The sequence below is a fragment of the Sus scrofa genome, chromosome 12 (assembly GCF_000003025.6).
Source record: "Sus scrofa isolate TJ Tabasco breed Duroc chromosome 12, Sscrofa11.1, whole genome shotgun sequence".
In the NCBI taxonomy this organism is placed as follows: Eukaryota; Metazoa; Chordata; class Mammalia; order Artiodactyla; family Suidae; genus Sus; species Sus scrofa.
In genome coordinates this window covers 46697175-47141499 of record NC_010454.4, presented here as the reverse complement: position 1 = coordinate 47141499, position 444325 = coordinate 46697175, and the positions used below count along the sequence as shown (strand labels likewise).

Here is a 444325-nt window from a genome sequence, read left to right as displayed (position 1 = left end):
TTGACTTTTCCAGAATGTTGTATAAATGGAATCATACAATATGTCTCCTTTTGAGTCTAGTTTCTTTCACTTATAAAGCAATTGCATTTCATCCCTTATTGTTGCAGTATCACTAGTTTATTTCTTCTTGCCGAGCGTATTCCTCTATCTGGATAAACCACAGTTTGTTTACCCATTCCCTGGTTGAAGGACATCTGGGCTGTTTCTAGTTTGGGGCAATTATGAATAAAGCTGCAATAAACATTCATGGGCAGGTGTTTGTATGAACATAAGTTTTCACTTCACTTGGTTAAATATCCAGAAGTGGGAGTGCTGGGTTGTATGGTAAGCCTGTATTTAATTTTATAAGAAACTGGTCAACTGTTTTCCAAAGCAGACTGTATCATTTTTGCATTCCATACCGGCAATATATGAGCATTCTGGTTGCTCATAGAGCTTATTTTTAATGATCATAATACCAACTCGTGTTTCCTAGCCCTGACCATATGCCAGGCACCATGCTAAGTATACATTGTCTCTCTTAATCCACATGGCAGTTCTGAGGTTGGTAGTTATGATTCTTCACAGACGAGAAAATGGAGATGTAGTTAAAAGCTAACAAAAACAGGGAGGTCCCGTCGTAATGAACCCAACGATCATCCATGAGGATGCAGGTTCCATCCCTGGCCTCTCTTAGTGGGTTAAGGACCTGGCTTTGCCGTGAGCTGTGGTGTAGGTTGCAGAGGTGGCTCGGATCCTGTGTTGCTGTGGCTGTGGTGTAGGCCGGCAGCTACAGCTCCAATTTGACTCCTAGCCTGGAAACCTCCATATGCCGCGGGTGCGGCCCTAAAAAGACCAAAAAAAAAAACAAAAACAAAAAAAAAACTAACAAAAACGTGCCCAAGTTCCCATAACGACCTCTTCCTGCCCTTCATTCATTCATCCAATAACATTAATGAATGTTCCTGCTGGTGACAGGCACTAATCCAGGTGCAGGGAATTTAGCAACAGACAAAATAGACCAAGTGCCTGCCTCCACAGAGCTATTTCCAGGTATGAAAAGAGTATTCATCAGATAAAGAATCGTGAAAGGTCTCATGAAAGACAAGTAAAGCATATGTTGAAAAACTATATTGATAGAGTGCTCTGATTGGATTTAGCAAGTCAGGAAGTGATTTTTTTTTCTTTTTGTCTTTTAAGTCCGAACCTGCAGCATATGGAGGTTCCCAGGCTAGGGGTCCAATTGGAGCCACAGCTGCCGGCCTACACCACAGCAACAGCAACTCGGGATCTGAGCCATGTCTGCAAGCTACACCACAGCTCATAGCAATGCCGGATCCTTAACCCACTGGTCGGGGCCAGGGATGGAACCCGTGTCCTCATGGATGCTGGTCGGGTTCGTTAACCATTGAGCCACGATGGGAACTCCCTGGAAGTGGTTTTTAAGATGAAGCAAAGGGTGGGGATGTGAAGAGGGGATGGCAGACAAAAGGAACAGTAGATGCAAAAGCCATGAGGATGGAAGAAATTGGCCAGGGTGATGGGACTTTGAAAGCCAAGGGGAGACTAGAACAGGAATAGGCTGAAGAAGTAGGCAGTGCAAGGTGGGGGGCAGGGGCCTTGAAGGTTGTGCCACGGGATGGGGAGCCTTTGAAGGATCATAAGCAGAGAAGCGACAGGACAAGCTTCACTATCCCCGTCACCAGCCCTAGTCCCCTTATTTTTGTTTTCTGTGCTTCTGAGTGGCCCACCTTGTCTTAAAGAGTCATGAAACCAGGGTGACCATCTCCAGTACAAATTCGTGCTGTCCAGTTTCTACTGATGGTCCTTCTAAAAATCCACTGTCAATTCCCAGTTGCATCCCCCCGTGACTCAAACCATGCCTCACGCTGAAGCTCCCAACTGCATTATCTCCCCTCTTCCTCTTTGCAGAGAAGATGCTAATAGTGAAAGTTTGGGTTTAAGAGAGTTGTACAGTACAAAAGGGTAGGAAGATAAAAGAGCAGAGATATAGGTGAAGAAAACTGTGTTAAAAGATAAACAATAACAGAGAGTTCCCATCATGGCTCAGAGGAAACAAATCTGACCAGCATCCATGAGGATGCAGGTTCGGTCCCTGGCCTTACTCAGTGGGTTAAGGATCCAGCATTACCGAAACCTGTAGGTCGAAGTTGAGGCTCAGATCTGGAGTTGCTGTGGCTGTGGTGTAGGCTGGCAGCTGCAGCTCCGATTCCACCCTAGCCTGAGAACTTCCATATGCCGAGAAGGTAGCCCTAAAAAGACAAAAAAATGATAAGTAATAACAGGCTAGATGGTTCATAATAAGCAAAGGGAGAAAGAGTTTTAATAGAAGGAGGAAGCCTGGAAAGGCAGGTACATAACACATGGAAGTGTACAGATATGAAAAATGTGGATATGAAAACAGGAGCAAGTGGTATTCTCACAAATGAACTGGGCTTTTTAAAAACAACTTTCTGTTATGAAATAGGGTACAGCTGATGACAAAGTATCATAGAAAATGTATTTTCTGGAGTTCCCGTCGTGGCGCAGTGGTTAACGAATCCGACTAGGAACCATGAGGTTGCGGGTTCGGTCCCCGCCCTTGCTCAGTGGGTTAACGATCCAGCGTTGCCGTGAGCTGTGGTGTAGGTTGCAGACGCGGCTCGGATCCCGCATTGCTGTGGTTCTGGTGTAGGCCGGTGGCTACAGCTCCGATTGGACCCCTAGCCTGGCCCAAGAAATAGCAATAACAGCAACAACAACAACAAAAGACAAAACGACAAAAAAAAAAAAAAAGTATTTTCTACCTTGAACTTTCACCAAATGAGACATAAATTCTGTCTCTAACACTTAACAACAACAGCCTTGGAGGCCCTCTCCTTTAATAGGCAGTGGCAAGAGGATGGATGAGCAAAGTACCATGACAGTCAATAGGGGAGTTTTTTTGTTTTTTGTCTTTTTGCCATTTCTTGGGCCGCTCCTATGGCATATGAAGGTTCCCAGGCTAGGGGTTGAATCGGAGCTGTAGCCACTGGCCTACACCACAGCCGCAGCAACTCGGGATCCGAGCCACATCTGCAACCTACACCACAGCTCACGGCAATGCCGGATCCTTAACCCACTTCGAACCTGCAACCAGGGATCGAACCTGCAACCTCATAGTTCCTAGTCGGATTCGTTCATCACTGCGCCACGATGGGAACTGCATTATAGGGGAGTTTTCAGCTACATTTCTGAGGACACATTGGAATAAAATGGAAAAAAAAAAAAAAAACATAACCCTCCAAAAGAGGAATCTTCATAACATTTTTCTTTGTGCAAAAAAAGAAAAAAATTGTAAGTATATAGGATGAAAATACAAAGTAATTTGAACAGCCTTTGTTAATGAGACCCAGAGAGGCTTCTACATTTCATGTGTCTCTGCTAATGTACTGTTTTACTCTGACTCTGTTAAAAGGAGTCTCCGATAGCCTATAGATTTGCAACCGGTTTCATTATTTTTCAAGTAGCTGTACGATGATAAATTGAGTAGACATTGTGCAGCGCATGTTATTTTATTCGATCAAGATAGTGTCTTTCGTCCATTAAGAGGCCTCTCCATAGCGTCCTTCACCTGAAGAGCTGGGCTTTTTATGAAACTTCTTACAAAAAACGCACACAGGAGCTCCCGTCATGGCTCAGTGGTTAACGATCCCGACTAGTATCCATGAGGATGCAGGTTCGATCCCTGGCCTCACTCAGTGGGTTAAGGATCCCATGTTGCTGTGGCTGTGGTGTAGGCGGCCTGCTGTAGCTCAGATTCGACCCCTGGCCTGGGAACCTCCATATGCCACAGGTGCAGCCCTAAAAAGACAAAAAACCAAAAACAAAACAAAACAACAACCAAAAAAAACACAGAATGTCTGCATCACCTCACTTTACCCACTAATTGCCAGTAGCATAACCCCTTCCCTCAGCATTGGGACAACCAAAAATACCCTCTACAAATTTCCAATGCCCCCAGGGGCCCTCAAGCACAGTGACACTTAGATCCTGTTTTCACTGAGTGGCAGAAGCTCCCCAGGCCAACTTGTCGTGGAAGAATACAGTTTAATTTCTGCATTAAATTTTGTTCCAAATGTCTTTGGTGCTCCTTTATGGACTATTTTTAGCGCACGCCTTTTCATGATGACAGGTTCTTTTGCTGCCCTGCATTCCAGAATTTTCTGAACGTCCTGGACACCGGCGTTCGTTCTTGACCTGATGATCTGAATGTTCCCATATCCTGGACACCCAGTTCGTTTTGACTGGTACTCTGGCTCTCCGTGCGTGCCCGTCCTTGCTAAGGCAATTATAACCTTCAGCTCGCTTCGGCAGCTCCCCTGTTCCCACGGTCACAGCTCGCATTCAGTCATGCGTGTAGTCCCGGATGCTCTTACATCGGGACCCTTCCCTGTTGACTCCATCAGGTGCAGAATCCGTAATTCCTTCACTTATTCAACCAAGTGATCATTACACCAGCCAAAGGGACCACCCCGTGGGTGCCAGCCTTACACCTTACGACAAACAGAAACCCTTTTTATAAAATTGACATGAACTCGTACAATCACTATCATGGAGCTGCCATTGACTCATGCGTCTGATACGCTCAAGTTTCTCCCCATGCCAGGGCCATTCTGCAGGCAGGAAGCCATTGCTTCCAAGAGCTGATGTGACACTTTCACTTTAGAAAAATGACGGCCGCCCCCCCCAAAGTATGTTATATGAATGTCATAGTTTTTAAAACATTACCGTTTGTGTATTGTTCAGGGCAGCGAGCTTTTCTTGCTTTATCAACTTTCTAACTGTAGGTTTCAAAATCCTCATACGCTTGCACTGAACAATGTTCCACAGAAAGCCAAGCAGGTTGAACAATTAGAGCCATTCTTTTCTGGGTGCTTATTGTGTTTTTCCTTTCCTTTATATTCACGTAATAAATAATGAATCGTTTTTATTGCAACAACTCATACAACGTAGGAAAATGTAAAAGTCATTCTTAGTTCACTTCACCCCACAGACACAAAACCAGCACACGACCATACACACTTCTCTCCCCACGTGCCACTCTTGATGTTTTCTTTCCACACCCATCTTGGCGGGATCATGTCGCGGCACCTGTACCAATCACATTTACAGTTTTTTCCTTTTAAATTAAGTTATATCTCATTGGGCTTATTGCTCAGTGACTTGTTCTTTCCCCTTTAAATTTCCAGTGTATTCTGGAGACCTTTCTCTGAATTTTGGTCTGCCTCTCCTTTTAGAGGCTAAATGGTATTCCATAGTTTGACCATACCATAAAATATTTTATGTCAGACAGTCTCCAACTTGACTGGCAATGGTTCGATTTACAACTGTTCTATTCATGGTAGTGTGAAAGCCGTACGCATTCAGTGGAAACCGTACTTAGAATTCTGCATTCTGATCTTTTTCTCAGGCTAGGGGTGCTGGGTGCTACTTACTCCCTCATGATGCTGGGTGCGGGCAGCGAGCTGCAGCTCCCCGGCAGCCAGGCAATCGGGAGGGTACACAGTTGACGCACAACCACTCTGTTTCACCTTCAGCACAGTTTTCAATAAATTACATAAGATATTCAACTCTTCTATTATAAAACAAGCTTTGCGTTAGACGATTTTGCACAACTATAGGCTAATGTATGTGTCCTAAGCATGTTTAATTAAGGTAGACTTAGCTCAGCTATGATGTTCCACTGAGCCACAACGGGAACACTGAAAAATCTGTGAAATGCATTTTTGGAGTTCCCATCGTGGCTCAGTGGAAACGAATCTGACTGGTATCCGAGAGGACACAGGTTCGATCCCTGGCCTCACTCAGTGGGTTAAAGATCCGGCGTTGCTGTGAGCTATGGTGTAGGTCGCAGATGTGGCTTGGATGCCACGTTGCTGTGGCTCCGGCATAGGCCGGCAGCTACAGCTCCAATTCGACCCCTAGCCTGGGAACCTCCATATGCTGAGGGTGTGGCCCTAAAAAGCAAGCAAAAAAAAAAAAAATATATATATATATATATATACACATACACACACATACACACACAAATCAATTAGTCCTTTTCTATATGACATCTGGGTTTTATGTCTTGTTGGGGGAAAGCTTTCTTGAGCAGGTGAATTATAAAAATATTGTTCACTTTTTTTTTTTTTTTTTTTTTTTTTTGGTCTTTTTGCTATTTCTTGGGCCGCTCCCACGGCATATGGAGGTTCCCAGGCTAGGGGTCGAATCGGAGCTGTAGCCACTGGCCTACGCCAGAGCCACAGCAACTCGGGATCCGAGTCTGCAACCTACACCACAGCTCACGGCAACGCCGGATCATTAACCCACTGAGCAAGGGCAGGGACCGAACCCGCAACCTCATGGTTCCTAGTCGGATTCGTTAACCACTGCGCCACGACGGGAACTCCCCACATTTTTCTTCTAATGCGTTTAGAGTGTTGCTTTGTTTGTGTTTGTTGTGTAGCAGGGCGTTGTGTTAGTTTCCCAGTGCTGGGTGCATCATGACAACAGAAATGTATTTTCTCCCTGTTCTGGAGGCTTGCAGTCTGAAATCAAGGTGTTGGCAGGATTGAGTCCTTCTGGGGGGGCTCTGAGGAGCAGGCCTCCCATGCCTGTCCCCCGGCTTCTGGTGGCCGCCAGCAGTCCTTGGACTTCCTTGCCTCACAGGCCCCTCATTCCAGTCTCTCCCTCCATCTCCCCTGGGCCTCTCCCCTGGGCCCGTGTCCTTCTCTGTCCCTTGTAAGAACACTCTCATTGGATGTAGGACCCACCACAATCCAGTACGAGCTCACCTCAATCCTTGCTGTAATGAAATCTGCAAAAACCCCATTTCCAAACAAGTCACATTTGGAGTTTCTGGGTGGACATGAACCCTGCGGTGACACTCTTCACCTTATTTTATTGTTTCTTTTTACAGCTGCACATGTGGCATGCGGAAGTGCCTGGGTTAGGGGCTGAATCAGAGCTACAGCAGAGGCCTACGCCACAGCCATAGCAATACTACATCCAAGCAGCACCTGCAACCTATGCCATAGCTTGCAGCAATACAGGATCTTTAACCCACTGAGCGAGGCTGGGGATTGAACTTGCATCCTCACAGAGACAACGTCATGTCCTTAACCCACTGAGCCACAATGGGAACTCCCTCAACTAGTTTAATTTTTTCCAAAGGAAGGCTAGTAGTTTCTATGGTTTTCTTATATAGCCCTTTCTTTCCTCACAAGTATGATATGTTTGCCATAGATTAAATTTAATGGATCCGGTTCAGAACTCTGTTTTGTTCCGTTGATCTGTTTCTTCTACACCATTTCAATTATAATAATGTCTAAAATGTTTTGCTATATTGTAAATTCCCTCCTTCCCCTCCTCGTACTGGTGTTCTTTATTCAAACACTTTTTAGCCATTCTTGCACGTACTTTCTAATTCACGTGAGCTTTAGAAAGAGCTTATGGAGTCCATTAAAAACATGCTGGGATTTTGACTGGAATTGTATTGAGTTTAGAGATCAATTTGGGGAAATCTGACACGTTTACAATATTGAATCTTTAGGCCATGTTCCCCATTTATTTAGTAAAGGTTTGTGGCTTCATATAGGTCTTGCATATTTCTTATTAGGTCTAAAACTGGTGATTGTACAAATTAAAAAACATATTGTAAATGGTTCCCTTTTTCTATTACCCCCCCCCTTTTTTGGCCACTCACGTGGCATATGGAAGTTCCTGGGCCAGGGATCAAACCTGAGCCACAGCAGTGACCCAAGCCATAGCAGTGACAACGCCAGATCCTTAACCACTAGGCCACCAGAGAATTCCTCTATTACCTTTTTTTTTTTTTTTTTTGATCTGTGATTTTGCTTTTAATTCTTAAGCTTTATGAGCAGATAATTTACAAATCTGTGCTGATGGTACAGCTCCCCTAATTTAAACCTTCCATGAGTTGGCAAAAGCGCCATTATCAATCACACACATCCGGTAGTTCTACAGTTGTGTTTGTGAATACCTATTTAAAAGACAATCCTGAATTCTAACAGCCTGACCTTGTAAGAATTCACACATGAAGTTTGCTAACATATCTTGTCACACTGAATTTTAAAAGCATCTGATTTTAAAGATCATCTACAAAATGTGAGAAATGCTAAATATTCTTTACTTAATGCTGTACATAAACCTCGCTAAAATGCCTTTCAATAAGTAAAAGGCAGCATTTTAGATCCAGATGATTTTAATGAAATTGGCATAGTTAAGATCAAAAAGCTAAAGGGGACACTGTCAGTTTCTCTTCAGCTCGTGCCTTACCAGGCTAGTTGAACACAACTTGAAACACAGGAGAATCTTGCTCTGTTCTATGAGATAGCAAAGGGATCGTCTCAGTATTTAAATATATTCGTACAACCAGTTATAGAAATCTAAATGTGAAACCAGTCTCCTATAGGTTCTGAGAAGGTAGTCACCATTTTCCTGAAAAGTTGAACACTCCACACGCACGTTTAACCATCTCTGTAGGAGGGGAAGGCAGCGCCAGTACTCGTGCAGCTGGAATTACTACTAAAATCCAAAAAGCTGACCGCATTCATTTAGCCACCAACCAACCGTATTTAAATCAGGACCATCCAACAGAAACATTCCGAATTCTGAAGTCCAGTGTATGAGATCAGTTTAAATATGGTACACACATAAAAGTCATGACACATGTCGGTCTTGTAATGAACAGGGCGGTGGCCAACTTTTACTCAGGAGTAGCTTTTTTGAGACAAGCTACCAAGTCGTCCCTTTCTCCCTCCGTCTTAATGCCAGCGAAGACCATTTTCGTTCCAGGGATGTACTTCTTGGGATTCTCCAAGTGTTCCAGCAGTGTCTCCTCTCCCCAGGGGATGCCTTTGTGCTTGTTGGCATCTGTGTAAGTGAATCCAGGAGCCTGACCTGTCTTCTGCCCAAACAGACCATGGAGGTTTGGTCCCGTCTTGTGCTTGCCTCCCTTTTCTACAGTGTGGCACTGGGCACCCTTCTGAACAAAGACCTTCTTGCCCTTCTCAACATCACCCATTTTAAAATCGTTCTTTTGCCGAGCTCAACAGACAAGTGGCCACTCGCAGGCCAGATGTCCCGCTTTCTAGGTCCAAGGACACGCGGGTCCGCACCTATGTCTATTACCGTTTCTGATTGTTCTTTGCTGCCTTATAGAAAAGCCATTTATTGATTTATTTTTGTATGCTGATTTTGTATCCAACCACCTTGCCTCAACTATTTTATTCTATATCTCAGTTGATTTTCATAGTTTTTCTCAGTAAATTGCTGTACTGTTTGAAAAACAGTGATAGCTATTTCTCTTCCTTTCCAATGTTAAAATCTTTCTTGAAGGTTTCTGCTGTTCTATTGGCCAGGACCACAACTGTCAATGTTAGACAGCGGCCGGTTGGGTGGACGAGGTATTTGCAGAAGACGACGTACGAGGGCAAACAAATCCAGCCACAAACACTGCATGAGGGCACAGCGAACCAAAAACCCAAAAGAAGGAAAGTGGCAGACGCTTGACTGGAAAGTGCTTCCTGTCCTTCGTCTTACGTGAATATTATTTAACATCTTCCACATCCTTCACAGACCTCTGCTAGGCAGTGCCATCATGTTACCTGGCAACACGGGAATGCGCTCTGCCTGCAGGGCAGAGGTTTCAGCCTGGCTGTTACCCCAACAGTTGAGCCAGTCTGACCATTCATAGCTCAGTCACAGTGACCCTCAGCTGCCATGTAAGCCTGTGCTAATATGCCTGGGACTGAGGTTCTTGTTGCTATGTAGGATGACGTTCCCTTCCCAAGGGCAACTTTTTAAGTAAGTCTTTGCAACTAATCAGCTTTCTCTGCGTGGTTCTTGGTTTCTGGCCATCTAGGTGTTCACCTGCAAATCTGGCGGAGCAGGAATTAACTCTTGGGGTTGCAACTGGCTGGGGCTGGCCCCAGACACCACTGCCTTAGCTTCACAGCAATGCTTTTCCTTCATTCATGTCTTATAGACCAAGTGCCTACATAATTGCAGTTTACTACATAGATGAGTAGTGCTCAGCCTATAAAAAGAAAAACCCCAAAATTTAAATGGAAGCTTGGGTTTCTATAGATATTATGATGCCACTTAAAAACAGAAACTGAGCTCTAGTAAAGATGGGAATCTTCTTTCTTTTTTTAGGGTCACACCTGTGGCATATGGAAGTTCCCAGGCTAGGGGATGAGTCAGACCTGCCGCTGCCGTCTACGCCACCGCCACAGTAATGCCAGATTGGAGCCAGGTCTGTGACCTATACCGAAGCTCACAGCAACGCCAGATCCTTAACCCACTGAGCGGGGTCAGGGGTCGAACCTGCATCCTCAGGGATACCTATCGGGTTTGTTACCTCTAAGCCACAACAGGAACTCCAACAATGGGAATCTTAATATTTTTAAGGATAAAGTTACCAGAAAAGATGAAGGCCTTGTCTATGTTTGTGTGCCAAGCTGTGTCCATGAACAAACCTACTTTTGCCCTCAGTTAAGATTTCCTTTCAAGGAGTTCCCTGGTGGCTCAGCAGGTTGAGGATCCAGTGTTGTCACTGCTGTGGTGCAGGTTCAATCCCTGGCCCGGAGACTTCCACATACTACCAAAAAAATAAAATAAAATCATATTATAAAAAAAAATATTTCCTTTTAAAACCAGGGAAGGAGTTCCCACTGTGGTGCAATGGGATCAGCAGCATCTTGGGAGCACTGCGACACAGGTTCAATCCCTGGCCTGGCACAGTGGGTTAAGGATCTGGCAGTGCTACAGCTGCAGCTTAGATCACAACTGTGACTCAGGCAGTTCCTGTTGTGGCTCAGTGGTAAAAAGCCCGACTAGTATCCATGAGGTTTGATCCCTGGTCCCACTCAGTGGGTTAAGGATCCATTGTTGCCATAAGCTGTGGTGTAGCTTGCAGACAGGGCTCAGATCTGGCATTGCTGTGGCTGTGGCGTAAACTTCCATATGCCTCAGGTGCAGCCCCCCCAAAACACACACAAAAACCTGTGACTCGGATCTGTTTCCTGGCCCAGGAACTCCATATGCCTCGGGGAGGCCAAAACATAAAACAAACAAACAAAAAACAGTGAAAACCTACTTTGAAAGATAATCCACACTAATTAAATACCAAATCACTTTTGACTTATTAAAAATGAGGTTTGTGAAAATTTTAACATTGAAAATGCTTATGATCATGAGCTCAATAAAATACATAATTGATGCATACAAAGAAGACTGAGAAGAATTCTACTAAAATGTTAATAATCTGATATATTATTTTCCATACAGAGAGTGTTTTACTTTTTAAAATATCACTTTTATGACCAGAAACCAAAAAAAAAAAAAAAAAAGAGAGAGAGAGAGAAAAAAGATATCATCTGAGTTTAGTTAAGCAGAGTGAGCAAAATAAACCTTTTATGGAACTGCGTTTGAGACACGAAGACACTAACAGTTTAGGACGGCAGCTGAATTTGTTCACAGCTTGCTGGTACTAAAATCATTTCAAAGGTAATTTCCTTAATGGTTCAACGTCCTTGAATATTTTCTTAAGCTTGAGTTTAGCGCTCACTCTACTTTTAGTTAGGTGCGGCCATTGGCAAACAAGCAAATTTTTGCATTTATAGCTAAGGAAACACATATATGAGAGGACATTGAAAAACATAGAGCAATACACAAAGGCAAGCATTATATAATCAGCTCTTTGTGTAAATTATGGTTTTTATTGACAGGGGTCATTATCACTGTGTACAAAAGCAATGACTTCCCTGTGCTGTGCAGCTGTGGTCACTGTTTGCAGAAGCCATGTGCTAGGGGTGTGACCGTGCTTCTCAGACTCAGAGTTTGCTTTGCAAAGAGGCCAGGATCAAAGTGAGGAAGTTGCAGCCTGGAATCCGGCTAAGGCCAGGCCCAGGGCATCTTCAGTCCAATAGATTTTTATTGAGAAGCCGAACAACAAGTCCCTGTGCTACAGGGAAACCTAGAACAACAATCCCTGGCCTCTGCCCTGCACATAGTTTGTTATTTTTGAAAAGATCTCGGCGTTCCTCTGTGGCTCAGTGGGTTAAGAATCCAGCGCTGTCACTGCAGCGGCCCAGGGTTCTGCTGTGGCGTCCGTTCGATCCCTGGCCCAGGAACTGCCACCTGCCACAGGCGCAGACAGAGAAAGGAAAAAAAAGAAAAGATCTCACCTAATTCTCACAGCTACCCTGTGAGGTAGGTCAAAGAACCCCCATTTCACAGGGGAGGGTAAGTCGTTGTCTGCTCATCACACAGCTTCTGAGGAGCAGAACCAGAATTGGCGCCCGGGTCCTCTAATCCAAACTCCAGTGCTGGAGGCCGTGGCTGCTTCCTGGATAGAAGGGGCCCATCTGCCCATCAGGAGCATTCCGTCTGGAGGGGAAACATGTATGCAAATACCAGGTAAAGGCCCTATTGATCACGTGGTGTTTTTGTTCCTTATGTTTCATTTTTTTGTCTTTTTAGGGCTGAACCTGGCAGCATATGGAGGTTCCCAGGCTAAGGGTTGATTCAGAGCTGCAGCAGCCGGCCTACACCACAGCCACAGCAACGCCAGATCTCAGCCGCGTCTGTGACCTACACCAAGGCTCACGGCAACGCCTGATCCTTAACCCACTGACTGAGGCCAGGGATCGAACCCGCGTCCTCATGGATACTAGTCGGGTTCATACCCATAAGCCATAATGGGATCCCTAAATACGGTATTTTCAATTTAAGGCTGCAGAAACCGGAAGGCAGACATGGGGAGGGTCGTGTATCCTGTCCCCAGTGGTATCCAGACTGGCATCTAAGTAGTGGGAGAGATGGGACTGAAAAGCAAGATGGGGACCAAAAAACCTCAGTGGCAGAAGAAACCTCTGAGAAATCCCACAGGGCCCTCCCAAGCTGGGAGCTTCCTTAATTCCCCTTTAAGGGGTGTGACTCTGATTTGATAAATGAGGCTTAACACCTAGGAACCCAAACTTCATTCCTGAAACTCACCAAGGAAGCATAATTAAAACCTCCTTAAATCCCAACCCTACAGCATGAAGTAATTGCAATCACCCTGGAAACATGAATCAGGAGTCCCGGGTTCTAATTTGAGACTTGCCACTTCTCCGGGTGGCAATTCAGTTTACCATTTGCACCTAAGTTGCTTCATCTATAAAATGAAAATAATACGTTCATCTACCCAAGTCATTCTGAGAATCAAATGAGATAATATACAGGAAGGTGCTGTGAAAAATTGTAAAATTATATATAGATATAAAACAGTGTTAATAATAGCAATATCAGAGCCCATAAACTCCACCCCACACATTTATATTTGTGAGCAATTAGGAACAGTGGTTATTAATCAGAAACCACAGTGCAAAAAAGAATCATGGACTCTCTCTTCGATTATCAAATTTGAAGGCAGAATAGTCATTAAGCACATTGACCTTGACGACCAGAAAGTACTGGATTCATATCCTGACTCTGCTACCAGCAGTGTAACCTTGGACAATACTTTAGTTGCTTTGGGTCCCATTTTACAGACAGACACACACACACACACACAGTCAGAGAGTGAGGATAACAGCTTTTTCATGAGGAGCCAATGAGCTAAAGCATGTAAAATGCTGGATATAGTACTTGGCACACAGCACTATAAGCCTTAGCTTTAAGACCTATCAGCGTTCCCGTTGTGGCTCAACAGGAACGAACCCACCTGGTATCCATGAGGATGCTGGTTTGATCCCTGGCCTTGCTCAGTGGGTTAAGGATCCAGCTTTGCTGTGAGCTGTGGTGTAGGCTGCAGACATGGTTTGGGTCCCGAGTCGCTGTGGCTGTGGTGCAGGCCAGCAGCTGCAGCTCTCATTCGACCCTAGCCTGGGAACTTAAATGTGCCACGGGTGTGGCCCTAAGAAAAAGCAAAAAAAAAAAAAAAAAAAAAAAAAATCAAACATTTCTTGAGCACATGCAATATGCCAGGCCTAACTTAGGAAACAAAATGAAAACTCATGGTCCTGTTTCCAAGAAAGTGCACACTCACTACTCAAATTCGAAGGCAGTTTAGGGAACACACAAATCTACCTGGTGAGACAGGTAAATACAAACTTCCTGGAGGAGGAAACATTTGGAGTCAAGACTTTTAAAGGGTGAGTAGAAGTTTGTGTAAAAAGAAAAAAGCCTGATGCTGGAGTTCCCGTCGTGGCTCAGCGGTTAATGAATCCGACTAGGAACCATGAGGTGGCGGGTTTGATACCTGGCCTTGCTCAGCGGGTCAAGGATCCGGCGTTGCCGTGAGCTGTGGTGTGGGTTGAAGACGAGGCTCGGATCCCGCGTTGCTGTGGCTCTGGGGTAGGCCGGGTGGCTACAGCTCCAATTAGACCCCTTGCCTGGGAACTTCCATATGCTGTGGAAAAGGCAAAAAAAAAAAGAAAAAAAAGAAAAGAAAAAAGCCTGGTGCTTTTTATTTGACTTTATCATTTGCCCACAGGGGCTTGATCACTTGAAAAGCCAAGGCTCATGTTTATGCTTGTTTTCCTTCTGATGATTCAGCCAAAACATTTTGATGACCTCACAAGCATGGTGTTGGAAACTGATTTCACCGGCTATTTTCTATGTGTGAAACATCTGCTGTTTTCATTTCTTAGACTCCTTAAGAGCTGTACAAACGACTTCTTGCACAGGGAATAGGTGGATTCCCATCACTCAAAAGTGCTGGTGTGCTTGCTGCATGCTGATGATCCCTTTAATGAAAGAAGGCAGCGAGGTCTTGCAACCACTTGTCCTCTATGGAAAAGCTGGAGCTGGAAGTCACTGGGATACATGGGGGGTGGGGGGGAATGATAGAAATTGGAATGCCAAAGGGTCTGTTCTTCTGGAGAGAATGGAAGGTTTAGAGATAGCGGTCCTTTATCCACATGTGAATGTGAGCATACAGAAACCTGCTACCAAATTAAAATGCCTTGCTCATTTCACCAAGTGTGTTAGCAGTGAATTTGGGAATTAGAGATGTTGCCCTAAGTGGAAGAAATATCAGACTTTTCTTCGGGTTTTTCTGCTTGGCTAAACCCCTCACCTTAACAACATAAGCCGTGTTGATATCTGCTTTTGCCATGTTGAAGAAATTTAATTGGCATCTAACAGAAATTATCTGTTACCTTATAGAATCTTAAGAATTTTGAGCTGGAAGAACCTAAGCGAGCTTGTCACCTCACAAATGAGGAAACAGTGGCCCGGGGAGGCCAAGCCCAAGGGTCCAAAGTCTTCTTAGGGTCTTTGCTCAGCACTTTGCGGAGCAGTGATTTGAAGAGATCCAGAGTACCTTTCAATTGAAGTAGACATAAATGAACTGTCTTCCCCCCACATTTGTGCCCTGAAGAAGATAAAGACCAAGGTAAAACCCTGGCAAGTCCCAAGGGAGAGAAGCCAGTAATACTGAAGTTAATATACTGGTGCTCTGTGTTTGGCGCTCAGTGAAAATGATGCGATCCCAATCTATTCAAATTCAGGGCATCTGGCCCAGGAACTTTTATATAAGAACGACAACAACAACAAAACAGTCCCCAAGGCTGGACAGCATCTTGACCCAAAGCTAAGGGCCAGTACCACGGTAACACGGGAAGTCTGAAGCCGTGATAGTCCACCTCAATGGGTGGTTTGAAAGAGGAACCGCAGCCAGATTTCGTGTTTTTGGGAGCGCTGCTCCTCTGGACAAATTCCAGCAGTTGGCGGCACGTGGGAACGCCGTCTTTGGCCGGTGGAGAGCCCACTTCTTTTAAGACTCTCATTTGGAAGCAAGGGTGCTTCACAGACAAGCCAGGCCGGCAGGTGGTCGCAAGCCCGCTCGCCCTCTGCCTCCTGCCCGCGGAGATGCCCCCCGCCGGGCCGCGCCCCTGCCCCTGCCCCGCCGGCGCGCCCCACCCTGTGGTCGGGGGTCTGGACCCGGTGCCTTTCCTACCTGGTTTCTCCGGCCTCCCGCACCCCGCCCGCCTCGCCCGGGGCAGGGGAGGCGAGGAGGACCGTGGGCAGGAGCGGGGCAGTGCGTCTGCCAGGCGGGTCCCCGACGGAGGGGGAGGCGTCTGCGGTGACGGAACAGAAGCCCCGAGAGCCTCGGCGCAGCCTCTGCGGCCTCTGGCGGGCGACGGCCACTCGCGCGCCGCTGGTCGGGGGCGCAGCATCCGCGCACCCGGGGCCCGGCGGGCAGCAGCTCCCGCCGCAGCCCGCTCGCGGGCCGGCTGGCCGGGGAACCCGGGGAAGCCTCCCGGCCCAGGGGCGGCGGCGGCGAGACCCCGCCCCGCCCGGCCGGCCCGCGCCTATCGCGGTCCGCGGCCTGGTCACGAGGAGAGTGGCGCCGCGGGCTCGGGGCCAGCGCCCGGCGGCGGCCGGAGTCGCGGCGGGCCGGGGCCGAGGCGGGGGCGGAGGGCGGAGGATAGAAATAGGGGCGGGCGGGCCGCGCCAGTCCGGGATCCGCGCGCGCGGAGCCGACCGAGCCACGCCGAGGGAGCCGAGCGAGGCGGCCGTGCCCGAGCACCCATGCTGCTGCCGCTGGCCTGGGGCTCGCTCTTCTTCCCGGGGCTCTTCGGGCTCTGCACCTGGGGGCTTCGGCGCGCGCGGCCCGCCTGGACCTACAACGACTGCGTGATGATCAGCACCAGGTACCCGGCGAGGCCGCGCCGCCGCCCGGCTGCCCGCCCCCGCTGCTCCCGCCCGGCGCCGAGCCCAGGGCGGAAAAGGGGGGCGACAGGAAGCGAGGGGGCTGCCTCCTGGGTTCTCGCCCCCTCTGCGGCGCCGTCCGCAGCGCTCCGAAGACCCTGTGCGTCCTGCCCCGGAGGGAGGGAGGGAGGAGGACGAGGAGGAGGCTGGAGGGTGGGGGGCTGCCGGCGCTGCTGAGCATCGCGCGGATGTCTCCCGGCTTCCGACATCTGCCAGCTGCTTTGGGGATCAGGAGCGCGGCGGCGGCCCTGCCGTTCTCCGCGGTGCCCTGACAGCCTCGGGGAGAGTCAGGTTGAAGAGTTCTGGCTTAACGCGGTCCACAGGACTGGACTGAGCGCGCCCCGCCCCACACCCCTTTTTTCCTTTTCTGCCGCACATTAGGCTGGTTTCTTCGGTGCAGGCTGTGTTGGCCACCGGGTCTGGGATCATCATCATCCGCTCCTGTAGCAACGTGGTCACCGACAGGTAACATCCGATGCCGGGTGAAAGCTGTTCGAATCACAGCGCTGAACTTTTTTCCAAGTTTCCACCTTTAGGTGGCTCACAGGCACTAGTTCTTTACCAGCATAGGTCCTCGGATAGCTGATTAGTGGGTGGAACTTGGGCACCATAGTTAGTTCCCTCCTCCTCTCCTTCAGCATTGCCCGCTCAGGAGAAACTAAACAGAAGAGATGCCTGAGAATGACAAGAGTCCAAGTCTGATTTAAGGTGGTGTATATAGGGTGTTGTGGTTCATTGATCCAAGTTCTTTGTGCAGTAGATAATTATTATTCAAGGGTGAATTGTTATGACTTCTGGTTCTTTTAAATGATCTCCCTGGTATAAGATCTCAGTGTTCTGAAGCATTCATTGGCCAAGATATGTCCAGTGTGGTTGGAAAGGAACAAATCCACCACCCCTTTCTTCTTGTCTTTCCTCATGGCTAAAGGCAATGAAGAGTTTTCTGGAGCTCTCAGAAAACACACTTGTGGGTTAGAGCATAGTCCAGAGGCAGGACAGAAAACACACATCCAGGGAAACACATCACGAAGATGGGACTGGTCTGCTTTGTATAGCATATAAACCTGAGCAACGAACGGTGCGCCCTCCTCACTTGAAAGCCACCCTTTTCTTCCGTTTCCTAGAATCCCCTTTGTCCCTCAGTCGAGTGATCCCCCTTCTCCTGTTGACTCAGCAAAGTGTCCTGCTTCTCACCTTTTGAGACTGGAATGGGAGGGGAGCCTGAGTGGGGCGTCTCTCTCACTGTGGTCCACAAATTTGGTGCCTGCCTCTTACTTGGGATTAATCTTGCCATCAGCACTGTCCTGCTTCTCTTCATTTGCTCCTTTTTAGACAAGCCAGCTATTGGTGATGAATTGTAGATGCCGAAAGAAGACAGGTTAAGTGACTTTGACTGCATACACCAAGGGCTAACAGCCTTTGCTTGGCTGGGTTCAATTTTTATTTTTATTTTTTTGCTTTTGTAGGGCTGTACCTGTGGGGCATATGAATTTCCCAGGCTACCGATCGAATCAGAGCTACAGCTGCCAGCCTACACCACAGCCACAGCAACACCAGTTCTGATCCATGTCTGTGACCTACACCACAGCTCACGGCAACGCTGGATCCTTAACCCATTAAGCAAGGCCAGAGATGGTACCTGCGTCCTCATGGATACTAGTCAGGTTCATCTCTGCTTCGCCACAACGGGAACGCCAGTTAAATTTTTTGTGTGTCTTTTGTCTTTTCAGGGCCGCACCCACGGCATATGGAGGTTCCCAGGCTAGGGGTCAATTGGAGCTGTTGCTGCCAGCCTATGCCAGAGCCACAGCAATGCCAGATCTGAGCCATGTCTGCGACCTACACCGCAGCTCACGGCAACGCCGAATCCTTGGCCCACAACCTCATGGTTCCTAGTCGGATTCGTTAACCACTGAGCCACGACGGGAACTCCCCCAATTTTTACTTTAATTGAGCACTTTTGGACTATGTAGCAGCCTTCCTCACTGCCCCCAGTTTGTCAAACTTGAAACCAGCCTCCTTTGCAGAGAGTAAACAAGGACAAACGCAGCCCCAGAGGACTAGCAGGAGCTGACTTCAGGGCAAGCAGCAGGCAGCCGCTAGACATTTTGGGAAAATGGATCTGGGCACTTAACTTTCAGTTCTGTAGCACTGTTGTGTTCTCCCCTCGAAGCTGTGTGACTTGGTGGCGTGAGCATGCTAGCAAATCTGAGTTTGGCTTTCAGGGTCCTCCTTTTGTGTATCTTTATGCCTTCGAATCTCTGCTTGCAAAATGGGAGCCAGGCACCACTTTCTGTGCCCTCTCCTTACCTGGATGCTCAAGGATGCCCTAAAGGCACCTGGACTGGCTGAAAAACAAGGCCCTGGGGGGTTCATATTTTGTACTCCAAATATTTTTCTATTATGTATCTTTTCATTTTGTGCCTTCAAATAGAATGTCTGTAGATAGGAGGGGGTATCTATTAATCCCCCCAAATTATATGCAGAATGTTGTCTGGGGCCAAGGATTTCATCAGCTTCTTAGATTCAGATCCCTGAAAGGGCTGAGAGTCATAGCTCTAGGCAATTTCTCAATGTAAGCACTTAAATTAGGTAGTACTTTTTACATTTAAAAAGACTTTCACACTTTTAGTTTTCTTATCTTCATATTACCTTTGTCAGGGAATTAAGACAAGGATTATCTTTTTTTTTTTTTTTAGGGCCACACCCATGGCACATGGAGGTTCCCAGACCAGAGTTCTGATCTGGCCTCCAGCCTATGCCACAGCCACAGCAATGCCAGATCCGAGCCATGTCTGCGACTTACACCACAGTTCTCAGCAACACCGGATCCTTAACCCACTGTGCGAGGCCAGGGATCGAACCCGCAACCTCATGGTTCCTAGTCAGATTCGTTTCCACTGCACCACGAGAGGAACTCCCAGGATTATCTTCATTTTATAAACAAAGCTAAAGTCTAGGCAAGTGGTAGCTAAAATTATAATCCAAAACGCTTGCTCATATGGTCTTCAGGGAATTCAACCATTTCAGCCACCATTTCACATCTTGTTGAAACTATGCGCAAAATTTTAAAACCCAAGGCACCACTCAAGGGGAGAGGTCAGTTATGTTTCAGTTGAGCTTTTAGTAGCTCTTTGTAGTTATTTCACTTGGAATTGCTTCAAGAAAGCAAAGGATACCACAGACAGGCAGCAGAATAAAAACTGCCCCCCCCCCCCTTTTTGCCTCTGTGGAACACGGCTAATTTGTCTGCATGTACATTGAGTATGCCGTTACTTGGTTGTGGATTTCATTGTTTATTCATGACTTAGTTATGCTGTGCTAAGTGTGGAATCATTCAGGAACAGACATGTGTGGCACCCTCCACATACTCCTCGTGTGGAAGCTCAGTGACCTGGCTCCTTAGGTGAGAGCACCTGACACAAAGGTACAACTACAGGCGGGAGGCCCCTGGCACACCATTTGTAGTCTCTGGGGTGTGGAGCCATTAACAAGCTTGCTGCAGGTGATTCTGATGGTCGTGCAGTTTGAAAATCACAAAACGAAACTGTTGCTTCTGCCTAATATTACATGGTGCTCAGGAAAACGTGCCTGACTCAGGGAACCTTATGTTCCTGGGCCAGTACATAATTTCAACTTAGATTTTTTTTTTTTCCACATATAGCTTCTATGGAATGATCCTTTATTTGGGGGACACAATTTTGGATATTATAGAGACCGCCCTTCTATACTGCTCCAGGACAGTGATTAAACTATCATTTTGACTCAGCACATATTGATTTGATCCCTCTGGACAACTCGAAGGGAACACTGTCTTTCGTCCTAGCTTCTCTCTTGGTATCTGATGGCTATAAGACAATCCTTGCGCTCTGGGCTCGCGGCCAGACAAATTTTTCTTAAGGAATGAAATTGGGTTTAGCTACAGAATTTTCACGAAAATGGCCAGGGCGGCTCTCCAGAAACACCTCCAAGTGGGGTTGCAAATGGATGCTAGAGGAAACTCCCAACTATTGAGTAAGACAGTGAAGTTAAACTGGAAATACTGCATTTGGGCCACCTTCCAAACCAGTTTCTTGGCGGGGCTGTTGAATCACTGGTAGAGATATCTGTATCAAAGTCAGCTTCGATCACAGAACACCGGAAAACCCATTACGAATGAGTAGCTAGGCCAGGCAAGCAGTGGCAGCAAGTGGCGGACACACGTGCTGCAGAGTGGGTTCTTGCTTTCTGCCTTTGACGCTTAGGTGTCTGCCCTGCGATTTGGAGAAGATCGTTCACTCTCCCCGCTGGTCAGTGTCAGCATCTTCACTGTAGAGCAGGTGGAGTAAAAACAGCTGACTGAGTACAAAGCTGAGGCAGATGGATTTAAGAAGCGGCTGGCTGGGAGCCTTCGCAATCGATGCCCACGTTTACCGCATGGACCGTCCGTATGCTCTCTTGCAGGCACTGGCTGGCCCGCGAATACGTCTGGTTTTTGATTCCCTACATGGTCTACGACTCCTACGCCATGTACCTCTGTGAATGGTACCGAGCCGGGGACCAGAGCAGCAGACAGCCCCTCACCATTTTCCGAAACTTCCTAAGTAAAAACCGCCTCATGATCACGCACCACGTGGTCATTCTGTGTGTCCTGGTGCCGGTTGCACAGGTAATGGCCTCCCGGGATGGCCACCGCGAGCTTGCTCCCTGGCGTCCCCTGTGTAATCCAGTATCCCGACCCTTGCCCAGGAGTCACGTCGCCCCTTGTCCTCCCTTTCCTCTGGCACCTGCTCCCCTCAGGCCACCGCTTCCCCAGTGAATCCCCCAGGCTCTGCGTGGGAAAAGGGGTCACATCTGAAATGTCTGTGGCCCTCTTCCCCAGCAACTTCCAGCCTGGTGATTCCCTAGCATTTGTCAAAGGCTCTGCCTTTCATTCGTACAGTATAAAAACAATATAAAATACTAAACAACATAAAAATCATTTTAAAGAAATGAGAGTAGCCCAGTCCACTGGTTATTTGCTCTAATAGTGCCCAGAGGGCCGGATGCATTATTTTGATGTCAGAAAAGCACAGACTCAAATAACCTCACAATTCCTCCCCAGATCCATTTTTTCCCATAGAAAACCCACCCAACACGGTAGAGAAATGGGAATGCTGAGGGGAAACTAGTGATTGCCGAGTCCCGACCAGGTGACAGACACTTGATTTAAAAACTCATAGCTTTCTAGTAATCATTAGAAATTATTAGAACTAATAAGTAGAAATTGTTCGCCCTACACCATAGATGAAGAATCTGGGGCTCTAAGAATTTGCTTACTATGGAATTCCCATTGTGGCACAGTGGAAACAAATCTGACTAGGAATCGTGAGGTTGAGGGTTCGATCCCTGGTTTCGCTCAGCGGGTTAAGGATCCAGAGTTGCCATGAGCTGTGGTGTAGGTCGTGGATGCAGCTCGGATCTGATGTTGCTGTGGCTGTGGGTGTAGGCCAGCAGCTGTGGTTCCAATTGGACCCCTAGCCTGGGCACCTCCATATGTCATGTGTGTGGCCCTAAGAAGCAAAAAAAAAAAAAGAAAAAAAAAATTTCCCCATTCAGCAGTACTAAGACACAGAGCGGCTATGCGATTCTGCTTTCGTGAAAGGAGAGGCAGAGTGTGTTGCTTTCTTTAACAAGTCTCTCTTGTGTTGGGACCCTAACATCTAGCACAGGGCCTGGCACATGTTTTGTGGAACTGAACTGCCCGAGTGCACCTGGCATGACTAAGTTGGATAGCCAAGGGTGGGCTGCAGGTGGACACTGAGATTCAGAGAAAGTTGGGTGTGTAATGCAGTCAGCGACGTGCAGTGGCCTCCGGACCCTGGGGATTTGAGCGCTGTTGCTACGGGGGCCGCAGAGTGGGAACTGCACTGCGCTGGCCCACTTCCCTTCCCCTTTCCTCCGTGGCACCCAGGGTATCCCTCTCATTAGCCCTCGCTAGGATCTTTCTTCCAGTGATTCCTTAACTTCTACTCCTTGTTCCCCATTCTCCCCTTTTCATCTGCAGAGGCTCAGGGGAGAGCTGGGGGACTTCTTTGTCGGCTGCATCTTCACAGCAGAACTGAGCACTCCATTCGTGTCGCTGGGCAGGGTTCTGATTCAGGCACGTATGAATGAAGGGGCGGCAGCAGCGCCACGGGAACGGGCTCTGCTTCTCCCTGGTAGATTGTGGGGTCTGGAGAAATCCCCTTAGTGCTGTGACTAGTGGGGCAGGAGACCCTTGAACAGACTTGAAGGTCCGTTGGTCCTCTGAGCCAATGGGGATAAAACTGTGTGTCTGATTCAAACTTGACCCCGTTCTTTATTTGTATCTTTCCTGGCCACAGACTCTCCCGCATCCATCGTTCCTGTACTCGGCCGGGTGGCTTAGGTGACATTTAACATCACTCCTGGAAAAAATACGAGGCTCTATGCGTAGAGAAATACCGCAGGGCTCAATTACCTTTTCCGCAAGGGTTGGAATCGTGGGCGCTCGGCCTTGACGTTGTGGGATTCAGGCCAGTGAGTCCTTGAAGGTGACCCTGCACTCTCGGTCCCTCTTTTGCAGCTAAAGCAGCAGCACACGCTGCTGTACAAGGTGAACGGAATCCTCACGCTGACCACCTTCTTCTTCTGTCGGATCCTCCTTTTCCCCTTCATGTACTGGTCCTACGGGCAGCAGCAGGGGCTGAGCCTGCTCCAAGTGCCGTCCAGGATTCCCTTCTACTGCAACGTGGCCAACGCCTTCCTGGTCGCTCCCCAGATCTACTGGTTCTCTCTGCTGTGCAAGAAGGCAGCCCGGCTCTTCAGTGCTCCCTCGGCCAAAAAGGATGGTTAGCTGTGAGTCAGGCAGGGTGGGCGCCTCCGCACACAGCTGCCTCCATCCACTCAGTATGCCACGGACCACATTCCAAACGGTGCCCTGGGGGACCTCAGCCTTTTGGGTATTGACAAGCAGATGGATCTGGGTTTTTCTAAAGAATATTCTTATTACCTCCCTGTTCTAACCTGCCCCTTTTGCAAAAGCACTTTTTTTCTTAGTAACAACTATTGGATCCTGTCCGACTTCCACTGACAGTCAAGTGGCTTTAATGCCAGGCTGAGGACCCTTCCTTGGGTCTTATCTCAAGGGCTCTGGGAGGCAGCAGCATGGGGTGTGATAGCTGGGCACCTGACGGTGGTGGCTCCAGACCTTTCCAACCACTCAGGGCAGTCCCACATCGACTGGGCCAGCACAAGCAGGCAGTGACTTGGTCCTTGAAATAATTCCTTGCGAGGCTGGCCTGGGGAAGCTGTTGTGGGTAGGTAGGTTTTATTGTTTACTAGGTAACCTGCTGGCCCTCTGCCTCATCCTTTCATCCATGTGCCAACATTGAATCCTCCTGCCGACCGACTTCCAATCAGAAGTCTCACTGGTGGGGTGGGGAAGGAGGCAGGGATGGGAGCCTGAAGCACCTGAGCAGGTAGCAAGGTCAACAGGTCAGCTCCTTCGCACGCTGCCTCGGTTAAGACCAAAGTCAAGCTTGTGAGCTTGCTGTAAACACGCCACAGATACCGTTCCCTTTCTGGTGTGTCCCTCAAGCCTTCTCACCGGATCGACACACGCAGGATGCTCTTGTGAAAACTCCAGGGTAACAGCAAGTGACAGCTACTGCACTATTTGCTGCGTAACCCCCCTCTTTGACATTGTCCTTCTCATATGAAGCAGAAAGGACTTCTGTACCCCAAACCCTGAGATATCTTAGCTAGACTGCCTCCCGATAAGCCAGAGCCTGTGGTCCAAAGCCTGCTCCTATCTGAGTTACCACCGCGTGGCCCCAGGAGGCTGGAGGGCAAGAGCGCAAGACAGCCCTGGCCGAAACCTGTCCTTGGACGGACTTCTTCACCTGCCATTTGCAAAGAGGATACTCTGGTGCCAACACTAAATGTCCCTTAACAAGGATGGGGTTTAGAACCCGCTACCATGAAGTTTTTCCCCAAGAGGTAGTTAAAAAACTAGGTTTTTAAAAGTGCCTTTTACTTAATCCATTGTTGTTCGTGAACTTTTAAAGTACTGAATGTGTAACAGTGTCTTCGATTTTGACTATTTCAGTCTTTAATGGGTGCCATTTAAAAATCATAAAATGCTGTAATTTTTTTTACTGTTTTGTTTACCATCAGTGTATCCTGATAAATCACTCCTGTGGTGATTAAATTGCACTAATATTTTCCAACTCATTCTCGTTTGTGAAATACAGCCATACCAACTCTAAGATCCATCCTGTGACCCAACGTGAATGGCTGCCGTCTGCTCGTTTCTGGCCTGAGTTCTCATCTAAGCGGCAGGGGGGCCGGCTGCCGGGGCGGGGGATGTGTGAGCGCTTTCCAGCCTCCAGGAGGGCCTGACTCACACCTCTCTTGAACATGATCCTGTAATTCTGGTTCTGGGAAGACGAGGCAGCGTTCCAGAGTTCAGGCCCAGTGGAATCATGGACCTTTAGGCCCTTCTCTTCCCAGGTGAATCCCAACTAGGAGTCTGTCCGGAGGGCGCACAGCCAATGGGAGGCCGTGGAGCCAGCCCACTGCAGGGGGGGAGGAAACGTGCACAGGCCCTCGCTCTGACCGGGGCGTGGATCTGACCGGGACGGGGCTCCTCCTGTCCTTCCTGGCCTCCCAGGTAGACACCTTGCCGGCCAGTCCTCATAGCTCTGTCACAGATGCTGGGCACGTGAAATTCTCATTTTCACGCATCTTTGCACACCATCCCTGCTCCTGCTCATTCTTTAAACTGTGACAACCCATCCGAGGCAGAAGATAATTACACCCGTCCCCTACACACGCCTCAGCTGTGTTTACCAGGCAGTTTCAGCACAGGCCCTTGGGGATCCACTGAATGACGGGGGGGGCGGTCAACTCTGTGGGGCATCTTCTGAAGGTCATTGATCTGCCCCCCAACATCTCATGTTCTTGGTCCAACCCTCTCCTTTCACAGAGGCTGCAGGCCCTGGAGACACACCAATCACAGGGCCGCCTGGGGGCAGAGGAGGGTCCTTTCCGTAGTTGCTGCCCCTTCCAAGAGCCCTCAAACGACTCTTACAACGAGTCCCAGTACACAACACCGCCCTTGTGATGGGGCCACTTGGGTGGTTCCCCCTTTAGACTTACCTGCCAAACTCTCGGGTGGAGGCCAGTTACGATGCTGTTCCTCCCGGCCTGACCTGATCTTTAAGACGGGCTGAGCCCGAGTTCAGAGTGTGTTGCCGAGCCCAGACCACTGATAAGAAAGGCTCAAAAGAGGAAAGATGGGCGTTCCCTTTGCAGCTCAGTGGGTAGGAACCCGACACGGCATCCCTGACGATGCGGGTTTGATCCCTGGCTTCGCTCCGTGGGTTAAAGAACCGGGCGCTGCCGCAAGCTGTGGTGTTGGTTGCAAATGTGACTTGGATCTGGCGTGGCTGTGGCTGTGGCGTAGTCCCACAGCAGGTGTGGCCCTAAAAGGGCGGGGTGGGGGAAGGCGGTGGGGGGGGGAAGAAGAGGCAAGATGAAACTCCAGAGAGCATTTTATTATAATTTGTATGTTACAAATACCTAAGAAACTATTTTCTTTGCACTGCTACTGTCACATTTTTGGGCTTCTGTACAATGTCACGTACCTGGAAAGTTTGCGTTTCTCAGCTCAGGGCCTGCAGACCCCGCCAGGGTGAGGCCCAGCTATTTTCTGATCCCCGAGGTCAGAAGCTGCTGATCTTCTGCAGCAGGGTTTGGCGCCGCTCCTCAGGGGTGATGTTCTCGGCAATGGACTTTAAGAAGCGCTGCTCGTTGACTTTCTGGAGCAAGGAGCTAACGGAAGGGTTGGTCTTGCTCAGGGTCTCGTAGCAGGTGAGGATCTCCAAGGCCAGAACGTAGAGTGGTTCGCACAGCTCTTGGTGGAGCATGGCCATGATGTGCAGGACATGGCAGAACACCTGCGTGTAAAAAAAGAGGGCTTCCTGGCTCAGGTCCTGCTCTTGTCCTTGGGCCCAAGGGCCAACGGACTGGATCAGCCTCACTGAGTCCAGAAGGCCGGTCAGGCTGTTACACAGGAGCCTGACCACGTGGCTCCAGCCTTCCAGGGGAAGCCAGTTCCGACAACTCTGGCTGCAGAGAAACTGGAAAGCTCTCAGCAAGAGTACAGAGAGCTGGAGCTCCTGGGCAAAGGGCTTCAGGTTGAGCAGCGGAACGAACTGAATGTACTCCAGGCTGTAGGGGACGTGCAGGAGCTGCTTCTCCAACAGTCTCCTGGTCAGCTGGTTGAGGCACTGCCACTCCTGGGGGCTGCACCAGGGCATGACCTGCACCAGGGCCACCAGGAAGCCCTTGCTGAACAGCCTGACCTCCTCGGGGTTGCCCACGTCGACCACCAAGAGGGCGAGCATCCGCTCCGAGATGCCGCTGGAGGTGCAGCAGCTCTCCATCCAGGCAAGGAGGCCCGTGCCCGGCCCGTACCCGGGGTGGGCCTGGGAGGTCCACTCGTCCTCGGAGAGCTTACAGATCTCAAAGAGCGTGGCTGGCACCTCGCACTTGAAGTGGCCCTGAAAGAAGCCCTTCAGTCGCAGGCCCACCGTCCAGTCCAGCTGCTCCAGCTTCCGGTGGAGCCAGGACAGGGACTTGACCCAGGTGTCGGGGGAGAAGGTCTCGGCGTTGGCCAGGACCACCTCGCAGAGCAGCTCCAGGATGTGGATCACGAGGTCCTTCCCGTCCGGAGGGAGGCACCGCTTCTCCCTGGGGAGCTGCCAGTACTTGCTGAAGCCATCCAGGAGCTGGCAGAGGCTGACGATGAGCGGGAACGGAGAGCAGGTCTGCAGCCAGTAGTCCTCCAGGCACGCGTGCGCTTCGAGGGTCTGGATGAGGATCCGCAGGCTCAGGTCCACCTCCCTGACATCCAGCATCAGGAAAGGCAGCACGAACTCCTTCAGCACCTCGTCGGGCTCGAGGAGAGCCGCGACTGGAATCCCCTGCGGCTTCGCGGGACTCGCCAGGCAGCTCAGGAGCTCCAGAAACTGCTTCTCTTCCCTGGGCGTGGAGAACTTCGTCCAGACGGTTTCCTTGAGGCAGGACACCACGAAGGTGGGGGAGGGGTCTGGACCCTGCTCTTCCGTGAACCTGAGGGCGGGGAAGGCGGTGAGGATCTGGGCCAGGAACCTGTGGGTGCCGAGGTTGACCACGGCCATGCCACACAGCTTCTTGACCGTGACCTCCGGGTGCAGAATCACCAGGCGGGCCACGGAAGCCACGGCCTTGGCCAGGCCCTGCTCAGAGGCGCTCTGCGCCAGCTGGTTGAAAGTCGTGTTGAGGTCCTCCTGAAAGCCCTCCAGGTGAGCCAGCAGCTTCTCCGAGAGGCCCTTGCGCCCCCAGGAAAGCAGGACGCCCGAGAGGACTTTGTTCTTGTCCGGCAGCGAGAGGTGCGCGTAGCACTCCAGGGTCAGGGCGATCACTTGCTTGACCTGAGCCTCGGGGACGGCCCCGTCTGCCGTGCTGACGTCCGTCACCGTTTCCAGCAGCTTCAAAACCAGGCCCGGCTCTCGGAAGAGAGCCCGGTTGTTCACCAGGCAGGCCAGCCACGCGTCCGAGAAGGCCCACTTCCTCTCGGAAGCGAAGATGTAGCACATTTCCATGTGCCGGTCCATCTTCTGCTCGATGATGGCCATGGCGATGGAGGCGGCGATGTCCTTCTCGAAGCCCTTCTTCCCCAGCACCCGGTTCGTGCTCTTCAGGAAGGCCCCCACGCACTCCGCCAGCTCGGAGCCCACCTGCCTCTCCTCCTTGGACAGGCTGCTGGTGGCCAGGAAGAGCTTCAGGTTCTGGCTGAAGGACGTCAGGCTGTCACACAGCCGGTAGCTGTCGTAGCTGGTGCCCTGGCCGCTGCCCAGCATGGCCTGCAGCTCCTCCCCCCAGTCCCGCAGCAGGCCGCGCAGGAACTCGAAGCCCACGAACGTCGTCTCGCTGGGCAGCCTGGCCAGCGAGGTGAGGCTGATGTCCCGCTCGGCCTCCTTGACCTTCTCCGCCAGCGCCTGCTGGTGATACGGGTTCCGGGCGTCCGAGTTCCACACGGAGATCACCGTGGCCAGTTTGTCCAGATACACGGTCGCCGACACTTCCTGGGGGTCGTCCTCCGCCAGCGCGAACACGCTCAGCATGTCGGCCAGGTTGGCCAGCGTGCAGCACTTCATCCCGGGACACAGGATCCGACTTCGGATTTGCTTCAGCCCGGCGAGCAGCATGGCCAGCAGGGGCATGGTAGGACACACGTCCGGGTCCGACTTAAACCTCTTGGGAGGGTGGGAGAACTCATCCGAAGAGGACAGGTACTTATGGGCCATTGTCCGGAACTGGGAGAGCAGGGGGTCCTGCTGATCGTCCTTGTGCTTCATCATTTCCCACCAGACGTCGAGGAAAAAGGCCACGTCCTTTGAAGACGTGTCGACAGCCATGTGCTCCAAAAAGCGCTCCAGTTCGGCGCGGCAGACGGCGGTGGGCAAGGCCAGCAGGAGCTGGATAAAGAGCCCGGACGCTTCCAGGGACTTGAGCAGCTCGAAAAGGACCGTGTGATTGATGGCGGGGATCATGTTGCCTACGGAGAAGAACACGTCCTCCTGCCACCGAGCTTCGGTGTCGGAAGGGGTGGCGGGGTAGGGCTGAAGAACCTTGGCCCAGATGATGATCAGGGCCTTCTTCTTCCAGGCGAGGGGCTGGGAGTGCGCCGTGGCCGCGGAGATCTCCCTCAGAGCCTCCACGATGGGCCGCCCGACGTGCTCCCAGTCAGACTTGGTCAGTTCTGCCAGAGCTTTGGGGTGGAAGAGCTGCTCGGCCAGCAAGAAGCCCCCGTGCAGAATAGTCATTTCTTCACAGATATTCAAAGGTCCTGCACAGACACAAGCCGAACAGGACGGAATGTGGTAAAAATGTTCAGAACAGCAAGCAGAGGTCAGAGGGAAAGACGGCACTTAATCGGGGGCTGTCGTGATTCGCCTTAGAGATAAGGGGTTTAAATGAAACCAGTAGGAGAGGGGGAAGAAGGGGTCAAAGAGCCACTGCAGGGGCTCCCGCCATGGCTCAGTGGTTAACGAACCTGACTAGTATCCATGAGGACTCGGGTTCGATCCCTGGCCTTGCTCAGTGGGTTAAGGATCCAGCATTGCTGTGGCTGTGGTGTAGGCTGGCGGCTACCCCTAGGCTGGGAATCTGCATATGCCTCAGGTGGGGCCCTTAAAAAAAAAGTCCTTCCTCCAGTGAGCCTTGAAGAACTTAGCAAGGAAGACATCTTGGGATGTTTAATTAGACATGGGTTTAAATCCTAGCTCAGCCATTTAAAAGTGGTATGATCTTGGACAAAATACTTCTCTGAGCTGCCCTTCTGCTTACGTGGGGATAATACCAACTTCACATTAGGACTGCGAAGACCAAAGAGGACATGCCAGTCAAGCCCTGGGCACTACTGGCTTCTGATCTCATCTCCCAGGGCTGCTGAGGGTCAAGTAAGACACAGCTACAATCAGACTCTGGCTACAAAGAGCCTGATTAAGGGCTCACTAAACACTGGTTCCCTCAAACCTCTCCACTGTTGGCAGGACCCGATGAATTGTCTCTCTTCTTTGCCTCCTCCAGCTCAGAAAAAGCAAAGGACATGGGTCTCTCTCAAGTATATCTTCTCTGGCCCCGAAACGAAATCAAGAGCATGAATACGGCTCACCCCCGACCCCTCTCCCCTTCCCTAGTGCCCCTTCCTCAGTCCTTCATGCCCCCAAGAACACATCTTCCCCACTTTCACAGGCCGGGAGTCAGCAGAGAGAATCTCGATTCCAGGAGACTCTGCTTAAGGGAGCAGCACTCCTAGGTGACCTACCCGTGAAGGAATCCACCCTGGGGCCCAGTGCCCGAGGCAGACCTGGGGGAGGGTTAGGCTGCTGAGGGGTCTCCCTGGGGGTTGCTGGCCCTTCTTTCTGGCTCAGGCTGCTCTCCCAGGGACCCGAAATATGCTCCCTTCTGACTGTCAATGTAATTTTACTGCATTATCTGCTCAGCTGAGATGTTTGGTCCTGAGACCAACTTTCAAGAGACAGTAAGTACATGTGCTACCTGAAGGAGTAAGTCTCAGAAGCAGTGAATGGCTGGGCAAATCCCAAACTGTTTTTTCACTACAGGTTAACTGGTGCTTGTGATCACCCACTCCTTATGTTAATATTAAGGGCTTACTCGGTACCAGGCACTGTGCTAGTTGGTGTGTTAAGATCTCTTTTAATCTTCAACCTTTTGAAGACCGTTCCTGTTTTGGAGGTGGAAACATTTAGGACTGAAACAAGCTGCCCAGGATGCGGGAACTACAAAGCGGTGGGGCTGGGACAGATCACCACAGCTGCAGGGCTCCAAACTCTTCCTACTCTACCCTCCCCCGCTGCTGGGGACAGCGACCTGAACGCTTCTCTACAGCCCAATACCGGCACATCTTGGAAAGCCTCACCCCAGCTCTCCCAGAAGTCTCCTGGTCTAATGCCCTTAAAAGCACGTCCAGGTTGGGGGGGGGGGGGGCAGGGCAAGGAGCCGCCGATTTAGACTAGCTCCCCGCTCCCAGACTTTGACTCTGAGGAATCCAGATGCACGAGCCACCTCCGCTGCTACAAACGGTCCCCACAACTGCCGGTGTGAAAAACGCTAGCTCTGCGCCAGGTACCCGACCGGACACTGTACACAAGCGACCTCGGTGAAAACTTCCCCAAACTCTCTGAGGCGGATACGATATCGTCACCACGTTTTATCTATGAAGACCTCAAGACCGTAAGAAACTTGTTCAGGAACTTACTAAACGTCCAATAAATGAAACCGCCGGGGCATCAGGGATCCCCCGGGGCATCCTCCTCGCCCGACCTTTTCCTAAGCACGTGCCCGAACCCGTCCGCTCCCGGGAACGCTAACTTCACATCCGCTTGGCCCGCAGTCGGCAAGAGGCGGGCCGAGACGCCGCGGGGCCGGGGCTGGAGCCCGGCCGCTCCGACCCCGGTCTCCGGGACACCCCCGCCCTCTCAAACCCCTCCCTGACCCGGAGGTCTCCCTCAGCCAGGACCCGCTCAGCACTGCGTGGTCGCCGGTTGGGGGACGCGGCTCTCGCGGGCCCGGGACAGGGGAGCCAAACACCCACCTAGGTCCATGGCGGCGATGCTGGCGGCCTGGCGGCGGCGCGAGCCACCCCTCTCCCGCCCGGGAGCAAGGGCGGCGCAGGCGTCACAGCACAATGGCAGGCGCCGGGGGGCGGGACAATGGGCCGCGTGTCGGCCCCCGCCCTCAGTCTCAGCTCGGGTTCCACGCGGTTTCTCCGCCGACCTCTGTCGCTCAGCGTGTCCGCGGCGTCGGGACCGCCAGGCCCACAGCGCCCCCTATCGGCCCCAGCCCTCGACGCAGCCAACAGGCAAGTACCCACGCTTCCGTCCCCACGGCGAGCCCCGCCCCTTCCTCTCCCCAGGCCCCGCCCCCAAGGCGCCCGCCCCTCCCAGTCCTGGCTCCGCCTCGCCAAGCGTCTGTGCTCTCAGGCTCCTTCTCCCTGGGCCCTAGTGAGTCCCACCCGCTAGTTACATCGTAGCCCCGCGTTCTCCCGCATGCAGTTATCCGCTGATCTGTCGCACACGGCTCACCCTCACTGAACGCCCCTCCCCAAGCCGCCCACTAACTTGCACAGGCGCACCATGCCCTGAAAGGCTTCCTCCTCCGCAGAGGGTCTCTCTCAGAACCCCCTGGCCCCTCAGCAGTCCGCCTTCAGACAGCAATAGCTGCTCCATCATTTTCTGGCATCAAAGACGCCTTTGAAACGTCAATGAATTGACCTCCTCCTTATAAAATGAGCCAAAATACTTGGGCAGATCTAATTCAATAGGGCCTGATTTGCAATCTATGAAAACACATTTGATTTCCCACTGAGGAAACAAGTATTCTATGTTCTTCCCACACATTGCCCTGTCTCCCTTTCTCCCTTTCCCTCCTTCTCAGACTTAATCACCAACCTCAAGTGTTTCTAACTTTCCATCCAACAGCTTCCAGCGCCAGATAACATCTAGAAAAGACAGAGGGGCCCAGCCTCAGCTCTCCCAATGTGCCAAGTGGAGTTTGAGATGGCCTGCGCTGCCATCAAGCAGTTGAAGGGGCCAGTGAGTGATAAGGAGAAATTGCTGGTGTACAGCTTCTACAAACAAGCCACTCAGGGCGACTGCAACATCCCTGCCCCTTCAGCCACTGATGTGAAAGCCAAGGCCAAGTGGGAGGCATGGAATGGGAACAAAGGGATGTCCAAGATGGACGCCATGAGGCTCTATGTTGCCAAAGTGGAAGAACTGAAGAAAAACGAAGCCGGTTAGGGAGGACAGAGTGTCACACAGAATGAAGTAGCATGGTTCCTCTGGTAGGGAATGGGGCTTCTTAAAAGACCTTGCTGGGGGAAATGTCCTGAAACCCTAACAAACCAGAGCTGAGACATCAATAAATCACTTAAACTGCATGAGTGATTGTCTGCTGCTGGAAAACTGATGAATTCAAAGCGACTATGAGAGTCCTGGGGAGATATCCAACATGTATAAAAAGAATCTATCTTGGGAGTTCGTGTAGCAGTGCAGCAGAAATGAATCCGACTAGGAACTATGAGGTTGCGGGTTCGACTCCTGGCCTTGCTCAATGGGTTAAGGATCCAGCACTGCCATGAGCTGTGGTGTTGGTCGCAGGTGCAGCTTGGATCTGGCATTGCTGTGGCTCTGGTGTGGGCCAGCAGCTGCAGCTCCGATTAGGCCCCTAGTCTGGGAATCTCCATGTGCCTCAGGTCAAAAAGGACAAAAGACAAAAAAAAAAAAAAAAAAAAAAAAAGAATCTATCTCTCCTGGGAGTTCCCTTTGTGGCTCAGTAGTTAATGAGCCCGACTAGGATCCGTGAGGATGAAAGTTCAATCCCTGGCCTCGCTCAGTGGGTTAAGGATCCAGCATTGCCGAGAGCTGTGGTGTAGGCTGCAGACACAGCTCGGATCCCATGTTGCTATGGCTGTGATGTAGGCTGGCAGCTGTAGCTCTAATTCAACCCCTAGCCTGGGAATTTCCATGTGACTCCGGTCCGGCTCTAAAATAGACAAAAAATAATGAAAAAGAATATCTTTCCTTTAGGGACAGTTCCATCCAAACTGGCTTTCTGTATGATTTTGAGTAAGGAGCTCCCATCCTTTCTATTCTCAGAGCATGTGTAGATATTTGGCAGGAGCGGAGGAGCTGGGGGAGAATCGTGCTTTGAAAATGCTCATGAGACCATTCTTCAGAAGCTGAGCCTCTGGGGTTGAGGCGGAGAAGGAAGGAGAGGAGGCTAAGGCCCCTTATCTCATCCGAGGTTGTCTAGTCACTACTAACCCAACATTACTGAGGGGAAAGGGGCTCTGTCTTCCAAAAAGCTAAAGTCAAATCCTACTACCCAAAGCCCCTACTGAACACAGGCCTGATGAGATGAATGTTTTGAGGGAAGTCAATTTTTTTTTCTTTTTTTGGTGGCACCCTCGGCATATGGACGTTCCTGAGCCAGGGATAGAATCCAAGCCAGAGCTGCAGCCTTCACAGCTCTGGCAACACCAGATCCTTAATTCACTGTGCCACAGTGGGAACTCCGAGAGAAGCCAAACTTTAGTGAAGTAATTGATGAACTGATGCATCCCAACACAGCAGTTGAGAAACCCTGGAACAGATGGTTTCAAAATCCCAGCCTCTAAAACTCACTTAAAGCTATGCAATCAAAATCTTCACAGGACTACTCCCTTAGCTAACTGTGGTCTCTGCTTGGGGATGTTTGTGGGACAGTATGTACACATGTGTAAATGGGGTTTGTTTTAGGAGCACAGTGCATCCCTTGACCTGTGCAAGGGCCCAGCTTCTCCTCCAAGCGTCACCACAGAGGCATCAATGCACAGTGGTGCACTGGGATATGGAGTGCTACGTGGTACTATTAAAGACATTTCAGGGAAAACTGTCTGCTGTGGCATAGAATTTCTAATACTTTCCTCAATTAAAAACTATTTTCACAGCTCATGACATCATGTCAGCTCCAGTTCATGCAAGACCTATTAAGCAATAGAAGAAACCACCATAGGAATTCCAGTAGTGGCTCGGAGGTAATGAACCCTAGTTCAATCCCTAGCCTTGCTCAGTGGCTTAAGGATCCAGCATTGCCATGAGCTGCAGTGTAGGTTGCAGACATGGCTTGGACCTGATGTTGCTGGGGCTGGGGTGTAGGCCGGCAGCTGCAGCTCCAGTGTGACCCCTAGCCTGGTAACTTCCACATGCCATGGGCGCAGCCCTAAAAAGACAAAAAAAAAAAAAAAAAAGAAACAACCATAAATAAGAATTCGGAGGATAAAAGAAAGCAAATTTCACCAGATATCTTCAAGATCCTACATTCCTGTATTTGCAGGAAATTGCTACAGACTTAAACACATTACTTAAGAATGAAGTATACTCAGGATACCACAGTGGCTGAAAAACTCTTCCTTATAAGCATTGGGCATCCTTTGGAAGATATCATGAACACATCTTGATGCTTTTAGGACCACATTTCACATTAAATGCGAATGAATGTTAAAAATAATGATAGAACAACTCTTTCCAAAATATGATTTTGATTGAGGAGCTGTAAGTATAGCCATACCATTCTGCAAATCATTATGAAACCAGATAAAGTGAAACGGTACCACAATTAGGACTGTAAACAGCAACTGCAGAATGCATTATTACAAAGAAACAGAAAAAAGCAAAGCATAGTGTACACAGTGTGCTGAGTTTTGTGGCAAAGAAGGGAGAAAATAAGAATATATTTGTTTGCCTAATGAGGAGAAGGCAGGGCGAATGGGACTGATGGGGCAGGTAGGAGCAAGACTTTTCCGTGAGTACCTTTTCATACTGATTTGATTTTTCTGGCCACACCCAAGGTGTGCAGAAGATCCCAGGCCAGGGATGAACCCACACCACAGGATCCTTGAACCATTAGGCCACCAGGGAACTCGGTATTATTTTGATTTTTGAACCAATGACTCCATTACCTTATAAAGAGGTCTGAGGCAAGGGCACTTCTTTACTGCTCTTTAAGGAGTAAATTTCCTACAGATTTCCCAAGGGTGAAGGTAAGAAATCTTAGACGGAACTGAAACTTTTCATTAACTCTTACCATAAATTTCAGTGGTAAGTTGGAGCCCTCTTGAAAACTCGCCTACATCACAATGACACTGTGGGTTAGGTGAGCTGGGCAGAAAGTCACATTTAGGAACATGGAATGTCCATGGCTTTGCTAATTCCACCAAGACACCAGGCAGATACAGGTTTCATACTAACTCTCCGGGCTAACCTAGAATGCCTACAACATAGCTGTTCTCAATCTCTCTGGGTTTAAACCCAAGAGATATTCAAACTTAATATGCTAAGACCAGGACCACAACCCAAGTCAAAAAGCCAAGTGACTTCTCTGAAAATACAATTCTGGAGATACCAAAGAACTTTTGAACCTCATCTGTTTAAAAACAACAGCTTGGGGGAGTTCCCACTGTGGCACATTGGAAATGAATCCAACTAGGAGCCATGAGGTTGCAGGTTCGATCCCTGGCCTTGCTCAGTGGGTTAGGGATCCAGCACTGCCTGGAGCTGTGGTGTAGATTGCAGGCACGGCTCAGATCCTGTGTTGCTGTGGCCCTGGCAGAGGTGGGCAGCTATGATTCTGATTAGATCCCCTAGCCTGGGAACCTCCATGTGCTGTGGGTGCAGCCCTAAAAGGATAAAAGACTAAATAAATAAATAAACAAACAAATAAATAAATAATAAAAATAAATAAAAATACCAGCTTGGGCAAAACCATTGTTAAACCCTATTTTGTAGTCGATCATACTATCCCCAGAGGTGGGAAAGTAATCATAACTACTGGTTTAAAATTACTAAAAGCCCTCCGCAGAGTTAATTTTTTTGGTTGCTTTATAAAAGGCCAAAGTGGCACAGTAAATGGTTTTAGGATGGACAAAATATGAAAGACTGCAATGAGATAAATAAAAGGAGGCTGATGTCAGAAAGGTAAAACGTCCCAGGAGGTGAACAGCATTCAGTTCTATCATGCATGGCTGTACATTTAAGAGAAAAAATCAGGATGTTCCAATATAAGAGAAGCAGATAAAGAGGACTCTATTGTGTGTCTAGTACTTACATAAACTGCTTGTTTTACTGTAACAAACTTAGAAGGTCATATCCCAGCAGCCTAATACACTGGGAAAAGTACAGTTGTTTTTCTCAGGGGAACCATATTACTAGAAATGAACATAAAGAATTACTTACTTACTAGTTCCCATCATGGAGCAGGAGAAATGAACATAAAGAATTACTTACTTAACTAGTTCCCATCATGGAGCAGGAGAAAATAATCTGACTAGGAATTGTGAGGTTGCAGGTTCAATTCCTGGCCTCGCTCAGTGGGTTAAGGATCCGGCATTGCCATGAGCTGTGGTATAGGTCACAGATGTGGCTTGGATCTGGCATTGCTGTGGCTACGGCACAGGCTGGCAGCTGTAGCTCCAATTGGACCCTTAGCCTGAGGACCTAGTCAAAATTCATACAGTAATTTCCCCACACACAGGAAAAAAGTGAACCAGTATATATATATACAGGAACATATATAGTTTGGTTGGCTTTGAAACTCATAAATAGTTACCAAGAGAATTTAAGCTGAATGAAAAATGCTGAGGAGCTGGGAAAGGATTTTTTTTCCCTCTCAGGGAAGGTAAGATCACCCTATCAGAAGGTGAGCAGAAACTTGCTCTGAAATTTCCATACCCCACCTTGCCAGCAAGGGAGAAGAGCGGAGGTCCTGACTTACAAGTCCTTTCAGGTGTATGATGCAGGAGCTAGTACCTTCTGGGTCAACCCTTTCCCATCTCCTCTGTTTGTTTCCTGAAGTTTGAACCTGGCCACCACCTCATTTCATTTTTTAAAAATTTTTATTTAATTTTTTTAAGGTTTTTATTTTTTCTATCATGGTTGATTTAAATTATTCTGTCGATGGCCACCACTTTAAATAATGAGTCTAATGGACTGGTTGTGAGCAGCTTGATTTCAGAAGCATAATTTCAAAATACATTTCATAATATGCCCAGCTTAATTTATTTCCAGTGATTAAAATGGACTTGTTCTGCAGAATCAAACAGAAAACAAGAAAATATACTTTAATTTTCAAGCTGAAGAAACCACCTAACCCATTTCTAAGAAATCTAACATTTTCTTATGAAGACGTATATACATAAAAACAAAAACAAAAAAACCACACAGAGAGCCAGGCACGGGGAAATGCAGCACCTTAGATCCTTCTGTCTGTTTTCTCTGGCTGCTCAAAATTTGAAAGCAAGGAATGTGGGAGCGTCAATCAGGTGTTGGAAATACTCCTGCTATATGCAACTGATCTGGATTCTCATTGAATCTACATTCTTATCAAAACTCACTCTATCCCCAACATAGGTAATGTTCCATAGAGCTGCCCCAGGCCGGAGAATTTATTATTAATCTAATATAGTCACATACAGAATGTGCCCTTTGCAGGGACAGTGTAGGTAACGGCCAGAGTTCTCCTCTAAATGGACTGATTTTCTCTCTAAAATATATCAGAGCTCTCACATATTAGAAATGCAAATCTCCACCACCCCAGCCTCCTTGGCTGCACGGGAAACAATCAAGCTGGGAGAGTGTTTATCACATAGGGCACACGTCAGGCCTCACAGGCATTCGGCAGAATCCCAAATGCTTGTTTCACATGGTACCTTCTCTTAACCTGAAGCCTTTGGCTTATTTCGTTCGGCAAACCATTCATCACTTTTGTCTTCTGCCATTGCCTATAGAAACAGAATTGGAATTATTTATTTATTCCAAGTTCATAAAATAAAACATACTGTCCAATTTGTACTTCACTGCACTCTGTCCACAATCAAGAAATTAACAAAAGATATTCATCCAGCAAAGAGCCGTTTTTTGGTTGTTGTGTTTTTAGGGCCACACTCGTGGAAGTTCCCAGGCTAGGGGTGGAATTGGGGCTGCAGCTGCGGGCCTACACCACAGCCACAGCAACGTGAGATCTGAGCTGCATCTCTGAATCTACACCACAGCTCACGGCAACGCCGGATCCTTTACCCACTGAGCAAGGGCAGGGACTGAACCCGCAACCTCATGGTTCCTAGTCGGATTCGTTAGCCACTGAGCCATGATGGGACCTCCAAGGATATACTGTTGAAGTTTTTTTAAAGTATAATGATGTCAATATGGTATATATTAAAAAAAAATGGTATATCAGAAAATTCCCTAATTTTCACTTTTTAGGTCATCTTAAAATGTGTAAAATATTGAAGTATTTAGGGTTGAAATGACATGGTATCTTCAATTTCCCTTAGAATTCTTCGACAAACTACCCCTCCCAAAAAAAGTGGGCTGAAAAAGAATGATGAAAAATTATAGCAGAGTTGATTAGTGACAGTCACATAGAGATCTGTGTACTCTCCTGTATGTATTCGGAATTTTTTTTTTTCTTTTTTGGCTACCCCACGGCATATGGAGTTCCTGGGCCAGGGATCAGATCTGGGCCGCAGTCTCAACCTAAGCCGCCGCAGTGGCAGCATCTCTGGATCTTTAACCACTTTGCTGGGCCGGGGATCAAATCTGCATCCCAGTGCTCCAGAGACGCCGCCAATCCCATTGCGCCACAGCAGGAACTCCATGTTTGGAACTTCTTCTTTTCATTTTTGGTTTTTTACCACTGCACCTGCAGCATATGTAAGTTCCCAGGATAGGGGTCCGAATTGGATCTGCAACTGCCTGCCTATGCAGCAGCCACAGCAATGAGGGATTCAAACGCCATCTGTTACCCATGTCACAGCTCATGGGAACGCTGGATCCTTAACCCACTGAGCAGGGCCATGGATCAAACCCACATCCTCCTGGATACTAGTCGGGTTCGTAACCCGCTGAGTCACAACAGAAACTCCAATTTTTGGAACTTTTAATCATGAAATTTCGTGGAGTGTTTTTGGCTGTGCCCCTGGCATATGGAAGTTCCCGGGTCAGGGATCAAACCTATCAGAGATAAGTGCCAGGTCCTTAACCTAATGAGTGACAGGAGAACTCCAATCATGAAATATTAAAAATAAATCTATTATGGAAAGACACATACAAAAGACTTGAACATATAATTCACATAACCAATAAACACATGAAAAGATGCTCAGTATGACTAGTCATCAGGGAAATGCAAATTAAAATCACAATGAGGAGTTCCCTTCATGGCTCAGAGGTTAACAAAACTGACTAGGATCCATGAGGATGCAGGTTTGATCCCTGGCTTTGCTCAGTGGGTTAAGGATCTGGCTTTGCCGTGAGCTGTGTGTGGTAAGGGTCACAGATGCGGCTTGGACCCCACATTGCTGTGGCTGTAGCCTAGGCTGGCAGCTGTAGCTCTGATTCAACCCCTAGCCTGGGAACCTCCATATGCTGTGGGTATGGCCCTAAAAAGGAAAAAAAAAAAAAAATAATAATGAGACATCATTTTCCATGTACTAAAATAGCCCCCCCCCCCCCCGCAAACCACAGATGTTGGTGAGGACCCAGAGCAGCTGGAACTCTTACGTACGTACATGGCTGATAAGAGTGTAAAATCGTTCAATTGCTTTGGACAACTGTTTGGCAGTTTCTTAGAAAGGAAAAGCAATTCCATTCCCAGGTATTTACCCAAGAGAAATGAACCATACCTCCACAAGATTTACATGAGAATATTCACATAAATCTTCCTTTATCATAAATAAAAACCTGGGAAAATTCCAGTGTCTACCATTAGAAGAATGGATAAGCAAGTTGTCACATTCATAAAATTGAATACCACTCAGAAAAAAAAAGTTACGTTGACTGAAAGAAGCCATTCCACTTCTACAAAGTACAAGGATAGATAAAATTAATATGATAAGAATCAGAAAAGTAGCTGCTGCTGGCAGGAGGGGCTGGGAACTAGAAATGGGCATCAGAGAACTTTCTATAAGGATAAAAATGGAGTTTCCGTTGCAGCTCAGTGGTAACAAACCCAACTAGCATCCATGAGGACTTGGGTTTGATCCCTGGCCTCGACAGTGGGTTATGTATCCAGCGTTGCCGTGAGCTGTGGTGTAGGTCGCAGATGCAGTATGGATCCCATGTTACTGTGGCTCTGGTGCAGGCTGGAAGCTGCAGCTCCAATCTGACCCCTAGACTGGGAACTTCCACATGTCGCGTGTGCAGCCCTAAAAAAGAAGAAGAAAAAAAAGGAATGAAAATGCTCTATATTTTGAGTATTGTTTGCATGAATATATATAACTGTCAAAACGCATCGCGGTGACAGTAAATTTCCGTACACTTAAATTCTATGTGTATTTTACCTCAATAACAACAACCAAACAAAAATGCTTGTTTGGAGCTCGGTGGGGAGTAGGAACTAGAGATCAGGACGTTGAGAATAGACGGGGGCTGAAGCTCAGGGCAGAGGCAGCCAGAGTGGGAGAAGAGAAAGAACATATAATGACAGAGTAAAAGACAGCCAAAGAGGGACTGTGGGCAAAGTCACTGCAGGATCAGTCACAGAAAAAGGTGCCTGTGGCTGGTGGGGAGCCGTCAGAGAGACAAGAAGATAGGGTCTCTGACACTGAAGGAGAAGAGAGCTCTGAAGAGAAGGCAGCTGGTCTGAGACATGAAAAAGCAAGAAGAAGAGAGTCCAACAAACTTGCCAACAGAGAGGCTGCCTGAGATTCTACTTTCCTTGATGGCGAAATTGGTGACTGCTTTATCTTCGTACATTTCCTGCTTTAATTGACATCAGTTGAGTGTCCGTTACTATGTCAGTAGTTTGCCAAGCTCTATAAACCACACAACAATCCTATGAGGTGGACCATCTTATTCCCTCAAATTTTCAGATGAGAAAACTGCAGTTTTAGAGACCTGAGGTAAATTTCTTACAGTCGGTCACATAGATACTAAGGGACAAAACCAAGGCAGATTAATTCATTCCATTAATCACCACCAGAGTATGCCCTGAGTGTCCACCACCCACCAGGGGTGTGCTGCAAGCTGGGGTCCATCACTGAACAGTTGCTTTGGATGCTGCTCAAAGACTGTGTTCAATGAGGATGGAAAAACGGCTGCTGGATTTGGTAAGAGGGAGGTCACTGATGACTCCATGCGAGCGCTGCACCGTGTGACCGGAGCCAGTGCAGGACAGAAAGCATGAGTGGGAGGTCAGAGTAGAAACAGTATTCAGGAGTTTCCGTCATGGCTCAGTGGTTAATGAATCCGACTAGGAACCATGAGCTTGTGGGTTCGATCCCTGGCGTCGCTCAGTGGGTTAAGGATCTGGTGTTGCCGTCAGCTGTGGTGTAGGTTGAAGATGCGGCTCAGATCTGGCATTGCTGTGGCTCTGGCATAGGCTGGCAGCAACAGCTCCAACTGACCCCTAGCCTGGGAACCTCCATATGCCGCAGGAACGGCCCTAGAAAAGGCAAAAAGACCAAAAAAAAAAAAAAAACAGTATTCAAACAGATTTTTTAAAAGAAGTCTTGAGAAGGGATGTGGGGTGAATAAAAGATTTCTAAAAGATGGGAGATCCTGGAGTTCGTTTGCATGTTGATGAGAACAATTTGCTAGAAAGGAAGAGGCCAGTGCTGCAGATCGGAGCCCAGACGACCGAAAGAGCTCAGGGAACAGAGGTGTGCAGGCCTCTGTTCACCCAGCAGAACAGTGACGTATGTGGCAGCAATGGTTCCCCAAGGCAGCCGGAGCTGGAGGCAAGGCACAGATGCTGCAATGAAGTTGACACAAGTCTCTGGCTCAAAAGTCACCCTAACAGCAAGAAGACACACTTCTGACAGTAAGAACCCCGATACCTCGGCTCTTCTCTGCCGACATGAATACCACCCCCTTGGGCCAAAGGTCATATACATTTAGAAACGAGACTCACGTCATCCAGTAATTTGCTTCCCCCTGGATCCATCTTAGAGAGTTCTCGAAATGCTTCGTCCCCCACAAAGCAAATTTCGTGTCCATCCTACAGCAATAAAGAGAAAAAAATGTGGCCAAAAGAGACCTCAGAAGAAAGCCCTGGTGCAGCGTGTCCCCGTTCTGAGTAATACTTACAGGGTCAGCCAGAATGACGACTTGCACCGTTGCTTTCCCCGGAGTGTCCAGGCTCACCAGGGGAGTCAGAATCTTCTGGTTCTCCCTTTTCATCAAGTCTTCTAATTCTGGCAACTTGAGGAAAACAAAAAGGCAAAGTGAGCAAGGGGTCACACGCCACTCTCAGCTGAGGTCCTTGGCAGCCCTGGAGGAACCTCAGATCAACCAGAAAGAACCCTGGCGCCACTTGTTTGATTTTATTATCTCAGCTGCTCTTGACACAACTGCTGAACTTGATACCACAGCCACGATCAGCACGAACCCAGAGAAGGAAGGGCCAAGGGTCTTAGCTGTTTGAACCAGCTACCCACAGAGATTAAACAAAGACCTGGTACCAAGCATTACCTCTTTCTGGGGGCAAGAAAAGGCAATTCGTCCAAAAGCTGCTGCATGATCAACTGCCCCTTGGATGCCCTGTAGCTCCAGCTTACACTGAAAAGACATGAGAAAATAGGCTTATTTTTTTTTTCTTTCTTTTTTTTTTTGTCTTTTTGCCATTTCTTGGGCCGCTCCCACAGCATATGGAGGTTCCCAGGCTAGGGGTGTAATCAGAACTGAGCTGCCAGCCTACGCCAGAGCCACAGCAACGGGGGATCCGAGCCGCGTCTGCGACCTGCACCACAGCTCACGGCAACGCCGGATCCTTAACCCACTGAGCAAGGGCAGGGATGGAACCCACAACCTCATGGTTCCTAGTCGGACTCATTAACCACTGCGCCATGATGGGAACCCCTTTTTTTCTTTTTTTTTTTTTTTTTTTTTTGTCTTTTATTTTTTGAAACAGGTTATGTGGTGAAAAAAACCCAAAACCAAAAAAACCCCCCACAAAACTCAAACTATGCTAAAGGAGTAAGGTAAAAATTAAGGCTTTCTCCTACTCTCATCCAGAGGCAACCAGTCAGCAGTTTCCTATATATCTTTTAGATCTATGGCACTTTTTTTTATTACACAGATGGTAGCATACTTTATGCATTATTCTGTCCTTTGTTTTTATCCAGTTAATGTTATCCTATCAGCACATAAAAACTCTCTTGTTCTTTTTGATGGCTGCTTAGTAATCTATTCTATGGATGAACCATAAATCATTGAACTAGTCCTTGTGTCCATAGGGCGTTTGGGTTATTTCTTTTCCTTTTTTTTGGACCACTCCCGAATATGGAGATTCCCAGGCTAGTGGTCTAATTAGAGCTACAGCTGCCGGCCTACACCACAGCCACAGCAACACCAGATCCTAGTCGTGTCTGCAACCTACACCACAGCTCATGGCAATGCCAGATCCTTAACTCACTGAGCGACCCCAGGGATCAAACCTATAACCTCATGGTTCCTAGTCGGATTCGCTTCCATGGCGCCATGACGGGAACTCCATGGCTTATTTCTTACATTTTGCTATTAAAAACAATGCCACAAAAGATAACCTCATAGACACTTCTTTGTGCACATGTATGATAAGTATGTCTGCAAAATAAATTCCTAGGAGCAGGAGTTCCCCTTGTGGTGAAGCAGGAAAGAATCTGACTAGTATCCATGAGGGTGCAGGTTTGAGTCCTGGCTTCCATTAATGGGTCTGATGTAGGTCGCAGACATGGCTTGGATCTGGTGTTGCTGTGGCTGTGGTGTAGGTCGGCAGCTGTAGCTTTGATTCAACCCCTTGCCTGGGAACTTCAATGTGCCGCAAATGTGGCCCTAAAAAGGCAAAAAAAAAAAAAAAAAAAAAAAAAAGAAATCCTAGGGGCAGACCTGCTGGGTCAATAAATCATGCTCAAATGCAAGGTTATCAGGGGAAAAAAAGAGGGAAACAGATTATCACGACAGCATGAAATCTTGTCTACATCTCTTCTGATTCAGGAAATCCATTTCAGAAAGGGACAGAGCTCCAAATATAAACAAAGGTAATATCTGGCTGGTGAGCGTATCGTCCATTTTTATATTCTTCTTTCTGTTTTAAATATGGAATCACTATGAAAGAACTATGGGAATAACCTTCATGGGAACCTCATTTACAAGCCAAACTCAAAATAACAGTTTATTTCCCTCCAAGAGATCGCTCACCTGGTTATCAGCATAGCCCAGCAAAGCCCTTTGCGTCTTTTCATCTTTTTCATAAATTTTCATTCCCAGTAGATTAGACCAGTAGTTCAAGGACTTCTGAAGATCAGACACTGCTAGAGTGACTTTTAATACAGGATCTGTAGGGTAACGAAACAGCAGGAATGGTCAGGGAAATGCCAAGGAATGGAATAGAAGGACCCAAACAGGCTCAGGTATATACAGAATTTAGTTTATGACAAGAAAGGGATTTAAGTCAGTTTGAAAGGGCACATTATTCAACAAATGGCATTAAGACAAGGAGTTTCTCATTTGGCGGGAGGAAGCTACACCTGAAACTACATGGCAAAATACATTCCTGATAGGTTGAAGGATTAAGTTTAAAGAATGAAAAACCATGAAAATACTAGAAATGATTATTTATTTAAACAATTTTGGAGTGTAGAAAAAAAATATTTTTTTTGTCTTTTTTTGCCATTTCTTGGGCTGCTCCCACGGCATATGGAGGTTCCCAGGCTGGGGGTCGAATCGGAGCTGTAGCTGCCAGCCTACACCAGAGCCATAGCAATGCAGGATCCAAACCACATACTCGACCCACACCACAGCTGACGGCAACGCCGGATCCTTAACCCACTGAGCAAGGCCAGGGATTGAACCCACAGCCTCATGGTTCCTCGTTGGATTCGTGAACCACTGAGCCACGATGGGAACTCCGTAAAGTTTTGTTTTTGTTTTTGTTTTTTTTAACCTGGCACCAAGAGAAAAACTATAAAGAGGGATTTCCGTAGTTGTCTAATGGTTAGGACTCACCACTTTCACTGCTGCAGCCCAGGTTCAATCAAAGCTGCAGCACAATGTGGGCAAAATTAAAATAAAAAAATTAAAAAAAAAACTGAATTAAAAAATAAAGTGAAAATGTCCCACCAAGGCTGTCAGGAGAAGGGGAAATAAAGAGTTTATTTTCTTGTTTGTTTGGTTTTTTTGGCCATGCCTGTGGCATACAGAAGTTCCCAGGTCAGGGATCGAATCTGTGCCACTTCAGCAACCTAAGCCGCTGCAGTGAAAACACAGGACCATAACCTGCTGCACCACCAGAGAACTCCCAAGAGTTAATTTTTTTAAAAAAACAAAAAATGATGAAGAAATAACTTTGCTGGGTTAATTATACAAAGTGAAAAACTCCTAGACAACCCCCCCCCAAATTACAATCAAAATTAAAGAATAAACAACAAAGTGGGAAACATTTTTTAAAAATGCACATAACAGAAAGTCCATAACATTTTAAAATAAACTTTAAACATCAATAGGAAAAAGATGCACATCCCAGAAAAAAAAAGGCAAAAGGCACGAAGCTGTGATCCAGAAAAGGAGGAACTGGAATGGTCAATGAACACATGAAAGCATATTCAACCTGACAAAGAAATTAGAATCCAAATAAAACATTTTGTTATCTAATTGGCAAATAATTTTAAAACTTCACAGTGTTAACTATTATAGCGCAGGGGGAAAAAACACAATCAGTTATTTAATGGCAGAATGTAACTAGCACATTTCTGGACAATAATGTACCAGAAGGTATCTAAAAAACCTCCCCTATTCATGGAGTTCCCACTGTGGCTCAGTAGTGACAAACCCAACTAATATCCATGAGGACACAGGTTCCATCCCTGGCCTTGCTCAGTGCGTTAAGGATCCGGGCTAGGATTAGACTCTTAGCCTGGGAACTTCCATACGCTGCAGATGTGGCCCTAAAGAGCAAAAGCAAAAAAAAAAACCAAACAAACCCCAACCAAACAAAAACTCTTCCACTGTTCTTGAAAGAGCAAGCCCATCTTCAGCAATTAAAGAAGTAACTGTGGAGGTGGGAAGGACTGTGGCTGTCATCAGAACACATTCAGCCAGTGCTGCTGGCAACAATGAAATCATCTAAGTAGTTAGCAATAGGCAACTGTTTCTTTTGCTCTGATGTCAGAGGATGGAATTGTTACAATGGACCATGAGAAAAAAATACATATTTAATTATGTATCTTTTTTGATAAAAGACTGGAGAGAGATACTCTAAAATGTTAAGAGTAGTTATCTTCTTTCTTCCTTTTTTTTTTTGCTTATTTGTCTAGGGGAAAATTTTTTTTTGGTTAAAAAAAATATAATTATTCTGGAGAAAACCATAATTCAAAAAGATACACAGACCCCAATGTTCACTGTAGCACTATTTACAACAGCCAAGACATGGAAGCAACCTAAATGTCCATCGACAGAGGAATGGATAAAGAAGTTGCGGTACCAAAAAAAGAGTTCCCATGTGGCTCAGCCAGTAAGCATCTGGCATTGTCACTGCTGTGGCTGAGGTCACTGCTGTGGAGTGGGTTTGGTCCCTGGCCCCAGAACCTGCATGTGCTGTGGGTGCAGCCAAAAGTAAATAAAAAATAAATAAATTGACTCTGAAAGTGGAAAAGATGTGGTACATATAAACAATGGAGTATTAGCTAGCCATAGCAAAGAATGAAATGATGCCATTTGCAGCAATATGGATGGACCTAGAGATTATCATGCCAAGTGAAGTCAGACGGAGGAAGAGAAGTATCATGATACCACATATACGTGAAATCTAATTTTAAAATGATACAAGTGAATTTATTCACAAGACGGAAATAGACTGACATTAAAAATCAAACTTGTGGTTACCAGAGGGGACATGCGGTGGGGGAGGGATAGGAGTTTGGGATGAACACAGACACACTACTATATAAAAACTAGAGGGGTTCCCGTCGTGGCGCAGTGGTGAACGAATCCGACTAGGAACCGGAGGTTTCGGGTTTGATCCCTGGCCTTGCTCCATGGGTTGGGAATCTGGCGTTGCCATGAGCTGTGGTGTGGGCTGCCGATGCAGCTTGGATCCCGAGTTGCTGTGACCCTGGTGTAGGCCGGGGGCTGCAGCTCCGATTGGACCCCTAGCCTGGGAACCTCCATATGCCTCGGAGCGGCCCTAGAAATGGCAAAAAAACAAAAACAAAAAAAAAACAACAAAAAAAAGAAAATAGAGAGCTAAGAAGGCAATCCACTCGATATTCTATAATAACCTATATGGGAAAAGCATCTGAAAAAGAATGGATATATGTATAACTGATTCACTTTGCTGTACACCTGAAACTAACACTTCTGTAATTCAATAAAAATTTTTAAAAACCATAAAAAAATAAAGATCTTCTGAAAAATAAAAAACTAAACTGATTTATTCTCATTTTTAAAAAAAGAATAACATCATTATTTTAACACACTTAAGATCATTAGAAACTTTTTTATGGTAAGGTCACGTTCCGAAGAGCTGTTCCAATCTTTATCTGACTGTGATAAATGCAACACATCTTCCTCAGTTTTCACTGTCTTAGTCCTGTTTGCTAGACTAGCAACACCCTGACTAAAGCAAGGTGTTTCTCACAGGTGCCTCTACTCTTTTAGTGTCATCCATTCACTGAGAAATCAGCAAATTCCAGCTGACTCAGACCTGGAGGGAGGGAGGGAGGGAGGGAGGGACAGGAACAGTCACGCGTGGGCGTGGGCGGATCTAATCAGGAGTGATTCATTCCAGGAAGAATGGATGCCAGCTAGACTGATAGATTGGATTATTTCTCCAAACACAAATTAATGCCTCAACAGGATTATCATCCCCCCAAAACAACAAATCTTAGGATTGCAGGGCCCTTCATTATTTTATGGACTGAAACATCATTAAGACTAGAGAAATGGGAGTTCCCTGGTGGCTCAGTGAGTTAAGGATTTGGCATGGTCGCTGCTGTGGCATGGGTTAATCCCTGGCCCAGGAACTTCTGCAAAAAAAAAGACGGCGGGGGTGGGAGGTGGGGGTTGGCGGGTGTGTGTCCACAGTGGATTTAAAGGTAGGAGTTTGGTTTCACAGTTAGTATATAAAGCACCAATCACCTATCAATAAAAATTGTCATAAAAATCCCTTCATTTACCAGTGAAATACAGCAGTACCATCTCCTGGCAAGTCCTAACCCCCCACCACTGAATGATTGTTTTTTTTTTTTTTGCTGAGCTTCTGACGAAAAATAACTAGCATTAAACACAATAGTCAAACACAGTATGAGAGCATCAGCAGCTCCCATTTGACCCTTAGCCTGAGAACTTCCATATGCTGCAGGTGCAGCCCTTAAAAAAAAAAAAAAAAAAAAATATATATATATATATATGTATATATATATATATATATATATATATATATATATAATTTCTTAGAGAATAACAACACCAGTTTGGGAAAGACAAGTCATTTCAATGTAAAAAACTCCGTAATAGCAGAAGTAAGTCGAACTCTCCTCCCCTCAGAGACCTTTAGACAGAAGGCTTTCGTCAATCGGGGTACAATTACCTGACCGAGGTGGACTGCAGTTCTGCAAATAGAACTTATATCCTCCCGGGGCTTCGGTTTCATAAACCCCTTCCGCAACTTCACTGAGCGGCCACTCCAGCTTCCTGGCGTTGCTGACGGCCTGGCTAGAAGCGAGTGTGATTCCCTACAACAAACAAGAGGATCAGCCAAGGGCATAACGACAAGAGGTTTTCTATAGAAGACAATGAGGCAAAAACCTATTGCCTTTAGTCAAATCACCTAAGATTTAATTGGCATTCAAAATTTTCTTTCTTTCTTTCTTTCTTCATTTTTTTTTTTTTGCTTTTTTTAGGGCCCCACTCGAGGCCTATGGAGGTTACCAGGCTAGGGGTCGAACTGGAGCTACAACTGCCAGCCTACACCACAGCTCACAGCAACGCCAGATCCTTTACCCACTGAGCATGGCCAGGGATCGAACCCTCGTCCTCATGGATCCTAGTCGGGTTTGTGAACTGCTGAGCCATGAAGGGAACTCCCAAAGTTTTCTTCGATTTTAAAGAAGGTTTTGGACATTTTTCTCCAACAGAGTCCAAACTTCGTGAATTGTAGGACAGAAATTCAAATGCCTGAGAAGTCTGATCCACCTAATACCAAAGACAATCTCTCTTCATGCTCAGTAAGCAGGAGATACTGTAATAGCTGCACAATAACTGGAATTCTTGCATGAATGAACGTAGTGCAGTGCATGCAATACCTTATTCTTTTTATCCTTACAGCCTTCTCAGATTTTTCTCTGACTAGGCTTGGCTGCAACTGAGCATCCCAGTCATGACTGTCCACTGGAGAGGACATATTTCTCAGGATCCAGTCATTCTCCCAGGGGCAACCTGTCTGCTTCAGAGCTGTGTCTAAGTCCTGAGCTTGCTCTTAAATGCTGGGAGGACACATTTCACCCTGAAGCCAGCTCGGAGACAGGGTGCCCAAGCAGGTTCAGTGTTTTTGTTTTTTTACCTAGAAAACATCATAAAAGGAATCACTGAACTGCTGCACTCCAAAGTCACATATTCAGTAGCCATCATATCTGGTGCTGTATCAATCATCTCTCTAAAAGGTAGAGCCGAAAATCTAAGAGAACAAAACGATACTTACCATGAAGTCATTGCCAAGCTTGTAGTTTCCGATACCGTAATTGTACGTCAGTTCAGCAACAAAATGATCATCCTCGGGTCCAAATCCCACCATTGTTTTACTCCATTTCCCATCGTAAGGCCTAGAAAAATGAAGGAAAAAAAAAAAAAAGAAAAGAAAGAGAAACCCAGTGACCACACACAGGATCTGCATCAGGCCTCCCCCAAAGAAGCACTGGAACAGACAGGTAGGAGGCACTTCTGGGCCCCTGCATATCCTAACGCCTGAGACGACCTAAGCCGGTGTGCAGAGCATCTGTGGTCGGTGCCCGTGTCCCACCACCAACGGCTCCAAAGACCACCTGTCTGGCACTTAACTTGAAGGAAAGATTCGTTGACCTTGTCTTTAAAGTAGGGGGCTGAATCCTATAGGGACAGTTCTCCAATCTGACTTCAACCTATTTTGGGCATATTCATCAAAAAGCATGCAATTCCCATCAGGCCTTGGAATTTCCCAGCTTGCCATGGCCACTAAGCTTAAGAGATACCCCACTGGTCACTGCTTCATCCAGAGCATATACTTCTTTGGGTTCCTGAAGCTGCCTCCTTAATTTTATTCTGCTGCCTTATAATCACTTGAAGAAACTCCTTTCTATTCTCCCGGGGTTCAGAGCCCAAAGGATATTTTAAGAAACAAGGTGTCATACCCATTACAGGCAGCTTTGCAGCCTTCGTCAAATTCCTCATGTCGAAGAATCTGGTAAGGGAATTACAATAAACAATAAAGTTTTCCTGGTACTGCACACAGCACATTTAGCATAAAGTAAAATGTCACAACCTAGACCTTATCATCAGTAAGCTTTACCTGTAAAACAAACAAAAGGTAAGGAGCTGTCTATCTTTCCAGGGCTAGAAGGAGTGGAGGTAAGAAAGAATAGCTTGTCACCAAGGGTCAGGCAACCAAGCAAGGCTGTGAGATCTATTTAGGGCAGGAAGCAAGTATCGTGGAGTAAAAAACCACGGAAGACTTAGTAGTTGTGCAACTCTGAGCATGATGCTTAGGATCTGAGTTTCCCAATGTGGTGTGAAAACAGATAATTTATCAAGGCATTTGATACAGAACCTAATACACAGGAGACTCTCAATGTGTCAGTTTCTATTTTCCTATTTGAGTCCCATAGCTACTGCTCCAGGACAATCTCCTATCACTTCTCTCATAGACTATCACAAATCATCCTTATGGATCGCCTTCCTTAATTCCACCATAAAATTATGTTCCTAAAGCACAGCTCTGGTCACACCCTGGTCTAAAATGCAAGAGAACTCCCTAATGACTGTGGCATAAAATCCAAATTCCTTAGCATATTATTCAAGACACTATCAGCAGTGGCCTCAAGCTATCTGTCTTGGTATTCGATCTCGACTTCAACTAAGTGATCTAAACTAAAGGCACATAAAACTAGTGGAGATTCCCAAACATCTTATCTTTGCATTGGCTATTCAGTTTTTCCAGTACATTCTTCCCTCTAATCTAGGTCTGTGGAAATCCTACCTATCTTTTGAGGTCTGCTCAAAGGCAAAGTCTCCATGAATTATTTCCTGAGGTCCCAGATTAGAGTTAAATCTCTCCTGCTGTATTGTTATAATAATAGTAGCTAACATACGGTATATACAATGTGTCAAATACTACACATAATAAGGTGTTTAATCTTTACAACCACACTTTAATCAATGAGGAAACACATTAAGGGAGAACTCTGATTTTCTAACAAATTTCAATTCCGTACCCATTAGCAATGTACAAATCCAGTTTCCACCCTCATCTCAGGAGCTGTAACTGAGGATGAATACCAAGGTTATTTTCATCTTTGTCACCAACGCTCAACACAAAACCATGAAATGCGTGTTATTTAAAAAAACTGACTCCCTTTGTGCTCCACGTTTCCTGCAGTGTCTACAATAAATCACAAATTATATACAAAGAATGTCGTCCACCATTCCATTTCTAAAAGGGCCAAATCATCAGCTACGGAAGTCACCCACCAGCAGTGCATCTTGAGAGGAATTCAGGATGGAGAAAAACAAGAAGCATTCTGTTTTCAATACTGGAACTAGATACTTAAGATGCATATCTAAGGAATAATTTCTTTTTGGGGGTCCACGCCCACGGCATGCGGATGCTAGGCCAGCGATCAAACCTGAGCCACAGGAGCAACGACCAGAGTCGCTGCAGTGACTCTGCCCAATCCTTAACCTGCTGTGCCACAAAAGAACTCCTCTAAAGAGTTCCTGCTACTGCCCAGCAGGTTAAAAGTCCAAATGCAGTGGCTTGGGTCACTGTGGAGGTGGGGGATCAATCCCCTGCCCGGCAGAGTGAGTTAAAGGCTCGGACTCAATCCCTGGCCAAGGAACTTCCATATGCCACAGGTGGGGCCATAAAAAGAAAAAAAAAAAAAAAAAAAAGAAAGAAAAGAAAATGAGAACTCCTTTAAGGAATAATTTCAATGAACCCAGAACCCATCTTCCCATACACAGAAAAGCACTAAAACCATCAACTTGAGTTGTCCGTTTCTGTGACTAGCAGTATTCTTTTGATGTTCGACTACCTAATTTTGGGTCCCCCCCCAGTAAAAAAATCTCATATATATTCTAGCTCCTCTCCCACCCCTTCAGAACAGTTCCTCAGTTATCTGAGAGGCTGTCTTCCAAGCTATAGTCCTCAGTCAGGTCCCCAAATAAAACTTAATTCAAAAACTTTAGGTCGTGCGTTTTTCTTTCCACTGATAACATCTAAAATCCCTGCTTATCGGGAGCTTCCCCATGGCTTCCACCTGCCCTAGCCACTCAGGCGATCCCTGCAGAATCAATCGCAGCTGCTCAGAGCTGGAGACAACCCACTTCCAGGTATTGCAGAGGAGAATGGGTTCTGACTTCACACTTAGATCTGGACTCTTGGGAGGAATGTTGGAGCATTCACTCAGATAAACTGAGTGGGTGACCATTCAAAAGAGACCATTCAAACCAGCCCCCAAAGAAGCTGAACTCTGAATATGCTGATATCTAAGCCGAAAGGGTCCAAACTAGGAGAGTTCACTGCAAGGGGTATTATATAACTTTTTGTTTACTTTCTTTTCCAATAGATTGGAAGCGTCAGGAAAAAACATCTGTGAATAAGCTTAAATGAAAGACGTGTGCGGGCACACAGCCGCTGACTAATAAGTGTAAGCCCGCTTTCAAAGTTCTTCTAACTCAAGCCGCCACTCGCGATGCTTCCAGAAGCTGAGGCCCACAGAGCCAAAGGGAAGTCTCGGGGCTAAGGTCCGGAACCTGGGTTCCGGCTGAAATTCACATGACACCGGTGTCTCCCCTCGCCCGATCGGGTGGGGCTCAGCCACCCGCACCCTTCTCGCACGCCAGCCCCTCTCGGCCCCATCTGCACCTTCATCCCCAGGACATCACGATAGAAATATGCAGTCTGGAAGCGGTTTCCCACTTTGAACACGAAGTGCAGAGCTCTGCGAGTCGCCATGACCGCGGACACCACCCACCTCTCACGCTTACGGCGCCGCACCGCCCACGGATGACGCAGCTGCCGGTGACGTCACTAGCCGCCGCCGGCGCGCTTTCAAGACGAAGCCCAAGGTGCGGGGCAAGATGGCGGCGCTGGTGCAGCGCGTGGGTTGGGCCACGCGAACATTGCTGCTGGTAACGCGAGCTCGGGACCTCGGCGCGCGGCGCGGGGTCCGGGCGCTGCGGCGGAGCCCGGTGAAAGTGCTGTTTCCATCTGGTCAGGCCGTGGAGCGGAAGCCCGGGCCCGGGAAGCAGCCCCGGAAGGCGGCTGCGGAGGCCAGTTCCCGCGAGCAGCGACTGAATCAGCCGCTTCAGGTTCCCGCATCCCAGACGCCCAGCACCTGGGAAGAGTCGGGGCTTCGCTACGATAAGGCTTTCCCCGGGGACAAAAGGCTGAGGTGATGTGTTCCTGAGGCTTGTCGAATATTCTTGTTTCTCTTCCCTTCTCACAGCGAGGCATTGACCTCTTTCCTCCGGTTGGAGGACTTTTTGAAGCACAACTGCTGGTTTTTGTTCTGCGTGGAAGGCAGAATTAAGTGTCTTTCTGGAATTCTAGTTCATTTGTTCCTTTTTCTGTGAAGGGCTTTATGTCTGTTAGAATTAGATGTGTCTCCGTAACGAGCATGTTGGTAATTACCTGTCTTTTTGTTTCCACCCACAGTAGTGTGATGACAATAGTTAAATCCAGGCCATTTCGGGAAAAGCAAGGGAAGATCCTGCTGGAAGGTCGTAGGCTGATTGCAGACGCTCTCAAGGCTGGTGCTGTGCCAAAAATTTTCTTCTTCAGCCGTCTAGAATACATAAAGGAGCTACCCATTGAGAAACTTAAAGGTGTTAGCCTCATTAAGGTGAAGTTTGAGGATATCAAGGATTGGTCCGACCTAGTAACACCACAAGGAATCATGGGTCAGTGGTTATCCAGTGTGTCTCTAGTAAGTAGAGACCCAGGGATATGTGTTCCTAGTTGTCTCAGCGCAACAGAGTTTATTTAAACCGAATTCAAAGTATCACTGTGCTTAACCTTTTTGTTAAGACACCCAGAAAAATATAGTTCTCAAATCTGTGCATCTTGTATTTTCAGTGGAAACTGAAACCAGTTTTATGTCATTTGTGTCATGAGTTTTTTATGGTCCCTAGGAATAATCACTGTCCTTCAGACCTTATTTTTTGCGGGGGGGGGGGTCACTTTTTCAATCTTTAATGTCCAGTTAAAAATTGAGAAAATGTTTATTAAAAAGATTTACTTGGAGTTTGCATTGTGGCTCAGTGGTTAACGAATTCACCTAGGAACCATGAGGTTTTGGGTTTGATCCCTTGCCTTGCTCAGTGGGTTAAGGATCCGGCGTTGTCGTGAGTTGTGGTGTAGGTTGCAGACGCAGCTTGGATCCCGCGTTGCTGTGGCTCTGGCGTAGACCAGCAGCTACAGCTCCGATTCGACCCCTAGCCTGGGAACCTCCATATGCCGAGGGAGCGACCCTAGAAAAGGCAAAAAGACCAAAAAAAAAAAAAAAAAAAGATTTACTTACCCTCCATTTCCACAAAACCTCTGCCAGTTTGGTGATACCTATGCTGTATCATTGACTGTCTTATTCTAGAAGCAGATCTGAGCAATAAGCTGCAATTTATCACCCTCTTAAGCACATTGAACAGGAAACCGTGGCTTCATTTGATTGAATTCAACTAAGAATCCTAATAGACTGTGTTGTTTGTTGGCACTTAGAAAGTCTTTTTTCTAAATTTGGGAAGGCTATATATATATACATATATATATATATATATATTTTTTTTTTTTTGGACTGAACCTGTGACATGGGCATGTAAAAGTTCCCAGGCCAGGGATCAAACCTGAGCCACTGCAGTGACAACGCCGGATCCTTAATCAGCTGTGCCGCAAGAAAATTCTTTGAAAGACTGAATTCTTTATATGTTTTTGATATTTAAGATCTGAAAATTGAATAGCAGTGAATTTGGAGATTTTTCTTGGATAGTAAGGGATATTTGAGGCAGAAGGTGTTATCTTCAAGATTTTCTCATGTTTAGGGCAGGGCCTCACATTACCAGTTGTTTGTGTATTTCCTGCCCCACTGTGCAGCTGTTAATTGGGAGAGGAAATTCTGGGGACTACCTCTTGTTTCTCCCAGTAAATCACAGGGATCTGTGCCCCTGTGGTCAGAACTCCCCCTAGGGTGGAGTCATGGATCCTGAAGTCTCCACTCTAAGTGACCGTGCTTTCATTAGCCATCTCTCCCCACTCCCTACTCCACGCTACAGTGAAAGCATCACTTGTTTTGACCATGCTTGCTACTTTGGGCCTGTGTGTCAGCGGAGGCCAGCCCAGCCTGGACTTCTCTGCCTCCTTTCATCATTATGCCTGCTTTCATCATTTCATAGCTTTTAAAAACATGTATTGTTTAGCTTATCCTTATCATGTTTTATTTCAGATTTGAGGAGGGGGCGAAATGGAGAAATAAATAAGATCTAGGACTGCCTGTCAGACTTCAGGCTCATTCCTAAAATCCAGTAATGTAAGTGGGGCCTCTAGAATTAGGGAGTTCCCATTAACACAGCTGTTCAATTAGAGGTTAATGGGCTTCTGAGGTCCCACTGAATGGTCTGGTCACAATCTGTGACTCTTTTTTTTTTTTTTTTTGTCTTTTTGTCTTTTTAGGGCCACAAGCTCGGCATATAGAGGTTCCCGGGCTAGGGGTCTAAGCGGAGCTGTTGCCGCCGGGCTACACCACAGCTTGTGGCAACACTGGATCCTTAACCTACTGGGCAAGGCCAGGGACGGAACCGGAAACCTCATGGTTCCTAGTCGGATTTATTTCCGCTGCGCCACGACGGGAGCTCCTCAATCTGTGTCTCTTAAGTGCCAGATCTTTTGCAGCACAGAGATGCCTGATACCATTCCATTGCCTTCACTGATGGGTTAGGTACAGGTGTTTATGTGTTCTCGCTGTGAATAAACTGGGATTGGCCTGTGGGGTGGGCAGTTTGGCAGTATTTGCTAACACGCCGTTTGTCCATTTCACATGCAGGCATTTTTCCTGGGGAAATATTTGGACATGTGCACACATTGATACAGGGATGTTCATTGCAGGGTTTTTTACAATAGGGAAAAGTTGAAAATATCTAAGTGTCAGTCATTTGGGGGAAAACTAAATAAATGTGATACATTCTTTTCACAAAATAACATGCAACCATTAAAAGAATAAGGTAGCTACAAACACGCTGACACAGTTAAGTTCTCCAAGACATTTTCTTATAGAGCAAAATAAGTAGATTACAGAGTAATTACATACAGTGTGATTTTTTTTTTTTTTAATGAATAAAAGGCACTTATGTATGGGTGGATGTACCTACATGTAGGTAGATGCGAACAGCATGTGCTCTGAAAGGTTACACTCCAAGATTGAAAACAGTGATGAGGGAGAGGAGGGCACTGAACTTTTTCCATCAGAGAATTCTTTCATTTAGTATGTAATTGAGAATATGGAAAGAATGACAAATGAATGAAAAGTCAAATTATTCCCCATGCCCACATCAGGCAAGTGAACTACCTTTTTTGTTTCCTCAGGGATTTTTGCCAAACCTGACCATGCTAAGATGACATACCCAGAGACTCAGCTTCGCCACACACTGCCCTTATTGTTGATTTGTGACAATCTCCGTGACCCTGGGAACCTGGGGACAATTCTGAGATCTGCTGCTGGCGCAGGCTGCAGCAGAGTGTTACTCACCAAAGGTAAGAGCTCCTCATGGTGGATTAGGTGCCATTTGTAAGTGAGCTGGCTCTGCGGGCAGATGCAGTGAACTTGAGTCTTGGATCTGTCCCATGGGAACTGTGCGTGGGAGAGCAGTATTTGCGCAGCAGCTTCCTCGTCTGTAAAGTGGGCGTGCCAGTCTACCTGGGAGGGTGGTTTTGAGGCTTAAGTGAGATGGTGCCCATCAGGTTGTTAGCACTGTGCCTGGCCCACTCATTCCTGTGGTTTAGCTTTCAGAGTATTTTGATACCTGCTAGGTTATTAAAGAACCTAAACTTAGGGAAGAAATAGATGCTGATTTTAACGCTTGGTTGTCTCTTTTTGCCGGAAATGGGCATTAGTAGACTTGGTTCCAAACAGACTTGCCTAATAGTTGGAACATGCCGGAAAGGCCTTTTACCACCTGGGGGAGGCCAGGAGGGAGGGTCATTCATCAGAAATAGTCAGGCTGCCATTCAGTGTAAATCAGAGTGGTCCCCTGGCTGAGACTTGTCCAAACTGCTCCTTCTAGCCCTTCCTCCAAGTCACACCTTGTTGGGCTGCATCTCTGCCGGCCTGAGAGCCAGGTGTGGGGGTCCATCACCAGTACCCCGCTTACCTGCCTCATCGTTGAGAGCTCTGAGGGCAGGGTGTGATTTGGAACATATACCTGTACAGGCCAAGCAGTGTGGTTTCCACTTGGATGCTGGTGCGTGAGAGGCAGGGAAAGAGTAGCAAACACTCGGTGGTGCCTAGTGGCCGAGGGTCAGAGAAGCCGATGTTCCTCTAGGCTGGGCCCCTCTTCTGCCCACCCCCCTCCATCCCACCCCCTTGGCACACAGCCCACCCCCCATCCCGTGTTCCCTGCGGTTGATGGGAGAGCCCATGGTGGGGGAACAGTGTACACTCACCACGTCTTATTTTCCTTTTTAAACTTGGTTTGCCCTCTTAACCCATCCTGATGTCTGACAGACTAACTTTTGAAGTAACTTCTAATGAGGAGACTCATGCTAGCAGGGCAGGGAGGGGCGTAGTAGGTGTGTGGGGCCTGGTCCTGGAAAGGCCTGGTGTCTGCTGACACACAGGCATGCTTGGGCTTAGCTTGTCTGTAAGGAAGCCTTCTTGCTAGGGTGGGAGAGGAGGAGTGTGTGTGCAGAGGGCAGGGCTCTGGCCTTGGTTCTCCCTGGTTCCCTGTAATCGCCCCCAGTCTAGTCTCCCCATCTCTGGCCTCTTTCTTGCTCCAGTCTAGATTTAGTATTGAAGCTAATTGGGTCTTTCTAAAATGTAAACCAGATTCTGTCACTACTCTGCTTAAAAGTCTTCATGGCATTATGTTATTTTCCAGATAAAATTCTCAACTCTTCTGCCTGCTTTACATTGGCCCTTCCCTTCCTCTTGTCTCATCTCCATCTTCCCGCTTCTGTGACTGTCCTCTGCCTCCACCTTTCTCTTGACGAGCCTCTCCTGTCCTTCAAGGTCCAGCTCAGCGTCCTGTTCTCTGGGTGGTTTTCCTGGTCGCGCTGCTTTGTACAAGGGTTTTCTGTTACCCTGTTCATGCTCTTTTTACATCACTTGTTACTGAAACGGTGGCCACCTGTTGAAATGTCCTCTGGGTGTCACTGCCTGCTGTATCACGAGTTCCTTGAGGCTTGGGGCTTTGATGCTCTTGTATCTCCCGTGCAGTGTCTGGCACACATGCGTGATAAATGCTGATGCGATGAATAAGTGTTTCAGCACCAGTAGGAATTAACTACTGCCATAGCTGGGGAAGCAGAGGTCCCAGCCACCAGGAAGGCCACGACAGGGCATTTTTTTGCCTTATCTCCTGATCCGAATCAGTCTGATTTACCTCACAGAGTCCCCTGGTCTGGGAAGGTTTGTAATCTTAATTAGACCCTCTCTTATCTCCTAGGCTGTGTGGATGCCTGGGAGCCCAAGGTGCTGCGGGCGGGGATGGGTGCGCATTTCCAGGTGCCCATCATCAACAATCTGGACTGGGAAACGGTGCCCAAGTACCTGCCCACCGACACCCGGGTCTACGTGGCTGACAACTGTGGCCTCTATGCACAGGCCCAGGCCCGGGCGTCTACTAAGGCCAGTGACTACGGCTGGGTATGTGACCGACGAGCCAAGCTTCACCAGTATGAGGAGGAGGGAGAGGATGTCGAAAGTGGAGCCAGTAAAGGCTGGCTCCCTGAACTCCAGGTCCAGACTTACGACGCGGACTGGACAGAGGCCCCCGCAGCTGTGGTGATAGGCGGGGAGACCCACGGCGTGAGCCTCGAGTCCCTGCAGTTGGCCGAGAGCACGGGGGGCGGGAGGCTGCTGATCCCCGTGGTGCCCGGCGTGGACAGCCTGAACTCGGCCATGGCAGCGAGCATCCTGCTCTTTGAAGGGAAGAGACAGCTGCGGGTGAGGGCGGAACACCTGAGCAGGGACCGGGGATGCCACTGAGGGGACGTGGGTGGCAGTCCTCAGTTGGAGGTTGTCTCTGTGGTTATGGGAAAGGTAAGTACTTCGGGACTTTCTGCTTAGCTTCAGAAATAACGGCGGCGGCAGTTCTTCCCGACGCCGTCCAGCCTCCCGCAGGCTCCCGTAGATGGGTGTGTTTGTGTGTTGTGAGAGAGAAGCCTAAGTAAGTGGTTCAGTATGTGTGTGTTTTTAAATTGTCCACCAGGGAGCATTTTTATGCCCAGAAAGTTCCTGATGGCGTCGTGCGGGGCAGGGAGGACTCCTCCACCGGCTGAGGGTGTTTTGCTGTCGTGGAGCAGCGGTTCCAGGCCAGGCTAGGTCACTCACTGCTCTGATCACGGGTCAATGGAAAATAAACCCGGGTGATGTGTAGACCAGCAGATAACATTTAAAAAGTTCCATTTCCCTGGGGTCAGTGGGTCTTCATGCCTGTCTTTTCCTCTCTGGCCCAGTGATGAGGCCATTGCTGAGACTAGTGACCCGGGAAGCTCGGGGCTGCAGGCGAGGTCTCGGTAGCCAGCTGTCCTTTTGGCTTGGCTGTGCTGGTCTCCGTGGTTGTTCATTCAGGCCTTGACTTAAACAGTTTATGACAGGTTTTCCCCCATTTCTGGCGAAACAGCTTACTTCATGCATCAAGTGGAATTATACCTTCTTAGCACCTCCGCGGATGTCCCTTTGAGGACTTTTGGTTCAGAAAAGGAGGAAACAGTTTTGAAATTTTCAGCTTAACCCTCTATCTGTCAGCAGAGCCGTACCGGTTTTCCTAACTTCCTGCTGTTAGTCCTACTTGATGTAACACTTCTGGTTAAACGGAATGTCTGATTTACTTTATCTCCCCCCCCCCCCCAATAAACCGAACCACTTGGGTAAATACCACTGTTCCTGGATGCTGTGTGAACAGAGGCTCCTGTGAAGGAAGAGAGGCTGAGGCTCTGAGGATGAGAGCTGGGGGCCCCTGAGCCCACAACTCTGCAGCAAGACCCTGCTGTTCTCTCAAAGCCCCAGGGGACCAGGGGCCACTGGGTCTGCAGCCAGGGACCTGAGGGCAAGGCAGGAGGTAATGCCTGTGGTCACTGGGAAGAGGGGGCGGGGGGACTAGAGGCTGGGACTGACTTCGAGCAGGGCTTCTGCAACCATGGAGAATCTGGTTGGAGTTGAGGACAGAGACACCAGCAGAGTGGTACCACATCCCATCACACAGTGGCTCCTGTCAGGGTTGGGTTCCTCGCCAGCCCTTGGGCTGCTTGTTTCAGGGAGGGCCAATGAGTTGCGGCATGCCCCTGCCCTGGCTTCCCCAGTTCCCTGGTAGAGCCAAAAGGGCAAGCCTGACTCTGCCCCAGGTGCTGCTGCCCAGTGGGACTGCTTTGCTCTGTTTGAGGGGAGGGCTTTTTGCAGGAACAATCTCTTTGCTTGGTTGTGCTCTCTCAGGCTGACCGGTGGGAACCTGCTCTGGTCTGGGCCAGCCCAGGACCCCACACGTTGGGTGACGGTGGCTCCCAGAATGTTCAGACCCTCCATCCCCTTTCAGCTTTTAGAAAGTAGAAGAGCCCACAGCCCTTATGCTGTGCTGAGCCCACAAAGGCCAGGGTCTCGTCTGCCAGCTTCACGGCGATAATGCCTGCCAGACCAACAGGTGAAATCAGGGGGGGCAGGGGAGAGAACAGTACCACTTGGGGCCCCTGACAGTCCCCAACACCTAGGGAAAGTGCTAAAGAAACAGATGTCACTAAAATGAGGCTCATGCCTTTTTTAGCATGAAACACACCTGCAGTTTTTGCCTCCAGGTTATTGTTCCTGATGTTTGTTATAAAACAACAACCGATGAAATAACAAGCACTATACCCGGTCCTTGCTCAGAACAAAGCCCTGCAAAAGAGCATATCTGGTGAATCATTTTACACCTATTTTATCATCCTGGGTGCAAGAAGGAAAAGAAATTTACATCCCATTCATTTTACAGGCAATGGTTTGTGTACTGTGTATTTGTGGGTATAATTTAGCAGAGGGGAGGGCACATTTTCCTTCCTTTAAAATGATGGCATGGGAAGCCAATGGCCGTGAAGTTTGCCTGGTGATGGTATTTGCCATCTGGAATTATTCTCAATTTTGAGGCCAGCATTTATGTCACCATTGCCCCCGGGAGACAGGAATAAACACTGAGCAGTATATGACAAGTAAAACGCATTGCTTGGCTGAAAGAGAAGCAAGCCTTCAGAAGGTTGGCCGAGCTGCCCCTTGCCTTTGTGTGGCAGGTAGCTGTCACCCTGGTGTCTGCCACCAGGGGGCAGCCATGCCCCAACCACTCCCAACCCGGAAGGGAGGGGTGGGGATTTTTTCCTGGATGTAAGTTGTTGAAAAAGGATGGAGTCAAAAGTCTCCTTCCACCCCAGCCAGCTTTTGCAAGCTGTTTGTGCCCAGAGGTGCTGAGGTTCGAGACCCATCCACTGTGTTGTTCATTCTCGTTAAAATCTGAACGAGGGCGTTGGGCCAAAAACAGAGGAGGAAATAGACAAATGGGAAGTAGCTGCAGCAGGAAAAAACAGCACATCTTTTCCCTTTGGCTGGAGCTTGGAGTTTCAGGGCAGGAGACGCTGAAAAGTCCTCACTGCTCCCCTCACCCCAGATGCTAGTCGGCAGTTAAAATCTCAGTGATTCAGGCCCAGAGGATAGACAGACCTTGAGGGACTGGTTTCCATCAGTTCCACCAGGGACCTACTACCACCTGCCCTGGGATTCCTAGCAACACCAGATGTCACCAAAAGCTGAGCTGCCTGGAGCCCCACTTCTGTTGTTCCACCACGTGAGGACCCAGAGACAACACCCCACCCAGGGGTCCCCAGCCGGTGCCGAAAGCCAGCGGCCACACTGCAGACCCGGGCCTCTTGCGGTCAAGCCTCCTCTGGCCGCTGAGAGCAGACCTGCCTGGTTCACCCAGAAAACACTCATGAGGACTCCTTTAAACTCCAAGCTCTCTCTGTCTCCATCAGTGAACGCGCAAAGGCAGTGAGCTCAGATCCAGGTGAAGGGATGAGCCGACGTGCTGCTGTGGGTGACAGTCAGGGGGCCGAGTTACCCTGGAGCAGCTGCAAGTGCTCAGAGCCCCAGGAGGCTCACATTCCCAACGTTATCAGTCTGTTCTTACGACACTTGGCGGGGAAGAGCAACTGAGCAACTTTTTTCAGCTGAGGCCTCAGAATTGGAGGGGACCGTCACCAAAGCCACCCGTCCTCAAAATGCAGGGAGAGGAGTTCCTGTTATGGCTCAGCAGTGACAAACCCAACTAGTATCCATGAGGATGGGGGTTTGATCCCTGGCCTTGCTCAGCAGGTTAAGGATCTGGTGTTGCTGTAGCTGTGGTGTAGGCCAGCAGCTGCAGCTCCAGTTCAACCCCTAGCCTGGAAACTTGCATATGCTGTGGGTGCAGCCCTAAAAAGACCAAAAAAAAAAAAAAAAAGACATGAGGTGGCACGTTACTGGATGGAAACCCAACAGCCCCTCAGAACAAGTCCTACCCGAATCCAGTCACACGTTTTCTGACTTGGGGAGTGAGTATTCCAGAGGCCAAGAGGGTGAGACAAACTTAGGGGGAAAGAATGAAGCATAGTTGCTTCTCTCCATGCTGTCACACTTGAGGCGTACCTAGAATGTCCTGAGGTCAGACTCGCTCCAGTAGAAGGAGAAATCCCAGCCGTCAAGTAGACTCAATAGAAGATTCTCTTACATCCACGCCTGCTGCTTCCTGGAAAATAGTTCACCTTTCACACATGGCACCATTTGCTAATAATGAAGAATCAGTAATGAAGCTAATAATAGATAACAGCACTTGTCCCCAAAGAGTTTCCCCTTGAGCCATCCAGAAGAACCGCAGTGGGTGCTGCTACCCTGTTGGTAGCAGCAAAGAGGGACCCAGGTGTACGACTCACTCAGCACAGCCGATTCAGGGCAGAGGAAGGACCCCGAGCTCCGGCCTGTCCTCAGTTCACTTCGCAGCACCCAGAGAGCAGGTGCAGGTGGCACTGCTTAGCCTCCCACAACCCACACTGCTGCTGCGTTCAGGTCTGGGTCCTATGGGGTAAGCACAAGCCTGCCTGGAGGAGGTGGCTGTGAACAGAAGGCCTGCACGCCTGTGCAACTGGACACGCGGGACCAGGTTCTCACTCCCGAGCCTGCGGACCGCTGCATGTGTACACACACACACACACACACACACACACACACACACACACACACACGTACACGTGTGTGGGGGGGTGGGGGGGAGTGGTTTTCTCCCAGGACCTTATTGGGCCTGGCTGATCTGTTCCTGGACCATATTCTTCCATGTCTATCATGGCAGAATTCTGTTTGCTGCCCTAAAATAAGGCAGCAGGAGGAAAGAACAGCTTTTTAGTGTCTTTAATTAGGCAACAGGAAAAAACACAGTCTGGCTGGAAATTACCACTTGAAGCTGGGCTGCTGCCAAGAGAGCAGAACAAGCTCCCTGCACTCGGATAAGTGAGAGAGCCATTGATTCTGGGGACATACTTGGGACTTGGGTAGCAAGCAGCCCCCTCCCTCCTGGAAAGGAAGCTGGTTCTCAGTCTCCCTCTGGCCTTTATAGCTGCCCATTGCACACGCACATCTTAATTAAACATGTGCCCTTTTCCTTAAGCAGCTCTTTACTGTTGGGACAGGTCAAAAACAAAACAAACAAAAAAACCCCTCATCTCCATTGTGAAAACCAGGTAGAATCAGATCTGGAAGTCATTGTAAACACAGACCTGGAACCCCAGGGTGGCATTTTTACAGCCACCAATCCTGCCTCAACCTGCAGGGCACAGTTTCCCTGGCTGCTGGCGGAAGCCCTTGAATATGTCACAGCTGGTGATTTAACCTGCTTCCAATTAGTGACAAGAATTTGAAGGTATTTTGGAGCTGCTTAGTGGGAATTAAGCCACCCACTTCGTCTGCATCGATAACCTTTAAGATGTCTTGTAGAGCTGAGGGGGATTTTTCCCTGGTGAAGTGATCCCCCCACCCAGCTTCCCCTGCCCCCACCCCCTGCCACTGCCCAAAAGTCACCACTATAAAACCAAAAGCACCTTTTTAGTAAACCTTGCCACTGATGTTACCCTCCATCCCCACCCCAAAGGGGCATTCTAGTATCAGGGGTCCAGAGGACAGTAGCGGCCAATAGTTCAGTCAGCCCTACTGTAAGGGTCATGGAAGGATCACAGGGCCTCCTCACTTTTGCCCCAGAAGGTAAGTAGCTGCTCAGAGAGACCACCTTTCCTCCAAGGCCATCACAGTACAGGGCACAGAAACCCTGACCCCCACCACCGCCCAGGTGAGGCTGGCCTCCCCTTGTCCCCCCGCCCCCTCCGCACAGAGCTAGGTCTGAGGCCCATTCTTCACTGGGAGACCCGTGTGGGACTCCTTGTGCTTCTCCAACTGGTCTTCTCAGGCTCTGAGCACTTGTTCCCTTGCTGCGGGGCGGCGGGGGGGCAGTGAGCACGAGTGTCCACAGGATGTCTGTAATCTGAGGATCCACCCCCCACAAGGGCAGGTCAAACCCGGAGAGATGGCAGCCAGAGCTCCAGCGGGGTCTGCCTCTGGCGCTCTAATCCAAATGAGCATCCTAGCTTCGGGAGGATTCTTCGGATGACCGTGTTAGGGCTCGGTTCTCAAAATTTCTGCAACACAGCTGTCAAGCATCCGGTCAGAGTCGAGAGGATCCCGTATGTCTCACTCACCACTGCTCACCCAATAGAACACAGCACCACAAGCAAAAAGATTTTTCTATCAAGGACAGGAAAGACCAAATGGTTGATAACGTCCAGAGATGCCTGTTTTATTTCTAAGTGGTTGCATTTCAGGCTGGTGGCATCAAGTAACAGTCTCATTACCAACTAACTGTACCTCTGAACTACAAATCAACAATCCAACTCAGCAGGGAGCAACGGTGTCAACAGCTAATTGGGGGAGGGGGGAGCTGGCTTTTCCAAATAAATGGTCTTGGTTGGCTGTGAGTGGAGCCAAGGGTGAGGCCTGAGATTATTTTAAAGACCCTGACACCTGGTTGAGATGGGCTGAAACCCTGTGACTCTCTAGGTGAAGCCTCCATCCCAAATCCTAAGAGCACAGCTGTTACCTTCTTTTTTGGTGACCAGTTCAGCCCGAACAAGGCGCGGAGCTGGGCCTCGCAGAGTGGACCCAGGGCCCGCTTTCGTCTGACCTGTGCTCGGCCGGCACTCCCACTTAGGGCACAGCTCTTTCTGCAAGTTCTTAGGAAAAAGCTAGGCTTCTGGGAATTTGTCTCTTTTTAGTTCTGCTTTAAGAAAAGGGAATGCGGGGGTAGCCAAGGGTGGCCACATGGGCCTCAGCAGAGCTCCTGAAGCCCCAGGCCCAGAGCCGGCGAGTCAGGTCAGCGCTGCTGAGAGGTCCTCCTCTGGGCACAAAGAGCCACAGCATCTTGGGAACTCAACAGAATTCCACGAGTAGGGACTGTTCATCTGAGAAGGCAGAAGCTGGGAGAAGGTCAAGATCAAGGAAGAAAGAGCTAGAAGGAAAAACCAGCGGCTCTTTCTTAGCACGTGGGAGGCGCTCCATCAAAGTAAGCAATCGCCACGTGAATCACCACTGTGGCTACCCTTTTTCTCACCAGAAAAGAACACAAGCTTCCTTTGAGATGTGGAGGCCCCCTGCCCGAATCTGACAAGCTGGTGTTTCTCCCTCAGACCCGGACGGACCCAGTCCCTTCGGGAAGGATGCTCTCGCCCGCAGCTCTGCGCGGAGGCTCCCGCCGGCGCGACCCACTCCTGTCTCTGGACTGCTTGGGCTCTGCGCATGCGTGCTGGCACCTGAAGCGGAGCCAGCGACTCTGCCCCCGGGTGCCCACTTGGCAGAAGGACACCCTGGCAAATCTGTCACCAAGAGCCAGCGGCTGAGAGCGCGCTGCAGTCCCAGTTCCGGCCAGGTCACGCCGCCCTGCGAATCCCAAGCAGAGTCTGCAGACATGGTGGGTTCTCCTGCCGCCGAGAGGATGCGCACCCTAGGGCGCTAGCTGAGGAGTTAATGCAGAAAACAAGGCACCACAGAGAGGTTGGACACTTGGGTTGTGTGACTCGGGACACGCTGGAAAAGTCCAAGGGGGGAGGGAAGGAAGGGGGGAGGGGGGAGGAGTGAGTTTTAAATAATGTCCCCGGAAGCCGGAGCCCCACTAGATGGGCTCTGGTTTGAGCTTTTCTGCTAGGAAGTCATTCACAAAGGCCTCCACAATGGCAGGGGTGATCTCCTCCACGTCCATCACGTACTTGGCCCGGGCTGACATGTCCAGAATGGTGAGCAAAGGGGCAGCCTCGGGCAGGTTGGTGTAATCTCGCAGGGAGTCGGTCATGTCATCCTGGAATCAGCGGAAGGAAAGGAAACCAGTAAGTTTTCAAGCAAGAGGGCAGAGAGCGTCCTGGGCCCGACTTCCCAGCCAGCATGGGCTGCAGCCACCAGCGGCCGACCGCCAGCAAAGATGGGCTCTCAGAACAGGCCCCAAGGGGTCCTGTCCTGCCAAGGTGGAGGGGGAAGGTTGGTTCCGAGTCACCCAAAGCCTCAGGCAAGTCATCTTCATTAGCATGAAGGCAATTTTAACTTGTAAAAACGGGATATCATTTGATTACTTACTTGTGCAGCCCCCGCTGTAGGCTGAGGCCAGTCTAGACTTCAATCTCAGAAAGTTTTTAACCAAACGGCCCCCTGCCCCCACCCCACAGCTTCGGGGGCGGGGCCAGGGCAGAGGGGTCGCACCGCCAGTTCAGAAGCCGGGCTCCCAAAGGGCTCGTGCGGGTTTCCTGGGTCGCTGTATTTATCATGCGTTCCCAGGACTGTCCGGGTGGACATCCCAGTATCACGTGCAGCTTTATGAAGGACAAAGGCAATCACAGAAGTCCAGAGACAAGGAGAAAGAGCTGTAGGGGGCAACCATCTGAGCTGACCTTTCTTGCGGCCGATGACTGGAAATGGGCTCTACAGCCCCAGCCACAAGTTGTCTCACTATATGACATACCAAGGAATGAAAACACCCAAGTTGCCCTGCAGAAAAAAGGCTCGGGGGTATTCCCAGCCTTAAATGCTGGCGAGCAGGAGGATCACCAGTTTTTGAAACAAAAAACACTTCTTTCTAAAAGGGCAGTTCTTTAGGGGGGAGGATCATATTCCCCCCCACCCCCGCTCCCCGCCCTATAAAGAACACGCACTTCCCAGTAATGCCAAGTGATTCAGCATCTCCAGCACCGTTCACCTGACTTAGGCCCTCCATTTGGGTTAATGCACAATCTCCACGATAAACAGAGGGGAGACACCTGGACAAATACCGTACATCAAACTCCCATTAGAGGCCTAGGCCAACGCCAGTGCCGCAGCCTCCCCTCCTCTCCCCCTCAGCAAACACGGGGAGGTGAATTTTATTGTCTGTTTAGGCTTTGGAAGGGCCAACTTCTGCCTGCTGGAGTGGACAGGATCAAGACAAGGGAGGGGCCCCTCAGAACATGAGGGGCTAGGGTCCTGAGCTCAGAGGCACTCAGGTGGTGCCTAAGGTCCCGGGACCCTGTGTCCTTGCTCCTTCCAGGCTGCCTTGCTTCTGAGGTCAGGCAACTGGACCAAGAGGGCTGCCGTCTGGAGCCATGGAGGCCCCCGGGCCTCTGTCAAACTCCCTGGTCCAGGGCTCCCTCTCCCCTGGGCTGGGCCAGCCCCGATGCGGACCTGTGGACAGGCGAGGGGGCGCAGGGCTTCTGGAGGCGCTCCTGACGGCACATTCACTCGGCCACCCACTTAAGGTGGGACTAGGGCAGGGTACTTCTCAGAGCCCAGGTCTCCTAAGTCCTGTAAAATGGACCCAATAACGGCTCACGGGGGGCTCCTTGAGGCGGGAGAGCCGGCCGGCGGGACTGGGAGCCGCCCTGCCTCTCAGAGCCTCCCTTTCCTCTCCCGTGAGGTAGCCACGCCAATGCCGTTGCCGGCCCAGCCCGAGAGGGAGCGGGGCGTGGAGGTGCAGGTGAGGCCCCTGGCTCCGGGGCTGCGTTTACGAGGCCTGCCCGGCTCCTTTTCAGCCGCGTTTCTAAAGCAGCGGCCCCTAGAGCCCTCCAGCCCCACCCCCGCGCCGGCTCTGCCCTTTCTCTCCCGCGCCCATCTTTCTTCTCCGAGAAAAGGGGTTAGAGCTGAATACGTTGAGAGGCGCTCCGTTTGTGCTTTGTGTGCAACAAGCCTGTGTGGCCCCAAGGCAGGGTCCTGTGAACTTGCTTTGTTCCCTCCACCCCAGGGCTGAGCAGGGACGTCAGCTGCCTCCCCGGGGCCCGCCGAGCAGGGGCGGCTATTGCGGTGATGAATGGGTGGTTCAGGGTGTCTGGCCGCCGTGCGACCCCTGGGATGCAAACACAGCGGGAAACGAGCGCAGGGCTCTGACCAACTGGAGGTACAGAGGCGAGCAAAGAAGGCCGGGGGCTTCAAAAAGTGCATCTGTCAATAACCGGCTTAGGCCGCCGCCTCTTGGGGGGAGGCCGCGGAGCATGCGCAGGGGATGGCTCCGGGGGTGGGGACCAAGGTGGCGCGAGGTGTGAGGTTGCTGCAAGAGTGGCAGAGGGAAGCGGTAGGGGCTGGAATTGGTCTTCCATGACTGATGGCACCCTTCGACGCTACATTTGTCTGGGGATCCTTCTAGAAGCACTGTCACTCCAGATCCCAGGGCCCCTTCAGACTTCCCCGAGGGCTGCATCACTTGTGTTCTAAAAGCCAGCCAGCTAAGCCAGCCCTGGTGGCACTCACCTCCCCGGCCACAAAGAATAGAAGCGGCGCCTCCTCCTCTTTGGCTTTGTACTTGGCGATGATCTTCTCAGCTATTGGCTGGATCAGCTGCTTGGCTGCCTCGGACTCTCCATCATCCTCAGAATCTGTGATGGAGAGAGGAAGACACAGGGAAACCCTGGCTTGTCGATCAGAGTGGTGCCCCCTGAGGGGGCCTGGGTCCAGGGCCAGATGGGCCGCCCCTGAATGGAGAAAACCAGCCTTCCGTGGGACGCTGGCCTCGCCTCCCGGGTGCACGAGGGTGTGTCTGCAGGCACAGGCCAGCTTTTGCTCCATGCTCTCACACCCGGGCCCGTGGGAAGAAGTCCCTTCACCAAGTAGCACTAAGACCCCGGCAAACACAGTCCTTTTCACTGAACTCTTGACACAGCTACCTTCGTTGGAAGCTAAGCCTCCCCTAAGCCAGAATGAGATGCCATGACCTCGGATCTCTGACTTCCTAATGGAAATGGCAGAATGGGTGGTGGTAGGTCAGAACTGCGGTCTGGTCAGCAGCACCAGGGCTCTGGGATGCCAGCATCACAGCTGGCAGCAGGACTGGCCTGCGAGGGGATGGCTGACTGCAGGGAGAGCCCCCTTGGGGCACCTCCTGCCTCCGGTGAAACAGCATGGGAGCAGCTCACTCCTGCTGAAGCCTGAACCTGAGAGCAAGTGCAGAGCAGGGGAGGGCAGGTGCCCGCAGGCGACCTCGGCCCAGAAGCACCACACGGCCTAGGAGGCCCTTTAGGCTGTCTCGGCCCACCCTAGGTCCCCAGCTAATTCTCTCTCTGATGCTTTGCCTCTCTGGGACCCTGTTTCCACAACTCAGATGTCCAGGGAGGTTCCCAATGGTCCCAGGCCCCAGGAAAGTCTGCGGCAGGCAGGAAAGTCCCAGGGTGACCGATTCCCCACGGCCATCTCTCCCCAGAGGCCTCTGTCCGCCCCGCGCAGGGCCACCCTACAAGTCAGTCTGCTTCATGAGTCCCTCGAGTCTGCATATTGGCTCCCCTCCTGGCAGCCCCCCAAAACCAGACCTGCGGAGACTTGGGGGGACTTGCTCTGGCCTCTCAGTGAGGTGCAGCTCAGCCAGGATCCCGCTACCGGATTTATTTTGAGTCAGAACCAAGCAACAAGTCTTAAGGCAGAGGGCAATGTGGCCCTTGGCCAGCAGTTGCTCCACCTGCAGAAGGAACCAGGGTCGCCCTAAAGGCCTGCGGGGAGCCCGGGGTTGGTGTTCCTGTGTCCTCCTGCCAGGCAGAGCGGTCAGTCGCCCGCTGAACACCAGAGTGGGAGAGGCGGGGACACAGAGGGGCTCTAGGCCCAGAGATGCTGCTGGGGGGCCGAGTGCACAGGTGAGCAGCAGCTGGGGAAGAGCCTTGGCCTGAGGGGGCCCGGCCCCCTGCAGCTGCTGTGCTTCAACCCCGCCTCCAACACTGGGTCTGTTCATCAGGGGGGCCCCCAGGGCTTCCTCAGGGGCCCTGACCTCTTCTTCCCAGCTGGCAGCCAGAGCAGCTAGAAAGGAAAGCACAGCAGCAGCTCCCAGAACACCTCCCCCCCTACGGGGGGGTAGGGGGGCAGAAACATGAATAAATCACTGGGGTCGAAAGCTCAGCGGCTGGAGACAAAGACACAGGCTCCGCATTGCTGGCGACAGAAAAAAGCCAGAGGGACAAATTCCGCCCACAGTGAGCTCTGCCCACCCTGTCCCTTGTCCCGCCCTGGGGTTTGGGGCTCCCACTGAGCTTCATACCTACAAAAAGGACGAGGCAGGGGCCCTCGTTGAGCTGCACAGCATTGGAGTCAGAGAGCTCCAGCACGGGCTTGGGGTGCCACGGGAAGCCCCTGCAGTCCTCGTCGTTCAGCACCTCCACCCGCCCCTGGCGCGTGATCACTTCCCCCTGCGGGTCCAGCACGATGAGGGTGGGGATGCCTGCAAGAGACAGCGAGCTTGGCCACGGCCCTCCAGTCTCCGGGAGGCCCCCCAGGACACGATTCAGCCCGAGGGCCCAGGATGGAATCCAAGCTCAGCCTCAGAAGAGCCACGGAACCCCCCTGGGTCTGCAGGTAACAGCTCCACGAAACCCCAAGCAAGTCGCCGCCCATCTCTGCGCCTCGGGACCTCTGCTGCCACGTGGTGAAAGCACTGCGGTTCCTACCTTATCCCACTACGTAAAGATCGATGAGGCTGTGTGTTTAAGAACTCAGCATGGAGAAGCCCCACGAAGCGGAAGCCGCTCCCCCACCTGCAGGGAGTCTGAACCTAAGGAGGTGGTGGGAACACACACTCCCCAAAGCACGAAGCACGCAGCCCAGCAGAGATCCAGGGCAGGAGAGCCCCACGCCGGCGAGCACGGGGCGGGGGGCTGTGCAGGGAGGAGCCTGGCGGGAGGAGAAAGCTGGCCGCCAGTGAGCCAGCTCCCTGTCCCCCATCTCCAGCCCTGCTGCCTGGGGAGGTTCCAGCACCTGCTCTGAAGGGGACGCTCCCTGGTGGGAACATGCTGATGGCAATGCTGCCACCCCCACATTGGTGTCCAGGGCTGGGCCAAAACGCTCAACACAACGCCCCCCTCCAACCAAAAGGCCTCAAATGCAAAATCAGAGGAAACCGACCCCCTCCTGGGTCGCACTGGCATTTGAGTTTTCCACCTCCCTGCTCTTTGCATCCCACTCCTCGCTGCATCTCCTCCAGCCAGGGCTACACCCCACCAACCACAGCCCACAGAGGCAGCCTCGGCCCTGCCCTTTGGGGACACTTGTCTCTCCACTGGCAGCTGGTCCCCTCCCCCGCTTACACTAACCAGCCGCCTCCCCTCCGGAGCTGACCAGAGCTTTAATTTTATATGGGCCGGTGAAAGCCGGAGCAATTGAATATTTATGGATTCCACAGCACTCGGTTGGTAATTTGCTCCACTGACATTTTACTTCTCCGTGGGGGGACGGGGGTGCCAAGGTACCAGAAATATAGCCGTGGCATTTCGTAACCTGCCCGGTGGCCAGAGCAGTGGGCATGCAGGGGTGGGCCTGTCTTCAAAAGGAAAAAAGAGTCCATTATGTTCACACCTAGTAGAAGAGGTGGCTCGGTGTGTTGGGGAACGGGTCCAGAGAGAAGCAGGCTCGGGGCGCTGCCTTTCCCATGACACACATCACACACAAAGGCACGCGGCCACAGCCGGCGCTCCCGGGGGCTCTCAGGACGCGCCCAGGGCTGGCCAGGCCTCCTGGGCGGTGCGTCAGACCACAGGAGACCCAGGCATTTCCAGCCGCATCTTCACAGCTGCACGTCATCGCCCAGAGGCCTGGGGCTCAGCTCAGGTGTGTCCTCATCCCAGGCTGGGCTTGGGTCAGTGGCCCGAAGGGAACCACTGGCGCCCAGGACAGGCCGGCCAGTGCAGAGGAATGCATCCCCAGCGCCAGGCCCCATCTCAAAAATGTTTTGGCCAAGTTCGTGTGTGTGTGTGTTTTTAGGGCTACAACCATGCCATATGGAAGTTCCCAGGCTAGGGGTCGAATCAGAGCTGCAGCTGCTGGCCTACACCACAGCCACAGCAACACGGGATCCGAGCTGCCTCTACAACCTACATACACCACAGCTCACAGTAATGATGGATCCTAAACCCCTTGAGTAGGGCCAGGGATCGAACCCACATCCTCACGGGTACTAGTCAGATTTGTTACTACTGAGTCACAATGGGAACTCCTAGCCAAATTCTTTAATCGGTTTCTGAAATTGGGCAATTTCAAGTGTTGGGTTAAACCAGGACCCACCCACTGTCAGGTTAGATTAGACACGGCAGCAGCCTGTATGTAGTCCGGATGTGGGATGCTCAGTTGGTCTGCGGGGGACACGCAGGTGTGGGGGATGGAGGAGGACAAGTAAAATCCACAGGTAGAGAAGCCCACTTCCTGAAACCGGTGCCTCGGTTTCCCCAAGTGACTGCTCTAAGGGGCTTCTTCATCCCCATGGCTGTGGTCTGTCTCAGTTCTGGCCGGTGGGGACCAGGATAGCAGGGCAGGGACACGACGCACCGCCCCCCCCCCGCCCCCCGGCCACACTAAGGAGTCCTCAGCAGACTCCATCGAGAAGCAGCGCCCCTGGGCCGCAGGTATGCACCCCTCCCCCACGGTTACGCAAAAGCAAAGGCCCCATTGTATTGGGTGCTTTGACCACCGAAGCCGTGTCTGGGAGCCCACGAGGACCAGGTGCATGTGACCGTGGAGCATAAACAGAAAATGACTCGGTACAGCCACCGCAGACTTCAACCCAGAGAAGCCCACGGCTGGCACGAGGACAGGGAGAAAGAACCGACAGACACCGGCATCGCTCAGCCTTGGGTTAGTTCGGTGCTGAGTGTGGCTGCTCTTCCAGGGGTGAACCAGCAGGTGAGACGCTGTTCCGGGGTGAACTCTCAGGCGCACCTGCTGCGCTCACCCGGCACAGGGACCTCGCTCACTCCCGGGAGTACAGTTACCCTCCCTCTGTGATGGTCAAGTCACCCACCCAAGGCCCCCTGGCAGGCAAGGGGCCCAGCTGGGACAAGAACCCTGGTCTGCCTGTTGGAAACGCTGCTGCGGTTTCTTCCAGGCCAGCCGCTGGCGGGGGACGCCCATCTGCAGGGAGGAGCTGGGCAGGGCCCCGCACAGCCCTCTCCGCACCACCCACCGCCCACTCTCTACTCTGAGGCTGAGAAGCCCTCCCCTTCCTCCCCCCGTCACGCCTTCCCTGCTCCCCCATCCCCTGCAGCAGGTCCCCCGAAGCAGAGGCTTCTAAGGAGAACTGAGGGCAGAGCCTCTAACGGGAAACTTAAAGGGACTGGAAAATGTCTCATCGATGCCTTTGTACCAAATAACTTCCACACCAGCAAGGGGCTTCTCTAAAGGGAAAGAAAAAGGAGCAGTTTGTCTCTGCTTCTCTTGAACGTGTGGTTTCCCAGCTGCGCTGCCCAGGACGGGTGGGGGTTCAAGTACAGTGAGGATTCAGAGGCAGATCCAGGCAAATCACCTCCCCTCTCATTTCCACAGCTGCCAAATGGGGGCAGCGAGAGTTTCCTCTTATTTGGGTGCAGGAAGGAATAAACGAAGGAATAAAATGCTTTTCCGCAGAGTATCTGGTCCACGGTAAGTACTCCGTAAACATTAGCTCCTATTATAAATAAGTTCATTTTATTATTTTTTCATCATCCCTAAGTTGATCATTTGGCTTGCAAGAAGGGACACAAAACTGCTGCCTTGCTCTGGTGAGATAAACAGAAACCTCCCCTCTGGCTGGAGGGAGTGAACTAAAGAAACAGAAGACGGAGCCGAAGCTGATGCTACAGGGATGGTTCCAGGGACCGTGTGGCGCCTGCCACGCGTGGGGTGCTGTTCTCTCACCGGCGCCACCCAGAGCGGAACCTCTGGGCACAGAACGCACGCTCTATGCTCCTACAGAGGGCTTCGGCCCCAAGCCCTGCCCGGGGTGGACCAGAGCAGTGCCTCAGAAACCCCCTTCTCCATGTCCCTCAAATCCTAGGAAGAAAGAACAAGGCCTAAGAACTCAGCTCCAAAAGGTTTCCTCCGGGGAGGAGCCGACGGGTGAGACAATCTCAAAGCCACGTGGACTAAGACGGCCACACGGTTGCGTTTGAATGCTTTCCTTTCTCTTTTTTTTTTTGGGAGGGGGCGCCCATGGCATGTGGGAGTTCCTGGGTCTGGGATCAAACCCAAGCCACAGCAGTGACAACCCCGAATCTGTAACTGCCAGGCTACCTGGGAACTCCCAATGAGCAAACTTTTTTTTTTTCCTTTTTCTTCTTAGGGCTGCACGTGCGGCACATGGAGGTTCCCAGGCTAGGGGTCAAATCTGAGCTGCAGCTACCGGCCTACACCACAGCCACAGCCACAGCCACAGCCACAGTGATGCTGGTTCCAAGTAGTGACTGCGACCTACACCACAGCTCACAGCAATGTGGATCCTTAACCCACCGAGCAAGGCCTGGGATTGAACCCACATCCTCATGGATACTAGTTGGGTTCGTTACTGCTGAGCCGCGACGGAGCCCAACTTTCTTTCTCTGCTTTTAGATGGCAGTGTGATTGCAGAGACTGCTGGGAGTGGGGAAGGGACACTGGGGGAGAGCAGACCCCAGGGCAGGGCAGGAAGAGCGGGTGAGGGCACATGGCAGGGCAGAGGGTCACAGGGTCATGGTAATAAGTGGCCATTACGAAGACTGCAGCAAGATGGAAAGTGTTTGTAACATGTGGCTAAATACAAAACACAGGCATTCTCCTGTGACGCAGTGGGCTAGGGATCTGGCATTGTCACTGCAGCGGTTTGGGTCGCTGCTGTGGTGCAGGTTCAGTCCCTGGTCCGGGCACTTTCACATCCCACAGGGGCAGCCAAGTAAGAAAAGAAAATACAGATCACACAGCACGATGTGTACAATCACAACTCCATAGAGATATCCTTGTAGGCAGAGATATCCTTGTAGGCAGAGACCAAAGCGACTCAGAAAAGTGAAACCCTTAGGCTAGGAAGGCAGGAATGTGGGTGAGACCGATATATGAGTTTTCTCAAATGGTGTTGCAATAAATGCTTTGACAGAATAAAAATCAAACAAGACCCAAAGGGCACTAAGGATGGGCCACCAAATACAGTCCATCCACCGGCCACATGAACGGTCAATTCCATCCCCACAGCCCTCTTCTCCCTTGACCCTTCCCCTGCTGGGGGAGCTCAGGAAAGGAAGAGGGAGCTGGTCTGGGGGTGAAGCTCAGAGAAATGCAGGGGAGGTCAAAGGGATGAGACTGGGTCCACTTGAACTTGGCCAGCGGGCCCATGTACCCACGACAGGAGGCACCATGACAACGTCTACGACAGCAATGTTCGGAGGTCCCACTGTGGCTCTGCAGAAACGAATCTGATTAGCATCCATGAGGACACAGGTTCCATCCCTGGCCTCGCTCAGTGGGTTAAGGATCCACTGTTGCCATGAGCTGTGGTGTAGGTCGCAGATGCAGCTCAGATCCTGCGTGGCTGTGGCTGTGGCGTAGGCCAGCGGCTACAGCTCTGATTCTCCCTCTAGCCTGGGAACCTCCATCTGCTGCGGGTGCGGCCCTGAAAAAGACAATAAAAAAGGGCAATGCTCTTGTACTACAGAAAACCCAGAAACAACCACGTATCCTCCAGCAGCGCAGCAGATAACAGACCTGCGCCACGACGCCCTTCCCAGCACCGACGGGAAATGAACCAGATATAAATATCAACAGGGAAAGATCTCAAAACCATAATATTTAGTGCCAACAGCAAGCTGCAGAATGACAGCACAGCATGTCAGCACTTAAGTACGCTTCTAAAAACATGCCCAGCACGGCTACACATTACTCACGGCTTCACAGAGATGCAGTGAACCTATGAAAATGGATTCGGAAAATTCACGTTCAATGGATGGTGGTGTCACGCCCCCGCCACGGAGAAGGAAGAGCGAGGCTCTGCGAGGAGGAGTCAATGCTCCTATCTGTTTACTTTGTTTTTCTTTTGTATTTTTAAATTTTTCTCTTAGTATAGTGAATTTACAATGTTCTGTCAATTTCCGCTGTACAGCAAAGCGACCCAGTTACACACACACACACACATATCCTTTTGCTCACATTCTCCTCCATCCTTTCATTCATTTATATTTTAAATACCCAAAGCAAAAACATCAATTCTAGGCGGTGGCCACGTGGGTGTTTGTTACATTCTTCTTCTTTTTCTTTTTTCCCTGTTCTCAAAATGAAACAAGAGGAGCAGGAGAGCCCTGAGGCTGCTCGGTAGGTTCCGGAGCAGCCCCCAGCCTCCCCCCGGCCCCGGCCAGGTGGCCCAGCTCCAGACAGCCCACACCAGTCCTTTGAATACTGAGAAATACCAACCAAAATCACCAGCGCTGGCCCCTCAGCCGACATAAATCGCCAATGTTTTGTTTCTATAGCAAACAAAGAGATGCTGCCTCAAGTCCATTTTTTGAAAGGGGCAGGGAAGAGTGAAAAGAAAGGGAAAGAGAAGAGGGTGGGAGATGGATGAGGGAGGCAGGGAACAGCGAAAAAGAGAGGAAAAGCTGGGGATCAGGCTAAGGGACCAGAGGGCAACAGGGAGTAGAGACAGACAGACCCCAGGAGGGTGATGGGCCGGCGCCCACTGCTTCTCAGTCCTCCCAGCAGCTGTCCTGGTGGCAGGGCCTCCGTCCACCCCCAGGGGGGCGGGGGAGCAAAGCCAGTGAGGACCCCTGATCTGGGATAAAGGGGGCTCTGAGCCGCCCTGCGAAGGACATGGCGCTCGCCGACGGCCAGCATCACACAGTTGCTGTGGGATTTGTCTTTCGCCAAGTGCAGCTAAACCCTTGCCTTTGAAAGGTGTTTTCCAGCAGCTTATAGGGCCACACATTCCCCTGCCTGCATAACGCTGGGAGTCGGGAGGCCACGCCAGCTACACGTCCCTCCCCATCCCCAAAAGGAAATGGATGGGGGCCAAATGCCAGGGCCTTGGTAAACTCAGGCAGCCCCGTGAGGACAGCAGGCCACACAGCCCAGGCTCAGCCCAGAGCGCCCCAGGAAGCCGGTGACCAGCCTGGGAGCAAACCCAGCAAGACCTGCCATGGGTCCTGCCATCTGTGAAAGGCATGAGTTGAGGCACAACCTCAAGATCCAGACTCTCCCATCAGCACCTGGATGGATGGACACCTTGACAAAGTTTCAGCGCTTCTGCAAGGCCTCTGTCAGGATGCTGGCCCACACCGGAAGCCAAGGATGCTCAGGCCCAGCTCCCAAGACGCTCAGAGGATGCATCAGAAATACCAGAGGAGGGAGTTCCCTTTGTGGCTCAGAGGTTAATGAAGCCAACAAGGATCCATGAGGACGTGGGTTCGATCTCTGGCTTCGCTCAGTGGGTTAAGGATCTGCTGTTGCTATGAGCTGTGGCGTAGGTTGCAGACACGGCTCAGATCCTGCATTTCTGTGGCTGTGGTGTAGACCAGCAGCTGCTCCGATTTGACGCCTACCCTGGGAACTTCCATATGCTGCAGGTGTGACCTTAAAAAGCAAAAAAAAAAAAAAGGAAGAAAGAAATACCAGAGGCCAACGTGCCTCTGGGACTTCTCTTCCAGTCCAGCTTAAATGTCACCATTGCACTGATCTCCCCTTAAGTAAAATTTTCAAAAAGCCCTGAAGTCCAAAGAGCCAAGTTCAAGGACCACAGCCTGGTGCTCAAGGCCCTCTGAGATGTGGCGTGACCAGACTTATTACCCATTCTGCCCCACAGTACACCTGGGGCATCCTACTCTGTCCTTTGCCCTGGAATGTCCCAAACCTTCTACCTCAACTCCATCCATTCTGGGAGGCCCTGCTCTCCAGGGACCTCTTCCAGGAAGCCTTCCTGGCTTGAGAGCTCCATGCCAGAGTCTCCCGTGAACTCTGATTATTCCATTGTTCCATTTCATTAAATGCTGCCTTGAGAAGGATGCTGTGGGGCTCTTCACACTCTCGTTTCACTGTGCTGTAGTGCATCTCTGGCTTGACAGGGCCAGACGCGGACAGAGCAAGGTGGGCCGGCAAGGTCGGGCAGGCTGCTTGCAGGAGTGAGTCCTAAGGCTGAGCCAAAGAGGCCAGGGATCAAGCGAGCAGTCGGCACAAAACACTGCGCCAGGGAGAGAACCTGCAAGTGAGGAAACAGAAGGCGGGGAGCCGGGAAAGCAGGTAGGTTCAAGTTCAAGAGAGACTAGTACAGACAGCTGGCAGTGTGCACCATGCAGCCAGTGGACCAGGAGCCACAGGCCAGGCCAAGCAGGGCTGGGCTGCAGAGGGCACTTGCTGGCTGGAGCTGGGTTCTGTTGTGTGGCTGCTGGGCTGCTGCTTGCCTGGGCGTGGGCCTTTCCAGATCAGCTTTCTGATCCTCAGCTGGGGGGCGCCTTGACGTCAGGAACCACACTGCCAGGGCCTTAAGAGACTGAGCCAAATGAATGTGTCTCTGAAAAACTCTCCATTTTCTTCCTGCTCAGCTGTGGTTGCCACGTCCTGGCTGTCTGGGCCACACCTAACAACTGTGGCTTCTACCACTGTAATATTTACATGTTAATGGCTAGAGAATCCAAAAGGAGAGTTCCCTTCTCTGCTCTCTGAAGGCAGACAGAAGGGATCGATTTAATTTTTTTGCACCCTGGCAACGTTTGACAGGACATCCTCCAGCCTCAGCTCTGTGTCCAAAACTTGGGTGGAACCTTGCAGGGCTGGGACTTCTCCTTAGGAGATTGCTCTTCTGTGCCCACCCTGCTACCAAGGGCCTTGAGAAGCATCTCACGGAGCACTGGGTGCGTAGAGACCACCCCCCCTCCTATTCTGAAACTGGCTCTGCATGGTACCGACCATCCTTGGGTAACGTATTAATTTCAGGTGACCTCAGGGCCTTAGCACTGACCACCAAGAATACAACCTGCACCTCGCTGGCCTCCACATCTGAGAAAGGGCAACAGCCTCCCTCAGAGATGAAAAAAGGTTGTGCTTCATTGAGGACATGTGCTTGGGAAGAAGACGCCTCCATATAGAGAGACAGCCTGACAGCAGAGTGGCCGGGGGAAGCCCAGCACCTAGCTCTACCTTCGGGGACAAATCCAATCTTTCTCAGTCCTCGTACAAAATGGCACTTATTTGACCAACACCTTTTATTTTCATTTTTATTTTTATTTTTTGCCCATGTGTGTAGCCTGTGGAAGTTCCCAGGCCAGGGACTGAACCCATGCCACTACAGCAACAACACCTGATCCTTAACCTGCTGAGCCATAAGGGAACTCCTGGCCCATACTTTTTAGGTCTTCAAAAGACAGCATACTCCTTTAGTTATTTCTCAATGTAAATCTCCCTCTGTCCACTCAAGGGCAGCACTGGGACACCGTTCTGGTTTCTTTCTTCCCGCTGAGCTCCGTGTACCGTATTGGTGGTTAGATGGAGCTCAAGAAATAGAATCTTAGGCATTTAAATCTACTCCACCTTTCTTCCAAAAAAGATTTGAGGCAGCTTGAAAAGTGCATGATGTAGGAATTCCCTGGTAGCCTAGCGGTTAAAGATCCAACGTTGTCACTGCTGTGGCTCGGGTTTGATCCCCTGGCCAGGGAACTTCCACATACTGCAGGCGTAACGCAAAAAAAGGAAGAGAAAAGAAAAAAACCCCCCAGTGTGATATAATCTAATAAAAAGAGATGAAAACACTCCCCTGAAAGGAAAACAAGGAAGGAAGCGAAAAAACGAAGCATAGATCAAGGGCCTGCAGAGAAGTGGCCAGCTTCCCCAAACTGCTAAAGGTGATTACAAATTCAGCTCTGAGTTTGCTGGGGGCTAAAGCAAGGAAACACTTGTGATCTATGATGAAATCGAAAGTACACGCAAGGAAAACCTAAAACTAAAAATCCACCTCCATCCTCAAGAGAAGGTCAGTGTTTGCTGGGCGCTATAGAAGAACTTCCTGAGCAGATATGCCTCCAAGTGGGATTTCGAAATGGAAGACTTTGTAGACTTCTGGAGGCCTCTGGGTACACTGCCAGTTCCGCTCCTGAAACGCTGTCCTGATTGACATTCCCACCAGCAGTCTGCGCTCTTCCCGACACTGGGGGTGATCTTTTTTTTTGGGGGGGGGGAGTAGGGTTCTCTGCAAATGTGATAGATACACATCCAGCATTTGCATCTGTAAATCATGGAAGAAAACGACGCTGACTATTTTTCTCATCCATTCTGACCGTGCGCATCAGGTGAACTGCCCACCGCACGGCGTGTGGGTATTTTCCACTAAACCGTCTCTTTCTGGACTGGGATCTGGAAGGCGCTCTTCATCTGCGAAGGACAGACATTCTCTGCCATCGGTCTTACTAATACTATTAGCTGCCTTTTTGCTGGTAAGCTTTTAGACAGCCCACCATTTATCTTGTTTAGGTCGTAACATAAAATAGTTCCCTTGCTCTCCCTGAGTCAGTCAACTCTCAAGCGCCTCCTCTGGACCCAATGCTGAAACTTTCCAACTTTACTGAAAAAAACAAAAGAGGTTCAGTAACGTGTTCAAGGTCAGTCAGCAGCAGGGGCCTTGGCAAGTACTGGGTGAATGAATGACGGGTACACCGAGAGCCACACGGTTTTACTCATCCCCAGCAAGTGGCAACGCAACCCTGTCTTTCGTGTCACTGGCCAGGGCTCACCCCTTATCTCAGTGGATGCTTAAGATGCAGCGCCTACCCCGAGGCACACCTGTTTAAAGTCGCTCTGCAAGCAGAGCACCGGAAGGAAATACACCTGGCTCATGGCCTTTAAATTAACCAACTTGGTGGAGCTCCCATCAAGGCTCAGCAGAACACGAATCTGACTAGGATCTATGAGGACAGAGGTTCGATCCCAGGCCTCGCTTAGTGGGTTAAGCATCTGGCGTTGCCGTGAGCTGTAGTGCAGGTCTCAGATGCAGCTTGGATCTGGTGTGGCTGTGGCTGAGGTGTAGGCCGGCAGCTACAGCCCTGGCTTGACCCCTAGCCTGGGAACTTCCATATGCCACGGTGTGGCCCTTAAAAAGAAAAAAAAGAAAAAAAAAATCAATAAACCAACTTGGTACCCTTCCTTCTAGACCAGTGAACCATGTCATGTCACTTCACTTCTGTCTGGAAAGAAAACTGCTTTCCTCTTTTTTACTAACAGGGGACACAAGCCTCCAAAATTCTCAAAGGATTAGTACACCTAGTCTATTAACACCCAAAGTGTGGTCCCTGGACCAGCAGCCTGGGCGCCCCCTGGGGGCTTGATAGAATCAGGATCTCAGCCATACCCCAGAACCATTGAATCCGAATCTGCATTTTTCACAAGCTCCCCCAGGGAATTCTTACATACATTTGAAATTGAGAAACATTTATTTTAAATGAAATATAAAGTTTTTGCAACCACCTCCTAACAAAGCCATACACTCACTCTAAATAGTGAAGAAAAAAGATGAGAGAACTCGCGCTCACCACAAGCTGTGCAGCAGTTTGTTCATAAATCTTGATTTGTTCCCCCCCCAACCCTCGCCATACTATAAGGAACACGGAGAACTCGAATATCAGCTGTCATCTGTCTAGGGCTGACCAGAACCTGTCACTATGATACAAAGAGAATACATTTAACTTGGAACAAGCCACTTAAATGTTTCACCAAGAAAAACCCTGGCTGGGGTTCCACTGTATGGAACAGTGGGTTAATAACCCAGTGTTGCCACAGCTGTGGCACAGGTTGCAGAGGTGGCTCAAATTTGATCCCAGGCCCAAGAATTTCCATACACTCTGGGTATGGTCAAAAAAGGAAAAAGTGGAGTTCCTATCGTGGTTCAGTGGAAATGAATCCGACCAGCATCCATGAGGACAAAGGTTCGGTGCCTGGCCTCGATCAGCGAGTTAAGGATCCGAGAGCCGTGGTGTAGGTCGCAGGCGCGGCTCTGATCTTGCGTGGCTGTGGCTGTGGCATAGGCCGGCAGCTACAGCTCCGATTAGACCCCTAGCCTGGGAACCTCCATATGCCGCAGGTGCGACCCCAATAACTCGGGGGAAAAAAAAGAAGAAAAGGGGAAAAAGGAAGGAAGGAGGGAGGGAGGAAGAGAACCCCTGGCGGGCTGAAGGCTAGGAAGGAGCTGTTCACAGAACAAAGAGGACAAACACACCAGCAGCAATTGGCGCATCACTGTCAGTCAACTGTACATCAATAAATAAAAAAAGAATAAAAACAGCCTGTCTGCCTAGCAATCCTTTCCGAAAAACACCGTGACTAGTACTTCAAGTTTCCAACTCTCGCAGTGGAACATTTGCCTTCCCTGCGACGCCGGGCAGCGGTGTGAATGGGAAGAAGGTTGGCATCTACGTTAACCCCGTGATGCTCCAGCCGCCCCTTGGGGCGGATTTATCACCTTAATTGAGCCGATGGGGGCGCTGAGGCTCAAAGAGCCTGAGTGACGGACCCAAAGGCCACTCTTGGGTCTGCTTGGCAGGAAGACCCTTGGGAGCGGGCTTTGGCCAAGCCATTGGGGTGCCTGCGCTCCACCCGAGCACCCACGAGGCTGGGTGGCGGGACGGAGCTGTCTCCCCCAGACAAGGACTTAAGGAAAAAAAAAAAAAGGCTTTAATGAGGTATGATGTACATACCGTGAAATCCACCGCATGGTTCTAAGATGCTGAAGAATGGGAACATTCATGGAAATAAAGACGCTCTTTCCTCTGGAAGGAGAGCCAGAGAGGCGGAGAGCCCGGGCAAGCAGGGCTCCAGGGAGCCCCCCGAGGGGGGAACGCCTACCTTGGATCCCATAGAGCCGGTTGAGGCGCGACCGCCGGGCCTCGTCGGTGTAGGGGACCGCGAGCCACGGCATCTCACTGAAGTACTGTTTGAACGAGTCCTCCGACCTACGAGACACACGTGGGGAGACAAAGCTGTTACCCCCAGGGCGCCACCGCTGGGGCCTCCCCACCTTCCAGCAAGTCGTGCCTGGGGCCCGACATGCAGGGCTTCTCATCATCCTGCTCCCCGGACACCAGGCTGGGGTTTCGGGGGACAGGATCTACCCACTCGGGCGGAATCCCCCAAAAGCAAAACGCCACACAGCAGGTGGACGCCAAACTGAAAAGCCAGGCCACGGCAGCAGCCCATGGCTCTGTGTCGTCCTTCTTCAAATCCGGCTTCACGTTCCAGTTTGCAGCATGAACTGTTTTTCCTTTTGTTCTTTTTCTTTCTTTCTTTTTTCCTTAGGGCCGCACCTGCGGCATAAGGACATTCCCAGGCTAGGGGGTGAGTCAGAGGTGTAGCTGCTGGCCGACACCACAGCCACAGCAACACCCAATCCGAGCCACAGCCTCATGGATACCAGTCAGGCTCATTACTGCTGAGCCACAACAGAAACTCCCAACAGTCTTCTTTTGGAAGGAGCCGAGATGCTCAGACCCTGCATCCCTCGTGCTACTTCCCATCTGTGCACATAACGGGGAGGGGTATAGGGCCACATCCCCTTTTTAAAAAATTACTCAATGAATTTTACTACATTTACAGGGGTACAACAACCATCACGACCAAATGTTATAGCATTTCTGTTCCAAACCCTCAGGGCCTCCCCCAAGCCCCCAACCTGTCTCCTTTGGAAACCACAAGTTTTTCAAAGTCTGTGAGCCAGTATCTGTTCTGCAAAGAAGTTCACTGTGTCCTTTTTTTAGATTCCACATGTCAGTGAGAGCATTCGATGCGGGTGGCTCATTGTCTGACTGACTTCACGTGGCATGATAATTTCTGGGCAGGACCACACTCTGAACCAAGCATATGCCTACGCCTCCACAGGTAAGAAACTCTAGCAATGAGAAACTGAATGGAGGGGCAGAAAGCAGACCAGGGGAGCCGTGGGACTGGGGTTTGGGGGTGAGGAGTGACTGGGAAGAGGCACGAGGGATCCTTTTCATTGACGGAATGTTCTCTATCTGAATTGTGATGGGGACACAGGTACACACATTAGGCAAAATTCATTCCCCTGTACACCTAAAATGAAAGCATTTTATTGTATATAAATTATGCCTCAATACAGTTGATGTTTTTTTTTTTTTTGGCCACACCTGCATCATGGAAGTTCCTGGGCCAGGGAAGGAATCCAAGCCACAACTGTGACCTAGGCCCCAGCTGCAGCAAATGCTAGATCCTTTAACCTGCTGTGCCGGGCCAGGGATGGAACCTGCACCTCTGCAGCGACCTAAGCTGCTGTAGTCAGATCCTTAACCCACTGCACCACAACGGGAACTCCTAAACTGATGTTCTTTCGAGTTTAAAAAAAGTGATTCCTAGAGTTCCCTGGTGGCTTAGCGGATTAAGGATCCGGAGTTGTCACTGATGTGAGAGTTCGAACCCTGGCCCCAGAACTTCTGCATGCCGTGGGTTCAGGAAAAAAACGGGGGGGAGGCTTCCTTCCTGTGGCACAACTTCAAGCTTGTTCACTCACATGCACAGATTGGGGAGGCAGCTGGGGAACAGCAGGATGGGCCCACGGGCCAATAACCGAGCACACAACGTGCAGATGTCAAGGATACGACAGCATGTACAACGCCCCCAGTGTGCAGGCATCCTGAGACCCTCCTGTGAGCAGGAATGTAGGAGGCAGGATGCCTGGTGGCTCGGTCTGCACTGGGGCTGGAGTTTTGAAATGAAGGAAGGTCACCGATGAGTAAAGTCAGCAAGAGGGCAAGAAGCAGAGGAAATTGAGGCTAAAAGGCCCTGCCGTGCTCCAGGAAGAATGTCTGCCCTTCTTGTTCTCCGCAGAGCCCTCCCATAAAGCACGTGGCCGGAGCGAAGAAAAATGAGTGCACAGCCAGTGGAGACAGATGTCACATTCCATTAGTCCCTGGCTCTCTTCTTTCCATCCTCCCCACTCTGCATCCTTCCGCCACAATCCAAAAAGCTGACCTGATCAGAAAAATGCATCCTAATCTCAAATGCCCCAGGCCGGAGCTGGGATATTTACAGCAAGAACAGGTTTTTCTCGGCTCCCCTTCAGACAATTGCAGGAGTAAATATGAAATGCATCTGCTGGTCTGCTAACAATCCCACACATCTTCCTGAACCCCCATCCCCAAGCTCGGCACTCAAGGGGCGAGAGGAGGGAGGCCCCGCCCCCTCCCAGGTGCGTGTTACCTGTCTGCACTAACAAAGATGATCTCGAACTTCTGGCCCGCCTCCTTGATCTTGCGGTAGGACTCCACCAGGACCCGGGTGAGGCTTCGGCAGGGCGGACACTGAAAGACACGAGTGGGATCCTGCAGCGCCACGCCGTGCCTTCTCCTTCCCATTTCCCAGCCACCTGCCAGCAGAGGCCAGGTCAGCGATACCCAAGCGGGGCTGGGATCGCATCTGCGGTTTATAGAGGAGGCAGAAACAAAGGTGCCTCCCAGGATGGTGAGCAACCAGCACACGGGCAGAGGGCGCCAGGGGGCAGCCGTCCATTGAACCCCTTGCCCTGGAGGCACCATCAGAAGCCTCATCGGAATGGGAGGACGACCGCAGAGGCCAGTCCGAAGAAGCCCCGGTGGCTGGTTGCTATTATCATTCACTCACAAGCATCTGTGGCCTGCCAGCAGTGCAGCGGGCACAGGAGGAGGAGGCAAGGGCACCAGCAAAGGATGCCCATACAGTCGCACCTGCAGAGGCCAACCCCAGCTGGTCTCAGTGGCGATGGTGACATCACTGCTCCCCTCTGTCCAGACTGAAGACGGACCAGACACTCACCCAGTGTGCAGAGAAGTAAACTCCCACGTGAGAGCCCTCCAGGCTGCTGCTCTCCAGAGCTGGCCCATTATTCCTAAGCAAGGGGCCCGCAATGACTTCCCTGAAGGGCTTAGGTCCCCAAGGGAATTCCAAACCTGCAACAGACAACGGATGGTGAGAATGTTAAGACTCTTCCTTGTGGTCTCCCGGATCCAAGAGGCCCACCTCAGGGCCACGTGACAACTTTATCACTCAAGAATATTTAACGCATTCATAGGACCTGCCCCGAAGCAGGAATAAAAGCAGGACTCAACCTGTGCAGGGTCCTACCTACACGCAAGGCAGCGGTTCCCGAGCCTGGATGACCACAGGACCCAGCTCCTGGGGAGGGGGTGGGCCATGCTTCTGAAAAGGACAGAAGCCCAGGTCCCCCGCCACCCCCCACCCTCATCTCAGGATCCAGAAGTAAGGCTAAAGACACGTGTCCAAAACAAAGCAAAGGGCTCCCCCAGGGGCAGTGATGAGGGGGTAGCTGGGGGATCACTGCCCAACCATCTTCAGTTCCAGCCCGGGACTCCCAGGGGCTCTCGACTCGGCATTTTACAGTCAGCTGGGGAATTTTGAAATATGATGCTCGTGGGCCCCAGCGCTAGAGATTCTGATTCAGCTGGGCTGGGTTGGGGCCCAGGGAACTAAGCGAGATGAGCATTTCAGTCTAGCAAAAGGAAAGAGTAAAACTGCTCAACCCAGATGGTCAACATTCTGATGACATATAGGCCCCAGGCAGGAAGAGCAAGGATAGGCTCCCCGCTCAGCGGAGCAGTGCTTTCTCAGCGGGTGGTCCAGGGACCACTGCCTCAAAATCGCCTGGGGTGGGTGGAGCGGGAGGGAGCAGCACAGCCTGGCTGAACAAGCAGGTGGCCAAGCCCACCCTGAAACAGACGGGATCCAAAAATCTCTGGGGCTGGGGGTGGGGAAGCTGCGTTTTTAACAAGCTCCAGAGTGTGGTGGGTGTGAGTATGTGTTTACATTTCAGAAGGTAAAGACTTGGGGAGGTCCCGCTGTGGCTCAGTGGGTTAAAAGGCCAACTGCAGCATCTCGGGTTGCTGAAGAGGTGCGTTCAGTCCCTGAACCGGTGCATTGGGTTCAAGGATCTGGTGTAGGTCGCAGCTGAGGATTGGATTCAATCCCTGCCTGGGGAACTTCCAAACGCCATGGGTGTGGCAATAACGAATGAATGAATGAATGAATGAATAAAAAATCACTTGGTTCTACCTGCCCTGATTTCTAATGAGAGCACTTCTTTGAAGCAGGTGAAATTTTTCCTGGGAAAATTTGTGACCAGAGTCGAATCTTCTAACTGGAACAATAAAGTGAGGGATGGAGGATCATTTGTTTGTTTTGTTTTGTTTTGTTTTGGTCTTTTTGCCTTTTCTAGGGCCACTCCTGCAGCATATGGAGGTTCCCAGGCTAGGGGTCTAATCGGAGCTGTAGCCGCCGGCCTACGCCAGAGCCACAGCAACTTGGGATCCGAGCTGCGTCTGCGACCTGCACCACAGCTCACGGCAACGCCAGATCCTTAACCCACTGAGCGAGGGCAGGGATCGAACTCGCAACCTCATGGTTCCTAGTTGGATTCGTTAACCGCTGCCCCATGATGGGAACTCCTGTTTGTTTTTTTAAAGGGTCACACCTACGGCATATGGAGGTTCCCAGGCTAGGGGTCTAATCGGAGCTATAGCTGCTGGCCTACACCACAGCCACAGGAATGCAGGATCCGAGTGGCGTCTGCGACCTACACCACAGCTCACGGCAATGCCGGATACTTAACCCACAAAGCGAGGCTGGGGATTAAACTTGCAACCTCATGGTTCCTAATCAGATTCGTTTCCACTGCGCCACAATGGGAACTCCAAGGGACGGAGGATCTTAAAACCCTTCATAACTCCAGTGCACAGGGGGAGAGGAACAGGCCCTGGACAGCCTCCCGAGCAGGGTGATGAGAGCTGCTCGGGCACAACCATCCAGCCGCTGGTCAGCGACACAAAGGCTGTAGAGCCCGGGCAGCACCAAGCAACCAGGGGCCTGTGCTGCTGGGCCAGGAGAGCAACACAGAGCCCGAGACTTTGCTACAGTGACATCTTTTTTTTTTTTTTTTTTTTTTTTTGTCTTTTTAGGGTGACACCTGCAGAATATGGAGGGTCCCAGGCTCGGGGTCAAATTGGAGCTGCAGCTGCTGGCCTACACCACAGCCACAGCAACACAGGATCCAAGCAGCATTTGTGACTATACTGCAACTTGCGGCAACACCGGATCCTGAACCCACTGAGTGAGGCCAAGAATGGAACCGGTGTCCTAATGGATACTAGTCAGGTTCTTAACCTGCTGAGCCACAGTGGGAACTCTTTTTTTTTTTTTTTTTGGTTTTTCTAAGGCCTCTCCTGCGGCATATGGAGATTCCCAGGCTAGGGGTCTAATCGGAGTTGTAGCCACTGGCCTACGCCAGAGTCACAGCAACTTGGGATCCAAGCCGTGTCTGCAACCTACACCACAGCTCACGGCAATGCCAGACCCTTAACCCACTGAGCGAGGCCAGGGATCGAACCCTCAACCTCATGGTTCCTAGTCGGATGCGCTAACAACTGAACCACGACGGGAACTCCGCACAATGGGAACTCTCATATAGTGATATCCTAACGAGAAAAAAAACCCAAACCACTGAGCCTGACTCTGATTGTGGGGGTGACAGCTGCCTCCAAAACAGCTCTAAGAGTCTGCGTCTGGGCTCAAGCTTCTTCTCAAGGGCCTCCTCAGCTCTCAGAGCTGAACTTCCTTTTTCAGATTCCATCTCCTTTGGCCCATGAATTAAAGCCCCCAAGAGGGACATTCTGATCTCTGTAAAAATCTTAACCGTGACCTAGAGAATACCATCATTTCATCAAGACAATATTCTCTCGCCAAATAAACCCACACTCCTGTACTTCCTTTATACGCTCCTGACCAACAGGGAGGAGGGCAGGGGACAGGGCTGGGAGCGCGGGCGGACCCCCCCTGCCCGCCCCCCCCACCCCGCCCCAGGTCTTACCTTCCGGGTCATCGCGGATCACCAGCAGCCCGTTCCTGCACACGACCTTGCCAGTGGTGGCGTCTAAGAATATGAGTGATGGAATGTTGGAAATGCGGTATTTGTTCCAAAGTTTGAGCTACAAGAAGAAAAGTACGAGAAGGTGATTAAGTCCAAACCGGATTAATCGCAGCGTTCTTTTGAGTCCCCTGGGCCTGAGGGGCAGACGGGCTGGAAAACACTAAAGTACAGATAAATGAATGACTGATGGAAATCAGGGCTGCTTGGGCTTGTAGCGTCCCCTTGTCCCTGCGGGCTGAGAGAGTCGAGGGGACCCCGAGTCTGTGTCATCCCAGGCTCAGGCCGGGGCAGTGGCCGACACAGGACCACGCTAGTCCTAAGTGAGTTTTCTTTCCTACCTCCCCCACTGGCAGGGTCTCTAAGAAGCATGAAGATGAAGATGGATCAGGCATCTGTCAAACACAATCGGACCTCCACCGGGTGGTTAAGGCAGGAAGGGAGGCTTTGTCTTGGTGCCTCTCCACCCTAACAGCAGGCTGGTGCTCTGCCATGTCCCCTTGGCCCCAAGAGAGAAGGGACACGAGTATCCAACAGAAGACCCAGAGTTAAACATCATGGAGCTCCTACTGTGGCGCAACGGCACTGGGATCGGCGGTATCTTTGCAGCACCAGGATCCCTGGCCCGGCACAGGGGGTTGAAGGATCTGGCGTTGCCACAGCTGTTGGGTAGTTTGCAGCTGCAGCTCGGATCTGATCCCTGGCTGGGAACTCCATATGCTGCGCAGTGGCCAAAAGAGAAAAAAAAAAAAAAAAAAAAATCTGTCCCTCCCCCAACTTCACCAGGTCCCTGCACTGGGAATGTCGGTGGTCCCTGGAAGCATGTGCCACTCAGGCTGCAAACACTAGGGCAGCGCCATCATCAGCCATCCCCACCTTCAGCTCCCTGGGTCGCTCAGAACAATCCCGTCCTTGGCAGGTTCCTGCGGTTAGCTGTGCCATCTGTCAAAGAGCCAAGGTCTAAGAGGGCCGAGCCTGAGAAAGTGTGACTGCTAAGCCCAGGTCGAGGAGCCGAGTGTGTGCCGGCTCCTTTATCAGCTCATGGCCGTCTGGGTGACGGACACTGCTCAGATGGACCACCGGCTGCTCCAGAACTTAACTGCCAAGCCCAGAAAGTGACATAATGCAATGCAATCCTGAACTACCGGCAGCGAAACCCGGCAAAGAAAGAAACAAGGGGCAGGAACCGCAGGATGGCCCCCCGGTTATTCAGCTGCGAGCCTGCCTTCCAGCGGGCCTGGGGCCCAGACAGAAGGGTTGGCCATGGCCAAGGGTGCTGGCAGAATAGGGAACGGAGGTGTGGAAGGAAACAGGCAACAGGAGTCTGACGGCGAACAGTGGAGGGAAAGGCGTGTATGGCTGTGACTATTGTTTTAATTCGGTCCCCGGCAGCCAGGGAGTCAGGCAGCGTATCCGCCAAGAAATGTGGGGCTTCCCCTGAACTATGGAGACCTGGGTCCTGGCAGGAAGGGTTGTGAGGTCAGCCCCGCGGCCCCCCACCCCGCCGCCCACCAACCGGATGGGCCCCTCCTAACACCGCATGTTGCTCCCAGCTCCACTGCTCCAATGGGCTCCCCAAACCAGCCCAGGCCCTCAGATCAAGAGTGACTTTGCACATACAGCTTGCAGTGACCGATTCTGCATCATTCGAGAGAAACTCGAGACAGGATTCAGATTAAACATTCTTAAGAGGTTCACCAATACAACAAGTCTATCCTGCCGCTGGGATTAGTTTTACACGTTTGCTGGTGCCAGGATCCAGCCAGGTTAATTTAAAAAAAAAGAAAGAAAGAAAAAAAAAGAGTGTGAGGGGATTAAGAATATTGGATTTTTTTTTCCCTTTTCATCCTTTTTTTAGGGCTGCACCCTCGGCATATGGAGGTTCCCAGGCTAGGGGTGGAATCGAAGCTGTAGCTGCTGGCCTCCGCTAGAGCCACAGCAACGCCTGATCCAAGCTGCGTCTGCGACCTGCACCACAGCTCACGGCAATGCTAGATCCTTAACCCACTGAGTGAGGCCAGGGATCAAACCCCCAACCTCATGGTTCCTGGTCAGATTCATTTCTGATGTGCCACAACGGGAACTCCTGGATTTTTTTTTTATTTTTTATTTATTTTTTTATTTTTTGTCTTTTTGTCTTTTGTTGTTGTTGTTGTTGCTATTTCTTGGGCCGCTCCCGCGGCATATGGAGGTTCCCAGGCTAGGGGTCTAATCGGAGCTGTAGCCACTGGCCTACGCCAGAGCCACAGCAACGCAGGATCCGAGCCACGTCTGCAACCTACACCACAGCTCACGGCAACACCGGATCGTTAACCCACTGAGCAAGGGCAGGGACCGAACCCGCAACCTCATGGTTCCTAGTCGGATTCGTTAACCACTGCGCCACGACAGGAACTCCTGGATTTTTTTTTTAATTTAAAAAGTAATTATTGGAATCCCTATTGTGGCTCAGCAGAAACGAACCTGACTAGTATCCATGAGGATGAGGGTTCGATCCCTGGCGTCACTTGGCGGGTTAAGGATCTGGTGTCGCCATGAGCTATTGGCATAGGCTGCACACTTGGCTCAGATCCCACGTTGCTGTGGCTGGGGTGTAGTGTAGGTTGGCAGCTGTAGCAGCTCTGATTCGACCCCTAGCCTGGGAACTTCCATATTCTGCAGGTGCGGCCCTAAAAAGAAAAAAGAAAAAAGTAGTAATTATTGGGGCAGAGTAACTATTGGAAAAAATGGAAATACAGCAATCCACTGAGATAAAAATCACCCATGACTCACCACTTATGAAAGCACAGACAATTTTGTTTCCACAGCAGCCAACGAGCACACTCATTCCTCGCGTTCTCACCAGCATTATCACTACTGTTAGTTTTCCCAATTTGATCGGAAAAAAGAGACACCTCACTCCTGTTGCTTATCTTTCTTTCACTTGCTGATGTTTAGGAGACATACCGATAACGCCCTGTTATAAATACACTGTTTTTCCCCAAATGCTTTTCACAAGTGCTAAGTGCTGGAAGGCATTCAACAGACGTTAACTGAGCACCTATTATGCGCTGGCCCCGGTCTAAGCACAAGGGATACAAGAAAGAACCAGGCAGAGGGAGTTGCACGCCTTTGAGGAGCTTCTATTCTAGCAGGAGAGGCACACAATGTAAGCGGGAACATACAGAGAAAAATAATTTCAGGCACTAAGAAGTAACAAACGGAAGACAGAGCAGGGTAAGAGCAAAGGCGCGCCGGGGAGAGGGGTCCCCGTTTTAGCATGTGCCCTGGGAAGGCAACTCTGAAGAAATGGCATTGGAGCACAGACCCCAATGTTGGCATGAAGCAAGTCACTTGCACATGGGGAGACCACCTGAGGCCCAGGGAACCTGTGGAGAGGCCAGGAGGCTGAAAGGGGAAGGTTAGAGGGGACACGGCCGGACGGTCAGGGAGGGGGGCCAGGATGAGGTGGGAAAGGCACTCGTGGACCGGATCTTTAAGGTCCAGTCGAATGGTAAAAAATAATGAAATTTTATTCTAAGCATACAGTCGGCCCTCTGTATCCACAAGTCCCAAATCTGCGGATTCAACCAAGCGCAGATCAAAAGTATTTGGGGAAGAAAATCCAGAAAGATCCAAAAAGCAAAGCTTGAATTTGCCAAGTACAGGCAACTATTTGCATGGCGTTTACACTGTATGTACAACTACTTACATGTACAACGTCTTAGGCATTACACAATCTAGAGAGGATTTAAGATATGCGGGAGGGGAGTTCCTGTCATGGCGCAGGGGAAACGAATCCGACTAGGAACCATGAGGTTGTGGGTTCGATCCTGGCCTCGCTCCGTTGGTTAAGCATCCAGTGTTGCCGTGAGCTGTGGTGTCAGTTGCAGACGCGGTTTGGATCCAGCATTGCCGTGGCTTTGGTGTAGGCCGGCAGCTACATCTCCGATTTGACCCCTAGCCTGGGAACCTCCATAAACCACAGTGCGGCCCTTAAAAAAAAAAAAAAAGAAAGAAAGAAAAATATATAAGCGAGGATGTGTGTTGGTTACATGCAATACTGTGCTATTTTCTATAAGGGACTTGAGCATCTGTGGATTTTCATTTGTGTGGGGAGCCTGGAGCCAGTCCCAGTGGATACCGAAGGCCAAGTATACCAGGCAGCTGCTGAGGGTGAGCAGGGAGCGGGGCAGTCTGATCGACCTTTTTAAAGGGCACATGGGCTGCTGTGAAGGAACGGGCTGCAGCAGTGGAGAGGATGTGAGCTGGAGCAGGAGAGAAAGTGAGGACATGGTGGCACATTTGGAAGACAGTCAACAGGGTAGGTGGACCAATGGCCGTGGGCAAAGTGTGAGAAGGAGAAAGATCAACGAGGCACCATGCTGTGGTTTGCACGAGTGAGCCAAGCGTGTCGAGGGGTCCCATGAACCATGAGGAGCAGAGGAGGAGGAGGAAGAAGTCTGAGAGGGAAAATCAAGAGGGGACAGGTGCCCATCAGACATGCAAGTGGAGGTTTCAAGCAGACACGTGGTTGACAAATCTGAACTGGGGGTTGGAGGATGTGAGATTGAAATCAGGGATCCTCGGTGCCTGGATGCTGTCAGCGGTCGTCCAAGGAGAGGACGAGGCTACAGAGGAAAGGAGACATCAGGGAGAGCCAGGGACCACCCACCGGGCTGAGGAGTGACAAGTGACATTGGAAAATAAGGAAATTCTGGGGTCTCAACAGGCAGGTGAGGGAAGCGTTCTGGAGAGGAGGGAGCAGGCCACTGCATCGAATGATGCTGACGCTGGATAAGAGGAGGACAGAGACCGGACCAGGGGCTGTGGCACCAAAGGTCACCTGTGACCTTGATGGGGGTTGGGAGGAGTCAGTGCGGTGGCGAAGCTGACAGGTACACTGGGAAGAGGGACGGATGGGCAGGATTGTCCGGCACACTCGCCTCTAGTGGGCCTGGGCCTCAGCCAAATCCGAGCCCTCTCGCCAACATGTGAAACATCCCGAGGAAAATAACAGAAAAGAGAAAGGGTGCACAAAAAGGAGAAAACGGCAGGTAAGTGGCTGAGGCAGTGCCTACCGGCAATTCTCTTTAAGCGTTCTGCTGTAGGAGTTTCCGTTGTGGCTCAGCAGTAATGAACCTGACTAGTAGCGCATGAGAATGCGGGTTCATGGAGTTCCCATCGTGGTGCAGTGGTTAACGAATCCGACTAGGAACCACGACGTTGCAGGTTCAATCCCTGGCCTTGCTCAGTGGGTTAAGGATCCGGCGTTGCTGTGAGCTGTGGTGGAGGCCGCAGATGTGGCTCGAATCCTGCGTTGCTGTGGCTGTGGTGTAGGACGGCAGCTGTAGCTCCGATTGGACCCCTAGCCTGGGAACCTCCATATGCCATGGGTGTGGCTCAAGAAAAAGGCAAAAAAAAAAAAAGAAAAAGAAGAATTTGGTTTCAATTCTTGGCCTCACTCAGTGGGTTAAGGATCTGGCATTGTCGTGAGCTGTGGCTGTGGCATAGCTCGGCAGCTGAAACTCCCATTTAACCCCTAGCCTGGGAACTTTCATATGCTGCAGGTGCAGCCACCCCCTCCCCCCCAAAAAAGTTTTGCTGTAAACTCTTACTTTAAGAAGGGATAAACAGCAAGGTCTACTCTACAGCACAGGGAACTAGATCCCATCTCCTGGGACAGACCCTGATGAAAAAGAATATAAACAAAGAATGTATATACATGTATGACTGAGTCACTTTGCTGTACACCAGAAAATGGCAAAACATTGGAAACTGACTATACTTTAATAAAAAAAATTTTTTTTTTTTGGTCTTTTCTAGGGCCACTCCCGTGGCATATGGAGGTTCCCAAGCTTGGGGTCCAATCGGAGCTGTAGCCACCAGCCTATGCCCGAGCCACAGCAACGCCAGATCTGAGCCTCGTCTGCGACCAACACCACAGCTCACGGCAACACCGGATCTTTAACCCACTGAGTGAGGCCAGAGATAGAACCCTCAACCTCATGGTTACTAGTTAGGTTCGTTAACCACTGAGCCACGACAGGAACGCCTAAGAATTTTTTTTAAATGACACAAACAGCTGATCGATCAAGTGAAAAGAGTTTTGCTGTAAAGGGAACAAAGAATGAGACTGTAGCTGAAAAAGCACATAATGAGGTCAGAGGGAGGATATTTTAAAAATGGGAGCTACTATATGCTACTGGGACTAATCCAGAAGAGAAAGAAGAAAACCGATCAAAAGCAGAAGAGTAGAAATAAAGACCCTGAATAGGCACAAAGGTAGGAAGTTCCCAGGCTGAGGGTTGAATCGGAGCGGCAGCTGCAGGCCGATGCCACAGCTATAGCAACGTGGGATCTGAGCTGCATCTGTGACCTATGCTGCACTTTGCAGCAACACTGGATCCTTAACCCACTGAGCAAAGCCAGGGATTGAACCTACATTCTCATGGATGCTAGTCAGGTTCTTAACCCTCTGAGCCACAGCAGGAACCCCCCCCACCCCTTGTTTCCCCACCCCACCCCCTTTCAGCCGCACCCACAGCATATATAAGTTCCCTGGCCAGGGATCAAATTCGAGCCACATCTTCAACGTAGGCCACAGCTTTGGCAATGAAGGGTCCTTAACCACGGCACCACAGCAGGAACTCCAAGACTCCCCTTGTTTTAAACGTTCACTTTAGCTCACGGCTTGACCTTGATTCAACTAGGAGAGCGACAATATTGCCTCACTTTTATTCCTGACGTGAAAATTCCTCTAAGAAACATCAGCATTTGCCTAAACTCTAAGACAATGCAACGGCAAAGGATGGACGTTAAAATCTCACTATATGCGACTGCCTTCTTCCCAAACGCACTCATTGCTGGGTACCACTCATTCAGCTGGGTACCACTGTTGGTCTCCAATTCACGCCTTTGCCTTCGGGGTGAAGATGAGAACCACTGGGGACAGAGCACTGGTGTCACTTATTTTCTAAGAATGTCCAAGAAACGAGTGCCCAGTCTTCCTTAGATGATATTAGGGCATTTGAAGAGCTGGGGCACATGTGCGTCATTATCTCGGGGTGCTTCTTGGGAGGAAATCAGGCCGGTGGGGGCCTGGGTGTCCATCCTGGCCCTGACATCGATATCAGTAGGTGACACAGGACCAGACCTTGGGCCGGTCACACCTGCTGGCCCAGCACGGTAATGCCCACATCGCAGGATGAGCACAGAGCTCCCATGAGGTAACGTGTAGCGATGCTCTGAAAACTACAGCATCACGTGCACGGGACATGCTCTTAAGAACGGAATCAAATTTATGCTGATTTCCCCCTTGTCTTGTCAGCATCCTTCTCAAAAAACATTTTCCTGTCAACTTTATTTTAAAGTTAATCAATCAACTGTATAATAGGCTGCAAATCAAATCCTCAGAAAACAGGGATTTCCTTCGGAAGCAAGCGGTTTTTTTTTCCTTCTGAAGCAGGCGCCTCCTGCCAAGCCCAAACGTATGGGGGGGGGGCAGTTTTACTCCGTCTGTTTGCCTTTTCTCCCCCTTTTTCTTTCTCCCTCCCGTCTCCCATTTGGGATTTCCAGATTTTAAAGGGCCATCTAGATTTTTTTTTTTTTTCCTAAACCTGAATCTGTGGATTTTGCTTTTCTTTCTACTCAAGAGAACTCTGACACCACGTCTGGTTCTGGCAGGAATTCCTCACCTTTCAACTTGGAAGATGCGGCGTGAAGGACCATACAATCTGCCCCAAAGGTGCCTGGAGATGCACTGAGAGCAGGAGCTGCTTCCATGGCACCAGCACGGAAAAGGCCAACAGCTCCTGAACAAAGGGTGATGCTGATGGGCACTGGGGCAGGTGACAGAGACTCAGGGCCTCGTACATCTGAGGCCTGCCCTCTCTCCAGTGACTGTCCTGGCACAGCATCCACCCAAAATTCACGTCTTGTTTTCTTGCTTGCTTTCTTTTTTTTTTTTTTTTTTTTTGCTTTTTAGGGTTGTATCCACGGCACATGGAGGTTCCCAGGCTAGGGGTCGACTTGGAGCTGCAGCTGCCAGCCTATGCCACAGCCACAGCAACGCAGGTTCTGAGCCTCATCTGCAACCTATACCATAGCTCACGGCAATGCCAGATCCCCAACCCACTGAGCAAGGCCAGGGATCGAACAGACATCCTCTTGGATACTAGTCGGATTCACTTCCACTGCCCCACAGTGGGAACTCCCTAAAGTTCATTTTGATGCCACATCCAACCTCCTTTCATAACTACCCAAAGGCCAGGCAACTCCGAGAGAGGAAGGCTCCCAGCAACCCCCCAAAGCCTAGAATTGAGAAGCAGGGCAGCAAAGATGAAAAGAAAGCAGAGACCACATTAGCTCGACGTGGCTAACAGCAAAGACGATGACAAACCAGGCTATCGGGTTACTGAACCGTCCCCATTCCTCAGCCTGGCGGCTGGGTCTGGTTAGCGAGTCCAAGGCTGTGGCTGGAGATCTCATCCTAGGAATGCCGGCCAGAAACGCTTTTCCAGTGACCCACCAACCAACGAAGCAAAGAGCCCGAGGGCCGGGGTTGGGACCTGGCAAACTGTAAAAGTGCAGACGAGAGAGCCGGGCTGCTCTGAGACCCTGGGGGATTAGTCAGCACCCACATGTGCCGCAGGGAAACGCAACCTGGCCGCTTCTGAGAAGGCCCAGCTCCTGAGGGGGATGCACGATCCGCTTCTCATTCTCAGGGCTGGGTCTTGCACTTGACGGGGGCGGGGGCGGGGGGGGGGTGTTGAAGTTTTTATTTCTCAACAGCTGCTGCAAACCTGTGGGATCAAGCCAAAGCTAACACAGATGGAGGAGTCTTTGGGCTGCTCCTTGGCAAGGCAGGAGGAGCCTTCGTGGGCAAACTCGACCCCTGCCCTTCCACTGAGTTCGGACCACAGTTGGCAGCAGGCAAAGGAAGTGTCCCCACCCTTCCTAACCAAACGTGACCAGAGCCCACTATCCATGCGGTCTGACAGGGAACTCGCCCATCCCACTGTCCAATGTCAAGGCAGTGTACATACTAGAGGCTCCTCGGCACAGGCTCCGGAGCCCAGGTCAAACTCCGCTCCAGCCACTCGCTAGCTGGCAACCTCAGGCAAGCTACCCAGCTCTTAAGTTTTCTTTTCGTTCCTTTTTTGGTCCTTTTAGGGCTGCACTCGTGGCATATGGAAGTTCCCAGGCTAGGGGTCAAATTGGAGCTGCACCTGCCAGCCTATGCCACAGCCACAGCAATGAGGGATCTGAGCCACATCTGTGACCTACACCACAGCTCACAACACTGGATCCTTAACCCACTGAGCGAAGCCAGGGATCGAACCTGCGTCCTCATGGACACTGTGTTGGGCTCTTAACCCCCTGAGCCACAACGGGAATTCCAACACATGGTTTTCTCACTTGCAAAATGGGGATGACAGTACCTGCATCGCACTGGGCTGTTGTGAAGCTTAAATGTGTTACATAAAGTGCTTGGAATAGGGCCCGAAACAGACTAGGGTCTATTATAGGTGTCAGCTGCCATTATGAATATCAATTATCATTGTTGCTGTTATTCTTACCCCAGGACCATGCTAAAGGCTCCAGTGGGAACTTGTCCTCACACCCCCAGAGTTAAGACCAAACCTTGCTTCTGAGGCGTGATTCCCAGCGTGTGATTTGGCCTGGGACTAGCATAGCAGTTGGCCAGATACAGTGCTTGGCACATGGCATGTGTTCCGTAAATGACGCTGAGCTAATGGAGAAACGAATGAATAGAAGGAAGAGAAAGAGGAAACACGGTCAGTGGGTCGGCCAGACTGGAGGCCCAGCTCCACAGTCAAGTCCAGCTTGTTTAAAGGGCCTCTTGGACAAGCAGGTTAAGGATCTGGTGTTATCACTGCAGCTGTTCGTGTCGCTGTTGTGTTTTCAATCCCTGGGCCTGGGAACTTCTGCGTACTGAAGGCATGGCCAAAAAAACAAACAGAAAGGCTTCTTGATTCCTTTTTTTGTTTTTGGCCACGCCCACAGCATGCAGAGGTTCCCAGGCCAGGGATCGAACCCTTGCCACAGCAGCCACCTGAGCTACTGCAGTGACAACATTGGATCCTTACCCTGCTACACCACCAGGGAACTCCTAAAGGGCTTTGCCAGGACTAAGAGTCTTCCTTTTTCCTTGAGATCCTTGGGGGGGGGTGGGCACAAAAGGCTCTTTATTTTTATTTTTTGTCTTTTTATTAGGGCTGCACCTGAAGCTATGGAAGTTCCTGGGCTAGGTGTCTAACTGGAGCTGCAGCTGCCAGCCTACGCCATAGCAGTGCTGGATCCGTAACCCACTGAACGAGGCCGGGGATCGAACTCAAGTCTTCATGGATATGAGTCAGGTTCGTTATCGCTGAGCCACGAGAGAACTCCCCAGAAGGCTCTTTAAACTGCAGAATAAATTAACCCCAACAAATCCTAGTGAAATTAGAGCTCCTCTCCCTTTGCCTAATAGTTCCTCTGATCCCCTCCACTTCCCGGCTCTCCTCCGCCTGGAGCAACACAGAGAAGGACCAGTGAAATCAGGAAGAGGTGCGGGTGGGCTGGACCAGGCTGATGGGAACCTCCGCCAGCTTAGGAGAAATCAAAGCCTTCGCTGTGGATACAGCCCTGAAGCCAGATGAACTAGCAGTCTCCCCTTCAGTGCAGCTGGTTCAGAAAGCAGTCCTGCGCCCTAAGGGGCGTAGAGCGGGAGGTTAACAAAATGGCACGTCCCCGACACTTTCTGCAGACAAAAGGCGCCAGGCATGAAACACACCACGCACCCAGCTTGTGGGTCCATCTCTGCTACTCCAGGATTGTAGTAAAAGAAAATGACAAGACAGAGCAGAAGGGACATTAGAAGTTTACTCTTCATTTCTCCAAATCTCAGAATAGCAAAATTTCTAGCTGCTTTACAGCTGACAGAGCCAGGCTGCAGAAGACAGCAGAGATTTCTCGGGTGGGATGCACTTTCACTATCCATCAAAGCGCTGCAGGGGACGCGAAGGTGGAGGGAGATGCCAGGCCTGCCTTCAGGAACCTTACAGTTTAGAAGTGGAAAATGCAGGCCGACCCATGGTGGCTCAGCGGATTAAGAACCTGACTAGTATCCATGAGGATGTGGGTTCGATCCCTGGCCTCGTTCAATGGGTTAAGGATCTGGCATGACTGTGGCTGTGGCGTAGGCCGGGATCAGCAGCTTCAATTTGAACCCTAGCCTGGGAACTTCCCTATGCTGTGGGTATGGCCCTAAAAAAAGAAGTGGAAAATGGTAAAAATGTTGAGTATTACGTTATATCTATTTTACTCCCACACACAAAAGTGGAGCTACAACTACGTCTGTACAGGCGGCCACTGCCAAGGAGAAGTGAGCAAAAAGGGCCAGAAGGAAGCCTGGCTCCATCCTCGCTTAGTGAATGTGCCAGGAATGGCTCTGTGTGTTCAATCAAACACTCTTACTTTGCAAACATTTTCCATGTAACCACTTTGATTCCAAAGATGGGCAGCCCCAAGAACCAGCAGCTCAGGGCTGAGTTCGGTTTGTGTGGGTCTGCTCAATCTCCACTCAACATTTTTGTCACTCAGATGGCAGCATGGTGTGGGTAAAAAGGTGAAGAACATGGTTCTGGGACTGGACTGCCTGGGTTCAAATGCCAACTCTGCTACATCCCTGCTGGGTGACCTGGGGCAAGTTACTTTACCTCTCTGAGCCACTCATGAGTAAAATGAGGATTATAGGAACACTTGCTCCACATTGTTGCTGTTGGAATGCAATGGGTTAATATACATAGAAGGCTCAGAACACTGCCTGAGAACAATGAACAGGGTAAGGGTTCAACAAATGTCAGAAATGAGGAGGAGGCTGAAAGAGGACGCTGCCATTTCTCCTGGACTCTAAGTGGACCCATGGCAGCTGTGGATTCTCATCGTGGAGGAGGGGGGATGGAGGGAATGACTTCTTAGGACTTGCAACACTGGGGACACGCATAGACAGAGGAATTGGGTGGGTGGGAGACAGCTCAACAGAGTAAATGCAAAATTCTCCCAGATTCCTCCTGCTGCGGGGACTTGCCAAGTTAAGAGTCTCACTTTGCTCTGCAAGATATTCTTTCACAAGAGCAGTCACTTCGCTGCCAGTGTGAGGTGGAGGAGCTGAAGCTCCCTCTTCCCTGTATCTCTGTATCCAAGAGATGTCTGTCCCTGCCAGCGCCCCCCGCCCCCACCCCGGCACCTTGCTGGCTGTCAGGAAGCTCCACTTCCATTTCAACTGGTCGCTCCAGAGTGCTGTCACGTACTCTGCTGGCTTTGCTGGGCAGCAGAAATTGACAGAGCATTGTAAATCCACTATAATAAAAAATAAAATAAAATAGACGACTAACAGCACCTACTGTACAGCACAGGGAGGCCCACTCAGTGTTCTGTAATAACCTATATGGGAAAAAGAATGGATGTATGTACATGTATAACTGATTCACTTTGCTGTACGCCTGAAACCAATACAACACTGTAAACCAACTATACCCCAATAAAATTAAAAAAAAGAAAAAGAAAAGACTCTGCCAGTTCCCAAGCTAAGGGGTGAACCCTGTGCTTCTATCGGGTGGAGCACGGAACCAGCACCGTCCTTTATCCTTCCGCCAAGCGGACCGCTGTGCTCTGGGGCCCCCCAACCTCGCTGCATCAGTGCAGGAGGGAAACACGTGCAGCAGCTGAGAGCAAAGGCTCCAGGGGCAGACGGCCTGGGTCTCAATCCTGGCTCTGCCCCTCGGGCAATGAGCCCCCCCAAGCCTCACTGTCCTCAGTGGCAAAAGGGTCCTGTGGTACCTACTTCCGAGGGTTAACGGTGAGGATAGATAATCCACATGATGCGCTTAGAACCGTCCCTGGCGCACAGCAGACACCCACACGGGAACACTTCTAATGGGTGTCCCTCTGGATTCTATGAGTACAGAAGCTGATGAGATCTTTCCGATGAAAGCCCACTTAGGGCAGTGGGCCCTGTGCATCATCAAACGGCAAGGGCACTCAAGAAGCAGCATTTCACTACCCCAGATAAAACAGACAGCCAGGAGTTCCTGGTGGCCTAACCGGTTAAGGATCTGGAGATGTTGCTGCAGCAACTTGGGTCACGTCCATGGCACAGGTTCGAACCCTGGCCCGGGAACTTCCCCATGCCACAGGCACCGCCAAAAATTAAAAATAATAAAATAGCCAACAAAGACCTACTGTGTAGCTCAGGGAACTATACTTAATAATATTTTGCAATAACCTAAAAGGGAAAAGGACAGGAAAGAGAATAGATATGTATATGTATAATGAATCACTTTGCTATACACCTGAAGCTCACATGACATTATAAATCACCGATACTTCAGTTAAAAAAATTTCAGAGGAGTTCCTGTTTTGGCGCAGCAGAAACGAATCCAACTAGGAACCATGATGCTGCAGGTTTGATCCCTGCCTTGCTCAGTGGGCTGAGGATCCGGCATTGCTGTGAGCTGTGGTGTAGGTCGCAGACATGGCTTGGATCTGGCATTGCTGTGGCTCTGGCGTCGGCCGGAGCCCTGGACTGGGAACTTCCACGTGCCGTGGGTGTGGCCTTAAAAAGGACAAAAGACAAAAAAAAAAAAAAAAAAAAAATTGGGGGGTTCCTTCTTTGGCTCAAGGGGATTGGTGGCATTTCTGGAGCACTGGGATGCAGGTTCAATCCCTGGCCCAGTACAGTGGGTTAAGGATCTGGCATTGCCACAGCTGTAGTGTAGGTTGCAACTGCGGCTCAGATCTGATCCCTGGCCTGGGAACGCCATATGCCATGGGGCAGCCAAAAAAAAAAGTAAAAATAATTTAAAAAGCAACTTCATTTAAAAAAAAATTTTTTTTTCCCTAAAGAAAAAAAAGAGCAGTGTTTGACAACAGCAATCAGAACACCACAGGGCCACTGGTCCCTGCCAGGGCTGGGTCCCAGAATAATCCACACAAATAAATACAGACTAGTTTACAAGAGACCTCCTGCCAGAAGGCAAGCAGATGGACTCTGACAAAGGAAGGGAGAGCAGCGGCAGCGTCTCTGCTTCCCCAGCAGCAGCTCTGGGCGCGGGCGAAAGCTCCACTTCTGGAAATGAAGAGACTTTCCTGACCAGCACTCAACCTGTGGGTCCTTCTTCCTCGCAACGGGGACGGGTGTGTGTGTGACGGGTGTGTGTGTGTGTGTGTGTGTGTGTGTGTGCCAAAACAACTAAGTAATGGCCACTAATTCCATGTGCAACCACCAAAGACAAGAGGGGCTGATGGTGGCCATGGCAGCGGGCACGAGAAGACAGAACATTTAAAAAGTGCTGTTGCACGTGGCCCAGAGGCCTGGCTTGGCTGCTGCAGTTTTGCAACCCTGGTGAGGAAGGCCACGGGGGGTTACCATGAAAGAGGCTGCAGCTTGTCTGCAGCCAGCAGTCAAGAGGGAGCTGATATAAGTCAGCTATACACCAATAAAATAAAATTTTAAAAAAGGAGCGGAGAGGAAGTTGAGGCAGGCACGCACTAAGGGACAGTGGCCGCCACCTCCGCCTCCCTCCCTCCCTCTTCCCTAGGAATCGCTCCCCAAGTAACTTCGCTACTAGACTTCCTTTCAGAAAACTGTACTTTCAGACTGGCTTCTCCATCGACACCACCACCAACCAATTCAAGAGATAAGAAAGGATGCCCACTGGAGTTCCCATCGGGGCTCAGTGGTAACAAACCCGACTAGTATCCATGAGGACGCAGGTTCGATCCCTGGCCTCGCTCAGTGGGTTAAGGATCCAGTGTTGCTGTGGCTGTGGTATGGGTCACAGACACAGTTCTGATTTGGCCCCTAGCCTGTGAACTTCCATATGCTGCGGGTGTGGCCCCAAAAAGATAAAAAAAGAAAAAAAAAAGATACCCACAAACATAAACACCAAAATACATAAACAAATAGATGTTTTCCTCTCACCCTTTTCCAAAAGTGCTGAAATGAAGCAGATTCCTCCATTCCTCTCATTCAGCTCGGACTTAAAGTCCTGTTCCCCAACCCTTGGAACCTGGTCCCACTTGCAGCACCCATGACAGAGGCTCACGACGCTGCCATACGACCTTCTGCCCTAACGACTCAATAGGCCAGGAGATGAGCCGCTGCCAGGAACACAAAGGGACATGTGGGTGCCAAGTTCTTTCTGGTCGACACCACAGATGGGGGGGCGGGCTGCTCTGTTTCCCCACTGCAGCGTTCACACGCTGACAGAGGGATTTCCTAAAGCCCATCTGGTATAAAAGCCTCGACTGGGCAGAGTGGTTTGGAAGAGCCAGGGGGTGGCCAGCAGTCGCAGATGCCATCAAGAAAGAAGAACTGAAGATGTGGCCGGGAGTTTTCAGAGGACAGAGGCCAAGGAGCCAGGCTTGGTCTGGAATCAGAGAGACCACGTCCCAGCCCGCAGGGCGGTCGCTTCTGGGGGATAGGGTTTCTGCGGCTGTGTCATCGTGGATCCCTCTGCTGACACTATCGGGAAAGTTTGCCCACACTCACCCTGAGCAGTGTGTTTTTACTGGAACACTGGGGGCTTGTGTCTGCCACCTCCTTTGAGAGATGTGTTCCCACACAGAGTTCAACCCAGGCTGCTTAAGTTCATATTAAGGAGAGGTAAATTCTGAGCTTCGGCACCCCAGGTTTCTATAAGGGCCTATGAGGTTAAAACAAAACCAGAAGGGAAGAAAGCAACCCTAGGCACAAAGGATCGGGGAAAGGAAGAGTACCAGTCTTGGAGATGTGGGCATTCTGCTGGAGGAAGCTGCTTGTCAGGGCAATGGTATCGCCCACCCTCCCCCCTCCATGGCAAGAAAATGGTAGATGCCATCAATTCACACTCACACACACACTCCCTACACCCCCAACCAACCCATCCCTTGTAGCGCAATACAAAATGTAAGGCCATCAAAATCTGGAAACTGGCTATAGCTGATGAAGGGACTTTTGCAAAACAAACAAACAAAAAACCCTACAACAACCAGCAAGGTTTTGTTTTCTTTTAAATTTAAAAAAAATCCACATTGGAGTTCCTGTTGTGGCGCAGTGGTTAACAAATCCGACTAGGAACCATGAGGTTGCGGGTTCGATCCCCGCCCTTGCTCAGTGGGTTAAGGATCCAGTGTTGCCGTGAGCTGTGGTGTAGGTCACAGACGAGGCTTGGATCCTGCATTGCTGTGGCTCTGGGTGTAGGTCACAGGCCGGCAGCTACAGCTCTGATTAGACCCCTAGTCTGGGAACTTCCATATGCCATGGGAAGCAACCCTAGAAAAGGCAAATAGACAAAAAAAAAAAAAAAAAATCCATACTAAGAAATCTTTTTCATCTGCAAACAGACCTTCGCCCAGGAGACGGTGTTAGCGCAGGTTCCTGAGGTGGGACAAGCACGCTCCCCCAGCCGCCTCGGCTCTGGGTGGGCTGACAAACCACGACCATGGAGCTCCAGGCTCTGATTTTCTACTAACTCTCAAACTCAGCACTTGAATGGCATGTCCAGCATGGACGTACTCACACAATAGGACCCTTATAGGCAGGGACCACAGTGAAAAGATCCATCGAGAAAGAGAGTGCGATCTCATCAACTACGGGAACAGGGGACTTAAAGATGTGACGTGATCCGCCCAGGCAACAGCAGAAGCGAATTGCACCCTTGCAGGATCCGATGGTGTTCATCCTGCCGGGGCTCCAAACCAAAGATCATCTTGTGTCTCCTTCATGAGACCAGCTCCTCCAGGGAACTCGATCTTACGATGCTTTTGCATCCTTGGTGCCTCGCATCCAGTAGGTGCTCCGTAGAGCAGGATGACGGTGATGATTTGATGGGATGTTCAGGCCAAGAAAGGGGTATGGTTCGTAGCTTCTCACTTTCGACTCTACAGATGCAGCATGAAAAACAAGCAAGCCTGTATTTCATCCTTGCACATTCACAATGGTTCCTCAACAGCTACTAAATAAGCTGTTATCCAGAAAAGAAATCAGGCGAACAGCTCAAAACTCAGCTTCCAGGAGATCAGGAATGCGATTGCGTAACACCCACTAACCCAAGTGCTATAAATTACACGTCAGCAGACTGAGCATTTCCATGTCCTCTCTCCAAATGAAATCAGGGGCAGGAAGTGCGGTGTGTGAGAATTTCAGAGATGTTTATCATTTCAGCACCACCCATACCTGTTCCACCCTGGAGCCCATTAGCACTCAGCAGAGTGCACCCTTCAATTTCCTACTTGATTGTTCGTTCATCAGGGTTTTCTGTTTGGTCCTTTTTCTTTTTTTTTTCCCCCTTGCCCTGGCAGCAGAGAATGCTCTGTTTCTTGGCAGAACTTTCTGAATGCCCAGTCAAACCCCTTGTGACCACTTTCCTGCTTCAGGAAGTCCCCCCCCCCACCCCGGAGCCCCAGCCAAATGACAAGAGGAGGAAAGGAAACATTTACAATGATGTGAGAAATTCCCACTCTGGGGAAAAAAAAAAAAAAAAAGATCAAAGCAGAAAGTCATCAGGGAGCATTCTGCACAGAGCCTGGCACAGGAAGGTCCTTCCATAAACTGGACTGGATTGGTCCATGATGGGAACAACACTGCCTCACTCCAGCAAGCCCGGCTCCTCCAGAGCTGTGAAACCAGAGTCTAGCCACGCTGCTATGTGCTCCAGACCAGCTGTCTCCTGAGCAAAGGGAATCGTATCCCATACGTAGAAGCTGTGCTCGCTGTGCTCCGAGACGCCTTTATCTAGAAATGCATTGTGCCTGCATTGTTCCCCTCCGCCAGCCCTCGAAATGAAAGGGTTCCCGGGCACAATGAAATAAAGAACAGCAGGGAGAGAGAAAGAGGGAGGTAAATTGTTTGGAAAAGTAGAAGACGGGGTGGAAAAGATGAAATTCAAGACAGATGTGTGAGAGCTGCAAACATATGTCCTTGAATTTATGCATCCAAGTGATTCATGTAGATTAAGTAAGAAAGAGCTACGTACCCGGTACGGAAATAAATATGGGTGTCGGTACAGAACAAAGTATCACATCCCCCTGTTCTTACAAAGAAACATCGGTTCGCATCTCTTGTTCTGCTAAATAAAGCTGTTAGAAAACAAGGCAAGGGAAGGATCTGAGATGAAATTATTAATTAAGCCGAGAGTCTCTGTCACTCTCAGCGGGATGTCAACTACCACCAATTTATTTCCAGTTATTGAATGTTATTTCTTATCTGTGAAAGGTACGGCCGCTGCTTGCTTTAACATGAGCAGCATTAAAAAAAAAAAAAAAAATCAGAGTATTTGCCAAGTTAATGTCTGACCATTAAGAAAAAAAAAATCAAGCAGGAAATTTCGACGGGCGTTTCCACAGAAACACAAAAGTCTAAGACACTGGCCGGAAAGACATTTTTACAATGCAGTATTAGTGTGTGCTGTTGAACTTTCAAACAGCTAACTCCAAGGGGCCGCCACACAATTGGTTCCAAATGCCTTGTTCAGAGAAAAAAACACGGGCGGCCCGCCTTGCCGGTTACTGGCTCTCGGTTTGAGACTTCAGATAGAAACAAGAAAGAGGAAAACACAGTGAAGGGCCTGGCTGGCTGCAAGATGCGCTGGTTACATGGGGCTGAAGCAGCATCCGAGGACGTGATACAGGTGCTAAGGAGCATCCAGGTGGGTTGAGCATCACCCTCGGCAGAACAGCCGGCCTACACCATGCACAGGCCAAGGCGCTCATTCAACAAGAGGCATTTACCCAGCATCAGAACCCTACCAAGTACGTGCGCCGGATGCTATGGGCTATAGAGATGCAGGACAAAGGTCCTGCCTCCCAGGGAGGAATGGCTGACAGGTACCCGGACCTGCTCGCTGTTGGGATGCTCCACCCGAGTTGCCGGACCCTGTCCCCACAGTGGGGACCCTGGGAACATGTCTGTTCTGTGGGTGCCCACGTGGGGCTACAGGAGACTGTGGCAGGTGTGGACGCTGGATCTGAGCCCAGTCCTACACTCTCCTGGGACTTGAGAAATTGAAAACAAAGTCTGATGCAGTAAGGGCAGGGCTTCCCAACCAGGGTGCCTCAGAGAGGCTAGAGGGGGGGTCCACATCCATCCTCTCAGCCCTCTGCGCAGCTTGAGCCCCCCACCCCCACCCTTCCACACGCCCTCGGCCTCTGGTGACAACCTGCCTCGTCCTTTTATCCCAGAAGACACACAGTGATCATTTCCTAAGTGTGCAAGGATGTGGAGAAGGTGAGGCACGGTGAGCCGATAGTGGAGGTGGGGACAAAAACTCATGTCAAATGAAATACAAAAAAAAAAAAAAAAAAGGGAGTTCCCGTCGTGGCACAGTGGTTAACGAATCCGACTAGGAACCATGAGGTTGCGGGTTCGGTCCCCGCCCTTGCTCAGTGGGTTAACGATCCGGTGTTGCCGTGAGCTGTGGTGTAGGTTGCAGACGCGGCTCAGATCCCGCGTTGCTGTGGCTCTGGCGTAGGCTGGTGGCTACAGCTCCAATTGGACCCCTAGCCTGGGAACCTCCATATGCCGCGGGAGCGGCCCAAGAAATAGCAACAACAACAAAAGACAAAAGACCAAAAAAAAAAAAAAAAAAAAAAGGAGTTCCCGCTGTGGTGCAGTAGGTGAAGGATCTGGCATCGCCACAGCGGTGGTGCAGGTCACAGCTCCAGCTCGGACTGGATCCTTGGCCTGGGAACTTCCAGATGCCGCAGGGGGTGGGGGGGAGGGGCAAAAAAATGAAAAAATAACATGGAGGCAGGAATGGCCTCGCTGGGGCAGGGACAAGGAAGGAAGTGACATCTAGCACAGCCCCCAATTCTTAAAGAAACAGAGATAGGACAGTGAGGAAGAGGGACACCAGAGCGTCGAGAAGCAAATGAGAGGCGCGGCACAGTCCCTGAGGGTGAGCGGGACCCGTTTCTGAAACCCCGCTGCGCCCCAGCTGAACCTTATTTCCTGAATCTGGTTCCCTGGGTGGTGAATAACTGTATTCTGAGAGCCGGGGCCGAGCTGCTGATGCCAGCTGGGTGAATTTCTGTTCTTTGTAAACAAGTCCGAACGAAGACAGATGTGGGGGGTACGTGCGCTCCCTGCTTCACACACTGAGGAAGAAAAGCAAAATTATGTTAAGCTTTTAACCCTTTCCAACCTCCTTCTCCTCCAGGCCTCTTCTCTCGTCACCGCAGGAGCCTTCCCCGGGCTGGGGACGCAGAGACGGGAGCAGGCGACGCACCGAAGATGACGGAGCAAATCGGGAGCCAGGGCCTCTGCTCTCCGCCAGCCACCAACCCTTTAAATATAGAACTCTGACATGTGAACCCAAAATACTACACGTGGATGGAAGAGAAATCTGCCGGCCTCTCTGACTTTTGGGTCAAAGGGAAGGTGGCCGGGGGGGACACGCACTGTCACAAACTTGCCGAGAAGAAAGTAGCCTTTTTCATGTGTTTTATATCCTTGCAAATCTCTTTTGTTTTTATTTAAAATGTTTTATCGTTTTTATTGATGTACATTGAAATACATATAGAAATATAAATCTTATAATTGAAATGCACACACACACATTTTTAGTTCCCAAGGAGAGGGTGGCGCTCCTTTCAGGGACATCTTGCATTCTTTGTGGCTCCAGGAAACAGTGCCCTGAGATGAGTCAGAAGGGAAGAAAGCCTGAGGTTTCTTCCACAAGACACGATGCATGGCTACTCTAATGAAAGACAGGGAAAAAAAAAAAAAAAAACCATGTCCGCTTTCCCAAGGTATAAGAGCATGTGTGACATTCGGAAGCAATACAGCAAGTCCTTTCCAACTCTGAGTCTCCAAACACAGCTGGGCGAGGGGCGGTCCTCTGCAGACGCTCCAAGGCCAAGGACATGGGCACCTTCCTGTGCGCTGATTCCAGAAGCCACTGGTGCCACCGAACCCAAACAGCCGGGGTGCGTAAAGTTTCTGAGGTTGCAAGTGGCCTGACTTTCTCCTCCGGGACAGAGAGGTCCCAGTGAATCAGACCTTGAATATGCCACTAATCACTCGCCTCCGGAAATGTAAACTGCTGAGGCCTTCTGAATAGAAACCACACGCAGATGGCTTCCCCAGAAGAGCGCACGGGCTTTCTGGGACACGCTGACCACTTTCAAGAGCGCAATAATCCTGTCAACCTTCAGCAGAACCGAACTGTTAAATGTCAACAAGCCTCCAGCGGGGCTCCGGACCACCCAGACAATCATCTGTGTCCAAGAGCAGGGAAATTCACCCAGGACGCCACCGTGTCCTGAGGCTCTGTTCTCTGCTTGCACCAGTGCCGATCCAGGGCTCCCCAGGCCGAAACGAAGGAGGCCGGGACCGAGCTGGGGAGGTGGGGAGGCCTGCTGGCTCCTCCGAGGGCCGCTCCAGCTGCAGACGGCGTGGGAAATGCCCAGAAAGCAGGAGCCGAGGCCGGCAGGGAAGCTGAGAGGCAGCGGGTGCGAGGTTCCCCGTGTCCCCACCCCCGAGGTCACCGCGGGGGCCAGGCAGAGAGAGCAGAGGGACGTGGGCCAGGCTGGGCCAGCGAGCTCACTCCTCCGACAAAGTCACTTCCGCTGCCAACCGGGAAGGTGGCTGTCCTTGCCTCGCCCGGTTGTTCTAAGCATTAGACGAGATGGAAAATTCAGATGGCCCAGACTTCCCCAGCGCAGTGGTTCACATATTGCATTTACAGTTGGTGCCCCGCAACTCTCTTATTGACTTATTTTGCTTTGCATAAATCTTTTTTCAAACATATTTGGAAAGGAAATTCGATATTGCGGTTGTAAACAGAAAACCAGGACCGCTGACCATAAATAGAGTGTCAAATAAAAAGAACAAAACTCAAACAATTATTAAATTTGATCCAGCCCCTGTTGCCGGCAGAAGGCTTGGAGGTCTGCTTTCTCCATAGAGAAGGGGATGAGAGAGTGTTCCAGAGCGCTCAGGACGGGGTGCACGTCAAGACTTCCTCCGGCTCTAACCAGAGACTTGAAACGAAGAATGGAAAAACATGATGGAGCAAAACCAGCGGCTCCAATCCCAGGAACAGCCCTGCCACCTCACATTCCTTAGGTGCTGTGCCAGCAGAGGCAGTGGTGAGAAGGGAGATGGGGGGGCATGCCAGCCAGGGCCCCATGGTCTCCAGAAAACTCTGCCAGGGAGGAAACCCTGCTGGCTCGATCTCAGCTTTCCTGCCATGTGGGGACATCAGGACAGCTTCTCTGCCTCAGCCACGGCCCGTGGCGCCTCCATCAAGGAACCTCATAAAATTCACCCCGACCAGGAAGCTGGCAAGGTTCCCCCAAACACTTAGGGTTACACTTATGCCAAACTTTATCGGCCCTTATGAAGGAGGCCTGGAGTTCCAGCAAACACTGCACAGGGGAAGAAAAAGCTTCCCCAGTGATGCTTTCTTCTTCTTCTTTTTTTTTTTTGGCTGTACCCGCAGCCTATGGAAGTTCCCAGGCCAGGGATCGAACCTACACCTAAGCAGTCATCAGCACCACTGCAGAGACAACCCTGGATCCTTAACCCACCGAGCCACCAGGGGACTCCTGTTCAAGAGATTTTAGATGATCACTCTCTGCTCACCTGAGCAAGGTTGTAAAAATTTAAATGTTTTCCTTTTTAAATTTTTTTTTCTTTTTATGGCCCCACCAGTGGCATAAGGAAGTTCCCAGGCTAGAGGTCAAAATCAGAGCCGCAGCTGCCAGCCTACACCACAGCTACAGCCACACCGATCCCAGCCACGTCTGCGACCTACACCACAGCTCACAGCAACACTGGGTCTTTAACCCCCTGAGCGAGGCCAGGGATCGAACTCACATCCTCGTGGACACCATACCAGGTTCTTAACCCAGTGAGCCACAGCGGGAACTCCAAACGTTTCAATGTTTGCACACCCTAACGCAGAGTAAGAGGAGAGGCTGAACGTAGTGGCCCCAGCAACTCAGCCCTCAAATCTCCTGGGTCCCATTGTGTCCTAAGAAGCACCAGGGACAGCTATGCCCCGAGAGAAAAGGTATCACTTTCTACCCAACCCAAAATATCTCCCCTAAGGCTAATAAAAAATGGACCACTCTCCTAGAATCAATTTATCCTGTATGTTCTGCTTATGAATACATCTGTTGAAAAAGGTTGGGTTTTTTTTTTTTTTTTTTTTTTTTTTTTGCTTTTTAGGCCTGCACCCGCAGCATATGGAGCTTCCCAGACTAGGGGTCAAATGGGAGCTACAGCTGCTGGCCTACACCATAGCCACAGCAACGCCAGATCCCTGACCCACTGCGGGAGGCCAGGGATCGAACCCGCATGCTCATGGCTATTAGACTCGTTTCCACTGCGCCCCAATGGGAACTCCCCTTTGTTGAAAAGTTCTGTTTGCATTAGTACAGCTCTCCTAGAAAATACGCCCTAGAAGAAAGCAACTCTCCCATTCTTCAACGAGTATAGACACAGCCCTATCTGATCCACCTCCAGTTCTGGCAGCCAAATACCCACAAACATTTAGCTCTGCCATGGGATATGCAGAATAAATTAAGGGTTTTTTTTTTTGTTGGGGGGGGCGTATCATAAAACAAGCCTCTAAGTCTAAAGACGCTGTGTACCTTGGCAGGGGAAATGTATGCGCTACAGCAAATCCTATCCACGGTGCCAGAGAACTCGATCAAAACCAGCAGAAAATGATCCCGGTCACATGAGACAGGCAACTCAACAGCAGTCCCCGAAGGGAGGCAGAGATAAGGGGGTCCAAGCCAGCCTCGCATCTGCCAAGATTCTTTTTAGTGACGGCTAAAGAAAGAAAAGGCTGAAAACCCTAAGTACGAGCAGGCAGGCACTCTAATGCCAGGGCCTTTGTAGGCCCCAAACAAACATGAAACCCCTCAGGAAAGCTTTCTCACTGAGGTCTTCCCGCTGGGATTCGGACTGGACCTGCTCCAGTAAGAGAGGAATCTTAGGTCCCTTTGGGGCATGCTCTAGGCCAGGATCCTGCGGATTTTTTCTTTCTTTTTTTTTTTAGGGCCATACCCAGGGCATATGGAAGTTCCTGGGCTAGGGGTTGAATCAGAACTGCAGCTGCCAGCCTACACCACAGCCCCAGCAGCGCAGGATCCAAGCCGCATCTGTATCCTACACCACATCTCACAGCAACAACAGATCCTTAACCCACTGAGCAAAACCAGGGATCGAACCCACATCCGCATGGATACCAGTGGGGTTCGTTCCCACTGAGCCACGATGGGAACTCCCCCCACCAGGTCGTAAAGTATGGCCCCACTCAGCTCGCCAAGCACTTGTGTTTCACTAGAAACTCCAATTTCCATGGTGAGCTTGCTCTGCACCTGGATGGCCACGTTCACCTGGAAGGAGGTGAACCCCAGCTAATCAGTCTAGAGGCCCAGACGGAGCTTTCATAGTAAAGTGAGACTGAGCCCAGCCCTGGCACAAGAGGCGACAGACAGCAGTGATTAGTTACCTGCTTAATAAGGCAGGGTTTCTTTGATATGAGCGGTAGGCAACCTCACGCCCTCGTTAGACTTTCCTGTGAAGAAATCCACCAGAAACGTCAGATTATCTGGGGCTGTGAGGGACCTGCACCTTTTCAGACAGGAAAAAAGTTACAGGCCAAGGGCGTGAACTCCACTCTGGCTGCTGTAACAGTTCAAGGGTCACGATGAGAACTTTCCTGGGGGAGCAGTTTCAGCAGTTGCGAATAGCTTTCCATTCTCTTATTTCCAATGACCTAATAAGTGACACCACTTTTTTTTTTTTTTTTTTTTTTTTTTTGCTTTTTAGGGCCGCACTCGTGGCATATGGAGGTTCTCAGGCTAGGGGTCCGATCGGAGCTACAGCTGCCGGCCTATGCCACAGCCACAACAACGCCAGATCCGAGCCACATCTTTGGCCTACCCCACTGCTCATGGCAACGCCGGATCCTTAACCCACTGAGTGAGGCCGAGGATCAAACCCGCATCCTCATGGATCCTAGTCAGATTCGTTAACCGCTGAGCCACGACAGGAACTCCTGATCCCACTCTTGGATGACCCGGGTACACGCCATTTCTAGAACAAAAACCGGAGGCCTTCTTTTACCGCCTATAATGCAAGTTCATCATTGCCAATGGACACATACCTACGCCAATCAACTGTTGCCAGAACTGTTCTAAAGCTAAAGTTGTTATTTTTGGAAGACATTTTCCAGCTTTGGGTTGATTTATAAATTAAGTAACAGTCCCATGTGACAGGCTGCTTCCTTCAGTTTCCATCACAGAGAGTTCAGCAGGAACCAGGATCAAAGCTGGGTCATCAGAGAGAGATCTGTTGAGGGTTTTTCTTCTCGGCCAAGGTGACTGGATGGTTTTACACATTTCAAACTTTGGTCCGTCTCAAAACCCCCCAGGGAGTGGATATGAGAACCCAGTCCCTCCCGGGCCAGCTGTACTCGGGCAGATTCATGCGAGCTTCGGAGAGGGCTTCTGGCCCCACCACTCATCTTTCCAGCACCTTCTTATTCCAGGCTCCTTGGCTTCCTCAAGAGAGCACAAACCTACCCCCAGCTCACTCACGGCCCAGGCATATCTGGGAAGTACGGTATCAAACTCAACGCTCCTCTCCGGAATGAGAGAAAGGCAGGAATGCTTGAAGAAGGCATCTGCAGATGCTCCCAAGCCTGGGTCTGCTTCCCGGCAGAGCAGCAGGGAGCTGAACTGCATGCTGACTGCTCTCAGAAGCAGCTGGATTACACTTCTGTTCGGTGGAAGGCTCTACCTTCTCTATTTCTTTGGCTATCAGAGTCTATGATAAGATATCGAGGGCATCCCTCAGCAGACCACACAAATTCCTCTCTGAAGTTCCTGGAAAAAAGGCTTATGTTTTTCTTTTCTTTTTTGTCTTTTTAGGGCTGTACCCACTGCAATATGGAGGTTGCCAGGCTAGGGGTCAAAACGCAGGATCAGAGCTGGGTCTGCAAGCTATACCACGTTCACAACAATGCTGGATCCTTAACCCACTGAGCGAGGCCAGGGATCGAACCTGTGTCCTCATGGATGCTGGTCAGATTTGTTTCTGCTGATCCTGACAGGAACTCCTGCTCAAATAAAGCAGTTGGCTTTATTTTATCTTAATTGTGGGGATGGTGGAACAGACATGATTTCCCTTTTCTTAGTGGCTAGCAGGAAGCTCATGAAAAATTTTATGGTCCCATGTAGCAGGTATACAGGTCCCCATTTTTTATTTTCTTATTTCTACGTTTATCTTATTTTGCTTCCCCTTTATTTTATGCTGCCACAGTTTATGTTTCCTTATAAGTCAACTTAAATCTTTTTTGGAACATAGATTACAATATGTATGCATGTATTCTGTGTATAGAGGAAACCTCAGTGCTTTGGTCTGAAATAAGGGTTTTTTAAAGACCTCTGCCAAACGGCTATGAAACCCCTAGTTCTAAAGGACATTTTAAAAAGCTGTGCATACTATTTACAATAGCCAGGACATGGAAGTAATAACCTAAATGTCCATCAACAGAGGACTTGGATAAAGAAGATGTGGTACATATATGCAATGGAGTATTAGCCATAAAAAAGAATGAAATAAGGCCATTCATAGCACACAGATGGACCTAGAAATTATAATACTAAGTGAAATCAGCCAGAAAGAGAAAGAAAACTATCATATGAGATCACCAGCACGTGTAATCTAATAAAAAAAATGATACAAAAGAACTTACAAAACAGAAACAGACTCAAAGATGTTGAAACCAAACTTATGGTTACCAAAGGGGAAGGGGGGGGGAGGGATAAACTAGGGGCTGAGACTGACATAGACACACAACTGAATATAAAATAGACACGTAACAAGGGCCAACTGTATAACGCAGGGCAACCCACTCCATACTGTGTAATAACCTGTATGAGAAAAGCACCTGAAAAGGAATGGATGTATGAATATGTGTAACTGATTTCTTTTGCTGTGCACCCGAAACTAACACAACTTTCTAAGTCAACTATACTCTAATAAAACTAATATTAAAAAAAAAGTTGTGCAGTTCCTGTTGTGGCGCAGTGGAAACAAATCTGACTAGGAACCATGAGGTTGCGGGTTCGATCCCTGGCCTTGCTCAGTGGGTTAAGGATCCAGCGTTGCCGTGAGCCGTGGTGTAGGTCGCAGACACAGCTCGGATCCCGAGTTGCTGTGGCTCTGGTGTAGGCTGGTGGCTACAGCTCTGATTTGACCCCTAGCCTGGGAACCTCCATATGCTGCAGGAGTGGCCCTAAAAAGACAAAAGGCAAAAAAAAAAAAAATTAAAAAATTAAAAAGTTATGCATCGAAGTTTTCTGTATCATTGGTTACTACCTTCCCAAATATAGCCGGGGCAGTCAAAACATGGCATCAGGCAATGTTTCTCTACACGGAATTCCTTATCTATAGCGAACGGAGATCTTTTTAGGTGGCGCAAACAATTCACCGGTAGATACTACTGAACCAAAATGTTATTCTTTTTTCAAATTTTCTTCTGGTATTTCCAGTTACTTTAGGGGGAAAATTCTTGGTTTGATGTCAATAAGTGATCGACATTTTTCCAGCACCTGCTCATCTTACTTTTTAATAAGGATATCGATCTGAGGTTTTAAAGTCAGTATATTTAAAGAAAAATACTATGGAAATGGTTATACAACTGGCATTCTAACACGACACAACCACAAAGGTGGTACCAGAATGACTGAGATTTGGAACATATCAGTGAATAGCTGACGCTTCCCTTTCTCTCCCATCTGTAGCCATGAGCAGGCAGTGGTCAATTTTCAGAGTTTACTTAACGCTACTCTGAGCACCCTGACACGATCAGAAGGGGCTTCATCATCCAAGGAAGAACTGACAAAATGATTCACTACGGGAAGGATCTGGTTCAAAGGCCACCCATCCCCACTGTCTCAGAGAGTTTCTTCTTTGTGTGTGTGTGTGTGTGTGTGTGTCTTTTTGCCATTTCTTGGGCCCCTCCTGGGGCATATGGAGGTTCCCAGGCTAGGGGTCAAATCAGAGCTGTAGCCACCAGCCTACACCAGAGCCACAGCAACGCAGGATCCAAGCTGCGTCTGCGACCTACACCATGGCTCACGGCAACGCCGGATCCTTAACCCACTGAGCAAGGGCAGGGATTGAACCCGCAACCTTATGGTTCCTAGTCGGATTCGTTAACCACTGTGCCACGACGGGAACTCCCCTCAGAGAGTTTCTTTACCAAGAACATACGCCATTCGAGAAAAGGACCAAGTCGGAGTTCCCGTCGTGGTGCAGCAGTGACAAACCCAACTAGAATCCATGAGGACGTGGATTCGATCCCTGGCCTCACTCAGTGGTAAGGATCCTTTGCTGCCATGAGCTGTGGTGTAGGTCGCAGATGGGGCTCAGATCCTGTGTGGCTGTGGCTGTGGCTGTGGCCTGGCCTGGGAACCTCCATATGCTGTGGATGCAGCCCTTAAAAAAAAAGAGAGAGAGAGAGAGAGAGAGAAAAGGACCAAGTCATTCCAGGAAATACTTTCGGATCCAGTTTCCTGTCCAGCTAGAGTTTCAAGATTAACTCTTCTCCGTCTGACCCCAAAACCATATTTAATGGAAGCTGTTCGAAGTGTTTATGCACATTGACCAACAGTTCAAAGTTGTCATTTGGAAGGGGGACAAAGACTCACTCCCTAAACTTACCGAGGAGTTGAGACGAGAAATCCTGGAACAGATTCCTACCGAGGTCATTTGGAGTTTAGGAGAATTTTTGGTTTGGGTTTTCTTCTAGTTTTAATTGCTTATAAAAGCTCCTTAATGTCAAGTAAAGAACAACAGCAACAAATGTGAAAAGTTAACTTCCCCCCGATGTTTACGCTAAAGAAAAAAAATGTGTTCCCAGCAACTCTCCGGCAGGAGGGATTAAAACCAAATAAAACTGTATGAAAAGGAAAGGGAAACCCAGATTACTCAAGCACAAAAAACAACAGCTGCACTAAAAGGCCCGCCAGAGAAGCAACGGATCTGCTTCGTCAAAATCTGTTTCACGGATCCCAGATCTGCTCCAGGGATCCCAGAGTCCATTCCATTTCCATCAGAGGCGATTCGACAGACCGTCAGAACCAAGCTCAGACGTCTTCATTCTACCGGAAAGGCCTGCGCCTCCAGCCCTCGCGGTCACCCGTTCATGCTCCTCCCGCAGAGAGCGTTGCTTTTGCACGGATGCTTAAGCAGCAGACAAAGCTGGGCAGATTCACAGAGCGAGTAGGACAGAGAAGGCACTTTGCTGTTTCTAATTCGTTTCCTCTGGTTACGGCTGACCCTGAGAACCAGCAATGAGGACTGTTCCGTGTGTGTATAAAGAACAGGTCCTGATACAGGCAGGTGTTGGTGACTTTCACAATAAAACAGAACAGATAAATCAGAAACGAATACAGTAGAAATGGACAGAACTATGTAAATCAACTATCATTCTAAAAATTCAAAAAAAAAAAAAAAAAGAAAGAAAGAAAGAAAAGAAAGGCATGAAAATGTTTCTGGAGATCCTGCTGTGGCACAATGGATCGGCAGCATCTCCGCAGTGCCAGGACGCAGGTTCCATCCCCAGCCCAGCACGATGGGTTGAAGGATCCAGCATTGTCCCAGCTGCCCTTGCAGGTTGCAACTGCAGCTCAGATCTGATCCCTGGCCTGAGAACTCCATATGCCATGAGGCAGCCAAAAAAAAAAGGGGAGGGGGTGGGTGGGTGGGTGGGTGGGTGGAGAAAATGATTACTTCTGGCAGTAGAAGTGAGACTTTTCTTAGGATATGGTTTTATACAGTTTTGGCTTTTTGCACCATGAAATATTTTACATATTAAAACGATAAAATCAAATAAAATGTATGAGGGGAAAAAGCATATCCTGAAGCTGAATATGAACAGAACCATATGAGCCTGTTATGATAATAGCATCTGCGCAAAAAAAAGGCAACTCAATCGAGTGACTTTTGGATACAGTTTTCTGGCTGCTCTCCCCCTTCTTTGGATGTGGTCAAATGTACATCAGCAGCTTAGGTCACTTAATAAATGGAGACGAACTTGAAAAGAAAAAAAAAATCTTCAACTTTACTTAATAGGTTTATTGTTGGCCATGATATCAGTGCTGTCACTCTGTAAGCGAGGGTCTCACTCTGTGACATGAGGGACTTAAACACGCAATGGGCACAGTAAGGACGAACCCTGTGATGCTGGTTCTAAATAAAACATATTGCTACGAACTTGAGATTTTTTTTTTTTTTTTTTTGTCTTTTTGCCATTTCTAGGGCTGCTCCCGCGGCACATGGAGGTTCCCAGGCTAGGGGTCCAATCGGAGCTATAGCCGCCAGCCTACACCACAGCCACAGCAACACGGGATCTGAGCCACGTCTGCAACCTACACCACAGCTCATGGCCACGCCAGATCCTCAACCCACTGAGCAAGGCCAGGGATCAAACCCGCAACCCCATGGTTCCTAGTCGGATTCATGAACCACTGAGCCACGACGGGAACTCCTGAACTCGAGATTTTTAAGGAAAACATTTAAATTTCTTAGTTCTTTCACCTGGAAGCAGTGACGTCCCTAGCAATAAGTAGAGTTTACACCCAGATTTTGGTTTTAAATACCACTTCTCCACTAAAAGGAAATAGGTTTCTTGGAGAAACAGCTGATTCCAAGATTGAGTCCAGGAAAGCACAAGCTGAGCTTGAGGCACCTGATTGTGTCAAAAAAGTGAAGAAATCACTCAGAGAATGTCAGGGGCGGGTTAAAAGGACCCAAGGGCCACCTTGTAAAGGTTCTCATTTACTGAGCTTGGGATAATTTGAACACTAAAAAGAGTAAGGAAGGAGTCCCCACTGTGGCTCAGTGGGTTAAGAACCTGTGAGGATGCAGGTTCGACCCCTGGCCTCGTTCAGGTGGTTAAGGATCCCATGTTGCCTCAAGCTGCAGCAGAGGTCACAGAGGCAGCTCAACTCAGGTGTTGCCGTGACTGTGGTGTAGGCCGGCAGCTGCAGCTCTGATTCGATCCCTGACCTGGGAACTTCCATATGCTGCAGGTGCCACTGTAAAAAGGCAAACAAAAAGAACTCCCCCCAAAAGTAATGCAGTTAATGAACTATGGCATTTTTACAAAAAAAAAAAAAACCCTGAGTCTGAAATGCCCCCCCCCCAAAAAGGAGGAGGGCACAAAGGCCTCTCTCTTCTTTATAAAAGGATACAAGCCAATCAACGTAACGGAATTTAAAGATCAGCATTCTGCAAGGATCAATGGAAAAACACATTTAGGCAACGATCATCGATCTTCGATGGATGCTGAAGCCACAGGACGACAAGTTATTTGAAACAGAATATGTGACCCTATGGTCCTAAACTATCACACCGCTGGTTCCTTGCTAGTTACAAAGGCAAGGAACTGCCGTGACAACTGCCGTGACAAGAGGGAGATCTGGCGGCTATGATCTTAACCAAAGTGTTTAAATTCAGCATCACCAACTGTTTCGGACTTCATGTTTGTGTCCCCCAGACTCATATGCTGAAATCCTAACCCCCACACCTAATGACATTAGGAGGTGGGGCCTTTGAGAGGCAATTAGGCCATGAGGGTGGGGCCCTCATGAACTGGGTTCGTGCCCTTATAAAAGACGCAGGAGAGCTCCCTTGCCTCTTCTGGCCACAGGAAGACACAGCGAGAAGATAGACACCTTTGAGCCATGGAGGGAACCCTCACCAGACACCCAATCTGCTGGTGCTGCGACTGAGGATTTGTCAGTCTCCAGAACTGTGAGAAATAAATGTTACTAAAGCCGCTCTTTCCATGGTATTTTTGTTACAGCAGCTCAAACAGACTAAGGCACCAATAATGGGACAAAACCATGCCTCCTGATAAAATACAAGAGAACATATACATCAGAGGATGCAAAGGGTATCTTTATAGTGTTCCTGACAAAAGTGTTTGACTCGAATCTAATCATGAGATTAACAGACAAATTCAGACTCGAAAACGGACTACCAGCAACGGACTACACCCTTCAATTACATTTTCTTGGGTGGGAAAATGATGTTGTTATGAAGAGAACACCCTCATTCTTAGGAGATACACACTGAAATGGTTAGGGGTAAAAGATGATGCGTACACCCTACTTTCAAGTAGTTAAGGAAAAAAAGGTATACCCACTATACATACACACGTATAGATGTGTGTCAGAGGTTCTTAAAAATTAGCTCCCTAGTCTGGCAGCAGCATCGCATAAGGAATTTAAGCAGCAAAACGTTTACAACTGGTGATTTTAGCTGAGGGATAGATGGTGGGCCTTCATTGTACTATTTTTTGGTTTAGGGCCACACCTGCGGCATGTGGAAGATCCTGGGCTAGGGGTCGAATCAGAGGTGTAGCTGCCGGCTTATTCCACAGCCACAGACGGCAACACCAGATCCGGGCCACATCTGCAACCTCCACTGCAGCTTGCAGCAACCTGGGATCCTTTTTTTTTTTTTTTTGGTCTTTTTTTTGTTGTTGTTGTTGTTATTGTTGCTATTTCTTGGGCCGCTCCCGCGGCATATGGAGGTTCCCAGGCTAGGGGTTGAATCGGAGCTGTAGCCACCGGCCTACGCCAGAGCCACAACAACTCAGGATCCGAGCCGCGTCTGCAACCTATACCACAGCTCACGGCAACGCCGGATCGTTAACCCACTGAGCAAGGGCAGGGATCGAACCCGAAACCTCATGGTTCCTAGTCGGATTCGTTAACCACTGCGCCACGACGGGAACTCCATGGGATCCTTAACCCAAGGTGTGAGTCCAGGGATCGAACTCACATCCTCATGGATGCTAGTCGGGTTCCTAACCCACTGAGCCGCCACAGGAACTCCCATTTTACTATTCTTTAACTTTGCCCTAGGTTTGAAATTTCCCAAAATAAAAGACTGGGAGTGGAGAGAATAAGTTTTCATCCATTTCCTTGTCAGGGAATCGAAACCATGATTCTTCACATTGTTGGTTCTTTTTTCTTTCTTTCTTTTTTTTCTTTTTAGCGCTGCACCCGCAGCATACAGAGGTTTGCAGGCTAGGGGTCCAATCGGAGCTGTAGCTGCCGGCCTACACCAGAGCCACAGCAACGCGGGATCCGAGCCGCGTCTGCAACCTACCCCACAGCTCACGGCAACGCCAGATCCTTAACCCACTGATGGAGGCCAGGGATCATAGCTGCGTCCTCATGGATACTAGTCAGATTCGTTTCTGCTGCTCCACGATGGGCAGTCCCACCTTGTTAGGTCTTGAATGTGCGAAAGCGGCCGGGAGTGCTACATCACACAGACAGGTGTAAGCACTCCACGCACAACATGAGACGACGGCGTCAAGGCCAAAGGCACGAGGTCCGGGGCTGACCGTGAAGGACACCAACCAGAGGCTCTGCCATCTGAACGGCCTTCTTCCTCGGGCTGTTTTCCCCTGATAAACATCAGCTGGACCACAAGGAAGATGAAACTGTGAAGAATTCATCTCGCTTTTCTTCCCTCTCCAGACGCGTCTCAGGTCCAACGTCGCAGAGGATTTTTTTATCAGACTTCCACCCAGAGATCACCTCCAAGCTAACTGAACTTACTCGGAGGACTTGATGATAAAGGGCCTCCTGAAGGAATGAGTTGGGCGTTAACGGAGCAAAGAGGACGATGCCCAGTTAAGTAAACTGTTTTTTGAAATCTGAAAATGCAGGTGACCCAGGACTTGTTCAGGCTGTGCCCTGCCCGGGGAAGCACCAGAGGGATGCCCGGGAGCCTTCTCTCCTCGTTCAGTGAAGGGGAAGGCAAAGGATCCAGACACAGAAGGGCTGATTCTGACATTTCACCTCCCGCTTAAGCCTCTCCCAGAGGCTGGGCACCTAAGCCTCAGAACCATGAACCAGGAACGGGACCACACGGGCCATCCTGCCCCAATGAACAGACGAGAAAACCCGAGGTCCCCAGAGGCCATCTGTCTTGTTGAATGTCATCCGTGCTCGTCGCCAGTGTCAGTGCTGCCTGACAGTCTAATGCATTTGCTTCCTGCCTCTGTATTAGGGAGCAGCAACATTTGGGGGGAAGAGGAAGCTACCAGCATTTTAGGCTGGCTGTCAACAGCTGGAGTTAGCCATTTTCTATAAAGCAACCCCAGCCCCACCTTTTACCTGAAGGACTTTGCCAAGTCTAACGAAGTTGACAGCGTACATGCCCTTTGGCCTAGCAATTCCAATTCTAGAAGTTTATCCTACAGATACTCATGCATAAGGGTGCAAAAATGTATGGGCAAGATATGAAAAATGCTCAGCACCACTAGTTATTAGAGAAATGCAAATCAAAAGTACAATGAGGTACCACCTCACACCGGTCAGAATGGCCATCATTAATAAGTCTGCAAATAAAAAATGCTGGAAACAGTGTGGAGAAAAGGGAACCCTCCTACACTGTTGCTGGGAATGTAAACTGGTACAACCACTATGGAGAATAGCGTAGAGGTTCCTCAGGAAAACTAAATATGGAACTACCATATTATCCAGCTTTCCCACTCCTGGGCATACATCTGGACAAAACTACAATTCAGAAAGATAGGTGCACTTCTGTGTTCATAGCAGCACTCTTCACAATAGTCAAGACATGGAAACAGTCTAAATGTCCACCGACAGATGAATGGATTAAGAAGCTGTAGTACAGGAGCTCCCCTCATGGCTCAGTGGAAATGAATCTGACCAGTATCCATGAGGACACAAGTTCGATCCCTGGCCTCGCTCAGTGGGTTAAGGATCTGGCATTTCGTGAGCTGTGGTGTAGGTCACAGATGTGGCTCGGATCTGGCATTTCTGTGGCTGTGGTGTAGGCTGTGGTGTAGGCTGTGGTGTAGGGGCTATAGCTCTGATTCGACTCCTAGCCTGGGAACCTCTGTATGCTGTGGATGTATCTAAAAAGACACACACACACACACACACACACACACACACACAGTACGTGTACACAATGGAATACTACTCAGCCATAAAAACAACAAAATAATGCCATTTGCAGCAACATGCATGCAACTAGAGATTCTCATACTCAGTGAAGTAAGTCAGAAAGAAAAAGACAGGAGTTCCCACTGTGGCGCAGCAGGAACGAATCTGACTAGGAACTATGAGGTTGCAGGTTCAATCCCTGGCCTTGCTCGGTGGGTTAAGGATCCAGCATTGCCGTGAGCTGTGGTGTAGGTCACAGACGTGGCTCAGATCTGGCGTTGCTATGGCTCTGGCATAGGCCAGCAGCTACAGCTCTGATGAGACCCCTAGCCTGGGAACCTCCATATGCCGCAGGTGCGGCCCTAAAAAGACAAAAAAAAAAAAAAAGGACAAATTCCACATGATCTAACTTATATGTGGAATCTAAAATATGGCATAAATGAACCTATCTACAAAACAGAAACAGACTCACAGACATGGAGAACAGACTTGTGGTTGCCAAGGGGCATAGCTGTGCATATTTAGAAATGCATGGAGAAAAATACAGTATACCTATATATTCGTATTTTAGGGGGATGTGTGGTTATCAAATTATACTCCCTTGTATCCTTCAGTGCAGCTTAGAAGCTTTAACCATGTGCATGTAGCTCTGCTTTTAATAATTAAAGAAAAAGAGGGAAGGCCTCTTCTTTTAGGAAAGTTCTGGAAGCCCTGGAGGTCACCCCATCTCAGGCCAGGCCCCATCGAGTAAAGACTTTTTAACTGAATCAGCAATTCGACTGCTGGATGTGAGCTAATCTGGTCTGCTATCTCATAATATATACCCTTAGTGCAACAAATGATTTGAACATGGGTCAGGGCAAGGCCAACATTCAAATACTTCTCTGCTGCAAACGCTCAGCTGGTGCCAGCCTCAGGCTAGAGTCAGAACATTTGAGTGGAAACATTTGACAGGAAAGAAAACGGATGCCAGCTTGGTCAGCAAGTTCCCTGGCGTCTCCAGGGAATTCTTTCCAGTCCCTTAAACTGTGTTCAGGGTAGGGCTTTTGCATGGCTACAAAAGTATATTCTCCCTTTGTTGAAAAACAAACAAGCACTTCAGTAAAACGATGTAGCTAAAAGACCCTATTGGCTTTTCCTCCAAGCCTGGGAGAATAGCAGTTTGGTCTTCTGTATCACTCCAAAGTCTTGATGAAGAGAAAAGCAGCAGAATTGGGGAGAATCAAGTTTAAACACATGTATTAGCAGTCAATGAACTTGCAAGGGGTACGCAGCCCCACGTTCAGTGAATGTGCTGGACGAGGACTCTGCCTAGTCATGTGAGACCGTCAGAGTTCCAGGAAGCTGACCTCTTTGGAGGGGCACAGAGGGTGACACGAGTTTTGTGGGGGCAAGGCTGTGGAGCTTGCGATGCATATCTCCTAGCTGGACCTCTGCAGCAGCTCCAGTTCCATTCTCAAGACCACTTAGCTCCTTCTCCCACCCAGGGGCCCCCTGTGGCTGTGTCCTCTTACTAAAAACACCATTTAAACCCTGCTGACACCTTCGGGATCAAGGCCCGCTCCTTATGGAGAGAGACATTTGCTCCTGTCGCTCTGTCCAACTGCCTGCCTGTACCTTGTAGGTCAACACGCACAGCTCATCTCAGAGTTCCCGGACCCCACCCCTCCTCTGTCCTTCACCTGTGCTCTTCCCTCTACTGAATCGCCTTTCCTGTCCCGTTTACCTCCTAGTCTCCTTCAGATTTGATGAGAACCTCTGGGCAGCCTCTCCAACCTCCTCTCTCTCAAGCAGAGCAGAAACCAAGAGAGCGCCAGTGGCACACAGGCCCTGCCAGGTTCACCCTCCAACACATGTTTTGCAGAAGGAGCAGAGAAGCAGAGAAATACTCAGGAAGGACAAAGAGATGCTTCCCATTCATCCCAGAAACCACGGCACCAGTAAAAGGTGCAGAGCACATCGCAAGCCAGGCCATGGCTCTGCACAGGGTTGGAAGGTCTTTGTAAGGCTGTCCATTCATTCCAGAAACAAGGAGGCAGCCAGACAGCACAGTACACTGAGCCGGGGGCCTTGATCAAGTCTGGTGCTTCTCCCAGATGAACCTCGAGCCTTGGTGAACCCATCCACCAAGCAAGTGTTGTGTCTCCTGTTTGATTATTTGTGAATTTCCCATCACCACGCTGTTCCTCTTTAGAGGGCAGGCAGGCATAACACACACTGTGTGACATCAAAGACCACACTGCCTGGAGGAGGCCTCCAGAACAGATTCTGGCTCCAGCGGCTCCTCACACCGACCCAGGAGCGTCCTAGCTTCTGACTCAACAGGCGCCCGCTCAGGCTCTCTGATCGGCAAGTTCCAGGCAGACAATTTTAGATTCCAGGGGACACCCTAACACGTCTCTCTTTCTGATCCAACAAGGGTTTTGGACTACACAGATTGCAAAGTGGAGGAAGGTTTCTGAAGTACCCGAAATGGCCCTGAGCTGCAAACAGGATCATCCTCTCAAGGCATTTTGGCCAAAGTGCCTGTTCCTGTTCATTTCCACCTATTTTATCCTCTGAGTGATATTTTCACAGCATTTAAGCTTCAGACTTTAGAAAGAAGCCACAGAATAACTGGTGTATGTGGGTTTCAATGAAACAGCTCCTCAGTTCTACCCGCTAGGAAAGGACTCCTCATTTCAAATACTCAGTTTTGTAAATTACCTGGAGAAATGAGTGAAAAGGAAAGGAGAAAGTGTGAAATAAGTAAAATCTTTTTTTTTTTTTTTTTAATGGCCGCACCTGGGGTTCTGGTCATGGCTCAGCAGAAACAAATCTGACTAGTATCCACGAGGACACAGGTTTGATCCCTGGCAATGCTCAGTGGGTTAAGGATCCAGCGTTGCCATGAGTTGTGGTGTAGGTCACAGATGAGGCTTGGATCCCGTGTTGCTATGGCTGTGGTGTAGGCCAGCAGCTGTAGCTCTGATTGGACCCCTAGCCTGGGAACCTCCATATGCCGCAGGTGTGGCCCTAAAAAGACAAAATAAAATAAAATGAAATAACACATGGCTGCACCTGCAGCATATGGACGTCTTCAGGCCAGGGACTGAATCTGAGCCACAGCTGCAATGTTGGATCCTTTAACCCACTGCACCGGGTCAGGGATGGAACTCACACCTCCGCAGCAACTCAAGCCATTGCAGTTGGATGCTTAACCCACTGTGCCATGGCGGGAACTCCATGAAATAGGTAAAATCTTGACTTTTTAAAATTTTCTTTACTCTTTTGTATCCCACGGACAGTTATGTGCTAAGTTCTGCCAGGTCTCCCTCCAAGTGTTCCTGGGAGCTTGTAATCTCAGTGAAATATTGCCAACTTGGTGCCTCAGTGCCAAAGATAACAAACAGGATGCCTCTCAGGGAGCCAGCTGCTCAGAAGAGGGGCATGGTGCTGGGTGGAATACTTGCTGTAATTAAGCCAGTCATTCTCAGCCGAGGGTGATTTTAGTTTTGGTTGTCACAACTGGGGAGAGAGGTTGCTACTGGCAGGTAGTGGACAAAAGGCAGGGATACTGTTCAATATTCTACAGTGCACAGGACAGCCTCCCACACAAACAATTATCTGGTTCAGAATGTCAAAAGTGCCAAGGTGGGAGTTCCCATTGTGGCTCAGCAGTAACAAGCCCGACCAGGATCCATGAGGATTCAGGTTTGATTCCTGGCCTTGCTCAGGATCTGGTGTTGCCGTGAACTGGGGTGTAGGTCGCAGGTGCGGCTTGGATTTTGACCCCTGGCTTGGGATCTTCCATATGCTGCAAGTGCGACCCTAAAAAGAAAAAAAGTGCCAAGGTTGAGAAGCCCTGCTCTAAGCCTCTGCTGGCATTCTTCTGGTTTCCATATGCTCCTAAATCACTTCCTAACTCCAATTCTCCAACACGGGGATACAGGCAACAGATTGGAGAAAGAGAGGGAGCGTTAACTCAGCAAAGCGCTGGTTCTGCCGTGCAGTCATAACAGGGAAAGCACCTTGAATTTATTGTGTGATTTGGAAGATGGACAGAAGAGCTTTTTTTTTTTTCTTTTTCCTTTTTTTCTTTTTATGGCTGCACCAGCGGCATACAGACGTTCCTGGGCTAGGGGTCAAATCAGAGCTGTAACTGCAGGTCTACGCCACAGCCACACCGGATCCAAGTCCCGTCTGAGACCTATGCTGGAGCTTGTGGCAATGAGGGATCCTTAACCCGCTGAGCCACAAATGGAACTCCTGGGCAAGCTTTAACCGTCTCATTTTTATAATCTGGTAAAAGAGAGGAGGCCTAAGGGGGCATCAGGGAATAGGAAGGGCCCGGCTGGATGGGGACGTGTAGCCCCATTGTGCTTCGTGGCCCCACTTTCCTTCTTAGCCAACAGTTTGGAATGACCCACACTTTTGGAGCACTGATAAATGCTTTGATTTTAGGCACAGTGATCTTCACAGCTCTAATTCTTTTTCATTTATTTTTTTCTTTTTAGGGCTGTACCCACGGCACATGGAAGTTCCCAGGCTAGGGGTCGAATCAGAGCTGCAGCTGCCGGCCCACACTCCAGCCACAGCAGATCCGAGCTGCATCCGTGACCTACACCCCGGCTCACGGCAACGTCGGGTCCTTAACCCACCGAGCAAGGCCCGGGATTGAACCTGCATCCTCATGGATGCTAGTCGGGCTTGTTACCGCTGAACCACGATGGGAACTCCTTCCCAGCTCTAATTCTGGAGCCAGGCTGGCAACCAGCATTAACCGAGGAGTATACACCCCTCGAGTGCTGAAGACTAGTCTAGTACCATCACCTCAGGACATGAGGTAAACAACAAAACCTATTACTCTTACCACGTGGAGGCAAGTTTCTCAATCATTTCTTTTGCAAATGGAAATCACAGCACACGGACCTTTTTTTTTTTTTTTTTGCCCTGCCCACTGCATGCTGAAGTTCCCAGGTCAGGGACTGCACCTGCACCATGGAGCCACCCAGGCCACCCGCAGCAACAACGGAGCCTTAACCCACTGCACTCCAGGAGAACTCCCGCATGCATTTGTTCATGATAAGCTTCCTTGCGTGGATAAAGCTCAGGGATGCTCGCTACCTGGGAAGTACATGTTCCGGCCATGCCCGATCTGGCTGTGCTACGTTACTGACCAACACGTAAGAGTTACTCCCAAGCTTGTAAAAAGCTTGTATGAACATGTCACGAGGCATCTGCAGTGCTATTTGCTTTATTTCTTGGGAAACATGGGGGTGGGGGTATGGGGGAGGAATTGTCAAAACTGGGACATGTCCCTGGAAGTATGTTATGCATGGAATGTCATACACCATGGGTGCTGCAGCCAAAACCCAAAGAAGTTGAGGGGCTGTGGTTCTCCTACAGAACAAAGAAGGCCTGAAATAATACTGGCTGTATGTGGAAGAGCCTGGGACAACGTGGAGAGTGCCAGTGTCAAGCCCTAATGCCGGCTAGGCTGCCAAACACTCAAGGCCGAGACACTGGATCTCGTCCTTAAAAGACAGAAAGATGGGAGTTCCCATCATGGATCAGCAGACACCAATCCAACTAGCATCCGTGAGGATGCAGGTTCGATCCCTGGGTCAGGGATCTGGAGTTGCCGTGAGCTGTGGTGTAGGTCGCAGACGCAGTTCAGATCTGGCGTTACTATGGCTGTGATGTAGGCCGGCAGCTGCAGCTCCAATTCGACCCCTAGCCTGGGAACTTCCAAATGCTATGGGTGTGGCCCTAAAAAGCAAAAAGAGGGAGTTCCTGTTGTGGCGTAGTGGTTAATGAATCCAACTAGGAACCATGAGGTTTCGGGTTCGATCCCTGGCCTCGCTCAGTGGGTCAGGGATCTGGAGTTGCCGTGAGCTGTGGTGTTGCAGACGCGGCTCGGATCCTGTGTTGCTGTGGCTCTGGCGTAGGCTGGCAGCTACAGCTCCGATTAGACCCCTAGCCTGGGAACCTCCATATGCCGTGGGAGCAGCCCTAGAAATGGCAAAAAGACAATAAATAAATAAATACTAAAAATAAAAATAAGGAGTTCCCGTCGTGGCGCAGTGGTTAACGAATCCAACTAGGAACCATGAGGTTGCGGGTTCGGTCCCTGGCCTTGCTCAGTGGGTTAACGATCCGGCGTTGCCGTGAGCTGTGGTGTAGGTCGCAGACGCGGCTCGGATCCCGCGTTGCTGTGGCTCTGGCGTAGGCGGGTGGCTACAGCTCCGATTGGACCCCTAGCCTGGGAACCTCCATATGCCGCGGGAGCGGCCCAAGAAATAGCAACAACAGCAACAGACAAAAAAAAAAGACAAAAGACAAAAGACAAAAAAAAAATAAATAAATAAAAATAAAAATAAAAAAAAGCAGAAAGAAATAAAACTTAAAAAAAAATTCTTTTTTAAAAAAAAGAAAGACAGAAGAGAGCCAGTATGTGTGTATGCTGCACCTATGAGGGTGCATTTTCTGGGTCAACCTTTCTGGGCTACAGGGTGCCCAGATATTTGGCAAACCATTATTCTGGGTGTGTCTGCGGGGGTGTTTCTGGAGGAGATTAACATGTGACTCAGGCTGATGAAGCGGACTGCCCTCCCCGGCGTGGGTGGGCCCCATCCAGCCACCGAAGGCCTGACTAGAGCAAAAAGCTGCCCACAGGAGAGCTCATGCTCTCAGCCAGTCTTCCAGCTGGGACAAGGCTTGTCCTGCTGTTGGACTAGAACTTACACCACTGGCTCTCCTGCGTCTCCGGCTTGCCAAGTGCAGAGCTTGGAACTTCTCAGCCTCCATCACTCCATGAGCCAATTCCTTATAATAAATCTCTTCATTTACAAACACACACACACACACACACTCTTTCCCACACACTAAATATTTTTAATGTATTCAATATACATTATCAAATATTTTATGTATTTTAATATCTTATCAACTATTTTAACATATTTACATGTATTACTATATTAAATATAGGTAGATAAATATTCACTATAAGTAGATGGGTCCCACGGGGCCTTTTTTTCTGGAGAACCCAGGGTAAGTAACACGAAGCCCAATCACAGAAAGATCTCACCTTCGAGACTACACATTGGACGACATCAGACTCTTGGTGGAAACGTCTAGTTCCTGCTTCTCTGAGGCCTCCTGAGCCCTTGCGCTAGATGGTCTGGGGGAAGTGAAGTCCTAGAAGCTTTGGCCACATTAATCACGATAATCATATCTAAGTGAGTTTGTAGGAAATTGTGTCCCTCCAAAGAAAAAGCAAATCCTCCCGCAGCTGATTAAAGAAAAATGTTTAAACCTGCATGTAGGAGTTCCCGTTGTGGCTCAGCAGTAACGAATCCAACTAGGATTCAAGAAGATGCAGGTTCCACCCCTGCAGTGTAGGTGGCAGATACGGCTCCGATCTGGTGTTGCTGTGGCTGTGGCGTAGGCTGGCAGCGCGGTAGCTTCAATTCAACCCCTAGCCTGGAAAACACAAACAAAACAACAAAACAAAACAACAAAAAAACAAAAATCACCTGCACGCAACCCATCTTCCCGGCAAAAGACAGGTGTTCATTTATTGCCTAAGACAGTGAAAGGGCTGGAGGGCGGGGACAAATGGAGGTCTCAGGAGAACAAACGCTTCTGGGTTTCTTTTAAATCTCCAGCACTCACTCCTAGCAAAGAATCCTCCTCCTCCGAGTGAGTTGTCTCCTCTAGAGCACAATCCCTTTATCACAGAACAAGGCAGCCCATCCTTACTGCAGAGAAAGTCCCGCAGAGAACCAGAATCTGCTCTAGACGAATAAATACATAAATTAGCTGCAACAAGACAAAAATGACAAAAGAATGATTCCAAAGAAACACCTAAAGAGTGCAATTAAGATCACGCAGCTTACTATTAAAAATCAAAATAATCTTAGTTATCATCGGTTGAGCACTGCCTTTGTGTCAAGAACCACATGCTTGGAACAGTGTCTGGGGCTTAGGGTTAGTGCCACGTAAGTATTAGTTATTTTGGTGACTTAGTCTCGTTTTCAGTTAAAGCAAGGCAAGAAAAAGACATCTGAGCTGCTTTTTTGAAGGATGCACTGGATTTTATCAGGCAGGTCCTGAGCAGGAAGGGGTAAGGCAGCCAAAACAGAGGGAGAGGCAAGGGCACGGCCTACTTGCGGGGAAGGGCAAGTTTTAGGGCTGAGGAATGCCAGGCACTGGGGCTAGTGTGGAGGGTGGGAAGCAGTGGGAGAAGGGGAGCCCGAAGCCACAGGGGCTGACAAGCAGGACCCTAATCTGTGTCGTCATTGAAACAAACCACTGGAAATGAAGCCAGACCTAGAAAACTTGGGCAGTACCCTGGGGACATGGTCTGGGGGGGGGGGGGGGACAGACAAAAACGAACTAGAATATAGGTGACGGACGCCATCACTGAGGGGTGTAGAGCCAAGTGATAAACACAGGGGAGGGAAGCCTTCTTAGACGGGGTGACCTCTGAGGGGACAGTGGCTTATTGTAAACACAACTTCACCAGACAGAGAGGGGAAGGGCATCCTGCGGGAGGAACCAGCAGGCACAAAGGTGTGACAGCAAGTGGTGGCGTGAGACCGTCTGAAGCAGATAGGCATTGCAGCGGGTAGTGCCCAGGTGAGAGGGCAGAAAGCGGGGGGTGGGGGGGTAGGAGGCCTTGGGGTCCAAGCCAAGGAGTTCTGAACTTCACCCATCCGCACAGAAGGTCTGCGACATGAACAACTGCTGGAGAAGCTGTGTAGGGCAAGTGAAACCAGAGGTTGCTGGACTAGTTAAGGGATTACTAAAACTAAACGTGGGATCTAATCAAATTCAGAGAATGGGGAGCAGGGAGAAGGGGTGGAGAGATGCCAAAGTTTCTCGCTTGGGTAAAGGTTTGGGTTCATGGTTAGTAGAACCCTGTTATCGGATCTCACCAGAGCCTTAAAAACCAGGTGGAACCAGCTAAAAGCTCCACTGTTGGTTGAATGACTGAATGACTGAACGAATGAACTGGAAAGTAGAGAGAGAAGGAGAGGACGACGTGGAGGAAAAACTGGGGGAGGCGGAGGAATGAGTTTGGTTTGGGACCAGGGGACGGGAGGCCTCGCTGGCTGAGTGATGGCCAAGGGACATCAAAGGAAAACCGGAGATTGTGAGACGCCCCCCCCTCCGCTGCCGCCCCCCACCCCCCGATGGGGGAGGGGGCTCATGGAAGAGAGCTTCCTGCAACTGCTCTGGAGGAGGGCAGCAAAACGGATGATTCAGGAGAAAGAACTCAGCTAAGTGTGTGCCTTTCAAGCCAAAGGTCTCTAGAAGCTTCTCTCACAGGTATGGAATTCAACCACAATGCCCACTGTGGTGAAGCACTGTTTCGGTCTAAGAAGAAAATGACGAACAAAATGACATCAAGCTCAATTCATCTTTCAAGTAGAATTTCTGAGCTAGGTTTTGTTTGGTCAAGAATGGAAATTCCCCTTTTAGTCCAAGCAACTCTTCTGACGAACCAAGTTCAAGGATGAGGTTTCACTGGAGAAGTTTTTTGTTAGAGAAACTGAGATCACAGTGTTTTGTTTTTTTTTGTTTTGTTTTGTTTTTTTAATCATTACAACATACTGCAGGCACGCCAAAAAAAGAAGTACAAAAAAGAAAAAAATCATGATGGGGAAGGGGGGTCGGTCTTGCCATTCAGGGCCTAATTCCTAGTCTTGGTCTCTGAAGACAACACACAGCCTTGAGCTAATCATTTTTTTTGGGGGGGGGGTATGTTTCTTTATCTCCTCAGATGTAAAATTAAAGAATTTAATTAAAGAGTTTCTGTCGTGGCGCAGTGGAAATGAATCCAACTGGGAACCATGAGGTTGCGGGTCCGATCCCTGGCCTTGCTCAGTGGGTTAGGGATCTGGTGTTGCTGTGAGCTGTGGTGTAGGTTGCAGGTATGACTTGGATCCTGCGTTGCTGTGGTGTAGGCTGGCAGTTGGAGCTCCAATTCGATCTCTAGCCTGAGAACCTCCATATGCTGCAGGTGTGGCCCTAAAAAGACAAAATAATAATAATAATAATAATTTAATTCAATAACTTTGGATTAGCCACCAGGGCTGAAGTTTATGATAAGATTGTGATTAGGAGCACAAAAAAGGAGCAAATATCTTAATAAGTGTTTCTTTGTTACCTGTTTGAACCTTTCTTAATAAATTAATGTTATGCTTTTCCTGGAGAGAAAAATCTTGGAAGTGACCCATTTCCCCAACAGAATATCATTTCCTGTAATTCACATGCAGTAGAGTTAAAAAAAAAAAAAAAAGATCATTTGAGCCTAGAGAGAAAATTCAAAATAAGTGCTTATTTTTCCCATTAAAACCAAACAATCAGACCCCAAATAGGGAGGCCGAAGAAAAGTCACAGATTCTTCCAGGAGATGCAAAGATCTCTACTAATGGAGGGAAGAAGCAGGAAAGAGAGGACGAGGGGTTTCTCCTTCCCCAAGGGGACAGAGCAGGGGTCTGTAGGTCAAATCTCTCACACACATACTGGGGAGCAGAACACCCTTTTGGCCAAAAGAATAAGGTGGCTGCGAAAGACAGGTATTTCCAGCCGGAGACGAAACAGGGCATTTGGTCTGAAAACAGAGTGAGGCCGTCTGAAATGAGGCCCTTCTCCGTAGGGCCTGAGCTCCACGAGGCTCATCAGACCTGGGGCCACCGGCTTCCACGTGTGGAACTTTCGCCCTCCCTTTCTGCCCTCTCTATGCCAACTCTGAAACAATCGGCAAGTGTTAGGCAACAGAGCGAGGTGCGAGAACCATCGGCTAGCGTCTGCAGGGCTGTGCGACGTCTTCCTGGGAAAAGTGAGATGGAAAATAGGTCTCAAAAGTGAAACAAGAGTCCCAAACGTGAAACGCAGAACAATGACGCCTATGCCCCGGAACGGAAGGCGAAAGAAAAACTTGGGATGAAAGCCGCAGGGGGGCTGAAGATTTCTTCTCATGACACAAAAGCACCCATCTTATTTTTATTTTTGGCAGAGCCCACAGCATGCAGATGCTCCAAGGCCAGGGACTGAACCTGAACCACAGCAGTGACCCAAGCCACAGCAGTGACAATGCCAGGTCCTTAACCCCCGGCACCACCAGGGAACTCCACCTTATTTTTTTTATTGAAGTACAGTTGATTTGCATGGTTGTGTTAATTTTTGCCGAATACCAAAGTGATTCATACATATATGTGTACACACACACACACACACACACACTCTTTTTTACAAATTCTTTTCCATTATGGTTTATCACAGGACACTGATTATAGTTCTTTGTGCTCTACAGTAGGAGCTTGTGGTTTACCTCCTCCGTGTATAATAGCTTACATCCAAAAACATCCATCTTAAGTGAAAAGTCTGACTAATGTGACCTCATTTTAAGATTAATAAATAATTCTACTTATATAAAGCTCCCAAGCAGGTAAGACTAAACCAGAGGCTTTAGGGAAGTCCACTTAGGCTGAAAATTCTGGAGGGAGGCAAGGAAGTGGCTGCCACAGAAGTCAGGGTGATGGTTCCCTTTGAAGCCGAGGAGGGGGCTGTCCCAGGACAGGGGCACACGGGAGGCTTTTAGAGTCTGCCAAAGTTCTGGTTATTTTGGGGGGAGAGGTGAGGCACTCCCACGGCATGTGGAAGTTCTGGGGCCAGGGACTGAACCCATGCCACAGTTGTAAGCAGAGCCATAGCAGTGACAACGCCGGATCCTTAACCCGCTGAGTCACGAAGGAACTCCTAGTTCTTGATCTAGATGCAATTAGTTACATGGCAGTTCAGTTTACAATAATGCATTAACTTGTGCATTTATGTCTTTTGCACTTTTCTATACCTATGTTGTACTGGACATTAAAGGTTTTAAGGAAAAAAAAAGTGGGGGGGGGATCGGACAGCTGAAGTATAGAACATATGACCCCAAAGAACCTACTTACACGTTCAAGAAGAGCCAGTCAGGATAAAAGGGGCTAGCTTGTCCTCTTGTCAGGGATGATCAAAATTCAGACAAAGGTCATTCAAACCATAAAAACCAAAAAACTGGGTCCGAGGGTTCACTGCCCTGTTCTCCCTACTGCAAAATTTGAAGTTTGGAACTTAGCCCTATTTTTTAAAAATAAAGCAAAGGAACGACCATCTTGGAAAGAAAGACTCTAACGCTGGCTTTTTTAACAGCTGGGAAGAACTCTCCCTGGCACCATAAATAAACAGATTTGCTAAGGTACAGAGCCGCTCATGTGCCTACGCCCAGCTCCGATCACGCCTAGAACAGGAGTCAGCCACAGTGCGTCTCACGCCCAGAATCGTCATTTCATCCGGGCAACAGCCTGGAAAAAGGGGCACCAGCATGGTGCCGTGTTTCTATGTGAGAAAACCGAGGTTCAGAGGGACGAAGTGACTTTTTTTATGGAGTCAGCGCCGTTGGAGAGTGAAGCTAGAACAGAGAGCAAAACCACGTTCTGTCATTATTTCGACAACAGAAGGAATTACCACAACTACAGCATGTTACAGCTTCTCATTTCCTGAGAAGAATCTGCAAATGCCTCTCTAATGCCTAGCGCCTCCCGATAGGCAGAACCAAACGAAATGAAAACCAAAAACGGAGTTCCCGCCATGGCTCAGTAGTTAACGAATCCGACTAGGAACCATGAGGTTGCAGGTTCGATCCCTGCCCTTGCTCAGTGGGTTAAGTTTCCAGCGTTGCCGTGAGCTGTGTTGTAGGTTGCAGACTCGGCTCGGATTCTGCGTTGCTGTGGCTGTGGTGTAGGCCAGAGGCTACAGCTCCGATTCGACCCCTAGCCTGGGACCCTCCATATGCTGCAGCAGCGGCCCAAGAAATGGCAAAAAGACAAAAAAATTAAAAAAAAAAAAAACCAAAAACTTGGGCAGCTGCGTGTTGGACCAAGGATTCCTATCCGGACTATGCAAAGCACTCTTAGCAATCGACAACAACAACAACAAAAACAGGGAACAGACTTGAACAGACACTTCAAAACAGGAGACAGGCAGGTGGCCAAATAAGTATATGGAAAGGTGTCCAGCATCACTGGTCACCACGGAAATGTGACTTAAACCCACTTCACAAGCTGGAACAGCCAATGTCCAAGACTTCACGACACCAAAGGCTGGAGAAGACCTGAACACAAGGAACCCTCACACACTGCCGGTCGGGGTAGAGTTTGGTACAACCGCTTTGAAGAACTATTATAAACACAACATACATTCACCCTATAGCCCTACAAGGCTACTCACAGGTATTTACCCAGGGGAACCGGAAACCATGTCCATAAAGAGAATTATACACAGAATGTTTATAACAGCCCTTCCCCACCTCCAAAGTGGAAACTTTTCACACCTCCATCCACCCAAGAACGGAGAAATTGGGACACGTTCGTTCAATGTAAAAGCTTAGCCCGGACAAAGAGCAACCAACCCGTGGATACAACGTGGACACTGAATGTATACATACGATTCCAAGTGCAGTTCTAGAACAGGAAAAACTAAATTATAGTGACAGGAAACCAAAAGTGACGGGGGGGCAGGGGAGCGGCCGACTGAAAGGAACGTAGGGAACTTTCTAGGGAGACAGCAACGTCCTACTTCTTGTTCTGAGTGACATTTACAGGACAGTTGTCCAAATGCATTGACCTGAAGGCTTAAGATCTGTGCATTTTAGGAGTTCTCTTGTGGTGCAGCGGGTTAGGATCTGGCATTGTCACTGCAGTGGCTCAAGGCACTGCTGTGGCTCAGATGCGATCCCTGGCCCGGGAGCTTGCACGTGCTGCAGGTGCAGCCAAAAAAAATCAAAAAAACAAGAACAAAAAAACCCTCTGCATTCTATTGTATTAAAAATTATACAAAAAAAAAAAAAAAAAAAACCCTATGCCAAAAAGAAAAAAAACATTCATTCCTCCATCTAGGGGTAAGCAATTGAGAATTCCAGCATGAACACGTGCTGCCTGCCAGCTGGGTGTGCTCACTTTCCCACGAGTGAAAGCCGAGGGAAAGCCTCCCGGCTCTGCGTCTTTCTCTGATCTTATTCCCTGTCTCCACGAATGGCACCACCTGCCCTCCGCCCAGATCCCCAAGCCAGAGGGCTGGGCGTCCAGCCACACCCTCTCCTCTTCCTCACTTGTACGCAGTCACTTCCCCTCCTGAACCCACCCCCTCTTCTCCTCTCCATCCCAAGGAGGTTTGGATCCTCCCAACCATTTCCAGGCTGGCTCTGTCCTTATCCCAGAGCAAAACCCTCTGCTTATCATCCTTCTATTGCTCTTGTTCACCCTGGGGATAAAGACGGAACTCCTCAGGCAGACCAGCAAAGGCAGTCAGCCCCCTCTGGTGCATCCAACAGGCTCTCTGCTTCACCTGTTGCGGCTGCCTGGGGCACCCTCCTCCCCCTTCCTGCTCGCCCCACCACTGCCATCCTCACATCTGACTACCTGGTGAGTCCCAATTCCTTCTTCAGACTTCGATCCAGCATCACCTCTTCCCACAGGTCTCTCTCCTCAGCAGCCCTCCTCAGCCCTCTGCCCCAGGCATCCTCTTGCACTGCTGAGGGGCTTATAGGCTTACAGAACTGCTTCCACGAGGGGGCCAGGCACCCGGGTGTGAGCACGTCACATTTAAATCATTGAAACACACGAGCTCATTTAATAGCCATCCGCACTCTGCAGAGTGCTGATTGGGTTTTTCGGTCTAAAGGGACTCAACTGTGCATGCAGGGTTATTTTGTTCAGCGTTTGCCCTAATGCCTCTCCGAGCACGAGGAAAACATAGGTACTATTTGATGAATGTCCCACAAGGGAAGGCACGAAATGATTTGTAGGACATCGTGCTTCAATAAGCAAAGTGAACACCGAGGCCATCGAGGCAAGATGCCAGGCTTTCATCTGGCCTGTTGTGGCAAAACCCAGCTGTACCCAATTGGTTTTCTAGCGATAAGTCACTCGCCACACCCGACCTGCAGGTGAACCAAGCTCCGTATAGCCACGCTTCTGAAGTGCCTAGTGTATAGCTTGCATTGTCCTGGCCTTTCACACATATAATCACATTTAATCACAGCCCAGAAATGTTGGCACTGTCATCACCCCCATGTTTATACAGGAGAGACCTGAGGCTCAGAGAGGTTAAGTACCGCCGTTTAAGGAATCAGAGCCACCAAACGGTAAAGGTAGAACAGAAGGCAGCTCTCACGCCAAAAACCTAGGTTCTGGGTTTATTTCTGGGCTAGAGGGTCTCATACAAAGTGAGGTCAGTGAGAAAGAGAGAGACAAATACCATATGATACCACTTATAGGTGGAATCCAAAATGTGGCACAAATGAACCCATCTACAGAGCAGAAACACTCACAGACCTGGAGAACAGACGTGGGGTTGCCAAAGGGGTGGGGGGAGTGGGATGGAGGGGAGCTTGGGGATGGTAGATGCAAATCGCTATACTGAGGATGCAGAAGCAATAAGGTTCTACTGGACAGCACAGGGAACCAGGTCCAATCTCTTGGGATAAAACACAGTGGAAGATACTATGAGAAAAAGAATGTATGTATGACTGGGTCACTTTGCTGTACAGAAAAACTGGCACAACATTGTAAATCAACTATAAATTTTAAAAGAAATTAAAAATAAAACTGCAATTCATGGAGTTCCCGTCGTGGCGCAGTGGTTAACGAATCCGACTAGGAACCATGAGGTTGCGGGTTCGATCCCTGGCCTTGCTCAGTGGGTTAGGGATCCGGCGTTGCCATAAGCTGTGATGTAGGTTGCAGATGTGGCTCGGATCCTGCGTTGCTGTGGCTCTGGTGTAGGCCGGTGGCTACAGCTCCGATTAGACCCCTAGCCTGGGAACCTCCATATGCCGCAGGAGTGGCCCTAGAAAAGGCAAAAAGACAAAAAGACAAAAAAACAAAAAAAACCCAAAAAACTACGATTCATTACAAAAAAAAAAAAAACAAAAAACAAAAAACAATCTACGTTCTTCCCACTCACCACCCTGCTTCCCAAGAAGACCAAATGGAAAACCTTGTTACTCCTTTGAGACGTGTTTTTTGAGTCACTGTTTTATGGATGTATATCCATTTTTATAGGATGGGAAACCAAGACTCACTGTGACACTGTGACCTTGCTGAGATCACTCAAAGCATACGGACAGGAGGGAGGCAGGAGGAGGTTCTGCACCGCCAGGCACGGCCAAAAGACTGAAAGGCAGGTCCTTGACCCCACACTCACCCGACACGCCACACTTCTACCCACTCAAACCCATCCTAGGGCTGTGAGCTACAGTGAAGAACTGGGCTTAGTGGATGGAATTGCTGGAGAACAATCTGATCACGGTATGCTTATGGTCCCCAAGGGCTCAGGATTAAAGGAACAAACATCTTTAAAGGCAAACCCCTCATAGGTAAAGACAGCAGAACTGTGCGGAGAATGTCTTAGGTGCGTGTTGCTTTAAGAGACAGGGGGTGAACCTACCTAAAGAGACAAAAGACCTGTACTCTGAAAAACCATAAGACCCTGATGAAAGAAATCAAAGATGACACAAATAGATGGAAAGACATACCACACTCTTGGATTGGAAGAGTCAATATTATCAACATGACTATACTACCCAAGGCAATCTACAGATTCAATGCAATCCCTATCAAATTACCAAGGACATTTTGCACAGAACTTGAACAAAATATTTTAAAGTTTGTCTGGAAGCACAAAAGACCCAGAATAGCCAAAGACATCCTGAAAAAGAAAAATGGAGCTGGAGGAATCAGGCTCCTTGACTTCGGACTATACTACAAAGCAACAATCATCAAAACCGCATGGTACTGGCACAAAGACAGACATATAGATCAGTGGGACAGGACAGAAAGCTCAGAATTAAACCCACGCACCTACAGCCAACTAATCTATGACAAAGGAGGCAAGAATATACAATGGAGAAAAGACAGCCTGTTCAATAAGTGGTGCTGGGAAAACTGGACAGCCACATGGAAAAGAATGAAATTAGAACACTCCCTAACACCATACACAAAAATAAACTCAAAATGGATTAAAGACCTAGATATAAGACCAGATACTATAAAACTCTTAGAGGAAAACATAGGCCAAACACTCTCAGACATAAATGACAGCAACATTTTCTCAGATCCACCTCTTAGAGTAATGACAGTAAATAGAAAAATAAACAAATGGGACTTAATTAAACTTAAAAGTTTCTGCACAGCAAAGGAAACCCTAAACAACCCAAAAAAACAACCCACAGAATGAGAGAAAATCTTTGCAAGTGAATCGACTGACAAGGGATTAATCGCCAAAATTTATAAACACCTCCTACCGCTCAATATAAAAAAAAAAAAAACCAAACAACCCCGTCAAAAAATGGGCAGAAGATCTAAACAGATGAATCTCCAAAGACATATGGATGGCCAAAAAACACATGAAAAGATGTTCAACATCACTCATTATTAGAGAAATGCAAATCAAAACCATGATGAGGTACCACCTTACACCAGCCAGAATGGCCATCATCCAAAAGTCTACAAACAATAGGTGCTGGAGAGGGTGTGGAGAAAAAGGAACACTAGTACACTGTTGGTGGGATTGTAAATTGGTGCAACCACTGTGGAAAACAGGATGGAGATTCCTCAGAAAACTAAACCTAGAACTACCATTTGATCCAGCAATCCCACTCCTGGGCATCTATCCAGAAAGAACCACAAGTCGCAAAGGCACGTGTACTCCGATGTTCATTGCAGCACTATTTTCAATAGCCAAGATGTGGAAACAACCTAAATGTCCATCAACAGAGGAGTGGATCCAGAAGATGTGGTACATATACACAATGGAATATTACTCAGCCATTAAAAGGAAGGAAATACCGGCATTTTTAGCAACATGGATGGACCTAAAAATTATCGTGTTAAGTGAAGTCAGTCAGACAATGAGACACCAACATCAAATGCTTTCACTGACATGTGGAATCTGAAAAAAGGACACAATGAACTTCTTGGCAGAACAGAGACTGACTCACAGACTTTGAAAAACTTATGGTATCCAAAGGAGACAGTTCGGGGGGTGGGGGGATGCGCTGGGGGTGTGGGATGGAAATCCTATAAAATTGGATTGGGATGATCATCGTACAACTATAAATGTGATAAATTCATTGAGAAATAAAAAAAAAGAGAAAGAGACAGGGGGTGTGCTGGAGGCAATTCTGGGAGGAGGAGCTGCAAGCCTGGAGGCTCTAGAAGACACTTGTGGGAGGCTGTTTGTTGAGGGCAGGTGAGGAGGCCATCTGTTTGCTACCTCCGGAGAGGGGACAGGAAGCTGAGACCTGGGCTGATGGAACAACAACCCCAAGGAGAACAGAGACTGCCGAACCAAGAGAAGGTGAGGACAGCGAGCTGGACTCTGCTTGGCCCTGAGAAACACAAGACTCAAGCCGACATGGTCTCGGAGAACCTGGGGCACCCGGAGGAAGCTGGGGGGTGGGTGGTCCCATCTCTCCTGAGGAAGGGTGGGTGCCTGAGACAAAGGCCTCTAAGGAGCTGATCTGGCCTCTCCTTCCTCCATTAGGTCTTGGACGTCAACGCAGAGAAGGTCACATTTCCTGTTCTCTGGCTACAGTGCGCAGCAACTGACATGGAATCTCAGTTCCCAGACCAGGGATTAAACCTGAGCCAAAGCGGCAAAAGCACAGAATCCTAACCCTGAGACCACCAGGGAACTCCTTCAAATTCCCATCTTAAATGAAAAAAAAAAAAGAACTATTTTTCTATCTTTCCTTCTCATCCCTTCATCCTTCTTAACAACATGTGCAGGAACTGGTCCAATTAGGACCAGAGGGAAAAGGCTGGGGGGAGAAGAGAGCTGGTTTGGATAAAGGAGCCTGACCCTCTGTTCCTGACTCTCAGTTTCTCAGACTCAGAAATACGCTGTTCACAGCCAAGGCCTCTTCTTTCTCCTCTTCTCCCTTTTTTTTTCCTTTGAGCTCCCCGGGCAGAAGCTGCTCCCTGGCTGCCGTGAAAGTCGTCTTTGTTCCTGGAGCTCAAGCAGCTCGGGCCTCACCTTTCCATTACATCCACGGCTCGCAAGCCGCCCACACCACCCTCCTGACCTCTGGCTAAAGAAACAAGAACATTGGCCAGAAACGTCCTGGGCTAAGACCCTAAAAGCGCCTCTCGAGAGAGCTCATCTATGAGGAGACCCTCCAGAATCCTCTCCAGAGAGCAGGCCCAACTCCGGGAGAGCCAGAAATTTCCATACAGACGAGCACAGAGGAAAAGCGCACTTAGGAAAGAGTTCAGGGTACCCGTCCTGCTCAAGGCACGGAAGGGGGGCAGCAAGGCCACGAGGCCTGGGCCTCATCGGCAGGATAAGGACATCTAAACAAAGACTGGGCGGTGGGGGGCAGGTTCCCACGGTGGCTCAAGGGGACGGTGCGCTGGGACGCAGCCTCCGTCCCCGGCCCAGCACCAAGGTGGGTTAAAGGATCCAGCGATGCTGCAGCTGAGGCGTAAGTTCCAACTGCGGCTTGGATCTGATCCCTGGCCCGGGAACTCCACATGCCACGTGGGGCAGCTGAAAAGAAAGAAAGAAAGAGAGCGAGCGGGAAAGAGAAGGAAGGAGGGAGGGAGGAGGGAAGACAGACAGACAGACTTGGGGGCACTGTGGGTGGTGATATGGAGCTTGGTCAGCAAAGAGCAGAGAAAATCAGGTTCAGAAAAGCAAGTTCTGGAAGTGAGCCCAGAACTGCCAAGGGGACAGAAATTCAGGGGTCACAGGAGCTGGGGGCAGATGGGGGAAATATCCCCACACCTCGATATCCCCCCGCCCCTCTGAAAAACCCTCTAGTTGCTCATTTGGTTTCTAGATAACGGGGAAATGCAGTATCCGGGAGGGATACAGACATTCAGATCCCAGCAGAGGGATGGATGACGCCTTGTCAATCAACAGATGAGCCTGGGATGATGTCTAATCACCTCTGGAGCTCCTGGTAGAACATGTTTCTAGAATATGGACAAAGAGTTCTTGGGAGTCTCCGTTGTGGCTCAGCAGTAACAAGCCCGACGAGTATCCATGAGGTTGCAGGTTCGATCCCTGGCCTCACTCAGTGGGTTAAGGACCCAGCACTGCCGTGAGCTGTGGTGTAGGTCGCAGACACGGATCGGCACCTGCCTTGCTGTGGCTGTGGTGTAGGCTGGCAGGTGCAGCTCCGATTTGACCCCTAGCCTGGGAACCTCCATGTGCTACAGGTGCAGACTGAAAAAAACAAAAAATAAAAAATAAAGATTCGTAAGCAGCTCTGTCCCAGCCACCAATTTAGAGCCTAGGGAACCAGAGATCAAAACCAGGTTACCATACTCTCCCATCTGATTAACCCATCCCAATAAAGTCACCAGGTGAGCTGACGATCCCAGAGGAGAAGTGGCTGATCGCAGCGTGGGGACAGCCCTCCACTGCTTGCCAGGGCGGCTTACTGTCCTGGTCTCATAATTTCTAGGCCCAATGAAAAAGACCTGCTATTTATTATTAATATTAACTTGTGGGTCCCCCCCCCCCCCGCCAAAGGAAGAACAGGACAAGGAAGAACGACCAAGTTGTATATGAAAGAGGAGCCTGGCAAGTGCCATCTCCGTTAGGGGTGAGAGGACAGCTAACACCAAGCAGTCCTGGGCCAGGTGTCCTAGGTGGGACGGGCTGGAATGAGGGAGAAAGTCCCAAGGAAAGGCTTTTCTCAGGATGACAGGTCCCATACAGAGCAGGCGAGGCTTGGATGGTGCCTGTGTTGACAAGATGCGCAGGTCTGAGCAGGAGACAGAGACGCCCAGGCAGGTTCGGGATTCCACGGTGTGTTGCCTGCTTCCAGGCTTCCGGTTCTCCTGATCAGATTCTCTGCCATGAATCGCCTCTGGAATTAAAGGGCCTTTGCCTTCTTGCCTTTTCCTAGGGGTCAAATTGGAGCTGCAGCTGCCAGCCTACACCACAGCCACAGCAATGCAGAAGCCGAGCCACATCTGCGACCTACACCACAGGTCCTGGCAACGCCAAATCTTTAACCCACTGAGCGAGGCCAGGGATCAAACCCGTAGCCTCATGGATACTATTCAGGTTCTTAAGCTGCTGAGCCACAACAGGAACTCCATCTTTTCCTTTGCTTTTTGCACATGCTCCGTTCTCAAGACAGGCTCTGTGCCCACCTGGGGACTATGATGCCTGCTTTTGATGCCCCTTAGGAGATCCTAAACAAGGGCTCCAAACACAGCTCAGAACCCTGACTGGGAGCCACACAAAGGGCTGCAAGAGGCTGGCACAAGGGGAGGTCCGTCAGAAGCTAAGGCCCGGCATTCAGATCCCTCACGTTCTGCTCAAGGTGCAGGATTTCTTAACTGAACACCCAAGTGCAAGGAAGACTGGACTGCTGTCAGGAAAGCATGCAAGCCCGCGTCCTTGTACAGAATCTTTCCAGCATTATTCTTGGCTCTGCTAACACTGCTTTGACTTAAAAAAAAAAAAAAAAAAGACCCAATAAATAAAGCAAGCAGGATGTCCTCCCGCATCCACACTAAAGATTTTTGTTCTTACCAAGCCAAAGGAATATCTAGTCCAAGGAGATCTATTCTTCTGGATACCTGACACCTTCACAGGATTTTTCCTTGGGACACAGGCGGCTCTGCTACATGAGACCACTGTTGCTAGGTTACCAGAAGTCACTAGGCTGAGGGAACAAGCCAGGGACTCCAAGTTGGTGAGTGGGGGTGGGAGAGGGGGGTGCAAATCAGCAGGAGAAAGGCAAGAGAGGACAGGAAATAAAGTCCCTATGACACAGTGACTTTCAAGGCTGTGAAGGGAAATGGCTGGATCCTGAAAGTTTCAGTTCTAGAAAGTGGATCAAAATCCTTCCCAGGGATCCTGAAAGATATGACACAAAGAAGGTACAGAGTGGGATTGTAAATTGGTGCAAGCACTAAGGAAAACAGTATGGAGATTCCTCAAAAAACTAAAAATAGAACTACCATTTGATCTGGCCATCTCTGGGCATCTATCCAGAGAAAAGCATGACTCGAAAAGATACACGCACCCCAGTGTTCACTGCAGCACTATATACAATAGCCAAGACGTGGAAGCAACCATAGTGCCCATCCACAGAGGAGTGGATAAAGATGTGCTACATATATCCCATGGAATACTACTCAGCCAGAAAAAGGAACGAAATAATGGCATCTGCAACAACAGGGATGGACCTAGAAATCATCACGCTAAGTTAGTCAAACAGTGAAACACGAAAGTCATATGCTATCACTCCTATGCGGAATCTAAAAAACCTAACTTCTTTGCAGAACAGATACTGACTCACAGACTTGGAAAAACTTATGGTTTCCAAAGGAGACGGGTTGGTGGGGGGATGGGCTGGGGTTTGGGATGGAAATGCTGTAAAAGTGGGTTGTGGTGATGGTTGTACAACTATAAATACAATTCATTGAGTTAAAAAACTTAAAAATTAAAAAACAAAAAATTTGTGACAACTGTTCTATGTTAAAAAAAAAAAAAAAGAAGAAGAAGGTATAGAAATAACAGGCCTTATTCTTCTGGGTGCCTCAAATCCTGACCTAAATCAAACGGAAGAATGCCTTGATCTCCTTATATTGTTTACACTAACATTTTTGCCTGACAGTCTGGGTACAACAAACCGACCTTATCTAGTAGGAGCTCAATAAATACTGGTTCGTGGACTGGCCAGGACCCTCCCAGGGAAGAGACCACAGTGGTAAAAGGCAGATGGAGGTGGGGTGCTGGGGGGGGGGTGGGGGAGAGGAGAAGATGGGCACGACATCGTGTGGCACCAGGGCAGGGTGGGTGGGACGCAGAACGCGCTCGTCACCCAGTCAACAAGGAAGGCTACCTTCTCCCGCCCCGCATAGCTGGAGGTGTTCCAAAAACCAGGCATTCTCCATCCTCTGCTCCTTCCACGAAAATCTCTCAGCTTCCTTCTCCGGGTGCAGAGGCCAAGAAAAGAATCTGCTTTATTTGTTAGAACCAGCCAAAGGTAAACCAAGACGAAGACAGGGCGTGCTGGCCAATCGGAAACCCGAAACACCAGCAGCTCCAGGACCCGTGTGTCCATTCACTGGGGGTAAGAGAACCCCCGCTGCAGAGAGCCTCCTTAGCTTCCGGGAAGGGGGGGGAAGAAAAAGCTTTTCCCGGGGTTTCTATAAGCCCTCTCTACCTCCTTTTCCCTAAGGAAAAGCCAAATGCCATTAAACCCAATTCCCATTCAATGGAAAGAAGCACAGTCAACTACAAAGAACTTGGGCTGATGGCAGAGGCCTGGGGTTGAATCGTGGCTACTCCCCACTAGCCACGAAGTCCAGAGCAGGTACACGGAACTTCTCTGAGCCTCAGCTCCCTTGTTCACAACACAGAGGTGTCCCACAGCTATGACTCTGGCTGCCGAGACAACAGGGCAGATGATCCATGTTCAGAAAGGACACCTGGGACATAGCGTGTGCTCCACAAAGATTCCTTTCCCTTCAACGTGGATTCACACTATACTTAAAGGATGCAACGCAGGTATCACAGTGCAGAAAAGGACAGAAGACTGGGCTTAAGGAGCTTGTAATTCAAGAGAGAGAGTGAGAGAGCAAGAGAGAGAGAGAGAGAAAACGCACCAGGGGAGAAAGAAAGAAACATCTTAGAACAGGGCTGGAAAATGTTCAGTGAGATTTTTAAAGAAACAGGATGCTCTAAGGTCTTCGGACAACTGCTATTATCAATCACAATGAGAAAATACAGCTGGGATGTCAGAGGACTTTTCTAGACACATTGGAACTTACACAAACTTTGACTGATCCACTCCAAATTCCAGACTCAAAAAAACCGAGAACCAGAAAGCTGGCAGATTTTCTAAGTCTTAGAGCACAAAGAGAAAGGCCTCCTGGCTAAAGGCTTGATTCCGGTCGGGAAACGGGCCTGAAACTCAGCCTCTCCACCCATCAGTTATAAGACCCTTGGCTACTACAGATGTGATAAATTCATTTGAGTAATAATAATAATAATAATAAAAAGACCCTTGGCTTCTTGGAAGATCCAGCAAGAAGGCAGAGCATTAAGCTGAGTCCCTGCGCAAGTTAAATGCTCATTAATAGGTGAAGAACTGATGCTGCAACGCACTGAAAGCTCTGAGCCCTGATACCTGGAGTTACTCTGCAATTCAAATCAGAGAGCAGAGGGTGGGATGGCAGAGATGAGTGAGCAATGCAGACAGGTTCATTCTTGGGGGTGGCAGGATGCAAAATGAGGGTGGAGCCCGGGGTTGTAAGTTTAAGGCCAGGGAACCTTCTTGTACTTCTGAGGGACAAAGCACCAGAATGCTGTCCTTGTTCCCCCAAACTTGGCACACAAAACATACCCCCACTCCCTCCCCACAGAGGGGACACAGGAGCACAACCACTTCACGAGCCCTAATTATTAAAGAAGAACACCCCAAACTTGCCAAGACATTAAATTTGAAACAACCGAAGTTGACACCTCCTGAGTCAAGGACCTTAATTAAACGGCATCCAAAATGCCAACGTGCACTCAGGGTCTGGACTTACACTTATTAGGAAATAAACTTGATTAAGAACAAATCCCTTTTAAGAAGAGGAAAGAACCCAGCAACTTTCAGGCACATCAAACACTGTTCTCAATTAGCCCTTTTCCTCTGAAGGCACAAGGTACCAGCAGGTGGGAGATAATTAACGTTTTAATAAAACTTGTTGTACGTGCCTCAAGTTGGAACCTTTTGTTCTGCAAAGCTTCCCCCTGGCCCCTGCTCTGGCCCAAAGATGGACCCATAAAGGAAGACTCCCCCCTCCCCAAAGATCTTTTTCCTGGTGACATTTGGTTCCGATGACTTCAGGAAGATGCCTGTGGAGGAGGTAATTTATGAAAAGGACTATTTCTCTTGGTCCCTGTTCACACTCTCTAAGGAAGTGCATTTGGGTTTTGGATTCTCCTCCCAGGCCTATCAGGGGAATCAAGTCCTTGCTCCCACTTGACAAGACTTAAGGAACCAGGAGAGGCTGGCTGGATCGATGCAAGCCACCCCGTCCCCACCCCCGCCCCCGTCCCCATTCCTGGGTACAAGCCCTCCCCTTGCAAGAACTGCTGACTTTGACAAAGCCTGTGTTTTTCCCTTACAAATCTTGTCTTGAAATCGTAGAGCTTACCACCCTCACCCACAAACCTCAGCCTCCACGTAAGCCCTTTCCAGTGTCAAAATGCTACTTCTTGGGCAGTTTCTGATTATGTCTTCAACAGAATGTCCTGCTGCCCGCGACACGACGGTGGCATCACGTAGGCGAATGAGAACACACTGCAGACAGCAATGCAGGAAGTCAAGACACGGGGGACAACTGTCTGCCTTCTGAGAAAAGAAAATGACGACAGCGCTTAAATTCAGGGGATCTGAACCCCAGACATGGGCTTTTAGCTCTGGATGGATCCGACTGCATTTCATTTGAGAGCAACCTAAGCTCACCCCACCAACACAAACCAATAATAACTATTTGGGGCATTTTAATTGGACTCAGACCTCAGGGTTTACACTGAAGAGGGTGAGAGTTAAAGCAATTATGTGTGGGGATTACAGCTGAAATGCTGTCTACAAGTTACAGGTCCTTTTCTCCTCAGGACTTTCCAGATCTTCCTGCTGTCAGTGCACAGCCAGGCCTGCCACCACCCAAATGCCAGGTTCCTCTGCAGCACTGGAGCCTCATGCCCACCCCTCATCCCCACCATGCACACAACCACACCTGCACACGGCAGGGTTTCTCGAGCTTGCGTGATTGACTTTTCATTGGGGGCGCTGTCTTGCACGTCTCCCTGGCCTCTGCTGATTAGATGCCAGCAACACCGGCTGAGTGGTAACAATCAAAAATGTCCCCAGAAGCCATGGGAGACTTTAGGACAGCGAAACGACTCTGTGTGACACTGTGGTGGTGGGTACATGCCATTCTGCCTTTGTCAAAACTAACAGAATGGGAGGTCCCGTTGCGGCTCAGTGGTTAACGAATCTGACTAGCATCCATGAGGATGCAGGTTCGATCCTGGCCTTGCTAAGTGGGTTAAGGATCTGGCGTTGCTGTGAGCTGTGGTGTAGCTTGCAGGTGCAGCTGGGATCCTGCGTTGCTGTGGCTGTGGTGTAGGCCGGCAGCTACAGCTCTGATTTGACCCATAGCCTGGGAACTTTCATATGCTGTGGGTGCGGCCCTAAAAAGCAAAAAACAACACCAAAGACAAATAAACAAAAACTTACAGAATGTACCATACAAAGAATGAAGCCTAGTATAAACTATGGACTTCTGTTAATAAGTTATCAATATTGGCTCATCAACTGCAACAAATAGGAGTTCCCCAGTAGCATAGTGGTTAAGGATATGATGCAGTGACGGCTGTGGCTTGGGTCACTGCTGTGGGGCAGGTCGGATCCCTGGCTCAGAAGCTGCCACAAGTTACTGGGCACAGCCAAAAAATATTGTAACAAGCATCAATATTACAAATACTGTAACAAATATCAATGCAAGGCAATAGTAGGAGACACCAGGGGTAAAGGAGGTAGTACATGGGAACTCTGTTACTTTCTGCTCAACTTCTCTGTAAACCTAAAACTACACTTTTTTTTTCTCTCTTTTTTTGGCCAGAACAGAGACATAATGAATCTCCTAGGCCAGGCATCCCCGGCCCAGGGCACCAGGTTAAGAATCCAGCATTGCCCCAGCTGTGGCACAGGTGGCCGAAAAAGAACAAATGAACAAACACCATTCGAAAAGGACTACAAAAATACTTCCCAGCTCAAAAAGACCTCATCTTTCCCAACATCATTCACTTTTCTTTACATTGGCAATTTCTTCTAAAATTAAACCTTTAGGAATTCCCATCGTGGCTCAGTGGTAATGAACCTAACATCCCTGAGGACGCAGGTTCGATCCCTGGCCTTGCTCAGTGGGTTAAGGATCTGGCATTGCCATGAGCTGTGGTGTAGGTTGCAGACGCTCCTGTAACTCAGATCTGGCGTTGCTGCAGCTGTGGTGTTAGGCTGGCAGGTGTGGGCTGGCAGCTGAAGCTTGGATTCGACTCCTAGCCTGGGAACTTCCACATGTCTTGGGTGCAGCCCTACAAAGACAAAGATTAAACCTTTGGCTCAAATGGGCCTACGACTGTTCCTACACCTTCAGGGCCAGAAAGAGGGTGAAGTGTGTATCTAGTACTTATCCCAGTGCCACCGTTTACGCTCACTAGATGGTTTCAGCTATTATCTTTATTTGTATGTCAACTTCGTTTTTAACTGAATCTAAACATTTATGAAGTTTTTTCAGTCCCCCCCACATCTGATCTCATCCACGGTAGCTCAGGGGAGTTTCTCTGGAATTGACATGTGTTTTTATGGAGAGAGCTATTCCTGGTAATAGGACCTCCCCTAAGCCCTCTATGAACAGACACCTCCAGAGAGATCTCTCCAGGTCTCTGAGACAATAACAAAAAGGACCGAGCAGCGCTGGCCACTGAAACTGACCCAGGCTCAGCCACGAGCAAGTGGCCACGGGATTTCGACTCGGCCGTGTCTCAGCAGCCCCATAACACAGAGTCTATTCTCTCTTTTTTTCAAATCGGTCCCCCCTGATGCCTTACTGTTTAAATTATGCCTCTCTGAGAAAAATCCCTGCAGCAGATAAACACGGGATCTGTAATGGAAACTCCAGCACGCCCAACAATAGTGCCACTGTCACACACACGTGAGCTTTCGTGAAGGCAAGGGATTGGCAACCTGGGGCTGCCGTGCCCAGGGAAAGTATTTCCTGTGGGAGAAAGAAAACAACCTTCAGCTCCTGGCAGGTCCGGGGCAAGCCCAAGCCAGGCTCACCGGGGAATGTGAAAGCTCTCTTTGGAGGTGAGGGGGGTTCCTCCCTCACGTGGCCCAGTGGGGAGAGGCAGCTGGGTGAGCATCAGGGCTGCAGCATCGCAGAAACAAAGCCACCACGGGCTGCCCAGCACTGCTTAGGGGATCATCAGTTAGCAAGCTGGGTCCCGTGGTCCAGAGAGAAACAGGCAACTCCATTCCTGTTTGAAAGCACCTTCCTGGGCCCGATGCATTTTCCTCCCATCAGTCAAAGGCAGAGAGGCAAGGGCTACAATAGAATAAGAGAAGGAAAACGCTGGGCTGCCTTACTGACATCCTGCACATCCCCCTGTTACTGAAAGGAAATAGGGAAATTACAGTCGGCAGAAGCTATTAGCTTCATAATGCCCGGTACCCAGGGGAATTGCAAAGACTTCTTTGGACCCGGGCACTCTACGACTCCACTCCACTCGGAGTCAAAAGAATCCGGGCTTTAGGATTATTTAAGGATGGCTTGACATTGTGCACCCAGAGGTTCTCCACATATTGAGCGGGCTGAACAACACAAAATTCTCAAAGAACTCCCTGCCCAGCTCTGCCCCTTGCTTCCAGCTTGCTATTCACCCCCAGGCCATTCTTCCTCTAACTCAGGGTTTCTGAACCCCGGCTCCAGAGGGCCAGATAGTTTGTGTTGGGGGCCACCCAGTGCACTGCAGGATGGTTCCCACCCCTCCAGGGATGACAAATTTCCCTTAGGGCAACACTGCCCTGGCCTGAGAACAAGCCCCCTGTGCTGCTCTCTTTGGGGGGGGGGGAACATTCCCCTTCACTTTCCACTGCCTGGGATGCTTTCGGTTCTGTTTTTATCCCTGAAATCCTATTTTGCTGTCAGGTACCAGTCTGGACATCACCTCTGAAAGCTGCTCTGACACACCTCCCACTCCCATCGCCCCAAAACAGGGGCAGAGCTGGGGTTCCTCCTCTCGGTGCCCTCCCTGCCCTGTGAATGCTGCTCCCTCTTTCTTTCTTTTTTTTTTTTTTTTTGCTGTTTAGGGCTGCACCCGCGGCATATGGAAGTTCCCAAGCTAGGGTTCGAATGGGAGCTGCAGCTGCCAGCCTACACCACAGCAACTTGAGATCAGAGCTGCACCTGCAAAACGCTGGATCCGCAACCCACTGAGCAAGGCCAGGGATCAAACGCGCATCCTCACGGTCACCAGTCAGATTCGTTTCCGCTACACCGCAAAGGGAACTCCTCAGGATCTTAATTGTCTCTTTACTTCATTTAATAATCCATCCATCCATTTGGGAACACTGAAGTGCAGGGGACAGGAAATAGGACCATGAATAAGACACTTGGGTTCCTGCTCTCATGGGCTTATAGTCTACGATGGAGGACTGGCAATAAACAAGAACAACCAAGAAAAGGCCAGATACTAGTAAGAGCTACAAAAGAAGCTACAAAGAAAAGAGCTACAAAGAAACTATGAAAGCAGGAGTCTCCCCCAGCCCCTTCAAGGCAAAGACTGCTGTATTCATTATTGTATGTCTAGGAAATAGCTGCAGGTCTCTTTTTTTTTTTTGGTCTTTATCTAGGGCCACACCCGCGGGCATATGGAGGTTCCCAGGCTAGGGGTCTAATCGGAGCTGTAGCCGCTGGCCTACGCCAGAACCACAGCAACTCGGGATCCGAGCCACGTCTTCAACCTTCACCACAGCCCATGGCAACGCAGGATCTTTAACCCACTGAGCAAGGTCAGGGATCGGACCCGCAACCTCATGGCTCCTAGTCGGATTCGTTAACCACTGAGCCATGATGGGAACTCCAGCAGCAAGTCTTAAAAAAAAAGGATCCCCTGCTGTGGTGCAGTGGGTTAAGAATCTGACCGCAGCAGCTCGGGTCACTGAGGAGGCGCAGGTTCATGCCCCAGCACAGCCAGTGGGCTAAAGGATCTGGCACAGGTCACAGCTGCAGCTGGGATTCAGTCCCTAGTCAGGGATGCCACAGGTGTGGCCATTAAAAAACAAAAACCTCGGCCTTTTCCTCCTTTTCCTGCAGGCCCACGTCATTTTCTTCCCTCTGTTACGGACCTATGGGTACAAGTGTTGTCTCCTGGGGGTCGGTAAGCTTCTTGAAGGGAAGCTGTGTAATCTATAATTTTACAGAGAGATAATTGGAACCCTTTTGTTAAATGATTTTCCTCAAGCCATAGTTTTCAACACAAGAATTTAATAAAGATATAGCTTGAGAGTTCCCCCGGTGGCCTACAGGTTAAGGACCTGGAGTTGTCACTGCTGTGACTTGGGTTTGATGCCTGGCCTGGGAACTTCTGTATGCCCTGGGTGTGGCCAAAAAAAAAAAAAAAAAAAAAGATACAACAAAGTTCCCATTGTGGCTCAGCCCAACTAGAATCCATAAGGATGCGGGTTCGATCTCTGGCCTCGCTCAGTGGGTTAAGGATCCGGCGTTGCCATGAGCTATGGTGTAGGTCGCAGACATGGCTCAGATCTGGCATTGCTGTGGCTGTGGCATAGGCCAGTGGCAACAGCTCCGATTAGACCCCTAGCCTGGGAACCTCCATATGCCCTGGGTGCGGCCCTAAAAAGACAAAAGACACACACACAAAAAGCTTAAGAGGAGAGATGAGCATTTCGTAGATGGGGAAACAGACTCAGAAGCAGCGACTCGCCCAAGGTCACACAGCCAGGAACCTGGACGAGGCATTTGGCTCCGAAACCCAAGCTCTTTCTTCCCCACCCCCCATCGTCGCCTCTCGCAGAAACAGGCTGGCACAGCTTAGGTGAAAATGTCAGCAAGAAATCTCTTTGCTACAGAAGGCTGTTGGCAAACCGGCCCAGTCCTGAGGATCCTTCCTGGGTGGGAAGGGGGAGGTGGTGAGTTTATTTAGAGGCAAGAGGGAGCTGCCAGCACAAGGGGAAGAAAAATGAATGATACTAATTTTTCAAATTCTTACCACTGGGACTGGGCCTCCGCTTCAGCACTTTACTAGCGAGGCCAAAAATCACTCGTAAGCTAACGCCTACGGAGAAGACGGCCAAACATGTTTGCCTTTTCTCTTTTTAAGGAGAGAAAAGTTTGGAATATTTAGAAGCTTGGGACTGTCCTACACAGATGTTAAAAATGACCCAATCTGTTGGGCTGGAAGCATCTTCCGAGAGGCAGGCAGGATGGCTCTGAGGGATGAGCGTGGACTTGAGGAAGACAGGTCTGTATTCGAATCTGCATCTTCCGTAGCCTCTCCAAATTTGGGGGTTTGGAGGGAGGGGGCATGGTATCTAAGCAAAGTCGGACGACAGTACCTGGCACAGAAGGGGACACTGACCTCTTCGGTGATTTATGCCCCTTAAGAACACTGGCCTGGGAAACAGGAGACCTGGTTTCAGCTTCCAGCTCTGTCCTCATCCAGGGTGACTCAACTACTTCAACTGCCCTGACCTCCCTTTCCTCTCTGGGCCCTGCCTCTGACCCTTCAATGACACCTCATCAGTTAAAACCAGAACAATGCCTGGCAAACTGTGGGCACCCGGGCAATGTGAGCTAAACCGGACATCAACGGGACTTTGTCCCCTAACCTCACCATGACAGTTGCCCTCAACTTGCTGTTGACACACGGCCCGAGACAGTTCCATCTGTCTGACACACGGGCAGCAGTACCACGGTCATCTCCCAAAAATACCCCTGGAGTGTTTACCGCAGCTGCTGAGTCAAGAACCTGAAACCAAGGGCAAGCAGTACGGCTGTCCGCCTTCCTCTCACCCACCTTACCTGTGATTCACTGCTCCCACACCAGCAAAGAACACATACCTATAATCCATCCCAGAGAGAAATCAACATGAGCTCTATCGTGCTTAGAAATTGCAGAGGGAATAGAGAAAAAAAAAAAAAAAATTTTTTTTTTTTTTTTTTTTTAAATTTCCAGTATTAACCTCTGAGACCCATGACCTTCAAGCAGAAGGCACTGGCAGGTCTTTCTGAACCGCGGGACCGTCCTGAGCGTAGCTGCCCGGAGACCCACACAGACTGAGGTGGGGGAGAGCAGCGTTGAGAAAAGACCCCCAAACCCACGCTGCCTCACCGGGCTCTCTGCCCATGCCCCACCCCCAAAACCATGGGCAGAGAAGGCTATCTCAAGTCACCTGTCACTGGGCGGCAATGCCACAGGCTTTCCAGCACTATGTCTCCCCAAACCTATTCCCGAAGAAGCAGGGAGGGAGGGAAGGGAGGAGAGGACAGCCGAAGCACAGAGCGCTGCCAGTCTCCGCCGATTGTTTTATTTTTGAATTAACTATTTCGGCCGGCCCACGGCACAGGAAGTTCTCAGGCCAGGGGCTGTGCCGCAGCTGTGGCAACGCCAGATCCTTTCACCCACTGAGCCGGGGCCGGGGATTGAACCTGTGTCTCGGCGCTGCAGGGATGCAGCTGATCTCACTACACCACAGCGGCAACTCCACTGATGCTGCTGCCTGCCAGAATAAATCACCGCAATGAATGATGACAAGCACAACGGCCATGAAGGCACTACCAGTTGCGAGGCGCTCACCTCTTCCATTCTGCCATCAGCTTTACATGCGGGAGCTCATGCAGTTTCCAGACACATCTCCAGGCATGATCACCCTGATTTTCCAGATGGAACACTCAGGCTCAGAGAGTCTTAAGGAACTTGCTCGAAATCACACTACCCAGGAGTGGCCGGGCAGGATTTGGACCCAGGCTGCCAAACGCCACAACCTGAGGGCTTGACATCTGCCTGAATTCAAGAGCAGGGTAACTCCCTTCTGGGGTGATGGGCTCAGAGCCCACCCCCACCTCTGTGGGTTCTTAAAATTGACGTGCCTCCGTTGGTAGGGAAAAAAGTCACTGAGCCTGTGGACAAGGAGGAGTTAAGCCCACACTGGCAGACCTAGACCTCTGAGTGGTTTTCCCAGTTTTGTGGCTGAAGTCAGACTTGTAGCATTAATTTTAATGTAAATTTTTTTGGAGGTGATTCATGTAGAATTCCTGCCAAGAATCTTAATAATTAGACTGAATTAGACCCAACTCTGTCTGTACAGGCCTAGCAACATCTGCGGATTTCACCGTCCTCCTGGAAGCCCCGCAGAGCCTGGGGAAGGGCCAGCCTCGCAGCCTGCGACGGGGGACGGTCGGTGGAGAAAGACACCTGTGGGCCCCCCAACGTCAGCCTCCCATCCTGTTAACAACCGGCTCCACCTTCCTAATGTCCCACGACCACCAGGGACCAGAGGAAGGGACCAAACCCATCAGGAAAAGCTCATAAAAGAAGGCTTGCCCAATGGTCTCCTTTCTACGTGGAACTGAGAGCTATAAAGTGTTCCTTGCTCTGTTCCTTGCTCTGGCTCCATACGTTCCCATGGGTAGCAAGGACTCATTCACAGGATGAGACTTCTTTAAGGGGATTGGGGGTTGGGGGGGGAATCCGAACATTTACCCCCCCCCCACCCACCCATCAAGCATCCGACCCTTTAAGGGTGGGACCTGCAGGATGTGGCAGACGCCCTGGAGAAGCTGTTTGCACCTGCCTCTCCCCTCCTCTCCTGGTCACTCACAAGCACAGACATACACGCACATGCTCGCAGGCAAACTCACGCTCTCACACTCCCAGCACCCCGGATCTAACACACAGCCCCCAAACAAGGGCAGTGCCGATGAAGTCAAGCCTCTTCTGGAAGCTCGCAGGCTAGGAGTTAAATGAGAGCTGCAGCCGCGGGCCTACATCACAGCCAGAGCAATGCAGGATCTGAGCCACGACTAGGACCTATACCAAGCTCACAGCACACTTAACCCACTGAGCAAGGCCAGGGATCGAACCTGCATCCTCATGGATACTAGTGGGATTCTTTACCACTGAGCCAAAACAGGAACTCCCACTTCTACAATTTTATTTTATTTTATTTTTTATTTATTTATTTATTTTTTGTCTTTTCTGGGGCCGCTCCTGCGGCATATGGAGGTTCCCAGGCTAGGGGTCCAATCAGAGCTGTAGCTACTGGCCTACGCCAGAGCCACAGAAACATGGGATCCGAGCCGCGTCTGCAACCTACACCTCAGCTCACGGCAACGCCAGATCCTTAATCCACTGAGCAAGGACAGGGACTGAACCAAAACCTCATGGTTCCTAGTCGGATTCACTAACCACTGCACCATGATGGGAACTCTCACTTCTACAGTTTTAAATTTCCTGATAGTAACATTAAGAAGGTAAAAGGAGGCAGGTGAAATTAATCATCATATATGTTAACTCAATATATCCAAATGGTATCATTTCAACATATAACCAGTGTAAACAAATATTAATATTTTACATTCCTTTTTTTCATTTTTGTCATTAAAAATCCAGTATACATTTTAAACACTTCGGCACATTTCAATTCACACTTCAACTTGGATGAGTTACATTTCAGTGGCTCAATAGCCATGGGGGGCTGGTGGCTACCATGTGGATTATACAGCTGAGGAGTTGGCACAATTGTCAAAAGGTCCAGAGTTGCAGCTTACTTCTAAATTGTGTATTTTGGAATGACTGGCTTGTAAGTAATGAATACATACTACTTTCTTTAAAGACTTTTTATGTCCTTTTTTTTTTTTTTTTTTTTTTTTTTTTTTGTCTTATTACAGCCATACCTGTGGCATATGGAGGTTCCCAGGCTAGGGGTCCAATCAGAGCCACAGCCACAGCAATGCCAGCAGATCCGAGCCGTGTCTGCGACCTACACCACAGCTCACGGGAACGCCAGATCCTTAACCCACAGATCAAGGCCAGGGATCGAACCCACAACCTCATGATTCCTAGTCGAATTCATTTCCCCTGCACCGTGACGGGAACTTCCCAAGACTTTTTAAAAAGAAAAAAAGCCATTACTACTAAATGGCTCTGAACGAGTAATTTCAATCTTCTTGGGCTTCAGCTTCATCAGCTGTAAAAGGAGATGAAAAAATGCCAACACAATTTTCCTTACAGGGCTACTGTAAGGATCACGTGCTTAATGCGAGGCAATGAAAGTGTTTGGTAAAGTGCTATGCAAATGCTAATTATTGTTATTATAGCTCCTGCAAGAGAACAGATCATCATTGCAAATCAATAGCATTCTTTTCTTCAGTCTACGAATATTTTGCCCACAGCTGTCCTTTCTTCCCAGAGGAATGAGAATGGTAAGAAATGCATATTTCTGTTACTGGATCAGAAATGTACTTTAAAAAAAAAGAAAAGAAACGTACTCTACAAAACAAACCCATCAAAATTTCCAAGTGATATTCAAACTGTTTTGTTGACTAGATAATTTGTTAAAATGGAGACCCTGCATTTAAAACAGGAAGACATCCCCGGTCAACAAATTCTAAGGGAACTAACTAGCCTCCTAGAGAATCAGCCTATTTATTATTTATTACTGCTTTTTCAGGACTGCACCCATGGCATATGGAGGTTCCCAGGCTAGGGGTTCAATCGGAGCTACAGCTGCTGGCCTACACCACAGCTCATGGCAACGCCGGATCCTTAACCCACTGAGTGAGGCCAGGGATCGAACCCCCAACCTCATGGTTCCTAGTCGGATTTGTTTCCCCTGTGCCACAAGAGGAACCCCGAATCAGCCAATTTAAAAGACACATTCTGAACTAGTGAACAAAGCTGGAGAACCTCCCCCCCATCTCCCCCATCCCATTTTGTTCCTTTTCCTCCAGCCTTCTGACTCTTTAAGGGTTTTCCCAAATTATCTGTGAACGTGGGTGGTTGGAAACAATATTTGAAGATTGAGAAGAGAGCTGATGTCTAAATATTTCTTGATGGTTGAACAAAAAGACACCCCTCCCCCCCCAATCTGCTATGACAATGAAGACAAATAACATAAGCCTTGAGTAGCAATTAAGTGAAAACGTTGAGTGGTACAGAATTATTTGGTAAAGAGTGACTTATACAGCAAGAAACCAGAGAAAGCTTTAGTCTTCGAGGAATAATTGAGGGCAGAGAACAAATCCTTGTTTTCAAAGGCCATCTGGGGTCCTTGGCAACAGCAGCCTTGCCTGGCAGCAGGCATGAAGGCCACAAGTGACAGCATCTTCTTTACAGCTCAGCCACACTCACGGCTTTGAAGGTTCCTAAAAGTCCAGACTGTATCTAAGATAAGCCTTTTGTAAAGTGTGTTTTGCACGATGTTTCCAGGCATTTCAATGTTGGGGGTGTGGAGTGCGGAACAGGCGAGCGTTCAATGACCAAAAGAGTTTTGGGAAATCCTGGATCCACGCGAAGTCCAGCAGGTTCTTCCACTACTCAGACTTTAACGTGACAGTGTCCAGAGGGGGAGAGGGCTCTGGCCGGGGACTGGACCGTTTCTCAAATACCAGAGATCTGGAGTATTCTCAGGCAGACACAATCACATCTTCAGACACTTGCAGTTTCACACATGGTCACAAAATACACAAAACTGAAAGTAGGTTCTCTCCAGAGACCAGCGGAATATCTGATTTGCTGATTTCACACTTGGAAAACTAACTGCACATCAAAGCGGACCCTTAGCAGCACCAGATTTAGCGCCCCCTGATGTCACAGCAGCAGCTACACCCCCCAACCTGCGGTTTCTCTGTTCCAGCTCCCAGGCTCTCCCCAGGCAGGCCTCCCTGGAGAGAGCTGTGGCCCCTAATCAAAGGCATTTCTGCTTTTGTGCCTCAAGGTACTCATATAAAAGGCATAAACATTCTGATACAGAAGGTGTAAACATTCTGGAACAAAATATAATCATAACTTTGATGGTTATTGTCTTAACCTGGGGATGCACAGAGCTTGCTCAGAGTAGGAATTGTACCCTGAAAGAAGAGCCCTGACTTTTCTCCTCTAGACCCAATTGGGCAGTTTCAAAAACCTATGTTTTTACCTTTCTGAACTGATGACATCACGGTTAAATCTGAACAGTGTTTGGCAGTGGATCCCAAACAAGGGCTGAAGACCCTCGAAGAGGGTCTGTGGGTCATTTCAAAGGTCTTCCAACCATATGAGCACCAAAAACTGCCTGCAGACCGAACACTCAAAAGAACACTGCAATTATATGAGGGAATCCAAGGAACCTTTTTTTTTTTTTTTTTTTTGGTCTTTTTTAGGGCCACACCTGTGGCACATGGAACTTCCCAGGCTAGGGGTTGAATCAGAGCTCCAGCTGCTGGCCTACACCACAGCCACAGCAACACCAGATCCAAGTCGTGTCTGCGACCTACACCTCAGCTCACGGCAATACTAGATCCTTAACCCGCTGAGTGGGGCCTGGGATTGAACCTGTATCTTCATGGATACTAGTCAGGTTCATTATTGGTGAGCCACAGCAGGAACTCCATGGAAGCTTTTGTTAAAAATACATCCTCATGTTTTAAAACGCTAGAGACCAAAACGAGTGCTTTTAATAAACACGCCCCTTTCCAGGCATCTCTCCTATTAGCAAGAGGGTGACACTTCCATAGCTTCTTTCAAGTTACAAATTAATTGATTTTTTAAATTCTCTGATTTTGTTTCTCTATCTCATAAGACATGGCGTAATTTGAAATGGCAAACGCTCATAAACCCACAGAGTACTCAACCATCCTCCTTAAAATTCTGTAATTTTCTACTCTTCAGCAAGGAAGAATAGTCTAGTAGATTCTGTGTTTATTTTTCAGTGACACCAAACAGAGGGAGCTATTGGTGTGCCTTTAGGCTAAAGTTTTCCATGTAATTCTGACAAACCTGCACTGATTAGAAAAATAATGAGTTCCCGTAGTGGTGCAGTAGAAACAAACCCGACTAGGAACCATGAGGTTGCAGGTTCGATGCCTGGCCTCGCTCAGTGGGTTAAGGATCCGGCGTGGCCATGAGCTGTGGTGTAGGTCGCAGACACGGCTCAGATCTGGTGCTGCTGTGGCTCTGGCGTAGGGTGACAGCTATAGCTCCGATGAGACCCCTAGCCTGGGAACCTCCACATGTCGCGGGTGTGGCCCTAAAAAGACCAAAAAAAAAGAAAAAGACTATAGCCACCAAAACCATAATGACAAAAGATAGCATTCATTTCTTTATTTCGGGGGAGTTTCTCAAGGGATGAAAAATGGAGGTGTTATAAACTTGTGTTCCAAAGGAAACGGAAGTTAAAGAACGACTGTGAATAATGCTTATAAACTAGACTAATGGGAAATGGCATATAATAGATAACATATCTTAAGAAATGTTAGCAAGTTAAGATCTCCTTTAATATCTGTTTCCATCCCCTAGGGACATTATAAAAGAATCATCGTGAAATACTCCAAACATAAAGGCAAGTTTTTTGCCAGAAGGGGAAAAAAAGTCATTTCACCTATTCACAGCGAAGACTTCATGAGGACCTACAAAAGCAATCCTTTTTCTACGAAAAGTTCTATCCAGCTCTTAGCTGGAGCAACACGTCACATCTTCTAAATCAATCTATGGCTTAAATTCTAATCTTTATAACCAGCACAGAGAGATGATAAAATGCTTTCCAAATGCTGGGGGAATTTTTTTTTTAAAAAGCTCTCAATGCATACTTTTTTTTTTTTTAAAGAATTTATCATCGGTTCCAAGTAAGAGTTTAGTTGCAACAAAGACTCAGAACTGATGACTTTTCTTAAAAAAAAAAAAACAACAAAAAACATAGTTTTCTCTGTGCAGCATTATTGCTTCGGTGAATTAACGCCAACAAATGTGGTCAGTATTGTTTCCAGATTCTTGAAGCAACTGTACTCCTTGTATGGCCGCCCCAACCCTGCCTGTCCTGGATTATTTAATTTTCAGTCATTTGCAAACTCCAAAGTGAAAATGTAGAGGCATCTGGGCCACTTCATTCGGCAGGAGAGCAAGAAACGTGGGCACAGTTCATAGACTTTCTCACTCAGGTCTTCTCAACACAAAATCCACTGTACAAAGAACTCCCTGTCTCGATGGAGAAGGCTTTGGGAGGACAGTTGCCATGTGTGAGAGAATATGGACTTTAAGAAAGATTCCTTGTTACAGCTTTTTTTTTTTTTTTTAAGTATCCTTTGCTGATTAACTCCATTCTATTCTCTCAAAGGACTCTGAGTTCCCATAATACATATGTATTCAATTTTATTGCTTTGCTCTTGATATATTGCTTTGTAACTGTGTTCAAGGCATTTTTTTGGTGAACATTATGTTTCTGTCTCCCAAACTATACGCTAAGCTTCTTACCAATAAAAACCATGCCCTGCCTCCACCTCGGGTTTTTTTTTTTTTTTTTTTTTTTTAACTCTGCCATGACTGCATTGAACCTATAAATTAATTCTGATTAAATGACATCTTTACAGTATTTCATATTTCCAGCTAGTCTGTTTCTCTGTTACTGCAAGTTTTCTTTAATGTCTAACTCAAGTTTTGTCTTTTTCTCTATGGAAGTAAAACAGGCACACGGTTAAAAGAAACTTTGAGTCTCTCTCCCGCCAGATGCCAGTCCCTCCCTGAGAGGTAACCCTTTCATGCAGCTTCCAGAAGATACTCACACATATGCAGAGCTGTACAAACATCATCTTTTCCCCACCCCCTTCTGTTTTTTAAAAAGCGGGGCCCGTTATCAGTATATTACCTCTCAGATGACAAAGAACAATCATTTAAAAGGATCAGACCTATTTTCAAAGATCAGGCGAGACGAGCAAATCTGGAGCTAAGAGACCAGAAACTGATTTGGGGCACAGAAGCTAAATAAAAGCACGTTAGACACGGGATCAACTACCGATCTTTTCAGGGGCTGAACAGCATTCATTGTGTGGCTACAGCATGATTTACCTAACCAGTCTTTTTTTTTTTTTTTTTTTTTTTTGTCTTTCTGTCTTTTTAGGGCTGCTCCCTCTGCATATGGAGGTTCCCAGGCTAGGGGTCGAATCGGAGCTGTAGCCACCGGCCTACACCAGAGCCACAGCAACTTAGGATCCGAGCTGAGCCTTCGACCTACACCACAGCTCACGGCAACGCCAGATCCTTGACCCACTGAGCAAGGCCAGGGATTGAACCCGCAACCTCATGGTTCCTAGTCAGATTCGTTAACCACTGAGCCACGACGCGAAGTCCTACTTAACCAGTCTTTTACTCACAGGCACTTTACATTGTTTCACATTTTAACCAACGCTGATATCGGTACAATAAGTATCTTCAGAAAGACTTCTTTGTTTATACTTATAAACTCTACTGGATAAATTCCTAGAAATTAAATCTTTCGGTCAAAGATTATATACATTTCAATTTTGAGTGGCACTGCTCACGAAACTGCATCAGGTTACACGTGAGCGCCTGCTTCTCCACATCTTTCCAACACGCTTTGTTATCAGATATTCTTTTTGCCAATCTAACGGTGACATATCACATTTTACCAGTCGCATTTCTTGCATTGTAAGTGGAATCGGGCCTCTTTCCATGTTTACAAACATGTTTCTATTTCTCTCTGTTTAAATTCTCAATTCAAATTGGTTTGAAGAGCACATTATGCATGAAGGGAAAACATGGCCCTTTTCTCAGTTTTAGGTCTTGGAAACATCCTTTCCCAGTCTACGCTTTGTCATTTGATCTCGTTTCTTGTATTTCTGAACCACGTAGAAGTTTTATATGAGAGCTATCACTTTTATATTCACCAACAAAATCTAGCTGACATTTCTGAACACAAATATGCTTCCTTCCAAGAGACATGAAGTCAGACAGAAAAATGAGCAATCAGTCACCAAAAATCCTTCCCCTGAAGTTATGAGAATGTGGAAGAGCAAAGAGCTGTTAACCAAACCAGTGCTGGCACCCAGTGACGTAGTTCGTGGAAAGGGCATCTGCAGACCCCTGGAAAGGCACACTTTCTCCTTTTGTTTGCAGAGTCCGTGTGCTTGTCCGCATCTCAGAGTCCAGCAACCCCCTTGGCCTCCAGTGAAAGATGCCTTGGCTTAGCCGTTTCGGAACAGAAGTGATTACAGATGAAGAATTGGGCCTTGCCCTGCCCACAGCAGACTCTTCCACGCAACACCCACTCAATGCACACAAAAAAGGAGAGCTGGTCAACAGACAGAGACTATGGCCCAGCACGACACCAAAGGGGAAAACAAAACAAAACAAAAAAACCATTAATGAGGCAGGTTCTCCAACTACCCACTAACTCCCCCGGCAACGTACAGGTGACACAAGTGCTCAGACAACTACTTCTCTCCTGGCACCACCTCCTTCTTACTTCTCTCTAGCCAAAGACTAGAAAAACACAGTATAAAAAATATTAGAAGTGGTCGCTCTCAGGAGTTCCCTTGTGGTGCAGCAGGTTAAGAATCTGGCATTGTCACTGCAGGGGCCCAGGTCACCGCTACGGCACAGGTTCAATTCCTGGCCCGGGAACTTCCATGGGCACAGCCGAGGGGAAAAGAAAAAAGATCTATCTATCTCTCTGCCCACACTGCCATAAACAAAGTCCCTTATGTTATGGCAAGGACATTAACTCTAATAAGAATGCTAAGTCCTCCCAAATTCAGGGAAGATTTTAACTGCATTCTTTTTTTTTTTTTTTTTTTTTTTTTGTCTTTTCTAGGGCTGCACCCATGGCATATGGAGGTTCCCAGGCTAGGGGTCCAATCGGAGCTGTAGCCACCAGCCTACACCACAGCCACAGCAACGTGGGATCTAAGCCACGCCTGCGACCTACACCACACAGCTCATGGCAATGCCGGATCTCTTGACCCACTGAGCGAGGCCAGGGATCGAACCCAAAACCTCGTGCTTCCTGGTCAGATTCGTTAACCACTGAGCTACGACAGGAACTCCGATTTTAACTGCATTCTATTTGTTTCTGGTATTTGAACACAGTGGTACCAGACTGATATCCATACAAGTGGGATAGTTAAAAAATAATCAATGATATGCAAAGAGTCTTTATAATGGGTTATCAACTTATTTATTTAACAAACATTTCTTGAGTACCTGCCACTCATCGAAATCTGTAGATTCAGAGTCCTTGCCTTCCAGAAGTATACAGTCCAACGAGAGATTGAAAAACATAAACAGTGACTTTGGTAACCTAGTCTTTTTCACTGTTCGGTTTTTTTAATCGTAGTATAGTTGATTTCCGATGCTTCAGGTATACAGCAAAGTGATTCATATGTACACACACACACACACACACACTCATGAATCTTTTCAGATTCTTTTCCATTATAGATTAGTACAAGATATTGAACACAGTTCCTTATGCTATACCTCAGGTCCTTATTGTTTCTCTATTTTATATCTAATACTGTGTATCTGTTAATCTCCAATTCCCCATTTATCCCTCCTTCCCTTTCCCCTTTGGTAACCATAAGTTTGTTTTCTATGTCTGTGAATCTGCTTCTGTTTTGTAAATAAGTTCATTGGTACCTTTTAGATTCCACATATAAATGATATCATATGATTTTTGTCTTTGACTTACTTAGTATGATACTCCTTAGGTCCATCTATATTGCTACAAATGGCATTATTTCATTCCTTTTTACGGCTGAGTAATATTCCATTGTGTATAGATACCACACCTTCTTGATTCATTCATCTGTCAATGGACATTTAGATTGCTTCTATATCTTGGCTATTGTAAAATAGCCCTGCAATGAACACTGAGGTGCATGTATCTTTTCAAATTAGTTTTCACCTTATCCAGATATATATGCAGGAATGAAATTGCTGGATCATATGGTAACTTTCAGTTTTTTAAGGAACCTCCATACTCTACTCCATAGTGGCTGCCTACATTTACATTCTACCAACCGTGTAGGAGGGCTCCCTTTTCTACACACCCTCACCAACATTTATTCTTTTTTGGGGGGGTGGGGGCAGGGGCAACACCTGAAGCATATGGAAGCTCCCAGGCCAGGGATCAAACCTGCACCTCTGGAGTTCCCGTCGTGGCGCAGTGGTTAACGAATCCGACTAGGAACCATGAGGTTGCGGGTTCGGTCCCTGCCCTTGCTCAGTGGGTTAACGATCCGGCGTTGCCGTGAGCTGTGGTGTGGGTTGCAGACGTGGCTCGGATCCCGCGTTGCTGTGGCTCTGGCGTAGGCCGGTGGCTACAGCTCCGATTCAACCCCTAGCCTGGGAACCTCCATATGCCGCGGGAGCGGCCCAAGAAATAGCAACAATAACAACAACAACAACAACAACAAAGACAAAAAAAAAAACCTGCACCTCAGCAGTTACCCGAGCCACAGCACTGACAGCACTGGGTCCTTAGCCTGTGGCACCACAAGGAAACTCCTCTAGCATTTACTACTTGTAAACTTTCAATGACGGCCATTCTGAGTGGTTTCAGGTTGTACCTCATTGTAGTTTTGATTTGCATTTCTCTAATCAGTAACCTGTTTTAAGTCTTCTTGGAAGAATGTGCTGAGCGTTAAGGTAAACCAGAGGTAGCATATCCAATCAGACCGCAAGTCAGGGAAAAAAACATGGATGAGGGCAGTGTGGACTCTCCAAAGAAAAGTTGGCAATAAAAAGAAAAATGACAGGACAGAGCTTAACTGAGAATTCATTAAGGGAGAAGGAAGATTTTTTTTTTTTTAAGGAGGAAGGAAAGTGGGAGTTTCCTGGTAGCTCGACAGGTTAAAGATGCAGCACAGTCACTCTTACGGCTCAAGTTATACCTGTGGCGCAGGTTCAGTCCCTGGCCTGGGAACTTCCACATGTCATGGGCATGGAAAAAAAAGGGAATAATAGTAAGAAGGTAGATAATGAGATAATAGAGGTAAGATGGAAAACAAACACAGAGGTTTGTAAATGCCAGAGCAAGCAGGATTCCCAGAGGAGACAGGAATACATACAAGTCAACAGATAGTTATTAAATGCTACCTTGTGCCATCATTAAACCAAGGAGAGACAAAGATGAATCATAAAGATTTGCGTCTAACCCTCGAGGAGCTCACAGTCCACTGAGCAAGGTAATTAAGTAAAGGTACAATAGAAGAGAGACAAGTATGGGGCCTGGGGGGGGAACAAAGCCGGCTTGGGGCAGAGCGGGGGGTGGGGGGAGGTGCACATCTAAGCCATAGTTAGGGAATCAGGACTTGCCAAGCAACTGATGATAAGCTCCTGGAATCAAGAGGAGAGACAAAAGGAAAGAAAGAAAACAGGAGGAGTAAAAATATTAAAGGGGGGAGGGGGAGGTAGCAGAAAGGAATTGAACTGGAAAAATAGGATTTTACAGTTGAGACGAAGTAGGATCATAATGAGGAGCTTCAGAGGATACAAAGGGAAAATTCCGGGAGTTCCCGCTGTGGCACAGCGGAAACGAATCCGACTAGTCCCTGAAGATGCGGGTTTGATCCCTGGCTCGCTCAGTGAGCTGCGGATCCGGTGTTGCCGTGAGCTGTGGTGTAGGTCTCAGACATTGCTCGGATCCCATGTTGCTGTGGCTGTGGTGTAGGCCAGCAGCTGTAGCTCCAATTCGACCCCTAGCCTGGGAATTTCCACATGCCCCCATTGCAGCCCTAAAAAAAAAAAAAAAGAAAAAGAAAAGAAAAGAAAAAAAGGAAAATTCTGAATGACCGATAGGAATTGTTTCTTTTTTTCTCTTCTTTTTACAGCCACACCTGCAGCATATGGAAGTTCCCGGGCCAGGAGTGGAATCAGAGCTGTAGCTATGGCTTATGCCACAGCTTGTGGCAATGCCAGATCCTTAACCCACTGAGTGAGGCCAGGGATCAAACCCACATCATAACAGAGACAACGTCAGGTCCTTAACCTGCTAAGCCACAATGGGAACTCCTAGGAATTGTTTCTAAGAAAAGAATAAAAGTGAGAAGTAACTAGTTTAGCATGTAATGCTCACCAGCTTTGATGCAGGGGCAAAGAAAGTTCTAGCCAAGAAGGATACACTGGGGCTGGAAACCTGGCCTGGCAGCAGACCCAGTAAAGCAAGGGTGACAGTTTTCAGAGACCAGGAAGCATGACACTAAAATAGGCGACCGGATAGATATGGGGCCAGAGGGAGGTGGCGGGGGGGGGGGGGGGACAGAGCTGGAACTTTCAGGACTTCCCCCCTAGGCTTTTTCCCTCATTCCTAGAATTTTGGTCTCCAAGCAGTTTTGTGCTTTTATTTCTTTTTTTTTTTTTTTTTTTTTTTTTTTTGTCTTCTTGTCTTTTTGTTGTTGTTGTTGTTGTTGCTATTTCTTGGGCCGCTCCCGCGGCATATGGAGGTTCCCAGGCTAGGGGTTGAATCGGAGCTGTAGCCACCGGCCTACGCCAGAGCCACAGCAACACTGGATCCGAGCCGCGTCTGCAGCCTACACCACAGCTCACGGCAACGCCGGATCGTTAACCCACTGAGCAAGGGCAGGGACCGAACCCGCAACCTCATGGTTCCTAGTCAGATTCGTTAACCACTGCGCCACCACGGGAACTCCTGTGCTTTTATTTCTATGCTCAGTTTTAAACCACATTTTGAAAAGGCACCTCTTGAAAGGCAAAGATTGGGAGAAGAACACTGGAGCTCTTAAGCGCGCCTGTCTAGCTGCCAAAGCATTGTTTTAGTCAAATGTCAAATGAAAAGGGAGAAAGGGAATGATGATTTTATTTGAATTGCTTCCAAGGAAAAGTAACCTCCAGCAAAACCCTGGGCCCACGTTGCTGGAAATCCTGGCATGTCGACAACAGAGAGGGAAGCAGAAAATTGCATCTTCCAGAAAGGACAGTTATCGAATAGGAAAAACCACAAGGAGTGATGTGCTTGAAGGTTCCTGTGGCTCAGGATCCATTTTATGTTCTTCTATTTCTTCCTGCTGTAAATAAAATTACTTTTAATCAAAATTTCCCTGGAAGAGCGTTTTAAAAATGCTTAAAGGTAAAATCCTTTTCTTAAGTAAAAGTAATATATTAGATTCCAAATTTACTGAACCAAGTAGGGAATGAAAGTCAACATAAATGTCTTCCAAATTTTATTTATTTGTTTATTTATGGTCTTTTTAGGCCCGCACCCACGACATGTGGAGGTTCCCAGGCTAGGGGTCCAATCGGAGCTGTAGGTAATCTACGCCACAGCCACAGCAACGCCAGATCCTTAACCCACTGAGCAAGGCCAGGGATCGAACCAGCAACCTCATGGTTCCCAGCCGGATTTGTTTCCGCTGCGCCATGACAGGAACTTCCCAAAACTTTAAAATTAGATTTCAGAATATGGTTAAATGATGGTCCCTCCTGGTAGAATGTGAAAATACACCCCAGGTAGATTAGCTACTGTAAATATTCAAGGAATCAAAGTCTCTTAGGTGCTCAGAGATTCCAGGGATCCCCGTGGCCCCATGAAGGTTATGGGCAAATGGGGGAAGGAAAATAAGAAAAGGTGGCGGAGTGATCTTGGAGTTGTGAAACTATCACAAGGGGAGTTCCCACTCCCTTTGGCAAAATAGGATAGGCAGCATCTCTGCAGTGCTGGGACACAGGTTCGATCCCAGGCCCGGCACCGTGGGTAGGGATCTGGCATTGCTGCTGCTGAAGTGCAGGTCGCCAATTGTGGCTTGGATCTAATCCCTGGCCCGGGAACTGCCTATGCCTCAGGGCAGCAAAAAAAGAAAAAAAAAAAAAAAAAAGCTATCACAAAGTACTGAGACTGTTAACATTACACTCACTTGTAAGTTACAGCAACCAACAGGCCACTGGGTTAATCACCATTTTAACCTCTTCCTTGCAAATTTCCTTCTACTTTGTGTGTCTGTGTGTTTCATTATTCTTTTTTTTCCTCTAACTTTTTTTTTGGGAGGGGGGTCTTTTTTGTCCTTTTAGGGCTGCTCCCGAGGCACATGGAGGTTCCTAGACTAGGGATCCAATCGGAGCTGTAGCCACTGGCCTACACCACAGCCACAGCAACGCTTGATCCTTAACCCACTGAGCGAGGCCAGGGATCGAACCCGAAACCTCGTGGTTTCTAGTCAGATTGTTTCCACTGCGCCACGACAGGAACTCCTTTCTCCAACTTTTTAATGAGGTATTATTGACAAATTTAAACTCAATGTGTGTGTGTATTTTTTTTTGGTGGGCGGGGGTGGGGGGGTGCTCACCTGCAACATGTGAATGTTCCCAGGCCAGGGTTCAAGTCAGCACCACAGCTGTAACCCGAACCATAGCAGTGACAACGAATGCTAGATCTTAACCTGCTGAGCCACCAGGAAACTCCCAAAAATTGTATACTTTTAAGGTATACGATGTGATTATTTTATATATATATATATATATACACATATAGTGGGCTGATTACCACAATCAAACTAATTAACACATCCATCACCACACGGTTACCATTTTTTCATGCATGTGTGATGAGAACACTTAGAAATTTCAATCCCTCGATCCAGTATTATTAACTATCACCACCACGCTCACGTGAGATGCCTTCCTTAGAAATTTTCCAAGGCAGGCAGCTCTTTTCCAGAGGGCTTCCTCTTCTTCATTCATTACTCACATTTACTAGACACTCACCGTGTCCTGCTCCGTGACACACGTGGGAGATACAAATCAGACAGACTTTGCTTCTGGTGAGAGGGCTTAGACGTACGCGAACAAACGAAGGAAACGGTCTGGGTCTGTGACTCTCACTCATGAAATGAAAGCCAAGCCACAGGTGCCACCTTGTCACTTGGGTCAACTGCTTCAGATCCTCCTGTTCCTTCTCAACGGCTCCCGCTCTCTGGTCTCTTTGGTCACGCTGCCGACTCCCTCCTGACCCTTACCTTCATGCCCCGTTTGTTGTTTTTTTGGCTGTGTCCACAGCATGCAGAAATTCCTGGGTCAGGGATGGAACCCGAGCCAAAGCAGTGATGGCACCAGATCCGCAACGCACTGAGGGCACTTCTTTGCCCCATTTTTTTTTTAATTTATTTTTAAAAATTTATTATTATTATTATTTTTTGTCTTTTCTATGGCTGCACTCATGGCATATGGAGGTTCCCAGGCTAGGGGTCCAATCAGAGCTGTAGCCACCAGCCTACACCACAGCCACAGCAATTCAGGATCCGAGCCGCGTCTGTGACCTGCACCACAGCTCACGGCAACGCCGGATCCTTAACCCACTGAGAGAGGCCAGGGATTGAACTCGCAACCTCATGGTTCCTAGTCGGATTTGTTAACCACTGCACCACAACGGGAACTCCTGCCCCATTTTTAAATTTCACGCCTACTCCTTCGCACGAGTACCTGTGGGCACCTTGGCTTGGCGGGCAGGACTCCCTCAAGCACCTGGCTCAGCGCCATTCACCATCTCAGCCCAATTCAGACCACCTCCCCCCAGGACGTGCCTATCCGGGTCAATCTGCTGGAAGTGAACCCTCGCTTTCAGCTCTATGGGAGCAACGGGAAGGAGCAGCTAACTGCCTGGCAAAGCTGTCTTTTCTCTCTAGAGGAGAGGGTGGCCAAAGAGTCTCCGAGGAGGAGCCCAGTGGAAAAGGGTGGGAAGAACATTGCCAACGAAGCACAGCACACACGAGCGAAGAAAACGCAGTGGCTTTTGCGGACCAAGATCCCCTAACGGAGAAGAATAACACACCGACTGTGCCGTATGGACGGCACGTGGTCCAGGACAGGGCCTGGCCCATAACAGACCCTCCGGAATAAACGAAACATCAGTTTCATTTCAAACGTGAACCCGAGTGTCTAAGTCTGAAAATAACCTGCAACGTTCCCTGACCAGAAGCGCCCAACGCAAAAACACCCCGGAAGACTGGCGATCACCTCTCCCAAGACAACAGAGCCTTTTCCCTCTGTCATCAATCACGGGATGACAGATGGGGCTGTGCTGGGTCTGGGCCTTTGTGCCAGAAACAGACACAGAACCCTGGGCCCAAAGGGGTCTGGTCTTGATTAAGGCTATTTTCCTTTGTAACGTTCGTGCTGGAGCGGAAAGGAGGGAGGCTGGAAAGGGAGACGGGGGGAGCCCAAGACACCTCGGTGAGTTTCATCAAGGCGTTTTATTTCCTTTGTGAACTTGACTCGGGGAGCCCATGATTTCCCGGCCTCATTTAGCTACTGAGTCAATAATTCACTTCAGTTCTAACTACCAACTGTCTTAGCTCCCTGACTTAAAAAGGGTCTGGTTGAGCCCTTGGTGAATTTAAGGACTCAGATAACAAAATAAATTAAGTCAAGTTGGCCCAGCTTCTTTACTTATTAAAAATGTTTCTGGGATAAGTATTCCAATTAAACAGCCTTTGTCACAGGGTTCTGTCAATGCCGGGTGATAAATCCTTAATTCCACAATGCTATTAAGTGTGTGTATTGTTGAAACAACAATGAAAACGCTATGATCTCAGCACGATTGGGAGTTAAATGACTGCAGCCGGTTTTGTGAAGATTGAGCCAGATCCCCTTTCTACACACCTACTCTTACTGTGGGTTCCAGACACTTTATCCCCCAGGCCTCATTCCCCGAAATCCCTCCCTTCATCTATCTCATCTGGTCCTCAGATGGAAGAGAGGACAGCACCAATCAACATTTATCAGGAGTTCCCATCGTGGCTCAGTGGTAACAAGCTGGACTAGTCTCCATGAGGATGCAGGTTCGATCCCTAGCCTCGCTCAGCTGCAGGCTATGGCATAAGCCTGCAGCTGCAGCTCTGATTCAACCCCTAGCCTAGGAACTTCCGTATGCTGCAGGTGCAGCTGTAAAAAAGAAAAAAAGAGAGAGGAAAAAGAAAAAAAATTATCAGGTAGTGGTACAGATTTGGAGGCAAGCAACAATTGGTAAAGTAATGCTGGAAAAAAATTCAGGAAATCCAACAAGATGCAAAGCAAACACCAGGGAATATCCCCCCCTGCCCCGCGCCCCGGGGTTCAAACTCAGCAGACCACAGTGGTGTGCAAGCTCGTCTATCTGTCCTTCCCTCTGCTCACCCTACAAACTGACAGTCACTCAATTCTCCCTAGCACCTGAGGTCTCGCCATCACCCATCCGGACCGCACACCCAGTTCCATAGTCCCCTCCGTGCCAAGGACTTTTACCACCATTCACTTTAGGACGGCAACATCCTGAATCTTCAACACCCAAATCCCAAACTGCAAACTTAGAAATCCTGTTTCCCATCCTTTTGTTCTCTCCCGGTGAGCTCCCTCTTCAGCCTTGGGAGTATGACAACATCCCAAGTGTTCAAATTCAGCCTAAGGAGCCAGCATGGCTACCTTCTCAGCCAGGTAGGTGTACTTGAGGACATCTAGGCCCTACTGGAATTTGACTTCAGGACCCAGCAGGGCATCTGCCTCAACCCCCGTGGCCGTGGGTACACACCAGGCCTCCCTGGGCCGGGCATAGTCTCTTATCCCAATTCTTTCCATAGTTCCCGCCAAGGGGTCCAGCTCCATCCCAACACGTGACCAGCCCTCACCAGCTCCCTCCAGAATTGCTATGCGCTCCCAGGCTCTCCACCCTTTGCCAGACTGACTTACTGTCCAGCCAATTCCCTGGGGTCGTTCTCATCAATTACATTCTCACTAACAGGTTCCTGGTTGACACTACTCGCCACCCACGGCATCAGGGAGAGTCTACAGCCCAGAAATCCTTCCAGGGATTCTCTTCCAGCTCCCTGACCAGGGCCGACCGCAGGTGTTCAGAAGTTTACCAGCTCTTGTCTCAGCTTCACCGCGAGAGCAGGGGGCACTCAGCAAAGCCTCTTCCAGTCCCTCCTCATCTCCTTGACTTGGGGGGGCTGGGGCGGGGCGGGGGGAGTGGAATGGATGGGCATTGGGGTCTTACTGTACAGCACAGGGAACCGTGGGTGACTGGGTCACTTTGCTGCACAGCAAGAAGAAACACTGTATCTGCTATACGACAATAAAATCAGCTGTACTCTACTTTAACAAAATCAACTACACTTGAATGTAAAAATGTAAATGAAAAAAATGTATTCACCAAAACCCAAAAACCTCTCCATGGCTCCCAGTGGCTCTGAGGAGTGAGCACAAACGCCTTGGCCCTCACTACCCAGCCCCAACCTGCCTCGCCAGCTCCCACCCAGCATGGCCACAGCTCCAATGACGGCTGCGCTTCGCTGCTGGGAACACCCCGCACTCTGATCCCTTTGCCCACCCCTTCTGCCAGGAACACCCCTGCTTCAGCCACCTGCCATCACTTCTCTGGAAGCTGCAGGCAGGTGCAAACATCTCATCAGGGGTGAGGCGTCCTCCCCAGGCAGGGAGCTACCCCTCCCTTCTCCATCCGCTTCCCTACACACGACAGGGCCCCCTGGTCTTCTTCAGCCAGTTTATATCCTCAGGGCTGCCTTTACAGCACCAAGAACAGAAGAATAAGGAAAAGGAGCCAACAGTGAGCGCTCCACCTTTTACAGGCACCACCTCATTTAATCCCAGCCCTGGGTGAGGGTTAAAGGGTCTCCATCGACAGGGGGGAGAAGGAGGCCAGTTAGCAGCTCAATCATGTTCCTCAAGGGCGAACCGACTTCATTTATTTATTTACTTTTGACTTTTTAGGGCCGCACCTGAGGCATATAGAAGTTCCCAGGCCAGGGGTTGGACTGAGCTGCAGCCGCTGCCCTACGCCAGCAACATGGGATCTCAGCCGTGTCTGCGACCTACACCACAGCTCACAGTGACACCAGATCCTTGACCCACTGAGGGAGGCCAGGGATCCAACCCGTGTCCTCACGGTTACTAGTCAGGTTCATTACCGCTGAGCCACAAGGGGAACTCCTGAACAAAGTTTTATCCATAAGCAAAGGCACATGTATGTATAACCCATGAGCAGAAATCAAAAAAGGAAAGAAATGTCCAACGATGTATTTTCACTGTTAGGTTGCAGACCTACAATGAGCCAGGCACGGCATTAGGCACAGGGACAAAGTGGTCGACTGTGTAAGCACCGTATGTATCCTCGTGGAGTTTGCACTCTTGGAAGGAGACAGACAGCAAATCATCTCCAAAACAGACATGTTATAAACTCTGAAAAGTGGTATGAAATACAGACCTATGTTACAAGAGGACATATGATACTGGGACGAGGGCCCTGTGGGGGATCAGAAATGACGGCATATCAGGAGTTCCTGTCATGGCGCAGTGGTTGACGAATCCGACTAGGAACCATGAGGTTGCAGGTTCGGTCCCTGGCCTTGCTCAGTGGATTAAAGATCCAGCATTGCCGTGAGCTGTGGTGTAGGTTGCAGACGCAGCTCGGATTCTGCGTTGCTGTGGCTCTGGTGTAGGCTGGCAGCTACAGCTCTGATGAGACCCCTAGCCTGGGAACCTCCATATGCCTCGGGAGCGGCCCAAGAAATGGCAAAATGACAAAAAAAAAAAAAAAAAAAAAAGAAGAAAAGAAAAGAAAAAAGAAATGACGGCATATCAGGCAACTGTTAAATCTAATGACATGTCGCTGACTATGTGATGACACAGGTGCCTGTTCCTGACAGAGTAAGCGAAAACTACAAAGCAGTATGCATGGTTTAGCCTTACTTTAAAAAAAAAAAATTATATTTACACAGGAAAAGAGGCTGGAAAGATATACAAATCCAGTAAAAGGCCAACTATGAGCAGTAGAGGGATTTACCATTTCTGTTTTCCTGTGCTTCTCTGTATTTCCCAAATTTTCTTAAAAGGTCCAATATTACTGACATAATATTCTTAATGGAAGCCTCCCTCGGATTTTTTTTTCTTTTCTTTTTTTTTGGTGGGGGGGTCTTTTGTCCTTTTAGGGCCCCACCTGTGGCATACGGAGGTTCCAAGCCTAGGGGTCTAATTGGAGCTGTAGCTGCCAGCCTACACCAGAGCCACAGCCACAGCCACGCTGGATCCTTAACCCACTGAGCGAGGCCAGGAATCGACCCCATGACTTCATGGTTCCTAGGTGGATTCATTTCCACTGCGCCATGACGGGAACTCTGTCACTCGATTTTTTTTAATTCTTTTTTCATCCTGGTAGCGTACACATACCATAACATTTACCATTTGACCGAGTCCAATTCTGTGGCAGTAAGTACACTGACATTGTTCCGCAACCATCACCCCCCTCCGCCTCCCAATCGTCTCACCTTCCCAAACCCAGACTCTGTGTCTGCTAAAGACGAACACACCAACCCCCACTATCCCAGACGCCCCCCAGCTCCCCCGCAACCATCAAATGTCATTCCCTCTTGAAATGCAAACATTTAAAAGACCAAACTTCATTCACACTTTAAACGTCAATGACCTTCATCCATGACCTTCATCGGCTAAACTCCCATCACCAGAAAGGACAGCCCGAGTCAATCAGGGGCTAGAGCTTTTACAGAGCTGGGAGACAGGTCGAGGTGGCCATGTGGGACCTTCAGAGGATGAGAGGTGGGGGACGTGGGGGGAGGAGGAGATACTAAAACAGAGACAGGGAGGCCGAGGGACTGCTGCCTTTGAAGTCTGCCCCCGGGCCCTGGGGGCGGCCAGCAGTCAGGTACAAGGACTAACCAACACCGATTGCCGCTAAGACACACACTGACACACACACACACATGCACACTCACTCGCTCACACAGAAAGACGGTGAGGAAAAGAGACAAAACGTACATGTCAAAGAACCAAGCCTCCCAAGAACCAAACAGGAATTCCCTGCACAATACCCCTGACAGCTGGCCACGGAGCACCTGCCCAAACACATCCAATGACAGAGGACCAGCGGAGCCGTGACATTCCAGAGAACAACCAGACAGCTTCGTAAATCCCCAAACCCACAAATACAGAAAGGGTGGTAGAGGCTTCTGGCTTTTCCCTGACTTTTTTTTTTTCTTTTTCTTTTCTTTTTTTCAAATGTCTCACCTCCCACTGCCAGTTAACCCCCTTTTCAACCTTCTCCAAAACTATCTCACCAGCAAAAATGCTGCCCTGGCTCAAGCAACTGTAAACGCTTTCGTGAAGCCCCTTCTCTCCCTGTGAAGTGCAGTACGTGGTGGACCTATTCCCAGTACAGCGCAATTTATCATTCTAGTTTTTCATCTATCCAAAACCCCCCTTTTTGTTTCTGGCTAAGATCTACCCCCTTCGTGGGCCCCCTCTGCTTTTTCTTTCCTACCATCATTAATACGAGCAGCTGATGTTCTTCTCAAAAGAGCCATTTGTTCATGAAGAAAGTTTTAACCACTTAAGGGTTACAGCTGAGTTTGCAATTCAAATCTGTATCTCAGCAAAGTTACAAATTACTACCTGTCAGGACCTCTTTTCAGGTCTCAAAAAATCAGGGCAGTGTCAGATCTGCAAATTCTTTTTTTTTTTTTTTTTTTTCTTTTTAGGGCCGCACATGCAGCACATGGAAGCTCCCAGGCTAGAGGTCCAAGTAGAGCTGCAGCTGTCGGCCTACACCAGTCACAGCTCCATGGGATCCAAGCTACATCTGCAACTTACATCACAGCTCACAGCAACACAGGATCCTTAACCCACTAAGCGAGGCCAGGGATCGAACCCTTGTCCTCATGGATACTACCTGGGTTCGCTACCGCTGAGCCATGATGGGAACTCCTGCAAATATTAAGTATATACTGTCTTTGTGGTCCCCCTTCCCCCGCCCCGCTGCTTCCTCTCTTCATTAACAGCAGCATCCCGCATGTCTGAGGATGTGCAGAACACTGTTCTAGGCAACAAAAGCATCCGCTGTTAAATACATCTGTCCATCTTCTCACCCGACGCAGCCAGGAAAACCCGTTTATAATAACCTCCTTCTCCTCCAGCCCCGCCAAAGATGCAAGGGTGATGTGATGAAGGACCGGAGGGGTAGGGGAACTGGATGCAAAAGCAGCAAAGGGCAGCCAGGGGTTAGGCTGGGGCACTAACATGGGAAGCTTTGCGTATTGGTCAGAAAGCACCAGCCTCCTGGGGGCAGAGAACACAGGGACGTCCTTTTTGGAGACAGGCTAGAAGTCGAAAGGGTAAAGCTAATTGCAAAACATCGCCTAGGAGTTCCTGTCGTGGCTCAGTGGAAACGAATCCGACTAGGAACCATGAGGTTGCGGGTTTGATCCCTGGCCTCACTCAGTGGGTTAAGGATCTGGCATTGCCAGGAGCCATGGTGTAGGTGACAGATGTGGCTCGGATCCCTCGTTGCTGTGGCCCTGGTGTAGGCTGGCAGCTACAGCTCCGATTCGACCCCTAGCCTGGGAACCTCCATATGTTGAGGGAGCGGCCCTAGAAAAGGCAGAAAGACAAAAAACAAAAACAAAAAAAAAATCCCACAAACTTCGCCTAGAGATGGTCCTGCCCACCTCCTCACCAGATGTCCTTTAATGACTCAAGTCCACACTTACTGTTCCTTCTACCACCGAGAATCTCACCAGCCGGGGAGGCTTGTGTTAATAGAGGCAATTCCTCTGAGAAGCTGAACTGGTGGTAATTAAAAAAGAGAGGAGAGGACAATCAGAGATAAAGGAAAACCACAGCCTGTACGCTTGAAGCAGATCATGACCCAAAATCTGGAAATATTTTTTATTTCACAGGATGGTTGTAAAGAACTAATGAGGATGCAGATGAGGGTGAAATGCAAATAAAGTGCTCTGTGCTTGTGCAGAGTGCAGGAAGTGGGGGGCCTAACGGCCCAGCACCACTTCTTTAAAAAGCAACACCTAGGAGTTTCCATCCGGCTCAGTGGTAACGCACCTGACTAGCATCCATGAGAACTCGGGTTCCATCCCTGGCCTCGCTCAGTGGGTTAAGGATCCAGTGTTGCCATGAGCTGTGGTGCAGGTCACAGACATGGCTCAGATCTGGTGCTGCTGTGGCTGTGGCGTAGGCCAGGAGTTACAACTCCGATTCGACCCCTAGCCTGGGAACTTCCATAAGCTGTGGGTGCAGCCCTAAAATGACAAAAATTAAAATTAAATTAAAAATAAAAATAAAGTGATATCTAACTAACTTCCTATTTCACGTCAAAAGTAAGAGTGGTACACGGGTCAGAATGCCCATCATCCAAAAGTCTACAAACAATAAATGCTGGAGAGGGTGTGGAGAAAAGGGAACCCTCCTGCACTGTTGGTGGGAAATGTAAATTGGTACAACCACTGTGGAAAACAGTATGCAGGTTCCTCAGAAAACCAAAACTAGAACTACCATATGATCCAGCAATCCCACTTATGGGCATCTATCTGGAGAAAACAAAATTCGAAAAGATGCACGCGCCTCGATGTTCGGTGAAGCGCTATTTAGAATAGCCAAGATATAGAAGCAACTTAAAAGTCCATCGAGAGAGGACTGGATAAAGAAGATGTGGTACATATATAAAAAAGCATGAAATAATGACATTTGCAGCAACATGGATAGACTTAAGAGATTATCATGCTAAATGAAGTCAGAAAGAAACAGGCAAATATCAAATGATATCACCCATATATGGAATTTTAAAAAAAGATACAGGAAGATCCCCTGCAGTACAGCAAGTTAAGTATTCAACGTTTCCACAACTGTGGTGCAGCTCACAGCTGCAGCACGGTTTTTCGGTTTGTTTTTGTTTTTACAGCTGTGGCATTACATTTACAGCTGTTTTTACAGCTGTTTGTTTTACCGTTTGTGGCATATGGAAGTCTCCAGGCCAGGGGCTGAACTGGAGCTTGCAGATGTGACCTCCACCTAGCTTGTGACCACAATGGATCCTTAACCCACTGGGCAAGGCCTGGGATCGAACTCACATCTTCATGGAGACAAGGACGGAGTCAGGTCCTTAAACTGCTGAGCCGCAATGGGAACTCTTGCAGCACAGGTTTAATCCCTGGCCCAGGAACCTCCACATGCTGCAGAACGTCATGCAACCAAAAAAAAAAGAGATATAAACGAACTCATTTACCTAAGAGAAACAGACTTACAGACTTCGGAAAAAAACAAAGGTTACCGAAGGGGAAAGATGCGGTGGGGGGGACAGATTGGGAGCTTGGGACTGGCATGTGCACACTATCATATATGGAACGAATGGTCAGCAGGGACCTGCTGTATAGCGCAGAGAAATCTACCCAATATCCTATGAAAACCTTTGTGGGAAATGGACAGGTGTACACGTGTGGTTGAATCACCTTGCTGTACAACAGAAATTAACACAATATTGTAAATCAACTATACTTCAAAAAAATTTTTTTAAAAAAAAGCTAAGAGTGGCAATTTGGATACAGATGGGTATACCTGGCGTATCTGACTTCATAAGGAAAGCATTTGATGAGATTTTCTCTATGGAATCCTTGTGGATAAGATGGGACCCTTAGGCCAGATAAGGCAAAGGGGTAAGTAGCCAAACCAGCATGCCCCCCAAAGTAGATTATCAGACGAATATGAACCCAGAGGGAAATTTCTCACTGTGTTCTAATGGACTCCATTCTGGGTGTGTTCAGCTCAACATTAACCGTAATTCCCTTGGGAAAAAAGTATTGGGGAATATGGCTAAACACGTACAGATATCACAAAACCAGAAGACAAACACTACAATGTACACTATAAATAAAATTATAAAATCATTCTGAATACTGCTGTGTTAATGCAGTATTCAGAATAGTTTTACACCTATGATTTATATTTAATCCCTACAGAATAAAGCAGAGGCCTTAAACTGGTGAACTGCCTATGTGCTTTGTTTAGCTTGCCCAATGTTAAGAAAAAAAAATTAAACTGGCTAAGAGCATGTAAAAATTAGCTGGTTTCACATTTTTAAAATCCGGATTTTAAGCTTAGCAAAGCAGACAACCTCATTGCTGCCAGATCACATCAGCTGGAGGTGAGCGTTGCCATCCCAACTCTTGGATGAGCCATGCCCCTCCCCCATTCTGGGTACCAGCATGGCCCAACTCATCCCAAGTCACCGGCCAGGTCCCTAATGGCATTTGACTTGGTGACTCCTGCAGTAAAATGTTGGTTCATGTTATTAAATGTGTCCAATTTAGTGTAAATTGTATTCGATTGTGCATTAAATGCTAATCCAATCTTCTCCCACTTTCAGCCTTTGCAGGGTTTTGCTCCTGCAGCAAGAGCCAACATCTGATCACAACTTCCTAGTGGCAACCGGCGCACACAGAGCATCTCAGTTTTCCGGTGTTCTTCCCTAGCCTTTGGCCTAATTTAATCTCCCCCAAATTTCAGGAAGTCTGAGCTCACTGTCTGTATTATAAGGGAGACCAACAGGCTAACAGGGACAACCGCAAGATTTCGACTCAGGGCCTGGGTCAACTTTTAATTGACCATCTCCCACCACACCACGCACCCTCGACGCCTGGCGACAGCCCTGATTCCAAGCTGATTCGATAAGAGGAGATGTAGGTCCAGACTGCAAAGCTGCTGGGCTACTCCAAAAGCGGCCAGCATTTAGGATCCTTACTTTACTTTCATTTTCAATCTTGTTTAAAAAAAAAAAAAAAAAAAAAAAATTTTGTGTTTAACCCAAAGACAGCTGATTTTCATTTACACTTAACCTGTGTTGAACTCACATATTAAATTTTAAAGCTCCGCTCTTGGAAATGCATTTTGTTCTTCAAGATCTCCTTGGTAACACTTGTGATTGGTATCTGGGCTACAAAGGGGGAGAAAATAAAGCAAGCAAGCTTGGGCCCAATCAGTGACTGCAGTTAGAATAAAATCCAGTTGGAAATCCAATGACAGCTGGATAGAGACTCGGAGAACAACCTGTCCAAGCTGGAGGACGGCTGGGAAGCCCCAGGAAAGGGGGGTTCGCCAAGGCAAAAGGTGACCTCAACAGACTACCTGGTTGAATCAAGTTTGAAGGGAAAAATTGAGAACATGGTCAAATAATACAAGAAGGAAAAAAAGGCAGTAACTTCAGGAAAAACAAGCCATCCAAAAAAAACTATAATCCCCAAATACCACCTGAATTATCCCTAAACAGTACTTGACAGATTTTCAACCACACGCAGAGCATGAATTTTCAACCTTCACACAAAGCATGAACCACAGCTATATAACAAAGTAAATATAACCAGAGCTATGTTACTTTGACGAAGTAAAAGTTAAGGTGCAAAAACAGGAGGTGGAGGGAAAAGAGAACTGAAGGGCAGAGTAGGAAGATACCAATATTCTCAAATCATTAAAAAAAAAAAGTCTTGGAGTTCCCGTCGTGGCTCAGTGGTTAACGAATCCGACTAGGAACCATGAGGTTGTGGGTTCGATCCCTGGCCTTGCTCAGTGGGTTAAGGATCTGGCGTTGCTGTGAGCTGTGGTGTAGGTTGCAGATGAGGCTCGGATCCCGTGTTGCTGTGGCTCTGGTGTAGGCTGGTGGCTACAGCTCCGATTGGACCCCTAGCCTGGGAACCTCCATATGCCGCGGGAAGCAGCCCAAGAAAAGCCAAAAAGACCAAAAAAATTTTTTAAATTAAAAAAAAAAAGTCTCCATCCAAGGATAAGGATTAAAGGCATAAGCATGTTATTTACAGCTAAAAATGTAATCAGGAGAGCCATAAATGTGATATAATCACATCAAGGGAACTCTGGAAGGCGAGGTAAGGTTGGGGTTTGGTTTGGTTTTGCTTTTTAGGGCTGCACTAGTGGCATGTGGCTGCGACCTACACCACTGAGCAAGGATCCTTAACCCTCTGAGCGAGGCCGAGGATGGAACCCACAACCTCATGGTTCCTGGTTCCTAGTTGGATTCATTTCCGCTGAGCCATGACGGCAACTCCGAGGTAAGGTTGGTTTAAGTGAGCTAACTAGTCCTGTAATCTTAGCAGGAAAGCAACAAACAGTGTTGAAAAAGGACTGACAGAGAAAGAGCAGAAGGAACATAGATTAATTTAAAGAAATGGATAATATCATGACCAGAATTTTAAAAGAGAAAAAAGCCACAACACTTAAGCGTGGTAGCTCCTGGGAAGAAACAGAAAAAAATCACTTTTTATTATAAGCCTATGTATACTGTTTGAGTTCTCTCGGGCCATAAGCATAAATATTTAATTTTTATATTTAGAAACCCAGAAAAAAAGGTAAGGCAAGGATCACTGAAAAAGTCTGCCTCCCTATCTGGCTATCAACTCATGTTGCCAAGTTTTATCTTGAGTAGTGGCTCTTAAATTGTGATCCCTGGACCAGCAGCATCAGGAGCATCACCTGAGAACTATTTAGAAATGCAAATGGGGGAGCTGTACCCTAGATCAAATTAGTCAGAAACTGGGAGGGGGGAGAGCAAATTTTTTTTTTTTTTTTAGGGCCAAATCCAAGGCATATGGAAATTCCCAGGCTAGGAGTCAAATCAGCGCTGTAGCTGCCAGCCCACACCACAGCCACAGTAACACCAGATCCGAGCCACATCTGTGACCTGCACCACAGCTCATGGCAAGGCCGGATCCTTAACCCACTGAGCGAGGCCAGGCATCGAACCTGCTCCTCATGGATAGTACTCAGGTTCGTTACCACTGAGCTCCAACTTGAACTCCAAAAACCTGCATTTTTAAGAACTCTCTAGAGTTACCGTCCCTAGAGTCAAGGCCACAAAGAGGTGACCTCTGCCCTGTGTGAGTTCAGAGCCAGCAGCAAAAACCCATCTAGAAAGATGCTTCTGAGAGGTACCCATTTGCCACAGCCCTCCCTTGGCAACACGTGGGCCGGGTGACGCCCTGGCTGAGCAGGTGAGTGCCCTGTGGTTTGGCTTTGCATAAGTCATCTGCTGTTACAAGGAAGCAGGAGGCACTTCACTTTTGGCTCCTGACATGCTGAGCAGAGCTCTCAGATATCCTTTGGCTATTTCTGACTTAAAATAGACCAAAGTGGAAGGGGGGGAGTAAGATCTTGTATCCTATATATACTCTAGCTTCTTTGCCAGCTTCTTATTTCTGCCTTTGTTTGGAGGGCGTCAGAGTTCCAGGAAGACAGATAACATTTCCTGACTGCCATTATTTCCCCCTATGGAGACCTTGACAGACACAGCAATTAGACAAAGCCTCAGAATCCTCCTTAACACTCAGTTCATAAAGCTACAACTAATCAATGTTGGCAGGCAAGATGAAAACTTTCAGAGTTCCCATTGTGGCTCAGCAGTAAGGAACCTGACTAGTAGCCATGAGGATGTGGGTTCGATCCCCGGCCTTGCTCAGTGGGTTAAGGATCCGGTGTTGCCATGTGCTCTGGTGAGGCTCACAGATGTGGCTCAGATCCCACATTGCTATGGCTGTGGTGTAGGCCAGTGGCTACAGCTCCAATTTGACCCCTAGCCCGGGAACTTCCACATGCTGCTAGTGCGGCCCTAAAAGGACAAAAAAAAAAAAAAAAAAAGATGAAATTGATTGTATCTGGTTCAATATACCCAAGAATTCTGTCATCAACAGACGGCCCAAAGAATGGCACAGTTGCCCTGGAGTCTCTTAGTAGGAACAGGTGACTGTCATTAATGATTTATAATATTCCACATATTTTCCTCCTTAGGATAATGAATTTCCTAAGTTTATTGCTGGCTCCAGGAAATAGGACTCATTTTCATTTCTTCAAAACAGCCTTGCTAGAATTCAGGTCTGGGGGCTGGTGGGCTGATCTGTGGGCCTATCCTTCCTTGGGAAGGAAAGGTAAGATCGAAAGTTCCAGAAACCAATTCAGACCTAGTCTGAGTCCCGCCTGGACATCAACAGACTCATCTACATCTTCCGCCCGGTTCCCTTCTTTCGAAGGGCTTCAAACACAGTTTGGAAAGCAACACGAAAAATACAGGTGGACGGAAGTAAGTGCCAGGCTGCTAACTAGGAAGTAACACCCAAGGTTCCGAGAAGAGACGACGGGAGAGAGCTGGAGGGGGCTCCGAGCGGGCACAGCTGGGCTTGGATGGGCAGAGAACAGAGGGCAGACATTCGGGCGGGAGGACTCCCCCGGGGCAAGGAGAGGGGAGTGGGCATGAGCCGGGGTGTGCGGCCTGCGGAGGCGGCTCTGGAGCCGGGTGAAGACTGAAGCTGGCAGGGGCGGGCCCAGGAGGCACCTGAGAACCACGCTCAGATGTGTTGCTCAGTGAAAGTGGCGGCTGGAGAAAGGTTAGCGTGTCGGCTTAAGGGACGCGCTGAAGCTTGGAAAGGGGGAAGGCACAGCAGAAGGTCTGGATCTACCGTCCGCTTTCTTAGGTCTCTTCCGGGGCCCACCCCGGGGGGTCTGCTGTCTCTCCCTGCCTGCCAGTCACATGACAAGGGACTCAGAGCAACCTCCTGCCACTTCCTCTGACTACCACACTCAGCACCGAGCACCGAGCACCCAGCACTGTAAGCAGCCCTGAAGCTCTGCGAGGTTACCTGGGGGCTGGGAAATCACACCAGGCTCTTACAGGACACATTCATAATGCGTGAACTGCAGGGGCAGCAAAGTACAGGGGTGATGAGCTGCTGGGGTTCAGCGTCAGCCTGTCTGGGTTTAAATCCCAGCTGCATCAAATACCCATTTGTGATCTTATGAAAGTTACCTAACCTCCCTACGCCTCAGTTTCTGCATCTATAAAATGGGGCTAGGAGTGCCCACAATGGCGCAGTGGGTTAATGACCCAGTGTTGTCTCTATGGAGGGGGTGGGTTCGACCCCTGGCCCAGCACAGTGGGTTAAGGATCCAGTGTCGCCACAGCTATGGCATAGGTCTCAGAGGTGGCTCAGATTCAGTCCCTAGATCGAGAACTTCTATATGCTGATGGTGCAGCCAAAAAAGAAAATAATAATAAAAAATAAAGATGAATAAAACGGAACTCATAACAGCACTTACCTCATGGGGTTGTTCTGTAGAATAAATAAATACAGGTCAAGATTAAGACAATGTCTCACACATAATGTTCATTAAATGTGGCTACTATCAGTAGTAGTATTATTATCCCATGGATTAACCATACCCGTTATAAGATTTTTTTTTCTTTTTTTTTTTTTTCTGATTTCTTGGGCCACTCCCACGGCATACGGAGGTTCCCAGGCTAGGGGTCGAATGGGAGCTGTAGCCACCGGCCTACACCACAGCCACAACGACGAGGGATCTGAGTCACGTCTGCAACCTACACCACAGCCTCACGGCCACGCCAGATCCTTGACCCACTGAGCAAGGCCAGGGATTGAGCCCGCAACCTCATGGTTCCTAGTTGGATTCATGAACCACTGAGCCACGACGGGAACTCCTCTAAGATTATTTTTATGGGTTCCTTATTTCAAGTCAACCACTGGTTTTTCTTGGAAAGTCTTAAACATCCCTCAACTGCATTGAATCCACATTAACCACCTGATGTTCACATAAAATTTTAGAGTTGGAAAGAACTTAGAATTATTCAGTCCAACTAACTCTTTTATTTTATTTATTTATTTTTTAAAGGGCCGCACCTGTAGCATACAGACGTTCCCAAGGCTAGAGGTCAAATGGGAGCTGCAGCTGCTGGGCTATCCCACAGCCACAGCAATGCCCACTCCGAGCCACACAGGTGACCCACATCGCAGCTTGTGGCAGTGCCAGACCCTTAACCTACTGAGCGAGGCCAGGGATCAAACCTGCATCCTCATAGACACTAGGTTGATTTCTTAATCTGCTGAGCCACTAGAGAAACTCCTAACTCGCTCTTTTTGTTTGTTTGTTTGTTTGTTTTTGTCTTTTTAGGGCCACATCCTTGGCATATGGAAGTTCCCAGGCTAGGGGTCCAATCAGAGCTGTAGTTATCGGCCTACGCCACAGTCACGGCAACACTGTATCCTTAACCCACTGCGCAAGGCCAGGGATCGAACCTGTGTCCTCATGATTACTAGTTAGACTCATTTCCGCTGAGCCTCGATAGGAACTCGATAGGAACTCCTAACTCGCTCTTTTAAAGATGAGGAAACTGAGACACAGAAAAACTATGTCAGTGCTCAATAAAAAAATTTCTTTTGGGAGGGGGTGGGAGTGGGAGGGATCGGGAGCTTGGGCTTATCAGACACAACTTAGAATAGATTTACAAGGAGATCCTGCTGAATAGCATTGAGAACTTTGTCTAGATACTCATGTTGCAACAGAACAAAGGGTGGGGGAAAAATGTAATTGTAATGTATACATGTAAGGATAACTTGATCCCCTTGCTGTACAGTGGGAAAATAAAAAAAAGAGAGAGAGAAAAAAATTATATTATTGTTAAATCCTTTTAAAAAAGAAAATAAAATCCCAGCCTAGCCAAAAGGAAAAAAAAAAAATTTCTTTCATGGAGTTCCCTTTGTGGATCAGTGGGTTAAGAACCTGACGTTGTGTCTGTGAAGATGCGGATGAGATCCCTGGCCGTGCTCAGTGGGTTCAGGATCTGGTGTTGCTGAAAGCTGCAGTGTAGGTCACAGAGGCAGCTCGAAGATGCAGCTTGGTGTTGCTGTGGTGGTGGCGTAGGCTGGCAGCTGCGGCTCCGACTCTGCTCCAGCCCAGAGAACTTTCACGTGCCATGGGTTTAGCTGCTTAAAAAAAAGGGGGAAAAAAAAAAAAAAGATATTCTGTTCTTCTGACACAATTTTGTGCTCCAGGTTGTGGTTACCACCAACAGAAGCCAACGTCTGCATCTAAAACACAGAACCATTCGCACTGTCAAGTGGGCATCACAAGATCCAGGCAAGGCCTTTGGGAGAGGAGCTCGAAGGCCAAAAGAGAAAATCTGATTAATAAAAAGATAAGCAGCCAAGAAATAAATTAAACGACGGCTCACAGAAAGAACACGAGAGAAAGGAGGGGGAGACCTGGGGCACGCAGAGGGGGACCGAAGAGCTGGAAGAGTAAGAATGGGGGCAGGGTAAGGGCTGCTTTTCTAATATTAGACTCACCACATGCTCAATTCGTGAGTCTCAGCCAAAATGAGGGCCCCAGGTCCCGCCGCCGCCGAGTCCCAGGCAGCCTTCTGCTCCAGGACGTTGTCTGCATTAGGACTGGGCATGGATGCCAACGTAAATCCCTTCCATCTCAACTCCTCACTGCAACACAAAATTACTCACAGGGCTTATCTTGAAACGCCCTTTCATCTCTGCCTCCCGCTAACTTAAAACAATGCCTATAAAAACCGTTGGAGACCCCTACCGTAAATCCACATCCCTATTAAGCACTCACTAAAAAGCTGTTTATCCTGAACAATACGTGGTCGGTTTGAGAAATACGCCTTCACTTAAGCTGCTTCTTATAAAATAAATAAATACGAGCCATCATGAATATCAGAACACTATCAATTTGGACTAAATTCCCAGATTCCAACACAGGCAGCCAAGGTCCTGAAGTCTGGAGCACAAACAGCCCTTACACCGTATTAACTGAAAAGTAAACAGATGGGGAGACACGGGTGTGCGCCTCGTGATGCAATTTCACAAATGATGTGATGTTCTCGCTTCAATTTATTTTTTAGTAGGCGTTTTATTTCCAACCTTATCATTATGAAAGGAATCAATGCTGACTACAGGAAACTCAGGCAGGACAAGAAGAAAACCAGGGGTTCCCTTCTGACAAAGTTTTTTAGTTTTGTCTTGTTAGAGCCGCACCAGGGGCATGTGGAGGTTCCCAAGCTAGGGGTCCAGTTGGAGCTGTAGCCACCGGCCTACACCACAGCCACAGCCACAGCCACGCAGGATCCGAGCTGCATCTGCGACCTACACCACAGCTCACAACAATGCTGGGTCCTTAACCCACTCAGCAAGGCCAGGGATCGAACCTGCGTCCTCATGGATGCTAGTCAGATTCATTTCTGCTAAGCCACGACAGGAACTCCTGAAAAAGTTCTTGATTGACTGATAGCCAATAAAATCCCAAGGCGGCAAAATTCCAACCCAAGTAGGAACATTCTCCTAATGCATTTCCCAGCAAACTTTCGAGTTGGGCAGAGTGTTCATTGGCTGCCACTCATGATTGCATCATTTTGCTGTGCTCTTTAAAAGCGCCACAGGACACCACGCCCACCTAAGTTTCTGGGGATTTTTCTGGCAGGAAGTCACCACCTCTCCTATATTATGTGGTCTATGTGACAAGCCAAGACCCTCCTTGCCTTAACACTGTAGGGAGTTCCTGTCATGGCTCAGTGGAAATGAATCTGATTAGTACCCATGAGGACATGGGTTCAATCCCTGGCATCGCTCAGTGGGTTAACGATCTGGCGTTGCCATGAGCTGTGGTGTAGGTCAAAGAGGTGGCTCAGATCTGGCATTGCTGTGGCTGTGGCACAGGCAGGCAGCTGCAGCTCTGATTCCACCCCTAGCCTGGGAAATTCCATATGTCGCGGGTGTGGCCCTAAAAAAACCCACACGCGCACACACACAAAAACAACTGAAAAGTCGGGGGGGGGGGGACCACACTGTATGACAGTGCCGACAGGGAAGGGAGAAACCAGAGGCTGTTTTGTGGGTGGCCAACCAGGCAATGAGGTTCGGGAAAGGGTAATTCTTGGAAACTGAGAGCTCTGAAATCGATCAGGTCAGGGTGTGGGCTGGGGGAAATCTTGGAAAGACCTTGAACCTTCTGGTCAAGGCAGAATAAAGAAGAACCTAGGTGATGATATTTGGAGAAGATCTAGTGAAGGTCAAGTGAAAGGAACAGGACATCAGAAGTTCCCACCGTGGCTCAGCGGGTGAAGAACCCAACATGGTGTCTGTGAGGACGTGGGTTTGATCCCTGGCTTCAGTGGGCTAAGGATCTGGTGGTGCTGCAAGCTGCGGTGTGTAGGTCGCAGATGTGGCTGGGATCAGGTGTTGCTGTGGCTGTGGTGTAGGCTGGCAACTGCAACTCCAATCTGACCCCTAGTTGGAAAGGAACTTCCATAGGCCACAGGAGCAGCTGTAAACACACACACACACACACACACACACACACACAAAGGAACAAGACACTAGTTTTGGGGTCCATGAAGGGCTGCAGTAAATGAGCATCTGGTTCAATGAGTTTCGTGCACATTCATTCAATGTGCATATACTGAGCGCCTACTGTGTTTAAGGCCCCGGGCTGTGCAGAACAGATCGTGAATGACAGAGGAGCTGAGGCTGACCAGACAGAGCTCTCTCTGGGAGAGAAGGCTTGAACGCGGGTGTTGACTGCTGTGGTCCTTCGGAGAATACAGCCACCTTTCATGCCAGGCCAGCCTCAGAGGGTCTGCTCAGCATCCCTCAAACATCCCAACCTGAAACCCACAGTCCTGCTGCCCCACGAGGCTACACCATCCTCGGGCCCCCTCCCGCTACATCAGCGGTCCCCCAAAGGACAGCTAGGGTCTCTCAGTATCACCAGCATCACTCACGTAACCAGGCCTCAACACGGTGTAAACACTGTTCAACGGAGGATGTGGCTAAAGCACTCTTCTCTCATCAGACCAAGACATGTACTCATGACAAAGCCTTCCGCCTCTGTTCGACCTTTTTCCTCCCATGAGCCTGGAAGGGCCGCCCTTTGTCTGAGCGCCACTGCTAGGCCAGCCTTGCAGCGTGGCTGTGTAGCAGATGCTGAGCACCTTGCAAGGCCAACCCGGTAAAGCGCAGCGGCCTCCCCGGATGGACACGCTCAGCCAATGACCCTTTCCTTCTGTGCCTTCCAGTCCCCATGAGGGACCTGAGGGCTGCAGGCTGCTGGGGACAGGAAGAGACCTGGGTGAAAAGTGCCAAGCTGGAGCGAAGAGCAAGGGAGGTGGGCCTGCTTCCTTTCAGGGATGCCACATCCGGGCCTCACGTGCCGCCAGTGAGGAAAGAGAGCAGGGAACATCGGTCAGGTGTCACAGCTGTCAACCGAACCAGTTTTCAGAATACACACCCTTGGAGTTCCCGTCGTGGCGCAGTGGAAATGAATCCGACTAGGATCCATGAGGTTGCAGGTTCGACCCCTGGCCTTGCTCAGTGGGTTGAAGGATATGTTGCTGCTGTGAGCTGTGGGTAGGTTGCAGACATGGCTCGGATCTGGCATTGCTGTGGCTCTGGCATAGGCTGGCAGCTACAGCTCTGATTTGACCCCTAGCCTGGGAACCTCCATATGTCACAGATGCAGCCCTAAAAAGACAAAAAGACCAAAAAAAAAAAAAGGATACACAGCCTTGTGACAGAGTTTCTTCCTAACTCGCAGGCACCAATGGAATACTTTCAAATGCATTACAGTTCATGCTTACACATATAAACTCACCTTTTTCTAACCAAGTTAAAACAACATAAAACTGAGAGTGTTCCAGAAAATGCAGGACATGTGCTTCCTATCACAAAACCTACTGACAAAAAAGAGACAGAAAATCATCCTTTCCTTCTGGTTCATATAAGCTAAAGTTTAGGGCCAGCAGGAGAGCCCATGCCGAAGGGCTTAGGACACTGTTTGGTACGGTGAGCGCTAGGCAAGACTGTTACATAAGAAAAAAGGAATATCATATTTGGGGGATCTTTTCTTTTTTTTTAGGGCTGCACCTGTGGCATATGGATGTTTGCAGGCTAGGGGTCAAATTGGACCTATAGCTGCCAGCCTACACCACAGCCACAGCAACAGCCACAGCCAGGCCAGATCCAAGCCATGTCTGCAACCTACACCACAGCTCAACAGTGATGCCAGATCTTTAACCCACTAAGCGAAGCCAGGGATCGAACCCACATCCTCATGGATACTAGTCGGGTTCATTACCACTGAGCCACAGTGGGAACTCTTAGGAATGTCATTTTAAAATGCTATAGTTTTGTAAAACATACCTAACAAAAATTTGAAGTGACTCCAGAGACTCAGAGTTTATGACAAAATTGTCTATACCCTCCAGGGGCTCTGAGACCAAAGGGGAGAAAGAGCCCAGCGCTCCAGCCACAGAGGCCGTCTGGCTAGGAAGGCAGGCAGCAAGGGGCCAGCCTGCTTCTGGGTAAGATCCTGGCCAAGCATCCAGGCGGAGTGCCTCTCACTGAAATGTTCAATTGGAACTCTTTAGGCTTTGGCTAGATAAACACTTAAGAAAGCTTGAGACTGAATCAAGATATACATGTAATTTAAAAAGCCAACATCTATCAATATATGGCATCTTTTTTTTAACCCCTTGGCTGCAGCATGCATCAGCTTGTTGTGAGATCTCAGTTCTCAGACCAGCGACTGAACCCAGGCTGCAGCAGTGTTAGCGCCAGGTCCTAACCACTCGATCACCAGGGAATTCCCTATGATCTCTCTTTTTTTATTTTTGTCCCTTTCTAGGGCTGCTCTGTGGCATATGGAGGTTCCCAGGCTAGGGGTCTAATCGGAGCTGTATCCACTGGCCTACACCAGAGCCACAGCAACGCCAGATCTGAGCCATGTCTGCAACCTACACCACAGCTCACAGCAACACCGGATCCTTAACCCACTGAGCGAGGCCAGGGATCGAACCTACAACCTCATGGTTACTAGTCAGATTCGTTAGCCACTGAACCACGAGGGGAACTCCTCCTTTTTTTTTTTTTCCTGTCTTTTCAGGGCCACACCCCTGGCACATGGAAGTTCCCAGGCTAGGGGTTGAATCAGAGCTGTAGCTTCTAGCTTACACCACAGCCAGTGCAGGATCCAAGCTTCGGATGCAATCTACACCACAGATCACAGCAACACCAGATCTTTAACCCACTGAGCAAGGCCACGGATTAAACGTGCGTCCTCGTGGACACTAATCAGATCCGTTTCCGCTGAGCCACGACGGGAACGCCTACATTACTTTTTTGGGGTTTTTTTTTTTTGTCTTTCTGCTATTTCTTGGGCCACTCCCACGGCATATGGAGGTTCCCAGGCTAGGGGTCGAATCAGAGCTGTAGCCACCGGCCTACGCCAGAGTCACAGCAACGTGGGATCCGAGCCGCATCTGGGATCTACACCAGAGCTCACGGCAACGCCGGATCGTTAACCCACGGAGCAAGGGCGGGGACCGAACCCGCAACCTCATGGTTCCTAGTCGGATTCATTAACCACTGCGCCATGACGGGAACTCCAGGGAACACCTACATTACTTTTTAAAATATTATTTTCCATCCTGGGCCATCCCAGGAGATTGGATATAGTTCTCTATTCTGTACGGTAGGACCTCGGGGTCTACCCATTCTAAATGTAATAGTTTGCATCTACTAACCCCAAACTCCCAGTGCATCCCACTCCCTCCCCTCTATCAAGAAATAATTGTTTGTTGTACTTTCTTTTTTAAGAAAAAAAAAAAAAAAAAGAGGGGGCAGGCATGGCTAAAAAGAAGATCCCAGGCGCTGGCCAGAGGAGAGAGAGCCTGCTGTGAAGGAGCTGGAGAACAACAAGCACCTCAAGATCACCCCCGGGCAATGGATGGTCACGGCACCACGAACACTGAGGCAGCAGCTGAGAGGGACACTTGGGAGAGGGAAAGAAACACTGAATATTCTCGTTGATCAAGAAGAACAAGTAGAAAATCGACAGAACACTGGAAACCAGCTATAATGGAAAAAAATAAAAATCATTATTAAAAAGAAAAAAGAAGAAGAAGAAGCTATGTTCTCCCAGGGTTACTGTACTGCCAGTTAAACCTCCTCTCCTTCCCAACACGTGCTCAAAGCGGCTGGGGTTCCTCCACCTCCCCCCGAAACACGCTCACACCAGACGATCTGGCTCTTCCGTGCGCAGATTCCAGGGAGGCATCCTGGAGACAGACATCAAAGGAGTGAGAGCTGGCAGCCCAGAACAGGTCATGCTGTCAGAGGGAGGCTAGGAACCACATGAAAAGCAGGGCACTCACAGGGCGTTTTATTATTATTTTTTTTATTTTATTTATTTATTTATTTTTTTAAAGAGCTCAGAAATGCCTTTCGTTTGCATTTGAGTTTAAGGACAGCTACCTCTGGGAGAACAGCTTTGAAGTCGGAGAGCCCAGGGCAGCACTCAGTGCCAGGCCAGCGAGGGAAGGGAAATGCTGCACCCAGCGGGACACACACACACACACACACACACACACACACACACACACACACACACACAGAGGGATCCACGCCAGCTTAGGGGTTCGTCTCTCTCCCCTAAATAACACCCTGGAAGATTTACGCTTGGCGTAAGGATAGGAAGGATGGAAAGGGAATTGCTGGTAGATAGAAACAGTATAGCTGGGACCAGATGTGAAAAGGCTACCTAGGCCATATGTGAACTGCCCTTCGAAACATCAGCAGCAGGATACAGAAATTAACTGAAAGAGACCCTGGTGAAACCCAACTAATGACCCTTGACAGAGAGGGGCCAGCACTGAGTAGCCTGGGAGCTGGAAAAAAAAAACATTTCTTTTTTCTTTATGTTTTTAAGGGCTGAAGATGTGGCATATGGAAGTTCCCAAGCTAGGCAGGGGTCAAATCGGAGCTGCAGCTGCAGGCCTGCCTACACCACAGCCATAGCAACGCCAGATCCAAGTCACATCTGCAACCTACACCACAGCTCATGGCAACACCAGATCCTTAACCCACTGAGCAAAGCCAGGGATCGAACCCACATCCTGATGGACACTTGTCAGGTTCGTTACCGCTGAGCCAGAACGGGAACTGCTGGGATAAGCATCTCACTTGGACTGTTACAAAGCTCTAGGAAGCGGTATCTGAAAAGCAAGGGATGGGCTCCAAGGCCAGAGGTGTGATAACCTCCATCAGGGCGGCAAGAGCTTGCCTGAATGTGACAAACGGGGGGGCGCTGGCCACAATCACAGCCTACGGCCAGCAGGAATGGAAAAGAAAAAAGCCCCGAGCGTGAAGCTGACCCCATCTCAGCAACTCTAACAAACGCAGAAGAAACAGCAAGGAGAGCTTCCCTGCTGGCTCCACCCATGGGTCCCACGTCCCCAAGCCCACAGGGAAATGAAAGGGCTGAAACGGAGGCATAAATTTTTACTAACAACCTCAGACCCAAAAAGAGGTTCTATCAGCAACAAGGCAGCCAGAGGGGAGCCAAGCAGAAGTGGCATGCCCTGTCTGCGGGCAAATCCAGGACCTGACCAAACTGTCTTCACTCCAGGACAAACCAACAATTCAAACTGTGAAGCTTCCAGAAATACTCTGCAACACAACAGCCATATGTAAAATGTTGCATTGAAGATACAAAGCGTAGACCTCTGGAAACAGAAGAAAAATGTGGAAAACGTATGCTTGTTTCAGACTCAAACTTTTTTTAAAAAAGCAGAATAAAATTAGAAAATACCAGGAAACCAAAAACACAATTGCATTTTTTTAAATTTCCATTTTAAAGACAATTAAAAAAAACCCCATCAAAATCAATACTATAGAATTGAGAAGAAGAAAAAGATTACAGGGAAAGAACACAGGAAAAGAAATTAAATCAATGAAAAAGATGATGAAATTGAGGCTACAACAAATAAAAGGGAAATAATAACTAAAGATGTAACAGAATCTTTATAATCCTTCTTAGGAATGTATCCTCTGAAAATGACCAAAGACATGCACGGAGATGTATATACAAAAGCGAGTTTATAATAGCATTGATGATTACAGCAAAATTTGGACCTCGCCTATGTTTCTCATAACTGGAGATTGTTAGCTTTTGGTTTTTGGAGGGTTTTTTTGTTTCTTTTTAGGCCTACACCCACGGCACATGGAAGTTCCCAGGCTAGGGATCGAATCAGAGCTGTAGCTGCTGGCCTTCACTACAGCCAGCACGATGCAGGATTCAAGCCGCACCTACGACCTACACCACAGCTCACGACAACGCGGGATCCTTAACCCACTGAGCGAGGTTTCATGGATACTTGCAGGGCTCTGAGCCGTAACGGAAACTCCTTAAATGTTAAATTAGAAATTGTTATTCATAAATTATAAATTGTTAAATTACAAATCGTTCGTGTATATAGTGGAATACCATGTAGCTAATTAGAGATCATATTTTAGAAGGATGTAGTCTCACAAGGAGACGTGCCTACAAAGAAAAACATAAGGCTGCCTTGTGACACAGGAACATGGGTTACCTCTGGTGGGAGGCCTAGAGGTGATTCTTCCCTCTATATATTTTTCTGTATTTGCCAATTTTCTACAATGATCCTGCATTACTTTTATTATTTATTTATTTATTCATTTGGCCACGCCCCCAGCATGTGGAAGTTCCTGGGCCAGAGACTGAACCTGTGCCACAGAGGTGACTCAAACCACGGTGGTGATGATGGTAGATCCTTAACCAGCATGCGCCACAAGAAATCCTATTTACTTATTTTAATTTTTTCTGGCTGCAGCACACAGTGGCTTGATGTGGGATCTCAGTTCCCAGACCAGGGATTAAACCCAGGCCGCAGCAGTGTAAGTGCCGAATCCTAACCACTAGACCACCAGGGAACTCCCCTCCATGACTTTTAAAAGAGGAAAAAAACCGCAATAGATGTTTTGGCAATAGAAGGGAAAAAGAGCCTTGAGGAACTTTAAATGCAACCACAGAGCTGCCCCCAAATCAATGCCACGGAGGCCCAAGGCAGCTCCCCTTTAGGCAGCTATCGCCCGGACAAGTCTCCCCACTAGTACTCAGGACTGGCACCTTACGGCTTGCCTTAACGTAGAACAACCCAGCGGGCTTTCCAGAACGCGTGAAACCAGGATTCCAATGCACAGCCATAAATTCACAGCATGTGTTCGCCTCCCGGAATTTACTATGGGGTAGGCAGGCGCTAGACTCCATCCTCCCTTCCCTGTGCCAACATCCTTCACTGTTTTTAAATAAGCTGTCAATTGCTAAAGGTAAATATTAGCGTTAGCTCCTTCTCGGGCGTCATAATTCTCTCTCGACTCCAATGTCTGTGAATTTTAAATCTCTCAACTGAGGGACTTGTCCTGCACGAAGTTACCCTGTTGGGTGATGGCCTCCTGGTTCCATACTAACTATTCCAGGGCAGCGACCACCGGAGAACGTCAAGGACAAGGAAACACTGGCTCCCAGGGGATCTGTCGACCAGAGGGTTCTGAGATCATGAGAGGCAGGAAGGGGTCCCTGGCCAGGTCCCAAGCTCTCACCGCCCCCAGGTGGCACTGCTCTCCCCACCTTAAGACACTTTGTCCATGTCACCTCTCCCAGCCTTCAGACATGAAACATAAGAAGCAACACCTTCTCATTAAATTGTATGTCCTTCTTGAAAAGAATATTACTGATACATTTTTTTTTTGGCTGCGCCCATGCCATATGGAAGTTCCCGAGCCAGGGACCGAACCCACGCCACAGCATCGGCCTAAGCCGCTGCAATGACAACGCCAGATCCTTCATCCACTGCGTCATGAGAGAATACCCAGAACATTACTAACAAAGTTTTAATTGATCCCCCCAAAGAATCCATTGTTGCCAGTGCTATTTTATGATGAGGAAAAAAAATGAGGTTACAAAAGGAAAATCAGCGATTCATAAAATCGCAACACTGGAAATGACCTTAAAATTTAGCTCAGTGTCTCCTGACAGATGAATGAATAGGCAAAATGTGGTATATTCAAAACAACAATGGACTCGGAGTCAACCTTAAAAACAAAGGAAATCCTGACACATGCTACGACACGGATGAACGTGACTGATAATGCTAAGCGAAATCAGCCAGACACGAAAGGACAAAACACTGCTTGGTCCCACTTGGACAAGGCTTCCAGAATCATCAAATTCAGAGACAGGAAGCAGAAGGCGGTTCCCAGGAGCTGGAAGGAGAGCCGATGGGAAGGTATAGAGTCGTCGGTACAGAGTTTCGGCTGGGAAAGGTGAGAAAGCTCTACAGATGGATGGTGGTGACGGCTGCCCAGCGTGGATGTACCTGACGCCACCGCATCACACACTTACAAACAGCTGCAATGGGAAACTGGTACAAATGTTCTACTACAACAGAAAATATGACCTTAAAAAAAAAAAATCATTTAGGAGCTCCCGCTGTGGCACAATGGGGTTGGTGACATTTCTGCAGCACCAGGACACAGATTTGATTACCTCGCCTGGCACAGTGGGTTAAAGGATCTGGGAATTCCCATCGTGGCTCAGCAGGAAAAAACCCGACTAAAATTCATAAGGATGCAGGTTCCATCCCTGGCCTTGCTCAGTGGATTAAGGATCCAGCACTACCGTGAGCTGTGGCGTAGGTCACAGATGTGGCTTGGCTCCTACGTTGTTGTGGCTGTAGCGCAGGCCGGCAGCTGCACCTCTGATTCGACCCATAGCCTGGGAACTTCCATATGCTTCGGGTGGGGCTCTGAAAAGACAAACAAAAAAAAGAGGATCCAGCATTGCTGAAACTGTGACTCGAATTTGATCCCTGGCCAGGCCAGGAATTCCATATGCCCAGGGTGCAGCCAAAAGAAAAAAATTCATTTAGCTGAACAATGCTTCTACTAAAAAAATTAATAAATAAAAATTTTTTAAAATTTACCTGCTGCATAATTTGCTAAATGATTTGCTAAAACATCTTTAAGGAGAGCTTGGAATCTAGGTGACTTGTGTTCCAATCTCACCCACATTAGCCCCACACACTGGGGAGGTCAAATATACTTCTGACTTCAAAGTTTAAACGGTTCAAACTGTACAAGGGCTGCCTCCAAAAGGATGGCCGGCTGGTCGGCTGCAAAGGCCACGCTCTGCGCTGCTGTGAGTGAGGTGCTTGCTCTTACCTGTTCACTATGCACCAGCCAGCGGCTGTGCCGTGAGCCGTGAGGCGTGGGAGGGCTCTTCCAGGTAAACAGACGACAGGGGGCCGAAAGTCTGGTGGGTTTTTGTTTATTTGTTTCAAGCAGCTAAAAGTGACCAGAGCTTTTCTTCTTTCATCTAAGAAACAACCCAGTCCAAAAAAGCCGCTTCGCAGGCCAGCCAGCTGTTGGGGTGAAGGCGGTGAGAGATGTGAGGGAAGAAAGCCTTCTCCCTCTTTCCCACCTCAAAAATGTCACGCTTGGTTATGGGATCCCAGCGAGTTCCTCCCTCTTAGAAATTACACACATAGAAAAATCCAGAAATGCCTGGGCAGAGGTCAAAATGTTTTAAATTGTGGCTCTTCCAGACAAGGACCACACGGGAGAAAAATTTAAAAACCCATTGATAACAAACCTTCCTACCAACAGTGAAACACAGGGAGATGAGAAAACTGGGTGCAAAATAGGAATGGATTTTGCTAAAAAGGAGGCAGATGCCCCAAGGCTCACCAGGAAGAGCCAGGAACAGCTGCCGCCGTCATCAACAGCATGCTGTTTGCAATGGATGGCTTTTCTTGGAAGGACTCATGGAAAGGGGCTGGAAACCGTTTTCTCCAGCCTTCGGGCCCTCCCCTGTGACAAGCCATGCCCTCTGTCACCACCCTGGCCCGAGCCCTGTCATTAGCCACCCAGGCGGGTCTCTCCTGCTGTGGTTCCTCCAGCAAAACTGCACCGTAATATTTTTGCTCACGCGCCGCAATCATCATCTCATGTCTTTGCTCAAAACCCTTCAAGAGCTACTTAAGATATCACACATTCAGTGTCCACTTCCGAGCCCTCTTCTCCAGCCCCACCCTCAGGGCAGATTCTATTCCCAACAAGCGCTTCCGTCCCAGGCCCTCTCGGGACGTGGGTTCAAGTCCCCGGTCCGACTCTCACAACTGTGTGGTCCAGGACACGTACACAGGAGAAGGATGTGTTCGGGGGGAGAGGCCGGAGCTTGGATCCCACCTCTGTCACTTGCTCAGCTGAATGGCTTGGGCACATGGCTTTATTTGTCTGAACCTCAATTTCCTCACGTGAAAAAAAAGGGATTAACAACACTGACTTCAGAGGACTGGCTGGTGGCTAACACGGAAAAGAGCAGGCAGGCGGGAGTTCCCATTGTGGCTCAGCAGAAATGAATCTGACTAGTATCCAGAAGGATGCAGGTTTGATCCCCAGCCTCGCTCAGCGGGTTAAGGATCCAGCGTTGCCTTGAGCTGCGGTGTAGGTCAAAGATGTGGCTCGGATCTGGCGTTGCTGTGGCTGTGGTGTATACCGGCAGCTGCAGCTCCGATGTGACCCCTAACCTGGGTGTGGCCCTAAAAAGACAGACAGGCAGACAGGCAGACAGACAGAAGGAAGCAGGCAAAGTGTTGGCCTGGTGCTAGGGCCCTGGCACACCTTCCCTCCTCCTCTATGAATGGAAATTCCGTCCGTGGCCAGTACTGTTGTCGGGAATACACGGCAGCAAAGCGCTGTGGGAGAGTAAGTGTTACGACCACTTCTGAGCTCACACTGGGAATTCTCCCTGAACCTTCCCCCCCACCCCTTCCAGGCCTAGGCTCGGGCTGCCCTTCTTGGGGGAGCTTCTCTGACCCAATCCAAGGAGGCCTTCCCCCTCGGCTTACCTTCTGCCTCCTTCCACACCATTCCATGAGGCCGAATGCCATCTTGTTCTTTATTGCTTCTCTGGCCCAAGGAGGGCCTTTTCTCTGTAAGAAGGCCATTGACTCCCTGGAAACCACACACTCCATACCCCTGAGTGCTCCCGGGGCCTCCCTGGGCAAAACTCCCCACACGGCCCCAGAGATGGCCAGGTACAGGCAGGGCCAGTGTGGGGAGGTGCTGCTGCCCTGGCAGTAGCCCTGAAAGCTAACATCACCAAGCGGCCTCTGAGGGCCAGCTGAGCCCTTAGATGTGTCCTTTGTCATCCAGTACTTTACATTTTAATTCACTAAGCCTTAAACATCAGCAGAGTCTGTGCTTTGTAAACATTCTGCAAGGTCTGACTGTCCAGATCTGCATTCCAGCAAGGCTGATCCTCTGAGATGAGGCAGGGTTTGGATACTGGCTCCACCACTAGGAAAACTACTTAGTCCAAGAGTGCCTCACTCAAATGGTTATGTGAGAATTAAATACATGCAAAGCACTGACACGGAGCCGGGCATGCCCAGTATGTACATGAAAGCTGTCATTTTTATTCTTCTTATGACTGTTTATTCTCAACGTTTACGTGTCTCATGCTAGATCACAAAGCACTAGATTCCTGAGTCCAGGACTGACCTAAAAGCACAATCATGCTAATGAGCATCAGGACCTCATTTGAGCTGGACCAGCGCTGCCTGACTACTGAGGACCTGATGCAGGAAGGAAGGAAACATTCCCAGCTTACTCCAGACTCTGCACACATATTGGTTGGTTGCTTGCTTGCTTTTTAGGGCTGCACCTGCGGCACATGGAAGTTCCCAGGCTAGGGGCTGAATCAGAGCTACAGCTGCCAGCCTACGCCACAGCCACAGCAATGCAGGATCTGAGCTGCGTCTGTGACCTACACCCCAGCTCATGGCAACGCCAGATCCTTAACCCACTGAGCGAGGCCAGGGATCGAACCCGCATCCTCATGGATCCTAGTCAGATTCGTTTCTGCTGAGCCATGATGGGTACTCCCAGACTCTGCAAGTATGAATGATGGGCTGAGAGACTGCTTCTCCTCACCTTCCTGGACATTCTGGACAGACAGAATGTAACGAATTTTACACAGTGTGTGGCAGTGCCTGTCCTGTGTGGACCGCCACGTGCTTGCTATGTGCTGGGGACATAACAGGGAACAAGCCCTGGCGCTGCGTGTTCTTAAAAGCTCCCCAGGTGCCTCTGAATATCAGCCAGCGTTGAAAATCACCACTTGATGTTTCACTTGTAACAAGCCCTGGTGGGAAACCCAACAGAACTGTTACAGGGAGGGGAACCCCGTCCAGGGCCCGAGCGTGGGCTCCTGTCTAACACTCAGAAATGAACTGTCCGTGGAGACACACGTGCTGATAACGCAAAGGACTTTGCTGGGAAGGGGCGCCCGGGTGGAGAGCAGCAGGTGAGGGAACCCAGGAGAGCTGCTCTGCCACTGCTCGCAATCTCCGGTTAGTTTCCAGGTTGTCTCTGACCAACTGTCTTGCTCGGCCAGTAATTGATCTGACGCAGGGTCTTTTTTGGTGGCACCTGCAGCTCTCAGCCAAGAAGGATTCCAGCGCCAAGGCTCCGGGGAGGTGGGTCCTCTCCTCCCTCCTATCGGCCCCTCCCAATCCTCTGGGTTAGTCTTCAGGGCACCACCATGGTGCCTTATCGGGGCCTCCTGCTGTTAGACAGCTCAGGCACCTGCCTGGCCACGGTGAGGGGCAGTTTCAGGCGATGGTTGGTCCCCTGACAGAACCTGGATCCCAACACCGCCCCGCCCCTCCCTGCTGCACCTGGAGGCTGGGAACTCGATTCCCTACAAGATGTGGAATCCACACATCAGACAGGAAGAGCGGCGACCAGGACACCAGTCTCCTCTTCCCTCCTTTGCCACAGCCCCAGCCCCCTTCCTCAATCTGGAAAGAGCAGCAGCAGAAGGACCCTCTCCACCCGCCTAGGAGCAGCAGCGGGGGCTGGGGGAGACACACACCATCCCTCCTTTGGCCCCAGCGTGCAGGCCCGACACCCCGTGACAACAGCCATTTGGTCAGCAGCATAATGCTGAGGCCAAACGGCTCTACAGCCAGAAGTAATTTGCCCCAAGAACTGGTCCTGCCTGGAGGCAAAACAATTAGTGGGTTGATGACAGCCTGGTGCCTGAGAAATTATTTTTTTCAACAGAAGGGGAGGGGGAAGGGTGGCTTAAAAGCAGCCCCTTAACTCAGAAGCCCGTCTCATCCACCTTACAAATTCAATGCCCTCTGAATACACATCCATCTGTCACAGCAGGGAAGCTTTCAACTCGACAAAGAGCAAGAGAAGGAATTCAGATCAACATCACCGACTGGAGCTATAAAGCTGGTGCCATTCACCCCTTCTCCTCCGGGCAGGAAAGAATCAAGGAAGAATTTCAAAATCTTTTTATACAATTAAAGAAAGGAATCCGGTGGGGGGAGGGAACGAGGACAGAGACCAAGAAGTTTAATGTTTGCTATCTTAAGCTCAAAATAAATCATGATTTAAAAACAAGAACTAGAAGGTTTGCTTTTATTTTGAAGATCTTATCTAAGGCCAGAACAGCCTCTCGTGTTTGGGGCGGAGGGTGAGGTGTGTAAGCCATCGGGCCAGCATCAGCCCTTTCACCCCCATCATCCGGTCCCCCCAAACCAAACCAGTGTCAGTCATACGCTTCCAGAATTTTACAGTCTTGAATTACAGCTTTCAAATAATTCAGATTCCATTATAACAAATCTCAGAGCTGGAAGGCAGACGACAAAGAAAATTTGGCAAAATACATCCAAAGACCTGTGCCCAAAAGGGTAGCAGGGCAAAGAGCCAGAGGATGGGGTAAATTTGGCAGAAGACGACCAGCAAATAACACAACAAACCAGCAGACAGCTCCATAAGAAACGCACATTATTTCCCAAAACTACCTTAGGATCCCCCCTGTCAACCATTACTTTCTAGAAGACGAACGTGTAAAGTCCAATCCTTGTTTATGAAACAAAAACGAACTACTACCCAGGACCCTAGCACTGTGCATATAAAAATTCCTTAAGAGAACCAAAGTTCTTTACAATAGATATAGATCAGCTGGCTGCTTCGCCATGTCTAGGTGGACACCTGTAAGGACTGAGAGCCCAGGTTTGGGTTATTTCTGTCACTTTTCATTGCAGCACTACTCCATTTGGTTTAGTCCTCTCAGATTTTTTTCTTTTTCTCACATCAGTGAGAAAAGTGTATGGAGGCTCATATATATGAACAAACACATCCATCTATGCTGATAAAATGGGTTCTCCCCCTCCCACAAAAGCTTCTTTACCTGTCTGAAGATTTAAAAGCTTATCACGCCCATCATCAGAACATACCGTCAATCACAGACTTGGAGCTAAGTGCTGCAACCATGGCACTCGGGAGCCAGCCTGCAATTTTTATGGCCTATTCTCTGTGTAGAGATGCCCACGTTCGCCTTTGGCAGACACGTGTGGTTAAATCCAGGGTCTTTTTCAAGAAACACATTTTTTTTTTAAATGTGAGCCCAGGGGATTGGGGCGGGGGGGGGGGGGGTCCTGTCGGCTGTGGGGAAGCAAACCTCCTGCTCCAGGCGCCCCTGCAGAAGCTGGCAACCCCGCTTCCATGTATGGAAGTGAAGGAAAGCGCAGTAAAACCTCAGGCATGAGCCTGGGCAGGGCTGGGGGTGGGGGCACATTCCTCACTGGAAAGCTAGTCCAGGACCAGAGCGCTGGGCTCCGCCCCGGCCGGGGTCCCGGGGACTCTTTCGAGTGGAAGGGCCAAAAGGGCAGAGAGGCTGGGAGGCGGGGGCGCAGCGGGGCGGCGGGGCAGTGGCGCTCGGAGAGCGAGAGCACGCCGACTGAAGCCGAAGGGGCCAGGCTGGCCCGGAGCAGAGCCCGAGCCTTGGAGAGCAGTGCCCCCGGCGCCCGGCCTGACCTCAGCCCGCTGGAATGCAGAACTCTCCCCCGGGCCGGCCGTCTCCTCGGGCCCCACAAGGCCAGCGCTCAGGGAGGGCGAGAGCCCTTGCGCGGCCTCAGACTCAGGACTGAGGCAGAAGACGCAGTTACCCGCCTCTAGGCCGGGGCAAGTCAGCGAGCTGCAAAAAAGCTGATGTCACCCTGGGGGCTAGAGTGGGGCAGATCAAGGCTGGGGCCCCACCGGTGCCATCGCCCACACGACTCCGCCCCCATCCTCATTGGTACCATGGGGATAAACAGTCGGGGCCCCAGGGGGCTACGCGGTGCCTGGCACAAAGCAGATGCTGTCCAACGTGAAGCAGAATTACTGACGACAGCAAAGTACAGAAATGGCTTAATGAAGACTTAGGGTACGCTTTCTAAATGGATAAATCCAAGCGGTACTTCCCCAACTTTTGACATTTCATGTTCCCGCTGTTGCTCACGCTCTCTGCCCTGGGCCTCTGTGACCTCTCTGTCCTGTTCCTTTGATGTCTTGTCCCCAGGTCTCTGCTGGGGACGTCCCCTTGGGCCACCTACTTCTCTCCCTGTCACAGGCTCTCTGGGACTCCCAGATCTTTCTCGGGCTTACTGTTACCTCTCCGCAGAGGGGCAATCGAGCAGCCGGACAGGTGAACATCTCTACTGCTTTGACTTCCCCGGGCCTCCTTTTCCCCCTCAGTTGGTGACACACGCTGATGCCATTAGCCCCTTCCTGTCTCACCCCGTCTCAAGCAGCTCAGGCTGCTCTTACAAACGCCAGAGACCAAGCAGCTTCGACAACAGACACTTCTTTCTCACAGTTTTTCAGGCTGTAAGTCCAAAATCAACGGGCTGATCATCAGAGTCCGTGTCTGATGAGGGCTCTTTCTGGTTTGCAGACAGCTGTCCTCTTGCTGTGTCCTCTCACCAGGGGGTTCGGGGGGTGAGCTCTGAACCCCTCCTCTTATCAGGGCACTAATTCCATGGGGGGGTGGCTCCACCCTCCATTGTTTAGGGCCTCACCTAAACCTAATTACCTCCCAAAGGCCCCACCTCCAAACAGCATCACGTTGAGGAAGGGGCATCAACATACACATTTGGGCGCAGCGCTATGCAATTGAAATAAATGCAACTTTCATTTTTACTTTTTGGCTGTACCCTTAGCATGTGGAAGTTCCAAGGCCAGAGGCTAAACCTGAGCCACAGTGGTAACAATGCCAGATCCTTAATCCCCAGGCCGCCAGGGAACGCCTACACGCAATTGAAAAAATTTTAACAGCCACATCAAAAAGTAGGAAAAAAACAAAAGTGAAATCAGTTTGTTTGGGGGGTTTTTTTGGCCATGCCAGTAGCATGTGGTAATTCCTGGGCCAGGGAACAAACCTGAGCCACGGCAGTGGGCCAGTGATCAGAGCCACTACAGTGACAATGCCAGGTCCTTCACCTGCTGAGACACGCGGGAACTCCCAAGTGAAATTAGTTTTAATGATATATTTTATTTAACCTAATATATCCAAAAGATGCTCACTTCAAATGTCATAAAAAAAATCATTAATGATATATTTTACATTTTCTTTTTGGTATCTCATTTTTTATATCCAACATACATTTAACACAGCACATCTCAGTTGGGACCAGCCACATCCAAAGTGCTCACAGTCCCATGTGGCCAGCAGTTCCACCCTGGAGTTTCTTTCCTTCCGGTCCACTGTCTACACAGCTACCGTGGTTACGCATCTAGTCTGATTATGGAGTGTCCCTGCTTAGAAGCCCTCCGTGGTCCCCATCAGGTGCCCTTTCACTCTCTTTCTTCCATTCATTTTCTTCCCTCTTCTTTTGCCTCAGCTGCTTGATGTGGAATCTCAGTTCCCAGACCTGGGACTGAACCCTGGCCACAGCAGTGAAAGCACCGAGTCCCAACCACCAGACCACCAGGCAACTCTGGCGCTTCATTTTCTGCCCCACTTGCCCATCAGCCTTGTCCTTCACGCCCCACTCCTGCCTCGCAGTTTAGGCTCCCGCAACGAGGAACTGTACAATGCAGATTATAGAACAATAAGCACAGTATGACAGTATGATATTAATTTTGCTTTAGACACACATTTATGTATTATATATATATATATATATATATATATATATATACACGTGTGTGTGTATAAGATGTGGGTATATAGGTATATAAGATGATGGGTTTATAGTTGCATAGAAGAAAATGCTGGAAAAACAGCCACTAAAATGTAACCAATGATGGAGTTCCCATCGTAACACAGCAGAAACGAATCGACTAGGAACCATGAGGTTGCGGTTTCAATCCCTGGCCTCACTCAGTGGGTTAAGGATCCGGAGTTGCCATGAGCTGTGATGTAGGTGGCAGATGCAGCTCGGATCTGGTGTTGCTGTAGCTCTGGCCTAGGCTGGCAGCAACAGCTCCAATGAGACCCCTAGCCTGGGAACCTCCATATGCCGCAGGTGCGGCCCTCAAAAGACAGAAGACAAAACAAATAAATACAATAAAATGAAATGTAACCAATGATGATTTCCGGTTAGTGGAATCTGGATGTTCTTAAGCACTTTTCCTTTTGCAAATTTGTATTTTCTAATTTTTTAAAATAACACGAGGAAGGTCCCTTGTGGTGTGTGGGTTCGACGCCTGGCTCAGGAACTTCTACATGCTAGAGGAGAGGCCAAAAAAACTTTTTTTACTTATAAAATAAAGTAGGCATTCCCGTCGTGGTGCAGTGGTTAATGAATCCGACTAGGAACCATGAGGTTGTGGGTTCAATCCCTGGCCTTGCTCAGTGGGTTAAGGATCTGGAGTTGCCGTGGGCTGTGGTGTAGGTTGCAGACTCGGCTCGGATCCCTCGTCGTTGTGGCTCTGGTGTAGGCCAATGGCTACAGCTCCGATTAGACCACTAGCCTGGGACTCTCCATATGCCATGGGAGCGGCCCTAGAAAAGGCAAAAAGACCCCCTCCCCAAAAAATTATTAAATAAAATAACATGATTTAAAAGTTCCCTGGCATTGTCACTGCTGAGGTGAGGGCTCCATCCCTAGCCCCAGGAACTTCCACATGCTTCAGGCATGGAAAAAAAGGCGGGGTGGGGGGGGGTGTACTAACTGCCTGGAGGACTGGGCCCTAAAGCCAAGCAGCATTAAATTACAGAAGCCAGAGTTCCCGTGGTGGCTCAGCGGTAAGTAAACCCCAACTAGCATCCATGAGGATGAGGGTTCGATCCCTAGCCTCGCTTAGTGGGTTAAAGATCCGGGGTTGATGTGAGCTGTGGTGTGTGTAGGTTGCAGATGCGGCTCGGATCCCGCTTTGCTGTGGCTGTGGTGTTGGCCAGCAGCTGCAGCTCCAATTGGACCCCTAGCCTGGGACGCTCCATGTGCCGTGGGTACGGCCCTAAAAAGGCAAAAAGACCAAAAAAATTACAGAAGCCATCCTGCACATTTAGCATAATATCTTGGAAAAAGAGGTACAGTCCATCCTCATTATTCATGAATTCCCTATCATTCCTGTGAATTTATCCATTTACTAAAATGTACCTGTAACCCCCCCAGTGACACCATCGTGATGATTCTCAGAGGGCACAGGGTGATGAAAAATCAGAGTCACCCATCACGCGTGTTCCCCGCTGAGATCAAAACAGGGCCACCCTCTGCCTTCTTGATTCAACTGGAAACAAGTGTCCTTTTCACAGTCGGCTGAGTGCCACATTTTTTTTTGCGTTTTTGTGTTTTGGGTCATTTCGCTGCTTGAAATGACCCCTGAGCATCGTGCTCAAGTGCGGCTCAGCATGTTCCCAAGCCTGGGAAGGCCGAGACGTGCCTTCGGGAGAAAAAGTGTCTGATAAGCTTCATGCAGACACAGGCTATGGAGCTCGGGCCCTAAGTTCAGCATCAGTGAATCCACAACCTATATGAATAAGGTGTCCCCATCAAACAGACACACACGTAAAACAAGCCTGGCATGCAGTCACCAAGGGAGGCGTGACTACGCCCACAGGGTCAGCACAGCCCCAAGGCCACGTCTCCCCGCTACACATGGCAAACTGCAAATCTACGCTGGGTTTCTGACGGTATCTGAAGGCACATCAAGCTGATGCGCTATTAAGATCTGACTGTAGAAACAACTCCTGCTCCTAATTTTCAGAACATCTAAATTCTCCCGCTAGTAAAAGAGTTAAACAGCAGGTCTGACCCAGCAGCCCCCTTTCCAGGCACTCAAGGCTAAGGCCAAGTACATGCCCAGGGCTGCGCCCATCTCCACCACGGCTCTTACCGTCCGGTTCCAGTTGGAATGACCTCTGGGACGCACATGGCGAATTCCCGCGACCCGGGCCCCGGGCCGGGTGCCAAGGGTTCAGATCCCGGCCAACCTCCGACTCGGGAAGAGCCTGGGCTGCCTGGACAGACCCCCGGGGCAGCGGCCTCCTCTCCCTTCTCTGCCGGCCCAGCAGGAAAAAATACTGTGGCGGCCGAGTCATGGGAAAGGAATTTCTCTTTAACACGTTTGAGCCTCAGCAGCCCAGACCCAGGACTTGAAGCACCTGGCTCTTTTAAAATCCTTTCTTTCTATTTCCCCGGCTCCAGCCCCGGCTAATCCCCTTCTCAAGTGCCGGGGTTCACTGGGGCAACGTGCCTGTTTTTTGCAGCCACTTGAGGCTTTCCACGGAGGAGGCCTGACCCCAGCCCCCCACCAGGAAAACAGCTCTGCTCTCAGGAACAGGCTCCTGGGACCTGGAAAATCATCCCGCATCCCACAGGCCAAGATACACAAAATCACTCAGGAAAAATAGGACTGCAGCATTTCCCTCTTTTCAGGATGCTTATCTCTGTTCTCTGAGCAAAGTCTGGCAATGGCTTATAGACACGGGTTGGCCTTTTTTTTTTTAGGGTCACCAGGAAAAATGCCAAAAAACACCACTGACCCAGCGAGGACCCTGGAGGACCATGGGTCAGCCACATGGCCGCCTCCTCTCCGGGCCTCAGTTTCCTCATCTGTAAAGGAAGAAGAGTTTCTACCCAATCCCAATATCCTTTCCAGTTTAACACTCGGTGATCACATTGGCCAGTGTTAGGCAATAAGAGCCTCTGTTTAATTATGAATTGCAGCAAAAATATACAAAAGAATGTATGCCTTTAACTTTGAGACTCACCTTTATGCTTGGAATTTCATTCCTCTTTCAGACGTTCGTTCATTCTCTCTTTCAAGAAGTATTTGTGCCAAGTATGTATTCATCAGATCTGTCAAGTGTGCTAAGTATGAATGACACAGTGATGAAGAAGGCAAGGGACCCTCAAAAACTTTCTGGTCTGACAGAACAGAGCAGTCACCCCCGCCTGACCAACGAACACACGGGCCAGGCTTTTCATACGATGCGTTATCTCAAATCTCCATGGCAACCCTACAAGTAGATACTACTATCGTTCCCATTTTACAGATGGGGAAACCGAGGCTTGGAAAGAGTAAAGTAACTTGCCTGAGGTCTCAGAGGCAGAGAGTAAAGAACCAGGACATCCATGAGAGGGGTCAGCCACTGTGGCTGCTGTTGGATCAGCTCACGGGACTTCCTGAGAGCTCCTGTTGGCAACCCCAGCCCCGCTGAACCGACACACCCGACATCATCCTATAGACTCTAAATCTGTGTCTGTCAAATGTATTCTTCATATACGTCTATGTACATGTGCCATGGATTCCCTGCCTCATCTCCCCACCTAAATTATAAAGGCCTTTGAGAACAGGGCCCTTGTCATTAATTTCTCAGCATCCTGACCCTTCCTGGGGCAAATGAGATCCTCAAGAAACACATGACTGAGCCCGGCTGAGCATTGCCAGTAGAACACAATGAAAAGGGCAAACTTGATTTTTGTAACAGGACCACAAATGAAGTGAGAAATCCAGTTTGGGGGCGTCTCAGTCCCTGTCATCGCTCCCCCTTCCCCCCATTCACCCCCGCCCCATCCTCAACACTGTACGAGAGTGAAGAATCGCCAGAGGAATTTCCTTCCCTTTATTTAACAAACAGAAGCCATTAACCCAGAGTTTCTTCTTCAAGAGCTAAGGAAACTACACAAAACACATTTCTGCAGCCTAGCCCAGGACGAAGCCCTGGAGTGGGACTTTGGCCTCCTTGGTACAGAAAGCATCGGTTTCTTCCTATAGGGCGTGTCTGGGATCCAGACCTTCTTTCTCATCCTGAGCCCCGGCCCCCACGAGAGGCCACCGTCCCCTTGCTGCAGTCACACCTCCAAATCAGCAACATCCACGGTGTATTTCCCTGACCATCTACCAGAGGCACTTTTGTTTTCATTAGAAAAGGTTAAAACATTCCCCGCTGAGCACGGGAAGCCTGTCATTCATCAGTTTTCCAACCTGCATCCCCTACTCGCTCTAGAGCCAGATCAAGTGAACTTGCTCCTTCTCGACCGGCCCCCCACCCCGCTTCATTCCCACGTGGTTATTTATATCCAGAATGTCTTTCTTAACCCACTGGACGACCCTCCCCCTCATTTGAAAAGGTCCACTTCCAAGCTCCTCTTTCCAGAAAGCTGGGCGCCAAGTTGATTCTGCCCCCCCACCCCCCCGTTTCTCTGCTTGACAAGAAACGAATACGTCAGTTACCCATCCTTCTGCAGATGCCGCTGCCTGCTACCTAGACCGAAGGGGGGAGGAACCCTTGCACGAAAACGAAGCTTTCAAAAACCGGATGCCCACTCTCTCAGGCAACAGTCACATTCTTTTCTCCACACAGACTTAGGTTTTTGTTACCAGAGTGATTACATTCAGAACACTCGAAAAATCAATGACCCACCACCCAAGGCGCCACCATCCTAACAGAACAACAAGCAATCTGGGGTATTTAACTTCGATCTTCCTTCTTTCCAACTGTTTCAACAGTGCGGCAATCATGGCATCTGTGTAATTTGGGATCTTGCTTTTTTGAGCGCAACATCTGAAGTATGGCTCTGCGTTCCAGCAAAAGCCGTTAAGTCATGTTCAACACGATTCTGAGCACTACCATGTACTTAACCACCGGCGATGAGCGTTTAGGACCTTTCCGACGTCTTACTATTACACGCGGCTTGAAAGAAGACCTCCTCGAAGGTAAGATGAGGCAAGATCATTAATTTTGTTCCGACACATGTCGTCTGCAATTACAACTAACTTCAGAAACAACCCTCGCTTCTAAACTGACACTCATTTTAATTCCCTTTCAGTCTTAAGTCAAGCTCCTCCCCCGCCCCTTTTTTATGAGGGTTAGGGCTGCACCCACAGCCTATGGAAGTTCCCAGGCTAGGGGTCGAACTGGAGCCGCGGCTGCCGGCCTACACCACAGCCACAGCAACACCGGATCCGAGCCACATCTGAGACCTACACTGCAGCGCCTAGCAACGCCGGATCATTAACTCAGCGAGGCCAGGGCTCGAACCTGCATCCTCAGAGACACGGTGTTGGTTTCTTCACCTCCTGAGCCACAGCGAGACCTCCCAAAGGGGCCCTTTAAAGGTTTACCAGATCTCTGCAAAGTTGGCTTTTCATAATTTCTATTATCTATTGAAAAACTCTATTTAATTCCCAGAGCAACCCTTTGATTATCCACAAGGACTTGCTCACATGAATTTACCACCAAATCGGTACTAAGTATTCTCAGCTGCCTCGTACAGAAAAGAGTAAGAAATATTCAGGGGGGAGTTCCCGTCGTGGCGCAGTGGTTAACGAATCCGACTAGGAACCATGAGGTTGCGGGTCCGGTCCCTGCCCTTGCTCAGTGGGTTAACGATCCGGCGTTGCCGTGAGCTGTGGTGTAGGTTGCAGACGCGGCTCGGATCCCGCGTTGCTGTGGCTCTGGCGTAGGCCGGTGGCTACAGCTCCGATTCAGCCCCTAGCCTGGGAACCTCCATATGCCTCGGGAGCGGCCCAAGAAATAGCAACAACAACAACAACAAAAGACAAAAGACAAAAAGACAAAAAAAAAAAAAGAAAAGAAATATTCAGGGGAAAAGAAAAGGGTGTGTGTGATTTGGGTAAGAAGACCTCGGGTGTAATATTTGCACTTTCTTCTCAAAGCAGCAGAAGCTAGGACGCTGCAGAGGAGTTTTTCTAAGTGTTACATTTCAAACACCTCTTAGGAGCTCACAGTCTAAGACAACTGGGCCTAATGAAAGGGAGATCCTTTTATAATGAAAATAAGTCACATTCCTTTCCTTTTTTGCCTCCTAATTTTGGATTCTGGAGGGGATGGATTTTCTCAAAGTGCAGCTCAGTTTAGTAAACACAAACTTATACTAAATACAAGTTGCCTAATACTGGTCACCACAAAGCCACAGCAGAATCCAAGTGGCTGGCCTGGGGAAGTCTTTTGTCCCTGTACACATCTGAATACGCGTAGAGAGGGGGACGGACAGCCTCAGACAACGGACCTCTTAATTCATCCAAAGGGCAGGCCACAGCAGTGGGAACCTGCCAGACCCTGGCTTCTCGTTGCTTTATGTTCAAGCTAGAGGGCCCCTCTCTCAGAGGACAGAGAAAATGCTTTCAAGGTCTCCTTAGCCTACCAGACTCAGTGAGCAGGTCAGGCCAAGTCCCCACTACTTCTGGGGACAGTAGTGGTTTGGGGGTTTGGGGGAGGAGATTCTGTGCCTTGTCCAAGGCAGACATGTACGAAGTTATCATGGGCCTATGACACAATATTTCTAGTCTTTGCCCACCTGGGACAGCAAAGCCAGCACCTGCCAGGGCAGCCAAGAATAGAAGCAAGAATTGTGTAAAAGGCTTGGTTTAAAAAAAAAAAAAAAAAGTAGGAGTTCCCGCTGTGGCTCATTGGTAATGAACCCGACTAGTATCCATGAGGATGTAGGTTCCATCCCTGGCCCCGTTCAATGGGTTAAGGGTCCGGTGTTGCCGTGAGCTATGGTGTAGGTTGCAGACACGGCTTGGATCTGGCGTTGCTGTGGCTGTGGAGTGGGCTGGCTGCTTTAGCTCTGATTCAACCCCAAGCCTGGGAACTTCCATATGCCACGGGTGCACCCCTAAAAAGAAAAAAAAAAAAAAAGGATGTGTGTTGGCAGTTCCCTGGTGGTCTCGCTGGTTAAGGATCCAGCGTTGGCACTGCTATGGCTCAGGTCATTGCAATGGTGTGAGTGTGATCTCTGGCTGAGGAACTTGTGCATGCCGTGGGCTCGGCCAAAAAAAAAAAGTATGTGTGTGTCGGGGCTACATGTACACACACATCCTTAAATGCATAGAAAATCTCTTTTTTATTGAAGTGTAGTCGCTATACAATATTGTATAAGTTACAGGTATACAATGTAATGATTCACAATTTTTAAAGGTTATACTCCATTTATAGTTACTATAAAATATTGTCTATACTCCCTTTGTTGTCCAATATACCCTTACAGCTTTTTTTTAACCTAATAATTTTTACCTCTTAATCCTCAACCTCAACGCTGCCCCTTCCCTTTCCCCTCCCCCTGGTAACCACTAGTTTGCTCTCTATGAGTGTTTCTTTTTTGTCATATTTACTCATCTGATGATGTTTTAGATGTTTTAGATTACACGTATAAGTCAGATCACACAGTATTTGTCTTTCTCTGACATTTCACTTAGCATAACACCCTCCACGTCCATCCATATTGCTATAGGTGGCAAAATTTCATTCTTTTTTTTTTTAAGGGCTCTACCTGCAGCATATAGAAGTTCCCAGGACAGGGATCTGGGCTGCAGCTGTGACCTACACCACAGCTGCAGCAGCACCAGATCCTTAACCCACTGCACCAGGCCGGGGATCAAACCTACAACTCCACAGAGACCCAAGCCACTGCAGTCAGATTCTTAACCCACTGCACCACAGCAAGAACTGTAAAATCTCATTCTTTTTTATGGCTGAGTAGTATTTCATTGTCTATATAAACATTTTCTTTATCCATTCCCCTGCTGATGGACACTGAGGTTGCTTCCATATCTTGGTTATCGCAAATAAAGCTTCTATGAACATCAGGGTGTATGTCTCTTTTTGAATTAGTGGGGTTTTTTTTGTTTTTTTTTTTTCCCCCAATATACCCAGGAGTGGAATTGCTGGGTAACACAGCAGCTCCATTTTCAGTTTTCTGAGCAACCTCCATACTTTTCCCAAAATATCTTTGAAGAGACATACAAGAAACTGATAACAGCGGTTGCTTGAGGGGCAGCAAAAACTACAGCCATCGAGAGAAGTAACACTGAGTTCTCCCTGCATGTCTTTCATTGTATTTGAAATACTTTCTAACATGTGAAGGCACTGTCTTTTCAGAAAACAGAAATTGATTTCAAATGCTAAATCCATGTTTAAAAAAACTTAAGCATCTACATTTAATATATGCAGCATAGATCTATTCTTTTTCTGGAAGAACATACGAGACACTCTAACAGGGGTTATCTTTGGAAAGAGAATGATTTTTATAGCTAAGCAATGAAATGCTGGCTTTCTCTTGGAAATGGGAAAAAGTTAATAAGTGGAAAAACAGTGTCTAAGTATATGCTCAGCGAAGGAAGATAAACGGCTTTTTAATGTAAACAGCAGAAAACCCATAATCGGTGCTGGGTATGCACGCAGACAAATCTCCTGATGAAAGCGTACCATGTTTTGTTTCAAGGATCAGGATTCGCCCGGTAACTGCTGCCTCTAGCCATATTAGCTGAGGGACAGACTCCGGTGATCTCAGGGAAAAAAAGTCATTATCAACTGAGCCTTCACAGGAAAGGAGTGCTTCAAAACTAGAGTGTTCCACACCGCAGCCCCTGCAAATTAATACTTCCCCCAAATCCAAATGAAACAGATCGGTTCAAGTGGTATTAAGTACTATTTCACTCTTAAGAATATTTGTAAAAGCTTAAAACAATGCATCCAAGGGCTGCAGCCAGCGACCTTCTGCAAATTTAGGCAAGTGATTTCCACCAGGGAAGTGTTTTAGGCATTTAATTCCAATTTATACTTGTGCCTAACATGTGAAAGATACTCTTTTTTTTTTTCCTTTTTCCCTTCTTTTTAGGGCTGCACCTGTGGCCTATATAAGTTCCCAGGCTAGGGGTCAAGTCAGAGCTGCAGCCGCTGGCAAATGCCACAGCCACAGCAACTTGGGCTCCAAGCCGTGTCTGTGACCTACACCACAGCTCACGGCAATGTCAGGTCTTTAACCCATGGAGCAAGGCCAGGGATCAAACCCGCATCCTCATGGATACCAGTCGGGCTTCTTTCTGCTGAGCCACAATGAGAACTCTGAAAGAGAATTCTTAGATGCCAAATTGCAAAGTGTATAACAGATTCTTGTGTGATCACCAATGGGCAAAGACACCTGGGTAAGAAAACAAATCCTTTTTTTTTTGGCTGCCCCAAGGCACATGGACTTCCCAGGCCAGGGGTCAGATCTGAGCTGCAACTGCGACCTACACCACAGCAAGCGGGGCCAGGGATTGAACCTGCATCCCAGCGCTCCCAAGATGCTGCCAATTCCATTGTGCCACAGCGGGAGCTCCAATCCATTGTAAAACAAGAAAATTGTTCAAAACACATGGGCTAATTCACCCTAAAAAAGTCAAATATTAAGATAAACAACAACAACAAAAAAGATAAACAGGGAGTTCTCTTATGGCCCAGGGGGTTTAGGATTGGGTGCTGTCACTACAGAGGCTTTGGTCGCTGCCAGGGCATGGGTTTGATGGCCTGGGAACTTCTATACGCCGCAGGCATAGCCAAAAACAAAAAAGAGAGAGAGAGAGAGAGAGAGATACAGAGAGAGAGAGAGGGAGAGAGAGAGAGAGAAAGAGAGAGAGAGAAAGAAAGAGAGAGAGAGAGAAAGAGAGAGAGAGAGAGAGAGAGACAGAAAGAAAGAAAGAAAGAAAGAAAGAAAGAAAGAAAGAAAGAAAGAAAGAAAGAAAGAGAAAGAAAGAGAGAGAGAGAAATCTAGGCGTTCCCGCTCTGGCGCAACAGGATTGGTGGCATCTCTGCAGCACCAGGATGCAGGTTCCATCCCCAGCCTGGGTAAAAGGTTAGTGGGTAAAAGGATGTGCTGTGGCCACAGCTGCCACACAGGTCACACCTGTGGCTCAGATCTGATCCCTGGCCGGGGAACTTCTATATGCTGTGGGGGCCACCAAAAAAAGCAAAGAAAAAGAAAGTCTACCCGCACCAAGACACTGGGTTGCTTTGTCGCTAGTTACTGTCTCTTGCTAACTTTGAAACGAAATGCCACACTTAATTAATTAGCCAGCCGATTCTCAATTCTCATCCCACCCACGTCTGACGGAGAGAAGCAGCAATAACAGAAAACACTCCCTCAGGCTCCATTAGTGCCCTAATGAGATGGTGGGGGAGGAGGTGCTGGGATGGGGACAAGGCAGCCACTATGGCCACCCAGGCTTCGGGAAGCACAGGATCTGGGCCTCCTGGACAAAGCGGGTGCTCCTAACTAGACACCGACTGCTGGGTGCATCTGGCCACAGCTCCTCCCCCAGGGTCCTTTGCAGGAAACAAATGCACCATCAAGCCACACATGCCCAACTGACCCAGGAACCCTCCCAATAAGGTATGAATCACATCAGAGGGGAAGCCTATTAGATCAGTGACCTGAAACCAACAGAGGGAAGGAATATCAATATTCAAAAGGGCACAAAGGGGGAGATTCTGCAAATGACAGGTTGGTGAAGTTGACATCAACCTTTAGGTAAAACCCTACTACTCATTACACTTACTGACCGCTTAGGGAAAGAAGCGACGGATTTAGAAGCAAGCATGGGCTTGGCAAACACACAGCATTTCAGGCTATCTTTCCTTGAAAGGGAAAAAAAGCACATAGCTAAGTCACAGCAAGTTGTGTGTTAAGGTCTCCTCGGATAACCACGTTAACCAGATGGAGAAACGCAGGCTGAACAGTAATACAATCAGGCAGATTCAGCACTGGCTGGATTTGAAGTTGGTTGAACAACGGACCAACAGACCACTAAAGCCCAGGGGAGGTCCTAGGTGTGTCAAGATCTGGGAGGGATCGCAGAGTGCAAAGCTCAGAGGGGCTAGGATCATGGCAGATGACCACAGGGGCATAAAAAAAGGTTTCAACAGACTGCAAAAACTCATCCACCACCTCACACCAGTCAGAATGGCCATCATTAACAAGTCCACAAATAACAAATGCTGGAGAGGGTGTGGAGAAAAGGGAACCCTCCTGCACTGCTGGTAGGGTTCCACCATTATGGAAAACAGTATGGAGGTACTCAGAAAACTAAATATAGAACTACCCTATGATCCAGCTCTTGGGCATATAACCTGACAGAACTTTCCTTGAAAAAGACACATGCACCCATACGTTCACTGCAGCACTATTCACAATAGCCAAGACACGGAAACAACCTAAATGGCCATCGACAGAGGAATGGATTAAGAAGATGTGGTACCTATACACAATGGAATACCACTCAGCCATAAAAAAGAACAAACTAAATTTGCAGCAACATGGATGGAACCATGGATGGAACTAAGTGAAGTTAAGTCAGAAAGAGAAAGACAAATACCATATGATATCACTTATATCTGGAATCTAACATATGGCACAAATGAACCTTTCCACAGAAAAGAAACTCCTGGACTTGGAGAACAGCCTTGTGGTTGCCAAGGGGGAGGGGGAGGCAGTGGGGTGGACTGAGAGTCTGGGTTAAAGATGCAAACGATTGCATTTGAAGTGGATAAGCAATGAGATCCTGCTGTACAGCACAGGGAACTACATCCAGTTACTTGTGAAGGAGCATGATGGAGGATAATGCGAGAAAAAGAAAAATATATACACATATATACGTGTGACTGGGTCACTTTGCTGTACAGTAGAAATTGACAGAACACTGTACATCAACTATAATGGAAAAAATAAAAATCATTTAAAAAAAAACCTCATCCAACCTAAAAAAAATGATTTTTTTTTCTTTTCGTCTTTTTCTCTTTCTCAGGCCACACCCACGGCATGTGGACGTTCCCAGGCTAGGGGTCCAATCAGAGCCATTGCTGCCGGCCTATGCCAGAGCCACAGCAACACCAGATCCAAACCAAGTCTGCGACCTACACCACAGCTCATGGCAACACCGGATCCTTAACCGACTGAGCAAGGCCAGGGATCGAACCTGAAACTTCATGGCTCCTAGTCGGATTCGTTTTCGCTGTGCCACAACAGGAACTCTTAAATAAACTAATTCTTAAAGGCGACAGACACAACATTTGGAACGCTGTTCTCGTGTGTTTAGGTATGAGATTGGTGAAAAAGACTTTGGAGGTTTGTTGACCAAAAGGTCAGTGGATCAACACCATGCGATGTGATTGTCAGAACAGCTAATGCAATCTCGAGCTGAGATAATACACGTCCAGAGAAAACCTAGAACAAAGGAGGTGCTAAGCTTACCCGTGTGCTCGGTGCAGACCGTCCTGCAGTCTGTGTTCAGGCTGGGGACTCCTCTTTAAGTGAGGTCCCAGACAAACCTGGAGAGAGCTGGGACAAAAACGGCCAAGATGGTACAGACACTGGAATACACATCATCTGAGCAATGCTCAGAGACCAAGGGAGTCTTTCCTTTGAGAGAGAAGAACTGTTTGCAGTTCCTTTTTTTTTTTCCTTTCTTTCTTTGTTTTTTTTTTAAGGGCTGCACCCGTGGCACATGGAGATTCCCAGGCTAGGGGGTGAATCGGAGCTGTAGTCGCTGGCCTACACCACAGCCACGCCAGATCCGAGCCAGATCCGAGCCACACCTTGCAGCCGACACTGCAGCCACAGCAACGCCGGACCCTTAACGCACAGAGCAGGGCCAGGGATTGAACCCTTGAACCCACATCCTCATGGATACTAGTCGGGTTCGTTACCACAACAGCAACCCCTGTCCTAAATGATTTTCCAGTAAATATTAACATTTAATCTTTACCATTATCACTATTTCACTGATGGGGAACTTGGAGACACCCAAGTTAGGTAGACTGCACCAAAGACAGACGGCTAGAGAGTGACGTAGACGGGATTCAGATCCAGAGCCCGTGCTCTTATCCACCGTGCAACAGATTTTAAATATCCACTTATAATGGGGTATGTTTGAAGGTTCATAGGTTTAAATGCTTTAAGTTGCAGTCGAGCGTGTGCCCCATGTGAAAAAAGGTTGCCCGCACACCCACATCCACTGCAATCCAGAGCTCAGAGGGTAACACTGTGACTTTGCCTGTTGCATGTTGTTCCGCCCAATCTTCATATTTCACATCAAACCCCAAAAATGAGGAACAGATGAGGCAGCTGTGCTGGGAGCCACGGTGATCAAAAGGAAGCTCTCTTGACCTGATCACATCTAAGGGGGAGAAAAGGCAGCCTCTTTTGGCTTTAAACACACTCGATTCATTCAGATTTTTATCCCAGGGATATTGACCAAAAAAGATAAATAACAAAATTGTAAAAAAAAAATAAAAATAAAAAAGATTCATCTGGATAAAATTCACCCAGGAAAACAAAGAGGGAAATCCTACTCCTTCTAGAACAGCAAAACTCACCACACCCTGTTTTATGACGACTCAACAATGACCCAAGATAAAAGCTTTATTAACTGTGGAAACATTACTTGAATTTACCTGTAATTGGCATCTCCCTCAAAATAATCTAATGGGGAGCCCTCGACAGTTGTACTAGAAAGGAATGCTGAAGTTTAAGCTTAAGCTATTTTTTAAAAAGGGGTTTTTGAGGTGTAATTCATACAAAAATACATTGTATATCTGGTCCAAGAGTTATATGACCAGCAAGCAGCAGAAAATTTATGTTTGCCTTTAATCACAGATGCCACAGAACAAAAGTTTCCATTACAGGGTTTCACTCTAGAATAACAGCACTCAAGCAACTTTCAATTACGAGACTTCTTACTTGTCATAAAGCAGAAAGCACATGTTTGAGATTTCACTGGAAGCTGGAACAGCAGTTCCTGAAAACCTCATAAAAGGAAGGACTGATTTAGTCCTAGGATCTCGGCAGGATACCTGAAAGTTCAATTTTGTCTCTGAACAAAAGCACAAAAGCAGCCCAGAGGCTCTGCGAAGGATGAAGGGGAGTTGGGGGCACTTCCCAGGCTGATCTAAAAAAAGCCGAATCATTTTTTCAAAAAAAGGTCCTTAGAAACCACCATCACAGAAAGGCAACAACAGAAGAGAAGTTCTGACTCTCCCGTCTTCCTGGCAACAGCAAATGTTTTAAGCAGTTAAACGACCTCTATCTTCTATCAGGGGCTTATTCGTATCTAAAGGGAAGCCCCTGGAAAAGCTGTCTGTTGAAAAGAGAAGTTTCAGCTCCCTCCTCCTCCTGGAGAAGGTTTGATGTGAACTCTTTTCTTTTTTTTAGGACTGCACCCTCGGCACATGGAAGTTCCCAGGCTAGGGGCTGATTCGGAGCTGCAGCTGCCAGCCTACGCCACATCAAGGCCAGACCAAAGCCACATCTGCAGCCTACACCACAGCTCCTGGCAATGCTGGATCCGGGTGTGAACAGATCCAATTTCTTGAACAGAAAGGACCAAGTTGAATTTAAGAGATTTGAGCTGAGTCCTTTCATTCAACACTGTGACCCTGATCTACAAATCTTTGCTTCAGTTCTCCAACTCAAATATACTCTGAAAAACTAAGGTGCTTACTATCAACTCATTACTAATTGCTAGAAGATGCAATAAACATGCAGTTTGAGTTCCTTGGAATAACGATGCTAGAGAAATACAAACTATTTAGGAAATATAAAAACATGGAATGGAGTTCCCTTGGTGGCACAGGAGGTTAAGGATCTGGTATCGTCACTGCTATGGCTTGGGTTGCAGCTGTGGTGTGGGTTTGATCCCTGGCCCAGAAACTTCTTGTGACACAGGAACCGCCAGGGGGTTGGGGGGGAGCATGCAATGATAAGTTTGCAGACTGGAGACGTTTTTTTTTTTTTAAATGGCCACACTTGCAGCACATGGAAGTTCCTGGGCCAAGGATGGATTCCAAGCCGCAGCTGCAGCAACGCCAGATCCCCTAACCCACTGCACCAGGCCAGGTATCAAACCCCACAGCTTCACGGGAACCTGAGCTGCTGTGGTTGAATTGCTTTTTAGGGCTGCACCTGATGCATATGAAAGTGCCCAGGCTGGGGGTTGAATCGGAGCTACAGGTGTCAACCTATGCCACTGCCATAGCAGCGCTGAATAGGAGCTGTGTCCGTGACCTATACCATAGCTCGAGGCAACGCCAGATCCTTTAACCCACTGAATGAGATCAGGGATCGAACCCACATTGTCAAGGATTCTACTCGGGCTCGCTTCTGCTGAGCTGCGACGGGAATTCCCTCTGGGAGACTATTTCAATGGGCTAAGATGTTCGACAATTCAGAAGTGGAGAGGCCAGTCTTTTCCTATCTTTGAGCACAGAATTACAAGGCAACGGAGTTACATGTTCACTTGCTCAGGGAAGGGCTCTTGAAAGCCCTCATTACGAAATAAAAAACAGGAGTTCCCATTGTGGCGCAGCAGAAATGAATCCGACTAGTACCCATGAGGATGTGTGTTCGATCCCTGGCATCGCTCAGTGGGCTGGGGATCAGGCATTGCTGTGAGCTGTCGTGTAAGTCTCAGACACGGCTCGTATCCCGAGTTGCTGTGGCTGTGGTGTAGGCCGGCAGCTAAAGCTCTGATTCGACCCCTAGCCTGGGAACTTCCAAATGCCATGGATGCAGCCCTCCAAAAATAAAAAAAAAAATTAAAAACACTCACATCCCATGGACATATACACTTACTCGATTCAATTAGGGCCCAATTCTAATATTAAATGCTCCAATCCAGCTAAATACCAGCGAGAGGTGCACACTCCAACTCACATGCTGTGGAACCTACCTTCTTCTCAAGTTATCAATCTAAAAGTCACACACCTGCTTTCTTGCAACCATATTTGCCAATTCTCAGCAGCAAACAAGGATTATCTTCCCCCTCCCTTCGGTTGGCTTCTGTCCTCAAGGAGCTTACAGTCAAATGAAAAAGACCAAAAAAATATACAGAGATAGTAAATCAATCTATCCTTCTATCTACCTACCACAAAAGGCCAAGTGCTAGGACATGTACTATAGATGCTCACAAAAGCATCCTACCTATAAAGGAAATTGACAGGAAACGTCTCAGAGCAGGGAAACCAGGACTGATTTTAGAAAAGTCCAGGAGTTCCCGTCGTGGCGCAGTGGTTAACGAATCCGACTAGGAACCATGAGGTTGCGGGTTCGGTCCCTGTCCTTGCTCAGTGGGTTAACAATCCGGCATTGCCGTGGGCTGTGGTGTAGGTTGCAGACGCGGCTCGGATCCCGCGTTGCTGTGGCTCTGGCGTAGGCCAGTGGCTACAGCTCCGATTCGACCCCTAGCCTGGGAACCTCCATATGCCACGGGAGCGGCCCAAGAAATAGCGAAAGGACAAAAAAAAAAAAAAAAAAAAAGAAAAAGAAAAGTCCAAACTCAGCCAGGTGGGAGGATAACACACTGCCCAGGTGGGAGATGAGGCAGGGGAATGGTCCGGGACCACGCTGTAGAGTTTGCACTTGACCTCAGAGGCTCTGCGGGATGACTGAAGACATCTTCAGCAGGCGAATGACAAGATCAAAGTTGAGTTTTTCAACTCGTCATCCCATTCGGGAAAAGGTCCAGAGCCGTGCTGCTCAAGGGGAGGTTCTGCAGCCCAGGGCGTATTGTCAGTCCTCTGCTACTGGTCCACAGCGCAGCAAGCACAGAAATGGAGAGCGAGCACCTAGACTCACTGGCAGCAGCGCAACACTCCAGCAGCACATCCAAGCTGGTGCTCAATGGGCTCGTCTTGTTGAACAGGACAGAAACCAGTCACCTTGGTGTGGGTGTGGTTCAAGCTGTACAGGACTCAGGTGTAATAGGGCCACATGGGGGTGTGTGACGGATTGGAAATGAACAAAACAAAAGGAAACTGATCCTTGACTACAGAAAGTTTGAGAAGCTCTTGTGTGGGAATCAGGGGTCAGCGCTGGAAGCAGAGAGCCCACAGAGAAGGCTGCTGGTACGCAGGGGTCCGGATGAAACGTGAACTCAGGCAGTGATGGTAGAAGTGGCGAGAAGGGGTCACAGGTGAGGGTTATCAATCAACAAGACGTGGTGCCTTTTTTTTTTTTTTGCTGTGTCCATAACATGGAAGGTCCCAGGCCAGGGACAGAACCTGGGCCACAGCAACCATCCAAGATGCTGCAATGACAACCGCAGATCCTAAACCCACTGCGCCGCAAGAGAACTCCTCAGTCCCCTTCGGATGTGAGCGGTGGAAGAGAATCGAGGCTGACTCCTGAGACGGAAGAGCTCTTAGTCCCTCCCGAAATAACAGCAAGACGGAAAAGCAACAGCAGGCAAGAGCTTCGTGAAAGTCAGGATCAGCCAAAGGATTCCGAATTCAGAGACATTTTCGTTGAGTGCCTCAGAATAAGCATAATGGTAAATTAATGAAACACAGAAACCTAAGCACCCTGGTGGTTAACACTGAGCACCGCCGGGAATTCAGAATGTGAAGAAAGAGCACATCCTAGACCAAGCCTCCTCCCCCTTACAGACAATCATGCCCTAAGGAGCCCGGACTAGTTCCGAATGGGGCAAGCTGGAGCCCTGGAGCCCCAGGTCCCAGTGGAAAATAAAGAACACACACACACACATCCCGACTGAGGCACCCGTTCATCCCCCACTCCAGCTACATGCAACACAAAGCCCTCTTTCTCCAATTTGCGCAGATATTAAAACAAGGCCTCAAACCACAAGGAACAGGGATTAAAAAAAAAAAAAAAAAAAGAGGGGGGTGGGGCGGGGTGGGGGGAGAAAACGGGTAAATGAAATCAGTGACCCTAACCTCAAAACCCACCGCTTTCCTCTGTGCTCTGGTTCCCATCCCAACCCACCCTATCAGAAGGCAAAGCCATCAGGAAGCGCTGAGGACGGCCCGGCCCGCCGGCCTGCGCCGCTAACTGGAAAACAAGCAGAAGGCCCGCAAACCGCCACCGGTCTGGACAAACCTACCCGACGACATTCCACAGCCGGGAAGGGAGGCGGCTCCGAGGTAGGGGGCGAGGTGTCTACCGCTCCCGGGACCGGCACCTCCAGCCCTCACGTGGCCCAGAGTGCAGTGGCCGGGATCAGAGGCAGACACACCTAAGGGCTGAGCAAACCACCCCAAAAAGATCACCTAAGAACGTACCGAATCCCCCCTCTCGGGAAGGGGGCCCCCTCATCCGAAAGCTGTTACCCTTTATCGTGCCCAGGCTTCCCAGAACCGCTGCCTCAAGTTGCACTGGCAAATATCAGCACCATCAGTCCTCCAGGGGTCGGTGTTTGTTATATTCCTTTGCTTTTGTTTCATTTTTCTAGCTCTTTCTACCCGATTATAATCTCTTCTAGGGCAAGCCTCTCAAGTCCTCGATCACATCCCTTTGTATGCTTGTAAAAGTCATTTGTTTGAAATGTTACCAAAGACACCTAACAGGTTTGCAATTCTGTCATGTGACATATTCCAAAGGCTCCCTCGATAAAATGCATTACTAAAGTTCATGATTATTTATGAACAAATAATACGAGCACTTACTGAGCACGTACTATATACCAGGCCTGGGTAGACTATCTTGTATAGTCTTTACAACAATCCTGTAAAGCAGGGGCTGTTATCACCATTTTATAGAGGAAGAACCTGAGGCACAGAGAGGTAGGGTAACTTGCACAAGGTCACACAGCTCCCACACGGCAGAGCCAGGTTCTAAACTCAGGCAAATGGACAAGCGTCTGGATTTTCAGCCACCACACTAGACAGATTCATTATGCAGAGAAGAAAAATGAGATTAAAAAACATATTACAAATCATAGAACTAGGAAACCTCTCAAGGAAAATTGCTCATGTTACTCTAATCAGATTGTTGTCTTTTAGGAGGCAGATCCAAGTCCTGGAAACACAGGCAATAGAGGGAGCCTGTCTTGGCCCAGGCTCCTTATGCAGAAGGCATATGTGGTCTGTCAGCATTGCAGAAATCACTTTCTTAGTGGCTAGGGTATTTGGATTTGCAAGAGGAAGAACTGGGAGAGAACGCGCTGTAAGACTCTTAGGGTTGATACCAAATCTCGCCCCATCCAAAGAGCCAAAGGGAGGCAAGGCAATTCTAGGCCAAGCCTCTGATTCAGTCTGAACCAGAATCACCCAGAGCAAGCAACCCACTCAGGGTAATAGAGAAAGCTATCACTTCCCCTGGCTGGAGGGGGGACCAGAAATGCCAGACCAGAGGCGCTGACTCTGCTGCTCTCCTGCTCTGACCTTCTCATCCGCTTTCGGTCAGGCAGGAAGTTCTGGGACCAAGCCATAGGCCACCAAACCTGTCCAGAACAAGACTGGTGGAACTGCGTCCTTTGATGTCAGGGCACACATGCTGACCAAATGTTCTCCATCAGGCATCGGGCCCAGGCAAAGCTGCGTCCCGGGGCGCTAAGACCAAAACCCATGTTTTCCTCTGTGACGGTGGAGCAGATCCCAGAGGTCAGTTCTCCATTTGGACAACTAAGTAGCCCATACAAGTCTGAAAGGATAGATCAGGAGTTCCCTTGCGGCGGAGCAAGTTAAGGATCTGGCGCTGTCACTGTAGCGGCTGGGGTCACTGCCGTGGCTCAGGTTGGATCCCTGGGAACGTCCACATGCTGTAGGGCTGTGGAAAGTGACATCATGTCTCTTCTATCAAAGGAAATCTTGGTGACTCCATTTGGCTCCGGTTTCGGCTGAAACGCCCTGCGACCCCCTTCCACTCCCTTCCTCTTTCCCTCTTCTCCCAGCAACAGTTTGTTTCGATCAGCCGACCAGGAAGAAGGTGTGCCCTGACCCGACCCATGGAAGGGGACAGGTACATCACCTGCCTTGGGGATAAACAGGGGAGGGTCCTTTGTTCGGCACGTGCTTTTTGGAGGACCCGTGCCCTTCTGCACAAGTAAAGAGCCTTGTCGAGATGTCTCCCTGCCCACGGGTCGCACTTTCCCACACGGATGGCCCGAGCCAGAGTTATCTTAATTTCCAACAGGCGCGGCCAAAAATAAATAAGTAATAAATTAAAAAATAAAAGGACAGATCAAATCCCAAAAGTCCAAATCTTCACCACTTTCCAACTATTCATCACATTCTTCTCTCCAGAAATCTGAAAAATGCTTACCAACAAAACAAAAAAACAAACCTACTTATTAAAACAAATCTAACTGCCTTTACTTCAGGATTACATGTTTCCTGACAAAACTGCTCTTATAAAAGCACTCAAAGTTCTATTATCATCTAATTACAATTTCTATACAGCTATTTATGTGTGTGCTTGGAAACCAAAAAATGAAGTTTCAATTACCTTTGCATCTACCCCCAATGCAAGCAGGAACAGGACAACTTTCCATAAAGAATTTTTTTTTTTTTTTTTTAAGATGCTGGGCTCCTGTTATCTGGTGTTTTCTCACAGTTCCAATCAAGGTGAGAGGAGCCAGGCGAAAAATGCAATTCTGACATGTACGGTCGTCCCCAGACTGTCTTACTATACAAAGGGGAAATTAATAAAAGACAAAAAAGAAATACCACACGGCATTTTCTTTGCCCACCAGAGTTTTTCAATTTTCTTTAGAGAAATGCCAGCCAGTAAGTAATGAGAACCATATCCCTTTGTTACCCCAGTGGGAAGTGTACGCATGGCTTTAAGAACAAATGTTAATGAGAACTTTAAAAATTACTAATCTGGAACTCTGGTTTCCCTTCAGTGTAAAAACAAAATTCTCTCCTTTAATGCGATGGTCCATATTGAAACAATATGGACAGAGCCCATCAGCAAGAAGGGTTCACCCCCTCAGCGCTCTGAACTTGGGGTATCCTGAAGTTTTCACCGTTCTGATAGAATTGGCATCACAAGCTCACAGATTTCTAAGCACCCCAATTTTCAAACAAGAGAGACAGAAAACTCAGAGTTACAGAAAAAGAAACGGTTCTTCATCTCTTTGGTTTCAAGGGAGAAAATAATTTCTTTCAAAGTGAGTCTAGCTTTTGTAATTGCTAAGAGTATGTTTTCCATAAGAAACAGCTGGAGTGTTTGTTTGTTTGAACCTGGTATTATCACCACGAATCTAGGGTCAGATCTGGCGTCACCTATTCATGAACATCCAGCAGCAGAAACCACCTCCTCGAACACTGGATGGAGAAGAAAGTCAACTAGAGAATGTGAGTCAGAAAAACTCTGAGCAAAAACCAAATTTTTAAGATGCTCGCCCACCATGGCTTGCTTGGGCACGTGCCAGCTGTCTGTACTGTACTTTCAAATGAGGGGCTGCATCCAGACTCTCATCCTGGTGGAATGAGCAAGGCCAGGCTAGGGCCAGAGACCACTTTTTTTTTTTTTTTTTTTTTCTTTTTTCCCATGCAAAGGGGCCGACCAGAGCACAGAGAACCAGGCATGGCCTATGTCCTATCAAATATTCTCCTTTTTCAAGAAGAAGCTTGAAGCATTTGCAAAACATCTCAATTGGCTCCATGTTTTTAACTACCCAGCAAATTTATTTCCTCCACCTGTGGGGGGAAAACACAATAGGCCTCAGGTCTGCAACGTTTTACCATCATTGTGTATGTGCGAAAGTTAGAAATCATTTGCACTGCCCCATGAGGACACTGTTTTACAGAGACTTTGGTGGCCAATAGAAACTGGCTATAACCATGAAAATATTTCTTGATAAATCACTTTCTGAACATGACTCCTCCCCCAAAGGATCATAACCACCACCCAGGAAAACAAAGAATGTCCACATTTCAAGGTAAAAAAGGACTGGCCATTCCTCTTCACTATTATCAAGCACATAAATATAGGCAACATCATCTCAAAAGCGGTTAAGATGCCAAGTTTTGTCTCTGCATGGTTAGTGAGCCCATGTTTTTCCCCATGTTAAATTTACAAACTCTTATTTGTTAAACTGTATTTCATGCTTTAAATACCAAGTCTGTACCTTACTCTGCATCCATGGATGATTTACTCCAGACATAGGGGGTCACCGCCTAAGTCTTTTGCTCTAAAGCTAAATCGTGCCTCTCAACAAGATTCTGTACACATTAAAGAAACACATGGCGTGCCCTGACCATCCCGGCAGGACCTAAACCCCCCTGAACAGCCCATCTCCTGAACATGCCACAAACTCAGATTCTCCTCAGGAAAGGAAGGGGCTGGAGTCACACATTGCATCAGGCATACTAATGAAGCAGAAGCGCTCCAAAACTTCGCTGTTTCGATTCATGGCAAAATTTCCTGAATTCGTTTTATTAAAACAGACATCTTCATCCAACAGACACCACTCAAAACTCCCAGCTAATTTCAGCAGCGGGGTGGGGGGTGGGGGGGGAAGGAGGGATAAGTTGACAGCGAAGTATATACATTCCCCCCAATCCTCGTGTTTCTGGTCAATCTGCACCTATGGGATCAGTTCAGCATTTAAGCCGATGCCAAGACAATAGTGGCCCACCAACCAAGCAACGAAGAGCTGCCAGGACCGGTCTGGTCCTGCGCCCGGGAGGCATCTGGGGAGGACGGCTGGACAGCCAGACAATGAAAGGCTCTCCCGTGGCCACTAGTTCAGCTCGGCGCGGGCTCGGGGTCGGGGGGGGGGTGAGGGGGGGGAGTGGGGGGGTGGGGAGAGGGGGCTATGGAGGGAGGGCGAAGGGGACACGAGCGAGCTCCCTTCTAAGCCCAAAGCCACGGTCAGCAGGCAACCTCCCCAGGGCGCCGGGCGGCCTGGCCTCGGCCTCTGGGTCGGGGTCCCGAACTACAGGGAAGGAGCCCCAGGGAAGCAGATTTCTCTGGGAAAGAGAGGAAACTTCCTGGTTCGGGCATTATGGGTAGGGGGCTAGCACCCTCCCTCCCCCCCACCCAGGGCCAGCTATCCTCGGGGAGTCTAGCGCCCAGGGAAGGAACCGCCCCCCGCCCCGTGCTTCTGCCCGGGGATGGGGGTCACCGAGTCAAGACCCCCGAGCGCAGCCACCCCCTACACGAGGTTCTCAACATGTGGGGACCCGATTCTCGACTCCCCAAGGACGAGAGTCGGGTCCCAGGGGACGAGGGGTTTCAAACTTACACCGCAGGCACGGCCTGGCACACGCGCCGAGGAGTTGCCACTCGGGAGCCCCAAGGCGGCGGGGTCCGGGGACGGGGGGCGGGCAGAGGAAGGGGACGCTGAGGGGCAGGAGGGGAAGCGCGTGCAACGACGCAGGAGGAGGTGAGGGGACTCGGACAGAGGCAAAGACCCGGCTCTGGGGAAGGAGCGAGCTGCGCCCCCACGCCGGGGGCGCAGACGAGGCCGGCGCCGCTCACCTTCCTGTGTTTCTCCTTGTAGGGCAGCGCCAGCCACGGCATGTCCCGCACGAAGTCCTGCCACTGCCGCTGGTCCTGGTCGGAGGACACGAAGACGATCTCCAGGCGGCGCCGCGGCTCGGGCTCTGCCGCCGCTCCGGCCCCGGGCCCCGGCCCGGCGCCGGCCCCCAACCCGGCGGCCGCGTCCCCCCGCAGGCGGCTGTAGAAGGCAGCCAGGCTGGCGCTAAGCTGCGCGCAGGGGGCGCTCAGGCTGCAGCCGAAGTAGAGCCCGAGCAGTGAGATGCCGCGGGCGCCCAGCGAGTGCACGTCCACCTCCTCGCCGCCGCCGGTCACCAGCTTCTCGCCCAGCAGCTCCTCCAGGAAGCCCGACATCCTGGCCCACCGCAGCCCGGGCACGCGGGCACCCGGGCGGGCAGGCGGCAGCGACCCGGGTCCCTCAGTCCGCTCGGCGGGCGGAGGCGGCAGCGGCGGCGCGGGCGCAGGAGAGCGTTGAGTCCCGCCCACGACACGCCCTCCGCCACGCCCACACCACGCCCCCTTTGCAGCCTTGCTCGGGGCCTCCACACAGGCTGTGGCCGAGGGCGCTGGGGGCGCGGGCTCCCACCGCGTGGCCGAAGGGCTCTGGATGCTGCCTGGCGAGACAGCGGACCCGAGACGCTCAAGTCCGTCGGGAATACCCCGAACCTAAGCGAAGAAGGGAGAAGGGGCCCTGCTTGGTCTCGCCTCGCCCTGCATTTCCTCTCCGCTCCCAAATTCCAAATTCTCTCCGGGTTTTAAAGATTCCTACAGTCCCCCTCCCCGAGTTCTCTGCCCCATCCCAGTTCCTCCCCTTCCTCCTCTCTCCCCCTACACACGGGCTAACCCTCTGGCTATTTCGTACCCCACTGATCTCACAAGGCTTGTAAGACTTACCACCTTCACCACACAATCATAACTATCAGGCTAGGTCTTGCTCCGGGCACTTATTTCTCGAGTGTATGTTTTGTGTTCTCTACTGTAAGAGGACTGGAGGGCTCCCTCTCTTATTATTTTTGGTGTGGTTTCTGATCTAGTGCTAGGCAAACGGGAGGGAATCCATAAGTACTTGTAAAGTTGATCGCAAGTCGCCTTGTGGGATTTCAGTCTCCAGGTTGCCACTGCCACTCGTCACCACTGAATGGCTCTCTCTCTTCTATCTCCATAAATATAGGCAACAGATGCGGTGCGGCAGCACTATATCAATGCTGGCTGCGCTCCTGAACCGGCTCCAGAGCTTCTATCAAGTCTGTTGATAGTTGAGAAAATTTCTAGGGATTTTTTTTTTCTTTGCCAGCTGCCAAGATGCCACCCTATGCTCACAGAGAACCTGGATTAAACAGGAGATCTGTGGCAAGGCTTCCTGCCTCACACACACGAAAAATAAAAATATATAACATGCCCACCAGCAACCTAGCAACAGTGTGTCAGCTCGGCTACTAAACAACCTAGTGAAAGGAAAAGATACCCCTCTCACCCCCTCCACCAGCCCTTTACAAGTTATTTTTTGGGCATCTATCGCCATCTAGTGAAAAGAGTGCAAAAGAGAAAGAAACTGGAAGCCAAGCAGAGGATTTTTGTCATTTTACAGTGGCTTTCCAAACACACGCAAACACACACACGAATCATAGCCTGCTTTACAAGAGTTCATTTAAACCTCAGACTATAACCGCAAGCTTTTGGCAAAAACATAAGTTTTCATGCCTAAGGGTCTCGATTTTTCTGGGTTGGAACAAGCTATTCTACTGGTTTTGAGCTCAGTGAACTGTTACCACGTAAACTGGTGAAAGAGGTGGAGGCAGACCCCAGGAGTGGACAGTCAATCTCTTAAAATAATATCCACCCTGAGTGGCCACCTAACCCGGCTGCTCATTCACAAGCAGGTTGAGGATTGCTTTCTATCACAAAGGCCAATTCCAAGTTCACTCTTAGGGTCGTGCCAAAATTCTGGGCAACAGCCGAGACAGCATTATTATCAGACACGTGGAGAGCATCACTTTGTAGTGAAAACCTGTAAAAGTTGTTAACATAGCTGACCTTAAGTTATGAGGTATCTTTTAAAAGACTGGAAATGAGTTAAAGTGCTTTATTTTCTCATCCAAACCGTATCTGAAATACCCATGGGTGGGTTCCATTAGGCCGCATCCAGAGCATGCAAGACAGATTCCTGCAGCCTGACACTTTTCAAACAAACACTGAAGACATGTGAAAGGGCTGTGACCATCCTCTGGGAGCCGGAGGACAAAGTATTTGGCGTGGAGGGAGGTGAGGTGGGGATTGGGGTGACTGCAAATGTGGGGAAATAGTGAAGTCATTATTAGAGTACTTAACTTTGGTGTACTAAGTGCAAGTCTGTATAAAGAGGTGGTTTGTTCAGCATTTTCCTTTTATTATTTTACAGGAAAGCACTTTCCACTGGAGTGTGTCCAGACCAGCATCTGGCACCTGGGAAAGTGAGAGTTTGAACATACCGCACATGAAATATAAATAAAATTTAGAGAATTGTTGGTGCAGCAGGCCTTGGTTAGATGCCAAATATCGCAGCTGCCTTTTAAAGGAGTGTGGAAAGAGGGAATTTGCAATGGAAAATGATTCCAAAATCGTAATTCTTTTTCTTTTTTTTTTTTTTTTTTTTGGCTGCTCCCACAGCATGTGGAAGTTCTCAGGCCAGGGATCAAACCTGTGCCACAGCAGTGACCTGAGCAGCTGCTATGACAATGCCAGATCCTTAGCCTGCTGTGCCACAAGGGAACTCCCCCAGATCATAATTCCAGTGGGTGTTTGTTACAAGAAGAAACCTGAGAAGACTCACTTGGCTTTCTGTAAAGACTAGCCACATCCTTTGGCTTATGGGAAGCACTCTCTATGCATATGCGGTTCAAGAGACCCACTTAAAAAGTATATCCCTACTGGTATTTAGGTAGTTATTTTACATGAATTGACTTGCTGTTCTGCAAATTATTATTGTTTTAAAATATGTGTTAAGAGAAGTTCCCTTGTGGTGCAGAGAGTTAAGGATCCAGCATTTTCACTGCAGCGGCTTGAATTGCTGCCATGGTGTGAGTTCCACCACTAGCCCAGGAACTTCCACATGCCATGGGCGCAGTGAAAACAAAAAAAATGTGTTAAGGAGCCATATACACATAACAGTCTTCCTTTTGAGAAATTGCATTTTTTTTTTTTTGGTCTTTTTAGGGGCCACACCCAAGGCATATGGAGGTTCCCAGGCTAGGGGTTGAATCTGAACTGTAGCTGCCAGCCTACACCACAACTGCAGCAACGCCAGATCTGTGCTGCATCTGCGAGCTACAGCACAGCTCCAGCAGTGCTGGATCCTTAACCCACTGAGCAAGGTCAGGGATCAAACCCGTGTCCTCATGGATGCTAGTCAGATTCGTTTCCGCTGAGCCACGACAGGAATTCCTGAGAAACTGCATTCTAAGACACATGATGTCATACAAAACATGCACAGAACAAATACCTACTTGTCACCTATAAGATTCATAAATCACATTCCTCAGCCTTCAGCTATAGCAGCATATGTACACAAAGATATACATGTATCGATATTTATGGATACACTGCTAAAATCAGAAAAAGACTGGAAAATGGGGAAGAGCCTAATTCTTACTCATCATTCCTTCCTAAGCAGAACCTCTAGCCAAACAGGTGTGCAAAGCTTCAGATGGCCCATGTTAAAACTCACATCTTGCCTTATGTGACCACAGGGGACGAGTGGTACAAAGGTCGTACCAAGTCTCGATTCTTAAACATCTTTGGATTTCTTCTCTGATGCACACGCCTCACATGAAGATGAAGCCATCCTGGTGAAGCTGGTGGATACTGTCACCTTCTTGGGATACTTCGGCTCCTGCTCTGGCCCAGCTACAACCACCTATTATTAATCTCTTCTTCCATGAATTTCTCAGCTGCCGTATTTCCATCCTTAGCACCTAAGCATCCTCTGGTTATGGAGGACATGGATCAAATCCCTTTATTTTTATTTTTATGTATTGTCTTTTGCGGGGCTACGCTGTGGCATATGGAAGTTCCTAGGCTAGGGGTTGAACCGGAGCTGTAGCCACCAGCCTACACCACAGCCACAGCAGCAATAGATCTGAGCTGCACCTATGACCTACCCCACATTTCATGGCAACACAAGATCCTTAACCCACTGAGCGAGGTCAGGGATCGAACCTGTGTCCTCATGGATGTTAGATTCGTTTGCACTGAGCCACGAAGGGAACTCCAACAAGGCCCTTTAAATACGAAGTCACTTGTCTAGTAGCCACCGTCCGTCCACAGTGACTTAGCTGGCTACTCAGAGTCCCCATGTGGCCGAACCTCCTACCATCAACAGGACTATTCAGAGTACCCCCCAACCCCGTTACCAAAATCACAGCCAACTCAAAAGCTACACAGGACACAGTGCGCTTCTCAACCCAGACCTCCCCGTGCCACACCACTCGTGCTATTTCTTTTACTCCTGGGCTCCCAATGGGCAGAGAGAACTAGAGAACAGCCGGGCTGGCCTGGACGCCTGGGGTGAGATACAATCAGGCCTTCCTCCAGTTCCACGTCACTACCCAGAGTCCTTCAAGTGGTGGGTCATCGACTCAGAGCGTCCCGACCTCCTACAACTCTCCCTGTGAACTGAATTCATCTTTAAGTGTCTCCTGTTCTCTCTGCCCCACTGAGATGCTGCCCCATCTCTGCATCCTTGGGGCTGGAACAGAAAGCCTGTAAGGGAGAGCTGTTGAGCTCCCAGCAAAACCAGGGCCAAACAAAGTCCCTTGGGCACCTGCAAAGGTTCCAGCCAGAGAAACAGATGTGGGAAACCACTTCTCACTTTCGGAATATGCTTGAGGAGGTTCAAGTTCTCCATTCAGTGAAACCCATTCCACTGTGGAAGGCGAGGGTGGGGAGAGAGAGCGGCAGACCAGAGCATCTGGGGTCTCCATCTGTGATCCGGGCCATCTCAGTCCAAAAACACAGCATGGTCCCACGGCATTCCTCTCTGTGCTGACTTGGGTCTCAGCTCAACTCCGATGCTGACGCTTCATTTGGGGATTGATGATTGCTCTCTAACCAGCCGCACGGGTTAACCATTTAGATCGCTCCTTGTTCCCAAGGCCCTTGCCTGAGACCTGCCTATGGGGCTGTTCCAACTTCTCTCAGATCCAACTTTGGCTCTTAAGGCATGAATCAGAGTCCTGGGCCCCTCATTCATCTGAAAGGAAAGGGGGGGTGGCAGGGTGTGTTGAGTTTGAGGTGCCTATAGGAAATGACTGGTTTTCATGCTGCTGAGAAGGATTGAAGCTGGAGATAAAAATCTGGGAGCCATTGCTCTGTTAGAGGTGGTGGTAGAAGCCATGAGTGGGTGAACAGCTTCAGAGAGAGCAAGGTGCATGAGAAGAGGATAAAGGATGAGGCCCTGAGCATCCAACAGGAAAGGATCAGGCAGAGGTGCCTGCAAAGTCTGAGGAACTGAAGAGATTCTAGCAAAACCAGGACAGAGGCTCCACCGAAACTGCGAAGAAACTCCGAAGCAGGGAGGAATCGACAGTATCACATACAGCTGAGGAGTCAAGTGAAAGGCATCTGAATTAGTCTCAACAACTGGGAAGCACTGGAGACCTCAGGGCGAGCTTGTTCAGCGGTCTGGTGGGAGCAGAAGCAAGTGAACCACATGCCCTGCTTAGAGGCACAGAGAACTCTGGCGACCAAAGAGGTGTCTCAGTAGACTGGCTACTGCTCACCACCTTCTGCTTCCATTTACAGCTCTCTTAGCTGATACACCCAAACACTCCTAGTCTGGATCAATACAATATTTAGGGATCTATTTTAGTGCCATCGACACTACTGCAAAAGTTCTTCTGGATTCATATACGGTGCTATCTCACAGTTAACCTTCAGGTTCTGAGTCTGCAAGTTCGTAAGCAGTTTAACTGAATCAGCATAATGTAAATTTGGCTTTGCATGGCAACGCTAGTCCCACACCGCTCATTCCACTGACTCGTGGTTGGGGTAGCAGCCTCACTCCACTTCCTACCACTGTCCCGGATTTTTCTTAGCTTGCCTAGCTTCACTCATTTGTTCACTCATTTTTGGCCCCTTCTCTCTCCCCTCAATGGCTTAATTGCTGAATAAAACATTTATTTCATACATTTATGCTACGTCAATTTAGCAAGCACTCTAGCCCACTGCCATCCCACAACCCCCGCAAGCAATCAGTTGGCTCGCAGGGCAGAGATGAGGCTCGCGCGCCCCCTGCTGGCTCTCCTGCGCGCTGCACCCTCCCTCCCTTCCGCCTGTCAGGAGCTCCAGAAGAGGCAGAGACGCGCGTGTCCGCGCAAGGCTTCCTGGGAACTGTCTGGGGGTGTACCTATTAGAACTACAAATCCCAGTACGCACCGCGCTTCAGCCACGAAGAGAGACCTTTCTGGTGACTCTGACTCTTATTTATCATTGCCTTCGGGAATGTTGCACAAGCCTGATTCCGTGTTCACAGAAGGTTTTGAGAGAACATGATAGCACTTCTGCCGCGTGTGCACGAACAGGCTTTCGCGACTTCTTTGGACTCGCCCGGTGTGGCGAATCTGCTGTTGCGTCTCGGTGGCTGTGCGCGCAAGGGCCCACGGGAAGCTTGTGGAATCGCCTGTGGGAAGAAGGACGCCAGGTTTCTTGGGCAGCTACTGTCATGGCGGCGACGGCCCCCAGTGCAGGGGTCTCTGCGCCTGAGGCGGCGGCTTCCACGGAAGCCCCTCTGCAGTACAGCCTTCTTCTGCAGCACCTGGTGGGTGACAAGCGTCAGCCCCGGGTCCTGGAGCCTGGGACCCTGGGCGGGATCCCGAGTCCCGCCAAGAGTGAGGAGCAGAAGATGATCGAGAGGGCGATGGAAAGCTGCGCCTTCAAGGCGGCGCTGGCCTGCGTGGGAGGTGAGGCGAGGTGAGGGGGGCCCTTGGGAGGCCGAGGGCTTGGGCGGCAGCAGGGTGCCCTGCCAAGAAGAACACGCTCCTGAGAGGCAAGGAGTCCGTGGGCCTCGACCTTGACCCACCCCCGCCTGGTTCAGTGAACTTGAGCAGTGCGTCCTTAGACCCTCTAGGCTTCCGTCTCTGGAAATTGGATCAGAGAACCGGCCCTAGATCAGGACCTGGGGGAGTAAGATGGTTGACCTCATTCATTCGTTCACACATTTCTTTGTTCATTCTCTTTTAATTAATCACTTTTCAACAGATTGTCACTGAGTAGCTATCACGTGCCCGGTGATGGAGAGACAAGAGCCTTGTTCTTCTGAAGCTAACCTCTTAATATACATAGAAAGAAAAATGTTGAGAAGGAGCCTGGAGGAGGGCCCTGCAGGGCAGGACACAGCACTTGCAAAGGTCTGGCTTGTAGTGGCTCGAGATTAGAAAAACAGAAAGGCCATTATGACTAGACAGCAGGGAATGGGGGCAGGAGGTGGGAAGAAATCTGGACTTTTTTTTTTTTTTTTAACCTCTTGAGCATTTGAGAATGTAGGTGTCTCTCCTCTATGCAAAGAGGCTGACCACATTTGCAGATGAGTTGAAATCTAATTGAGAATGAAAGGCAATTAAGAAGTGAAGGTCATAATTCCCTGGTGGCTCAGAAGATTAAGGATCTGGCGTTGTCACTGCTGTGGTGCAGGTTTGAGCCCTGGCCCAGGAATTTCTGCATGCCACGGGTGCAGCCAAAAAAGAAGAGAGAAGCAGAGAGAGACACGAATGTAGCGAGAGTGCAAATATGATGTACGGTAGGAAGAGGAAAGATCTTTTTTGGTTGGGGAAGGCCTTGGAGGAGGTGAGACTGGAGATGTGTCTTGAAGGATGGAGAGTGTGGGTAGACAAGGAGGCGGAGAGATGTCATTTCATGCTGGGGGTGAAAGGAGTTCTTTGTGGCACAGCAGGAACCCAGCCGTTGTCATTGCTGCAGCTCAGGTGGCTGCTTTGGTGCAGGTTGGATCCCTGGCCCAGGAACTTCCACATGCTGTAGACGCAGCCCCCAAGAAAGAAACAAAACAAAACAAAACAAAAACGGGGGTTGAGTGGGGGATTTGGGCTTTTTGCCTGTAGTTTTAAGGGCAGCAATAGATGATTTTTTTTAGAGGGTAGCAGTGGTAGTGAGTATGATGACTGAGGGTGGAGTGTGGCCAGGGAACGTCTGTAGACAGGGAGACCCGAGAGGGAATTTGCTAGACTGAAGCTCCCTGAGCCATGGACTGGGTCTTTTTTCATCAATACCTGACCCTGATAAATCTTACATAGCTGTTAAAATGATGAATGAGTCTTTGTAGTGCCCCAAGGTGGAAGCCATAAAGTCCCGATGTGACTCAGCAGTCACGAACCCGATTGGTATCCATGAGAACATGGGTTCGATCCCTGGCCTTGCTCAGTGGGTTAAGGGCCTGGCGTTGCCGTGAGCCGTGGTGTAGGTCACAGACGCGGTTCAGATCTGGTGTGGCTGTGGCTGTGGTGTAGGCCAGTGGCTGTAGCTCTGATTCCACCCCTAGCCTGGGAACTTCCATCTGCTGCAGGTGCTGCCCTAAAAAGCAAAAATAAATAAATAAATGAAAAGAAAAAATGCCCTTGCATTTTGGGGCAGGAGTGACTAGGAAGAAGGAGCCATAAACAAGAACGTCTGGAGGGGCGGCGCCCGAGATTTCCTTGAGCGTTTACAGACGTCGAGGTGCTGAGAGGGCATCCACATGGAGATGCCCAGCAGGCTCCGGAAGGTCAGCTGTGCACAGCAGCGTAGGGGTAGCCATTCGCTTTGTGACTTGAGGAAAGTTACTTAACTTCCTGGAGCCTCAGCTTCTTCGGCTACAGAAAGGAGAGGATAATAAGATCTACCTCACCGGATTATTGTCAAGAATAAATACGACTGGCTGTAAAGTGTCAGGGTGACTGGCACGTGGTGTTTGCCAAATGACTATTACGAATGCACTGTTGTCAAGGGGCGATTTGCAAAGTTTTTACCTGAACTTGAGGGTGGGTGGTTTGCATGAAAAGTGTGGCAAGAGAAAGAGGGAAAGACACTAAATCTTGAGGAATGTTAGCAAATGAAAGGAGGAGGAGGAAATCCAAGAAGAGCAGACGAGAAGCTGTCAACAAGATCTGGATTTTGTGATGTGGAAACCAGGCAAGGGGAGAGTTTTTGAGGCGGGGGTGGGGGGTGGGATGGTTCCTTTCGCTGGCAGCCACCCAAAAGGTGCTATTTGAGCGTGACCCCACTGCAGTAATCCAGAAACCATGCCAAAGAAATCTTCGTCTCTGTGTGTGTTTGTAGGATTTGTCTTGGGAGGTGCATTTGGGGTGTTCACTGCCGGCATCGATACCAATGTGGGCTTTGACCCGAAGGATCCTTACCGAACGCCGACGGCAAAAGAAGTTCTTAAAGACATGGGGCAGAGAGGAATGTCCTATGCCAAAAACTTCGCCATTGTGGGCGCCATGTTTTCTTGCACTGAGTGTTTGGTCGAATCTGTAAGTGTCCCTGCCTTCCGAGAGAGCCTTGCCTGTTTCCGTCTGACAGCTTCGCAAGAGAAAGGCTCTTGCTGTTACTAGAAAGCAGCTCAGAAATGTCTCGTATTTGCTAGATTGAATTTCCATTAGTCTCTCATGTAAACGTTTTTTGTGTTTATCATTTGGGCTTGGTTTATTCTTTACTTGTTTTTGTAGGGTAGAAGTTGGTTAATGATTTTACGTTTATTTTTTTAAGATGTTAATTTTTTTATTATAGTTGATTTACAAAGTTTGGCTAATGATTTTGAACACAGGACTTAACTGGGGAACCTGAGAAGAGATTTTGGTTACCTCTCAAATGGTGCACTTGGTTTCAGTGCCCTGGTTCCACCTGCAAGAAGCATTTATGAACACATTCAAATTTTTGAAAACTATACTTTTGAAAAAGAGGAGGTTTCCTTTGGGGAGGGACTAAATTAGCTACCCAGAAACCCTGCCTCTTTTCCCTTCATCGTCTTGTCTGGCTTGTTTCTTTGGCTCTGAACTGCTCTTCTCCACCCACAGTACCGGGGAAAATCAGACTGGAAGAACAGTGTCATTAGTGGCTGCATCACTGGAGGAGCCATTGGTTTCAGAGGTTAGTAACCAGTCGTCGCATGGTTTGCTTTGTGGCCTTGGACAACATGCTGAAGTTGACATTTGCAGATATGTAAGCGTTCCAAGGACAGCCTAAGGCATATGTGGACACTCAGTAGTCTTCTCTTCTGACAGTAAATCACATTTGCTTCTGTGTTAATTCAGTTTTGGAAACTTCTGGTATCTAGATCAGGGTTTCTGCTCCTTGGCGTCGTTGACATTTTGGACCAGATAAGTCTTTGCCGGGGCTGGAGAGCTGGGAGCTGTCCTAGGCATTGTAGGATGTACAGCAGCATCCCCGGCCTCTCCGCCCTGGATGCTAGTGGCAGCCCTTCGTTGTGGCAAATGAAAGTGTTTCCAGGCAGAGGCAGATGTCCCTTGGGTGACAGAGTCACCCCAAGGTGAGAGCCACAGATAGATCTCTCTTAGAAAAAAGAACTGCCCCACATTGAAAACATGGGAAGGACTTCCTCACAGTAAGTCACCTCTGGCGTGTGTTGCTGGGCGGGGTGGTACAGAAGCGCGGCCCCGTTCAGCCCTGGGAAGCCCGTTTGTCCGAGAGCAGCCTCTGCTGAACCTGGGGCTCCATGCGTTTCAAGCGGACATTTTCCATAATACGCTGTAACTGTCACTTGAACTGTATGATTAAATGTGTTTGTGCATTTAGGGTTCTTAGGTTTCTACCCCTCGAAAGCCAACTGTAGATCTCCTAGAAATGTTGGCTCATCAGCCGTAAACAAGCAGAGGGTTCCCTGCCACTTCTCCCTGTTGTGAGGAGCGTGGCGCTGGGCGTCAGGGCCTTAGCGCTCCTGGCTGTCCGTTGCTGGGCCTGCCCTGACCCGAAGCTAAAGGCCTGTTTTCTCATTTTCTGAGAGGCAGGATGATTTGCTATCATTAAAACCTGCTTTTCCTCCTCAAACAGCTATTAGTGATTTATGGAGTGACTTCTCCTTTGGTCTTCCCATCGCTCAGCTTTGTCAGGGCCTTTGAGAAGCTCTGCTCTCTCTAAGGTTGCTTTGATCACCTTCCCAGGAATTTATTCCATAAACAAATCAGGGTAACAGGCCATATGCTTCCACTTGATTCAAGGGCTGGTTCTCTTAACCAGTTTCCTGCCTGTGAAGGGCTATTTTCACGAGATTGGAAATAGCATTCTTTGGAATGAGAAAAGTTAAAGGAACGTGCACTTAGATAAAAGCACACCGGATCAGACTGTGTGCACAGCATCTTACAGCTCTCTGCCAGGTTGCATGACTTAGAACACGTACGCCAGTTTCTTTGCATCTGTGGACATGCAGACTTTTCCCGAATGCAGCCTGACCCCAGCATCTGTCACCACAGGTAATGTCATTTCTGTTTGCTTTACAGCTGGCTTAAAGGCTGGGGTCATTGGTTGTGGAGGTTTTGCTGCTTTCTCGGCTGCAATTGATTATTACCTACGGTGAGAGCATTTGCCTGCGGGGAAGGACGATGCCAGCCCAGGATCAGAGCTGTTCTGAGGAGGGCACTTTCTGCCCCACTCTGGGACCCTTGCTTCAGAAACTGAAGACACTCTTTTCCCTCGTAGAGTTGGTGTCGTGACAGAGCTGCCTGGCTGCGATCTGCCACCAGCCTGAGCAGCCAGCTCTCTGCTCCTGGACTCCAGCCAGGCTGGGGGAGGGGGTGCCATGCCAGCTTCTTTCCCGCAGATCAGGAGTCAGCGTGCCAACTGGTAGGGATTGAGTCCCACAAAGGTCCAGCCCTGACCATGCCTGGCCCTCTGGTGCTGTGGGAACGGAGGGGATAGTGTGTACCTGCGAGGCTCTTCTACCTTGGAACTTCCTGCCATCGTCCGTCTGCCACAGCAGGGCGGGGCAGAGCAAGTGTATGCCACCTGACCAGTTATGTCCTTTTGTTTAGTGTTCCACTGTCCTTGTTTTAAAATATATCTGTTTATATTTATATTACAGTTTAAAAGGTTGGTTTGTTTTTACTTTCAAATTCCACAGTTCCCCAAAGTGGTACCAGGTGGCCCTAAGATCAAGCATCCAAAGGGAAAGTGTGGGGACCCCTGAGAAGTCCGGGAAGGTCGTCTCGGGGTCTGCAGGGGAGCAGCGTCCTCCCTGAGATGGTTACACTGGTTGGGGCGTCCCTGGAGAAGCCCAGCCCAGCCCAGCCATGCGTGACCCCTGCCGGCCCTTTCTAAACACCCTCCTGTGCGCTGGCCGAGAGGCGTGCCTGTGGCCTCAGCCGCAGAGCCTGTTATGCTCTGACCTGGACCAGGCCCGGCCCAGCTACTGGCTACGAACAGACCATGATGCGGGGCTGTTCGCCTGTGCCCTTATTTATTTATTTCTTTTCCCCTTAAACATACTAGTGTTTTTGACTTGACCTGTGGCCTTTTTCAGACAGTAGCAGCTCAGCCTAATGGTGTGCCGTACGCCAAAAATAGCCTCTTACAGTTGGGATCTGCCACAGGTGCTGCTTGACTCTGGTGCTTCGGTGGTGGGATGAAGGCGAACTCAGATTTTGTTCTTGGGAACAGGCGGGTAGCTTGCTTGGGGCACGTAATTCTAGCCGCCTTTAGTGGGTGGCAACATGTCCTTTTTCTACCGGATAGTCATTCCTTTGCCTTTTTTTGGGTTTCTTCCCCCTTGTCTTCCAGCTTACCCACCATAACCAGAATTCAGACTCAGCTGAACCATCCTGAGTGTGTGTGTGTGTGTGGGGGGGGGGTGATGATGTCAAACCTAGCTGGTCACACCTTCCTCCGGCCGTGTCTGTGTTTCCTGTGGGATGGATGTGCGCGCAGGGCTCGTGCCCTTCTCTGGGGAATATAGTGCCTGTCCCGGTCTCAGTCGTGAGGCGCCACTGCCGCCAGGCCGGCTGGAGTACCCTCAGAGGTCTGAGAACAACTTCCTATACTGCCCCTCAACAAATGCAAATCCCCCATAAGCACTTAGAGCCAGAGCAGACGCTCCTACCTGGCACCTGCCGGCACACTGCTGGGATGCCCGGCATCTTCCATCCTCCAGGCTAGTGCGTGGGGTCAGATGTGCTGAACGACCAGGTACAAGAAATGCTTGCCTCCCGACTGCCTTGGCAAGATGAGCCCTGGGCTGTCCGTGGCTACGAGTTCAATAAGCCAAGCACTGTCCACACTGACTCTTCAGTCAGGAGAGGAGATGGATAGTTTCCTGTTTTCGATGGCTCCGGAGTCCGTATGAGTTCATAAACCAAACACCAGTTTTCGGAGACATCTGTTCCTGATCTCCAGAACAAACACAGGGGCCAATGGCTGAGGCTGGCGGGCGCCTACACAGCCCCCCTAGTGCTCTCACAGGGGCTGGGCCCGCTAGGGCTCCGGCCTCCAGTGAGCAGATTAGGCCCAAAGACCTGCCGCTTCTGAGGAAAATGGAGCGGAGAGTTTAGCTAAAATAAGGCTCCACTTGGATGGACAACTTCCTGCCATGTCCCTCAGGCATTCGCATGGCCCGGTCCCTGCTGGGGCATTTGTACTTGATGTTCGTGAAAAGGCAAGGAGAGGGCACAGGCTCGCCTCCCCCCAGACTGCCCCGGTCCCCACAGAAAAACCGACGGGAAGCCCAAGGGGCAGTTAGCTAACCAGGTAAATAGATTCTTGGAAACTCACATCTGGATGCAGCTGGAAGAGTTAAATGTTTAGCTTGGTGGTCTTCCCTGGACTCCTGAGAATACGAACATCCACACCACAGGGCTGAGTTCTGTGCAAATGTTGGCGCTTTGCATTTTTTTTTTTATTAACGTTTTCCTTTCACGTGGTTTACATCAATTTATAATAATCTACATAAGTTGAAACAGAACATAGACCAAAGAAAAATATATCCTTACCAACTTATTAAAGTCAAATATTAACGAAGGGTCCCTTCCTACCTGTATCAGCAAACACCGGCAGCGCACAGCCACTGCCGGCAGGACAGGCGTACGGGACTCCTGCAGCCTGTCTGCTGGGCGCCTGTTGGCACAGCTGCCCTGCTGGGGACCGCGGCTGGGGGTTCTGGGCTGCATAGTCCCTGTCTCCCAGGAGAACCCATGGGCTGTTTTCCTTGGTACAGCTTAGTCCAGGTCTGGTCTCACCCTCCCCACTCTGGGGGTGGAATTGGTAACTATTCTGGGCCTTTCGCGTTTCCCAGCCGGTTCTCATAACTGCCTCAGCAAGGCTGGGGGCTGCAGTAGCAACCTGATGCTGAGAAGCAAACGTCCCTTGTTTGGGGAGGTGGGAGGTACCCATTTGGGGCTGAAAGTAGCTCTGGCTGGGCCTCCATTCAATGTTCGTTCCAGTCAGTGGCTCTGGCAGCAAGAGCCTTCCATGTCACACACCAGCTCCCGAGGGCCGAGCAGGCTCCAGGGACAGTCAGACACTGGGGATCTTTAGATGCAAGTGGCATTCCTTCTCCACCTGTCTCGGAGCAGGGCTCCTTGCTCAGCTGCTAACAGGCAGCCGGGCGGCCAGTCTTTCCCTCCTCTAAGGCATCTCTTTCCTCTGATACGCACAAAATGTGTACCGTTCTGCCCACGATTGGGCAACAGGCGTAAACAAGGTGAGAAAGGGCCCTTCCTCTCACTGAGCAAGTGCTACAGCGTTAAGGCCCCACACCGTCCTCTACGACGGCCCTGAGCTCAGGCCAGGGGAGCTGTTCTCGCCACTCGTGAGGGCTGAGAATCTAGTCTCTGCCACACAGGAGAGCCAGGGAGCTGCGTGCCCTCCCAGGCCAGCTGCCATAGGCTGGCAGCCTCTGCTCTGGTGCGAAAAACTGCCCTTTGGGGTGCTTCTCATTCCTTCCCAGGAGGGCCTCAAGGTTGGGAGTGGAACCTGCTGGTTCCAACTCTGCAGTAGAGCGTCAACAACGAGGGTCCCCTGCAAAACCCAGTCCCAAGAGAGGCAGGTGCCAGGGACTCCTGCTTCTTCCCCACCTTGCGGCGTTGCCCAGAGCTCGCCTGAAAGGCTGCATCCAGAAGCCGGGGGTCGGGGGGCAGCACCATGATGGCTGGCTACTGCTGGACCACGCCCGCCTTTCCCAGGCCCTGGAGCACCCGTGGCCGTGGGGCTGCCCATGGCAGTGCTTGGCTGTGGAGAAAGTGTGTAAAATCTAAGGCAAAGGTACCACGAGGTCTGTGAGACGCGGGGAAGGCTGAGCCCTCCTGTGGAGCCTGCCCGTTTCTGGACACCTGCCTCAGCCATAGTAGGTGCGCCCCCGGAAGCCGGGCCCCACTTAAAAAGCCACTGCAACGCCTCGCTGCCCGGAGCCTCGTGCCCCCGAGTTCCCTGCTGCTCCTCTGAACGCCCACCCGGATGGGTCCCGCCCCGCCCACCTCCCCGCGTTCCTTCCTGACCCTCTGGCTGCCCTGATAGCAGGTCACCTGTAAGTCTCTACCACTCAAAGGAAACAGAACACCAGGGAAAAGGGAACTGAAAAGCAGAAGCGACACTCAAAGATGCCGCACCAGAGACAACAGGTAAACCCCAGAAACGGAGATTCTCAAGTGGAAAAATCCCAGAAATCTGCTCTCCAGCCTGTGCTAAGCTGAGGATTAGTGTGAGTCCGTCTCCTTGTCCAACATTTGCACAGGCAGCAAGGCAAGCGGGCGCGTCCGCAGGCGGAGGGCACAGAGTGCGCCAGGGGCGGCCAGCGGCAGCATCTGACAGCCACCACTGCCACCGCCGTCCAGGGCTGCCTCCGACTTTTGAGGCGATGGATCGAAAACCAAGGCTGCACATGCAGGCGGGCAGGCGGGGAGGGAGGAGAGGGAGGAGGAAGACGGGAGGCTGCCAGGAGACGGCGATCTGGGAGCAGGGCCAAGAGAGGAGAAGCTGGCAGCGCTTACAGAGCGAAATGAAAGCCCTTGGACTGGACTCAGGAGGCAAGAAAGTGTTGGGGAAATGAAAGAACAAAGCAGGCCGTCTGTGTGCCCACACCAGGTCGGTCACTACCTCTTCCGCATGACAGACAGACGTGAAACAATTCCCGAACGGCACGGAGCATTAGACACAACTAGGGGGACAGAGGGCGGAGCCCGGGGTGCGGGTCAGCTGGCTTTGTACAAGGTGGCACAAAAGACGCACGTCTTCCAGTTCTTGGAAATCTGTGTCCCTTGGAGTCTGGCGCGCTGGGTTTGGGAGCTCTCTGTTGTAGTCCCTAGAGTCTGAGTCGGGGCCCCGGCTGGAGGGGCCGGCTCCGGCCGCCCCCACAGCCGCGCCCGCCTCGGGCTACACGTCGGTGGAGAAGTACAGTGTGTTCCGCTTCAGTTCTGCGAAGGAAATGGGGGGGTGCTGCAGGTAGTAGAGGAGGACCTGGACCTGTGGGGAGACAGGGGAGACTGAGGCGGGGGTCCTCGCCCTGGAGGCCCTCCTCCCACCTGCACAGAAGAAATGGCCTCTGCCCCTTCCCCACTCGCAGCAGTAGAGGGCGCTGCGGGCCAGAGCCTGGGGTCACCTCCCCAACCTCAGTCCTGAGCTTCCAGAGGTTGGCCTTGGCTTGGCAGCCCTGCCTCAGACGGGACCTTGCCCTGGCCTTGCAAGGCTCCCCGGGAAGCTTCCGCGTGCAAGGACAAGGCCCCAGGTGGCCCCGGGTTTCCCCGAGACCCCCGGGGCTTGCTCGCTAAGGCCCAGGTGCTCCCAGGATTGCAGCCAGTACCTGGGACGGCACCCTCTGGGCCCCCGGTCTAGGCTTATACTTTCCAGGTTGGGCTGGGAGGGGTGCGACATCCTACAGACCAGCAACCCAGCTGCTCACGAGGGGCGGGTGTAGGACCCCCACGCCCCAGCCACCGTTCTCCCTCCACCAGCCACGACCTGGACGTGGCGAGGTACCTGTGCCATGACATCGTGGGACCAGATGTCGGCAGCTGATGTGAGGTGTGCTTTGCTCTCCACTTCCGAAGGTCTCAGTAACGTGGGGCCAAACACAGTAGCCAGGTTGTGAAGGGACATCTTATTGACGGGCTCCTTCTCAGCAACCCTGAAAGGGGCGGGGCAGGGGGAGAAAAAAGAAGTCACGTCTGGCAGCCCCCAGACCCTGAACGCTCACAGCTCCTGCAAGGCTTCCCGCAGGTGGTCACTGGCCCCCCTCTCCTAAGGGGAGGGTGGGAGGGAGGGGAATAAGCCAAGGGACCAAGTTCCCAGCTATGTTCCAGTACATTCCAGTAACAGATTCTCAGCTCCCGGGCCACCCCCTGAACTGATGGTAAACAGTCAGAGCCAGACGGACCCAATCCAACTCCCTTGCCTGGTCCAAGAACTTTCCCTATGATAATGGATGCTCATCACATGCCTTTGGGGGGGAAGTAGTATCATCTCCACTGTACAGATGAAGAAACCAAAGTCCAGAGAGGTTAAGTGCCTTGCCCAAGGATACACAGCTAGCAAGTGGCAGAGCTGGGATCTGAACCCAGGCAGGGTCAGAGAGGGCGGGGCCAAAAGCAGGGGCAGGAGCCGCAGTTGCTAACTAGGTCCCAGGCTCGCCTGCTGTGCAGTGGCAGGAACAACCCTCCTCCCAGACGAAGTCCAGGGGCTATTCTCCCAAGCTTTTCCAGAAGGGTCTTCCTCAGGGGACCCCGGAGCTGCCTCCCTTTGGATCTTCCTCTAGTTTTCTTGCATAACAGGCCAGATGCTCTGTAGATTATTTCCCCTGAGTGACAGCAGGGGCTGCCATCTGTGACTGGTGTCCAGGCAGGCTCAGTACCATCCAACACGTCGGAGAGGCCCCGGGCCTCCCCAGTCCTAGGCATGTTTCTGGGGTATGTTTCTGGGGTCAGACCCAGCTGCCCTGAGCAGCGCCTCTCAGCCCACTCCCACTAGACTGTCACCCCACCCTGCAGGCAGGCAGGAGCCATGGATGCGCCTGCCGATTGCTTTGGAAACGGGCAGATACTGCCATGCCAGGAGGCAGCTGTGCAGCTGGCCCAGCCCCACAGTGTGTGTGCGCGTACACACACACACACACACACACACAGAGCAGCCAGGGGCCAGATGTGGGAACAGACTGTGCCCGGTTCCCAGGGTGGAAAACCTAATGAATTTTCCCTTCCCACTCCTCCTCTGTGTGTCCTCCCCACAGTGCTCGCCAAACTATTTGGGAATTGGTTGGGACTTCAGCCCCGGCCAAACCAAAGGAAAATGTCTCATAATGGGAAAAACAAGACAGCAGCCCAGGCATTCTCAGGTCTCCGCAGGCCCTCCAGAGCCCGGCCTGGCGGAGCCGCCACTGGGAGCCTGGGCCGGAGGGCCCACGGCCCCTCCCCAGGGGCTCTGCGGTCCTGGGTGGCAAGTGGATTCAAGGGATGCCCGGGGACTTTTCCTCCCACTCACACCTAGAACCAGTCCGAGGGCCAAAAGTGAGCGACAAGGTCACGGTCAGGGCTAGCTTCAGTTCCGAACTTGGCTGCAGACGCCAACTTTAGGAGCTCTCGGTCAGATCTGACTACGGAAGGCGCAGAGGAGGAGGAGGGAAGGGCTGTGGCTGGGATTTGGGAGAGGTGGATGCAGAGGACAGAGCTGCTGCTAACCCCAGTCCCTGCCGGGCTGGGGACTCCAATTCCCCATCTGTCCAATGACGTGTGGGTCAAGAGCAGCCGGCTTCACACTGATTGTGACCCATGTAACACACACACATGATCTCCTGGTACACGCAGTGGACATAACCAAACAGAACAACCCACACGCTTGCTGCTCGCAGTGCCCCCGAGACTGTCTCTTCCACTCCATTCAAAAAACGCTAGTGGACTGAGTGGCCCGCCTACAGTCCTTGGCTCTGGCCTGCCTTTCTAAGCATTCTATGGCCAATATTTGAGGTTGCCATGAGGACCCAAATATTTTGCAAAACAGAAGACTCTGAACGCAAAAATCTGAACAGCACACTCTCGCCCTGCCGTGGTGGCCCAGCAGAGACCGGCACCCACGAGGAGGCGCCGAGGACGTGGCTTCCCCGCCGCGACGTGTCCTCCCCAGCTGGAGCCTGCCCTGGCTCCAGCCCCCTCCCCGGGATGTGGGACCTGCGGTTACCTTTTCAAGTGTTCCAGCAGGAAGAGGAAGGTGATGAGGTTGGGGTCGGGCAGGGAGCGGAGCAGGTGCATCATGCAGTTTTCCTTGGCAGCAGGGTCTGACAGGGCTGCGGGGAGAGAGGGGGCTGGGGCAGGGCTCGGCTCCCAGGCGCAGAGGCCCTGCCAGCACCCTGTGGTCGGGAGGCTGCGGGACCCGGAGGGAAAGCCCAGGCTGAGGGTCAGGGGAGCAGACCCTGAAGGGAGAGCCTGGTATTTTCCCAAGGTGGGCTACACACAGGTTCCTCCAGGATGCCCCACCCCCCAGCCGTGACTCAGCCAGGAGGCGGCAGCGGGGACCTGACACACTTCCCTGGCTGCAGAGGCCTTTGGGGCCAGAGCCAATCCCCAGCCCTGGCCTGTGAGGCCAAGTTGAAGACAACGATGCCATTTGGTGTGACTGTTCTCTCTTTCTCAAGCACCTCCAATGCCGGAGCCTGGCAGTGAGTGCCCTTCTGTGGGCTCCTCGTTGCCCTGATCTGCCCTAGGAGAAGACGCCAGGCCTGGATTTGGCCCAGGTGGGTGGAGGCCAGAGCCCTGTGGGCCTGGGCCTTTGGCTTCCTTCTCACCCTGGGCAGAGGCGAGAAGGCGCGCCTGGAAGGCTCAGTACCAGCCACGTGAGGGGCGCTCCAGCTCACCTCTCCTTGGCCTCAGCACCAGCCCCTGACCGCGCCCCTCAGGGCAGATTCTCCTGGATGCCCGGGTTTCTAAGCAGGGAGGTCAGTGGCCAAGGAAGAGGCACAGAGGGGAGAGGGTCCAGCCCTCCAGGCCACTCAGCCACGCGGCCCCTCCTCGCGCTCTTTCCTTTGCTGGTGGGGGCCCGGCCCAGCCCAGCCCTCAGGGCTGCCGCAGGCTCACCGATGCCCTCCATGAAGGCAGGGTAGAGGCGGTCTGTGAGGAGGGGCTCCGGCAGCTCCCGGAAGTAGAGCTTGAGGGTGCCGGCGATGGCGTTGATGTCCATGTCGCTCAGCATTAGCAGGATGTCCTTGTTATCTGCAGGGGAGGCGGGGGTCAGGGGCTGTGCCGGCCACAGCACCTCCCTCCCCCGGCAGCCCTCGGCTGGCGGGTGGCCCTGTCCCGTCCCCCTGTCCAGCCTGCCCAGGGCACCCCCATTCTGTCTCTGCTCTGGCAGTGCCCACAGGGGGTCCAGGGGCAGGGGGAGGGGTGCCGAGCTCATCATCCAGAGTCCTGGAGCCACGTGCACCCATGTCCCATGCCCTCCTTCCAACTGGAACCTCCCCACCGCTATGCCCCTCTCTGGAAGGCACTGCACATTTTTATACCTAAGATCACCTTCCATCAAAGCCTCAGCTTCCAGGTGACACAGAGGAGCTTCATGCCAGCACGTGCCCGGCTCCCCACCCCAGGCTCCCCGAACTCGGCTGCTTGGCGGCTGCCCGGGCATGCCCAGGGGGCCCCCTCCCAGATGCCATGGGATCAGCACTGTCCCCCGGTTCAGGTGTCCTGACTACTGGGTATGCTGTCGCCGCAGCCTGAACAGCAAGGTGAGGGAAGGGACCAGAAGGTTGGGCCCCACCTGACAGTCAAAGGGAGAGGCAGCAATGCCCCTGCCCAGGGGCACTCGGAGCTCTGGGGGTGGCAGCGGGCACCGAGCCAGCCAGCAAGACTCAGAGCTCTTTAGTGGCCCGGCAGCTCCCCAGGCCCCCGGGGACTGGCAAGAAGACCAGGCAGACAGCTTTTGGAGTGAGCAAGATTGGCGGTGAAATTGGGCCTGAGGTCTGGGAGCCAGGTAACCCAGGGCCAGCGACTCGGCCTCGCTGAAGCTCAGTGTCCCTACCTGCTGCAGTGGCTGAGAGACTGGAGGGAGGGGGTTACACGAGAAGGTGCAGGAAGAGCCCTTGTCCCAGGGACTCCCAAGCGGTCCACCCCAAGCCACGCAAGGCTCCTCTACCATCTGCTCCTGCAGCCTCTCCCCAGGGAAGCCTCCTGCTTCTACTGCGCTCTCCTACCTGCCCTACAGGCCCGCTGGAGCCCCCGCTCCCCGCTGCCGCCCGGCTGGGCCCCCCAGACTCACTGGCATCGAAGACGGCCTTCAGCGCCTGGATGTCTGTGGCCACCCCCGATATCCGGTAGATGCCGACCTCCTCGATGCCCCTCTTCTCCACCTCCTCCACACACTGCCGGACGATGTAGGGCACCTTGGAGCGCTCCCGCCTGGGGGGGAGGGGACGTCAGGGACGGGAGGGGGGAGGGAAGCCCCCCAGTGAGAGCCACAGGTAGCCCTTCCTGCCGGCCTTGGCCTTGGAGGGCGCTGGCCTCTGATCAGGAGATGGGGGCAAGGAAAGGGCTGAGAAAGAGGCCATGCCACCGCCCCCACAGCCTGCCCAAGACCCGTGTGCCAAGGGACAGCAGGGGACAAAGGCGGAAGGACGCTAGGAAATCAATCCAAAGCCTGAAGAAACAGTGTTCCTCAGAGCAGAGGGCTCAGGTTCAAATGCTACGGGGGACCCAGCAGGTCACCCCCAGAGCGGGTGGGCCAGGTCCGGGAGATGAAGGCTGTCAGGTGTTCCACGTACTACAGGGAGCTGAGCACCTGGGATTTTCACCTGCAGCTCCCAATGTTTAAGTGCTGGCTCCTTTATTTCTAAAGCACTGCTGGAGGCAGAGAACACACCTCTGCGGGCTGCTCGTGCCCTCCAAACTGGCCTTTGTGACGGCTGACCTGGAGGGTGACTGTCGAGGGGCCTGGAGGGTGGGGCTGGCAGGGAGCCCGGGCGCAGCACCTACTTGGTCACGACACTGATCTTCACGCCGAAGACGCCGGTCTGCTTCTTGGACGGGGTCCTCTTCAGGCTCATGTCTCGGCTGGTGAACTTCATGGAGAATTCCACTTTGATCTGGCGGGGGCGAGGCGGGCACCATCCCCCAGAGCATGAGTGCCTGAGGAGCACCCCTCCAACACAGGGCCCCCCCAGACTGCACACAAGGGCCACCTCTACCCTCCAGGGCTCCCTGAAACACCTGTGGGGGGGGGGAGGGGAAGGGTGCAGAGGGAAGGCAGAGGAGGGGGGGCCTGGGCTGGGGGGGAGGGGCAGGACCGCCCCCTCCCAAGCCTGCCAGGGCCTGGGCTGCCCACCCACGGCGCCGACGCCTCCTGTCCCTCCGGGCTCACCCCATTCATCTCAATCACATCTGTGTGCCAGTTCTTGGTTTCTACAGTTTGTGGATCCAGCTGCAGAGAAAGAAAGAGGACATGAGTGAGAGAGAGATGACAGCTCAGAGACCAAGCCAGCGTTCTGCCTGCTGGTCTGCAACTGCTCAGAGGTTGGCTAAAAGTCAGGAAGACAGGACTGGGGGCTGATGCTTATCTTAACATCAGCCCTTCCTAGAGAAGGGCTCCCCCGACTTTCTCAGGCACATTCAGCCGTCACATCTCGTTCACTCCTGACCCCACCCTAGGAGATGCGTATTATCACCCCGTTTCATGGATGGCAGACAGCAAGGCCCATAAACTGAAAGCAGCTTGCTCAGCTGCCTGAATCAGAGTCGACAGGAAGGGATTTAGCCCCTGCACATTGGAGGGGTGTGGGAGGTGGTCCCATGTGGACATGAAGAGCCCTGGGTCTCAATCCCACTTCTGCCACTTCTGGGGTTTTTTTTTTGTCTTTTTAGGGCCGCACCCACTGCACATGGAGGTTCCCAGGCTAGGAGTTGAATCAGAACCACAGTTGCCAGCCTACACCACAGCCACAGCAACACAGGATCTGAGCCGCGTCTGCAACATACATCACAGCTCAGGGCAACGCTGGATCTTTAACCCACTGAGCGAGGCCAGGGATTGAACCCGCAACCTCATGGTTTCCAGTCAGATTTGTTTCCGCTGCGCCACGACAGGAACTCTGCATAAACTAATTTTGAAAAACAGTGCACGCCTTTGCACATTTTTAAGTGAACATCTGAGTATTTCCAGAGCAAATTTAAATAGCTGCAGAGAATATAATTTCCAGAATAACGTAAATATTTACATCTTAAAATAAAACTGTGACGTCATTCTTTTAAATGTATTCAGTGGAATCCAAATACCACAGGGACTGGAGACCAGCCATCATCCATTTAAAAAATACATAAACGAGTTCTTCTTGCCCTTGGAGAAACCCTGCAACATTTCTTTTTCTCCTTGAATTTGTGTTTTTAGTTTCTTTCTCCCAAATAATTATGTCCTACTTTGTATTTCTTTTTAAAAGTCTTTTATTCCTCCCCCATTATATTTTGCTTCAACAAAAATATCTGTATAAATGGAAATGAAAACTTTCCTTAGACCATAAGGCTCCAAATGTTCAAAGCATATTCTGGATTAGTTATGACAATGATTAGTAGCACACAATCATAGTTAACTAACACATTACAAATTTTAAGAAATATTCAGCAGCAAAGGAGCATTTTGGTGGAATTGCATCTCATAATGAGTAGGGCAATTTTTCTGTTTTAGTTCATGTATATATAGGAATAGTATTTTTTCTAGGGTGAAATGGGGTTTTAGCATCAGTGCTATTTTGTTTTGTTTTGTTTTTCTTTTTTGGCCACCCTGTGGCACATGGAGTTCCTGAGCCAGGGATCAGAGCCGAGCCGCAGTTGCAACCTACACCACGGCTGTGGCAATGCTGGATCCTTTCACCCACTGTGCCGGGGCCAAGTCCTCCTAGGCCCCTGCATCCTGGCACTTCAGATGCCCCTAATCCCGTTGCACCACTCCTGGTTTGGTTTTTAAAGATGTAAAGGATGAAACATCTTGTTCCCATAACTAAGTAGATGGGGCTAAAAACATTTTTATCATAGCAATGTTTGGAATTCTTTAACCTCTTTCCTCATAATTTGCCTTAAGTTGCATATATACCTACTATCAATATTTACCTTATTTTTAATTTTTATCTACTTATTTATTGGGCCACATCCGTGGCATGTGGAAGTTCTTGGGCCAGGGATTGAACCCACGCTGCTGCAGTGACAACGCCAGCAACTTAACCAGCGATGCACGAGGGAGCTCCTATTATTATCAGCGTTTTAAGGATCTCTCAGCTGACCATTTTCATCACTTTTGTGGAAAGAAAGAACTGGAAACCATGTGACTTGCGAAAGGCTCTGAAATGCAGCCATTAGTCTTTTACCTTCTCAACTCCTACACCAACACACCAAGCGTCCCTCTGTTGCCACCCAGGGCCCTCCAGGGAGCCTCGGGCTCCTCAGCAGAGGGAGGGGTGGTGGTGTAAGCCCTTCTCTGGGGGCTGCTTTGCGGCAACAGCACTTACAGGAACTGGGGGTCTGCAAGCCGATTCCCTTAAGACCCTCCTGCCCCCAGACCCCAGAACATCCCTGCACCACAGTCAGGCACTGCTGCTCTAACCGGCCCCTCACCAGAGAGGGGCTGGGCCCTGGGGCTTCTTACAGCTCGAGGTAAGTCCTTCCCACACACCAGCTGGAGGCTGGGCACACAAGCCTCCGATGGGATCTGGGGCCAGGCACAGCTTTCAGCCGGAGGAGGGACGGAATTGAAAACAGGACAGAGGGAGATGGCATGGAGAGACCGAGCACCCCCAGCGGCACCTCCACGAACACACAAGGGAACCGAGTGGGACTCGCCAGGCTGGCAAACGCTCTGTCCCACGAGGCTTGGGGCCAAGTCCTCCTAGGCCCCTGAAACCTCCCCTGCTAAACATTGTCCAAACGCTCAGCATGGCTGTAGCACAAGCTGCTCCTTCTGTTCCTCAGTCCCTCCAGAATGCTGGGTCTTGCGCACAGGCCCTGGGAGCTGTCCCCAGCCCTGTCCTCCAGCAGTAGCGCCTGGACTGGAGAGCTCTCCCCTGCTCTTTGTGGACTGAGGCAGATGCCAATCTGGGCACACTTTCTGGAAGGACCACCCCCTGCTAATGTGGGTCTCTCCAGGCATCTGCATAAGCCCCAGGCCAATTTGTGGTCCTGGCTCCTAGTGCCCCTCACCTGCCCAACCTCCTGCGACCCGGCCCCTCCTGGCAGCTGCTATGGACTGAGCTAGTGGTCCCTCCCTGGTCCTGGAGAGGCAGGTGGACACCGCCCAGGTAGGGAGAGTGCAGGGGTTGAGATCAGACCAATCTGTGTCCAAATGTTCGCTCTTCCACTCAACTGTGTGACTCTGGGCAAGTCACTTAACCTGGAATCTCAATTTCACACAGAGGGGTTCATACCTGCCTCACTTGTTATAAAAAAAAAAAAAAAAAAAAAAAAAGTAACAGCGATCGCATTTCCTGTAAGTCTGGCACTATGACAAACGCCTTACATACAGCATCTCAGTCAATAATCCCAACAAGCCTGTGAGGCGTAACCTTTCTCTCTCTCTCTTTTTTTCTTTTTAGGGCCTCACCTGCAGCATATGGAAGTTCCCAGGCTAGGGGTCGAATCGGAGCTGCAGCTGCTGGCCTACACCACAGCCACAGGAACATGGGATCTGAGCCGCATCTGCAACCTACACTGCAGCTTGCAGCAACGCCGGATCCTTAACCCACTGAGAGGCCAGGGACTGAACCCGCATCCTCACGGACAGCATGTCTGGTTCTTAACCTGCTGAGCCACACCGGGAACTCCGAGATGTAAGCCTTTCTAGCTGCTCCCGTTCTACAGATGAGGACACCAAGCCTTAAAGAGAATAAGGACTTTGCCCAGAGCCACCCATCTAGGAAGTGAGAGCTGGGGCGCAAAATCAGGTCTCCCTGACTCACCTCTGCCAAACCTGCAAGATCCCGCATACAGCACCTAGCCTGGCATTCGCACCTCTTGGCAACAAGGCAGTGGCTGTGACTGTTACTTATCCAGAAAGGGGACATCAGGCCTCCACAGTCTGGCGCCACAGGCCGACCTGCATGCTGGCAGGCTGCCTCCAGTCCAATTCTTTCATTCCTTCCCCCCCCATCGCTTTTGTTCTGTCTTCCTGGGAGCATCTGAGACAGGACCTTAGCAAGTCCTGATGCTAAGGCCCAGTCTCAGCCCTGCTTCTTCCAGAAAAACTTCCCAGATAACTCCAGGCCTCCAGAATCTTCAGTCACCCTCTGCTTCCCTGCTCCACCAGGATCCTGTCCCCTGTACCGCCTGCTGTCCCTTCACCCTGTCAGAGGCCAGGTCTGGGTAAAGCAGCAGTCGTGTTTTACTGCCAGTCCTGCCCCCACCCTATTCCAGATGCCCTCCTGCAGGTGCAGCCCTGGTGCCCTCATGGGGTGGCGGGGAGGTGAGGGCCTGCCCAGCCCCTTGGCGCCCCGACAATGAAGTGCTGTCTCCCAGGAGGCCAGCAGCCTCCAGAAACCAAGTCTATTTCAGGATGTCATTTAAATACAGCGAAGGGAGGGTGCGGAGTGGAGAGGGACATGGCACATTTTCCAGAGAGACGATGCTGTCTGAACTGCTGTAGTGATTTATAACCCTGGGAAATGTGGACTCTGCTATTTCCTGATTAGATTAGTTCTGGGGTGAAGGAGCCCCCCTACCCTGGGCCTGGCCAGCAGTGGACAGAACACCTGACCGCTCACCCTCCAGTTCCACCAGAGAGGTGCCACCCCACCGCCAGAGCACCAGGTACCAGGGGACATCAGGTCACCTGAGGGAGGGAGAAAGATGGGGCTGCAGAGAGGCCCCCCACCCCACCCTGAGGGCCCCTCCTTCACCGCACAGGTAACAAAAACGCCCCACTGAAGGAGCACAGGCAGGAGACAGAAGAGACGAAGAACATCCTGGAGAAAGTCATAAACGAGTGGCCTAACGCAGCCTCTGGGAACAGCTCAATTACACCCTCTCGCCTCTACACGGAGACCTGCTCAGGCCCTGGCTGCACCCTCAGCCCTCGCCTGAGGAGAAACAGCTGCCCTCGGGGACTGATGGCCACTAGAGAACCCCCAGGTCCCCGCTGGGAGCCCTGCAGCCCCAGGTGAGGAGCCCAGATCTCAGAGAATCTGGCAGGTGCAGGGAGGCGGCGCTCTTCTGGGCCTCAGCAGCTTCACACGGAGGGTGGGAAATGGGCTCCCAGCCTCGTAGGGGCTGAGAGGGTGGCGGACCCAGTGCCCGGAGAGTGCCCTGAGCACCCCAGCACTCTCCAGGGGGTGGCACCGTGGCGCAGGACTGTCCTCGGGGGCCTCTCTGGAGCTCTCAGGCCTTCCTCTGGCCCCTTTCTCACCAGCCTGGGGCAGGTGAGCCCAACATTCTCTCTGGCTTGAGGGCTGTTACGGCCGCCTCCAAATGCTTGGGATTTCAGAGGCTCTGGTGAGTCTGGGGACCCCTTCCCTGCTCCCCCAAGTAGGTGACAGAGACTACATTCAAGCCCAGCCCTTCTGACAGCGGCGGGCAGAGCCTCCCACAATCCCACACACCTTCTGCCACGCAGCTCGCACCAAAGTCTCCTGGCGATTTCTGCTGCTGCCCCTCCTGCGGGCGCTGCATGGCCACCTTTAAGCTACAGGGAGAGGCTGGGGAGGCCCTGTCAATGGCCGTGGGGATAACCCGTCAGGACTGGCAGCTAGCATCCCTGTGGGGGAGGGCACAGAGCAGAGGCACTGTGACTCTGGGATGTAACATGGGGGCTCCCCAGGTGACAGGGACCCAGGAAAACTGCATTCACCTGGGCCCCCAAGTCCCCACGGCCCTGTGGCACTGAGCCCCTTCAGACTGTCACTGTCACAGCACAGACCCCAGGGGTCCTGAGGCACCACCTCCTTGGGCATGACCCTTGACATCCTGTGGCCTCCTGCCCCTCTCGGGCCCTGCTCCACGGTAGCAGTGAAAGTGCAGAATCCTCACCACTAGACCGTCAGGGAACTCTGGACCCTTTTCTTTGTTCTTTTTTTTTTTTTTTTTTTAAGGGCCACAGTTGCGGCATATGGAGGCTCCCAGGCTAGGGGTTGAATCGGAGCTGTATCTGCCAGCCTAAACCACAACACCAGATCTGAACTGTGTCTGTGACCTACACCACAGCTCATGGCAACACTGGATCCTTAACCCACTGAGTGAGGCCAGGGATCGAACCTGCGTCCTCATGGATGCTAGTCAGATACGTTTCTGCTGCACCACGAGGGGAACCTGGCCCCCACCCTTTCTCTTACTTAGCACTGCTCTACCCTTGGCTTTCTTTTTTTTTTTTTTTTTTGTCTTTTTTCCTTTTCTAGGGCCACTCCCGTGGCATATGGAGGTTCCCAGGCTAGGGATCTAATCGGAGCTGTAGCTGCCAGCCTATTCCAGAGCCACAGCCATGCGGGATCCGAGCTTTGTCTGTGATCTACACCAGAGCTCACAGCAACACCGGATCCTCAACCCACTGAGCAAGGCCAGGGATTGAACCCACAACCCCATGGTTCCTAGTCAGATTTGTTAACCACTGAGCCACGATGGGAACTCCCCCTTGGCCTTCTGAACCCAGGGCCTGGCCTGGGTAGTGGCATGGACTTCACCTGAGGCCCAGAGTTGTTCTGAAGGCTAAGAAAAACCAAGTGAAGTAAACTGGCACAACTCAAGTTGTCACCCCGACAGGTGAACAGGACACTGACTAGAAGGCAGAGGTGTCTCACTGTGCTTTGGGGACCCTGCCAGAGGCTGAGCACTGGGCCGTGGCAACCAGGCCGTCTGACGGGGGTGCATTTCCTGGGGCTCCCTGGGCAGCGGCCACGGTGGCGGTCCTGGCTGGCCTTCCCCTGCCCTCCCCCAAGTGCTCCACATGCTCTGGGCGGGGTCCCCTAGAGGCGCCAAAGCCAGCCTGTCATTGGGGCCGACCACAGGCGTGAGAGGCATGGTCGGGCTGGCAGCAGGGGGAACAAGCAGGGCGCTGCCAAGAGTCCTGGAGGAGTCTGTCAACGTGGCCGCCTGAGAGATGCTCACAGAGGGGCAGGGCAGAGTGGAGGGGGCGGCGGTGGCCTGTGACCTGGCTTCTAGCTCAGGCACTCAGGCCCAGGAAACTCACCGTCTTGCCAGAGGCCGACACCCCTCACCCTCCTAAGGCCAAGGAAGCTCTGCCCCTCTGGCCTCGCTCTGCGGGGCCAGGCACCCTCTCCAGGACAGTCCCGAGACAGGCAACAGGCTTGTGCGGACGGTGCCACCACTTGGCCCCAGCTTGCCTCCCCTCCCCCTGGCGCGCTGAACCTCCCAGGCCCACATATGGAAAGGGTTTAGCAGCTCTGAAGGAGGCTTTTATGGAAGCCAGGTTAGTGCCGCCCTGCAGCAGCCCCTGTGACCTGCCTTCTCTGCTCTGCATTCCAGGCTTCGGCCTGCCCTGCGCCTGCCACCCCCTGGGCCGCAGGCCAGCACAGCTGCAGACAGCTCAGAGGGGGCACATCGCCCCAGGCCCAGGGTGGCCGCCCTCCGCTGCCTGCCCCGCCTGAGGCCTTCTTCACCCTGGAACCAGGTCTCAAACCAAGAGCCAGGAAGCTGCCCTGCCCCAGCTCAGGGCCACCAGCCAACAGGCGCAGGGCCACTCTGGGGCAAATGAGCCAGTCAGCGCAAACGCAACGCAGAGGCAGCCCCAGCGGCCCCGTCCCTGCAGGGCAGGGGACCTCAGAGGCCAGAACCGGGTTCCGACCAGGCAGTTCCATGCTGTTGCCGTGGGAAGGCCAAGGGCCGTCAGGACCACGGTGGCCTCGGCCAGCTCCCTGTGGCCATGCAGTGCTGCGGTGAGAATTGTGACAGTCCTTCTCTGAAGCTGACTTCATCCTGCCTGCCCAGGCCAGGAACGCTGTCTGGGCACAGAGCCTGCTGGTGAGGACGAGAGGCACAGCCGCCCCGTGGTCTGAGCCGCTCCGAAGGGCCTCTCATGGACTCTTCCCAGGCCCCAGTGCCCGGTTCTCACGTTCTCTGGATGTCATGAAAAGCAACTGGCAGGCCCCTTTCTGTGCACCGCTGGCTAGGCTGGGTTCCACACCCCCGAAAGCTCCCCACCCAGGGCACGCAGCCCCGACCCCAGTAGGCTCCACGATTACCCAGACAAGCAAGAAACAAACAGCCACAGACCCGAACAGGCCCTGGGCCTCCGCCCTGGCAAAGGGCATGAGGTCCAAGAGCACTTCCTGTGCTAAGCCATTCATGTGACCTCATCTGTGTCCCTCTGAGCCTAACAGCACCTCGTGGTTTGTCACCGAACTAAGAATGATGCCTGATACTCAGGTACATGCTCAAAACACACCAGCATCACTAAAACTGGCCTTAGATTAAAAGCTGAACTCCTTGTCAGGGCCTGCAAGGCCACTGGCCAGTCCATCCAAGGTCATTTCCTGTGCTCCATGTGGGCTCTGTCTGCCTCCGAACATAGCATGGTCATTCAGGCTCCAGGCTTTTCATCTCTGTCTAGAATGCGCTGTCCTGGATCTTTCAAGAATCCTTCTTGTCATTTAAATTTTAGTTCAGAATTATCTCCTCAAGCAAGGCCTCTCCCTGCACTTTACTTTTGAATGTGTTACCTAATTTCATCTGCCTTTCAGTTCTTGTCCAGCATGAAATGGTCTTATTTGTAATCTGACTCCTCTATGGATGGAAAGCTCCATGACAGCAAGGACCCTGTGCCCGGACCGCCTCTGGAATGTGCAGCACATGCAGATGCCCCGTCAACATTCAGAGACCAAACGAACGAATTGGGACATGCAGGACGGAGAAAGCAATGCCTTCCCGCCAGGGCTCTTTCAGGCCAAGGATCAGGAAGCCCCGCATTCCTGCTCGCTCTTCTCCTGTGTTCAGTGAGAGGCTGAACACATTTCCTGAACACATGGCCCAGGGGCAGCCCTGGGACCTCTCCCACCCGGACCTTCCCAGCATGTTGAGAGTTTGAGGCTTAAGCACAGGAATCTTGAGACACGGCCAAAATCGTCACATGAACTGGATCTAGGAGATCATCCTGTTCGGCTCCTTCATTATTACACCAATGCCAAAGAACCAGAGAAGTGGAGAGATTTGCCCAAGGTCACACAGCAAGTGAGGACAGCAGACTCAGGATTAGAAAAAGGCCTCTTGCCTCCCAGCTCGGTGCCCTTCCCTCTCTGGCATCCTAGGCTGCACCAGCCTAAGGGGGAGGAGGCCAGAGCACGGAGGGTGCATGTGGGCTGATGGGAAGGGGAGCTGCGGCTGCCCTGCTCTGGCTGTGCCCACTGCCCAGGAGAGAGATGGTTCCAGCTTCTGGCTCAGGCATGAGTTCCACTCTCTTCAGCCAAAGCACAATCAGGAGAGTCACCTTGGCACCACAGGGCCCTCCCAGCCTCTTGGCAGAATCCCCCCTGGCAGCTCTAGGCCCCTCTTCGGAGACCAACGACAATGGCGCCTTAGTCTAAGGCCCACTGGGATCCAGGAATGACCCTGGCTTTCTCCCAGGGACTGGGCAGGCAGGTTCCAGGCATGGGGATGTGTGTTCCTTTGGGCGCTAGGGAGCTGTCAGAATACAGACACCCCTCCCACCGGCAGCGTGGCTGCACAGGGAGAAGGAAGCCAAAAGAGCACCTGCTTCAGCTCCCAGCCACCTGGGCAGAGGGCAGGCCTTTCCAGATGTGTGCGCCTGGACCAGTGCCTGGCAACTCCCGCAAACCAGCACCTGCAGAAGTTTCTGGGCTCTTTGCTCCTGCGGCCTCACTGCCTCTGCACAGTCCCACACCACGGAAGCTGGGGCAGCACTGATCTCTTGGGAGCTCTTCTGACTGGCAGGCTCAGCTCCCCCTGCTCTGGGGCCATCCAAAAGCTGGGGCACCAAGCCTAGCACGGCAGCCTGGCCAAGCTACCCGTGGCCACAGAGATACTGGAGGGCCGGTGCCTCTTTTAACCTCCTCAGGCACCAAGAAACAGCCACTTGCCAAGTTCAGTTAGTGCAGGGCTTACTCCCTTGGGATCTGTGACCCTCTCTCAAAGAGTGTACAGTTTGTGCAGGTGTGGCTCTGGGCCTGGGTGGGACTCAAAGTCTCCTGCTTGGTGGAATCAAACAGGCCTCTCGGGAGCCGGCTTAGTGGAGAAGCATGAGCGCTGGGGGCCAGGAGACCACCTGGAAGACCACCTGCCCCAGAGTAAGGTCCTCTCCCTCTGGAGAGTGTGCCAGTGCTGAGGGGGGCACAGTGGCTGCAGGAGCACGGGGAGGGGGAGCTCCACAGCCCCCTTCCAAGCCTCTAGCCTGGTCACTGCTCTGGCCCACAGAGGCCAGGAGGAAATGTGCTGGCCGCGGGGTCCCCGCCCTGTAGGGACAGGTGCTGCTGTCCCTTTCCTAGAGGCGAGGGGTTGCTCTACGGGTGTGAACAGGCACGTGAAAGGTGAAGACAGGAGGCAGGTCCTTTCACTCCAGTAATAAGGTGGCAGGGGGGCGGGGGTGGGGCAGGGCACAGCGGTGGGCAGCCAGGGTGGAGGTCTGGTGGCTCAGGTTTCAAGATCTAGATGCTCAGAGCTAGATTACGAAGTAAATGAGCCCAAGACGTCTCTCTATACCCCAGCACCCTTGTCCCCTCAAGGCCTAAAACAGCCAGTGAAGGGCTGACACGTACATGGTTTGGGTACTTGGTCCCACCTGTTCGGAAGAACCATCAAGTTAAATGACAGACTTGGGGAGGGGCTGGGAGCGGTCCTGCGGTTGCAATGAAGATGACAAAGAAAGCAACCCTCCTAAACCCTAAGCTTCTCCAGACAAGTGGTCCCAAGAGGGCTCCCCATCTGTCCTTCCTTGGGTAGCACCTGTGACTTTCCCTAGAAGGAGGGGAGCAAACCCCGTCACAGAACAGCCAGGCTGTTCTGCGGCTCAGCAGGAAACATCTCGGTTCCCCTTGCCCACTTCTAGCTTCTTGAGAGACGCTCCTTGGAGGGGGGGAATTCTCAGGCCCATAGAGCAGCCCCTTGAATCAGAAGCCCGGTCGTCAGGAACTGCCCTCAACTCTCCCCCACTCCCCTGAAGCCTCAGGTTCAGCCTGAGTCCCACCTCTGGCCAGTATCTGGCCTGGTCTGGGTTAAGACGTCTTCACCTTGGCAGCAGGGTGACAGTAGAGGCGTGGATGACACATCCTGCCCCCACCCCTAAAGCTTTTGGCCTGGCTTCTGCCTCCCGGGGCTCCTCCTAGCCTCTCTGGCTCAAGCGACCCCATTAAAACCTTTGGACACTTCTGGGGGGAGAGGAGGAGATTCTTCTTTCAGCCCTTTTCTCTCCATAGTACAATCTAAAGATCTAGGAACAGGCAGGATGGGAGGAGGAGCAGGCACTGAGCCTGGTCCCCTTGACTGTGATTTAAAGCCAAAAAGGAAAAAAAAAAAAGGAAAAGGAAAGCAGAAATGTGAAGTTAAATGCTGAGAGCACTGGCAGAACCCACAAACGCAAATGCCACGTGTCTCCTCTGCAAAACGCTTGCACAAAACACTGACTGCCAAGCCGGAGGCTGGAGCGAGGCTTCAGTCCCGGGACTCTCCCGGGGACAAGCACAAGCCCAAACACAGCCCCCCACGGAGGACCCAAAGGACAGCCTGTGAGTGGTCTGTGCCTCCCCTCTGCCAGCAAGGGCAGACTCCTGAGACCAGAGGCTTTTTCCATTCAAGCAGCTTCTCCTGCCCCTGCACAGGGCCCCCAGATGAGTGACGTGCAGCCCCCTCCAGCCTTTCACGAAGCTTTAGTTAAATGGGAGCAGGAGGGCCACAGGTGTCTCAGCGCCTAGAGCCTGGAATCCCTGTGGCGAAGTTACATGAGGAGTTAATGAGGCGACCTCTCCTGCCAGGCCGGGCAGTACCTGGCACCCTTCCCCCACCCACCTAAGCTGTTGCCTGATCCCAGCCTCCTTGTCTGGCAGCGAGCCTGCCGCACTGAAAAAAATAGGTTAATGCAGCTGGAGAAAGAGGGGAGGTGAGCAGTGGGTCTGGCTCCACATGCCTACCGGCTCACCCATCAGCCCAGGCACAGCTGGGTGCATGAAAGTCCCTCTGTCACCCACGATGTCTGTGACACCAACATGCTTTGTCACACAGCAGGGGCTAGGGGACTGAATCACCTGCCACACAGAGCATCTCAGCACCAGAGCCACCCTGCAGCTGCGCTGACGCCAATCAGCTCAGCAGCCCGCGCCTGGCTGGCCCGCCACCCTTGTCCAGAGAGTGCCATCAGACACAGAGCTGGCAGATACCACCAGAGGCAAAGCTGACAAAAGAATTTCTGAAGTGACTTCTTGGTTTTGTTAGTCGCTCATGCACAGGAAAAGAACCGAAAGTCTGGGAGTTTCAGGGTTTAAAAACTGACCTCTGCCCCACCCCTGCCACCTGCCACCCACCACCATTACCCCGCAAAGGGACAGGTAAACCCGAAGGACTCTGGCTGGCTCTGGGCCAGGAACCCGGTGGGTCACTTTCTTGCCCACCTCCAGGTCTGGAAATGGACAATGAGCTTTGGGCTGGTGGCTGCTGGCCTCAGCAGCGGCTAGGAGTGGGGGGGGAGCAGGCAAGGGATGGCTCCGTGCTGCCGCCACAGACAGCTGCCTCAGCAGAGGGGCTCTGGGAGCAGCTGAGGCCAGCAGGGTTCTGCTAGTCTGGTCCCTAGAGAGGCTGAAGGTGACACAAGGGCCAATGCAGGACAGCTCAAGTTGCTGCCCTGCCCAGCACTTTCCAGGGCTGATGTCACCTCTGGGAAGTCAAGCCCACTGGCAGAGGATAAAACTAGAAAAGGAGCCAATGGCCCCAAGATCGCTTCCTCTTGGCAGGTGTGTGGAGGGCCTGTGTGGAGAGTCCCCCCTCTGAGCCGCAGCAGGGCTTGCAAATCCCCTCCAGCCACACGGACTAGCCAAAGCCTCCCTCATCACTACCTGGAAACAGAGGTGCAACCAGGACAGGCACCCTGGGACACTTTGCATGGACAGCTAGTTTGGTGTACAGATATCAAGCGCTTACTGTGTGCTAGGCTCTGGCCTGGCTCTTCCTCAGACATCCGATGCCAGGGCCCAAAGCCAGCCCTACGGCAGCCTGCCCAGCTGCAGGACAGTCAGCTTCTATCTCAGAGTTTCATCCCCACCCAGGTCTGGGGCAGCAGGCCGGACAGGCAGTCTGCCCTGGCACAGCTTGGTCTGAGCTGCCCGCTGGCTCAGGAAACCCCTGGCACACTGATGGAGTTGCCCGGTGCCTGGCTGGCCCTGGGCCATCTGGCCTCTGGGTGGTCCCTGAAGAGGCAACCTCTAGCCCCCAGACTCAGCACCGCCACCTCCCCACAACCCCTACAAAGAAACTTCATGTGGCGGTGGCCGCTGGAGGTCCCTCAGCAAAGGAGCTGTTAACAGAGACCATTGGCCGCATCGGGCGGGCCTGGGCTGGGCGCTAGAGGGGAAACTGAGGCCCAGGGGACACGCCTCTGCTCACGGTCCTGCCGGTAGAGACATCCTCTCCCACAGGAGACACCCTCCTCTTTCTGAGACAGGGACAGATGCAGAGGAAGCAGCCGAGGTCGGGGGTGGGGTGGCATTAATCATCAAATTAAGGCCACTTAGAGCCAGCCCACAGCCTACCCCAGCCTCTGTCCTAGGACCCCACCATCAGGCGGCAGGAGGTGCAACGAGCTCTGAAGAAGGCTGGCAGCCCCCGTCCCCCTCAGCCCTCTCGGCCACCCCCTCCGGCCCCACGGGCACCTTTTGGCGGAGGAGCTTGCTGCGCACGCGGCCCCAGAGCCTCGCGCCGGTGTTGGGGGGCCGCTTGCTCCCCGGCTCCTCCAGCGGATCGAGGCAGCAGCGCTCCAGGGGCTCGCACATCGCCTGCAGGCTGCAGTTGCAGTCGGGCTGAGGCAGGACGTCGGTCATGCCGGCGGCAGCGGCGGCGCCGGCTCCCCGGCCCCTGCCTGCGGGGCCAGCTCAGCTCCGGGACGCGGGGAGGCGCCGGGGTCGGAGCCCGCAGGAGGGGAGGAGGGCGGGCGCAGACGCGGGCGCAGCCGAGCTGCCCGGAATGTCACTCGAGGAGCCGGGCAGGACAGCGCATGGTGCGGGGCTCTGCTTTTTCCTCCCTCCGCGTCCTCCCTGCCCGAGACCGCCAAGACCGCAGAGGGAGCAGCACCGGCTGGCTGGTCCCCGTCGGGCTAGCGGGATGCCAGCCCAGAGCCGCGCAGCGCCCGCCCGCCCGCGGCAGCCGGGGAGCCCCCGCCCCCACCGGAGGAAGTGACTCAAAGGAGGCGCTGGAGGCTGCCCCCTCCAAACACCCACCTCCAGCTTTTAACTCTTGGCGGGCTGGCCCTCCTTCCAGCCCTTACTAAATAAAGTTTGACAAGCAGCGAAACCGGCCAGTCCCTTCCCCGCTAGAGCCCTGGTTAACCCCTTCCCCACCAGAGGGCTCCTTGGGGCTGGGGTGTCTGAGGGAGGCTAGGGGAGGCCAGAGGGGGTCCAGAGGGGTCCCGGTTCAGGGGCAGGAGCTGCACCCCACCATCCACAGCTGCCCTTGTCCAGTGCTGCCCTGGAGTTTTGCTTCCCCTACCCCCAACTCCTGCCCAGACACCTCCCTCCATGCCAGCTCAGTGACAGGGCCGGACCGCGTGGGGCAGCCCCCTGGGCTTTAGCAGACGGGGAGGGAGGGACTCCACCACTTCAGGCCCTCTCCAGGGACTGGAGCAAAAGCCCAGCCGGACACTGGTCACAGATGCCCAGCATCTGTACTCCTCCCACGGCCACTGTTAACCACAGCCCCCCGGCCACCACCGGAAAAGCCAAAGAAGGTGCAGCAGAGGACATGCACTGACAAGGGGCGGTCAGCCACCCGGGGCTGGAGAAGGAAGAACTTGTTCTCCACCCTCAAGGTGATGAATGTTCATTTCGCAAGGTAACAACACAGCTCAGAGTCTGGTGTTTGTAGAACAGAGAAAGAAAGGCCTGAACCCAGGTGGCTGGGGTCCACACATAGGCACCGGGACGTCCCACCCTGCAGAGCTTGGCATGGGGGTGGGGGTGAGGAACCAGTATTTTTGAAGTGCCAACCATGAGCCGGGTCCGCGCAAAGGGCGTTCAAATACCCACTCGCATTGAAGCCTCACTTCAATGAGACTTCTGTGATGGTGTTACCACCCCCATTTTAGAGCTGTGAGGACGGGGCGGGGGGCGGGGGGGCAGGGAGGTGATGGTCTCGCCTGAAGTCACAGAACAGCAGACGGCGAGCTTCCTCCAAAGGCCCTGGTGCTCACCACCACTGGTCTCACTGAAGTGTGGCTGGTTCTCTGGATTCAGGGAAAAGAGCTGGGTCAGGGCCCCAGGGCAGGTGGGATGGGGCCCAGAAGCAGCCCGTGGCATCAGGAATGCTCCCGCCAGATCTCAACCAGCGCACTGGTCTTGGGGTTTAACATCAGAGCCCTTGGTGCTTTTGGAGGAAGGGCGGGCTTCACCGCAGAGGTAGCCAAGATCTGGTCATAGCAAGAGAAGGCCTGTCACTTGAGTTTACTATGTGACAGGTACCACACTAACCCTCATGAGCTAACTCACTCACTTCAACCTCAGGAAATACATCCTAGCACCCCCGTTTTCCATTTGAGGAATCTAAAGGTACAGAGAAGTCAAAACTGCTTTCCCAGTAACCCCTGAGGGGGAGAGGAAGAGACCCACGGAGGCAGGGACATGTCTGAAAGCCGCTTACTCAAGATGGGGCTAGGCCGGGCCGTGAACAGAGGTCTGGCCGTGCCCTCTCCACAGTGATATCCCAGTGTGGTCCTGCACTGCCTTCTCCTTGGCTGGTGGAGGCAGGGTCCTGGGACTCTGCTGGGCTCGAGTGGCCCCTGCAGGGTGCTGGGCCAGCCTCATCTCCGGGGCTCCACACTTCACACCCGCTTCTGTATAGCCCAGACAGGGCTAGGTTGCCAAGCCTGCCCAGAGCCTCCTCATACCTGAGCCAAAGTGGACCAAAGCCACTGCAGCTAAAGGCGATGGAGTCAAAACTGCTTTCCCAGTAACACCTGAGGGGGAGGGGAAGAGACCCACTGAGGCAGGGACACATCTGTGTGCCCTGCTCAGATGGGGCCTGAGCCACCCTTCTTGGCCCTCCACCTTACCTGCTCTCCCAGGGCACCTGGGTGCCCCCTCTGGAGAGTCTTCCTCCAGCCTCGTGAGGGGCTGGCAGCTTCCTCCCCCAGCTGCACAAAACCCGTCTCCCCCACGGCTTCACTCATGAGCCTTCGCCTCTTCATCCCTGTCACTTCATTCAAGAGGCACTGACTGCGGGCCTGGCTATGTGCCCGGCCCCGGAAAGGGGCTGAAGAATCACAAAGATGAATCAAAAGCCCATGCTTGGCTAAGCTGACAGCCCAAGAGAGGAGAGGAGAGGAGAAGAAGGCTTAAACACCTCTTACCAGAAAGCAGAAGAGCACTCGTGTGGCTGGCATATGCCAAATGTGCACCTACCACACGTCATACCCAGATGGACAGCCTCATCTTTGCCCTCCAAAAACTCAGTCTTGAGCCACAAGAACACCAGAGATCAAATGCTATGAAAATTGAGAGGGAGAGAAAATTTCTAGCCAGAGGGAATCAAGGAAGGCTCTCTGGAGAAGGTGGGGAGGTTGGCATGGGCCAGAAGAGCTGTAGAAAAAGGTCACCCTCCCCAGCTTTGCTCTGCATCTCTCAGCTACCGTGCAAGTGCTGGTTGTGTAACCAGCTGGTAAGGTGCCATTATAATTGCTGACTATGTTCACCTGCTGCAGACACATGGTCCATGCTGGGCACTGCCAGCTGTGAACTTCAGAGCTGGCCCCTCGCTGGCTTTCTAAGGTTCTCTGCCCTGTATCTGGGTCACATGCCACAGGGTGCAGTTTGGGGGATGCTAGGTAAGGTGTGTCCCCCCTCCGGCTGTGTGGGAGAAGGGGGACACTGCAGATCCTGTTCCCAAAGCTCTACACTTGTCTATCTCAGGAACCCCAGGCTCAACACTTGTCTGGGTAAAGCCAGCTCTGATTGGATGAAAGATAGCCAACTGGTCTCCATGGTGACATAAGCGCCTTAGCAGATGGGTAGCTGTTCGGAGGCTCTTCCCTTGAGATGCTCATCTTCCCTTCCTCCCTGCGGGCTGGGGGCTCTCTCTAGGGACAGTACAGATTTGCCTTCTCTTCCCCAAGCCTGACTCACTCCTTCCTGGAAGCAGGGGTCTAGAAGCAGGCTGCAGGGGGGCGTTGAGGGGTTGTGCAAGACTAATGGTCCTAGCAAGTTCCTTAAAAGCAGCCATCTGAGTTCTGGTCCCTCCAGCCCAGAGACCCTTCCTCAGCTTCGCTGGATGGGGTGGGCTCAGGCTGTCCTGGCCACCCAGGAAGTAAGCGCACCCCTCCCCCTCTGTCCTTCCCAGCACACCTGGCAGGGCCGGCCTCTGAGGACGTGCGAGGGCCCCGTCTGGGTAAACAGAGCCTGGGTGGGAAGGCCCACATGAACAGATGTCGCTGCCTTTGGAATTAAAAACATTCCTGTAGACTGTCCCATCCTCCCTCGTCCCCTCCGCAGGCTCTCTGCCAGAGGAACAAGAGGGGCTCTCCATGGGGCGATGGGCAGCAGGACCCTGGGGTATACCCAGGGAGCAGCATACACCTGGGCTGGCGGGGACCAGCCACCCAGCACGACTGTGACTGAGGCAACATCAGGCTAAAGTGATTAGCAGTGTCATCGCTGAAGGGAAAAAAAGGTCAGCGGGGAATATATGCAGCCCGAGCTGTGTGGGTGGGAGAGGCGGGGACTGCCACTGGTGCTGTCTTGGTGACAGCTGGGGGTGGGGACAGCTTCCAGACAAATCCTCCAGCCCGCGCCCACGAGGAGAAAGGCTCTTTCTCAGAAACTTGGGATGTTGCTGCTACTTCTCTGAAATAACCCGCTTTGCCCCACTGGAGCGACTTTTGTCTTCCCGTCAGACCTGACTAGAACCCTGGTGCCCTGCGCTTCAGCCTAATGACTTTAAGGCAGGAAAGGGGGTTTCTGAGCAGCCAGCTAGACCCGGGCCACAGGCACCCCAGCAAGGACAGCCTGGGAGGGAGGGGGAGGGGGAGAGCCCCACGGGCCACCCAGAGAGGGGGAAGGAGAGGACCAGGAGGGACATGGTCAGGGGGTGCCAAGGACACCCTTCACAGACCCAGGGGACAGCAGCGTGGTGGCCGCAAGCAGACAGGGTGTGGGGCTGGGGGTGCTGCAGAAAGGAAACCCACGGTGGTTCCTGCCCAGAGACAGGCACTGCACCCAGGCTGGGAGAGAACCAGCGGGGTGGGCAGTGTGGGCAGTGCAGGGGAGCCTGGGGCCCACGCAGAGGAGCTCACGTTGGCGGGGAGGTTGGCACATTCCAGGGAACTTAAGAAAGGAGGGGTGGGAGAGTCCCCTTATGACGACCGGCTCTAGAGTCCCTGCCTTTCTGCTGTGTGTGCTTACCTTGTTCTGTCCCCCTCCTACCCACACTGTGGGCTGGAAGGGCAGAGATCGTCAGAGAACCAGAAAGCGAGACCCGTTTACAGTCTTCCATCCACACTTTTTTGGGGTTTTTTTTGGTCTTTTTTAGGGCCACACTCATGGTGTATGGGGGTTCCCAGGCTAGGGGTCTAATTGGAGCTGTAGCTGCCACAGCAACGCGGGATCCGAGCCGCGTCTACGACCTACACCACAGCTCACAGCAATGCTGGATCCTTAAGCCACTGAGTGAGGCCAGGGACCGAACCCGCAACCTCATGGTTCCTAGTTCATCAGCCACTGTGCCACAATGGGAACTCTTTCCATCTACACTTTTTTTTTTTCTGTCTTTTTGCTTTTCTAGGGCCGCTCCTGCGGCATATGGAGGTTCCCAGGCCAGGGGTCGAATCGGAGCTGTAGCTGCTGGCCTACGCCACAGCCACAACCACTGGGGATCCAAGCCGTGTCTGCGACCTACACCACAGTTCACGGCAATGCTGGATCCTTAACCCACTGAGCAAGGTCAGAGACTGAACCCGCAACCTCATGGTTCTTAGTCGGATTCCTTAACCACTGCGCCACGATGGGAACTCCTATCCACACTTTCTGAGCATCTGCTATGTTCTAGGCCTGTGGCCTGGGGACAGGAACACTTTGCTTAAAGTCACCACGTAGCCAATGGCAGAGAGGAACCTCGAGGCTACATTTCCATTCATTTACTCATTCATTCATTCCTGACTAGACACCCGCCACAGGCCAGTCAGGGAGCACCTGAACAGGTCTCCGCTCACTCTGAGCTGTGACACTCCAAACTGAGCCCTGGCCACCCCACCACTGACCTGCCCTCCAAGGAGATATGTATCAGCAACTGGAGATTCTTGCAGGTGGTCCAGGCCAGGACTCCTGGGTCTGGGCCCTGCTGCTAAAAGCTGTGCACAGGGTTGCAGGTCTCTAAGCCCTGAAGCTTCAACTCTGCAGATAAGTGGCTACTGGTGGCTTTCGATGGCTACCTAGAGCAGGGCTGGGGAGCAGCTTCCGGGATGGGCTGAGGGTTCAAGGTGTGCATGCTGCTGGGACGGAGGCAACCGGGATGAAAAGGTAGTTGCTGTGCAGCCCAACCTGGTTGGCTCAAGGTGGACTGCGACCCTCCCACCTCCCAGCGCCTGGCCAAGCCGCGGCACAGCACAAAGCACGCTGTTCCCCACACGGCCTCGCTCTCCACTCTGCCTGGCCACCCCAGGCTGGTGTCTCAGGGGTACGTGGTGGTTCTAGGTGGGCTGGAGAGGCCGAGACAGCCACAGAGCTTATCTGCTGCAGAACCATCCCGGTGGTACCCCAGCAACCCCTTGTGATTCTCATGGCACATTTGGTCACAAAAAAGGGTGGAAAATCCACTTGAGCCTCTGGGAACATCTTGCTTGTCTCAACCAAAACCACCAGGGTCAGAGTAGGCAGAGCACGCCCGCCACACATAGGTCTGTTCCTCCCCACACAAGTCAAGAACCTAACTCAGGGCCAGACTGACACCCAGACCCCCTTGGCGGCTTGTCTGCTCTTGCTTCCAGGACGAGGGAGGTGAAGGAGGCCGTGTGGGATGGGATCAGGGGTGGGCAGAGCCCTCCAGGGGCCTCCCAGGCCACACCCCGAGAACACAGCAGCCTCAGGCAGGAGGGCTTGAAAGGAGGTCAGGGTCTGTGGAGCCACCTGCTTTGTTCTCTTTCCCTAAAATCAAGCAACTCTTTTCCACCCAACTTGAGCTCCAAAGCGACGGAAGAAAGCTCCTAGGAGTCAGGGAACCCGTGTGAATCCTGCCTGGTCACCGTGGACTCCTTTTGCAACCACCTCCTTTCTCTAGTCCTGGTATCCACACCTGGCCAACAGCTTGGACCAGACAAGTGGTCATCAATGAATTGTTTTCAAGCAGAGGAAACGCCCACCCCTTTCTTTCTAAATGAAACCTGATGCCAAAGTCTCCCCAGCCAGCTCAGAGCAGAAGCAGGGAGCAGAGGCCTCTGGCTGAAGGGCGGCTATGGGACCCCACCTACTCCCACGGCTTCTGTCCACCCTCCCTGCCTTGGGGGCACTTCAGCGCCCCCCCCCACCCCAAATGCCCCAGCCCCGAAGACTGGTCCTCCTTTCAAGGGGCTGGGCCCAGAGTAGTTCTGATGGACAGTCCCCATGACAACAGCTATTCCTCTAGAGCACAGCCACTGGCCGCAGCTCCTCCCCGCTCCAGAGGGGCAGGTGGGTGTGGAAGAGGGAGATTAGGGGCTTTTTAAGGAAACTTCCAGGTCAGAGCCCTGGATCTGAAACTCACTGTCTTATCTCTACTTTTCTCTCTGGCTGGGGAAAACTCTGGGCCTCTGATGTGCTGCTGGGCCTCCCCTTGGTGGCCTTACAACAGGATAACACTTATCTCACCCAGTCAGTCAGGCTGGTGTTTCCTGGGTCACCTTGGCCCCAAAGCCAGTGCAGGTCGGCTCTTGCTTCCAAGGGTGTGAGCGGGCGGCGCCCAGCCTTCCCCGTCCCATCCCACAGGAAGCAGGCCACCCTGGGGTGGGACCCTCACTGAGAGCCACCACTGCCCACAAAGCTCGTGCCTCAGCCAGGCTGGGCTGGGCGAGGGAGGCCGGCAGAGCCCGCCTGAGGTGTCCACTCAGCATTCATGCCGGCCTCAGCCCTCACTCAGGGCGTCCCTCGTGATTCCTCGACTACAATCTTCGCTCGGATTTTGAATAAACTGAAAAGCGGGACCATCCTAGGAGGATGAAGTCAGTGCCTCCCCCTGCGGGGAGGTCAGCGGGTCCTGGGAGCAAGAAGTATGCAGGTACCGTCACCTCCAAGGACTCATCTGCTACTCACACAGGTTCCAGTGGAAGCACTGGGAGAGGTATCCTCGCTAATTGGTGGTGGGGGGGTGCAGGTGGGCTGTGATCAAACCCGGATCTTGTTTCCGAGCCCCAGTCTCAGGGCCGGGAGAGTCCCTCTTTTGGTCCGTTCAGAGGTGGGATGTCCTTAGGGCCTGAAGGATCAGCTCCCAGGGTCCTCCCAGGATCTCTCCTACGGGCATCTGTGCATGTCTCTCCCCCCTCACAGGGGGGCACAGGCTCCACACCTGCCTGCCAGGGGGGCATCCTGCACGGGGCAGTGGAGAGGAGCCTCTGTCTGCTTCCTACCCAACACTTCCTGTCTCCAGAACCCGCTGGGCTGAGCCCAGGCCCCCCACACCAGGAAGAGCTGGGTGATGGTGGCTGAGCAGCAAGTTAGAGAAAGTCTTCGGACAGCAGGGCGGGGCGGGCCCTCCCCTCCCTTGGGATCCTGCCCCTGGTTTCCCCACATCCCACTGCGCACTCCTCTCTCCAACTATAACTGAGCCCTGAAGAAGGCGGCAGGGGAGGCCGCGGACAACGAGTGGGTCTGAAAGAGCTGGGGTGGGCGGGGCCAACACGGGCTCTAGTCACCTGGGCCCTGGAAGGAGGGGGTGTCACATGGGGGTAGCAGAGGCAGTACAGGTGTGCTCCCCAGTCCTTGCCCACATGCCACTGGGCTGCCACAGCGGTGACGATGGCAGCAAAGGGAAGAGCCCCATGTGGATCTGGTGAGAGCAGCAGGCAGCACGGATGTAAACATGAACTCTAGAGGCCGGCGCTTCCCCTGGACCACATACCCAGCCCGGCTGCGGGCGGGGGCAGGGGTGGGGTTCCTCTCCCAGGGGAGAGGCTGGAAAGCCACACGGCATGGCCACTGCGGTGTCCCAGGGCATGGAGCTGCCTAGGGCTGTAAGGTGCCAGGGTAGCGGTTAGAGGCTGAAATGAAAGGGAAAAGCTCTCTGGCCAGCCCCAGAGACCGAGGTTTTCTCACAGCCACGCCCCCATGCCAGTTAAACCCAGTCACTTCCAGGGGCCAGGGTCTGGCTATGGTCAGAGTGACTTGGGAGGATGCCTGGAAGAAGGTGTCAAGGATCCACAGTAATACCCCTCTGTCATTTCAGCCAGGGAGGGGCCTGGGCACCTCCTGGCACCAGCCATGAGGAACCAGAGCAGCAGGGGCTCGAGGTCAACCAGGACAGCACCCTGGAGCCCAAGACCCAGGGCAATAAAGCTGGCACACCTGACTCTCAGGCAGAGTCAAATGGGGGCAAGAGATCCCTCAGGGGTCAGAGGGAGGGACCTGGGGTCGGGGAGCCCTTGACTCCTGCCCTAGCAGGCTCCTGACCTAGCAGGCTCCTGACCCATGCTCACTCCAAATTCCCTCCTGCTCTGCAAAGTAACTGAAACCAGGAGCAGCTCCTGCCGACAATGGCCCCTTGTTCCCAGCTCCTCACTGGCTCCACACCCTGGGCCTGACCATACCAGGCCAAGTGGAGCACAGCTCTGAGGGCGACGAACCTGAAGCTGCTCGGCCTGGGGGGCACAGCACGGAAACCTCAGGATGGCAGGCAGTGGGGGCCCCAACCCTGACCTCTCACCCACTCTGAGGTCAGTTCACCAAAGCCACTGTGACTCCACCGGCATAAGAAAACAGACGTGGCCTCAGCCACCCTAAGGCCCAAACACAGGAGACCCTGGCCCACTTGTTGCCTAGCCTTTGGGAGGGGGGTGCTTGACAAGCCACAGCCAGAATCCCTGCAGGGAGGCGGAGGACAGTGGTCTTGGACCTGCCAGCCTCATAACTAGACGAGGACCGACTCTGCGCCAAGCCCTGTGCTGAGGGCCTCACGGACTTTCCCACTCAGTTCCCTTTACAGCGGACCTTGCGGATAAGGAACCCGGGGCTCAGAGAGGGAAAGTCACTTACTGTCTTCTCCCGACTGGTGAAGAGAGAAGGCCGGACTGGAGCCCAGATCTCTCTGACCTCAAAGCCCCCTCGACACTGACTAAACGATCATAGTACTCTTTACTGCGGGGGCAGGTCCTGTTCCTTCTCTGCATCCGCGGCACAGGGCCTGCCACTAAGAGGGAGCTCAACAAACAGAAATGTGTGAAAAAACTCGCACAAGCGTGCATGTGCATGGACCAGCCCTTTAAGGGACATCTCATCCTTTGAGACTCACAAAAAGCCCACGAGGAAGGCAGAGTGGGAAGAATTATCCCCATTTAACAGATGAAGAAACGGAGGCCCCTGGAGGTCAAGGGACCAGATACAGAACCTCAGCCCAGTCTTCTCCCTACAGCGTCAGGTAAGTGCACACCCCTCTCCTCTCAAGCTCTCCAAACTGCTGACCGAGGGGAGGGCTAACGAGTTAGGAAGGGAGGGCCAAGGAGGCAGGGCTGCCCAACCTGAGGGACAGAGAGCTGCTGGGGCAACTGTCTCCTTCAACTAGAAGAGGCTAAAGGGGGGTTCCCGTTGTGGCTCAGTGGTAACAAATCCGACTAGCATCCATGAGGATGCGGGTTTCATCCTTGGCCTCGATCAGTGGGTTAAGGATCTGGCACTGCTGTGAGCTATGGGGTAGGTCGCAGATGCAGCTCAGATCTGGCATTGGGGTGGCCGTGGTGTAGGCCGGCAGCTGTAGCCCCGATTAGACCCCTAGCCTGGGAACCTCCATATGCCGTGGGTACGGCCCTAAAAAGACAAAAGACAAAAGACAAAAAAAAAAAAAAAAGAAAGTCTAAGACGGCAACAACCCAAATGTCCACTGATGAGACTCGTGGTTGCCGAGGGGGATGGATGGGGAACTTGGGGTTAACAGATGCAGACTATGGCCTTTGGAACAGATAAGCAATGAGATCCTGCTGTGTAGCACTGGAAACTATATCTAGTCACTTATAATGGAGCATGATAATGCGAGAAAAAAGAATCTATACACGTATGTCTAACTGGGCCACCATGCTGTACAGTAAAAAAAACTGACAGAACACTGTAAACCAGTTATGATGGAAAAAATAAAAATTATATATATATATAAAAACAAATGCCCATTGCTGAATGAATGGGTAAACAAAATGCAGTCTGTACATATAACATGATTTGGCCTTAAAAGGAAGGAATTTCTGACACACGCTGCTATAGCACATAGATGGACTCTAAAGACACTTGGCTAAGTGAGGTACGCCAGTCACCGAAGGACAAATGCTTGTAGGAGTCCGCTCACACGAGGCACCTAGAATCATCAGATTCATAGACAGTAGGATGCTGGTTGCCAGGGGTGGGAAGGAGGAATGGAAATTTACTGTTTAACGGCTATGGAGCTTCTTTTTTTTTTTTTTTTTTTTTTTTTTTGGTCTTTTCTAGGGCTGCTTCCAAGGCACATGGAGATTCCCAGGCCAGGGGTCCAATCGGAGCTGTAGCCACCGGCCTACGCCAGAGCCACAGCAACTCGGGATCTGAGCCGCGTCTGCAACCTACACCACAGCCCACGGCAATGCCAGATTGTCAACCCACTGAGCAAGGCCAGGGATTGAACCCACAACCTCATGGTTCCTAGTTGGATTCGCTAACCACTGCGCCACGATGGGAACTCCGGCTATGGAGCTTCTGTTTGGGAAGATGAAAAGCTCTGGAGATGGATGGTAGTGACGGCTGCACAACAACAAGGTGAATGTACTTAGTTAATGCCGTCGAACTGGACACCTAAAAATTATTAAAACTGGAAATTTCACAGCACATGTGTTTTACCACAGTGGAACAAAAAAGTAAGAGGGTCCAGCTATTGTCACATGGGCCCATCTGGGCTCTGAGAACACTCCCAGTCCTGAAGGCAGGGGACTGGCCTCATGACCTGCTCCTGAGCAGCATTTAGATAGCTCTGACGCCTCCCAAGCTTCCAAGTGGCCAGGTCAAGAATGTCAGAGAAATAACCCTCCTCTCCCCGTCAGACTCAGGCTCCAAGTTCCAGATGGGAAGAGGACAGAGGGCGAGGCTCCCATCAGGCCTGAATGTTGCAATGGGGGTATGTGTGTCAGGGAGGAGTCACCACCCCAGGCATCAGGACAGCTAGAGCTTCCTTCTTGGCCTGGAACCCTGCCCCTTCTTACCCAGGGTCTTGAGCTCTTCTTTGCCCAGGGAGGGTCACCTCGGCTGGCTCACAGAAAGCGTACCTGACTCTCATGGGGGGTGGGGGCGGAGGGGTAGGTGGGATGGACAGAGCCCAAGATGGGGGGCTGTCCCCAAGGCCTGTGGCTGAGCTGGGGAATGGGGGAATGGGGCAGGAAGGGGATCCAAAGTCTCAGACCCCTCTCTGGTCTCAGGGAAGTGGCAAGAACTGAGCTGTGAGGTCCTGGGGGAACCCAGAAGAACGCTCCCCTCTGGCCCAGCCAGTCAACAAGAGCTGGATCCTGGGAATATGCTAATCAGCCAGTGAGTAGGTCCCAGTTGGGGACAGCACATCTGGAGCCGGGAGCAGCATGGTTGGAAATAGACTGGGATAAACATAGCAGAGTCTCCTGGGGCCACGGAGTCCAGGCAGAGGAAGGGGGGGCCTCCTGGCTGAGGGGTTCCTGCGCTGGGCAGGGCCGGGGCAGCAAGGAGGCGGCAGGCAGGGCGGGGGTGGAATGGGGGGGGGCCGGTCGGGATGAAGAAGCCGGGAAGGAAGGGGGGCTCCCGGCCCTGGAAGAGGAAGAGTACGCCAAGCTGATGGGATCTTCCGCTAGATTTGCCGTGTTACAGTGACAAAGGGCAGAACCCCGAGAGTCACAAGTCAGCCTCCGCTCATTCACTCATGTGTCAACAGGTGACCAGGCACGACCCACCTGGGATCGCCCTGAATCGGGAGCCTTTGCTCAGCCACCGAGCCGTGTGAATGGCCATGTCGCCCACTCTTTCTGGTCCCAGCTTTCCCCACCCCCAGGAGCAGGACTGGATGAAATGCCCCCCCGGCCCAACCCCAGGAATCTTTCTGGCCAAAACCCTGTCGATCCTTCTTCTTTCATTCATTCCTCCAGCCTCCTGCCTTGCTCACAGCCCCTCCGGCTCAGGGCGGCGGAGCCTTCATTTCCCGGGACACTCCCTGTGCATTCCTGCCTCCGTGCCCTTGGCCACGAGGGCTCTTCCCCCAAATGCCCACCCCACTCCTTTCTGCTGATCTGCCTGCCCACCTTGCTAGAATAACAGAGCCTCAAAATGGCAATTAACATGCTGGCCATTCTGTAAAATGATTTTTCCGAGGCATTTTTGACAATGTAACAAAAATGGTAATTATAAAGACCACATACCGCACTGGAAAAAAAGGGGAGGTTTGTGATAATATTACGTGAAAATAGAAAAAAAAAAGACAAACTACACACCATGATTAAAACCATAGAGAACTCTGTACAGCCGGGGAAGGGAGAGGGCACAAAGTCAAATGACTGCTCCAGAGGAGTGGGGGTAGGGATGGTTTCCGATTATGTTTCAAGTCTCTCTATTATTATTGCGATTCTCTTTCTACTATAAACCCTGCTTTTGGAAGTCAAAAAACCCGGTGCTCTCAAGTCCCTTTACTCCACCTCCTCCTGGAAGCCTCCCGAGCTCCAGCCCAGGACATCTTTCCTTGTTTGAATTCCTGCAGCACAAGTTTCCATCATCCTAGGCAGGGGACCCACAGGAGACAGGAGAGCCGCTGGGGAGGGCAAGGTGGGCGCCGCTTCCAGCCCGGGCTCTCCTGGCCTTGGGCAGGTTACCCGACCCTTGCGTGCCTCAGCTTTCTCGTCTTTAAAACTGTGACCGCTTTCCTACTCTGGAGGGTGTTGTGAAGATCCCCTGAGCAAGAGCCCCGTGCAGGGCTCACAGAAAGTTCTCTGATGTGACCACCCTCCCCTTCATCCCCATCAGCATCGCTGTCACTGTCACTGTCCTGCCTTGTTCTCCAGCAGGCTGGCCTACACTGGCATGTCTTTCCAAGCTGGCAGCAGCTTCCTCGAGGCCAGGCCCCACACCTCGGGATGGCCAGCCCATGCCAGGCACGCTGCACAAGCAGGGGAAGCCCCAGCCTGGCCCTCTCCCATGCTCACTCATTCTGCACCTTCCAGAATCTCAGGCAGAAATGTCCCCCGCCTGGAGTGAGAGGCCTCTGGACAATGGAAGCCTGTGGCTCACCGTGTGCCGTAAAGCGGGGTGCTGGGGTGGAAAGTCACCCCAGCTCCTTCTCCAGGACACCAGTCGGGCAACGCGCATCACCCAGGCTGCAGGCCTGGGGCACAGGGTCACAGCACCGAGGAGCGAGCAGAGTCTGCCCCACACACTGTCAGCAGAGGCGCTGGGGCCGTGGTGTCCTCCTGCATAACACGGGGAGAGCACGGCCATCCAGCTCCTCGCAGAGCTGTTGCAAGGGTCATGGGAGAACACTTGGGAACCAGCCTCCAAGGGTGTAAGTGCTGGACACACATGTTGGTGATAGCGCTGCCACTTGTCTGTCACTAAATGCTTCCCTCTCCTCACCCGCGGCCTGCCGCTCCAGAGTCCCTGCCCAGCCCACTCCCTGCATCAGGCCAACCCAGAAAGGGCTTCTCACTTTGCAGCAAATGCCTGGGCTTAGGAAATGGGGTCCCTTGCTACTCTCTGAATGGGCTGAGCAAGGGGGGCTGAGAAAGAAGTGGGGGCAACAGGGTGGGCCTTCTGCCCCTGCCTTTCCTTTAGGTCACCTGAATGTCCCCAAGGACTCGGCCCCTACTAGGAGGTCACGGTTGGCTGTGCCCCCCCCTCCACTCCCGCCTGGCGCCTGCTGGAGGGGAGTAGGACTGAGAGCCAGAGGCTGGTGCCAATTCCCTTCCTCGGACACGTGGCGGGAAGGGCGGTGGGAGTGCACTGTGGGAACAGACCGTTCCGTGGCTCCGTGGGGCCAGACCACGTGGGACTGGCTCCATGCAGGCCCTCCGACCCAGCCTGGTCATCCTGGGTGGACTTTACAGGGCATGGCACCCCACCCACCCACCCATAGGACCGGGGGCAAGAGGGCTCCGCAGCTGAGGACGGAGGGTGAGCTTGGGGGGCCGAGGGCCTCCAGAGGACACTGGCTCCGAACTGGCCGCTCACAGGCCCAGGTCAGCTGGCAGCAGGAAGGTTTGTGTTTCTTTTAATATCAACTCCCAGGCATTTAACATTCCTCGAAGCTTAAACACAGAAACATTTCCCTTACCAGACTGCTTTCTGCTCTGCCAAACATAACCTGGCTTCCTCCCCTTCCCCCACGGCCTCCATCTGCTTCTGTCTCCAAGATGTATGATTTATGGTGTTTCCCCTGGGGCCTGTACAGCTGACAGCACCGAGAAGCAGGGAAGCAACAGGGCTGCAAGGCTGGGTGGGGACAAGGCCATCGAGCCCTGGAATCTGGGATCTGGGGGGTTGGCACCCAGGGTGCACCCCTAGCTGGCTGCCCAGGACACCCTTTCTAACTCCTCCATTCCACACCCACCAGCAGCCCGGGGGAGGAGGGCAGAAGGCCACCAGTGGCCCAGGCTTTCCGGGTAGGTACTGCTGGGGCTGGACGGGCCAGACCAGGGCTGTGGGGGCAGGACCCCTGCTCTTACCCCTGCAGGAAGCAGGTTCCTGGGACTAAATCTGAGCTCCCTCTCATCAGCTCCCATTTCCTAAATAATGAAGGACCAGCTCGTGGTTGCTTGGCAGCACCGTCTCCCTGGCGACAGTGCTGAAGAGTGAGGTGCAGGTCCCACGGTGTTAGGAAGGGATGTGCTTAGGAACATGGGGTGACACGAGGCAGATGGCTGGGCCCCCACCACATGGCGCCACCTCCCTTGTTCAAACCCAGGTGCCTGAGAAAGGGTGGGAGGCAGAAGGCCCACACAAGTCCCCAAGGTGGCACTGCCACCAGGGACGCCCAGCCAAGAGTCAGACACCAAACTCTGCAGCCTCTATAGTGTATCAGAGAACAAACAGTTCCTGCGAAAAAGCATCATTCAGCTCCCTGTGCCCAGATTACATCTGGGGCAACTGTTAAGATGCCCAGGGCACCTGACGCTCGTGGCTCAATCTCAGGTCATGCCAGTTACTGTTTCCCTTGATGGCATGGTCCAAGAAGCCACACCCTGACGAGGCCACTTGCGTCATAAGCATGAAGCCACACAAGGCGCCAGATGGAGCGTGGATGGCTCCACACCGAATTTCCCCCCTCCAGGGTGGCATCCCCTTGAGAGGTAAGTGGAGAGCAGCCATCTTCAAAACTGGCAGAATTTCCTAAGACACAGGCTACAAACAAAGCCTTTTCCCCTACATTCATTTATGAGGCACCAAGAAATGCAGCCAAGGGATTGAACCTGCACCACAGCAGTGACCATGCCAGATCCTTAAACCACTGTGCCACCTGGGAACTCCTGAGCCAGGCATACTCTTAACCTGACTCAGACCTGCCTCTGCTTGTACCCACAGAACCCACCCTCAGCCAGTCAACCTCTGGCACAGGGGAGTAAGGCCCAGCAGCCCAGCTGGATCCCAAGCCTCTCCAGTCCAGTGGCAAATGCTTGAGAAAGGCTCCATTCCAGTAGCAGACACCGCTAATCCAAGCCAGCACTCACGGATACAGCCTCAGAATCCCTCTTAACACACTGTTCCTAGAAAAAGCCACCAGTCGGCTAGCGAGGCGATGTGAGAACAGAGGTAGCTGTCATCCTTCCAGCTCTCCGTGCAGGAGTGTGGATGATCCATCTGAACCGCATGTGGACGCCCAGGGAACCGGGCATACATGGGCTTCTAGGGCTAGAGCGAGGCACCATCCCCAGGAGGGGGCAATGACCACCTCAGGAACTCTTCTCAAAGCAGCTTTGAACCCACGTCACCAAAGGCCCATCGCTTGGACCAAGAAGGTGGATGAGAAGGACCTTCCCAACTGGCACGGCCGCCCGGCAGCTCCCCAAGCCTTGCCTTGGTGCCCTGGCTGCTCCTGGCTCTCACCTGGATCTGCCCTTTGCCCATGATCTTGTCCACGATCTCGTTGTTGTCCTTGTTGACCTTGGTCTTGTCATAGCACTTCTCGTAGCACAGGATCCTCAGGGACTGAGAGCCCTCCAGCTCAATCTCGAACTCCTGGGGGAGATGGGACAGGATCCTGAACCTCTGAAGCTAACCTGCTTCCTGGCAGGTGTGGGCCCCACCTTTGCAAGGGTGAGAGGGGGTGAGGCGGGCCTGTGAGGACCACAGCATGAGGCAGGGAGCAGCCTCCTGCTTTCCAGAGCTCTAGGGGCTTCCGGGTCACTGATGGAGTGTGGGGCCAGAGCCGAAACCCCGTTCTAGACATGAACACGAGATCAGGAACCAGATGAACAGGGAGGCCATGACAGGGGGTCAGAGCGATGGGGCCACTGGGAATGGGGTGGGCACGGTCGGGGACAAGCTCTGAGGTCCATGCGGGGATGCCGGCCCCTCCACTCACCTCGTCCCACTTGGGCTCTGTTGTGTCCCGGAACACCCTGGTTTTGGCTTTGCTGACAAAGTAGCCAAAGGAATCCACTTCCAGGGTACAGTACAGGTCTGCAGGGGACAGGAAGAGACCACAATGAGGGGGGCCTGAGGCTCAGGAACCCAGGAGGGAACGGGGGATAACCCATTGGTCCCCTCACCATCCTCATGTGGTGGCACCTGCTGCCCTCCTGCCCACAGCCCAGTGGGTTCTGGCCCCTTCCCACTTCTCTGCCCCCTCCTTACATGGCTCTGCCCTTCCCCGCCTCACACACTGCCCTCGCCCTCCAGCCCTGCCGGCCTCCTCCCGCCACTGTGCCCAGCTGCTCCCACCCTGGGGCCCCTTCAGTCCCTTCGTCCCGTTCTTGGCTGGGCGCCTCACCACTGAGGCCTCCCACCAAGGTCTTCACCCACTGACAAGGAGCCACCCTCCCCCACCCGAGGTCCCATGAAAGGGGTGTCCCTGGCATTGCAGGCGGGAGTCCTGGGAAGCACCTGGCTTCTGGGTGCTGAAAGTCTAGAGCGACCCCAGTCACTGTGACAACCAAAAGTGCCCCCCACCCCTCCCAGGCCAAAAGCTCTGTTTGTTTTCTGCAAAGCCTTTAACGGAAGTTGTCTCTTCTGCTGCAGGTCGACTGTCTCCCTTGCTTCCACTACATCCGCACCGCGCAGGTGGAAGCCTTGTTTTCCCAGCCGCCGGTGCACCCCTGCACCAAGAATGGGGCTTGTACAGAGGAGGTGCGCAGGGAACGATTGTGGGATGAGTGGATGAAGCTCTTAGCACCCCCCAAAGTGCTTCGGGAACAAGGTGGTGGAGGCCGGGGGGTGGGAGAGGAGAGGCAGGGACTCAGCCTCCATAGTAGATGTTTATTGAATGACAGTTTGTGAGCCAGTGGTGCACGCCAGGGAGAGACGCAAAGGGCAGATCTCACCCACCAGTGGGAAGGGAAGGGGCAAGGAGGGAGGCGGCGGGAGCCCCTGGTTTCTAATCCTATATGATGTGAAATCCTTTTAACTCTCTGTGACTCCGTTTTCTCATCCTGAAGATAGGAAGAAACTATCAGCTAAGTGACTAACAAATTCTTATGGGGAGAAAAATGAGAAAAAAATGTAACTGTATCTTGTGAAATATTAGAAACACCAGATTTAGACGGCAATTAAGGGAGAAAAATAAATGCATATGGCAATGCGTTGGCACAAATAGGTTATATTTCAGCCTGCTCTTAGGTCAACATTAACAAGTGTGATTGCCTTTTATGGAGGAAAAAGGCTGAGGCTCAGAGAGGTTAGGACACTTGCCCAAGGTCACACAGCTTGTGATCGGCAGATGTGGGACTGGAGCCCACTATTTCTGATACCTGGGGGTCTGGGAGGGCTTGCGGAAGAGCAGACCTTGGAGACACGGGCAAGGTGATTCCGTGCCAAGGAGATGGCTCCTGGCCTTTGGGGGAACACTGCATATCTCACAGCAGCTGGCAGGGCCCCAGGCTGGGCAGACCAGAGCAGAGCAGGAGGCCCTAGGCAATGGGTCCATGGAGAATTTCTGAGAAAGGATGAACAAGGGCCACCCAGCCTCGTCCTGGGGCACTTACTGGCTGACTGCTTAAACCCCTTGGCGGAGTGGACGATGACATGCAGGAAGCCATAGAGTCCTGGAGACTCGTCGTCTGCAAGAGAGAAAAGCCCCCAGGAGAGGCTGATGAGAGGCCTGCATTTTGCCCTTCTCACTACAGGCTGATTGGATGCAGAAAGGGTGTGAAGCCGTCTGAGCCTCGGTATGACAGCGCCACCTGGTGGCTGGATGAAGAACTTTTCATAGTCCAGGGCTTCCTGGACTGAGCTGGTGCCCCATCTCCCTCCACTCAGCCTGGCAGCCAGTCCACACTCCCTCCCGGGCCAGGGATCTCATCCCATTCCCCAAGGGGCACCTTCCCACCCCCTCTGAAGCCTGCCTAACCCATGGCTGTCCCCCTCAGTCCAGTCTTCCAAAGTGGAAAGTAACCCATCTAAGCCACCCGGTGCCAAAGAGAAGGTCCAGCTCTGCACTGGCACCGGGGGTGGGGTGGGGGGCAGGGCCGGTGGCGGAGGGATGACCTCCACCTGTGGAGGAGAGCTTGCCTTCAAACCCCTTCCTAGCCCCCGTGGCAGCCAGATCCCATCCACTCTAGGCCAGTTTCCAGCCCCGGCACAGCTCTCCCCTGCTCATAGGTTCCTCAGCTTGAACAACAGGCTCCTCAGCTTGAGCAACACGCTCCCCTGCTTGGCTTTCAAGGCCTCTTAAGACCTAATCCTTGGGAACACCTAGCCTTCTTTTTCTTTCTTTCTTCTTTTTTTTTTTTAGGGATGCAACCTTGGCATACGGAAGTTCCCAGGCTAGGGGTCAAATCAGAGCTGTAGCTGCTGGCCTACACCACAGCCACAGCAATGCCTGCAACCTACACCAGAGCTCGCAGCAACACCGATCCTTAGCGCACTGAGCGAGGCCAGTGGGAACGTCCTCTGGCCTTCTTTTTCATATGCTTCTCTAATCCACCTACCTGCCCCTCCACCCCCACACTGCCCCAGGCTTCAGTCTTCCGCTTCTGCAAACTGACAACTTCACGAACACACTAAGCCATTTGTAGCTGAGTGTTGGGCTGGGTCTCTGCAAGCCCACAGCAGGGCCACGGGGGGCTTAGACCTGCGGACTGAGCAGTCTCGGGTTCCAGATCTTACCATCTTTATTGCTGGTGACAGGAATGTTGTGCACTGTCCGAAGTTTGAAACAGGATCCCGTGAGCACCTGGAGCTCCACAGAGCTCAGGACAAAGGCCTGGAGATCTGGAGGCAGAGCCGGAGAGAGGGAACATCACTGCGGGTCCCCTAGGACCTACTGCTCTTCCTTAGGGGCTAGTGCAGGAAGAAAGCTTAGCTCCAGAGTTGGTCACTGGAAGGGAGGGAAAGTAGACACACACGCGGGGACAGGCGTGGGTGCTGCCAGCGGGCTAAGAATGGGAGAATCTGACCAGAGAGCTTCCTGAATGTGTGCATGAAATAGCGAGAGCAAGAAAGAGACAGACAACCCTGGGCTCTGGGTTCAGTCCTCCTGCTAGTTCACTGTATGCCTTAAGCGAATCACTTGAAATCTTTGGGTCTCAATTGATCAGTAACATCAACTAAATGCCACCTGCTCTGGCACTAAAGAGGAGATATGGGACATAAAAGTGCTTGGAAATGTAAGAGGCACTGTTGCCATGGACACCGTCAGGGCAGTGTCGAGTTGGGGACAGGACTTTACCTTTCTTCTGTAGTTTCTGAATTGCTTCTCTCCACTCTGACCTCTCGTAGTCCGAGGACAGGAGGAACAGGTAGCTCTGAAAGAGGAGATGAGAATTCAGCAGGGAGACGGTAGTCAGGCCAAGCACACTGCTGGATTCTGGGGCCACCAACGAAGCTCCTTCTTACCCAGGCACCCCTAGGCTTGGAGAAGAAGGCAGCTGGAAGGCCTTCCTAGGAAGCCTGGGGAAAGGAGTGGCAGTGCCAGTAATGGTCAGCAGAGGGCACCAGCTCCCCACCAGCAGGGAGAGGGAGCCCAGGGCCGGAGCCACAGCAGCCTCCTTGGGAACTGGGGGCCTGAGTCCCTGATTTCCATTTGCCAGGGCCAAGAGCTATGGACAGTAAGCAGCCACAGACCGAGGAAGAGGGCAGTTTCTGTCCCATCCCCACCCTTCCTGACCTTTCCATTGCGATTGTGGATCCGAAACGGGATTGTGGGGGAATTGAGCAGCAGCAAGAACTCATTCTCAAACATCTTCTTTTTCAGGCGCTCGATGGCCCGGCTCTGTCCTTTGTTGGCTTTCTGCAGGGAACAGAGGGCACAGGCAGTCCTCAGACTTCTCACCCTGTAGCTCTCCATCCATCATCCCCTGAGTAGTCACCATTTTTTCCCCTTTTCTATATTTTATGATGATTTGCTATTTTGGGGGGGCCTCACTGGCCACAGAGAAAACTGCCTCTCTCAGGAGATGCTAATTCCTGGGCTAAGGAATGCCTCCTCCACGAGTACACCTTTCAGGTGCAAAGCAATCAATCCTGAGCCCACATCCCCAACCATCTCCTTTAGCTAAGCCAGGATTTCCTCTGCCCCAAATGACCCTGGGGGGACGAGACACCACCGTTACAGCCCAGAGTCTGCTGACTGGCCAGGCCTAAGCTGTTGCCCTGCTCAGCCTTCCTTTCCTGTGGAGAAGACAGTCCAGGCCCCGGGCCATGCACACCCCACTCTCCAGGCAGGCTCGTTCTGCCTCTCGACCAAAGCCGGTGCTTCCCCGTGGGGCTCTACATGGTGAGGCATGCCCCTGTCTCTTAGAAACTAGAAGGAATAAAAATCTTCCAGTGGCATCAGCCTTCTCTGGCTTGTCACTTGGTCAGCATAAATTAAGTTCCGGGTACCCAAGGGATGCCCTGCTTAAAAACCGCAGACACCTTTCAGCATAAAGCCCCTGCCTCTGGCCTGGCACACGGGGCCTCCCACAGCTGGGTTCCAGCTCCCAGGCCCAGCCGGATACACCGCATGTATCCCCGCCCCGCCACCTCATGGTATTATTCTCTTCTTCCGACAAGCCGTTGCTTCTCAGTCAGTGTCCCTGTCTCCTCCAGTCTTTCAAGTTTATATTTTATAAAGGATCCCTTCCCTTTTATGAACCGCTATTATGCTTCATGTCTCAGTTCCAATGCCGTCCTCAAGCTCCACAGCAAGAATTCATCTCCGCAGCATTTTTTTTTTTTTACCCACTAGACTGGCAAAATTGTGACAACTGCTCACAGTTGGAGCTGTGACAGTGTGGGGGAGCAGTGACTGTGACACATGGCTGGGGGGAACATGATCGGATGCAAATTTTTCAGAGGTAAATCTGGCAATGAAATGCACAAGCCCTCTGCCCCAGACATCTCACTTGTAGCAAATCTACCAGAGAGAAACAGGAATGCAGATTAAAGAATCAGAAATAATCTAGGCGTCCCCATTGTGGCTCAGTGGTTAATGAACCTGACTGGTATCCATGAGGACACGGGTTTGAACCCTGGCCTTGCTCGGTGGGTTAAGGATCCGATGTTGCTGTGAGCTGTGGTGTTGGTCACAGACGCGGCTCAGATACAGTGTCGCTGTGGCTGTGGCTGTGGCGTAGGCCAGCAGCTGTGGCTCTGACTGGACCCCTAGCCTGGAAACTTTCATATGCAGCAGATGCGGCCCTTAAAAGACAAAACGAATAAATAAATAATCTAAATACCAAACATGTTGTGTAGTCAAGCACCAGAACAGGATGTAATTGTTAAGGATCCGATAAATTGCAAAGCAACATGTGGAGTCTAATCTCATTAAAAAATGTATATATACATGTGTCTGAAAAACACACACACACACACACACACACACACACACACACTAAGCACTGCCGAGTCAAGAAGCATACACCTAAAAGGGGTAACAGCGGGGGGTGGGTGATGAACCGTTCTACTCTATACACTTCGGTACTGTGAGCATTTCGTGTTATAGTAAGCTAGTGTTACCTTGGTGATGAGAAGAAAATGTTTAAAAATACTATTAAAAGAATAAATGGCTGCTGCTTCTGTGACTCAGAACAACACTATGCCTGACTTCCGTCATGTTCTCGTCACGGGAAGGTCTGCCTTCTAGGCTGGACAAGGAGATCTTGCGACGTGTCTGGCGCACCCCTCGGCTGGCAGCCACTGGAGTTGAGTGAGCATGGATTCAACTAAGCAGCAGGCCACGTCTGCACCCCTGGGGCAGGAGGGAAGCACAAAGCCTGCCACTCCGGGGACCCGGTGAGAAACATGGATGCAGGATGCTCCTGAGGTGGGGTGGAGGGCAGAGCCAGCTGCACAAACAGGCTCCACTGAGGCAGGGTGGGGCCTGGATGTTCGGGAGAAGGACACCTCCCAGTCAGACCCTCAGTCCCAGGACATTCCCTGGGGTTACTAGCACTGTGGTCTTCCTCTACCCTGTTCAAAGATGTCTGGGTTGAAAGGATCCTTGGAGGCCAGCTGCTCGTGTATTCCTCAGCAGTTGTTCACAAAGCACCTATTCAGGAGTTCCCATCATGGTTCAGCGGTTAACAAAGCCGACTAGTACCCATGAGGATGTGGGTTCAATCCTTGGCCTCACTCAGTAAGTTAAGGATCTGGCATTACTGAGCTGTGGTGTAGGTCACAAATGCGGCCTGGATCCAGCGTGGCTGGGGCTATGGTGTAGGCCGGCAGCTGCAGCTCCAATTCAACCCCTAACCTGGGACCCTCCAAATGCCAAGGGTGCGTCCCTAAAAAGACAAAAGAAAAAAAAAAAAAGCAAACAAAACAAAATAACAACAACAAAAACCCCAAAGCACCCATTTATTATGTTCTAAGTACTAGGGCATAGAACAGAAGAGACCAGCTCCCTCGCTAGAGTTGAATTTCTAGTGGAGATAAGAAAAAGCAGAGTGTGCTATTCTAATTCGGTACCAGTAATGCCAAGCAAAGAGGTAAAGATTAGGGACCAGGAAGCCAGCCAGCCAACCCAGACTATAGCAGATGGACATCAGGGAAGGCTCAGCAACAGAGGTGAGGCCTAAGTTGAGCCTGGATAGGTGACAAGGGGAGATTAGACCAAACAACCAAGCCCTTCCATGTCCTTCCTTCAATTCATGGGGAAGGCTCCTCCTGAGGTGTTTTCCTCTAGCCATTGTTTTCAAATATATGAATTTAAGTCTATACATTTTCCTCTAATAAGCACTTTGGCTGCATCCATGGGTTTTGGTATTTCATGCTCTCTCTCTCTCTCTCTTTTTTTTTTTTTTGGCTCTGCCTACAGGATATGGAAGTTCTCAAGCCAGAGATCGAAGTCGTGCCAGAACTGTGACCCCAGACTTAGCAGTGACAATGTCAGATCCTTAATCCACTGTGCCACCAGGGAACTCCTGTAGTGCTCTCATTTTCATGCAGGGCTAAACAGTTTGCAGTTTCCGTTTTGATTTATTCTTTACCTGAAAGTTTTAGTTTCTCAGGCATATATTTAACTATACTCTAGTCATTGATTTCTAATTTTACTGCACTGTAGTCTGTGAACATGACTAGTATGCTGTTACTTTTTTTTTTTAATACGAGATTTCCTGTGTAGGCTAATACGTGATAAATGTGAATGGTCCATGTGTGTCTGACAAGAATCTCAGTTCTCTGTCAGGACACAAGCTTCTGTGCATTTTTAGATCAACTGATATCCAAGGACTCTCTGCTTATTTATTGGCCTACTTGATCTGTCCATTTCTAAGAGGCCTCCCAGGTCCTTTCTCTCACATACACCTTGCTTCTCCCTAAGAAGGACTTTTTAATTCTCTTGTTTTCATTTTCTACAGTGTTTGAAATACACTGTTCTCCAGGAAACTTCCTGTAATTAAACCCACTACCTTTTTAGCCCTGACTCTGCAGCCTGCCCTCCATATGCTCTGTACTAATCTGCCACAGTCAGAGTCTTTGCCTGGGCCCGTATATATATCTTGAGGATTATAAAGAGAGGCCAGTCCTTCCTGCATCTGCCTCCCTTGTCAGACTCCCAAATCTTACAGCTTGCCCTCCCTCCACCTCCTTGGCACACCCAGCTTAAAGGGCCCCATAAAAACCGCCAACTTCCCTGTCCCAGACAAATGCCAGGCTCTGCTCACCTCCTTCTGAATTTCACTCTTAAGGGCAGAGATCTTCATTTTCATGTCCTCTAGCTCGTGGTCTGGGAAGGGGTGCACCTGGGGGCTGGCCTCAGACTCCTCGGGGGATGGAAACACTAGGTCAGCCAGTGGGATGTACCATTTGCAGTCATATTGCTGGTGCTTCCTGCAAACAAGTCAGAGGGAGTTGTGAGCCAGAGAGGAACGTGGATCTTCAGGGCTGAATTGCTAGAACTGAAAACCACCTGAGAGGGATTTACTGAGAACTTGTCACGGGCAAGAATGTCCCCACCCTTGAGGAACGTGATCAGAAAACACACATGGAATAATGACAGTCAGGTTCTAGGGTCAGGCAGCAGTAAGGGCTTCTGGCCCAGGATGACTGATGTTCTTAAACAGCCCAAACCTCTAGGGTCTGAGCAAGAGGAGTCTCGTGTTTTCTTATTCCCCATCCCATACTCTTCCTTCTCTTCTAACCTATCTATAATTAGCTCATATTCATTACCCTTTAGGCTAGAGATAGACTACAGATGCTATTTTGAAGGACAACTCTTATCAATAGAGGTCACACGGGGTGCTGGGTTGAGGATTATTATTATTATTTTTGTCTTTTTAGGGCTGTACCTGTGGCATGTGGAGGTTCCCAGGCTAGGGGTGGGTCTAATCGGAGCTGCAGCTTCTGGCCCTCACCACAGCCACAGCAACGCGGGATCCAAGTCGTGTGTGCGACCTACACCACAGCTCGTGGCAACATCAGATCCTTAACCCAATGATCGAGGCCAGGGATCAAACCCACATCCTCATGGATGCTAGTTGGGTTCATTAACTGCTGAGCCGTAAGGGGAACTGGGTTGAGGGTTAAAAAGCCACATCCACGTCTAATGAGAAATAGTGCTGTGGTCCATTAGTAATGTCTGCCATGGGCAACGAACTTAAGGCAGGGGTTTATATGCTTATGACTGCCACCTCCGCTTTAGAATCATCTCCTCCGGAGTTCCCGTCGTGGCACAGTGGTTAACGAATCCGACTAGGAACCATGAGGTTGAGGGTTCGGTCCCTGCCCTTGCTCAGTGGGTTAACGATCCGGCGTTGCCGTGAGCTGTGGTGTAGGTTGCAGACGTGGCTCAGATCCCGCGTTGCTGTGGCTCTGGCGTAGGCCAGTGGCTACAGCTCCGATTCAACCCCTAGCCTGGGAACCTCCATATGCCTCGGGAGCGGTCCAAGAAATAGCAACAACAACAACAAAAAGACAAAAAGACAAAAAAAATAAAATAAATAAACAAAAATAAATTAAAAAAAAAAAAAAAAGAATCATCTCCTCCTCTCACTTCCCCCAGGACTTTGGTTTGCACCTCCCTACAACACTGAGTATATGGCCTGTCTCCCCTGGAACACAGGAGGTGCTAAGGAAATGTAGGTGGAAGAATGAATAGTGGATAACATCTTCTGCTCATGACACAGAGAGACCCATAACTCTGGGTACAGAGATGGAGTTGGAAAGAAGCTTTCAAGTCAGATTAAGGTTCAAATCCCATCTCCACCACTTGCAGTTGTGCGACCCTGGGTAACCTATTTAACTTTTCTAAGCCTTTTCTCTCATCTGTGAGATGGGGATAATAATACCTACTTTGTGGAGTCATGGGGGGAGATTAGAAATAATATATTCAAAGCATTTGTCATGGCACCTGGCAGTGGCATAAGCACTCAATAAATGGTAGCAGCAGATTTAATGACTATTCACTGATTTGCAGTTAGCAAAAATTTAGAGCTGTCTAATAAAAGGAGAATGCTTAAGTAAATTATGGCACATCCACTTGTAACATCACGCAGGAAAGTAAAATGATGATTATGAAGATGAGGCAGCAACAGGGAAAATGCTTATGACGTGAAATGGAAAAAGCAGAGCCCCAAATTGGGTATTCACTCTGATTACAAGTGTATGAAAAAAACATAAGAACATTTAAAAAACTAGAAGGAAATATAGCAGCAGGAGACTGATGCTTATGTTCGGGTGGGTGACGGATTTTTTTTTCCCTGTAATTTGCCTGTATTATCTTTATAATTAAAACCATGATTTATTTTTAGAAAAAGGCTATGAAGTAAAATAAAATTAATTAATACGTTTTTTAAAAGGGAAAAAAAAATGCAGATTGCCCCAGGCTGCTGCGGGGCTCTGTGGGGGGGTAGGGTCTGGCCCCCCCCCCGCCCCCCGACACACACTCACCCCGCTGATGTCTTCTTCAGCTTGGCGCAGAGTAGGACGTCTGTGAAGAGGAAGACGTGCCGCAGCTTCCGGGAACTCTCCGACACTTCCACCAAGAAGCCGTCCTTCACCAGCTGCCGCGTCTGCGGGAGACGGCACACCCACCCCCAGCTGCTCAGGGGCAGTCAGCCCAGGCCCCAGCCTGCACCCATCCAGCTGCGGGGGTGGGGGCTCAGGGAGGGACAGTGGTGCCCGGTGGTTGAGAGCAACGGCTTTGGAGTCACGCGCATGGGCTAAATCAGATTTGCAACTTCCTGGTTGCGATGTGGAGGCAGGTTCCTTGACTTCTCTGAGCCTCAATCTTAGCATCTATAAAATGGGGGTAATGATACCCCACAAGAGGGGAGTCGCGGTGCGTGTGAAACAGCACTGTGCCTGGCCATGTAACATGGGATCAACAGGTGGCAGCTCCCCACGTTCCTGCTGCTCTCAACAGCTCACCCCTGGATGGACCCACCCGGATCCTGAATACCCTCACCCACCCCACCCCAGAAAGCCCCTAACCCTGCCTCGTTTCAGCTGAACCTTGACCTGCACACCCACTCGGGCTGGTTTACACGGCCTCTGAGTGGATTCTTCAAGCAGCCCCCAGGCGGGTGGGAGGCCCTGGGCCCCCCTCTGGGGGATCACTGGAGTGTCCTGGGGAAGCTGTTGCCGTCTCTAGCCCGGGCTCTGACTGGTCCAGAGTACTGGCTCCATGCGAACTTGCAGAGACGCTCCCGGGGCCTGCGTGCTTCTCTGGGGCTGTCAGTCTGTCCCGGGCCTCCCTATATTATACGCCACGTGACCTACACACGCTGCTCTATGTAGGTGAGCATGGAGCAAGGATATAGGGACAATGATCTGACACTGGCCGTGCTCTAAGGCTGCTGGAGATCTTTTCAGATGTCCCCAGAGTCAAAGAAACTAGTGACATTCCAGGGTTTGCAAACCAGGGCTGGCAGCTGCGTGCGCCCAGGGACGGCGCTCTCCGCCCATTAGTCACTCTCCAGAACCTGCCCCTCGTTATCTCCCTCCCCAGGAGACACTGGAGGCTCGTATGTAACAAAGAAACATAAAGCCACCCAGCCTTCACTCCTAAATGTCATTTCATCACCTCTCTTGGACAGGAAGCCCCGTATGTGGGCCAGGCTGCTGACCCATTCAGGTCACTGTCCCTCTGATTCTTCAAACTGCTTCCACTCACGGAGCTACCCCCACCTTGCCACCGAAACAGGTCCCCAGGGAGCTGGAGCTGCTGAACCCCATCCCAGTGCCCACCTGGGACAGTCTGGCCACCTGGGAGCCTCAGTCTCCTCTCCCTCAGGCTCCCCAAGCTCTCTCAGCCTGACTCATTATCTTCTAGGGGACCCTGAGGACATCATACCGCCCAGTGCGGGGGTGGGGGGTTTGCATGCAAGAACGAGCTGGCCTGAGCCCTGGCACAGGGGTTAGCACACGAGGCTTGCAGACGGTACCTCCAGCTCAAAGACCCAGTTCTGACACTTACGGCCCAGAGACCTTATGTAGGAGGCCTGGGGAGACTCTCAGGCCTCAGTTTCCTCTCTGCCCCAGTGGAATGTTAGGAAGATTAATGAGACGCCAGACTTCAAGTTGTCAGCCCAGGACCCAGAGGCCTCTCTCTGGCTGGGAATAAGGGATCCGGGCTGGAGAGTCACTGGGCACAGGGCGGCGGGTGCAGGAGGGAGCCTGGGTGCGAGGCTACAGTGGGTCCTGAGCTCACCTCCCCCTTGGGGGTTGTGACTGCAGTCCGGCGGGGGTCAATGTCCTCATTGATGCTGGACAGGAAGTTCTGTGAGATGCGGAGGGCATCCTGGAGCAGTGGGTAGTCTGGGTGGTCCACGGGGGTGTGCTTCAGTAGGTCCTGGGAAGGACGGGGTTGTCAGTTGGGGGAGCAGTGCTGGGGCTTAGTGAGAAGCATCCTTGCTAAGAGAATGCCTAGGGACCCAGACTCTAACCTGGTCATGCCTGCTAAACCTGAACTGAAGATTAGGGTCAGAGCCGCAGGGGTGAAGGCAGTGGCCCCTTTATCCCTGCTGCACTCATTACTCTTCCCTCTGGTGGCGCAGGTCAGGTGGAGTCTCATCTCCCCAAGCAGTTGGGGGAGACACTCCTCTTGTCACCTCACAGCTGCTCCAAGGACACTGGAGACCTTCAGGCCAGGGATGGGGAGGCAGCAAGCACCTGCCTCCTAGGGAGCATCTGGCCCAAAGTCAAGCTTAGGAGCCAAGCTATTTTTAGCCCTGGCCCCATCAGCACAGTCATCACTGGCCAGGCAGGTACAATCAGGGGCCAGGGACCCTCTACCCAACTCCCCAGATGTTCTTGGCGACTCTAGCGCCTGCCCACCCTAGGCTCAGCCCCCTACCCCACTCCTAACCCTCCCTGGCCATTCACGGGGGAGACACTCACATGTAGGACCAGGGTGCTCCTGGTGACCCGGTCAATGGGTTTGTAGAGCAGAGCTGTCGGGGGTGGGGAAGGAGAAAGGACAGATGAAACACAGGGAGCAGCTTGAGACCTTAGGGACCAGCCTCATCCCCCGGCCCAAAGCCCTCCGCTGCCTGGGTGCCCACTTGCAGGAGGCCAATGTGGGTTCCACAGCAATCCACACCTCCATTCTCATCCCAGGGCAGGCCAGACAACGCCAAAAGGCAGACACACAGCTCTGGTGGCCCAGGCCCCCTTCCACCCCCTCCTCCTCTCCTGTCCCAGCAGACATGATGTCTTTGAGGGCCATCCACCTCCCAGGCCTGTCCATCCCTGACCAGGCTCAAAGCAGACACAGATGCCCCTCTGTACCCTCCACGCTGAATCACACAGCCTTATCCCGAGGAGCTCCGACACGCGGGGGGGTCACCCTGGGACCCCAGAATGCAGGAAGGAGACTCTGCTTTTCCGGGGTGGCAGCCCCCCCATGCTCCATCATTCTCATGTCCCTCCGGTCCAAGGTTGGCATTGCCAGCTGGAAACTGCACGCTTCTTTCTGACCCACACAGCTGGCCTCATCTCCCTGAAGCAGACCCCCCTCCATGCCCTCAACCCCAGACAGACAAGGACAGGTTGAGGGGCAGGGGGGCACAGAAAGGCTCCACAGAAAGGCTGTGTTCTCAAGCTGAGGGGACAAAGACTTCCTAAAGGAATTCAGGTGGTGCTTCCAGTATGAGAGCCCATGAGAAGAATGGGAAACACAAGCTCAGCAGGGTCCCCACTGGCCACATCCCTCAGTGACTAGGACAGCAAATGAGGGTGGCTGGGATTCAGCAGGGACAGGTGGAAGAGGCAGCTGGCTGACCAACACTCCCCACACAGCTCCTGTGAGCAGCTGTGCCCGGCCCCTCCCAGCAAGGGCGGTTCAGCTCTGCACCTGCACCTGGACGCCTCTGTCCATGGGGCCATGACCTCTGCCCTCCTGCTAAGAGGCAGGACAATGGTCTGGGGGGAGGACCCTAGAGTGGGTATCCCACAGGCCCAGGCTGTGACAGGTCCCAGAACTGACACTCAGGCCCTAGCCAGCCACCAAACCAAAGAGTTCCCCCAAAGACCTAGAAAGAAATACCCTGCGTGTTGCTAACTGGACACCTGAGGGAACCATCTGCTGCCTGCAGGGAAGACGCAGTCTCAGTGGCGTGCCCCGAGCCTCATCTGCGGGTTGTGCTTGGCTGCCCATCAGGATCACCGGGGAGCGTGGATCCAAATGCCTGTTTCCCCCGCACCCATCAACTAACCAGCAAGCTCTGCTGGGCAGAACCCGGGCATTAGCATTTTTTAAAAGCTCCTTTGCTGACTCTTATATGTCAAGTGATGGTTGAAAACCACTGCTTTATGCAGACACACCTCCCATGTTTATTATGGGAGCCATCTCTTAACTTAGCAATTTCTAGAGACCCTCGGCATGGGCTACGGGAGCTAGGAGGGAGAGGACCAGGTCTGGGGTATCCTGGGACAGGGAGGACACAGCCCAGTTACCAGCTCAGGACAGGGCCAGTTCTGTGGCTGTCTTGGACACCCACCTGTGGCTCAGCTCATCTGCGGGGGGCAAAATCACAACCTGCGAACCCCAGACACCCAGAGAAAGCGCAGATTCAGCAGACACCTGCCAGGGCAGGCCCCCGAGTTCCAGCCCAGGGAAATCTGATACTGCAGTGTCAGCTCCCTCCACCCCTCTGTCGGGTCCCAGGAGGAAGAGGTTTCTGACTAAGCTCTGAGTTCTGCACAAATGGCAGGTTGGGTTTCAGAGGGGTTATTAATATGCCTACGGTCACCTCAAGAGTCCACTTGATTGTGGCTGTGGAGCGAGTCCGCAGGCATCAGCCCCAGGTGGGGGAGGGTCAGGCGGGAGCGAGGCCAGGGCAGGGAGAGGGCCGTGGGGCCAAGGTCAGACATGGGGGGAAGAAGGGCAGCCCTGAGGTTTGCGCACCTCATGGGACCCGCACACCTGCTTCCCCCGAAAATGCAGGGTGAAGAGCCCTCTTTCTGCCCTCACCTGCTCCAGGGCTCCAGCAGGCTGGCCTGCTTCCTCCTCTGCTTCACCCCCGCTCCCCACGCCTCACCAGGTGGCTCCTGTTTCTGGGACAGGCACCATTCATCAAGTTGCAGTGCCTGTCTCTCCCCCTCCTCCAGAAAGCCTTCCCCCGACCAGGACGTTCACAAGCCACACTCCCGGGGCCGGGAAGTCAAACCACAACATCAGCAAGCTGGTCTTGCTCTAGTTTGCCAGGCACCTACTCTGAGTTCAATGGCGCGGTTTTACATGCGCTCTTTCCTTAATCGAGAGGGAAGCAAAAGCTCGCTGGTCTTCGGGAGGATTCTGGGAAAGATTTGGCGCCAAGGAGCAGGTGAGCTGGCCTTTGCACCCCCACTGTGTTTGGCACAGCGCCCTGCAGAGTGGGCGCTCAGCAGACGGCTGTTAGGGCTGACAACTGCAGAGTGAGCCCCAAGTTGCACAGTCTCCCTGGGACCCAGAACCAGCACCCCTTGGAGGGGTGGAGAAGATTCTAAACAGTGTGGTCAGCGGGTCCTTCGCTCCCGACCCCTCACTTTGAAGCTGACTGCATCGCAGGGACCAAAGAAACCCTCAACTCCAGGTCCCAGGCCTGTGTCACTAAAACTAAGCTTCCCTTTGGGGGAGAAAGAGGAAGCAAAGAGCCGATCGCTTCCTCTTTGGAGGAGAGTTGAGACTTGACCGACTCCTAGGCCAGACCAAACAGGGGATTTCTCCTCGGATCTTGAAACAGGCCAGGTTCAAGTCCAGCTCTCCTCTTGAGCCCAGCCTGACAAAATCTGGGCTGAGGGGCGGGGCTGCAGGGCAGCCTCTGCCCAGTGGCAAGAGTTCCCACAGTTGCTCTGCTGGGACAGCCAGAGGGGGCGACCTTGGGGGCTACCTCCATCATGAGCAGTCCTCAATGCAGGACAGCAGGGCGGCCTCCGAGAAGAGCCCGGGAAACCTCAGCATCGCTCCAGCAGCAAGCTGCCACCCCCCTCTGTTCAGCCTTCAATAAGGAGCTCCAGGTTACCACGGAGATGGAAAGCAAAGTGAGGGAGAGGGGCGCAGAGACGAACGCCCCGTGGGAGGGAAGAAGGTCCTGAATCTAGCCACCTGCTGCAGCGGCTCCGAGAAGCTGGCCTGGGGGCAACACTGGACCCTTATGCCCCTGCCAAAGGCAGCTTGGGTCATTCCTAAGGCACCGCTTGCCACGGGAGGCAGGGCGCACCAGCTTCTGCACGCCGCCTTGCCTAGGCCCGTGTCCTCCTCCTCTGAGCAAGAGCGTGCCTGACAGCATGAGCCTGTCCCAGGACCCTCCTCCCGGAAGGAGCTGTAGAGGGTGCTCGGCGCGCCTTCCCACCCCCCACAGTGCGGTGGGTGTGTGACCTTCACAAGGCAGCAGCCTGCCACGCCCCCCTCGCCCACCAGCATCCACTGCTGACCTTCTGCCAAGACCTCAGTTTGAGGGTCTCCAGCGGCTAGAAACGAACCCCCTGGGAGGCACCCAATTCCGTCCTGCTCTCCCAACCCCGTCCATGCTCTCCCGCCGCCGTCACAGGGGAGAGAGTGAAGCAGCATCTGCGTGCGGAGCACACAATACCCTGGCTGCTCAACCTCCTCTCCTCTCTCTGGAAACAAAGAGACTCCCAACTTCTCCCTCCAGCCGGGGCTGGTGCCCTCCCAGTCCAAGGCACTGCTGTCCTGACCATCTGTCACTCTGCCACTGGCCCCTGCTGACCCATCTCCGGCCCCAGGGTGGCCACACCTGCAGGTCCAGGCTTGTCACTTTCACTCCTCAACAGCCTCTCCAGGAAGTTGCCCACAGCCTCTCAAGCAAAGCCACTAATTCCCCACAGATCCTTGAGGGGTACCTGGACCCTCCTCGCCTGGTCCCCCATTTCCAAGTGGCCCTGTGCCGAGGGGCCCCCAGACTTCAACTCCAGGCTGGAAGCTGGCCGGCACGGGGGTTAACACAGATCCAGCCACGTGTCCCCCTCCCTGCCTTGATGGCCAGGTCTCAGCCCCTCCAGCCAGCCCCCTGGGGTGAAGACACCACCTCCCGTGACAGGGGGGCCTGGGTTACCATAGGTGCAGTTACAGCAGAAGCGAATGATGAGGAGAATTTCCATGGCAGCCTCCGTCCCCGCGGCAGGAGCGTGCGGCCATCGCTCCCGGCTCCCCAGATCCCATCAGCAGCCCGGCCACCCAGCCACCTTCCCGGCTGCCTGCCGCTGCACAGCCTCCAGAATCCAGCAGCCGCTTCTGAGTGCTCCTCTAGCAAGGGGGCGGGGGGCGGGGAGGGCGGCGCGTGGAGGGGGAGGAGGAGGAGGAGGAGGGAGCGAGCCGCCTGCTGGCATCCTGAGGAGGAGCACGTTTGTAGCTGGCCAGCTGCCTGGGGACAGAGGCTGGCTTCCTCGCATGCACGCGCTCACACACTCGCACGTGCGCGTGCACACACGCAAGCAGGGCCCCGGAGTCCGCAAAGCCAGACAAAGGAAGGTGACTGCAATCCAACCCGTTCCCCAAAGTACCTTCCATTGTGACTGACGTGTGGCTGTCCTTGGAGTCCTTGGGACCTTTCACTTTGAGTTCCTGCCAAACAGAGGAGAGGAATCACTACCTGGCCCATCCCCTGGGCCTCCCCACGCCCCATCGTGCACACAGCGGGAAGCGGGGCTTAAACCCAGAGTGTACAGAGAAGAGAGACAAAGACAAGGCTGGGGCCTCCTTCTGCCTCTCGGCCTCCAGGGTCCCCAGGCCACACCCATCATCTCTGGAGCCTCGTGGGGTCCAGTGGCTGGTATAGGCAGGAAGGAGGGACTCCCAGTACCAGAGAGGACCGTGATCAGGGTGCCCCTCAGACCCATCCCTGGCCACTCTCGGGGCTTCCAGAGGATGAGTGCTGCAAGAGTGGACCCACCCGCAAGCCCCCGGCAGCAGCCACTACTTAGAGGTCTGCACACACCAGCCCAGGGCACACAGGGTTTTAGGGGAGAAGCCCCAGGGCACCAGCTGGTCCTGGGGCACAAGCAGCCCTTGAAATAAGAATTGAGGGGTCCAACACACCTGCATGGGGCAGGGTGGCGTGGAGCAGGGAGCCACGCTCTACCTGCTCCATATGGAGAGGGACCCAGCCAGCCGCCAGCTCCACCTGCACACCCCACCCACCGCACCTGGGCTGGGCACCCAAGAGGAAACTGCAAGGAAGGAAGAGGCCACGGCCCTCCTGGACGCCATGCCAAGGGACAGGGAGTGAGTGCTGGAAACAGACCCCAGGGACGGCTTATCAGATCCTAACCTCTTTTATCTGCCTTTAGAGACAGAGGCTCCAGTGCAAGCCCTGGCCAAAGGACCACTGGAACACAACCCCACTTGGAGGGCTGAGTGCTCCAAGGGGGCTGTCAGCAGGGAGGCAGGATGAGGTGAGGCCAAGGTCAGGTACCAGGTGAGGTTGCCTGCTGTGCCTGGAAGGAAACACCCAGGCGGCGGGAGCCCCATATTCCCTACTCCTGCCTCAAGCTCTTTCTAGACAGAGGAAACCCCCAGGGACTGAGCTTGGGGCGTGGGGGGCGGGGAAGGGGGGTTACTCAGCTTCTCAAGGCTGTGTCCCTGGCTGGTGTCTGGGTTCCCAGCTTTAGGGAGCTTTTTTCCCCATGTCCCCCTCCAGCGCAGCCAGAGGGATGAAATCACTCTGCCGCAGAGCAGAAGGGCCTAATTGCAGTAATTAAGTGGCAGCACCAGTAGGAAGTGACTGTGTCCGCGCATGAGTCAGGGTGAGAAGCCACTGGCAGGTGGCCACGGGCCTTGCTCTGCCCTTGGGACCGACCGGCTTTGCCAGGGGCTTGGGGATGGGCGCAGGCATTTCTGCCCACCACAGAGAACAGGCAGTCAGCACAGGCTCAGAGGAGAACCCCTGCTCTCTGGACCACACAAGACCTGGGCACCCCAGCAGCCTTGGCAGGGCCACTCTGAACACAGACTGGGGAAGACAATTTATCCCCAGGGAGGGCTGGGAGCCAGAGAGGGACACCCTTTCTCCAGCCTCCTTACTCCACGTAGAGGAACCTTCCCACCGCTCACTCCACTCCGTCCTCCCAGGCTGACGGTGACTCACTGGATCCCTGAGCTTGGTAGAGGAAATGGAGCCCAGCCCTTCTCTCTCGGCCCCCAGCAGATGTGTCTGAACGTGGAGGGGAAGTGTTAGCAAGGCCAGTGTGGCCGCAGAGCCATGTCCCCGTTCTTCCAATCCGGCTTTTACTAGTAATCGAGCTGACATTTTCATCTCTGTCTGCCCGACTCCTAGGCTGCCTCTGGGCTGATTCCAAACTTGGGTCTGACCCCTAACCCCAGGAGTTTCATGAAGACTACCCTGCATCTCACCAACTTTCTGGCATTGGAGCTGAGGGAGAAAGCAAAGGATTGAGAGGGGCCTGGAAGGCAGGACGTCCAAAACCACAGAAGGTTCCCCTTCCCTGGAACCACAAGTTCTCCTGCCCTGAGCTTGGTGCCGGGTTCTGTGACCGCGCAGCCAGAGACTTAGGGGTGTCACTGAGATCTTTTTGGCTAAAGGGTGGAGCTGGGCTCCTGTAGGGTCCTAGAACTCCTTCTTGCAATGTCCCAGACAGCAGGGCCAACGGCAGGCAGTGAAGCATCTTTGCCCTGCAGAGGAGGATAGTGGGAAGGCTTGGCATGTTTCCAGCCAGAGGGTCTGGGGCTTCTTCTGCACATAAGGGCTCCCCGTCCTCTCTCTTTGGGATTGTGAGGATCTTAAAAGACCACCCGGTCCGGACTGCCTCAGGTCTCCTGACTATAAACATCACCTGGGGAAGCTGGTTAACATACAGTGGCCAGTGGGTTAAGGATCTGGTGTCATCAACGCTGCAGCAGCCCGGGTCACTGCTGTGGCATGGGTTTGATCCCTGGCCCAGGAACTTCCACACGCTGCAGGCATGGCCAAAAAAACCCCCCAAAACAAAAAACACCACACTCCGGGGTTCCACGCCAACCCTTCTGAATTAAAGCTCCAAGGACAGTACCTGGGGATCTGCATTCTTTTTTGGTTTTGGTTTTTGGTTTTCAGGGCCACACCCGTGGCATACGGAAGTTCCCAGGCTGGTGGGTGAGTGGGAGCTATAACTGCCAGCCTATGCCACGGCCACAGCGACGGAGGATCTGAGCCTCGACTGGGGGACCTACACCAGAGCTAACAGCAACGCCGGATCCTTAACCCACTGAGCAGGGCCAGGGATTGAACCTGAGTCCTCATGGATACTAGTCGGGTTCGCTGAGCCACGATGGGAACTTTAAGATCTTCCTTTTATACAGTGCCCCTGGTGGTTCTTGTCAAGCAAGCTTGGGATGAGCTAGAAAAACCCAGACGCCTCGTTCTACAGAAGAGGAAGTAAGTCCAAGAGAAGGGAAGCGACTTGCTTAAGGTCACTACAGTGTGGGAGAACGCTGCCTTTTTTCTTTTCTTTCTCGCCCCCCTGTTCTAACACAGAATAATAAAATCACATACAAATCGATATTCTTGTATCAAGAGGAAAAATGTCAAGTGCAAGAAAGCCAATGTCAGGCTAGGTGTTACCCATCAGGGGAGCTGTTTTCCTCACTGGCAAGCAAGGGGGAAGAGATCCAAAGGCTGGAGGCTCTGAGCAACCCCCAAAACCCCATGTCGTCAGGGTGGCTGTGCAGGGAACAGCCCACCTCAGAGATCTTCTGGAATTGGTTGTTGGACTGGCTGCACTTCTCAGCTGTCTCCAGAGCGACTTTATAGTTATCCACAAATGCTTTGTACACACCAAGCTGGCTGGCCTGCAAGGAGAAGAGAGGAGAGAGAGAGAGGAGGGCAGGAGTGGGATGGGGAAAGAGGATTAATGAATGGATGAAAGCATAACCAGAGCACCTGGAGCTCCCTTAGCACTCAGAACCTTTAACTCAGTCCAAATGGCTAGCTGGGAGCAAAGGGAAAAGGCAGGATGAACATACTACAGCATCCCTTTGAACTTGACAGTTTCCATGGAAACTGGCTCAGCCAATAAGGTTAACAAGGGGGTATTGGGGGTTGGGGGAGTAGGGCAGGGCCTTTGTTGGCATGCAAAAACTCAGCTCATCTCAGCTTTTGGCTTTATTTAGCATCATCAAAGTGTCGCACAGTTTGAAGCCCTTAATGCCTCACTCGTCTTTCATATCCTGGAATTAACTGAAGCAGGGAGACAGGGAGCGGGATGGGCACATGTGGCCTGCTCAGTGCCCCTCGCTGAGTGCGGGGCACAGCATTTAAAGATGCAGTCCCCACTTCCCTTGGCCTCTTGGCCCCTGTCCCTGCTTCCTCAGCCTCCAAGGAGCCATACTGCACATTCCCATGTCCCTCCGAACCTAACACAAAGCTTTCCATGGTTCAGGACCACAGAGAAGCCCCGCCTCCTCGGGGAGTCAGAGCAGATACCAACTGCAAAAGGGGAAACCAAGGCTCATTAATTCAATTCTTCAAATATTTATGGAAAGCGTTCTCTGTGCTGTGCATGTGCATTTCCTCTTAAAGGAGCAAAGGGTGGAAATGCAAATTAAATGAGGTACTATTTGATACCCATCCATCTGGTCAAAATTTAAAAGTCTAATGATATTAAGGGTTGGAAAGAATGTAGGGAAATATGAACTTTTGCAGACGGCTTGTGGGGATGTAAATTAGTACAATTATTTGGCGAGTAATTTGTCAATAACGAAATTGAAAATATGCACAGCTCAGCATACTACTTCTACATACAAACCCCAGAGCTGTGCTGTCCAATACAGGAGCCACGGGCTACATGGGGATACTGAGCATCTCAGATTCGGCTTGTCCAAGCTGAGATGTGCTGTGAGTGTAAAACACACACTGGACTTCAGAGGCTCAATATGCAGAAGAGAAGGTAAATTATCTGATTAATTTAAAATCTTGATTACATTTTGAAATGATAATATCTTGCACCTACTGGGCTAAACAAAATATATTCTCAGCATTAATATCACTTGCTTATTTTTACTCAAACAATGTGGCCACTAGAATTTTTTTTTTTTTTTTTTTTTTTTTGTCTTTTTAGGGCTGCACCTGCAGCATATGGAAGTTCCTAGGCTGGGGTCAAATTGGAGGTGCAGCCGCGCGCCACAGCCACAGCCACAGCAATGTGGGATCTGAGCCGCCTCTGTGACCTACATCACAGCTCACGGCAACGCCAGATCCCTAACCCACTGATTGAGGCCAGGGATCGAACCTGCAACCTCATGGTTCCTAGTCAGATTCGCTTCTACTTTGCCATGATGGGAACTCCTCAAAGTCACAGGTTTAACCTGTGGCAGAGCCGGGATTCACACCTAGCTATGACTTGGCTAGAGAAGCTATAGGCACCTCTGCTACACGGGTGCCCCTCAGGACAGAAGCCTCGGGCCCTTGATGTCTATTCAATGCGCTTCCAAGTTCTCCCTGGCCCCAGGGGTCAAGGGCAGGTTGCACTCATTCGCCTATTCACTCACTCAACTCATTCATTCAAATTGAAGAAAATACAGTCTGTTCTCCCAGGGCATCTCTGCATCCTCACCGACACTAGTTAGGTTCGTTAACTACTGAGCCACAACGGGAACTCCCCCACCAGAAAAAAATTATCTATGTGGCCTGCACTGTATATGTACTGGAAAGCACTGCTCTAGAGAAACTTGCATATTTGTGTTCACAAGGAAATTGCACAAGAGTATTTACCCTCCTCGTTCTCTTGTGGAAAGAGTGGAAACAAATAGGTAAACATACACACACTGCAGTTAAAATGAATGAACTAGATCTTTGTGCAGCAGCACTGACAAGTTTCAAAATGAATGATGGTTAAAATTGCAAAATTTGTAAGATAGGATATATATACACACTTATATGCACTTTAAATGTACATTTGGTACCATAAAAAGATACAGATCTGTGGCAACAACACAAACTGCAGCCTAGAGGCTACACACCAAATTCATGCCAGCATCTGCTCAGAGGTTGAGTGGAAGGGCAAGGGGAAAGGCAGAGACTGGCTCCTCATCTGCAATGCTTTTTTTTTTTTTTTTTTTTTTGTCTTTTTTGCCATTTCTTGAGCCGCTCCCAAGGCATATGGAGGTTCCCAGGCTAGGGGTCAAATTGCAGTTGTAGCCACCGGCCTACGCCACAGCCACAGCAACGCGGGATCCAAGCCACGTCAGCGACCTACACCACAGCTCACGGCAACACCGGATCGCTAACCCACTGAGCAAGGGCAGGGATCGAACCCACAACCTCATGGTTCCTAGTTGGATTTGTTAACCACTGCGCCACAACGGGAACTTCCTGCAATGCTTTATTTTCTTGATTAAAAAGTCTTTCTGGAGTTCCCGTTGTGGCTTAGTGGTTAATGAATCTGACTAGCATCCAGGAGGACGCAGGTTCAATCCCTGGCCTTGCTCAGTGGGTTAAGGATCTGGCACTGCTGTGAGCTGTGGTGCAGGTCACAGACAAGGCTTGGATCCTGCATTGCTGTGGCTGTGGTATAGGCTGGCAGCTACAGCTCCAATTTGATCCGTAGCCTGGGAACTTCCATACGCTTAGGGTGAGGCCCTAAAAAGCAGAAAAAAAACCAAAAAACAGTCTTTCTGTATATCTTCAGGGCTTAGTATCTGTTAATTCTGGAGGTGAGTGCACAGCTGTTTGCTACATTATTCTCTAGATTTTCCGGTTAATATTTTTTTCGATGCAGTAGCAAGGGGGTTCAGTTGCTACTATGGGGCTTCTACCCACAAAGGTGCCAGAGGAAGTGGGCTGCCCTGGAGCCCCGCCCTGGACCACTGTGCTTTCTGCAGAATCTGTGTGCTCTTCAAGGACCCAAAGAGGTGGGTCCGGGGGCGGGGGCGGGGGGGAATGGCCTGGAGCCACCCAGGCAAGAGACAGAGCCCAAGGGTACTGGCAGGTGGGGCCGAGGAAAGCCAGACAGAAAATCAGAACTGGGACGTTTGCAAAGAAGCCAGGGCCAGAGCCATGGGTCCAATTTTTTTTTTTTTTTTTTCTTTTTAATGGTTGCACTTGTGGCATATGGAGGTTCCCAGGACAGGGGTCAAATCAGAGCTGTAGCCGCTGGCCTACACCACAGCCACAATGGCAGATCCGAGCCATGTCTGTGACCTACAGCCACAGTAATGCAGGATCCTTAACCCACTTAGTGAGACCAGGGATTGAACCTGCAACCTCATGGTTACCAGTCAGATTTGTTTCTGCTGGACCACGACGGGAACTCCTTTTTTTTTGCTTTTTATGGTCACACTTGTGGCATATGGAAGTTCTCAGGCTAGGGGTCAAAATGGAGCTATAGAGGCTGGCCTACGCCACAGCCACAGAAACGCCAGATCTGAGCCAAGTCTGCGACTTACACCACAGCTTATGGCAACGCTGGATCCTTAACCCACTGAGCCAGGACAGGGATGGAACCCATATCCTCATGGATACTCGTGAGCCACAATGTGAACTCTCAAACTTTTCAGAAAGGAAAATCCCAGGTGGGAAGGGCAGGAAGGGATGGAGTTTGATTCCTCTTCCGGGGGCAAACTGGCCCCCTGGTGTCCCGAGCTATGGGGCCTGTGCTAGACAGCTGTCTCCTAAACCAAAGTGAAAATGGCTGCTATTCTTCTAGGTACACGCTCTCCTTGTTCCCTGTCCCAAGAAAAGGCTAAAGGCTAATTGCCCAGGGTGGGGTGCTTCCTACTCTAAGGAGTAGCCAGGAGTGAGCCAGAAGCAGGAACCTCCTGGGCAGAAGGCCGGGGTGCAGGGGTCACCAGCCATCCCAGGCACTGCCCTCTTCATGGAGCAGCCTTGTCTGCAGGGCCCAAGGCCTGGCCTGCCAGGGCTGCTAACGAGGAAGCGGAGGTTGCCTAGAAACAGCAGCTTGGCGCTGGGGTGATCTCATAAAACAAATAACAGAGATGCTAATTCCCTTCTCTCAGTAATGGATAATCAAATACCCGGAGACCAGCTGAAAATAAACTGCCTCCAGATGCCTGGCCTGCCCTGGCCTCCTCCCAGGCCTGTAGCTCCGGGGGCTTCAGATAGCAGTTCATGATGCGGGGGGAGGGCTGGGGAAGGCAAGTTCACAACCAAGCCAGTGGGGCTCAGACCAGAAGGGGGGACCCTGGTGAGAGCAGGGTCTGAAGGACAAAGATAAACTGGGACCGCCTTGCCACTCTGCTCCGGGCTATTCGCCCTCCTAACCACCTGCCCCCTCCCGCCAAGCTTTGCTCTCATCTGCCCTCCTGAGGGCGAAGGAGAGGCTGCTCCCCGCAAGCCAATCGGGTCAGGCCTCTGGGACCAGGTGTCCAGCATCCTGAACTGGGGTCACCACTCTGGGGCTGCCAGAGCCAGAAGCGTGGGGGGGTTCCTGTACAACAACACCTCGTCCTAATAATAATAATAGCAGTAATAACAGTAATAACAGTAAGGATAATGGCTATTAAGCATTTACTAATTTACTGTATTTCAGGTCCTATTCCAAGCACTTTTCAGATATTAACTCACTTAGTCCTCAAAACCATCCAGTGAGGTAAATGCTCTAATTACCCTTGGTTTTACACAAGAAGCAGCTGAGTCAGGAGAGGTTGGGTAAGCTGCCCACAGGTTTTGGTTTTGGTTTTTTTTAAGGGCTGCCGCCAGGCAATATAAAAACTCCCAGGCTAGGGGTCGAATTGGAGCTACAGCTGCCGGCCTACACTACAGCCACAGCAATGCAGGATCCGAGCCATGTCTGTGATTTACACCATAGTTCATGGCAACACCGGATCTTTAATCCACTGAGCGAGGCCAGGGATCGAACTCGCAACCTCATGGTTCCTAGTCAGATTCATTTCTACTTCCTCAAAGTCACAGGTCTAACCTGTGGCAGAGCTGGGATTCACACCCAGCTATGACTTGGCTGGAGAAGCTGTGGGCACCTCTGCTACACGGGTGCCCCTCAGGACAGAAGCCTCGGGCCCTTGATGTCTATTCCATGCGCTTCCAAGTTCTCCCTGGCCCCAGGGGTCAAGGGCAGGGCACACTCATTCGCCTATTCATTCACTCGCTCACTCACCCACCAACCCACTCATTCGTTCAAATTGAAGAAAATACAGTCTGTTCTCCCAGAGCTTATGGTTTTGGGGAGACAGGCAGTTTGGTGTGTATGGAGAGGGTAAGCACAGGGGCTGCATTCCAGGGGCTGCGGAAGGCTTCTCTGCTTCTAAACTGAACACTGACCAGACAAGCCAATCAAGACGGAGCAGGACATTTCAGGCAGCTAGACCCTCAGGTACAGAGAGGCCAAGAAGGCCTGCAGTGAAAATTGAGACCAGAAAGTTCAGGGTTGGGGGCCCAGAAAGTGAAGGAGGCAGTAGCCAGAGGCCAGGGGTAGCCAGAGGCCAGCATGCAAAGGGTTTCCTAAGCCACTCCTTGGAGCTTGGTTTATATCCAATGGGCAAGGGGGGGCCCCTGAAGGGATGTGAGCAGGAGAGAAGCGAAGCCCAGTCAGGAGTCAGGTCTCCTGCTGCCCCGTAGAGGTGGAAGCCACCTGAGAGGCCAGCCTGGAGGCAGCAGCCACTTATGAGGCCAGAGCAGGGATCCAGGTGAGGGCGCCAGAGCGGGTGGAGAGAAGGAGGCTGTGAGCTTTAAAGACGTGGATTCCAGGAGTTCCCGTCGTGGCGCAGTGGTTAACGAATCCGACTAGGAACCATGAGGTTGCGGGTTCGGTCCCTGCCCTTGCTCAGTGGGTTAACGATCCGGCGTTGCCGTGAGCTGTGGTGTAGGTTGCAGACGCGGCTCGGATCCTGTGTTGCTGTGGCTCTGGTGTAGGCCGGTGGCCACGGCTCCGATTCGACCCCTAGCCTGGGAACCTCCATGTGCCGCAGGAGCGGCCCAAGAAATAGCAAAAAGACAAAAAAAAAAAAAAAAAAAAAGACGTGGACTCCATGGGATGCAGGGAGGCGGAAAGCGGGGTGGGAGGGAGGTGCCAAGGATGAGTCCCAGGGAGTCATGGATGGATGGCAGATGGGGTGTGGCCGCAGTCACTGACACAGAGGCAGGAAAAAGAGCAAAGCGCTTCAAAGCTCTTTGAAGATGCTGAGCTTATGGCCCAGGAATATCCAAGCAAGAGTTCTCTCCAGGGAAAGAAGAGTAGGGGGCTGGTAATGCAAACTGGTACAACTGCTGTGGGAAACAGCATGGAGGGTCCTCAGAAAACTAAATATAGAACCACCATATGACCCAGCAATCCCACTCCCGGGCACATATCCTGACAAAACATTCATTCAAAAAGATACATGCACCCCCCTGTTCACAGAAGCACTACTCACAACAGCCAAGGCATGGAAACAACCTAAATGTCCATCGACAGATGAATGGATTAAGAAGATGGGGCACATATACACAAAGGAATACTACGCTGCCATAAACAGGACAAAATAATGCTATGTGTAGCAACATGGATGCAACTAGAGATTCTCATACTAAGTAAGTCAGAAAAAGAAAGGCACATACCATATGATATCACTTATATATGGAATCTCAAATATGGCAAAAATGATCCTATCTACAAAACAGATAGATTATGGCCATGGAGAACAGACTTGCGGTTGCCGGGAGGGCAGGGAGGGGGGAGGGAGGTGGGAGGAAGTGGGATGGATGGGGAGTTTGGGGTTTGTGGATGCAAACTGTTTCATGTGGAAGGGAAGGGCAGTGGGGTCCCGCTGTACAGCACAGGGAACCGTGTATGACTGGGTCAGTCACTTTGCTGTACAACAGAAATTGAAGAAACACTGTATCAACTACACTGTCATAAAAAAAAAGGTGACGACTACAACGAGTAGGAGCCTGTCCATTCAGTGGGTCTCACCACTGTAGGCGAGAAAAAGTGGAGCCACTGCCCCCTGCCCCCACCACTCACACCCGGAGGTTAAGGCTAGTGACTCCTGGGCTGGCAGGAGTTATGGGGGGAGAGCTGAGTGAGGGCCCTGTAGGTCTAACCAGGGGTCCTTGGGGGACCTGGCCAGAGATAGACAAGGAGCTGAAGGACAGGGTGTCACAGAAGCGCGGGAGCTAGCTCATCTGGTGAGCTTTTTTGCACGTTAATTCCACCTCCTTCCTTCTCCCCCCCTGCAATGGTGGGGGGGGGTCTGGGCTCCTGGTGCTTCCTGTCCAGGGTCCTCAGCAGAGGACTGCTGGCTGACACAGTCTCCCACCCAACTGACTGTATCACGTCATAGGCGGCACAGAGGTGCAGCAAGTACCTGAGGCCGCAGGTGAGCAGTCCCTTCCATCCACCTGGCACTGCCCCTCTGTCAGCTGAGGGATGGGGGCTCTGAAGCCCATCAGGGAAGCCTTTGGTCCAGCTCTGGCAACCCCTTGCTGAGAAATGATGCCCTAGGAGGGGCACCTACGCACACAGGGTGTCTCCAGTGGCCCTAGGCGCACTCGGGCTTCACCAGGGGAGGCCAGGAGTTGAGGCACCAGGCCCAGGTTTCCCATAAGGCAGAGCCCAGAGGGCTGGGGCTGACTGGTCCTCTCCCAACACCAGCAGCTCCACTGAGGCCCCAGATGAGGACCCTCCATCCAGGGGAGACTCACCAGCTTCTGGAAGAGGTGGCCCATGGTGACCTGGCTGTCCCACTGCTGCACCTTGGGGCAGAGGTTGTCATAGAACTCCTTGTGGATCTCGTAGATGTCCTGGATCTTATAGAAGATGGTCTCGATCTGTTGGATGGTGAGCACGGGCTGGGAGGTGGTGGCTGTGGCCTTCAGGGGTTTCATGGGCTGGGAGAGAGGAGGAAGAAGGAGCGGAGGTGAGAGGCGAGTAAACCCGAGGGTCAGCAGGCTCAGGGCCCGGATAAGGCCTTCCTGCTGCCCCAGCAAGGCCACCAAGGGCAGCACCTGACGAGTGGCTGGAATCAAGCAGCTGCTGTCACAGGCCCCAACAAACCACACACTACTGCAAGAAGAGGGAGCCTGATGGCCAGGGGCTGGTTCAGTGGTCCAGTTGGGCCCACGGGGTGGTTTCAGAACAGATTTATCCCACCCCGTGTCCCCCGAGGGGCCCCTGGCTCTCGGCCTGCACTGGGTTTGCTTGATGGTTTAACAGGATCCAGAGTTTTCTTCCAAAATGGCCTGATGCTCTGAGTCATAAACTCCCTTGTCCCACTTCAGGGGGGGAAGGAGGGTTGGCTGGGAACTCAACCCCTCAGCTGTTCCCTTTCAAGAAACAGAATATGATTCTAGGACTTGGGGGTAGAATTTCTAAGGGAGCCAAACCAGCCTCAGCTGCACTGATATTTTAAGTTCCCATCATTTATTCCAGAGAGGGTGAGCAGGAGGCACACACACACTGTGCAAACCTCCTATGCCTGTGGCAGATATTGCTAAACGATCACAAGGATCTTTCTCGCTGAGCCTGGTTGGAGCCTCAGACTCTTTCTCAATGGCAAGGTTGACCAGCAAGATGAAACCTAGCTATCATCTCTTGTCCTCACTAAGATGCTCCAAGGCCTGCAGCTGGAGAGGGTGAGGTGACAGAAACTCAGTACCATCCCCAACACCTGCTGGGAGCTGAAGCCATCTCCTTAAAGCCCAGCATTAAAGGATAATGAGACTTGTGTCTTCAGTGTGATTTCTCTATTTTCTAAATCACCTCCAATGAGTAAATATTCATTTTATAATCAAGGGAAAAGAGCTATTAAAACTCACAGTCAAGGAGTTCCCATTGTAGCTCAGTGGGTTAAGGACTCGAGTTGTCTCTGTGAGGATGCGTGTTCAATCCCTGACCTTGCTCAGAGGGTTAAGGATCTGGCGTTGCTGCAAGCTGCATTGTAGTGCACGGATGCAACCCAGATCTGCTGTTGCTGTGACCACGGCAAAGACCGCAGATGCAGTTCTGACTGGACCCCTAAGCCCAGGAACTTGTGTATGCTGCAGGTGCGGCCATAAAAAGGAAAAATTCATTGTTGAAACAAACAAAAAAATGACACTGAAGGATAAGGAGCTCCGCCATGGCTGACCTTCCTAAAGCCCCAAAGATGCCCAGATTGTACTCCAAAGGCCCCCAGGGGAGAGTCTGGAAACCTGCCCCAGAGAGAAGTCACAGGGGGCGGGGGGAGTATTTTCCTGGGCGAGAGAAGCCTGAGTCAGACACGGTTGGTGTTCTTCATCTACTGTGTAGGAAAGAGGCCTGTGACTTAGTCTGGGTCATTTTGGAGACCCAGGAGCAGAAGAGAGTAGGGACAGGTATGGGCTCACTGGAGCTGTTTCCCCATGTCTCGGGGGTTTAGATAGTGAGTCTTCTGACAGGCGAAGCATCCTAGCAGAGAACGGGCGACTCAGTGCTGGGCTACAGCGAACACCTGCACCGAGGGAGACCCAAGTTAATGCCGGCTCCTTCTGAGATAACCACCAGCTGGAGCTGGCTGCAACAGCCGAACCGCCCAGCCAAGCTTCGCTCTAGCCTCCCGTTGCCTCACTCTCACTGTGGCAGAGCCCATGTCCATCCACAAGGAAGGCCCCTCTACTCAAAAGCCCAGACAACACTCTGAGTTCTGGCTCCCTCATCCTCCCAGCTCTAAAAAGTTCAGATGTGGGAATTGCCTGGTGGCTTGGCAATGAACAATCCAGCGTTGTCACTGCTGTGGTGCAGGTTCAGTCCCTGGCTGGGGAACTTTTGCACGCCATGGTCATGGCCAAAAAAAATGAAAATAAAAAGTTCCGATGCAATGATGAAGGCAGGGAAAAAGACGAAGCTCTCCTTCTGACCTTCTTGGTGCTGGAATCAATGAGGCCTTAATGTCCAGCCCTTTGCTTGGGAAGCAGGATGGGATTCCACCTGGTGCAGGCCAGGCAGTGTGGGCCAGAGTCCCAATTCTGCCACTTCATAGCTGTGGGCAAATCACTTAGCATCTCTGGGCCTCAGCAGCGTTATTTGTAAATCTGGGATAACATTACCTTCCTAAGAACACTGATGGGAAGATCAAAAACCGTAATTTATATAAAATATTGAATATGTACCTGGCACACAGAAGGCAATCGATACATGTTAGCTGCTACTATTATTACTATTCACCCCACAAATAATGGACCGAGTGCCTAACTCGAGGCCAGAGCGGGGGTGGGAGGTATTCAGGGATTCACTGATCACTGCCCCTGTGGAGCCGTGCATCTGGGAGGGGAGCCAGACAGAACACCAGGAAACAATCACACACATGACGGCCCAAAAGTGCAATGAAGGAAATAAGACGGGGTCGTCCTGCTGAAGGACAGCTTCTCCAAGAAGGGGACACTGACCTGAAATGGGAGCATGGGACAAAGGGGACAGTATTCCTGGTCCCAAGGCGGGCATGGCTGGGGGAGGGAGAGGAGGAGCCGGAAGGAAGCCGGTGAGCCTGTGCCGCGGGCAGGGGGCTGGAGGGGTGAGCAGAGCCAGATCGCACAGGGGAAGGAATGCGGCTGCGAAGCCCATGCAGTGACCCGGCTTTCCCTGAGGGACTGAAGCAGGGGAATGCCGGGGTCTAATTTTCTCTTCAGGAGATTATTTTTATGACTCATGCTCCTTGTTCTGGAGAATGCTATAATCTATTTGGGTAACTGGACCAACACAAACGAAACAATTTAGTGGACAAAGCAAGATAGAGCTATTACTCAACGTGGACCGTAAATATCAACCAACTGGTCCCAAGGTCGTGCTGGTGCAGCCTGGAGAGAGCGGCACAGAGGAGGGGATGGGAGAGGGAAGATCTGAGCAGGTGGAGGGGCGGGGCCTGGGTGAGCCTGCCAGCGGGGGGACAGAGAGGAAACCAGTGTCCTCGCAACCCTGGGTGGGCCCCTCACTGGGCTCACGGCTCCCAGCACTCCGGGGAGGACACACAGCCGGCCCCCAGCATGGGCTAATTTATCCTTTTTACCTTGATCTCTCCAGGTCCAGGGGAGGGTCCAAGTGGCCACAGAGGCCCTGTCCCTGCCAGGGTACAACCCCTCCCCCACCGGGGGGGGGAAATTAAAGGAAATAGGAGAACAGTCCTGGTGGAGGCGGCCGGGGGTGTGTGTGTCAGGATTTCTCAGAAGCTGCTGGGAAAGCACTCAAACCCACGCACAGACAGGACACCACTGCTCTGCTTCCTCCTCAGCTCCCACCGGCTGCAAAAGGGGAAGCCGCGCTCGCCAGGGCCCGGTCACATGGACAGGGCCTGTGCTCCAGGCATCACACAGTTCTCAGGACAAGGTAGGGGGCCTTTGGAGGAAGGGAAAGTGCTGGGTGCATGCCCTTGGCTGGCCTGAGACCCTTGAAGGCAGTTATTTTTATCTGGTGAGGTCCCACATATAGGCCTGGGAGCCCACACAGAGCTCCAATCCAGCTCCGCTCTTCCGACAAAGCGCGACACACCCGTCTGCCCTTCCTCCTCCCAGTGGCCCAGGGCAGAGGACAAGGCCCGGCTCTGGAGGTCCCATAACAGGCTCCTCCAGAGGAAGATGGGCCAGGTGGGTTCGAATTCATTGCGTGACTTCACACTGTCGTCTGTCTGCTCTGTCCCCCAGCAACTTGCCTTTCGAAACAGAGGAAAGAAACAAGGCCCACTTCCTCTACCACCTCCTATATCCCAATGGCTGGGAGGCTGTGGCCTGGGGGGACGGGGAGGGGTGGGGGGCCGCATCCTGGGGCCTGGGTGCTGGAAGGAGCCACGGGCAAAGGCAGCCAGATGCAGCCTTGGGTCCGTCTCCCTTCCTTCACCCCCGCCTCAGCCCAGGCTCCCAACCCTCTCCCCTTGTGATCTGAGCCCAGCAGGATCCTGGAGGGTGTGGAAGGTTCCCACACCTGCCAGCAAGCCAGCAGGAACAGAGGCTCCTGTGTGACTCTCTGCACCTGTGTGTGTCCACAGGCCTGGGTACACACACCCAGCCGTTTGCATAGCAGGAAGTGTTAAAACACACACTCAAGAGCCGAGCTGCGGGAACGGGGGAGGGGTGAGGAGGAGGCGAGCCGGGCAGCCAGGTTTTCTTCTCTGGGCCCCTTTGTTACGTCACCCCAAGGAGCAAAGGGCTTGGCCTCGGGGTACCTGGGGAGAGCCCGCCATTCAAGGAGGTCGAATTCCTTATCTCTAGGCTTATCATCTGAGACTGTGGCCGAGGAGGTCTGCCCCCTCTCCCTGGAGCCCTCCAGCCAGTCCCTCCTACTCTTGCCTCAGCTCAAGAAAGAACCTGCCAGGGGTCCTGGATGGACAGGAGGGGGAGAGGAGGGACCCACCAGGGTTGCCTCAGGACTGGGGGCCCCAGCCCCACTGTTTTTGTCTGGAAGGCTTGAGCCGTTGGAAAGGCAGGCGGGGAGGGAGTGTCTTGGCCCCTAAATCCGGTGTTATCTTTACCCAGACAGACGGAAACTCAAACTGGGCCCAATGACAGAAGAGAGCCAGGCTGGAATCTAAGAGGGGCCTGCTTCCAGTGAGAACAGGCACCTCCCCTTTCTTCAGGGAATGCGTGTGGATAGAAACAAACAGGCCCTAACCTGCATTCTCTCCCAGAAGTGGAGAGAATAATTGTATCAGCTAACACTCAGGCTCTTAGAGCTTCTGGTACAAACTCACTCAACCCTCACAGCAACCCCATGGAGAGAGTACTAATATTAGTACCTGGTTTGCAGATGGAGAAAGTGAGGCTCAAAGAAAGGTTCGTTCACCGGCTAAAGGTCTAGAGCTAGTAAAGCAGCCAAACAGGGACCCAAAACTGGGCAGTCTGGCTCCTTTGTCTGAATTTCTTTCTAATATGCATCCTTTTCGCGGTGACAGCCGTGCCCCTTTGTTTGGGGACAGCGATTCATAGTATACGGTGTACTTCAGCTGCCTGCCCTCCTTCCTTCAGCTGATACTTGAGTGTCTGAGTACCTGGCACTGTTCGAGGGCCCCCAATGGATCACCTGATCATCTCAGCCACACGAAGAAGAGAAAGAGAAGGTAATGGCATTATTCTCATCTTCGGATGAGAAAATGGAGGTTCAAGGAGGTCATGCCCAAAGCCAGTGGTTTTTTGTTTTTGTTACTGGTTTTTTTTACAGCTGCTCCTATAGCATATGGAAGTTCCCGGATCGGGGGTCGAATTGGAGCTGCAACTGAGGTCTACACCACAGCCACAGCAACACTGGCTCCGAGCTGCATCTGCAACCTACGCTGCAGCACATGGCAATGCTGGAACCTTAACCCACTAGACAAGGCCAGGGATCGAACCCGCATCCTCACGGAGACAATGTTAGGTCCTTAACCTGCTGAGCCACAGTGGGAACTCCAAGCCAGTGGTTTTTAAAACCCACAACACATATAAGAAAGTATGTGGCCCAGTACATACATACACATACATATCTATCCATATAAGCCAAAAGTTGCATGAATCCATACTCACTCCTGTTACGTGTGATGCACGCAGACACGTTCTTTCTCATTGGTTTTAAAATGCTGGTTCACCCCGCTTTGATGATTGCAGAACCCACTAGTGGTTGAGATGCACAGTTTGAAAGACAGGCCAGTAAGTCTCCCTTTTTTTTTTTTTTTTTTTTTTGCTTCTTAGGGCCCCATCCAAGGCATATGGAGGTTCCCAGGCTAGGGATCTAATCAGAGCTACATCTGCCAGCCCACGCCACAGCCACAGCAACATGGGATCTGCGCCGAGTCTGCAACCTACACCACAGCTCACAACAATGATGGGTTCTTAACCCACTGATCAAGGCCAGGGATCAAACCCGCAACCTCATGATTCCTAGTTGTATTTGTTTCTGGTGCGCCACAACGGGAACTCCCCAATAAGTCTACTTCTTTTTTTTTTTTTTTTTTTGTCTTTTTGCCTTTTCTAGGGCCGCTTCCCGCAGCATATGGAGGTTCCCAGGCTAGGAGTCAAATCAAAGCTGTAGCCTCGGCCTACACCAGAGCCATGGCAACACCGGATCCAAGCCGAGTCTGCAACCTACACCACAGCTCATGGTAACGCCGGATCCTTAACCCACTGAGCAAGGACAGGGATCAAACCCACAACCTCATGGTTCCTAGTTGGATTTGTTAACTACTGCGCCACAAGGGGAACTCTCAGTAAGTCTACTCTTAATGGCAGCGTCATCTTGCCCTAGTTCTGGCCCCAGATCAGAGTCCTTATCAACCTGCCAATTGTCCCTCCCTTGAAAAACATGACCTGTGCAGACCAACAAACTCTCAGTGAGATGGACCGCCAACTCAGCCCAGGGTGATCCAAAGCAGCTAAACATCTGCATACTCACTCCTGGGTAACAAACACCAAGTTTCCTGGGACACCAGGTGACAATACCTTATTTCACAGCAAGTGTAGAAATGTACATCTTATAATTCTTGTAAGAATGAGTTTCTACTGATCTACATCTAAATTTCTGATTCCTTTTTCTGATATCGTCTTATGCCTCAGACTGCAAAACACCCAGAGAAGGGAACTTCACACGCCACGATCACTCTGCATAATATCCAGATGCACCTCATACACACTCTCTTCAAAGGCAAAAACATCTTACATGTGTGTGGTATTTTTACCTTTTTTTTTTTAGGGCTGCACCTGCAGCATATGGAGGTTCTAGGCTAGGGGTCTAATCGGAGCTGTAGCCACCGGCCTACACCACAGCCAGAGTCACAGCAACACAGGATCCAAGCTGCGTCTGCGACCTACACCACAGCTCACGGCAATGCAGGATCCTTAACCCACTGAGCAAGGCCAGGGATCGAACCCACATCCTCATGGTTCCTAGTCAGGTTTGTTAACCACTAAGCCACGATGGCAGCTTTGGTACCTTTACCTTTGGAACATTTTTCCCCCCCTCCCAGTCCGATTCTTGCAACAACACCTCCACCTTGGAGAAGAGACGGACGCACGGTCCCAGAGGGTTGCGGTCTATCTAATGCCTCAGAGTTCCTGCGCTTCTCAGGACAACACAGACCGGCCTCCGCCTCACGCTTCCTGCCACAGAGGATCGGGATGGTTCACTATTCCAGGGAGGAGGAAGGACTTGGACCAGCGACGACAAAGAAGTCTCAACCTGACTGATTGGTAGAGACTGCCCAGAGCACCAGCAGGAGGAGGCGGCTAGGACCCCGGCCTGGACAGAGTACTGTGATCCATTAGGACTGCCTGCACCACGGAGGGAGCAGGGATGGAGTGTTTGCCAGCACCAAGCAGGCCCTGCTTTTTCACCCTTTCCCAGGGCAGGTAATGGGGAGTTGGGGCTGAGAGGCACAGGCCTTTTCTGTCAATGACCGTGGCTCCCCGACAGCAAGCCATAGGCAGGTAAGTACCACAGACCCTGCCGGTCCCTCCATCCCTGGGAAGGACTGGTCCTGGTCCCCCTCCCTCTGCAACTACAAAAGCAGCTTTCGAGCATGAAGGTCCCGGGGCATAAACTCACCAGCAGAAGAGCTTCCAGCTGGTTAATGTAGATCTCTTCACTGGCCAGGAAGCCCGAGAGAACCAGCTTCCTCATCTCCAGGCCTTTCCCTGCTTCCACCTGGAAAAGACCAAAAACCCACAGCTCATGAGAAAGGAGGCCGAAATCCTGAAGGACCTGTTATCTTGCCTTTTTTTCTCTTCTTTTTTTTTTTTTTTTTTTTTTTTTGTCTTTTGTCTTTTTGTTGTTGTTGTTGTTGTTGTTGCTATTTCTTGGGCCGCTCCCGCAGCATATGGAGGTTCCCAGGCTAGGGGTCGAATCGGAGCTGTAGCCACCGGCCTACGCCAGAGCCACAGCAACGCGGGATCCGAGCCGTGTCTGCAGCCTACACCACAGCTCACGGCAACGCCGGATCGTTAACCCACTGAGCAAGGGCAGGGACCGAACCCGCAACCTCATGGTTCCTAGTCGGATTCGTTAACCACTGCGCCACGACGGGAACTCCTTTTTCTCTTCTTTAACACTTTTGCAGGGGATAAAAGCCAAATACTTACCACAGAAAATTTGGAAAGTACAGAAATATAAAAGACAATCCTCCACACTCCTGGTGCTAATGGCTTTTGCTTTATTTCTCTCCCATCCTCCCCCCGCCCCGCCCCGACCTTTCCTTATCAGATACCCATCCACCTGGTCAGCCTTACAATAGTGAGCAAGAGGAAGAGCATCCGACCTCATGCGTGGGGCGGTTTCATGTGGGACACAGACAGCTGAGAAGGGAAATCAGTCATGTCTGAGGCAGGGCATAGGCCATGGGAAGGCACAGCAGGGGCCAGGGAAGTGCTGTCTAAACTGAGACAAGAGGACGGGATGGAGGTGTGGCCAGGGGACCCCGGCCGAGTGGCCTTCCAGCTACACCTCGGACTCTATCTTCCTGTCCTTGGGAGCTCCATCCCACGATGGAGGGTCCTGGCTGCAGCCCTCCACCCTTCCCCTGTCCCCCCAACCCCAGCATTTCCTGACTGCCTCACCGAGTAAGGCACAGACCCCACAGGCCTCCTCCCGCCTCTGGAATTGCTTCTCCTCTCAGAGATCATACCCCACTGAGCCTGGAATGGCCACCAACCTGCACAGTGCCTGCCCCAGAGAACGTGCCTGCAAACCTTTCCTGAGTGAAAAGATGGATAATCCTTCTTGTCACCTTAGATCCCCAGGTCAAGCCTAGGCTCCTGTTCCTGCTGTCTCCTTCCCCCCTGCCACATGTAGGCCTCAAACCCTGCCAAGAGCGCCTGCTGATCTCTGAGAAGGACTCTTCCCTCGGCTCCGCCCTCTCCTCTCTGCTGGGGTCCCGAGGGCACCCCACTCCCCACCGGATTCCAACTGCCCTCTGCCTCTGCTCCGCTCACCAGAGCCAGATCCATCTTCCCAGAATGCCACGCTACACCTGAGGCTTGTCAAAGACTTAATACGGCAAAATGTAATTACTGGGGGATCCAAGGAGGTTATTTCCCTCATGTATGTATTCATTCAACAAATGTCTCCCAGACCCTGTAGATTCAGTGGGAAACAAGCATCCAATAGCCCTCCTCTCACACGGCTTAAAATCTAGTGGGAAAGAAAGACGTTCAAGAACAAAAACCACGTCAATATACACATGACTCTCGACTGTAACGGGGGTCCAGCTTATTCTTAAACACCTTCAGTGGCTCCGGGTGCCTCTCCCTACACGTCCCGTCTCCCCAGCAGCCGCAGGTCCCTGTGCTCCCAAATGGCCACAAGTGCCCCAGCCTCTGCATTTGGGGTCTCACCATCCCTACTGCTGACCACATTCCTCCCAGGTGGGCCCGCGCTCCCTCCAAATCCCGCCTCTCCTGAAGGCACAGCTGAAGCCTCTGGCCTGTGGCACCGCCCCTCGCACCTGACACGAGCCCTATCTTGTAACAGCCCAGTGATCTAGTAGGGCTTCTGAAGCACCTGCATGACACTCTTCTGGACACCCCCGAGTCTAGGACCACGTGACGCCCCTAACGTGTGGGCACCTGATGCGTCTTAAGCCTTGTAAGTTCTTTCCACTTTTAGTTAGGCTCATCCACCTCTCAAATACCTCACTGCAGGGGTGGGGGGGTTGTCCTATAATTTTCCATTCAACGAATAAGACTTAAAAGAGGGAGGTGGAGTTCCTGTTGTGGCTCAGCAGGTTAAGAACCCGACTCATATCCATGAGGATACAGGTTCAATCCCTGGCCTTGCTCAGTGGGTTAAGAGTCTGGCGTTGCCGTGAGCTGTGGTGTAGGTCACCGACACGGTTCAGATCCTGTGTTGCTATGGCTGTGGTGTAACTGCAGCTCTGATTCAACCCCCTATCCTGGGAACCTCCATATGCCACAGGTGGGGCCCTAAAAAGAAAAAAAAAAAAAAAAAAAAGAGGGAGGGGACCAGCCCAGGATCACACAGCTAGAAAGTGGCAGAGCTGGGAGTCCCCCCGCCGCCTCCACCCCTAGAGCCTGGAACACCAAATTCTGTGCTTGTCCACTGCTCTGATGATTTCCTCACTCTCACGTTCCTTTCTCAAGTTTCGGACGCTTACCTGGAATCTCAAACAGCTCCCTCTCTGGGCATCAAATGCACACCCTTAGCCTAGGCTGGGAGAGGGCCTGAAGCTATGAGAAATCTCCCCAGGCTTGAGGAGCTCCCAGCATGTCCTCACAGGCTTGCCTCCCCTTTCCCCAGGTGAGGGACCTAACCCCTGGCCTTCCATCAGCAACCCAGGTAGCAGATCTGCGCCCGAGGCTGCTGCCTCCAGAGTCTCTGAAATGTTACCTGATCCTGTCGTAGAAGAACAACGTCCTGCCAAAGATGTCCACCAAAACCTGCGACTGTGTCACCTTATGTGGCAAAGGGATGCTGCAGATGTGATTAAGTTAAGGATTTTTCGATGGGGAGATTATCCTGGGATTAGCCAGGTGGAACCTATGTAGCCACCAGGGTCCTTATGGGAGGGAGGCTACAGAGTCAGAGACAGAGAAGAACCATGTGCCCACAGAAGGAGAGGGGGCTGGGGACAGGAAGATAGAGAGGACAAGCCTGAAAGATGCTACACTGCTGGTTTTGAAGACAGAGGATGGGGCCATGGGCCAAGAAATGCAGGGAGACTCTAGAAGCTGGAAAAAGCAAGGAAACAGGTTCTCTTTTCTAGCGCTCCTAGAAGGAAGGCAGCCCTGCTGACCCTCGAGACTTGCGTGTAAGAGAATAAATTTGCATTGTTTTAAGCCGCTAAATATGTGGTAATTTGTTTCAGTGGCATTAGGAGACCAGTATGGAGGCCAAGCTTTAGGGAAAGACAATGGTTATTTATTGATGGCTTCAGGAGTGCCAGGCACTGATCTTAGCCTTTTCCATGGATTAACTCCCTGGAATCCCACAATCTGGAAGGAGTTATCATTACGCTTCTGAGGCACAGAGCGTGGAAACTGCCGGCTGCCTCCCCGCCATGGGCCTTAAAGGAGGGCGGCACCCCCACAGAGGAACGAGACCAGAGCTTGGAGTGCAAGGCCCGCAGCTCCCCTCAAGGTCAAGGTTAGACACAAGGAGGCCTCCTGGCACACCACACAAACACTGCTGTTTCCCCAGCCTGACACGTGGGAATTGGCCCCCCTCCTGTGCCCCATTCCCTTCCTGTTCCCTGCTGACCAGGGATTTGCCAGAGGGCCTGGCCAACAGCCTCTCAAGGAAGTCAGCTGGGGGCACAATGTGGGTTTAGCTGTAGAGCTGGCTGGACAGGGCCAGGGTGAAGACCTGGTGACTCAGCCCCTACCAAGCCTTCTCCCACCCTGCCCCGGGCACAGACCTTTGTGTCAGCCCTGGGATGGCGGCGCTTGGCAGCAAGACCTGACCTCGGGGGACTCCAACCTGAGAGCCGATCCTGAGCGAACTCCCCCACAGGCAGGAAGCAGTCACCCTGAGAGGCCCCCCTCTGGGCCACATCCACGCTGACTTCTGGCTGGCATGGACGTGGCGGCGATGGCAAAAGAGAGGAAATTAAATGCTGCCCATTTTACAGCAGGTGGCCTGTTCACAGTTATCACCCCAAACCTCTTCCAGCTTTGCTCTCCTCAGGCCCCACATGTTTCTAGTTAAAGATTATCTGGAAATTCCCCACTGTTTCTTCAACGCTCAGGGAGCCAGTCTCAACCCCGGAACCCCAGGGCTCAAGGTCCATTCACTCGTTCCCCACCACGTGCCCAGCGCTGGGAGCACAAGTGAGGGAGACGCTCTGGACCCCCGGAGCCCTCCAGAGGTGCCCACACCCCAGAAGCCCGGGGGTGTGTTCTGGAGTTCAGGGCCCCCACAGCCTACACCACACTGCCTGCCAGTCCCGCAGCCCGGGAAGCTGCCTTCTGAGCGACACGTCCCCACTTCCTCCCCAAGCAGAGCTTATGAAACACAGCCACGGGGGGCTCGTTCGTGCCCAGCGTCTTACACAATCTGCTAGGCTGAAAGCCTGTCAAGCTTGAGGCCCCAGATCCAAGCAGTCAAGTCACTGGGGTGGGGGGGGGAACAGTCTCTGCAAGGAGGGCTCAGCCGGCTCCAGCCTGGTCTTCTATTGTCGGGGCTAAATAAAGCCTCCAACGGTTTGGCTCCAGGCCAAGTCAAGACACTCTCTCCAGGAGCCTTGATCTCCTCGGAGACAACGGTGGGGGCTGAACCTGCAGCCCCGCCTGTGATTCAGACAGAGCAGACAGCAGAATTCAGCCCATGGGCCACACCAGTCTGCAGTGAGCACCCGAGGGGGTCTGGTCAGAGCGGATGCCACTGGGTCTGGGTGCTGTGTCCGTGCCAAGCACCAGCCCCAGGACGGCGGGCCGGCCTCTCCCTGAGTTGAGAAGATGCAGGCAACCCAGCCATTCTCACTTCTCCCCAGTGCTGGGTCTCCCCAGAGCTGAGGTCCCTTTCAGCTTATTCCTCAGCAGAAGAGAGAGCAGAGAGCACGGGGGCCACCGCTGAGGGACGAAGCTGCCCCACTCTCCTGGGGGCTGGATCTCCCTATTCCGGGCTCCCTGCTGTGTGAAGCTACAGGCAGGCCCCTTGGGGTCCAGCAGTGTTTTCCAAAGTTTGGTTGTTCGCAGCCCACACCTCTGCAGCTCTGTCACGCTCACGCATCACCGCTACTATTATTTACTTAATATAATATTGTTCTTTACAACCACCGGCTTCTTAAAAGCACAGCCTCATCCCAAGCAGTATATCTGAAACCACAGGAAAGATGTGCAAGTCATATTTTTTCCAATATATATTAAAACTTATGCCTAACTATTAAAGGGCAAAAGAGACATCCAGGTGCCACCTACGCGGCCCACACTTTGGGAAACACCCAAGTGGGGGACACAGGCTTGGCCATCACTGCACGTGGAGGGAGCCAAGACCTGGGCAGGTGAAGCCGAAACACAGGCGATCCAGATAATCCATTCAAACTGGCACAGGATTAACCTGAAGGGTTAATCTGCATTACAAAAGGAATTCTAAATTCCTGACAAATGAGTTCCTTTAAATAGCAGCTTTTATATAGCAAGGCCCCCATCGGCCCTGGGTACCTTTAAATAGAATTGGAAGAAAGATTTGGGGGAGGGATACAACACTTTACAGAGGGGAGGTGATGCTATCAGTATTCGCATTATGATTCGTTTATAGATCATTAACTCCTCAGAGGGAAGCGTGGGCTGAAAGACACAGCAAGCTCCAGCTCCAGCTCTGGAGAAAACCACTGCCTACTTCACATACATCCCCCAGGAAGATGAAGCAGCTCAGAAATTACACGGAAAACAGGACTGATTTATAGGACTGGCACTTGGACACGTGCTCAGGAACACAACTACTGCTTAAGCTAAGTGCTCCTGATGTAAAGTAATAGCAGCAAGAGTACTGCCTTGGATTCCTCCCCGCTGCCAAGAAGAGTCTACCATGCCGGGGTGTGCCAAGCCCACAGCCCGGACAGGAGCCCGCCCTCCAGCAGCGAGCCTGGGCCTCACACGGGTACGTGTGCATGTGCCCTGCCGCCACTAGCAGTGGTCTCTCCTCCTCTGAATTTAGTCCCCCTTTAACAGAACCCTTCTTGGGGCCCTGCCTACTTTCTCAATAAATCCCTATTATGTGGGCACTTGCCCTGAACGGTGAGCTCTGTGACAAAGGACCAAGCTTTGTTCATCTCGTCTCCTCCCCAGGTCAAGGCAGTCTGCTTTGATTAGAAGGCAACCTGACAGTGTTTGTTGAATGAATCAATGAGCTTTCTCTGCTTGCTTTCTCCCTCTAAAGATGGGCAAGTCTAGTAGAGAAGAAGGGCAAACTAGAGGTGTTCAGGCTGAGAGAGGGGACCTGGAATCCCCCAACACTCAGGAAGCACCCCCACACACACACACCCCAACGCTCCAATCAACACTGGGGAGAGGTCCAAGGACATGAGGCAGCAGGTTGAGGGGAAGACTCCATCTCAGCGCGCCCAAGGCCTGCAAAGAACAGCATTCTCGGGTGTGATGTGCACCCAAGCTCCCCTGCCATCCATGTGCTTCCCGCTTAGAACACCTCTGAGATGGAGCAAGACCAGGGACGTGGTACACCCTTTGCGGCCCCATTAAGCCTCACTCATGCTACCAATGCACTGGACACCAGTCACTGTGCCATGTTCACAAGGAATACAAGTGGCAAGAACAGGACATATTCAAGGAGGTGGATGTCTAGAGTTCCAAACAGAATGAAACATGGGATGGCCTGAGGTATAAGCAGTGTGCGGAGGAAGGGAAGACCCATGAGGCAGCACATGAGTGGGACCGCATCTGTGCTGAGGAGGCTTGCTCAGGGAAGGCCCACTGAAAACCCACATCCCACACCCTACTAAGCTCCCGGCAGGTGCTCTTGGTTCATAATCAGTCTTTTCACCGTCCTGTTCTTGGGACGGCTGGGAAGACCCTGCGTGCAAGGCCGTGGGGGCCTAATGAGAGCCCCAGTGCGCTGAGCTAGCACCAGATCAGAAAGCCAGGGCTGGGGCGCCAGCCACTGCCAGCTGCCCATTACGGCCGCTCTCTGCTCCGCACCCAGGCCTGCAGCTCCGGCCCCACCCATGCCACACATCAGCCATCCACTGTGGGTCTGCAGTCTATTTTTACCTCTATTAGCTCCACCTCCGAACTACACTATAGCATGGGTGGGGCAGGGCCAGGATCCCATCTGGAAGGAGGGACAAAAAAGGCCCAGAGAGGCTCAGTGACAGCCTCCTGCCCACAGCAGTGCTCTGTGCACCACACCCTCTGGGTGCAGGATGCCAGGGCAGACAGGCCCTGGCCCAGAGATGGGCGCTCTGTTAGGCAGCCTGGCTTGCAGTCTGCGAGCTCCCTGCCACCGGTTCTCACTGGCCCTCCCTTCTAGCCGCAGGACAGAGAGGAGGTGAGCAAAACAGAGTTTAGAGCTCTTAGAAGCAGGCCTAGGTGAAAAAAAGGAAGAACCGCATGGTGTGCCATGCCTCAGGCAGGGTGTGTGGTTTCAAGAGGCCCCTGGGGTGGAGGTGAAAAGAAGGGAAGGGGATCGAGGCAACCACGCCCCTCCTGCTCTACCTTCAGGCAACTTCTCTGACAAGACAGAGGCACGGCTGCCTGGAATGCCCACAGCCCCGGAGCCTCCTGCCTAAGCCCACCTTGGGTCCTAAAGTGCCTATGCCCCCGGCTCCTGCCTCCAAGCCAGCTGTTAGCTCCCCCTCTTCAGCTGATCCAATTATTTTTCTTCAAGGAAGCTCAGTGACCTCTGGCCCTAGCGCAGCCTCACCAAGTCTCCTTGCTAGAAAGGGAGCAGCCCCCTTCCCTGAACTTCACAAGTGCACTTAGCCTACTGCTGCCATGGAAACAAGGAATTATGGCCTCCCGGTTTCAAGTCAGCCAGCTCCACTGGGGCAGCAGGCTCACACCACTGACGTGCCCACCAGGTGACTCATGTCACCGCGAGAGAAAGCCCCCAGCACAGCTGGCCTGGGGCAAGCCAGCAGCCACTCCCCCTGAGGACAACTGGCCCAGGGGGAGGAGGCGGGCACTGCACCTCTCCCCCAGGAACAGCTGCACAGTCCCTCGCATCCCCTGCAGGCAGGCGCCAGCCCCTCTCAGGCTGAGGAGCTCCCACTCAGCCACGAGGTTCGTGCACAAATCAGCCATTTCTGCTGCACACGGCGGCTTCGGCAGTCAGAGCTGCGAGCCCTGCCCCCTCCCCCGACAAGCATCCCGGGCGTGTCACATTCCCACCTTCACGGCCACCAAGAAGGGGGACCCGGAGCCGGGGCTGGTCGGGGTTCCCAGCTCGCACTCCTCCAGCAGAAACACATCTTCATCTTCCAGGACCTTGTCCAGAAAGCCTATCGCCTCCTCTTCCTCTTCCATGGCAGCCGGAGCCGCGGAGGGCAAACAGGAAGCAGGGTCCCGGCAGCAGCGGCAGCAGCGGCAGCCGTGGCCGCCGGCACCCGGGAGAGGGGCGGGCAGGCGGGAGGGGAAGAGCGTGCAGGGCAGGCCTAGACCAGCACGCGGGCCTCCCCGGAGTCGGTCCTGGCGCCCGGCCACCGGCTGCCGATGAAAGGCTCCATTATGAACCCTCTCCCGCCGCCGGCTCCCGGCCTCCCGGGCAAAGGGGAAGCGGGGCGCCCGGACGGCCCCGGCCGCCTCTCGCCCGGAGCTCCGCCGCCGCCGCCGCCGCCGCGCTCCCGGGGCTGTCAGCCGGAGCCCGCGCGCCCCTGCCGGCCGCTCTCCGGGCAGGCGGGGCCCCGCTCCCCGCCGCCGCTCCCAGCCCGGCCCGGGCGCCCCGCCGCCGCCGCCGCCGCCGCCGCCGGCCCCAGATCCCGCCCTCCTGGACGCGGAGGTTCGCGTTCGCTCTCGACACACAGGAAATGCACGGCTCGACGGGTGAGGTGGAGCCGTTCCCCCTCTGCGGTCGCCGGGCCAGCCGGCTGGCGGAGGCTTCGGGAGCGCGGAGGAGGGGCGAGGAGGCCGCGGCCGGGCCGGGCGCAGGGGGAGGTCCGCTTCCCAGCGACAGGCTTTATTTACAGCCCCGCACCGGGCCGGCGGGCAGGCGGGGGGCGGAGCGGAGGAGCAGCTGCCCGCACAGCCTCGCGGCCCCCCGGGCCAGCCTCGGTGTCACCTTGGGATGCGGGCAAGCCCCTTCTCACTTCCGCCTCAGGCTCCCACACCTTTGAGGAGGGGAGGCCAAGGCCTGGTGAGAAACCAGAGTTTCCATCCCCACCGTGGCTGGAGGAAACAAGGCTTTGTGCAAAGGAGGCCTGACCTGCCACCCCACACAGAACCACTCATGTCAGCCGGGGTCTGCAGTCTGCAGCAGGGCCACCGGAGATGCCACACCTCCTACTCACGGATGCTGCTGCAACTCCTTAGAGCTCTTCTCCCTCAAGAGGGGCCTGGGCCCAGCAGCACCAGCCCCATGGGGCAGGGTACACTTAACCCAGGATGGAGCTTGGCCAGCCCTGCCCAGCTCCAGCCTGCTGCCCTTGGCTTCTGCACCGTTACAGAAGTGAAATCCGTCCAGAGGGGGATGTGCACGTTCTGGTCCCCCAGCCCCACACAGTACATCCACCTGCTCTCTCATAGGACAGGAGTTTCAGGGCAGCATCCTGGAAAAGCTCCTTCACAACACAGCACCCAGGGCAAAGGCTGCAAACTCCAGCACCCAAGAGGGTGCAGGTAAGATCAATTAGTGAGCCAGGTAGGGACTAGGTGAACTGAAGAAACTGTCACTCAGCTCCAGCTGCTGGCTGCCAGGGGCAATGCAGGCTGAGGTTGCCCCATCTTGGATGGTTCAAGCGAAGCTGGAATCTGGATTCTTAGGTGACATCTCTTAATTTGAAAATGATGGCAGATAAATTACTGGAGAAACAAAACATGGTGCAGCCTAAATGAAACACACTTGCACACTGAGTCAGGCCCACAGACAAGGCCGATGCCTTCTTGCAACTGTTTGTTTCTCTGAGGGAAGGTTGGCAGTTGTGGGAGGGAGGGGGAGGGGCAGTTTCTCAAATACCTTCTCTGTCCCACTTTCTCAGTAGGCCTGGCATCTTGCAATCAAATTCAGCTTCACACACATCCAGCCACCACTTATCTTTGTACATCTGCATAGTCGGTGCCACCAACCAGAGAGACCAAGTGGAGACTCAGGATTCTGGGTGGTGAACCTTGAGGCTCCAGCCGCACTCACGCCACCGCACCCCCTAATCTCCCGCCAGCCCCTCAACCATGTCTCTAGCCAAGGGATTCCCTTGAAATCTTCCTGATGTTTCTCACTCATGAGTGTCTCTGCCAGTACACAGTTGCCAGGACCAGCTGGAGTGGTTCTTGGGGAAGCAGTGTCTGAGCTGACCATCAATTCCTCACGTGTCTACCGCCGGCCTCCTTATGCACATGGCACATCCCTCACCACGTGGGAACTGACACTCTTTAGAACTCACTTGAAAATGCATTCCAAAGGGAGGTCAACCTTGCACCATCCTGGGCCACTTGGGATCACCACCTCTCCTCCCCACTGGACACCTCATCTGAGAACAGGGCCCTTGGCTGAGCCTCCGAGCTGGGTGGAGGGTTGAGGAGGAGAGGGGAGGGGAGGGAAAAGGAGAGGAATGGCCAAGGTTTCTTATCCCAGCTCTCCCAGAAAGTCCTGGAGTTCTGCACTCCAGGTGGGGCTCCTGCCCTTCTATGCGAGCATAAAACCTGTCCTCAGCAGCGACAGGCTCCTCCCTGTCACCAAAGCTGAAATACAGACCAAGAAATCGAGGGCAGGTCTGGGGCCTCAGGGCCAACAGGGCTCCACAGAGGCACACCCCACACCCGCCCTCTCCCTCAGTCCGTTTTTCCCTGTCCCTGCCCTGGCAGGTTTATAAATAGCCGGGCACATCTGAAGGGCCCTCTCAGCCACAGTTCCTCATTTGGTTTGGTTGGACAAGGCTATTCCCAGGGCTTGGGAACAACCAGGTCTGGCACTCCCCAGGGCACAAGTGTGCCAGCCCAGGGCTCTGTGCCAGTCTGTCTTGCACCCTGCAAGGCATGGCTACCCCCACCAGTCAGCCAAGCAGGTGGCATGGGAGAAGGGCCTAACAGCCCAAAGGACCAGTAGGGGCCCTCAGAAGTCTCCTGGCATCTCCCCATCTCCATTCGCCATGCCCCTACCTGGCCTGGCAGGACCGAGCCCCACTTCTTTCCCAAACCTGAAACCTCTCAGAAGCTGCCCCCGGAACATTCAAGGCATCTCTGCTCCACCCCAGCCCGGCTGGCTGGAAATTCCAGTGAGTAACTGGAATGCCCTTCCATCTCCACCGGGCACACGGACACTACTCAGAGGCCCTCAGTCCTGCCCCTGGAGGGAAGTGACTCACAAGTCCCAATGGTGTTCCCTCCCTTTCCCCTACAGATGCCCTGAGCCAGCTCTGGACCCGAGCTTCCTCTACAATCCTGCCTGCTTCAGCCTGGCTCCTGGTCATCCTCTCCAGAGAAGCATTCTGCTCCAAGGGGCCCTAAACTGCCTTCTTCCATAGTCAGAGGCCTCCTTCTCCACTCCTCAGCCTCTGCAGTAATTTTTTTTTTTTTAGGGCCACACCTACGGCATATAGAGGTTCCTACGCCAGAGCCACAGCAATACAGGATCTGAGCCACATCTGTGACCTACACCCCAGGTAAGGGCAACGCTGGATCCTTAACCCACTGAGCGAGGCCAGGGATCGAACCTGCATCCTCATGGATGCAAGTCAGATTGGTTTCCACTAAGCCACATGGGAATTCCAGCCTCTCCAGTCTAGATGCTCTCAAATCCCTCAGCTTCCCTGGCCATGGGGATGCTGCCTCTGACCATGCTGGTTTAGGCCAGTCCTTCCTTGTCCTACCTCCTGTAAGTGTGGAGTCACCCATTCCGACCCAGGCCTCAGCCCTCTGCTCTCTACCCTTGGAGAACTCGCTGCTAGGCCAGAGGTGGCCTGTCGCCGTCTGCAGCTCCAGCAGCCTGCCCTGCTCCAAGGGTGATATCACTGCCACCTGGTTCTCCTCCCTTGAAAGGCCCATCAGCAGCCCCTCAAGTCCAAACCAAACGACCGTTCCCCCTCCCTAAACCAGCTTCCCCTTCTGGCTTCTCCACTTCTGTTGGAGAGGCGGCCCTCTTGCAGCTCTTCCTTTCCTCGGGCCCCACATCCCTTTTACCAAGTCCCTTCAGTTTCTTCCTTCTTTTCCTTTTCCAAAGCCACCACCCCAACCAACATTTGCAGCATCTCACACTGACACACCCACAATCATGTTCCACTTTGACTCCCAATCTTGCCTATCCGTCTCTCCACCTATTCTTCCCCAGAGAAGGCCTGGCACTACAAATACACAAATCTGGGAGACACAGCCCCCCCATGAGAACGCTCTCACCCCAGAGGGGTGAAGGTCATGTAAACAAACGGGCCAGTGCACTCACTGACCAACACAGTGGGAACGCAGGACAAAGGCACCAACCCTGCCCGAGAGGAAAAGCTTCATGGGAGAGCGGCTTCTGAGCAGCTTCTTGAAACGAGAAGGGTTTCCAGGCAAAGGGAGGAAGATGTTCTATAAGGAACCCCAGGAAGCACAGCTGGAGGACAGATGAGTCAAGGGGTGGGCAATGACCTTGGAGAAGTGGGCAGGAACCACTCCGTGGAGGGTGAGGGGCACAGACTCCCCATGGACAAGGGCGCAGACTGAGATTCTGGACACGGATCAAGCCCATGCTCTCCAAGCCACGCATAGTTTACTCGCCCCGAACCCACCAGCCTTCTCGCACTCTCATGCTCCACCCTCTCCTCCTCTTACCCACTCAATCAACAAGTATCTGTTTGTTGCCTACTGTGCGCCCGGCGCTGTGCCAGCATGCAGAACGCAGCCACAGGCGGGACACTTTGTCCACCTCTGTGGGGCTGCCCGTATCGGGCACAGACTGACCACGGCAAGCCGAGCCAGGGCCAGAGGAAGGGCACGATCTCAGAACTATGGGGCTGAGGTGCAACTTTTCCACAAAGAATAACGTGGAAATACCTATTGTGATTTAAAATGTTCACACCCTCTGACTCGGCAACTCCACATTAAAGGGTTTTTCCGCAAAAGCATTGCTACAAGGACTCAATGATCTTTGGACAAAGATGTTTACTGCAATGATGGTTATAACAGTGAAAGGCTGGAAACAGCCCCAATGTTTATCAGAAGGGGACAGACTATGTGAATTTGGTACCTCCATAAAAAGAAACACCGCGCAGAGTCATGAAGAAGGATGAGGGAGGTCCTGAATCACTGACAGGCAAGACTTAAGGAAAATAACCGGAGCAAGATACACAACAGGATCAATAGTATGATCCCACTTTTTAAAAAATATATGTAGGAGTTCCCGTCGTGGCGCAGTGGTTAACGAATCCGACTAGGAACCATGAGGTTGCGGGTTCGGTCCCTGCCCTTGCTCAGTGGGTTAAGGATCTGGCGTTGCCGTGAGCCGTGGTGTAGGTTGCAGACGCGGCTCGGATCCCGCGTTGCTGTGGCTCTGGCGTAGGCCAGTGGCTACAGCTCCGATTTGACCCCTAGCCGGGGAACCTCCATATGCCGCGGGAGCGGCCCAAGAAATAAGCAACAATAACAACAACAACAATAACAAAAAAGACAAAAGACAAAAGACAAAAAAAAAAAAAAAAGAAATAGCAAAAAGACAAAAAGACCAAAAAAAAAGAATATATGTAAATATATGAATATATCTATGTATTATATAAATTATCTCACATGGAAAAATAAGGAGAAATACACAACCAACTCAACAGAAGTTCTCTCTGTTGGATGAGACTTCAGGAGACTTTCGCTTTCCATATTATATGTTTCTGTAACGCTAGAATTTCCAGTGATGTAATCAGAAAAATAAAGAAGTTAAAAAAAGAAGTATGGCAAATGCTATTATTGGGAAAGTAGAGTGAGCTCTGGGGACACAAGACAGGCACATCTGATGTAGCAAAGTTGGGGGGGGTGGCAGTCACAGAAGGTTCTCCAGAAGTGGTAACATTAAAACTCATACCTGGAAATGAACAGGGGTTAGCCATGCCAGCGGGGGCTTGAGGGCAGATAGGACGGTGTGAGCCATAGTGAGATGAGTTCAGTCTGGGCAGCAAGTGTTTATTTGTTCAGTAGGTACGGGACATCTATTATGTGCCAGGTGCAGTTCTAGGCGCTAGAGTTTGCAATGAGCAAGCATCTTGTTACAAAACTGACGTACAGCGCTCAAACATTCTAGGTGAGGGGATGGTAATGAGGCCGGAGAGGTTGGGGGGGGGGAGTGGCGGTGAAGGGGTCAGCGAGACACGGCCCGAAAGCATTGCTCACGCTGGATTTCGCCCTAAGCACAGAGGAGGGGGCAAGGAAGACTTACAGGGAGACACACGCCGTGTTTCAATGCCTCCTCCCACTGACATCAGATTGCTCTTTCTAAAACACTGCTCACTCCGTGCCTATCAGGAAGCCACCAAGTCAGCCCAAACAAGGGCAGTGGGGCCCCTACCGCGACTCAACTGATCAAACTGCTGACAACAACCACCTCTGCTGTTTGCTGTCCCCTGAAAGGGCCAGGGAGATTCTCACCTCCACACCTTGTCCTGGTTTGAAGCCCCCTCTCTGTCCTCCCTGCCTATCTTCCGCCTCTACAACTTTCTTGGCAGAAACTCCAACCCCACCTCCAGGCCAATGAGAACGGACCCCAAGGGCAAGGGCCAGGGCCGGGTGGAGTTAGCTGCAGCCACAGATGGAGTCAGATTCATCGTCTTCTTGGTAACCGAGCTCTTCCTTCTGCCTCCCTTTTCTCTGTTGTAGCAGAAGTCACTCCAACAATCATACATACAGTTCAATTACATGAAGCAAATGCAGGGTATAACAATTTAAACAGCACACGTCACTGCTTATGTAGTCAAACAAATAAAAACAAAGCCAAAAAAACTTCCCTGGGTTCTGGATTTGAATCCTCTTGCCAGCTGTGTGACTCTGGGCAAGTCATTCAAACTCTCTGAACCTCCGTTGCCTTGTCTATAAAATGGGGATGATTCTCACACCAACTCTAGGTTTGCAAGGAGGGCTCGTACACGTGGGGCAGTGCCTGGCCTGGGTCGCACCCTCGGCAGGCACCAGCTACTCTCCTCTTCTTTGGCAGTGGTGGTGTGTTGTGGGGGGCGCAGGAGCGGGGAGCCCGAGCCCACGCCCAGCCTCACCTCGCACCTCTTGCAAGGAACCCAGTGCTTCAGCCATACCGGCCCATTCTCCTTTCTCACACCTCCAGAGCATTGCCCACTTTTCAGCACTTACACAGCCCCTTTAGAGTGTCCTTCCTGACCCCTGCCCAGACAGAACACCACCTACTCTCTGATGGTGCCACCTACATGCTCCCCTCCCTGAGGCCGCATGATACCCCTCCCCCCGAGATGTTGCACATCTCTCAAGGCTGTTGTGTAGATGCCCTTGAAATTGAGGGAGTGTGTGTGTGTGTACAGGGGGGTGAGGGGTAATCCCAAGGCATGCCTGTTCATGCTAATTCCCTACAGTATCCAGAACAAGACCCTGTAAAAGGGGGGTGCCCGGAAAATACTTCCTGAGTAGAAATGACCCCAGGAGGCCAGTCGGGCAAGGCAAAGAGGCTTCCAAGAAGAGAAATCAAGGGATCTGGGTTGAGTGGATGGTTCCTAAGGAAAGTGGTCATTCATGGTGACACCCTCCAAAGGGGCCTCTGACCGGCTTGAATGCCACTGGAAATGAGCCGCCTCTGCCAGAATGAGAGTGGGGGTAGGAGGGTCCTAGGGCAGCCAGAGCTCAGAGCTGGGAGCTCACAGACATTGGGGATCACATCCCAGGAGAGACTCAAAGTCAGCTATCACCTTGGGACCTGGTCCTCCTTGTGGTGCAGACAGGAGTTTTCACAGTTGCTGCGTCCCTTGGTCCTTCCCAGCAGCCCTTCCAGGTAGAAGGAATTTATCCTCATTTATCCTGAGGGGACCGAGTCTCTATGTCCAAAGTCACAGAGCCAGGAAGAGGTACTAAGGCTCCTTTCTGCACAGGTGGCAGAGAGCAGCGGCCACGCACCAGCTGTGGCACCTCAGGCGGGTTATGTCACCTCTTTGTGCCTTAGATGGGGCAGCATGGGTGCCTACCTCCCAAGGCTGTGGTGAGGACTAAATGAATTAGTCTAAGTATGTATGTACTTATCTGTCTTCTTAGGGCCGCACCCACAGCATATGGAGGTTCCAGGCTAGGGGTCGAATCGGAGCTGTAGTCCCTGGCCTACACCACAGCCACAGCAACGCCAGATCTGAGCCACATCTGCGACCTACACCACCGCTCATGGCAATGCCAGATCCTTGACCCACTGAGCAAGGCTAGGGACTGAACCTGTGTCCTCATGGATACAAGTCAGATTTGTTTCTGCTGAGCCACGACAGGAACTCCTGAGTTGGTATTTACAAAGCTATAGGAGTGCCTGGGACTCAGTAAGTGCTATGAAAGAGTTTCCCTTCTTTCTGCCACACAGGCAGGACGGTGGGAGCTCTGTGTGGCCTCCGGATAGAAGCCACCAGCCCATAATCCTGCAGATGGAAGGATTCCATCAACAACAAGAGCATCATCAGAGCATCATCCCATGAAGGAACGTGCTGGCGCCACAGCGGAGGGACTAGGCGACGATGATGGAATGTGTGGGACTAGAGAGTGTGGGGGTAAGAGCCAGCCTGATGCTGAGATGCCCCCTGCCCTTCTGCACCCCAGCAGAGCCCAGAGGCCGTCCAGCCTCTACCCCCTGGCGGCTCACCTGTGTGGCCAAGTGTCTCAAAGTGAAGCCGTTCTCAGGGTGGGTCGGCTTCCCTGGCCCACCTCAAAGACTCCAGAGCCTCAGGGCAGAGAATGGGTCTGGCCGGGCTCACCGTCCCATCCACAGTGCCGGCTGGACGTCAGCAGACCTTCAGTGAACCTTCAGCGCTGGCAGATGGGAAGCACATCAATGACCGACGGTCCCAGCAGGGAGAGGGAGGGCCTGTCCAGGCTGCCAGCGCTGCAGGGGTGCTCCCGGTCAGCCAGGAGAGGGTGATCAGGGAAGCTGGATCCTGGGCAGGGGCGAGACGGGAATGGGCAGAGATGCCAGGGAGGGCCAGCTCGGGAGCGGCTGAGGGTCACAGCCTCCTTTCTATTTACGGCCTCCTCAGTCAAGTCAAGGAACCCCTGAGCCCTAGTTTCTTCATCTACAAAATGGGGGTTCCCCAGTGGTCAGAGGGAGAGGTGGGCACAAAGCCATGGCTCCTGGCACAGCTTTTGGCACGTAGGGGGAGCCAGATGGGCTCCTGCTCTTTGCAGCAGGGACCAAAGATCAGAAAGGGAGCAATGAGCAAAGCTGCTAAGACAGGAGGTCGGCAACTTGCGGAGAGATGCCTCTGGTTTTACCTGCAGCTGGAAACTCCTGAGAAGCATAAGATCAGGAGCAGGCACCAACCCCCTGAACCCAGGCCTCGAACACTGTCCAACTGGAGCAGACCGGGACACCATCTCAGATGCTCCCGGCTCTCCACGAGCTTTCACCTAGAAGCAACCTCCCTGTCCTGCAACCTCATATCCAAAACCCCAAGCCTTCAGAAGGGACTGAGGAAGCGAGAAGCTATCCGTTCCAGCTTCGCCCCGTGACCGTATCTGCCCTCCCTTCCTGCCCCCTCGCCATCCCAGTACTACCTGGTTCAATTCCATGAACATAGGGTGAACACCCCTGGGTGCCCAGGAGCTGCTGACAGGGCCACGGAGGTGATCAGCTATAAACGTGCCCCACAACTACCTGTGCACACCCCCAAGAGCAAAGGGCTCAGCCTTGGACCGGGGGAGCTTCGTAAGGGAGGAGGCATCTGAGCAGACCTGGCGACACTGCACAGACTCCAGCGTCAGCACGTCCCAAGTTTAAGTTCATCGCTGGCCCCACTGGCTGGTCTTAGGCAAATATGTTACCTCTGTAAGCCTCCGTTTCCTCAACTGTAAAATGATGATCACTGTGCCTACCTCACAGGGTAGTGGGGAGCCTTAAATGAGACACCCCATGAAAAAGGCTCAGGGTGCATCTAAGTAGCTGTGAGGAGGAGGCGGGGTGGGGTGGGGTGGCGGGGGGGGGATGAGAAGGATGACAAGGGTAACGTTTCAACTCTTCCCCCACGTATCTTTGGAGTCTCCTGCCAGCTAGAGTCTGAACCCTCCGTTCAACCTTTTATTAGTACAGTGTTAACACGTACAGACTATACAATTTACACAGCGTTCTGCCTAATGCCATCTCACGGCAGCCTCCTGACAGCTGCATGAGGTCAGGAGGTAGGGAGTTCTCAGTATCTTCCCTTTACAGATGAGCGCACTGGAGCTCAGAGAGGGTGAGCGACATCTCTCAGGGCACACAGCTAAAAAGTGGAAGTGCTGAGATGACACCCAGATCTTCTGCCTCAGGGCCTCTTTCACTGAGCCTCCGGAGAGGGAGTGAGAGGTGTCCGTGGCATGTGGGAGCATGTTTTTCTGTAAGACCATAGTCCTCTTGGAGGAACGTGTGCCCCGCGTGTCAGCGCAGAGATGGCAGGGAGATGGAGGGCAGGGGGGGAACCAGCCCTCATGGCTGAACTGCGCCACCAGAGGGAGCTGTGCTCAGCCTGGGCTTGGGGACAGAGAGGGTCTGCAAGGCAGGGCTCTCCTCCCCCTCCCCAGCCCCCCGCAGTGAGCTGCATGCTGCGGCACCTAAGGCATGAGCAGCAGAGTGAGGCAGGAGGGGCGTGTGCCTGCCAGCACCGCAGAGACCTGGTTTCATCTGGGCTACGCCTGGGAGGATGCATCCAATCCCAGAAAGGAACTTGCAAGAGCAGACACGGTCACTGTCCAGCAGATATTCATCAGACCAGGTCCCTGCAGTGCTCTGGGCTCCCCACTCCTCTAAAAGCTGGTGAGAAGGGTCTCGTGGGCCTTGGTCACCACAGACAGAGGACCCACACTGAGCCGGGCCCAATGCTCTAGGCCTCACCTGAGCATCCTGGTCCATCCTCCCAACAGCCCTTGAGGTGCTCAGTCCTATTTAGAGATGAGGAAACTGAGGCTCAGAGGGGTCATGACACTTGTCCAAAGTCCCACAGCTAGAGAGAGGCATGTGTTCACCTAGCCAAAGCTCATGTTCCTTCCATTCTCTAGGCTACTGGGACAGTAAGACCACGACGGGTAGTTTTATGTGTCAACCTGATGGGGCCGCAGGTGCCCAGATATTCGGCCAAACGTTATCCTGGGTGTGCCTGTCAGGTTGCTTCTGGATGAAATAAACCCTTGAATTAATTGCCTTCCCTAATGGAGATGGGCCTCATCTAACCCCTGAAGACCTGAACAGAACAAACAAGCAGGGTAAGAGGGACTTCCTCCTCTTGGCAGTTGAGCTGGTGCCAGTGGTCTTCTCCAGCCTCAGACACAAAATGAAACACCAGCTCTTCCTGGGGCCCGAGCCTGCTGGCTCTCAGACTGGAACTTCCACCATTGGCTCGGCTGGCTTGTAGGCCTTAGACGCAGACTGGAACTACACCATCAGTGGTCCTGGGTCTCTGGCCTGCTGACTGCAGATCTTGGGACGTCTCATCCTCCATAATCTAGTGAGCCAATTCCTTGTAATAAATGGATCCTTCTCTCTGTGTGCATTCTATTGATTCCGTTTTTTCTGGAGAACCCTAACTCAAAGACCAAAGCTTGCACTTCCAGGAACAAGCTGGCTGCATATTTGAGGGTGGAATGCCTAGCTGCCAAAGGCCAGATATCTGAACATGTAGAACAATCATTTGATTTGGTCCCAAAGTCCCTTTGGATCCCAATGCCCCGATGGGAAGCCTGGAAGGGAGGGGACCTGACTGGTCAAATGAGCAGAGCCAAGTAGCAGAAACCTTGGCTTTCTTTCTTTTCAAAACTGAAACCGGCCCCCAAATGGGAAGAGGTCCGCTCTTCAGCACCCCAGCGTAAACAGCAATACCTGCTGAGTCCACTAGATGGGGCCAGTGACACAGCAAAAAGGGCAGTAATGCGTCTCAGGAGGGAAAGTACTCAGGGCAGTCAGGGGATGCACGGGGCCAGAATCTTCTGGGATCCCCAAAGTTGGATTAATACTCCCCACCTCTTCCTCATATAACTTCCAGCCAATGGTGTAACAATTAATCCTAGGGTTCCCCAGCACTTTGGTCAGCTGTCACTGTAGCACCTCTTGGACTTCAAAGTCCTCAAACCAGTTCTTCCCTTGTGAGTCACCAAGCAAAATGGGCAGCCACGTAGTTAAGCAAGGTCCTGCCCCGAAGGCTCAGAGCCCAAGCAGGTCCTCTCCACGTGTGTGTGAGCCAGGTCACTAGAGAAAGCACCTGGAGTACCTCTCACTGGGGATTCACTGGACAACACTCCAGCGAGGAGCTGTTGTGATGAGGGAAGGACACAGGGCAGGAAGGAAGGAAGGGAGGGGACAAGGAAATGGCTTTTCTCTTCCTTTAGCAAGCGGTTCTAATTTGGCCACGCATTCTCAACTCTCAGCTGGCCCTCCTGGTGCTGTGTTCAGTCCTATAGCGTCTCTTTCTGCACCTGCTCACAAGGGCAATAGCTGGGTCTCCCGGATACTCTCTAAGCCCTGTTGTGGTCAGAGACCCAAAGGCAGAAACAGGAAGCAAGAGTTTTCCTGGGTGGCTCCAGTTCAGGTCCCAGAGTAACCTCCCCTCCATCGGCAGCAAGAATTCTGCCCTGCACATCCAAGATGGCTGTCTGTCCCCTGCCACCCTTCCTTAGGATGACAGGACAACACCCCAGAACGCCGGCTGGGGTGAGGGACCTAAAACTGACCAACACCCTTACCCATCACCTCCATCTCCCACCTGCCCCCGGCCGTCCCTTCCCAAACTTGCACCGTCTGCCAGCTGATAAGCTCTGCCGAGGCCTCTGTTGCCATGGCAACAACGTGGCTTCCCCCATGTGGGAAGCCGGTTGCCAAGGCCCTTGTTGCCAAAGGCTATAACAGCCACCCCGGTGTGTGAAGAGGGGGTGAGAGCTCTGCGTAGGGGTGGAGGGTGGCCAAGGAGGCTGAGAGGGAGGGAAGCAGGGGGTTCTCAAGAAATGGTAGAGTCCAGGCGGCCCCCCGGCTGGAGCAGGGGAGAAACAAGTATCTCAGGGCATCTCAGTGACTGCTCCTCGAGGGCATCAGAGGGAAGAAAGGGGTCCCCTCACAAAACACAACTGGATAAGCCCCTTGACCAAGCAGGACTGAACAATTCAAGCACCCCTCCCCAACCCCACAATGAAGAAATGGTTTTGATTCTTCCCAATTTCAGAAAAACAGCCCCCAGGAATCCCCCTGTCTCACTTGTTCTTGTGTCTCAGACACATGCACAAGCTGGGCCCAAACACAGCTGGTCCCTGTGGCCGGGAAGAGCATCAGTTACAGACTGCACACCTCACACATCTCTATCCCCTGGCCTGTCTCAGCACATCCTCAGTGTTCCTGGGGAAATGCTTCTCTTTGGGGCTGAGCTCTCGTCAGTGGACAAGAGAAGAGCTGGACACCACTGGGGCTCATTCCCTTCCAGAGTCAACAGAGGAGGGCTGGCCGGGCCTGGGGCCCTCAGAGAATGCCATGGAAGCTGCGCACTTCCCCCCACAGCTGGTGCCGAGGCCAGCCTTGGTGTGCTGAGCCAGCACCTGTGCATTTATGGCCCACATGTACAGGTCACAGAGGCAGCCACTGCCTAGCCAGGGCCCAGAGAGGAGAGCCTGCTCCCTGCCCGTGGCCCCATCCTGCTAACGAGGGGCTGAGAGAGAAGGCTGAAGAGGAGGGCAGATGTCCAGGAGTCAGGGGAGCAGACGGCTGGCAGAGCAGTGGCATGTGGGTGGGGGGCTGGTCTGAGAGATCCAGGACGGGCATGAGATGATGGGGGCATGGAGAACGGCCAGGCCCAAATCTCCCCAGTCCTGCACCTCAGAAGTGCCCCAAGCAGAGCCTGGCCCACGACACCCATGCCTGCCTACCCCTCTGCCTGAAAGCCCCCTCTTTCCAAACCCAGAAGGAAATGCAGGTGTACCTACCCCTGGTGCCAGCCCCTCGGGTGGGGTGGGGGAGATGCTGTCCCCGCCGCCCTGGCTCCGGGCGCTGAGCTGGGGTGACATGGTGGGCGACTCGTCGATGTACGGCATGGTCTCCGAGCCCTCCGGGGGCCCCTTCTGCTCCTCATTCCCCTCTCCGTCGTAGTCGTCTGCCCCGTAGCTGAAGTCTGAGACAAGGAACAAGAAAGGCCACTGAGAGTCCTCCACGAGGGCTGCCAGGGACTGATAGCGCAGTGGGCGCCGGCGGCGGCCCCCAGCTGCCATGGCCCCGGCTGCAGCATCCACGCCGGCCCGGGCAGGGCTGCGGCCTGGGAGCGCCAGCAGGCACCGGGCACCGCAGTTCAGGGGCTGCCAGGTGTCGAGGGGGAGAGGCTCCACTGCTGCCACCCGCTTAATAGCATGTCAGGCGCGTATTTCGAGCCGCTGTTTCCTTTGCCTCCTGCCTAATTCCAAGTCTAAAAATTAACAGTGGGAGCAGGAGGCAGGACGCTTCCAACTCTCCTCTCTGAGTCACCATTTTGCTTTTTATAGGGAACAAGGAGGTGGGGGCGGGCCAAGCGATGTCACTTCCTGGGCCCCTCCTCCTTGGGTACCATTTGTACTCTGAGCCCCATCCCTGGTCGGGTGTGGGGAGGTGGCAGCGTTCTGGGGGGGCACTGAGAACAGCACACGAGGGCACCCTCAACCCTCTGAACAAGGCCCTGCGCAGGTCAGAGCCCAGGGCTGGCAGCGCGTGGGCGAGAAGGCGGCCCTGGGCCTGGCAGGGATGTGGCTGAACAGCAGACTCCTCAAAAGCCAGCACTTATTTCTGTAATTTCAATGTAGGCTTCCTTTGGAGAAGGAGGGAAGAAAAGGCCACAGTAAAGTCAAGCTGCCATTAACCCCACTGGCACTGCCAACCCCCCTCAGGGGCCAGAGCCCACGCACAGACACCCCCTCCCAGGACTGCGGGCCGGGTCCATGCAGGGCGCAGGGCTGCACCTCAGAAAGGCCCCGGATCAAACCCCACCAGTGCGGGACTCTCCTGCAGCAGCGTGAGGGACCCTCCCCTACCCCCACCCTGGGCTGCCCCATCATCTGCTCGGGTTTCACTTCCTCTAGGATGTCCCCCTTGGGGTCCCAGCTCGGAAATCCTACCGTGCATGGCCTCCTAGTGCCCTGATGATCCCGCCCATTCGCCCATCCCTGAGCTCCCGGGGTGGGAACTGGGTGTCCACCATTGCTGAGTGCCCAGCACCCAGGGTCTGACCCACAGCAGGATCTCGGAAGGTGTATGGAGTGAGTGAATGGGCAAAGGAATGCACTGTCCCTCCAGAGCTGAGGCTTGAGCCAGCTTCTCAGCGGGGGCCCTGGCTCCTCCTCCTCTGTCACAACACCAGCCTCAGGGGCAGCCAGCAGCCTGAGAACAGTGTCAACGGGTCACCGGGGCGCCGGGCCATGGCCACATGCAGTCCAATCTGGCCTTTTGGCAGCCAAGCGCTTCCCCAGCCTCGCTGCACCTGTTCCTGCCGACTTGCTCTCCAGTCTCCATGCTGATGGCCCATTAAGCTGTCAGGGACGTGAGCTATTATTTTTTTTTCCAGGACAGGCATGCGTGTGAAGAAGCACAGGACTGAGCCATTCGATCCAGCTACTGGGATGTGTGCACGGGCCATGCACCCGGGAAATAGGGCCCAGGGCCGGGAGGACGCAGGGCCTCTGGCTCAGACAAGCAGGGGGTGAGCCACCTCTGCTTCCACCGGCGGGAGGGAGGAAGAAGAGCCGCAGCATCGGGCCTGCCTGAGCCTGGCACTGAGGGGCCTGGCTGGTTGGTGAGACCTGTTCACTTCGGAGAAGCAAAAGGCGGGAATGAAACACCTCGTTAAGTTGCTGCCTCTCCTCCAGGAGGCTCCAGGCTGCCCTGTTAGTGACTGGAGCCAAGGCCAAGGACATGAGCTACAGGGAACCCTGGCCGGGCCCACAGTTCAGGTTCCAGCTGATTCGCCCACGCACTGACCAATTCCCCGGGGTCCCAGCGCCAGAGCCTTCACTCTCAAGAAATTTCCTAAGGGCAAGGACAGAAGGGACAGCACGGAAGGTAGGGCATGCCCTCTGCCACACAGTCTGGAGCTGTCTGGATCATGGCAGAGCGGGAAGGGCTCTGCCAGCCTCCCGTCATGTGTGCCCAGTTCATCCTGGATGGAGAGGTGGCTGTGGACCCAAATCTCAACCTAGTCACGTCGGTGAGGTGCTCCTTACTGTCCCCAATTTGCAGACGAAGTCACTGAGTCACTGAGTCTCAGACAGATTTGCATGGAAAGGATCCGAACCCAGGTCTGTCTCAATGTCATCTCCCCTCTGAATCTCACGAAGCTTTAGAGAAATCTCCTTCCTCCGCCCTCCCCCCTGGTCAAAGGAGGCTCACCTGAGAGGGGCTGGAGAGGACACAGCAGCAGGAGGCCCAGGAGTGAGAGGCAGTGCCCACAGGGCTCTCTGCAAATGTTTCTGGGCACTTCCCCTTCATTCCACCCCCCAGGAGACCCCAACGGCCCAGGAAGCTGGCCAGAGACCTGGGAGACTCCTACCAGGAAAAGGGATACAGAAAAGACAGAGAAACCAACCCTCCAAGAAGGAAGGAACCCCAGGGATAGCGATCTGCCAAGCACAGCCTTCAGTTGGTGCAGGGCCACAGACAGGAAGGCCTGAGTGGACCTTGGCTTGGCTAGCAGGTGTCAAAAGAAAAGGCAGAGGAGGCTGCTAACAGCCAATATCCATTTCCCCTCCTAGTAACAGAAATCCTTTTGTCTTTGGAGTGGCAGTGTGCTCAGTGGCTAGCTAAAAGGCTGTTTTTCCTAGTGGCATAGGCCATGTGATTAAGTTCTAGCCAATGAGATGTTAAATGGTTATCTCTGGAATTTTGAAGAAAGCTGCTGAAATTGTTTCACCTGGAAGGTACGTCCTCCCCCTACCCACCCCATGCTTCCTTCTTTTGTTGCGAGTTTGGAAAGCAGATAGGATGGTTGGAGCTCTAGCAGCCATACTGAACCATGAGGTGGTCTTGCGGCTAGAAGCCAGTGCTAAATATAGGTGAGCACAAAGCTAGGAGCCTGGGCGGGTAATGGCACAATGAGCCAACACACCCCACCTCTGGACTTCTTTTACATGAGAGAAAAAAGACGCCTGTTATTTAAGTCACTGCTATTTAGTTTTTATGTCATATTCATTTAAACCTAATTAGAACTGATCCAGATGGTCTTCCTTGACATTCTATCTGGGTTCTTATCTATTCCTACTGTCTTCAGTGTTCTTTCTAGTCTCCTTGGTGGAATCCTCCTTCTCTGCCCACCCCTTAAAATTGGTATTCCTTATACATCCTTACAACAGAATATTGCTCAGTGTGTATACAAGGAACAAACTACTGAGACACACAGAAATGCCTCTTACAGACATTATCCTAAGTGAAAGAAGCCAGACACAAAAGAACACATCCTGTGTTCTTACATAAAGTCCTAGAGCAGACAAAACTAATTTAGGCTTGGAAAAAAAAAAAAAAAAGAAAGAAAATAGTGGTTGCTTCTGAGGGTCAGGTAGGGACAGGAGTTGACTATAAGCGTTGCAGGGAATTTTCTAGGGGGACAGAAATGTTTTGTATCTTGACAGGGATTTGAGGTACACAGGTGGATACATTTGTCAAATGCATCAAATAGTACATTAAGATCTGTGCATTTCAGAGTTCCATTGTGGCACAGCAGGTTAAGGATCCAGCTTTTTCACTGCAGTGGCTCAGGTTGCTGCCATGCCATGGGTTCAGTTTCTGGCCCGGGAACTTCCACATGTCATGAGCACAGCCAAAAAAAAAAAAAAAAAAATTTGTGTATTTCACTAAATATTGGACTCTTGTTAATGATAAGTATGTTTATCATGCTTAGTAAGCTAGAGTCCTAGCTGCTACCCCATAATAGGGTGAAGTGTATTGATGTCTGCATCTTACTGAAATACATCAAAAACAAGATGGGTTGACAACGTTTGGAGGGGTGGATAGATGTATGATAAAGTAAGTGAAGAAAAAAATGATACTTATAGACTCCGGATGGTGGGTACATGGTGTTCACTACAATTCTTTAAACTTTTAGGTATGCTGAAATTTTTCATGATAAAAAGATGAGGTAAAACAGGTAGTTCTCCAGGTTCCTATCGCCTCTATTTTACTCCCTCGCCCAAATTTCTTTTTTTTTTTTTTGAAAAAAAAATTTTTTTTTTTTTTAAATTTACGCCCAAATTTCATTTACACTCCAGGGAGAGGTCTGGGCTGCAGACGCCTCCTTTGATTGTTTCCTGGACCTCTCCACCCTCAGGAACTTCAAACCCAACCTTTTCCTGCAGTTAATCTGCCAGGTCACTCAAGTTGAAACCTAAGAAGTCACTCCAGATGCCTCCCTCTTCCTACTCATCTTCTATGCCCTGAAATACCCCCACTTCCCGGCCTCCTCCCCACCCTCCCCAACTCTCTCAAGGACAATCCCAACACTCTCTCCCCATGACTGCCAGACTGCGAATCTGACTGTGTTTCTCCCCTGTTCAAAATTCAACAGTTCCCCCTTCACTTCAAAGGTACAGACCAAACTCCTCAATTCAAGGCCTTTCGTGGTTAGCACCTACCTACAGAGTCTTAGCTGCCACCCTACAATAGCCGACATCTTCTAGGTCCCTGCAGGGGTTTGCAGAGTGGCCCCCAAATATATATGTCCAAATCCTAACCCTGGAACCCATAAATGTGACTTTATTTAGGAAAAAAGTCTTTGTGGATATAACTAAGTTAAGGACCTCTTGAGGAGATTAATCTAGATGAACTGAGTGGGACCTACATCGGATGACGTGTCCTTATAAGAAGCAAAGGAAGACACAAACACACAGAAGAAGGCCATGCGAAGAGGGAGGCAGAGAATGAAGTTAGTCCTTGACCAAAAACCAGCACTGGAAGAGGTAGTGTCGGTGGAGCCAGGCATTCCTTGGTCAAGGCACTTTTGCAATCCAGTGAGAAGATGAATGCCTCAACTTTCTAAATGAGTTAAAGAAATGCATGGAAAATTAAAAAGAGAACTACAAATGCTCAAGGTATGTTAACTCCACTTGTAATCAAAGAAAATGCAAACTTCTAATTTTTGTAATTTTCCTATCCAATCAGCAGGGAAAATACCCAAAGTTGTTAGGGAACAGGCTCTCTCAGAAACTCTGACAAGACATATATGACTGGCACAACTTTGCTAGAGTCAATTTGGTATCAAAGCTTTAACAGCTTGGTAGAGTTTTAACCCACAATCCAGCATAATTCAAGACTGTGTCCTAAGAAATTAATTATAAATGCACATAAAGTTATGAAGTTATTAAACACAGAGTTGTTTATGGCTGTGAAATATTAAAAAAGAGCTAAATGATTAATTGTAGGGAATTGGTTGAGTAAATTATGTTATTTCTGCAAGATGGACTACTGTGTACTCATTAAAAATTATATGGGTGATTTACATCGTCTTGTTAAGTGAAGAAAGAAATTAATAATTGTATCTGTAGTATAATATGCTTGAAAAAGAAAGTCTGTATGTGCGTATGACAGTATATTGCCTGCAAGGCAACAACAGAGAACAATTATAAAGCATTTAGACTCTGAGAATTTGGAAGAAATTAGTACATGGTCTCTGCTCTCCAGGTCACCAGCAGACACTGCTTGTCTCCAACTCAATGGCTACCTTCCCTGTTTCCCTGCTTATCATACGGGGCTGTATGAGGTGGCAGTGGACCCAGTCCCAGTCAAGACGCCCACTTCCTCCACTCTCTTACAACCAGGAGTGGTCAGACTGACAGAGTTCTGATCAATGAGAGGCAAGTAAAGGATGATGGGGCCTCTGGCAAGGTCTTTGCTTTGATATTGAAAAAAGAGACTTCAAGCAACAACAACAACAACAAAAAAGACAAAAAAAAAAAAGGAGTTCCCGTCGTGGCGCAGTGGTTAACGAATCCGACTAGGAACCATGAGGTTGCGGGTTCGGTCCCTGCCCTTGCTCAGTGGGTTAACGATCCGGCGTTGCCGTGAGCTGTGGTGTAGGTCGCAGACGCGGCTCGGATCCCGAGTTGCTGTGGCTCTGGCGCAGGCCGGTGGCTACAGCTCCGATTCGACCCCTAGTCTGGGAACCTCCATATGCCGCGGGAGCGGCCCAAGAAATAGCAACAACAACAACAACAAAAAAGACAAAAAAAAAAAAAAAAAAAAAAGAGACTTCTCACCTTGAATTCAGATGTGATAACCGGAGCTACAGTGGCCATATGGCTGCCGGAAGGAAATGATCAAGAAAGACTACAGACACTTCCCTGATGCCACTGAGCAATTGAGCCACACTAGAAATAGCCTACCTCGTTTCTTAAATCCCCATATGTTGGATTTTCAGCCACTTGAAATGAACACATTCCTAAGTGAAATCCTTATTGCCCAGTAGAGGAAGGGAGTCCAATTAGCAAGGAAACATCCTAGATGCTCTGCCAGAAGCACCTCACAGGCAAGGCAGAGAGGAGGGAGCAAGAAGCAGTGCGAGGCGGGGGGGTGACTTGAGTGATACTTAAAGGGAGCTGGTTTATCACTGTGGCTAAGAGCAAGGACCCTGGGGTCACAAGCCAGGATCCATCCCTTCCTAACCGCTCTGTGCTCAGAAGAGTGGCTGGCACAAGGAAGCCCCTTATAAATGGATATTAGTTAAACCAATGAATATGAAAGAGGGTGACGGAGGGATGGAGCACACAGGGCCACTGTGAGGGTTAAACTGGGTAACGCACGCAAAGCACTTAGCACGTAGTAAGCACCCGATACATCTTAGCTGCTATTATTAATATAATTAATTGAATCCTGAAAGATGTGTGGGTGCCTGCCAGGCAGATGGGGGACAGGAGCAGAGTTCTCGGCAACGAGGCTTGGCAAAGGCACAAAGTGTGAAGCAGCAGGGCCCCCTAAGGGGACTATAAATAATGCGGCCTGGCTAGAACACCGCGTGAGCAGGGGGTGCGGTGGCAATAGCGCTGGAGAAGTGGGCGCAGACCAGCACGCTGAGGGCCTTGTGAGCCAAGCCAAGAGTGAGGCAGGACCCAGGAGGATTACTGATCTGGACCCCTACGCACAGTGGGGCTTGCCAGCCACATCGTCACCAAGCATCACTAACTCCTGTCACTTCTCCCGATGCGCTCATGTTCCTGTCAATGCAGGCAGAACCCTGTGACCTCCAGATCACATAGGAATCCCCCAGATCGGGACCACTTGTGAACCTAGGGTACCTACTGCAAGCCTGTGATGGAGCCTTTGCCGGATGTCAGGATACGAACCACCCAGTGACAGGCTATGGAGACCTTCGACATGCAATGTGGAGAGCTGGCCTCTGGGGACAAGTTCAAACTCGAGTGACAGCCCTCACTTCCACCACCTGGAGCTCTGGTAGGCGCAAGGAGGAGGGGCGCCCAGATGGCTGGAGGCACACAGGCCAGGCTGTTTGCAACCTTCCCCTGAGCCTGTCCAGCACCAATGACCATGGACATGGCCAAGAATCCAGCCTGCTATCTCAACCCCCAACACAGATGCTGAGGGCAGTTTGACGGATCTTGCCAACCTCTTTTTGGACCCGCTAAGAACCTGTGGGTGCAGGATAAAGCTAAGTACCAGGTGTGTGGAATGATCCTGCCCTCGGAGCAGGGGGGTACAAAGGCTGATGTTAGGTGATAAACTCACTGTCTGTCCTAGAACTGAAGATAGGTGTGGGGGAGGGGAGAGCCTCAAAAAAAACAGCAGAGGAGTTCCCATCATGGTGCAGTGGATAATGAATCCGACTAGGAACCATGAGGTTGCGGGTTCAGTCCCTGCCCTTGCTCAGTGGGTTAACGATCCGGCGTTGCCATGAGCTGTGGTGTAGGTTGCAGACACGGCTCGGATCCCGAGTTGCTGTGGCTCTGGCGTAGGCCGGTGGCTACAGCTCCGATTTGACCCCTAGCCTGAGAACCTCCATATGCCACGGGAGTGGCCCAAGAAATAGCAAAAAGACAAAAAAAACAAAACAAAACAAAACAAAACAAAAACAGCAGAGAGAGGCTCAGGCCTGACCATCCTTCCTTCCAAGGCAGCATCAAAAGTCTCTTTCATGCCACACACTGTGTCAGGTGGTAACAGAGCCATGGGGCACAGACTCTGCCCTGCCCTCCAGAATCTGGCAGTGTGGTCCTAGCATCTGTGACCAGGCCAGGCCCTGGGCTGTGCACATCTTCAGAGCAACCCTACGATGGATGAATCCTAAACCCAATTGTATTGAACATAAGAAACCAGACACAAAAGAGCACATATCACAGGATCCCATTTCTTTCTTTCTTTTTTTTTTTTCCTTTTTTTGGTCTTTTCTAGGGCCGCACCTGTGACATATGGAGGTTCCCAGGCTAGGGGTCCAATCGGAGCTGTAGCCGCCAGCCTACGCCAGAGCCACAGCATCGCGAGATCCAAGCTGCGTCTGTGACCTACACCACAGCTCATGGCAATGCTGGATCCTTAACCCACTGAGCAAGGCCAGAGATCAAAACCGCAACCTCATGGTTCCTAGGTGGATTCTTTAACCACTGAGCCACGACGGGAACTCCATGGGATCCCATTTCTATGCAGCTCAAGGGCAGGCACAATGAACAGTTCATGGTAGTGGCTCCCTGGGGATGGGCAGGCAGTGGGTATCAACGGGGAAGGGGCATAAGAGAACTTTCTGGGGTGCTGGAAACATTCTACATCTGGGTGGTGGGCATGTGAGTGAGGTAGGTAAGAGTTCATTAAGCTATTCACTTAAGATTGGTGCAGTTTTAAAAATGTGGGTCTTTTTTTTTTTTGCTTTTTTTTTTAGGGGTGTACCCACGGCATATGGAGGTTCCCAGGTCTGGGGTCGAACTGGAGCTACAGCTGCCGGCCTATGCCAGAGCCACAGCAACACCAGATCCAAGCCACGTCTGTGACCTACACCACAGCTCATGGCAACGCTGGATCCTTAACCCACTGATCAAGGCCAGGGGTCCAACCTGAAACCTCATGGTTCCTAGTCAGATTCATCTCCGCTACACCACAATGGGAATTCCCTTAAAAGTTTTTTTTTTTTTTTTTAATTAAAAACAAGTCCCTTACCCAAGGTTTAAAGGATGTTAAGACTGAACACAGCTAATCTGACCCCAGAACCTGTGCTTCAACCATTATATTTTTTTCTTTTTTCTTTTTTTAGGGACGCACCCATGGCATATGGAACTGCCCAGGCTAGGGGTTGATTCAGAGCTACAGCTGCTGGCCTACACCACAGCCAGGGTAATGCCAGATCCGAGCCACATCTTCGACCTACACCACAGCTCATGGCAATGCCAGATCCTTAACCCACTGAGCCAGGCCAGGGATCGAACCTGCATCCTCATGGTTACTAGTCAGATTCATTTCCTCTGAGTCATGATGGGAACTCCTGCTTCACAATTATAATATGTAGGACCTGTACAAATAGAAAAAAACCTCCTGGGTAGGCTGCTCTCAGGAGTGGAAGAAACAACCTGTGTCAAAGTTTGGAGGAGGAAGAGGGCCGTTAGAAGAAGGGTCTGAGTGAGCCTTGACAGAAACGAGAGGAGAGGGGAAGGAAGAGGCCATTCCCACTGAGGGGGACAGTGCGACAAAGCCCCAGGGCAGAAGCAGGCCCTTCTGTTCAGGGGCCCGATGAGCAGACTGGCGTAGCTGAAGCTGAGGTCCCAGGAGCTCTCCTTCTGCACAGGTAGGGTTCTCCCAACCTGACGTTCCTGTCACTAACGTCCAGCAAATGATTCTGCCCCTGTTCCCATCTCTCCTGGATGCCCGCCACTGTGGAGGCCTGCACTGCCCCTGCTCTGACACTGCTCGCGGGGTTTCCCGATGCTGGTCCCTCCCCTGGGAGGTGCACAGAGCTGCCCATTTCCCCTCAAATCCCCTAACTCCCCTCCATGCCCAGCAGACCAGGACACTAGCTAGCCTCGACAGGCGGGGTCAGTGCTGGGGCTGATGACCCCCACAGTGACCCTTCGCTCCATCACAGAGCCGAGGGCCACGTGGGGCTGGCCTCTCCCAACCCCCAACCTGGTGGAAACCCAGACCCACAAGGCAGAGCCAGAGTCCAGAGCTGAGCAGCCACAGAACCGGGAGGCCTGCTCTGTGGGTCATCAGCTGGATGGCTCCAGACCCTCTGAGCTTCAGTTTCTCACCTTTGAAATGGGGATAACAATGCCCCTGTCACAGGCTGGTTGGGACATGACCCAACACCAGGGTGGGTAAAGAATTAGGACAACATCTGGGCAGAATAGTCCTCAACAGAGGCGGGCTGGAGGAACAGGAGAACGGGCTGGACACCTTCAGGGTCCTGTGACCCCAGCGGACCCAGAAGATCCCGTCAAGAGCCCCTGGGTGGCAGGGCACCAAGGTGGAGCACCTGGGGACCAGCACCTTTCCCATGGGACAAGCCACCTCCTTCTCAGCTCCCCCTGCTCTATGGCTGATGGAAGAGGGCCTAAGAAGCCAGGACCGGACGGTGGTCAAGACCTGGGCTTTGAGTCATTGGTCAACCTACATTTGGTAGGTTTGGCATCAAGCAAGGCTTCACAGGCCATGGGAGGATTTAACTTCTGAACTTTTTTTTTTGTCTTTTTGCCTTTTCTAGGGCCGCTCCCATGGCATATGGAGGGTCCCAGGCTAGGGGTCGAATCGGAGCTACAGCTGCTGGCCTACCCCAGAGCCACAGCAACGCCAGATCCAAGCTGTGTCTGCAACCTACAACACAGCTCATGGCAACGCCAGATCCTTAACCCACTGAGCGAGGCCAGGGATCGAAACCGCAACCTCATGGTTCCTAGTCGGATTCGTTAACCACTGAGCTATGATGGGAACTCCTAATTTCTGAACTTTGAGATACCAGTTCCAACCTTCCCTGCACAGAACCCCTTGAGGAGGCTGGTGTCTGGCTCCCAACCCAGAGACCCACACTGAACTGGGGTCAGGTGGGCGAAGTAGCAGCTCCTCAGGTGATTCTAATGTATTGTAAGGCTGAGAACCACCAGTTTAAGACAAGGACCCTGAGGTCACAGCCCCTCAAGTCAAATGAAACTGAACTCTGAAACACTTCCAGGAGCCTTCGCCCAGGCTGTGAGAAGCACTGACAGGTTACTTCTAAGACGCAGGGGTTTTGTTTTGTTTTGTTTTGTTTTGTTGTTTTCAGCTGCACCTGCAGCATCTAGAAGTTCCCAAGCCAGGGATCGAATCCAAGCTGCAGCTTCAACCTATGCCATAGCTGTGACAATGCCAGATCCTTAACCCACTGCACCAGGCCAGGGATCTAACTGGTGCCGCCTCGGAGACACCACCAGATTCTTAACCTCTTGCACCACAGCAGGAACCCCAAGAGGCAGGGTTTGACTGAAGTCTCGAAGGACTGGGAGGTTTGCTGGTGAAAACGTGGAAGAGGCAGAGAGAAAGGGCTTGACCCATGGGCAGGAGGGGAGGGCAGCCCCTGTCTCGTTCACACAGAGCCCTCAGCCTTGGCCTGCAGCAGCCGCCTGGACTGCAGGATGGCCTCCCCTTCCCCGCCAGGCCTTCAGGCAGGCCTGCAGCAGAGGCACGAGCCCCTGCAAAGGAGCAACCACTGGAAGACAGAGCAGTGGTGACCTGGAGCAGCTGATTCCTGGAGGTGCGGCCTCAGGCCTCACAGCTCGAGTGCTGGGTTCTGGCTCCGCCCCCACTGTTGGGAACAGATTCAGCCCCCCCACCCCGTGGGGTGCGGCTTGGCCTCACTGGTTGCCGTGGAGACAGGATCCGATCCTCCACCTCCAGGCTCCCCCGGGGAAAATGGCAGAGATGGTGGCAGCCTGGAGAAGCCAGGGCTCCAAAGCCTGAGACAAAGGAGGCCTAGGTTTTGGGTACGGGTAGCAGGAGCAGAAGAGGCAGGCGAGGGATGGGGGGCCTGCCAACGGGCCCTGGGCAGAGAAAGGAGAGCAGCTTCACCCTGTCCAGGCTCAGACAGATGAACTGGCAAGGCTGACTGTTATCTATACCGCGTCCTGTGGTGTACAAATCAAGCTCATAGCCAGAACCTCATTTTATCCTCAAAACCCAGAGAGGTTATCAGAGTAGAAATTACTCCCCCATTTTACACAAGGGAAAACTGAGGCTCAAAGAGGGTCCCATCAACAGCCACCTGGCTAATAACCACCTGAGCTACAGCTTAAGCCTGCTCTTTGTACCCTGTCTACTGCTTTTTGTACTTTGACATAATTGCTTACCCAGGGCAGAAGGGCCTAATATCCCTAATTACTCTGTAGGAAATGAAGCTCTTTGCCCACTGAACAGAGAGGAATAAAGGTGCACAATGACCCGATGACCTTGCCGTCATGGAGAAAAGCTTATTTCATGTGCAAATGAGCACGAGTCATTCGTCAAACAACTAAATTTTTTTTTTTTAATTTTTAATTTTTTGGTCTTTTTCCAGGGCCACACCTGCGACATACGGAGGTTCCCAGGCTAGGGGTCTAATCAGAGCTTCAGTCACCAGCTACACCAGAGCCACAACAACACCAGATCCAAGCCACGTCTGCAACCTACACCACGGCTCACAGCAACGCCAGATCCTTAATCCACTAAGCGAGGCCAGGGATTGAACCCGAGACCTCATGGTTCCTAGTCGGATTCGTTTTTGCTGCTCCAAGATGGGAACTCCAAACATCTAAATTATGTGCCAGATACAATGATAGGATCAGACCCTAAGCAGGACCCAGTAGCTCCAGCTCTGCTGCAGACCATGAGCCAGTCAATGGGATATAGTGAGTGGAGAAGCCAGGCAGATCTGGGTTCTGGTCTCAGCTCCACCCAGCCTCTCCTTCCTCACTGTAAAATGACCTTTTTTTTTGTGTGTGTGGCCTTTTTAGGGACACACCCTGAGCGTATGGAAGTATGGAGTTTCCCAGACTAAGGGTTGAATCAGAGCTATAGCTGCCGGCCTATGCCACAGTCACAGCAGTGCCAGAGCTGAGCCACGTCTGCAACCTACACCACAGCTCACGGCAATGCTGGATCCTTAACCCACTGAGCTGGGCCAGGGATCGAACCCACATCCTGCCAATGACCTCATGGATACTAATTGGGTTTGTTATCGCTAAGCCACAACGGGAACTCCCTCACTGTAAAATGGGCTGATGCAGCTGCCCTGCCCAAACCACAGGGCTGCTCTGAAGATCAATGAGAGACACCAAACAAGATGAGTATTTCACAAACAGTATAGCGGTCAATAAATCAGATTTTTTTTTTTTTTTACACAAACAGTATAGCGGTCAATAAATCAGATTTTTTTTTTTTTTTTAAATCCTCTACAAAGTCAAGTTCACATTCATTCAGCCTTTCGTATATTCTGGCTTCCCCACTAGGTGGCAGGAGTCTGGAAGACAAGGACGGCCTATTTACTTCATATCGCTCATGGCACTCAGGACAGTATTCACACACAGTGGATGCTGGATAAGTGCCAATTGGCTGATAGAATCCTTTAAAAATCCTCTAATCTCTTCCCATAACAGCCAATTCAATTACTTAGGGTCTGGGGCCAGGAGGTCACTGACAAATCCTAGAGGAGTTCTAACCTTTGTTAGCATTAACAGCTCTAACTCGCCTCCTGCCTCCCCTCTGAATGGTCATGAATTGGTAACAAGTAATGATCCCAGACTGATGTGATTTAAGGCTCAGCTCTTCCTCCCCTCTCCCCACATGCTGCTGGGTCCGCAGCTGGGTCCCAGAAGGGCAGAAGCGGGACAGGCAGGAGGTGATGAGGAGGAAGAATCAAAGGACCATTATGACAATGACCTTCAATCCAATCCCACTTATCACCGGCCTGGGATGGTCTCCTCAGAGCCCCTCTCCCATATATGGCTTCATGAGTCCTTGGGGTATTTATGAAAAATTAAATGACTCTCGATCTAGCGCTGAGAAGAGGGCAGGGCTGGTGCAGAGAACAGATATGTAACCAAGGTCCCGAGAGGTCAGGAAGACCCTCAAGGCAGCTCTGCATGTTGGTGGCGGCCAGCATCAGGATCTACGACCCCCGCCTTCTGCACCAGGGGCTCCCTTCAATCCCAGGGCTTGGTGGCACCAGGCTCCCGTCCTCTCTGCACAACCAGCCAAGACGTCTCTGACCTGCACACACTTGCGCACCCTCACACACACACCCACATAAACACCCTGCACCTCTGCCTGCTGCTGCCAAGAGGCCGGGCTCGCTGGCATTCAGCTCAAGCTGCCGGCCCTCCACACCGAGTCCCCCCAGACCTTAAAAAATGTCGTGAATTGTATACGGCTATAAGAGGGGGCCTCAAAGTTCAAGTTCTTCTCCCCTCCCCGCAGCGCCCGAGTGCCAGCGGTTTCATCTGCCCCAGCTTCCTTTTGTCATCCACTGAGGACAGATGGGAAGAACTCCCCAAGTCAATGGGCTCTTCCTGAAACACCAACATCACCTCTCCTCTGGGGGGTGCGGGAAGGGCCATGGGGTTCACCCAGTCAGTTCACTTCTGCTCTTTGCCTACATGCATGCAAGTATGCGAGAGCAGACACACACACACACACACACACACACACACACAGCCTCCTTAAGGCCTGACTCCCACTGCTCTGGCCAGCCCTCTGGCTAGCCCTTCTCCCTTTTCCTTCTTCTCCCACTGCAATGACCTTGGAGGCCATGGGTTCCCGATGGTGCAGCCTCCATGAGGCTGGGTCCCTGAGTGACCATGTGGAGCAGAGGCCCCACCCTACCTGTCATGGACCAGTGTGGGCAAGGAGCAAACCCCGCTTGTGCTCAGTCATGGGGATTTCAGGACTAAGCTGGTTCCCCAGCATTACCAGCCTGCCCTCCAACTCCTCCCTGTGAGGTCAGCCGGCTGGCCCCAGTCTCGGAGAGTCTCCACATGCCCTTCCCAATGCCCGACAGTGCCTTTTTTCCTAACACCACCCATGCTGGGCTCATAGTGAGCCATTGTCACCCTCCTTGTTCAGGAGAGAACCTGGAACCCAGCACCCTCTTCTGAAGGCAGATGGGAAAGAAATCTCGAAGTGTCCTCAAGCAAGTAGGCTGGCGCCAGGAGCACTGTCATCTGTTTGGTAGAAGCAGACAGCAGAGGGCAAGGCTTCCCCATCAACTTGATGAGCCCCTCACTCTCTTGGGGCTGAGTCAGTGGGCCCATCCCTGACCAAGCCCAAAAGACAGCCTATTACTGACGATGTGTGAAGTAAGCCCCAAAGTAGACAGGGCCACCCACGTTCATTGCAGCACTACGCACAACGGCTAAAAAGTGGAAGCAACCCAAGTGTCCACTGATGGATAAATGGATAAACAAAATGTAGCATATACATACTACGGAATATTACTCAGCCTTAAAAACCAAGGGAGGAGTTCCTGTTGTGGCAGTGGAAACAATCTGACTAGTAACCATGAGGTTGAGGGTTCAATCCCTGGCCTCGCTCAGTGGGTTAAGGATCCAGCATTGCCATGAGCTGTGGCGTAGGTCGCTGATGTAGCTCAGATCTGGTGTTGCAGTGGCTGAGGCACAGGAGGGCAGCTATAGCTCTGATTCGACCCCTAGCCTGGGAATCTCCATATGCCACGGGTGTGGCCCTAAAAAGCCACAAACAAACAAACCAACAAAAGAAGAAAAAACAAAGGGAATTCTAAAATATGCTACATACAGATGAATCTTGAGGACATTATGCTAAGTGAAATAAATAGTCACAAAAAGACGAATACTGTATGATTCCACTCGCGTAAGTTTGTTAGTCAAATTCAGAGACAGGAAGTAGAATGGTGGTTGCTGGGAGCTGGAGGTGGGGAGCGAAGGGGGAGTTAGCATTTAATGGGTGCAGAGTTTCAGTTTTGCAAGATGAAAAGAGCTCTGGTCATGGCCAGTGTGATGGTTGCACAACCATGTGAACGTACTTAATGTCGCTGAACTGCGCACTGGAAAATGATTACGATGGTGACTTTTATGTTCTATGAATTTCATTGCAACTTTAAAAATAGGGGAAAATATAATTTAAAAAAAAAAAAAAAAAAAAAAAGAGCCAGGGAAGGAGCAACACCAGAGAAGCCCTTTCATGGGAACTAGCAGGGGCAAAGAGACAAGACTGGGCCCAGAGCCCGCCAGTTTCCAAAGAGGGCTTTGGAGTCACCTTCTGAGTTACAAAGGCAGGTTCCACCTCCCCAAACTCATTTCTGTTTTGCTGCCAATTTCTTGGCACAAGACAAGCCTGGCTCTGCCCTAGGTAGGGGCTGCCAGGCATTTGTCAGCTTCAATTCCAATACTCCTTCCCATGCTACAAGTTCAACCCGCCAGTGGCAATGGCAATGTCTTGGGGAACATGTAGAACCCCAGGGGTCATGGCTGGATGTGAAACTTCCCGCAGGTCACCCCCTCTCCCTGGCTCTATCCCTACCCCTGTGCCACCTTCCAAACGCCTCCATCTTTCCACCTGGCAGCAAGAGATGCCAGCCTTCCCACAGGAAGGCAGCCTTTCCCAAGAATCAAGCTCAGGACCAGACATGGCCCAGGGGTGCGAGGGGGGTGGAAAGGTAAAAGAGATATTTCATCTTGGCCCTCATAACAAGGGCCACAGGTCAGAGGGACAGGAGAGAGACAGGCGGCAGGGCCTACAGAGATGGAGGGACCCGCCCTGCCCCAGGTGTTGACACTGGAACCACCTGTGTGCAGGCAGACTGGCGGGATGAGACCAGAGCAGCAACAGCCAATTAACCTCTGCTCGCAGGAGAGCTCCTGGAAACGTCCTTTCCATGCCCGAGCATCTGGACGTAAGAGAAGAGGCACACATCCCATAATAAACCAGGACCTGGCTGATGTCAGAGGCTACATCTTATGCGCAGGACCTGTGAGCAGGCAAGTGAGCACAACCCAGTCTCTCAGGAAAATAAAAGCAAGATTCTGAATTCCGGGCAGAAAAGGGTTACAAGGTCTGGAGGCTTCCCCTAGGAGTCATGAAAGGACAAAGCCATGTACTCTGCTTCGACGGCACTGGCTCTGGATGGAGCCAGGCCACCTGAACTCAAATCCCAGTTTTATCTGTGTGACCTGGGGCAACTTGCTTAACCTCTCTGTGCCTTAGCAGCCTCCTTTATAAAATGAAGACAATAATAAAACTATTTTATAGAGCTTTTATGATAGTTAAATGAGTTAGTTCAAGTAGAGGCACTAAGAATAGTGCCTGCCAGGCAGTAAATAGGTTAATTGTTTTTGTTGATTTCGTCGTTTTTTAAAATTATTATCTTAATTATTTCTCCCCGCAATCACGGCCCTAGGGAAGACACGGAGAGGAAGCCCAGTTCGTCTGGAAGCAGGTGCCTGTTGTGTGGGTAGCACATGGGTGACCTAAGCACAGAAAGAGGCACAAGAGAATGGCTCCCCAACACATGCAACTGTGCTCCCTCGTTTCCCACCTGCTCCTTCGGGGCCCCTGTCCACTCTCAGCCCTAGATCCCAGCTCCTTTCTGGGAGCCTGGGGCCCTTCAACCGGTTAGGCAAGCACTCCAGGTACAAGGCCTGCAGCAATAGCCTCCACAGCTCCACACCAGAGGGGGAGAGCATCCAGCCTCCTGAGAAACATAAAGGGAGGGGCCCTCACGCAAAGGGCCGCAAATACAGAGGGCACAGTCACCAACACAAAGCAGCTCACAAGTGCAGCCATGAGCCTTCCCTCCCATTGCCAGTATACTGGTGTGTGTGTGTGCTCATGCACACATGGGCATGTATGGGAATGCACACACACACTCCTCCTGGTACGCCATACAAGCTAACTCACTGTCATCTTTCTAGAAGATACAAGCAGAGATAGTAGAACACTTTGGTTAAGGACTTAAGCTCTAGAGCCAGACTGCCTGGGCTTGAATCCCCAGCTCTACCTCTTACCGGCTGTGTGACCCTGAGCCAGTCACTCAACCTCTCTGTGCCTCTGTTTCATTTTCAAAATGGAAAAATAGCAACCAAGCTCCCAGGGTTTCTGGGAGCATGAAGAGTAAATACATGTAATATATGCACTCAGAAGAGTGATGGTACCATCTGAGTATTAACTCTCGTTACTGTGCCTCATAAGCTCAGCAAGTCAGGGCTTATGACACTCAGGCTCTCCCTACACCCCAGGTCTCCTCTGGTTCTACCTATTACCAGGACCAGCTCATCAGAGCCTCCCGCCTCCTCTGCTGAGAACTCAACTGACAATTGGTGCTTACCCCTAGGGGGCCCCAGGCAGAAATCCCAGATTGTTTCTGTACCAGGTCTGAGCTTTGTCAATGCCCAGACCTCACCAACTGCTTCCCGGGTTTTCCTCTGTCCGCAGGTGACGCCCACATCGCTCATTCTTTCCGTTCAGAAATCAGAAATAGCTCTAGTCAACCACTCCCCCACAGAGAAACTGTGTTTTTCTCTGGGGAGAGAGACTGTCAAGATTTTTCCACTAGAAGATGTACAGTGTGTTTCTTTACTGGACAACCTAAGAATTCCTGTTTCTAGGGGCATCTAGTATCCAAAGGCACACAGGACACGAAGCCCAGAGCCTTAGGTTTAACCCTTTGGGCAGGTCACTTAGACCCTCTTGGTCCCAGGGCTTGCTCCCCTGCAGAACGGGGCCAGCCTCCCCTACTCCCAGTGTGGAGGTGAGCTGAGAAAGTGATGGGGCCGTGTCCAGGGCGGTGCCCAGTACACAGAACATGCTCACTGTGGCTAGACTGTGGACTCTCTACCTCCTTTCCCATTGCAAGCAAAATGTGAGAGGAATGATCTGAACAGTGCTGGCATGGTTAAGCAGCTGTTATCTTCAGCAAGGATGAGCTCTGTCAGGTGGTTTAGGAAAAAAACAAAAAAAACCAAAAACAAAACTCATGCAGCCTGGACAGGTTTTACTGGCTTGAATTCAGAGCAGCTCTCTGTTCTGGGTGACAGGTTGCATCCTCGTTCCTTCCCTTCCCCCAGGATCTGGTTTACTTGGTCAAATCACCCACGGCCCCCAGAACGAGGCAGGAGGGAGCCAACTGTGGCTTCTGTCACACATGCCCAGCCTGGTCGGTGCCCACATGGTTTTTGAAGCAGCTGCCCATCATGCCCACCTGAGCAGATGACACATCTCCCCGTGGAAGGGCTGGGAATACAGACCCCGTGTGCCTATCACAAGACAGCCTCACAAGGCGAGAAAACCACACCCTGAGACTAACTCATCCTTCTCACTGGTTTGAAGCCTAGTGGTCACCATAGCAACAGGCTCCCGCTCCAGCCTGCCAGGCGGGGCTGATGCAATTCTCAGGCAGTGAGCAACTCAACTCGGCTCACACCGCTCTGCTCCCACTCAGGGGTGGGTGAGTGGGGAGAACAACTGAGGAGGGAGGAGAAGGGCACTCACCCTACAGCGATCTCTGCTCTCCCCGAGTCCTGCTCTTAGCGATCTAAGGAAGGTGGCCCTGAAAGGAGACCTCCTGGGTCCCTAAAAAGTATGGTGTCACTGCAGTGGCTGCCACTACTGGAAGATTCACCTCCAAAGACTTAGGAGAGCTGGAGGGGGCAGGGCCAGACTGTACCATGGGCCTCTCCACTACCACGTGGCCCCCTTCTCCCCTTCTGAGTCAGCACCCCACCAGCTAAGCACCCCCATGTCCCCCTGCCCACAGGCAGCCCCACCCTGCAAACTCGACAGGTACAACTAACTTCACTGTTCTCTGCTCGACTGTGTTCCTGCCTGAACTGCACTAAAGCACCCATACACCCGGAACTCCCTGCAAACTAGAATGTCCCCAAGGTACACGGACCCCCATCCTCCCAGATCTCCACCCCACTCTGCAAGGGTCTCTGGCTGCCCTGGGGAGTCTTATTCGCCGGCTGGAGTCGATGTGAGACAACAGTCCTATGCCAAGAACATACCAGCCAAGGGCCTCAACCTCTTAAAGCACACAGGTCCCCCAAACAGAAGGAACAAGCCCCCAGAAAGGAGGGGGGGCCAGGTCACCCACTCACCACCCACACACACACCCACACACCCATACCCACGCACACACACACACACTAAGAAAACAGGGGAGGAAGCCACATTAGGGTAAGAGCCTGGTGATGCCAGCGGCCCTCTCTAGCCTCCCAGTGCCTACCCATGGATGCAGGCTCTCCCTCCCAAGGCCGCCGTCCTGGTGAAGATGCCTCTAGTGCCAAGAATGCTCCCCCTCCTGCAGGCCTGCTCCCTTCCGTCCCAGCAGCCACCTCCCGCCCTATGCTTTCCCCCACCCCCTCCCGCATCGAGGGCATCCACCCAATCAGGAGCTGGGCCTTGGCACAAACAGGTCCTGCTCTGGGACCTTGCACCCTGCACTGGGAGGAGATGTGCAGGCGTGCAGGTGGGGAGGGAAAGCATGTCTCCATAGCACCTTCCTGCGAGTGCCCTCGGGGGCCGGTCACATCGGGGCCCGCCCAGTGGTCACCCTGACAGATGGGCAAAGTGATTAACTCCAGGGGCCACTTGGGAGATGGCGCTCAGCTGTGGGATGTCCCCTTAACACTTCCGGTGGGAGCCTCCAGGACTGCCGAGAGCAGATGGGCAGAGACGGCAAACTGTTAGAGATGGAGGTAAATAGATCAATGAAAGTTCAGAAATAAACACATCTCTCTATGGCCGACTGATTTTTGAAAAGGGTGCCAAGACCATGCAATAGCTTTTTCAACGAATGGTGCTGAGACAACTGGAAATCCACCCACAAAAGAATAAGGCTGGACCCTTACTTCACACCACATACAATTCTTTTTTTGGCCACATACACATCATGCAGAAGTTCCCAGACCAGGGATCAAACCCAAGCCACAGCTGTAAACAGAGCCACAGCAGTGGCAACGCTGGATCCTTAACTGACTGAGCCGCGAGAAAACTCTGCCATATACAAAAATTAACTCAAAATGGATTGAAGACCTATAAAACTCTTAGAAGAAAGCAGAAGGTAATGCTCATGACCTTGGATTTGGATAAGATTCTTCCATATGACACCAAAAGCACAAGCAACCAAAGAAAACATAGATAAACTGGATGTCATCAAAATTAAAAACTTTTGTGCCTCAAAGGATACCATCAAGAAGTGAAAAGAGGAGTTCCCGTCATGGTGCAGCAGAAACGATTCCAAGCAGGAACCATGAGGTTGCAGATTCTATCCCTGGCCTCGCTCAGTGGGTTAGGGATCCGGCGTTGCCGTGAGCTGTGGTGTAGGTCGCAGATGCGGCTCGGATCTGGCATTGCTGTGGCTGTGGCGTAGGCCGGCAGCTATAGCTCCGAATAGACCCCTAGCCTGGGAACCTCCATATGCCATGGGTGTGGCCCTAAAAAGACAAAAGACCAAAAAAAAAAAAAAGAAAGAAAGAGAGAAAGTGAAACCCACAGAACCAGGGGTTTGTAGCTAGACTATGTAAAGAAATCTTACAACTCAACAATAAAAAGAGGAGTTCTTGCTGTGGTGCAGTGAGTGGGTTAAGAATTCCACCGCGTCGGCTTGGGTTGCTGTGGAGGTTCGAGTTTGAGCCCAGCTTGGAGCAATGCGTGAAAGGAGCCCGCACTGCCGCAGCTGCAGCACAGGTCCTCATGCCATGGGTGCAGCCATAAAAACAACAACAAAAACCAATAAAAAGACACACCAACCCAACTTTACCAAAACAGAGACAAAAGATCTGAATAGACTTTTTTTCCCAAGGAAGTAAAGGTGGCTTAACTTCATTCAATTGACAGGCAGCTTATGTGCACCTCCTCTGTGCCAGACACTGGGCCAGGCCACGGGGACATAGCTGGGAGGCAAAGCAGATTCAGCCTTGGCCCTCGTGGGGCTTACATCCAGGGGATAGACGGGACACACTTACCGTGTGCCTGATACAGGGAGCAACTCAATCTTCACAACGAAGTAGATACTCTGAGCGCCCCCATTTCATGGATAAGAAAATTTAGGCACAGAGAGGTTAGGTAACTAGCTCAAGATCACACAGCTAGTAAATGGTGGGTCTGAGATTCACACCCAGGATAGTCTTCTCCAGGGTCCACATGACCCTGAGCATTATCAGAAGTGATTCATCCCATTGGGAGTCACAGAAGGCTGCTTAGGGAGGTGATAGGAACTGGGTTTGAAAGTCTTCATCAGGCAAGCAAATAGGAAAGGCGGTCTGCAGAGGCACAGAGGCGAGAATCAACACGGAATATGGGAAACACGGGATAGTGGGTAGGGTTGGCGGTCCTAAAGCAGAAGGTTGAAGTGTGGGGTGAGGGGTGGGGGGAGAAGCCAGGGGCCCTCCCCAGAGGCCCGGAGGCTATGCTGGGCAGCGGGACTCCTCCCTCCACAGGGCAATGGGGAGCCAGAGGAGGGTTTTCAGCAGGAGGGGCACCTGATCTGATTTTGGTCTGGGGACACCGTGAGGTGGCTGGGAGGGGGTTCCACGGGAAGACAGGTGGTCGGGCTGAGCAGCTGGGGAGGGCTGGGGAGAAATGATGGTGCAGGTGCCTGTGGTGGACAACAGTGCAGTGGGAGGGTCCACACAGCCTCCTCCTCCTCCTCGCACCCATGTCCACAGCAAGAACAGAGCGGTAGGGTGGGTGTCTGCTGGCCATCAAGAGACAGAAGGAAAGGTGCTCCTTGGGGTCTTGGATGCCTGGTGCCTGGATGATCCCTAGGCTGGACTCCGACAGGACCCTCCTTGAAAACAGTGGGAACCCCATGGGAACTTGAAGGAAGACTCCCCCCCACCCCACCAGCCCAACAGCAGGGGAAGGCGAGTTTTCTAGGGTGCACACCCTTGGTGAGGGGGAGCTCAGGGCTCTGGCTGCAGTGAGCTTGTGAGTGGAGCTGAGAGGCCGCCTTGGGCCGGGTAGCTGCTTCCTCCACATAGGGTCACAGTGAGAAAATAAACATCTTTTCATGTTAAAAAGAGAGAGAGAGAAAGACAGCCATCTCCTGAGTATCCGGCTGGATAACCACAGAGAAGGCAAAGCCAGGCGCTGTACTAAAAGCTTTGTCTTCACTTGCTTATTTAATCCTATTAACAAGTACGTGGTGAATTCTGTTATTGCCCCATTTCATAGATGAGTAAGAGGAGGTACAGGAAGGACACATAACTTGCTCATGGCTACACGGCTGGTTAACAGTGGAGCTGAGATCTGAATACAGGCAGCCTGAGTGCAGAACCAGCTCTTCATCCACCTCCAATTTCCTTTAAACTGGGTGTTCTGACCTCTTCCCAGTTTAACCACTGTGTCCAGAGACACTAACAAAGGGTTAGATAGATTGTAGCCCTGACACAGAGTTGGGCTCAGCCCACACTCACACAATAAATTAACTCATGTTATCCTCACACTACCCCAGGATGTAGGTCCTACAGTATTAATATTCCCATTTAACAGATAAGGAGACTGAGGCACAGAGAGGCCATGTCTTGCCCGAGATCACACAGCTACTGAGAAGCTAAGCTTGGACCCCAGGCCGTCTGATTCCAGACACTACCCTCTCTTGCCCCCTGACTAAATCAGTAACGTTACAGCACACACACTCTAACACGCCCCAGCGTCTGCTCCCTCAGGCCATGGCCCACGAGATGCCGCAACTACTAGGGCAAGGCCACAGCTAGAACATGCCCAGCAGGAGCAGGGAGAAGCCCCGGTAGAGGAAGGATGAGAACCAGCAGGCACCGTAGTCTTGTGCCAAGGGGTGTGTGGGCAGACAGCCCTGGGGAGAGCAGCAGGGCCACGGCCTGCGGGTGCCGGCTGGGCAAGGAACCACAGGGCCACCAAGCCAGACACAGGAGGGCAGTATTCCGACACTGTAGGCTGACTTGTTAATGGATCATGCAATCAGTGTGGCAGGTCACCTTTTGAAATGGATTGAAAAGGAGCACCTCACACACAGGTTCTGTGAAGACAATTCAGATCCCACACACACACACCCAGACACACACACACAGACGCACACACCTCTATAAGCTGTGTTAGCTATGCTGCAGTGTAAAATGGTTCTCCTATGAAAGATTTTGCCCAAAAACGTAGGAGCACCACTACTACCACTAAATAAGCCGTAGTTTATTCCTGTGCTGAAGTGCTATGCGGTTTGGACAATGAATAATCTAAAGCTATAGGCAAGAATGAAGACATATCTGAAAAACATCATTTTAAGCAGAAAAAGGTAAATCACAGAAAAATACTTCTACTAATATTCTATTGATATAAATTATGGGCAAAACTACAGTTATATTGTTTAGGGATACATACGCCTACATAGTAAAACTCTAAAGAAAAGGAAGGAGGGGTTAAGATGAAATCCAGGACAGCGGTTCGCGTCTGTCTATAATGGGGAGAGGGGGACTGAGGTGAATACAATGGGCTGAACTGTGTCCCCAGCAAAAACATGTTGGAGTCTTAACCCCCTGTACCTCAGAACGTGACTTACGTGGAGACATGGTCTTTATAGAGCTACTTAGGTCAAAGTGAAGTTATGAAGGTGAGTCCTAATCCAACAAGCCCGGCTTCTTTATGCCAAGGGACAATTTGGATGCAGAGACACAGGGAAAATGCCACGCGAAGGTGAAGGCAGGAGTTCCCAGGTGGCTTGGTGGTTAAAAAATCACCATTGTCGCTCGGGTTCAATTCCTGGCCCAGGACCTTCCACACACCATGGGCATGGCCAAGGGGGAAAAAAGGACAAAGGCAGAGATCCGGTGATGCATGTACAAGCCGAGGAGCACTGAAGATGACCAGTAACCACCAGGACCAGGAGAGAGGCATGGCTCTTGGAGCCTCAGAAGGAACCAACCCTGCTGATACCTTGATTTTGGACTTCTGGTCTCCAGAACTGGGTGACAATACACCCCTGCAGTTTAAGGCCCTATTCTGCAGTGCTTTTTTAACATTTTTATTTTTATTTTGTTTTAATCTTTAGGGCCACACCTGAGGCACATGGAAGTGCCCAGGTTAGGGGTTGAATTGGAGCTACAGCTGCTGGCCTTCACCACAGCCACAGTAATGCAGGATCTGAGCCACATCTGCGACCTACACCACAGCTCACAGCAATGCCAGATCCTTAACCCATTGGGTGAGGCCAGGGATCAAAACCACATCCCCATGGATCCTAGTCAGGTTCTTAACCCTGAGCCACAACGGGAACTCCCGCAGAGCTTTGTATTAGCAAATTAATCTAGTGAGGCTCAGAGCAGCTTCTCAGGACAAAGTTCTATGGAGGGCAAATGGATGCTTGTCTTGTCTCTATGATACCAAACCCAGACATGTCATATCCTCTTTGATATATACGACCTACCTCATTTAGAAAATAGAAATAGAAACCAGGCAGGGGTCGTCCAGCATGACGCTTTAGAGCGAAGGGCACAGAGGACTTGCCTCGGGTCCCACGGCCAGGGAGTGGCTGGGCGAGGCCAAGAGCCCAGGTCTCCCGTCTCCCAGTTTAGTGGCGGCCGCTGTCATAGCCCTGGCTCAGAGGTACCCAGGAGAGGCTGACTTCTGTTCAGAGGACAGGGAAGCTGGAACTCACAGTCCTCTAGGAACAAGCGGGGCTCCGTCTCTCTTCATGCCTTGGCCCTATTCTTGGCGGTCCGGTGAAGCCAACCGTCCCTTCCCCCGGGAATGTTTTGGAACGCATCAAATCATCAAATTACTCAGTTCTATCAACATGCTTGTCTAGCCACGGGGACTCTGGTGAGTCCAAGGGCGTTAACTGATCAGTGCCTGTACACAGTAAGCACTCAATAACAGTCAGCGACGGTTACTACTGTGAACGTTCGGAGTTGCTTCCACGTCATTGGGCCCGGGCCAGTGGTGCTGCGGAAGGAGACCCAGTGACCCCCCCAGCCCCGAGCCTGGGCATCGCTGCAGGGCCTGTACTCAGCCGAGGGATAAAGGACGAGGGGTGCTGCCCGGGCCCCCCAGCCCCTCCCCCACCTCCCGCGAGGCTAACAGTACTGACAGCATCCGCTCTCCTCTGAACCCCGATGAGGTGCATTTCACCTCAGGGAGGCTCATTAAATGATTTGATGCCATATGAGCACTAAGCAGGGGCTCTGGGATTCCAATCCAGGCTTTCGCCATTTTGCAATTTCTTGCTCCTTTACCCTTACATCTTTTGGAGGCTGGAGGGTCCCCAGCAGACGTGAGAATGTGCAAGACTCATTCTGTGGAGGGTGGCCAGTGAGTGTTTACCAATCATAACAATCACCCCTTACTCTGATATTCAGTGAAACGGTGAACACACATTGTCCCTGCTGATCCTCTTAGCTGACTTTGACAACAACCCCAGGACATGCCCAGGGCCTCTAACCTTCCCTTTGCAAATGGGGAAGGATTCCCAGAGCCCGATTTTACTTGGACACAGGCCAGTCCCCTGGAGCGTGTCCATCCAGGTCCACCCTCCCCACGTCTTCACCCTCTTTTCTGCCCTGGCAGGAGAGGACGGGCAGCAGGCAGTGCGAGGCTGGGATGCTGCTCCCGGCAGCTCTGCTCTGTGGGCACCAGGCCGTGTGTGCTTCCCCCAAAGGCTGCAGCTCCTGCCAGGAAGCTGTGTGCCTCCAGGTGTGGGAACTAGACTCTCCCCTCCCTCTGCCCGCATTTTGGCCACAGTCCTGTTACAAGCTCTCCCCAAGCCCCCCAAGCCGAGTGTGCCATCTGTTTCCTGCTGGACTCCAACAGATGTGGCTTAAGGAACCAAGCTGGGGAACCCTGATCTCCTGATGAATGAACCAGGGCCTTTCTGAACCTGCCACCAAGCACCTTACAGAGTCCCTGGGGAAGTGGGGGAGGGAAGAAGGAGAAAAGGAAGACGGCAGAGACGTGGCAGGAGCCGGGAGCAGAGACAACAGGCAAAGCCCTTGGTCTCAGATTTCTCTTCGAATTAACTGGAGTTAACCTTCAGAAAATGGGGAAAGACCACAACACTGAGAAGCTGGGCCTGGAGGAGGCCTGTGGTGGGAAAAGGAGCAGGAAGACTTAGAATCTGGGCTTCAGGCCATGCAGAGCCACGAGTGCTTCCTACAAAGTGTTCTGGAAACTGATCTCTGGTCACAAGCTGGCACAGGGCTGGGCAGCCCCTTCTGACAACAGCACTTCTACACTGCTGCTCCCATGGTGGGTGGGGGTTGGGGGGAGGACGAGTGGGCCTGCAGGCCTTGAGAGAAGGAAGCTGTGGGCATCTGACCTTCACCTTGTCTCAAAGAGCCAGCCAAGGCTCTAGAGGAGGGGAGAGGGCATCTGCTGGCTCCCAGACCGTCCTTCCAATCCAGGCCCCTCACACAAGCATCTGGGGTGGCGCTGGGACAGCGGGGTCATTCGAGGTTTCCATCATGCTCTGGCCCCCAGGTATGCACAGTCAGGCTGCAGGGCCAGAATCTGGGCTACAGGGAAGAGCAAAGAGGACACCCGCAGGGGGTGGGACACTGCCACACGGATTGTCTTCCTTCTACTTTTAGGTATTTTTCTAGTCCTCAATAATTACAGACCTTCGTTTTATAAAAGGAAGAAAATTCTATCCTGGAGAATCACAAAGACTCACAAGGAGAAGAAGCTGTTACATTGGGGCACAGTTATTTGTGAATTAATAAGATGGAAAAGGACCTGGATCAGGATTTGCAGGCATGGACCTCAGTGGGGGATAGGGGGCTCAAGGCTCTCTCACCTGGTGACAGGCTGGCACATGGCCAGCATCACCGTGACATTCAGGTGTGGTGGGCAGGAAGATGTAAACCTGGAGTGTAGCTCTTCATGCCTGGCTGAGTCCTCTCTCCATGTAAAGATCTCGGGGGAACCCTGGAAGTCACACCTCCCTCCGGGATCCTGCTGTGTTATCACCTGCTTTGTGAAACTATCCCTGCGGGTTTCCATGTCCTTGACCTTAAAGAAACTTTACATCTTTAACTGGCGGTTGGTAGCCAAGATGCAGCACAGTGTCCTATTTAAGAACACAAGGGGGGGGTTGTTCCCGTCATGGCTCAGTGGAAATGAATCTGACTAGCATCCATGAGGATGCAGGTTCAATCCTTGGCCTTGTTCAGTGGGTTAAGGATCGAGTGTGGTTGTGAACTATGGTGTGGGTCGCAGACATGGCTCGGATCTGGCGTTGCTGTGGCTGTGGTGTAGGCCAGTGGCTGCAGCTCTGATTCAACCCCTAGCCTGGGAACCTCCATAAACCTCCGGGCCAGATGGTTTGGGTTCATATCCAGTTCATCACTTCCTAGCTGTGTGTTCTTGAGCAAGTTACTTACCTCATCTGTGCCTCTGTTTTCTCATCTGTAAAATGGAGATAATTGTCTTCAAAGGATTGTTGTGAAGAATAAGAGAATTAATATACATAAAGTGCTTGGAACAGTGTGGGACACGTAGCAAGTGCTAGGTAAGTGACAGCTATTATTTTTGGCATTTTTCCATTCATCACTCATTATTTTTTGTGTCGACTCTATAAAAACCATCTCAATATTTCTGTGACTACTCCACAGAAATGTCTCATCAGCTTGGCCTCTAGAGGGCCAGGTGGTGGCAGAGAGGAGGGAAGAAAGTAATGAAATGAGTAAGGGATGTGTTGATGAGTCCCTTGCTAAGTGTTATACACATACTACGCATGTATGTGTGTATGTATATATGTGTTTATTCTTTGTAGGGCCGCACCCACAGCATATGGAGGTTCCTAGGCTAGGGGTCGAATCGGAGCTGTAGCCGCTGGCCTGCGCCACAGCCACAGCAACGCAGAATCCCAGCCACGTATGTGACTTACACCACAGCTCACGGCGATGCCAGATCTTTAGCCCCGAGTGAGGCGAGGGATTGAACCCACATCTTCATGAATACTAATCGGGTTTGTTACTGCTGAGCCACAGCAGGAACACCATACACACACACTATTTAATCCAACAGTAGGGACACCAGATAAAATGCATGACATTCAGGACTATTTGAACGTCAGATGAGCAACAAGTTTTTAGCATCAGTATGTCCCAAATATTGCATAGGATAAAGTATGAATAAACTGCGAAACAAGTAATTATTGTTTAACCCGACCACAATTTTAACTGGGCATCCTATATATTTATTTGCTAGAAAATCTGGCAACCTTACCAGTAAGATTGGTAAGCTTGTTCCCATTTTACAGAGGAGGAAAATGAAGCTCGAAGAGGTGAAGTAAACTGCCCGAAGTAGCTGTCCAAGCGAGTATTCAAAGCCTCTGTTCCCTGTGGGCAGCAGCAGGTGGCTGCTCTCCAGTGGTTCTGCTCTTAGAAGAGGGGACAGGCCTAGAGCCAGAGAAACAACCCTGAGTCACCTGCCTGCAACTAGAGCACGCTTGTCACGCCTGACTACAGGAAGAGACAATTTTTTCCAGAGAAAGGAGCTGGTGCTCCCCCAAACCAGTGCACTTCCTGTAAGAGAGGGAGGTGGGGAGGCGAGCCATGGTCCACCAGGGCGGCACCCAGTGTTTTTCCGGGATCTGCCCCCGCCTGGGCTAAAATCTGGAGGCAAAAAAAAACCCAGGAGAAAACTCAGGAAGCACCAAAGGAAACTTCTCCGGAAGTCCTAAAATATGTTCACAGCCAGGGGAGAAAAGTTTAAAGTGAAAGCAGCCATGGGCACGCCTCTCAGAGCCCACGGCAGGACCACAGGGTCTGGTAGCCCTGGCCCAGGTCACGAGGCCCCTCCCCAGAGCTCACACGGGACGGCCAGGCCTCCCCCGGCTCCACAGGATGTCCCACACCTTCCCCTGGAGGGGCCCCAACTCTCCTCTCCCAGACTCCAAGCCGGGGTTTCGCTTCAGTCATTCTCAGCTCTATTTTTGCCCAAAGGTGACAAGAAACAAAGAACCTTCAAAGCAGGACAATTAAGTCGCCTGACTGCACACCTCTGCAGGGCCAGGGACCATGGGTGACCTTTAGATGGGAGCAGGGACAGGGAAGGGGGTCCAGGAACTTCTGGAGGGTTTCTCTCTAGATCCAGGAGTCAAGCACCCTCCCCCGTCTATGACTTCAGGGGGAGGCAACATTCAGCCTCATCCTCACCTGGCCAAGAAGGGCCAAAGCTCACTCCTCCCGGCCAAGGAACGGCATGTGCAGAGAGCAGCAAGCTCTGACCGGGCGGGTGCACCTAGGGAAGAATTCAGGGCAGCCACAGGGTCAGGAGTGTGGTGAAGAGAACCAGGAAGTGAGGCTGGAGACAATCTGAAAAGGCTCCTATGCGATGCTAAGGGGTTGGGATTTTATCCTCTGGGAAGGAGCCGGGTGGGAAGGTGCTAGACTGGTGAGCGACTGCATCAGATCCTCCAGGAGGGCTCACGGAGTCCTGGTCCTGCCTATCGATTGGGCATCACCCGGGGGCTTGTTAGAAACGCCAAAGTAGAGACCCTGCCCGAACCTGCAGGATCAAAGCTGGCACTCTCAGCAGATGCCCCCATGATGAACACGTCTAGGTGACCCTCCGAGTTACAGCTGGGGCAGAGAGAGGGTGACGAGTCTGACCTCTGCAACTGCCTTTTTAGATCACGCTTCTGCCCTCCTCATGCTCAGTTCTGCTGTCTCCTTGCAGCCTCCCTGCTCCGTGATTCTCACAGTGGCCCTCGTGCTAGAACAATGCAACCCCCAAAACATGCCTCTTCTTCATACCCCCTCACCAACCAACCACAGGGCATTTCCAAGCTCCCACGTGCTCAGGGCTCAGCTGGGTGTTATGGGAAAGGGAGAGGCACTCACTGGCTAAGAGTCAGTCCCCAAGCAGGACTGGGCTGCACAGGAGCTCTGCAAATGTACAGAGGCCAGGGTCAAGCCCAGGTTTTCCAGCCAAGGGCCCTGGCGTTTGGGCATCTCTGGTAAGGCATATGGGCTGGGGTGTCACATAGACCTGGGTTTAGAGCTCAGCCCAGCTTGTGACCAGGCCGTGAGCTTAGCAAAGCTATTTACCCTCTCCAGAATCTAAGGGGGGGAGGCTGGGAAGGTCTTCTCACCATAAAAGTGGATAAAAATAGTTGAGACCTCGGCAGGGGGGCTGAAGCTTAAATGGGACATGGTTCGTCAAGTGCTTAAGGACAGTGTCTGGCACCCTAAAAATGGCAGCCTTTGTTATTGTTCTTTATGCCTCTAAGGAGTTTAGAGTCTGGCAGAGAAGAAATGACAACAGGTACAAACCCTAAACAGGTAAACACCATAATACAAGAGATAAGAAGAGCTCAGGGTTGTGGCCTGAGCAAACAGTGTTTGGGTTCTGGAGCCGGGGGGCGGGGGTGCTCACCCAGGGCAGTGCTATAATCGGGCACGGGGGCTTCCTGGAGGTGGGGGTAACTTGAGCTGAGGCGTGAGCCCAGAGCTTGGCTGCAGAATGCTGAGGGTCTCACTGGCTACGGCAAATGGGAATGGCTAGTGTGAGCGGTGCCCCAGCATGGGGATCTTAAAGGCAGTTTGGATCTTGAAGGCAGTGTGGAAAGAAAATGTCCTCCCCCCTCTCCGCTGCCAACCAAAATTTCTGGGCAAAGGAAAGGTAGACGGAAGTAGCTTTAGTGCAGTTACAGCCAACTGGATGAGACTGGCCACATGGGCCTGGCTGGGATGGCAGCCGACCAGCCACCCGGGGTCCCCAGGCAAGAAACAGCCCTTCGTCAAACGTTCAGGCCATCCTTCCTTTCCAGGGAGAGGGGACAGAACAAGTCCCTGCTCTGGTTCTCCAAAGGTTCTACACCCAAAGATGGCATGCGTGCCCATTGACCCGCCCAGGTCAGGAGCTGCCACAGAGCCTGCAAAATGACTGCAGACCCAATTCACGGCTGGGGGGCACACCAGATGGGCTCTCATTAACCCTCTCAATCATGCACTGTAAAATTAACAACGAAGGCTTTCTGCTCCATTAACACCGAAGCAGGCTCTTGGTGGGGGGCAGGACAGGGATGGGGGGGGGCATGGGTTTTTGTCTAGACAGAGGAACTCATAAAGGCCAGATGCCTGGGCTTCTGCCTCTCAGGAAGGGGGTGGGCAGAGGAGACCCGGTGTGTCCCCTGTGGTGAAGTCCCCAGCACAGGCCGATCGCAATGGCCACTTTCTCTTTTCATCTCAACCTTTCACGGGTTTACTGTGAGAATTCCCTGGGATGGTGAATGTGAGGACACCAGCTCAGGTGTGGTACACACCAGGTGTCCCATCAGTTGCCTCGTTACTTTTATCTTCATGGGGAAACGGAAGGGTCTGACTTGGTTCAGGGTTCACAATCAGTCCCCTAGAAGAGGGAATAAAAGACCCCGGAGTCCTGCTCCCCAAATCGTGGTCCCTAGGGCATCGGCAGCAGCACTGACATCACCTGGGGGCTTGCAAGAATACAGAAGCTCGGTCTCATCCCAGTCCTGAATGAGAAGTGGCACCTTAACAAGAGCCCCAGGCCACTGAAATGCACAACAGAGTTTGAGACCCTGCTCTGGTATATTTGTTCCTAGGAGAAACCCACCTTCTCCCCTCCCCACCTCAGGAAATACGGGGCCCAGGACTCGGAGTGGATAGAAGCACAGGATGCCGATGCCACAGGGCCCTTTGATTAGCACCTGCTTGCTGGTCATGCTGCATTAAAGCACACGAGAGCCCATGCTGAAAAAATGACTACTTCTTGATTCCTTTCCACCCTTCCTGCTACTGTTTGGTACCAGCATGTCTTTAACATCCTCTATCCTCTGTTTCCCTCCCTTTAAACAGAGACACAGGAGGCTCAGACTCAGATCTTTCCAAGGGCAACAGTGTAGATCAAGAATTAATAACACTGTTGAGTTTGTAGTGCATTTAAATGTAAGGTAACTTTTTATTTATTGCAAGTGATACAGCTTTTCCATTAGTTTCCTTTCTAAATTGCTATATTTAAAAGAATGAATCAAACTGAAGAAAAACAGTTGAGTCCATAATAACAGAAGTGTGTGAATCTGAAAAAAAATCACGACAGTGGTATATAAATTATGGCAGTTTGGTAAATTATTATTCCTTACAGTTCATAAGAGCCCTTTGAGGTCACCTCGTCCACTATTTTTTCATCTTGTAGGTCAGGAAATCGATGTAGAGGGTCATGAGCAGCACTTCTTGGGTTTGTTTTTAATGGAGTGGGAGGGAATGGGAGAGCCCAGAGGGCATACAATTATGAGTGCTCTGCAAATGTGATAAAACAGTAAGTACTATCCCATAAACTTGTGTTTCAGTTTGTGTGTGTCCTGGCTCACAATGTAAATTGTCTATATTTTGTACGGGTTGTAGCCCAAAGAGTTTGCAAGTCACCTGTCTAGTCCAATCTCCCTTTGGTAGGGGACCCTGGCCTCTGCTAACTCAATTGCAAGGGGTGGGGGAGTTAACTCCTTCCAGGCCCCCCCCGGAGCAAGCGTCCCTTCGTGCTACACCCACCACAGCTCTCTGGCTTCCCTCTCATGACAGGACTGACAACAGTCGTCCTTGCCACAAGTTATTATGCGGATGCTCCCCAGCCCTGCGGAGGTGCCCTGCAGAGGCGAAGAGAGACTCAGGCACCTGCCTCTGTGTTCCCCACCTGCACAGAAAGAACTGTGGAAAGGCACTAGCACATTTCTGGAGGGACAGGATGCCCCCCACCAAGGTCTGCTCTCCGGGCCCTCTCAACCCTCCCAGGCTTGCTTGGGCAGCCCCGTTTCACTGGTCTTCCTGGAAAGATGTGATGGAGGGTGGGGAACACAGAGGCTGGGGGAAGGGCAGGAAAGGCAGGAGAAAGCTCTGGGTGGGGGAGGGGACAGAGTTCACCACAGGGTGGCCCTTGAAGGATGGACTTGTCAAGGCCGAGCCTCTGGTCTGGCTGCATCCTGGGAACACGGGGAGGGAGGGAGCAAGCCGGGCAGCAGGAGGGAGAAGGCTGGAACAGGAGGTTCGAGGGCTGCGAGGAAGAGGTCAGGAGCACCTAAGGCCCTAGGGGCAGCTGGAAGCTCACATCTGTCCCCCTACAAACAGGTAGGCGAGTTAGGAGGAAGGTCGATGGGTCCCTCCACCCCATCAAGCAGGAGTTCCTAAAAAAGGCCGCAGACCCAGAGAAGGAAGTAAGCTGCCAGTGACGTTTTAAGCAGCAAAGGGAAAGGAGGAGAAGAGAGTTGCTGGGCCCCCTCCCCTCCCTTCGTGTTCCCACCTTAACCTTCCCCACTCAGGGCAGGCTCTCACCGCTTTGTCATATCGCAAACTCTCCACACACAAACCCTGTGTGCAAGGTGCCCTCCCAGCTGCCCTAGCCTTTCTGGCTCCCGCCAAAGGGGGGGCCGCTGAGGAGGAAGGTCCCAGGCACAGGCCTCCCCAGAGGCCTGAACCCTCGGCAGGGGACTCTGGGTCTACACCAGAGCCACCCCATCATTAACATGCTATGCGTGGGTGAGTTCAAATGCAGAAGCTGGATCTGTGGCCCAACTGGCCCTGGCCTCGGCAAAGGACTTTGGTGCGCAGTGGCCTGATTTAAGCCCAGAGTTCTCTTTATTTTCCTTTGGAAACTGTGGAGGTGAGATCAGAGCCAGCACGTCTGGGCTCTGCCAAGTCCCTCTCCCTCCAGCGCCACTTACTTGTCCCTTGCTCGGCTCCGCTCTGGGAACTGGGCATTAGCTGTACCCTCCTGTCCCTACCCCCAAAGTCTGTTTTCTCTCCTCCTCTTTATTCATGTTGGGGTTAACTAAGAGGCCTCTTGACAATAATCCAGGGATGAGGTAACTCTGGGCTATGGGCTCCAAGTACCCATGGGAGAGCTCCTTGAAGTCATCCTTAGGAAGAGGCAGCCAGCTGGGGAGCACTCCCAGGACGCCCAGAGACTGAGAGCTGCCCGAAGACCATGGGGGCAGCCAGGACAGTCTCCACAGCTGTCATTCTGGTTAGAGAGATGGACATACCCATCTACCTCCGTGAAATATCAGCTGCCGTGAAAGTGAGTTGAGAGTCAGGCCAACCCTGTGCTCGATTCTTGGCTTGTACTCTAGCTCGAGGGCCTTGAATTACTCGCTTAAATTTCCCGAGTCCCAGGTTCCTCTCCATAAAATAGAGATGAGTCCTTCCTGCCTCGTAAGGCAGGGGCTGTTGAGGATCGGTGATAACACACAGGAAGTGCCTAGGATTGCGCTGACACACAGTAAGTCCTCAGCACTGCTGGCTGAGAGCACTGGAAGCTGAATGGGTTATGTATAGCGTCAGAGCCGGCTGAGATCTGACCCAGCTCAAACTGGGACACCTTGGACAATAACTTCATCCATCAGGGCCTCCCTTTCCTCATCCATAAAACGGGGGGATGATAAAATGCACCTCACTGAGTTGTTGGTATAATGTAAGGAAGCACCTAGCACAGCATCTGGCACATAGTAGGACTGATTACATGTTGTTTTATTCCATTCCTCCTAGACCAAATGGAAAAATCTAATTTCCACGCACTTGGGAGGACTAGGGAGCTTTCTTTTCTTTGGGTCCAGTGGTTGCGAGAAACCCAAGGATGAGGTCTGCATGTACCCCAGACACACTTCCCTAAGAAGTCCCCACAGCATCACATAGAACACACTGCCACCCGACCCCAAACCTCTCAGAAAGGGATCTTGCTCATAAAACTGTACCTTCAAGGGAGAGATTCACTCAAAATGATGGCCTATAGGTTGTAAGCCCAGGGTAACTTGCAGCTGCTCAGGGTGACCACAAATGAGCAAATCAATTGCGCTGCTGTGGGGAGGAGCCCTCCTCCAGCTAGGGAAGTAACCAGGCTTAATTATACAACAGCTTTGGTCTCCATCATCTTGATCCATTAAACCCTTGCTGCTGGCCAGGAGGCGATGCCCAGGAGGAAGGGGTTAGCCCGGTACACTAGCAGGATCAGCTCTTCAATCCCATGAAGGTAATTATGGCCACATCCTTCCCTAAACAGCCCTGAGTAAAGCCACAGATCCCTAGCCAATTTGGGGCTTTTCTAGGCAGTACCAGCCCCAATGACAGCCCAGGAAGGCCAATAGCTATGCTGCCCAGAGTGACAAGGACTCTGAGCTCCACAGACATTGGTTCACCCGAGGCCTCCCAGCTGCCCAACCCCTTCTGGAGACATTGCTGACCTTGGACAAAATGCCTGAGCATGTCTGCTACGTCCACCTGTGGCCTAAAGAGACAGGAAGGCATCAAGGGTGAGGGGAGAGGAACGCGGGGAACAGCATCTGACCGATTAGGTCACCACAGAGCCCACCCCCACGGGCCCCATCTCCTGAAGACCAAGCTACTAACCCAGGGGTAGAAAACTAAGCGAAAGGACCAAGTGAGGTCTGAACCTTGGAAATGAGAACTGGCTGTCCCACCTGCAGTCAGGCATGGTACCGGCTGCCCCCCCCCGAAGGGCTCTTTGCCAGAGGTTTGGGCAGGGGACAGGCATGAGCATCTATGCCCAACTCACACGGGGGGGTGCATCTTATAGTCCGCCTGTCGTCCTGATTTCTTTCTTCTTCCCAATTGACAGGATCAGGTTCTCCCCAAGCTTCAGGGACAAGCAGAATACTCCCACTGCCATTCAGGGGTATCCATGCTCCATCAGGACACACACTGCCCAAAGCAATGCAAGCTAAGGCAGACCAAGGCCACAGGTCAAGAAAATCAGCCTCTTCTATCCAGCCCTGGAGACAGGTAAGCCTGAAAGACTCTCCCCCACCTGTGCTCAGGGCCGAGACCCTGTAGGGAGAATGTGGTGGGTTCTCCATGCCTCAGAGATCCCCTCAGCCCACCGCAGCCAGGGGCCCAGCACAGGCAGACAACGTGGACATGACAGGCAGCTGTCCTGAAGTTGCCTAACTCCTGCTTCGCTCCAAACGGCTCAAGCTGAGCCAAACAGCTGCAGCCCCAACACTGGAGGCAAAGGCTTCCAATCACAAGCCCTAGCAATGCGTGGGACTCCCTTGGGGGGTCTCCGACTCCACTACCGAGCTACTACAATTACCAAATCCACAAAGCCGGAAACTATGAATGGGCCAGCGAATGGGTTTCTGGTGAAGTAAGGAGTTAAAGGAGCCAAGAACATGGAAGTTTTCCTTTCCCTCTCATACTCACACGATCCCAAATTACTGAGGACTTATTACGGCGGGAGGCACCGGGCGAGGTACCACGTAAGAACCTGGTCCAACACTCTGTTCCTGCCAGTCCTCTTGCACCCCTCCCAGCCCCTTCCAAACTGCTCTGCAAGCCTTTCTTGGAGGCCTGTTCAGCGATGACGGCCGTGATAAGCTGGACAGCCGAGTAGTTCAACAGCGCTCCTTGTCTTCAAAGCACTCGGTAAACATTAGCCAATGAATTCCCACGGCACCCACGTGAGGCTTCATAGTCTCACGTCACAGAGGGATGTGCACAAGGAAGGTACCAGAATCGCTCCCGGACTCAGAGACCAGTCCAAGTCTTCCATCCTGCACACAAGATCGAGGCAGAATGGATTTTTCTATCTCTCCAACTTCTGCCCACCTAATTCTTCACAAAACTGCCTGTCATGTCTTCCCTTTTCCAAAGAACAGCAGCAGCAGTAATCACAAGAACAAAAAATGATGTTTCTGAGCTGGAGACTTAATTCTTCTGCCAGCCCCACCTCTGAGACTCCAGCAGCCATGTCAATTATGGGCTGGTGTTGACAAGCAGGAATAAATGACTGGGGCTTAGTCACAGGACCAGAGAGCATCCATCTACAGGCACTCACTGGCACATCAGGGCGGTCTGATGCAGCCTGGGCGAGAGAGCTGCCCTGATCAAACCCACACGGAAGGTCAGGCCAGTGACTTGGTCCTTGCTGTGGCTAATGTAGGAATCAGATGGGAAACTGAGGCAGGTTCATGATCATCAGGAATAGGGTTTGTATCCTCACAGCCCCTTCTTGGACAGAGCACTGAGTAAGGGGCATAAAAATATCACTGGAGAATGAAATCCACTGAAGCATTGCTTGTGGTAACAGAAGCAGGTTCTAACAACAACAGATGATCATGTTCTGTCTTCTATGAGGTCCAAACAACCACCAGCTTTTGCTGGGCTCTCTAGAGTTGGCATCTTTGAGGCCAGAGCTAAATTGCTTGGGACAAAAAAGAGACTGGAACAGCAAAGGAAGAGACCTTAAATGTAGCCCTCAGCTCTCTTTTAAATAAATCCTGAACATAAAGTGAAAGATTTTCATCTCTACTCAGAGGGATAGAGAATGTTTCAGAGCATCCTCTATTTCTGTTACTGCATAGAATTTAATTCCATCCAACCCAACCCCGTAGTCTAGAAGAAAACCAGGAGAAAGTGGCAAATGTTTAGTGGCTGAGAGAAACACACAGAGAAGATAAAATGAAGAACATAGGCAGAGAACACATGCGGAGAGAGAACCACAGGAGCTCCAGGGAAAGAATCGAGGCAAGGCAACAGGGGCAAAGGTGACTTTATTACATTAACATGGGAAAATGCGTAGTCCAGACACAGGAAACGGGATGGCTGGAACCCTGCTCCACCACACTAGCTTACAGGGACAGAGACCCTGCTCCAATCAGTCCCAGAGCATACGGGCAGCTGGGAGCCAACCCATCTCCTTAAGTCAGACAAATCGCCATCACTGCAGCCCCTCAGGACTTCTACTATGGGGAGAGAGGGGGTCTCTGTCTTCCCTTAGTAAACGGCCGTGCATCTGCAATGGAAGTGCGCATAGATGCTAAAGCCAGAAAGAATGAGCTGACAACTCCAAAGGCAAGAAGTGTGTGAGCAGAGGTGCTGGTTAGCAGTCTGGAATCTTAGGCATAGAGAATCACTAGCCTCAGGGAAAGGAGACAGAGCCTCAAGCACCCTGCCCTGGTTCCAGGACCAGCCCCCAGTTCCTCCAAGAGACACATAGTCTGGGCTCAGAGTCACTTAACTTGCTGGACCATTTTGGGGAGACCTCTGTGACAGAGAACCAAAGAGACAGATGTCCCCCCTTCCACGACATCCCAAGGCCTTGAATAAACTTAGACATATCCCGGTGCCACTCAGAGCCTTCCTCACCATCCTAGGGTAAGATCTGAATCCCAGCTCTGTCACTTATCTGTCACGTGACTTGGGGTAATGATTTGAGCTTATTGAGCCTCTTTCTATGAAAGGGAGATAAACTACCTATCTTGCTGAGTTGTGAGGTTGGCAAAGGCTGCATGGAAAGTGCCCAGCACAGTGCCTGGCATATGGGAGGTCCTCAGGAGATGCTCTTATCACTGCCACCATGAGTAGTGCTTAGGAGGAGCCTCTATCACTGGATCATTGTATCCCTAAGAAGTACACTGGCTACCCTGTGCCCTGGGTACATCCCCTTTACAATTCCTGATGGATTTGGCTTTTGTGGAGACCTGCTACCCCAGGACTGTGAGCCTTGTAAGCAAACAGCTTTCTGAGAGGCAGAGGAACTTCCTCTGGGAGTCACAAAACCATGCTGCCAGGCAAATGACAGCTCGGGTATTTGTTTTAATTTAGGCTCTTGTCTAGAGGAAACTTCATGGCTAACAGCCCAAACATGACTGCACAGCACCTCCCCAGGAAGCCTCATTCTACAGCTTATTGGAAAGCCCTTTGGAAGAAGGAGGCAAGGGCTCCTCACATTGCCGCCAAGACAGTGTCCCCCCTTCCCCTCCATCCAGGCTGCACCAGGAGCCCAGAGGCCAGGGCAGTAGACAGCTCAGATGCCAGCCTGCTTGAGTCAGGGCTGATTAACAGGCACCCCCAAAGAAGCCCTCAGTCTAATCCCCTTTTCCAGTCCCACCTTCCTCTGGTGAGAAAATTTCAAGCAGCCTCAGGCAATTTTGCTTCTCTACTCCAGGTGGGAGGTGGGGGTGGAGGTGGGGGGAGGGAGTAGGAAAACTTAGAAATGATCAGATGATCAGGTAAGGGAGTCTTCTGCAAGGCAACGGAGGGAAAGCCAAAGACAGGTTTCCCTAGGATTCTATGCTTTGGGGAATAGGGAAAGCAGTACTGGCTTTCTCTAAGAGCCAGAAATATTCAGGAACATAAGCTGCATGTGAATATGAGGCATTGTTATGACTGTTATTTGTAAGGGCGCAGCGAAGAGGAGGCACTAATCCTTCCTTGAGATCAGGAGCTGATTTGCAGCCAGGCTGTGAACAGATGTGCGACCCTATTCACGCAGACACACGTGCACACACAAGCCACACAGCGGCCATGGGCCCTGACCTTCACCCAATGATGTTGGCCTCTGCAGGGGAAGGAGCAGATGGAGTGGCTGGGCTTGGCAGGGGACTGACAACCAGGGGATCCAGCTTTGCCCCTTTGATGTTGAAAAACCAAAGCAGAATGAATCATCACAAGGAGAGCTCTTGGGGGAGGAAAGGAAGGAAAAGGGGATGGAGGCGGAGGTGGAGGCAAGAGAGGAAGGAGAAGAAGGTCCGGGGAATGATGGGGACTCAAGGGGATACAGAGGTCAGAGGCTGCGTACTGAGTACAGAGGAAGCTCCAGGGCAAGACCCTGGGGTTCAAGGCATCACTTTGTCCACTCCCCTCACCATAGGACTGTTACCCAGGAATTCAAGGCGGGTTAACCCTTAAAAATGTCCTTGTTCCATGGCATCTGGTGTCCAGAACCAGAACCTGGCTCCACCTTCCTGCCCCAACCCCTGCCCCTGCCTCAGGACTCTGGGCTAGGAGACCTGGCCAAAGAGAGTGAAGCGTCCCACTGAAGTGATCAGGGGAGGGTGAAACCACTCACTACCTTCTTCAGGGGCCAGCAGGACCCTCTTCCTACACCACTGAAAGCGTTGGGGGAGGCGTCTCAAGGGAGCAATACAGTGCTTTAGCCATCTAGGTAAGGTGCAGTGGGAGTGGGGCGTGGGGGCGCTCGGGGTGGACCCGAGACCCCAGAAGGTACGAGTGATCAATTACACATCCCCATCGGCAGTGCAAGAGCAATCACATGATCGCAGCAGATTTAGGAGCGAGGAGGTGGAGACGCTGAGGATTGCTTTTTTTTTTTTTCTTTTTTTCTTTTTGGGTGGGAAGGAGAGTGAGGGTGGGGGCGATGATGAGGCTGCCAGGAGGACTGCTGAGCTGGGGGTTTTCGAGTCCTTCATCCAAATGTTCCCCAAGGAGATCTGCACCTACAGCCTCCCTTACCACCGGACCCCACCCGGAAACACACCGGCCTCGGGATGTCCCTGAGGTGGTAAACTCAGGGACCAAGGACTTCAGCAAAATGGCCTTTCTGCTTCAGCGCGGGCAGAAGGAGCAGCCAGTTGGGGAGTGGAGGCTGCACCCTACAAGGGCTCTCCCCTCTTCCGCAAGGTTGGGGAGTGCTCGGTTACACAACAGGTGGGAGAGGGGTGACACAGCTCTCCCGGCTCCGTCGGTTCACTGCCCCTCCTCCCGCTTGAAGTCTGCTCTGGGGACCCCATCCGCGACCGATCGCGGGGCCCCACGCCGCTCCCCCGCCTCTCAGCCCGCCGGGTACCTAGGCGGCCGTGCCCGCAGCCCAGAGCCCACAGCCCGCGCGGGGCTCCCCAGACAAGCGGCATCGTGGGCCCCGGGTCTGTCAGGGCGCCGCGCGGGGCACGGGGGCCCGTTCCCGCCCAGCCTCCCCGGCCCGAGCGCACACGTACTGCTGTAGAGGGTGTCGATCCAGGAGAGGCGCGGCAGGCCCCGGTGGCTGAGCGGCTCCATGTCCGCGGCTCCGCGCGGTAGCGGCGGTGGCTCGGTCAGATCGGAAACCAGACCCTCATCGCATAACAAAGGAGGGAGGGCGCGGGCGGCAGGCTGCGGGCGGCCGGGCGGGACGGCCAGCCCCGGAGGCCGAAGTTGCCGAGCGCAGGGTGGAGGCGGGGGAGGCAGGGAAACAGGTAGCAGGGAGGAGCGAGCCGGAGCTGCCCGGGAGGAGGAGAGGGAGGGCGAGGGCCGGCGAGCGGCCCCGGGAGCCCTTCCGGCCCCTGCGGCCGCGGCGAGCCCCGCTGCGGATCCCGGAGCGGCGGCCCAGCAGCCGGCCGCCAACTAGCAACTTCCCCGGGGCTGCGCGGCGCCCAGGGGCGGGGGGCGGGGGCCGCAACCAATCGGCGCCAGGCTCCCGCGCCCCCTCCCCCCGCCGCAGCACGCCTCCAGACCCGGGGGGCGGGGGTGCGGAGCAGCCCGGGTCCCCACCGGTGCCGGGGCGAGAGGGTCTTCACCCGTAACCGAGGAGTGGTTCGCGGGGGTCTCTGGGCTGCGGCAGAGGCCCAGGCTCCTCTTCCTCCCCTCGCTGGGCTCGGCCAAATTCTGGTAGCCCGCAGACTAGGTGCTGCGGGGAGACCTATGAGCCCGCAGGGGTGACATCACCTGCCACCCCGAGATCTCTAAGCGCAGTTTCAGGGGCCAGTGCGGCTGCCAGGCCCCTCCCCTAGGCAAGCCTGGGTTGCGGCGCTGACCGGGTTAACGTCCTGCCCCGCCGCGGGAAGCCTTGGCGGCCCTAGGACTCTTTGCTTCCAACCTTGACAGTGCTTCATCTATTTAGACATCCTTGACCTAAAAGCTGGGCGGTTCCTGCCCTCCACACCAGGGGGCGGCGGCCGGCCGGAGAAAGGCCAGAGGCTGGGGATCAACGAGGGGCTGTGAAAGACAAACTGGGTCACTGGAGAGGCTCCAGGGTCTCCAATGGGTCCCCTCCAGGAGCCTTCTCTGGGGATCCCAACCTCAGTACAGGAGGCACACGGTGCACGCGTAATCACTTACAAGTTGAGGGAAGTCTGGGGTCAAGACGCCTGAGAATAGATCTTTAGCAACAAAATTCCTTTTAAGACACGTCCACCACCACCCCCACCCCCGCCCCCGCCAAAAGCTGTGAAGGAGCTGGGGGTAGAGAGCTTTATGCCCGTCCCCTGGGTGCTGGTTTTAAGGAACCCAAGGCAACTTTTGCTGCAGATTTGGTCCAGCAGGCATCCTGGGGCTAAAGGACTCTGGAGAAGGGACTGGGGGAGGGTCAGGCTCGGGTGATCCAGGGCCAGGGTGCTGAAGCTTCTTTCCCGAACCCAAGGGAAGGGAGGCAATGGGCCCACTAGGGAACCCTGCCCAGGGCCATTTGCACAGCTTCTACCTAGGACAATGAGGTTTCTGATAATGTGGCAGACTCTCTGTACCCCCCACCCCCACGCAGCTTTAAGGGCAAAGACTTCATGGGACCTAGCTCTACAGACAGGCCTGCAGGGTGAAGCTCACTCTGGCGTTTGTAGGGGGCAGTGTTGTCGACATCCCCAGAGCATCTGCAGGGGCTGGGGGCGGACGGGGCAGGGGTGGGGGTGGGTCATCATTCCAAACAACCACATATCTAGCTCTTCTTTAAATTAAAAAAGAAAAGAGTTGACATACAATATTATATTAGTTTCAGATCTCATTCTTAAGTGAAGAAGCACAGCCCTCCCCCACGATGCTGAAAGGAAGCCTGCGCCCAGCCCTTGCAGCTGCTTAGGTAGAGGCCTCCAGAGCTGCCCAAGGGGAGATGGTGGCCAGCAGCTCACAGCAGGACCGGTGAACCCCTGGGAGGTACAGTGTGAAAAGCCTCCACAGGTGGCTGCAGTGGGTGTTTTTCAACCTTGAGGTGACACTGACCCCTCCCAGCATCCACTCAGCTCTCACCCACCCCAGCCTTCCAGGCTCCAGCTCCAGCTCTGGCTCTTGTGGGCCTCCCTGCTCAACTGTCACCCTCCCACCATCTCTGACTTGCACACAAGACTGGGAGGACCAAGCAAGCAGGCACCTGGAGCTTGGCAGAGAGTGGGGCGTGCATCTCCAATGAGATGCTCCAGAAATAGAGCCAAGACGGGAGAGAAAGCAAATGGGCTCCGGGAGGAACCAGAGAGGACAATGAGGTGGAGGAGGCACAGGGCCTCCCTCCTTCCCACATGGAAGGCACAGAACCCAGAAGAAAGGCGCAAGCAGGCACCCAGCCCCAGGAAGCAGCAGCGCTGCCCTTTTCCCAACCACCACCACCAGGGCAGCCTGGGCCCTCTCGGCACACTGCCCGATGGCCACATCTGGGCACTGGCATCTGAGGAGGCCAAGGATGTATGTTTCTGCGTGAGTCACATACATTTGCATACATTTTACATTTTTATCTGCAAAGGCTTGAACAAGCTATTTTCAGCATTTTTCAAGCTAAAATGTTACAGTTGCTCTCGTTAGCATTGCCACAGTTTGCTTTTTTCTACATTCTATCCAATTCTGTCCTGGACCTACCCCTCCAGAACACAATATAGGGGAGAAGAGAGAGGGGTCTTGGAAGCAAATAAGGAGGAACACTTCTAATAATTAACAAAGGATGCCTGCAGCGGATCTGGCTTGGATCTGACTGCTTTGTTTACACAACAACCTCACTGCTGTCTCAGTTCCCTCCATTTTCCAGAAGAGCAAACTGAGGCAGTGAATGGCCCATCCAGACAGTAAGTGGAGGGCTGGGACTTGAACCCTGGCAGTCTACTCATGCTCTTAAATGCCACGCATGCTGCCTCCACTGTCAGGGTTGAAAGCTGGGTGGCAAAGGTCCCTGGAAATCTCTGTTGGTCCATGGGTTAGAGACGACCTTCCAGCCTTCCAGCCCTCTGCCATCTCTATAAAACTATCTATCTCCATAAAACTATCTCACACATATGTGTGCCAGGAAAAGGCAGTTACTTTAAGATCCCTCGATGCTTACATGGGAGGGGGGGACTTCCAGCAGATGTTAACACCACATGGCTTGACTCTTCTAACCGTGGCTATAGAGACAAGTGTGTGGCAGCACCAGGGTGATATAAGACTGGGATGGAAGCCTGCAGATTCCTGGCCCTGAGGGTGGAGTGGAGGTGGGGGAGACCCAGGACCACATCCTAGGAAGGAAGGAGTTAACGAGCCACACACATCTGCCTTGTGCCAAAGGGTGACGTGCTCGGCCAGCAACCCCCTTCTGTAGAACGGCAGGGGGCCCTGCCCATGGACAGGCCACCCTGATTCACCTGCCCATGCACCCCAAGGCACTGAATCAGCAGCCGTTACACCTCATCCACTAACCATTTGCCAACTCGTCCTTTGGGTGAGCACTCACCAACCACTCCAGCCCTGCCTCTGGCCGATGCACTCAGGCTGTCCTCAGCTCCCCACCTCCCAGAGCAACTGGCCTGCCCCTGCCTCGCCAGTAGATTTCAGGGGGATTTAAGGACTGGTTGCTGGGAGCACGGGGCTGATGATGAGGGGCCAAGTGGGAAGAAGATATACCTTGCTCTGAAGATCAGCAGTCTTGCCCTTAACTCCCAGGGGTAGGCTACTCGCTGCCTCTCCAACAGCCAACTCTTGCTTCTACTAGCCCCCTGGCCAGCATGGGAAAAGGGGGACCATGCTTAGAACTAAAACTGGGTATTTCTACTTTTCTTCCCTCTTGCTGTTAGCAACCCAACTCCACTGTGCACAACAGGAAGGGTCCCTGCAGGGGTCCCTGCTGATGAAGAGAATGTCCATTCACCTTGCCCACTCTGAGGTGAGCGGGCGCACCAGTGTACACAGGCTGGATGTACAGGTGGTCAGGGGTGGGGTGGGGGTGGGCTCTGCATTCAAATTAAAAAACAACAGCAGGAGTTCCTGTCATGGCTCAGCAGAAATGAATCTGACTAGCATCCATGAGGACACAGGTTTGATCCCTGGCCTCGCTCAGTGGGTTAAGGATCTGGTGTTGCTGTGAGCTGTGGTGTAAGTCACAGATGAGGCTCGGATCCCATATTGCTGTGGCTGTGGTGTAGGCCAGCAGCTGTGGCTCCAATTAGACCCCTAGCCTGGGAACCTCCATATGCTGTGGATGCAGCCCAAAAAAGACAAAAGACCAAAAAAAAAAAAAAAAAAAAAAACCATAAAAATAAAAAACAACAGCAAAAAACAGAGTCTGATAGCCCAAAACCCTTCTGCACCCTCCCTGTCAGATCGGGTCCTTAAAAGCCGGGGCTGCGTCTTTCTTTACCGCCTCAGTCCAGTGGATGAATGAGGTGCAGGTAGCCCTCCAAGCCGGCCGTAACCACACGGAGCCCCTGCACCAGTTTTCTGCCAAAGCCCAGCAGATTGGCATTCAATAATACATGTTGAATAAATAGAACTAACGACAGCTAACTGTGATTGAGTGCTTCTCAAGTGCCAGTCACTGCTCTATGTGCTTTACATAGCCTGTCTCCCTTAAGCCTCAAAATAAGCCCATGAGAGAGGCCCTGCTGTCCTCCCCAGTCCATGGAAGCAGGAAGGTTGTCTATTGGCCAGTTAGCAGGCGGTAATGCCTGGAAACAAACAGAGATTCTGAATCCAGACTCCACATGTGTAATCTCTGGATTGAGCTGCGACGAGTGAATAAACGAACAAACAGAAGGAAGTTAAACTCAAGGAGGGAGAAATGAGAGCTACAGGAGGGATGTAATTCCAGACCCCCTCCCCCCCCACCGAGCCACCAATGGTTGAGTGAAAAGAGAACTGGTTCCCAAAGAAAACCACCTCAGCTACAACAGGTCAGATGATCCTGGAGACAAACTAGATACAATCAATCCAATACCAATTTCCTGAACTCCAGTCCCCACCAAACCCCACTGCTTCTACGCTCTGGGCCAGTCTCGAGCCTCTAGGCTCAGTTTTCACATCTGGAGGTGGGCACCCAGGCGGCGCAGGCAGAGAAAGTCCAGGATTCCTATCTGTGCAAGCAGACCCCAGGATGGCCTGTCCCCACTCCTTGCTTCATTTCCTCTACCTCAGTGCAGTGAAGCAGCACTTACTCTTCTAAGATCCCCCCTCATCCCTAGGGCTCGGGAAGAAGAAAATTCCCCAGGCTTCTCCTGGGTCACCTCTGTGTGGGAAGATTTGACCTAACAGTTCTGTCCTTTGCCCTTTGGCTCCCCATCTCCTCCCAGCCTCCCCGCTTTCCCAGCGGACAGTGAGTGCTGCAGGCAGCAAAGGTTCAAGAGAGCCTGCCCCACTGGGCATTTCTCTTCCAAAGTTTGTGGCAGCTGGAGTCATGGGAAAGATGGAAGAGTCATGGCAAGATGTGAACCAGAGAATTACATTCACCTCTTTGTGGCCTCCCTCGACACCATGGCCGGGAGAAGCATGGTGACATCCAGGTGCCTGAAGTGGTGACGCTCCCCACACACACCCACACATTTCTTGGGGGCTGTACCGAAGGCCCACCCACCACCAGGGCCACAGTGAATCCAGCATCCGGGAATAGTAGCTGCCGTGAAGTACGCTATGCAAGCTGCAATTTCAGGAGGGGCTCAGGCCAAGCTCCAGCTAATGTCACCCTCACCAGACCTGGCTCAGGTTGCACCACCCAGGGGTCAGCAGGAGAGGTTCTCGAGAGAGGACAGCGGGCTTGACAATAGGGCCTGGAGACCCGTCCTCATTTACTTACCGCAGCTTCGCCTTCAGCATGTGGAAAGAGGTGAGCAGAAGAGACGGAGGGGTTCTCCGAGTCCCCAGAACCCAGAGACAAAGTTCAATGGCTCCAATCTTATCAGCTCAGAGTGAAGCAGAGGCATGTCCAACAGGGGCCAAGCTCACAGGCTGGCCCTCTGTCCTCCCGTGCTCACCATCCCCCTGAAGCCGGCTGGGCTTCTTGCTCTATCAGCCAGAGTTCTGCAGATGCCTCCCAGCCCCGCACTACTCTGACTGCTCTGCCGGAGCTCTGACGCCAGGCTGGCCTTGTCCCTGTCAGGCCGAGGAGTGGCCGGAGGGGCTGAGGACAGGCTGTCAAGGAGACAGGCTCCAAGAGGTGGAGGCTCAACAACATTCAAGCAGCGAGGACAGAGGAGCATCGGAACCTAGCTGATCGTGGTTGTCATCCGTGGAGTCTCGCGTTGGGGTTACATTCAAGTTTGCGGTGTGTGGCCCTGTCTCTTTAAGAACCAGGCCTCTTCAAGACGAGTTCCTTCTGCAACCACTCCTGCCACCAGCGGTCCTGCGGCAGACAACGGGGCTCCGGAGCGCCATCTGGTGGCCCAATAGAGCAGCACCTCAGCCACCAGACAAGATCCTGTCATCCTGGCCCACAGTCCAGCCAGGAGGCCTGGAAATGCCTGCACTAAAATCTCAGCTACACCCACCGGACTATGCACCAGGTGGTTGGGTTATGTTGTGAGCAATGAGCCTAGAGAAGTCAGGAAAAACTCCATTTGGGATCAGGAGACAGCAGGAGCTCCCATGAGTGGCCTGGGAAGAATAACCATCCCACTGGACAAAAGTTCCCCTAACATATTATGAAATGGGAAGGGGAACGAACCCAGTCTCCCTGCTGTCCATCTGCAGGACAAAAAGCACAGCTGTGTATATCCTGTCCCCATAAACATTGGAACACTGGTTCTCAATTAGAGGAGAAATAGTTGGCACTGTCCCACCAGGAAATAACTGAAAATATGTAAGATCGTTTTAAAGTCAGAGATGTTAAAATGTCCTGCAACATGCAGAACTGTCCCGTAGAATGTCTGTCCTCAAATGCCAACAGTGCTAAGAGTGATACTTGGTTAAGAGGGACAGAGGCTGGTACCTCAGCAAGCTTATACCCCATGCTCTTTTTTTCCCCATCATACTGCCTTTAGTGTCCTCCCTAAATTTTACCTTTTTAATCTGAGAGGTCGAGAGAGGGAGTGGTCTGGCCCAGGCCACCTTCCAAGAGATGCCAGTGCCCTGGCTGCCCCTCCCCCAAAGCCAGGCACACCCCTGCCCCCAGCATGCCCTGGGTCACCATAACCCTTGGATGGAAAAGGCAGACAGGCTGGCAGCCTAACTCAGACTGTTAGGAACCAGCAGATGGACTCTGAGAAGAGATCACAGGAGACGGGCCACTCCTTCCCCCAAGGGACCACCCTGCCTTCCTTCCCACATGGATGACTCAACCCAGCTCTGCTCTCTGTCTCCGAACTGTCCCGTGACACCCATCTCCTACGTAAGTAAGGCACTTCCAGGTCCTGGTCATGAAATCTGATGCGTCCTAATTTCCCCTTCCCCAGGCTCACTGGGCCCTGGGCTGGTCAGCTCAGTCTCACGAACACAGTCTGGTGCCAGTGGCTGACGTGAGAAGTCAACACATGTGACAGGTGTTCTAATGAAAGCAGAGTGGGAAAAAATGAAACGCCGTCTGCAGTGGTCAGTGGAAGACGCACAGTGGTCACCTTTGAGCGGGGTCTGCTGGTTGGAGAAGTCGCAGGCTCATGAGGCTGACGTCGCAGCTAGGATGATCAACCCGAGGAAGAACTTTCCCGGCATCACACGGCAGCTGGAGAACACTTCCCATTGCTGCCAGAGCAAAGACCCACATCCTTTCAGGGGCACACAGGCCCGTGGCCTGGCCCTTCGCCTCCTTCCAGTTTCACCGGGCACATTCGCCTCCTGGCTCTCTCTTGCTTTTTCAGAACTTTTGGACAGTATGACACCTCTGGCTAAAATGCGCCACCCGCCTCCGCCTGGATACCTCCTACTCTTCCCTCCAGTCTTAAGCTTCACTTCTGCTCGGGAGCTTCCCCTCCCCACCGGACCAGGGAGGCCTGCCCTTGAGATTGCTCAGTGCTCTTATAAAGTACCCAACACCTGTCCCTCTGCTACACTGAAGGCTCCAAGAAGGTGTGAACCACATCGCTCGAGCTGACCACTGGTACCTTGAAAGAGTGGTTTCAATGGATGAATAAGTGACCAAATATGTTCCTCGTCACAAAGAGCCTGGAGAGAAGAAGCACAGAAGCTTCAGCCAACCCAGCTCCACCAGCTGGAAAAGAACTGTCTGGGCTGGCTGGAATGTCATGCTGAGAATTCTGAGAACTCTCTGGAAAGATTCAGAAAACCAACAGGATCCTAGAGTCAGATCCAGGGCAGGAGAATTGCTATTGCAATTAATTCTCTGACTGCTCACACAAAATCCCAACTAAAAACTCCTCAAAGCCCAGGGCCCCCTTGCTAAGCAGCTAGCATTTGATGCTGTGCTCTTTTTTACCCAATCAGACTCCAACAATGGCAATGGGATAGAAACTGAAAAATGGTTCAGCCCACTAAGGGAACTTTGGTCTCAATTCTCAGAGTCCTTCTCCTGGGCCTATCCCAAATTTGCAATTAAATTGGGTTTTCGGAGGAGAGAGGTAAACTGGAGCCCCCAAGAGGCAAAAGCGGTCCCTAGGTGCATGGCTGTCCTGCCTCTCCTCCTGCTAGGGCACAGACACCGGGAGTGTGAGACAGAAAAGGCCAGTTGCCTGCAGCAACGCTGAACTACTCTGTCCCAGGGCACTGCAGCCTGAAGCTGTCACTCACCAGCTCCCAGCGATAACTCTGATGCCCCTCTAACCAGACAGATGGGAAATTCTGCTTTCAGTTCAGGGATGGGAGAAGTAGGATGGAAACTGATTCTGGGCACACTATCCTCCCAAGGACCTAGCTTAGGAAGTTCTGCAGGCTGCCTGACAGATAGACAGACAGACAGACAGGGCTTGGGCAGACTCTCTGTGGCTGCTGCTTACACTTGGCCATGGTGGCCACTGGGTAGGCCTAAGAGCCCTGGAGGGCACTATGCCAGATGCACCTGTTTTGCTGGGCATCTTTAACTAGGGAAGAAGGTTTTTCAATTTCCCTTCACCAAAGAGACACATATAATGGCCAATTATTAGTCCAGGTCTGATGTGCTGGGCCCTGGGTCTGTGATAGTCCAGAAAAATCACCCTAAGCCACTGGGGTCAGTAACCCAGATGTTAGTCCTCTAAACTACCCACCAACTTCTTATCTGTTGCTTAGTAAAGATGTTCTAGTTAATACAGTCTGTGTACAAAATTCTCTTCCCTGAAATGAAGGGGTCTGCTGGGAGGAGGGAGTGGTGTTCAACCAAGGGGAGAGGAATAGCAATAAAAGCGACAGCTTCAGGAGTTCCCATTGTGCCTCAGCCTGTCATGAACCAGACATAATATCTGTGAGGATGCAGTTCAATCCCTGGCCTCGCTCAGTGGGTTAAGGATGTGATGTTGCTGTGAGCTACAGCATGGGTTACAGATGTGGCTCAGATCTAGCGTGGCTGTGGCTGTGGTGTAGGCCAGCAGCTGTAGCTCCAATTAGACCCCTAGCCTGGGAACCACCATATGCCGCAGGAGTGGCCGTGGGAAAAAAAAAAAAAAAAAGGACAGCTACACTTCTATTGTGCTTACCATACCTGGGCTGATCTGAGGGCTGTATCATTACATCACTGAATTATCACAGTAACCCCCAAGTGCCCCAAAGCCACGGTTTTGCCCTTCAGCGCTCCACTCCCTCTCCCCACCAGAAGGGAAAGAGCACTACACTGAGCACCCTCGGCATCCAGGCCCCGGCTCTTCCCCTAACCTGCTGTGTGACCTTGAGGACTCTCTTTCCCTCTCTGGGCCTCAATTTCCTCACCGTGACATGCAAGGATCAAGACTGTCCCATCTGTGATTCTTTGGAAGATAGGTGACCAGCAAATAGCTGACGGGGAGGGGAAAAACTTTCTTCTTTCCCACCCTTCAGTTGTCCAAGATTTCAGCAAGCTCCATGGTTTTTTTTTTTTTTTTTTTTTGGTCTTTTGTCTTTTTGTTGTTGTTGTTGTTGTTGTTGCTATTTCTTGGGCCGCTCCCTCGGCATATGGAGGTTCCCAGGCCAGGGGTTGAATCGGAGCTGTAGCCACCAGCCTACGCCAGAGCCACAGCAACGCGGGATCCGAGCCACGTCTGCAACCTACACCACAGCTCACGGCAACACCGGATTGTTAACCCACTGAGCAAGGGCAGGGACCGAACCCGCAACCTCATGGTTCCCAGTCGGATTCGTTAACCACTGCGCCACGACGGGAACTCCTCCATGGGTTTTGAAAGTTAGAAAAGTTCTTCATTACCTCATCGAAAATTCCCGGAACCCTACACAAGACTGGGTTCCTTTGCCCAGGATGCTTATGATAGTGGATTTGAGATACGCCCAGAAGTCACCAAGTGGCAAAGCAGCACCCAGTGTGTCCAGAAAGTGGTCTGGACAGTATATGGGGGGGGGGGGTCACCACTTTGTACTGAATTGGTGACTCAACGCTTCTTGGAGGAACTGCCATTTGAACCAGGGCCTGGAAGGACATCTCATATTTCATTGGCATAAATGGTGGGGTGGGGAGGCAGAGCATTCTGGGGGGCGGGGGGAGAAGCATAAGTAATTTCACGGAGGCAAAGAGGGGGTGAGGAGGGGAACTAGAATGGATGACAGGGGAAAAGGTTCTTTTGGGACCTGGGAAAAGTGTCAACTGTGGTTAAAGTAGCAAGTGACCACAGCATGAGTCAGGGACACTACGGGCTTGTCTTCTTGTCTTAGGCCTGTCTTTATAAAGAACACTTTCTTTCTTTCTTTCTCTTTTTCTTTTTTCTTTTTTTTTTTTTTTTATGGCCTCACCTGCGGCCTATGGAATTTCCCGGGCCAGCGGTCATATCGGAGGAGGAGCTGCCAGCCTACACCACAGCCATGGGCAACACCAGATCCTTAACCCACTGAGTGAGGCCAGTGATCGAACCCGCATCCTCACAGATACAACATTGGGTCCTGAGCCAACTGAGCCACAATGAGAACGCCAAAGAAGTCTTTCTGGGACAACTCCTACCCTCTGCAAAGCCCACAGAAGTTCAGGATCACCTCCCACCTGTGAGTTTGTGGGCAGAGGCATCAAATCCTAAAAGCCCTTCAGTCAATGCATACTTGGCTTCACCAATGTTTACGATCTAGTCTCGAGGCTGAGATAGGATGTTCATGCTTACTTTTTTCTTTCCAGGTTTATTGAGATATAATCGATAAAATTGTGTAAGTTTAAGGTATACAGTATGGGAGCTTCCTGGTAGCCTAGAGCTTAAGGTTTCAGCATTGTCACTGCTGAGGCTTGGGTCTGACCCCTGGCCTGGGAACTTTCACATGCCACGGCGTGACCAAAAACACAGGTGTACGGTATGGTGATGACAGGATGTAAGCGTGCACTGCGAAATGGTTTCCACAATGGGGCTAGTTAACACATCTACTACCTCGCATAGTTACTTTCTGTGTGTGGTAAGATCATTTAACATCTACTCTCTGGAGTTCCTGTCATGGCTCAGCAGTTAACGAACCTGACTAGTATCCATGAGGACACGGGTTCGATCCCTGACCTTGCTCAGCGGGTTAAGGATCCAGTGTTTCAGTGAGCTGTGGTGTAGGTCACAGATGCAGCTCGGATCCCGCTTTGCTCTGGCTGTGGCGTAGGCCGGCGGCTACAGCTCCGATTTGACCCCTAGCCTGGGAAGCTCCATGTCCTGCCGGTATGGCCCTAAAAAAATAAATAAATAAGTACATAAATAATCTACTCTCTGAGAAAATTTAAAGTATTCAATAGAGTATTGTTAGCTAGAGTCACTATACTGTACATTAGGTCCTTGGGACTCATTCATCTTAGGACAGAAAGTTTGTAACCTCTGACCAACATCTCGCCATTTCTGTCACCTCCCAGCCCCTGCTCACCACCACTCCAGTCTCTGTTTTTATGTCACTCTAACCTTTAATACATGATGCTTCCATGTATTAAAGACACATCATTATCCCTACTTTACAGATGAGACTCGAAGTCACACCTCTCTAAGTGGTAGACCCAACTTCACACTCAGATCTAACTGGGTCCGGAGTCCAAGCTCTCAACAGCTATTATGGACTGAATATTTATTTATGTCCCCAGAAAGTCACAGGCTGAAGCCCTAATCCTCAATGTGAAGGTATTTGAAGGTGAGGTCTTTGGGAGGTAATTAGGTTTGGAATAGGTCATGAGAGTGGGGTTCCCATAAAGGGATTGGCTCCCTTATAAGAAGAGGAAGAGACAGAGCCCTCTCTCTGCCATGTGGACACACAGCAAGAAGACATCGACAGCAAGCCAGGAAGAGAGCCCTCACCAAGAACTTGGCCACGCTGGCACCTTGATCTTGGATGTCCCAGCTTCCAGAACTGTGAGAATTAAGTACCCACTGTTCAAGCCGCCCAGTCTATGGCATGTTGTTAGAGCAGCCTGAGCTAAGACAGTCACCACGTGACTGTGCCCATCCAGTCACGTGGTGCTGCAGAAGGCATCCTAGCCTCCGATACCGTAAGATAGCTTCGCTGGCAAGAAAGGGCATACCAGGCAGCTTTGGCACCTGACACTATCATGAATTTAAGAGAGGCGCTCTTAAAGCGACCCTCCTGGGGGAGGAGCAGGGCAAAGACGCTACGATGCGTTTTCACCCTCTTGCTCAACTGAAGTCTCACAAGCTCTTGGGTCTTTCAACTAATCCCTGGACATGAGGCCTGTCCCTGGAGTGTCCCTGGCGGTTACGGTGTTCTGCGAAGCAATAGGACAGTTACGTCTCTCAGAAAAGCAGCCTCCAGCCCTGCCCGGCTCAGGTGCAGCCAAGTATTGTAAGGAGCGCTTTAAGGAAAAGTGTCCCTTAGCCACCCTCTCAGGAGAATGCAGGAGAAGACTGAGGTATCTGCTGTACATCCTGCCTTATCCGAATTTTCATGTCTCTACTACCCTAGCCCCCCAAAAGACCAGAACACTCAGAACTTTCTCAAAAATTCTTTGTTCTCGAAAGAGAGCTAGAGGCCTTGGGGGAAGAAAACACTGCAGGAGAGGGATGAGATTCACTTTCCTAAGGAAAGACTCTGCACTTCTGAGAAACCTTCCTATAGAACCTCAAAAGGCAGAGGCTCTGAGGGATTTTGGTTCCCCTGTGAAGCCACCCGGGGAAAAGCACTTCCCAGTGCTGAGGGGCCACTCATCTCTGAGCCTGCCTGGTCCAGGCTCAGCTGAGAACTGGAGGGACACTTAGAATCACTCCTAGTGCAGAGCCACCAGGAAGAGGGCCTGATCCTGTGCTTTGGGTGGAGAGGGTGAGGGCTGGGCGCCAGGAGCCGCAGCGGCCCCAGCTTCCAGCTAAAAGATCTCCAAGGCCCGCCCCTGTGCACCCCATCTGGGGTGGGCCCTGTGCCCAATGTCTAGTCTGACAGGTGGCAGACAGGAAGACGTTGCCTGCTGCCACCCCCCCAGACCGCCTGACCCCTCCTGAGCCTACGTTCGCTGACCTCCTTAGATCTTAGCCATGACGCGGATGACACACGGTTCTTCCCCCCACGCTCCCTCCCATGGCCCAGTGTCTTCTAGACAACTCCTTGCTCAACCCCTTACATGCCCCACAGAGTTATTTTCCAGGTTCCTATTTCTATCTGCTTATGCAAGCTTCTTTCCTCCAGGAAGCCACGTGCTCATTACACGACGGTGGCCACAGGCCACCCGCAGAGGGGGGAAGGATGCTAGGAAGGGTCCCCTTTCTGGACCCCCAGGGGGCCTGGGACCACTGGGAGAGACAGCGCAGCCAGAAAGAGATCTTGACTTGGTTCCAGTTTCCCCAGAGAGCAGTCTCTTTGGCAGGAGGCCCCTGTACACAGGCTAGAGGCCAGGCAGCCCGAAGCAGAAGAGAGCAGCAACCACCCAGATGGGCTAGAAAGGTCATGGTGGCTCTTCTTAGTACCAGCTGGACCTGGCTCCAGGCCTGCCCTGCCCCTCAGATCCTTGGCTCTTGGGGCAGATGCACTGTTGGAGCAAAGCTGCTAAGACAGGCCTAGCTGGCCAGGGTCTCCACTCAGGCGGTTAGTTCTTTGGGGGCTCTCAGGGAGGCTGAGCTGGTTTTTTTTTTTCCTCTGGAAGTAATAGGGCTGCTTTTGTAAAAAGAGACCCTATTTGCCTCCCACATGACTAACCACAGATGAGGAAGCAGCCACAGAGAAGCTCTGGCCCCAGGGCCACACATGGAGCTGCACACACGAGCAGCCACGCTTCCGTCCAGGCCCACGAGGAGCCCTAACTTCCTACAAGGCCACAGAGACCAGGAGCAGTACACGCGGCCAGCGCTTCTGCTGATTTCCAATGTGGCTGGAGGACCGAAAAGGAAGAGGTTCTGTCTTGTCAAGAACGTGATTGGAGCCATGAACAGGAGCTGACTTTCCCCCTGGCCTGCCTCATCTTGGTTCCCAAAGTGTCTGGTTCTGAGGACAAGGCACTCTCCCCCACGCAGACCCTCCTTCTTCTGAGGGAGCTGGGGAAGGTGTGGAAGCTTCCTTATCCTAGAAAACAAGTTCTCTTTGCCTCTGCAGGTAGCAGGGAAGAATGTAGAAACAGGAACCAGGCCTGCTGTGAAGAATACCCAAGCTGTGGCTCAGAAGCCACACTGCAATTAGCACCCTGTCACTTGCTCATTTGTATGCATTTCACATGTATCAGAGACCTCAAGGAAGGTGTGAAGCATATAGGCTGTTGGGTCTCTTTTTTTTTTAACTCTAAGTTTATTCGGTTTGTTTTTCCTGTTGTGAAATTAATAAAGCCACGACTGTAAAAGTTTAGATAATAAAAGAGTAAAATGTGATCTGCGGCTGTACTACCCCCTTAGCACTTTTTCTGCTACAAAAAGGGGAGTCAGGGGGCAGTCTTTCCAAAGACATAAAGCAGCTCTCCAGGTTGTGCTCAGGAGCTTCTTGGCCATTGATCCCTGGCTGGCCCAGCCTCCACTCTCTCCCTGGTCCTGTTACATCCAGCCAGGCAAGGGCTACCTTGACAAGTTCTGACCTCACTCTGCTCAGGGCCTCCTTGGCCCCAAACACAAAGAGGAGCCCCTGTCCTCCAGGTCTGCGCACAGTGCACTTTTGGGAGATGTCTCCGGTTCCTTGGGGGAAGGGAGGGAGGAACCTCACCCGCTGGTCAGTGCTGCCCAGGGACAAGGGAAATAAAGTCGTATCTGCAGAGCAGGAAGCTGGGAGCCGCTCCTGACAGGGCCTCAGGCCTCTTCCTTCCTCAGAGCTGGGCTACAGCTTCAAGATTAGACGGGAGTCCTGGGGTTGGCCAGGGCTGCCCGCCTGCCTCAGAGGGGCTGTACCAGCTCTGGGCCTGTAACGTCAGCCCTGCGGCAACGGAAACTGAGCGGACAGGGCGGAGTGGGGGGAATGGTAAGGACAAAGTTGGTGTGAGTTCACTGCCAAAGCCTAACTCCCAGCAGGGACAGAGCGAGCAGCGGAGGGGTTTGCCCCTCTAGTCTCAGAAGGGCAGGACAGGAATTCCTGTCGTGGCGCAGTGAATACGAATCCGACTAGGAACCATGAGGTTTCAGGTTCGATCCCTGGCCTCGCTCAGTGGGTTAAGGATCCGGCGTTGCCATGAGCTGTGGTGTAGATCGCAGACGCAGCTCGGATCTGGCGTTGCTGTGGCTCTGGCACAGGCTGGCAGCTGTAACTCCGATTAGATCCCTAGCCTGGGAACCTCCATATGCTGTGAGTGCAGTCCTTAAAAAAAAGGGGGGGGGCAGGACAGAGGGGTGCTTTCCGAACTTTTCCACACTGTGGCACATGCAGGAAATGCTGATGTTGGCACAGCTCCCTGGGATGAGCAGACAGAGCTAACAGTTGTCAGAGGCCAGGGGGGCATTTCCCTGCCCCATGACTTGCCCAGCCACCCCGAGGCTGAGACAGCAGTACTTCCCCTCATCTTTAATCCGTTCTAGGCACTGACTGGGAAGCTCTGGGAGAGCAAGTGGCAAGAGATGATCTTCTATTTCTAACAAACCCTCCTTAGTGGCTGCAGGTTTCATAAGCACTTCTTTTAAAATGACTTTTATTTTTTCCATTATAGTTGGTTTACAGTGTTCTGTCATTTTCTTCTCTACAGCAAAGTGACCCAGTCACACCTACACATGCACATTCTTCTTCTCACATTATCATGCTCCATCATAAGCGACCAGATGTAGTTCCCTGTGCTATTCAGCAGGACCTCACTGCTTATCCATTCCCAAGGCAATAGTTTGCATCTACTAACCCCAGATTCCAGTTCATCCCACTTCATAAGCACTTCTGATTTTAGAGGCCCACATACTGCCAGGATAAAATCAGTAAAGCTCCCTTTAGGGCAGACACCCTGGTCCCCATGGCAGGTGAGATGAGGCAGCGTCCAGGTGAATTTAGCCTCACCCCCAGACAATGGGGCTGAGGGCGCACTTCTCAGGAGGCCAGGCTATCGATGGGCATGGCTGCTGATATGGTAGAAGTGATAGCCCGCAGGAGAATGCCATGGCTTGGCCCAGGCATTGGTTGTGCCAATCTGGTCCAAAGGTCCCTGTTTCCCAGCCAATGTGGAGACGGATATTTACTTTTATAAAAGCAGAACTGCCAAGACAGTAGCAGGGTGAGCCCATCCTCCCATCCCAGGTGTCTAAGGGTAGGACACCTGCTAATTCTCCTGGGCACTGCTACCAGGTCCCCTGCAAGCAGCAGCATCCCCCAAAGCTGTTCACATCAGCAATAGCATCAAGAGGCCGGCTTCTGGGCTGCTGCTGTTGCAGATGCAGCGTTTAATGGTTTAGGTCAGGATGTGGTTCTAGAGATAGAACAGACCTGGGTTCAGGATCTGGGGTCCTAAGCAATTCAACCTCTCTGAGCCTCCGTTTTCTTTCACTGTAAAATGACAGTCATGGTAACTGCCTCGACCACATTGTTGAGAGGATCAAACGAGATGAGCAGATGTAAGACTCCTCAGTGCAGGATGTGCTCCATCATACCCACCCAAGCAAAAGCAGCTATTATCATGACATTGGTTGGATTTTGCACATGGGCGTGCACACATACACACACACACACACACTTACTTTATACCTTTCCCCTGAGGACCAAAACAAGGCAAAAAATGAAACAGCACCCCCTGAAAAGATTACCACAAGCCTAAAGAAGAAATATCATGACTTATGTTGAAGCCACCAAAGCCAAACCACACCCTTTGTGTTCTGTATGTGTCTCATTGTCTTTGCAGAGTTAATTTTTAGCATTTTTAAGAGACAAAGCAACCCTTAACTTCATAAGTGTGCCCCCTCCATACTTTGCTATTCAATAGCAATTACAATAAGAAAAAGATAAAATAATCTAGAAAAATAAAATCCCCTTGCCTTCAAGTCAGAGTAATACTTGAGAGAGGCAGGAGCTTCTACATTGCTAAAGGTCCCTGAAAAAGTTCAAGGGCAATGGAAGCTGAAAAGTTGAGTACATTCTATAAACTCCCCTCACAATTTTCTCCAAGGCACCAAGGTAGAGGACCCTCTTTGAGCAAAAGGGAAACTGAGGTCTGAAGTGTTCAAATGTGTTTAAAGAAAAAAAAAAAGAGATATATGAGTAATTTTATGTTAAAATTATAAACCATGAATTACCCAAAGTAAACACTCAATCAAAATCTTGGACCGAGGAGGAGTTCCTGTCGTGACGCAGTGATTAACGAATCCGACTAGGAACCATGAGGTTGCGGGTTCGGTTCTGCCCTTGCTCAGTGGGTTAACGATCTGGCATTGCCGTGAGCTGTGGTGTAGGTTGCAGACTTGGCTCAGATCCTGTGTTGCTGTGGCTCTGGCATAGGCTGGTGGCTACGGCTCCGATTAGACCCCTAGCCTAGGAACCTCCATATGCCACGGGAGCGGCCCAAGAAATAGCAAAAAAAAAAAAGACCAAAAAAAAAAAAAAAAATCTTGGACCGAGAAAAAATTTTATTAAGATCAGAAATTAGTGTAAAACACACACTCTACACACACATCTACACACAATACATTATAAATTTAGGGCATGTCTGAGTATCATAACAGGGACAGGCTGTGATCTCAAAGGACCTCTTATAATAACAGATTCAGCTATGCTAGAGCCCCAGGGCTCACATTAAAATCTCCAGTCTATTACTCATCTTGAACTTAAATGTGATGGCTCATTCTAAATTGCAAATGGAAAGGGTAGCCCCGTTGCCTTTTCATGCCTTTCGCCTCTTCAGCAAACAGTCCCCAAAGACAAATACGCCAGAAAACACGTGCCGTGTGCACACGCGCACGCACACTCATGCACGGCACCCGTGTGTGCGCGCGCGCAGACACACACAGAGGCATACATTTAAGAGCATTTAAGGGCACACATTTAGGGGCATCAACGGGCACACGCACACATATAAGTCCCATTTAAGGGTATTTCCCCTGTGCATATGGAGGCCCACCTTCCCAACCCTCTTCCGAAGGGCGCCCCCTCCCCCACGGTGCCCTCTGAGTGTAATACCGCCTTCTCATGCTTTCACATATTAGCCCCTGGTAAATGTGGCATGAAATTTGATGATCCTGTTAGAGAAGGAAGATGATACATAATCATCTATTCCTAACTCACTGACCCTGATGAAAGCCTGCCTAGGTTTAGGGTTTAGAAACACTGCGGCTGGAAACAGTTGGTTTGAAGACAAATGGCCCTCCCATTTAAAGGAGGAGGCCCAGGTGCTGGCAGCAATGGTAAATTCAGCTCTTGCCTCCCTCTGACAGTTTCTCTATTAGTCCGTGGGAGCAGCAAATCCTGGGGAAGCCCCCTTAGATGCGGCTTCTGACCCCAGCAGGGCTCCGCGCCAGCTCCCGGGAGTAGGCGGCACAGTCTTCAGGTCACGTGACGAGGGCTACGGCATTTAAATGTGAAACTGAGCACCAGCAGCTAAACCTCACGGGCTACCAGTGCTGCCTCCGTCTGCACGCATGATTAACCCAACATCAAATCAGAAACCCCGTGCTGGCCCGCTGCTGGAGGAGCCAGGCAGGCGAGGCGGCCTGGGTTTCTGAGGTTTACGCAGTTACTACGATGCAAATGAATTCCGGGCTTTGGGCATGCTTCCCGGGAAGGCAGGGGCCCCCCCAACGCTCTGGGGGCGCAGGGGTTGGGGGGTGGGGTGTCTACACCTTTGGCATCTGGGGATAGTGGTGAAGGGAGGCCCAGGCTCTCCCTCATATAGTGGGAAGGGGCGGGCCAGGGATGTGACATTTGTGGGGATTCTGCCACCCCTCAGCCAAACACCAGCAGAAGCAGCAGACATTACAAGATGTGCTGGCTGATGTGGGAGGTGAAACCAGCTCCAACCTTTATTCTGACTTTAAAATAATTAATATATCAAAGAGTTTTCATTTCCTGGTCTGGATGCCAGGTCCACTCGGGAAATCTCTGGAGCAGAGGGGTAATGAGCGCCAACACACAGGCCCACCTGCCCAAGGCACAGGGCCTGCCCACTTCCTCTTGGCTTCTACTCCTGCGGAAGCCACTGCCAGGGTCTCCTGGATTTCCCCAGGGCACCTGGGGGAACATTTAGAGTCCCCACCACCCGAAAACTTCCTGGACACACTTCAAGGATGCTTTTTCAAGTCCTAGCAAAAGGGAAGATCTACAATCCAGATGAGGGTCACCTGAAATTCAAATTATAAATCAAGGGCTTGCCCAGCCAGGTTTCCCAAAGGACAGCTGCGAGAGAAAGGTAGGGCTGAGCTGAGAGACCCCAGGGTCCCTTGGGACTCCCTCAGACCATTTTGAGTGTGTAAGAAATACACCAGTGAGCAAGATTCATTCTTTTTCTTTTTTCAAGAGGAGTGCCTCTGTCTCCTGAAAAGGGGACACTGGCTGTTTTCAAAATGAGATACATGGGTTCAAACTAACTAGCTGTGAGCCCCTTGGCCCATCACCCAATCTTCTTAGGCCTCAGTTTTCTTAACCCTAAAATGGGGTTAGTACTAGCCTCTTATGGTTGTCGTGAGAATAAATGAAAACAATGCACACAGATTAGATAAAATACTTGCACATGTGCCATGAAAGACTAGAAGGATATACAATCTACAGCAAACTGTTAACCACAGGCTCCTTCTGGAGAGGACTGAAAGAGGTGGGGAAGAGTACCACTACTTTGGAAAGCAGTATGGAGGTTTGCCAAATAACTAAAAATAGAACTACCATATGATCCAGGAATCCCACTCCTAGGGATCTCTCAAGAGAAAATCTCCAAAAAGATACATGTACCCCAATGTTCACTGCAGCACTATTTACAATAGCCAAGGCATAGAAGCAACCTAAATGTCCAATGACAGAGGAATGGATAAAGAAGATGTGGTACTTATGTATACAATGGAATATTACTCATCCATGAAAAAGGAAATGATACCATTTGCAGCAACATGGATGGACCTAGAGATTATCATACTAAATGAGTTAAGTCAGAGAAAGACAAACATCTTATGACATCACTTCTAAATGTAATCTAAAGAAAGGATACAAATGAATTTATTTGCAGAACAGAAATAGACTCAGACTTTGAACACAAATTTTTTGTTACCAGAGGGGACAGGTGTGTGTGTATGTGGGGTGGGGGGGGGAGGGTGGACTGAGGGTTTGGGAAAGAAAAAAGATTTTTTTTAAGTGGTAGGGGGAGTTCCCTTTGTGGCTCAGTGGTTTACAAAACTGACCAGTATCCACGAAGATATAGGTTTGCTCCCTGGCCTCACTCAGTTGGTTAAGGGTCTGATGTTGCTGTGAGCTGTGGTACAGGTCAGCAGCTGCAGCTTCAATTTGACTCCCAGCCTGGGAACTTCTGTATGCTGCAGGTGTGGCCCTAAAAATAAATAAATAAATAAATAAATAAGCAATTGCACTTCCTGCTTTAAAAATAAATAAATAATAAAAAGTGGTGGGGAAGACATGACAAGAACTGTCACGTTTTACTCCATGTTTTATTCCAAAGACTAAAGGACAGTTTACACATTTTATATTGAAAAAGCATTTATGCCTAATGCAGGAACTAATTCATGGCATATACCCATGCTAATTTTTACATTTTTGAGATTACTTTTTATTTTTCCTTTTTTTGTCTGCATTTGCGGCATACAGAAGTTCCCAGGCCAGGGATTGAACCCACGCCACAGGAGAGATCTGAGCCTCTGCAGTGACAGCACCAGATCCTCAACCTGCTGAGCCACAAGGGAGCTCCCTCAGATGTTAATTTTTAAAACTGAGATCTGGAGTTCCCATCGTGGCGCAGTGGTTAACGAATCCGACTAGGAACCATGAGGTTGCGGGTTCGGTCCCTGCCCTTGCTCAGTGGGTTAAGGATCCGGCGTTGCCGTGAGCTGTGGTGTAGGTTGCAGACGCGGCTCGGATCCCGAGTTGCTGTGGCTCTGGCGTAGGCCGGTGGCTACAGCTCCGATTCGACCCCTAGCCTGGGAACCTCCATATGCCGCGGGAGCGGCCCAAGAAATAGCAACAACAACAACAACAAAGACAAAAAAAGGACCAAAAAAAAAAAAAAAAAAAAAAACTGAGATCTTAGTTCTAACTTCATTTTCCTTTGGGGCTTCTGGGTCAAGGTAGAAGACTGAGTGCATGCAGTTTTTTGGTTTGTCTTATACCATTTTGATGAATTTGTCATATGCCTCTCTTAACCCCATAATTCATCACATCAAGGAAGAAAAAAGCATATGATCATTTTAACATATTTGAGAAAAGCATTTGTTAAAAGTTAACACCTATTTCTGCTTTAAAAGAACAGAAAAAAAAAAAAAAAAAACCTCCTGGAAACTAACATAAGAAAAGATACTGTGGTGTTCCAGTCGTGGCTCAGCGGAAACGAATCTGACTAGTATCTGTGAGGATGTGGGTTCGATTCCTGGCCTCACTCAGTGGGTTAAGGATCCAGCATTGCTGTGGCTGTGGTGTAGGCCAGCAACTGAGGCTTTGATTTGATCCCTAGGCTGGGAATCTCCATATGCAGCAGTGCAGCCCTAAAAAAAAGAGCAAAAAAAAAAAAAGAAAAAGAAAATATACCGTACCTTATTAGTAATCACGGTCATATGCACAATGAGATGCCATTTTTTGTCCATTAGATTGGTATAAATGAAATATAATAACAGGAGTTCCCATCATGGCTCGGTGGAAACAAATCTGACTAGCATCCAAGAGGACGCAGGTTCAATCCCTGGCCTTGCTCAGTGGGTTCAGGATCCAGCATTGCTGTGAGCTGTGGTGTAGGTCACAGAAACGGATCAGATCTGGTGTTGCTGTGGCTGTGGTGTAGCTACAGCTCCAATTCCACCCCTAGCCTGGGAACCTCCATATGCCATGGGTACGGCCCTAAAAAAAAAAAAAAAAAAGAAAAGAAAAGAAATATAATAACAAATGTTAGCAAGGGACTAAACTGGTTCACTCAAAAAGTATGGCAAGAGTATAAACTAGAACATTTTTGGAGGACAACTTGACAGTATTTATTATTATTATTATTATTATTTTTCTCTTCAGGGCTGTACCCAAGGCACATGGAGGGTCCCAGGCTAGGGCCCTGACTAGAGCTGCAGCTGCCAGCCTACGCCACAGCCACAGCAACACAGGATCCAAGGTGCATCTGCGACCTACACCACAGCTCATGGCAAGGCCAGATCCTTAACCCACTGAGCGAGGCCAGGGATAGAACCCGCATCCTCATGGATACCAGTCGAATTGGTTTCCACTGAGCGACAACAAGAACTCCCTTATTAATATTTTAAATGCGCATAATTTTTAGCTTTACAATTCCATGTCTAGATATTCTCTAAACAGTCTCGCCTGTGCACACATGGACTGTGTACTATGTGTGGTTTTTCACTGTGGTGGGTTTGGAACAGCAGAAATTGGGATACCCTGCCAAGGATTTGATTTGTCCCTGTTGTCATTCCTCTCTAGCAAGAGAAATGCTGGGAAAAGGTCCTCTTGGAATCACATACCTTTTAACCTTATAATTACTTGGGCAGCCTCTCTTAGAAGATCAACCACTTTGGAGCCACTGACGTCAGAGATGGCCTCCCTGCTAGCCTAGGAAAGAGGTGTAAGAGGCCCCACTGTGTCCTGATTGTTTGAAAAGAGAGGCAGCCTGGCCCCCTAGATGGGCCCCCAGGGATGGAAAGGAAAGAGCAGTGGAGGCTAGAACGTGTCCTGCTGGGCCTTTCCTGGGGAGACTGACACATGGGAACAGCTCTGCCTTTGACCTGAAGCACGTGGGTGTCAGGCGCAGGGGCCCCCAGGCAAGCTCAGCAATGAGGAAGGGGCAGTCTCCACTCTCCAAGAACCGCAGCAGCCTGTGCTGGGTGGGTCTCCATCAGTGCAGTCCCTCAGCACTTTTGTGTGCCTGCAGCAGCTGCTGGCCTGTGAAGCGGCAGGTCCTCACTGTTAAAGAGACTCGGGTCCTCCACCAACTTAGCTGCAGTGGCACCAACCCCTGCTCCCTTCTTTGACTCTTTAAGGGAGGGCTTTGAGGAGCTGCTGGACTTCTGCTGGTGGGCATGTGGGCAATGGGGCTAAAGGAATAGGACAAGTGTCAAAGGATGTGCCTTCACGATTGTGGAGCAGGTCTGGTCAACCATCAAAGATCTGGTTGGTATTTGAACAGCAGTGGCTGCCAACAGCTTATGAAGACAGACCTACCTTGGGTCTGATGAGCTTGTTGATGATGGTGAGCCCTTAGCATGGGTTTCTATTGTCTACACATCTATGTGGTGACAACACTCACCAGCCTGGTCCCACAGTGAGACTGGAAGCTCTTGAAGCAGAGGTCTGAACGCCTTTCCCTGGCTCACTGCTTGGCACAATTCAGGTGTCAATAAAGGGTGCTTTAATGTTGCTCGAATCCCTTTCTCCTAGATTGGAGTTTACGGCAGCCCAGAATTGATCTCTCTGGGCTGTAAAGTCAGACTTACAATGCTTTACTCTCAGGAACCTGCTTTGAAGTGAGCAATGTTTTGTTATCCAAATCCTTCTCTTTTAACCTTCTAAGACTTGGTGATTTACCCCATAAATATCGAGAATTCCAGTAAAGATATTTTGTTGACCTTTTTTATCGATGGGGTTGGAGATTTTAAGTATTTCATACTCTCTGCGGTGACTTTTCAAAAATATCAGAAAAAGTTCCATTTATAAGTCCATCAGGTTTGCCTGACTTTACAAACTCAGCAAATTTATAAATCGCAGCAAAAGTCATCTTACACCACATTGATCTCTGCTCCCAAGGAAAACGTACAACATGTATTTCATGTCACTTACATTTAAATCAGTGAAAGCTGATCTCTTTAAGAGAGGCAGAAAGTCATCGAATTCCGAGAGGCAGATGCTTAGCCTGCCAGTTATGGGACTTGTCGCTTGCCACCTGGCTGGAAAGCTGTGACCCCACCCCAGTGCCCTCCTTTCCCAGAGCTCAGCAGGGAGAATGTGGGTGAGCCTTCGCACCTGGAACATGACACCTTCAAACACCGTGATCACTATCTAGGAGCAGCAAAAGGGTCACCTACATGATTCAAATCTCGGTTGGCCAGGTGTTTTGAAATAGCAGATCTCAATGGGTTTCTCTGTACCACCGTCCAGGTGTCACTCGGCTTTCTGCTACTGTGTTTGCTCTCAGGCCAAAGGCCACCTTGGACTGTTTCCTCCCTCTGACTGTTTGCTGACTCCTAACAAGAATGGATTATTTTATCAACTGTCTGGCAACTCCTTATCTACTCACACACAAAGGGCTTTTCCCTGCACATTTTGCTTAGAAGTATTTAAATTCTTAAGTAAACTAGAGGGTTTTTTTTTTCTTTTCTTTTTGGTTTCCTTTTTAATGTCAACCTTTGAGCTATATGGACAGAAAGGGCCTCACCAGACAGGAACCAGCAATGCCACTTCTGGGTATACACACAAAAGAATTGAAAGCAGGGTCTCGAAAAGATACTTGTACACCAATTTCATGGCAGCATTATTCACAATAGCTAAAACAGGGAAGCAACCCTAATGTCCATTGACAGATGGATAGATAAGCAAAATGTGGTATATACATACAATGGAATTTTTTTTTTTTTTCCATGTAGACGTTTCCAGGCCAGGGATCGAACCTGAGTCACAGCAGCCATCCAAGCCATAGCAGTGATAATGCTGGATCCTTAACCACTGAGCCACCAGAGAACTCCATACAATGGGATGCTATTCGGCCTTAAAGAGGAGGAAATTCTTTTTTTTTTTTTTTTTTTTTTGTCTTTTTGCTATTTCTTGCACATGGAGGTTCCCAGGCTAGGGGTCGAATCGGAGCTGTAGCCACCGGCCTACGCCAGAGCCACAGCAACGCGGGATCCGAGCTGCGTCTGCAACCTATACCACAGCTCACGGCAACGCCAGATGGTTAACCCACTGAGCAAGGCCAGGGACCGAACCCGCAACCTCATGGTTCCTAATCGGATTCGTTAACCACTGCGCCACGATGGGAACTCCAAGAGGAGGAAATTCTGACATGTGCTATAGATTCCAGGTTTTGCCCAGACCTACAAGGATTCCACTTCAGTGATGTCTGGCATCAGGACCTGTCTTTTCACAGTGTTCCTAAAGAGAATTCTGACTTGCAGTCAGATTTTTATCTAGATTACTCCAGAACTAGAGGAACAATAGTTTTGTAATTTCCTCCATTATTCTTTCAGGTTAATCAGCAAACATGCGTTAAGCAGGCAGGACACATAAGGTACTATGGCAGATGCTGGGAAAACAAAAGGTGAATAATATGAGTTATCACTTAATGGGTGCTCACCAGGTGTCAGGCAGTGTGCTGCATGCTTACCTCATTTAATCCTCACAACATTTCAGGAGGTTGATGCTATTAACACATCCATTTCACAGATGAGAAAACTGAGGCACAGGGAGGTGAAATTACTTTTTCCCAACTAGTAAATCGGACTCCAGAGGGTGCACTGTTTACCACCCTAAGCCAGTGCCTGCCTTCAGTAAGCCCTGAGGTATCACTGAAGTGACCATAACATGAGGCAGAGCGAAACAGTGTTAAATTGAGACCCAAAGACAAGTCCTGGGGGAGGAGCCATATCTGAGATGTGGTTTGCACTCCAGAGATTTTTCACCCTTTGGCCAAACAGCAAAAGGACTGTCAAACTCCCCAGCAAATTCTGGAATGGAGTCACAGAGAATCAGCAAGAATCCACACATCTGACCATGAGACAGATCCACAGAGTTTTTTCCTAACACAGACCTTTCTTCAAGACAGGGCACCAAACAAGCTGCAGCCCAGGGGCTAAGGGAGAAAGCCCAGCTATTTCCACTTTTCAGTTTCTAAAAACCTCTTGATTTTGTAATGTGCTTGGGATGGGAGTCAGGCCAGGCTGGGAAGTGGTCAATGCTGAAATTGCACGTTCTGGATTTTTCTTCCTCATGGAGTCTGCAATAATTGATTCATCCAAAGACTGTTACTCAGAGGACAGAGAGGGCTGTTGGTCAACTGGGGACCCAAATAGCAAACCGAGGGGCATCTAAGAGCAGGAAGATGACCCTGTTTTAGGTGACTAAGCAGATATTATTTAGTCCGAATTAAGGCTTCAGAGATTAAAGGTCATTCCTAACTCAGAAGTTCTTCTATCCTGGCTTCTCAGAGATTGTGTGTGAACAGCAGCAGATACACTGTCTTAACCTCACAGTGACCTCATGTCTTCAAAGATGACAGACCCTGTGGTTCCAAAGACGCATATGGGTTTAAAAAAAGGCAATGTAAGACTCTTTCTATTTTGAATAGATGTGAAATGCATTATGGGGCCTCTTTTCCTTTTTTTTTTTTTTTTGTCTTAATCCTAAAGATTAGCTATTAGAGAATTCCTCAAACCAAAAAATTAATTTTTTTGTCTTTTTTTTTTTTTTTTAGGGCTGCACTTGCAGCATATGGAGGTTCCCAGGCTAGGGGTCCAATCAGAACTGTAGCCACCAGCCTACGTCAGAGCCACAGCAACACGGGATCCGAGCCGCGTCTGCAACCTACACCACAGCTCACGGCAACACTGGATCCTTAACCCACTGAGCGAGGCCAGGGATCGGGATCGAAACTGCAACCTCATGGTTCCTAGTCGGGTTTGTTAACCACTGGCCACAACGGGAACTCCGGTAGTAGACACTCATTAATGAGTTAAGAGGAACACTAGGAAAGAAATATGTTTTTTTCTTCCATGGAAAACTCTTTAACACAGGGATTATCATCTCAAATGCCTGAAACAGCAGGCAGGTATGTAGTATAATGCTAGTACACATTAACACCTAAGCAGTACTTATTATGTGATAGGTACACTGTTTTTAAGCACTTATTCTAACTCATTTGGTTCTCAAGATTTGTGAGGCAAACCATTATAACCCCCATTTTGCAGGCGAGGAAACTGGGGCCCAAAGGGGCTAAGTAATTTGCCTAAAGTCACACACAACTAGTAAGTGGCAGGGTCAGGATGCAAGGCCAGGCAGCTCTGTTCACACTAAACACACACCTCTCACAATGTGAATGGGTAAAGGTCCTGATGCCGCTGAAGCAATCAGTGAAATCATGGTCCATCTGAAGGGGTCATTTACTCAGCACTGTCATGATTTCCACATGTATCGAAGACCTTCCCATCTTTTAAGCAAACACAGAAATCCAGATTCTATGTAAAACTCTCCCAATTAAAAAAAATTTTTTTTAACTCCCTGCAGCCCAAACAAAGTGCATCAACAGACTGCATGTAGCCTGGAGCCAGCCACTTGCCCTCTCTGTTTTCAGAGCAGCTGTCTCCAAGGACCACCCTGTCTTCTGCTTGTCCAAACACACTGGGGAATTCTGGGTCTGGTAGCCAGAAGAGGAGTCAACTCTGCAAACAACAGCTCCTTCAGGCCCGCTTATATGAATAATTAATTTCTTTTTTTCACTGCCAGCCCGCAAAGGTTACCAACAAGCCCAGCATTCAGGAAGAACACCATGCCCTTCTGAGACAATGAGGACAGGCGTGGGGGGTCCTGGGGGTGCACAGGGAGTCCCTTAATGAAGTCTGGCATGGTCGCCTGTGCTCAAAGGGAGCTCGTGGATGCAGGCACAGGCTTGTGTGTGAGCTCCCTGCCTGGCCGTCTTGGTGGGGCCATCAGAGCATCCGTGAGGCTCATTAGAGACGTGACACTCTGGCTTTCTCTGCTGACTGTCAGCGGGAAAGAGCTCTGAATTCCTCAAGATGCTTTTAAATGAGACAAAAAGGCGCAATTATGTAGCCAAACCCAAGGCAAGGCAGCTGCATACAAAGCAGGGCTTCTCTGTAATAGGACCAGAACCTCAGCTAGACAGTGCTGAGGCCTCACCTTCCTCCCCGGATGCAGCTGTGAGGCATCCGTAATTGGATGCTCCTCTGCTCCAGCTCTTGGATTATTCAAACTGCAGGACTTCCAGAAGGCTCAGGTTTCAATTACGGATATGACAGGCAACAAGATGAGCAAGGCACCATTCTTCACCCTTATTCTCTCTCTCAGCAGTGCACATGGCCAAACGAATCATGTTTGTGATAATAATAATAATAAAATTAGCCAACACACACTGTTTACTATGTGCCAGGTGCTACATGCTTTACATATTGAGTTATTTATCTTCACACCGACTTAATTAGGTATTGCTAATCATATTATTATCACTCTCAGACTACAGATAAGGAAAGGGAGGCATAAAAAATTTTAAGTTAGAAGTTCCCGTCGTGGCGCAGTGGTTAACGAATCCGACTAGGAACCATGAGGTTGCGAGTTCGGTCCCTGCCCTTGCTCAGTGGGTTAACGATCCGGCGTTGCCATGAGCTGTGGTATAGGTTGCAGATGTGGCTCGGATCCCGCGTTGCTGTGGCTCTGACGTAGTCAGGAGACTACAGCTCCGATTTGACCCCTAGCCTGGGAACCTCCATATGCCACGGGAGCGGCCCAAGAAATAGCAAAAAGACGTAAAAGTAAAAAAATAAAAAAATTTTAAGTTAGCTCAGGGTCACACAGAAGTTAAGCAGCAGAGCTGGGATTCAAACACAAGCAATGTGGTCCTAGACCGCAGGCTCTTGACCATACCAGCAGCTGCGTGCATTTATACTGCACTTACTGTGTGCCAGGCCCTGTGCTATGTATTTTTTGTACCTTATTTCATTTAATCTTTACCACATCAGGTGAAACATAATCATCTTCTCTGTACCGAAAATAGGTTTATAGAAAGCGAAGTAATTTGGTTAAGAGCACAAAATAGCAAGCCACCTACAGCCTGGATCCAAACACAGCTTCCTCAGATTCAAAGTCAAGCTCTTAACCATTACTTGGTGCAGAGTCCCAGCTGATCTAACTTACTGGTATTCATAACATTAGGCCTGGACAATCATCAGGTCCAAGTGCTTTAGAGAGAAGCCATAGCCTGGAGAGGTTAAGAGTTAGTGATGAGATGGAGTAGAGTAACTTTGGCCCCAGAAAAAGCTGAGCTTCAATCCTAGCCCTGTTCTTAATTAGCTGAGTGCCTTGGGCAAGTGACTCAAGGTTTCTAGACTTATTATTACTATAGAATATGAATAATAATACTGGGAGTTCCCTTCATGGTTCACTGGTTAACAAACCCGACTAGGAACCATGAGGATGTGGGTTCGATCTCAGTGGGTTAAGGATCCAGTGTTGCCATGAGCTGCGGTGTAGGTTGCAGACGCGGCTCGGATCCCATGTTGCTGTGGCTGTGGCGTAGGCCAGCAGCTGCAGCTCTGATTGGACCCCTAGCCTGGGAACCTCCATACGCTGCGAGTGCGGCCCTTAAAAAAAAAAAAAAAAAAAAAAAAAAAAAGAATAATAGTACTTAGTTTTATGGGCCTGTACTGATTAAAGTATGTGTGTAATATATACTTTTACTAAATACTCGGCATGGCAAAACCATATCATTAGAGTCAGGTATCCACAAATTACAGACTGATAGTTTCAAACTTTGTTTACAAGTCTGTACTTTATGATTTGAAATCATGGTGTAAGTGGCGCACAGCTTGTGAGGAAGGCCCCCTGAAATCTAATCAACAGACAAAGACCTTGGAAAATGGTATTGCACTTCCATAACTTTTCTGAGTGTCACGCTCATTCCAAATGTGCAAAATCCCCAAGGAAATCATACTTCTCAGAGATGTGGGCAATTAGATATTTAGGCATTCTATCATCAAAAATAAAGGTAATATACGACTTTGATCAATGACATCATGGAAAAAAATAGGTTTCTGTCGTTTTAAAATTCTGGTATCTTTTTCATTATGTGAATAATTTCATTTCTTTTGCACCTGGAGAAATGGACCATGCTATAATGAATGGCCAGTTGGCAATGTACAAACATCAAGATTGGTAAAATACAGCTGGTTTCGTTTGAAGGGTTCCTATATTTTCCTTGATGAGTCTGGCTGGTTGTTCAGCAGAATATGCCTACGTGTCCAGCCCCCCCAACAAAAATCTCAAAACTTTTATTAGTTCTGATGGTTTTTTGGTGGCATCTTTAGTATTTTCTGCATACAGTATCATATCATCCATAAACAGTAACAGTTTTACTTCTTCCTTTCCAATTTGGATTCCTTTTCATTATTTTTCTTATCTGATTGCTCTGGTGAGGACTTTTAATATTACATTGCATTAAAGTGGTGAGAATAGGCATCCTTATCTTGTTCCTAATCCATGAATAAATGTTTTCAGCTTTTCCCCATTGAGTATGATGCTGGCTGCAGGTCTGTCATATACGGCTTTTACCATGTTGAGATGTGTTGTCTCTATACCAACCATTTTATCACAAATGGATGTTGAATTCTGTCAAAAGCTTTCTATTGAGATGATCATACAGTTTTTATTTTTTTTAATTTGTTAGTTTTTCATACTGACTGATTCGCAGGTATTAAAACCCCCTCCGGATCACTAGGATAACTCCCACTTGATCATGGTGTATGATCCTTCCGATGTACTGCTGAATTTGGTTTTTGCTAATATTTTTTTGAGGATTTCTGCATCTATGTTCATTAGTGATACTGCTTTGTATTTTTTTGTGGTGGTGGTGGTGTCTTTGGTTTTATTATTTAGCCATTTCAAACACTGTTTTTCATATTTTTGAGACCCACACTCTTATATACACATACAAACAGCTACAGTCACCACGTGGCCTTGGTGAGAAGGGAACTTAGAGGCTTTCCTTCCTCTTTAATTTTTTTGAATAGTTTGAGAAGGGTGGGTGTCAATTCTTCAAATGCTTGGTAGAACTCACCTGTGAAGCCTTCTGGTTTTGGATTTTTGTTGGGAGTTTTTTTTATTATTATTATTACTGATTCAATTTCACTACTGATAATGGTCTGTTCATATTTTGTATTTCCTCCTGATTCAATCTTGGAAGACTGGACTTTTTTTTTTTTTTTTTTTTTTTTGTCTTTTTGCTATTTCTTGGGCCGCTCCCGCGGCATATGGAGGTTCCCAGGCTAGGGGTCCAATTGGAGCTGTAGCCGCCAGCCTATGCCAGAGCCACAGCAACACGGGATCCGAGCCGCGTCTGCAACCTATACCACAGCTCATGGCAACACCAGATCGTTAACCCACTGAGCAAGGGTAGGGATTGAACCCGCAACCTCATGGTTCCTAGTCAGATTCGTTAACCACTGAGCCACGACAGGAACTCCTGGACATTTCTAGGAATTTATCCATTTCTTCTAGGTCTTCGCGGTATCATTCACAGTAATCGCTTATGATCCTTTGTATTTCTGTGATGTTCATTGTAACTTCTTTTTCTTTCCTGATTTTGTTTGGATCTTCTTGCTTTTTTCCTTGATGAGTCTGGCTAAAGGTTTATCAATTTTGTTTATCCCTTCAATTCTTAGTTTCATTGATATTTTCTATTTTTTTAATTCTCTATTTCATTTATTTCTGTACTGGTCTTTATTATTTCCTTCCTTCCACTAAACTGTGAGTTGTTTGTTCTTTTAAAAATTTTATTTATTTATTTATATTTATTTATTGCTTTTTAGGGCCACCCCCGAGGCATATGGAGGTTCCCAGGCTAGGGGTCTAATCAGAGCTGTAGCCACTGGCCTATGCCAGAGCCACAGCAATGCCAGATCCGAGCCACATCTGCGATCTACACCACAGCTCACGGCAACACCAGATCCTTAACCCACTGAGCAAGGCCAGGGATCGAACCTGCGTCCTCATGATGCTAGTCAGACGTGTTTCCTCTGAGCCACGATGGGAACTCCAGTTCTTTTTTTTTTTTAAATGGCTGTTCCTATGGCATATGGAAGTTCCCAGGTCATGAGTCAAATCATTGTTGCAGCTGCAGCCTACACCACGGTCACAGCAACACAGGATCCAAGCCACCTGTAGCCTACACCACAGTTTGTGGCAACACTGGATCCTTAACCCACTGAGAAAGGCCAGGGATCAAACCTCCATCCTCGCACAGACAACCTAAGGTCATTAACCCACTGGGCCACAACAGGAACTCTGGGTTTTGTTTGTTCCTTTTCTAGTTTCTTTAGGGGTAAGGTTAGGTTGCTTATTTGAGTAAACATTAGGATAAAACATTACCCTAAAGTATGTTTTATTTTGCCAATCTAATAAACTAATTTGCATAGATATAATCTACTCTTTATGGTTTTAAAAATATGTCTAAAACCTTGAGACTCAAACAGACTTCCTTGGAGGAAGATATTTCACGTGTGTCTTTGCCGTTGGCTGTTGGAGGGAGCGTGTTCCAACACAGCCGCAGACAAGGAAGGACATCAAAAGTCTGTGCCGGTCTCTGGAGTCTGTTGACACACATATGTTTCTTGCTGCTTTTGCTCTGTATCCTCTGTAACAAAAACCTCAGGCCTGAGTATAATTTGCTCTTGAGTCTTATAAATACTTCTAGCAAATCACTGAATGAAACAATGGTAAAACAGTGTAGCCATTTCTAACATTGTTTTTCACATTTTTGAGTTGCGCCCTCTCATCTACACATGCAAACAGCTGTGGTTACCACTTAGCCTTAGTAAGAAGGGAACTCAGAGATCTTGGGGAAAATACTTTGATTTCTAAGGCTCAGAGAGGCATTCTTCCATAGGAATACAAGTCAGGTATTTGTATCAGTCAAGATAAATGAGGTAGGGGAGTTCCCGTTGTGGCTCAGCGGAAAGGAATCTGACTAGCATCCATGAGGACACAGGTTCAATCCCTGGCCTCACTCAGTGGGTTAAGGAACTGGCATTGCTGTGGCTGTGGCATCTGCCGGTGGCTACAGCTCCGATCCAACCCCTAGCCTGGGAATCTCCATATGCTTTGGGTGAGACTTTAAAAAAGCAAAAAAAAAAAAAAAAAAAAGAAGAAGAGGATAAATGAGGTAATGCTGCAGTAACAAATAGCACCAAATATTTCAGTGACATAAAATAACAATGGTTTATTTCCTCCTCTAGGACATGTCCATTGAGGGTTGAATAGGAGCTCTGCTCTATCTTGCCTTCCCTCTAGGACCCAGGCCATTTGGAACATTGCACACGGAAGCAGCAAAGAAGAGTGTTCCGAAGGGTTTCATACCAGCATTAAATGCCCTAGTCTGGAAGGTATGCAGATCACCTCCATTCAAATCCACTGGTTAGAACTAGGCAAATAGTCCTACTCAATCTCAAGGGAACCAGGAATACACTCCTACCTACCATGTTTCTGGAGAGCAAAGGGGAACTGAAATATTTAGTTTATGGGCCTACTGACTAGCACAGTTCATCATTAGTTGGGGAGGGGCTAACTGGGCATGTTTGAAGTATCAGCCTTTTTGTGCATTGACCACTTCAGGAAACGACACACTCCCATCAGAAAGTGGGGTGCAAAGTGGCAAATTTGCAACAGATGGTCACACATCAAAATCTCCTTGGGGCATGTGATGTCTGAAAATGGCTCCAGAAAGAAAAACCAACCACAGCCCTTGAGAATCACAGTTCCAGCATATGTCTTACCTTATTAAAAAAAAAAAAAAAAAAGAGTTCCCGTCGTGGCTCAGTGGTTCAGTGGTTAACGGATCTGACTAGGAACCATGAGGTTGCAGGTTTGATCCCTGGCCTTGTTCAGTGGGTTAAGGATCCAGCATTGCCATGAGCTGTGGTGTGTATCTCAGACTCAGCTCAGATCCTGCATTACTGTGGCTCTGGCGTAGGCTGGCGGCTACAGCTCCAATTGGACACGTAGCTTGGGAACCTCCATATGCCTCAGGTGCAGCCCTAGAAAAGACAAAAAGATAAAAAATAAAATAAATAAAATAAAATAAAATAAAAAAAAAAAAAAAAAATAAAAAAAATAAAAAAAATAAAATAAAATAAAATAAAATAAAATAAAGGAAGCAGAGATAAAGAAGAGGAAATGAAAAAAGGTTTTAAATGCTTAAAGACCCTAATTGTCCGGCCAAGAATTCCAAATCCCACAAAGTTCTTACTTGAAAATGTACCATCTTTCTTTTGTTATTCAATAAATACAATATGCTGGCATTGTATTAGGGATAGGGATGCTAAAATTAAAAGAAATCGTCCCCTTCTAACATACACAATTTAAGGGTTTGGAATCCAATAGGGGAAACAGAGATCAAACCATTTTGTAATCACTGACACGAACGTGCAGGTTCAGGGAAGGACTGCAGAGCGAGCAAGCGCTGTGCTGGTTTTCCCCAAGCTATTCAGAGTCCCCTTCTCCATTAACACGCTTTACTACAGAGGCGGAAGAGTGACAACTCCTGATTCCCCAGCCCTCCTTGCCACTCACAGGCCTGCACCCAGTGTCGGCCAATAGGGTGAAAGCAGCAGTTGCTAGGTAGGGCTTGGGGGAAAGCCTTTTAAAGGGACGGACAGCCAGTAGGATCACTTCAGTCTAAACTCTGTAGATTTAGGCCAGAGCAACCACTTTGTCTTTCACGTGGGAGAGACCTGGGGCTGGAGGAGAAAGGCTAAAGGCAGAAGAATCAGTTATGGCAGTGATTTAGATTAGAGCTAATGGAATGACCCTCTGGATATTCATGAACATTTATTAAGCACTTCCTATATGCCAGGCACCATGACATTCTGGGGCTCCAGGGACAAGTAAGACACGGGTCAGAATAAGGGTGCCTCTCACGATGTCAATTACAACCCCAGGGCTGTTTCTGGAACCTCAAGCTTGGAATATTCTGTCCCCTGTCCTAAGTCCAGGAAACACAAACAAGGTAGGATGGGGGGCCCAGAGGAATTTCAGCGTATTCTGCAGCAATTCAAAGCGTGCCAGGACTGCTGCAGTAACGGGAAGAAAACAGCTTATGAGGCGATGGTCCTTTTATGCACATATTTCACACACACAAGCCCTGATGTTCCCCTAAATCGGGTCTAGTTAATTTAAATCACTATGTGGCAAATTAGAAAAAGAAATGGAATCATAGGAGAAGCCTAGACTCAAAACAGTCCCACCTGACCTGATGAAAACGGTCTGGAATTAGAGCGACAATGGTTACACAACTTTACGAATATACTAAAAACCATGCATGCTCACTTTAAGCAGGTAAATTGTATACTATGTGAATTATCTCTCCACATAATTAATTAGTATCTTAGAGAAAAAAATAATTCCACCGCTTCGCTCTAAGTGCACTTGGGCTTGTTAGTTCACAGGTCAGAGCCTCGGCTTCGTCATCTGCAAAACGAGCCGAGTATTACTTTCTTCACAGTGAGAACGGAGGAGTAGACGGTTCTGCATATGAAATGCGATCACGCAGGTGAAGCACGTAACACACTGCCTTACAGGGAGTAGAGGAGAAATATTTTCTAGTTCCTTTCCTTCAAGTGCCAATAACAATGTTAAAACAATCATTTTCTCAGCAGCTGCAAGATGTGACATAAGCTCGAGGCAACCTCCCTTCAGACAGTCTTGTCTCGGGCAGACAGGAGCAGGGATCAGATGGGAAGGCAGGAACGTGAACCGCGGCTGACGCTCGCTGCGCAAAGACTGCAGATCCACCTGGCAGCTCCGCAGTGCACAAATCACAAGGGAGATTCGAGCTGAGTAAAAACAGCTACACGGGCAGAGTGGTGGTGAAGACAGTCAGGTGGGCACAGACAGGTCTGCTTATAATTCTAGTTGAGTATCCCAACAGAATCCAGTTTCCAAAACAGACAGAGCCACCCCAATACCGGAACAGGTCTGTGTGGCAGCAACACAGCACTGATGCAGCAAGAGAACCTAGGCTCTACCTTCAAACCAGAATGAACCCCAAACAAACCTTACGCAACCAGTAACGGCTGGGCACAGTCCCATGTCAAGGAATTGAAGTTTTCACTGAGCGTCTCATCTGTGACTATTAGAAGATCAATGAGGTACTTATCCAGCACTTGCCACGTGCCCAGCTTTGTGAAAGGTGTTATTGTGAGGGAGAAAAAGCAGCATAAGCCATGATCCCTTCTCTCAAAGAGCCAGCTAACCTCTTAGTTTGAGAGTGACACTTGACAGCGAACATATAAAAGGCATCGTGCCTTGCACAGAGCAGTGGCTCACTTGTTATTTGTTCACTGGGTCAATGAATTAATAGATGGCACAATAATACGACAATTGTGAGTGTAGGGCTCATGCGAAGAACCGAAAGATGGGTTCGAGTAGTTGGAAAAGGCTTGTGCCAGAGGCTGCTAGTTGCCTACTCAATATCAATTCTTCCATTTTTCTTTGTAACAGAGCCCCTGTTTTACTTGAGGTGGCCATATGCCCAGATAAAACACTACATTCCCCAGCCTCCCCTGTAGCCAGAAATGGCTAACGAGATCTGAATAGAAATTGTCAAGAGAGGCTTCTAGGAAAGTGCCTTTAAAGCCAGACCAACAGCTGCTACTCACTCTTAAGTCCTTTCTCCCTTTCTTCTAATTCTTGTCTGAAACATGAATGTGATGGCTGGAGTTCCAGCAGCTATTTTGGACCACGAGGCAACCTTGAGACAGAAAAGCAAACAGAAGCCTAAATTCCTGAGGATCACTGAGTCACCATACTCTCCTGAACTGCTTATCTCTAGAATTCTTTTATATGAGAAATAAATAAACCTCACTCTTGCTTAAGCCACTTTTTTGGGTTTTGCTGAATGCAGCAAAAGCGTATCTTAACCAAGGCAAGGTTCCACAGAAAAGCCAGGCCTTAAAGGAAGAGTTGGCTTTGTGATTGGGGAAGTGAAGGAGGAAGGGCATCTCAAGTGCCAGAAAGAGCACAGGAAAAGATGCTGGCAGAAATGAGAGAGTAGGAGATAAGGAGGAGCCAGATGATGGGTTTATTTTGTTTGTTTGTTTTTTTGTCTTTTTGCTATTTCTTTGGGCCACTCCCTCGGCATATGGAGGTTCCCAGGCTAGGGGTCGAATCGGAGCTGTAGCCACCGGCCTACGCCAGAGCCACAGCAACGCAGGATCCGAGCCGCGTCTGCAACCTACACCACAGCTCACGGCAACGCCGGATCGTTAACCCACTGAGCAAGGGCAGGGACCGAACCTGCAACCTCATGGTTCCTAGTTGGATTCGTTAACCACTGCGCCATGATGGGAACTCCCAGATGATGGTTTTGCAGGGGAGACAGGACTTGACTGGGGAAGGACCAGGACAACAAAGGACTAAGAAAGTTTGTTTCCCTCTGAAGGGGCACAACACCTTTGGACCTGGACAGGGAATAAGAAAGGACAGAAAGAGGCAGACGAAGAGGTTTGGGGAGCTTTATTCCATGAAGAGATGTGAGTGTGGGCTGTGCCTGGTTTAGCCAACTGAAAAGTCCTGGACAGTAATGATAACACCGTCTAAGATTTATTGAGCACTTGTATGCCCTGCACTCTACATGCATTATCCCACTGAAGCCTCACAACAAGTCTATGACATAGTCCTACCATTATTACCCCTATTTGGTAGACAAGGAACTGGGGCTTAGAGTCAGTAACTTGTCCAAGGTAAGCCTCACAACCCTGCAAGCTGGGTAACATCCAGCCCATTTTCCAATGTATAAAGCGTTTGTACCATTCTTTTGTCTTTTTTTATGGCCATATCTGTGGCATATGTAAGTTCCCTGACCGGGGATTGAAATCAAGCCACAGCTGTGGCACTGCTGGATCCTTTAACCCACTGGGCTGAGCTGAGGATGGAACCCACACCTCTGCAGCAACCCAAGCCACTTGCAGTCGGATTCTTAACCCACAACATCATGATGGGAACTCCAAGGTATGAAGATCCTGACTTTAGAACAAAAAAATCCAGAGTCAAATACAGAGTCAATTGCTTTGTAAATAGTCTCTTCATCAGAAGAAATCAGACAAGAGGAACAGAAAAATTTCAGGCTTGGTTGCATTTACTACAAGGAGGAAGACACTGTTAAACAAGCCCTCACACACCCCCCTCCTCACCACCCCCTGCCAGCTGGTAACATGTTCACGAAGCCGAGACGGTGCTAAGACGGCGGAGGTAGGGGGGGCAGGTAGCACGCATTAAAGAACCAAGCAAACAGTGATGCCGTGGCAGCTCTGGTTACAAAGGAATCGCAGCCAACCACCAGCTCATGTGTCTCCAATAGTTTTTTAATATCTCTCCACAACAGGGAGTGGAAAAAAATTACGCAATTACAGCTAAGGCTGAAAATTCAGTACTTTGAGTTAAGATAGTCAGACATATCCACTGAACACAAGGAATCCTTCCTGGAGCAAAAATCTCACTAGACACTAACAGGAAAGGGTTAAAAAAAAAACCCATCAGGTTACAAATGAACTAGGTAACATGAGTACCTAGTAGGAAATGCATTTCCCATGAGGATTAAAAATAAAAAGTCTCCATCAGTAAGTCTAGAGGAATCTGATGCTAAGGGCCTCCTGAGTAGAGAAATCTGGAATTCTATAGCGGGCCTAGGACATACGGGAAGTTAGTATCAGCTTTGTGAGACTGACCCAAGTTACAATGCTGATTCCACCACGGCTGTTTGTTTTTTTGCTTTTTGTCTTTTTAGGGCCACACCCATGGCACATGGAGTTTCCCAGGCTAGGGGTCGAATGAGAGCCATAGCCATGGGCCTACACCACAGCTCACGGCAATGTCAGATCCTTAACCCACTGAGTGAGGCCAGGGATCGAACCTGTGTCCTCATGGATACTAGTCGGATTCATTTCTGCTGAGCCACAACAGGAACTCCCACCCCCGGCTCTCTGAATGCTGGGTAAACGTCATCACCTCTCTTAGCCTCAGCATAGTCATCTACAGGGTAGGACAAACAACTTCCACCCAGTCAATGAGGCTAAATGAGATGGTCTGCTCCTCCTGTTCCCATGATTTCGACAGGACTCACATCGTAAGTGTTCCCTACTTAAAATTACAAGAAAGATACAGAAAAGAAAATCATGGACTTGGAGAAGAGGCTTGTGGTTTGCCAAGGGGGAGGGGAAGGGAGTGGGGTGGTTGGGGAGCTTGGGGTTAACAGATGCAAACTTTGCCTTTGGAATGGATTAGCAATGAGATCCTACTGTGTAGCCCTGGGAATTATGTCTAGTCACTTATGACAGAGCATGATAATGTGTGAAAATACAATGTGTACATGTATGTTTAACTGGGTCACCATGCTGTACAGTAGGAAAAAAAAATTGTATTGGGGAAATAACTATTAAAAAAAAAATTACAGGAAAGAAAAGGCCAAAGGATATGATGGAAAGAGCCTAGCTCTGGCTTCTAGACCCTGCCTCGAAGGTCATATGTATGTGACCCTGAGGTTACTTTTAGGGTTTCAGGCTCTCATCTGTCTGGAGAAAGCAGGAAGACCCTTAGACCAACTCTAAGATCTCTTCCTGTTCTAGGCTCTTGAATGTCACTCTTTCTTTTTTTTGGGGGGGGGTCTTTTTCTAGGTTCCCAGGCTAGGGGTCTAATCGGAGCTGTAGCCCCCGGCCTACACCAGGGCCACAGCAATGCAGGATCCAAGCTGCATCTGCAACCTACACCACAGCTCACGGCAACGCCAGATCCCCAACCCACCGAGCGAGGCCAGGGATCGAACCCACAACCTCATGGTTCCTAGTCCGATTCGTTAACCACTGAGCCACGATGGGAACTCCTTGAATGTCACTCTTGAATGTTCTAAAGGACAGTCCCGACAGTCACTCATTTCAGGATTTAATAAGTTACCTTCTGGAGTTCCCGTCGTGGCGCAGTGGTTAACGAATCCGACTAGGAACCATGAGGTTGCGGGTTCGGTCCTGCCCTTGCTCAGTGGGTTAACGATCCGGCGTGCCGTGAGCTGTGGTGTAGGTGCAGACGCTGCTCGGATCCTGCGTTGCTGTGGCTCTGGCGTAGGGGGCTACAGCTCCGATTCGACCCTAGCTGGAACTCCATATGCGCGGAGCGGCCAAGAAATAGCAACAATAACAACAACAACAACAACAACAACAACAACAACAACAAAAAATAAGTTACCTTCTGGAAAGTTGTTTATCTAAAAACCTTTGGTTTCTACCCCAGAAGCAAAAAAGCCTTGAGGGCAGGTCACTGACTTTTGCAGTCTTGGCCCTTAACACAGACTTGGCACAAAGCAAAACCTGGATAAATCCCCGTCGAGTGGAATGGATCAGCGAGTGAATGAAGGATTTCCAAGGAACAGCAAAAAACAGACTGTTTGTCCTCCACTAAGCAAGGTTAATGCAAGGAGAAAATGACACCAATATAAAATATAATGATAATTTACTTTTGTCATCGGAACTAAAATCACAATAGCCGATGAATAGTTGTTGCCAGTCAAAAGGATGTCTGATTTGGACTTTGGCTAGATGAGTGCACTCTGGCCCACGAGTGCCCAGGGGATGCCATTGGTTACAGAAGGGACACAGGGATACATGAGCTCTGAGAAGGACATGTCACCCCACTTCTAAGGCAGGGGTGGTGGCACAGAAGCTTGTCAACGTGAAGAGAAGAGGACCAGGGCCTCCACACGTGGGCATGCAATTGTGTGCTCCCAAGGGCTCCCAGCTGAGGAGGGGACATCTAAAATCCAACAGGCGGTCTGCTCACCTGGGAGGCCAAGTCCACACGTGGAGCCCCATGCGCAGGTGGCAGCCCTCATGGGTGACCTCTGCAGCAGGTGGACTGGGGTCTGCTGGGGACTTTAGTGATAAAGAAAATAACAACAATAATGATGCATACACTCAGATACACATACACACGCAGGCACTTAATGGTCAGTGTGTCAATAAACTAAACTCTAAATATCTTATTTATTTTTTAAGTTTTTTTCTTGAAGTATAGTTGATTTATAATGTTGTATGCATTTCCGTGTACAGCAAAGTGATTCAGTTATACACACACACACATTTCATAACCTTTTCCATTATGGTTTATTATAGGGTATTGATTATAGTTCCTTGGGCTACACAGTAGGACCTCACTGTTTATCTTATATATAGTAGATTATATCTGCTAATCCCAAATTTCTAATTTATTCTCCCCTCATTCCCTTAAATATTTTATTGTATTTAATTTTCATAACTACCCTGAGAAGTAGATGCTGTTGTTTGAGGCAGTATAGCTTGGTGTTTGAAAGCACAGACTCAAAGAGTCGGATCGCCTGGGATTCATGTCCTAAGTGCCACTTCTAAGCTGGTTGACCTTGAGCAGAGTTACATGAGCTCTCTGGGCCTCATGCTTCTCATATGTAAAATGAAAATGATAATAGTGCCTGTCTTATGAAGCTGGGGTGTGGTATAACTAAGTTAACATGTGTAAAATGCTTAGAACAGGAGCAGACACAAAATAAGCCCTCAGGAAGTGTTATTCTTTTTTTTTTTTTTTTTTGCTTTTTAGGGCCACACCCGTGGCATATGGAGATATGGAGATTCCCAGGCTAGGAGTCCAATCAGAACTGTAGCTGTCTACACCACAGCCACAGCAACGCAGGATCCGAGCTGCATCTGCAACCTACACCACAGCTTACGGCAACACCAGATCCTTAACCCAGTGAGCAAGGCCAGGCATCGAACCCACAACCTCATGGTTCCTAGTCGGATTCATTTCTGCTGCACCACAACGGGAACTCTTATCCTTGTTATTTCTGTCCAACAGTGACTGAGGTGTAGAAAGGCCAGTGGCTTTGCCCATGGCCTCACATCTGGCGAGGGGCAGAGCCTGGGCACTTACACGCACAGGTCTGTTTTTACAGCACCCACGACCCAACAGAGCTGACTCCAGTTCTGTGCCTCCCACCCATTCACACCACTATCCTTAGCCATGCCAACATGGCCTAGCCTTTTCTCGGTACCACTCAAGGCTACAGGGTGCTTAAAAGAACTGGCACTCAGGAATTCCCGTCATGGCACAGTGGTTAACAAATCCGACTAGGAACCATGAGGTTGCGGGTTCGGTCCCTGCCCTTGCTCAGCGGGTTAACGATCCGGCGTTGCCGTGAGCTGTGGTATAGGTTGCAGACGCGGCTCGATCCTGCATTGCTGTGGCTCTGGTGTAGGCCAATGGCTACAGCTCCGATTTGACCCCTAGCTTGGGAATTTCCATATGCCACGGGAGCAGCCCAAAGAAATAGCAAAAAAAAAGACAAAAAAAAAAAAAAAAAGAACTGGCACTCTAACTTAAACTCTGATTTGGCTACCATGTGTTAAAACAAACTCAAATGTGTCTTGGTATGAGGATCTGCCCCTCAGCTAAGAGAAAACAGCCCTTTTCCAAGGAGGGAGGGGGCACCCTGGCCTTTAGGCTTTTTATGTGAGGCCTCATGGGTTCTCTCTCCTTGAAACCCTGAGAGGAAGGCAAAGCCTGAATTGTGCAATAAAACCCAATCAGGTTCTCTGAGCAGAGATGATAAGCATGACTGCTGGTGAAGAGGAGTAAACAATACAAGGGCCCCTCCAGCAAGAGCCTCATAAGCCAATATTACCACTCAGCCCTGGTCCTGCCCTGCTCCTGGAAGGATCTAGAAAGAGTCAGAGCCTTGCTAGAAAAAAACAAAACAAAACAAAACACATGCAGCATAGAAAACCAAACCATCTGTGATCCAGAATGATCTGAGAGTGGGAAGCTTTGAAGCATCAATTCAAAGAAAATGACCCATTGTTGTACTTAGTTAATACTGTGGGTGCTTTCCAAGTGCCAGGGCCTGTTCAACGCCCTGAAGTTATTAGAAATGGTATTCCATTTATTCCTCATATCAACAGTATGATGTAAGCAGTGCTTATTAGTCCCATTTTACAGATGAGAACACTAAGGCAGAAAATTTAATTAACTTCTCCCAGGAGAGCTCCAGTCGTGGCGCAGTGGTTAACAAATCCAACTAGGAACCATGAGGTTGCAGGTTCAATCCCTGGCCTTGCTCAGTGGGTTAAGGATCTGGTATTGCCGTGAGCTGTGGTGTAGGTCACAGATGCAGCTCAGATCCTGCGTTGCTGTGGCTCTGGCGTAGGCCGGCGGCTGCAGCTCTGATTAGACCCCTAGCCTGGGAACCTCCATATGCCTAGGGAAGCAGCCCTAGAAAAGACAAAAAGACACACACACAAATTAACTTCTCCCAGTCACACAAGCAGTCTAACTTCAGAGCCCATGGTCTGTTTTAACAGCATTTTCAAAGCTTTTGGCCCAACTCACAGCAAGAAATACAATCCACATCAGGATCCCTATATGCTCAAGTCATTCTACAGAATTGAAACAATGTTTTAAAGTAGAATAGTACTCGCTGTTACCAATGCACTCTGATGTTTTCTATTCTACTCTATTCCATTAAAAAAAAATCACTCAACAAATATTTATGGAACATGCTATATGTGTTAGACACTGTTCTAGGCTTTGAGGCTACATCAGGGGATGAAAGAGAAAAATTCTTGCCCTCTTGGGAGCTTCATTTAGGGACAGTGACTAAGATCCATATGCAAAATCGTAGCATCTGAGATGGAGAAAACTAAGTTAGGGGAGGCCATGGGTGCCAGAGAAGGCCTCATGATGCTCTCACTCCCCACTACGCTGATTTCAGTGGGCTGTCACCTACAGAGGGAAAACCTCTGCCCTTAATCTCTCCACTCCAGTGCTTCCTGTGTGTTGAAAGCTCTTCCTCCTAGATTATGTGCACGTGCACTTATATGTGTGAATACATGCATGTGTGAATACATGAATAGGCCGTGCATGGACGTGTTGCATGCATCAATGCATGTGCACGTCCACCCCCGTTCACCTCCTCACTGGGGAGGTTTTGGAGGCAGGAGGCAGGTTCCCCACATGCAGCTGTCAAGGGGTTTCCTATACAAGCCTGCCCTGCAGAGGGGTCCTGGAATGGGGCCTGAAAAAGAGCCTGGGCACTGCTGGCCAATGGCATGAGTGCCCTGGCTGGAGTCCAACTGGGAGGACCAAAAAATCTTTTTTTTTTTTTTTTCCCATGGTTCCACCCAGAAGAAGCACCTTTTGTAAATGGTTAGGCCAGAGGAAATGCTAGACCCTAATCTGAATCAAAGCACTCCTATATGCCAGAGTGCCCTTAAGGAGAGAGGAGCACAGAATAGAAATAAAAATCACTCCCTGGGGAAAATCCAGTGCATCGGGCACCCCTGGCAGTGTGATTGATGAGGGTCTGAGGAGAAACGGGATTGGAGCCAGCTCTAAAGCAGCTCTGTACCACTTGGGTAGCCTCCACTGGGGACATTTGGAACTTGGCGCTAGAATGAAATCTTCAGACTCTAAGTTAAAGGGGCATATAAAAATGTTACTAGCATGGGCGGCAAAAGCAGCACTACCTATGGGAAAAGCAGCCAATCTCTGGCAATGAATAAGTGTAATTGATCACAAAAGATGACTTGATGGCCCTTCCAAACGTGCTTTTAGCAAAGTGGACAGTTTTTCATTCAAATGCAAGCTCACCCAGATAAAATCTAATAATGGAGACTTTGGAACAATCCCAGCGTCAGCAATTCCTTTTTTTCCCCCACTCTCCTTCTCTGAACAGGAAGGCATCTTAAGTTCCTGGTCACAGCTTGACCTAATCAGATGACAATTTATGCTTTCCCTAAGGCTGAGGAGACCCTGACAGTCCCTGGGGCAGCAAAAGGTGAGTTGCAGGACCGTCCACCTCCCTGTCTGTAGCCCCTTTCCCGCTCCCTGACCTGAGCTGGGTGGCTGGTAGGCTAGGGGTCGAGCCAGAGCTACAGCTACTGGTCTACACCACAGCCATAGCAATGCCAGATCCGAGCGGCGTCTGCAACCTACACCACAGCTCATGGCAATGCCAGATCCTTAACCCACTGAGTGAGGCCAGGGATCAAACCTGAAACCTCATGGTTCCGAGTCGGATTCCTTTCCTCTGCGCCCCACAAGGCGAACTCCAAGTACTTAATCTTTCTGAGCTTCAGTTTCCACCTTCATCAAATGAAAACACTGCACTAGACAAGATCTCTGAGCACAAGGGCAGCTTGAAAACTGTGATTCTAAACGCTCCCCTTCCCACTCAGGCTCCTAGGCTCCTAGGAAGTGACAGATCAGGTGCCACCTTCTTTCCTCGGAAGAGAACACTCAGCAAAGGAAGAGGCTGGTGAGGATTATGGACCTTTTCCTCAGTGAGAGGGTCTTTCATGTTGGCCAGAGTGCAAGCTGCAGGCTGGAGAAGATGAGAGATAAGTTCAGAAAATTCAGCGGAAGATTTAGACTTCCACGTCAAGCAATCTGGGGGAGATGGGTGCCACTGGAGTTTGTTCAGAGAAGGCTACAAGTAGTGCCAGCGCAAGGAAGCCTGACCCACCTGCAGAAGAGAGGATGGGTTGGGGCGCGGTGGGGAGTGGGGGATGGAGGAGGGAGGCGGTGATACTGCAACAGAGCAGAAAGGCTGAGGCCTGAAGTGAAAGATTTTCCCCGTGGTCTGGTCCAGAGCATCACTCCATCGCCCGGCCCATCTCTATAACGCTTATTTTCTTAAACTCGCCCAGGCTGAAAACACTTTGCACAATCATTTTTTTTTTTTAAGTGCCACAAGTGCCTTCAAGTAAACAAGTAAATCTTATCTCCTTTCTACCCAGGCGCCTGAGGTTAAACAGGACCAACCAAGTGTCTCAGGGAGGAGCGGGTAAGTGAGCAGCAGGCGAGGCCTAGGACAGGAGCGGCGGGGATCTAGAGAGGGGTGCGCCTACCTGCCAAGGAGCCGTCCTCGTGGTCGGAGCTGTTGTAGCTGCAGTCACTGCCCCTCTCGGGCGAGCTGTGGCCCGGCGAGTCCCGCTCCGGCAACCCCAGGTACCTCTTGCGCCGCCACGGGGGGAGGTGCTCGCGAGCCCTCCGCCGTGGCGGCTCCTCTGCCACCGGGGGCGAGCCCCGCCCGTCCTTGGCCTCTGCCTCCAGTTGCTCCAGGTCGCGGCTCCCGCGCAGCTGCCGCCGGCCGCCGAGGATCAGGTGCTTCAAACGATGGGTGTTGCACGCCCGCGCCGGCTTTTCAGCCTCATAGCAGGTCCCGGGCCGGCAGGGGGCCACGAGCAACTGACCAAGGACGAATTTCTCATTCAAATCCACCATCTCGAAGTCATGGTCACTGCTGTCGCCCCCATCGTCCGCGCCCGAGGCGTCCGGCTCGCCCTCCTCCGAGCCCCGCCCCGCGCGGTTCCCGGCGGACCGCTCCTCTCCTGCGGCGCCGGGAACTGTGCCATCGTGCCCGGGGGGCGCGCAGTCCTCCCGGGGCCTGAAGAGGAGGCGAGGCTGCAGGAGCTGCTGGTGGATGGCTGCAGTCAAGCTGCGCACCGCGCCCCCTGCCCCCGCCGCCCCGCGCCAGCGGGGGAGGTCCAGGCTCACGAATGGGGGACTCTCGGCCTTCGCGGCCACCTCCGGGTCGGGGATGGAGGGGCCCCGGGGGTCTCCGCCGCCGCCCGCTGCGCCCTCCTCCTCGCTTGGCTGTGGCTCTCGCTCTGGCCCGCGGGCGCCGGCTCCTCGGCCGAGGTCCCCCCGCTGTCGCCGTCTCCGCCCTCCAGGCGCCCGCTGCCGAGGTCCCGCTTCTCCAGGGCCGCCTGCAGGTAGACGACTTTGAACTTCTCCTCAGCCAGCACCTGTTGCAGCCACTTCAGGTTGAGTCTGCTGCGCTCCAGTTCGCGCTCCATGTCTAGCACCGACTCCAACCGCATGACAGGCACGTCCTCCCCGGGGAACTCGGCCTGCCAGTGGCGCTCAAAGTCCTGGGGGTCCCACATGCCGGGCGCCCCTCCAGGCCGCCGCGGCCCAGCTCCTCGGCGCTCAGCGGGCCGGGGGCGGGCCCGGCTCTCTCGGTGCTGGCGCAGTCGCCTGCCCTTCACTTCAGCCCCAGACGAGAATAAAGGAAAAAATAAAGTTTTTCCCCTTCCGCCCTCGTGCCCTTTTTTTTTTTTTTTTTTCCTCTTCTTCTTCTTCTGGGTTTCGCCCCCTTGACGTCAGCGGCCACCGGCGACGGAGGCGGGCGCCTGGGGGCCCTGGGCCCGCCCCGGGCAGCAGGCGCGCAGCCAGCGGTCTGCAGCCCCCGCGCGAGGCCGGGCGCCGGGCGGGCTCTGGCGTCTGGAGAACCGCGGCGGGGGCGGAGCTTCGCGGGCGCCTCGGGGCTGCTCCCGCGGCAGGGTGGCTGCTGGAGGGCCCGGGGGGTGGGCGGGGCCGGGTCTGCGGTGCTGCCCACCCCCGAGGCGCTGGCGACCTTCGGCGCTGGCCGCCGCAGGCCGGGCTCGCACCTTCCTGGCCAGGCGGGCTGCGCGCGCGGGCTCCCTACACCGAGCGCGGGGGCCGGGGAGGCGGGAGCGCGCGGGGGTGCCCTGGGCCGCAGCCAACCTCCCGCCAGCCGGCCCTCGGCAGTCTTGCCTGTCCCGGGGTCAGGGCGGCGCCTGGGACCGAGAAGGAAAGGTGGGGGAAAGGCGATGTGACGCGGTAACGAGGGCAGGTGTGGAAGGGAGCCTTCTGCTGACCGTCAGGGTTGTCCTCCGCCGCAGTTATTGAGCTCCTTGAACAACGTGTCCAAAATCACAGAGCTATTTAATCCAACGCTGGGGATGAAACTGCATGGTGGTGTTTTTGTTTGGGATTTTTTTTTTTTTTAAAGACCCTTTAAAGCTTTCTCTCCACTGCTCACTAGAACTTTTCGGGAGAGAAGGAGGCAAGGGTGACAGCTGAAGTCCCCTGGGACTCAAAGCTGCGGGTACTCCCGTGGGACTCCCTGTGACTGAATCAAACCGTGACTGTCAGGAGCCTTAGACACCTGGGCGTCTAAAAGAACACTCCACTACATATCCGCTTTGTGCCCTCAACAAAAGAGGGGCGCTGGGGACCTGCTCCGGGGCTGACACCCGTGGAGGGGCGGACGGAGGCCCCCTCCTGGCCTCCTCCTCGCACCTGGCTGCACCACTTTTCCAGGCCTTTGGGTGAGGTCTCACTGTCTGCAGAGAGGGGGCCTGATACACTGTCTCGTGCTCACCTCCAGGGGGGACCTTATCAGTGATTCATATTTTCTTCATTTGAAGGATGAGGAAATGGATACTGTATGAGACTAAGTGACTTGGCAGCTGGAAATTCCTCTTACTCCCTTTGGCAACTGCAGCCAAACTCAGCCCCTCTCTCCAAAGCCCTGCTGTGGGCGGCTCACCTGTACCATCTCAACAGTCTCTCACTTTTCAATCCTTTTCAGTCTACCCCTCACAGCTGGATATTGGGAAAATGCCAGAAAGATAGTTCTTAACCACAAATGAAATAGTGTCATGCTTTTGCTCAAAACCTCCATGGCTCCTCACACCTCCAGGCCGGAGTCCAGACTCCGTTTAGTGACAAAGGAGGTCCTCCTACCTTTGGTCTCTGCCCCCCTCTCTACCTTCCTCCTAGGCTTTAGCCTTACCAACTCCAGGCTGTCCCCAAAGACATCTGGCTCTTACGAGAGAGACATCTCTCCTCTTCCTTGGAACTCCTGTCCCTACACACAGGCACAACTCCCTGCTGCCTGGAGGACTCCAACCCTCCTTTAAGACCCAACTAAAGGAGCTCCACCTCTGAGAACCCTTTTCTGGCCCCTCTCTCTCCATCTTATCTGTGTCTTTACCTTCCTTTGTCCTTGTTCCACTTTATGGCAATTATTAGTGACTTTTTTTTTTTTTTTTTTTGGTCTTTTTGCCATTTCTTGGGCCGCTTCCGCGGCATATGGAAGTTCCCAGGTCGAACCGGAGTTGTAGCCGCCGGCCTACACCAGAGCCACAGCAACGCTGGATCCGAGCCGCGTCTGCGACCTATACCACAGCTCACAGCAACGCCGGCTCCTTAGCCCATTGAGCAAGGTCAGGGATCGAACCCGCAACCTCATGGTTCCTAGTCGGATTCGTTAACCACTGCGCCACGACGGGAACTCCAGTGACATCTTTTGTTTCCCTTTCTTTCATAGCCTCCTCTCAAGGTCCAGGGATGGTGTCTTTTCCACTTTTGCATTCTTGCTGCTGCTTTTTTCTTTTTTTCTTTTTTTGTCTTTTTAGGGCCACACCTGGGGCATATGGAGGTTCCCAGGCTAGGGGTCTAATTAGAGTTGTAACCACTGGCCTACACTACAGCCACAGCAACACCAGATCTGAGCCCCATCTGCAACCTACACCACAGCTCACGGCAATGCCAGATCCTTAACCCACTGAGCGAGGCCAGGGATTGAACCTGCATCCTCATGGATGCTAGTCAGATTTGTTTCTGCTGAGCCATGACAGGAACTCCTCTTGCTGCTTCTTGCAGAGTATGATTGAGAGATAACGGATAATTGTTGAATGAAATAATGAATGAATGAATGAATGGGCAGATGAACGAATCCCCACCTTGTAGTTCCTGCTTTGCTGCTCCAGTGGTGAATCATTCCAGGCTAGGAGCACATGTGCTTCCCACAGAGACTTCTCACTCAGGAATTTCCTTCCATGACAAAGTCTGTGTTTACTTACTTTCCCAACGTCCCTTCTTTTTTCTTTCTCTTTCTTTCTTTTTTTTTTAAATTTGGTGTGCCACTGGTATGACTCATCACTGTGTTGGCTCTTGTGTCCGACTGCTATGGGGAAATGGACGTGTTTCCAGTATTCTCCAGCTTGTGTGATTTCTCAATCCTTCACCTAGTCCCTCAAGCTGCTTTCTCTCCCACCTTCGCTTCCTATTTTGAAGACCATCCCTCCCTCCCTAAAGGCTGCCACCATGTCCTTTGTCTGGAAGGGACTGAGACACTCCCTGTGCTCACAGCTCCTCGGTGCAGAGATATTGCAGCAAGTGTCATCCACAAGCATCTTGGCCTCTGTTAAGATTTCAGAAAGGGAAAGAAATGCAGCACAGCATAGATGGATGATGGCCTATTGATTGGAAGATGTTTGGATATGTATATTTAAATGCACAAAGAAAAAAAATTACTCTAAGTATCAATTTCTGAATTTGTAATTTCCCTGGGAGGATAGATTCAACTCTGTCCTTTAATTAAAGCAAGGGTATGATTCCCTTTTGGTCCAAGGAAGTTGTTACCAACACCACTAATTTTTCCGCGAGGACCAATATAGCCAGAAATGCCAACATTTATCTTCCGTAAACAGATCCCAGGAGCAACCTTCATTGTCTCTGGCTGGTGGATGGTTTGGTGTTATTACTTGGCTTTGGGTCATCATGGGGGCAAGAGCAGAGTGGCTGACATTTATTGAGTCCACACTTCTTGTTGCCATACATCTTTGATTTCATCTAATTTCTCACAAAAACCCTGTAAAGAAGGTATTAGTGTCCCGAGGGAGAGAAATGGACGATCAAAGAGGTTAGAGGTCGCACAGCTAATCTGGATTCTAAAACTCAGTAGCTTTGCAAGGGCTTGGCCCAGGCACATCTGTGTCATTAGCCTTCATTCATTCAATAAATATTTGTGAAGTACTTACTAGGTGCCAGGGCCTGGCAATTAAAATTTAAACCCTGTAACCTGGCATATACAACTCTTTACAATGGATCCTCTGACCCCAGCCTGCTTGTCCAGTCCCATTTCTTGAATTACTTCTGCGGCCACACCCATTCAGCCCTCCAGTCTGAGTCACCCTCTGAGAAGATGACTTCTCTGTTCCATGTCGCCTCCCTTTGGCCCTTCTTGGATTTCTTTCTTTTTTTTTTTTGGTTTGGTCTTTTTCCAGGGCCACACCCACAGCAACACCAGATCCGAGCCAGGTCTGCAACCTACACCACAGCTCGCAGCAATGCCAGATCCTTAACCCACTGAACAAGGCCAGGGATCAAACCTGCAACCTCATGGTTCCTGGTCGGATTCGTTAACCACTGAGCCACGAAGGGAACTCCCCTTCTTGAATTTCTGTGGCAGTTACTGTAGACCATTCCTGTGGGCTGCTGGGGTCTCACCTCAAACACCTACCCCTACTACTCTCCACTCTTCTGCCCTAGAGTTTTTCTCGAGCTTCCCAGATGGAAGCTTCTGGGGGTAGGGGGTTTCCCTGGGGCATGCATGGCCAGTGCAAATGGGAGCTGGTTCATAAAGGCCCCATGCCCCTGTCTTTGGATGGCATGCCTGAGGCACACTCTGCATGGCTGCCCAGCGGTCTGCAAGAGAAATAAGCCCCCAGTGTTCATAATGGTAACCAATCCATAATGAGCTATTGGCTTTCCCTTCCTTTTTTTTTTTTTTTCCTTTTTCAGCTGCACCCATGGCATATGGAAGTTCTCGGGTCAGGGATTGAATTTGAGCCACAGCTGCAACCTACTCCACAGCCGCAGCAATGCCAGGTCCTTAACCTGCTGTGCCACAGTAGGAACTCCTGGCTTTCCCTTCTAATCTGTCTCCCTTTCCCTCATTCCTGCTTCCTGGAACAGTCTCCCAACTGAAATACTTGTACGAGATCCTTGTGTCAGTCCTGCTTTGCCCCTCTGGTGCCCTCATTAAGACACCCTCCAGTCTCCCCCATGCCCTCTCTGATCTAGCCACACAGGCGCTGCACCATCCCCCCAGTTACTCCTCCAGCTCTCATGTTTTCCTTTGACATGTTGCTTCCTCCTTCCTCCTGTATAAAAGGGTGAGATCCCTTTTCACCTGTCTATTCCCAGCCCACCTGTCATGTTCTCTCTGAAGCCTTCCCTTCCCCAGGTCCAGTTAGGCATGTTTGTCCACAGAGATGCACCTTGGTTCCAGCACTGTTCCAGCACAGTGTCATTCCACGGCTCCTTGAGGACATCCTGGCTCCAGCCAGCTGGTACCTCTTATTCCTCCCACTGCCACAGCCCCTACCTCAGTGCCAGAGAGTGCCTAGTACATGTCTGCCGAGTGAATGAATGAATGATGAGTGAGAGAATGGACTGTTTTAGACCTTAACTTCATGCCATTTTAAGATGTGAGGTGATATCTCCGATGCTCAGGGATGCTGAGTACCTTTTCATGCACCTACTGGCCATCTGAATGTCTTCTTTGGAAAAATGTCTATTCGGGTCTTTTGCCATTGCGATTATTTGTTTGTTTTTTTTCCTGTTGAGTTGTAAGAGTTCCGTATTTATTTTTTGGATGTTAATCCCTTAGATATGTGGCATGCAAATCTATTCTCCCATTCCTTAAGTTGCCTTTGCATTTTGTTGATGTTTTGTTCTGTGCAGAAGATTTTTAGTTTGATGTGGTCCCATTTATTTATATTTGTTTTTAATGCCTGCGCTTTTGGTGTTACATCTAAAAAACTGTTGCCATGACCAATGTCTAGGAGCTTTTCCAATATGTTTTCTTCTAGGAAACATAGTTTTATAGTTCCAGGTCTTATGTTTACATTTTAAATCCATTCAATCCATTTGGCTTTTGCGAGTGGTGTAAGATAGGGATCCAATTTCAATCTGCTGTATACAATGATCCAGTTTTCCTAACACCATTTATTGAGGACACTCTCCTTTCTACATTGATCACTCTTGGGTCCCTTGTCAAATATTAGTTGATTGTGTATGCAGTATATACAAGGGTTTATTTCTGGGCTCTCAATTCTGTTCCATTAGGCTACATGTCTCTTTTTATGCCAGCACCATACTGTTTTGATTACTATAGCTTTTTAATATAGCTTGAAATCAGAATATAGCTTTTTGATATAGTTTGAAATCAGTTCTGGTCTTCTTTCTCAAGTTTGCTCTGGCTAACCGGGGTCAGTTGTGTTTCCACACACTAACAACAAAATAGCTGATTATTTTTCACTCCATAGATCAGTTATATGACATTCACTTTGGAAGGAAATTTCTGCCCAGATAGCATCTGAAGTTGTGAGTATTTTGTTCTGTTCCTCCAGCTTTATAACTAGAACAGCTGGATAGAAGAGATGCATAGGGCAAGTGTGTTGACAAGCCAGAGCTGGTGTATTAAGAATTATGACCTGCTCAGTCTCCCAAAGCAATAGAAATTAGAGCAAAAATAAACCCATGGGACCTCATCAAACTGAAAAGCTTTTGCACAGCAAAGGAAACCCAAAAGAAAACAAAAAGACAACTTACAGAATGGGAGAAAACAGTTTCAAATGATGCAACCGACAAGGGCTTAATCTCTAGAATATATAAACAACTTATACAACCCAACAGCAAAAAAACCAATCAATCAATGGAAAAATGGGCAAAAGACCCGAATAGACATTTCTCCAAAGAAGATATACAGATGGCCAACAAACACATGAAAAAATGCTCAACATCGCTGATTATAAGAGAAATGCAAATCAAAACTACCATGAGATATCACCTCACACCAGTCAGAATGGCCATCATTAATAAATCCACAAATAACAAGTGCTGGAGGGGCTGGGGAGAAAAGGGAACACTCCTGCACTGTTGGTGGGAATGTAAACTGGTACAGCCACTATGGAGAACAGTTTGGAGATACCTTAGAAATCTATACATAGAACTTCCATATGACCCCGCAATCCCACTCTTGGGCATCTATCCGGACAAAACTCTACTTAAAAGAGACACATGCACCCGCATGTTCATTGCAGCACTATTCACAATAGCCAGGACATGGAAACAACCCAAATGTCCATCGACAGATGATTGGATTCGGAAGAGGTGGTATATATACACAATGGAATACTACTCAGCCATAAAAAAGAATGACATCATGCCATTTGCAGCAACATGGATGGAACTAGAGACTCTCATACTGAGTGAAATGAGCCAGAAAGACAAAGACAAATACCATATGATATCACTTATAACTGGAATCTAATATCCAGCACAAATGAACATCTCCTCAGAAAAGAAAAGCATGGACTTGGAGAAGAGACTTGTGGCTGCCTGATGGGAGGGGGAGGGAGTGGGAGGGATCGGGAGCTTGGGCTTATCAGACACAACTTAGAATAGATTTACAAGGAGATCCTGCTGAGTAGCATTGAGAACTTTGTCTAGATACTCATGTTGCAACAGAAGAAAGGGTGGGGGAAAAAATGTAATTGTAATGTATACATGTAAGGATAACCTGACCCCCTTGCTGTACAGTGGGAAAATAAAAAAAAAATATTAAAAAAAAAAAAAAGAATTATGACCTGCTGAGTGAGAGAGCACAAGCCAGGCCCACAGTCAGCAAGTAGCTCCCTCAGCATTTGAAATTCCACTTGGGGGAAATAAAACCCTTGGGGTCTTTTTTTTGTTGTTGTTCTTTCTGTCTTTTCTAGGGCCGCATCCGTGGCATGTGGAGGTTCCCAGGCTAGGGGTCTAATTGGAGCTACAGCCACCGGCCACAACTCAGTGGGTTAAAGATCCTGCATTGTTGTGAGCTGTGGTGTAGGTTGCAGACGTGGTTTGGACCTGGCATTGCTGTGGCTGTGGCATAGGTGGCAGCTGCAGCTCCAATTTGACCCCTAACCTGGGAACTTCCATATGCCTTGGGTGCGACCCTAAAAAGACTATATATATATATATATATATATATATATATATATATATATATATATACACACACACACACATTCACGCAATGGAAGTAGTCATAAGATTTATTACCTACAGATCCCAGAAGAGGGGGAGGTGGAGCACAATGAGCTGGGGGAAGGCAATCCTTCATCTCAAGTCAGGAGTGAGCAGCAGATAGAGAGCAGGGTAGCCGACACCTATTACTTATAAGGTGGTTGAGGCAGAGCTTACCAACTTCTCACAGCCCCAACTGCACATGGTTATTTCATTTTTTTTTAAGGCACCCAGGAAAAGCAAAGTGGGGTGGGAATTCTAAGCTCAGGTTCTTATCTAAATGTTTAGAGTCTTAGATATGAGCAAGGTTGCCAAACTATAGAATGCTCAGGTAGCAACTCACAATAGCTGTTTTCTCATCACACAAGGTATGGGAGAAAGGCAAGGAGCTTCCATGCCCTCTCTGAGCTCACCACTCTCCCCAAATCGTCATGTGTTCACCAATCCAGAAGCTCTCCCACTTCGTTTTTTTGCAGGTGGATATCCAGCTATTCCAACACCATTTGTTGAAGAGAATAGCCTTTCCTCATTGAATGATTCTGGCACCCTCGCTGGAAATCTTCAAAAGTTGAAAATCAAAACAGAACTACCATATGATCCAGCAATTCCACTCCTGGGTACATAGCCAAAGAAAGCAAAACACTAATTCAAAAAGATACATCCCAATGTTCACAGCAGCATTACTTACAATAGCCAAGATATGGAAGCAACTTGTGTCCATCAACAGATGAATGGATAAAAAAGGATGATAGGGAGTTCCCGTCGTGGTGCAGAAGAAACGAATCCAACTAGGAACCGTGAAGTTGCAGGTTCGATGCCTGGCCTCGCTCAGTGGGTTAAGGATCCGGCATTGCTGCAAGCTGTGAGGTAGGTCGCAGACACAGCTTGGATCTGGCGCTGCTGTGGCTGTGGCGTAGGCCAGCAGCAACAGCTCCGATTAGACCCCTAGCCTGGGAACCTTCATATACTGTGGGTGCGGCCCTAAAAAGACAAAATAAAATAAAATAAAATAAATAAAAAAGGATGATATATATATCATTGTGATGATATATATATGATACACACACACACACACACACACACACACTGAAATATTACTCAGCCATAAAAAAGAATGAAAAATTTCCATTTGTGACAACATAGATGGACATGGAGGGTGTTATACTTGGTGAAACAAATCAGAGAAAGATGAACACTATTGATTTCACTTATGCGTGGAACCTAAAGCATAAAATGAACAAAAGAATATAATAAAAAATGGAGTTCCCGTTGTGGCTTAGTGTGTTAGGAACCCAACCTAGTGTCCATGAGGCTGCGATCCCTGGCCTTGCTCAGCAGGTTAAGGATCCTGCATTGCCGCAAGCTGCAGCTTAGGTTGCAGATGTGGCTTTGATCCAGTTGAAGTGGCTTTGGTGTAGACCTCAGCTGTAGCTCCAGTTCAACACCTAGTCCAGGAATTTCCATATACCAAAGGTGCAGCCACAAAAAAAAATAAATAAAAATAAAAACAGACTCATTGGAGTTCCCTGATAGCCCAGCGGTTAAGGATCCTGCATTGTCCTGCTGTGGCTCTGGTCACTGTGGTGGCATGGATTCAATCCCTGGCCTGGAACTTCCACATGTCATGGTATGGCCAAAAAGAAAAGAAAAAAACGAAAACCAAACCAGATGCACAGAGAGAGAAGAAGAAAGAAAGAAAGAAATTACAAGGATGTAAAGTAAAGCACAGAGAATGTAACAGATATTTTATAACAACCTTATACAGAACATAATCAATAAAAAATCAAAGCATACTTCAACAGAAATTGAAAAACAATTGGCCATAAATGTATGGGTTTATTTCTAGACTCTCAGTTCTATCCCATTTATCTATGCAATTTATCTCTGTGCTATTAGCACACCGTTGTTTGTTTTTTTTAGGGCAGACCCCTGGCATATAGGGGTCAATTAGAGCTGTAGCTGTAGCTGCTGGTTTCATCACAGCCACAGCAACGCAGAATCTGAGCCATGTCTGCCATCTACAGCACAACTCACGGCAACATCAGGTCCTTAACCCACTGAGGGAGGCCAGGGATTGAACCCACATCCTCATGGATACTAGTCAGGTTCATTACCTCTGAGCCACAACAGGAGTTCCCAATCATGTTTTTTCGTGTGTGTTTGTGTGTGTCTTTTTGCCTTTTCTAGGGCCGCTCCTCCTGAGTTTCCCAGGCTAGGGGTCTAATTGGAGCCGTAGCCACTGGCCTATGCCACAGCCACAGCAATGCAGGATCTGAGCCAGGTCTGCAACGTACACCACAGCTCACAGCAATGCCGGATCCTTAACCCACTGAGCAAGGCCAGGGTCCAAACTTGCAACCTCATGGTTCCTAGTCAGATTCGTTAACCACTTCGTCATGACAGGAACTCCAACCAACCATGTTGTTTTGATTATGGTAACTTTGTAGTAAGTTTTGTAATAAAAAAGTGTGAGCCCTCCAACTTTTCCCTTCCTTTTCAAGATTGTTTTGTCTACCCGGGACTTTTGCATTTTCATATGAATTTTAGGATCAGCTTGTGAATCGCTGCAAAAGATAATCAGAGGAGATTTTGACAGGGATTGTGCTGAATCTGTTGATCAATTTGGGGTGCATCACTTCCTATCAATATTAAGTCTTCTGATCTGTGACCTTGGGATATCTTTCATTTATTTAGGTCTTAATGAATTTCTTTCAATGATGTTCTATAGGTTTTTTTTGTTTTTGTTTTTGTTTTTGTTTTGTTTTTTGTCTTTTTGTCTTTTTTGTTGTTGTTGTAGTTGTTGTTGTTGCTATTTCTTGGGCCACTCCTGCGGCACATGGAGGTTCCCAGGCTAGGGGTTGAATCGGAGCTGTAGCCACCGGCCTACACCAGAGCCACAGCAACGCGGGATCCGAGCCGCGTCTGCAACCTACACCACGGCTCACGGCAACGCCGGATCATTAACCCACTGAGCAAGGGGCAGGGATCGAACCCGCAACCTCATGGTTCCTAGTCGGATTTGTTAACCACTGCGCCACGACGGAAACTCCATGTTCTATAGTTTTTAATGTACAAGTCTTGCACTTCTTTGGTTGAACTTTTTAAGTGTCTTATTATCTTTAAAATTGTAACAAGAACGTACAAAATTACTCTCTCTCCTTTTGAAGTGTTCAGTTCAATAGCAGTAGCTATACACACATTGTTGGGTAACAGATCTCTGGAACTTTTTTAGCTTGCAAAACTGAAACTCGATACCCACAGATCAACTGTTCTCCATTTCCCCTTCCTCCATGTCTGGCAACCACCCTTCTATTTTCTGTTCCCGTAATTTCTCATATAAATGGAATCACACAGTATGTGCCCTTAGCATTTAGCTTATTTCATTCAGCACAATGTCTTCGAGGTTATCCATGGTGTAGCATGTGACAGGATTTCCTGGTTTTAAGACTGAGCAATACTCCACTGTACAGATTCATTCATTCCTCTGTCAGTAGACATTTGCGCTGCTTCCACTCCTGAGCTATTGCAAACAAGGCTGCAGTGAACATGGTTGTGCAATAACTGAGATCTTGCTTTCAGCTCTTTTGGATATATTCCCAGGAGTGGAGTTGCTGGATCATATAAGAATTCTATCTTCAGTTTTTTGAGGAATTATGCACCATTTTACATTCCCACCAGCAGTGCAGAAATACTTCAATTTCTCCACATCCTCACCAACAGCTGTTTTTTTTTTTTTTTTAATAGTGGCCATCCTAATGGGTGAGGTAATGCTCAATGACATTTTGATCTGCGTTCCTCTAATGATGAGTGATGTTGAGAATCTTTCACCTGCTTGTTGGCCGTTTGTATATCTACTTTGGAGAAATGTCTGTTCAGGTCCTTGGGTTATTTTTAGTGTTGAATTGTAGGAGTTTTTCATATATTTTGGACATTTAGCCCTTATCACATATATGATTTGCAATTATTTCCTCCCATTCCATAAGTTACCTTTTCATTCTGCTGATTATTTCTTTATTTTTGTTGTTGTGTGGTGGTGGTGGTCTTTGAAGGCCACATCTGCAGCATATGGAGGTTCCCAGGCTAGGGGTCAAATCGGAGCTGTAGCTGCTGGCCTACACCCCAGTCACAGCAATGTCGGATCTTTAACCTACTGAGCGAGGCCTGGGATCGAACCTGTGTCTTCATGGATACTAGTCAGATCCATTTCCACTGAGCCATGATGGGAATTCCTGATTATTTCTTTTTTTTTTCTTTTTAGGGCCACACCTGCGGCATATGGAGGTTCCCAGGCTAGGGGTCGAATCAGAGCTGTTGTTGCTGTCCTATGCCAGAGCCAAGCCACGTCTGCGACTTACACCACAGCTCACGGCAATGCTGGGTCCTTAACCCACTGACGGAGGCCAGGGATCGAACCCGCAACCTCATGGTTCCCAGTCGGATTCGTTTCCGCTGTGCCACGATGGGAATGCCGTGATTATTTCTTTCGATGCACAAAAGTCTTTACGTTTGATATAGTCCCATCTGCCTATTTTTGCTTATGTTGTCTGGGCTTTTGGTGTCATATCCTAGAAATCATTGCCAAATCCAATGTCATGAAGATATCGCTTTATGTTTTCTTCTAGTTTTAGGAGTTACATTTAGGTCTGTAATCCATTTTGAGTTAGTTTTTGTAAACGATATAAGGTAAGGGTCCCACATCATTCCTTTGCATAGGGATGGATAGCCAGTTTCCCCAGCACCATTTGTTGAAGAGACTGTCTTTTCCCTCGGTGTGTGGTCTTGGAACTCTGGTCAAAGATCACTGACCATAATGTGAGGGTTTTATTTTGGGTTCTCTATTTTGTTCCATTGGATCATGGTCTATCTTTATGCCAGTACCATAGCTTTTATTACTGTAGTTTTGTCAGTGTTTTGAAATCAAGATGTGTGAGGTCTCCAGCTTTGTTCATTCAGATGGTTTTGGTGGAGTTCTGGTTGTGGCTCAACTAGTAAAGAACCCAACTAGTATCCATGAGGATCCTGGCCTCACTCAGTGGACTAAGGATTCTGTGTTGCCTTAAACTGTGCATAGGTCACGGATGTGGTTCAGATCTGGTGTTGCTA

At 50.8% G+C, this 444325-nt stretch overlaps 7 protein-coding genes, 1 long non-coding RNA gene and 1 pseudogene across 20 annotated transcripts; 4 read left to right on the top strand and 5 right to left on the bottom strand.

Annotated features, from left to right (window-relative positions):
- LOC100523020 lies at nt 8207-9397 on the bottom strand (annotated as a pseudogene).
- On the top strand, nt 15977-24977 carry FAM57A (family with sequence similarity 57 member A). Of its 2 annotated transcripts, XM_003131817.5 has the most exons (5): nt 15977-16670; nt 17110-17193; nt 21172-21376; nt 22754-22849; nt 23294-24977. In XM_003131817.5, exons 1-5 carry the CDS (start codon nt 16549-16551, stop codon nt 23561-23563), a joined length of 777 nt encoding a protein of 258 aa, XP_003131865.2. In that variant the 5' UTR covers nt 15977-16548; the 3' UTR covers nt 23564-24977. The 2 variants fall into 2 exon arrangements, with proteins under 2 accessions (XP_003131865.2, XP_020923190.1); XM_021067531.1 differs by lacking the exons at nt 21172-21376; nt 23294-24977 and having other exon boundaries at nt 22754-22811.
- Nucleotides 24801-32142, bottom strand: GEMIN4 (gem nuclear organelle associated protein 4). Of its 2 annotated transcripts, none has more exons than XM_003131811.5 (2): nt 31877-32142; nt 24801-29605 (listed from the first exon to the last, which is right to left on the bottom strand). In XM_003131811.5, the coding sequence occupies exons 1-2, from the start codon at nt 31884-31886 to the stop codon at nt 26436-26438; spliced, it is 3180 nt and encodes a 1059-aa protein (XP_003131859.3). In that variant the 5' UTR covers nt 31887-32142; the 3' UTR covers nt 24801-26435. The 2 variants fall into 2 exon arrangements, with proteins under 2 accessions (XP_003131859.3, XP_020923186.1); XM_021067527.1 differs by lacking the exon at nt 31877-32142 and adding an exon at nt 31541-31870.
- On the bottom strand, nt 37699-54069 carry GLOD4 (glyoxalase domain containing 4). Of its 2 annotated transcripts, XM_003131815.5 has the most exons (10): nt 53914-54069; nt 51182-51231; nt 50497-50617; nt 49387-49531; nt 45000-45136; nt 43293-43379; nt 42909-43022; nt 42733-42819; nt 38531-38602; nt 37699-37908 (listed from the first exon to the last, which is right to left on the bottom strand). In XM_003131815.5, exons 1-9 carry the CDS (start codon nt 54001-54003, stop codon nt 38537-38539), a joined length of 897 nt encoding a protein of 298 aa, XP_003131863.2. In that variant the 5' UTR covers nt 54004-54069; the 3' UTR covers nt 37699-37908; nt 38531-38536. The 2 variants fall into 2 exon arrangements, with proteins under 2 accessions (XP_003131863.2, XP_013835617.1); XM_013980163.2 differs by having other exon boundaries at nt 37704-38602.
- On the top strand, nt 54091-63688 carry MRM3 (mitochondrial rRNA methyltransferase 3). Of its 3 annotated transcripts, none has more exons than XM_003131810.4 (4): nt 54091-54442; nt 54706-54950; nt 57622-57789; nt 59700-61130. In XM_003131810.4, exons 1-4 carry the CDS (start codon nt 54129-54131, stop codon nt 60239-60241), a joined length of 1269 nt encoding a protein of 422 aa, XP_003131858.1. In that variant the 5' UTR covers nt 54091-54128; the 3' UTR covers nt 60242-61130. The 3 variants fall into 3 exon arrangements, with proteins under 3 accessions (XP_003131858.1, XP_020923188.1, XP_020923189.1); XM_021067529.1 differs by having other exon boundaries at nt 54107-54442; nt 54706-54892; nt 59700-63688; XM_021067530.1 differs by lacking the exon at nt 54091-54442 and having other exon boundaries at nt 54808-54976; nt 59700-63688.
- Nucleotides 66065-232325, bottom strand: NXN (nucleoredoxin). The gene is made up of 8 exons (XM_021067528.1): nt 231832-232325; nt 90381-90498; nt 87317-87450; nt 86726-86826; nt 84359-84465; nt 71817-71996; nt 70049-70173; nt 66065-67640 (listed from the first exon to the last, which is right to left on the bottom strand). Exons 1-8 carry the CDS (start codon nt 232201-232203, stop codon nt 67458-67460), a joined length of 1320 nt encoding a protein of 439 aa, XP_020923187.1. The 5' UTR covers nt 232204-232325; the 3' UTR covers nt 66065-67457.
- Nucleotides 110180-110920, top strand: LOC102157703. The gene is made up of 2 exons (XR_297679.3): nt 110180-110359; nt 110621-110920. It is a non-coding gene; the product is annotated as an uncharacterized LOC102157703 (long non-coding RNA).
- Nucleotides 238290-243920, top strand: TIMM22 (translocase of inner mitochondrial membrane 22). 3 transcript variants are annotated; one of them, XM_021067526.1, is made up of 5 exons: nt 238290-238784; nt 241153-241349; nt 241893-241965; nt 243333-243405; nt 243532-243920. In XM_021067526.1, the coding sequence occupies exons 1-5, from the start codon at nt 238547-238549 to the stop codon at nt 243578-243580; spliced, it is 630 nt and encodes a 209-aa protein (XP_020923185.1). In that variant the 5' UTR covers nt 238290-238546; the 3' UTR covers nt 243581-243920. The 3 variants fall into 3 exon arrangements, 2 of the variants coding, with proteins under 2 accessions (XP_020923185.1, XP_003358235.1); XM_003358187.4 differs by having other exon boundaries at nt 238295-238784; nt 243333-243920; XR_001299955.2 differs by having other exon boundaries at nt 238657-238794; nt 243333-243920.
- On the bottom strand, nt 245681-431660 carry ABR (active BCR-related). 6 transcript variants are annotated; one of them, XM_021066125.1, is made up of 24 exons: nt 431226-431660; nt 430459-431169; nt 342643-342827; nt 320534-320632; nt 312721-312906; nt 304806-304913; nt 301631-301691; nt 297026-297078; nt 296337-296477; nt 294575-294696; nt 292351-292516; nt 288372-288494; nt 287934-288009; nt 287372-287476; nt 286249-286323; nt 284631-284728; nt 284153-284284; nt 254152-254211; nt 253767-253876; nt 253054-253193; nt 251877-252011; nt 250984-251089; nt 248794-248941; nt 245681-248280 (listed from the first exon to the last, which is right to left on the bottom strand). In XM_021066125.1, the coding sequence occupies exons 1-24, from the start codon at nt 431497-431499 to the stop codon at nt 248191-248193; spliced, it is 3504 nt and encodes a 1167-aa protein (XP_020921784.1). In that variant the 5' UTR covers nt 431500-431660; the 3' UTR covers nt 245681-248190.

Bases quoted from the DNA above. Each gene is read 5' to 3' on its own strand.
- FAM57A (XM_003131817.5), top strand. From the start codon at position 16,549: ATGCTGCTGCCGCTGGCCTGGGGCTCGCTCTTCTTCCCGGGGCTCTTC. The intron at 16,671-17,109 runs GTACCCGGCGAG...GCCGCACATTAG, and splicing joins TGCGTGATGATCAGCACCAG to GCTGGTTTCTTCGGTGCAGG. The intron at 17,194-21,171 runs GTAACATCCGAT...GCTCTCTTGCAG, and splicing joins AGCAACGTGGTCACCGACAG to GCACTGGCTGGCCCGCGAAT.
- GLOD4 (XM_003131815.5), bottom strand. From the start codon at position 54,003: ATGGCGACTCGCAGAGCTCTGCACTTCGTGTTCAAAGTGGGAAACCGC. The intron at 43,380-44,999 runs GTGAGCGATCTC...ATGTCTTTTCAG, and splicing joins TGGGCTATGCTGATAACCAG to TGTAAGCTGGAGCTACAGGG. The intron at 42,820-42,908 runs GTAAGTATTACT...TTATTGCTGTAG, and splicing joins TCGTCATTCTGGCTGACCCT to GATGGACACGAAATTTGCTT.
- MRM3 (XM_003131810.4), top strand. From the start codon at position 54,129: ATGGCGGCGCTGGTGCAGCGCGTGGGTTGGGCCACGCGAACATTGCTG. The intron at 54,443-54,705 runs GTGATGTGTTCC...TTCCACCCACAG, and splicing joins CCCGGGGACAAAAGGCTGAG to TAGTGTGATGACAATAGTTA. The intron at 57,790-59,699 runs GTAAGAGCTCCT...CTTATCTCCTAG, and splicing joins CAGAGTGTTACTCACCAAAG to GCTGTGTGGATGCCTGGGAG.
- NXN (XM_021067528.1), bottom strand. From the start codon at position 232,203: ATGTCGGGCTTCCTGGAGGAGCTGCTGGGCGAGAAGCTGGTGACCGGC. The intron at 86,827-87,316 runs GTGAGTGTCTGG...CGTGTCTTTCAG, and splicing joins TTTACTTCTCTGCACACTGG to TGTCCGCCCTGCCGAAGCCT. The intron at 71,997-84,358 runs GTAGGCGTTCCC...TGTCTCTTGCAG, and splicing joins CCGGCTCTATGGGATCCAAG to GCATCCCCACCCTCATCGTG.
- TIMM22 (XM_021067526.1), top strand. From the start codon at position 238,547: ATGGCGGCGACGGCCCCCAGTGCAGGGGTCTCTGCGCCTGAGGCGGCG. The intron at 238,785-241,152 runs GTGAGGCGAGGT...GTGTGTTTGTAG, and splicing joins GGCGCTGGCCTGCGTGGGAG to GATTTGTCTTGGGAGGTGCA. The intron at 241,350-241,892 runs GTAAGTGTCCCT...CTCCACCCACAG, and splicing joins CTGAGTGTTTGGTCGAATCT to TACCGGGGAAAATCAGACTG.
- ABR (XM_021066125.1), bottom strand. From the start codon at position 431,499: ATGTGGGACCCCCAGGACTTTGAGCGCCACTGGCAGGCCGAGTTCCCC. The intron at 312,907-320,533 runs GTGAGTTTATGC...CCTCTCTCCCAG, and splicing joins AGCTGGAAGCTCTTCTGCTG to CCCATGAAACCCCTGAAGGC. The intron at 253,877-254,151 runs GTGAGCCCGGAG...CGCCCCCGCCAG, and splicing joins ATGTGATTGAGATGAATGGG to ATCAAAGTGGAATTCTCCAT.